Raw genomic sequence first — 576,716 nt, 5'->3', positions numbered from 1 at the left:
AGTGTAAGGAAAATGCAGATAATGTTATTAGACAGCACCCAAGCACACATCCAAAAAGTGGTTAAACATAAACAAGTTTTATAAGAGAAAATAAAGTGACTCATGGTTTTGTGTGTGTGTTTGTTTGTGTGTGTGGGGGGGGGGTTGATGTCCAATCTTTCCTTAATTCAGCAGAAATTGGAGAGTGGTGAGTTCTGTGGTTGTATAGACTAAATCCGAGAAAGCAAATCAGAATATCCTGATGACAGGGCTACCTTCTTTCTCTCCTCAGCTCCATTGGGACCCATTTTGTCCATCAAAATCAGCATTTTCCAAATAGTTTGAGACTTTGTGATTCCAGGTGGAGTCAATACTTCTCATGACATGGGTTTAAACAAAGGATTGACTGGGAACCCTCTAGAAACTATGTCTGAATATTGATGAATATTTCACTCCAGGATTGATGGACACTGGGCAATTCATACTGCAGAGGAACTTCCATTGTCAATAACAGTCAAGTCAGATTAAGCTGGTTTGAATAAGCATGTCTCACTCATGCCCAGTGTACTCTAAAGAGTAGGTGTGCTTATTTTAGTTCACCTAAAGCCAGACTTGACCGGATAAACAACAACAACAACAAATATTTATATACCGCTTTTCAACAAAAGTTTCCAAAGCAGTTTGCTCAGAGAAATAATAAATAAATGAGATGGATCCCTGTCCCCAAAGGGCTCACAATCTAAAAAGAAACACAAGACAGACACCAGCAACAGTCACTGGAGGTACTGTGCTGGGGGTGGATAGGGCCAGTTTCTCTCCCCCTGCTAAATAAAGAGAATCACCACATTAAAAGGTGTCTCTTTGCCCAGTTAGCAGGGGTAAACCCCTCCTTTTAGAAGGTACATGTGTCCGGAGGAGGCAAAGCAACAAAAGCCAAGATGTCACACACATATTTCCCAGGAACCACCATTTTTCTCTGTTCTGACATGAGATTATTCACGTGTCCCCCATGTGTAACATCACTGGGGGTGGGGGGCCTCAGACATTACCACGTAGGCATTCTACAGTGAACATTGCCTATGAAGGGCTTTTCCATGTGCCTGGGCCGATAACATTTGGTGTGTGTGTGTTTATAAATATATAAAGGATAATGCATCTTGAACTGTCTATGCCGTTTTCTTTACTAAACACCCACCTCCCTCTGCTAATAGGCTTTAATACTTCCAGAAATCAAGATTAATGACATGGAGTCGATTATGGTGCCAGCAAACGAAATTGCAGGAAACAAAGGAGCTGTCTGGAGGAGAGCGTACACTGAAGGAGAGTCAATTTCTTTAATTCCAAGTTATTTTTACAGTGTGCTTTGAAGGGCTGCCAGTCATATGGGAGAAGCAATGCTGATCATGGACTCAGTGGGAGGCTAGTGGGAATAGTCTTTAAGGCTGATTTCTAGGAATGACAGTGGGATGGCACTTTTTGATTCTATAGCACTAGGCGGAGAATATTGACGGCCATCTACTCCCCCGCACCCCACCCAAGATGTACAGTCCTGGACTTTGGTGAGTTTCCAGGGGAAGTAAATTCCAGATAAGCCGGCTAGGACTGATCATAGTGGTATTGCTGTGGCCCATTCCCACCCCAATATGCTTCTGAGAGTTGAGCATGAGTTGGGCTCTCCCTCTGGGACAGGAGGGCATGCAGCACAGGAGGTTAAAGCCGGAAGAAAGGAAATTCACCCCTTGCAGAAAAGGAAGTGTTTCTAGTTTCACAACAAGGTAGCAATCAAAACTAAGTTACACAGGAACATCTAAAGCAGAGGTTCCCAACCTCGAGTCCCCAGATATTTTTGGACTACAATTCCCAGCATCCCCATCCACAATAGCCCTTATTGTAAGAACATAAGAACATTTTGTCCTTCCATCAAGATGATCCCAGGTTCTAGGGATGTGCCGAAGTGTGATTCGGCTGTCTGAATTGCTGGCACCTCCCTTTAAATTTGAGGGCTTACACGGCCCCTTTAAAGCAGAGGAGAGAGGTCTGTACCTGCTGCTCTGCTCACTGCCATTGCTGCCCTCCCGACACTCCCCCCAGCTATGCCCGTTTGCTGGCAGGCCACCTCAAAAGCTGCCCCTGCATGGTGCTGGCACGCAGGGGCAGCTGGGAGATGCCCCGCTGGTGCATGGGCATAGCTGGGGGGGAGCACTGGGATGGCGGCAAGTGGAGAAGGAGCAGGTATGGACCTCTCTCTTCTGCTTTAAAGGGGCCGTGCAAGCCCTCAAATTTAAAGGGAAATGCCGACGATTTGGACAGCCGAATCGTGCTTCAGCACATCCCTACCAGGTTCTAGTATTATAAGAAGGATTTTTTTCTTCTTTCTATACTTTTCATATGTTAGTTTAGAAAGATCTTTTGATAGACTTGAACTTGGGCTAAACATAGTTTCTGGTTTGATTCAGGACTTGAGATCTTTTTTTCCTTTAAACCCACTTAATCTGTTAATCACTGTAAGACATGTCTCCACATTGCACGGCAGTAACAGAAGATGCTTGAATTTCATGTTGCTAACTTGTAGGCATATGACTTAACAGTGAGTCACCTTGTTGGCCGACGGTGCTGCTGCCTCAGTGTCTTGTTTCTTCAGTGTAATAGGGGTTTACCCCCACGTTAATCCAGATTTTGTGTTCTGTATGTTATAAACCAATTTAAACTAAAGTACACAAAATTCACTGCAGGATGGACCTGACAAGTTGAATTATGATAGAAGTCCACATTTGTGCCAAACTCAATTCACAATGGTTGCCAAAATATGTTGCCAGTACTTGGGCTTGTTAGAACTGAAGTTAATGCCCAGTGGACCTACCTCTGACAGATTCAATTTTATTAATACTTCAGGTTAGTTTGTTTAGCTGTCCTTGTCTGCCAGGAGAAGTCATGGTTCGTGGAGCAGAATGAACATGGAACAGCAAGAAAACATCTCCCAATATCTGTCGTGATGTAACAGGATGAAATAACAGAAACAAAGACCTGCACTTTATGTAGCATGTCAGGGTTGTAAAAAAAATGATAGACTTTTATCTCATATAATGTAAGCTTTCTCCTTAAAAGGTGGGTTGTTTTGAATGGTCAAAAAGGAAACAGCAGTGTTCCATATTTCTGGAGCTCCCTTCTCAAACTGGATGCAAGCAGCTAAATTGCTACTGTCAGCTCTGCAAACCCATGCTTTGTTCTTCTAGGCTGAGGTATAGAAGTCATCTGAAGGTTTCAGTGCCTGAAGCATGGCTCAGCAGCAACCACCATTAAATGGGTCCGGTTCAGAAATTGTTTGGAGCTTGAGGGCTATATGAAGGCTTGATTAATCTGCCCACAAAATTCAAGGAAAGGGCTTGCAGTTGATTAGAGGGCCTGAAATAAGGACCAAGACTGGTGCTTGTGGGGCACAGCATCTAAGAGCACATTCTATGTATTTCACTTGCTTATTAAATATTTCCTCCATCTCCAAGGAGCTCAGTCATTACACATTGCTCCTTGACAGCAACCATGGCCAAAAACTGCAGAGTCTGCTAGGGGTTTCCCCATGGAAGAAATTGATAGAGGGACCCAACAGGAATGCTGGTTGCCTGACATTCATCACTGACTTCTTGCAACAAACAGAAAAGTAGCCACAGACAGTGCTGGCATCTGCGGAGTCTGTCAGTGTTAGAGATGTTGAAATGTTTAGTGAATCTGCATTTAGGTTTCACTCTGTATTGAAGTGCATTGAAACTGCCAAGTTTTAATCAGAGCCCATCCACACATAACACAAAGCCTGACTTGAAGAGACCAGAAGTTTCCAAATATGTACATGAATGCAGGACACCCCAGTGAAACCCCAGTTCCACATGTAGAGTGACCCAATGTTTTGGTCTCCAAACTCCAGTCTGAACCCTTGAGTTGTAGTGGGTTTCGCCAAGTCAGCCTGAAGTTAATAGCCACCTGCGTTACATGCAAATGCTGAACTGCAGGCTCAGCTGTCTGAGACTGGAGTGGAGAGAGGAAGCTCCTCCCTCTCTCTGGCTGTGATTGGCTGTGTGGGCTGTTCTGCATGCAAGAAGGAAGCCCACACAATTCCCCCCCCCCTTTCTTCAGTCTCCATTCCATTATGTCCAGATACAAACAGGATAGCAGCGGTGGGGAGCAGAACCGTAGTTCCACATTATTTCCAAAAGTAGTCTTAGTGTGTTTGTTGCTCAGTGCGTTGTTAAGAGCTTTGTGTCTGCCTGGAGTTATTCTGTGTGAATACTACACAAGAGCTTACAATCAGCTCTTTCCATGAGGCATAAAGGGAGTGACAAAGGCAAATAAGAACTCCCTTCCGTCCTTCCTTCCTTCCTTCAGTGCCCCTCAGCTCTACTAGGCCCATGTGTGACTTCAGAGCTAAATTAGCTATATGAGAATTTTGACTGCATCTGGCCCATACCTCTGCAGGTGGTTCACTGAACCGCTGATGCTCTTGCTCACTCACCTGCCTTTTCTGACTGAGTGAATGACTGGAGCAAGGAAAGGGAGGAGCAGTTGACGCTGACTACTCACTTGTTCACTTCCTGTCCTGGAAAGTGAGAAGGCAGCGTTAGTGAGGAGAAGGAACAGTAGCAGCTATTGGCAAGCAGGAGGATGGTCTTTTGAGGAAGTGAAGAGCTCACTGAGGATCTCTTGCCCAAGAACCTCCGAAACCTGGCTTTGGCACTGAAGAGAATACAACTGAACTTTGATGGAGAGAGCTCTACTTCTTAGTAGCTGTCTTGCACTAGTGGATTTCATTGCAAGTGGAGATTTGTCAGAGCCTGAATATATTTTTGAAGCACAGAAGTATTTTCCTTTAAGCTGACTTTTGGTAGACAGGATTATGCTGACTACTCTGGGATGCGTATGTGTGGGCGAAAGGAGAGGTTAATAGTTGTAATGTTATACAGGTGGCCCTCGTTATTTGCAGGGGTTCCATTCTGGCCTAGAGGCGCAAATAAGGAAATGGTAAATAATGAAACCTGGAGTAAATGGGAATTTGGGGAGAGGGGTTGGGTTGCTAACAAAAAAGTGGCTTAAAAAGCAGGGAGGGGCAGGAATAAGAGAAATAAAGTACTGTACTTTGCTCTTCAGGCGGCTATTCACACGATGGGAGAAAATCGGGCTAGCCCATCTTGAGAACCACAGGGCTCAGCTGTAAGCCCAGTGGTTTTTAAGCAAGTAACCATCTAAACTACCCCTGCCCTTAAACTAGGTTTGCAGAGCGAGCACTCAGCAAACCTGGTTATTTTAATAGTGTGCCGCAGCAACTCACGAGTAGACCCCCAACCGGGAGGCTTAAAAGTTCACCCCCCGAACTCCCAAGCCCCCGCCAGCTCCGTGACGGAGCCGGCAGCTGTGTGGGCAGCCGGTTCGGCCACCCGGAGCAGCCTGCTGGGTCGTCTGCAGGGAGTGCCTGCTCTCCCTGCTAACCCTGCCGAGGCGGTTCCCACTGATTGTGGGAACTGCCTCCAGGTCTCCAGCAATGACCCCCGCAACCCCCCCCCCAATTCATCTGATTTTCTGTGAAAAATTGTGGGCTCTGCACTGTAAAATGGCAACCGGAAATGACATCGGAGGTCATTTCTGGGTTTCCACCCCCCCGGCCATTCAAAGCTGTGAATAGGTGAATTTTAGCCCATTTTTATACCGCGGATAAAGAAACCGGGTCTCTAAGTCCTGTCCACGGATACACAAAACCGCGGTTGTTGAAACTGTGGGTAACAAGGGCCACCTGTACATAACTTTTTAAACCTTAGGCCAAAATTTAGGTAGGTTAAAACTCCTAACGAGTAATACTGTGAACTTGGAGGTGTGGTGATAGGAAAGAGAAATCTGTTAAATAAGGTCAGTTCCACTCATTTGCTCCTGGCTTTCTGTTGCTGGGCCAAGTCAATCCCCGCCCCCCAGAGAGATTTGCGAGTGCTCTAAATGCTTGTTTTGAGGGTTCTCTCATTTTCATTTCAGTTGATTTTACTTCTTGTTCATTTTATTGTATGTATTTTGATGATTGGTTTAATCTGTCCTTTTCCTTTTTAAATGCATTTGCAGATCTATTGAGCCAAAAGGCAAGGTAGAACAATTTTAATAAGGAAATAAACTGGTATTATCTATTATGATCACCTTTATAACATTAAAACCAGGCATGTGCATTGTAGTTTGGCATGAAGTGTTTATGCTTAATAGATCCCCTTTCCCTTCTAAAAATGTGGTCGGAAGAGACTCCATGGAGCACATTTTAATAGGTTCAGCCTCTCGTACCTGTCTGCAGTCTCAATAAGCAGTGCTGTGCTAAAAGGCTCTTAAAAATCTTTACTGCTCAAAGTGGCACTTCTCTTCTTCCACCCATAGCCACAATCCACCATACTTCCCCACTCTGCCAACGGATTATGAGCCTGGGATTGCTATATGAAATGAGATTCAGAAAGCTTAGCCCCTTCCAGTTCTTGGCTGCAAAGTTTACCACCTTCTGCGAAAAAAAGAAGTAAGCATACCCAGCTGTCTTGGGTGTGTATTTCTTATGGCTATAAGTAGGGGCTGGAGATTATAACTGGATACCTTGCATGAATCTGATCTTGCCAAATAATGAATAGCATGGGAAACAATGGACAAAGAATGAGCAAACCCTGTCTGAGTTTTGGTTATGCTCCAGATGTTGTGTTCTGTAGTGTCCTCGCTAGACCTAGGGCCTAGTACACTCAGTGCGAGCGCTGTTCCTATACGCTCTACAGATCTTCTTACAGATAGTAAATCAATACATTATGAACCTTTTAGTGCTGATGTTGTGAACTGGAGCCAAATACTTTTCAGTGTAATCCAATACGACTCTTAGCCAAACCCAGAACTGAACAGACAAGATGTACTGCTCAAGATGGGCGCAAAAGGGGACTGCATTTAAACCGTTTTTGCTAATCTCCTCACGTGCATTAAGACGAAGGCAACCAATAAAAGGTCATTCATGTGGAACAGCAAACATGCTTGAGTCGTGTAAACACATTATTGGCCTGGCTTCATTTTAAGTAATATCGTTAACAAAAAAATAAACAGGATTGTAACCCCCCACCCCACCCCCCAATTAAAATAAATAAACATGCCATATAAGAGAAGAACAGAGCCACATAAACCAGAAACAAATACTGGATAATCCTCTTCCTGCTGTGTTCAGGAGGCGGGCCGGTATGGGATGTGTGTTTTGTTTCTGGCAGTGTGTAGCCAGGCGAAAGTTCTCTGCTGAGGCACTCCAGTGAACAGGAGGGGGAAAGAAGTCTCTTCTGGTGTTCAGTTTGTGAGCATGAGAAGCAACACTTTCTGCTGCCTTTGATGAATAATTACATTTCTCCGGCATTCCATGGGCTTAGAAAGAGTGGATAAAGAGCCCCTGGTGGCGCAGTGGTAAAACTGCTGCCCTGTAACCAGAAGGTTACAAGTTCGATCCTGACCAGGGGCTCAAGGTTGACTCAGCCTTCCATCCTTCCGAGGTCGGTAAAATGAGTACCCAGAATGTTGGGGGCAATATGCTAAAATCATTGTAAACCGCTTAGAGAGCTTCCAGCTATAGAGCGGTATATAAATGTAAGTGCTATTGCTATTGCTATTGCTATAAACATGGTGCCCACCAGTAGTGAGGATCATGTTTACTGTAGCCAGAAAGTGGGGTGAACTGTCCCTCTCAAGTCAACAAAATGAGGAGTCCTTTTTGCAGCTAGTCAATAGGGTGGCCAAGTAAGTTGAGGTCCCATTTTGGCCAGCTCTGCTTTAATATTAGATGGATTTTAAGACTGTGGGCTGATACTTCACTTGTTGCAAGGAGCCTCAATTAGAGCTGAGTTCCACATGATGTCCCTGAGGCTTGGGAACATGGACTCCCCCTCCCATCTCTGTGGAAACACCTACTTCCTATCTAGGTTGAAATAAGCCAAGATTGGTTGCATCATCTGAACCTCCTGGTCTCAGCTGATTCTATCCAACTTGCTTCACATAACCTGAGAATGGTATCTAAGGTTTGAAGTGAGTTACAGATCTTGGGATATTTTGAAGCAAGTGGGTTAAATAAGCCAAAATTGGTGGGTTTGCATAATGTGACCAATCTTGGCTTATTTTTAACCTAGATAGAAAGTAGGCACTTGCATGGGGATGGAAGTGGGAGCATGAAACCTGGTTCTAACTGAGGTTCTAGGTAACATCTGAACCAGCCCTGTGTATGGCGTCCGTTATGATTCACTGATTGCCAGCTTGCATGCTGTGTTATCAGGGAAAGCATCTTGAGGAGTGTTGTTTTTTAAAATATTGCTTTTATATTAGGTAGGATATGCATTTTGAAATAAGACAGAAAATAAACAATATTGCACAAGCACAGAGCTGGGAGACGAAATTCTGTTTGCAAAATCACCACAGTGGAACAAAATAACCGAAGCTTTACTCACACACCCTCGGGGTGCGAATGAGTTCTGAATTAGCCACTGCCACTCAAGTCCTCCTATAAACTTCAACACTATTGTAAACTGCCATTTTAAAGTCAAACAGTTATTAGGAAGGATTATTAGGAAGGGGTGGGGTATAAAGATACAGCAGGGATGGAATCCTGGGAGTGAGTGTTGTTTGAGATAAGACAGACCTCATGACCTGTGCCAAAGCCAGTGAGATAGCTGAATCCACCCCAGATAGGAGCTTTGTGAAATTTCACATTAAGTCTAAATTAGCAAGTTTGTTTCACTGCCTTCCTTTGGACTCAATCACTGGGATACAGGGTTTACAGAAAGGAAACGATTGAATCTACAGATCTGAATGAAAGAATCACATGAGTTGTCAGGCCAGCATGTAAGCAGTGAGGGAAAAACTCTCTTCCTGGTTACTATTATTTTTTCGGCTCCACCTCTTCTCATTGAACCATGTCTGTTTTGTACTGGCTGTGCCTGTTCCTTGAATAAACAGTTTAATCCCGATGTAATATAATGTTAATATATTTGTAGCTCCATGCCAAAAAGCAGATGGCATCAAGCCTTACCCAAACCACAGAGGAAATCATAACCTGCTGCGGACTTAAATTGTGCCAGACCTCAACCAGGCCTCAGCTGCTGTGCTTTCAATGACCAGGAATGAGACCTAGAAAATACAAAGTAATAAATTAAAAATACCTAAGGATATGCAGAGTGGCTGACATCCTAAATTATTCAGTAATCCTACTCAGGATGATTATGCTAAAGGACTACTAAATTTCAATACGACTTCCTCTGGTAAACTTAGTCAGAATGTCAGCCAGTGTTTTTATTGACCACAGAGCAATTGTGGTATTGTTTTTGGACTGGTGGACCTTAGGACCAGGGAAAATCAAGTTCAAATCTTCAACACTCCAACATCGACCTCACTAGATCACCTTGGGAAGTCACCGACTGACATACTGCACAAAAGTATTGTAGCCCGGTAACATTGCATTTGTGAAATTTGCACAAGTGCAGAAGTTGCACAAATTGTGTTACAAAAAAGTAAGCACACTATTTCCAATTGGCTTGCTCTTGTGGGACATTTCAGAAACGTTACATTTATACAATTTGTGCAGACTGCAGAAATGTAGTGTTCCTAGGCTGACATCGTCTTGTCAGCCCCTATTTATCGGACTGCCTACTCTGCAGGGTGGCTGTGAGGATAATATAGGGGGAGAACTTTGTATGCCATGCTGATGTCCATGCCAACTGGTGAAGCAGCCAAGAGGACATAATAAATGTAAAACAAGGAGAAAACATATTTAAGATTCCTTTATCAGAAGCTCAGAATCGGTACAGGAGACTTGTTGAGAAAGACACTTTGCTTATAAACTAAATCATGTGAAAATGATTGTGCAAGAGAGGGAAATCAATAAACAATATCCTGCAAGACTAAATCTAAAAGAACGATTACTTAAAAAAATTAGATTACAAACACAAAAGAGAAAACAGTAATGATTACAATGAACCTCATACTTCCAGTGGCAAGGCTGCTGAGTGCCTTCTAAGGAGAGAATGCATGCAGTTGTGAAAGTACTCCCATTGGGAATCAGGGGAGTACCGTTGCTCTGCATCTATGCACTCCTTAGTAGGCATGCAGGAGCCCCACAGAAAATCACCTGCTTGCTTGGATCAGCAATTCGCTGAGCAGTTTGGCCAGGAGTATAGAATGATTGGCAGGGGCTGGGGGGACAAAGTCTGACCGGCAACTCCCCTGCCCCCTGAATGTCCCTTTGCCCTAAGAATGTCCCCATTCTCTGCACTGCCACGCCCCCTTGCATCTGGCATCAGATGCAGGGGAGGGGCCAATGCCTGGGAGGGGGGAGAATCCCTCCCTCCCCAGAAAGCATAAAACACTGGCTGGAGAGTAGCGGGACATGCCTCGTGCTCCCAGTCGGCAAGCGCTTTGCTCGCTGGCTGGGTATGGGAGGAAGCAAGCAGAGCTATGTCCCCTGCATCTTATGTCGGATGCAGAAGGCATGGCTGGGGCTCCACGCGCGGCCCCTGATTGGTGGCGGCTCAGGTTCTTTGAACCTGTTTGCGCAATAGTGGCTGCTCCTCTGCCTAGACAAACGAATGGAGGACAGATCTATCCATGGCTACTAGTCTGGTGGTTATAGGCCACCTCCAGCCTCAGAGATAGGATGCCTCTAAATACCAGTTGCAGGGGAGTAACAGCAGGAGAGAGGGCATGCCCTCAACTCCTTCCTGGGGGCTTCCCAGTGGCAGCTGGTGGGCCCCTGTGTGAAACAGAATCCTGGACTAGATGGGCCTTGGGCCTGATCCAGCAGGGCTATTCTTATGTTCTTATGAAGCAAGGGGGAGCCCTAGCCGAGGGCAAAAGGGAGCATTGGGCTCCCCCCTCGACCCTTGGGGCCTGGAGACAATTGTCCCCCCCTTGCTCAGTAGTCACTATGCCCCTGATGGGTACCACAGCTACAACAAACATATAACATACAACATGTAAGAAAACCAGAAGAGATGTGCTCAAAGCGTTCTGGCACCTCTATTTCCAGGTGCTGAAATGCCTCGAGCTGCCCAAGCCGGCACTTTAAAAGAAGGAAGCAGGCACTTTAAAAGGACCTGGCACTTTAAAAGGAGGAAGACAGGTCTTGTCTGCCTATCCGTTACACCTTTTCTGTTTGTATTAAGCAGCTGGGCTCTCTGTTTGCCCTGCTGCATTTGCTTAGACACAGGAAATTCCCTGTTCCCAGCAGGAAATGGCATCTGAGAATGTGTGGACGCCATCTTGGGTGGCCAGTTCTTCCATGGATGGAGGACTGCACACTATGTCACCCTTTAGAACTTCTTTGCACAGTTGATTCAATCCAGTAAAGTTGGCTGTTTCTGACTCAATAATAATACAAACATTCAAAACCAATGAAATCTTATCTGACATATCTAACAGCAGTGAAATAGTTACAATGAATAATCAAGGCTATGGGTGACTAAAGGGAGGATGTACTTTTTAATGTTTATTTTATTTTATTTTACTTTATTTTATTTTATTTCCACACCACCCTTCCAAAAGTGGCTCAGGGCAGTTTACATTAAAATAAAAACTACTAAAATCAATTAACAGTTAAAATGTGAAACTGTAAAAACAACACAAGACCATTAACAATTAAAACATTTTAATCAGTTTTTAAAACCCTGGAAAACCAGGCCAAACATTTACAGTTTAAAAACAGTATACCACCCCCCTCCCCGCACACATACACACAACAAAAATGTTAGGTGGAAAATGTTCCCTGCACATGACAAGAAGCCCATTGTGTTGCCCGAAAATATGACCCCGAGGGTCCTGCAACATATTTTTGGGAGACACATGCAGCTGCAGAGGGAATGGGAAACTGGAAAAAGAAATATCCGCTCCCCCATTGTGTTCAGGGAGTCACAATGAAAGAGGTCAAATGAAATTTAAAAGAGGTCAAATTTCTAGATACGCTAAATGACTGTGCACTAGAACAGTTGGTCTTGGAACCAACCAGATTGAAGGCGACCTTGGACTTAATTCTGAGTGGCACCCAGGAACTGGTGCATGATGTCAGTGTCATCGACCCTTTAGGGAACAGTGACCATAGTGCGATCAAATTCAGCATACATGCGGGGAGAGAATCACCAAGGAAGTCTAACACAGACATTTTGAATTTCAGAAGAGGAAACTTCTCCAGAATGAGGAGTATGGTGAAAAGAAAGCTGAAAGGGAAAATCAGGAGAGTCACTTTGCTCCACAGTGCATGGAGTTTACTCAAAACCACAATACTAGAAGCCCAGTTGGACTGTATACCCAAAAGGAGGAAAGGTACCACTACGTCCAGGAAGATGCCAGCATGGCTAACAGGTACTGTCAAGAAAGCCATAAAAGGGAAGAAGACTTCCTTCCGAAATTGGAAGGCCTGTCCAAATGAAGAGAACAGAAAGGATCACGAACTCTGGCAAAAGAAATGCAAGGCAACAATAAGGGAGGCAAAAAGAGAGTTTGAGGAACATTAAGCTAAAAGTATCAAGGAGAATAACAAAAACTTCTTTAAATACATCAGAAGCAGGAAACCTGCCAGGGAAGCGGTTGGACCATTAGATAATGAGGGAGTGAAAGGGATTATTAAGGAGGATATGGAGGCTGCAGAGAAGCTCAATGAGTTCTTTGTGTCCGTCTTCACAGTAGAGGATAGTGAGCATATACCTGTTCCTGAACCAGGCTTTTCGGGGATGAAGGTTAAAGAACTGAGTCAGATGGAAGTGACGAGAGATGATGTTCTAAACTGTCTGGAAAAACTGAAAACTAACAAATCACCAGGGCCGGATGGCATCCATCCAAGAGTCCTCAAAGAACTCAAATGTGAAATTGTTGACCTCCTTGCTAAAATATATAACTTATCCCTGCAATCGGGCTCCGTACCGGAGGACTGGAGAGTAGCAAATGTAACATCTATTTTCAAAAAGTGATCCAGGGGCGATCCTGGAAATTACAGGCTGGTTAGCTTAACGTCCGTTCCAGACAAATTGATGGAAAGCATCCTCAAGGATAAAATTGTAAAGCACATAGAAGAAAAGGCCCTGCTGGGAGTCAGCCAGCGTGGCTTCCGCAAAGGTAAATCTTGCCTCACCCACCTTTTGGAGTTCTTTGGGAGTGTCAACAAGTGTGTGGATCAAGGTGATCCAGTTGACATAGTATACTTGGACTTCCAAAAAGCTTTTGACAAAGTTCCTCATCAAAGACTCCTGAGGAAACTTAGCGGTCATGGAATAAAGGGACAAGTACATGTATGGATTGCTAACTGGTTGAAAGACAGGAAACAGAGGGTAGGTATAAATGGAGAGTTTTCAGAATGGAGGGAAGTAAGAAGTGGGGTCCCCCAGGGATCTGTACTGGGCCCGGTGCTTTTTAATTTATTCATAAATGATCTAGAAGTTGGGGTAAGCAGCAAGGTGGCCAAATTTGCAGATGATACCAAACTCTTTTGGGTAGTGAAATCCAAAACTGATTGTGAGGAGCTGCAAAAGGATCTCTCCAAACTGAGGGAGTGGGTGACAAAGTGGCAAATGAGCTTCAGTGTTGGCAAGTGTAAAGTGATGCACATTGGGACAAAAAAACCCAAGTTCAAGTATATGCTGATGGGATCTGAGCTGTCGGTGACTGACCAGGAGAGGGATCTTGGGGTTGTGGTGGACAGCTCGTTGAAAGTGTCGACTCAATGTGAGGCAGCTGTGAAAAAGGCCAATTCCATGCTAGGGGTCATTAGGAAGGGGACTGAAAATAAAACAGCTAATATTATAATGCCCTTATACAAAACTATGGTGTGGCCACACCTGGAGTACTATGTACAATTCTGGTCACCAGATCTAAAAAAAGGACATTGTAGAACTGGAAAAGGTGCAGAAGAGGGCAACCAAGATGATAAGGGGCCTAAAGCACCTTCTTATGAGGCAAGACTACAACACCTGGGGCTTTTTAGTTCAGAAAAAAGATGACTTCGGGGAGACGTGATAGAGGTCTATACAATCATGCATGGTGTGGAGAAAGTGGCTAGAGAGAAATTCTTCTCTCTCTCCCATAACACTAGAACCAGTGTAACTCTCTCTCCCATAACACTAGAACACGAAATTGAGGAAATCAAGGACCAACAAACGGAAGTACTTTTTCACACAATGCATAATCAACTTGTGAAATTCTCTGCCATGAGATGTGGTGACAGCCAACAACTTGGGTGGCTTTAAGAGGGGTTTTTATAACTTCATAGAGGAGAGGTCTATCATCGGCTACTAGTTAGACGGCTAAAGGCCACCTCTAGCCTCAAAGGCAGGATGCCTCTGAGTACCAGTTGCGGAGGAGTAACAGCAGGAGAGAGGGCATGCCCTCAACTCCTGCCTGTGGCTTCCAGTGGCATCTGGTGGACCACTGTGTGAAACTAGATCGACCTTGGGCCTGATCCAGCAGGGCTGTTCTTATGTTCTTATGTTTAAGGAATAGATTTTTTGACTGTCCAGCATTTCAAAATATGATCATGCTGTAACTCTGTGTTATATGATTGGTGGGAGAAGAAAGATATCAGTTTGTCTTTACACAGAGCAAAATTTGGCATTTCAACCCTGTTAAGAGAATGGATTCATATAGGAAAGAAAGATAAAGTAAAACATGAATATAATATTTCTTTCCTACCAGAGTCCATTCTCTTAACAATGTTGAAATGTCACATTTTTCTATATGCCAAGAGACTCGAGACATGCATCTTTCTTCTCCCACCAATCACATAACACAGAGTTACAGCATGATCATATTTTGTAATGCTAGAGATTCAAAACATCAATTCCTTAAACCATTGGAAGCTTCCAAATGTTTGAGCCAATCCTGGGGTCGCAAAATATATTGAATCATAACAAATGCAGAAAGCAATGTTTCTAATAAAACTATAATAGGGTAGGATTACCTTGTCAAACCTGGATTATTGCTTTCACCCTGGGGTGAATTATATTATGTTCTGGTTCAAAGATAAAGAAAAAGCTAATTCTTGGGACAAACAGGCATAGCACATCTTACTCATAGCTGGAGGAATAGCTATGCATGATGAATCTGAAGAGACGTCCTGGATCAGCGAGAAGTTCCAACTACTGGATTTAATTTCCTTGGGTTGAGAGAACACTGGAAACTTAAGGTATGTTTGCACTATTTGCTTTATTATGCGGGCAAGGTATAATTAAGATGAGGTATAAAAACTGCATCCCAACTATAATAAGCCCCGAACAATTTATTTGTCATAAAATCCAAACCAGTCACCTAAACTACCTGAAGTTTGGCATGGAGTAACTTGGCCAGAGGCTGCTGGTTTGAATCCCTGCTGGCATGTTTCCCAGACTATGGGAAACACCTATATCGGGCAGGAGCGCTATAGGAAGATATTGAAAGGCAGCATCTCAGTCTGTGCAGGAGGAGGCAATAGTAAACCCCTCCTGTATTCTCCCAAAGACAACCACAGGGCTCTGTGGTCGCCAGGAGTCAACATCGACTCAACGGCACACTTTACCTTCACCTAACCTGGTGTTATGTGCCAATGTATCACCACATTTCGTGAAGCTTTATTGAGGAATGGCAGAAACGCAGGTCTGAAAACAGCCCCTCAGAAGCTGATTTCACATGTAAGTCTTACTTTGAGTGAGGGTAATATATCTTTCTCCAACCCCTGTCCATTTAAAGAGGAGGTTAAAATGGGACAAAAGAGGAGTAGGTGCTTTTACTGTTTTGAAAACCATCCATTGAGTATTTCTTAAGTTGTTAACCTTTGAAGTCCCCATTATAACATGTCATTCAAGTCCTGGCATGGCTCACAGCAAAGGGCAGAAATGGGCTGTGCCAATACCATGTACCAGTGCAGATATTCCCTGCTGCACCAGTTCATCCTTGCTCTGTATGCCAGCCACTGGTTTCAATGGCAGGGACCTCCAAATAATTTTTGAGTAGGTCAAACATAACTTTCAGAGCCTAGAATTTGGTGTCTTGAAAGTCTGCAAGGAGAATGAGAAGAGGCTGTTGGCAACCTTCCCTCCTCCTTGACCGCTGCACCACTTTTAAAGCTGGCAAGAGTCTGTTTGGGGTAAGGCAAGATAAGACACCTCATCTCAGGTCCCACAGTTCCTTGGGCTGCCTCTGAATACAAGGGAAATAATAATGCCTTGACATTCAGAATGTTTGCAAAGGGAAAAGAAAATCAAAATAGAAGCTCTGTGCAGTGAGGATTTGGCCAACAAGCCAGTTGATACAACTCGACCCTTTTGATTCCATGGAGATAAACCTTTTATTTTATTTTATTTTATTTTATTTTATTTTATTTATTTGCATTTCTATTCCACTCTTCCTCCACGGAGCCTAGAGTGGAACCCTGAATGGTTATGTTTATTCCCACAACCCTGTGGGAAAGAAAAAGTGATTGGCCCAGTGTCACCCAGTGAGTTTCATGGCTGAGTGGGGATTTGAACTTGGGTCTCCTTGGTATTAGTCCAACACTCTAAGCATACACCACACTGGCTTAACACACTGTTGATTTAATGTACTTGAGCGTAACTGTTTGCTTATCGTGCTGGTTTATACATTCTATAATGATACTAGTTCAGTTCCATTTTATTGCAGTCATTGACCAGAAACGAGAATATCAAGAATACAAATAACAATATCAATATAACAAATATAAATAAAATAAAGGAATAAAATTATAATTAACAATGGCAAAATATCCAACTAAGGAGTATTCATAACCTCCAGACGTACTATAATTCTTTCTACACCTGCCCAGTCAATTCCTTTGAATTCTTTATATCTAAAAAGGAAAAGGGAAAAATCCCGAGTTTGATTAAAAAAATAGCTTGTCTCCTCCTGTTCTAGAAAAGAAACTAGAATAGCCATTGCAAATATACTCCCCACGTTTCCTGGCTCAAAGCTCCCTATCTGGGTTCTCACACATGCTATCAATCACTCCATTTCCAGCTTAATAGAATCAAACGTCACTCTCCTGCCTTTCAACACCAGGCATACTCATCATATTCTTCGAGGTCAGCAACTTGACTAGCAAGACACAAGCTTAAAACCTGCAGCTCGAATGTTCAATATTTGTGTTGGAAATAAAGCTTGCAGTGTTCACTTCTATGGGTTCTATTTTTTAAACAATAACTGAACATAAGGACTGTAACTGGCTGCTAGAAGATCCAAGTTTAGTTCTTCCCATATAAGGCAGAGATTTATGTTTCCCCTTATAGAATACCCAAAGCACAACACAGACATAAAGGTCATTCTTATGACCATTTTCAGTGGGTGGGGAGGGCACGAGGGCAGGCAAGATCAAGCTTACCTCTTGATCCATGTGTGGGAATATCTAAGCTCATAATATCTAAGCCCATCATTGATATGAAAGTTCAGGACCCTGCTGATATCAGTTTGGTGCCCAATGATAATGCGCTGCTTGAAGGTGGCTTACGCCCGGTCGTAATCCATACTAAACAACGTCAAGGGGGGAAAGACCCAGGGTAGCTATTTCTGTCTTGATTGTCCGAATCCAGCTAGATTGGTAATCATCACGTAGGGTTGCGGCAGGGCGGGGGGCAAGACCAACAGGACAAACTGATAGTCTGAGACAGTAGCAGAGGATGGCCACCCACACCCTAGCCTCCAGCTTGATCAGGCCTGTCTCCAGGTGCAGAGTGGCATTGGAGACACATCTTGGTACTTGGAGCTCTGCCCACAGGAATTTATATTGTACAAGTTCCAGAGTCACAAAACTGGGGCACCATAGAGGAGCTGAGCTAGCAGCTTGGCTGTGAACCATTCAAGAGCTGCTGGTACATAATGACTTCCTCTCGTCCGCAGGAATTTGAGAAGGGCAGAGGAGCTTCTCTGAGTATTCCCCATGAGCTCTCCTAGAGCCACCAGAATGAAAAACTACCCCCCTTTGAAGCGTGAAACTTGCTCGATCTTATGCCCCTCAATCCACCAAGAGTGGATCTTGGTGCCTCCTGGCAAAGGCCATAATTTTAATTTTGTGATAGTTGATTTCCAGGCAGTCCCCCCTGCAGTGCAGCGTCAGGGTCCCCAGCGGTCTTCTAAGGCCAATGGGGGTTCTTGAGAAGATAGCCGCATCATCCACATATATCAGGATGGCAACGTGTCTCTCAGCGAGCTTTGGAGGGTGGGGACCTGGATTGCTGAGCTGGCCCACCATAGAGTTAATGTTAAAGCTGAGGAGGCATGGGGCCAAAATACATCCTTGCTTGATGCCCTTCTAAGTTGTAACTGCTCTTGTGAGGTGGCCTTGGGGGCATGGATCTGGGTAAAAGATCAGGGTAAATTCCCAGGCTACCCTGGGAGGTAGCGCCGGGATCGGCCTCCATCTCGGTGCTTCACAAGAGCAGCCCTACTTAGATAGGGCTGCTCAAGCCTGGTAGGGCTGCTCGTGTGAACAGCCTCATAGAATAGCATCTAGCCGTGTGCATGCCAGCTCTTTATAAAGGCTGAGAAGCAATAGTAGTAATCTTTGTGGAATTAGTAGTAACTAGCTAGGCCATGCATAGAGCATCAGCACCTCTAGTTATCCCGCTGTTGCCACCACCACAGTTTTCTCCCCCCACCTACCTGCTGACATTTTCTCACTCCCCCCGCTAGCCTCCACCATTTCCTTTGCCTGCCCACCACTGCCATTTCCCCCACTCACCTGCAAGCCTGTCTAGCGCCACCGCTTTCCTCTCCCCCTGCTGGCAGCTTGCTTGCAAACTCTCACGAGAACTGCCACACATGGGATTAGCGACAGCTATGCCTTAGAGCAGGGCTGCTCAACTTCGGCCCTCCTGCAGATGTTGGCCTACAACTCCCATAATCCCTAGCTATTGGCCACTGTGGCTGGGGATTATGGGAGCCGTAGTCCAAAAACAGCTGGAGGGCCTAAGTTGAGCAGGCCTGCCTTAGAGAAATATATAGAGAGATTTTTGTGGAATTGAAGGCAATGGTATATATATCCATTGAGGCCCCCTCCGAATGGCACTGTAATAGAATGCAGTGAAGACAATGGAGAGGGAGTGTAGTATAGTGGTCAAAGTGTCAGACGTGGACTGCAAGTCCTAGGCTCAGATGCTGTCTTGGCTATGAAACTCACTAGGTGGCCTTCAGTAGATCCTATTTCAGCCTAAACAATCTCAGAAAGTTGGTTGTGAGAGACAGGGAAAAAACCCACTTTGATAATCCCCATACCCACAACCCTGAGTTCCTTGGGGAAATGATGGGATACAAATGCCATTGTCATCATCATCATCATGCATATTGGAATTCTAAAGGGCACCCCTTGTTTTTAATGTATTAAATGTACATCCTGCCTTTGTATGAACATACTCATGGTTGCTTACAAAAACGACATTGCATAGTTATAACTCAGCAGCACAACATGATAAAGATAAACATAAGAGAGTAGAATCCATCAGTGAAAGAAGTCCTGCTTGCAAAGGGGAGAGGGGCAATTTCTGCCAATCTCCTTTCCCTCTGCTTCCCCTTGCTCCCTCCAGAAATGTGCACTTGAGGGCTCCCCAACCCTCAGAGAAATATTGTTGCAGGCACAAGGAGCCATAGAGGGAACAAGGATGGGTAAAAAGCTCTCTTCCCCATGTGCACAACCAAAACTCCTTCCATTTGCAGAAGGACTACAAGTCTGGATGTTTTAAATCAGGGGTGGGGAACCTTGGCCCTCCAGCTGTTGTTGAACTACTACTCCCATCATCCCCAGCCTTGTGTCTGGGGATGGTGGGAGTTGTAGTTCAAGAACAGCTGGAGGGCCAAGGTCCCCACCCCTGCTTTAAATCATGTGTCAGAATTATTGGCTAGAAGAGTGATGGCTGCCACCTTCATCTGCTGCCAGCAATACATGATGCTGAGTGATGCTGAGTGGCTGCATCAGGGATAACCAACGGAGGCCTGTCCTTGGCCCTTTCCTCTGCTCCTGGAAGTTGATGTCCTTGTGCCAGTAGAAGCATGGCAAAATGCCAGGCTTCTGGAAGACATGAGCACAATCTTTTGAGTTATGCTTGGGTCTGCAGATGAATAGTTGTGTATTATGCAAATCAGAACACACGCACACACACTCGTCTGTCTACATCCAGCACCATTCATGAATCATGAGAAGCCTGGTTTCCATACTGCGGCCGCTCCCCGGCCTCATATTGAAGGTGGTGTTTTGCTTTACTGTCCATATTGGGAAGGCAGGAGGCATCCTCCATTGGAGGGGGTGGAGCTTTAACAACAACAACAACGATGTTTATCTATATACTGCCTTTCAACAAAAGTTCCCAAAGTGGTTTAACAGGTAATGCACCACTTGTCCACCTGGAAGCTCAGTTTTCATGCAAGCTGACTTTCCCTACCTCCCACCTGAGCTCAGGCCAACAGAATGGCTGAGCTGGAGGTTTTTTCCATTTACTCCATTCTGTTTCCTTATACTTGGATAGCTAATTAGATCACAACTGGGCAGCTATAATGAAGGCTGGGATTAGGTGTTGGGTGGACTAATTGGTGAGCACTCTTGGTCTGTTTCAAAAGTGGGGAGTAATCTTGCGAGTCGGGCCACCATTGGGGAAGCCGCCCGCTTTGGGGGCTCCACCCCCTCAAAGGCTGAGCCGCTTAGGGCCTGGTGTTTGGCAAAGAGGAATGATGATCATAACCCAGGGCCAGTCCACCTGCTGTGTGAACTAGATGGCCACCTAGGGCGCCAAACAGGAAGGAGTGCCAATGACCTGGGTCACATGTGCCAGCCAGACAGCCCGCTAGACAGATAGACAGACAGACAGCTGGGTGATGGGGATCGCCCCCATCACCACAGCCAGCCAGTCACACCTGGCTGGTCAGCCAACCAGCCAGGTGTCAGGTGGCCACGGGTGTTGGATGAACAAATGTACCAATGAGAGCCAGCCAGTCAGCTAGGGCAGGCAATGGGTATTTCCCACCTGCCAGTGGAAGTCACCTGCTCACATAGGTGAAGGGGAGCCCCAAAGCCAGGCTTTGCCTGGGGTGCACCCAACCCTTGGGCTGACCCTGTCAGTGCCAGTCTAATCTGTTGCTCTTAGTCAGAGTGTGATCACCCAGAAGATTAGGGACAAGTACACTGACCCCTGACAACTGTTTTGTCTTGTTGTTGCATCATACCTTCTGGTGTGGGGGAAAATTCACCTATCTCTGAACATGGGCAAAATTTTATAAACATATATTTATGATCTTTTCTTTTGGTTTTTCTTTTGTTTTTTGTTTTTTGGACCAGGTGTTATGACTGAGCATTGAGAGGAAAGAGAAGGAATGGAGAGAAGGCGGAATAAGGCAGAGAAGCCATTATCCTTTCTCTTCCCTTGCTCCATTCTTTTCTCCATTCTGTTCTCTGGAGGGAATGGATTCTAGCCAATATGGCTTCAGTTATAGTAACTGAATGAATGATGCATTGTTTAGATTATGAAACCTTTTGTGGCAAGAAACTGTTCTCTGGTACCTGTTGCAATAAATTGCTTTGAGAACTTTTTTGCAGAGAAGTAGTGTGTGTGGATGTGTCTGTAATTTACTACTACGGCTGCTACTGCTACTACCGTATCCATCGAAAAGGAAAAGATAACTACTAACATCCTTTCTGAAAGTCCTTTCCCTTTGTTCTCCACCCCCCTTCTACTTCTCCTCTTCCTCCCCCTTTTCTCTGACAATCTCTCTCTCTCTTTCAAAATCTAGAATTAGTTTTCAAGACTTTTTTTTTTTTAGGGGGGAGCCACAAACCTATGAAAAATGAAACAAAGGTTATTTTCTGAAATGATTATTTTGGTCCTTCTGATACTGATAAAGGTTGCTTGATGACGACAATGACTACTACTATGGATATTTATATACCGCTCTTCAGCCAAAGTTCTCAAAGTGGTTTACACAGAAAAATAAGTAATGCATAAATAAGATGGTTCCCTGTCCCCAAAGGGTTCACAATCTAAAAAGAAATATAAGGCAGATAGCAGCAACAGCCTTGGACCTGCAATCCTATGAATGCAGTGAGGCTATTCAAACAAGCAGCCCAACTCAGGCTAGGGCAGTGCCCGGAACACTCCTGGTCCTGGTGCTTCTGCCCATGCTAGCCCGACTTTTAACCCTGGCTCTTGACCAGGGTAGAGGTCATAAGAACATAAGAACAGCCCTGCTGGAGCAGGCCCAAGACCCATCTAGTCCAGCATCCTGTTTCACACAGTGGCCCACCAGATGCCACTGGAAGCCTACTGGGCATGCCCTCTCTGCTGCTGTTACTCCCCTGCAACTGGTATTCAGATGCATCCTGCCTTTGAGGCTGGAGGTGGCCTATAGCCCTCCGACTAGTAGCTGCTGATAGACCGCTCCTCCATGAAGCCATCCGGGTTGTTGGCTCTCACCACATCTCGTGGTAGAGAATTTGACACGTTGATTATGTGTTGTGATAAAAAGTACCTCTGTTTGCTGGTCCTAAATTTCCTTCTGATCAATTTCATGTGATGACTCCTGGTTCGGTATCATGTGTGTGCTTGGGCTGCATGTAGCCTAGAAAGCCTGACTCACAGGGGAATCTGCCAATGCACCACATTCATCACACGTTGCAAGATGGGATTCCTGGAGGCCGGGACTCATTTCCCCAGCCTCCAGTGATCCATGCTGCCAGGAGCAGCATGAATCATTTGGGCACATGACAGTGCATCAAAGAGTAGCTCCTTGCTCATCTGGGGGGAAGTATGTTCAATCCTGCCTCCCTCCCACACACACCCACCTGCCCTCCCAGCCCCTGTTATGGTTGTGAGAACCAACTTAGTGGCTGATATGATGCCCAGCCTTTGTCTCTGGAGCGTTCTGGGCCAGGGCAGCTGAGGACACACAGGCAGCCCTGACACTGTTGAAAATGAGTAGCTGAGCAGGCATCAGAACCACAGTTATTTCCACTGCAGCAAATGAGAATAACTGCAGGAGCACTGCTTTTGCAACATCTTGTCCTAGTGTTGGGGCTAACTGTGCATGCGCAGCAGCCCGGACAGAGGAACATAGGCAGCTGCTATATACCAGACCATTGGTCCATCTAGCTCAGAACTGTCTACATAGACTCGCAGCGGCTTCTCCAAGGTTGCAGGCAGAACTCTCTTTCAGCCCTAGCTTGGAGATTTCAGGGAAGGAACTTGGAACCTTCTGCATGCAAGCATGCAGGTGCTCTTCCCAGAGCAGCCCCATTCCCTAAGGAGAGTATCTTACAGGGCTCACATGCAGTCTCCCATTCAGATGCAACCAGGGTGGACCCTGCTTAGCAAAGGGGACAATTCACACTTGCTACCACAAGACCTTGCAGTGTTCTGGCAATAAAGTGCTGCACATCATCTCAGCCATTGGGCTTTCCCCCAAGAAAACATTATTAAGACTGAGGAGAAGCACGCTTTTAATGTTTACATTAAAATTAAGTGTTAGAGTCTGAGGTGCTTTGTATTGGAATGTGTAGCTGCTGCTGCTGCTGTTGTGGAAGTGGGTGGACCTTTCTCAGAGAGCCCTGCTTTTGGAAGGGAAAACAAATCCTGTTTAAAGCAAACAGCGTTAGGTGTATTAAATCTTCCAGGCGAATCCCAAGATAGCCCTGTTACTGTGCGGTCATAATAAAGCTGTAGGTTTGTGACCATTTTGTCTCTGAGCTTTATAAAAGAAAGAAGCTGCTATCTGGTTGTTAACACCTTCCGCGAGCTGTTTGGGCCACCCAGATGAAGCTGCCACAAATCAAAATGGAGCTTGCATTTTGCAGTTAAACACTCCCGGGAGATAAGAGCAAGTGGGCTGCTACATCAATTATCTCTTTGGTAAGAGACAGCAATGGGAGTTCACAATATCACGTTCCATTCGCCTGGCAGTTACTATCTACCATGCTAAAAAAAGCATGGTGATGGAATGAAGATTTTCTGTGGAAAACAAAATACGGTCAGCCAGGATGCTGACTCCATTGGACTGCTATGAAAACGAAACAAATTGGATTGGTACTGTGTTGCACTCAATACAAAACAAAAACAAATAAACACCATACTGTATCCCCAGAGACACAGATGAAATCATCAGTACAAAGGCCAAGGCTGCAATGCAATGAACACACATTTACTCTGAAGACCTGGAGCTGTTCTGCCTTAAAGATCAGCAGGAGGGACCCTGTTTTGAGTCTCTTCTCCAACTGGGATCCAACAGGTGAAAGCTAAATTCAGGGCTTCTTGGCTATATGCTACCTCTAGGTATAGGCAGTTTCCCTCTCAGTATTAGGGGCTGAGGAGATGGTGCTGTTATCATACTTGCTCCAAACAAGTGTGATAATTTGCACATAATACAGACCAAAGCTGAATGGGCCAGCAGTTCCATGGATATTATGTCCAAATATGGGCAGATGCGGTTTAGCGCAGCAATGAAATGGAGGGTTTAGATTTGGAGCTCCAATCTGAACCCTTAGGTTGTAGCGAGTTTTGTTGCCGCAACCCAAGGTTCCACACAGTCTGTGGTATGTCTGAATGCGGAACTGCAGTCGGTGCTCCGCCTGCAACTCTGGCATGATTGGCTATGCGGGCTCCAGAGAGGGAGCTCTCTTGTATGTCTGGATCTGAATGGGGAGGGCGGACCTGCAGGTCCATGGGCCTGTGGTTCTGTGTTATGTGCGAATGCGGCCCATGTGTGTATCAGTCATTTTATCTGACTTGGGGGGATTGGCTCATAAACCAGATTGCCATCTGAGCACAGGCAAATGCCAACATTCAGGTATCCTAAAGGAATAAGGACTGAAGGCTCCAACAGCTTGTGTTGGATTGAGGGCACAAGGGGGGGCAGGGAAGAGAGAGAGAGAGAGAGAGAGAGAGAGAGAGAGAGAGAGAGAGAGAGAGAGAGAGAGATTGGTTAGCTGTCCCTATATGCAGTTTGTGTGTGATGCCCAAATGGAGGACTTCAAAACCTTAGGGAAAATTTAGGGTCCCTCATGCCAAAAGAGGACAAGGAGGGACAGCTGGGTGCTTGCACGGCACTCAGGTTTCAATGTGAGCTCACTGTTAGCAAGGGGACTCCCTACCCCTGGGGAAGATTAAGGCAATGGAGTGCCCAGGGGGCATCAAGTTCTGTGACTCTGCATGAGCCCATAGTCTGCCCAACAGGGAGCAGTCGGGCTCCCCCTTGCTTGAGGGCAGTGCTGTTAATCAATCCTGGCTACAGTACTGCTGTAGCTCACAGAGCACTGGCACTTAAGATGTCAGTCATTGGTTTTATAGAGTGTTGACTGTCATGGCTTTATCCAGATTACCCCATAGTTTGCCAAGGGTGTCAAGAATTCTCTGTTTGAGATTGCTAGATCCTGCACAGAATTACAGTCCCCTGAGTTCCCTGGAGAGAGGGAATTAACATCAAACCAGTTTAAATATTTAGTGTTGAACAGATTTGCCCTTGGCATGCTTTCTGTAATTTTTAACTCCTATGAACCACTCACAATTTTATTCAGTCAAACAAGGCAGGTTGGGCCAGGAGGCTGCTGGTATACAGGGTTTCTTTGCCTCCCACTCCATAAATTGAAAGCTTAGAGACAAACACACAGAACTCAAAGAGCACACTTGTGTGGTTACAATCATGCAATAGTTAAATAGGTATTAGAAGAGCCATGGAATTCCATACACGATCCTAGACATGTTTACTCAGAAGCAAGTCCTCCTGGGTTCAGTGAAGCTTATTTCCTAGCCAGTGTGCTTAGCAATGCAGACTTGGAACTCTTTAACAATAATAAGCATCCTAAGTCAGACTATTTGTCCATCTAGCTCAGTATTGTCTAGACTGACTAGCTGTGGTTTTCCTGAGTTTCAGCTCTTTCCAGCCCTACCTGGAGATGCCAGGGGTTGAACCAGGGGCTGTCTGAATACAATTCCTGTGCTGTAACACTCCATACCATCCCACCATTCACAGACCAAAATAGGGACATGCATGCCATGTCCTTACTCTCTAGGGATGTGCTGAGTCTCTCTGAGAAATATCACTTTGCCTTGCAGGAACTCGTTTGGTACTCCTTAGTTCTCACACTCCAGGAGGAATGCAAAAGCATCATAGCCTCAATTTATGCCCCAAATGTTAAGGAGAGGAGAGCTGGTCTTATGGTAGCAAGCATGACTTGTCCCCTTAGCTAAGCAGGGTCTGCCCTGTTTGCATATGAATGGGAAACTTGATGTGTGAGCACTGCAAGATCTTCCCCTCAGGGGATGAAGCCACTCTGGGAAGAGCAGAAGGTTTCAAGTTCCCTCCCTGGCTTCTCCAAAATAGGGCTGAGAGAGGTTGCTGCCTGCAACCTTGGAGAGGCCGCTGCCAGTCTGTGAAGACAATACTGAGCTAGATAGACCAATGGTCTGACTCAGTATATGGCAGTTTCCTATGTTTCCTAACAGCAGCAGCAGAAATAATTCTAGATTAGGCAAGAATGGCAGGAGAGATGGTCTGTGTGTACAGTCTAACCGGGCTCTGTGGGGAGAATGGGCTTAGCCTCTGCAGATGAACAGGGAGTTTGCCCTGGGTGGCCGGATCGGCTGCCCACACAATTACCTGCTCTGTCATGGAGCCGGTAAGGGCAGTGGGGATTGGGGGTTGCCCGGCCCCTGGAAGTCCCAGAATGCCCCATGCAAGTGTATGGGGCATTCTGGGGAGGGCCCCAAGGCTGGGAGGCTTGTTTGAGCCTCCTGGTTGGGGGTCTCCTTGTGAGTCACCATGGTGTGTAGCCACGCTGTGGCGACTCATGGTCTTCAAAATGGGGTTAGCAGAGCACTCACTCAGCTGACCTCATTTAAGGGGTAGGAATTAAGCAGGCTAATTGCCAGGAGCCATACGGCTCCTGGTTCTCACTACCGCTCGAAAGTGGGTTGGGCTCCCTTAGCCCACTTTCGAGTGGTTGTGTGAATAGCCTCAGAGTGTGCCCTGCACAGTAGCTGCCCATGCCACTGACTGCCTCTTTAGGATAATGAAGGCAGTTGCACCAAAAGTGGTCAGCACATGGGAAGAGGGATATGCAAGGAAGGAGTCCCTCCCAATACTGCTTGGAAGGTCAAGCGGGAGAACTCATTTCCCACTTGGACCAAGATGTTCATCACTCATCACTCACCCGCTGCTCACCCACTGCCCAGCCACCCCTCCTGTCTCCCTTTGTCAGGCCATATTGCATCACGGTCTGGTGTCAGCACACTGGATGAACCAGTGCAGTGGTGTTATCAGACCACACAGAGGCTGGGAATGGGAGGCAGGCCAGTAATGGCAGCAGCAGTGGCAGTGACAGCGGGTAAGGGACCAGACCACCGGTGGAGGCCATGAAGCAGGCAGGCCCCATGCCTGGAGGTAGCTAAAGTGTCCAGTGGGTGTCCGCACAGCTTGGTGGCATCAGGTACTTGGTGTCCAGGCACCCTAAGAACATGGGAGAATGAGGGGGGCGTTGGCGGCCCCAACGGAGACCAGTGGCCCAGATACATATGCTCCCCCTCAGTTGTACCTACGTCGCTGTCTATGACAAAAGTGTGTGGCAGGCAGCATAGCAACATGGCTTCAGGGGTCTTCAGCCATTAGAACAACCTCCTCCCTTCAAAGCATGGCGCCCTGTGCAACCGCTCAGAGCACACACTCCTAAGGCCTGCTGCAATGTGAGATGGAGCTGAACCCTGATGCGCAACAGCAATGCCACCAATTCATCCTCACAGAATTAACAAGGCTAAAACAGGGGAAAATAGGGGAAATGATTCACTTGGGTCAGGGGCTAGAAAACTGGAACTAAATACGGACAGTTGGGGTGGCCAAAGAGAACTTCTAGATTCCACTAGTTGCAAAATAAGCTGTTGTGTTCTGAATTTAAAACCCAAGATAATCTCATAGCTACACGAATAATGTGTTTGTGAGCCATGAGAAACAGATTATCACCAGGTTGAGTTTGAGTTGTACAAGGCAACTCTGAGACTCTTCACCTCCCAGGCAACTTTGAAGGCAGGCCCTGGATGCTGATAACATATTTTATAACCTCCGTGTCTGGAAAAAGTTTTCCTTAAGTCAAAAGCATTCAGCTAAGCCCTAAGTGTGCTGTAAATATTTATCTGGCAGCTTGGCATACAAGTTGCCCAGAAATCAGGGAGTCCTAAGTTCCTTCTCAGTTATATTTTATGTCAATATTATTCTGAGGAAACCTGTGGGCAACATTATACTAAAAGAGCTGGTTTGGTGGCCTAAATAAGATTTGTCCAAGTGGAGACCTCTGAGAATTGGGAGTGATAAAACTTATCAATAACACAGTTCTCACCCTCTCCCCATTTCTAGTAGTATTCCAAATGTGGCTGCACCAGTGATTCCTTTAGAGGCATTGTACTGTTGGCAGTTTTATTTGCAACCCTTTCGTAACAATCACTGAATGGAAATGCCTTTTTCATTGCCTTTGCACACTGGGTTGCCATTTTCAGCAAGCTGTTCATCATGATCCTGCGCCTCGTTTCCTGGTTAGTCAGAGATGCATTGCACAACACTTTCCCCAGATCTGGACCATTGCCTGGAGGGAAGCAAGAACAAGCCTGCCTCCCAGAATGGCAGCCTCATCTCTGGCATTCCCACACATCTTCACAATAATGTCATTTTTGAATGTAGAGTCTGCATGTAAAATCCTATACGGGGAAAACTGACCACATGGTTTGGGCCACTGCATAGGATTAAATGCATAGGTGATATTCAACGTGACATTCCCACCTGGACATTAGGAACATAGGAACATTGATCCCGCCCCCCCCCCCCAGCTCAGTATTGTCTACATTGACTGGCAGTGGCTCTCCAAGGCTTCAGGCAGGAGCCTCTCTCAGCCTTGCCTGGAGATGTCGGGACTGAACTGACTTGGTATTGGTCTGACTCACTTGGTATAAAGCAGCTTCCGATGTTGAAGTGATTTGAAGGGCTGCCCTTAGTTACACATGTGTGGGGCGGTATAAAAGTGTAATAAATAAATAATAATAACTGAGATCTTTCAGGTTAATTCTTCTTTTTGAGCAACAGCAACTTCCTTAGTTTGAAAACTAATCTGAGAGTAATTAATATATATGTGAGATGTACTATAGACAAATATCTAGTGTACTCTGACTTATTTTAGTAGAATTATTTTCCACAAACATGCACAAATGCTTCCCTATTTCACAAAATGTGTGGGCTTGAGGTGATTATCCAGTGCTTTGCAGTGTTAAATCAGCAATTTGCATACAAGAGCCATTGTGTGGAGGATCCTTGTCAGTAATTTCCTTTTGCTGTGTGAAGGAAAGAACATAAGAACAGCCCTGCTGGATCAGGCCCAAAGCCAATCTAGTCCAGCATCCTGTTTCACAGAGTGGCCCACCAGATGCCTCTGGGAAGCCCACAGGCAAGAAGTATGTGCATGCCCTCTCTCTTGCTCTTGCTCCCCTGCAACTGGTATTGAGAGGCATCTTGCCTCTGTGCATGTGTTACCTGAGCCTGTGCCTGAACATGGGGGATCCTGTAGAGAGTATGGGAGGGGTCAAGAAGAAAAAGGAGGGGAAGGAGAAGGAGGAAATTGAGTTGTTGCTATATAAACCTTTAGTTAAATCTATTTAACATTTCCGTGTGTATATGAAGGAAGCTGCTATAAAAGAGGCATCTTGCCTCTGAGGCTGGAGGTGGCCTATAGCCACCTGACTAGTAGCCATAGATAGACCCCTCCTCCATGAATTTGTCTAAGCCAGGGGCGGAGCCACCATTAGGCCAACTGGTTCAAAAAACCTGGACAGCGCCCAATCAGGGGCCGCACCTCGTGGCCCCAACACCGCCCCGCATCTGACATCAGACGCAGGGGTGCTGGTTTAGCTCCCGAGTGGGGGCCACGCAGCCCCTTTGGGAGCTAAACTAAGGCTGGCGCTGCATTCGCAGCACAGCCAGGAGTGACTCTTCCCAGGGAAGAGCCACTCCTGGCTGTACTGTGAACACAGCGCCAGCCTAAGTAGCTACTGAAGGGCCGCGGCCCGCACATGCAGCACCGTGGCCCGCAAATGTAGCACCAGCCTTAGTTTAGCTCCCAAAATGGCTGCTCCAAAGGGAGTTCAACTCCTTTGGGAGTTGAACTCCAACTTCTGAACGGAGCCCCAAGGCTCCGTTTGGGGGGCCAGACCACGCCCCCCGCACCTGATGTCAGATGTGAGGGCGTAGCTAGCCCCCACATCTGCTGTCAGATGTGGCGGGTGGGGTCAGCGGGGGCCCCGCTGCAGCCACACATGGGCCACTGGCGGTCTGGCTTCACACCTGGTCTAAGCCCTTTTTAAAGCCATCCAAGCTAATGGTCATCACTACATCCCGAGACAGAGAATTCCACAGACTAATTATGCACTGCATGACCTTTTGCTGGTCCTAAATTTCCTGGCCTTCAGTTTCATGGAATGACTCCCTTTCTAGTGATGTGAGAGGAGAAAAACATTCTCTCTGTTCACTCTACGCCATGCATAATTTTATACACATCGATCATGTCTCCCTGTAGTCACCTCTTTTCCAAACTAAAAAGCCCCAGATGCTGTGGCCTTGCTAAGGAAGGTGCTCCAGGCCCCTGATCATCTTGTTTGCCCTCTTCTGCACCTTTTCCCAGTTCTACAGTGTTCTTCTTAAGATATGGTGACCAGAACTGCACGCAGTACTCTTAGTAGTAGCATTCTTAGCACTGTGTCTATTTTTCTTTTGGGACTGCATTTAACTTTCAAAGTGTATTTATTGCTCCCTAAAGATGCCGGCTTTGACAGCTCTGAAGTCTAAAGTTCCCTGTTTGTTGACAGAAAACTTCTGACAGACAGCAATAGTGTAAGCTTATATACTGACCTGGTAATATCTTAACATTAATTTGAAAAAGCGGCTTTGCAAGTGAAGAGGATGTGTAGTTTCTGAAAGGCCCATTTTTCTGACCATGCACCACCAGTGGTATTGTTTTCAGATTCGGTGTGTGAACATTTCGATCAGTGAAAATTCCATGTAGGAATGTGCAGGAGTTATTACTACCAGTTGTAATGGGGGCGGGGGGGAAGTGTGTCTGTCAATATGACTAAACTCAGTAAAGGTAAAGTGTGCCGTCGAGTCAGTGTCGACTCCTGGCAACCACAAAACCCTGTGGTTGTCTTTGGTAGAATTCAGGAGGGGTTTACCATTGCCATCTCCCATGCAGTATGAAACGATGCCTTTCAGCATCATCCTATATTGCTGCTGCCCGATATAGGTGTTTCCCATAGTCTGATCTGACCCGGGGATTTGAACCGGCAACCTCTGGTTTGCTATTCAAGTCATTTCCCCTCTGCACCATTAGGTACTAGCTCAATATTTTGCAGATGTCATTAAAACTCGCCATGAAAGCATGGGGTGCGGAGGTGGTGGCAAGGAAGGTGAGCAGGTGGATGATGGGGAAACGCCCAAATGCTCAGCGCTGGCCCACCTTCCTTGCCACTGCCGTCACCTCCTCCACCTGCCACTTCCGCCGGGAGCTATAATGACACAGCTTACTGTGAAAGCAGTGAGAGGAGATGGCAGCTAGGGGAACAAGCATGTGCTCCCTGTTGTCCGCCCACCCTCTGCTGCCTTTGTAGCATCCAACTGCAGCTTTCAGCAGTAGGGGGCAGTGGAGGTGGTGGCCAGGAGGGCAAGGGGGCGATGGGGAGCATACGTGTGCTTGCCTGCCCACTCACATTCCTGCTCACCCTCTCACCAGCGATGGTGAAGAAGGCAATCAAGCAGGCGTTGGGGGAGGCAGGGGGTGCCTGGGAGGGCTTGGGCCAGCCCTGCCTGATGGCTATAGGCTACCTCCAAGTTCAGAAGCAGGATGCCTCTCAATATGAGTTGCAGGTAAGCGATGGCAGGAGAGAGGACTTGCCTGTATCTTCTTCCCAGGGCATCTGGTGGGCCACTGTTGGGAACAGGGTGCTGGACTAGATAGGCCTTGGGCCTGATCCAGCAGGGCTTTTCTTATGTTCTTATGAGTTTGGTTTGTATATAACTGTAGGCACATGGGTTACAAAAGGGCACTGCCTATATTCTCAGAGGTCACCATGATGGTGGATTGGCAAACAAAAAACCCCAGTCAGGGTCCCTAAGTCACCCTCCAACGGGCTATGAATTTGGTTGGTATCTGATTGCCCGTGCATGAATTACAAAGAAGTGCTGCCTATAGTTTGTGTGACCATCACTTTGAAACAACATGGCAGAGCAGCAAAAGATTCCCTAATGAGGTCCTCCACACCTGCCTCCATTGTGGACACAGAAGTTACTGGAGGGAAACACACACAGACAACATGATCTCATCAGCCTTCTTCTCTTTGGAAAGTAGGCTAAAAATAGTCAAAATCAAATACAGTGCTGTAGGAAAAGAAAAGGACGCCAGTGAACTTCGTGCATTTGGGGAACTTGTTTCTTGCTCTCCAGCAGCTTTTCCTTGAAATCTGGAAGCAGGCAGTGCAATAAATCATTATCCACATGGGTAGGAGATTCTAGGTGGCTGCCCAGGATGATAGTTTACTGTAGCAGTCAATGAAAACCACATCCTTTTCCATTATAACTCAGCGACACATAATAACAAAAATAAATAATACTTAGCAGCCAATCCAAGATCAAAAGCAGAATCCTCTACTTGCTGGAGAACTGTAACTATGATGTGAATGGATTGTGTGTTTGTGCAGCAGTGATAGGAAACTCCTGTGCACAGAGCAATCCATACGGGAAAGTTTGGAAAGGATGCAAAGGGTGATTGGATCATGCCCTAAGTCAGGGGCAGGCAAGGTGTGGCTCTCCAGATTTTGCTGATCTACAACTCCCGTCATCCCCAGCTGTAGAAAAATTGTGGTTGGAAGCCAATGTGATGTAGTGGTTAGAGTGCTGGACTAGGACCGGGGAGACCCGAGTTCAAATCCCCATTCGGCCATGAGACTTGCTGGCTGACTCTGGACCAGTCACTTCTCTCTCAGCCTAACCTACTTCACAGGGTTGTTGTGAGGAGAAACATAAGTATGTAGTACACCGCTCTGGGCTCCTTGGAGGAAGAGCGGGTTATAAAATGTAATACATACATACATACATACATACATACATACATACATACCCCTGCTATAAGTATTCCTATAAGGGCAGTTCACACAATCATAATTTGGGTAGGAGAAGCCCCCTACTCTAATTTGGGAGCTGTGTGTGCTCCCGTTGGAGGGAGTCCTCTGACCCAGCTGCTGCTTAGCTCATGAGCATGGACAGTGCCTCCAACCTTGATTTTAACTGATGGCTTCTCCTACTCAAATTACAGTATGATTGTGCATACTGCCCTATAGTGTCTTTCTTGAATGCTCTGAACCCAAACTGTGTTATTCTAGATGATACTGAATTGCAACTCCCATCATCCCCAGCTACAATTTAGTGTAGTTGGGGATGCTGGGATTTGTAGTTCAGCAATATCTGGAGTACCACAGATTGGGAAACCCTGCTCTAAACCAGTGACATAGCGAACGTTGAGTAGGGCTGTGCATGGAACTGGCTGGTCCGGTCTGGTTTGAGTCCAAACTGGACCCAAACCAGACCAGGCCAGTTTGGTCTAGCACCCCCTTTAAACCCCCCTCCGATTCCAGTCTGGGGGGTTCATGAACAATAATTTTTTTAAAAAACTTACCCACTCCTGGGCATGATCCAGGCCATGCAGAGGCCCATTGTGCAGGCGCGGCAGCCTCCAAAATGGCTGCAGCACTAGGGGAAAGGCCTGAATGGGCCTAAGAATGGTCGAACAGGCCGGTTTGGGAAGGAAGGGAGGTCAGTGGGGGAGGAGGAACTTCCATGGAAATCCCTCCCCCTGCCACCTTGGAGAACCCTCCCAGAGAGGTTAAGTTTTTTAAAAAAATATTTTACATTCACAAACCCCGTGAATGGGCTGGGGGGATTTCAGTCTGGGGCAAGCCAAACTGGGAGTTGTTCGGCTTGATCCTGAGCCTTTGAACCAAACCAGTTCAATTTTGAACCCATTTTCACATCCCTAACTTTGAGGTGGCTGGGGGGACAAAGTGCGGCCAGGGGCCCCCCATTTTCAAAAGCATGTCCCAAGTGTGCACAACCCTAAACCACACCCTCTGCATCTGACGACAGGTGCCAGACACAAGGGGTGGGGCTAATATCCTCCCAGGCCGGGGTCAATTACTTACATCAGGGAGAGGAGAGCTGGTCTGGTGGTAGCAAGCATGACTTGTCCCCATAGCTAAGCAGGGTCTGCCCTGGTTGAATATGAATGGGAGACTTGATGTGTGAGCACTGGGAGACATTCCCCTCAGGGGATGAAGCCGCTCTGGGAAGAGCAGAAGGTTTCAAGTTCCCTCCCTGGCTTCTCCAAGATAGGGCTGAGAGAGATTCCTGCCTGCAACCTTGGAGAAGCCGCTGCCAGTCTGTGAAGACAATACTGAGCTAGATAGACCAATGGTCAGACTCAGTATATGGCAGCTTCCTATGTTCCAGGGAACATCGCCGTCTTAGGTGCCACTCACCTGCAGCCAGAGGCCTGGCCCTACTCCAGTGCTACTCTCCAGCAGCCCACCCAGTGCCCACCTTCAGCACCTCTACACCAGCCTGCTAAGAGCAGGCCATGGGTGGAGACCAGCATGGTTGTCGAGACAGGCAGAAAGAACCGCCACTAGTTCTTCCTGCCTTGCCCACCTTACCCCATCCCATCCCATCCCATCTCTGAAATGAAACCCTGCCAGGTTTCTTGGCATTGGCCCTGCCCCTTTCATCTGATATCAGATGCAGGGGTGGGGCCAATGCCTGGGAGAGGTCCATCCCTCTTGCAGCTGGCTAGAGAGGAGAGGGGTGTGCTTCACGCTCCTAGCCGGTGAGCGCTTTGTTTGCTGGCTCTGTGTGAGAAGGGGCAAGGAGGCACCCTGGCCAAGGGGGAGCCATGGGGCCCCCCATACCCTCCGTGCCTAGGGACAATTGCCCCTCCTGCTCAATAGTTGCTATGCCCCTGCTCTAAACACTTTGCAACAATTATTCTCTCGAATTTTTTTCATCTGTGTGTGGAATGAGTTTTGTTCTGGGTGCGAGTATCAAGGCAGTGTGTGTACACATGCATTCAGAATGGGGCCTTCCTGATTCAACCTGAACGGGATCTAAAATTAACTGAGTGGACATTAAAAAAAACTTGTGAGTGCAGGCATGTGTGCACTCCTTAGAGGGAACACTGTTTGCAACTCTTACAACAATACTACTACACATATTCTTGTAGCAGACCTGTTCTGTTTTCCATGCAATATCTACAGCCAGGTATGAAACATGGATAGCAGCCTCTTAGAACCCAGAGCCCCTATCACATTGAGGGATGACTTCTTGTTGGGATTTTTCCATGGACATCATCTCAGTTCTTTTTGTGGGGCATGCTAGTTTGTGTTTGAATGTGTCTATGTACTAGTTTGCAGGTGGTGTCACAGTTTGTCTGCTCCTTACTTGGTGACTTAAATTCAAACTGAGAGGTTCTCCTTCTCTTGCATAAAAGACTGTTAGTCTGTTTATTGTTTTCTTAGCCTATGCTTTAGTTCGTAATAAAGATCAAACACTTATTTCTCAGTTAAAGTTGCTTCCTGTTCTAGAGGATAAGTAATTTCTCTGCTACAACCTCTAGAGGATAAGTAATTTCTCTGCTACACTTCTCCCTGCTACTCAAAATGAATACTGAGAAATATCCAAATGGCTAATTTCAGGTTTGATACTTGCATCTAGAAAAGCCCAGGGCTCTGGAATGCACTCCTTGTCGAAATAAGAGTCTCTATCTCTAGCTGTTTTTAAAAGACCCTTAAGACATACCTGTTTTCTCAGGCTTTTAGTTAATTAATTAATTTCAAATTGCTTGTTTTATATCATAAAACTTTTTAAATCTTTTTTTTTGTTTTATATTTGTTGTATTTTAAATTATGTACACAGCCTAGGGATACACTTACCAGGAAGTACCTGTATATAAATATGATAAATTTTAAAAAAATAAAATAAAGATTCCCAGAACTGTCCACCTGTTGTGTGTCCCAAACTTGCATTTGGCAATCTGGATGCTGCAAAGATGTAAATGACTTGCCATTATTTAGTTTTTCCTCAGTCTGGATTTTAAATGTCAAGATCACTGATAAACACAGCAACAGTGAGTCAAGGTATTGGTTTGGATGAGGTCATAGACCTTGTTTGTTTCACAAAGATCTAGTGTTGGCCTGAACAATTTGTGTTTTGCCAAGCCAAATGCAGCCCACCAACCATATTTTGGGTATCTACAAGGTACTTGCTAATCAGCCAGTTTTGCCCATCCAATTGATAAAACCAGGAGTTTTATTAATTCCTGGTAGGCTGCCATACATACATACATACCTGTGTCTGTGTGGTGAGGGGAAGGATTTGGGGAAGGACTAGGTCTCACCTAGAGCAACTGTTGGGAGGGTGGGCCTTTCCTAATAAGGGGGAAAGCCCAGGAAAATCAATACAGTTGGACCAGTCCAGAGGACCGGGTGGGAGCTATGCTCACAGCCACCAGCAGAAAAAGAGAAAGCTTTGTTCTGTTTGTTTAGTCTGTCTCAAGAGTGCCCTGAGGAAGTAGCTGGCTGAGAAGCTGCTCACGACTTGGGAGGCCACAGCCAGGAGGCTGGAAACAGCAGGAACAGCTCTGCCTGTGAGTAATAATATAGGGAAACAGCCCTTCCTGTGAGTAATAATATAGGGACAATTTCAGTTAGACACGTGAGGGAAGTTATTTTCCTTTATTGTATTGCTTGAATCTGAATTGCCTGGTTAATGATTACAATCTGCTCTATGAAAAGACCATTGTTCCTATTGCATACTTTTTTCCTTTTAAATATGATAATAAACCCTTGTTGATAAAGTGTGCTGCTCTTCATTTTGGGTCTGCCTTAGTCATATGCCTCTGGAGGTCTAGGAGTAATACATTATGCAAGTGTGCTGAGATCAACCAATCAAATAGATATTCGTGTGGGCATGGGAGGGGAACATGAATGATCCTGAGGTTCAAGGACAGTGTGTGGTGTCAATCTTTAACCAAGGTCCATGTGACATACAAGAACACCCTTTTTACATTTACCACATGCACACTAAGACTGTTCATATGGTACAGTCTCTGTGTGACATCCATATACCTCAGGAGTATGTACCCTTTCCCCTATGCCCACATCGGTGTCTCTTTATTTTTAGGTTGAAATGAACCAAAATTGGCTGTGATGTCTGAACTGACCAATGTTGGTTTATTCCAACCAACCTACTTGAAATAAACTACAATCTGTTTCTCACTTCATACCTTGGTCCCAGATTGTAGGTTATTTCAAATATGAAGGTTAGAATAATAATTTAAAATGATAGGCCATTTTTGGCATAATGATTGATCTTGGTTTATTCTAATCTAGATCAGAAATATTCACTCATGTGGGCATGGAAGGGGGAGGTGGTTGCTCCCAAGGATCAAGAATGTTGCATGGAATCCGGCTCTATCTATCTATCTATCTATCTATTTTTCAATCATATTTTTACACTGCCAAAAATTTAAGTATCTGGGTGGTTTACAAGAAGATTAAAAGTAAAACATTAATTAAAAACAAAAAGAAAAAATTTAAAAGCAAGAAATTTAAAACACAATTTAAAATTTTAAAACAATATTCTAAAAACAACATTAAAACTTTTAAAACAATATCACTTAAAAGTCTGGGTGAAGAAATGCGTCTTTAGAGACTTTTAAAAAGATGTCAGAGATGGGGAGGCTCTTATTTCACTAGGGAGATTCCAAAGCCTTTGGGCAGCAACGGAGAAGGCCCATCCCTGAGTAGCCACCAGACGAGCCGGTGGCAAATGCAAATGGACCTCTCCTGATGATATCAATGGGCAGTGGGGTTCATAACGAACAAGACGTTCTCTTAAAAATCCAGGGCCCAAGCTCTTTAGGGCTTTATAGGTTATGACCAAAACCTTGTATTTTGCCCAGAATCATATTGGCAGCCAGTGTAACTCCTTCAATAAGGGAGTAATATGGTCTCTCCTAGATGACCCAGAGACCAGCCTGGCTGCCGCATTCTGGACCAACTGTAGTTTCCAGACAATGTACAAGGGCAGCTACACATAGAGCGCATTACAGTAACCCAGTCTGGAGGTTACCAGCAGATGTACCACTGTTTTGAGGTCGTCTATCTCAAGAAACGGATGTAGCTGGCATATCAGCTGAAGCTGATAGAAGGTACTTCTGGCCGCTGTCTCAACCTGGGACACCAAGAGGAGACTTGGATCCAGAAGCACCCCTAGACTGCATACCTGTTCCTTCTGGAGAAGTGTGACCCCATCCAGAACAGGCAGATCAAAATCGTCTCTTGAGTTCTGACCCTGCACAATGAGTACCTCAGTCTTATCTGGATTCAGTTTCAGCTTTAACAAGGACCCCTGGTGGCGCAGTGGTAAAACTGCCACCCTGTAACCAGAAGGTTACAAGTTCGATCCTGACCAGGGGCTCAAGGTTGACTCAGCCTTCCATCCTTCCAAGGTTGGTAAAATGAGTACCCAGAATGTTGGGGGCAATATGCTAAATCATTGTAAACCGCTTAGAGAGCTCCGGCTATAGAGCAATATATAAATGTAAGTGCTATTGCTATTGCTATTGCTATTGTTATCCCTCATCCAGCCCATTACCGACTCCAGGCAGGCATTTAGGGAGGTTATGCCCTCTCCCGAAGATGCTGACATGGAGAAATAGATTTGGGTGTCATCAGCATACTGATAGCACCCTGCACCAAATCTCCTGATGATCTCTCCTAGCGGTTTCATGTAGATGTTAAACAACATTGGAGACAATACGGAGCCCTGAGGGACACCATACAAAAGTTCAGATTTTGAAGAACAGCAGTCTCCAAGGGACACCATCTGGAACCTGCCTGAGACATAGGAACGGAACCACTGCAAAGCAGTGCCTCTCACCCTCAACCCCCTTAGACGCTCCAGAAGGATACTATGGTCAATAGTATCGAAAGCCGCCAAGAGGTCCAAAAGGACCATCGGAGTCACACTTCCTCTGTCCATTCCCAGTTGGACATCATCCATCAGGCCGACCAAGGCAGTCTCCACCCCATAGCCAGCCCAGAAGCCAGTTTGAAATGGGTCTAGATAATCCATTTCCTCCAAGACTGTCTGGAGCTAGGAGGCCACCACCCTCTCAATTACCTTGCCCAGCCATGGAAGGTTGGAGACAGGCTTGTAGTTACTCAGATCCGAGGGATCCAAGGTAGGCTTCTTTAGAAGTGGTCTAATAATTCCCTCCTTAAGACTAGGAGGCATCCTACCTTCCCTCAGAGATGCATTTATGATCTCTACCAGGCCTTCTACAACAACCTCCCTGCTAGATCAAACAAGCCATGTCGGGCAAGGGTCAAGAGGACAGGTGGTGGGCCGCACCGTTCCAATCAGCTTGTCCACATCCTCAGGAATCACAAACTGGAACTGATCCAACCTAACCACATAAGATCCACTTTAATTTCAGTTCCTCATGAAATCTGAACAAAGTGGTCTTGGTGGCTCTTCCTCAGCTGTAGAACTTATTTTCCCAGGAAATTTGCCCAAGTATGAATTTGAGCATCTTCTGTAGTAGTTTTTATAGGAAGATTAGACAAATTCATAGAGGATATCTTATTAATGGTCATTAGTAACAACAGCTAACTAGTTCTTCAGTGTTCAGAGGTAATCTGAATACCCATTGTTGGGATCTGCAGCTGAAAAGTGCATTTGCCTTCATGTGTCTAACCTTCCTGGCATCATCTGGTTGTCCACTATGAGAAACAGGATGCTTGATTAGATGGTCCTTTTGTCTGATCAAATGGGACTCTTCTTCTGGTGTCAAACATTTTCATTCCATCTGGCTTCAGTGGACAAAGATTAGCTCACACAGTTGTGGAACTTTAATGTGTTAGGTCTTGTTTTATTTTATTTTATTGTAACATGTGTGTTCATGGTTTTCAATATCTTGTTTGTCACTCTGGGCTTTGAGGATGGGGCAGGCAATGAGTGGAATTTAGAAATCAAACAAAAAACAAACTATTCCACAAGATGAGACAAACTTGACTTGGTATTTTGGGGGATTTAGTAGTGTTTTGGTTCATGGGAGTCATTAAGCCCATTTCTAACTCCACAACCTTGATTTATCAACCCTCTGGACGAACAGAACTCTGGATGACCTTCTTCTATTCTGGGGGTGCTGGGAAAATCTTCAGAGTGCTTTACAGTGGTATGAACATGAACAGTGTACATCCAGATTGTACATTGAGTAATCCCCAGTGGAAACAACTTCATTGCCTTGCATCTATTGGTGACATACAGAAAGAGAGCCTTACAGCAACACATACAAGCAGAAACATATATTAGTACTTGACAATTTAATAGAGGTAGCCATTCCGAAAATAATAGGAAATAAATAATGGCTCCATTAAGGAGCACAGCTATCTTTAGCATTACCTCTATTATTTCAGCTCTTCTTTTTTCAAGCAAAGATGCCATGGTTCTTTTCAAACTTGTCTGACGTTTTGATATTTATATTAACTGCACATCTTGTAGTGATCATTTCGAAGGCTACTATTACCAGAGTGCATTTTTCAAAATGATACTTTGTGAATTTTGTACCAGGTTCCAGGTTTTTGTTTTCAGATTCCAAAATGCAGTTGTGTCCAAGAATGAGTGGTTCTTCTTTTCAATGGATGCTCTGTTGATGTTGATACAAGCCACATTTTTTTGACCACAAAATTGCCCCTTCTCATGCCATATCAAGAGAATTAGTATGCAATTATTTATAATTCAGAGGATATTTTGTGGCCAACGCAGCTCATTGTGTGGAGCATTGAATTGTCAGGCTAGAAAGGAACAAAAGGGGACCTGGACCCAAGGCTGTGCAAGAAACAGACATTTCTTCCCTGACGTTTCTAAATGAGAAGAAGATTGCACGGCATTCAGTACATTGCACGGCATTCAGGGAAGAGCTACTCCAATAATACACAGATAATAATCACAGAACAGAGAGCATGACTGGTTCACACATTACCCTCTAAGAATCCAAGACCAGAATAGGCAGAGGTAGGGGGCACAGTATAGAAACTGGAACATGGGGACATAAGAAGCTGTGGGATACTGAGTCAGACCGCTGTTCCATCTAGCTTAGTGTTGTCTACACTGACTGGCAGCAGCTTTCCAGGGTTTCAGGCAGGAGTCTTTCCCAGTCCCACTTGGAGAAGCTGCCAGGGAGTGAACCTGGGACCTCCTGCAGGCAAAGAAGATGCTCTTCTGTTGAGCTACAGCCCGATATTGTGTAAACCCACCCTGACTTCCATAAAAGGCTACGATTGCCATCTATTGGGAAGGAACCATGAAACTGGCTCTACCCATGTGCATCTGGACACTGCCATCCCAAGCAGTATTGGCGAAGCCATCAGGAAGCAGCTCCAGTGCTGCTTCTGTGTGAATTGTGCCAGTTGCATTTTTGTGATTGGTAGGACTGAGACCCACCTCTACCCCAGGCATGTAGCACCAGAACAGAAAATGTGTGATAGTAATCACACCATGACCGGTGGTATAGCGAGACTGAAGGCAGCTTGGGTACAAATTCTAAAGCACCTTTCTGCCCCTTCTCTTTCTCCTCACCCCTACACTCCCTGGCCCAGCAGCAACAGCACAGCTCCAGCTCATACGTGGCAGGAGTGCCATGCACAGTGCTGCAGTGCTGCTGCGTGCTGTGGGGTTTTTTGGTTAATCCATTCCTTGATCCAGGCCAGCTTTTGAATGGGGCTTTAGTTACTTGTATCCCAGTTCTGGAATAGAGGCGGGGCTAACAAACAGCCAGCAGCAAGAGCACTAAAAAAGCATCCTGCAGTTGGCTCTCTGTATATAATGAGGCGAGTCTCACAATTAGTGAGACCTGCCAGAGGGGGTTCTGCGGGGAGAGCAGGCTTAGCCAGCAATCCCTGCAGATGACCAAGGCTGCAGCCCTGGGAGGCCGAGTTCTCTGTCACGGAGCTGGTGGGGGCTGCAGGGATCAGGGGCTGCACGGCCCCCAGAAGTTCCAGGATGCCCCACACAAGTACGCAGGGCATACTAGAGAGACCCCCGAGCCCGGGAGGCTGCTTTCAGCCTCCCAACGGTGGTCTCCTTCTGTGTTGCCGTAGCGCGGACCCGTGGCAATATACGATCGGGAAACCTGGGTTAGCAGAGAGCTCGCTCCACTACCCTGGGCTAAGGGGAAGGGTATTTAAGCGGGTTACCCGCTTTGGGGAAACCAGGCTTGCCTGCGAGCCCAGTGGTTCCCATGGTCCATGGAAAGTGGGCTGAGCTCCCTTAGTCCACCTTCCACTGATTGTGAGAATCACCTCAACTTCTATTTCATTAAACCATTAATATTCCTGATACAATTCCACTGACTTGTGCTTGAATACCACAACTTTTTCTTCTCGATTCTACATGGGCCACACGCCACCCTGTTGCAAGCCACTTTGCTCCCCTGCTATGGCAGAGGCATGCACATGCTCCAGACGCAACTGGGATTGAGAAGTGGCAGCGGGCAGCACGCTGCTCTGGAGATGGGCACCACCAACACCATGTTGGGCAGGGGAAGCAAGCAAGGTGGCCCTTCTCAGGGCCAGCTGGCTCTGGAAAGCTGGGCAGCACAGGTTCTTCAGAACATCTCCTCTCCTTTTGGAGAGGAGAGCTAGTCTTGTGGTAGCAAGCATGACGTCCCCTTAGCAATGCAGCGTCTGCCTTGGTTGCATATGAGTGGGAAACTTGATCTGTGAGCACTGGAAGATATTCCCCACAGGGGATGGAGCCACTCTGGGAAGAGCAGGAGGTTCCAAGTTCCCTCCCTGGCAGCATCTCCAAGATAGGGCCGAGAGAGATTCCTGCCTGCAACCTTGGAGAAGCCACTGCCAGTCTGTGTAGACAATACTGAGCTGGATAGGCCAATGGTCTGACTCAGTATATGGCAGCTTTCTATGTTCCTATGACCCGTCTACTCTATTGAAGCTGCTCCACCCCTGACCGTGGCCACATCTTTGAATGTTTCAGTCCGCAGATTGTAAGGCTGCTTGCAGGGTCTGTGCTATATTTAATTCTTCTACACTGCCTAACAACTCTATGTGTTTTATATAACAACAACAACAACAAAAACAACAACAATATAACAAACAAAGTTCTTGTGCAAATGCGTTGCACAAGCACAAGGAAGCCATGCTTGTTCCACTGTGTTGGGAGCTTGCATTCTAGGCTAGTGTCGCACTAGTGCATATATCCTTGTGTTTATGCAAAATGGTGCACGATCTGTGGTGCGCCTCCTGTTGGGCAACCTCTGGCTCAGCCCGTTTACATTTGCAGGGAACGTTTGCTCAAGAGTGCAGCTTTGGGAGTTTGCACAGCTCTGTTTTATTTAGGGGCACAACTTTGTTGAACCAGCACTTTGTTAGTCTTGACGCCAGCCAATAATAATGAACCTTAAATCATTGTAAGGCTGAAATCTGAGAAAAATCCATCCATCAATGCGGTTACTGTATTTTTTTTAGCGGCAGCACTACTTTATGGCAGGATGCTTCATGCCAACACTATTGAGTTCAAGCAATATTTCAGCAGTTTTGCAGCACTTCGTTATACATGCTGCTTTCAGGCAGTAGCACTGCTCTTGCAAGATCATCTCAAGAAATCGGTAAGTGTTCGCCTGACAGACAAGCTAAGTATTTGGTTATTCTGGTTGCACCTGTTGTTTTCGTGCTGGATCTTCCAAATTGCTTTATTCCTAGTTCACTGGAGTGAACATAAGAACATAGGAAGCTGCCTTATACTGAATGAGACCATTGGTCCATCTAGCTCAGTATTGTCTACACAGATTGGCAGTGGCTGCCCCAAAGTTGGAGGCAAGAGTCTCTACCAGCCCTATCTAGAGTTGCCAGGGAGGGAACCTGGAACCTTCTGCATGCAAGCATGCAGATACTTTCCCCAGAGCGCCACCATCCCTAAGGGGAATATTTTACAGTGCTTGCATGTGGTCTTCCACTCAAATTTTAAAATTTTGTTTTAATTTGTGGATGATTTTTAAATTGTTAACTTGTTTTAAGTTTTTGTATATACTTTTACTTGTTTTATGCTATTGTTAACCACCCAGAGATTAAAGTTTGGGGTGGTATACAAATGTGATTATAAATAAATAAATAAATAAATAAATAAATGCAGAACAGAACAGATCCTGCTTAGCAAAGGTGACAATTCATTCTTGCTACCACAAGACTAGCTTGCCCCCTCAGATTGTTTCTGTTATTCCAACAATGCAATTATTTGAATGCTACAAAAGTTGTTTGATGGTGGCAATAGATGGAAGACACCTCTAGCAAGAACTGTTTCTGTTCTTCAACTATGTTAACCAAAGGTTTATAACAGCAGCACACCATGTAAATTACAGACTTCTGTTTGCTCTAGGGATGTGTGAACCGGTTCGGATCCGAACTGGTTCCAGTTCAGAGGTTCGGATCCGAACCGAACCACCCCCGGTTCGGAACCGAACTGGGGGTGGTTCGTTTCGAACCGGTTTGGACCTGTTTGGACCTTTTCAGATCTCAAAAAGTATCTAGGATGGTAGCTGGCACCCAGGGGTACCTGTCACCCAAACCCCAAAGCAATCGGACACTCGTACGATTTTTTTATGAATTTTTGAAAATTATTTTTATTTTTTCTCATAGGATATAATGGGACTCGAACCAGGCCATTATTAATTATTGTGGAGCACCCATGGGTGCCAACAACCATGCAAACCCTGAAGCAATCAGACACCCCTATGATTTTTTATGAATATTTGAAATATTTTTAATTATTTTTCACATAGAGTATAATGGGACCCGAACCAGTCCATATCCCCTATTGTGGAGCACCTAGGGGCACAAAAGCAGGGTGGGTGGTAGACAGACAGGGGTGCCTATCACCCAAAAAATCCCAAGGCAATTGGAGAACCCTCTGATTATTGAATTGTTAAAGTATTTTTGATTATTGAATTATTAAAGTATTTTTGAATTCCTCATAGAGAATAATGAGGATTGCAGCAAATGTATAGCTTCACGTCGGGGGGAAAGGGGTGTCGTAGAGTGCAGTGTGGTGGCTGGTAGTTCCTAGGGTGGGCAAGGAAGCTACCTGAATTATTTGAAAGGAATTGGGCAAAGGGATGATTTTTGGTTACTTGTTGAATTTTACGTGTCTTTAAGGTTTTCCCCCATTAGATATAATGAAGAGTGTATCACTTCACATCGGGGGGGAAAGGGGTGGCCTAGAGCGGTGTGGGGTTGGTGGTAGTGCTGGATAGGGGCAGGGAAGCTACCTGAATTTTTTCAAAGGATTTGGGCAGAGGGCTGATTTTTGGTTAATTGTTGAAGTTTACGCGTCTTTAAGGTTTTTCCTCATAATAAGTTATAATCGAGCTTTCAGCAGCCCCATAAGTGCACTTGGGAGGTGCTGGGGTGGCCCAGAGAGAGTGGTGGTGTAGTGCACATAGGGTGCCAACCACCCCCATGGGTTTCTAACCCATGTGGTACAGGGTTCTGTTGTTTCTGAGGTATTGAGTGTGGATTCAATGATAGCATATTAGAGTGGATTCATGGTGTCTCATTGAAAATCTCATCTGCTATCATAGAATCCACACTCAATACCTCAGAAACAACAGAACCCTGTACCCCATGCATTAGAAACCCATGGGGGTGGTTGGCACCCTATGTGCACTACACCACCACTCGCTCTGGGCCACCGCAGCACCCCCCAAGTGCATTTATGGGGCTGCTGAAAGCTCCATTATAACTTATTATGAGGAAAAACCTTAAAGATGCGTAAACTTCAACAATTAACCAAAAATCAGCCCTCTGCCCAAATCCTTTGAAAAAATTCAGGTAGCTTCCCTGCCCCTAATCGGCACTACCACCAACCCCACACCGCTCTAGGCCACCCCTTTCCCCCCGAAGTGAAGCGATACACCCTTCATTATATCTAATGGGGGGAAACCTTAAAGACACGTAAAATTCAACAATTAACCAAAAAAATCACCCCTTTGCCCAATTCCTTTCAAATAATTCAGGTAGTTTCTTTGCCCACCCTAGGAACTACCAGCCACCACACTGCACTCTACGACACCCCTTTCCCCCTGATGTGAAGCTATACATTTGCTGCAATCCTCATTATTCTCTATGAGGAATTCAAAAATAATTTAACAATTCACCAATAATCAGAAGAGTGTCCAATTGCCTTGGGATTTTTTGGGTGGTAGGCAACCCTATATGTCTACCACCCACCCTGCTTTTGTGCCCCTAGGTGCTCCACAATAGAGGATATGGACTGGTTCGGGTCCCATTATACTCTATGCGAAAAATAATTAAAAATATTTCAAATATTCATAAAAAATCATAGGGGTGTCTGATTGCTTCAGGGTTTGCATGGTTGTTGGCACCCATGGGTGCTCCACAATAATTAATAATGGCCTGGTTCGAGTCCCATTATATCCTATGAGAAAAAAATAAAAATAATTTTCAAAAATTCATAAAAAATCGTACGAGTGTCTGATTGCTTTGGGGTTTGGGTGACAGGTACCCCTGGGTGCCAGCTACCATCCTAGCTACTTTTTGAGATCTGAACCAGTTCAGTTCGGATCTGAACCAGTTCGGATCCAAACCGAACCAGGGGGTGGTTCAGACAAAACCAAAACCGAACCACCCCCTCCTGGTTTGGACCCGGTTCGTATCCTAACTGAACCAGGTGAACCGGTTTTGTGCACATCCCTAGTTTTCTCAGGGATCATTTATCAATGTCTGTATCAAAGGGAGTCATGGCCAGATGTGGTGATATAGTTTTGCCACTCCATCTCAAAGATTATATATACTTGTTCTAGGAATCAATTTACAGTACTTACTTTTGGCTGGTTCCTGAGGTCCTTGCTTAGGATCTTGCTGTTCCAGTTTTCACTCACTGTGATGAGACTCTGCTTTGGTGAAGAGTGAAGCATGATTTCAGGCTTTGTCTTCATGTGAAGCTATCATTTCACAAAGGTCCATGCTAGGGGTGTGCACAAACTGAAATTTGCCATTTGGTTCGAATTCAGACCAAATTACAATCAAACCGCTGGTCCGTGATCCAACCATCCGATCTGGTCCGTTAGACTGAACCAGTCCGATGGTTTGAGAGGCTATGCTTGCAAAGGGGGTCCTGGTGAGGATTCCCCTTTACAAGCCAAAGGTGATGGGGGAATCCTTGAGAAGTCTTCTAAAGGGCGGCTGGGGGGCAGTGAAAGGGCGCCTTTACAAGTAGATTAAGGTTCTTACTAGCTCAGTGGTGGTGGCCGCCACTCCCTGAAGCTTCCGGGCACAGCCCAAGCATGCGGTGCTCCCTCCAGCAACTTGCCAGTGTGGCAGCAGCCAGGTTCTGGCCTCTGCTCATCTATAGAGGCCAGAACAGTGCTGCCACTGTATGGACAAGTTGCTGGAGTGAGCTTGGCTTGCACTAGAGGGGCTTTGAGGAGCAGCTGCGGTCGGGCCGGTAAAAATCTTCTACTTTTAAAGATTTTTAAGCCCCCAAGTTGCCCAGCTGTCAGAAGACATTTCAAGGATTCCCTTGCCCTTTTGTTTGTAACCCGGATTCCCCTTATTTATTTATTTATTTATTTGATTTTTATACTGCCCTTCCAAAATGGCTCAGGGCAGTTTTCAGTTAAAACAAACCATTAAAACAGTCAAGAGCTAAAACAAAAATTAAAAACAATATAACAAATTAACAATTTAAAAAAAATTTAAAACCAAAATTAAACAGTCACAGTAATTAAAAACACTGAAACTGGGTTAAAATATTAAAATTGATTAAAAAACCCTGGAAAGCCAGGCCAAACAGATACAGAGTTTTAAAGGGCTCTCTTGAAGGCTAATAGAGAATTCAAATTACAGATTTCCGCAGGGAGCTCATTCCACAGCCCCGGGGCAGCTATAGAGAATGCCCGCCTCTGAGTCGCCACCAGATGAGCTGATGGTAACTGGAGACGAACCTCCTCAGATGACCTTAATGTGCGGTGGGTTATGCTTTTACAAGCATAATCTCTTGATCCCAAACTGGTCTGCCACAGACTGGGCTCGGTTCGGTTCAATTGTGGACTGCCTCCAGTCCTGTCCATTTCATGATCAAACCATCAAACCAGCCCAGTTCAAGGCAAACCTGTTTAGATTCAAATGGTTCATGCACGCCCCTAGTCCATGCCCCACATTTGAATGGCCATAGAATGGGATCAGTCTACACAAATGCCCTGTGGGTATCTGCATCTTTTTTCTTTTTTCTTTTTTTGAACCTTGCAAGTTCTGCTCCTATTTAAATTGTTTAAAGGCTTTCTGCTGATGCCATCAAAACATTGTAGGATTGTGGATCTGCTTCTAATTGCACTCAGATGAGGGGAATCTAGCTTCAAACCTCTGTGGGAACAGGACTTCCCTAAACATGCATTGTCTACATGTAGTGGCACAGGCAATCATAATTTGAGGACTATCCATTTTCAGGGATCAACCGTTCAATAGGCAGATTTAGGCAGTCACCTGGGGCACCAGTTTTTTTTGGGGGGGGGCACATAAGCAGTGCTAGAGTATAACACCGCCAGTTATTCTTTCGCTCCATCTTGTGTTGCACCCCTGAAGTACTGCCTAGTGCTGTAAGAATATAAGATGCAATACTGCACGCTGCTCCCAAAGGGTCTGCACATCTGCACTTGAAAGCTAGTCTCGTAAGCTGCACTCCCTCTCTTGAATATGGATCACCTGTCTCAGCATTCATTTCCAAAAAGAAATGGTCTCAGTCTGGATTTCCAGATTAACAGCAGCATCGTTTCATCTCTGAAGTGTTAAGACTCCCCTCCCCCCGCCCCAATAGATTGGGAACTCTCTCCCACTTTCTCCTCAAATCAGTGTGGGCTAGTTATTCACTGACATCCATGTGGGCTGGTAATTCAACCACGTAAATGAGCATCCAGTAGGGCTCAAGTGAAAGCTGGGCTCCACACTTCTTCACCTAGGATGCCAAAAGCCCCAGGATCCATTCTGCAGGAGAATGGCCACCTAAGAAAGAAAGTCTTACATGGGATGACTCTGTTACTGAAGCAGCAAAAGTGCAGCCTTGTGTACCTGTGGTTTCTTGGAATGGTGCCTAATTGCTTTTATAATGAAACTGTTCCATGGAGTGCATCTATTTTTAACTCTGTTTCCATTTGCGGAGGGTTAAGGCTAGAGGAAAGTATTTTTATTAAGTAAAATGGAGATGACCCCCCCCCCTTCTCAGTCATGCATCGGATGAGTATGCCAGGGAAACCATGACGTCAGGCGTTTGCTCCTGCAAGGGCTGGTTCTGCTTTTGCTAATGCTGATTAAAAGATTAAAAAATGGAAATGGAAAGTTCAGATGAAGCCTCGTATTTTTGAAAGATTTTATTTCCTACTACAGTCAAAAACGTCAAAAAACAATAACCATGACTGGCTGCCAGCCATTATACTTTAATGATATTTATGGATACTGAACAAAATTACTGTACAACATAAACATCATGTAATATAGATAGAATTAGAAGTACCACATCTGAACTATCATAGTTTAGGATGAAATAGAATGTTTTGTATTAGAAGAAACATTAAATGTTGCATGAGGAGGAAAATGCAGTCCATATATTACCACTGTTTTAAAACTCTTGCTCTTAAAACTGAGTGCTCTTAAAGATACTTATTGATGTTGTGTTTCTTCTGAATAGGAGAGCAGTTGATTTTTATTGTGCATTATAATTTCCCCCCCAGGAGCCTTTAGCAGAATGCTGTAAATATATGTTACACATATGAACAAAGAATTAAAATTAACCAATAGGTTAATCAATTAATTAACCAATAGGTTAATTAACCAATAACTAACCAATTAATTATTAACCAATAACCAATAGGTTAACTAATCTAATCTAATCTAAACTAATCTAATCTAATTTAGGTTAACCAATAGGTTAATTAATCTAATAACCAATAGATTAATCTAATCAACCAATAGGTTAATTAATCTAATAAATAAATAATAAAATAAATTTAAAAGGAACACATAGTCATACTGGCCTATCAGTGAGGAAAATTTTTTTTAAAAACCCTGTAATTTGATAATACTTTTATTTGGACCAACTGAAATGACACAAAACCTTAAGTGAATGTTTTTGAGCTCTCTAGAACTTTTCATCAGCTGTATGTTAAGAAAAGCAGCAAATGTGCATGGTATAATAGCCCTAAGAGTCTGCAGTTCATAACATTCTTAAGATGGAGTTAAGTTTAAAGGACAGTTAAGCAGATTTGGTTGACCCTGATCTGATGCTACACTCAAGGCTCCTGGGATGGAGAAGAGACAATTTGGCTGTCCCCCCCATTTTTAGAAAATATCAAGTCCAGCAGTTGCTCTGTTATGTCCCCAGTACTTTTTGAAGAACACAGGCCCCTTATAAGGTGGAGAACAGAAGTAAAAGAAAAACGCGGTGGTCTTTGCATTAATTAATTAATGCAATTAATGCAATTAATTAATTAATTAATTAATTAACTAACCTGCATAGATTTTATGTGATATACTAGATAGAAAGCCATCAGAAGCCAAATTGGTAGCATCCTGTTCCATCCTGTGAAAAGGGTACTCAAGGTCTGTGGGTTGCAGCACCATGGCCAGCTCCATGGGACAAGTTGCTCCAACAACAGCCAGAGGTAGACTGAGCCTTACAGGGGCAGCCTTCTGGCCTGGAATCTGACACTTCCCCTTTCAGTCTGATGCTGCCTAGCTTGTTGCTGATGCTGGTGTGCAGATATCAGGGAGTGCCAGCAGCACTTCAGTGCTCTTCACTTCAAGGTAAAGCTTAAAGTGCCACTTTGCCATACCCCTGCAGGGCTTGAAGGCAATGTCCCCCTCTTGTTTGCAGAGGGGTTCTTACCCCTGGACTTCGGGGCTGAAGTCCAGGGCCTCCACAGCCCCTGGGACCCCCCAAATCCTCTTTAGTCTGTCTCAGGTGGTGTGGTCACCCAGCTGAGCATGAAGATGCTGAATTTGCAGGGGAGGGGGGGCCTCGAAAGGCCTTTAGGTCCAGACTCCAAAATTACCTAGGTTTACCTCTGCTTCCTGTGGCTCCTCAGCAGCTGATATTCAATGGTATACTGCCTCTGAACACAGAGGTTCCATAGAACAAAATGAATTGTAAATAGTAGTGCATTTTGAAATCATTTTGTGGTTATTTTATATTCTTATGCTTCATAAAAGCAACAAAAATGTTATTGACCAAAGACAATCCCCCCTTCTAAAGCAAAATCTTTCTGAATAAAGCATTATTGGCATGCGTACTGAGTACATATGTCTGTTAGATTGTTTTCACTATTATTGCCAGCCAGGGGTGCTTCTCTTTTGTGACCTGAAAGAGTAGTGGTGTGGTATAGTGACTAGAGTGTTGGTCCAGGAACAGGGAAACTTGGGTTCAAGTCCCCATTCAGCCATGAAACTCACTGGGTGGCCTCGGGCAAGTCACCCTCCCTCCACCTAACCTACTGCACAGGATTGTTGTGAGGACACAAGGAGAAAAACTCATGACGTCACCCTGATCTCTTTGGAGGAAGGGTGGAATATAAATGCAAACAATCGCTGCATACTAGTAGAGGGAATTGCTTCCCCCACGCCTTAAATGGCACCATGCTAATCTGACTGACCCTTTCCTACATAGTTAACCTGTTTTGAGCGGGGGGGAGAGAGAACAATGGGCTGAGTGAATGTTCCTCAAAGGGGCCACTGTTTTATTTGTTGCAGTTTAGTTGTCTTCCTGAAATAAATATATGATACACTGTGACACTTCATATGTGCATCACATTCACTCTGAACTGGTTCCCAGGACCTCCTAGAAACAAGAATTTTGATGTCAAGGGATTGCTTCTCATTAAATCACTCAAAATATTGGAAATATATTCAACTTAATGGCCATATGCCTTGACATCTCACCGTTACTATCTAACAGATGGTTTAGCAAAAATCTGGCACACGTTGTTTTCTATTGCATTGCGCTCTATAAGCTGCAGCTAATGAAAATTTGGTCTGGAGAAGTCGTTTCAGTGTGTGGGGTGCTTTCCTAATTAGCCCAGTGCCTCAGAAATGAAATGCAAGGGGATAGGACCACAGAGCTTGGCATTTTGGGCTGGTGCCATCACTGGGAGGGGGTTGTTGGCCTCTTTCATGCAGATACAGGGGGACCTCTTTGAGTACGTGCTGAAGGCAGGGAGACCTACTGCAGATTGCCACATTTTGTGGTTTGAGAAGTATGTATGGGAAAGTATGTTACCAAAAAATCTCCCAAGAATACAGGATGTCTATTGCAGATGTTGCGTGAGGGTTTGGTAGTATGCATGAAGGTTAGGGAAAGGTTGATAACATGTGTGGACTAAGCGTGACAGCCAGTCACAATAAAGCCCTGCAGAACGTACTTATTTTTGTGTTTAAATAAATATTTAAGTACCTGCCCCTCCAGTATGCAATGGCTCAGGGCTGTTCACAACATTCATACAATAGATAAATTAGAAAACAAAAAAGTAATAATATTTTTAAAAGTTAATAACCAAGCTAAAATTTTAAAGTTACAAATTTTAGAAGTTACAAATGTTAAACGTTTTAAATTAAAATGCATACATCAAACGCTAAAAACTAAGAACTAAGAAACCTACCACATATAAGCAGCAGATAAAACATTTAAAAACCTCTCTAAACAGATGTTTTTTAAAAAAAAATACTGAAGGAGGGCGAATGACAAAACTCTTCCAGGAGGGCATTCCAAAGCCAAGGGGCCACAACCAAAAAGGCCCTGTCCCTAGTTCCCACCAACCAGATCTCTGCTAGGGGCCATGAGGAGTGCCTAAGATGCCGCAGCCTGAAATGCTGACTTCAGCTCAGCCAGAAATTGTGTGTGGATATCATGAGATGACTCAGGATCAGACAACCCAGGAACCTAGGTCTAGGTTAGACAATCTAGATGGTTTTTAAAGGGGATTAGACAGATTCACAGAGGCTAGGGCTACCAACAGCTAGGGCTACCAAGGCTATATAGCCTTGTGAGCTATATTCTTCCATCAGGATCAGAACACAAGGTACTAGGGAACACCAAGGAAAGGGATGGATTCCTTCTTTTCCCTGTTTGCCAGGTCCCCAAGTGTGCTTGTCTGGCTACTGAGACTGGCGTTTTGGGCAGTATACAAATGTGTCAAATAAATAAATAAATCCTGTCTGAGACAGGATGCTGGTCTGTTTGGGCCTTGGCCTGACTGATCCAGCAGTGCTGTTCTTATATTCTTAACTCATGAACATAAAATTATGCTCATAAAATCATGACCCCCACAGACAACAATAATTTGCCATCATCTTACACAACTTCCAGAACCTTCTTGGCCCTCTTTCCTGGACTGCTACTTGTGATGACTTGATAGAGCTACTCCTTGTAAACATCTGCAGCCTCTATTAACCCTTCTTTGTTGGCTAATCCTGATTCTGCTTCTCTTTGTCTGATTTTGGACTTAAATATCTCAGTTTTGGAAAGTAACACGAGTTCATGCATGGTCATATAATACACCTTGCTGAATTGTGGTCAGTGATCCTTTCACCCAGTCCTCTCTGCTTTTGACCTTGCTGGGGAAATACTAGGTTTTGGCCAATAAAGGCAATAAGCACAGGTTCACATCAGAGGGTCAACCATGCTTCACATATGAAATCCATTCTCTACATGGAGATAGAACCTTTTGTGTATGGAAAGGCATTTGTGAGGAAAAGAAAGCGGTGGGAGGAAAATGACACAGTACCAAAAAGCCAAGATTACAAGGTTGTGTGTGTGTCCTAAAGATGCTGAATGAATTCTTCTCAATTATTTATTCAATTATTGCCTGACACATTTCCAGCTTCAACATGCTGTTCCTCAGAAACAGTTGTATACTATAACATCTTTTTCTAGGGATTGTTTCCCAGATCAGCAGGAATATCTGTGTCTTTCTCCCAAAGACAACTTCCTAAATTAAATATTTCATTTAGAGCAAGCACCTGTTCCTAATGTGCTCCCCTAAAATGATCTAATGAAATAATCACACTCATAGATTAATTATTCAGTAATGTTGGAATGTCCCCCCTTTTATCAAAAATGTTTGTACTCAACTTCATTGGCAGACATACTGCACAGAGAACTGTTGATGGAAGACAGACGTGTGCACTGCAGTGATATACCCTAAAGCACATCTCCCTGCTACAGAGGTGGGCTGCTTTGTGACTACTAAGCATTGCATAATTGCAGTTGCTACACTACTTGGGAGTGATGGGAATTGCATCACAACTGAGACTATGCAATGCTTAGTAGGCACAGAGCAGCCTGCTTTCACAGTAGTCTGGGCATTACTACTACTACTACTACTACTACTACATTTATATCCTGCTCTTCCTCCAAGGAGCCCAGAGCGGTATACTACATACTTAAGTTTATCTTTCACAATAGCCCTGTGAAGTAGATTAGGCTGAGAGAGAAGTAACTGGCCCAGAGTCACCCCGCAAGTATCATGGCTGAATGGGGATTTGAACTCAGGTCTCCCTGGCCCTAGTCCAGCACTCTAACCACTACACCATGCTACACCATGCTCTAACCACTAGCCCATCTTTTAGAGTGCCTCACTGCACCTCCATTTCCCATCAAAAGTTCTCTGTAAGGTATGTCAGCCATTGTAATTTGCAAGCATCATGTAAAATTCTGCTTCACTACCATCATACGTGGCTAGAAGCTGTAGTGGCTCACCTATATCTGTTACCATTGATTGATTAAGTGCTGCCAAGTCAGTGTTGACTCTTAGTGACCACATAGATAGATTCTCTCCAGGATTATCTGTCTTCAACTTGGCCTTTCAGGTCTCTCAGTGGTTCATTCATTGCTGTCGTGATCTAGTTCATCCACCTTGCTGCTGGTCATCCTCTTTCCTTCAACTTTTCCCAGCATTATGGACTTCTCAAAGGAGTTGGGTTTTCTCTAATGTGTCCGAAGTATGATAGTTTGAGCCTGGTCATTTGTGCCTCGAGTGAAAATTCTGGATGGATTTGTTCTATGATCCATTTTTTTTGTTTTCCTGGCTGTCCATGGTATCCTCAAAAGTCTTCTCCAGCACCAAAATTCAAAAGCGTCATCACTTTTTCTGTCTTGCTTCTTCAAAGTCCAGCTTTCGCATCCATAGAGTGTCACGGGGAAAACCATGGTCTGAACAATTCTAATCTTTGTAGGTATAGACACGTCATGGCACCTAAATATCCTTCCCAAGGCCTTCATTGCAACCCTACCAAGTGCTAATCTGCAGCATGTTTCTTGACTGCTGGATCCTTTACTGTTTATGGTTGATCCTAAAAGGCAGAAGCTATCTACCATTTCAATGTCTTCATGATAAATTCTGAGACATGTTGCTGTTCCCATTGTCATTAGTTTAGTCTTCTTGACATTTAGTCATAGTACAATCTTTTCACTGTGCTCCTTAACTTCCATTACTAGAGCTTGCAGATCATCCTTATTCTCAGCTATCAAAGTGTTGTCATCACCATAAGAACATAAGAACAGCCCTGCTGGTTCAGGCCCAAGGCCCATCTAGTCCAGCATCTTGTTTCGCACAGTGGCCCACCAGATGCCACTGGAAGCCACAGGCAGGAGTTGAAGACATGCCCTCTCTCCTGCTGTTACTCCCCTGCAACTGGTACTCAGAGGCATCCTGCCTTTGAGGCTGGAGGTGGCCTATAGCCCTCCGACTAGTAGCCGTTGATAGTCCTCTCCTCCATGAAGTTATTCAAACCCTTCTTAAAGCCATCCAGGTTGTTGACTGTCACCGCATCTTGTGGTAGCATAGCACAGGTATTGATATTTCTTCCCTCAACTTTATAACCATGCTCATCTTCTTCCAATCCAGTTTCTCTCAGTATATGTTCAGCATATAAGTTGAATGAATAAGGAGAAAGTATACAGCCTTGCATAGCAAAATAAGCATTGGCTGACACCCAGACTTAACTACTCATAAGCAGTCCCATTAAAATTAATGGTCAAGTTAGTCATGACTAACTTGTCCCATTCATTAAAATGGGACTACTCATGAGTAACTTAGTCTGGATGTCTGCCATAGGATTTCCATAAATGTGCATACCTTTTTTCCTTGGTCTTTCGCAATAAACAGAATTCCAGCGGAACAATGAGGACTAGTGATTTGTGCTTTTTTTCAAAATGGCAAGTAAGGAAAGCAGGAATTGTCAGGGTTCTCAAGCAGCCATTGTGTTGTGTGCTAGGCATCTGCAATTCTGTGACTCACAGCCTGCTGGACTCCCTGCATCCCTGCATCAACCAGCATGGGCTGTTTTGTAGGTGTTCTTTCTCACCAGCTTGAACTCATTAATCAAATCTGATATCAAGATAAACAATCAATGTATTATGGTGGCTGTGTTATGAAAATAGAATTACCTCACAAAGGCTTTTGGTTTCCCCTCTCACCCATTTTTACAGCTCATTCTTCATGTTTTAATAGAAGCTTCCTGTTTTCCAGATCTTATTCATTGACACTTTCACACAATCCGCTCTTCATGGGTTGCATTCCTGAAAGCCCCCTTGCGATCCACATTAATCAAGCCCAACACATGACATGCATTGTGCTGGTGAAGCTGGGCTTCAAGACCTGCTGGAAGAATAATGAAGCCTGAAAACTATGAGAATCTACACAGATATCTGGCAAGACACTATCTCCTTGGGAGCAGTGGAAACTAATCAATGGGAACTCTGTCTCAACTCTGCAATGCTTTTGGAAGTTCTTAGTTTGCCTTAAAGGGTTTAGTTGGGACCCACTAATGTCTTTGGAAAGGCAGGAATCCCATTCTCTCTCCCTCTCTCTCTCCCCGCCCCCCCATTGTAATGATGAATATAAGAAATTCTCCTTTTCAGACAAATCTTGCTCAGACTAATGTTTTCCTCAAGCTAAAAGTCTCAACGCAAAAAAGTATTTTTTCCCCATAACAAAGATACCTCTGCCATCCAACCATCTTTTTCTCATTTTTTTAAAAAAGGTAACTAGAAGATCATAGAGATTCCTAGATCTAATCACACTGTAGATTTATATAATGTATTATTTATTTTAAAATTATACTCCACCTTCCTTTAGAACAAATTTAAGGTGACTAAAAACTAGTAATCAAAACAGTAACAAAAACATCAAAAATAAAACAAATTGCAGAAACAATTGCACAACAACCCCCCCCCCCAAATTACAGCAGCAATCAGTCACACGTGAAGCTGCCTTACACAGAAAAAATACCCTAAGAATATAAGAAGAGTCTTGCTGGATCAGGCCCACGGCCTAGCTAGACCATCACCCTGTTTCCCATAGAGGCCCACCAAATGCTCAGCAGGAGATGAAGGCATGCCCCCTCTCTTACTGTTGCTGCCTTGAAATTCAGCCCAACTAAAAAGGTCTTAGAATGGTTCCAGAAGTGCTCTGGCAAGTCTCCAGTGGAAGGGAGTTGCACAGCCCTGAGGAATTTTCCATATGTACTTCAAAGCTAACTTCTACCAAGTCCACCTTGCTCAATATTGCCTGCAGTGACTACCAGTGGCTTTCTAGGGTCTCAGGCAGCGATGGGTTTTTCCCTGCCCTACCTGTAGATGTCAACCAGGGCCTGAACCTGGGACCTTCTGCATGCAAAGCAGGTGCTCTGCCACTCAACTACAGTCCCTTTCCAATTGGCCCATATCGTCCAGTACTCTACTCCCACTGAAACTCTAGGGCAGTGATTCTCAAACTTGGGTCCTCAGGTGTTATTGGACTTCAACTCCCATAATCCCCAACCAAAGGCCACTGAGGCTGGGGATTATGGGAGTTGAAGTCCAATAACACCTGAGGACCTAAGTTTGAGAATCCCTGCTCTAGGATCTCAGGCACAGTTCTTTCAAAGCCATGGTACCTAATATCCTTTGAACTAGGGATCGAGTCTGGGACTCTGGGCCTCCTGCATGTGTTCTGACACTTAACTATGGGTATGGTTAATCCCCAATAATGCTCATCTGCCTAAAGAAATCACTGCATGTAGTAAATTATCAAATCAGAGAAAAGGAGCTCATTCACCCAATCAAAAACTGTGTTCTACCCGGGGTTGGGAGCTGTGTGCACTCCCAATTTTTGGTTGTATGGAAGCAAGGCAGGAGGAAAACCTGGGTAGAAGTGATTGTGTGGAAGCAAGGTAGAAGGAAAAACTACCCAGGTTTTCCTCCTACCTTGCATCCACACAATCACTTCTACACAGGTTTTCCTCCTGCCTTGCTTCCACGCAACTGAAAATTGGAAACACACACAGCTCCCAATCCCGGGTAGAACACAGTTTTTGATTGTGTGAATGACCTCAAGATTTAAAACATAATCTCCTTTCAATATAGAGGAACAACCCAAACTAGAACACCTGCACTTGAACTTGAAATATGAAGTGGTCCAATCCAGAATCCTACTGTCTCGGTCTACTACTTCATCTTGCATGACTGTACAAACTGGAGCTGCATAGATGAGCAGATGTGCCATAGATAACCTGCAATTTTCTAGACCATTCATTGAAAGCTGTACATCAGAATGTCAATGTACACCTGGACTTCTTTATCCCCTGACTTGATGCTACTCTAATGGTCAAATGAAAGCGAACACCATCTTTCTTATTTGAGTGAGCCATATTTATTACATGATATTCTGATAGCAGCCTCTCTGCAAGGGGAGTGAATGGAATTGTCCAGGACAAGATACATGTCAGCCTCACAGCAGTTCCTTGGTAACAAAATGTGAAAGAATGTGTGCCTACAGAAAAGCAAACCTTTCCTTAATGCGAGGTCGAGAGAACTATACAAACATGAAAGTCTATCCGATATAAATTAAAACCATAATGCATTGTGACTCTTTTAGGGAAATATATAGCATACGTCTTTCCTGATTTGCAGCCAGCAATCTAGGCAGATATTCTAAAAGAATACAGATACGTGTGTGTATGTGTGTGTGTGTGTGTGTGTGTGTGTGTGTGTGAATTCAAATAAGGACAGGGAACTAATCATGCAAAGGCCTGTATTCTTGCTATCCAACACAGATATGTAGTAGCTGTAAGACCTAAAGCCAAAGATTTGACTCTATTTTGAATTAATTTGTGAATTGTAAGCATCTGTATCCACAGGTCCTCTCAGGAACACAGGAAGCTGCCATATACCGAGTCAGACCATTGGCCCATCTAGCTCAGTATTGTCTAACCTACACTGGGGCTATTCTCACGACCAACAAAAATTGGGCTAGCAGAGGCTAGCCCGATTTTTGTTGGTCGTCAGAACCACCGGGCTCGCAGCCGAGCCCGGTGGTGCTGGAGTGGCTAACTCACTCAAGAACCCCTGGCAAAAAGCAGGTTTGCGGAGCGAGCACTCCTGCAAACCTGCTTTTTGTAATCGTGAGTAGCTGCGCCGTGCCTTCGCGCCATGCTTACTCATGAGTAGACCCCCAGCCGGGAGGCTTAAGAGCAGCTTCCTGGCTCGGGGGTCTCCCCAGTATGCCCTGTGCACTCACGCAGGGCATACTGGGGCTTGAGGGGGCCACACGGCCCCCACTCCCCCCCCTACGGCTCCGTCTTGGAGCCGGGCATCGTGTGGGTGGCCGATCCGGTCGCCCAGGGCTCCCTGTCCGCTCGTGAGCGGGGAGAGCGGGCTTAGCCTTAACCGATCGTGAGACCAGGTCCACTGACTGGCAGTGGCTTCTCCAAGGTTGCAGGCAGGAGCATGGCGTGAGGTTTCCTTTCCATCTCAGTTTTGCCTTTTGGTTTCTTAATGCTCAGCACTGCACTTCCCAAGCTTTGCATCTGCCGTCTTCCCCAAACCACATCGCTCATGTGATGCTTGCATTTGTTCATGACCCATACCACATGGGCATAGTAGCCCCATCCAAACATTGCTGAACACTTGTTGAACTTCAGTATACTCGTGTTTGCTTTACAAAGTATGAACATGAGTAGGGTTACACAGATATTCAGCCATCCACATACTGGTCAAAATCAAAACTGTTCTTGGTCCCCAATTCAGTGTGTCTCCCTCCATCAGTTGCAGTATCAGCAGCTCTCTCCTACACCAAAGGAAAGCTTCTTTAGCAACAAAGATTTTAGCACAACTACACTTAGCCTTAAGAAAGGTGCTCCTTGTCCTTGTCCCCAAAAGGATTATTTGGGGCTTCCAGCTTCCCTCTGAAGCTTTTCTAAACAGCTCCCTGCAGAGGTGGCTGGCAGGTGGGTGGTCCGTTCTATATGGAAAGTAAAGGACAGGGTGATTCAAAAAGCCTCTCTATAGTAAGATGTCTATCGTCTTAGTGGCTGCCATAGACCTACATGAGGGAGATCACATGTGGTACAATGTGGACAGGAGCTACTTTATGAATACAGTTGTTTGTGTGATCCCTGTATCTGAATGTAAAAGTTAACATGTCCACATGAAGGACTTTAGGGCAAATGTAGGGAGAGTTTAGGGATGTGCAAAACATTTTAATGTTAAAACATTTCAACTCAATACGGGCTCTTTCGAGTGTTTTTAGCTCGAAACAAAACACCCTTTAAATAAAGGGCCTGTTTCAAGTTTGAAACAAAACAAGGTTTCGAGAAAAATACATTTTGATGTTTTGAACGCCATTTTGGAGGCTGGTTCCCCCTGCCTTGCTGATAGTGATGTGCCCGGACCAGTCCGGATGCCATTCTACAGGCCTTCAGACTGGTCCGGACATGGGCGGTTCAGGTTTGGGTGGATTGTGGTGGGGGGGTTACTTTAAGGGCGGGGGAGTGTTTACTTACCCCTCCCGCCGCTTTCCCAACTCCAGCTCATGTATTTTCGCTAGTAATGGGGCGGCAGGATACCTCCCTGCTGCCCCTTCCCCCGCGTGGTTGCAAAAGGCTTTAAGAAGCCTTTTGTGCGTGTGCACATTTCCTTCAGTAATGGGGGGTGGCGGCAGGATACCTCCCTGCCGCTCCTTCCCCCACTTGGCTGCAAAAGGCTTCTTAAAGCCTTTTTCAGCCAAGAGAGGGAAGGGGCGGCAGGGAAGTATCCTGCCGCCCCATTACTAGCAAAAATATGTGAGCCTGGTCCTTCCACCCATTGGGTCCTTCCACCCATTGGTCACTACCACCCACCACAACCCACTCTGCGACACCCTGGTGCCTCCCATGTGGAACAATAATTTTGCTGAAATCCCCATTATTCCCTATGGGAAAAAGCTTAAAGTAGCGCCAACTTCAAACATTCTTTAAAAAACACCCCTTTGCCCAATTTCTTTGAAATTTGGGTGGTAGCTTCCACCCATTGGGCACTACCCACCCAACCCATGTTTGGGGAAAAATGGAGGTGCAAATCTCTGAATTTTTCAGGTCCAAATCTGGGGTGATTTGTTTTATACCCAAATCTGGGCAATTGAGGACAGGGGTGATTTGTTTGTCTACAAATCACCTGAATCATCCAGATTTGGGTACAAATCACTTTGTACCATAATTGTTTTACAAATCCCCTTAGGATCCTATGAGGAAAGGTTAAAAAGGATCCTATGGGAGTTTGGGGGAATGGTTAAATGTATTTAAAATAGTCTACTTGCCTGTTTCTTTTGTGGGTTGGGTAGGTAGCACTCATCATGCCCTACCGGGGCACTTTGGTGTTCCTAGAAGAGCTACCCATGAGGAACAATTGGGTGTTTCAAGTTTCCCCATTGTTCCCTATGGCTGAAACACTTGAAACATTTCGGGTTTTGTTCTGTCGAAACTGATTTGACCGCTGTTTCAGTGAAACGTCTTAGCCATCTGTGTTTTGTTTTGAGCTTCAGGCAAAATGCAAAATCTGTTTTTTGCACATCCCTAAGAGGGTTCTTCAAACAATCAACTGCAATCATATATATCATTATGCCTGTGTAACCATGTATTTTACACCACAACATCTTTTGTATCTGTACCTCAGATATCCACATCATGCGTTCTGCAATGATGGTCTTTCACATTACGGTCATTTGGGATGCTGCTCTGTTCAACTGCCAGAGTGGCTAATCTTATGGAGACCATCTATAATGTAAGTTCTCTATGGTTGTCTCACAAGATAGCTGTATCTTTTTTGTCTGACTAATGCAACAGTACATAAGAACATAAGAAAAGCCCTGCTAGATCAGGCCCAAGGCCCATCTAGTCCAGCATCCTGTTTCGCACATTGGCCTACCAGATGCCACTGGAAGCCAACAGGCAGGAGTTGAAGGCATGCCCCCTCTCCTTTGTTACTCCCCTGCAGCTGGTACTCAGAGGCATCCTGCTTTTGAGGCTGGAGGTGGCCTATAGCCCTCTGACTAGTAGCTGTTGATAGACCTCTAGTAGTAGTAGAGTATCAACTAGTAGCCGTTGATAGGCCAGTAACATCGCCATTTGGGAAAAGGAAGAAACTAGAGCACTCCTTGCTAAACAGGAGCTTAGAGCACTCCCCACTAAATAGCAAGCTATGCATCATAGGATATCTGAAAGGGAAAGATGGGGGGGAAATCCCTGATAACATCTTAGACATGAGAAGCTGTTCATTCCCCAATCTAGAGTGGCTGACACTGAGCTGCATCCCAGTGCAAAGAGGCTGCTCTGAGCTCAACCAGAGTACTGCCAAGCAGCAGAGACCCGGTGGGGTGGGGTGGGGGGAGTGATTTGTGCTGCCTCTCTAAATGCTCGCATCTTCTAATAATATGAGGGTCACACAGCCCTTACAGACATCTTTTTGGATGGCAAAAGAGCACATACAAAGGGCAACAAATATAACTTCCCCTCCCCCGAATGGTGCAGCGGGGAAGTAACTTGCCTAGGGAGTAAGAGGTTGCTGGTTCGAATCCCCGCTGGTACGTTTCCCAGAATATGGAAAACTCCTATATCAGGCAGCAGCGATATAGGAAGGTGCTGAAAGGCATCATCTCACACTGCACAGGAGATGGCAATGGTAAACCTCTCATGTATTCTACCAAAGACATCCACATGGCTCTGTGGATGCCAGGAGTTGACACCGACTCGACGACACAACTTTTCTTAACCCCCACATGCACTCTGCCGCTCATCTACCCTTTACTCTAGTTGAACTCAGAGCAGGCACTCTGTGGGCACTCCCAGTTTATGAGCTGCTCTGGATGTCAGCCACTGGCAGGCTGAAGCTTTCCAACAGGAGTTTTCCCCAGTCCTCCCTGGAGATGCCAGGGATCGAACTGGAAACTTTCTGCCTGTGAAGCAGATGCTCTTCCACTGAGCTATGGTCCCACATGTCAATGAGCTACTTCCATTTCCACATCTGTTCATATATGCATTAAAAAAGGGAAACTTGGGATGTGGAATGAGGGACGGACAGCCCTCTAAATCTATTCTCACTTCTTAATACAAAGCTGTGCAAAATTAATTTTAGCCATGCAGGTTTCCAGAGTATACAGTACATGGCTGCCAGATCTTTTCTCATTATCCTCAGTTAACTGCTCTGTCTGCAATTAATCAAAGTGATTCCTATTCCCCATCATGCTTTCCCAGGGAAATTCAAATGAGGTATTTTAATTACTATGCATTCCACTAATTTTTTTTATTATTCTTTTACAATACATTCTCTCTCTCTCTCTCTCTCTCTCTCTCTCTCTCTCTCATTTGCTGTTTGAGTTCTGGGTTGGCCTGTTCAAAGGGGAAGGGGTAATTCCTACTTGTTTGATTTTAGTGTAGGGCTGCAGTAGTAATCATGGTGAGTACAGTTACAAAAACAGGTTATTATCACTTTAGTGCAATCCATCATTTTCATCAAGGCGCTTTCCATATTAGACCCTGCAGTGGAGTCACGTTGTATCTCGGAAGTGTTCTTCCACTTCCTGTGTTGTGACACCGTAGTCCCTACGTGGACAGCAGGGTGCTGTTCACATTTCCAATGCTTTGTTTCAAATTTAATCACTGAGATATAGAGCTAGAACGTCGTATATCTGGTGTAGGAATGTTGCTGTTTTTTCAGGTTATTCATTTCCGCGAGACTGCTCCCCCTGCTGTTTACTTATTGATTGTGACTTGCCTGAATGGAGGCATTTTGCTGCTGTTGGGCAGCTAGTCTGCAAAGCACCCAGATATACCTCAGAGTCAGACCATTGGCCCATCTAATTGAGAGTGTTGTCATCATGATTGGCAGCACTTCTCGAGGTCATTCAGACAGCCCTACTTGAAGGTGCCAGAGACTGAAATTGGAGCTTTTGGCATACAAAGAATGTGCTTTACCACTGAGCTATCTGACAATTCCCCTCCTTTCAAGAAACTACTTGAATATCCATTGAACCTCTTTGGAGTAGGGATGTGCACAGACCTGTTTGGAGGCCCTTTTACGGGCCTCCAAACAGGTTCAAACACGGGGACGGTTTGAAGTTTGACATTGGGGGGTGGCTTTAAGGGTGGGGGTGGGTGCAGTTACCCCCCACCACATTTCCCCTGCCAGCGCGTGAGTATGTAAGAGACCATCGGTGTGGCAGTGTACCTCTCTGCCTGTAAGCTGAAGTAGCAAAGGCGGCACGGGGTGGCAGGGAGGTATGCTGCCACTCCGATATGCTCTTACATACTTGTGTGCCAGTAGGGAAAATGTGGCGGGGGGTACACGTACCTGCCCCTGCCCTTAAAAGCCACCCCCCTCTGCCATCAAACTGGCCCTCGCTGGTTCCATGCACATCCCTACTTTGGAGAGCAAGTACATCCAATTTGCGCAGACAAGGAGGCAATTATTGATTGATTGATTGATTGATTGATTGTTAAATTTATATACTGCCTTTCATTAAAAAACAATCCCAAGGTGGCGATTCTCATGATTGCCATTGTGTGCTGGCAGGTGGGGTTGAGGAATGCAGGGTAAATCTTCCTTTCCCCACAGATGATGAAGGCGAAGCTGGTGGGAGTGCGCACCATGCTCGCACATGGGCAGCCCTGCTCTGTGTAGCTCTGTGAAGCACAGAGCAGGGTGGAGGAATCTAGGGCTAGAACCTGTTGTTGTTTTGGCCTCCAGGCATCCCAAAATGCAGTGCCTGGCACACGCATTGTATTGAGGGAATCCCCCATCAGTCAAGTATACTATGCACTTGTCTCCGTGTCTGCTTAGGCTGAATTCAGCCTGAGGAGACACACAATACCCAGAGGCTAGGTTAAGGGGGCGAGCGCACCCTTAGGATCAGCTAGCAGCCAGGTTTGTTTACAGAGTTAGGCGGGCGGAGAACAGAGAGATCTGTGAGGATCCTGGCTGCCCAGGCTGGGTTAGGCTGGTCATGAGAACACCTTCAATGTCTGTTTTGAGAGCCAGCATAGCGTAGTGGTTAGAGTGTTGGACTAAGACCAAGAAGACTCAAGTTCAAATCCTCATTCAACCATGAAACTCACTGGATGACTCTGGGCCAGTCATGTATCTCTCAGCCTAAACTACCTCACGGGGTTGTTGCGAAGATAAAAATAACTATGTACACCGCTCTGAGGTCCTTGGAAGAAGAGCAGGATATAAATGTAAATAAATAACAAATAAATAAATAATCATCTTTATTGTCACAGTCGTTTGAGCAGCAAAAATAAATAAATAATACTCATCCCCTTCAAGAGTTTTTTCTTAAAATTTCAGATTATATGTAACCCCTTCGTGGGAATTCTGCATTCAAATCCATTTTCAAAATTCCTATGAAAAGGCTGAATTGCACCTTGCCTAGTTCTGGGTGAACTCCCATTGTGCTCTGCTGTCTTAGCTGTTCAATGTTTTCTAGGCCTGAGATGTTGTCACACATGTGCTTTCATATGGTGCCTCACTCTATCATGAGTCTTAAGTACAGCATACAGCACTTAGAAGATGGCCTAATTCTTTGTTACTTCCTATGCTCTTCATTTCATGCATAGTGTGATGAAATGGTATGGGCTTAGAACCCTGGAGAGCTGTAAGAGGCAGTTAGAAAGTGACTGTTAGAGGCTGGAAGTGAAGTTTAGTTAAGAGTGGGGATTTGGGTCTGGGTAGAAGCCGTCTCTCCCCACAAGTCCTGCTATACTGCCTGTTCGTGGTGGAGGGGTGTACCTGGGAGGGATGAGTGAAGTACACTGGGAGGTATACTCTCAGTAGGATCACCCAAAGTGCAAAGGTCATCCCAGCTGCCCAGCTAAAGCAAGCAGGCACCTATATTGGGCAGCAGTGATATAGGAAGGTGCTGGAGGTGGATGATCACTTCAGTGACAATGACAAAGGCATCATTGCATACTGCGCGGGAGAAGCCAATTGTAAACCACTCCAGTATTTTACCAAGAAAACCACATGGACAGACAAAATGGAATGATTGTTGATATAGTGCCAGATGATGGGCCCCTCAGGTTGGATGGTACTCAACATGCTACTGAGAAAGAGCTGAGGATCTCTCAGAGTACTGATGGTGTTTATGACATGGTTAGACTAAAGCCTTCTGGACATCTAGCAGCTGATATTGCCATATGGGAAAAGAAAATTCGAAGCTGCAAAGACAGAATTACAATGGGAATGTGGAACGTAAGAAGCATGAACACAGGAAAGCTCGACACAGTGAAAGATGAAATGAATTGACTACAGATTGACATCTTGGGCACCAGTGAATTAAAATGGACTGGAATGGGACACTTTCAGTCAGAAAACCTTACCGTTTACTACGCAGAACACGAAAACCAAAGAAGGAACGATGTTGCTTTCATAGTCAGGAAGGATATAGCAATGACAGTCCTTGGATACAAAAGGAATTGTGGAATGAAATCAAAGAAGTTCTTAAGGACGAATGTGAAAATAGACTGCCAAAGACCAAGGTCTTTGGCATTCTATTTTCACATTTGTCCTTAAGAACTTCTTTGATTTCATTCCACAATTCCTTTTGTATCCAAGGACTGTCATTGCTATATCCTACAGAAGAAAAGCAAAACAGATGTCAGAACAGATGGTGGAAATTGCTAAGAAGAGGAGAGAAGCCACAGTCAAGAAAGATAAAGAGCTCACAAAGGAACTTAATAGGGAATTTCAGAAAGCTGTTAGAAAAGACAAGGAGCAGTACTACAATGACATCTGTAAAGACAACAGAAGAATCAGTCAAGTCTCTAACCAAACTATGCCAGCAAACTTGGAGAATGACACAATGGCCAACAGATTGGAAGAGGTCAGTCTACATACCCATACCAAAGTAAGTAAGTAAGTAAATTTATTACGGTCCTTAGACCAGCTTAATATTTAAAATAAATACATTTAAATAATACATTTATAATTTACAAAATATTCAAATTGCTAATACAAGCTCTATGAAGTTTGGATGCAACAAAACAAAACTTGGCCACATTTATAGAAATAACAGATTTAAAATTTGACAGCAAAAAATCCAAGTAAAATTGATCCGTATGGCCAGGATGAATCTTTAAGAGAGGAGCAATAAACTTAATACAAGCATCCCTATAAAACTGACAATACAGAATCACGTGAACAACTGACTCTATATCTCCTGAGCCACAAGGGCAACGATGCAATGCATATGGAACTCGTTTATATTTCCCATCTAGGAGTGCAGAGAGAAGGGCATTCAAACAAGCAAGGGTCAATTCTCTCCTAAACTTAGGTAAAAACATATGATCTAAATATTCAGCCGATTTGTGGCTGAAGTTTTGAGAGCCTGTATAGATTCCCCTTGGTAGTCGGGCACACTCCTCCTGCAGATCTATGTCCAATAGTTGTTGCCTAACAAAATATATTGCCTGATCTTAAACCCCTCCCTATGAGGTTTTCTTGGGACGTGCCCAGTTGATGTAATTTTGTTTTCAGAGCTATTTCCCATTTAGATGTAAAGCTGTCAATTAACACTAAAGGCGCTAAACCGACTGGGAAGAAAACCAAATGTAGCCGAAATTTGATTATACAAAACCAGATTTTCATTTTCAAGGTGGTAACCCCAATCTCTCTACGAAGAGCCACATTAGTTGTGCCTCTGGGGGCTTGAAGGATGGCACATAAGAATTTAGTTTGAACTGCTTCTAATAATGAAAAATTATCAAAAGGCCCAATTTGCGCGCCATAAAGAACTTGAGGGCATATTTTGGCCTTCAATAATTTGACAGCCACTGGGACAAAAAGAGCACCTCTCAAGAAGTAAAAAGATTTGATCACATTTGCCGTCTGTTGGGCATACTCATACCAAAGAAAGGAGACTTAACAGATTGTGCAAACCATCGCACTATATCCTTAATTTCACATGCTAGCAAAATAATGCTCAGGATCATTCAACATAGATTAGAGCCCTACATGGAAAGGGAAATACTGAATGTTCAAGCTGGTTTTAGAAAAGGCTGAGGAACAAGAGACATCATTGCTCATGCATGCTGGATAATTGAGAAAGCCAAAGAATACCAGAAAGAAGTCAATATGTGCTTTATTGACTACAGAAGAGTCTTCGATTGTGTTGACCATGTCAAGTTGTGGAACATCCTTAGAAAAAAGGGCATCCCAGAACACTTAATTGTTCTCATGAAAAACCTATATACAGGACAGGAAGCCACAGTCCAGATGGAACATGATGAAACAGATTTGTTCCAGATCAGCAAAGGAGTAAGACAAGGCTGTATACTTTCTCCTTTATTCAACGTATATGCTGAACATATACTGAGAGAAACTGGATTGGAAGAAGATGAGTGTGGTTTTACAGTTGGAGAAAGAAACACCAGTAACCTGCGCTACTCTGATGACACCACTCTGACAGCTGAGAATGCAGATGATCTGCAAGCTCTAGTAATGAAAGTTAAGGAGCACAGTGAAAAAATGGGACTACAACTAAATGTAAAGACTAAACTAATGACAACGGGTACAGCAACTAGCCTCAGAATTGACAATGAAGACATTGAAGTGGTAGATAGCTTCTGCCTTTTAGGATCAACTGTCAACAGTAAAGGATCCAACAGTCAAGAAATTCGCCACAGACTAGCACTTGGTAGGGTAGCAATGAAGGCCTTGGAAAGCACATTCCACAGTCTTGGGAACAAAACAGTTTTGAAAGAAAAATACATAAATAAAAGAAAACAACAACTAGTTTTCTTTTAGTAAAACCCTAATTTGTTCATGCAGTCTGGTCTCTGTGTCCCTCCCCCACTTGCACTGCGCTCAGGGATCATTGCACTCTACCAAAATGCAATACCTTTAAAGAATTTCTGAGGCTACTTGGTGGAGGCAGCCACAGAAAAAGCTTTTCTGCCTGGTGGCAGCTGTAGTGGCCATGGGGAGAATGGAGTAAAAAGTGGTTTTTTGCTCATCTTCCCTCCCACTCAAGATGCAGGGCAATGCCAAACCATAACACAGTGTATGGGCCTCAGCTGGTGTCCAGCCTTGCCAACCAGGAATGGAAGACCTAATGTGGAGGAATGAGGCACCAAGTTGTAGGAATGATGGTCTCCTAGAATGGCCCTATTCAGTAGGTGGAAATATGTGTGCAAATGGATGCTGTACACACATTTTTCAAGACTAAACGTTTGATCCTTGTGAAGACGATGTCCTATAGCACCAATAATTTCTTCAGGGGTGGGAGCAGAGACCAGAGGTCTGGGTTCCATCTTGGCCCTACATCTTCCCCACAAACAATGATGAATGACCAAACAATGTAGTATATTAGAGGAAAATGTGTGTTGTTGACTTTTTTAGACTGAGGAAATGATAAATGGGCAGCTCCAGTTTTTACATGTGTATTTGATCCCTTTGAATCTGGTTGAGCAATAATGTAAGCTGATGTAAGTGGATGGCTGCCAGCTAAACAATGTTTCCATCAGTTAGAAAGAAGAGGAATATTTGTTTGATGTTCTAATAAAGTATTTATCTCAGGTTTTTATAATTGTCTGCCCTGTCCTTGATATCCTGTGGGCTCTTGGTTGAGATATTAAATATACAAAATCATTCCTTCCCCTAAATTCTGTACGATCATACAAAACAAAGCTAAAATATTTAATGCAGTGTAATCAAACTTGAATCTTGGCACCAGGTAGCAATGCATTTGCTTCATGTTATTTTGCAAGGTCCTGTCATTAATAACATCTTAATTAGGAAGCAAATACAAAAGACTTGGAGACCGCAAACATCATGTAAAAGTTAAATTCAAGATCAGTATTTAATTACTCAAAACAACAAAGATTCATTCTGGTTTGAGTGCATGCCTGACATCAGGGAACTTTTGGAACCAGTCAAGCAATGCCAGAATGTAAAGCTTCAAGCTGCAACTATTTCTGCCACTTTAGTTCTTGCCAGCTCTCAACTTGGGTTTGAATGTTCAGGGCTTGGAGGCTCAGCAGACCTGATTTATTTATTTATTGAATTTCTATGCCACCTGATGTAGAAATATCCAGGCGGTGTGCAAGTTAAGACATAATATAAAAACAATATAAAACAATTAAAAATCATAAAAACAGATAAAAATCTCAATAAATAAAAACATATTAAAATTTCAGTTTCAATTGAAAGCCTGGGAAAACTGGTATGTCTTCAGTACCTTAAAAACAAACAGAGAAGGAGATGCTCTTATTTCAGCAGGGAGCGCATTCCAAAGCCATGGGGCAGCCACAGAAAAGGCCCAGTCCCAAGTTTGTTTGTTTATTTATTTAAAACATTTATATACTGCCCAAATCACAAGTCTCTGGGTAGTTTACAACAAAATAATAAAAACAGATAAAAAGATTAAAACTTTACAACAATTAAAATTTAAAATTTAAAACTATTAAAACACAATTAAAACAATATCTAATTAACAGCCTGGGTGAACAAATGTGTCTTGACTGCCTTGTAAAACGTTGTAAGAGATGAAGAGGCTCTTATTTCAGCAGGAAGTGTGTTCAAAACCTCAGGGCAGCAACGGAGAAGGCCCATCTCTGAGTAGCCACCAGATGAGCAGGTGGCAACTGCAGACGAATCTCTCCAGATGATCTCAGTGGGTGGTGTGGTTCATAGAGCCTCTCAATTTTTAAGGAACAGTGTAGGATTGACCCCCTACCTACCCCAAACTGAGAAGGAAGATCAGGACCTGAGGCTAAGCAAGGGACAAACCAGGCTTGCTGCAGAAGCTGACTAGGGGTGATTGCACAAGGACTCTTGGTAAGGACTCTGAGTTAGAGTCCAGTATTCGTGCAGGATAGATTGGATGCTTTCCCCCTCCTCTTTCATTTGTTCCTTATGCTCATTTGGCTGATGTTTCTTTGCACTAAACTTTCTTCATACTAAAATTTCCAAAAGAACTACTGTTTAGAATTCAACTGTTTTGTTGAAGCGAAATTCATCTCTCTTTTTCATTTAACAAACTGTAGCCTCCGTCTGTTTTCCCCACCCCATGCTTAGAAGCCTTTCCACCCTACCTAGCTTTGAAGGAAACAGGTCTTCTGGAATGATGTTTTAGTAGACACAGCCAGAAAAAAGTACAAAAGTCTTCTTGGTGGCAGCGGTGAAGCTTAAGATCATGGGGCTGGTTGAGACCAGGCCATGACGCATGGTGGGATCCATGACACCCCCTGTTGAGAACTCCTGGTATAGATGAAAGTGAGTTAGACAGGCTAATGGTCTGGCAATGCAGCTTTATACAGAGGGCAGCATATTAATGTTCCAAATGAATATTCAGGCCTTGTGGGCTCTGAAAGGTAGAGTGTGCCGTCGAGTCAGTGTCGACTCCTGGCGCTCTTAGCCTGGATGCAAAAGAACAATCGTTCTACTCAAGGGGCAGTCATTCTTTTAGTCTCTAAATAAGTACTAATCAATATTTATTTTAATTCCCCAAACATTGGGTCCAAAGCATTGTGATACTTTGACATTCATTGCTATTGCTGTTTTTCAGTTGGCAAATTGGTTTCATCTGTTATAGGTAGAAAGATGGAAATACATGGCTTTAATAAATAAATATGGGCAGAATCGTGTCACCAGTTCTTTACTGGTACGTCTATGGCATTCCCAAATTAATGTGAGATACTCCGGGGTGGTTGGTGATGAACAATTCCTCTGGAATTGTAATGCCTTGGTCCCACAGGAGGACATAATCCCAAGGATATGGAAGGCAGGTTTGTAGCATTGCTCATTAATTTGGTAATATACACAAAGATAATTCTGATAGGTCAGCGATGGGTTCCAGAGAAAGAAAGACAAAACATTCTTAGCATGATACAAAACTGAAGTATTTGAGACTTTCCCTTTTAACTTTAATTTAAGTAGGGGTCATTGCAGCAAGAGAAAAGGAAGGTTTGTGCAGGCAATGGAAAAAAGATTTAAATAATCAAAAGAATGTAATCATTGTAAAGACATAACATCGAATAGCAGTTAAATTTGCACAACTTCTATAGGAAATTTCTTAGAACTCTGACGGATACAGTGCATTCAGATAATATGATTGGTTAATCAAATTAAAATTTTGAAGAACATTAGCTGTCCTCTCAAGATGTTATTTCAAGACATCTCAAAATGTTTACATTTTGCTAAAGTACAGGAGACATTTGACTACAGCACAAAAATTATATAGTGCAATCTTGTAAATAAAAGGCAGCTCTTTCAGGGCTTGGTTTCTGTTGATGGAAAACTGTCTGTTACAGAGAACAAGAGGTGCATTAAACCCTTCAGTAAAGAAAAACTTACTGAGAAGGCCAACTATCTACTTGAGCAAGAGGACAGAGGACACTGGGGATAGCCCAGTGTTTCTGCAAAAATACTGGTATCCTAGCTAAAAGAATTCCGGGCTATCCTTTAAATGGCCTCCCCATGTATGTGCAAAGGCCATTTAGAGGGTTAGTGAGGCGTGAGTGGGCTGGCCATTAGGTTGGGGATGACAGGGTTGGATGACCTGGAAGAGATGGTGGATTGGGTTACCACCTCCCCACTGCCATGAGCTCTGCAGTTACCGCTCTCAGGAGTGGTTCAACAGCTCCTCTGTGCCTCTTATTTTTAAAAGCAGTGGCCAACTGGCCACAGGGGGATGGCGGGTCAGGTCTCCATCTCTCCCCCCCCCGCCTGCACAGTAAAGGTAATTTCCCGGCACCTTGGCACCTCTTTCTTTTAAAAAGAGGCTGACAGGAGGCTCTCCCCTTCCTTCCCCTTCCCTCATACAGGTTGAATAGATTCAGATTCAATTTGAATAGAATCAGGCTCCTTGGGAGACCAGTCCAGTTCTAATTGATCTGCCCTCCCTCCAACAGTACTATTTGGCTGCCAGGAATATGTCTCTGAGGGCCACACAGACTTCAGGGCCAGCTTGCACATCTCTAGTGGTAGCATGATGCTTCTTGGTGTGTCAGCGATGGGGCAGGGCTTGCTGATCCACCCTTGGGATACTGTACATAAGTATAGTATACTTTTTTATTGAGGCTCTGAATAGGGCTAATGTCAGAGTCAAACCATCTTTCTAAAATTACGATGCTGAAAAAAGTTTACATCAGAACCTGACAAAAGTATAAAAATAATACAAAGTCAACAACAATCAGGGCAGCTTATCCCATTAATAATGTAACCCACATCCCAAATGTACATACAGAATATTACAATAAAGAATTCATAATCACAAGGCAATAATAGATATCAAGACATTGAGTAACAAACCACTACAAACATCACTATAGCTTTGTAAAGCATAAAAACAATAACCAAATGCGTGACAAATCACTTCTTAATGATTGGGCTGTAACAACTGAGTGCAGCATTAGTGTCTCTATGTAGCTCTTTCCCCCTCCCTGCTGTACCCCTAGTAGTTGGGGGGAAAGCCACAAAAAAGCAACCCTATGTTTCTTGGCAATGTTTCACATGTTCTATGGATGTAGAAGGGCAGGACAGCATTTGCATGCTCTCAAAAGACTGCTTTGGAGCTCAGTCAGAGCATTGACAGGCAGCCAAACACAAGTTGGAGGGAAGTGGGTAACAATTTTAGCTGATCTGCCCTCCTTCCGAAAGTGCTTTTTGGGTGCAAGGAATATGTCCCTGAGGGTCACACAGCCTTCAGGGTCATATTCCTGGCAGCCAAATAGCAATGTTAGAGGTGGGGGACAAGCTAAAATTACTCCCCCTCCTCCTATGCGCATACAGCTACTCAGCAATGCGCTAGCTGAGTTCCGAAGTAGCCTCCTGTGAACATGCAGCTCCTGTTTGCCTTTCTAATGCTGTCGAATATGTGAGCCAGTATTTCTACAGGTTGCCAAATTAATTCTTTCTTAGAGGAATGGGAAACTATAAAATAGAAAGATGACTCTTGTTAAAAATACATATTTTCAGCTAGCATTATATTTTGGATTTAGGATGACAAACATTCCTTTTCCTGATGAAAAAGAAAGCAGGAATGTTCCTGTAATATACACTAGTTTTCTTGACATATGCTAACAAATATAAGCTAAACCTGTGGCATGACATTCTCCTGGAGAATAGAGGGCATGACATTTCTCGTTTCTCTATCACGACAGGGGAAGCTTTCAGCTGAACAACACAAGAATACAAGCTGAACTGTGAAGAAACATGCTGGAGAGAGGAAACCAGCTCAGCTTTCACCACTCCTGGCATAAACAGGTCAGCTGCAGTGAAGGAAAAGAGTTGGATCCCCTTACACCAATGGCTTAATCTGATAGCCTTTCACCTATGACTTTAAAACAAACCAAGAGGGAGAAGGAGAAGAGAACACTTCTTTTCTTACCATACAAAAGATATGGAGGGCACCAACTGCAGGAGAGAGAAAAATACAACAGGCCAAGCCCGTTAAATGAAATAATAATTTAATGAACAATTCCCCACACATTTGGCTATAACTGTAAAAATCTTAACCCATGCTAATGTTGTTGATTGAATTTTGATTTCTATTAGAGTATGGTTAGTATTTATTCAATATCCATTAAATTATAATTGCACCTTACTGACTTTGTGTGAAGCATTGCATTCCCCCTCCCCCTCCCTGCCCACTCATGATAAAATATAAAAAGATGTTTGTTCAAGTCAGATTCACCAGATGAACACTGTCCACCAGAAGCTCAATATATCTCCAGCTTTTGCTGCCTGCCTGTCCAACAACAGAGATCCTACCAGCCACAACAGATGGCTGGAAAGCTGCCAGTGTAGTGTAGTGGTTAGAGAGTTGGACTAGGACTGGGGAGACCCAAATTCAAATCCCCACTCAATCATGAAGCTCACTGGGTCACACATCAGCCCATCTCGGGGGACTGGTCTACCCTGGTCTACCAGACCTCCAAGGCATGCTGATGCACTAAGTCCAGAGTGGAGGGCTGGTTTAACCGCCGATGCCAGTTGGTAGACCAGCTCTCCCTGGAAAAAAGCACCATTCTGAGGCCTGTCCCCCCCCCCGCTCAAAATGTGTCTCAAAATGGTGGTAAAATCACTTGAATTGACTTGATTTGAGCTTGATTCGCAGTGGCAGCTGGCCACGCCGGCTGTTTTTGACGAATCCATTTGAGTTTTTGCAATTTGATTCTAGCTTGAATTGAATAAAAATACTGATTTGTGCACACCCCTAGCCAAGAGGCTGGCTGGCTCGTCTTCCCCCTGCATCCCATCTCCCATTAGCCAGCTTGCCAGCCATCTGCCAGCCACTTGCCATACTTGCCCACCCCTGTGCTAGAGCAACAGGAAATTGTTGTGCAAATGTTAAGTCTGTGGAGCTGCGTAAAGTTGTGGGACTCTGTGATGTTGCACGTCCATAAGTGGAAGACCTTCTCTGGAATATATACAAGGTCATGCTACATGATTGCACATCGGACTGCATAACTTGTCAATACAAAGGTTCTCAACCACTTTGAGGGATTTTGTAGGCAAATGGTATATAATATTCATAGTAACTGTAGTAGTTGTCAATCTCTTCTGCTAGTGCCACACTAGTCTGGGTACTGGCCCATGTCTTTACAAACTTGATATATATCTCTTCTTTAGAATCAACATGTTATTTAGAAAACATCAAAACCCATCAAATGTGAGTGAATATATATTTTCAGTTGTTGCTATTTACTCACACATATATGCATTCTCACATGCATGGGGGGACACACACACACACGCCTGTCTGAGGTATTTGTTTTTGTTTTACTCCTATTACAAAGAGAATAAGCCATGAGAGAAATCAATCTTGGACCTTTATCACTGAAACTTGTACCCCAGGGACTCTAATGTTTCTAAGAGGTGCCTAGAGCATAATTTTGCATAGCTGTGCAAATTCCCATTCTGTATGTTAGTTCACGACAGGAGCACATCTATAAGTAAAAGTGAGCCCTAACTTCTAAGAAGGAAATGGAACTCAGTCAGATCATTCCTGTGGACTGGAACAGGGGCTGTGGTGTGAAACCCTTGAAATCCCTCTGAAAATGTTAGGGTTAAAGGGATCTGTCAAATCCATATAATGAGGGAAATTCATATTGATTGATGACTCTCCAAAGGTTTGGAATTTGGGTGAGCTTTGGCCAAGCATCTGAAAGTACAGATCTTAATCTAAATATCTAGTTATCTGCACTGGCACAGTAGAATGCTTACAAGACTAGGTTTCTTCTGGGAATAGCAGAAATTCTGAGGTCATGTATCACAGAACCCCCTTTGTTCCTATATTTTGTCTCCCAGTCCCTATTGGATCTGGAATGCAGAAATGAAAAAGAAAGTTAAGAACTGTCTTGTTTATAATTGACAAGATTTCTGCCGATGAGGAGTTTTTTAAAACCTACACAAAATATGTATTTTTAATATTTATATACCACCTGATATGTGCATCTCTAGGCAGTGCACACAATTTAAAACACAACAAATATAAAACAGAATAAAAATTGTTAAAACAATTTCACAGAATAAAAAGTTAAAATAATCACATGAAATAAAAACAATTAAACAGTTTAAAATTAAAAGCCTGAGAAAACAGGTGTGTCTTGAGGGTCTTCCTAAAATGTATGAGAGTGACCCATCTCCTTTGTTTTTGTTGATGGCACCATATCGGTGCCTGGAGTGATGCATTCTGGGACAGAATGGTGTAATCATCACAGCTCTCACTGGCTTGGAGCAGTGGCATATATAGTGTGGGCTTTGGCTACCGAACTTTCATGGTTGTATCTGTGCTGATTACTGCTTAAAGACTTATTACATTCAATAACCACCTGTCTTTTAGCTGATTAAATAATGCAATTGATTAGTAAAGTTTGCACATTACCACTAGAAAAAGATGACTTAAAATGCACTAATTAGAACTGGACCTCTTCAGTTACATCCCTAGTTGATCAACTTGCTGATTATTCAAACTTAAAAGAGGAGAGCTGGTCTTGTGGCAGCTAGTATGACTTGTCCCCTTAGCTAAGCAGGGTCCACCCTGGTTGCATATAAATGGGATACCAGATGTGTGAGCACTGTAAGATATTCCCCTTAGGGGATGGAGCTGCTCTGGGAAGAGCATCTAGGTTCCAAGTTCCCTCCCTGGCATCTCCAAGATAGGGCTGAAAGAGATTCCTGCCTGAAACCTTGGAGAAGCCACTGCCAGTCTGGGTAGACAATACTGAGCTAGATGGACCTATGGTCTGACTCAGTATATGGCAGCTTCCTATGTTCCTATGTTCTTAAACTAGTTGCAGCCCTAATTCAAATGGCCCCATTCAAAATACAAATCATCATGGTATTTAAAGCTTAGAACCATAATACCTAAAGGACCGTTTCCTCCTACATGAGTCTGCTTGCCCGCTGGCCAAAAATATGGAGGCTCTCTTGCATGTCCCACTGTCTACTACTGCTGCTACTACTGTGGATATTTATATACTGTTCTTCAACCAAAGTTCTCAAAGCAGTTTAGACAGAAAAATAAATAATACAGAAATAAGATGATAAATAAGATGATAAATAAGCTCAGTTAGTGGGAAGATGTGAGAGTGGTTTCTTTTTGGTCATGCCAAAGATTTGGAACTCCCAAACCCTCTTAGCTTACATTTTGTCAGAGTTTGAAAACCTTTCTGTTCTAATGGGTCTCTGGCCTGCAGAATGTATGATCTCTTATTATGGTGTTGTTGTTGTTGTTGTTGCTGCTGCTGCTGCTTTTGAGAGTCTGCTTGGTTCTATATTTCTTGTACTTCTTTGTTTTTAGACTTTTAAAAAACCTCTTAATTTTGGTCTATCTTGGCATTTCTTCAAGATGGAAAGGTGGGATAATCCTCCTTGCAAAACCACCACATTAAGTGCATGTACAGCCTAGCAATCTTGGAACTGACAGATTCGGATTTAATACCTTCTCAGAGCTGGTCTGCTTGACATCATGGACTACTTTCCCATAGGCAGGGTGTTCACAGAGAGCATAACTCTCCAGAAGGAGCTCAGCAACAAAGCGAAACCAAACCGATCAAAACAAAAATCCCAAAGACCTAACCCCTGATTTGAACTAATCTGCAGTTGGAGAAGTGATAGCTGATCAACTATTCCAGTGCATTCATGAAATCAAGGTGAAGAAATATATTTGAAGGATTTAATACTCCTAAGCAGAATACTTACTGCAGTGGTGCAAAAAGAGATGGATATTTTAAAACATTCACATTAATAACCTTGGCATGAAAAAAAAATGTCACTGAATAAATAACTGATTATATAAAGCACAAATTAAGTGGTCCCAAAGAATAAATCAGTGATCTTTCCAAACATTGTCAAAGATACTAACCAGACTTAGAAGAAAAGGAAATGTTCTTTTAACTAGCATTCTGTTTTATTCAGTATGTTGCCAGTGTAACAAGCAGAAGTGCACCTGAATGCAATTCTTTGTTCATTCATCTCTTATTGCAGGACTGAGATCAGAACCAAGATTTTAATTGGATTTAAAACATGTATGCACACCGTGCTGTGTCAAAAAGGTGTGAAGACCTAGGTTACTCAACTGGCATGAGTAAATGAACAGGTTGATCCAAGATTCATTTTTACAGAATCCTAAGAATCTCAGGGATCATTTAAAGAAAGAAAGAAAAAAGGTGACAGAAAAATAAGAAAAAATCAGGAAAATAATACTGCATTTTGTTTTTTAAAAAATTCTCCCCTTGAATGCCTTTTTAATGCTGGTGAGATGGTGATTACTCTTTCAGTGCTCAACTAATTCTCACTGGCTCAACATATTCCAAAGTTCAAGAGTAGACAGTCAGTTGTTATTGACCAGAGATATCTGTGAAGTGCTCCCAGCTTAAGCGAACCTTGGAGGTTCAGAACCCCCTACCCAAAGAAAGGCTATACATTTCCATAGCACTCAGGGCTCATATCTGAGCTCACAGCTTGGGAAAGTCTGCCCCTTCCCACCAGCCCTCCAACCTAAATGTACATTTTCCTCATCCTTTCGGAAGTGCCAACAGAAGGAAGCCAGTGCTGAGTGCCACTGCAGTGGCTCTTTCAGCGGCTACAACTCACAGGATCTGAGCCCAAGTGACATGCTGAAGAGAAGACCCAGTTAGCCAGGTCACTCATGAGAATGCAGCTGAGGGAATGAGGAGGAGAACATGTCTCCTCATGTGCCCCGTAGTGACACAGATTACTCTGCATATCCCTTAATTATTTTCAGAGTATCTGGGAAAAGTCCAATTCTCCATTTGTTTTTAAAACTTATGTAATAGCTATGCTACAATGCACAGTAGAGAATTAGACAGAGACTTCTGTTTAGTTTTCCAAGTATACCGCCACATAGTATTCGGGTCTTTCATGAGCCCCAGCATACTGAAATTTGTAGTTTTCCAGCATTTTTTGGTCTGGCTACGTCCACTGCTAAATAGTTTTGGAAATATTAAAAGATTAACGAGCTTGACTTGTATTTTTCAGCTGATATTATGGGTAAAGTTATCTGAAAGATGGGTGTCAGATGTTTGGACAGGGGGTGCAATTTCAGTGCTTGCCCTAGGCGCTATTTTCCCTAGATACGCCTCTGTTCCCCCCATAGAGAATAATGGGGATTTCAGCAGACCCATAACTCCACCTGGTGGCCCAGAGCGAGTGGTGGTGTAGTGTGCATAGTTTGCCAACCACCCCCATACCCACAAGCCCATGGGGTACTGGGTTTTGTTGTTTCTGAGGTGTTCTGAGAGTAGATTCTCTGGTAGCAAATGAGAGTGGATTCATTTTCAGTGACAAACAATGGCTCCACTCTCATTTGCTACCAGAGAATCTACTGTTAGCAGCAGGGGCAGGTATAGCTACTGGCAGGCTGGGTGGCAAGGCAGGAGAACAGACAGCAAGGCAAAGCAATGCTCGCTCGCTCTCTCTCCCCTCCCACGTGGCAGAAAGGAAGAATGATGGCTGCTGCCTCTTTAAATCTCTTTGAAAATCCCTCCTTGAACTCCCCACCCACCCTTGCCCCTTCTTTGACCTTCTTCTGGCCAATGCGGGGTCATTTAGCACTTGCAAGAGCCCAAAGAGCCAATCTGGAACAAGGAGACAATCGTCAGCAGATCAGCCAATGCTTTCGTTCACCAATCTGAAGCCTGGAAGGGTGGGAAATTCATAGGAACATAGGAAACTGCCATATACTGAGTCAGACCATTGGTCTATCTAGCTCAGTATTGTCTTCACAGACTGGCAGCGGTTTCTCCAAGGTTACAGGCAGGAATCTCTCTCAGCCCTATCTTGGAGAAGCCAGGGAGGGAACTTGAAACCTTCTGCTCTTCCCAGAGCAGCTTCATCCCCTGAGGGGAATATCTTGCAGTGCTCACACATCAAGTCTCCCATTCAGATGCAACCAGGGCAGACCCTGCTTAGCTATGGGGACAAGTCATGCTTGCTACCACAAGACCAGCTCTCCTCTCCTGTTCAAGTTCAAAATTCAAATTGACGTCAAAAACAAAAATGGAGACTACACCGAGATCGCCACAAAATGGAGGACCAAAACAACAGGACATTTGGCTCCGAAATTCAGGCGATTTGTTTTGGAGCCGAATCTTTCGGGACTTGCAGAGGGGCAATTTGTTTTGTGCACAAATCGCCTGAAACAGGCAAATTCGGGTACAGAACATTCTGTACTCAAAACATTTTGCACATCCCTAATGTGTACCAGATTACATGCAATTGGACAACATGCATATATCCCTATCTGTGTAGCTGCCCAATCTTAGGGTATATATGGTAGTGGGTGCATGCAAGCTAAGTTTTGTTCCTCTTGTCCACCCTATACAGAAGGTATGCACTGCAGCAGTGAATCAACAGGCCCTCAAAGCAGGACATGCAGTGGTCATGGAATGGGACTCTAGCTCAGTGGTAGAGTATCTGCTCTTCATGCAGAAGGTCCCAGGTTCAATCCCTGGTATCTCCAGGTAGGGCTAATAAAGTCTCCTGTATGAAACCTTGGAGAGCCACGATCAGTCAGTGTAGACAATTCTGAACTAGATGGGCCAGTGGTTGACTTGATATTAAGCAGCTTCCAATGTTTGTGATAGAAGTCAGAGTTCTTTCTCCTGGCTATGGCCCATTCATCAGCCCTATGTCATGGAACAATGGTGCAGCTTTGACCTCTTATGTCTCTGCGGTGTGTGAGTGTGTGAAAGGGGAGGCTTATTATGGGAAACAGGGCAAAGCAAAACAGCTTTAACACTTGTATCAAAGCCCCTAAAGTAAATTCATAGGATCGTACCACAGGAGAATTAATTTCCTGCCTCCTATAAATTATTACTGCTTTTGAGCTTATGTCAAAATCTTTATCCACAGGTCATCACTTGATGAAAATGCAGCTTGAAATCTAATACAAACATATTGTTGCATGTTGTTAGCTGCTGAGTTCTTCCTGTAATGAAACTGCTGTGCATCCATAGTCCCCAAGATCTGATAGGTTCACTCCAGTAATCAACCTGCCGCTGCAGTCAAAATGTTCTACAAATAAATATGTTGTAGAGAGACAGTGGTCCTGACCTATCTAGTGTCACTTACTTATGTGAATCTGTGCTTGCTTACAGATCAGTTGAATATCTGGCACAGTATATAGATAATCTTAAATGGCAATTCATCAGTAATTGGTGCAGTCTGGCTCAGGTTCAACAGAAGATTCCTTCAAAAAGGTTTCCAGAAATAGTTTAAAAATGTTTTGAACTGGTAGCTTTAGCACTTATAAAGACTGACTATTATATATGCTAATATATAAGACTATTATATATGCTAAGTACTGATATAATAGCTATAAATACATAGGGATATTTTTAAAAAGCAAAAATCTTCACAGGTGTGTCCAGTTGCCTAAGACTGTCTTCATTTTAAACAGTTTACATATTATGATTGAACCTACTCTATGCAACTTCCTTACAGCAGTCTTGGAGGCTATTCACACGATGGGAGGAAATCGGGATAGTGGAGGCTAGCCCGATTTCCTCCCATCGTGAAAACCACCGGGCTCGGCTGCGAGCCTGGTGGTTCTTAAATGGGTCACCCACTTAAGTAGCCCTCCCCTAAGCCTGGGTTAGTGGAGCGAGCGCTCCGCTAACCCGGGCTTCCCAATCGTGAGTTGCCGTGCTGTGGCTCTGCAGCGTGGCTACTCATGAGGAGACCTCCCCTCCCCGACCGGGAGGCTGAAAAGCAGCCTCCTGGTTCTGGGGTCTCTCCAGCATGTCCTGCGCACCCGCGCAGGGCATGCTGAAGTTTCCGGGGCCATGTGGCCCCCGAACTCCCCAGCCCCCACCAGCTCCGTGATGGAGCTGGCAGTCAAGTGGGCGGCCACTGCAGCTGCCCAGAGCAGACTGCTGCTCATCTGCGGGGAGAGCGGGCTTAGCCTGCTCTCCCTTCTAACCCCCCTAGAGGCTTGTCTCACTAATCGTGAGAAAAGCCTCTTGGTGTTTTATTTATATTCATTAAGCAAGACCCAAATACCTAATTGCAAATGATAGTTGTAATCTAGGAATGGAACTAGAAAATGCTGCTTAGATTATTGCTTGGACTGCAAGACCAACCAATTAATTTATTATATGAATTCTTGGATTTAATTAAATCCAACTCAGAGATGTTGAATTTGCAGAGGACTGTAAGACTTTCATGGGATAAGAGCACCAGGGACATAGCAAGGTCAGCGAAGGTCTGTGTTCAATAAATGAACATTGCTGCCACCCCTTTAATTTTTTTGTGCAGTGCAAAATTTATTACTTTATTTTTTAACCTACTGCACCACCACTGCTCCCCTCCTGCTGCTGCCCTCACTACTTCTCGGCCCCACTGCTTGCCTCCTGCCCTGGTGCTCCTTGCTCTCACTGCTTCTCCCCCCTGCTGCTGGTTTGCACAGTGATGGTGGTGGGGTTTCCATGGCTTCTCGCTTTGCATACTGGCTAGATCACCGCATCCAGTGGCAGAGAAGTCCATAGATTAATTATGTGCTATGTAAAGTACTTCCTTTCGTTGGTCCTAAATTTCCTGGCCATCAGTTTCATGGGATGAACCCTGGTTCTAGTGTTGAGAGAGAGGGAGAAAAATTTCTCTCTGTCTTCTTTCTCTACTCCATACATAATTTTGTACACCTCCATCATGTCTCCCTGTTTTTACCTCTTTTCCTAACTAAATATCCTCAGATGCCGTAGCCTTGCCTCATATACAGGTGAAACTCGGAAAATTAGAATATCGTGCAAAAGTCCATTAATTTCAGTAATGCAAATTAAAAGGTGAAACTGGTATATGAGACAGACGCATTACATGCAAAGCGAGATAAGTCAAGCCTTAATTTGTTATAATTGTGATGGTCATGGCGTACAGCTCATGAAAACCCCAAATCCACAATCCCAGAAAATTAGAATATTACATGGAATCAAGAGGACAAGGATTGAAGAATAGAACAATATCGGACCTCTGAAAAGTATAAGCATGCATATTTATTCAGTACTTGGTTTGGGCCCCTTTTGCAGCAATTACTGCCTCAATGAGGCGTGGCATGGATGCTATCAGCCTGTGGCACTGATGAGCTATTATGGAAGACCAGGATGCTTCATTAGCGGCCTTCAGCAATTCTGCATTGTTTGGTCTCATGTCTCTCATCCTTCTCTTGGCAATGCCCCATAGATTCTCTATGGGGTCAGGTCAGGCGAGTTTGCTGGCCAATCAAGCACAGTACACTGTATACTTTTCAGAGGTCCGATATTGTTCTATTCTTCAATCCTTGTCTTCTTGGTTCCATGTAATATTCTAATTTTCTGAGATTGTGGATTTGGGGTTTTCATGAGCTGTACGCCATGATCATCACAATTATAACAAATTAAGGCTTGACTTATCTCGCTTTGCATGTAATGCGTCTGTCTCATATATCAGTTTCACCTTTTAATTTGCATTACTGAAATTAATGGACTTTTCCACGATATTCTAATTTTCCGAGTTTCACCTGTAAGGAAGCTGCTCCAGGCCCCTGATCATCTTGGTTGCCTTCTTCTGCACCTTTTCCAGTTCTACAATGTCCTTCTTAAGATATAGTGTCCAGAACTGTATGCATTCCTCTAAATAAGGCTGCACCCTAGATTTGTATAAGGGCATTATAATATTAGCATTTTTATTTTCAGCCCCCTTCCTAATGATGCCTTTTTCAAAGCTGCCATGCTCTGAGTCAACATTTTCAATGATCTGTGTGCCACAACCCCATGATTTATCTCCTGATCAGACAGATCAGATCCCATCAGTGTATGTGTGAAGTTGGGAGGGGGTTTGCCCCAATATGCATCACTTTACACTTGCTTACACTGAACCACATTTGTCATTTGGTTGCCCACTCCCTCAGTTTGGAGAGATCCTTTTGGAGCTCCTCACAGTCTGTTTTGGATTTCACTACCCTAAATAGTTTAGTGTTATCTGAAAATTGGGCCGCTTACCCCAACTTCTGCTTACCCCATCAATCCTGGGGCTGAGTTTTCATAGTACATAAAATTCCTTATGCGCAAGTGCCCAGTTGCTTTCCCCCCTTCTCCTTCATATATGGGACTGCTTTGTTTTGCAATCCATACGGTTGAAGCAAAGCACATATGACTCCTTCAGGCAAAAAGCAGGTCCAAATGTGAAATGCATTCCTTTTATTCTCTGAACTCTAAAGGAGAAGATTAAGAAATATCTCGGGAATGGCTTATATGTTTGCAATCAGGTGCCTCTGCAGACACATTTGTCTTCCCTCCTACAGAAATTTCAGAAGGATTTACAGGTCTTACTGTGCAAAGAGCATCAAAGACAGCTGTAAGACCTGACTCAAGAAAGACATTCTTCAGAGCTCCATTCCATCCGCTGAAAGCTTTCTTGGCTAGGACCTCTCATCACCTGAAGGTGTGCTTCGAAGGGGACTCGCTTCAAGCTGGGGAGCTGTGATGAGTCTTCACAGGCACCGTATGCTTTTTATTAAACCGCTTTGGTAGTTCAGCAATCCTGCCTGTACTTTCCACGGTAATTATCCAAAGCAATAACCACTGCAGTAAATGAACAGCCATAAACATTTCTTTCCTCTCAGGTGGTTTAAAAGAACAAATCAAATTATCGCTGACTGATTTTCATCAGTGTCAAGGTGCATGCATTCAGATCTTCATGGAACCCCGGTACATATGTGAAGTTTGGAGTTGCATTAGAAAGGCAGGAGGCATTCCCAAAAGGGGGGAAATATACATTATAGCAGGGGTAAGCCTTACATTCCAACTGTTGTTGAACTACAAATCCCATCAGCCCCAGCCAAAAGAAGTTGTGGCTGGGGGTGATGGGAATTGTAGTTCAACAACAGCTGGAATGCCATGGTTGCTCTCCCCTGCATTTTAATGTGGAGTATCCTGCACAAACACCACCAATATAGAAGTCAATATTTGTGACAACCACAGATTTCCTGCTTCTGTTGGATTGGCAGGTAGAGGATCATAATGGATTGTGAATGAAACACTGGCCACCTAGGTGGCCAGATTTGGCTTTTAAAAAAAGCCAAATTCTGGCTTACGGCCCATTTGACCCACGAGTATACCCCTTAGGTTCTGGCAACTCTGCTGATGGCCACATTCTCATATAATGCTGAACCCCATCCCCGTTTTCCCATCCACATTTGGACATACTGGAGAGCATCTTTGCAGTCAGATGCTCAGAGCCAATCAGGGAGGGAAGGATGGAGGAACCTCCTTCCTCAACTCCAGTCTGGCCAAATGCAGCCTCCAGTACTACATTCAGATGGCAGGGAGGTTCCATGAACCCTCAGTTTGGAGCAGCGAAAGTCACTATGAATGGAGAGTTCAAATTCGAGTCTCCTCAGCGCAACCCTGGGTCGCGCTGTTGATGGGACCGGAGTTGCACACGTTCGGACGTAACAGTAAACCATGGGTCCCTGCAACTCTGGTCCCCCATTATGTGTGAATGTAGACATTGTATCTTGACCTAAATAAGCACAGCCAGGACCCTAAACAATTACCCTGTAAAAGTACTGCCTGCTCCCCGCTCAATCTACCTGCTTGACCAGATCAGCTGGGAGGGCTCTGCTCCTTGTGCTGATAATTGCTGAGGTTCATTTGTCAAGCACATGGGAGAGGGTATTTTCAGTTATTGTCCCTCATAGTTGAGGTCTGCATGGCTCCCTCTCTCCCAAACCTTTGGAGGGAATTGAAGACCACCCTTTTTATACAGGCTTTTGGCCAATGAGTGGCCCCACCTCTCTTTTTAACATATCTGTGTTTTTAAAGTGAAATTTTATTATTGTTTTTACTTTGTTTTTCATTGCCCTGAGGTTTTTGGATGAAGGGCAGTATGTATGTATGTATGTATGTATGTATGTATGTATGTATGTATGTATGTATAAATAAATAGGTGCCATTTCCCCTGGAAGTTCTTCTCCACCACATAAAATGAAACCCAGCATGTCACATGATGGGAGTTTCCAGAATTGGCAGCCTGGAGCACCCCGGGCTGCTGATCATGGAAGAGCCAATCATCACAGGTATGCATTTCCCTCTTCAGATGAACACCACTGTATCCATGAGTAGAGAGATGGAGGGGGTGAGTAACATGCCAGGGTGGGACTTCTGACCTGCTTTTGGCACTTGTAAGCATCTTCAGGGCTATTTTTTTGAATGTCTGAATTGGGCTGATGATATGTGCATGTGTGGTCAGTGCTAAGCATGCACATTGGGACGTAGATTCACATGAGCTTTTTAAATGGTAACCCCTAATTCTCACTGAAAATCTCACTACTTGCTGTGGCACCATCAGCTCTCATATACCAACAGTACAAGTCAGTAGAGAGCTGTTAATAAAACAGATGACCTTTTCCCAAATACTCGGTGAAAGAGCTTATAAATACCAAGCCAATTCCAATCAAACCAAGGGAGTTCACCCATCTCTGAAGGTGTGCATGTGTGTGCGTGCGCACGCGCGCACGTGCGTGTGTGTGCAATGTGTGATCAGAATGGGTCTGGGTTTACTTGAGTCCCCAGGGTTCTGAAATTAATTCAGTAAGGGGTGTGAACAAGCTGTGGAAGTATCACTATGTAGTCCCTTAAGGGAGATTTGCCCATAGAAACAGATTTCCCCAGACACAGCAAGTGCAGATGTAGTGCACATATGCATGTCCATCCACTTCACTGACCCGTGCAGATGTGACATTTTATACAGAGTGGGATGTGCTTCTCCATTCAAAGCCACTAGTTGTGTGCAACTCTAACAGAAACAGTCATGGAATTGTAAGGCTAAGTGGTACACAAATAGTCCAATGCACCCTCGTTATGTGGAAATCTGAAACCAGGACATAACTGCTCCATCTGATCCCAAATTTGCAAAATGAAAGTGTACTTCATGATAGCAGAGATCAGGTCAAACTACAGTTACTGAAAATTATGCAGCTCCCAGCAGCAAATCTCCCAAAGTGCCCCTCCCCTTAAACTAGGTTAGCAGAGCGAGTGCTCCGCTAACCCTGATTTGGTGATTGTGAGTCACCACGGAATTGCTCTGCACCACAGCAGCTCATGAGGAGACCCCCAACTGGGAGGCTCTAACAAGCCTCCCAGCCTTAGGGGTCTCCCCAGAATGCCCCATGCACTCGTGTGGGGCATCCTGGGACTTCTGGTGACTGGACGGCCCCGATCCCTGCCACTCCTACTGGCTCCATGACGGAGTCAGTAATCGTGTGAGCAGCCAATCTAGCCACCCAGGGTCAGCTCCCTGCTTGTCTGTGGGAAGAGTGGGCTGAGCCCGCTCTCCCCAGAGAGCCTGGATATGCTCTCCACACTGCTCATGTGGAGAGCCTCTATATCTTTATCAAGACCACTATTTCTTTTTTTACACATAAAGGTCATTCAAACAAACAAAAACTCTGTTCTAGGGATGTTCGAAATGTTTCGGATACAAAACGTTTTGTACCCAAAATAGCCCGTTTCGGGCATTTTGTAGACAAAACAAAACACCCATTTTCCAGATACAAAAGTTTTGTATACAAAACAAAATGTCCTTGTTTCGGCTACAAAATGTTTTGTTGTTTTGGACCTCCATTTTGTGGAGATCTCTGAGTCAGTCTCCATTTTGTGTTTGACATCTCTTTGAATTCTACCTCACTGGAGAGAGGGAGAGAGAGAGAGAGAGAGAGAGAGAGAACTAGTTTGCAGCATTGCATGCCTCAAGTTGCCATGATGCCATGCCATTGACCTGCTGATGATTCCCTCTTTGTTCCCCATTGGCTCTTTTGCCTCTTGCCACTCTTTACTGACCCCACATTGGCCACGGGCAAGGATGGGGGGAGTTCAAGGAGGGGTTTTCAATTCATTCAGCAAGTTAGTAGTCACCATTCTGCCTTTCTGACTCATTGGAGGGGGGGGAGAGAGAGAGAGAGAGAGAGAGAGAGAGAGAGAGAGAGAGAGAGAGAGAGAGAGAGAGAGAGAGAGAGAGAGAGAGCTACAGTAGTTTGCAGCATTGCATGCCTCAAGTTGCCATGATGCCATGCCATTGCCTATGCCTGCCTTGTTGCCAGCCTGAGCCCAGCCTGCCAGCCTGCTATGGCTACTGCATGCCAGCCTGGGAATAGATTCAGGGGCAGAAGTTTGGGTTGGGTGGTAGTGCCCCAATGGGTGCCTGCCAGGCTGCTACAACCCAGATTCCAAAGAAATTGGGCAAAGGGCTAATGATTTGTGATTTGTTGAAGTTTATGCATCTTTAAGATTATTCCCCATAGGGAATAATGGAGGTTCCAGCAGCCCTGTAAATCCACTTGGGGGGCACTGTGGTGCCCCAGAACAAGTGGTGGTGTAGTGCACATAGGGTGCCAACAACCCCCATGGGTTGCTAACCCGTGGGGTGCTGGGTTCTGTTGTTTCTGAGGTGTTCTGAGTATAGATTCTCTGGTAGCATGTGAGATTTTAAATGACAAACCACGAATCCACTCCCATTTGCTACTAGACAATCTACACTGAAAATATCTCAGAAACAACAGAACCCAGTACACCATGGGTTAGCAACCCATGGGAGTGGTTGGCACCCTATGTGCTCTACACCACCACTCGCTCTGGGCCACCCCGGTGCCCCTCACATGCAGTTATGGGGCTGCTGAAACCTCTATCATTCCCTATGGGGAAGAAAGACATATAAACTACATTAAATCTTTAAAAATCAGCCCTCTGTCCAATTCCTTTGAAATAATTCTGGCAGCTTCCTTGCCCCACTGGGCACCACCCACCCTACTCTGCTCTGGGCCACCCCTTCCCCCCTGATGTGAAGCTATACTTTTGCTGAAACCTCCATTATTCCCTATGGGAAAAATCTTAAACTTCAAAAATTCACCAAAAACCAGCCCTTTGCCCAATTCCTCTGAAATTTGGATGGTAGCTTCCACCCATTGGGCACTACCACCTCCACCCACTAGTTTTGCTCTGGGGCTGTTTTTTAAAATCCAAAACGTTTTGGATTCGGATTTTGCAATTTTGAACAAAGAACAAAATTGGGGTGTTTTGAATTGGATGGTTTTGAATAAAGAACAAAATGGGGGTGTTTCAGATTCAGGACAAAAAGAAAACAGAGGGGGGGAAACCCCAAATGCACAACCCTACTGTGTTCTACCCTGGGTAGCTTTTCCTCCTATCTTGCTTCCAGACCATGAGGCTGTTCATATGTGCAGCCAAGAGCAGGCTAAGGCAGCCAAGCCCACTCTTGGCTGTGAGTGAGTGTGTGTGTGTGTGTGTGTGTGTGTGTGTGTGTGTGTGTGTACCACCAGGGGGCAAATGGCTCTCAGTGGCAAACCCACATGGGGAGCCCACCACTTAGGGTTAAAGGTGTGAGGGAGCCTTTAACCCGGGCTAAGTGCTCGGGTGTCTGCACCACGTGGCACCAGCTCAGGAGTAGGCTCCCAGCCAGTGCCAGGGTATCTGCACAATGCACTGCACACTCATGTGGTGCATTATGGGAGTTGGGGGGAGCAGGACAACACAGCTGGGTTCCATGTGGGCATGTGATCCATGCACCCAGCACGGACTGAGGATCGTCTGAGGGAAAGGTAAGTGTGAGTTGCTTTTGTTGTGAGCCAAGCCTGATTTGTACACTAGATATGCTCCGGTGCTCGTATGTGAAATTAGGCTTGTTTCATCAGTGTCACAAAGTGACCAGTTCTTTATATGGTGACCATGTATAGTCTGGGCACGAAAGTAGAAAGACGACCAAAACACTCTCAAATAATTCAATGGGCTTTATTGTATAAAAGAATATAAAAGAGCAGCAACATCAACCTAACGGAGCAGAAAACACTACAATCAATCAGAGCTACTAGTGATATTTCAATCATAGCTAGTAATAACATCAACCCAGTGTTCCTAACTATCACATTTGTATGGGTGCATGTAAGATCAGTATTAATATTCCTAAAACCTAACACAAATCAGAGATAGCTGGAAAGAGAAAGTGGGGTTGGGGGAAGATAAGGAAGGGATGGTTGGGAATCAGTAGAGGGAGGGAAAGGGGTGGGAAAGGGAAGTGGAGACCAAGGCTGTAGAAGCAGCATATTTACCAGGATCTGGCGTGGAGCAACAATTGTACACAGCTTGGGTTCAGGGCTTGGGAACGATGAGGCTTCAGGTGGAACAAGCTGGTGCTGGATTTCACAGACAGAGTTAGCCCTTGACTCTTCACCCCATGACAAAAATCACTGAGCAATCTCTTGTCTGCAGGTTCCAGGCCTCTGTTAGCTCTGCAGATAGACAGCAGGCACCTGGGATGCGCACATGCGCAAAAATCTGCTGGTTAAACAAAGTTTGCTGGCTCTCTGTCTGGTGAGCTCCCTTCTTATAGTTGTTCCATCATTTGATTGCCCAGCTCCCGTTGCAGCACACAGCCTCCCAAAAGCAGGCTGGGCTCCTTTAACCCGCTTTTGAGAGGTCATGAGAATAGCCTTTTCGGCTGACATCCAAATTAACAAAAGATACACAAAGTGTGCTGTGTTCCAGAATAAAATAGAGGATTGGGATGCAGCCTATGCAACCTTCAGGAGCATATTTTCTGGTGGCCCTGAGTACTTCAGAGGGAAGGGGAGATCATTGTTCCCCTCATGTGAGCACCTGTGCTGATTTAGTCTGGAATGCAGCATGCTGAAAATGCACTTCCTTTCCTGCACACATGCTTCATTAGTCTGGATGTCAACCATAGCCACAGACAACTGGTCACATATAGAACTACCACCTGCTCCAGATGCAAATACATATCCCTGTTCAAAAAGCTGCACCCAGCCACATTCAGTGAGGCTCAGATGAGCACTGTGTTGCGGATAGAGCTGCAAATCCACCTTGGCAATGACTGGAAGGCAACATACACACGTGGACCTTCCTTGCTGCAGTGGGAGAAGGAAAATAAATAATGCCTGACATATATTCTTAAAAAATCTGATATCACCCGATTCCCAGCTTCCAGAAGCCAGACAAAAACGCCTAGAATATTTACAAGATCAGATTTGGACCTTGATGAAACTCAGCAGATACAAACTGACAAGTCAGCTTCTAGTCATGAGCAAGACAATAATAAGAACAATAGAATAATAAAAAATAGCATTACATCATTACAAAAGACACACAGTCCATAAAAATAGCAGGTAAAGTAATAGCACCTCGGGATGTTACCAAATTCCTTTCTTGCCAAAAGTCGTGATGGAATGCATGGATCTGGAACTTTTCTGCTACATGGTGAATTGAAATTTATAAGATACAGAAATGTCTACAGTTTTTATTGACCCCATATACTGTATTTCTGTATAAACATATATTTAAATGCGGACTTTGCATCATAATATCACACCAGCTGTTTGGATAGGAAATCTATGAAAATACTTTTAAATGTTTTGGATAAGAAATCTATGAAAATGTATTTCTATATGTGTATATTTTTTTGAGGTTATGGGAAAATGTATTTGTATATAAATATACTTTCATATAATTCTTACCCAAAGCATTTAAACATATTTTCGTATATTTCCTACCCAACAGCTGGTGTGATAATATGTTGCAAGATCCATACTTAAATATGTGTTTTTACGGAAGTGTATGGAATCCATAAAAACCATAGACATTTCCGTATCTTCTAGAATTTAACCCACCGAGGAGCAGATGGAGTCCAGAACCATGCATTCCATCATGACTTTTAGCAAGAGGGGAATTTTAATGGAAGAGAGCTGAATGGAAATCAAAGGAAACTGTAATGTTCAGATAAAATAGTGTAGTGATAGTAAGGATTGGAGGGAGGACTAGGCCTCACTTGGAGCAAAGGCTGGGAAGGTGGACCTTTCAAAAAAAGTTGGGGGGGGGGTTAAGAAGTTCAAATCAAAGGGACCAATGCAGACAAATGGGCAGGGTTTTCTGGCTCATCCACCAGCAGAAGCTTTGGCTTGTTAGTTAGTCTGTCCCAGGAGGGCCCTGAGGAAGCAGCAGACTGAGAGCTGCTGAGGATATGAGAAAGCTACAGCCTGTAAGTAATGTTAGGACCAAGTCAGTTAGACATGTGAGAGAAATTATTTTTCTTTACTGATTGCTTGTAATCGGCGTCGCCAGCTTAATGAAAACTCTCTTTTACAGAGGCTATTCTCACACGCAGTGGAAGTCGGGCTGGGCTCCCTTAGCCCGGTTTCCACCATGTGGGAGGACTGCCGGGAGCCATGTGGCATACCTCTAGGGTAGCCCACTGCTTAATCCAGGTTTCTGGCACAGGAGCACCTGAAAAGCACACTGCCTGTGTGTCAATACGGCACGACTCAGTGCCACAATGACACACAAGTAGCTTCTTGATCTGGAGGCCACAACAAGCCTCTCCCAGGGGCCGCGAGGCCACCGAATCCTGTCGCCCCCAACGGCTCTGTGACGGAGCCAGTAATCATCTGGGCAGCCAATCCAGCCGCCCAAGGGAGGGCTCCCTGCTTGTCTGCAGGGAGAGTAGGTCAAACCTACTCTCCCCGCAAATCCCATTCAGGATCTACACATGGATTGTGTGTAGAGCCTTAAGATCTGTTTTATGTAATCTGTTCTATGAAAAGACAATTGTTCTTATTGCATATAATTTTCTTTTAATCTAATAAGAAATCCTTGTTGATGAAAATCCTTGTACTACTCTTCATTTTGGGTCTGCTTTAGTCACACACCTTTGAAGGCCTAGGACTGCTCAGCTAGGAGTGTGCATGGTTCGGTTCGGGCACTATATGAAAGACCGCCGGACCGGTTCAGAAGTCCGGCGGTCCGGTGGTCCGGCAGGGCGCGGGCATGTAGCTTTAAGGGAGGGTGGTAGTACTCCCCCCCTGCTGCTCTTCCCTCTCTGGCGCTGGTGCTGTTAAAAATCTTCTTGGGGCAGCAGAGTTCCTCCCTGCCGCCCCTGCCCCCGTCGTTGTTCTTCAAAGTCCTCAATGGAGTACAGCTAGCGGCGCGCATGCGCCCTGCGCGGCATGCGTGTCTCCACTGCTGGTGTGCATTGCGTGACGTCACACGGTGCGCGCGTGCTGCACAGGGCACATGCACGCTGCTAGCTATACTCCATTGAGGGCTTTGAAGAACAACGACGGGGGCAGCGGCGGCAGGGAGGAACTCTGCCGCCCCAAGAAGATTTTTAACAGCACCTGCACCGGAGGGGGAAGAGCGGCGGGGAGGGGGTAAGTACTACCAACCCCCCCTTAAAGCTACATGCCCCCCAGTGCCAGACCACGGCTCCGTGGTTCCGTGCACATCCCTATGCTCAGCCTTTATTTATTTGTTTGTTTATTTATTTAGTTGGGGGCCTTGGCCACTTTAACCTCCCCCAGAAAACTTATGTGGAAAGAGTGGTCCATCCTACATAAAAACAAGATGGATGGTGGCCGTCTACTGTGAATCCCTTACAGACAAGGATTCAACCGCAGTGAACTGGGGTTCACTGTGAAAAACACAGTGAATGTGTTTTAATTGTTTGATTTTTAATAATTTTTAACCTTTTAAGTTTTAAATTGTTGTAATTTTTTAATCTTTTTATTTGTTGTTTTTATTGTTTTGTTATAAACTTCCCAGAGACTTGCGTTTTGGGTGGTTTACAAAGATGTCAAATGAATGAATGAATGAATGAATGAATGAATCTATCTCCCCTCCCGCCACCTCTGGCTCTGGCAGGATTCATGACAAATGGAAACAGCGAGATCTCTAATAGCAGCAACCATAAACCACAACCCCATTGTTTACTAAAATCCATGCATGTAGGTACAACAGTTTCGACCTGATGCCGAAAACTTCATCAAGTATGTGTCAGGTGAGCATCTCTTGAGAGGGTGTTCCACAGATCTGGTTTGATCTCTGTGGTCATCACCTGTCCCTGCCTAACCTCTGAAGACAGGGCACATGGACTATGGCCTCCGAGGGTGATGTTAATGTTAATGGCAGGAAGGATCATACGGATTCAATCTCAGGTGTATTCCGTTAAATATATCTGTAACAATTGCCGGGTAAAACCTCTGCTGAGACCTTAAATTGCTGCAGCCAGCCAGAGTGGGCAATACTGCACTAGACAGACCAATGGTCTGACTCAGTAAAATGCAGCTTCATATGTACCCCTGGTGACGAAGCAAAGAGACACCTTCAAAGCAGTGCTTCTCTTATATTTAGCAGGGGGAGAGCAACTGTCCCTTTCCAGCACCAACACAGTATATCTCCAGTGGTTGTTGCTGGTGTCTACCTTTTGTTGTTTTTTAGATTGTGAGCCTTCTGGGGACGGGGAACCATTTTATTTTATTTTATTTTATTTTATTTTATTTTATTTTATTTTATTTTATTTTATTTTATTATGTAAGCAGCTTTGAGAACTGCTATGAAAGCAGAATATAATTTTTCATAGTCACAGCTGCAGATCCCTCATTGTCACTTTTATAGAACATACAAATGGTTCCCTTTCCATAACCTTCATGGAATATCCAAAAACATAGGCATATAGCAGAGCCACATTTGACTCTTCCAGGCACTTCATTTTACAGCTATTCTCTTGAGTAGAGCTAATTGCTCTCTAAGCAGCAAATGGCTTATGTTTAAAGCAGGAAAGCAGATCCCTCTGATCAGCCTATGACTATATGTGAATTGCTGTCCAGATGATGGGCTTCCTTCCAGCAATGTCTTTGTTGCCTAAACTTTCAAAGATGGATGGTGTTTGCACAACTGGTGCCCCAGACCCTCCTCTCACTTTCCAAACCAGTAATCATGGCTCTAACCAGAAAGAAAGATCAATCCTTGCTTAAAGAGGGTGATGAGGTTTCCTCATCAGGGTACCATGAGAGGACAGCTATAAATTGTACTTGGAGTCTTACCAATGAAGGCTGCCAACGGAGAGCTCACATCTCCCAGGTACTTGGCTGTAGCACGTTCCAAGATGGTTGCTGCCAAGTGTGGCAGATGTTATGGCAAACCCATGCACAGAGCAGGTGTTAAAACATGCTTTATCCTATTATATCTGTTTCTGAGATTCTTTCCAAGCCAATTTCCACTTGCACTAACTTGGGGGGTAGCAAACTTTATTTCTAAAACTTGTCAGGAATAATTGCTGATAAAAGGTATTGTACTGTTTTGTTTTGTTTTTTACTGGATAGTTTCATAATGAAAGATTGGGCCCTCCCATTCCTCACACAGGTCAGAAGAACCACCAACTGTCCTGTGATCAAGAGAAGGAGGAGGAGGACCCATCAAGGCAGGAACCCCCCCCCACACACACACATTTTATTATTTTTTAATGATCTGCTAGTTTTATTGATTTTATGTAAATTGTTATGAGAACCTTCTTGCCTGAAGAGCAAGCTAAAAATGTCTTCGATGAATGAACAGATTGGTGAATGAATGAAACACAGAGAGAAACTCAATCATTATGAACGTTTCTCCCATAAATGGCTGCAATCACACCAGAAGGCGTGATCAGTTCACACAGATCAAGTGAAACATCAAGGCTGTTCTCATGACCAGCTTAACTCAGCCTGGGGCAGTCCAGCCTAGGTTAGGCTGGTCGTGAGAAGCAGCAGGATCCTCACATATCCCTCTGCTTCCCACCCACCTAACCTTCCTAAATAAACCAGCAGTTAGCCAGTGTTAATGGTGCACAGTGCACTCGCACCCTTAACCCAGATGCTGGGTATCGCAATGGTGCAGCCACACCTGGAGTACAGCGTACCATTCTGGTCACCACATCTAAAAAAGGACATTGTAGACCTGGAAAAAGTGCAGAAGAGGGCAACCAAGAGGGCAACCAAGAAGAGGGGCCTAGAGCACCTTTCTTATGAGGCAAGACTACAACACGTGGGGCTATTTAGTTTAGAAAATAGACAACTGTGGGGAGACATGATAGAGGTCTAACACTGCGACACACATTATGTGGAAGCACCTTAAGCAGGCTGTCTAGCAGGGTTGCCTAGAAGTCCAACCCAACTGCCATTTTAAAAGGCATGATCAGAACTTTTCTCGATGGCCTGGTACCTGATTGCTGAATCTTTACCATGCAACAGATGACCTTAACACGAAATCTTAAAGCCACAAGCCAAGAAGATTCATAGAAGATTCAGAGGTCACCTAAGCTGACCCACAGCCCCTAATACCCCTCTTCAGCCTTGTCAGTCCTCTCTTGGCCCTGGGCTTATCATGCCAAGCACTTGCCCAATGTTTCTCCAGCTTGCCTCCTCAGACTCTTTTCTCCTCTTTGTCCTTGATTCCAGACCATGCCAGTCCTCCCTAGAGACTCTGCCCTATATCCTGTTATAGCCAGTAGCTGGTGTCTTCTTCCTTTGCCTCTGTTGGCCAAGGTTGCTGTTACATACTCTCTTGTTTAAACTTCAACAAATAGTCCAGTATCTATATCGAATAGACCAGTGTCTATATCTCTGTGCCTATATCTTTTTACACCTGGGGCTTTTTAGTTTAGAAAAAAGATGACTGTGGGGAGACATGATAGAGGTCTATAAAATCATGCATGGTGTGGAGAAAGTGGAAGGAGAGAAATTCTTCTCCCTCTCACATAACACTAGAACCAGGGGTCATCCCATGAAACTGATTGCCAGGAAATCTACGTCCAACAAACAGAAGTACTTTTTCACACAATGCATAATCCACTTGTAGAATTCTCTGCCACAAGATGTGGTGGTGACAGCCAACAACCTGGATGGCTTTGAGAGGGGTTTGGATAACTTCATGGAGGAGAGATCTATCATCGGCTACTAGTTGGAGGACTGTGGGCCACCTCCAGCCTCAAAGGCAGGATGCCTCTGAGTACCAGTTGCAGGGGAGTAACAGCAGGAGGGAGGGCATGCCCTCAACTCCTACCTGTAGGCTTCCAGTGGCATCTGGTGGGCCACTGTTTGAAATAGGTTGCTGGATTAGATGGGCCTTGGGCCTGATCCAGCAGGGCTGTTCTTTTGTTCTTATGTTCTTATCCCTCTGCCCTGCCCCATGCTTCAAAGAGCTTCATGGAGTGCGCTCCCACCACCTTTACATTGCTCATCTGTGGGGAAGGTAAGGTTTACCCTGCCTGCGCACCCTGGCGATCATGAGAATCACCTGATACTGTATTCAGTTTGAAGAATCTTGGACTGGTTGATTTAGCACAAGAATTTATGAAAAGATGAACTATTTGGTTGGATTTCTAACTGGATCATTCTGTCACATTTTTCCAGAATTTTTTTTTAAAGTTAAAAACAAGGGAGCATATTTCATTTTTAATTAGAATTGCTGGTTCAGTATATACTAAAGATGACTTTAGAACTATCCTTGACAATGGATTGCTTGGATGATGCCTAGCTTTGCTGTGAGTTTGATGTGGTCCATCAGCTCTTGTGTGGGATTGGCTACTGAGACTCATGCTGGAACTTTAGAAAGATCACATGAAGGTAGATGATCTTCCTTAAAATACAAGGATCATCTAAATTCTATAATTTAGACAGGAATGTAGGGACTACAGAGGAAGCTGTCTTCTTGGTCCAGCTCAGTATTGTCTGAGCTGGACTGACAGTGGCTCTCCAAGGTTTCAGGCAGGGGTCTTTCCCTGGAAATGCCAGGGATTGAACCTGAGACCCTCTGTGTCACTGAGCTACAGCCCCACCTCCAAGATCGATGAATTAGTCTCATGTCTACAGACTGGAAAAAGTGACATCTGAAAAGGAAAGAATGGTAGACAAGTGTTAAGGCAGCAGCAAAGAGATGTCAGGACTTATAATGCTATATAATAATATCATTCTGAACCTCTGCCTAAGAAAACCATGTCTCAACAGCTCCATTCCTGCCCCCCACTCAATTCCCTGTCCATGCCTCATATCCATACAGCCGTGTAGATCACATATAACATTTCATCACTGCCTTTTCTTTGTTTTTAATGCTTGTGAAAGGTATCATTTTACAGATTTTTCTCTGCGGGACATTCTCTGAGACTAACATAACAGTAATTTTCCATATGCAATGTTTATTACTGTTGTCATATAGCATGCACTCTCTCTTCCCTGGTATCCCAATGTTTCTGCTTTTCCACGGTATGCTGGTTCTGCTCATTGCTTTTGACTTGATTGTTTATATGGACAATATGTGTGTCTGTTTTCTTTTTTCATTCATTAGAGAACCAAATAGTGCCATTTGGCAGGCGGACTCCTTGTCCATGTGCAGTTGCAGGTGTTTCATTGGAGAGCGAGCGCCAACGCACACAACTGTCAATGTGCTCCCTGATGTGGGCTGAAGAATTTATGCAATCCAGCCATATTGCCGCAGACTTTTATGATAGTCACTGGTTCACTCTGCCAATGAACATGTGTGACTGACTGACAGTTGCGCAAGTGTCAGAGCTGCAATGAGCATCGGCTTTAGATGAGGGCATTGTCACAAGGGCTGTTTAAAAGGCCCTTTCATCTGGAATGCATCCTTCCAGATGAAATGAAGACCTTGTTGTTCACTCAGAACTTGCTTTCTGCCCAGACATGCTGGAATTGTATAGTGGGGTGGGTGGAGATAAACCCCCAAAGCTGATCTGGAACTGGGGGAATATGTTAAGTTACATGTTGAAATGTTTCTGATAATGCACATATGCATGAATATACTTGTTACATCTTCACATTCTTGTTCGTTCAATTGCTGTTTGGGCCCTCAAAAACCCACACAGTATTCTAGAATAGCTGGGCAAAGTGGATTTTGTAGTGCTACTGCATTTTTCTGCCATGGAGAGGGTTAGGGATGTGCGAACTGGTTCGAACTTGAACCGGTTAGAATTCAAACTGGGGTGGTTCGATGGATTGAATTCAAACAAAATCATCCATCAGGTTTGAGCTGCAGGTTCGAATTCGAACCAAACTGGGGGTGGTTCAATTCAAACCGGTTCGAACTGGTTCGAACCTCCAAAAGTTGGTGGGTTGGTAGTTGGCACCCATGGGTACCTACCACCCAAACCCCAAAGCAATCGGACAACAACTGCACTTGTTCCCCCTAAGTGTAGTTATGGGGCTGCCGAAACCTCCATTCTTCCCTATGGAGAAAAACCTTAAAGCCACTTGTGTGGTGCTGGGGTGGCCCAGAGTGAGTGGTGGTGCAGTGCACAGAGGGTGCCAACCACCCCCATGGGTTGCTAACCCATGGGGTTCTGGGTTTTGTTGTTTCTGAGATGTTCTGAGTGTAGATTCTTTGGTAGCATATGAGATTTTCAATGACAAACCATGAATCCACTCTCATTTGCTAACCTAGAGACACATAAACTTCAAAAATCACTTAAAAATCAGCCCTTTGCCCAATTCCTTTCAAATAATTCTGATAGCTTCCTTGCTCACCTTGGGAACTACCACCCACCACACTCTGCTCTAGGCCACCCCTTTGCCCACAACGTGAAGCTATACATTTGCCGACACCTCCATGCTTCTTCATGGAGAAAAACCTTAAAGATGTGTAAACTTCAAAAATCACTTAAAAATCAGCCCTTTGCCAAATTCCTTTCAAATAATTCTGATAGCTTCCTTGCTCACCTTGGGAACTACCACCCACTACACTCCTCTCTAGGACACCCCTTTCCCCACAACGTGAAGCTATACATTTGCTGCAATCCTCATTATTCCCCATGAGGAATTAAAAAATACTTTAAAAATTCACCAATAATCGGAGGAGTGTCCAATTCCTTGAGTTTTTGTGGGTGGTAGGCACCCCTGGGTGCCTACCACCCACCCCACATTTGTGCCCCTAGGTGCTCCACAATAGGGGATAATGGGCTGGTTTGGGTCCCCCTATACCCTATGAGAAAAATAATTAAAAATATTTCAGATATTTATTTTAAAAAATCGTAGGGGTGTCCGATTGCTTTGGGGTTTGGGTGGTTGTTGGCACCCATGGGTGCTCCACAATAGGGAATAATGGGCTGGTTTGAGTCCCATTATACCCTATGAGAGAAAAATATAAATAATTTTCAAAAATTCATAAAACATCATACAAGTGTCTGATTGCTTTGGGGTTTGGGTAGCAGGTACCCATGGGTGCCAGCTACCACCCCACCCACTTTTGGATGTTTGAACCAGTTTGAACCAGTTCGAAATGGTTCAAATTTGAACTGAACTGGAGGGGGTTCGAGCAAAACCAAAACCGAACCACCCCCTCCTGGTTCGAAGCCGGTTTGAATTTGAACCAAACTGGGCAAACCGGTTTTGTGCACATCCCTAGAAAGGGTGGGCAGGGGCAGTGTTTCACAAAGCACAATGTTTAAAACTGAGACTCTATCTGAAGTCTGAAGGCTTAGTAGGCTTGATCTGCTGGGTTTGAGATGGTCCTTCAGAAGTCTCAAAGTGGTTTACGCTTTTACATATTAATTGAAATGTTAAGGAGGCCCCACACATGCTGATTTGCTCCCAGACCCTTGCCCCCCCACCCCAGGGACAGCCCTGACCTTGTGACTGTAGTCTCCTGTCCTCTGTTAATCTGCTGTGCTATATTACACGTGTCCTTAATGTTCTTCTGCAGCAGAGACATGGGGCCAGGAGAAGAAGAGGAAGGCAGCGAGGGGGCCCATTTTAAAATTTCACCTCTGGCCCCACTCCAACCTTGGTATGCCCCTGCGACCATGTAAGTAGGCAGAGGTGGTTGCTTCTACTCCTCTGCACTGGCTCCCTAGCTCAGACCAGAGTGGACGGACAAGAGAACAGGAGGTGGGTGATGCAGGCAGCCCTTGCCACCATGGTTATCCACTCACTCACTTCACCCTCTCTGGCCCACTCTGACATTCTGAAGACATAAACACATGACAGAGACTCCAATACATATTTAGAATTGGAATAATATAATTTTAGAGCTGAAAGGGACTTCAGAAATCTTCTAGTCTAACTCCTTGCTCAGTGCAGGATGCCTACTTTTGCATGAAGCCAACTGTTCTCCAGAGCAATAGGGCAAGCAGTCTAGCAGCAGTGTCAAGGTCCAGTGTGGTACAAAAGAAGTCATATCCAAGGACTCCCAAAATTTGGTACTGTTCTGGCACTAGTTCCAGATGAAGCTTTCCCAATGGGCCCTATTAAACACTTGACAAATGCTGCAGGCGCAAGGCGCAGTATCTCCCTCCCTCCTGCCGGTAGCACTGTGGTGCCAAAGTGCAACCAATACCAGATCAGCAGCTCCCCCTTCTGGTCATCTGCCACTGTGGTCCAGACAGTAAGTTTTTAAGATTGCCTGCCAGACTCCCTGGTCTGAGACCTGTGATTTGACACCCCGCAGAAATGTTCATGTGGTTCAAACATATGGAATTTTAAAAATATATGCTTTTGGCTGTTCCAGCTTACCACAATTAACAATGCTGGGCTCTCTGTTTCAAACATGAATGGAAAAAAAACATGAAATATAGTGTATTACATGAAGAATGTTGATGATTTGTTAAGTACATGTGGGCACATTTTCAAAGCATTGTCAGTTCCTAGCTTCACAACTAGTAACAATACAAAGTACTTCTTTCTGAAAAGAACTGAATAGTTTCACCATTTGTGCAAAAATACAAATACTTTTGTGAGCCACATGAAAACAATAGAGCCCATAAAAAAGTGAGAACGTCTGCTTTGTATAATGGATACACATTTAAGTGGGCATGTTTTTACTATATTTTAGGTGACACAGGATAATATTTTCTCCAGTTCATAGTAAGTTTTGATTTGGAAGCTGTTGATGTTTCAACCAGTGTTTTCTCGTTCCAAAACACTATTTTTGCCAGGCCAAAAATATTACAGTGTGCCTTGGTTGAGCTCTATTTATTTTGATGACAATTTGGCTTCTCAAACGGCTGCATGTCTATTATGTCTCTTTCTTTCAATGTTTAAGAAAGTATAAATAGTATGTACTGTATATTATTCAGAATGTAAATTTGTGACAGATTGTTCTCGCGGGAGTTTCAGGCAAGACAATTTCAAATGCTGTCATGCACAATCATTTCATTTATCAAGATCCAACAGCCATGTATATAAGTCCATTGTGTGTTCTATATGAACACGCGCATGTATTTATTTAAACAATTTCTGCCCTGCCTTTCAGCTTAAAAGACTGCCAGACACTTTCCAAGTATATCAACGTTAATGTTTTAATTGTCAACTTGTTTTAATGTTTTAAAAGTCAACAAGCAGACAACTAAGAACAGTAAGCAGCAGTGAAGAAGATCATCCATCAAATTCTTGGGGGAATAAAAATGAATATATATAACTTGTTTCCTTAAAGACAGTTAACGTGGTGCCCTTGGATATCTCTGTGGGCATCCACACAGCAAAGAGCTTGTTCCTTGTCACTACCTGCCTCACCTAGCCTCAGAGGTGGTGGAAACCCAGACCAATGCTCCTGGAGAAGATCTCAAATCTCCTTCTGGGAACAGGTGGTTCTTCAGAGACTTGATCCCAATCCATTTAGGGCTCTAAAAGTCAGTACCAATCCTTTGAATTGTGCTGAGGAACAAGCAAATCCAGCCAAAATTCTTTTTAATATTGGCAAAATATGTTCCGTTCACTGAATACCAGAAAACAGATGGCTGTATTCTCAGCCAACAGATGCTCCCACACACTTTTCAAAGGCAGTCGGCTTGGTGCTGGTCTTTGTAGGAGAATGACCTAGTCAGTAGATGTAGTGAAAAACTGACTCTCAGAAACAAAAGTTTTCATTAGAAATGATTTATGTGTTTATATGTTGCTTGGTCTAGGGCTTTGCCAAATACTTGGATTGACAGGCGGAGTGCTATAGGTGTGTACTGTAGAGTCAGTTAGATGTTTATTGTTTACTGTCAAGGAAGAAGCTGGCGGAAAGGGACGAAGCCTGGATAAAAGTAAACTGTAACTGGTTGCTATATGAATTGTGTATTTCTTGGAAAGGACAACTTTTGTTCTGTTTTGTTTTGTTTGTTTTTGAGAAAAAATAAATCTTCTTTATTTATTTTTATTTATTATATTGATAAACCTGAATCTCAAGGTGGTGTACAAACTTAAAACAATAACTAAAACTCAATAAGAACAATTAAAAAGGTGTTCCTCCATTTTGAAAGTAATGTCTTTTAAAAATGGATAAATATAAAATCATACAATTTTTAAAAATAGCTTTTACAAAAGCATTTAAAAAAAAACACAGTTTAACAAAAGGCCTGAGAAAACAGGTGTGTCAAGTTATTTTTTTGAAGTCAGCCAGAGGTGGAGAAGCTCTTATATTGACAGGGAGAACATTCCAAAGCCCTGGGGCAGCCACAGAGAAGGCCCGGTCCCACATTGCCACCAAACATGCCAGTGGCAGCTGTAATTAAAGTATTACCAAATTACAGTTTTTGGATTTATTCTAATAGACCAGCATGACTATCTGTTCCTTTTAAAATAACCTATTGGTTCATTTTAATTCTTTGTTGATGTACAAAGGAACATAGGAAGCTGCCTTATACTGAGTCAGGCCGTTGGTCCATCTAGCTCAGTATTGTCTTCACAGACTGGCAGCGGCTTCTCCAACATTACAGACAGGATTCTCTCTTGGCATTATCTGGAGACGGAAGGGAAAGATCTTGGAATCCTGCATGCAAGCCAGAGCATCCCCATCCACGAAGGCAGGAGTGTCAAACTCAATCACATAAGGGGCCGAAATCTAAAACACAGGCTAAGTCGCAGGCCGAATTTTTTATTAAGATACTTAGTCTTAGTAGTAGAAGTATAGATCCTTCCTCACCCTGAGACACCATATCACACACCATCCTCGTGCATTAATCATGTTCTGAAAATAACAACAAGCACAAAACAAACTGTAAGCAAAAGAGTTAAATTACAAACTCAATAGGTTTTTAAAAATACATTTATCTATAATTCTATATTTGAAATTTAGGTTTTAAAATTGCTCACCTATTTGTTTTCTGGCCAGATGTTGGAGACCGTTTTGTCTGGAGACATTGCTACTGTAGGATCCCACTGAGACTCCATACCTGTGTAGTTGCTACTGGCAGCAGGTGCAGGGTCTGGACTCTGGCACGGTCGTGCCTAGCTCTGGGTCTCGGCAGGGAAGGGGTGTGCAGAAGCAAGGATATGAAGAAGCAACTTAGCTCACTGTTTGGGACTGGGTCCTTCTGCCTGTGGCACGGTCAGGCACTTGTGTGGAGCGCCTTGCTCCAACCTAGCTTTTACACTGAGACTGGGTCTTTCTGCCTGTGGCACGGTCAGGCACTTGTGTGGAGCGCCCTGCTCCTACCTAGCTTTCTGGGACTGGGTCCTTCTGCCTGCAAATGGGTACTGAGGCAGGTGCTTGGATGCGGCACAGTCACCGCGGGCCACATAAAACGTCCAGGCGGGCCGAATTTGGCCCGCAGGCCTTGTGTTTGACATGTGTGCCCTAAGGGGAATAGCTTACAGTGCTCACATGTAGACTCCCATTCAAATGAAAAGTAGGTTAGACCTGGTTTGTTTCATGCTTTCTAACATGACCAGTTCTTTTCCCATTGAAATAGAGCTTATAAAATGTCATGTATGATCACGATGAAATAATAAAGTAAATAGGCATATAAATCCAACAATGTCTACAACGGTGACCCGGTGTTCCTCCATTTTGAAAGTAATGTATTTTTTAAATGGATAAATATAAATGTCCAATTCTCCAAATGATATTCTGGATGATATATTTCCTTGTTGGAGATCTTACTTTTTCAATCAAAAACAATGCTTGCTGATTCATTCATCTTCTAAAAGGGCTTATGTGAACCCCATTCTCCAATATCTTCAATTAATAATGTAACCCTTCTTAGGGCCTTCTTAGACCGATTCGAATAAGCCCCCTCCTTTAACAGGACTTCAATAATAATTCAAGAAGGTCCATGCATATATAGATTTGGACCCAACTCATAGTGCTTCAGTCTTTGAAGCAAGGCAAGCAAGCCATTCTTACATGTAGACAGTGTTAGTCTGGATGCTGCCTGTTATGCTTATTGAGGTGCATCTGTAATAACTGGTATAGCATATAGAAATCTCGGGACCCTAGGCCAGGGCTGCTCAACTTCGGCCCTCTTGCAGATGTTGGCCTACAACTCGCATAATCCCTGACTATTGGCCACTGTGGTTGGGGGGTTATAGGAGCTGTAGTCCAAAGTGCTGGGGGCCTGAAGTTGAGCAGCCTTGCTCTAGGCAGAGGGTGAATTCAACAACAATCTAATTAAACACATTCCCGAGTGCTACGTTTCCACGGAGGGCATCATGACTGAGATTCTATGGTGCTTATGGAAAAATGATTGGTTGAGAAGCCTTGCTCCCCCTGCTGGGAGTGAGGTTGCTCTGAGTGGTTCCAGCTGTGTATTCAGGCAGCTAGTATGATCCTTGGAAGCCTGCTTCAGTCTGCTGTGTCTGTACTCAGCGTGTTGCCAAACTGGCATTGTTGCCTTGCTTGGCTTTGAGCTCCAGATATTTAGCTAAGGCCATGTGCCATGTGAGATTCCGACTTGACGAGAAGGAGATCTGCAGAATATATTACAAACGCAAACATTGCTTAGAGTGTAGGCACTTGGAACTGGCTCTTCATATTGTCTGTATTATAACGAAGATGGCAAAGGATATTTTCCTGACTGTCACCGTTCCCGTTCTTCAATTCCTGGATGATTATAGTGCAGAATATATTACAAACACAAGCATTGCTTAGAGCGTAGGCACATGGAATGGGTTCTTCATATTATCTCTATTATAACTAAGCTGGCAACGGACAGAAATACTGCAAAGATCTGTTTGCAGCCCAGTGTGTTGGTCTCAGGAAAAGGACAGACAAGGCTACTGAGAATGGTTAGATATTGATGTGGGTCTCACAATCAAGGAGACCCGCCTCCATAGGGTTTGCGGGGAGAGCAGGCTAAGCCAGTTTTCCCTGCAGATGAGCAGGGCTGTAGCCCTGGGCAGCCAGATTGGCCGCCCATGCGACTGCCAGTTGCGTTAAGGAGCCAGCGGGAGCTGGGAGGATCGGGGGCTGTGTGGCCCCTGGAAGCTCCAGTATGCCCTGTGCGAGTGCGCAAGGGCATACTGGAGTCGCACTGCGGCAACTCACGATTAGAAAAACTGGCTTTGCGGAGCACTTGCTCCGCAAACCCGGTTTAAGAAGTGGGCTACTTTAGCGGGCTAGCCGCGTGTAAACTAGGGATGGGCCCGGACCGGTCCGGAGGCCATTAAAAAAAGCCTCCAGACCGGTCCGGACCTGGGCGGTCCGGTTCGGGTGGGGGGGTACCTTTAAGAGTGGCGGGAGGGTTTACTTACCCCTCCTGCCACTTTCCCGCTCTGGCGCCCGTAATCCTTAGAGTAATTGGGGCGGCAGGACACCTCCCTGCCGCCCCTTCCCCAACGTTGCTTGAAAAAATTCCCAGCAGTCCTTTGTGCACGCTCTTAAAGGTACCCTCTTAAAGGTACCCCCCCATCCCAGTGCCGGACCACAGTTGGTGGTTCCGTGCACACCCCTAGTGTAAGCCACCGGGCTCGCCTGCGAACCCGGTGGTTTACACGAGCCGCAAAAATTGGGCTAGGCTCTCCTAGCCCAATTTTTGCTGCTCGCGGGAATAGCCCCCTTATCTTCCATTGGATATGATTTGTTTGTTTGTTTGTTTGTTTGTTTATAAAATTGGTATACCGCCTCAAACTTTCGTCTCTGGGTGGTTTACAATAATGTAAAAACAATTTAACAATTTAAAAATAACCAGCAATCAAAACCCAAAAATATTAGGAAGCTGAGAAAGCTTGGGTGAAAAGATGGGTTTTCAGGTGTTTTTTGAAAAATGCCAGAGATGGGGAGGATTGTATCTCAGCAGGGAGCTCATTCCACAATCTCTGGAATTGTGGACCGAGAAGACCCATCTCTGTGTAGCCACCAAATGAGTTGGTAGTAACTGGAGACGGACCTCCTCAGATGACCTCAATGGGTGGTAGGGCTTGTAATGAAGAAGACGCTCTCTTAAATACCCAGAGCCTAAGCCATTTAGGGCTTTATCCTCTCTAATAAAACGCTTGGTGTCCGTCCGTGGACGGACACCAAGCGTGTGTCCGTGCCTCCCTGGCCTGATCTGCGCATGCACGGAGCGCATGCGCAGGACCGCCGAGGCAGAACGGAGACAGACAAAAGCCAGCCATGTTTTTGACTCTGTCCGACGGCGGCGGGACCAGATCACCCGCAGGCAGCGAGGACAGATGCGGCTTTGGCAGCCGCTTCAAGACAAAGGCGGCGGCGGGACCCAAACACCCGTTGGCGGCATTCCCAAAATGAACAGCGGAGCAGCCAAGCAGCCGCCACGAAGCCAGAGAAGAGACGGCAGGGGGAAATGGCCGAGGCGGCGGCAGAGCCGCCGCCTCAGCAAGAGGAGACGCAGACCGGCCGGGGAGACGGAGGCCGGGACTGGGGGCCGAGCGGAGACCGTAGAAAGCACTTTTTAAAAAAAACCAACCGCCGCCGCCGTTGCCGCCGAACTCCCACCCTCCCTCCCAACTTCCAAACCCACCTTACCCCGGCCCGTGACAGTTGGGCGAGAAAACTCCATAACTAAAGAGGAAGAGAGGAGCTCGCAAACAGAGCTCCTCTCTGAGCAAAGGCTCTGCCCGAACTGACACTATGGACGCGAAGGACCCAATAGGCGTCCTTCGCGCCCAAAGCGCCAGTTCAGGAAGAGGCTTTGCAGAGACAGGAGCTATGCTTGCAAGCTCCTCTCTCCCTCTTCAATTAAGGACTTTTCTTCGCCCAACTGACACGGGCTGGGTTAAGGTGGTCTCGGAAGTTGGGAAGGAGGGTGGGAGTTCGGCAACAACGGCGGCGGAAGCTTTTTCTTTTTAAGATTCCTATGGCCTCCACTCAGCCCCCGGTCCCAGCCTCCGTCTCCGCAGAGGAAGATGCGGCTGTGACAGCCACAGGAAAGCAGAAGCAGCGGGGCCACCAAAGCGCATAGAGACACAGGGACAAGGGGGGGGGGGAAACCTCGGAGGACAACAAAGACAAAGAGCAAGTGAGAAACAAACAGAGAGAGAGACACAGACAGAGAGATTTAAAAAAAAAAAACACAAACACACACACACACACAAAGGGGTGGGGGGAAGGCTAGCACCCGTTATTATAACGGGCTTAAAAATACTAGTAAGTTATAACTAGCACTTTGTATTTTGTCCGGAAACCTATTGGCAGCCAGTGTAACTCCATCAGTAAAGGAGTAACATGGTCTCTCCGAGATGACCCTGAGACCAACCTGGCTGCCACGTTCTGAACCAACTGAAGTTTCTGAACTATGTACAAAGTAGAGTGCATTACAAAAGTCCAGTTTGGAGGTCATCAACAGATGTACCACTGTTTTGAGGTCATTGATCTCAAGAAACGGGAGCAGCTGGCATATCAGCCAGAGCTGATAGAAAGCACCCCTGGCCACCACCTCAACCTGAGAAACGAAGGAGAGGCATTGATCCAGAAGTACTCCCAGACTGTGACCCTGTTCCTTTTGGGGAAGTGTGACCCCATCTAGAACAAGTAGATCAAAATCGTCTCTATAGTTCTGACCCCGCACAATAAGTACTTCCGTCTTAGCTGGATTCAGCTTCAGTTTATTCTCCCTCATCCAGCCCATTACTGCTTCCAGGCAGGCATTTAGGGCGGATATGCCAGCTCCTGAATAAGTTGACATGGAGAAGTAGATCTGGGTGTCATCAGCATACTGGTAACACCCAGCTCCAAATCCCCTGATGATCTCTCCCAGCGGTTTCATGTAGATGTTAAAAAGCATTGGAGAAAGTACGGAGCCTTGAGGGACACCATACTTAAGCTCAGATTTCGAAGAGCAACAGTTTCCAATCGACACCATCTGGAATTTATCCGAGAGGTAGGAGTGGAACCACTGTAAAACAGTGCCTCCCACCCCCAACACCCTCAGACGTTCCAGAAGGATACTATACGAAAGCTGCCGAGAGATCCAAAAGGACCAACAGAGTCACACTTCCTCTGTCAATTCCCAATTGGAGGTCATCCATCAGGCCGACCAAGGCAGTCTCCACTCCACAGCCTGTCCAAAAACCATTTTGAAATGGGTCTAGATAGTCAGTTTCCTCCAAGACCGCCTGGAGCTGAGAGGCCACCACCCTCTCAATTACCTTGCCCAGCCATGGGAGGTTGGAAACAGGCCTATAATTGCTCAACTCTGAGGGATCTAATGCAGGCTTCTTTAGAAGAGGTCTAATGATTGCCTCCTTAAGACAAGGAGGCATACTTCCCTGCCGGGTAGCCACGATTTTGTACCAAGGCTAAAAGTGAGGTTGGTGAGCATGTGTTAGCCCTCCAACCTCACCACTCGGTCATGTGACTGAGTCGGCTGCTGGCAGCCAGCTTGACCATAGAGCTGGGGGAAGGAGCATCCAAGCAGCAAGTATTCCCTTAATGCACCACACTGCTCACATGGTGTATTGTGGGATTCCTGGTGGCTGGGCTTTGCTCCCCCTGGCTCCGGATTACTGCACCGCTAGCTGCAGCCCAGAGGGAACCCTGCTCGTCTGGGAGACGGTAGATACAATCTGCCTTCCCCCCAACCCTCCAAAGTCGCAGCCCATGTGACCATGTGAATAACCTTACTGAATGGCAATGGTGTTGATTGGACTAGGTCGCATGGTAGAAGCCAGGCAGACAGCCAATGGGCAAGACAAAGGAAGAGTTAGGCAGGCCAAGGTCAAACCAAAGAATAGCAGGTACTGAGGGTAAAGTGAGGCAGAATCAGGCTCACACCAGTTCCGGCTAGGAACCAAAGCACAGGCTAAGGCAGACATCCAGGAAGAGCTCCACGTGAGTTGTTGCTCTAGCAAGGACCTAGAGCAGACTGCAGGCTTTTATCAGTGTGGTTCTGGCTTGGAGGAAGGTAAGGCTTGGAGGAAGGTTCTGCCCTCAGAGCAAGGCTCCAGTTTGTTTAAAGGGACATTGCCTGCTACTTTCGTCTCTGGCTCTGTCAGGGCTGTGGTGCCTCTGTTTCACTTAGGGATCCTTCAGAATCCAGGTCTGATGGCAACACAATGTTTTCTGGCCTTACACAGGAGGTCTGGGTGAGGTATTAGGACATGGGAACCACAGAGGGCTACCAGGGTCCTGGATCCTCCAAGCTAGGCTGTGCTTCAGATACCTGTACCTCTTCCTCCTCCTCCTTTGTCTGAGGTTGTGGCCTGAGTTGATTGGGGTGGGGGCCCTCACTGCACGTCATGACACCAGCCATATCTCATGGTCTGCAATGTGTTTGGCAACCCTCCTGGTTTTGCTCCCTGACAAGGACTGCAGAACCAGTAGGCTTACGAAGTGTGTGGTGTAATGGGTGGGACAGACTAGAGGCGCATGAGCCAGCTGGTAGATATTTAAGGAAGGCAGGATAGAAATGTTTTAAATCAAAATTTATTAATGAAATGTACTTTCGTAAGTTACAAAAGAGGGTGACATCAGCACGCAGCAGACTGTCATAAGTTCCAGAATGTTGAATAAGGCTCATGCTGTTGATTAAGAGGAAATGTTGCTGAGCAACTTGTTGAGAAGCCAGAGATATTCAGCCTGTGTGCATTCAGAAAATTTGGGTTTGGATTTGACCCAATCCAAATTGGGCAATATCGAATTCTGATTCTATGGGCTCTGGAGATGTCAGCTATCAGATCGGATTTGGCACTTGAATCTGAATTCAACTTAAATTTGGATTTCCCCCCATAACGACCCATAGTGAAAGAGGGAAAGATCACCAAAAATCACTGGTTGGTCATAGACTTTTGAAACTTGCCACCCATGTGGGGAAGAAGGTCAAGGCCTCTGTTGAGGATAGGGGTGTGCACGGAACTGGCTGGCCCAGTTCTGTTCAAATCTGACCCGGACCGGATTCGGTCAGATTTGGTCTGGCACCCTTTGAACCCCTGAGGTTTGGTCTTGCACCCTTCAAACCCCCACGCATGCACAAAAGTGGAAAGATGGCTTCCAGCACTAGGAAATTACCCCTATATTCTTAAATAATAGCAATATTACTTAGAATTTATTACAATTAATGGCAGGGCATGAATGAAGGGCATGAAGCAAATGTCTGTGGGCCCAAATGGTTGAAGAACAAAAGGCTGCAATGTTCCAAATCAGCACTGACAGCTATCTAGAAGCCTCTCCAGAAACCAACAGTTATAAGAACCTGCAGAAGATGTGGGAATGAACAAAGTAAAGTGAAGAATGCCCAGCATTTATTATAGAAGATGAATGTTGGGAAAGCAATGGCAGATGAGTGGAATCAAATTAATATATGGGAGTCTGGGCTTGAACAGTGCCTCCAGCCAGCAGGTGGTGCTATAGTTGACCTCGTTAGTTGGCTGGAACTTTACAGGTTTTCTGCTAGTTAAGATTATTTCTATTCTTGGTCTGGGGATTTCCTGTCTCATTATAATTTCATGTCTTCCCTGTTCTCCTTACCCTGCTGGACCATGTTGCACAATATATTTTTCCCATCTATTTATAACAGAAAAGCATTCCAAAGACTTTAGCTCTGTGTGACTCAGTAAATTTGTTATCAAACCACCACATTTTACAAAAAGACCCAATTTGCATAGGTATGCCCTGCAGAGAACAGAAATCTGAGAAACGAGAATGAGGAAAGAGAGGAAGCCATGTGGCATAAACCTTTACTTCGTTTCTATCACAAGGTTGGATAAGTTGCAAAATGAAGCCCATGTGGATATGAGAAGTAGGCAAAGAAAAGAAAAATGTTCAGTTTCTATTAGATATGAGGACACGCATCACCAGCTCAACATTGTTTGAGATGGGTCATGACAGGCCATGCAGAGGCCCATTGCACAGGCACGGTGGCCTACAAAATGGCCACCGTGCTGGTGAGGGGGAAGGCCCAAATGGGCCGAAGAACTGCATATGGGTCGGTTTTGGATGAATGGGAGGCAGGCAGGGGGAGGGGGAACCTCGGCGGACCATGCCACTGCCTCGTTAGCCCCATGGAGGGGATAAGTTAAAAATAATTTAAAAAATTTAAAAAAACAACAACAACTCACAAACCCCCTGAACGGGCTGGGGGGAGTTCAGTCCGGGGTTGGACCAAACATGGGGTAGTTCGGTTCAACCCTGAATTGTCAAACCGAACCGGTTCGACGTTGAACACGTTCGATGTCGAACCTGTTTGCACATCCCTAGTGCCTGGATACTGCTGAACTGGAAGAAGATTACGAGACTGATGAGCAAAAAGTGAAAGAATGTTTTACAGAAGCTTTGACAGGTCTAGGGTGCAGATCAGACTAGTGTTCTATAAAGCTGAAACCAGATGCAATGCAAAACCAGTTACACACACATATACAAACACACACAGAGACAGAAAGGTTTCTGATGCTCTTAAAGGGAAATCTGGAATAAAACTTAAGTATAAGAATGCTGCTGAAATCAGATGAACACAGAGAATCGATAAGCTCACCCTGAACTCTGAACAGTTCCAGATTTGCCCCCATCCAATAGTTTTGAAGCACACTAGCGTGATAGAAAGCTACACTAGAAGACAACACAGTCTATTCAAAGCCAAGTATTTACTCTTCTGGGTGCACACATAGGTAATAGTAACAGAAGCTAGCTCAGGGGTTCCTAATCCTGGGTCCCCAGACGTTGTTGGACCTAATATGATCCTGATCTGGGGACCTAATCTGGTCCCCAGATGTTGTTGGAGATGTTGTTGGAGTACATCATCCCCAGTCACAATGGTCTTCACTTAGGGATGTTGGGAGTTATATTCTAACAACATCTGAGGACCCAGGGTAGGGAGCGCCTGAGATAGATGAAGGTAGTTTGCAAACTTTCAAGTCATCAGCTGGCCCGTTGCTATTCTGCTAGGATTTCGAAATTTGAAATGTCTTCAGCCCAGGAAATATTTCAGGAGAAAGCACATATAGACTGTGAAAGACATTATAGAAGTTGCTATAGTCCATTGATCCACCTAAGATAAACCCTCAGAGACAAAGACTTGAAATTAAATCTAAATAACACACAGATTTGAGGGCAATAGTGTTACCTATTTGACCACATATTGGATGACATCCTGACTCAATTACTCAGTAGTACTACTCAGGAGTTACTCTGAAGGACTACTAAATTTCAATAGGACAGATGTAAGCCCTTGATTCTTGAAGAAGAAAAACCAGATCCAGCCAATGTGGTCCACTTTGCTAAGCAGGGTCTACATTAGTTTGCATTTGAATGAAAAACTACATGTGAACCCTGTAAGATATTCCCTTTAGGGCAGGGTTTCTTAACCTTTGGCCCCCAGATGTTCTTGAACTACAGCTCCCATCATCCCCAGATATGGCCTTTGTGGCTGAGGATGATGGGAGTTGTAGTCCAAGCACATCTGGGGGCCCAAGGTTAAGAAACCCCACCTTAGGGGATGGGGCCGCTCTGGGAAGAGAATTACATGCTTGCATACAGAAAGTTCCCAGTTCCCTCCCTGGCATATCCAAGACAGGGCAGAGAGAGATTCCTGCCTGTAACCTTGGAGAAGCCACTGCCAGTCTGTGTAGACAATACTGAGCTAGATGGACCATCGGTCTGACATGGTATAAGGCAGCTTCCTATGTTCTTAACTGGAATCTCCAAGTCCAAATCATACCTAGAAACTATAATAGGAACATTAAACTACGTTGTTGGATTTTCTCCAAGGTTAACATATGCTATTGCACCACTGACAGAATAACTCTGGAAAGGCACTGAATTGACCTGGAATGAAACCCATGACAAAAGCTTTCAAGAAATAAAGAAGTAAGAACAAGTACTTCTGGACCAGTGCTTTAATATTTTTATAATAAACAAGATGGTAGTACAAACTACCATCGTGGCATCATTCCTGATGCTTGCAATCAGGAATAAGAGCTGTATTTCCACAGGAAGAGAAATTCTACATTATGCTTACTGACTCCTACACAGTACAACTATGTGCAGATCAAAAATAAAAGTTTGCAGTTGTGAACAGTAATTTGTGAGAAGGTCCACTATGCATCTATGGCAGAACAGGAACAGGAGAGAGAGATCATAAATCTCTTGAAAATATAGCGAATAAATTTCTAGCTGAGATCCCAGAAAAACTGCAAAGAGTGATTTTATGTCTTCAGAAATATGTTCTGAAAATCACGTGCAAAGCAGGGAAAAAAACATCTTGGTAGCAGACGTGCTGCTGAGAATAGATCTACCTGGAAAGAATGCCAATGCGGAAAAAGGTCTGGAGGATCAGGTAGATATGATGATAGGAACTTTCTGCCACTGAAGAGAAACTGGAAGTGGGGAAAGCCATGGAAGAAAGCAAGATGAAACTATGCAAACATTGATTTGGGATCATAAAGGAGGATGGCCCAAAGCCAAATCTCAAGATCATGGAAAATTAAGAACTTCTGAAACATCAAAGAAGAATTGGCACTTCTACCCTAAGTGAATTGAATTGTTATTCAGGAACCTTTGAGACCAAGCATGTTAGAAGAAATTAATTCATACAAGATACTTTGGCACAGTGTTGTGCTAAAGAAGGACGTGAGGCATAATATACTGGCCAGTCACAAGTGTTCAGATAGAAGATATGGTATCCATATGTTCCACATCTTCAGATTATTTAAAGAAAAGCCACAGATCCAATGCTATTAGAGGCATTTCTAACAGACCATGGTAGCAAATTAGATCAGATTTGTTCACAGAAATATTTTTTCATTATGTACTGTTTATAGTTGGCATCCAGATACCAGATACCAAGGCAAGCACAGTAATCAGTTTCAGTAAGTCAGTTCAGGCAAGGCACGGCATACACATAGAACTTGTATGTAACAATGGCCCTCAGTATCTTTATATATAAAAGCCTTAGGAGGTATGTAGAAAATTCCATGCTGTGTGGCACATCTCATGAGAGTTCTGGCAAGAGAGAGGGGGGGGCCATGGAGGAGGAGGCTGAGGAGCAGATGGAGGAGCAGCTGCTACCTTAGAGGAGCAGGAGGGCTGAAGAAAGAGCAGGGGCATTCCTCACTCACTTCCTCAGAACACCCAGCTGCAGCTCACTCCCTCAGCTCCAACCGCCGGCCTCTGATGCCTCTCCTCGTGGGGAGGATGGCTGAACTGGGGCTTCCCATCCAGCCTGCATGGAGGGAGCTTAGTACTCTCTCCCGTGCTGGCTTGGCCATCCTCCTTGTGAGGAGACCTGCCAGGGTGTCAGAGGCCAGCGATTGGAGCTGAGGGAGTGAGCACCAGTTGGGTGCACTGAGAGAGTGGGGGAGTTAAAAGGAGTGGGTGGTTGCGAGTGGGATGGCTGAGAGTGGGAAAGTGGAGGGGAGATGGCTGTGAGTGGAGTGGCTGAAAGTGGAGGGGGAGTGATGGCCACGAGTGGAGTGGCTGAAAGTGGGGAGTGGAGGAGAGGGGTGACTGTGAGTGGGGTGGCTGAAAGTAGTGGAGGGGAGAGGAGGGAGTGGCTGCGAGTGGAGTGGCTGCGAGTAGGGGAGTGGAGGGGTGGCTGCAAATGGGTTGTCTGCGAGTGGAGGAGTGAAGTGGAGGGGGTGACTATGAATGGGGTGGCTGAGAGAGTGGGGGAGGGGAGGGGAGGGGTGGCTGAGAGTGGGGGAGTTGAGGAGAGGGGGTGGTTGTGAGTGGTGTGGCTGAAAGTAGGGGAGTGGAAGAGAGGGTGTGGCTGTGAGTGGGGTGGGTGACACTGAGCAATAGAGCAGGGGCTGTGGCAGGACTTTAAGGAGAACAATAAAGTCCTAGCATGCAGATGTTCTGCGCAGGGCCAGCTAGTACAGATGAATTTGCCAGAATTGTTAAAGAAAGGAGTTTAAAGAAACGTTCACAAACATATTTCTTATAATCAGATGCACTAGCTGGGAAGTATGTGCAGGCTAAGTAAAAATGTTAATAATGGCAACATAGAGAAAAGAAGACTCAAGCAGGAAAACACAGTGACAGAGGAGCAAAATTGTTCACACCAGGAAGGAGATGCTGTGAAATTCGGCAGTGAGATGGACCTTTGGAACCAGCAGCACTAAAGGGAATTGCCCACATTCATAGATGCTGTGGTCATTTAAAAATTAAGGCTGAGATAAAAGTTTTCTGGTGAGAACTGTCAGTTTGAATTTGGAAATATAGGGGAGATGAAAGTTGGAATCCCCACTCATTTTTGGAGGTGAAAGGCAAAAATCCAGACAGGGGAAGAAACTTAGCACCACCACTGAAAACTGTCACCACTCTTCTCAGCGACGATAGGTCAGTGGCTATCATTTCCCCCAGTCCCCAGAACAATGCTACATGGTGGTGTAGTGTGACTATGGTTGGACTTCTGGAGGGGAAATGATGGCCACTCCTAGGGCCCACCATATTTTCCCCAGTTGTCTCCATCAGAGTGATGTATAGCATCATGTAGCATCATTCTGGAAGCTTTCTGGAGGATATAGTTTGCAGCTAACCACTGATCATGGGGAGAAGCTCTTGTGGTTGTCCATTTCACTGCACTCTAGCCCTGAATTCACCCACCCAGAAAATCCCCCAAGCCCACCCCACCTTTCATGGCCTCTGGCCTCTTTTGGACCAGCCTTAAGAGATGGAAATAAGATAACTGAGGTATCTTGGACAAGAATTGCAAAAGGAATGCTATTCACTGAAAGCAAAAGAGAAGACATTGCTTTACAGAGGCGTAACTATAGGGGGGGCAGGGGGGGCATGTGCCCCGGGCGCCATCTTTTCGGGTCACATGGGGGACGCCGCCATGACCAAAATTAATTTTTTTTAAAAAAAATACAAATTTCTCCTGCTCAGTGCAGCAGCGCTGCAGCAGTCAAGGGAGCACATCGGCGCCCCCTCCCCCACGAGTGGTCCCTTCCGCGCCGCCTGCACGCCCCCCCCATTGCTTTGCTGGTGGCCAGTCAGTGGCCTGGCTTGGCGGCAGCGGGTGCCTTTCATGCTGCTCACTGCGCCTGCCCTTGGCTGAGGCTCGCTCACTCCGTCGCTCGCTTAGTCTGGAACAGCCAGAAAGAGGCCCTCTAGTGGCTTGCCAGCCAGAGGGTCTCTAGTCAGTGACGCACGCACGCGCGACTCGGCCAGCGTGCCGTGCGTCCGTCCTCCTCTGTTTTCCTGCACATGGTGGTGCGGTCGCCGTCGCAGAGGAAAGCGTGGTTGCTGGGGCTGGGGCTGCACTGCAGCAGGCGCAGGCAGGACGACGAGGACACACACGGACACCCGCACGGAAGAAAGGATTCGGCGGCGGGCGGGTGGAAGCAGCAGACCAAGTGTCAGGGTGAGAAATTGAATGCGTTGCAAAAACTACAGAAGCCACATGTGGGGGGGGGGGACATATTAAAGAATCAGGCTTTTATTTAGCTGCCCAACTATGGTCTCAGGTGCCAAACAGGTGTTAATGTTTGCATTATACGCTCCTCTCTCCGCCCCAAAAGAAAGAAAAACATTCATAAAGATTCTTTGGCACTCAATCTTAAATGCATGCATGTATATGGAACTGAGAGTCAATTCCCACAGCCTGGGTAGTACAGCAGTGTGAGTTGACTCAAGCAGTGTAACATAGCTGCCTGTGCATTGTTACAAGGTGTTTCAAGAGAGTTTTACCATGAGTTCTGCTTGCTGGCATGCTCGTTTTTGCACTGTGAAAGCTTGCCTTGTGATCTCAGTTTACGCTGAAGTGCTCCTATAACAGCTCCATCTCAGAAAAACCTGCAGTGTTAGCTTTAACAAGTGCCTGTGGTATCCTGCTAAAGACACAAAGTTTGGCAAGAAAAATGGGGGAGGGGGTTATATGCCAGGACCTTTGGAGATTGTCTCTTGCTTGTGAGGAAAAACCTAAGTATAATGTGGTGTGTATCATCAATCATTGCATCATAATTCTGTTGTTTGAGATACAAGCCAACTCCACAGGGTTGTTGCTTGTGAGGAAAAACCTAAGTATAATGTGGTGTGTATCATCATGGCATCATAATTCTGTTGTTTGAGATACAAGCCAACTTCACAGGGTTGTTGTGAGGAAAAAACACATGTGTGTCAGTCAGATGTATGCTGGGGGGGCGGGGGGGGGGCGCAATTTCAGTGCTTGCCCCGAGCGCCGTTTTCCCTAGTTACGCCTCTGTTGCTTTATCCTGCTTGTGGCCTGGCCTGATAGATCATTTCCCTTTTAGTAGAAGTATATACTTCTTTGAATGGGCATGATGCTGAAGTGGGGGGAAAGAACTGATATCACATAGCTGTCACTTTGACCTCTTAGTTTTGAGTAGTGTTAAACTTCAGGATTAACAAAGAGTTCTAAGAATTGAAGTTTGGGGAAGTACTATGAAGGTCTGGGGATTAAGGTGTAGTGTAAACACTGATTTATTATTGTCTATTATGAGTTTACACATGCATATATAAATTTTGCTTATGTTCCCTTGCTTTGGAAGGGTTTTTTTGGGGGGAAATATTTAAAATACAGTTTTTTAAGAAGGAATGTTATCCACCAAAGACAGTTTGGTGGGAAAATGCTAAGTGCCACAAACCATAATACCACAGGAATCTGAGCTCATAAGTATACAAATGAAGAATGATGACAATATTTTTCCACTACAAATTACTCCAAAACAGCCTGAAACAGAATCTATCTCAACAGCTTGTCAACCAGTTAAAAAATGATATTTCAGAATGGCACATGTCCTATCCAGACATTACGTTCAACACTTGGACAAGTGAAAAGTGTACACAGGTACAGTTTCTCACACACTGTACTGAACACGGGCCAACACGCAGGTGCCTCTTTGCCAAGTTAGCAGGGGTATATACCACATAATACCCTATTCAGACATTATGTTGTATGAGTGTACAGACGTCTGTAAACCCATACATGTTTGCGTGTGAATGACTGTAACTATGTTCATGTTAAAAGTGAATCTGGGTTCAGGCCCCTCAAATGCATGGTTCATATAGGAAGTGTACTGCTGTACCTGCATTCAGTACATGTGTGTATTGGATACATGTGTGAATAACTCTACCTATGTACAGATCTGTACTGTATACTCATTGTACAAATGTTGAATGTAATGTGTGAATGGGGCTAATGTCTGAATTGGGCTAAAATCATCAACTAAAGCCAAACTTTGAAAGGACACAGTAGCTTTATGAGAAAAGGTTGTCAAGTAGTTCTAGAATTTTTTGTTCATACCTCTCCCTCTCTCTCTCTCTCTCTCTCTTTTCTCTCTCTCTCTGCATCCCCCCCCGCCCGCTCATACCTTCCTCATTTAATATACCAAACAGGCTATAAGTGCATTGTCTTGAGCTCAAGAAAGGGCGATGAGAATTCACTCCAGATAACTGAACATTCTAGAACACTGAATCAAGTTTAATAAACTCAGGTTGTTGCAAACCTGTTTGTCAGAATCTAGAGACACAACGCCTGTGAGGCTATGATACATACACCATAACTAGCAGGTCAGCCTTACTGGCCTCATTTGACCACATACAGGACAAAAGAAATGGCAATCTGGTCACTGTGTTTGACTCAGTAAGACACAAGTTGTGCAGGTCTGGAGTTGTGAGGGGGGCAGAGGCGTAACTAGGGAAAACGGCACCCGGGGCAAGCACTGAAATGGCGCCCCCCGTGCCCCCCGCCCCCCACATACTACATTATACTTAGGTTTTTCCTCAGAAGCGCCCGCCGCCACCAAGCCAGGCCACTGACTGGCCGCCAGGTGCCAGCAAAGCAATGGGGGGGGCACGGGCAGCGTGGAAGGGACCGCTCCCTTGACTGCTGCAGCGCTGCTGCACTGAGCAGGAAACATTTGTATTAACAAAAAATTAAAAAGAAAATTTTTGTCATGGCGGCGCCCCCCATGTGACCAGAAAAGATGGCGCCCGGGGCACGTGCCCCCCCTGCCCCCCCTATAGTTACGCCTCTGCAGGGGGGGGGAGGCATTGCACTGCTACACCTTTAGCCTCCTGCTGGAGGGTGTGGCTTTGTCCCATCCTGCCTTTGGAAAACACATGGGGCAGTGAGTGGGGTTAGGGCAGGTGTTCAGTGGCAGGTGGGGGGGGGATGGCTGTCCCTGCCAGTTAGGCCACCTTCTGCTCCACCCCTGATTCAGTGTAATCTCCAGCTTCCTTCACTCCCTTCCAGGGGACAGAATGGGCATTACCAGTTGTCTTATAAGAATTTGCTGCTTTCTAAGAGATCAGCCAAGATGGAGGTTTTTTCCACTTACTCCAGTTTATTGCCTTTTAGTTAGTTTGTCCCGACATATTCAGTTCAGGCAGGGCCACTGAGAGAGCTGCTTCAGGCCCCAGTGAAAAAAAAATCCCCCCCCCCACACACCAGCAAGGGTGAAGCGGCTATAAATCTTTACATGGGATTTGTACTGATGTGCGAAAAGAAAAGAAAAGAAATAACAAATATGCCCTGCCTGATATACAAATGAAACATGGAATAGGAAAAGAAAACAGGAATCCAAATTGCTCTGATCTGCTGCTCTGAACCAGAGTGTGATCACCCAGATAGGCTGAGAGGGGGACACTATTGTCTGACCACCTTCTCGAGTTTGGTTCCTGCATTGCTCAGGGAGGTGTGCTTTAGACCTGCTGCAGTTCTCTGAGTTGCCCACAGCTGACCCAAGGATGCTCGGTGCCCCAGGCAAAGCCTGCCCCCACCCCCCATACCTCTAGCCTGCCCACCTTGCCCATCACCCCATTGCCTGGCCCTTGCCACACCGACTGCCCCATCCCCACACTTACTGCCACCTGCTGCCCCCATCCCTGCCACCACACTCACCGCCTCATCCCTGTCTCCGTTGCTGAGCCCCCCACCCCCATCCCTCTCCCTGTCACTGTCACTGCTTCATCTTCTGCCTGATGGATACTTTTGCTCCAACCAGTGGAACTTCTATTTGCTGCGACGTGTTGTATTCATGTTATTAAAATATGCCACAGCAGTTAGAGGCCTCACTGGCAGCAGAAGCAGCGGGCAAGCAGAAGAGGAGGTGGCGAGCATGGGGGTGCAGTGATGGGAGCAGCAGGGAGTGCAGTGGCGGGCAACCAGTTGGGCAGGCTGGCCCTTGGCCAAGGCCATCAGCACCCCTCCCTGCCTGGTGCCCTAGATGTCTGCCTAGTCCACCTAGTGGATGGGCTGACCCTGGAGTTGCCAGTGTTAATTTTAAAAGTTGTGTTGCTTTTGCCTATATACAGTTGTCCAGGTTATTATTGCCTTGTGTCTTTCTTGGTGTGGAGGCAAAGAAGCTTTCTGTTTTTTGGTGATGTATATCAGAGTGAGTACCATAAGCAAGGATGTGTAAAAAAACCCATCAGATTTCACTGGTACATTCATTTCATAGGGATGAGCAGAAGCTTTATGCAAGGTAGCTCTCTGCATTGAATTGGCAACCATACTACAGGGGTCTTGAGTTGCACATGTGCCAATGACATCATGTATAATTTCTGGTGCAAACATAGAGACGCATTTGCATGGCAGTAGCATGCAAAATCTGCAGTGCATGGATTGGGCCGGCCTTCTGGCAGCCATGTGTTGTGTCTGGTTTACATCTCTGCTAACTGATTATGTCATTGGCCCACTGCAGCCTCAAGAGGCTTCTGCATAAGATGATAAGGCCTTTCCAGCTCATCCCATACTTGGCCACTGCCATGCAGTCATGGCATACACTACCTCCATAATGCCTTGAGAGCGCATTCATAGGAAATTCATAGTGCATTCAAGTAATTTCCCCAACTTTTTCTTGAAACAGTTCACTCATTCTCTAACCAAGTTTTGTTACAACTCAACACATTCTGCTTTTAGTTTGCAAAAGAGTTTGCACTCAGACATCTGGCTAAATATTTTTTCCAGGATATTAAAGAAAAACATTTTCTTTTAATTATCAGACTATTATTGAAAACCACAGCTATTTGTGATTTTCCTATTTTGCATGTTGCTCAGATGACTGGTTATTTTATTTTCAAATGCAAAAGTAATAATGGAAAATATTTAGTGGCTGAGAAATATTGATATGATAATTTTAAAATAGTTGTGGAATACAAAGCTAGAAATAAACCTGGTAGCTTCTAATATTTTACATTGTGTGTACTGTACACACTCACACACATTCTTCTTGATCAAGAGTTCACATTTCTTCATAATCCTTAAATGTTGAAAAGATTCCAAAAGACTCATCTCTGGGATTGTTTCAAAAATGGCTTGTTTCACAGCAGTACACCTGCTGGGCTTTATTACAGAAATTAAGGAAATTTTAAGGAATGATATGAAGACTGGTGAAAGGAAACAATATGATGAATGCAGTAGTTGCATGAAGGGGGAAATGAAACCTTGAATCAACTTTTGAATCTTTAACCTGGCTCTGTAGCATGTATACTTCTCTATACAAATAGTTTACGGAATTGTGACATCTCTCAGATATGGGTAGAAACTTCTGATTACATTCAAGAGCCTTTTACACAACCATATGGGGTGGGTGGGTTGGAGGGTTAGAGTTGTTACTCTAGTAGCAACAGGTGATCAGAACTTCTGTGTCAACAAACCCAGGAAACACACGAGTAAGCTAGGAGAGGCCTCCATTGCTGAAATTAGGAGATGGAATTGGCCCTCTGATTGGCCATGAAGGAGCAGAAAGTAGGCCCAGCCCTGCTGAAGCTGTGGCAAGTATAGGATCATAAAGTGTGCATTGCAGAGTGGCATATTCACAGATGGCATACCCTGTAGCCACAGCTCTCTACTACTTCCAGGCCTGTTGCTGGTAGAAAAGGTGAGTGGATCCACATGACCAGAAAAGTAAGGTAGAATAGTTCTCCTTTCCTCCTACCTTGGTTAAAAGCAGGGTACAAAAGCTGGGCTACCCTGCTTTGAGCAACCTGGGTTGGAGGGATTTTCATGAGTTCATACAGAAATGCAAACCAGAGCACAAGGTCTCCTACCCTGACATTGATGGTTGCATGAAGAGGCCTCAAGTCTTACACATTTCGGGTATTTGGAACCCGCTTTCCAATCATAGTGATTCACAAAGCTGGGTTCAATTTATATTTACAATGCAGAAAAGAACAACAACAACAAAAGCAATTAAATAGAAAAAGAACAAGATGCCCACATACAGGGCATTATCTTGTCATCACTGATACAATTATTTAATTATTATTATCATTATCATTATATGACATCCAAATAATTTCAAAACACTTGGGTTGTGCAATAGGGGATTTGGGATTATGGCCAATCTCCTCTTCCCTTTGCAGCCCCCTGTGCCTCCTGAATCTATGTCCCTGAGGGTTGCAGGACCCCCAGAGGTTTTCAGGAGGCACAGTGGGCTGCAGAGGGAAGTGAAGATCAGTGAATCCCCCACACACACACACACACAATGCATGCCAAAGCTTTTTGGAACATGCAACATTATTCTGAATGTCAGTTGTGATTATTGTTATTGTTGTTATTGCATTCCTATAGTACCTTTAGAAGACATTCAAGAATGTTATGAGCCATTCAAGGTGCCCTACAATATGAAAACAATATCTAACATCAAAATAACAAATCAACAGTATAAAAGAAACCTGAACCAAATCTTAAAGCACAAAGCATTACAATAAACTGAAACAACAAACTCAAACAATAACAGTAACAGTTAAATCTTGATTAATATCATAATTCTAAGAAGACCCACTAAGGCCTGTTTTGCTCCTTGGTTCTCCTTGGAGCTTAGGGTAATGAAACAACTCAGACGATAGCTAGAGTGATGTTGGAGGAAGACTCATAACGAATCTGACCGAACACAGGCTAGAGCCTATTTTAAGGACTGCTCTGTAGCAGTGGGGGCGGTGAAGAAACATTTTCTCTCTGCCTACATTGTGTCTTCCCAGTGTAGGCCAGTGGAGCTGTTTTGTGCGGCAAAATCATTGCTTCACACAGGCCACCAGATGATGGGGGAAGAACCATCAGCAGTCCACTGTGACCAATTTGCATGTCACTTCACAGATAAAATCGCTGGCATACATGCTGATCTAGACTCCAGGATTTGGGCAGTTCCAGGAGATGTGCCTCAGTAACTATCTGGTCTGACTGTGGTGGATTCCTTTCAGTTAGTGGAGGAAGTGGACAAGATCCTAGGCACTGTGCTGGCAACATCATGCGCTCTGGACCCTTGTCCTTCATGGCCAGTAAAATCTGCTAGGGAAAGGAAGGTAGGTGGTTGGAGTAAATTATTAATGCTTCACTAAGGGAAGGCAAGATGCCATTGAGCCTCAAGCAGGTGGTGGTAAGAACACTACTAAAAAGCTCTCCCTTGATTCCACCAACTTTTATAAATATCGGCCTGTTTCAAATCTTCCCTTCTAAAGCAAGGTGATAGAGTGTGTGGTGTCTCTGCAGGTGCAAAGGCTCTTGAATGATATGGATTATCTAGACCCTTTTCAATCTGGCTTTCACCCTTGGTTTGGGACTGAAACTGCCTTGGATGCCCTGGTGGGTGATCTACACTGGGAACTAGACAGGGGGAGTACATCCCTTTTGGTTCTGCTGGACCTTGTTAGAAACGGTCTATAACATATCAGAACCAGAGGTACCAACTCAGAAGCATGTGAAATATAGGCCTGTGTCTGATTTTATTTTATATTAAGAAATGAAATAATACCTGAACTTGAGGTGAACTGGCATACTGCTCCCTGCTCTGTGAAGGGAGGAGACAACCCAGCATTGTGTTGTTAAAATGGATATGCAAGGAATACAAAGGCTTGGCCTGGGCTACTCATATGCAAAAATGCAACTGACTACCAGGTCTCTGTGAAGGAGGCCTGAGGCTGATTCCCCCCTTCCTGTTGCAAGAAATCCATGCTAATCCTTGCCAGTGATTAACTCAATTGCTCTCTATAGTGATTCACATGAATACAAAGAAAATGCCTGTAGACTTTATTACACTGCTGCTTCTGCCTAGCTAAATGTATTGGACGTCTGACACATACATGTTACTTTAAATATAATTACACACTAGATAAGAGGTACACAAGAAATAATGTAATTGCTGTCTCACAAGTAATTTTCTCACTAACTCCTGTGACTTTTAACACCTTTTGGGGGCCAATCTGCTCAGAGATGCAGATTTGCTGTGGGCAATGCCTCCCCTCCCTTCTGAGCACACAGTTTACAGAAGATGGGATTCAGATCTCTCTCTGGACTGGCCAATATCCTGAATAATTAAGACATTGTCCAGCAAGTTGTCACCTTTTGGGGGGACCCAGGAAAAGATGAGATTTGAATAGATTCTATTCAAGGATCAAAGAGAAATACACTATAAAAAGTGAGGTGAATAGACAGAGAGTTTAGCTATCTTGTGCCTACAGCAAGATTTGCTCACAGCAGCAGTTCTTATGCCTACAGCAAGATTTGCTCACAGCAATGCCAGGTTTTGCTGCCGAGCCGCTGGGCTAAGCAGGAACCCCGCCCATGGTCAGAGGCTGTCTGTGACTTCTACTGCGCAGTGCGAAAGTCATGACTCCCCAGCCATGGTGCTCTGGCTCTCAGCCATGATCTGAGCACTGCAAAAAGGCTCTTGTCTTCAGCCAAGCGCCTCACTCCTTCAGCTGACGAGAAGTCTCTGGTCCTGGGTAAATATGCTGCAAGCCTTGGGTCCCTCCATCCTTTCCCCTTCCTTCTCCTCCCTCCCTCTTTTCCCCTACTAATTCCAAAACCATGCCAGCCCCCAGCCTCTCTCAACCCCCCCTTCTTTTCCGCCTGTATCTGAATTGTATTAGGCTCTAGGAAGATTTAATTGCACACACATATATTAGTTAGGCACACGGGTGAACACTGGTAGTGGTTAGGATGTTCTGTTTAAATACTGTTGCTGATATGATAGAGTGTTCTGCTTTCTGCTTTGCTAGATTATGTTGTTAGTCTTTTTATACTCAATAAAGCCCATTGAACTCTTTGAGGATTGGTTTGATCTCCTTTCTTCCATGCATCCAGATCACACATGGTCACCATATAAAAGAACTTGGTCACGTTGGTGACACTATTTATGAGCCAGACCTATTTTGTATACTAGCTAATGAGCATATTTAGTATATAAATCAGGCCTGGTCTGTAACAACCTCTCAGCAGCATTTGATACCATCGACCATGGTATCCTTCTGGACTGCCTCTCAGGTATAGGGATCGAGGGTAGTGCACTGTAGTGGTTCCAGTCCTTTCTTGCGAGAAGTTTCCAGAAGGTGGAGCTGGGGGACTTCTGCATAACTCCTTGGCCTCTGGCCTATGGGGTCTCGCAAGTCTCTGATTTGCCCCCCAAGGCCCCAGAATGCTCTCTCAATGAATGTTCACTCTGTGACAGCTGTGGCTGCTTTTAAAAAACAGCTCAAGGCCTTTTTATTTACTCCGGCTTTTATCTCCCAGAGACTGCCAGGTTTCTCAGCTTTCTTGAATGTGTTTCCTGGTGTTTTATGGCTTTGATGAGTAATTGATATTAAGGTTCTAAATGTAACTTATATGGAATTTTATTGTATTTTAACTTTTGCAAACCGCCTTGAGATGCTTAATGAAAGGTGGTATAAAAATTTAATTAATTAATTAATGGATAAAACAAGTTATCTTCACTGCCTTTATAAAAGCAGGTAGTTATTATACCAAGCATACCTCTCTTGGGACAGAATTTGAAGTCTTGGGAGCCATAACTGAAAAGGCTCTTTATCTTAACTTCAAAACATTAAGCCTTTAAAGTGAACCAGAGTTTCAAGCATACAAATTGTCCCTCCTCACACAATCTGGCCACCTTTGGATGTAATGGACCTGCAGTTTGCCTCCCTGTCCCCCCCCCCCATGTTTCCCCAGACAATTACAATCCAAATCTGGGAGCTGGCAATGGGGACACAGGCTTCCTCCAACCCTGGAAGGACAGCCCATGCCAGCCAATAGAGTTGCAGCCTTAAGGGAGCTTCCTAGTTAAGGGAGAAATCTTAATCTGGATGACACGGCGCTGTCAATGGACCCTTGGTCTGGTGAGTGCAACTCACCTCTATCTAGCTTAAATAAGGGGTAGGCAAGGGTAATGTCTTTCAGTCTTTATTATTACAGTGATATTGGTTTTCTTGGCAAATTATCTAAAAAAAAATTTCTTGCATGTGGCACCCCTGCATGTTTCAATAACACAAGCCCTCATTCTTGAATCTTACATCCTTTCAGATATAGATAATTCCTATATCCCACCCTTTGCTGTTAGTTTGCCAACAGACAATCAGACAACCAGACACACATGCATACACACACACACACACACACACCAATTTCCCTTGTAACTTAATCACTTTTGTTACATTTTCTTTTAACTCATTTCAGGTTTCTAATCTCTGCAATAATGACTCGAATATCGCATTCCAGATGTTTCCAAAGAGCTGTGTGGAGAAATGCCTGCTGTTTTCTGATGTGGCAACTGTTCCAATTCCAGCCCAAAGCATTCTGGGTTTTTAGCATGACATTTGGCTGTCCACATTTGCATCTTGTCCTCTACTGTGAACGGCTTCACTAGAAATTCATTACAATCTCTTGTGTGGAGTACAATCCTAATCCAAAGCATGTTTACACAGAAGTAAGTCCCATTGCGTTCAGTAAGAATTACTGGGCCCATTCTCAGGTATTTGGGTAATTCATGTTGTTTGAGACACTGCTCCAAACCTGGGTAGCCCAGATCCACTACCCAGGTAAAAATTGTGGACCTGGCCCAAAGGAGAATGGGGCTTGCATATATACATATTTCACATTGTCTTATTATTTGATCACTTTATCACATTATTTTAATCACATTATCACATAAGGTGCTTCTATGCTTTTCATCAAGAATCCATATCAAAAGACTTTGGTTCAATTCTGTTCACACAGGCCTATTGCTGACAAGTTATTTTAAAATTGCTTTGCAAGCTCTGTAACTGGGAAGAAAGGGGCATTTGACATGGTTGTAAGTCATCTAAGCAAAGTAGGTGCCCTAGTTAGAATGTTTTCAAATGGGAAATATCACCCCAAACACAGAAGGGTTCTTTCCCACAAAAGGTCTGCTCTTATAACAGGTGGGATCACATAATCTCAGTATATTTTTTGCAACCAATGCAACAGTCAGCAGCTCAATTTTTTTTTTTTAGTAATCAGTTTTAACTATATTCTAAAGGACATATTTTTGATTAAGATGGGTGGTATCTACTAATTAGAAGATCAAAATCTAACAAGTACAGATGGCCCTCATTATCCACGGTCTCAGCAACTGCGGTTTCACATATCCATAGTTGGCCATGCACATTCATCCTTGTTATCTGTGAATCAAAACATAATTGAAATTTGCCTCCTAGGTGGCCAGAAATGACATTTGAGGTCATGTCCAGCCACCATTTTGATGAATGGAGCCATTTTGTGACTCTTTCTTTTTTAAAAAAATGTTTTTTCCATGATTTTTTGTGGAAAATCAGCGAAATTGAGGTTTTAGTTACTGGACTGCTGGAGACCTGGCGAGCATGGTACATTACTTCCTTTCTCTTATTTCTGCATTTTAAAGCCTTTTAAACTTTTAAGCCTTTTAAACCTAACCCCCCAATTACCATTCACAAAAGGTCTCGTTATCCACGGTTGTCAGTGAGAACAAAACCCCCGTGCATAACGAGGCCCACCAGTACCCCCAAACCATCCCCTTGGGAGGCTAAGACCTTCGCCTGAGAAAAAAGGACTATAAGAGTTTCAGCCATGGATTTGATTTTTGAAGTTCCCCCTCCTTTCTGCACTTTTGCTACTTTTTGCATTTTTTCTCTCCTTTTCTTTCTTCCCCTAACTTTAGACTTCCAGCTCTGGCTATAGTTTTTTGTATGTTTGTTTTCAGGTTTTTGTTTTTGTTTTGTTTTGTTTTGTGTTTTTTGGGGGGTGCGGGTGGGTTGGTGCTTTTCCTTTTAATTTTAATCAAGTTTCCTATTCTAGGTTCCATCCTTTGTGTTGCTGAGACTGATTTGCTGACTACCAGGAGTGGTGGTGAGATGCCTTTCAAATGTTTAGACTTTGTCGGATCAGCTCCTCTAACGTGTTTCTAATGTAACTCAAATAAAATGTTAACTTGATATTTGAAGTGTGTGCTTCATTTTTGGGGCAGAGGGCAAGCAGCTGGTCAGGACACAAAAACCCCATAGCTAAAATTCAGAAACTGGTGAATATTAGTAATCAAAAATTCTAACAATTCCACCTCACATTTTGGTTGTCTGTGCCACCACTTCTTGCAAAACTACTCCCAAGCAGCTGGCACCCATTTTAATCACAGAGTTAGGGAGAGTGAGAGGCCAGGCATAGTGGAGCTGCTGCAATGCTGAGGACAGCAGCTCTGTTGCTTGTGCAGTGCATTGTGGGATCCCAGAGGACAATGAGTTCCCTCCCCCTCTCATCTGAGCTCTGGTGCTTGCCACCACATAGGTCATGTGGGCCTGTTGTTGTGAACTACACCTGGTTTTGCACTCTGTATATGCTCAGAGGGACAGAGGCAAAGTCACATCATACACAAACTGAATTGGTTCTTGGAGATGGTGACCATGTAGGATCTGGGCACGCAAACAGAGACATAGAGAGAGACACTCAGAAAGTTCAATGGGCTGTATTATAGAAAGTTGGTCATCAGGATAAAATAATCCACATTAAAAAACATGTTTCCAATTTAAAGTGTAGTGTAATGTGCCTAACTAACATATGTGTGTGCAATCAGTAATTACAGCTATCTAATAATCTAACAAATCCTAATAAAACATTTAGAGAGAAGAAGGAAGGAGGGAGGGCTTAGGAGAGGGATGGCAGTGATTAGTAGAAAGGAGGGAAGAGGGATCCAAGACTTGTGAAGGCAGCATATTACCAGGATTAGAGGCTTGAGAGCAGTGGGGCTTTCAGCTGAAGGAGATGTTGTAGCTGGAGAACAGGAATTTAGGAGCGATGCAGTCTTCTAGCAGCCAAGCAGGCAATTTGCTCAAAGCGAGGCAGAGAGTGAGATCACCATGGCTGGGGAAGTCTTGACTTCTCACTGCACAGCAGAAGTCACAGACAGTTCCTGTCCATGGACAGAGTTCCTGCTTGTTGCCCCGCGGCTTTAGCAGCAAACTCTGGGATGGCTCTTGAGCAAGTATGCTTGTTAGGCAAGATTGCTAGCTCTCTGTCCAGTAAGCCTCATTCTTTATAGTTGTATCTTCCTTTGATCTCCATAGAGTCTATTCAAAATATCCTCATCCTTCCTGGATCCCCAGAAAGGAGACAATCTGCTGTTTCCTTCTGGATATTGTCTTTTTAATTATTCAGGATATTAGCTCAGTCCAGGGAGATTTTAATCCCATCTTCTGTAAATTGCTATCTTGGGGAGGGGATGGTTCTATTTTGCCCACAAAAAATCTGCATCTCTGAGCTGCAAATGGGCATCTTCTCTTGTCCCCAGATTCCTGGCCTGGTCCCAGAAGGTGTTAAAAGGTGTTAATAAAAAGGACTAAATCTATAGGTGTTTTCTTAGAGTGGAATTTCTATAGACAGCAACTGAGTATCCCCTTTGGGCATAGCAGAGCCATCATTGACAAGGATTAACATAGACTTCTTGCAACAGGAAAGGGGAGATCTGCCTCTGGCCTCTTGCACAGACATTATCTGATAGTGAGTTACATTTTAGCATATTGATAGCTCAGGCCTAGCCCTTGTGTTTCTGTGAGTGCCCATTTCACAATATAATGCTGGATTGCCTCTTCCTTCACAGAGCAGTTAGCTGAGGCAGTCATGAGACGTGGGTGTCAGTTCACTTTGAGTGAACTGGCATTAATTCATTCCTTAATAAAATGGAATCAGACACAGGCCTGAATTCCATATACTTCTGGGTTGGTACCTCTGGGTCTAGTGTTGGGGTACAGGTGTCTCCAACACCGTGAGCAGCAGAGCCCAGAGGAGGATCAATCATCTGGGGATTGAAGCCTCCAATCCCCCCAGCCTACCTTACTGCCTAACAAATGGATTGTGAATTTCTTCACTGTTGAGTTCTATATCTACATTTTTAAAAGATTGAAGAAATGAACTGATGCCTTAAAGCTGAAATAAAATGTGGCACTCTTCTACGTAGAGGCAAGCTGTTTTGCATCTTGTTAGCTCCCATCATGTAGCAACATATCATGTACCTTAGGAATTATGGCATGCATAAGAGCATTATGAACTTGAAAGGGAATGTGAACTGTCTCATCAAAAGCAGATATCGGAATCAATTGAAGAACCACATGGCTCATGAGAAGAACCATGTGGCTTTGGTAAATGTATTGATAAGAAACACAGGCTGCTGTCCTTGGTGTAAGGCTTTAATTTTCTTTTCTTTTTCTTTTTTTGGACTCAGAAATTTGTGGCAAGCTGCACGGCTTTAAAACAAACCCAGTGTCCCTAAAAGAAATCACAACAACAATCTACCATCCTTGGAAAACAACTTCATGATTGCTTATTAGTGCTCATTAGGGTTTGATCTGGGACTTGAACTCATTGATATGTGAAGCTGCCTTATACTGAATCAGACTATTTGTCCATACAGCTCAGTATTGGTTCCTTCCCTCCTATGGGGGAAGCTCTGGGAGGAACTGCATCATCCAGGCTTCCTTGCGCTTCTTCCTGGCTGCTCCACCCTCATTCCCAACCCTGCCCCCGTGTCACTACCCAGTCGCTCCCTCTGGATGCTCCCAAGAATCTCTGCAGCTGCCCAGCTTTCCCTGCTCCAGTGCATTTAGAACCCCTCACCTCCCACCTCACCTCAAACCTTCCCCTCCCACCTCACCTCCAGCCTTGCCTCCAGCTTCCCACCTCGCCTTGCCCTGCCTCTATCCTTCTGTTTCCAACCTCTCACTTTGCCTTGCCTAGAGCCTCCCACCTCACCTCCAGCCTTGCCTTGAGTCTAGCCTAGCGCCTCCCACCTCACCTTGCCTTGAGCCAGGGGTCCTAGCCTCACCTAGACTCCAGCCAAACCTTGTATAACCTCTCCTCTCCTCCAATCTCACCTTGCCTCCTGCCTAGCCTTGCCTCCTCCAACCTCACTTCCTGCCTAGCCTCACCTCCAGATTCCCACCTCACCTCACCTCACCTCCAGACTCAGCAAAGGTGAGGTTCAAATTAATCCTCCCCCATGTGATGAAGAAATCCTGGGAGTGGGATGTCATCAAGATGTCTGGGGAAATTGTCAGTGCATATCTTCTTAATCACACAGGGAAAGAGTATAATCTAAACTGACCCATTAATAACCTCTGTGTCAATGGAGGAGGACAACTTTTCTTCTTTCTTAGTCTTCCTGACCTTCCCCTCTTCTGCCCCCCCCTCAGATAATTCAGCATTTTAATTCTATTTTATTGTATGCAGTATTAAATTTATTCCCCCTCTATTAACCAGAAAGCTACAATGCTGGATTCCAGAAAGCAAAAATGCAAAAGTAAAAGCAATAATTATATATAAACAACTGCATTTGAGGAGTCAACGAGGCTATCCTCACGTGCACCCTAACGCAAGCTAGGGCAACTCAGCCTCAGTTAGGCTGCACTGGGAGAGTGCCAGGATCTTGGTGGGGCAGTGCCACCAAGCCTGGCTTTTTAGCCTGGCCATTAACTGAGGTTAAGGGAGCCAGCGACCCCTTAACCTGGGCTTGCTGCTTGTGGGCGAGCTCGGGCTGCTTCCAGTATGTGCATACACAGAGATGGGTGCCTAGAGTGCCCGTCTCCTGGGGGAATTCCCCAAAGCACTGTGCTCAGCACGTGGTGCTTGGTGGGATTTCTGGGCCTCTGGAGCTTTGCGCTGCAACACGCAGAGCAGATCATCGGGGAGCGCAGTCCACACTCAAAGGGACATGCAAATGCTCATCTGGGGGGAAGGTGAGGTGAGTTTAACCAGCTTCCCCCACCCACTGCCCCACCTTCTGGGTTGTGTGAACAATCTCAATATAAAACACTTAGAAACAATATTGACTTGTATAGGGTAAATTCCGCCTATTATACTGATGGGCCCATGCAAGCTAATTATTACTCAATCATCAAGTCAGAGATTTGAATCTGAAGAATACCTGGAAAGCCCTATTTTATCTGCCTCAAAAGCAAAGATAAAACACATAGAGCATATTGACACAAGAAACCTAACCACAAACTTACATTTATCGAGCTCATCCTCATGACCTATGATAGGGCATGGCTAGCCCAGGTAAGGCTGGTCATGAGATGTCCTGGGATTGCTCCCGATCCTGCTGCCCTGCCCCCAGGAAGCCCTGCTTTTGAACCTGGGCTAAAAGTGAGATAGGAGAACGAGCATGTCCCTCCTACCTCACTCCCAGGTTGTGTGGGCACTCAAGATGCCGGCAGCTCCTAACAGCTGCCAGCAGCCATCTTTGCCATAGCCTGGCAGTTTGAACTTTTCCAATGCACTGCGCTGGTCCCATTTGAACTCAGACAGGCTGAAATGGGTCACTTCAATTTGAATCGCAGTACGAAACTAACCAGTTCGCACATCCCTAGTGCCTACTTTTTCCTAATGGATCAGGGCATGTAGCTTTGATCATCCAGTTCACACACCACGTTCGGACAAAAATGCTCAGAACTCCCTATCAGGTAATCTCAAACGTGGGTCCCGATTGAGTCTCGGGATTATATATATATATATATATATATATATATATATATATATATACTGCCTTTCATTAAAACAATCCCAAGACGGTTTACACAAAAATTAAAACAACACCAGCGCCTTGAATTGGACCCAGAAACAAACTGGTAACCTGTGCAGCACTTTCAAAATGGGTGTGATGTGATCCCAGTGGGCAGCTCCAGATAAAATCCTAGCTGCCGCATTTAGCACTAGCTGCAGTGTCCGAATATTCTTCAAGGGCAGCCCTACGTAGAGCACATTACAGTATTCCAGCTGTGACGTGACCAAGGCATGGGTAACTGTGGCCAGATCTGCCTCCTCAAGAAAGGTATGCAGCTGGCACACAAGCCAAAGCCGTGCAAAAATGCACCCCCATTAAAAAAATATAAAGCACATTATTTTATTTTATTTTATTTTATTTTATTTTATTTTATTTTATTTTATTTTATATTTTATATTTTATATTTTATATCCCGCTCTTCCTCCAAGGATCCCAGAGCGGTGTACTACATACTGATGATGATGATGGGCATTGTGGTCCAACAACATCTGGGGACCCAAAGTTGGGAATACTTGCCGTATGTGAAACATGAAAGTACTGCATGAACAGGCTGTCCTTAGGTTTACAGTTAAGGTTCAGAGAAATATCCTTGACTGTTTACGCAACATTCCATGTACAGAAATGTGGGGTATTTTTTGATTAGCTCTTTCTTCCTTCAGAGATTCAAACCATCTCCAGTAATGAGAGTAACGAGAGCCAGCGTGGTGTAGTGGTAAGAGTGCTGGACTAGGACTGGGGAGACCTGAGTTCAAATCCCCATTCAGCCATGAAACTAGCTGGGTGACTCTGGGCCAATCACTTCTCTCTCAGCCTAACCTACTTCACAGGGTTGTTGTGAGGAGAAACTCAAGTATGTAGTACACCGCTCTGGGCTCCTTGGAGGAAGAGCAGGATATAAATGTAAAAATATAATAATTGATAAAATAAATAAATAATGAGCTTAAAAGATTATAAAATTGAAACGGGAAGCTGCCGGTCTCATGAAAATGTCTGTTCTCTGGATCCTTTAAGAGGTTTGATACTTTTATGTTCCAAATGCCGAAAGGCGCCCGTATAACGCACAGCCAAAATCCATTGCCTTTCAATTTCTTTTTAAACTAAGTATTAACTGGGCTGTCACCCATGCATGGGTTGCCATCCATGGTATGTTGTATGTCTGTCAACACGTATTGCGTAAAAACTGACAAAGAGCACTTTATGTAACTTCACAACAAATATATCTTTGCCAACACTTCAGAGCTATTTTGGGTTGGTAGGCTTTAATTATCTTACTCCTAGATTTGATAACAGAATAAACTAGAAAGGCCACGGCTCAGCGACACCTGGATGTTACGATTTTGGTTAAGCTCAGATCATCAAGCATACAACTCCTTTTTGTTTCAAATCCAGTAAATGGTTCATTTACGTGCTGGCAGTTTTCTGCCAACCTGATGGGAAGAACAGGAATGGAAGCCAGTGATAAATTGCTTAACACAACTGTAATCACTTGTATCTTTGTCTTGGCAACAAAGAGAAGATATTTTGTCACCCAGCACAATATTGTATAAACAAATTGCCTTTGATTCCTTTTTCTCTCTGCTACAGATAACAAAAGGTGGGGGGCAGGAGAAAGAATGGGAAACTCGGGCAGAATTGGGTGTAAAATAAAGCACACCTTTATTGAATTAAGAGCTTCCAAATGTCATATAAAGAGCAGGGAGAAGGGAGCTGCTGATTGCGCAAATGCTGCCAGAATGAACTGTTCGGTTCATTTGCTGAGTAACCCTTGGGAAGAAAGAGTGGCATATAACTGCAGTAGGGATATGCCAAAATGCGATTTGGCTTCCGAATCATGGCACAATCCCTTAAAAATCAAGGGTAATGTGGAGGAGAGCAGGTCCATCTCTGCTCCTCCTCCAAGTTAACCACCGCCCTTGCAGTAATTCTGGCACTCCCCCCAGCTATGCCTCCCAGCTGCTCCTGTGCAATGCCGGCATGCACATGGACTCCGCACATATGCCATACCCACTTGCATGATCAGCGACCACTCTGACCACACCAATGGCCATCACACATGCATGGAGGCCATGTGTGTGCCAGTGTTGTGTGCAGGCTGCTGAGGGAGAGCTGGAAGAAGTGCAGGGATTGCTGCAATGGGAGCGATCGGCAGAGGAGCAAGGATGGACCTGCTCCCCTCTGCATTAAAGGGGCTGAGTAAGCCCTCATTTTTAAACGGGTTGTGCTGTGATTCGGAAGCCGAATAATGTTCTGAGAACATTCCTAAAATGCAGTCAGCTCAGGTCCTCAACTCTTCAACCTGCAGCTGACAACTATCCCTAGGAGCAGACTGCTTGTTGCTCAAGTCCTTGGGATGGAGAACCCGTCTTGTAGTAGCATTTGTCCCCTTTATTAGCAGGGTTCACCTTGGTTTGCATTTAGATGGGTGACTGCGTATGAGCTCTGACTACTGTAAGATATTCTCCATAGAAGATATGGCCATAGCTCAGTGGATGTGTATTCGTTGTGCATGCAGAAGCTCCCAGATTCAATCCCTAGCATCTCCAGGTGCATAGGAACCTGCTTTATACATCACCTGACCAATTGGTCCATCTAGCTCAGTATTGCCTATGCAGACTGGCAGCGGCTTCTCCAAGGCTGCAAGCAGGAGTCCTTCTCAGCCCTGTCTTTCTTACTTTTGTGCTTGCTTGCTTGCTTGCTTGCTTGCTTGCTTGCTTGCTTGCTCTATCTATCTATCTATCTATCTATCTATCTATCTATCTATCTATCTATCTATCAATTAATTACATATTTCTATACATTAAATGTATTAAAAACTATAAATTTAATCAAAAGCCTGGGTGAACAAATTATGCCTTCAGTGCCTTTTAAAAAGTTGGCAGATATGGGAAGGCTCTCATTTCAACAGGGAGCACATTCCAAAGCACAGGGGCAGCAATGGAGAAGGTAAGTCTCCAAGTAGCCACCAGCCGAGCTGGTGGCAACTCTAGAGGAACTTCTCCAGATGATATTGATGGGGTTCATGGAGAAGAAGACAACCCTATCTTAGCAATAGCACTTACATTTAGCACATTTGGCATCTTGAAGGTGCCAGAGAGGGAACTTGGAACCTTCTGCATGCAAGCATGCAGATGCTCATCCCAGAGCAGCCCCACCCTCTATGGGGAATATCTTACAGTGCCCACACATGTCGTCTCCCATTCAAATGCAAACCAGGGCAGAAAGGATAGGGCTGGGAAAGACTCCTGCCTGAATATGTGAAAAGCTGCTGCCAGTCAGTACACACAATACACAGTCGGTATGCACAAGGCAGATTCCTATGCCCAAATCCTCAAGGTGGAGTTGCAGGAAGCCCATCCTTCCTTGCCCCCAGCCCTAGTCCCTGCCTAATGCTAAAGTGTTACTAGAGTTCAACCACTCCATAGCCTATCAGCTCTGCCACCAAACTACAGGGAGCTTCTATAGCCCCAATATGCCGCAGCGCCCCTGCAAGTGCGCCTGCACAGAAAGGAGCACCTCGCAGTTTGTAAGACCCGCTTGTCCAGACAGGCAGGCAGGCACAGCAGCCACTCCGCCCACTGCCGCCACGGGGCGGAGGGAGGCCTGCTTGTTTCACCACCACCCCACCTCCCATCTGTACACACTGGCAGCTAAAGTAAGGTAACTTTTGGCAGTTCGCAGTGGGGCAGCAGTGGGCGTGGGGTGGCAGGAGTACTTCCCCACAAATGCAGGGTGACCTCAAGGTGGGGAGGGGGCTCATGGCGGAGGCAGTCCGGGCGTCCGTTTTGCCTAGGTGCACCATTGGCAATAGAGGTAGATCAGCTCTCACACTATGGCTCATGACGACATCAGGAGGACGGCAGGCTGTGAGCTCTGCTTGAGCAGAGGGACAAGTTACTTCCCAAATATTTCCCACTAGCTATAGCCTAGCATGTTCATCTGTGCAATGTCACAAAGTAATAATACAAAAGAATTTTAGCCTGTCCAAACAAAGCTATGTATACTGAACTGGAAAAGCGCTCTGTGCTCAGGTAACCCATATACTTGAAGAAAAACATAGATCTGATATCCATTATGCAGATTTTATCATTAAGAATATTGATGTTACTTTTCAATAAAAAGGTTCACAAAGCGAGAGAGCCAGCGTGGTGTAGTGGTTAGAGTGCTGGACTAGGACCGGGGAGACCAGAGTTCAAATCCCCATTCAGCCATGAAACTAGCTGGGTGACTCTGGGCCAGTCATTTCTCTCTCAGCCTAACCTACTTCACAGGGTTGTTGTGAAAAAGAAACTCAAGTATGTAGTACACCACTCTGGGCTCCTTGGAGGAAAGAGCGGGATATAAATGTAAAAATTAAATTTAAATTTTAAAAAGCAGTTCCCATAGCATAAGGAATGATAAGATAGTTCCTTGCCCCAAAGAGGCATACAGTCAGAGGAACTCGAGAGAAACCAGCAACAGCCACTGAATGGATATTGGCTGAATAGGAATAGTTGTTCTTTCTCCTGTCCCTGCTAATGATAAGAAAGTCACCACTTAGAAAGGTGTGTCTTTGTCCAATTAGAGTGTTAAATTAAGCACATATTCACCAAGTCTGCACAGAGGCGCTCTTACCCATGGACTTCAGGGCTGAAGTCTAGGGCCTCCACACCCCCTGGCCCCCCCCAAATCCTTTTTGGTCTGTCCTGGGTGGTGTGGTCACATTAAAAATATGTTTAAAATACTATTTTTTTGGGGGGGGGGTCCAAAATCCTTTAGGTCCAGGCTACAAAATTACCTCGGTGTACCTCTGAGTCTGCATAATTTATTCTGTTTCTCCTTACCCTAGAAAGGAAGGAAGGAAAATACTCAAGTTATGCCCCCCCACAAACCTACTGGCTACCTCTAAACTGCCCTGGCATGACCCAGGTCACATAGAGGCTGATTGCGCAGGGGCGGTGGCCTCCAAAATGGCCACCGCATCAGAGGGGGAAGGCCCAAATGGGTGGAACAGCTGGACGAACGGGCCAGTTTGGGAGGCCAGGAGGCCGGGGGGGGGACCCCTGTGGAGCCCCACCACCACTACCTAGAGCAGGCATCCCCAAACTGCGGCCCTCCAGATGCTGCTGAACTACAACTCCCAGCATCCCTAGACACAATTTTTTGTGGCTGGGTATGCTGGAAGTTGTAGTTCAGCAACATCTGGAGGGCCGCAGTTTGGGGATGCCTGACCTAGAGCAAGTCCACCGGAGGGGGTTAATTATAAAAATATATAAATTAATTTTTTCTTTAAAAAATTGCGAACTCCTGGACCGGACCAAACCCAAACGGGGGGGGGGGTTTGAGGGGGTGCCAGACCAAACTGGCCTGGTTCAGTTTGGGTCCAGTTTGGACTCGAACTGAATTGGGCCAGCCGGTTCCATGCACACCCCTAATGTGTGATCCCTCAACAGACTCTGTTGTGCACCATGGCTGGCTCTGGCTGCACATCAACACCATCATTTGTAACGAAAAAATTTGCCAGTCAAACTGAGTCTCTTATGGGTGGATTTATCTATATGTGACTATCTCTGAGCCTGGTTGCCACAGTCTGAAGCCTACTCTGGGAAGAGGAGAAGCAGAATTGAGAAGGTAGCAAGCTTTTCTAAGAAAAACAACTGTTTTTCCCCCCCCAAACAAACAGGAAGAGGAGGAGGAGGAGATTTTGAGGGGCTTGTATCTCTTTAGGTGAGAAGTCTGTGTGTGTGTCTGTGCTTTTTTGGGGGGGGCAGGTTTTTGTGTGCTTGTTTTTGTTTGTTTGTTTGTTTTTGTTTTTTGCAAGGGCTTGTTTAGGTGGCTGTGTGGCTTTCAGTTTTAGTTTCTCTTTTGCCTGGAGAGAGACATCTCAGCCAGTTAGGGATGAGTTTTGAAGCCTACTTTCTACATAAGAGGAAGTTGCCAGGTAATTCATTAGTGAATAGGAATTAGCAAACAGGTATCATAGGAGTTTTGTGTGGAATTTAGCAGAGAAGTATGCGGGAAAGCTTGAAAGGAGCCTTCTTGATCACACAGGGCCCAGTGAGAAGATAAGATACTACTCCCTCTTTTATATTCTCAGGAAAGAAAGTTTAAACATGAATAGTTGACAACTTCAACTAAGGGAATTTTTCTTACCACTTTTGGTAATGAGCTTTGCCTTCTTTCTTCCTGACTACCAAGCCAGGGACATTGGCCCTATCAGAAATTACATTGTATATACAGGTATCTGTACACATCCCCCCCCCCCACCGCCAGAATGACTCTACATGTGTTCATAATCTGGGTATCAGCCCCCCTCAAGTGCAGGGTATGGATAGGAGGTGTACTAATGTACATGTGTTGAATATAATATGTAAATAACTATGCGTACAGATCTGTACATGCATCCACTTTGCATAGATCGTAGGTTTGTTGAACATCATGTGTGCATAGGGTTAAAGTGTGCCAGTCTTTGAACCCCATTGAATGTCCCTTGCAAAGAGTTGGGGATAGTTTTTGCCCAGGTCTCACATCTGACTATTCTGTATTGGAGATTAGCAGGAGACTGTTGCCCCTAGACCTCAGCACCCCAAAGTAGAATTCTGGGTGAGAGTGTGGGGAGCCAGTTCAAAAAATGTAAAAAACAAACCATGGTTGTGTTTGCAAATTGAGGAAGATGTCTTCTCCTGATCATGACTGTGTGCCTAAGTACACAAAACCACATAGGAGGGCAGCAAAGTTACTGTCTGGAATACAAAGTTACTGTCTGGAATTGCTCCTCAGCCCCACCTTGCCTTGGACTGGAAGGTCATCTGAGACCACTTGAGCTCCCTGCTCTCATCTGCTGCAGCCTCAACCTTTTAGGAGGACACAGAAAAAGCCTGTTGACAGGCTGGTCTTTGGCTGTGCCTTAAAGGTGATTACTCATTTTTTCTGTTGCATTTGCCTTGTTCTTTAGGGTTGCCAACTAGGGACTTTTCTAGAGCACATTTGGGGACCAAACAACATTGTAGTGGTGTCCAAAGCTCTGGGGGGAGCAGCTGGAACATTTTGTCCACGCAGAACACTTTGCTGTCATGAGCAGCTTCTCTTCTACTGTCTCTTTCCCCTTCCTATTCACCATCCATCTAGTGGGGAAGCCAGAGAGGAGGTTCTGCAGAGCTATATGATGCAGGAGCACAGATAGGTGGGGCTTGTAGGTGCAGCTTGCTTCCTTCATGGTGGCGGCGGCACTGAGAAGTTAGCAGCTAGCTAACTAACTTTACTCAGGTAGCAGCTAACCTGTGCCCAAAGCCTTTGGATGGGGCGGTTCAGAAATGTAATGAATGAATGAATGAATGAATAAAACCCCTTCTGAGTAAAAATGTACCTTTTAAAGTAGTGAATCTCTTCTTCAACTTATTTTTTCTTTGAAAACCATTGTGAAACCTTGTGTTGAAAAGTGGTTTTCAATTTATAGATTGGCTTTATAGAAAATCTATAAATGTTTGTCGTCAAAGAGAACAGCATGCGAGTGTGAGTGTGTGCACCCCCCGCTGTGCCAGCATGCAAAGAGCCTGGCTTGGTAGCTAGCTGGCTACCCTGCCTGGAGCCAAAAGCTGAAGTTGCTGGCCTGGCTGGGGAGAGATGGCTGGGTGACCCTTGGGGAGGAGGACAGAATACTGTGTGTGTAGTAAACCTAACCAGGAGATGAGTTTAAGGTAAAGAAGCAGGGGCCTTCAGAACTTTGCACCTAGACAGCAGGCATACAGCTCACTTGGTTATCAGCTTCACAGTGATGAGCGGTATTTATTCTCAAATTCTCTACTAAAAAAAAAAAATCAAAATATGCATATATAATACCAATACATTTAATCTTACCCCTACAGGATTGACACCATTAATTTTGAAGGACAATTTTAAATCTGCCTGGCAGAAGTCTATAATTTGGTAAACTGCCTTATTGTGGCCTCTCACCTGATCGTTTACTTCCTTTAGGTTCTGAGAAGTCTAAAAACATTATCCAGCAGCGTATAATTGATACTGAACTGCAGAATGGTTTAAATTTGGTATCTAGCCACAGGGCATTGAGGGAATCTTCTACATAGGCATCAGCACTGTATCTTACAACTCTTACTAATTCTTGTTGGGCTTTTTCTAGGGCCCATTTGAATGCCCTTCCCACAGTATTATTGGAAGGTAGATTCCTTCCCTATATTGCAATGCCAATGTCCATGTGGTTCTGGCGAGATTGAGCTCCATGTCCTTCTTTGATGTTTTTATCGTGACCTGAGGTTTGACCCGGTTTTACCTACATTAATGACATTTCCAGGACACTCAGATGACTTATATTTTAAATTATACAGATGCTTCCGTTACTTATAAAGTAGCCAAACTTTGTTTTTTGGCGTCTAGGGTCCATTGTAAGTTGTTAGTTTCTGCTGAGATTATTTGGGTCAGTGCTGTATATTATTTCATACAAAAGTATTTTTCTTTTCTCTCATTTTTGATTTGCTGGTTTCTGACCACAACAGAGATTGACTGACTATCAAAACCCGCCTATATAATACCAAGAAATATGTGTACTTTTTATGTAAAGTGGAGATCTTTTTTGGGTGATATGTCCTCTATTTCCACTTTTTTGGTGAGGTATATTGACTTTTTTCACCATCTGGACTTGGCAACCCTATCTGGTTTGTCGCTCCATTAATCCTGGTTCACGGTTTCCTTTGCAAGCTTTCCATAGTGCAAAGCACCCACACCCTTTGTGCTCTTTACAAAGAAGCCAGATGATTGCTTCTTTGCAAATGCAATTATCACCTTAGCCAGAAATAACATTGACTGTGTGTACAAGTGTCTGCACGTGCTTTTTGTGCTGGGAAGATGCTGGGAAGATGCTGGGAAGAGTATTTGCATGCCTGCATGCAGAAGGTTCCAAGTTCCCTCTCTGGCATCTCCAAGACAGAGCTGGGAGATACTCCTGCCAGCAACCTTGGAGAAACCGCTGCCAGTCCGTGTAGACAATACTGAGCTAGATGGACCAATGGCCTGACTCTGTAGAAGGCAGCTTCCTATGTTCCTACGTTTGTGTGAATGATTGTACATGCATTCATTTTAAACATGAGCCTGGATACAGACCTACTCAAATGCAGGATAGAGATAGACAGATTGTGTACATGTGTTGAACATAATGTGTGAAAAATGATACAAGTGTACAGATTGTATGTGTGCTGAACATATGTGAATTGGGCTCTTGGAAATGACACAATCTGTTCATAAACTAATCAAAATGGATGAGTCTTTCCTGTTGTGGACTGAGCAATTATATGATCTTTCACCAAAGGCTTTTCATTACCAAAGAAAGGGTTATGAAAATTACAGTAATTAAACAGTTGATAATATCTTGCTGAAGGCCGGTCAGATTGTAACAATCTGCTTTAGGGCAAAGCACTTTAACTACAAAGTACTCAAATGACAAAGGAACTCAAATTACTTGTTATAGCACAACCGCCAGCCACTAATCATCAATCTTAGCCTAGGGCTGGGATTCACAGAAGGAATGTAGAAACACAGGGGGAATCCTCAGCACTAGTTTATTTTTATTATTATTAGAAGAGTCATACAGCAAGTAAAGTACAATTGTTCTGGTCTCCTGCTGTATCCAGGGGCTGAGCCGCCATTGAGCAGACGGGTTCAAAGAACCCAGCCGCAAGCCACAGAAGGGCCACACAAGCCCTCCGGAGTTCATTCCCAGCCACAGTTGGCTGACTGGGTGAATTTATTTCCCATTCTCTCCCTCGCTGGAGGGAGAGGAAGAGAAATAAATGCACCAAGCCAGCAAATGCCACGTGCATTTTGAGCATGATGTCACATGCACATGGGCATGGCCCAGTCTCCAGAGGGCCCACGTGAACCCTCCAGAGCTCATTTCCAGCCAGCATTTGCTGGCTGGGTGCATTTATTTCCCTGTTACTCCCTCCTGCAAGGGAAAGAGAAATAAATGCACCTGGCCAGCAAACACTGGCTGGGAATGTGTTCCGGAGGGTTTGCACAGGCACTCCAGCGATCAGGCCATGGCCACATGTGTGTGACATCACACACAAGGGGCATCACTGGCACATGCAATGCATGCACAACGGGGCCGCCAGGGATGGGGCAGAATCCATGCCTCCATTCCTTGGCTCTGCCACTGGTGGTATTGTATATGATGAGTGCCTCACCAACCACGACAGTAGCTTCAAAAATACACAACCATGGCATCAGCTTGCACCCATCAGTTACATTTGACCTTACCAATTAAGCAGCTGATGTTTTAGTTGGCAATTTTAGCCTCTAAGGCTGGGCTGCACAACTTAAGCCCTCTGACTGTTTTTGGACTACAGTGCCGATTATCTACTGCAGGGGTGGGGAACCTTGGCCCTCCAGCTGTTTTTGAACTACAATTCCCACCATCCCCAGCCATTGTGGCTGGGGATGGTGGGAGTTATAGTTCAAAAACAGCTGGAGGGCCAAGGTTCCCCACCCCTGATCTACTGGCTGACCACAGTGGCCAATATTCAGGGAGTTGCAGTTCAACATGTGCAGGCAGGCCAAAGTTGCATGGCCCTGATTGAAACCAATTAAAACACAAACCTTATTTTCTATATATTTCTGCTCTCCAAAAATACACAGATATACACAAACTCCTAATCCAGGTTCAGTTTGCTGTGTCTTTCATGTACATTGCAATGTATAAGATGCCCTCTTTTTGATATGGGAAATATTCCCAAGAGTGCTTTCATGGCAGGAAAGTCATTCCATGGGAAATGGCATTGAGAGCCCAAATGATGAACCTCTGCTGTAAGAGAGCCCTCTGGGAATGAAATGAAAAGAATTTCAGCACAAATGTCTAATACCAGAAGACATAATGTATAGGATGATATATTTCTGATGAAGTGCAAGCTGTGTTCAAAGAGTATTGTAATATTTTTTCAGGATAATCTGGTTCCATGTCACATCTGCTTTATTGGAAACCTAAGGGGGCATATAATGTTTATTTAGCTGAAGAGTATTTTCCTGAAGTCAGATTTAGAAGTTTCACAAATCATTTTATTTCAGTTGCTCTATGAAAAGAATTTAATTAAGCAAAAACAGAAAAAAATGATATCAAAGAAGTTGCCCTGATGTTTTTGAACATTTCACCCACATATGAGAGCATGAGAACAGCCCTGCCAGATCAGGCCCAAGGCCCATCTAATCTAGCATCCTGTTTCACACAGCGGCCACCAGATGCCATTGGAACCTACAGGAAGGAGTTGAGGGCATGCCCTCCCTCCTGCTGTTACTCCCCTACAACTGGTACTCAGAGGCATCCTGCCTTTGAGGCTGGAGGTGGTCTATAGCCCTCCAACTAGTAGCCAATGATAGACCTCTCCTCTATGAAGTTATCCAAACCCCTCTTAAAGTCATCCAGGTTGTTGGCTGTCACCACATCTTGTGGCAGAGAATTACACAAGTTGTTTATGTGTTGTGTGAAAAAGTACTTCCATTTGTTGGTCCTAAATTTCCTGGCAGTCAATTTCATGGGATGACCCCTGGTTCTAGTGTTCTGTGAGAGGGAGAAGAATTTCACTCTATCCACTTTCTCCACACCATGCATGATTTTATAGAACTCTTTCATGTCTCCCTGCAGTCGTCTTTTTTTCTAAACTAAAAAGCCCCAGGTGTTGTAGTCCTGCCTCATAAGAAAGGTGCTCTAGACCCCTGATAATCTTGGTTGCCCTCTTCTGCACCTTTTCCAGTTCTACAATGTCCTTTTTTAGATGTGGCTAGTGACCAGAACTGGACGCAGTACTCCAAGTGTGGTCGCACCATCATTTTGTATAAGGGCATTATAATATTAGCCGTTTTATTTTCAATCCCCTTCCTAATGATCCCTAGCATGGAATTTGCCTTTTTCACAGCTCCTGCACATTGAGTCGACACTTTCAAGTGAGCAGTCCACCACGACCCCAAGATCCCTCTCCTGGTCAGTCACCGACAGCTCAGATCCCATCAGCATATACTTGAAGTTGGGGGTTTTCATCCCAATGTGCATCACCTTACACTTGCTAACATTGTACTGTATTTGCCCTTTTGTCGCCCACTCCCCCAGTCTGGAGAGATCCTTTTGGAGCTCCTCACAATCCGTTTTGGATTTCACTACCCGGAAGAGTTTGGTATCATCTGCAAATTTGGCCATCTCGCTGCTTACCTCTGTTTCTAGATCATTTATGAATAAATTAAAAAGCACCGGTCCCAGTACAGATCCCTGGGGGACCCCACTTCTTACTTCCCTTCATTCTGAAAACTCTCCATTTATCCCTACACTCTGTTTCCTGTCCTTCAACCAGTTACCAATCCACACATGTACTTGTCCCCTTATCCTATGACTGCTATGTTTTCTTAGGAGTCTTTAATGAGGAACTTTGTTGAAAGCTTTTTAGAAGTCCAGGTATACTATGTCAACTGGATCACCTTGATCCACACACTTGTTGACACTCTCAAAGAACTCTAAAAGGTTTGTGAGGAAAGATTTATCTTTGCGGAAGCCATGCTGGTTTCCTGAATAGCAGGGCCTGTTCTTCCATATACTTTACAATTTTATCCTTGAGGATGCTTTCCATCAATTTGCCTCAAACAGATATTAAGCTAACTGGCCTGTAATTTCCCGGATTGCCCCTGGATCCCTTTTTGTGGTTTGTGCCAGGAATGCACACCTGCTGGGAATTGGCAGTTCGTGGCAACTGAACTTGCCGCATTCTGTGTGCAGCCGCCCTAAGAATTTTGCATGCCCACGCCTTGGGCATGCCAAATGTTCTCCCAAATTTGCTCCTTCAGTATGGGGCCCATTCTGATCAGCACTAGTAAAGATGGAAGATGGCTTGGACAATTTAAAATGCATAGTTAGGGACTTGTTTGGATGTTCCAGGCGTGTGATCATTGAAGACCAGGGATGTGTGCTCTACGTTAGGAATGTGCGAAGCAGCTCGAGGTTGAGCTGGTTTGCCATTGAACTGGGCCTAATCTGTAGGGATGTGTGTTTCGTTTTGGATACAAAACGTTTTGTGCACAAAACAGGCCATTTCAGCTGTTTTGTAGCCAAAACAAAACACCCAATGCTCAAAACAGAAAATTTTGTAGCCAGAACAAAACGTCCCTGTTTCGGATACAAAACGTTTTGTGGTTTCGGCTGTTTTGGAACTCCATTTTGCAATCACAACAAGTCTTTCTCCTTCAGTCTCCATTTTGAGTTTTGACATCTGTTTGAATTTCCAGCCCTTCCAGCCCGCAGATTGGCCAGCGAAAGCATGGGCTGATCTGATGGAAATTGCCTCCTTATTCCTTTTAAGCAAATTTAAGGGTAAATTTTACCCTCATTGGCTAGTGGGGCACTGTGCATTTACCCTCATTGGCCAGTAGGGCAGGGTGCATTTCATCGTTGTTTCACACTGTTGTGTGTAGATCTGTTGTGTGCATTTCGGACGGGGGGATGTGGATATGCACGACCTTTCGAAATCTGCCTGATTTTTTCCCAAAGCTCTGCTGTTGTTGATGTGTGATGTTGATGTTATTTGGGGTGGATTCAGGGCAGAAAGGGGGCTTTGGGGGCAGAAGAGTGGTTCAGGTGGTAGTGCCCCAATGGGTGCCTGCTACCACCCAGATTCCAAAGGAATTGGCTGGTTTTTAAAGAATTTCTGAAGTTGACATGTCTTTGGGGCAGATTTGGGGCAGAAAGGGGGCTTGAGGGGCAAAGCAGTGGGTTGGGTGGCAGTGCCCCAAGGGGTACCTGCCACAACCCAGATTCCAAAGGAATAGGGGAAAGGGCTGATTTCTTAGGAATTGTTGAAGTTTACGCTTCTTTAAGGCTTTTTCTCCCTAGGCAATAGTGGAGGTTTCAGCAGACCCGTAACTCCACCTGGGGGGCACTGGGGTGGCCGGGAGTGAGTGGTGGTGTAGTGCACATAGGGTGCCAACCACCCCCATGGGTTGCTAACCCATGGGGTGCTGGGTTCTGTTGTTTCTGATGTGTTCTGAGTGTACATTCTGTGGTAGCATATGAGATTTTCAATGACAAACCATGAATCCACTCTCATATGCTACCAGAGAATCTGAATCTACACTCAAAACATCTCAGAAACAACAGAACCTAGTACCCCATGGGTTAACAACCCATGAGGGTGGTTGGCACCCTATGTGCTCTACACCGCCACTCACTCTGGGCCACCCTGATGTCCCCCAAGTGCAGTTATGGGGCAGGAATTATGGAAGTCCATCATTCCCTATGGGGAAGAACTTTACAGATGCGCAAACTCCATTACATCTTTAAAAATCAGCCCTCTGCCCAATTCCTTTGAAATAATTCTGGCAGCTTCCTTGCCCCGACTGGGCACTACCACCCATCCTACTCTGCTCTGGGCCACCCCTTTCCCCTCAACATGAAGCTATACATTTGCTGAAACCTCCATTCTTCCCTATGGGAAAAATCCTATACTTCAAAAATTCACCAAAAACCAGCCCTTTGCCCAATTCCTCTGAAATGTGGGTGGTAGTTTCCACCCATTGGGCACTATCACCCCCACCCACTAGTTTTTCCCTGGGGCCATTTTTAAAAATCCAAAACATTTCGGATTCAGATTTTGCAATTTCGAACAAAGAACAAAATTGGGGTGTTTCGGATTGGCTGATTTTGAACAAAGAACAAAATGGGGGTATTTCGGATTTGGGCCAAAAACAAAACAGAAAAGAAAAAAACGCACAACCTTACTAATCTGTGGCTCATCCTCAAACCAAACAGGACCTGGGTTGGTTCGGTTCGTCTTGACATTGAGCCAAACCACCTGGGCTGATGGGGGTTCTATACGTTTTTTAAAATTTAAACTTACGGCTGGGTCCAGAGGTCATCTGGGGGTGCTGCCATGGCAGTGGGAAGATCTCAGAAAGTTTTCTCTCCCCCTCCAGCCTCCACCCAGTCTTCTTAGGGCCAGGTTGGTCCATTTTGGGGCCTTGTCGGCCCTCTCCCAGCTCAAGGTGGTCATTTTGAATGCTGCTGTGCACGTGCACTGGCTATTTGTGTGCCTGGGTGACTTGAACTGGCCCAATAAGACTGCGGGGAGGCTGGCGGGGAGAGGGGAAACCTTTGGAGGACACCCCCCCACGGCCATGGCTGCACCTGCCAGAGGCCACCAGACCCGGCCTTTAAAAAAAGGCCTTTTAAAAAAAACCTTATAGGACCCCCTCATTTCGAACCAGGCCAGAACCGGTTCGGCCTTGAGCTGGACTGAGGCCCAGCTTGAGATGCACTGAACCTGCTTCAATTTGAGTCTGGTTTAATTTGAACCGATCCAGGCTTCCTGGTTTCGTGCATACCCCTTCTCTGCTTTTTTAGATTATAGGCCCTTTGGGGACAGGGGGCCATCTTATTTATGTATTTTTATTTGGGAACTTCGAGAACTTTGGTTGAAGAGCAGTATAAAAACATTCTTCTTCTTCGTCGTAATAGTATTAATAGGGTGGTGGGGGTCTCGCTTCTCTACACATACGAATACGAATATGATAGAAATTTATATAACGCTTTTCAACAAAATTTCCCAAAGTGGTTTACAGAGATATGAATGAATGGATGGATGGATGGATGGATGGATGGATGGATGGATGGATGAATATGGCTCCTATATAATTAAAAACAAATAATGGAGCTGCTGCTCAGTGTGAGAATGACTTATAGCAAGCCACGCTGACACGCAATGACACAGTGGGCTTATATCAGGGGTTCCCAACTTGTGGTACTCAAGATGTTGCTGAACGACAACTCCCATCATCCCAAGCTACAATGTATTGTAGTCGGGGATGGTGGGAGTTGTAGTCCAGCAACATCTGGAGTACCACAGATTGAGAACCCCTGGCTTATACAATGAGGACTCTACTGCAGCGTAGCTTTCCTGCAAGAAATGCTACATTTGAAAAAAAAAAACCTGGATGAGGAGATGTTTTGCATTATCTGGTAATGTGGAACATGTCACAGCTTTATTTTATAACAGTCAATTTGATTTGGCTGTGGAAAGGGCCAGATCCTCAGCTGTTGCCCAGTGTTGCATGGTGTTGTGCAGCTGTGCTCAGCTGATCTATGCAGAGATAGCATCTTTCTTCAGTTGTGGAAACGGTCACAAATGGTTCAAGGTAAATGAGTCTTGCTTACCAACTATAAAATTGCATTTTTCATTTTCTTTAAAACTGCTATGCCCAGAGTGTTTGGTATGCCTTCATGTTATGCTATGCCTTCATGTTTGGTAACTAGGGCTCATTTGTGGATTGGTACATTGTTGGATTTCAACAGTATTCTTCCTTTCTTCCTTCTTCATTTTAACAAGCAGAGCTAATTCCAAGTATGTCCTATATCTAGCCTAGTTACTTCTGCTTGTTTACCTTCTAAGGAGAAAGAGTCTTTGACACCATGCCTTCTTTATAGGGACATAGACTGGAAGGAAAGAACCCTCTTAATTGCAATTAATCAGATAATATTTTGCAGTTTGATTGGAACATGGAAGCAGCAATTCTTTTTAGAGGCACAGTTTTACAAAGCATATGGTTCCTGCTAATTAAAAAAAAACCAAATACAAAACTACCAGTTATAAAAGTATTTGGTGGGTTCTTTTAAGAGCTGCAAAACCACTTCAGGAAACTACATCACAGTGAGGAAAGCAATTAGAAAGCAGCAATTGCCACATGATTCTCACTCATTGTAATGACAAATGGTGTTTATTTTTTCCTTTTTTAAACCCATCTAATTTCTCTGTATGCTTCTTTCCACATCCACATTTTTAGTTTGCTTTCCATTAGTGATGTGAAAACTGAGGGCTGTCAGAGTGCCCTCAACGAAATGGGTTCCCTCCCATCCAGGTGCGGGCTGTAGCTCAGTGGTAGAGCATCTGCTTAGCATGCAGAAGGTCCCAGGTTCAATCCCCGGCATCTCCAGGTAGGGCTGAGGAAAAAAATCCTGTCTAAGGCCATGGAGGGCCACTGCCAGTCAGAGTAGACACTACTGAACTAGATGGACCAATGGTCTGACAGTAGCTGACAACTTCCTATGCTCCTATGTTCCTAAGGCTTGTTGTGCCTTACCTTGGCAGATGGGATGGAAGACAGAAGATGATGATGGAATGGCCAGGAGAGTCATTCCATCCCACCACATGAGGGCTATGAGCAGCCTCACAGATTGCCACTGGCCCCTTCTGAAGTGCCGGACCCTCCAGCAGCTGTCCAATGAAGCTTGTTCCTGACGTCAGTTCTCAGCAAACCATTCTCTACTCGATTTGGAACAGACTCAGTGTCTGTGGGCTTTTTCAGTGAGTGTTTTGGGAAAGCTCATCTGTTTCCTGTTCTCTTCTGGCTCATAACATTGCGCTATGCATGTTGATGCACCTTATCATATGGCCCTCTGGGAATTGTAGTTCCCATCACCAACCATGGCAAAGATCTAGAAACTCAACCCCTTTCCTCCCCCAAACGCCCTAAACATATCAAGGAACAGGAGAAGGTTTCATATCTGGATGGGGAATAGCAACCACATGTTTACTAGAACAAGTGGGCGAATTGACACAAAGTGCTAAGATGAAATAATCTGTTTAGTTTTGCTTTAACGTTTGTTATTGTCAGAGATTATCACCTCTATGTTTCAGTGTGTTTTTGACTGTCCCTCACTTCAAACGTGGTTTGTTTGTTTTTGGTCGAAGTCCTGGATACTAATCACAGCTCAGATGTGCTTTAAGGCTTCAGTGAACTGTAGAGTCTCTGAGCTAAAGCTTGAGGCATAGCTAAGAGAAGATCCTAAGCACAGACCATCCAGGAATAAATCTTCAAGTGACTATTGAAAACCATTTTGGAGATTTCATGGCCTGAAATTGTGAAAAATATTAGGGGATATGGGGGGGGATCCCTATATCCATGGAAAGCCCCCCCCCGTCTGAACCCCAACTGCCCTGGTTTGCATTTGACTACATGTGAGCATTGTTAAGATGGGGCCACTCTGGGAAAAGCATCTGCCTGCTTTCATGCAGGAGGTTCCAAGTTCTCTCCCAGGTATCTCCAGATAGAGCTGAGAGAGACTTCTGTCTGTAACCTTGGAGAAGCCACTGCCAGTCTGTGTAGAAAATACTGAGTTAGATGAACCAATAGTATGACTCAGTATATGGCAGCTTCCTGTGCTCCTAACATTATCAGCCATGAAATGCAAGGTAAGGCTGTCCAAGCCTGGATAGGGCTGGTTCTGTGAACAACCTTCATGTCTAATGAGATTTTTTTTTAGACAAGACTAAATATAGAATGAAAAACAAATTGACAACTGATAATCACATAAACGTCCCACTGACAGAAACTCGGAAGCTGCCAAAGGGTATCTAAGAAACATGCCTATAAATCAGCATAATGTCCATCCCCATGAGTGGGTGTAAGGGCCAAAAACTTCATCCATCGTCCAAGGATGCAGGGTGACTTCACAGAGGGTCACATGACAACCTAACAGGCATCACTTCTGTCCCCCTGGGGCTTGGGGGTTTAGGAGGCACAAAAGTTGTCAAGGGGATGTAGATGTTCCCAGTCTTATTATTTATTATTTGATTTGATTTCTATACCACCCTTCCAAAAATGGCTCAGGGCAGTTTACACAGAGAAATAACAAACAAATAAGATGGAACCCTGTCCCCAAAAGGCTCACAATCTACAAAGAAACCTAAGATAGACACCAGCAACAGTCACTGGAGGTACTGTGCTGGGGGTGGATAGGGCCAGTTACTCTCCCCCTGCTAAATAAAGAGAATCACCATGTTAAAAGGTGTCTCTTTGCCACGTTAGCAGGGGTTAGTCTTCATGAAACTTCTCTGAGGCAAACCGGGTGGGCACAATTTATCCCATCAATTTCCTCACTATGTAATCTTTTACCCCACCTCTTTTTGTGCTCAGTGCAACCACAACTAGGGATGCCCCCTAGCTTCCCATTCTGACTGCAGACACATCTGGAAGCCATAACAAGAGAATGTGGTTAAGGATGATGGGAGTTGTAATGCAGCAACATCTGGGGACCCAAGTTTGAGGCTCCCTATGCTATAGCATGGCCCCTAAGATGAGCTTTGTCCTCACCAGGACAGAGTGGTGGTGTGGAACCAGGCTCCTTCAAGCATTCTTTTGAACCCTGAAACCCCCTCAACATGTTTGCTGTCCAAGTCAAATGCTCAATGGATCCCAGTCAATTTCGAGGTCAATCGACCTGCTCATACACATCCCTATCTAAATCAGTCAGTGAACAACTAGGCAACCAACAAAACAAAACAGTTCAAGGTAATAAAAAAACCCCAGCCATAGGCATATGTCCTAATTCACTTTCTTTTCCTTTTGCTGTTGTATAACGGAATAGATAAAGATTGTCAGTCTTTTTTCTTTCTTTCCTTTTTTGCCACCCTGCCTGCCAAATCCTAACTACTTGGGGGTTCGGTTTTATTTTTGCAGCATCTGAAAATGTCTATAATTGGCAATCTTATTGCATGATGTGAATTCTATCAAGTTAATTTTTTTAGTAATGGTTATTTGACACTGTAAGTACTTCAGATTCTGAAATGAGCACTCACAGAGCTTCATTTCAAAAATATTTGAATATTTGATTTTTTAAAAAAATCAAGAACAAAAAGTAAAGCAGAAATCTGACTGAGGGAATGGGTGATACTTTTTCCACTGTCACTGAAATGGCTAACAAAATCACCTGTTATTTTGCAAGACCTCATGGAGTCATATGCAGAACTCTGCATAATTAATTTCCGTTATGTCAGTTCCCAAGGGCATGCAAACATGTCTTCTGATAAATCTGGCTCACAAACCTGACAATGTCTAATTGAGTTATTGGCATGTTTATTGATACAAGTATCAGCTGATTTTGTACTAACTGGAGAGTTCCAGCATTTCTAACTGTGCCACTTCCCAAGGGCTGTATCAGATCCACTTTATCTCATCTGTAACCTTCACATTGTCCAATAAAAGTGACAAGCAACATGACATCTTGAATAATATGCTGGCCACAGCATCATTCTCATGCTCTTCGGCTTCCATACTTCTTCCAGATGTAAAGACTTTCAGGCCAGAGCAGAGTTAGCCAAGTCACTCAGTACCAGTGTTATAATTTTTTTTCATCTATGTGCAGAATGAGTTTTATTCTGTGTGGCAGTATCAAGGCACTGTGTGCACACATGCATTCAGAGGGGGACCTTCCCAATTCAACCTGTGTGGGATCTAAAATTGACTGAGCAGACATCAAAAAACATCTGAGCATGCACACATGCGCACGCCTTAGAGGGAACACTGCTCAGTACTCTGGGTCCTTTTATCAATTACTGGGCTAAAGCCAACAAAAGCTAACAAAGTTCTGTTAAGTTGCTCCAGAGAGGGAGCAACTCCTACCCTTGCCCACCAGTAACTGGTATCCAGTGTCCTATTGCCACTGGTTGAAGCTGGTCTTGTGGTAACAAGCATGAATTGTCCCTTTGCTAAGCAGGGTTCACCTTGGTTTGCATTTGGATGTGTGTCTGCTGTAAAATATCCCCCTTAGGGGATGGGGTCATAGTTCAGTGGCAGAGCATCTGCTTGCATGCAGAAGGTCTCAGGTTCAATCTCTAGCAGCATCTCCAGATAGGGCTGGGAAAGATCCTTGCCTGAAACCTTGGAGAACTGCTGCCAGTCACTGTAAACAGTACTGAAGTAGATGGAGCAATGGTATGGCTTGGTAGAAAACAGCTTCCTATCTCCCGATAGTGCAGTATAGCCCTAGTGTGCATGTGTTATCTGAGCCTGTGTCTGAGCATGGCGAAAGTATTAGGCACCTTCCATCCTCGGAAATAGAAGTGGGGTTTTGTCCTAAGGGAGCATTCTTCAAGCTGAGAAATGTTTCCACATTTTTGTTCAAACTCTTCTCACCACCCCACACATGCCACTGACTGAGCTAGCTCTGTGAGATCTGCCCCCTGGTTGTCTGTTGCCTGCCCTGTGAGTCTGCAAACATTCTGCTCCACTGAGTTACATTGGGGAACTTTGGGGGAGGGCTGGCCCCTTTATGTTTTCCCTTCAGTTTTATCTGAATCCAATGTGTCTGTGAGATACTTTGAGCCTACTGGCATCTTCCTCTTGCCAACAGATGTGTCCATAAGGATCATAACATGCCCAGTTCTTTTAGAAACAGACAGAACATTGCTATTCTGCCCCCCCCCCCATTGCTGCCCCAGCAAATAAAATACTGCCAAAAAGACAAACCAAACCAGGTCGCAAATCTTCAACTGCACACACAGTTTTCTCTTACATGTGCATTTTGCCATCTCCTTATGGTAGACATAGTAAACAACAAGCTGGATTCTTTTTAAAACTGCATTCATTTCAAATGTGTCGATAAGACTGGACCATGCAAGCAACCGAAGCAGTTACCAGAGGTAGCATCATTTTTTAGGGACATCACTGAAGCAGTAAACAATTCAAGAGATGATCCATAGGACTGCATGCAGCCATGAAGGGTATGCTGGGTAGTAACGCTATAGTTTTCAAAGAGTTTTATTGTTGTGAGCCACTGTGGGGGAAATTCTCCCTGTGCCCAGGAATGCTTTCTCTGTCACCACTCAGATTTCCAAAGAACACAGTATCTGAGCTGAATATTTTCTTCCCCCTTTTCTATATGGCAGCATGGTAGAGGGGTTCCCCTTCCAGTAATATGGGGGAGGAATTATCAACAGCTCTTGACGATATTAAGCAACATGATTTTTATTTGTTTGATGGTTACACTTACAAGAGGTGCTCACACATAATGGTTTCGCTAACTCTGGTTACACACACGTTTATAGAAACAGTTCTTTTCTATCTTTCCCCTCTGCATTCTTGTGGGAATGGTGCCTTGCTTGTTCTTTTATTCCCCCTTTTTCCTTGGATCATTCCCTCAGCATTGGGTCCCCAGATGTTATTGGACATCAACTCCCATAATCCCCAACCAAAGGCCACTGGGGCTGGGGATTATGGGAACTGAAGTCCAATAACATCTGAGGACCCAACATTGAGAATCTCTGGTCTAGACTACCTGCCATGGGTGTAACTATAATAGGGCAAGGGGAGACAGTTGTCTGGGGGCTCACTGCCTTGGGCTACCCCCCAGAGGCAAGTCACATGACTGACTCCCCCAGTCACGCACCTGTCCAGGCTTCCTTCAGTTGCATTCATCCTCCGAAATTGATGTGAGTGTTAAGACCTGAAGCTACCAGAACAGCATGTCTTTCTCTAGTACCATTAAATGACTTGCATCGTCCACAATAAAAAAACTATGCTTTTTGTTACCACTATTCAGCCTCATTTAAGATTTCTTTATTTCATGAGCTGATTTTCAGTGGGGGTGGGGGCATTTTAAAATCTTGTCTCTGGGTCCACTCCAACCTTGCTATGCCCCTGCTACCTACCACTCTTCACCAACTCCTCTCAGTACCAGAGAAGTCCCATCAGTTCAAAATATAAGATCCATAATGAGCTTTCACCTTTTCTTCAATTCCTCCTCTCCTTCTCCTACCATCAACTCATCTTAACTGTCCCTCTCCTCAACTGTCATCTGCCTCCCCACAGCATTCTAAGTAAGGTTTCCCTTTTCTACCAGCAGGGGACTCTCCACTGCAGCTGTCAATCGAACACAGTTTACATTATAAAATAACTACCAAACTCACTTTACAACTATTATAAAAACATCATACAATCTATTACATAACCATCACAGCCACCCCAAACTGTATTGCACCAGACGGTACAGGGTACAGATAAATATTAAAAAAAAAAAAAGCTCAGATGATCACATACAAGCATGCATGATTCAACAATTATAGCATCTACTACAGTTTTATGTTTTTTATCTATCTATCTATCTATCGATCGATCTATCTATCTATCATATTTCTATACTGCCTGATACGTACATCTCTAGGTGGTATAAAAAATTTAAAATATTTAAAAGTTACAAATTAAAACATGACAATAAACATAATAGAAAAAATAGATATTAAAACAAGTTTTTAAAATTATTAAAATTTATTCTAATTAAAAGTCTGCAAAAACAGGAGAGTCCCCTGCTAACTGAGAAAAGAGGCACCTTTTAGAAGTGGTGATTCACTTTATTTAGCATGGGGAGAGTAACTGGCCCTATCCATGCCCAGCACAGCATCCTTCCAGTGGTTGTTGCTGGTGTCTGTCTTATGTTTCTTTTTTAGATTGTGAGCCCTTTGGGGACAAGGCGCCATTTTATCTATTTATTTATTTATATCTATGTAAACTGCTTTGGGAATGTTTGTTGAAAAGCAGTACATAAACATTTGTCTTATTTGTATTCATATTCTTGAGCTTCTTCCTGAAAAACAAACAGAGAAGGAGATGCGCTTATTTCGGTAGGGAGCATATTCCAAAGCCCTGGGGCAGCACAGAGAAAGCCCGGTCATGGGTCGCCACCAGATGAACTGGTGGCATCCATAACTGGACCTCTCCAGAAGATCGTGACAGGTTGCAGGATTTATGACAAAGGAGGTGCTCTCTTAAATAGCTTGGACCTAAGTCATTAAAGGCGTTATAGGAAAGAACCAGCACTTTGTATTTCACCCAGAAACGTATCGGCAGCCAGTGCAGTTCTTTCAAAAATGGTGTTATATGGTCCCTTCGTTTTTCCCCAGAGATCAATCTGGCTGCCACATTCTGTACCAATCGTAGTTTCCAGACTATGTGCAAAGGCAGCCCCATGTAGAATGCATTACAGTAGTCAAGCCTGGCGGTTAGCAGCATATGTACCACTTTTTTAAGGTCATTCACCTCTAGAAATGGACGTAGGTGACGTTTCAGTCAAAGCTAATAAAAAGCGCTCCTGACCACCGCCTCAACCTGAGAAACCAGGGAGAGCTTTGGGTCCAGTTTTGCAAGAGATCCTGGAAAATGCTTTTTCAATTGCATGGTACATCCAATCAGGGGAGCAGTATGTCTTGGCCTGGCCATATAGTTATTTCAAAAACAGCTTAACCATCAACAATTCCTGACTAGAATCAACCTCCTTGTAACATGGTGGGCAGTGTTTTTGATTAATGATTCCCCCCAGGCTGATATTGGTCAAGGTTAAACAAGCAAATGCTTCTGAAGAGATTAGCCAAAACTGAATGTTTACTTCACGAGATACAGATAGTTCATGTCATCCAATTAATAATGATACTGTCATCTATTCAGGAGTACTTCTTATAGTTCTTACTGCTTGAGCCAGGTACTACTCACAATATTCCGTAAACAAAAATCTGGTGTGTATATTGCTTTTTAGTTTGTGAGCCCTTTGGTGACATGGGATCATCTTATTTTATTAACCTTTTCTATGTAAACTGCTTTGAGAACTTATGTTAGTGCCCATCTGTTGGGTGGTTGTGGTAGTAGTAGTAGTAGTAGTAGTAGTAAAGGTAATGTGTGCCGTTGAGTCAATGTCAACTCCTGGCTACAACAGAGCCATGCGGATGTCTTGGGTAGAATACAGGAGGGGTTTACCATTGTCATTTCCCGTACAGAATGAGATGATGCCTTTCAGCATCTTCCTATATCGCTGCTTCCTGATATACGCGTTTCCCATAGTCTGGGAAACATACCAAGCGGGGATAGAATTATGCCAGTATGTCATTTGAAGTGGACAAGACTCTTTGAACTTAGGATGCTGATGTATTCTACCTAGCAGTCTTTTATGTTTTGTGATTTTAGAAGTTTGTTCCAATGGGGATCCTGTAGAGCAGGGCTGCTCAACTTAGGCCCTCCTGCAGATGTTGGCCTACAACTCCCATAATCCCTGACTATTGGCCACTGTGGCTGGGGATTATGGGGGTTGTAGTCCAAAAACAGCTGGGGGGCCTAAGTTGAGCAGGCCTGCTGTAGAGAGTGTGAGGGGTGGAGTCAGAGAGGAAAGGGAGGGAAAGGAGAAGAAGAAAATTGAGTTGTTTCTGAATAAAGTCATTGGGCTGGTTCACACGTACAGTTTAACTGCATTTAAAGCTAACAGTGTTTGTAACAGCAGTATACTTGGATACGGAAAACCGCAGTTAAGCCTCAAAAGTTAACTCCAATCTGTCCCAACTCCAATTTGCACCCAAGATTTTTTCCTATGGCTTGCTGCCAACTGCAGTTATGTTGCCGAAGCCTTATGCCCGAAACCAGACCTGTCCCTAACCGCAGTTAAGCTCCCAGTTCCTATCTGCAATCACAGACACAGCAGTGCAGACCCGCCCGAGGATGTGGCTGCTCCAGGCTTTCGGCACTTCTCGCTGGCAGCCACTTGGAAAATCAGCCCCATCCCTCCTGTCAGCCATGAAGCTACAGAGTTGCCAGGCTACAGGGACACCAACATGATGATGAGTGTGGCAGTGCCCACACAGATTATGCCCACTCACGAGAGGCAGTCCATGGGTGCTTTAAGTTGAGCTGTGTTGGGATCCAGTGGGCAGGGATGTCCTGGCGACTGCTTTCCTGCTCCTGGTGTTGGCAGGCTGGCAGCCGAGGTGCCAGGGAAACCAACTCCCTACCTGGCTGTCCACACCTGTCACTAGCAGCCCCTGTGATCGGCCAAGCTGCCCCGGGCTCAAGGAAGCTGAGGAAAGTGCCCTCTCCTTAGATCCTCCATGCCCAATCATCAAAATATAGCACACGGATGGACTAGACCGGGGAATTCTGAAACTATGGTGGATGTGCTGTCTCGTTGGACCTTATCATAGCCATGCATGTGGCCAGGCTGTTGATGGCAGCATGTGGGGAATGTCCTCCAGGGTGAGCAAAATGCAGAGGAAGGATGAGGGGAGAGGGAAAGTGTTTTTATTGTTCTTATTATTTATTGTTTTCTATTGTTTTTATTCTCCTTTTAAACAAAGGATAATCTGTACTGGGCCCGGTGCTTTTTAATTTATTCATGAATGTTCTAGAAGCAGGGGTAAGCAGTGAGGTGGCCAGATTTGCAGATGATACCAAACTCTTTCAGGTAGTGAAATCCAAAATGAATTGTGAGTAGCTCCAAAAGGATCTCTCCAAACTGGATGAGTGGGCGACAAAGCGGCAAATGTGGTTCAATGTTGCAAGGTGTAAGGTGATGGACATCGAAACGAAAAACCCCAACTTCAAGTATACGCTGATGGAATCTGAGCTGACAGTGACTGACCAGGAGGGGATCTTGGGATCGTGGTGGACAGATCGTTGAAAGTGTCAACTCAATGTGTGGCAGCTGTGAAAAAGGCCAATTCCATGCTAGGGATCATTAGGAACGGGGTTGAAAATAAAACGGCTAATATTATAATGCCCTTATACAAAACTATGGTGTGACCACACCAGGAGTACTGCATACAATTCTGGTCACCACATCTAAAAAAGTACATTGTAGAACTGGAAAAGGTGCAGAAGAGGGCAACCAAGATGATCAGGGGCCTAGAGCACCTTTCTTATGAGGCAAGGCTACAACACCTGGGGCTTTTTAGCTTAGAAAAAAGATGACTGCGGGGAGACATGATAGAAATTCTTCTCCCTCTCACATAACACTAGAACCAGGGGTCATCTCATGAAATTGATTGCCGGGAAATCTAGGACCAACAAACGGAAGTACTTTTTCACACAATGCATAATCCACTTGTGGAATTCTCTGCCACAAGATGTGGTTACAACCAACAACCTGGATGGCTTTAAGAAGGGTTTGGATAACTTCATGGAGGAGAGGTCTATCAATGGCTACAAGTTGGAGGGCTGTAGGCCACCTCCAGGTTCAAAGGCAGGATGCCTCTGAGTACCAGTTGCAGGGGAGTAACAGCAGGAAAGAGGGCATGCCCTCAACTCCTGCCTGTGGCTTCCAGCGGCATCTAGTAGGCCACTGTGTGAAACAGGATGCTGGACTAGGTGGGCCTTGGGCCTGATCCAGCAGGGCTGTTCTTATGTTCTTAAGGATAGTTGGCGCGCACTAGAGCAGGGCCCCCTTGGATTCCCTGGTGGTTGAGTGGCCAGCTCAACTCATGAGCTCACAATCTGTGGGTGGGAATAGTGCCTCAGTGGGCACAGGCATCTCCTCAATAGATTGGCCCCTCTCATGAGAGTGTGAGCCCACTAGGCAGCAAGCTGCTTGCAGCAGTTTTTGGATGGCTCTGGCTGGAGTGCTCTGGTGGGGTCTCCCCTCTGCCCAGAGATGTGGGTTTTTGGTGGTATAAAAATATGCTCAAATAAATAAATAAATAAATAAATAAATAAATACAATGAACAAACAAATATCCCATTCTGGCAAATGTGGGTTCTCCCCTCCCGTCCCTCAAGGAAAGCGGGATTCCACCTCCCTATGCCCCCACTCCTGCCCGGGGATGAGAGTTTGTGTGGCACTTTTAGGGTGTGGGGTCACTTTTGGGGGGTGGCAGCGCCATGGCTGGCAGAAGTAGCACTGGCATTTCAGGGCATTTAAAGGGTTTTTGCTGCGCTTCCTCTACCAATGGCAGGCTAGGCACTTCAAAAATGCACAATCATGCTCGGCACTCTCCATGGGAGATTGTGGCCATTTGCAGCCAAATGGCTGACGCAGTAATGCTTTGCCCACAGTCTGGCCACGGAGCTGCCTGGGATCAGTCTGGGAGGCGAAGTGGCAAAGAGGGTCTCCCCTCTCCTTCACTCCGGTTAGGCTAATGGCGGTTAGCTGTACATCTGCGGCGCAAATTGGAGTTGGGGGGTTTCACTCCAGTCAGCGTTAAATACAGTTAAACTGTATGTGTGACTCCAGTCAGCGCTAAATACAGTTAAATTGTACATGTGAACTGGCCCTTAGTTAAATCAACGTAAGGTTGATTCATGTTGATGATGGAGCTATAAAACAGATGCATGTGACATTCTTTTATTACGTTTGGACATTCACATATGGTCACATAACTCAACACTGTGATGAGCTTTTGAGCACAATGGAGAAGACGCCATTTCAGATTTCAACTGGGGAGGGAAGAGACTTTACTAGGGTGGTCCAAGCATGATTTAAAGACCCATTTCTAGATATACTCAGGATTAAATTGCAGAAAAGCAGCATATTAAAGAACACATGTAGTTATGATTTTGCATTCAAAATAACTATTAAAATGTCATTAATCTCTGGCATGTAGTATAATAAGCCCATTTAATTGTTTAAAATACTAGTGACCCAGTGTACAATTAGTTAGTTAGTGAGAAATAGAGCTTCTAACAAATGAGAGAGCGGGGTGGGGGGGGGGAGGATAAAGGGAGGAGGAGGAAGAGGAAGAAGGAAGCAGAAGTGCAATACTGGTGCACTATCTGCTCTGTGACCTGTCTGCTTTGGCATTGTGTGTGAAGTTCACAGCCTACTGGGGGCAGGGTAAGATAACAGAAGACAAATATGCAGGCTTGCTTAAAGGTATTTGCAGGCGTGCACATCGGCCAGGTGTGCCCCGAGCAACTGTCTGCTTTGACCACTGGATAAGAGGACCCTGGCACTTGTTGGCCACACCCCATGGCAGCCATATATTTGACAATTATATGAAAGGGCCAAGCTGTATACATGGATGACCAATCCACCTGATTTGGAACCCTGAACTGTTCCAAATATCATAGATATGTCCCCTATACTTTGGTCCCTTTCATGCAAACAGCAAATCTGCAGCTAGCCACCTGGGGGGGATGGCCAGTAGCCATGAAGAACATAAGAACAGCCATGCTGGATTAGGCCCAAGGCCCATCTAGTTCAGCACCCTGTTTCACACTGGGGCCCACCAGAAGCCTCTGAGAAGCCCACAGGCAGGTGGTGAGGGCATGCCCTCTCTCTTGCTGTTGCTCCCCTGCAACTGGTATTGAGAGGCATCTTGTCTCTGAGGCTGGCCATTGATAGATCTGTTCTCCATGAATGTATCTAAGCCCCTTTTAAAGCCATCCAAGTTTCATGGGTTGACCCTGGTTCTAGTGCTGTGAGAGAGGGAGAAAAATCTCTCTGTGTCCACTCTCTCTAAAGTGTGTTGTCGAGTTGATGTCGACTCCTTTCGACCACAGAGCCCTGTGGTTGTCTTTGGTAAACTATAGGAGGGGTTTTCCATTGCCTCCTCCCACGACATATGAGATTATGCCTTTCAGCATCTTCCTATATCGCTGAGGCCTGATATAGGTGTTTCCCATAGTCTAGGAAACATATCAGTGAGGATTCTAACCAGAAACCTCTGGCTTGCTAGTCAAGTCATTTCCCCACTGCGCCATTAGGTGGCTAAACCATGCATAATTGGATACACCTTTATCGGGTCTCCCCGTCATCACCTCTTTTCTAAACTAAAGATCCCCAGATGCTGTAGCCTTCCATCCTAAGGAAGGTGCTCCAAGCCCCTGATCATGTTGGTTGCCCTCTTCTGTAACTTTTCCAGTTCTACAATATCCTTCTTAAGATACCGTGACTAGGGATGTGCAAAAAAATTCGGGCACAGAACGATCTGTGCCTGAAACGAGCAATTTTGGGTGTTTCGGGGCCGAACTGAATCACCCCCAATGTCCCCCGATATTTTTCGGGCCCGAGCCAAATTACCCAAATTTCGGGCCTGAAAAATTCGGGTGATTCGGTTCATGGTTGATTTTGGGGGATTTTTTGAAGTTTTAGTGACTTTGGGGCAGTTTGGGGGCATAGCATGGGATCTGGGCAAAAAGAGTGGGGTGGGGTGGTAGTGCCTAATGGGTGCAGGCTACCACCCCAATTTCAGGGGGATTGGGCAAAGGGCTGATTTTTGGGAGATTTCTGAAGTTTTCATGTCTTTGGGGCAGATTGGGGCAGAAAGTGGGGCCTGGGGCAGAATAGTGGGGTGGGGTGGTAGTGCCTAATGGGTGGAGGCTACCACCCCAATTTCAGGGGAATTGGACAAAGGGCTGATTTTTTGAGAATTTTTGAAGTTTTAGTGACTTTGGGGCAGTTTGGGGGCAGAAAGTGGATCTGCCCCAAAAGAGTGGGGTGGTAGTTCCTAATGGGTGGAGGCTACCACCCCAATTTCAGGGGGATTGGGCAAAGGGCTGATTTTTTGGGAATATTTGAAGTTTTGGTGTCTTTGGGGCAGATTGGGGGCAGAAAGTGGATCTGCCCCAAAGGAGTGGGGTGGGCTGGTAGATAGTGCCTAATGGGTGGAGGCTACCACCTGTCCCCAATTTCAGAGTGATTGGGCAGAGGGGTGAATTTTGGTGAATTTCTGAGGTTTGTCTTCATAAGGTGAAGTGTGCTAAATTGATTACTTCCTCATATTCATAATAATTGAGAGTGTGAAAAAGTGAAAGTGGGGTCATGAGAGTTGTTTAATTGAAAAAAATCTCATTTGCTATGATAGAATGAGAATTCACACCTCAGAAGTTTTTAGAAGCCTTTTTAACAGAAGGCTTGCTAACTCTTATGTTTGCTATTGCTCTTCAAAATTTCAAATGAGAAGCACCCTGAGTGATCCAGCAAGTGTGCAGAACCACTTCCACATATGAGGATATGCTCCTCAGATTGGCAACCATGCTTTCAGACTAGATATGCATTCATTGACTTGTACTAAATTCAGATGTGTGGGATTGGATGCATCCCTCACTTGCACTACACAGCTTGGAAAAGGAGCATGCATTTCCAGTGGATTTCAAGGTAGTTGAGAATGCATATCCCACATCACCATCTCAGGTTGCACTGCACATGACTAATTCTTTATTAGGGCATGATCGTATGGCACATGGTAAAGATTTAGCAAAGCCCTCTACAAATTGTTGGGTCTAGATTTTTCCTACACGTAATTAAGACCACAGAGTAATGTGTTCTTGATGAGTTCACATTGACTACTATATTACTGTATAGCAATTTGATCGGTCCATATATCAAAGCTATAAAGCCAGAGAGACTTAAATTTTTATTTGGCAATTTTGTCTCTCATTGCCTATAATCTCAGACAACGCGAAAGGGAAGAGGATTGTTATTAGTGCAACACACCCCTGAGACAGGCCAAGACAGTTAACAAATGGTGTTTGGCAACTGAGTTTTTTTAAAGGGTCTTATTTAGCTTGTTCTCTGGATTAGGAAGGGAAGGGTGGGGGGGAGAGAAAAAGGGGAGATCTTGGACGCAAAGTGCAATTGAAACAAGCTCTCCTAAGTGTGCTTGTGGAGAGAGGGAAATACTGTTATAAAACATGTCATTAACTCCATGGAGGTAACCAAATGTTCTGTATTAATCATTTAGGAAGTTCATGGAATTGAAAATTCAGAATTCATCTTGAATTACTTCTAAAATAATTAGCTCACTATAGTTCAGATGCAATAACTTTCATACATCATTACAATATATATGGGATAATGGTATTTCCAGCATCATGTGAAATGACATTAAATTCCACATCTCAAAAGATCTGCATTTTGAAAAGTTTGCTTTGCTTTTCTGTATGGGGGGTAATGGTGGTAATGTTTACATTTTACGACTGCGCTTTTTGTTGCGGTCAGACAGCTGCTTCAGTTCTTCTGATACGTTTTGCAGTCATGTACAGCTGCACAGTATATAATGCATGCATCTTGCATCATGAATGGCTCGCATGCATATAAATAAAAGATTTGCCCTTGAAAATTCATGAAACTGTGGGCTGATCTTTTCCAGCTTCTTGCCTGTGTGAGTGTTAGAAAGAGAAACCATGATTTATATGCATGTGTGCGTGCCTGTATGTAAGGACCAAGTAATCAGCAGCTGACGAATTGGAACCAAGAAACTGGAGCTGACAGGAGGAAAGAGCAGAAGGTCAAGCCAGGAGTCAGAACATGCCAGAGTTAGTTGCCAAGACAAAATATCAGCCTCAACAGGAAGCCTTTTACAGCCCTTCCTGCTTAAGGAAGCCAATGGCTGGTGTGGATGGGTGGAGCTATTCCAGTACCAGGAAACCCTTATTGTCCAGGCAGATGCTTTAAACTGCAGTCTTGGGTGCCTAACCACATGGGACAGTTGTGCACACAGCTGTTGATTCCTCATTTTAGTCCTGGCAACTTCTGACATCATCACAGCACGTGCAGTGTAGATGGACTGTGCATTGGTTATCTGTTGAAATGTATCAAAAAATACCAGAAGGGCAGCTACATAGATGAAGGAGCAGATTTGTTCTCTTTTGCTCCTGAGGATAGGACTAGAACCAGTGAGTTGAAATTATACATTAGGAAGAATTCCCTAACTGAACAGTGGGGAAGCAATCTGCCTAGAGAGCAGGAGGCTGTTGGTTCGAATCCCCCTGGTGTGTTTCCCAGAATACGGGAAACTCCTATATTGTGCAGCAACAATATAGGAAAGTGCTGAAAGGCCTAATCTCATACAGCACGGGAGATGGCAATGGTAAACCCCTCCTGTATTCTACCAAGAAAACCGCATGGCTGTGTGGTCGCCAGGAGGCAACACTGACTCGGCGGCACAACCTTTCCTTTCCTTTCCTTTCCTTTCCTAGAACTGTCTAGAAGTGAAACAGTCTGCCTTGTGCAGAAGTGGGACCTCCTTCGCTAAAGGTTTTCAGACAGAGACTTGACAACCATCTGTCGGGGTGCTGTTAGTGTAACACGTGAGTGGGCCCAATTTGCAAGAGCCCAATTTGCAAGAGCATTAAAGGTAAAAGCATAATATATAAGTATATTTAACTTAGCATACTGGCCGAATAGCATGAAACCAACATAGCATGAAACGGGAGGTTGGAGAACCTGCGGTTTCAATTTTAAACTGTACATCACACTGCAGATGTTCAGCAACCTCCAGTTCAAGGAGAGGGAAGCCTTTCCATGCTGCTCAACCACTGAGACTAATCTCAGCAAGCTCCATGGCCAAAATGTGGGCGAAAGGTCAGCATGCCAGTGGAGTGGCCATGGTTGGCCATGATACTGAAGTGGTCATGCTGAACACGATCATGCATTTTTGGAGCTCTCCACCTGCCTTTGCCATAAGGAGGCAAAGAGGATTTACATTTACATAAAGAGGCAAAGAGGATTTACATAAAGAGCATTTACATTTAAATCCATGTAAATGTCATGCCATGCCATGCCATTCCAGCACTTCTTCTGACAGTGATGGCATTGCCCCCTCAAAGAGCCCTGCTCCCAAACAGTCCTGCACAAACACTAATTTGTGTGTATGTTGGGGGAGCACTATTTCCCTGTTAATCAGGAAAGGGAAGGGAACATGAAGACATCCTAGGAGGGGATATGTATATGAGAGACGACCAAGGATACTGGGCGGGGGGGCTGTCCCACCGTGACCTAGGATGCTGTTGTAAGGAATCACCCCATCAAAGCAGCCTATGCAGACTAAACCAAATTCTTGCACCACTGGCAGCTTGCTGTTGGTGGGTTTGCCCTCTCATGGGAGGGCCAGTCTACTGGGGAGGACTATGGGGTGTGAGCCCTAGGTCTCCCTTCAGACTGCATGCTTACAAGTTGAGCTAACCAAAGGAGCCCCCACTTGTGTGGGGCCCCCAACTCTCCATGGTAACATAATCTGCAAAAAAAAAAAAAAAACCCACAAAAAAACCCCACCCTTCTGAAGCTTTGTGTGCCATGTGGAGATTTAGATGCTCCATGTTTTAGACCCTGACCATGTGTGCAGATGGTGAGGTGACACAGGGTGTGTGGACGGATCTTTAAACCCATTCAAAATTCCCGGCTTAAGTCTAGTGTTGCAAATATGCAGATCTGCTGGTGTGGGGAATGGAGGAAGAGGGGAGCCCCGAATTCCTGTGGCCCCGGGAGAGTGGGGTCAACATTTCAGGGCACAAGTAAGGGTGCACATGTCCACAAGGGTGGGGAGGACCTGGCGGGGCAACACTTTGACAGCTATTTGGCGGCAGTTGCCAAGACAGGGAGAGCAGTCGCCAGGGTACTTGTCCCCATACCTTTCCGCCATAGAGCAATCTGGCTCAGTATGGAGCCCCAATGGCCTGGCATTCTCCTGAGAGAGCGGTCCATGGGAGAAGGAGATGTTTTACCATCAGGCATCATTAAAGATTTTGCTTGGCAGTTCTCTCCTCTCCCTTCTGATGGTTCTTCTCATGAGTTGTGAGGCGGTGTCCTCATGGACTGACACTCTCTTGAGCAAGTGTGCTCTCCCCTCAGTCAGCATACTCCTTCCTCACAGCTGCCTTCTCTCTCCACTCCAACTGGAGCACTGCTGACCCTGATGACCAGCTCTGCTGGTTCATAAGCCTAGGGACTGCAAACCCCCAAGGGGAAAGGGCTAGTTCCCCCTTCTCCAAGTGTTCTGTGAGGCGGGGGCAACTTGGCTGCTTGAGAATCCTTGCTTGGGGCTGCCTTTTAAACCTGATTCTAGGCTCACACACCCGCCTTGTGTTCCCCTCCAGGCGCTGCAATGGGGTGCCCTGCTTATATAGCCACCTGTAGTCTTTGTGCTTGTGAACATACATCATTGCCACTTCCTTCTCAGGAAGCAAAGCACTTAGTGCCCGTCTTGTCACCCCGTTCCCTTTCCCTCCTGCTTGCCAGGTGGGGGCAGTAAGGGACAGAGTGGGGAGAGGGAGTGGCCCTGTGGGACTGTGCCACTTGAGAGGCTGAGGTAGGGCAAGTCTAGGGTGAGATGTGGCAGCATCCCTGTTGCTGGGCAACTCCATAGCTGGATAGGTGACACGAGGGGCAGGGCTGATGTTGGGAGAGGTGGCCAGTGAGAAGCGCTGCAGGCATGGAGTGGGTGCAATCACGGGCGTGTTTCCACCACCTCTATGACAGCAGTTTGAAAATCAGCACGAAACCGTGATTATGGCGGCATTCCTCGTAACCCCTGCTAACTTGGCAAAGAGGCACCTTTTAATGTGGTGATTCTCTTTTATTTAGCAGGGGGAGAGTAACTGGTCCTATTTACCCCCAGCACAGTACCTCCAGTGACTGTTACTGGCGTCTATCTTATGTTTCGTTTTAGAATGTGAGACCTTTGGGGACAGGGAGCCATCTTATTTATTTATTATTGCTCTGTGTAAACTGCCCTGAGCCATTTTTGGAAGGTTGGTATAGAAGTTGAATGAATGAATGAATGAATGAACAAACAAATGAATTAATACATACATACATACATACATACATACATAAAAATCCGGGATTAGACGTAATGCTTCAGTGGCGAGACCAGATGTCTTGGTGGCAAACCTTTGTCTAAACCAAAAGTTTAATTTGGAGTTTGGTAAGGCAAACTGCAGGCAACTTTTGCCACGAAACTGCAGTTTCACAAATTCAGATATACTGGAGTTCCAACTCCTGCTTCACACTACACAGGTATCTGAATTCGGCCACTCTCACACACATATTCCCCACTCCGCCCTTTTATCTTTAGAAAGTCCAGTTTTTAACTGATCCAAACAGCATTGGAGAAAATAATAAAAGCAATTGCCTTCTGAATTTGCAGGCCTGATCCAGCTCTTCTGTTTTCAGGCACTTTACTTGCAGCTTTCCAAGAAGGCCCACAAGATAAACTCAAGAATTACAATGCCCTGTAATTAAATAATACATACACATAATATCAGCAAAACAAAATAAACCTCCGAGCACTTATAATTAAGCAAACATTTGCTCACCTAAGCAAGGGCTTAAGTCTGGTTTTATATCTGTCTCATTCATAAGACATCCATCCATCCATTATCTCCCTCTGGGTCTACTCACAGCAGAGCTAACTACCTGCTGACCGCACCCACCAGCCTGAACCAATTACTACACCCTATGGGGGGAGGCACAGTTACATTAGCAGTTTCTTGAGCTGAGTTGGGAGGGATTGGTCTAGAAGAAGATCTCTGAGGTGCCTCTCAGTTCTAAAATTCTGTAACTCTATAATCCTACCAGTATTCAGATTTTACCCCTCAAAAGCACTGTTCATGGTTACAGAGCTGAAATGGAGAGAAGTCCTGTCCTGGTGCATCACTCACCCACTTGACCTAGCCACTCATGGTTACAGAGGTAATTGTAAAGGGAAACATTGTAACCATGATGGCCAGCACTTCTGAGATCAGCAGTCCAGTTTGGCCCAGGCTGCCGAACTTGGAAGTGCTGACCGTAATGGTTACAGGGTTTCCCTGTGCAGACAAACTCCGCTGTGACTGTGAGTGGCTAGACTGAGGGTGTTAGTGACATGTTGACCCGCTTCTGCGCTATGACCTTGTAATAAAACCTATAGTAATAAGAACCCCTGCTAACTGGGCAAAGAGGCACCCTTTAACATGGTGATGCTCTTTATTTAGCAGGGGGAGAGTAACTGGCCCTATCCACCCCCAGCACAGTACCTCCAGTGACTGTTGCTGGTGTCTATCTTATGTTTCTTTTTAGATTGTGAGCCCTTTGGGGACAAGGAGCCATCTTATTTATTTGTTTGTTTGTTATTTCTCTGTGTAAACCACCCTGAGCCATTTTTGGAAGGGGAAATCGAATGAATGAATGAATGAATGACCATGAACAGTGCTTTTGGAAGTTAATGTCTAAATAAGGTTTACAACTCTGAATTGCAAGAAGCAGCTGTGAGGATGGAGAGAGAAAAGTAGAACAAAGGTGTAATGAAGCAAGAAACTGCATGCACAAACCGTCCTAAGCCATTTTTGGAAGGGCAGTACAGAAATCGAATGAATGCTTGAATGATTGAATGAATGAATGAATGAATGAATGTGTGGAACAACAAATAGGCATAGCAAATATCCTTTGGAGTGGAAAAGAAGCTACATTTAAGTGGTTGCATTTGATACATACCTAGACATTAAGGTCACCAACATCATGTACATTGTGACATTTGGAGCTTACATTTTAATGAAAAAACTCTACAGTTAAATTGTGGTTTAGTTGCACAGGATAGTTTCAAATCACTACATCTTTAATAAGGCCTGATCTCCCAATACCACAGAAATGTGAAGCGAGCAGAAGCCACTAACCACTAACATTCTGGGATGCCCCCACAGGACTCGGTGCTGCTGTTCCATGATCAGTGGGTTGAGGAGGGCTGTAACCACATCTCCCTTTTGTCTTGTAATAAGGGAGCAGCTCTGTATTCTGAGATGCAGGCATTCTTAAAGAGCCCAAGGCAAAAAGTCAAAAAAGTGAAATCCCACGGAGAAACAGCTGAGCATTTTCAAAAGAAGTAAGATGAATAATTTCAAGTGGTTTCTTCACATCCCTAAATCATGTACATGTTGCATACCGGGTAACTCCTAAATATTATTGAGGAAGATGTTCAACTTCACCCAAAACCTATGTAATAATTAGGGATGCGCAAAACGTTTCGGGTACAGAACGATCTGTACCTGAAACTGCCCATTTCGGGTGATTCATTGCCAAAATGAATCACCCTTTTGCCCTCCCGAAATGTTTCAAAGCCAAAACGAATCACACCCGTTTCAGATCCAAATTATTTGCAGTTTCAGCCCTTCAGTATGTGACTGATTAAGTCCTTCTTCTTCCTCCTCCATTTTGAGTTCTGACGAATTTCCTGCCTTTTTGCCTCCCATTGACTTCAATGCAAAAAGTTCCTATCTGACATCTTCTTGAATTTCAGGTCCCAGGGCCAAAATAGTGGGGTGGGGTGGTAGTTCCTAATGGGTGGAGGCTACCACCCAAATTGTAGAGGGATTGGGCAAAGGGCTTATTTTTTGGTGAATTTCTGAAGTTTTAGTGTCTTTGGGGCAGATTTGGGGCATTAAAAGGGAGCTGTGGTAGAAGAGTGGGGTGGAGTGGAGTGCCTAATGGTTGAAGGCTACCACCCAAATTGCAGAGGGATTGGGCAAAGGGCTGATTTCTGGTGAATTGTTGAAGTTTACATGTCTTTAAGCTTTCCCCCCACAAGGTATAATGGAGGTGTATCGCTTCACATCGGGGGGAAAGGGGCAGCCTAGAGTGGTGTGGTGTTGGTGATAGTACCCAAGGGGGGCAAGTAAACAACCAGAATTTTTTCAAAGGATTTGGGCAGAGGGCCGATTTTTGGTGATTTGTTGAAGTTTACACGTCCTTAAGGTTTTTCTTCATAAGGTACAGTATAATGGAGGTTTCAGCAGCCCCATAACTGCACTTGGGGGGTGCTGGGGTGGCCCAGAGCGAGTGGTGGTGTAGTGCACATAGAGTGCCAACCACCTCCATGGGTTTCTAACCCATGGGGTACAGGGTTCTGTTGTTTCTGAGGTATTCTGAGAGTAGATTCTTTGGCAGCAAACGAGATTTTCAATACAGACCATGAATCTACTCTCATTTGCTACCAAAGCATCTACACTCAGAACACCTCAGAAACAATAGAACACTGTGCCCCATGGGCTAGAAACCCATGAGGGTGGCTGGCACCCTCTGTTCACTACACTGCCACTCACTCTGGGCCACCCCAGCGCACCCCAATTGCAGTTATGGGGCTGCTGAAACCTACATGATGCCCTATGGAGAAAAATTTTAAAGATGCGTAAACTTCAACAAATCACCAAAAATTAGCCCTCTGCCCAAATCCTTTGAAAAAATTCTGGTAGCTTCCTTGCCCCCCTTGGGCACTACCACCAACCCCACACCGCTCTAGGCCAACCCTTTCCCCCCGACGTGAAGTGATACACCTCCATTATACCTTATGGGGGAAAACCTTAAGGACACGTAAACTTCAACAATTCACCAAAAATCAGCCCTTTGCCCAATCCCTCTGCAATTTGGGTGGTAGCTTCCACCCATTAGCCACTACCACCCCACCCCACTCTTTTGGCCCTGGGACCCATTTTCTTGATCCTAATCGATTCAGATTCGGATTAATTTGGATCCAAATTGAATCTGGGTTGATTCAGATGGGTCAGATTTGGACCCAAAAACGAATTGGGGGTGTTTTGATTTGGATCCAAATCAAAACACTGAAAATCTGAATTGCACACTCCTAGTAATAATACAGTATTTCTTTTGTACACCAAGGAAATTATCTATGCTAAGCAGGATATGTTTTGCTTTTATCATACTTTCCTTAAGGAAAGTAAGCTTATGAGATCATTCAGCTTTCTCTCTCTCTCTCTCTCTCTCTCTCTCTCTCTCTCTCTCTCTCTGTGTGTGTGTGTGTGTGTGTGTCCCTATCAACTTTTCAATATCTGGACTGAATTGAACCAAATGTGGTACAGTTGTAGGGACACGTAGGGACACCTCAACAGTGTAGTTTGTGATGCTGTCATCCACAGCATGGGTGTCAGTTGGCTAAATAAGCGGGTTTGCCACTGTGGAACAACCGTGTTTGACCATGATCCCAGTAGTTCACATCTACATGCAAAATGGTTCTGCACACGTGTGAATAGCCTCAGTGAAAGGAAAGTTGGAAGATTAGTTCTTACCAGAAATTCTTGCTCTTTGTCGAGCAGACATCCCCATAATTCTGGACCATATTTCTCCAGAAAAAGGTTTGGTTAATAAGTTCCTCAAGAGAGGGACCTGTCCGATTATATTTTGTAAAGCTCCGTGCATACTGATTATGCTGTACAAAATAAACATCATCTACTACACTGAGCAGCATTGGTTCAGTCAAGTACCATCTAACTCCTTGAGAGGCTCTCCACACGAGCAGTGTAAAGAGCCTGCAGGGGTTTTGCGGGGAGTGCAGGCTTGACCCACTCTCCCCACACACAAGCAGGCAGCTCACCCTGGGTGGCCAAATCAGCCACCTACACGATTATAGGCTCCATAACAGAGCTGGTTGGAGTAGTGGGGATTGGGGGCCTCCTGGCCCTCAGAAGTCCCAGAACGACCCACTTGAGTGCACAGGGCATTCTGGGGGAACCCCCCCCCCAATGCTGGGCAGCTTGTTGTAGCCGCCTCATCAGGGGTCTACTCATGAGTCACCACAGCACAGGTGACTAAAAAAATTTGGTTAGTGGAGCCTGCACTCCGCTAACCTTGTTTAATGGGCGGGCGGTATTTAAGATGGCTGGCTGCTGGGAGCCGTGCAGCTCCTGTTGCAGCAGACAAACAGCAGAAACTGGGCTGGGCTCCTTTAGCCTGGTTTCTGATGCATGTGAGAATAGCCTCAACCTGATCTCAATAATAAGGGTTTTTCCCCCACTTCCAGCTCCAACCACTCACTTCTGCTCTCTCTGTAGTGAACCACCATTCACACGCGTGTGCATGCACACACACAACTAATAAAGACAAAGGCACCTTTTCAGCCACTATTGAGATTAACACTTAGATGTTCCAGCCATATTTTTAAAAGTTGGGTAAAATAGGTTACCTAAAAACTCAGCTTCAACAAACACAGTGGGGCTATTCTCACGATCAGCAAAAATCGAGCTCGGAGATCCTAGCCTGATTTTGGCTGATCGTGTAAACCACCGGGCTCACATGCGGGCCCGGTGGCTTACAAGCAGCTAGCCCGCTTTTTTAGCCTTCCCCTTACCCTGGGTTTGCGGAGCAAGCGGTCCGAAAACCTGGGCTTCCCAATCGTGAGTAGCCGCGGTGCAGCTCTGCGCAATGGCTACTCACAAGGAGACCCCCAGAGGGGAGGCAAAAAGCCACCTCCCGGCTCCAGGGATCTCGCCAGCATGCCCTGCGCCCTCACGCAGGGCATGCTGGCACTTCTGGGGGCCGATTGGCCCCTGCTCCATCATGGAGCCAGCAATCGTGTGGGCGGCCGATTCAATCGCCCAGGGCTTAGCCCGCTCTCCCCGCGCACTCTCAAGAACCAGGTCTCACTGATCGTGAGACCTGGCTCAGTAACAATTTATAAGCACCCTTATATTTATCAAGTGCTTTCCATAAATTTGATGTTTAAAATATTCACAAACCAAAACATATGGCTAAATTTATTCCAATTGATGTCAAGGGACTCAACGAGCTTAAGTTTAAGTGTTCTGACTTTGTTGGTTTATTGATTAGGCTTTAAGCGGAATATATTTTATTACAACAATGTTTGAGAGTATTCTCTAAATTGGGGGGAAATGTTCTCTCAATTCAGACCTCCAAGATATTTTTATTACTTTTGTTATATAAAAGAAAATCAGCTGTCAAGACGAAAATATAAATTGTGAGATTACATTGGGTTGTGGTCTGGGATGGTTCCAAACAATGTGTCACACATGGAAGTTGTTAGTCAATTGTATGTAGTTGTTGTTTTGAAAATCACTGTATTCAAGTGTTAATTGTGGCAAAACTGAACAATGGTAGCAATATGTACTAAACCCAATTCACTAGAAAAAACAAAGAATTGCCTTCATTGGGAAAGGTTTCTCATGAGAAACCTGATATCTAGGATATTCCATTATCCCATATGTGAAAATACGCAAAATACATCCAAGCAGGGGCATCATTAGGGGTGGCCCATGGAGATCAGCTCCCACAGTGAATGGCTCAGAGCCCTGAATTTCATCAGCCACCTCCTTCTCTGTTGGGATATGGGTGGTCACTTCTACTGCTGCAGCAGCAACAAATGGTAGCTTCTTGTCCCTGTCTCCTCTCTAAAAAGTGCTACACTGGGGACAAAACAGATGCTTTAGCACCTGATACAGCACTTATCTCCTCCCTTTGGGGAAGAGCTAGATGTAATTATTCTTGAGTGGGGGTGATTAAATTTAAGTATCAAAAGGAGGCCGGGGGTCAAGGTCTTGGATCTTTTTAGTACCCTTTTAGTACCTCTTCAGAGGAGGAAACTCCTTCTGCATCCCTGGCAGCTGGCCGTCCAACCGCTGAGTGAAAACCTCTAGAAAAGGAGAGCTCACCACTGCACGAGGCAGATTGTTCCACTATTGAACAGCTCATATGGTTAGGAACTTCCTCTTAAAGTCTAGTCTAAAATGGCTTCCTTGTAATTTCAGCCTATTGAAATTCAGGTGCTTCTCTCCGGTGCAGCAGAAAATAAGTCCACTCTTCTTCTGTATGGCAATCATCCAGATATTTGGAGACAACTTTCATCTCTCCCCTTTGTCTCCTCTTCTCCAGGGGAAACATACCCAGGTCTTTTAACTATTCCTGATTGGTTTCCAGTAGGGATGCGCACGAAAGCATGCAGCTTCGGACAAGCAACTTCTTACTGGGTTGGCATGGGTTCCAAGAAGCCCCATGTGGCGTCAGTATGCACATGGCATCCACACATGTGCAGGTGCCATTTGCGTGTCAGCATGGTGTTGCTGACATTCAAATGGCGACCGGTCATACACAGATACCATGTGCATGCTGATGCAGTGCTTCTTGGGACCTGCGCCACACAAGCAGGAAGCTGAATGGGGGATCTGCCATCCTCTTTCTTAAAGCTCCTGGGCCCCACTTCACACGATTGGTGTGAAGCACCATTCGGGGTAGTGCAGGGAGCTGTCTCTGGGCGGCCGGACTGGCCGCTCACATGACTGCCAGCTCCATCATAGAGCCAGCAGGGGTGGCAGAGATCGGGGGCCACTCAGCCCCCAGAAGTTCCAGGATGCCCCACACATGTATGTGGGACATTCTGGAGAGACCCCCAGGGGCTGGGAGGCTTGTTTCAGCCTCCTGGCAGGGGTCTCCTCATGTGTTTCCACGCTGCGGAGCCACACTGCAACAGCACACAATCAATAAAATGGGGTTAGTGGAGTGCTTGCTCCGCTAACCTCATTTAAGGGGAGGGGTAGTTTTTGCAGTTTCCTGCTGGGAGCTACGGGCACCCTTGGCAGCAGATGACCAGGGGAAATTGGTCTAGGCTCCCTTAGCTAGATTTCCCCTGGTTATGAGAATAGCTTCACTATATTCCTGAAGTCTAATCCTGTCAGGCCCTATTGGGCTAGATAAGTGACTCCTTGTACCACCCTTTTTCTGAGAAGGAAATCAGAAAGGAAACCTTCCCAGCCCTACTTAGGGATTGAACCTGGGACTTTCTCCATGCAAATCATGTTCTCAACCAACATCACAGTTACGGCCACCGGTATGGCTCCTTCCCTATAAATGGTCCCAACCCCCACAGGTTACAAAGTCTGTTAAATTGACTGAGACAATTCAAGGAAGAAGAAAAATGAAGGTAGAATTTAGAGTGTTGAAGATAGTATGAGAAACCCATCATTTCCTGTGGAATACACAGTTGTTATTTGACCCTGCTATCATAGCTGAAATATAGGGAACACTGCCTTATACCAAGTCAGACCATTGGCCTGCCTGGAAAGGCAGAGGGATTGACAGCCCGGTGGGACTTCCACCTCTCTTCAGAGGCGTTACTCAAGTACTGCCTCCATTTTATAACATCTGAAGAAGACTTGAGGGTACAGTGTGCACAGATACAGATCTGCATAGCTGCAGTTATTCACACATTATGTTGAACATAATGTACAGCAGTTGTACAGCAGATAGACATCTGGGGACCTGTACCCAGGTTTACTTTTAAAAGGAACATTAAGTACTGCCATTCACACAAGCATCTGCATGAGTGCAGAGATTCAACAGTGGCTTAGCCAGGTGGAAAGTAGCCTAGGTGCTGGCTCCGGAGCACCCCCTGCCCTGTTGCGTGCTGCTTCCCCCTCCATCCCTTTGCTCACTGCTTGCTCTCCCCATCACCTCTTCACTTGTTCTTGTCCCCCATCTGCTCACCAGGTATGTTTTTTGTTTTGTTTCCCACCATGGTGCAGAGTTGTGGTGAGTGGCAGTGGGGCTAAGTGATATATGGCAGGAGTGTCGCTATGATTGAGCGAAAGGATTCAAAGAGCCTGGACCGCCAAGCTCCTGAGAACCCTCCAGCTCTACCAATCCCTATTTTCTTTATTATCTCCCTCACTCTGGGGGGCCACAAGAAAGAGGGGTGAACATGGGCCCCCTCTCCCCTAGGGGCTGGAGAGGCAATAAGGGCAGCCGTCTAGTAAAGGAACAGCTTGCAGGGAGTTCTCTTTCCCTTCCTAGCCAGAGAGCTGTTCCAACTGACAGTAGGCCAAAGGCCTGCAAAACAGAAAGAAGCAAACTGTGCCATTGGATGGAGAATTAATGGTTTCTGGGTTGTGTTTATGCATGTGTATTTTGTATACAATGACTGCATTTATGGACATCTATTGTGAGCCACCTTGAGGACCATTCCATCCAAAGGAAGGGTATTTTCTAAATGTATTAATTAAATCAATGCAAATAAATAAACACTGCTGTTTTTGAAGGATGGAGGAACTGGAGTACAGAAGACAAAAAGAATAGCAGTGTCCAAATGTCAAACTAGTTAACACAGCGAATGAATTCTAACTGCTGATATTACAGGGAAAATAAACAAGGGTGTGAATAAAATGTGCAGGTGCTGTGCTGAAAGGTTGCACGTGTTCCATGGCTCCTGTTGCCAGGGTTACCACTTAATCTGTCTGAAAATGCTCAAAGCAACTGCCTTTATTACCCAGTTATTATGCAAAAAGGAACTGAACATTACAAACCAGCTCAAGGAAAGATAAGGCCATACTGGGATTGGAAAACAGCCAGTTATTGTAAACAGAGGCCTTGAGCATAACTGTATCATCTGAATCTTGCACATGGAATTATCATTATAAATAAGATAGATGACATTCATAATGCTCAAAGCAACTGCCTTTATTGCCCAGTTATTATGCAAAAAGGAACTGAACATTACAAAACAGATCTGTCACTTATCTCTCAGCCTAACCTACTTTCTAGGGTTGCTATACATAAACCATTTACACTGGAGAAGACTTGAACATCAATATATATTAAACTGTCTTAAAATGCATCAAGGCTACAATATACATAGGACTGGGCTGTATGTTAAGATTTTCTTTAACCTCCATTGATTTCAGTGGGAAGGAATGCATCCTTCTCATTTCAGCAGCTGTTTCCATCTTTTTCTCTGCTTTTAAGTATGTGATTATAGCTGACTCTTTGTCTTTCTAATTTCTTTCAGTTATACTTATTTATTTGCATTTTTATTCTGCTGAAAGCTCTTTAGGTGGTTCATATCTCAAACTAGTTCATCAGTTCTTAGAATGTAAATACCCATAGAATTTGGAAACCATGTGTAAAAAAACCCCTTACCCCTATAGGAATCCAGGGCTTAGGTTTGTTGCTCTGAAACCTCCCCCCCACCCCCACTAAAAATGCATGGAGGGTGCAGAAATGAGGGCAAAAAAGCTTTATTTCTGCACCCAGGTCTCCAGGAATGCCCCCCAAATCCCCCGGTTTTTAGTTTAATTAAAAAATAATGTAATGTAATGTAAAACTTTATTTCGGTCGTAGACCAGCAATACAACAATATTAAAATAATAATGATAATAACAATAATAAGATGATAATATAAAATCAGACTACATTTATACGCATTTGGCATATTATATAACAATATTTGGCCACGATATGAATAACATCCGGATTAGGATTAGTGAGCAAATAGTTTAAATAGAAATCCTCTCCACGACCCGGAAAATTAATCAAAAGTGGGGCAATTTGTTGGCGTCTTATGTCTCTGTAATATTCACAATGCAGTAAAACGTGAACAGTTGTTTCAATGTTACCTGATCCACAAGGGCATAATCTTGATGCGTATGGTATACCCTGGAATCTCCCATGGAGCACAGCTGTTGGGAGAGCATTTACACGGGCAAGTGTTAGAGCTCGTCTAAATTTTGGAATTAAAATGCTACTTAGATATGTAGCAGGCTTGAGCTCGGTGCACTGACTACCTATGTAAATGCTACTCGGTAACTTTGCATGATCCATCTGCAACTCCACATCATGGATACATTGCACAATTTCTCTTCTGGCCTGATCGAAACCTAATCTAATAAAATCATCATGAGAGAATCCATATAATAGAAGTTTTTCTGTAATTGCCAATTTCCAATTGGATTTAAAGGAGTCTTCCAAAATTAAATGCACTAAGCCGACTTTCGTGAAAAAATTAAAAAATAAATAGAACCACAAAATGGCTCTGTGCTTCAAAAAGGTGACTGGAAATGACATCAGAAGTCATTACCAGCCACTCAGGGTAGGCAAAAATTGCCTATATTTCATGCCGCAGATAAACTGGGTCTCTAATACCCATCCACAGATACATGAAACTGCGATCCATGACACCACGTATAACCCGGGTCTCCTGTATTACTTCTGCCTGCAGTATATAATGTTTCGATGAATGAAGGCAGCTTTTGGAAGCTGAGCTCAATGTTATTAGGCTAAAGATGACCCAAAGCAACATCAGAACTGAGCTGAAAATGTTTATATTCTGCTGATGGTTTTTCTTAATATTCCCCAAAATGGATTTTGGTCCATTTTGCAGGGAAACTGTGGTTGCCCACATTTGGACATCCAGAAATTGTAACCGGAGACCCCTTCAACACCGGTTTCATGTGATGTGCGAATGCGGCCACCGGGTGACTCAGGATCTGTCACTTATCTCTCAGACTAACCTACTTTCCAGGGTTGCTATACATAAACATAACAAGAGCCACCTGTATATTTAGTTCTGTCACTTGTTGAGAAAGTTAAAAATCTACTTTGTGGGGCAGGGGTTGATATAAATGAGTCTCACCTAGATGTTTGATACTTCTCAGCAAAATGGACAGTACTGGTGTCTGAATCCTATTCGACTTGGACTATGTGTGATTCAACATACTAATTAATCAATCAACCAACTTCAGATATTCATACAAAAGGCAGCTTCAGATATTTACTAATGCCCCGCTGTAGCCATGTACAGTGGGGTGAAGGGAGAGGAAGGCCTGCCCCTCATTGTGTCACTTACCCACGCACCCTGCCATTCATGGTTTCAATGGGGCTTGCCTGAAGAGAGAAAGGGGACAGGGGACCATCTTTGGGGACAGGGGACCATCTTATTTATGTATTATTTATTTTTCTATGTAAGCTGCTTTGAGAACTTTGGTTGAAGAGCAGTATATAAATATTCATAGTAGTAGTAGTACCTGTGTTCAACCTAGGGATCATTCACATGACCTGCCTTTTCTGGGTAAGAGAGGGTTAACCTGGGTCCAGCGGCTCATCTGGAGACTCAGAACTCTCTTCTCCTCCATTCCTTTCAAACTGGGCTACCCAGATTTTCTACCATGCCCTTAACTTAGGTAGGATAGAAATGACTGCTGTCCTACCTTGGTTTTCAGTCATGTGGGTGCATGTGGCAGCTTTTGCAGCTCTCAGGGCCAGCAACCATAGAGTGTGAGGCCAGGGGAATGAGCCCTTGTGCATTTGCATGGGATGCCACTCTGCTTCCTGTGCAATGCATTCTGGGATAATGGAAGAATTCTTCCTTCTTATCCAAGCTCTGTGAATAACTGCCACACCAGTCATCTGGGTGCATGATCAGCAGAGGCAAAATAAGCCCCCAAACATTTGGGGGATGGTATGTAGTTTCCTGCCTTCCCCAACCCCACCGCTCCCCTCTATCTGGTCATGTGAATGCTCCCCTAATGTCTAAATAACTGAATTTGTGTACAGAGCCGTATTTGTGGACACTGTACACTCATTGTATTTGTGTTGAACATAATGTAAATAGGCCTTGCATTTGACCTTTCCTAAAAGATGAACTTCCAGCTGAGTTGTTACCATCGACATGTAGCATGTGCTAGCTTTACTTTACAAGTAAACCTGAGACTTTAGCATGTTTATACTGCTTTACATACGTTATCTCTATAATCTTGATAAGGTATGCCAGTATTACTATAGCCCAATTTAGACATTATGCTGTACAGTTGTCCATATACTTGTATATGCGTTTGTGTGGGTGACATTGGGGCTATTCTCGCGATTAACAAAAATTGGGCTAGGAGAGCCTAGCCCGATTTTTGTTAATCATAAGAACCGCCAGGCTCGCAAGCAAGCCTGGTGGTTCTTGAGCAGCTAACCCGCTCAAGTAGCCTGCCCCTTAGCCCGGGTTTGCAGAGCGAGTGCTCAGCAAACCCAGGATATCTGCTCGTGAGTAGCCGTGGCTACTCACAAGTAGACTCCCTGACCGGGAGGTGAAAAGCCACCTCCTGGCTCCGGGGGTTTCCCAAGTATGCCCTGCGCATTTGCGCAGGGCATTCTGGGGCTTCCGGGGGCCGCATGGCCTTTGCTCCCCCCAGCCCCCACCAGCTCTGTCACAGAGCCGGCAACTGTGTGGGGGGCCGATCTGGCCACCCAGGACTCCCTGCTCAGTCGTCTGCGGGGAGAGCGGGCTTAGCCCGCTCTCTCCACAGTTTTGGAGAAAGCGGGTCTCACGGATCGTGAGACCTGCCTCTGTACCTGTGTTCATTTTAAAAGTGAACCTGGATACAGGCCCTTCAAATGCATGGTACAGACAGGAAGTGTACTTCTGTACCTACGTTCAAAGTAACATGCAAATGACTGTACCTGTGTGCAGATCTGTACCCATGTACACTCATTGTACGAGTGTTGAACATAACGTGTGAATGGGCCTCCTGTCCACCTTGCATATGAGTGCTTGAGATTGCATTTATTTATTTATATATCTCCTCAGTGGTGGAGCAGTTCTCTCAGCCTCCTTTCCTGCCTTATGTGAAGCAGGTCTGCTTCCTTGAACAGGTGAGAAAGAGAGCAGAAGGTTTCTGTACTAGAGCCTGAAGATGAGAGTCACTTTTCCATATCCTTTCACTTTTCTGGAGCTGTTAAAGTCTCCGATTCTCTCTTTGGGGCCTGGAGCAGAGTGCGTGACTGCACTGGAATCCTTCATTTAGACAACATTGAGCAAGGTGGGAAAGAAAAAGGAATGAGGTGGTTTGAGGCAGAACCCAGTTTTGGGGCAGGCACCCCAACCCTGCTCTCAAAACACCTAAGGAAGTTTCATAACACCATGGTTCCTGTTGGGAGAATGCACTTTTTAAATGAAAAACAAACAAACAATGGGCTTTCTCCCAAAGGCCCCTATGCTATTACAGAGGCCAGGAAAAAAGCTTATTGGCCAATTGAGAGGGGAGGGGGAGGGGGAGGGGAAGGAGGAAATACCACACACATTGAGACTCATGTGCCATTTTCTCCTCCCCATCTCATTGCCCAATAGGAGCATCTCCTGGAGGTCTCACAATGTTGCAGAGGCCTCTGTGGGATGTTTCCATTTGAAGATGGGGTGTGTCTGGTAGCAAAAACACCACTATAGTGATTTTGCTGGCCAAATTACACCGGTGCTGTCACTGAAAAATTGGTGGATGAGTCCCCAGAAGTGGGTGACCCTGGGCTGTCATCTCTCAAGCCCATGCCTGACTTGACTCACCTCTAATGCCAGCCCTAAGGAGGGGGAAATTTTCTACAGGAAAACAGATTATAGAAAGCTGCACCACAATCCTGGTCCGAACTGCCCTCTCCCAACTACATAAGAAGCTGCCTTATACTGAGTCCGTATAAGCTCAATATAGTCTGCTCTGACTAGCAGCAGCTGTCTAGGATTTCACAAAGATATTTCCCAGCCCTACCCGGAGATGCCAGGGTTGAATCTGGGAACTTCTATGCAAAACACATGCTCTACAACTGAGTTACAGCATCATTCCAAAAATCTCCAATGTTCTTGCACTTACAGTTGCTTTTCCAAACAATAGAAGTAGGTGGGAAATTTGATCCAGATGGGCAGCCTTAGTCACTAGGAAGTGTTAGAAGCATTAAATTCATCTCAGTCCTTAATTATCTCAGTCCTGATACTCCACATCAGAAATATGTTCATGACAATAACAAACCTTTGTCCCTAAGTGGTCTTTTTTGTAATGCAAGGAATTCTTGGCAGCACAGGGAAGAAGGAGAAAAAGATGTTTTGGATTAACCTCTTCTATGCACAAAGCTGTAGTCCCTCCCACCTATTCCTTTTCCTCTGCTCTCTCCAATAACCAGGGACCACATTTTATGTTTGACCATCAAGGTGATAATTCTGGAGATGCTGTGATTAGGGATTAATAGCTGCTTTAAAGCAGCAGTTATCACTCCAACAAGCATTTGTAGCCTACTTTCCTTAAGGAAAGTAAGCTTATGAGATCACCCAGTTGTGTGTGTGTGTGTGTGTGTGTCCCTATCAACTTCACAATGCCTGGATCAATGTTAACCAGATTGGGTACAACTGTAGGGACACCCTAACTGTGTAGTTTATGATGATTGTCATCCAGCCCTGTTCAAGATGGCGGATGCATGAATATTTGAGGTGCAAGGGAACTAACTTGTAGACTGCCTGATTAGAACCAAATTTGGTACATTTGTTGTGAGTGACATATGTACATTTGTTGTGAGTGACCTCAGTGGCACAGTTTGTGATGATGTCATCCACCCCGATTCACGACAGCGGGTGCATGAATGTTTGAGGTGCAAGTGGGCTAACTTGTGAACTGCCTCACCAATTTGAACCAAATTTGCTGTAGGGACAGCCCCATGGAGTATTTGTGATGATGTCATCCATCCCAATTCAAGATGGTGGGTGTGTAAATGTGTAAGGCTGAAATTCTTACCAGAACTTGTGAGGATGGTAATTATCAATTAAAATTATAGTGAAATGAATATATTTATTTTATTTTATTTTATTTTATTTATTTAACACACTTCTATCCCACCCAAAATTCATGTCTCTGGGTGGTTTACAACAAGCAAACAAAAAGTTAAAACATTAGTTAAAATAAATGACAACAAAAAAACTTAAAACAGTAGTTAAAACAAAATAAATGACATAGTAAAAGTTAAAACATTACAACTTTTTAAACTTTAAAACAACATTTTAAAATGATGATAAAACTGTTAAAACAATATTTAATTAAAAGCTTGGATGAATAGGTGAGTCTTTAAAGACTTTTTAAAAGTTGTCAGAGATGGGGAGGCTCTTATTTCAGTAGGGAGCACATTCCAAAGCTCTTGGGCAGCAACGGAGAAGGCCCGTCCCCGAGTAGCCACCAAACGAGCCGGTGGCAACTGCAGATGGACCTCTCCTGATGATCTCAGTGGGCGGTGGGGTTCATAACGAAGAAGTCATAGGAATGTAGGCAGATGAATTCTTACCAGAACAACTTGTTAGTGTTTAGTTGATCTTCAGTCCTATGAGAATACAGCAGCTTGCTGATGAGTTTATGGGAATCCAAATGAAGAGTTACAGACCCCAGTTTTAAACATGCAGTAACTGCGGCAATAGGTCACTGGTGTGCTATACGGTTAAAAGCAAAATACTATTGTGAATGTATTTCACAATACATACATGGAAAGTATAATATGCTTTTTTTCCTGCCATTTTGCACCCTTCCAACTGCTCTGGGTTGTGTTTTCACTGGCTACTGGAAAGCTACTAACCCAGGGCATAAATCACATGAGCTCTTAGTTTACATGCATTCCAAGAATGAAGGCTCATATTTCAATGCCTGGGTGTCAAGAAACTGTATCGTTCATGGCGGAATTATTGCATATGTGACCTGTGTCATCCTCTTCATAGTAGCTGAGTGGGATGTAGAATGTATAGCCAACAATACAGAATGTTTAGTACAAAAATGGACCATGGGGGCCAAGCTACATGCTAGTATTAAGAATATACTTGGCTGTTGTGATTGGTTCCCCCCCGCCCCCTAAACAGATGCTGTGGGAGGGATGTGGATTGGGTCCATGGTTTCAGAGAAGAGGGCTCTAACCTTTGTCCCTGCTATAGTCCCAGTCTGGATTGGGCTTCCTTATGGCTGCTATATGCTCCAGGAAGGAATTTCCAATCGGTGCCCATGGGAACTTTCCTCACAAGGCATAAAGGCATGGGGGATCTGGACTGGGACCATAGCATGGACAAAGGTTTCAAGCTTGCCATTGTGCCCTGCCATTTAAGAATGTAAGAACAGGCCCAAGGCCTATCTAGTCCAGCATCCTGCTTCACACAGTGGCCCATCAGTTGCCTCTGGGGAGCCCAAGGGCAGAGCTGCTTTTACCCCTGGACTTTGGGGCCAAGGTCCAGGGCCTCCGGAGCCCCTGGGGCCCCCCAAATCCTCTTTAGTCTGTCCTGGGTTGTTGTGGTCACCCGGCGGAGGATGATGATGCTTAATTGCAGGGGGGGCTCCAAAGGCCCATAGATCCAGGCTCCAAAATTATCTAGGTGCAAGTCTGCCCATGGACAAGAGGTGAGGGCATGCCCTCTCTCTTGCTGTTGCTCCCCTGAAATTGGTATTGAGAGGCATCATGCCTTTGAGGCTGGAAGTGGCCAACAGCCAACAGACTGTAGCTATTGAGAGACATGCCCTCCATGAATTTGTCTAAGCCCCTTTCAGAGCCATACAAGCTGGTGGCCATCACCACGTCCCATGGCAAAGAATTCTATAGATTAATTATGTACTGTGTGAAAAAGTACTTCCTCTTGTTGGTCATAAATTTCCCAACCTTCAGTTTCATGGGGTGACCCCTGGTTCTAGTGTTGTGAGAGAAGGAGAAGAATTTATCTCTGTCAACTCTTTCCACTCCATGCACGATCTTACACACCTTGATCATGTCTCCCTTTAGTCACCTCTTTTCCAAAGTAAAGAGCCCCAGATGCTGTAGCCTTGCCTCATAAGGAAGGTTCACCAGGACCCAGATCACCTTGCTTGCCCTCTTCTGCACCTTCTCCAGTTCTACAATGTCCTTCTTAAGATACAGTGACCAAAACTGTACACAGTACTCCAGATATGGCCACACCATAAATTTGTATAAGGGCATTACAATATTAGCATGTTTATTTTAATCCCCTTTCTATTGATCCCTAGCATGGAATTGGCCCTTTTCACAGTTGCCACACATTGAGTCAACACTTTCAATGAGTTGTCCACAACAATCACAAGATCTCTCTCCTGGTAAGTCTCCGACAGCTCAGATTCCATCAATATATATGTGAAGTTGGGGTTTTTTGCCCCAATATGCATCACTTTACACTTGCTTACATTGAACCACATTTGCCATTTTGTTGCCCACTCCCCCAGTTTGGTGAGATCTTTTTGGAACTTCTCACAATCGGTTGTGGATTTCACTACCCTAAACAGTTTAGTGTCATCTGCAAATCTGGCCACTTCTCTGCTTACCCCAACTTCTAGATCATTTATGAACAAGTTAAAGAGCACTGATCCCAGTACCGAACCCTAGGGGACCCCACTTCTGACTTCCCTCCCTCGTGAAAACTGTCCATTTTTACCTACCCTCTGTTTCCTGTCCTTCAATCCACACATGAACCTGTCCACACATCCCATGATTGCTAAGTTTACTCAAGAGCCTTTGGTGGGGAACATTGTCAAAAGCTCTTTTGGAAGTCCAAGCATACTATGTCAACCAGATCGCCTTTATCCACATTCCTGTTGACACTATCAAAGAACTCCAGAAGGTTAGTGAGGCAAGACTTGCCTCACTTTGGAAGCTTTCCTTGATTTGGACTTCCTTCTATTTGGATTGGGCCTTGTACTTCTCACATTTTGGAAATACTAAACTAGTCCCCAGGGCTCGGTACATTTGTAATGCAATTCATAGTTTGGCCCTAGTGGCTAAAAAAATGAATCCAGTCCTCAGGTGGTCTGTCATAGCAAAACCCCAATGACTTAATTCATTGTACCAACAGACATCAGTTAAAGTAATCTAGAGCCAAATCCAGTGCATGCTCTAACATTTTAGATTTCAAAATCAAACTGCAGTAACTGGTTCCAGGAAGGCTAGATTGCCCCAGTGAATATGTTCTGAGTGTACCTGACATGAGGCTGAAACTCAAAACCAGAGCCTCTTTCCTCAGCGGTCTATATCAACATAGCCCTGTCGGTATCCAACATCAGCTAAAGTTATCTAGAGCTGGAATCCTTGAGAAGGGCCATCCTCGCCTCAGATTTTAACCTTGGAATTAAGTATTAGATTTCAGGAAGGGTAGATTGCCCCAGTGAATATCTTTCTTAGGATTTGGATACATTGAGGAGGAAAGAGGAGACCTGACTTGAAAGATGCAGGGACAGGGTAAATTGTATGTGTATGCCTTTCCACAAAAATGTACACGACAGAGTATCTTGTGTCAAGTCAGAATTACTTTTTGTGAAAATATTTTAACAATATGTGGTGCAGATATATTACCTGTTCAATGAACAGGAAGTAGCAATGACAGATTTTCAGTTTGGCTTGCACTAGGATGTCTGTAGCAAATTCCAGCTTCTATCTTGTCCGGCAGTACCTTATTGGTGAAAGTACGCAATATCCTCCACCGACTTTGAGCAAGGGACATAATATATTTTCAATCATTTCTCGTAAAAATGTTAACCGTCCAGAGACGGAGGTTTAGGGCGGTGTACAAATCTGATAAATAAAAATAAATAAATGAAATAAAATGTGGCTGACTTCCAGACTAATGCTGCACTGGATCAAACATGTTGCCTTAATGCAAGGGTGTTGCACTCAGTCGGGAGCTTGGCTTCAGGACTAGTGTTGCATAGGTGCAAGGAGGTTGCACTTGTGCAATTTGTGGTACAGCTCCTGCAATGAAATCTCTTCCTCATTCCATTGGTGTCGCAGGGAAGGATGCAAAGCGACCCTTTGTCCTTGCTGAACAAACACAATGCATGCACAAGCAGACTGAGAATGTGAGAGATACTGCAACTTCTTACACTCAGCTGCCTTCTTGCGTGTGTACATCGTGTTCACTACATTAAAGGTAAAGTGTGCCGTCAAGTCAATTTTGACTCCTGGTGCCCACAGAGCCCTATGGTTTTCTCTGGTAGAATACAGGAGGGGTTTTCCATTGCCTCCTCCCGTGCAGTATGAGATGATGCCTTTCAGCATCATCTATTTCACTGCTGCCCAATATAGTACCAGCGGAGATTCGAACCGGCAACCTTCTGCTTGTTAGTCAAGCATTTCCCTGCTGCACCACTTAAGGTGACAATGTTCACTGCATTCGTGCACCATTAAACTGGATGTCTGCCTATGTGACTTAGACATTAGCCTTATTCAGACATTATGCTGTACGAGTGTACAGACATCTGTGCACTCGTGCACGTGTTTGTGTGATTGACGGTACCTATATTCATTTTTAAAGTGAACCTGGATACAGACTCTTCAGATGCATGGTACAGATAGGAAGTGAACTTCTGAACGTGGGTTCAACATAACATGTGAATGGTTGTACCTGTGTACAGATCTGTACCTGTGTACACTGTACACTTGTTGTACAAGTGTTGAACATCATATGTGAATGGGCCTTAGATGTACACGGTATTTGGAGTTTCTATCTGATGTGCAAGTAGCCATTCTGATAACTCCATCTGTAAGTGAAGCTCAAGTGTAGTAGTGTGTCCGAACCGGTCCGGCGGCCATTCCAAAGAATGGCTGAACTGCCGGACCGGCCCGGCCCTGCCTGGTCCGGGTCCGGGTGGGGGGTATGCCTTTAAGGGCAGGAGGGCTTGCTTAGCCCTCCCGCCTCCTTGCCCCCGCCAGCGCCCGTATTTAACAGTATAGGGGCGCTGGAAACCAGCCACCCCCCCGCTGCCGCGGCGGCGGCGGCGGCGAAAGAACTCCCAATTGTACTGCCAGCCCTCCCGCCCTCCCTCCCAGCTAGCTGCCCGCCCGCCAGCTCACCCGCTCACCGCTCACCCGATAGGAAACGAGAGGAGCTCCGGCACAGAGCTCCTCTCGTTTGGAAGGCCTCCGGCATAGTGGTGTTTTCCGCGCGCGCACATGCGCGCGCCGCAAAGCACACCGTTCGCCGGAGGCCCGGTCTACCCACCGGGAAAGGGCCGGGTAGACCGGGCCTCCGATCGCTCGGTAGACCGGGCCTCCGGAGATCGGAGGCCCGGTCTACCCAGCGATCGGAGGCCCGGTCTACCCGGCCCTTTCCCGGCGGGTAGACTGGGCCTCCGGCGAACGGCGTGCTTTGTGGCGCGCGCATGCGCGCGCGCGCAAAACACCATTATGCCAGAGGCCTTCCAAACGAGAGGAGCTCTGTGCCGGAGCTCCTCTCGTTTCCTATCGGGTGAGCGGTGAGCGGGTGAGCGGGCGGGCGGGCAGCTAGCTGGGAGGGAGGGCGGGAGGACTGGCAGTACAATTGGGAGTTCTTTCGCTGCGGCGGCGGCGGCAGCGGGGGGGCGGCTGGTTTCCAGCGCCCCTATACTGGAAAATACGGGCGCTGGCGGGGGCAAGGAGGCGGGAGGGCTAAGCAAGCCCTCCCCGCCCTAAAAACAAGGCCCCCTTCGGTGCCGGTCCGGACTTCTCCGGACCGTGCACATCACTACTCAAGTGTCTTCATAGAGAGAATTTGATAGAGAGAAGGGCAACCAAAATGATCAGGAGGTTGGAGTGAATCCCCTATGAGGAAAGACTGCAACATTTGGGCCTTTTTAGTTTAGAAAAAAGCAGGTAAGGGGGGACATGAAAGGAAAGGAAAGGTTGTGCCATCGAGTCGATGTCAACTCCTGGCAACCCAAGAGTCTTGTGGTTTCCTTGATAGAATACAGAAGTGGTTTACCATTGCCTTCTCCCGCGCAGTCTGAGATGATGCCTTTCAGCACCTTCCTATATCACTGCTGCCTGATATAGGAGTTTCCTATATTCTGGGAAACACACCAGTGGGGATTCGAACCAACAGCCCCCAGTTCTCTAGGCAGGTTGCTCCCCGCTGCACTGATAGAGGGGTATAAAATTATGCATGGTGCGGATGGAGTGGCTAGAGAAAAGCTTTTCTCTGTATCTTATAATATTAGAACCCAGGGTAATCCATTGACGCTAAATGCTGGGAGATTCAGGACAGATGAAAGGAAGTACTTCTTTACACAACTTGTAGTTAAAATGTGGAATCTGCTGTCACTGGATGTGGCCACCAATGGTTTTGAAAGGGGCTTAGACAGATTCATGGAGGATAAGGCTATCTATGACTACTAGGCTTGGTAGCTATATACTTCCATGAGGATCAGCGGTGGCATGCCCCTGAACAGCAAGTGCAAGGGAGCACGAAGGGAGGGGCTGGCTCCCCTCCCTCTTTTCCCCACTTGCAGCCTTTCCAGGTGTGTCTGGCTGGCCACAGCATGAGGCAGGATGCTGCTCTGGAGGGGCCTTGACCTGATGCAGCCGGGCTTTTCTTACGTTCTTAAAAGGTAAGCATGATCATACACCTTGTAAATAAAGAATGCAGCCTTCTTAGCATCGTGCACAGCATTAGGCTTTTCCATTATCCCCATCTCCAGAACATCAGAGCATGTAACTAAAGGTTCTGCGTAAAAATAAATATAAAGTGCTGGCAAGCTAAGAAGTGTATAAAAATGGAAGTGATCTTTTATTAATAAGCCACCTTGCTTAAATAAGACATAACTGCAATTCCTGAATCTGAACTTGGTCTCGCTCTTTGTCTCTCCCTCTTGGTGTCTGCACGGTTGTTTACTTGCCTTCTAATCCTGGGTAGCTGACTCCTGCTTTGATTGGTGCCATTTCCATGATCCAAAATAATTAGCAGTTCAGCCAAGAATAGAGGAGAAAGGCATGCTTGGGGTGCAGGGCATGCCATGTAGCTGGAAGCTGGAGGATTTAAAGTCTTCTCCAGAAAGCAGAATGAATGGGTTTTCTATTATTTTCAGTTGTTAGAACTACACAAGTACTAAAAATATTTAAGGTAAGGTAAAGTGTGTCGACGAGTTGGTATTGACTCCTGGAGACCACAGAGTCCCGTGGTTTTCTTTGGTGGAATATAGGAGGGGTTTACCATTTCCTACTCCCATGCAGTATGAGATGATGCATTTCAGCGAGCCAGGTCTGACGATCAGTGAGACCCGGTTTTTGCAGGTGAGTGGGGAGAGCAGGCTAAGCCTGCTCTCCCTGCACATGAGCAGGGAGGGAGACCTGGGTGGCCGAATCGACCACCCACACGATTGCCGGCTTCGTGACGGATCCGGTGGGGACTGGGGGGAGTGGGGGCCAACCGGCCCCTGGAAGCTCCAGCATGCCCTGCTCGAGTGCACAGGGCATGCTGGCAAGACCCCCGGAGCTGGGAGGCGGCTTTTTGCCTCCGCTCCGGGGGTCTCCTTGTGAGTAGCGTGGCACGGAGCTGCACTGCAGCTACTCATGATTTTAAAAATGGAGTTTGCGGAGTGCTCGCTCCACAAACCCGGTTTTAGGGGTGGGCTACGTAGGCGGGTTAACCGCCTGGGAGCCACCGGGCTCACCTGCGAGCCTGAAGGCTCCCACGATAAGGCAAAATCAGGCTAGGCTCTCCTAGCCCGATTTTGCCTGATTGTGAGAATAGCCCCACCATCTCCCTATATTGCTGCTGCCGGATATAGGTGTTTCCCATAGTCTGGGAAACATACCAGCGGGGATTCAAACCAGCAACCTTCTGCTTGTTAGTCAAGTCATTTCCCTGCTAAAATATTTGCATACTGCTTATCAACAAAAGTTCTCAAAGAGGTGTACACACACACAAAAATAATAAATAAGATGGTTCTCCCACAAAAAGAAAGAAACATATTATAGAACTCATCAACAGCCACTGGTGGGGTGCTGTGCTGGGGGTGAATTGGGTCAGTTTAAGTCAGACTGTAGGTGCTGGACTGCATACATGAATACTTCTCCATATTAAACACCCTGTCCCTTTAATGGTCTCAACCCTACCCCAGTTAAACAGCTTGGGTTCAATAACAGGGTTCCTACACTTTTAAGAGAGGGCTCTGTGTGTGTCTGTGTGCAGGGTCGGCCTTAGGGGTGAGTGAGCCAGGCGGTCACCGGGGGCAAAAACCTGAAGGGGGTGCTGATGGCTAAATGTTTATTGAGCAAAAAAAGTGGCAAAATCAACAAACTAACTGGGAGCGGGGGGGAGCCAGTCCAGGGTGCTATTGATTCTAGAGCTGGTGCTGGCTGTGCCTTTGCAGTTATAATTTATTTGGGGTTGGATAAAGAAAGTTTATTTGGATAAAGAAAGTTATCCTGAGACTGAGAGTGCGGCTGTTCACATGTGAAGCCAAGAGCGGGCGAAGGTAGCCAAGGTTGTTTTTGCCTGCGTGCATGAAGCCGCGGCAGCCGAGCGGCTGCCAGCGGCACCATTGTGGAAAACCCACCTTGAAAACCACCCTCTTAAATGAGATTAAGGGAGTGCTTGCTCCCTCGTCCCTGCTCGTGTGCAGCACTGGCTGCCTTTAGCCAGCGCTGCAGCAGCATTGGGCACCCTAGGAGTTCTGGGAGTTCCGAGGGTCAAGAGGACACATCCCATCCCCTGAGCCGCTTTCTGTTGGAGATGGCGTTCCAGTGCATAGACCTTTTGCTCCAACTGTCCTAATGACCACTAGGGGCATTGGGAGCAGAGGTAGCTAGTGAGGGTCTCCTTACCTATCCCTGCTTGCCTCTGCTCTATGACCCCTGCCATGACTCCTCGGGTACTTCCTGTAGTGAGTCGGTCTTCTTCCTTTCCTCCTAGAGAGAAGATGGAAACATCTCTCCCTCTCCCTACCTATTCATTATGTAGCTGATAGATAGGATAGGTCTTTCCCATCTCAAATGTACTTCACCAATAAATCAATTTAGTTTAGACTCCACAGTGATGTCCATGCGTGTTCCTTAAATAGCTGCACCAACTAAACTCTGCACTCTGTAACTGGAGTGGTAGCTTCCTTGGTGCTTTGCTAAATAATCACAAACCGCAACATGAGTGGCTGGTGGCTACCGGCGATGGTCTGGGTGGGCCCAGGGAGCAACAAGGGATTGTCTGCAGGGAAGGTAAGTGTGAGCAGCTCTCCCCTCCAAGAACACTTCTCACTGATCATGAGAAAGGGCTCAATGTATGTTGCATGAAGCCTGTACATATCAGGGTGCCTTGGTTATGATCGATTGATCTGTGAAGAGAATTGGGAGGCATATAATATGAACGTAGGAAGCTGCTTTATACTGAGTCAGACCATTGGTCCATCTAGCTCAGTATTGTCTATGGTTCTCCAGTTACAGGTCTCTCCCAGCTCTTCTTGTAGATGCCACAGAGTGAACCTGAGACCATCTGTATGCAAGCATGGAGATACTTTCCCCCTGAGCTATGGCCCCATCCTCTGAGGGAATATCATACAGCACTCACATGTAGTCTCCCATCCAAATGCAAACCAGGCCAGACCCTGCTCGGGAAAAGGGACAGTTCCCAAGCAGGTTTCCAAGATGGTCTTGCTACCCCCAGAGTCATCCCCACTGTAGCACCAGGAAAGTCACCTCCCTGGCAGTTTTGGCACAGTACAATCCAAATTGTTCCTCCAACATCTGATCAGCAGTGATTCCATCCTTGGTAGGTGCCATCAAGGGAACTTCTGGGTCTTCCAGAGACATTGCACGTGGTTGGCCAAGATCCAAACTGGTTGGGATGTTCCAGTCTGCTTAGGGTTTTTCCAGTATTTGTATTCTTTACATTAGGTTCCTGCTTTGCTTTTTGAATTCTGAGTTTTCATCGCTGGGGACGCCAGCTATTAACCGAGTTGCGCCAAGCTTGTGTTGGATTCAACCTGTATTGTAACATGTGCACACTTGTGTCTGGCAAGAAATCTGTTGTCATGTTAAAGAAAAATTGGCAATGCAGTGGAAATGGGGCTGGAAGTAATCCAACTATTCTGTGTGGTATATTGCAAAAAGATTTGATCTAGCAAAACCAACAGGAAGAACAAAACAAACAGACCCTAATATCATAGACAGAGCATATGCTTATCAAATGTATGTAATTTTCCGAAGGAGAATGTACTGATTTACGCACACTGTCTCTCTCTCTTTCTATCTACATGCACACCAAGCATACAGAAACACACACACAGACATTCAAATAGATGCATGATAACATGCCAATTATGAGCAAGTGTTGCACTAGAAGACTTCCAAGATCCCTTCCAACTCTAACATTTGTTGATTCTCTAAAATAATAATATTTCTTTAAAAATATATTTAAAAGCCATTCCAAAAATGCAGTGGCATATACAGTAGTATCTGCTACAGGTGGAACAGGAGGGGAGGGCACTAAATGAGCTACACCATTCCCAAACTGATCAAATAACCAGCCCGTGTGCTGCTAAGGATTAACCCTGCAGCTGCAACAGCAAACTCACTCCACACACCACTGTATGCCAGCTGATGAGTGCAGCAATGGGGTGGGTGAGGAGACCAAGATCAACCTGCATCTGCAACACTTTTAGTGTCTCCTCCCCTGACCCAGCTGTATCAGCTGCTACTGGGTGTACAGGGTGATATAATATATTATTCTTCCAAGGCCTCATTCCGTAGATCTTCACAAGAGTCACACTGAAACATACACACATGTGTTATAGCTGTACACCATACTTATGGTGAGCAGTTCCGCCTTTTTCAGGGTGCAGCTTGAAGCATCCTGAAAACTTGCTTGAATGGAGGATTTGTGGCCTCTGCAAATCTGCCTGAGTGCAGATAACAGAGGGGGATGGGGTTCAGCACATTCCCTTGCATGCCTGGGACAGACCTACATGTGTTCAAGCACATGTGGGTAGGCATCTTTCCATGTGATCGGGAACTCTGGAGGGTTTCTAATTGCAGAGTGGGGTGTCTATGTCTATACATGCATAGGCACAACATGGATCCAGCTCTAGGGGTTTGGAGTGCCCTGATTTTGACACCCCCTCCAGCTGAGAAGTACGGAGCCCCAGCTTTAACTTGAGCCATGTAGGCTGCTGGTTCATGAGGTCAAATGATCAGCCCACACAAATGACCAGCAAATGACTAGCCCACACTGATTTGTGGACACAGTGGGAGAGAGTTCCCAGTGCATTCTGGGGGCAAAACTTTAAGGCCGCCTTCGCATGTAATGACAAACCACAGGTGCAACGGACACAAAGTTTGCCACACACACACACACACACACACACACACCCCGCACACACACCCATATGATCACAATCCCTGTCTGGGAGCCAGCAACGGGAGCAGGACTGGCTGTGCAGGCTTCCTCTGACCATACAGAGAAAGCTAATGGCTGCTAAACGCTGTGACTTGGAGTGCCTGTTGAAGAGCTCCAAAATACAAAAGGAGGAGGAGGAGGAGAAGCAGCAGCAGCAGCAGCGGGGCGGCCGGTGGGCGGGAAGGCTGCTTAAACTCAACTTTCCCCCAGATGAGTAATTTCATGTTCCTGGGAGCACAGACCATGCTTCAGACAAGCAGCACTGTGTGGTGCAGCATGAATCTCCAGAGGCCAGGACAATGCATCCCGGTCTCCAGGAATCCCACAATGCACCATGCAACACGCACAATGCTTTGGGGGATTCTCCTGGGAGATGGGCACTCTAGGTGCCTGTCTCTGTGTGCGGCCGCGCTGGAAGCAGACTGTGCTTGCACACGAGCAGGTAGCCGGGGCTAAGGGAGCGCTTGCACCCTTAAGCATGGCTAACAGCCACGCTTAAAAGCCAGACTAAGTGGCACTGCCCTGCTGGGATAGGGCCCCATCGAGGTGGTTCTCACTTCTCAAGCGAAGTCTAACCCAGGCTGGGCATCTCTAGCCTGGGTTAGGTGGTGTGTGAGAATAGCCCAGGCCTGCTCAACTTTGGCCCCCAAGCTGTTTTTGAACGTCAACTCCCATAATCCCCAGCCACATAGGGATTATGGGAATAGCCAGGGATTATGGGAATTGTAGGCCAACATCTGCAGGAGGGCCCAAGTAGAGCAGCCCTGGAATAGCCTCACTGTAAGACCTTAATAAAATGACATTAAGTGTGTCCATCGGAACATGAAGAATAATTTATTAGTAGTGTAATCTATTCATGTATTAAATTTATATCATATATGTATAGACGGCTTTTCTACGAATTCATGGGTAGCATTCAGACTCAGTTAGCCATTACTGAGTTCCATTGAAATTTATGGGCCTTAAGACAGTAAAAATAACTCTCAGTGATTTCAGTGGTGCTTCTCATGAGTACCTTTGTCTGAATGCTACCTCATTATAAGCAATAGCAATTTTGAAAAGCAGCATTATAAAAAAACAACAAAAAACCAGCACAGTTGCTAACAATACAATCTCAACCCATTTAAAATGGATAGCATATTAAATTAAAGTTGCTTTTTGACCTTATAATGCATCTCTTCTTTTCTGAGATTTTTTCAGTTACCCCTTGCAGTATTTTTAGTTCCTCCATATTTGTACAATTTTGATACTTTAAGCTGCCTTGAATAGCTTGGGAGGAGAGCTGGTTTTGTGGTACCAAGAGCGTTGTCTCCATTGCTAAGCAGGGTCCACCCTGATTTGCATTTGAGTGGGAGATGACATGTGAGCACTGTAAGATATCGTAGTGAGCTTGTAGAGGTACCTGCGTTGGCGCCCTTGTGAGCAGATCCCCTTGACCCATTGCCTGCCAACTCTGGCTTGCCTGGTGAGGGGCCAGGTGACCCACGAGCAGCTCCTGCCTTGAAGCAATTAGCCACAATTAGGTCCAGAGTGGGAGTACTCATGTTTGTATCTCCAGGAGCAGCAAAAACATCTACCAGCTGTGTTGAATTCCCAACATGCCCCTTTGCCCTTACCTTTCACTGGGGAATCCTTATCTATTGTCTGTAGGCATGGGCCTTGGCCATGCCTACAGACAATAGGTGCCTGCTATCAGCCCACTTCCCAGCAGCTGCCGCCTAATCCTGAGACATTTTATCCCAGCATAATTCTCTATCCTTCCTATCCCAAGGAATGGCCTGATCCACTGTGCTACACAACTGGAATTGTTCATCATAAGACAGCCAGTAAGAGCCCGAGAAGCAGGGCCGGATTAAGCTAGTGTGGGGCCTGTAGCATATGTTATAAAGGGGCCCTAAATTTTAAAAAATTCACATAAATATTAAAACATAAATTATGTACTTGCATAATAAAGTAACTCAATTTTTTCATTTGCTATATTTTGGAGTATGGGAGACCAAGCCACAAACTCACACTTACTACAACAACAGTGATTGGAAAATATACCATTTTTCAATCAAAATTCTCAAAAGTGGTTTACATAGAAAGACTGGAAAAGGTAGGTTTGTGGGAGGAATATGAAGCGTTATTACATTCGGATAGAGAAACTGGTAGACCAGTTTCAGAGATGTAAAATAAAGCTATGCATATCTTGTTCACAATCATAGGTGATCACATGCAGCTGATTCATGTTTGTGTGTGCACTAGAGCTTAGAAAGATATTTCTCCCGAAGCATGTCCCCTAGCTTGAAAGTAGAAAATGGGTCTACAAAGGAATCTCCTGGGGAAGAATTATCACATGGAAAGCTGATATACACAGAATACCATTTGCACATCTGCCTGGTTGCCTGAATGGCCCTGTGGAGTCCACCAGAGAGCACAGCATCCCTCCTTTGGGGCTTCTGTCCCCCACCCCCCAAGGAAGTGAGGATGAGATGGTTCCAGACTGGCCAGGTCCCAATGGGGTTGAGCAGGTAAGGCAGGGAGAACTGCAGGGAACAACTCCAGTGGGGCAGCCATGTTGGGCATGGCAGGAAGCAGGAAGTGGGGGAGGGGCGGGGCTTGGAGTAGGCTTTATGCCCTGTCAGTTCTGTACTGGAGCGTTCAAAGCCAAGACAGCCAATGATGAGGGCTGCTCTTGAGCATGGGAGTCAGAAGTCCCCTGGAGAAGGAACTGGCTGGATACAGCAAGCCAGGAGGAGAGCTGAGGTGATGAAATAGCCTCCTCTCCTGGCCTGCGCTGAGACTGACCTTGTATTTTCCCATCCTTTAATTCTGGGTTCAAGAAAGTCCCGGAACACCACCTCCCCCTTGGAGCCTTACATATGCTGGCACTCTTTTCAATCCTGTACCAACATGCAAAGAAATAATTTGCTGACTGCCATTTCCTTAACAGCTATTTATCTCATCGTTTCTCTGGTTCAGCATAGAATAGATTCTGTACTTTGATAAAATAGAGTATCTTGCTTTAAAAAAAAACACCCTCTGCTTTCTTAACATGCATTTCCTCTGTCATCTGACGAGAATCAACCACATTTTGATCGTGCATTCCCTAAGAAAGTCCTATCTAGTCTGTGATAGTAAGGATTTGCTGCGCACAGCAGTCTGTATGTTTATTGGGGGGGACAGGGACGGCAACAAGCCTGGACCCTCTAAGTACATTTTAATAGTTCAGTCTCAACTTAGGAAGTCTATTAAGGTGGACTGTTTGACTCGTTAAACTTTGTCAAAGGCTCCAAGCAGTGGTGGGTGTGCTGAGGGAGCCAAGCAGGCGTGCATGATTGAGGTCATGCATCCAGCCAGAGAGTGTAAGATGATCCCTCCTTGCCGAACCCACCAGGCATCCTTTAGCACAGGGACACACACACATTCCTGTCATCTTGTGAAAGGCTGCCGGCTTCCAACTTGGCTGAATGTGCACCCTTAAAATACACTGAGGTCTCCGAGAAGCTCGCAGTTCGGCCGCAGTTAGGGCAGGAGAAAGAGACGGAGGCTATGCCTGGGCAGCTGACTAAGAGAGCCTACAGGCTGAAGTGCCACCGAGAGGAAACAATAAATCTCAGCTACTATGCAATAAATTGCTCCAGCTTCAGCTAAGGACGTGATCGGCTCCCGTGAAACAGTGATTTGGGGGTGGGGGGAAAGTCCCGGTTGTGATCTGAATCTTCTTCACTCAGCCTTTGCTCTACCTTCTCATCCCCCAAAGAGGTCATTAAAGGCAAAGCCAAATAACTAAGTTGTTTTTCAAAGCAGCAAGGAAAAGGTGGAGGGGAAGTGTTTCTAAAAGCAGGAGAGAAGAGGGCTAGTAACATGACCATTTTCCTTGGGTTTGCTTTCCTCGCTGCTCTCCTGCTTCACGTAGGCTGCAGTAATCCACACCGGAGCACAGAGTCCAATGCAAGAAGGTATAACCGGATTCAGCATGGGCAATGCACCTACACATTCATCCTTCCAGAACAGGACAGGAACTGTCGCGAAAGCACCGCTGACCAATACAACACCAATGCTCTCCAAAGGGATGCCCCCCACATGGAACCGGATTTCTCTTCCCAGAAACTGCAGCGCCTGGAGCATGTGATGGAAAATTACACACAGTGGCTACAAAAGGTACGTGCTCTTTCCCCCCCATTTATCACGCACCTTGTTTGATTGCTCAGATGCTGCTACAGCAGGGAATTCTAATGCAGATGTTATATATGCTGAACTTAACACTTTCTTCATGCTTTAAAATGTTACTGTGACAGTATGCACTCTGCAGTTTAAGACAGTCTATGCTTTAAAATGTTGCGGTCTCCACAGAGAAATAAATTAGGATTAAGGTTTTACATGTTTTTGGGAGATTTTAGTTTTCCAGGTTCAGTCCTTGTATCTCAGTGTCTGTGCCAACGCTTCTGATAATATTTTAGAAACACCTGTGGACATCCATCTATATTCTACATAGGTGGCTAATTATCAAATGGCCAGGTGCATCACCAGGTATGTTGACAGTAAAAGCATGCTCTTAAAAATAAATGCATGCACAACATTTAAAGAAGAATTTTAATGCCATTGGGCAGCAATATTGTTAGTTGCTCAGACTGCACTTTCGGTATATGTGTCTGTTAAGATAATTGGTGGAAAGGCGGCGGGGGTTAATGTTAAAAATAAAACTGATTGCACCGGACATCAAACACTATTGATTAGGTTACACAGTCTAGACTTACAGAAATGTCAACATTGTATTGGATCAGTAATGAATGATTTGAAAATTGATCAGTTGTTCTGTGGTCTGTGCTACTTGGATAATCTGTCAGAATGCTTCCCAACCTTCTTTGGTTCCGTTAAGGAAAAGCTGACACAAGTTAGTAATGTCACTAGTGTGCGTAGTCTGAACAACTCTGCTGGAACTGTTTATATTTTTGTAGCAGTGCATCTAGGTAGGGAGGATTTTTTTTTAACCCCTTGGCAGCTGATTACTGTCATCTTAAAAGTAGTTCATGACTAGAACCATGCATATGAATATATTCCTGACAAATAATTTGGAATCATTTTGATTTTAACTGAATTGGCTGAACATTCTGAAATTGCCTCAGTCATCTCTGACAATCCATTGATTAATGTCCTAAGTTTCTCCAACAGAAATGAAAACCACATGGTTTCCTCCAGATGATTGTGAGATGTCAGTGAAAGTAAGGAACTCAAAATGTCCCAGAGCTTCACCATATATAATTAAATGCTTTGCATATTGTTTAAATATGCAAAGCATTTAATTATATATGGTGAAGCTCTGGGACATTTTGAGTTCCTTACTTTCACTGACGTCTCACAATCATCTGGAGGAAACCATGTGGTTTTCATGATTTGATGAAATTGTACATAATCTGACCTGCTGAATTACCTTTCCACTTTTAGTTTCATTGTATTTCATTCTCCATATACATTCAACACAAGCCTAAGTGTGTTTACTCAGAAATAAGTCCCCCTGAATTCAGTGAGACTTGTTTCCCAAGTATGAGCTTGCATACCTTTGTAGTCTGAAACAGCATACCCAACTTTAGGAAGAGGACAATTTAAGGAGAGGAGGAGTCTAAACTCTTTTGTGGTCATCTTTAGTTGTCCAGGGCATTGTTTTGGGAGTTTAAAAGCAAACCTGATGTGAGAGAAACACCTCTATTTTCATATGCTGCTTTTTTTTTTCTATCCAAAAGTTGCTCTGCTAGATCACATTCACGATTGTGTTCCGTGTTCTATGTTTGACCACTAGGGACTGAACTAAGCCCACTATTTTGCTTGCATACTGTGCGAGGAGAAGAAGAAGAATGAGTCTCCAGAGTGGGGGGGGGGCTCTGAATTGCAGCTGACCCTCATGGTATAAGAGAAGATCGATGATGAACAGGCAGTTGGTATCTAAATGGTTGATCCCAGGCGTGCATTCTTCAGTGGTTATTCTGAAGTTTGAGAATAGGTGAAAGGTTTACCATCCTGTCTCCTGAAAGTTGCAATTGCTAAAGCATCATGTATCTCTGCTTGTCCGTACAATAAAAGAACCTGCTTTGCAGTATTTGTGTGGGGTTAGGAGTAGTGGAGAATGGCATGACTCACTGTTATCACACGACTTGGCTACATTATTACATCTCTGAATAATCCATTTGCTGCCTTGTGGCTGTCATTGCAGGGCGCTTAGGCAACCATGGCCCTTTCCAATGAATGAATAATGCTTAACTGCGAAGAATATATTACAGGGACCAATTAAAGCTCCAAAGCTATGATTTATGTCCCTTAACGATTTTTTTTTAAAGCCATCAGTTCCAATACTGCTGTGTGGAACAATATATTGCCACAGACACAGTAAATGGGAAATATTACTGGTCCCATGGCCACGACCCAAGCACATCATTATAATTGTGTTAAAACTGAGGGGGAAATGTGCCTGCAATGTGGTGTATTCTTGAGCCTTTGCCGTAATATATCACATCTATTAAAACTGTTTAACATTCAAATACGTCAGAACATATTATTTCTATTAGAACACATCCCAAACACAGGCTTGTACACTTTGGACTGGAGACTGGCGGGGTAAAAAGGAATTAATGTAAGCATTGTTTAACTAGGAACTTGACATTGTGAGGGTTTTAGCTTGGCTAATCTGGAAGAAATGTAGTTTGATCCTTTTTGAAATTTATTTTAAGGGCAGATTTTGGAAATCAAATAAACATTTTAAAACCCATCCTACAATAATTTGTCAGTTCAAATCAAAATGGAAGATTTCCTTGTCCGACTGCAAGCAATTAAGTTTCAGTATTGTCCAATAAAATTTGCATAGCCATTGTTGGCATGGATGTGATTGGCTGGAATTGGTAGTGGGCCTCTCGCGCTGAAACTACCAGAAGATCAAGAGTTGGTAAACATATTTATAGCTTTTTCTAGAAGCATTTATTTTAACAAGGATAACTTCCTTTATTGTTTAACCCCAGGTTTCACGTCTGCCATGTATGTTCTAACAGTGTAAAACAGACCACAAACGGGTTTTTTCGATTCCTTACAATAACTGGCTGTCACGCAATATTGAAATGCTTAAGTTGTAATTTCAGTGTTTAAACATTGTCAGAGAATAGCTGTCTGAAATTTTTAGCTTGGCAACCATTCAGGAGCTCCCCCTCCCCATGCTGAACTAAGCCAAATGTATGGCATCAATAGAAGTACAAATAGTTTCACAACTGTGCAGATGTGTGTATGGCATCCATTTAGTCATCGCTCTACACAATTCCAGTGTTCGTTATTGCTTAAGAAAGTTGAGCATTGGCATGATGTGGCCAGCAATTCTTTTTCCAAAATTGGAAAAGTATAACCTTGGTGTTAAACATAAATAACTGGTTATTGGATTTAATGTGCCAAAACGTTCAGAATGGGGCTAGTAATGTAGGAACATAGGAAGCTACCTTATACTGAGTCAGACCATTGGTTCATCTAGCTCAGTATTAGTTACACTGTCTGGCAGCAGCTTTCCAAGGTTTCAGGCAGGAGTCTTTCTCAGTCCCACCTGGAAATGCCAGGGACTGAAACTGGGACCTTCTGCATGCAAATCAAATGCTCTGTCACTGAGTAAAACCTCACCCCAAAGAGCTATGGCCCCATCCCATGTGATTTTCCATAGAGTAGAAATAGATTTTTGTCTTTTCCCCAAGCTGTCATGGCTTGGGGTGTGTTCAAATACAATTACATGTTTAATATGGAGATAATGGCTTTTGGTTTTCATCTCTGATATTCTTTCTGTCTGAGTCTCATTTGTATATTGCCTTTTCTCTGAAGAGCTCAGGTGGCTTACGTGGTATTCCCCTCCCATAACAACCCCGTGAGGAAGTTTAGACAAAAAATAGGAACTGACTCAAGGTCATCTGCTAAGCTTCATGGCTGAGCTGGGACTTGAACCCAGCCCTGCACAATGCTAATGTAACTCTTATCATCATTAGTTATGAACCAAACCTCCAGGCTTGATTTATAATTGAGCTCAATTATCTTCTTTCCTTAAAAGCTGAAAAATAGTTTTGTCCTCTGAACACTCTAATGGGCCCATTCAGACGTTGTACCAAACTGTGGGTTCAATGAACCCGCGGTTCTCTTGCTTGTCCCTGACCCTCTCCCAGACAAGCTGGAACTGTGATCTCTGAGCCTGGAAGGGGGCTGAAACTGGCTGCGAGGGCTTTCTGAGACCCAGGAAGGAAAACCACACCAGCCAATTAAGTTTAAGCAATGGAAGGAGCTTCCTCCCTTGTCTGACTTGGGCAAGTTGCCCAAACCAGATGACATACTGCATACTGCAGTCTCCGGAAGCTCAGTTTGGTAAACATGTCCTGTAGCCATGGTTCTGATAATTCACATGTCACATGGGAACATGTGAATTATCAGAACCATGGTTACAGGACCCAACCACGGTTCTGATCCCTCCCCACCAACCTCTGGATGAGGTTATAATGTGTTGGCCCCTGATTATTGTTGGCCACTCAGGGGCCAACCTGAGGTGGTTTTATCTCAGGTTCTTTGTGTGGCATCTGAAAGCAGACTATGAGCTCTTTTCAGACCCTGAAGATGTACAAATAACATTCCCATGCCAATCACCCCATTCTTTCCCCAGCACCTTTAAACCTCCTTACTTGGCTACTATGACAGCAGGTAGGTCCATTCTTCCTGCCTTGGTGTATGTTTCTAGAACCACTTAAAACTGGGGATGGAGCCATAGATAGGGGTTGATCATCTGTTTTGCATACAGAAGGCCCCAAATTCAATCCTGGCATCACCAGGGATGGGGGGAAATACCTCCCTGAAACCTCAAAGCCACTGCCAGTCTGAGCAGACATTACAGAGCTAGATGGACCAAATATGAGGCAGCTTCCTATGTGCCTGTGCATAGATACACGTCTCAGAGACTGGGATAGAGGAGATGTTGACTACAACTCCTATCATCCCCAGACATGGCCTTTGTGGCTGAGGATGATGGGATTTGTAGTCCAACAACATCTGGGGACCCAAGGTTAAGAAACCTTGAGCTAAAGTGTATCCTGAATCCTGAATGTTGGGTCCCAGATTACTAGAATATCTACCCTTCCAACTACTTTCCCTTTTATCCCAGTATATGACCTATAAATTCTGTAACTTCATAATAACTTTGTGAAAAGAGCAATAAAAATAGGAAAGCAATTTGAGACCACCTCTAGTAAAAAGTCATGTAGGAGGTACACGAACATAAGAACATAAGAACTGCCCTGATGGATCAGGCCCAAGGCCACCATCCTGTTTCACACAGTGGCCCAACAGATGCCTCTGGGAAGCCCACGGGCAAGAGGTGGATGAGGGCACACCCTTTCTCTTGCTGTTGCTCCCCTGCAATTGGTATTTAGAGGAATCTTGCCTCTGAGGCTGAAGGTTGCCTATAGCTACCAAACTAGTAGCCATTAATAGATCTGCCCTCCATGAATTTGTCCAAGCCCCTTTTAAAGCCATCCAACCTAGTAGCCATCACCACATCCTATGGCAAATAATTCCATAGATTAATTATGTGCTGTGTTAAAAAATACTTCCTTTTGTTGGTCCTACATTTCCTGACCTTCAGTTTCATGGGATGACCCCATGTTCCAGTGTTGTGTGTAAGAGAGAGAAAATTTTCTCTGTCCACCCTCCCTGTTCCATGCATAATCTTATACGCCTCTATCATGTCGCCCCATAGTCACTTTTTTCCCCAACTAAAAAGCCCGAGATGCTGTAGCCTTGCCTCATAAGGAAAGTGCTCCAGGCTGCAGATCATCTTGGTTGCCTGTACCTTTTCTAGTTCTGCAATGTCCTTCTTACAATACGGTGACCAGAACTGTACAGGTACGCAGTACTCCAAATATAGCCACACCATAGAATTGTATAAGAGCATTATAATATTAGTAGTTTTATTTTCAATCCCCTTCCTAATGATCCCTAGCATGAAATTAGCCTTTTCACAGCTGCTGCACACTGAGTCGACACTTTCAACGAGCTGCCCACCACAACCCCAAGTTCTCTCTCCTGGTCAATCACTGGCAGCTCAGACCCCATCAGAGTATATGTCAAGTTGGGGTTTTTTTGTCCCAATATGAATCACTTTACACTTGTTTACACTGAACAGCATTTGCATTTTGTTGCCCACCCCCAGTTTGGAGAGATCCTTTTGGAGCTCCTTACAATCTGTTGTGGATTCCACTACCCTAAATGGTTTAGTTTTATCTGCAAATGTGGCCACTTCACTGCTTACCCCAACTTCTAGATCATTTAACTTCTTTATGAAGAAGTTAAGTAGCACTGGTCCCAGTGCATATCCCTGGGGGACCCCACTTCTTATTTCCCACCATTATGAAAATTGTCCATTTATTCTACCCTCTGTTTCCTCTCCTCGAACCAGTTACCAATCCACACATGAACGGTTCCTGTCCCCTTATCCCATGACGGCTAAGTTTACTTAAGAGCCTTTGGTAGGGAACTCTGTCAAAAGCTTTTTGAAAGTCCAAGTATACTATGACACTATTATAATATTAACTATAATAAGGTTTTAGTTGTCCGGTTAGGCTGAAAATGCTTTAACAATGAAATTGGGCTTGAATTGGTCCATTGTGTAAAATCAGCTGCAGGGCAAAATGTAAATCAGGTCACGGCACATTTCACTAATAATATCTTACAGATACACATCTCATGAACTCAGTGGACCATTGATTTCTGATTTGCTATGCTCACAGTGCTCTTCAAAATTGAACCAAGGGGTTCAGGCTGGTTTTGCCCAACCCTTTCTTTAGAGGTGGGAAACTAGCTGAGTTGTTTTCCTGATTTCCTTCTAGCTAGTTTTTTCTTAATCGTCATTCAGCTTTGGTAATGTTATGCATCTCAAAACTGTGATTTTTGAACGTATAGACTAGGGGCTTCTTGGTTCTCCCGAAGTTGTTGGACTACAGCTCCCATCATTCCCAAGCACAGTGGTAAAAAACCATTGTGTGGGGCATGATGTGGGTTGTAGTCCAACACATCTGGGGAACCAAGGTTGGGTATAGACAATTGCTCCTATAAAACTAAAGGTCCAAAATACTTTGCCATCCTTTCCTTATTCATGAACACCACTCTTGTGGTTTTGACCTCTGTCATTTCCACTTGAATGATGAAGGACTGAAATAGTATGACTTTGAGTAACTCATTCTTAGCTCATGCACAAGGTCACCCATCAAGCTCTTGTGCTTGGCTGCCAACTTGGTCAGGATTTCCCAAGTATATTCTTCATCTCTACCACACTGACCTAAGAATCATTGTATTATCTGACATCATAACATTTGAGATCTGACTTACTCTACAGCCTGTTGACTCAGATAATAGGATTTTGGCTTGGAGATATGGGTAATCTGTGGTCAGCCCTAGTGGGCTGACTGGGTGAAATTGAGCAAATGAGATTTCTGTATACAGTGTATGTTGGATCTATACATGCAGCAACATGAGGTCAGTATAAGCTGGTAGAATTGCTTCAGACTCAGCTAGGGAAAATAAGTTTTTTTTTAAGATGCTACAATATTTAAATATCTTCCTGGAGATAGAAAACTAGCACATCAGGGAGAAAAATTGTAATCCAGATCAGGGGCGCACCTAGGTAATTTTGGTGCCTGGACCTGAAGGGTTCCAGTGCACCCCCCTCCAGTCTAAAGAAAGCCTCCCCAGAAACATGCCACCACAGTGCTGAAAACTTCAATAATTCTAGCTGCCATGTGTGTGGCTGAGGTGTAGGGGGGTGAGCTGAGCAGGCCTCTGCTACCCCTGTGGTGGCGGCAGTGGGTGGAGTGGGAGTGGCCGCTCGGCCTAACAGTTTGGCCCAGTGTCTCTTGAGAACTTTGAGGTGCTCCAGAGTGGCGGTGTGGTTGGAATAGAGTGTTGCAAGCCCCAATGTCATGGGCTTGAGACACTCTATTCTAACTGAAGGTGTGCTGGAGCGCCTCACAGTTCTCAAGAGCCGCTGGGCCAAACAGTCAGGCTCAATGGCCGCTCCCACTCTGCCTGCCACCACCGTGGGGGTGGGAGAGGCCTGCTCAGCTCACCCCCCACCCCCAGCCGTGCACATGGCGACTACAATTATTGTTGTTTTTGGCGCAGCTGTTTGCCGCCAAAACAATGGGACAAAACAGTGGGACAATGGCGGGGCAGGCATGGGGTGGGGGTAGGAGGGCCCCCGGACCTTTGGAGGGCCTCCTGGACCTTGGAGGCCACAGACCAGGATGCCAAGGTCTGGGGGTAAGAGCACCTTTGCCTGGAGGTCATAGAATGAGGGGTCTGGGGTGGGGGGCCTGGGGCAGCATGCTTGTGTCCTTGGAACAGCTCCCAACACTGCCAGTTACACCTCTGTAAAGACTATAAAGTAGTCTGGAGCCTCTGGTCAATAGACATTTTTTCTCCATCCTGAATGGCCCACTGACATTTCTAGTTCTTCCAAAGCAACACCAGCACTCTGGAATGGTGCAAGCATTGAAGCTAATGTGGTATCTTTTGCCAGTGCCCGGTATTGGTCTATGGGTCTGTCCCATTTCCCAGATATACTTCCCAGAACATAGTGGCTGACATACTGTGCAGTGTTGCAAATATGTTGCAATGGGCCATGTGCACAGTTGCATAACGGTGTACATACAAAAAATGTAGTGTACATACAAAAAATTGTGTGAAGGGAATTCTGCAATGAATAGTCGTGGGAAATAATCGCCATTCTTTGTGCAACTCCCTGCAATTTCTTGCATTTGCACAATAGCGCTCCTGTGTAACTGTGCATATGTTTTGGTACAATGCAATGCATATGGAACTTGTGCACAGTAGGTCAGCCACAACTCCCTCCCACACTGATGACACATCATTGTCAGAGGTGCATCTAGGTAATTTTGGAGCCAGGACCTAAAGGGTCAGACTAAAGAGGATTTGGAGGCCCCTAGGGGCTGTGGTGGCTCTGGACTTTGGCCCCGAAGTCCAGGGGTAATAGCCCCTCTGTTCATTGTTCTGCTCTATGGATGCTCCTGGAGGGACTGCGGTGGTTGTGGCATCTTGTCTGGACTAATGTTGCTCCCTTCTCATCCAGAAAAAGCTCTTTGCATAGCAGTGTTGAGTTGCCTGGGGTTTTTTAAGGAATGATCCCACAGCAGCACTACAGGGCTTTACAGAGCTGCCACTAAAAATGGGTGCGACATTAGAATTCCCTGGCTGGCTGTGTTGGGACATTTAATTTTACACCTGCAACCAATGATGGGGCCAAGCTGCCAGTAACTCTATAATTAAATTGCAACCACATTGTCTCAAAGTCAGAACACACTTTGTGTCGAAAAGCAAAATAGTTGGCTGCTTTTGACATTAAAAACATCTTTCTTCTATTCATGTGGCTGGACGGTGTTAAATGCTTTATTCACTCATATTCCAGTAACCCACAGAGATGCTTAAAGTGCTCACAACAAAAGTCCAAGTGACTTCTAACATAGAAACATTTAAGGACTGGCCATTGAGAGATTACTTATTTGGCAACAATTAAGAACACACACACACACACACACACACACGGAAATTGCAAAGGGTTGGTTGTTGTTTTTTTAGAACATCAATCTCACTTCTATTGGTACCACTACATTTATTTGTAGTTTAGCCTTTCCAAAGGTTTCTCAGGCTTTGAAAGCCCTCTCACAACGGGCCACCTAACCCCAAGTTATTCATTTTCATTAATAACAGTGGTAGCTTGGTGCTCTGTGGTAACATTAAATCATACAAAACTATCAGGAACAAAACTTGTCTTTAGAATGTCTTCCTGACAGTCTCTCAGTCTGAAAGCAGCAGTGTGTATTTTACTAATCAAATGCAGAGAGAGTTAAACAAAATCCATGCCAATGTGAAGGGTAAATGACACACACGCGCACACGCACACACACTCACACATATATATTAATCCCAATCCAGCAAAAGGGACAGGCAGTAAGAAGCTGGTATCTTCTTATACAGCGCTTGCAGCTGGAAGGCTGTGCACATCCGTATTCAAACTCCACTGAAGTGGCTGGATGCATGTCATTGATAGTGATGTGCATCCCCATCTAGGGACACTAGTCGCTGTGTGCAGTTAGTTGCGTGTGAGAAGAGAGATTCCCAAAGAGTGCTTGCCAGTAAAACTTGTGTGGATTTTCTCTTCAGCACGTGTCTTCCCCCCCTCCCTAAGGGTTGGTGCTTTGAAATCTAAAAATCTATTTATCAAGCCCAAAGGTTTAGCCCTGACATTTCTTACTTTGCAGTAGCCCCTATACTACGTATGTTTCATTAACACTTTTTAGTGTATCAAGTGCTTTGGAGTTCTTATTAGGGATGTAGATTGCGAAAGAGAGAGAGGGAGAAGGAGATCCTCCAGCAAAATCAATTCTATGTCCCATTTGTTCACCCCTTGTAGCGGGGCAGAGTAGCAGGCATGCCCAGTGAGGTGTGTCACCAGACACCAATGTTTAAGCCCCTGGGGCAATGTTTTATAGCTGCTTACTTCATAAACATGAAGTAGTCTTATGCTAGTTTAACTAAGGCTGCATTCACACGTAACAGGGGGCTGGAGTTACAGGTTTCCTTACCCGAGGTTGTGCTCCAGAGATCCAATTCCAACACTTCGTTTGTAGTGAGTTTGCTGCTCCAAAACAAGGGTCCAGGGAGCCTCTGTTCTGTCCAAATGCAGCAGTGGAGACTGTATACGGCCAGACTGGAGTTGAGGGAGGAAGCTCCTCCCTCTCTGATTGGCTGTGTGGACTGTCCCCTCAGTCAAGAAGGAAGCCCACACAACCAGCTCCCCCACCTCTCTGCAGTCTGCAGAGAGCAGACTCTCCAATGCGTCCAAATTCGGATGGGAGAGCAGGGGAGGGGGTGTGGAACCGCGTTACATGCAAATGCAACCTAAGACTTTATTCAGAAACAACTCCATTTTTCTCCTTCTCCTTTCCCTCCCTTTCCTTTCTGACTCTCCCCGCTCCCCGCTACCAACTCTCTGCAGGATCCCGACTGGGACAAACTTCTAAAATCACAAAACATAAAAGATTACTAGATAGAATACAACGGGTAAGGAGTCCCACATAAATAAGTCGCCTAGGAAATAAGTTGTACCTGTAAAAGTGTATTGGAAGCTTTGCATTCGTCTCACAAATATGAGATCACAGGGAACCAAAGCATATATAAGTATTCTTGGGTTTGCAGGATGGTTCTGATCCACACCCGTATTTTATAATAGCCCCCAATTTAAATGACAAGCTGTGCTATGGCACTAGAAGAACCCCTTGGTCTTCCGCCTCACAAAATTCTAGAGCTTGGGAAAAAGAAACCGGGTTTTGAATTTTGTGGCTCAACTCCATCTCCGTTTTTTTCTTTTTCTTTTTTATTAATTTTAAAAAAACAGGCTTCTCTGCTCTGAATCACTTGTGGTCTTGGCATTGGCTGTTTGGCTGAAAGAAATAACAGATTAGTTGTTAGGGTGTATATGTACTAAAGCTATGTTTCGATGCTGCACATACATATTTTTTTTAAGTCTGCCTTTCTGTAGCTCTTCCCCGCCCCCCGCCCCCAACCCGGTCTGCTTAGGAGAGCTGGAGCTTTTGAATGTTTATTGGAAAAGGAACCATGAATCCAGTTCCTGACTGTGCTATCTCCATGTGTATAAAGCTGCATGCATATTAAAATGGATTAGTTCTTAAGCTGTTAAACATGTGCATGTGTTTAAGGGGTGCACATTTCTTCTGAGAACAAACGGCATATCTGCTGCATGGGGCCCATTCAGTTCATTATCATCTGTTCCAAAAATGAATGCCAAGTGTAACAAATGAGAATGAATTACATAGATTTGGTTAAACCTTGGGAGGGACTTCTTAACACTAAAAGAAACTCAGTAATGGGAGCTAATCACCTGGGTGCCCCCCTGCTCACTGTAGAACTTCAAGCAGATGTTGAAGAAGGACCAGCTGTTCTGTTGGGGATGCTGCAGCTCTGGATTCCCCACATTGAAAAGGAGGTTGGCCTACAAGACCCCTCCAATTCTATGCTTACATTGCAATTTGTGTTGTTCAATCTCATGCATTATTCCCATTTGTTTTTGGACTGTGCATAGGAATGTAGGAAACTGTTTCATACTGAATCAGTATGTCCATCTAGCTCAGTACTGTCTACACCAGGGATTCTCAACGTTGGGTCCCCAGATGTTATTGGACTTCAACACCCATAATCCCCAGCCCCAGTGGCCTTTGGTTGGGGACTATGGGAGTTTAACATCTGGTGGCCCAACATTGAGAACCCCTGATCTACACTGACTGGCAGCAACTCTCAAATGTTTCAGATGGGTGCTTCCCAGCCCTACCTGGAGATGCCAGGGATTGAACCTGGGACCTTCTATAAGCAAGGAGATGCTCTGCCACTGAACTACGGTAGCGCTACAGCCCCATCCCCTAAGGGGAATATCTTACACAGCAGGCAGGACTCACGTGTATTATTTTATTTATTTATTTATTCATTCATTCATTCGTTCGATGTATATACCGCCCTTCCAAAAAAAAGGCTCAGGATGGTTTACATCAAAATAAAAACAATTAAAATCAATTAACATTTAAAATCAAAATTATAAAAACAGCATAAACCTAATTAACAGTTAAAACATTTGAACAGTTGAAAACCCTGGAGAACCCGGCCGAACACTAACAGCAGTTAAAAACAATTTACAAGCAATTAAAAACCCTGGAAGGCCAGGCCAATGAGAGGGCTGTCCTGGGGGTCAGCAATGAATTCAGATTACAGACTGAATCAGTTTGCATATCCCTACTCAATACATGGTGAATGTGTGAACTGTTTCAGAGCAGTGATACTGGGCACAACTATTCTCTTGCATTGTTGGGTCTTCTGGCCTCACTGTGTAAAAATGTTCTCTCCATCCTTCCTTCTGTCCATGTGTATGTGTGTGTATATATATATATCTGTAAACTGAGAATAATGCTTCACGGATATGATGAAATGGGCTCCTACTTACTAAAACATATACACCAATGAATTTGTTAGCATCTGCACTTTTTAATCCATTTAGGCAGAACAAATTAAAAGCTACAGTTCCCAGGACTTCTGATGGTAGAAGGCTTCTAAGCATGCTCAGAATTCTCCATTGCATTGCTGGGAATAGTGGGAACTTAGAGGTCTAAAAAGCCCCAGGTGTTGTGGCCTTGCCTCGTAAGGAAGTTGTTTTAGGCCCCTGATTATCTTGGTTGCCTTCTGCACTTTATCCAGTTCTATAACATCCTTTTTGAGATATGGTGACCAGAACTATAAACAGTACTCCAAATGTGCCCAGATCTGTATAAGGGCAGCTTTATTTTCAACCCCCTTCATAGCCTCCCTTTCTTAACACAAGAACCAGGGGTACTTTTTCACACAATTCATAATTAACCTATGGAATTCTCTTCCACAAGATGTAGTGACAGCAACCAGCTTGGATGGCTTTAAGAAGGGCTTACATAAATTCATGGAGGACTAATCTATCAATGGCTACTAGTCTGGTGGCTATAGGTAGGGATGTGCAAACCAGTCTGTCCCAAACTGGGGTTCAAGTTGAACTGGTCCAGTTTGACCCGTTGGAGCTCAAACCAGACCAGTCTTTCAAAAGGGGGGGGGCTTGTCTGAGCTAAACCAGGCCCAGTTTGGATTGAACCAGTTTGGCCCAGTTCAACTGGGGTTTAAAAAGGGTTTTAAAAAATTGATGTTGCAATTTGTGTGGTGACGCAAATGGCCTCTGTGTATGTGTACAGGCTATTCTGATTACCTCCCTGCTTGTGCAGGGGCCTGAATTGGGCCCATGCCAGCCCACGATGATAGGAGGAGTGCCAGCAGGGCCTAGGGGACCCACCGCCATCCTGCCACACACACACACACACACACACACACACACACACACACACACACACACACACACCAGGAGCCATGCCATGCCAGTGGTGGTGCCCACCCACCTTTAAAAAACCCCATACAGTTCCCCCAGTGCACTAGAACCAGGGTCGAACCCATTTGACTTGGTTCGACCCCAGTTCTAGGCACAAATTCAACCACCAGCTGGTTCATTAGAATCGGAACGTGGACTGGTCTGTTTGGTTTCAGTTCAGTTTGAACTCGAACTGAAATGCCTGGAGCGGTTCTGTGCACACCACTAGCTATAAGACATTTCCAGTCTAAGAGGCAAGGTGCCTCTAAATACCAGTTGCAGGGGAACAACAGCAGGAGAGAGGGCATGCCCTCAGCTCTTGTCTGTGGTTTTATGAGAGGCCCTGGTGGGCCACTGTGTGAAACAGGATGGTGGACTAGATAGGCCTTGGGCCTGACCCAGCAGGGCTGTTCTTGTGTTCACCACTTTGAGCCTTCCATCCTCCTGTACTGGAGGGTAAAATTGGGAAAGGGGAGGAGGAAGGCTCAATATTACAAAGGGAACTTCTCTGGGTGTGGTCTATCTGCTTTCAGATAACTCTTCAAAAATGATCCTGAACTGAGAAGGGGGGTGGTGGATATTACTGTCTGTGACTGTTCACTCACTAGAGCTGAAATGAGTTTTACTTTAGAAAATTATCTTAGATGAATTAGAACTGGATATTCACTGAGGCTGTTCACACAACCGGAAACTGGGTAGGACAAGTGTCCTACCTAGATCTGAGCTGTGCGTGTTCCCAATTTTTGGTTGTGTGGGAGCAAACAACTAGGTGGGAGGAGGGAGAAGTGATTGTGTGGGAGACAGGAGTTGGAGATAGGACCAGGGAAGGGCAGCACCACTCTACCCAGCTTTCAAAACCAGCATTTGACCAAAGTAGGTGGAAAAGCTGTCCTACCCAGCTCCTCTCCCACACAACCACATCTCCCTACTCCTTCCTAGTTTTTGCTCTCACACAACCAAAAATTGGGAGTGGGCAGAGTTCAATACTGCCAGTTTTCGGTTGTGTGAACAGCCTCATGAACTATTTGATGTCTGTATTTGACATCTGATGGTGGTTTCATTTCAATATGGGACAACAATATTTGATTTTGGTATTTGATTGTGTTTGATCATTGACATAAGATAGCATTTAGTAGCTGATAGTAACTTGCAGTGATATTTAGTATCTGATAATACTGATAAGTGCTATGCCATAGTATTTATTGCTTGACAGCTGACTGCTTATGAGGATTCAAATGCCATGTCTGCCAGAATCACAATGCTTCCTATGTTCCTCTGTTGAACATGCATGTTCATGAGCCAGTCCTTCATGACAGCTCTCTGCAATATATATATTCTTTGGAAAGTGTAATGGAAATGTGCATCATCCCCCATTACCATGTGTTTCATTTCTGTGTGCGGTTTATGCATCCCAGCACTTCACTTTTTATGGTTAAACTATAGGCCACTGTGAAACATGTTGGCCAATGAGTACAAACTGGACTGGCCCCCAAAGGCGGGGTGCCAGTCAAGTTTGAACCAGACCAGCCCCGGTTCAAAGAACCGGCTCGCAGGCTCTACTTGCAAAGGGGAATCCAGCTAGGCCTCCCAAATGACAGTCCGGGCTGGCTGCAGCCTGGTTTGGTCCTCTGCCCATGCACAGAGGCCCTTAGAGTGGCCTCTGCCCATGCACAGAAGTTGTTTGTGTCACCATGCAAATTGCATGGTGACAGAAAGGGCCTCTGAACACTCAGAGAGGCCTGAACTGGGGCGTAACCAGCCTGGACTGTCATTTGCGGGGAAGGGGTTGGAGGAGCCTCCAGCTCTGCCTCCAGTGTGTCCACGGCCACTGCCTGCGCCATCCCCGGCACCTTCATTTAAAAGGTAAAGGATTCCCTCCCCCCACTCCCCACATAGGCGAGGGAATCCGCAGTACTTGTAAAGGGGAATCCTAGCCGGATTCCCCTTTACAAGTATAGCCCCCAAGCCAGCCTGCGAGCCTGCTTGATGCTGAACCAGACTGGATCCAGTTTGGCTGAGCCCAAACCCAGGACAGGTTGGCTTGAATCCGGTATGGATTTGAGACGAACCAGCAAAAACCGGTTCTGTGCACACCCCTACTAAACAGTCCTAGCTCATATTATTATAATCAGGATTTGAATGTTTCTGCATATTGAGACAGATATGAGATGTGGAGCTTGGTGGCAAATAGTACTATGACATTATTTCTCCTTGACCACCCTTGAAGCTATCTCTGGACTTCAATCTGATAATTTGTGAAGTATATACACTGCTGACCTTTGAAGATTCCATCTTCCTGGAAAATATTTTGTAGAGCTGCAACAGTTCCAGAGATAACTGCCGGAGCTATATCCTAAGCAGCTTTGGAAATTTTGCCTTTCAGAGGTACAGACAGCCTGCTTATTTGGGCAGCCTTATTTATACTTGCTCTGAAGTTGTCAGCCAATGTGAGTAAAAGCTATCTTCCTAAAGATACCTTCTCAGTATTGAATATACTGCTCTGCCCAGGTCAGATCTAAGAAGCAGCTGTTTGGAACATCAACTCTCACGCCATCAGGGGAAGATAACATTGATAAGATGCCAATACGTTTGGAGACATGAACTTTCCCTTCAAAACAGGAGAAGCTTTTGGGCACAGAAATGCATGCACGATCTGGTGAATGTGTACAGAAGTCTTTCTGCTAATTTGTTTGGATTCTCTTGTAGAGTGGGGGTGGGGGCAAAGTCATTCTTGCTAAAATGTACCCTGTTTCCCCGAAAGTAAGACCTACCCCGAAAGTAAGACCTAGCAGTAATTTCTGATGTACCGCTAATTGCCCTAGTGCATTTTTGGGGGCTAAAATTAATATAAGACACTGTCTTATTTTCGGGGAAACACAGTAGGTGTTATCCTTTAAGGAGCCAGCACTTCCTTTGAGCAGATTTTTTTTGGCTGAGAGAACTTCAGCTAGGTTACAACTAAATCCTCTCCCTACTTCTGTTAATTTTCTCAGTTTAAGTTCTGGTCTGAATCACAATATAGTTTTTGGCTTACAATCTCATTTTTGGTTTAGTGGTCTTTCTCAAGTGAACATCTTAGATATGCAGGGACCCACAAATTTAAGTTCAGCTCACTAGCCAGCCATTATTTGTGGTTAACACCAACCCCTTCTATTCCCTCAGATCCTTTTCTAGCACGTAGGCAGGGGTCTTAGGAGATAAGCATGACTAGATGGTGGGTGGGGGGGAACCATTAGGAGCCCTTTCCTGCTACTTAGAAAGGATTCTTGCTGTTTCTTACCTTCTCAGAAATAGCAGTGGAAAGGAAACCTCTAGTGAGGAGATCTCTGTGTTGCTGGGTGTCCTGCTTGCCAGAGATCTGGGTGCGTTTGCCACTGGTGAGCTGGCAAGTGGATTTGTAGATGCCTGTATATATGCCACAGCTAGGGAATATTTGCCTGCCAGCTGCAAAGGCCAGCATTGCTCATATTGAGCCCCTGGTGGCGCAGTGGTAAAAAACTGCCGCCCTGTAACCAGAAGGTTACAAGTTTGATCCTGACCAGGGGTTCAAGGTTGACTCAGCCTTCCATCCTTCTGAGGTCGGTAAAATGAGTACCCAGAATGTTGGGGGCAATATGCTAAATCATTGTAAACCGCTTAGAGAGCTCCGGCTATAAAGCGGTATATAAATGTAAGTGCTATTGCTATTGCTATTGCTATATTCACAGGTTAACTGATTGCAAAATTATTGGCAATCGTAGATCACGTTCGCTGCGGACTCTCAAGGCTCGTTCTTTATCCGACACCCACAATGCTACTGAATTTTCCTGCTACTGAATGTTTGCCTGCACTGAACTTTGAAGTGAATTTGTAGGGTCCTGCTCTTGTAGAAATCTTGAGGGAAGTTCATCATGAGTGTTGATACAGTTAGCAATACTTCTTGGTGAATGGGGTGGGGCCGTTAGCTTGTCACTGAATTTTGCCTAAAGTTAACCACATTACCCAACTGTCTGTATTTATCAAGAACATTCCATATTTTTAGTACTGCTGTAATGTGGTCTCCCTCCTAACGTTTCCACCCCACCCACAGGGCGTAATATTGAGGAAACCATTTCCCAAATTCTCAAAAGGAGAAATGAACCTCCCTGCCAGCAGTGGTACGTCCTTCAGTGGCCATGGGCTGATAGCTGCGTGGATTTTTTTGCCCCAGAACCCTTGATGAGAATAGCCCTATTCAGGTGTTAGTTTAAAAAGGCCACATGCAAATACAGCCATCCACATGTGTGATGGAAGTCCTGCCTAGCACGTATCATCACTCACCCCCGGCAGGCTCTGCTCCCAGTTCCAGCAGTGTCTGAAGTGGAGGCGGTGGCCATTATGACAGGCATTTCCATGATTCTAAAGGGGGATCCATTATTGCTTCCAGTGGTGGAGGGAGCCAAGCGGAGGCCTGGGTTCAGTCCGCTGCCGCGGCCCTCCAGCCCCACCCCCTACATCAGCATCTGATGTCAGACGCAGGGGGTGAAGGTTAGCCATGCCCCCTGCATCTGATATCAGATGCGGGGAGAGTAGTTTAGCTCACAAACAGGGCCCCGTGGCACTATTTGCAAGCAAGATTGGCCAGTGCTACACTCACAGCATGGCCAGAGCGGCTCTACCTGCCTTTAAAAGGCAGGGAGAGTCACTCCCATCCAGACTGCGAATATGGTGCTAGCTGGATTTAGCTTGCAAATGGGGCTGAGTGGCCGCATTTGAGAGCATGATTGGCCAGTGCCTCATTCATAGCGTGGCTGCGAGTGTGGCGCTGGCCAATTTTTTCCACAAAGGGAGTCGCGCGGCCCTGTTTGTGAACTAAACTATGGCCCCCGTGTCTGGCATCAGATGCAGGAGGCATGGCTGGAGCATGAGGCGCAGCCCCTGAGGGGTGGCGGCCTGGTTCTTTGAACTTGTTCATGTAATGGTGACTCCGCCCCGATTGCTTCCTCAAAAGCTACAGAGTGCTTCTTTTGTGGGATTTTTCCTTTCTCACCAGGCTGCTTAATTTCCATTTCCTAGCCAAGGAGTCATGGAGGAAACCCTGGGTGGACCAGTTCAAATGTCTTTCTTGAATGCCATATTCTAGTACCACCTGTTAAAGATCCATGTTGGGAAATTTTGCAGACCAGCTCTGTGTGCTTACTAGGCTCCTGTCAAGAGAGCCTAGTTTTTTCTTTTTCTGCCAATGAAAAAAGAAGAGAAGAGAGATGTTGTTTAAAAGAGAGCTTCTGTAAAGGATAAGCAGCTTCGAATCACAAGGAAGGTGATGACAGCATGCAAGTTTACTAATGAAGTCACGCTTCATGCAATTCATTCAACCTAAACCAAGGCATACCTAACTGAAGACCCATTTTTATTGGGGTATTTTTATATGATGCCTTTAAATATATCTGTGTGGTATTCATGTTTCTGAGTATCGTGTCCAGTCCTGTACGCAATAATCCATGCCAGGAGGCAAGGTTAGACAGTTGGGGTTGCAAAACCCTGGAGAGCACCATGGGAGCAACTTGCTCCAACAGAGGAAGAATGATGTCTGAAGTGCCTCCAGGCTCAGAATACCCCTCCAAGGCTCCACCTCTGTGCCTGAAGAACAGAGAGGTTTAAAGGGCAGCCCTCTGGTGTAGTCTTGTACTCTTCCTTCACTCCATCCCATTCCTGCTGGCTCTGGTGTGTAGACCTGGAGGAGCACATGGTACTGAAAGTGGAAGGGTCCAGTGTGTTAGGAGACTTGGGCCCAGTGAGTATGGGCTCTGGGGTCTCCAGTTCAGGGATTTTTGGCTCTGGGGTCTCCTGCCTGGTATCAGGACCTGAGGCTGGGTCCATGGTTGACTCTTCAGCTCCTTCCTCCTCAGGGTCAGACTGAGCTACTGCTAGTGGCATAACCAGCTGAAGGGTGGCCTGAGACCGTCCCACTCATGGCCCTCATGCATGACTTCTTTGTACATGATGTCATGCACAAAGGTGGCATGGCCCGATCACTGGAGGGCCGGTGCCAGCCCTCCCGTTTGCATTTCCAGCCAGCGTTTATTACCCTTTCTCCACCTCTGGCTGGAAATGAGCTTGGGGGAGCTCACATGGCTCTCTAGAGCCTGGGCCATGCCCCCTTTGTGAGTGTCTAGAGAGGGAGAGAAAGGGAAATAAATAAAGGCAAACTCTGGCTGGAAATGCAATCGAGAGGACTGGGGCAGGCCTCAGGCTCGCCCCCTTTGCATGTGACATCACACGCAAGGAGGGTACCTGGATTCTTTGAACCTTATTTCTCAATAGTGGCTCTCCGCCCCGCCGCCCCCCCCCCGGCTGCTGCTCAGGGTAGGGAGTCATGACATGGAGGTGCCTTGTGTGCCCAATGCTTTGAAAAGGTGTTTGATCAATTTAAAAAAGGAGATCAGTGAGATAGGCTGCCAGCAGATTACTTTTCAAGAATGAATCTCAATACATCTGGGTCAGCCGAGCAATGGCACAGCAGCTGGGGTTGGGCTGTGCATCCAGAGTACTCATTTTAAAAACAAACAAACAAACACCATGTCAGTTCCTCCACTGGAGGAACTGACATCGAGCAAACTGTTGTAATTCTAGAATTCATTTTAGAAATTCTCTTAGTTGTTTCAGAATTCAAGATGAGCAGAATGCAGGGCAGAGAACACCGGACCGCAAAAACTGAATGAGAACAATCTTCTCCTGCCTAGTTTCTGTGTGTAGTTCCTCATCTGGTTCCTCACATACAGATTACAGAACACTGTATCTGGGTCAAATGATTTGTCTTGGCTTGGATAGAAGTGGGATTGAAGTCTTCACTGGTTTGTTGTTTGTTTTAAATGTGCTGCTTTAAAGTGCTCTGAAAGCTAGAATATTAAAATAAATAAAATAACGGCTATAGAGTTCAGATCTTTACTGATATAAAACTTTCTTGCATTCATTATTACCAACTATTCAAAACTGTGAAAAAGAGCAGCTGCTACCTTTATAAACTTTTTCTAAGCTTTAAGCCCCTTTGCCCTTTCACAGCAATTAAAAAGGGGGAAAGCACATTGCAACTTTGACTGTGATCTATAGAACTAGCAGAGTATATTACTAGATTCAGTTTTATGAATAAACATGTTACACTCCCACACATCTTGGAAACATTTAGTGGGTTGGCCCACAGAACCTCTGGAGAATTTCATGAAAACAGCCTCGTGAAAGGCTGAAAATGTCTTTTTTGTTGGTGCACACAAAAAACCAACAACATTTGGACATAAATGTCTTCAGTGTTACGAGATGTTTAACTACACAGACACACAGACACACACACAGACACAGACACACACACACACAGACACACACACACACACACACACACACACACACACACACACACACACTCTTTTTGTGTTTCATTCACAAGATTGCTTCCAAAGTAATCATGTAGAGCGTATGAACTTCTATGAATAAAAGTCCTTGGTTTTAGTCACTTGAGTTTTCTTTGATCTTGGTTCACTGAGCAATAATTTAATGTGATGGAATATTGGAAACTAGATGTAGACTCAACTTCCCAGTTTTACTCTTGGTGAACTCCAAGCTGGATTCCATCAGCCTTCCTAATGTCAGTGTGGTTTTGAATTCTGTCATAAAACTCACTCCCACATTGGAAGGCTATCAGAAAGTCATAGTGTTGTACCTATTTTGGGAAAGGTTTTCCCTCGCCCTGCAATATTGTACAAACTTTCTAGTGCACATATAATTTTCCATTATAAATCAAAACCACTTCATTTGTTTGCATCCTGGAAAGACTGTAGCTTCATCCTCTTCAATGTGATTATTCTGCATAATAAAACATTTTATTGATAGTATGTTGGGAAGTGTTGGGAAGCAAAGTTTTTGTGTAAGATGCTAACCAGCAATAAATCTACATGAACTCAATCTAGCTTTGCCCAGTTAGAAAAACCATTCACTCCATCATCCTTTTGTGATGTGAGTTGTCCCCTTAACTAAGCAGGGTCTGCCCTGGTTGCATATGAAAGGGAGACCAAAAGTGTGAGCACTGTAAGTTATTCCCCTTACGGGATGGAGCCGCTCTGGGAAGAGCATCTAGGTTCCAGGTTCCCTCCATGGCATCTCCAAGATAGGACTGAGAGAGGTTCCTGCCTGTAACCTTGGAGAAGCCGCTGCCAGTCTGTATAGACACTGAGAGAGATGGACCTATGGTCTGACTTAGTATATGGCAGCTTCCTATGTTCCAATCCTTAGAGAAATGACAGCAGCATCACAGTGGATTCACTGACAAAAATCCTACATATTTTGGTGACACAAGATCAGTCAAAGGTAGCAAACTAGTACTTGTCAATAGGTCTGTCATGTTAATGAAACTGCCTTAAGGGTGATTAGCCTGCACCCCCTGGTTCAGACGAATGTGGGGAATTTAGTTCAAAAGGGGAGACAGCTGCAATCAGCCTTAATTTGTGCAAGCGTATGAACTCAAGAAAATCGGCTTGAGAGGGAAGTTTTAATTAAATCAAAAAGGATTGTATTAAAACTAAAATCAGACTAAATTACTATGTGGCCCTAGTTCAAAGGTACTACAAATATGCTAAGAAACAGACTATTGTAAGGCACATTTAGCTTAAAGTTCCAAATTATGTGTAAATTCCCAGGTGGGCTAGAGAGGTACTTTAAGACAGAGGGGCAAGATTTCATAAATAAGAGAAAGGCCTGGTAGAGATTATAAATGCTTCTCTGAGGGAAGGTAGGATGCCTCCTTGGCTTAAGGAGGCAATTATTAGACCACTTCTGAAGAAGCCTACCCTGGATCCCTCAGAGTTGAGCAACTACAGGCCTGTCTCCAACCTTCCGTGGCTGGGCAAGGTAATTGAGAGGGTAGTGGCCTCTCAGCTCCAGACAGTCTTGGAGGAAACTGATTATCTTGACCCATTTCAAACTGGCTTCTGGGCTGGCTATGGGGTGGAGACTGCCTTGGTCAGCCTGATGGATGATCTCCAACTGGGAATGGACAGAGGAAGTGTGACTCTGTTGGTCCTTTTGGACCTCCAAGTGGCTTTCGATACTATCGACCATAGTATCCTTCTGGAGCATCTGAGGGAGTTGGGGTGGGAGGCACTGCTTTGCAGTGGTTCTGCTCCTACCTCTCAGGCAGGTTCCAGATGGTGTCCCATGGAGACTGCTGTTCTTCAACATGTGAACTTTTGTATGGTGTGCCTCAGGGCTCCATATTGTCTCCGATGTTGTTTAACGTATTCATGAAACCGCTGGGAGAGATCATCAGGAGATTTGATGCAGGGTGCTTTCAGTATGCTGATGACACCCAAATCTATTTCTCCATGTCAGCATCATCAGGAGAGGGCATAACCTCCCTAAATGCCTGCCTGGAGTTGGTGATGGGCTGGATGAGGGATAACAAGCTGAGACTGAATGCAGATAAGATGGAGATACTCATTGTGAGGGATTGGAACTCAAGAGATGATTTTGATCTGCCTGTTCTGGATGGGGTCACATTGCCCAGAAGGAACAGGTATGCAGTCTAGGGGTGCTACTGGATCCAAGCCTCTCCCTGGTTGAGGCGATGGCCAGAAGTGCCTTCTATCAGCTTTGGCTGATACACCAGCTGTGTCCGTTTCTTGAGATGAACGACCTCAAAATAGTGACACATCTGCTGGTAACCTCCAGACTGGATTACTGCAATGCACTCTATGTGGGGCTGCCCTTGTATGTAGTCCGGAAACTACAGTTGGTCCAGAATGTGGCAGCCAGGTTGGTCTCAGGGTCATCTCGGAGAAACCATATAACGCCTGTATTGAAGGAGCTACACTGGCTGCCGATATGTTTCTTGGAAAAATACAAGGTGTTGGTTTTAACCTATAAAGCCCTAAACAGCTTGGGCTCTGGGTATTTAAGAGAACGTCTTCTTTGTAATGAACCCCACCGCCCACTGAGATAATCTGGAGAGGTTCGTCTGCGTTTGCCATCGGTTCATCTGGTGGCCACTCAGGGATGGGCCTTCTCCGCTGCTGCTCCGAGGCTTTGGAATGCGCTCCCTAGTGAAATAAGAGCCTCCCCATCTCTTGACAGTTTTTAAAAAGTCTTTAAAGATACATCTATTCACCCAGGCTTTTTATTAATATTGTTTAAATGGTTTTAATGCTGTTTTACAATATTGTTTTAAAATTTTTAAATTGTTGTAATGTTTTAAACATTTTGTTTTTGTTTTAACTAATGTTTTACTTTCTGTTTTTATTTTGTTGTAAACCACCCAGAGACCTAAGTTTGGGGCAGTATAAAAATATGTTAAACAAACAAACAAAGGGATAAATTCAGCCCTGAAGGAGCTCGGCAAGAGGCTATATCACCTGTCCTGAACACCAAGGTGGTCTGCTGGAGCCTCTTGTTGCAGTCTGATGGGGTCCAGAGTGAGAGGCACTGAGATCTTTCACAGTGGGAGTCCCAGGTGTAATATGCATGAGGAAGCACACTGGGTCATGGAGTTATGGATACCTATATCCCAAAGTGTGCCTTGTCTTTTGTCCTGGTCTGCTGAACAGGGGAGCCCAGACAACCTTTCTTTGGAATGCATTGTGTCTTGATAGTCCTTTCTGGATAGGAAGATGTGTGATCACCTATGGCACTCAAGGCTGATTGTGAGAACAATTTGAGTGTGCAGGTGCGTTTAAAGAATCTCCTGTGCTTGGACTGACTCTCCCAATAATTCTGTCAACAGTTTCTATAGGCACACTTTCAAAGTTACAGGTGAAACTCGGAAAATTAGAATATCGTGCAAAAGTCCATTAATTTCAGTAATGCAAATTAAAAGGTGAAACTGATATATGAGACAGATGCATTACATGCAAAGTGAGATAAGTCAAGCCTTAATTTGTTATAATTGTGATGATCATGGCGTACAGCTCATGAAAACCCCAAATCCACAATCTCAGAAAATTAGAATATTACATGGAACCAAGAAGACAAGGATTGAAGAATAGAACAATATCGGACCTCTGAAAAGTATACAGTGTACTGTGCTTGATTGGCCAGCAAACTCGCCTGACCTGACCCCATAGAGAATCTATGGGGCATTGCCAAGAGAAGGATGAGAGACATGAGACCAAACAATGCAGAATTGCTGAAGGCCGCTAATGAAGCATCCTGGTCTTCCATAATACCTCATCAGTGCCACAGGCTGATAGCATCCATGCCACGCCGCATTGAGGCAGTAATTGCTGCAAAAGGGGCCCAAACCAAGTACTGAATACATATGCATGCTTATACTTTTCAGAGGTCCGATATTGTTCTATTCTTCAATCCTTGTCTTCTTGGTTCCATGTAATATTCTAATTTTCTGAGATTGTGGATTTGGGGTTTTCATGAGCTGTACGCCATGATCATCACAATTATAACAAATTAAGGCTTGACTTATCTCGCTTTGCATGTAATGCATCTGTCTCATATATCAGTTTCACCTTTTAATTTGCATTACTGAAATTAATGGACTTTTGCACGATACTCTAATTTTCCGAGTTTCACCTGTATATCACTTACTCGCCCCTATTGTAATGGAGGCAGCAAATAAGAAACTTATCTTATCTGTCTTTTCTCCCTGGCCTGATGGCCAGGTATTGTCTTTCTTTGCAAGAGGAAGAGGGGAGTTTAGATTTCATTCCAGGGCTGAAATGATCTTAGATGCCAGACACTTGCAGTAACTATTCCTGAGAGTCTGCTTAGCTGGGCATCCCTCATAGAGAGTGTGAAGCTAATCCCCTTTCACATTTGTGGTGCTTGTAGTCAATCTAGGGGTGACCAGTCCACTGGCAACTAAGCGACTTGTCCCCATGTATAGCATAGACTGGGAGCTCACATTGTGGTGCAGCTCCTGAGCATAGCAGAAGTGCAATCTCTAAGCCTGGAGATGCAGTTGCAACCAGGGAGGCTTCTGGGAGGGGGCAGAATACGCTCAGCTGGTAACAGTCAATGGCTACATTGATTGATTGATTGATTGATTGATTAAGTGCCATCAAGTTTGTGTCGACTCTTAGCGACCACATAGATAGATTCTCCCCAGGCTGATCTGTCTTCAACTTGGCCTTTAAGGTCTTACAGTGGTGCATTAATTGCTGTCGTAATTGAGTCCATCCACCTTGCTGCTGGTCATCCTCTTCTTCTTTTCCTTCAACCTTTCCCAGCATTATGGACTTCTCAAGGGAGCTGGATCTTTGCATAATGTGTCCAAAGTATGATAGTTTGAGCCTGGTCATTTGTGCCTCAAGTAAAAATTATGGATCGATTTGTATATTGCTTAGTATCACAAGTATAAGTAACTTGTGCAGAGCAGGACATTTAGCAGCCCTTTCGTTGGTCAGTCTAAATGCCTAACATTATCATTCTTTCCTGGTCATCTAATCATGCCATAATACCCGCTGCCACCACCCTGCCACAGATCTTTCTTCACTATCCCCTTGTCACCCTCTATACTGGTCCTGTTCGTTCCAAAGCATAGGAGCCACAACAGTTCAGCCCCTGTTCCCATCCATCTGATTCCATGAAGAGATACCATATAAGTCCTATTCAGACATTTTAGAACAGAAGCTGTGTTTCTATCCAGCAGTCATAAGCAGGAGCAGAAGTCCTGCCCTGTCCCATCACTCACCGCCTCTTCTGTGCCGCTCATGGATACAGCAACATTTGTCTGAAGAGACAAATCCTGTATCCACGATTATGGGTGCTTTCATGATTGGGAGGCTCACCTCATAACATCATAAATTGTTTAATCATTATAGAATGTTGCATCTCACTCTGCATTTGGCTATATTTATTCTAAAATAGCTGCAAAATTTGCTGCCTTAGGGAAGGACCATTGCTCAATGGAAGAGCCTCTGCTTTGCATGCAGGTATTCCCAGATTTAACACCTGCCATCTCCAGGTAGGGCTAGGAAATATCCATCTGAAAACTTGGAGAGTCACTGCCTGTCAGTGTAAACAGTACTGAGCTTGGAGGACCGATAGTCTGATTCAGTATAAGGCAGCTATGTATCTGGATAAACAGCTTTGGATAAGATGGAAGAGAACCAGAACCGTTTGTTTGTGTGTGTACACATGAGCATCAGAATCAATATGCATTTGTATTCAGCTCAAATATACTGTACTGGGGAACACACACCCCCGCAAGCTTTGAGTTTGATTTATATCAAATAATTCATAAGTATATATTTTATTTAATTAATTAATTAAGTTAGTTAGTTATTGTTATTTTTTTTTACCGTGCCCTTCATTAAAACAATCTCAAGATGGTTTACAAAACATTTTAAACCATATGAGGCCATTCACACAATCAGAAACTGTATTTTACCCAGTTTGGGAGCTGTGTGTGCTCCCAATTTTTGGTTGTATGGAAGCAAGGTAGGAGTAAAAGCTACCCAGGTTTTCCTCTGCTCCTACCTTGCTTCCATACAATCACTTCTACCCAGGTTATCCTCCTACTTTGCTTCCAACAATCGAAAATTGGGAACACTCACAGCTCCCAAACCAGTTTTTGATTGTGTGAATGACCTCTATAAGACACTAAAACAGTTACACAATAAAATATTAAATATAAAAATACAAATCTAATTAAAAGTTTTAAAATACACAATATGAACATAAAATACAGAGCAGCAGCAATAACACACTCATTAAAAAGCCTGGGTAAAAAGCCAATATTTCATTTGCTTTCTAAAAACTGTGGAGGAGACTGAGGAGTGGGTGCCCACCAGGAGAACATTCCAAAGTCTGGGGGCAATAACTGAGAAGGCCCTGTCCAGCGTGCATGACAGCCAAGCCTCCCTAATTGTCAGCACGCAGAGCAGAGCCCCCACCAATGACCTCATTAAGCGGGCAGAAACCCTTGAAAGCAGGTGAATGAGGTGATCCCTTAGGTATCCAGGGCCCAAACCACTAAGGGCTTTAAAGGTCAAAACCAGCACCTTGAATTGGACCTGGAAACAAATTGGCAGCCAAAGTTGCTCTTTCAAAATGGGTGTAATATGATCCCAGTGGGCAGCTCCAGATAAAATCCTAGCTGCCGCATTTTGCACTAGCTGCACTTTCCAAATATTCTTCAAGGGCAGCCCCACATAGAGCACATTACAGTAATCCAGCCATTACATGACTAAGGCATGGGTAACTGTGGCCACATCTTAGAAGATCTGCCTTCTCAAGAAAGGGACACAGCTAGTGCACTGTACAAAGGCACCCCTGGCCACCACCTCCACCTGAGCCTCCAAAAGCAGAGCTGGGTCCAGCAATACCTCCAAGCTGTGCACCTGCTCTTTCAAGGGGAGTGCAACCCCATCCAGAACCAGTTAAGTTCCCTTATCCTGATTGGCTCTCCTACTGACCAACAGAACCTCCGTCTTGAAGGAACAGGCCTCAGTTGTCTGAACCATTTCCCCCTGTAATGGCCTGTCCAACTCCCCCCACCATATCTGCCTCTGCCCGTTACCCATGAAATCACTGCCCCCAGACCTTCCCCACTCCTCTGCTTTCCTAGACACATCTCCCCAGCCCAACCATCCCAGGACCCTCTGTCTCAGAACACTAGGCCCAAAGCTTCCTTAGCCATTCAGAAGAGAGGGATATTCAATTTATTTTCTCTCTGCTTCTGAGGCCCCTGTCTGCTCACCTCATGGCTGAGAACCGAAAGGACAAGAACCCTTGGGCTCATGCCAAGAGGCTCGTGACCTGGGGCAGTCTGTTCTTAAGTAGTAGTTGTCACCAGGAGGGGCTGGAGCAGAAGCAAACAATCTGGGCCCCTGCCTTAATTTCCCGAAAAGCAAGCTGCATACTCAGATATAAGGAAGTAGATCAAATTTACATCTGAACTCGCCTTTGGGAGTAACTCAAGCTGGAGGTTGTGGACTGATGCCAAGGAAACACTGCTGAATTGAATGGAGGCGAAATGAATGAATCCACTTCTGAGGAGCAACAGTATCATGCACATAATGTCTACTTTCTCTTTTTAGGAATGGAAGGATAGCCCACAGAGTTAGAATTTTGTGATGCATGAAACCCCCAAACATATGTATCATAGTTTTAGCTAACCAAATTTCAGTGTGGGCACGCTTTTCTGAAAAGCAAGTTGGCTTAGAAAATGGCCTGCTTTTCTCATGAGAACTTCATTTCTTGAGTGACTCTTTCCCTCCCAAAGTATTCTTTTTCATTGGCTATGTCCAAAATACCGTCAGAAAAAATTTGTCTGTGGTTTATCACCATTTCTGGTTGTTGCTATTGTATGATATGCCAAGAAACTTCATGAAGACCTGAGGTGCATATAACTCAGAACAGAAAACAAATGAAAATGACCAAACCATTTCAGACAAGATTATTTCCCCTTTGGTTTGAATTTTTCAGAGGAAAGTTGAGTTGTTATGGGAAACAGGTGGACCTTTCTGCTGCCTTGGACAAACAAAACTAGAAGATGCTTTCAAGATGTTCTGACCACAGTTTGTGAAACAGTGGAAGGAAAGAGAGTTTGTCAAGCTAGTTCTTCATTTACTCAATCTTCTATTGAGAAGGTGTTAAGTAGATCCTGAAAGGCAGTCTGTAAAAGTCAATTATATAGTCCAATCAGGAAGATTGTTTGATAGCTAAATCTAGTGTCCAGACTCACATTCCTGCATTTAGTTGGTGGAAGTCCATCTTTGACTGTTTTTTATGTCTGTCTGTCTGCCTGCCTGTCTAAACACATATATGGAATATTTACTTGGGACAATATTGTACTAGTGGTCCTTAGGAAATCACACAAGCATATACATTAAGAAAAATTGTGTGCAACTTTTTCTTCAAACTTGCAGGAGTTTCTATTGTAATTAAGAACAATTTTTCTCATTTGACTACTATTTTAAGTCATGCTAGAGGAAAAATCCCCTCCAGAATACTCAGGAATTAAAGTGGAGGAGGGAAAACCCAACTTCTGTTAACAACCATGTTGGGAAATAAACAAGTCAGATGAAGGATGAGGGGTCTTTACAATATAATATATCACTGCTGTTGTTTCTTTCTCTCCAGTGCTCTACTTAAAATGCAATCTTAGAATCACTGAAGGAGGAAAAATATCTCTGAGAATTAATGGTTTGATTGTAAAGAATAACACTGTATTAAAAGTATGGCATATTGTTTGCTGTGGGCTTAGATATTGTTCCAAAATCCACCTCACTGACCTCCTATCTGTAATCTGTCTTCCACCACTAACCATTCTCACACACATTCATCTTAAACACATGGAAGAGGAAATGGGAGCACACTGATTGGCCACAAACCCATGCTGATGCATCCCTTTAGCCACACCCCCTTGCTCTTTCCAGGCCCAGTACTTGTCTACCGAGGCAAGCACTGAACATGGGGAGTGTTTCTCCCTGTGATTTGGGACATTGACCAACCAGTGTTTTAAGATTTGGGGGAGAGATTCTTCCTGGAGTTAGTACTGGACTGTGCAGGTAACCTGGGGGGAATGGGGTGAGTGGCTAGAGTGATATGTTGGCACAGAGACATGGCTAGCTGATGAGCTTCTGTTTCCTCTCTCCCTGCGATCAGGCTGAATGTAAGGATAATACCTGAATGGGATTCTAGATGTACATACTTAAAAGTCTGGCATGCCTGATTTACAAGAGAAAATTAAACTGAGTTCTTGTGGAGTAGCCTTACACCAAGGCAGACAATTGGTCCATCTTGGCCATTATTAAGAACAAAGGGAGAGCCTTCTAAATCAGACCAAAGTTCCATCTCATCCAGTATCCTGCTTCCCACAATGACCACCCAGATGCATCTGGAAAGCTCTCAATCAGAGTACAAACCAGGAATCTCTCCATATAGATACCCCACCTAGTAAGTCCTGTCACACCATAGCTCTTCAACAATTAGTATCCAGTGACATACTGCCCTACCCTCTAAGGGGAATATCTTTCAGCAGACAGGGTTCACATGTATTCACCCATCCAAATGCAAACCAAAGTGAATGCTGCACTACAATACTCTCCGTTTTATTTTCAAACCCTTTCCCAACACATCCCTAGCATGGAATGTGCCTTTCCATAATGAGGTTTCCTTTGATCTGGCCACCATTACCCAAATATACCTTTCCTACTTCGGCAGTCTCTTATTCAGCTGTGAATCACCAATTGAACTGAAAACATTCTAGGAGTAATTTCCACAAAGTTCAAAGGTTTAAGGGGAAAGGAACTAAACAGTATACATTTGGGTGTGTGAGAGAAATTCTTCTAAAATTTTGAAAGATATGACTTACTGCTGCTTGGTGGTGGCATCCGTGGTTTTTCTTTTTCTTTTTTCTTTCCAGTGTGTGCCATGCCTTTGCAGGTGATGGCAGAAGCAGTACTGGAAGGGCTGGGCCCCTTCCTGTTAGTTGGTTCCATATCTGATGGCCATTTTTGTCTCTGGAATGCCCATGGAATAATGCTGTGTCAGAAGAATATAGCATCACTCTGGGGGGGACTTCCAGGGGAAGAAGCAGCAGCTGGATGGAGCTGACCACCAGGAATAACTCTAGGGCTTCCAGTGCTGCTTCTTTCCTTGCTTGCAAAGGCATAGCATAAGCTGGGTGGCAGGGGGAAATGACATACAGGGATATAGCATAAAATAGTTTTTAAACAAAGGGGAAAGGACACCGGGTGCCACTCTCACTAATCAACAGTTGGCGACCCTCACAAAATGTGAAGAGTTTTGTGCCTTCACTCCCAAACATGCCAGAAGCCTGAGGACAGGGTCTGTTTGCTGCCTAAAAATGGAATCTGAGTATTAGCCATATTCACAATGTAGTGCCCTTGTCAGAGGGTGTCTAGGCAAAAGTGGCAGATACAGCGTAGACCAGAGCTGCTTAACTTCGGCCCTCCTGCAGATGTTGGCCTTCAACTCCCATAATCCCTAGCTATGGGCCACTATGGTTGGGGATTATGGGAGCTGTAGTCCAAAAAGAGCTGGAGGGCTGAAGTTGAGTAGCCCTGGTGTAGACATTTGGAAGAGAGTGCCCTTGGGGCTTAGACTTCCGTAGGCCTGCCACCTGGTATCCTTTAAATGGAAATGGCAGAAATTGAACCTGGAACCTTTTAAACTTTCAACTCTTACATTTGGTTTTAAATGGTTCATGTATTTAGTTAAAACTTTATTTCTTAATAAAATTATACTGTTGTATCTGTTTTACTAATTCTGTGATCCACTCCGAGCAGTATTGTACTAGAGAGTAGGGACATAAATATTTGAATGAATGAATGAACCTGGTGCTCTTCCATTGAATTATGGGAATCCCTCAAAACAGCTAAGCTTCTCTGTCCAGAATCCAAATTAACCTGACACAGCAGAAGCACAGCTTCCTGGCATCAGTTTAATCATATATGACTTTTCGCTGCTATTCTAGTCCAAACTATTGAGATCCTGCCTCTTTACAATGCCATTTCCATTTTCTTAAACTAGTGATACACTGGCAATATTTTTTTAGTGCGATGGAGAGTTTTGTACTGCACAGATCAAAGTGACGTGTGTGGCAGTGGTTTTGAATGATTAATCAGTTGTCCCGGATCGCTCATTATCTCAGCTTGCTGTTGAGATGTACACGTAGGTAAGGAAATACAATACTGTCAAATAGTTTCTTAATTTTATTCTTACAATGAATACAATGGCCTTGTAAAATGACTGCTATGTTCTCAAGCTGCGAAAACCACAAACATGACTTTATTTTAAGAATCTTGTTTTTTGGTCTGTGTGGCCAAATAGTTTCCCGCTTTTTGTGAGCTAACAGTCCTGTAAAGCCATATGTTTCTGCTCTGGGATGTAACAAGGATTTCCACAATGACTTGAACTTTGTGCCAGAAAGGCAAGATCACAGTATCCATCTTACCCTCCACAGTTTGACAACTGAATGATATACGCTCAACATGATGTGTGGTGTTATACAAATATGACAAATAGTTATATACTGCTTCCAACAAAAGTTCCCAAAGCAGTTTACATAGATATAAATAGATGAATAAAATGGCTCCCTGTCCCCAAAGGGCTCACAATCTAAAAAAGAAACATAAGATAGACACCAGCAACAGCCGCTGGAGGGATGCTGTGCTGGGGATGGATAGGGCCAGATGGTCTCCCCCTGCTAAATAAAGAGTGCTAAATAAAAAGGTGCCTCTTTGCTCAGTTAGCAGGAGACTAACTGAAACATCTGGTGTTAAAACTGGATTTGGATTCACAATAACCATTTGGTGGGTGGACTGAGCATGGTGTTACTGCTGCTGCATTAGAAAAGATGTGGAAGCATTCAATGGAATGGAAATGTGTCTTTAAACAGTCAAGAGCTTCAGGACAGTTACATTAGTGTCCATATATGCCCCTTTTGGTGCTTATATTCTTACCGACAGTATCGACAAATCCTTGGCTGAATGGCAGCTGCTTTGCATTCCCTTTTGCCTCCGCCATTTGGTGGCTCAGCTGCCATTTTCTGAATTAAGGGAAGAGCACCTTCTGATATTTCATTCACAGTATGGGAGTCACTGCAGCATGCAGCCTTCCTTACAGGCCCATAATGTCAGCTATCTGAGAAGCTGTGGGAGGACTTGAAATATGGCACTTCCCCATGCACTGTTCCCTCTAAGAGGGATTCCCAGATGTTGTTGACTACAAGTCCCAGAATCCCCAGCTGCAGTGGCTTTTGCTTGGGGATATGGGAATTGTCAACAACATCTGGGAATCCCTCTTAGAGGGAACACGGTTCCCATGCAATCACCTTCCCTCCCAGAAACTGAGGCCAAACTGGCATGAGAAGGAGCCACACTGCAGAACGTTCCCACATAATTGGTGGCTCAGCAAAGATTCACATCACAACAGCATCCACATGTATAAACAGGGCCCTTGCACCCAGACTAAGGGTGAGGTGAGGCAAAAGGTGGAGTTAAAGGGCCACAACTGCATTGATACTTGTCACGGAGGAGGCTTGGCTCTCCACCGCCTATAGAGACTCACTACCCACAGTATGAGTCCCATATAAAATGCTTTGGGTGATACACCTTGGCTCCGGACACCCTCAACCACAGACAGAATGCTGCCCATCTTAGCCAACTGAATGTCAAGGCACTTGCAGAAGACATTACCCACCCCCCACAAGCTACAAAGCCTTTAAGGTGATGCCTCAGCAGGACCGAGGAAGTCCCCAGGCAGTACCCCTTAGTCGTAAAGTGCCTAGGGACTGCCAAGGACTCCTCCTCATGTGAAACATGTGCTGTTAGGTGCTCACACTAGCTTCTTATTCACCATGGAACCTAACTAACTAAGGGACAATAGTGCAAGACAGGCAAAAAAGATCCCCAGGCAAGGCCAATGCAATTTTTCCTCTTGTAGCTGGTACAGTCCAAATTCCTAAGAGTGGCCCTCCAAGTGCCTCACTGTGTCTCAAATGCTGCTCTACGCTTGGAAACAGTCATGATAAAAGTTGAGGCCAGAGTGTGGCTGTCTATTCTTAACCTCAGTCTTAAACTATCCCTCAACCCTCAGGGCTTGGCCCTTCTGACCCCACCGGACAATTTTCAATCTTCCTGGGAAAGGACCATGTGGACTAAATTGTCGCTCCTGGGCTTTACCCCCACACACTTGCTCTGGGCCATGACCAGGTGAAAACAGTAATCAAACAGAGGATAATGGACACTGAGCACCAGGCTGATCAAGACAGGGTTCCATCCTTCCTGTTTTAGGAAAAGTTCAGATATTCTACCTCTCCCGCCTCCGTATTCTACTTGTCACAGCTAGAAATCGCAAGCAACAGAAGGGCTTATACCCTCACCCGTTGTCATGCCCTTCCCTCTGCCATACTGGAAGGCAAATTCAGAAAGATCCCAGTTGCAGAGAGACTTTGTCCCTGTGACACTGGGGAGGCAGAAACCACAGATCATGTACTCCTTTTTTTGCCCCCTTTACAGAGACATTCAGATTAAATTTCTATTTCCACTATTTCACAAGTACCCTGGCCACTCCAACCATGACTATACCCAGTTGCTGCTCTCGGATGAAGATCCCATCTTCATGTATAACACTGCCAAGGTCTGCATGGCAGCGTGTAGGATTCACCGGGTTGTGACTGCCAGGCCATATCCCTGCATCTGCTCTGCATAGTCTGAAATATATCTTTAATATATATCTTTAACATTTTTAGTTAGATGATTTATTTTATATACTCTATTTTAGCCACTGTTTTTGGCATTCTATATAGTCCACTTTTTATATGCTTAGAATTTTTAAGAACTTTATAGCTACCCGATCTTTTAAGGGTAGCAGCCTCTTAGTAGGTTTATAGCATTAGTGTAGAAATTTAAAATAACATAGTTTTATGGTTTCATAATTTGTTTTAATCATGCTCTTCTGCTCTATCTTATGCTTGTCTTGGACCGTAATGAAGATGATTGATTGATTGTTTCTACACAACGCTGGGGCAAGGAGGCTGTTCCCCAGACACACTAGAGCATGCGGCTGTATTTTGAAGCTAAGTTGTTAAATCAATCTGTCCAGACTGATGTGGACTTATTTATTTATTTATTTATTTATTTATTTATTTATTTATTTATTTATTTATTTAATATACCACCTAATATCAGAATTTCTAGGCAGTGATATATGCAGCTGCCTTATCCTGAGTCAGTACGTTAGTCCTTCCCGCCCAGAACATTCTATTCTAAGTCGCAGAAGTTCTTCAGGATCTTAGGTGAGGCCTATCTCAACCCTATTGACCCTTTAAGTGGAATACCAGTGATTGGCTCAACAGCTGCTACATGCAAAATGTGCTCTGCTATTGAACTATGGTGGAACCAAAGGCCAATCTAGTGGAGTCAGTAAACATCTCATACTTGAGCCTAGCCTTGGATGACCTTTGACTAGGATTGTCACTGACGTCTCCCTGAATATGAATTCGGTGTGGAATGTGGAGAAATTTCTTCAAAATCAAAATTATTTCCAAATTTCAGGGTTTATGGGGTTTCCCCATGGAGAAATGAAAATTCTCTCTGAATTTCACTACTCCTCCCAAGGAGAAGTTTTAACATTTCCATTGAAAGTACTGGAGATTCTGTCACTCCAGATTAAAATGCAGCCTATTATCAGTACCATAATCTCTGTCATTTATGTTGGGTTCCAGTGTGCCACCCTCAATTAAATACAGTGTAACTCATTTTTTGAATGAGTAGGGCATCATTCCCTTCCTCTGTCATTTGCTGAATGTGCAGGGTACCTTTTCCAGCAATGTTGGTGAATGAATCCCATATGGATGAAAACCACATTTTCTGTGAATGCACAATTCTCTCATGGGCACTCTACAACAGTACCCACGAGGCAGTGTAACTGAGTTAATTTCACATTCATGAAAGCATCCAAGGCCTGTGTACTCTTTTTAATAGGCATGCAGAAATTAGTTGACATGGTCATGAGTAAAATGCAGATAACCAAATTAGAATCATGTATCTTGTAACATTATTTTCCTTTGCCATTCTTATTTATTAAGTATCAAATCTGCTTGCAATGAAAAATTTTTTGTTCTTTATCAGTGCATGGTTTCCTTTGCCTTTCTATTCTGCATATGGGGTAACAGGCATATTCATCTTTAGGCGTCTCATGCTGAAGAATGGAAAATGAAACCTGTTGACAATGTTATTCAATAAACTGCGTAATTTATGAGGAATGAAATTCCTCTCCACTGTGATTAAAAGCAGTGACAGATAAAATGGAGTTTTTGCACCTTTTGTAAAGATCAGACTCAAAACTTGCCCAAGTGATTCATAAAAATTGAGAGATTTGATGTAATTAAGGTGGAAGAATGAGTCATGTTACTTGTTACTTAATCACCTCTGGGGAAAGCAAAAGAGATCATATTTTTAAAGCACTAGACATTTGCAGGAGTTTTTTTTTTTTTTAGTTCTTTAAAAGAGGATTCCTATTAGGCTGAAAAGTGTTGGCATCTTTTTTCTTTGCTATATGAAAATTCAAAACAGGTGTGTGCAAACTGGTTCGAGTAGAACCGGCCCACTTCGACCAGTTGGAGCTCGAACAGGACCGGCCCTCCAAAAAGGGGGGGCAGTGTGCATTTGAGCTGAACCAGGCCCAGTTCTGATCAAACTGGTTCGGCCCCATTCAACTGGTTCTAGTGCTTGCAAGGGGGAATCTGGTAAGGATTCTCCTTTACAAGCATCAGGGGAACCCTACAGGGTTGAAAAAGGGCAGGCCGGGTGTGGGTGGGAGGTTAGCATCACCCCACTGACCTGTGATGATGGTGGGGAGTGCTGGTGGGGCCTATCCAGTGCCGAGGAGCCCCGCCGCAGCAGTGGCATGTAAGGTAACCTCCTGCCCACCCTCACCCAGCCTTTCCAGATTCCCCTTTGCAAGCACTAGAACCAGGCCAAACCAGTTTGACCAAATTCTAGGCACAAACCGACCTGCAGGCCAGTTCTAATGGAACCAGCTCACAAACTCAAACCAAACTGCCCGGAGCGGTTCCATGCACACCCCTAGTTCCAAATGCCCACCATTCAAAATCACTTTGGGCTGGTTAACATTTGCTTATTCATCACTTGATGACTGCATCACATATAATAGGTTGCATATGAGAAAGAGCCATCACCAGTCAATCCCCACAAGGAGAACTTTGTTTCGTATCATCTCAAACCCAAAAGCCAAACTGGTGCACTCATTCAGCCATATAAAAGATCATACATTTTTCAGAAGTACATTCGGGAACTGAATGAAGCCCAAATGCATCTGTTACAGCTAGAATTGCTGTTTTTTTCTCTCTAAATAGCTCTGATGTTTGTTTTTAATGGCAGCCTGACATAAATAAATTTGGCCAGTAAAGCTTTTCATGGCATGGAGATGAAAAGCGCTGCCTAGTAAATTTCTGCATGTCCAGCTGCAATTTTATTCTTGCAGCAAAATAGGGCATGGCACGGCCCAGTATTTACCAGAGCCCTGCCCATATCAATCTCATATTAGAAGCACCACCCTCAAAGTTGTCAGTTCTTTCTTTCAACAGATACAGGAAGGTTGTGGCTGCAGCCAACAGCAGAATAATGGGAAACACAGGTCTAGAATTTTAACCGATCTTGAATGCTGTTTTCATTGCTTTGAAATGAGCCAGCGTACCAGAATACAAGCAAGGGCCTGCTGCTATCTTTCTGATAACCACTTCCCAGCGACCCTGAGTTTCCAATGATTATCATGCTCTCAGTCTTTATAATCTAGTGTCATGACATGTGGGGCTAGACTCTCATGTCTTGTTAAGGCAGCTTCGGAAAAAGTTAACCTGTACATAGGTGCTGGAGCAATACAAATGGTGTGTGTGTGTGGGGGGGGTTACTTTCAATCCAAAAGATTTAACATTTATTAGAATGCAATCAAAATAGGAACATAGGAAGGTGCCTTATACTGAGTCAGTCCATTGGCCCATCTAGCTCAGTATTTTCTACATCAGGCCTGCTCAATTTTGGCCCCTCTAGCTGTTTTTGGACTACAACTCCCATAATCCCCAGCCACAGTGGCCAATATCCAGGGATTATGGGAGTTTTAGGCCAACATTTGCAGGAGGGCCAAAGCTGGGCAGGCCTGGTCTACATAGGCTGTCAGAGGTTTCTCCAAGGTGTCTGTCAGCCCTATCTTGGAGATGCCAAGGAGAGAACTTGGAACCTTCTGTATGCAAACATGCAGGTGCTCTTCCCAGAACGGCCCCATCCCCTAAAGGGAATATCTTACAGTGCCAGGGGTATAACTATAATAGAGTGGATGGGTTCAAAGAACCTGCCCCCCGCCCAGCTCCTGAGGGCCCCAAGCTCCACCCCTCCCTATTTTCTTCATTATCTCCCTCACTTTGAGAGGCCACCAAGGAGAGGGGCAAGCACAGGCCCCCTCTCCCCTAGCTATGCCCCTGTACACTGCTCCCACATGTAGAGGCTTGGGCAGGCCTACTTCAGGCTATCACTACTCACCTCAGTCCATAGGGCCCAAGCCTGATTACCTAAACACTTACTTTAGGGCAGTAAAGAGAAACATGATCTGTGACTCATAACCTAATTTATGTGGGAGCAGATACCTTAGAATTAAAACCAATGGATAGGCTGAGCAGCCAATTGGAGCATACAATGGGGTTGTATGCTCCAGTTGGAGCATGCCAATTGGGTTCTCTTTAGGGGGCATACCATGGGTTCTTTCAGCATGCCAATTGGGTTCTCTTTAGGGAAGGCAGGAAATGGGTAGTACCCCCTCCAGTGGTCCCTCTAATTTTTTCCATCTCTGTGCAGAATGAGTTTTGTTCTGGGTGAGAGAATCAAGGCAGTGTGTGTGCACTTGCATTCAGAGTGAGGCCTTCCTAATTCAACCTGAGCAGCATCTAAATTGAACTGGGCAGACATCCAAAAATGTGTGCATGCCTTAAAGGGAACAGTGGTCATATCTGTGGTCATATGATTTCAGATCATATCTGATTATTTATCAGGAGCATCTATATCTGGGATTATGAAGAATAAAAAGTAACCACAGAAGTGGTAAGCCAAACATTCTTTAATAAGAAAATAGTTCAAATGGATGTGGAATGTGGGTGGGTGAAACCAAACTGCTCCTACTCACCGCTTTCCTTGCAACCACCAACTATCTGTGTGTGGTCACTCTCCCCACTGCTGCTGGGCTCTTTCCCAAAACTCTATCACTCTCCTTCCATGCTCAGTGTTCCATGTTGGGATAGGAGGGAGGGAGAGAAAGAAAAATAAATGCTGCCTGAAATGACCAGGGGGAGAGCTCACTAGGGCCCTCCGGAGCCAGGGCTACACACAAAGGGGAAGTCACGTGCAAAGAGGGCTTGGGATAGCTCAAACTAGCTCTCCCCCATTCATTTCAGGCTGTCAGGCAGCAAAACGCCTGAAATGGATGGGGGAGAGTTCACTCAGAGCCCTCTGGAGCCCAGGTGTGGGCAGGGGAGAGTTCACTCTGGGCTCTCCTGAGCAAGAGGCCCCCCCTATGCACGTGACATCACAAACACCTGAGCTCAAGGCCACAGCCCCGTGCATGTGACATCACTAACATGGGGGCTTTCGGTGGCCTTTTCCATTGGCAGCCCGGGTTCTTTGAACCTGTTCGCACAATGGTGGCTCCCCCCATGGTGCCAACTACAGGGATGTGCAGAAACCCTCAGGAAATTTCTTTTATCTTCTAGAAACCTATTTGGTTTCCCTTGAGCATTCTCAGAGAAGTTTCCTTATGAGGAGCCTAGGGATTCTCTTTGAAATTCACTTTTTTTGAAATGTTGGTACCAATCCTACTGATTGATCAGTAGCTGCTCCTTTTAAATTGTGTGGCTTTCTTCTCCAAACTCTTTAAGCTGGAGATGAAGCTGTGAGAACAGATCAAATGCTGTGTGGTCTGTAGAGGACTGGTGGAAGGAGAAAGCTGGCTGTGTCTTTCACTGAACAGAGTTAATTAAAATAAAAATAAAATAAAAAAGCAGTCCCTGCACTCCTCAGGGGCTTGGATGATTAGAAGATCTCCAGGGTCCCATCCCGATTCTATTCCAAAGGGAGCATGAATAATATTGTAGACTATTTATATAACCACTAATCAAATTATCTGAGGAAGCTACAATTCTGAGAAATGCCTAATTAAATACATATTCTCTGTTTAAAAATAAAAAACAAATGAAAATGTCTGTTTGTTTTGCAGAAATTCTCAAAACAGATTTTTCAGGAGTTCTTCTAAAAGTTGACTTAATTTCAGTAGCTCTGCTCAGGAGTACCGTATTTTCATGAATATAACCCGCATGCAATTATTACCCACACATGACTGTAACCCACAGCTGATCATCATTTGTGTAAAAAATCCTTGTATAGCCCTCACCTGTATATTACCTGCACTTTGCAGATAGCAAAAGCTTTTCTCTTTTGGTTTGACAAGGTGTTCTTGTGCACCCACCTGCTACAAAAGGATCTCTTTCATGTTTTCAAGACATGAAAGTAATCCTTTTGCAGCCGCACAGTGTGCAAGGACACCTTGTCAAGCCAAAAAAAAAAAAAAAAGCTCCAGTGAATGATAATCACAATTGCTGCTATTTGGGAGAGGAGAGGTGCCTTCACCAGTTATTCTGTCTATAGATGGCTGTTCCATGCTCCAGAAATTTAAATGTGGATTTAAATTCAGCTGTTCCTATGTAAAAATTATGTTGTACACACATAGTTCCCCAAACACCCTCCTCCTGGAATGCAATAACCTGTATAACCCATGAGTTATATTCATGAAAATACGGTAATTTAGTCCAGATGTCAGCCAGTGGCCTTTGATTCCATCAGCCATTGAATTCCTCTGGACCACCTTTGGGCTCTGCAGTGGTCCTGGAAGGTAGATTGCAGAAGCTGGTACCCAAGTCCTCAGGGATCAGTTTAATCCCCCATGCTATGTAACATCCCTGAAAGAGGAGTTTGTTTCAGCAACGGTGCTCCAAATTTCAGATTGGCAGGTCTATAGAACTCCACAAGCAGTGGGGTCCATGAAAGCAACTCATGTATGGTGTTCTACCAGAGACTCATTTCCTCTGCTGTGCCTTCTGCTTACCTGTAAGAGCACGAGAAATTGACTAGCACAGGCAGCCCACAGATTTATGGTTGCCAGCCATAAATCATGTGGGTTTAGTATATAATATGACGTGAGATTTTGCAATGAATTTTGTTTTGGTTATGCATTATTCCCACATTACCAATTTAACAATTAACTCCACATTTCCTGTTAGTCATTTACATCATTGAAACACTAATGTTACGAGAATGAGCCTTAGGCCTCAAGTCGACCGTTTTAAAGTGTATTAATTAACAGCAGGGGTTGTTTTGAAGACTGGGTGAGATTTACTCTGAATCATGGTTTTCACTTCTCTTTTCACAGCTACACATCGAACATTCATAACTGTCTGCTTGTTTATGCTCTAGGTTTTTGTATTTTGTGATGGTGACCTACAAAAAATCCCCCCAAACCCAGAGACAATATATTTAAAAAACAAAACAAAAACAGAGACAACATATTAAAAAACAACAACCCAGAGATGACACCCAGCCTACTATTAGCTTCCTGATAGACAAAGACAGGAGCATCACCTTTTTCTGACTTCCCCCGGCCATATCTATAATTGCAGCTTTGAGTATGTATATGAGATTTCCATTAGGGAAATAGTAAAGGATGTCCAGAGCAACACTTCCTTGATGATTAAAGCAGCTTTGTGGGGCTGCTAAATGACAAAATAAGTATTGCAACAAGTCTGGTTTTGCAACTATCTGCAGGGTAAATGCAACCTGGGGGCAGCAGGTTCACACACTCATTGGCCCCATGGATGCTCCTCCATGGGCCTCCCTTCCACCACCCTTCCTCGCCCACTGGGGCATGCTGTTGATTTCTCCTTGCTCACCCAGTGGGGGGAACACCTCTTATTTTCCCTCTCCCCCTCCAGGAGCTAGGAGCACCCTTGCTACCACTGCCTGGTTTGGTGGCATAGTCTGAGAGTGCTCAAATGTCACTGCCACTGCCTTGGCAGCATGGACCAGGTATGCTGAGCACCCACATGCAGATGTGGGGAGGGAGATCTGCCTCTGGCATGGGATTCCTGTGAGCATAATGTGTGGATACAGATGGTCTTGTTGGACACACTGAATCCTGGTTATAAGGAGAACAGTGAGAGAATCCCTGGAAGTTACATAGGAACATAGGAAGCTGCCATATACCGAGTCAGACCATTGTCCACCAAGCTCAGTATTGTCTATGCAGACTATCAGCAACTTCTCCAGTGCTGCAGGCAGGAGTCTCTGCCAGCTTTATTTTAAAAATGCCAGGGAGGGAACTTGGAGCCTTCTTTGTACAAGCATGCAGATGCTCTTCCCAGAGCGGCTCCATCCCCTAAAGGGAATACCTTACAGTGCTCATGGATGTAATCTGCTTAGCAAAGGGGACAAGTCATGCTTGCTACCACAAGACCAGCTGACAAAGAAGAAAAGAACAGATCAGTAATGACTATTTAGCATGTTGCTCCAGCACAATATAGGAATGGTTAGATCTAGATTGTGTAGCATTGGAAGCATCCGCCCACCCTACATATTTGACCCAGCTAGAAATACCAAGTCACAGAAGGGCGTTCACCCTCGCCCGCAGCCATGCCCTTCCATCCGCTGCTTTGGAAGGTAAATACAGGAAGATCCCATTTACAGAAGGGCCTCCAGGGAGGTGGAAACCACTGAACACGTACTCTTGTCTTGCCCATTTTATAAAGATAGCCGAGAGAAGCTCATACTTCCTCAACTTCGCAACTACCCCAGCCATTCCAGTCAAGTCTACAGTAAGATGCTGCTCTCAGATGAAAAGCAAACCTTCACATACAATGTTGCTAAGTTCTGTGTGGCATTATGCAAGAGTCGTCGGACCCTGACTGCCAGCCCATAACCCATGCTTTAACTACTGACCAATTTATTCTAACATGTTCTTTTTAAATACTTTTACTATACTAGTTGCTTTTAACTTATAGTTAGATATGTACTTATATATATAACTATGTTTTATCTCTTTTTTACTAGTCATCCTGTTAGAGTGATATCTCCTTATCGACCAATTTTATATATAGATTGTACTAAATTGCTTATATCAGTTAGTTGTTTTATCAGATTTATTAGTCATCAGTTGTCTTCCATTATTTTTAGCTAGCCCACCTTTACCCTTTATCATATCTTATAGCTTATTTTAAATATTTTATACATCTTAGACATTTTTATATTCACTGATAGTTGTATGTATTTACCTATGCTGGTCTTTGACCATAATAAAGCTGATTGATTGACTGATTGCATTGGAAGCATGCTGGAGCTCTGTCAGGTTTGTGTGGAATACCCCTTGATTTAGAAAACAAGGCTGACGTAAGGCATAACGCAGTGGCTTTTCACAGAAGGAAATTCCAGCTCCTTCAACCGCAGCACCAACCCATTTAACTTGGCGCGTAACTCTGTAGAGTTTTAATAAAATGGGTAATCCTGTCCTGTGGGTGACCTGCTTATTACAATTACAAATGTTAACTCCTCTTTCCTGAGATCCATATATAGGCCAAATTGTTAAGTTCAGCCTCGTAAGAATTGCATTGCATCATATTTACAAATGTTAAGCAAAGTCTGAAAGCTTCAGCAATAATTTTATTCCTATTCCCTGTTGTTGTTTTTCAACCTATACATCACTCTCCATAAAATGTATTTGAAGAGAGATTCCTTACAGTAGCTAAGAAGAGGCCTCAGAAAGAACTGTGAAACCTGGACCTCTTGACAGGGTTATAAATTTGCCATGTCTTCAGTTTTGATTTTGTCAATGTGTTGCTGGCAGAGGAGATAGCCAGCGAACATTTTGGCAGCCAACATAAGTTGTTTTTTGCTTTGAGTGAATGCCTTCAAAGTCTGCTACCATAAAGTATAAGTCAAGGAGAAATCCAGCAGGGCAAAGGCCAGCAAAACAGTGAGAGGCATTTGCAAAAATTCACTTGCCAGCCACTGGACAACAGCTTTTCTGTTCAGAGGTGGTTGGCTAGCTATCAGATGCAAAGAACACGACCCTTTGTCAGAGCCAGAAGGTATAAACTAAGGCACGGACGAGAAACAGTAAGTCACATTGGGGGTATTCCAAAAGAAGACATGGACCTGGCAAGTTAGTTAGGTAGATGAAATATGGACCAACTCCACAGCTGCTATAGCGACAGTAAGGAAACACTCTGGAAAAGCCTAAAAGCTTGATGCTGAAGAATATTTTGAAGAGTATATCTGAATCAGTGGCAATACGTGGATGAATGTTACTCAGTGGATGAATGTGACTATTAATGCTGAGTGGTAGTTAAAAGAGAAAGTGGGGCAGTTAGTCTTTGGTATTATTAGAGGAGAGAAGAACTGGTCTTTTGGTAGCAAGCATGACTTGTCCCCTTAGCTAAGCAGGGTCCACCCTGGTTGCATATGAATGGGAGACTAGAAGTGTGAGCACTGTAAGATATTCCCCTCAGGGGATGGAGCCACTCTGGGAAGAGCAGAAGGTTCCAAGACCGCTCCCTGGCAACATCTCCAAGATAGGGCTGAGAGAGATTCCTGCCTGCAACCTTGGAAAAGCCACTGCCAGTCTGTGAAGACAATACTGAGCTAGATAGACCAATGGTCTGACTCAGTATATGGCAGCTTCCTATGTTCCTAAAGGGTGTTGCTTGGTCAAAATAGAAGTAGAGGGGAATCCAGGTCTGCACAGAGGTGCCACATCTGGAAATGGCTAACAGTGCCTAGCACATGCCGTTGACATTACTTGTCGACACCTCTGCCGAGTGCTGCTGATGGGTATCCCTCTGAATGCAACACCTTCACCATGCAGCCCTAGGAATCCATGGTCCAACCCCTTCCTTTACGATCATCAAATAATGTCCTCCATTAATGACAGGGGCCTGCTTCTCCCTTCCCCTCATGGTTATGACTACTAGTGTATTCATTCATTGCTGGATGCACCTCCACTGAGCATGTACTTGAGGAAAACATCACGTGAATAAACTTTACTTTAGCATAAAATGGATTCTTACCCAGGAACAACTGAAACTATTTCTGGGATTGTGGTGGATTGCAAGAGGCGTACTGTATGTGATGAGAAAGTAGAGATGGCTGGGTCTGTACCTGCATAATAAGTTTTTCCATGCAGTTTTTCCATTGATATGTTTGTGTGAACACTTCCCAAGACTGAACTGCATTAATTTCAGACATATGCACACCTCAGCTCTGCTGCACTGCACAACAAGCTCTTATATTGTGGAAACTAATGAGGGCCACAAAAATTGAGATTTGTCCAAAACCAATCCACTTGTAAACAAAGTAATAATGAAATGAAGCAAGTTTTTAAATAACAAAAATTAATGAAATCACACACTGAAAAAAGTTTTCTTGCACATCTTGGACATGAGACTATTTTGGGGGCCAAATGACTCCCTCCCTCCCTCCTTCCCTTCCCTTCCTTTTTGCATTAGGAGGAATAGAGACTATTTTGGGGACCAAACAACTTTTTCCGCTTGTGTTGTGGTGTCCGAAGTTCTGGGGGGAGCAGCCGGAACATTTTGTTCGCTCAGAACACTTTGTTCTCATGAGCAGCTTCTCTTCCTCTGTCTCCTTCCTACTCACCATCCATCCAATGAGGAAGCCAGAGTGGAGGTTCTGCTTCAGTGGCAGGTTGCAAAGCCACGTGATTGAGGAGCATGTATAGGTGGGCCCACCAGGTGCTTCCTTCAGGTTAGCAGCGAGCTAACTAGCTTTACTCAGTTAGCAGCAACTCCTGCTGAGTAAAAAGCTACTTTTTAAAGTGGTTTGCATCTCTTCTGTTTATCATGGGGACAGCAACTGGCCATATCCAACCCCAGCACAGCATTCCTTCAATGGCCGATGGTGATGTTACCGTGCATTTCTTTTTAGATTGTGAGTCCTTTGGGAAGCATTATGTTATTGGTTTTTCTTTGAAAGCCACTGAAACTAGTGGTGTGCATGGAACCGCACCTCCGTGGTCTGGCACTGGGGAGGGGGTCTCTTTAAGGGTGGTGGAGGGTGTATTTACCCCTCCCACCGCTTTCCCCCCTCCAGCACTCCTGTTTTTGAAAGCATTTGGGGCAGCAGGGTACCTCCCTGCCACCCCTTTCCCCATTCCTCGGTAAAAGGCTTCAAAAGCCTGAGTGCGCATGCACCTGTCACATACATGCACCACGTCCCTGCGTCGTGTGTGTGCACACATCAGACATGTGCGCGAGTGACGTGTGCACACAGTCAGGCTTTTGAAGCCTTTTACCAAGGAACGGGGGAAGGGGCGGCAGAGAGGTACCCTGCGGCCCCAAATGCTTTCAAAAACAGGAGTGCTGGAGGGGGGAAAGTGGCGGGAGGGATAAGTACACCCTCCCCCACCCTTAAACGTCCACCCACCCACCCCCGGCGTCGAACCAGCCCCAGGCCCAGACAGGTCTGGAGGCCCTTAGAATGGGCTCCGGAATGGTCCGTGCACATCCCTAAGTGAAACCTGTTGAAAAGCGGTCTATAAATGTCTGTAGTGGTAGAGAACAGCAAGTGTGGGGGAGACTGTGCATGCGCCACTGTGCCAGCATGCAAAGAGGCTGGTTTGGTAACTAGCTGGCTACCCTTCCTTGAGCCAAGAGGTGAAGTTGCTGACCTGGCTGCAGAAAGAAGGCTGGTTGACCCATGGTGGGGGAGGACAGAAGACTGTGTGTGTGGTAAACCTAACCAGGAGATGAATTTATGCTTAAGAAGCAGGGGCCGTGACAACTCTGCACCTAGATAGCAGACTGAGCAGACATACAGCTCACCTGGTTATCAGCTTCACAGTGGTGAGCTGAATTTATTCTCAAATTATCCACTTTTTATCTATCTATCTATAAAATACCAATAAACATATGCAAATTTTATGCAGTGGAGACATTTTTTTGGTGACAAGTGTCCTCTATTTCTATTTTTGGGGTGATGGGTATCAACTTTTTTCACCACTTGGACTTGTCAACTCTGCTGTGAGGATTTTTAGGGCAGTCCTTTCCACCACCTTGCCAGGGGTACTTCATGTACCTCATGTGTTCAGAGAAGAAGGTAAGAAAGGAGACACCTAAGGAGAGCGCCCAGACACCAGAGAGGAAGGCAAGAAAGGAGACACCCAGGTCAGCAGATGACATTGGCTTCTATGGAAACCTGTATTGGCTGCCAGAAATGTTGGATTAGCCCCTCCCCACCATCCTAGAAGTACTGAAAAACTTGTGTCCTGAGAGAATATAAGAACAGCCCTGCTGGATCAAGCCCAAGGCCCATCTAGTCCAGCATCCTGTTTCGCACAGTGGCCCACCAGATGCCACTGGAAGCCACAGGCAGGAGTTGAGGGCATGCCCTCTCTTCTACTGTTACTCCCCTGCAACTGGTACTCAGAGGCATCCTGCATCAGAGAGGAAGGCATCAGAGGCATCAGAGAGGAAGGCAAGCAAGTGAGCTCTTGTCCTCAGCTCCTGAAAAGACCATCAATATGTGAGACAACACTGTTTTATAAACCTTATGTAGCTTTAAAAATAATAATATTGTAAACCACTTTGAATGCCTTGGCTTAAGAAGAAAGATGGTATAAAATGGTATAGATGGTACCTATCAATATGAATATAGAGAAACTCACTCAGTACTCAAGTTTACAATGGAAGAAAGCTGACCCCAAAAAAGAGTTGAACCATTTCATTGTATTCAGTCTTTCTCTTATTGACTTATTTTCCTGTAATACATAACAATTAGTTGCACAGCAGCATTTTTAATAAGACTTACAAGATTTAAATACAAGATGTGTTTCATGGATACAGCAGAGGAGCATAATATTTGGGTCACAGAATAAAGGGGAAATTAATTATATAGGGCATCAAATCATTACTTGCTAAAATTAGATATTGGATAATATTTTCCATTACAACTTGCTTTCATTCCATTCTTTCTTTCTTTTTTTACTGCAGCTTAACAATGCAGCAGAGTATACAGATGGTAGATTTTATCTACATGAAGGTTATAAAGCAGACCTGCCCCTTGCAACCCACCAAGTCCAGCACACTCTACCAGCCATATATGGTCGACCAAGGGCTTCATTAATCTCCTGATTTGGTTCAGGAATAGGTCTGTAGCTTAGTGGAAGAGCATCTGCTTTGCATGCAGAAGGCCCCAGAGAATTCCTCATTATTATCTGTATATGGTAGCTAAACGAGATGACTGGTTGAACCCTTGTTTGGTAGCTTTATAGGCCCAGATTCAAGGGGGGAAATTGCAAGGACAATCTTAAGAACATAAGAACACCCCTGCTGGATCAGGCCAAAGGCCTGTCTAGAACAGCATCCTGTTTCATACATCCTGCTTCCAAACAGTGCTAAACTTTATTCCTGACCTGTCCTGTGATCCCTGCAGTGGAAGTGGGGCAAACTTGTACACTGAGTTTTGTGAGGACACATGTTTGAAATTTTTGGACATATTATAGCTGTGGGCCTCAAAAGCTGGAAGTGGCCAGGGCCACTCTAAGAGGGCCTGCTCACAGCCTTTGGCAAGAACAATATTGACTATTAAACATTATTAAGCAATATTGAACGCTGTTAAAATGTTGTTGTGCTCTAACACATGTTTAGGGTCTGAGAAGCCCTCCTGGCAGAAAAAGATCAGATTGATAGTTAAGTTCAGTAGCAATACAAAGAACACAACGTTATATATATATACAAGTACAGTAATGACAACAGACTCTGAGGCTATTCTCACGATGGAGGAGCCCAGCCTGGTTTCCCCCCATTGTGAGAACCACCAGGCTCACTGGCAAGCCCGGTGGTTCTCTGGTGGCTAGCCTGCCAAAGAAGCCCTCCCCTTAAACAGGGTTAGCAGAGCAAGCACTCTGCTAACCCCGTTTTCCCGATCATGAGTCACCACGGTGCTGCTCCTTGCAAGGAGATCCCTGCTGGGAGGCTAAAACAAGCCTCCCGGTCTCGGGAGTCTCCCCAGGATGTCCGGTGCACTTACGTGGGGCATACTGGGACTTACGGGGGCCAGGCGTTCCCTGATCCCTGCAGCCCCTAGTGGGTCCGTGATGGAGCCGGTAGTTGTGCAGGTAGCTGATCCGGCTGCCCAGTCATGAACAACTGCTTGTCTGTGGGGAGAGCCCGCTCTCCCCACAGAACCTGGTAAGGCTCTCCACACTGCTCATGTGGAGAGCCTCTCTATCTATTTAACATTTAGAATGAATATATATTTCTCCCAGGGGGAGAAAGATTGTATGAAAATAGTAATACTTCAGCACTTGTTAATTATAGTCTTATTAAAGCGATCCATTAGCATGGTGTGAAAAAGTCTTCTCCATAACTGAGTGAATATTGTTGATCATTATTTGAGAATGAAACATATTTATTGTAAGTTTTACTTGCTAATTAAGACACATTGCATTGAACATAGCCTAATTGCTCCCATAGTCCCCTTCTAACTGGGCAAAGAGGCACCTTTTAAACATGGCGATTCTGTTTATTTAGCAGGGGGAGAGTAACTGGCCCTATCCACCCCCAGCACAGTACCTCCAGTGGCTGTTGCCGGTGTCTGTGTTATGTTTCTGTTTAGATTGTGAGCCCTTTGGGGACAGGGATCCATCTTATTTATTTGTTATTTCTCTGTGTAAACCGCCCTGAACAATTTTTGGAAGGGCAATATAGACCTAGAATAAATAAATAAATAATTCAATTTACATTAACTTACCTAAATATACATAAAGTGGTATATTTGCTGATAAATGATTATTATTGTGTTATATAGAAAGGAACATAGGAAGTTTCAAATAGGGTCTCTTTGTCCCGGTGCAGCGATGTTCTCACAACTTTCAGTCCTGATTTTCCAGATACTGGATTAGTTCAGATGTGACACCAAAGTGTAGTTTGTGGGGCCATTCACACAACTGAGAGGGGTGGGGTGGGGGGAAGGCTGCTCCAACTCATCTCCCCCCCCCCCAGACAATCACAGATATGCTGCTTGGAGTGAAACCATGCTCTCAGACTATCTGTGCTGCACCACACAGAGTGGGGCTCTGGAGGCCAGGATGATGCGTCCCAGCCTCCAGATATCTCACGATGAACCGTGCCGTGAGTGCAGTTCATTGACGGGTTCCCCCATCAGATGGGCACTCTAGGTGCCCATCTCTGAGTCTTCTCGGGCTGCGTGCAGCCTGAGGAGACACACAGTCCTGGCAGCCAGATAAAGGGAGTGCTTGCTCCCTTAACCTTGGCTAAGAGCTGGGCTTAGGAGCGGGGTTAGGCTGGGTGGGAGCACAGGGATCTGCGCGGATACTGGCGCTCCACATGAGCATCCTAGCCCTGGTTAAGCTGCCCTAACCTGGGCTAGGCTGCTCATGAGAACAGTCTCTCTGTGTTAAATAATGGTTTGTGATATAAACTACTTTTAACACAGAGAGACTGTTCTCATGAGCAGCCTAGCCCAGGTTAGGGCAGCTTAACCAGGGCTAGGATGCTCATGTGGAGTGCCAGTATCCGCGTTCCCTCTTCACCCACATTCCCTGAGAATTCCTAGACACTATCCAAACATCAGCCTCTGAGGGCCGAGCAACATCCCAAACCAAGGCTTGTTGGCTCAGATGTAACTCCAATCTACTTTGGTTAAGTTGTGGTTTGCAGCAATTGTCATCCTGCAATTCCAGATGCTCATTTGACATTCACTCACAATCCATGATTTGTCAGATGGTGTCACACTACTCAGGGTGGCTCACAAAAATAATGAATAATGATAAAAACAGATAAAACCATATTTATTCATACTTTTAAAATTATTTTGATAAATATTTTTTTTAAACTAGCTAAAAATTTCTTTTTAAGACTCTTTTTAACAGAGACTTTAAAATAATTAGAAGACCATATTAAAACCTAATTTAAAAATCCACCATATATAAATTGCAGAAAAAACACCAAAAAGCCTTTGTAAAAAGAAGGGTTTTCAAATTATTTCTAAAAAATCAGAGAGAGGTGACTTTAGGAGCTGGCACAAAATGCCAACAGAGGGAGAAGAAATGTGATCCATATAACTTCACAAGTTATTCCTTACCCTCCTGAGATGCACACCTGTACAATACCTGGAGTGATTCACTTCATATTCTTGTAGTAGGTGTACTTTGTCACACAGCGCATAATTAATCTATGGAATTCTCTGTCTCGGGATGTGGTGATGGCCACTAGCTTAGATGACTTTAAAAGGGGCTTAGACAAATTAATGGAGGACAGACCTATCAATGGTCTGGTGGCTATAGGCCACCTCCAGCCTCAGAAGCAAGATGCCTCTCAATACCAGTTGCAGGGGAGCAACAGCAAGAGAGAGGGCATGCCTCCATCTCTTGCCTGTGGACCTCCCACAGGCATCTGGTGGGCCACACTTTGTGAAACAGGATGCTGGACTAGATAGGCCTTGGGCCTGATCCAGCAGGACTGTTCTTATGTTCTTACGTTCATCCTGTTTCCCTTTGCAGCAAAGATATATAGCCTAACCTACTCTAAAGTTACAAGAAGGTGACAGGAGTAGAATGTCATTGGCATGATTTACTGGTATTTCTGCAAAGGGAAAGTGTGATATCCCTGTGACAAAAACACTCATGGCTGATGGAGGTAGCCCACATTTTGCATTTTGCCCTAACCTCCTTGGGATGTTCTCAGCACTAGTTCAGTGGAATTAGTTTCCCAACCAAGACAGAGGCAAAATGCAGTGGACTACAACATATGTAAATAAATGGAAGAATTCAGCCTGCAGCACTGTGAAACCTTTTCACTGTCACCAAACACTTCAGCACAGATTTTTTTTTAAAGGAGATAAAAGACACCTAGGGGTCTTCTGCATTCTGCCAGTGTGTATCTGCCTTTCTTTACCACTTGTGATGACTGCCCAGCTCTGTGTTTCATCAATGAAAGATGTTCTGGAGTGCAAAGGTTTTCTTCGGCGATACTCTTCAGCATGTTTAATAGAGTCTGGTTAAGTAAACATCCTCCCCCAAAGCAGCAAATGTACAGTTTAAAATATAAATAGTGCTACTGTGCCAAGTTCCTAATTACTTGCACATTTAGCACTTTACCCATCTCTTCTGAATGGCCCATCCAAAGCAGATCCACGTACTTCTTATAATGGTCTTGAAACCAAAGCCTCTCAAATAATGCCATGTTGTTTACATTTTTGAAATATTTGCCTTTCCCGTTTATATAAACCCAGCATTTGTTTCAAAGCGGACATCTCAGGGTACTGATGATACAATTTGCGGCAACAGGCAGCCAAAGCAAGAAAGCTCCCAGGCTGGGATTTGGTTGCCTTTGAAATGTATTCATTTGTTTGTTGACTGTATGTATATACCCTGCTTTTCTATGGGCTCATTCACATGACTGCTGGCAAGGTAGGAGAAGTAGCCAGACTGGCTAGGAAAGCCAGGCATGCTCCTGATCAGCCATTGTGTGCTTGCAAACCACAAGGTAGGAGGAAGGGAGTGTGATCGTGTGCAAGGCAGCAGCTGGGACAAGCACACCCTACCCAGAGGCGATCGGGAATGTGCCCGACTCTCCTATCCTGCTGGCAGCTTTGTGGACAGAGATTATGAGTTGTAACAAAAGTCACTAACAAAAACAATAATGAAACCATTATGACACATTTGAAAATAGAGAAATAAAATTCACATCGCTGCCACTACGGCAGGACAAAATGACAGTCACCAGCCTGGATGATAAAAAGAAATCAAGCCTTAAGCCTATACATTAAAAGCCTGCTGAAACAAATTTGGCTGCATATCTCCAGGGAACTATTGAAAGCAATCCTGGAAATTTCAATGGCATGGTATTGTGGAAAATATTGGGGGAAAATCTCCTGGAATAGCTTCAATCAAGGCTGGCAATCCTAGCACAGCCTGCGCTGCCTGATTATTGGGCTGGATTATCTGTGGCTAGGGGTATGCACGGAACCCAATTTGGCAGTTCGAATTTGAACTGAACTGCTGGTCTGTGAATTGATTTGGTCAGACTGGACGGTGGTCTAATCTGTTCGGCCAAATTGGTTCAAACCGGTTTGACCCACTTCAAGGGGCTATGCTTGTAAAGGGGAATCCAGTGAGGATTCCCTTTTAAAAGCAAAGGGGAATCCTGCCTTAAAAAGGTTTCAAAGGGCAGCCGGGGTGGTGGTGGTGAGAGGGCACCTTGCCAACAGTGTGCCGGTGGATCCTCTAAACCCCGCCGGTGCCCCCCTGAGCAGCACGGCTGGTGGGGTGTAAACACCAGTGAGGGAGCACCAGCAGTGCCAGTAAGGTGCCTTCTTGCCTCTCCCCCCCAGCCGCCTTTAGAATCCCTTTAAAGGCACTGGATTCCCCTTTACAAGCATAGCCCCTTGAACCAGATTTATTTATATTTATTTTATTTTAATCGATTTCTATACCGCCCTTCCAAAAATGGCTCAGGGTGGTTTACACAGAGAAATAATAAATAAGTAAGATGGATCCCTGTCCCCAAAGGGCTCACAATCTAAAAAAGACAGACACCAGCAGCAACAGTCACTGGAGGTCCTGTGCTGGGGGTGGATAGGGCCAGTTACTCTCCCCCTGCTAAATAAAGAGAATCAGCACATTAAAAGGTGCCTCTTTTCCAAGTTAGCAGGGGTAGATTGAAGTGGGTCCAACTGGTCCTTATCAGACCAGGCCTGGTTCAGTTCAAACTCAGACCTGCCACCTTTTGGGGGTTCAGTTTGGTTCGAATTTGAACCGGGCCGGTTTGAATAGAACCAGTTCTGGGCACCCCATCTGTGGCTTGCCTCCATAACACAGGCCTGACAAATCACAACCACACAGGTTGTGATTGTTTGGGGGACAGGGATGTAGCTTAGTGGCAGAGCATCTGCTCTGCATGCAGAAGGCCCCAGGTTCAATCCCTGACCTGTTTCCAGGCCCAATTCAAAGTGTTGGTTTTAACCTTTAAAGCCCTGAATGGCTTGGGACTGGGTTACCTGAGAGAGCACCTTGCCCCATATGTCCTGATTCAGAACTTAAGATCTTCTTTGGAGGTCCTGCTCCAAGTACCCCTGCCAAACAAGGTGAGGCACATGGCTACTAGGGAGAGGGCCTTTTTGGTAGCTGCACCCCATTTGTGGAATCGCCTCCCCAGTGAGGTTTTCCTGGCTTCATCACTTTGTTATTTTAGATGCCAGGGAAAGACCTTTTTGTTCGCCCAAGCCTTTAAAAATTTGATTTGTAAATTTGATTTTTGAAACTGACTTTTATTTTATTTTATTTTTTTTAAAAAAAGCATTAAAATTGCTATGTATTGTATTTTGTTTTTGTTGTGTTGTGATTTCAGGTTGTGAGGGGACTGTGGGTGACAGCACGAAAGGGCCGGTAATTGAGACAAGAATGCCTGGGGAGCACTACCCCTTTAAAAGCAGTGCTGGGGCAGGGAGACTCTCAGGAGGAGGGAATCAGCATGTCCGACTCGGCCGATTCCCTAGGCTGGCCCGCGAGGTGGGAGGTTGAGAGCTCATATTCCAGGGCCGAGCTCTTGCAAGGCGATGGGGAACTCTCATGAGATCTTGGAACAAACTCCTGAGACCGGCCAAAATCTCATGAGACTTGCCTGGGATGTTGGGGCTTATTTAATGAGATGCTATCCGATGATGAAGGGGCAGTACATGAGGAGGGCTCGAGCTGGCAAGGAGTGGAAAGAGAGGCAGGAACCCCAGTAGGCCTGTGAAGTTAACAGGCCTTGTGCAAGAGACTCCCTCTTCTTACCTCTCTTTCTGAGCATTCTGAGGCCAGCCTCCATAGGAGTCACTCACTGTCCGAGACCCTGGCAGATGACAGTGAAGGACCTGGGGGAGATCCACACGTTTTATATGTTTTTACTTGATGTTTTAGTGCTTTGTTGTGAGCCACCCAGAGAACAATTTGTTATAGGGCAGCTAACAAATAATGTGTATTAGTATTAGTATTATTATGCCAGATAGGACAGGGAAAGACTTGTGCTGGAACCCCTGGAGAGCTGTTGCCAGTTAGTGTAGACAACACTGAGATAGATGGATTAATGATCTAACTTGGTATAAGGCAGCTTCCTATATTCTTATGTTTTATGAAGATAGAGCACATATTCTTCCACGCGGGTCACCCCCATCCACCCAATATTCAAAGTTATTCTGTTTTTATAGAAGCCATCTGGTCCCTGAATGGCTGAACTACAAGAACAACTCTGATGTATAGTTAATACATTTAATTCAACTATCAAAACACAGCCATTGAGGTTTCTGCTTAAAATAAAATGCCCTTCCCCCTCTTCGCATAGCTAACTATTCATTTGTGAGCTGGGTACAAATTGTCCTGCCAACTCCTGATTTTTACTGCAAGCCCTATCTAAATCCAAATTATCCCTAAATGAAGCATAACTGTTCTGATAAAAATCTCTTTGGAATACATAAAAATCCTGGCTAACATCCAGATGTAAAGACTTGTACCTCCACATCAATCTATGCTCTTTGGTGCAGAGGTTCTATACTCAGGAAATATCCCCACAGTTTTGAAGCAAAGACACAGACTCCATCTGGAATGTTACTGAAATCCCAGTGAACTCAGGAGAGTCTTAAAGACTCATCTTTTTAGTCTGACTTTTAATGATATCCAGTTTTAATGTTATCAAATTTTAATTGTAATTTCAATCTGTTTTTAACTGATTTTTTATTTTAATAGTTAGTTTGTGTTTTTTAAAAATCTTAGTGTAAACCATCATGAGCCACTTTTGGAAGGATGATATATAAATCAAATACATACATACACACATACATACATAAACCCGATGCAAATGTTTCCACTGGGCTCACTGCTGCTAGATGAGGTACTTCTTAAGTCCTGAGTACTTCTCAAGAAGTATTAAATGAGGTGGAAAAATTAGGGATGATTCACAAATGAATGACTGGCAGAATAAAGAAATAAGATAACTTATGCAAGTTATTTAAAAAATGTTTGTTGCATGCATAAGATGAAGGATCTAGTTCAGCATCTTTTCTCAGCAATGGCTAGGGATGTGCACAAATCAATTTTTATTATTCGATTTGTGCCCCAAACAAATCACCCCTGATTTGTTTTGTATCCAAATCTACCCCTCCTAATCACCCCAGATTCGATTTGTATTTGCTTTGCTTTGATTCAGATTTGGACTGATTAAGACCACTTAAGAAGGTCCCAGGGGCACCAAATTTGGGTGGTGGATCAGGCCCCATGGGTGTCACCTACCACTCAAATCTCAAGGCAGTAGGATACTTGGTTGATATTTAATGATTTTTCTTTTAGTTTTTACTGATTTTGAACATTTCTGCCATAGAAAAAATGGGGATTCGAAGTTGCCTTATCCCAGATTTCTTTTTTTTTTTTAAGCTAAGCTCTAGCCCTTGTAGAAGTGGAGTTATGGAGCAAAATGTGCAGTCATTATTTTTCATGTGTGTGGATTCTTTGGTGTATAATAACTTTTCCTCATAATGAATCCCTATGAGGATTCATTATATGCCTTTGTTTCGTCTGTTCATTTTGACTGTCACTGCCATGTGCCAACTACACCCTCCCCCCGCCACACACACACAAACATTGGGGTACTCAGTTTAATTTTTAATCTATTTTTGAGATGTTTAGATTCTTTGGTGTCTTCATTACACACCTTCAATTCTTCTGTTCATTTTGACCACACTACTTTGCAGGTGGGGGTGGGGAATTCCCATGTTCCAACTACCATGTTCAATCCCATGTTCCAACTACCCATTTTTCCAACTACCCATGTTCCAACAATCCTATGTTCCAACTACCCCACAACCCACTGGGTACTCAGTGGGGTGCTACTCAGTTTATGTTCTAGGATTTTTTCCAAGTGTTTAGACTCTTTGGTGTGTAATGAATCCTCATAGGGATTCATTATGAGGAAAGATTATTAGACACCAAAGAGCCTAAACACTTGGAAAAAATCCTAGAACATAAACTGAGTAGCACCCCACTGCTTTGCGGGTGGGAGTGGGGTTTAGTTGGCACATGGCAGTTGACAGTTGGCACATTCGAAAAGACAGTCAAAATGAATAGAACTAATGAAGGTGTGTAATGAATCCTCATAGGAATTCATTGAGGGAAAGTTATTATACACCAAAGAATCCAAACACTTGAAAAATAGTGACCACACTTTTTGCTCCATAACTCCACTTCTACAAGGTCTACAGCTTAGCTTTTTTCTTTTCTTTTTTTTAAATGAACACTGGGAAACTGGGGGAATTAATAGGTGTGATCCGAATCTCGAATTGATTTGAATCGAATCAGGTGTGATTCAGTTTGTACCTGAAGCTAGCCAATGGACCACAGGGGTGATTTGTTTTGTCTCTAAATCACCCAAATCAGCTAGATTCAGGTACAAATTGATTTGTACCTGCATCAATGTGCACATCCCTTACAGTGGCTTGCCAAATGTGCCAAGGGAACTCTCACACAGGATATGAAGGCAACAGGCCTCCCTTTTTGTTAGTCCCCAGCATCTGGTATCCAGAGGTATACTGCCACTGAATAATTTAGGTTCCATTTGGCCACCATGACTATTAGCCATTAATATACCTACCCCCCACAAATTTGTCTAATCCCTCTTTAAAGCCATATAAGCTAGTAGCTGTCATTTCTTCTTGAAGCAGGAACACCATTAGGCATGGACTTGTGGGTCTTGGTCCATGTGTCCACTCTCTTAGAGGGACCCATAACATTCCCCACGGGAAAAGGGGGCCACTTTATATTTCTGGGATGGCTTGTCCTAGAGTTCTGAAATTTGGCAGAGATGTTCTGGTTGAGGCCTCATAGGCAGTGTTCTGATGGGGGGCGTGTTGTGGCTTTCAACTGCTTCCCAACTGTAATCTGATGCAGTGTGGTGGTTTGGAATATATCTTTCCTGGTGCGTCCAAATAAGGTGTAAAATGAAAAATTTGGATAGCAAAAGAATTAAATTCTTGCATATGCTTAAATGCAAACCTATTCTTTGAGTTGGGAACAGCCTAGGTCACAGGTGATCAAACTTGAATCTCCAGATGTTGTTGGACTATAACTCCTCCTGGAGAGGAGCGCTGGTCTTGTGGTAGCAAGCATGACTTGTCCTCTTAGCTAAGCAGGGCCCACCCTGGTTGCATATGAATGGGAGAATAGATGTGTGAGCACTGTAAGATATTCCCCTCAGGGAATGGAGCCGCTCTGAGAAGAGCTTCTATGTTCCAAGTTCCCTCCCTGGCAGCATCTCCAAGATAGGACTGAGAGAGACTCCTGCCTGCAACCTTGGAGAAGCCACTGCCAGTCTGTGTAGACAATATTGAGCTAGATAGACCAATGGTCTGACTCGGTCTAAGGCATCTTCCTATGTTCCTATATACCATCAGTCAATTTCATTGAGTGACTCAAGTTCTAGAGAGAAAGAGAGAATTATATCCCTTTCCTCTATATCATGCATAATACTTGAACTGATGATGAGTGAAAGAGAAATAAAACTATCTTTTAGTATTATGTATAATTGTGTATATATTAGGGAAGTGCATGAATCGATTTTTTCAATTCAATTTGTGCCCGAATCAAATTGCCCCGATTTGTTTTGTGTTCAAATCTGCGCCCTACAATCACCTTAGATTTGATTTGGATTTGATTTGATTCAATTTGGATTCAGATTGATTCAGACCACTTATAAAGGTCCTAGGAGCACCATATTTGGGTGATGGGTAGGTCCCCATGGATGACACCTACCACCCAAATTTCAAGGCATTGGAGCACTTGGTTGATTTTTAATGATATATATTTTTTAGTTTTTACAGATTTTGCATATTTCTGCCATAGGATATAATGGGGATTTGAAGTCACCCTATCATAAGCCTAACATGGATTCCCAGCTTTAATTTAAAACAAAACAAAACACCTAAGCTCTAGCTTAGAAGAAGTGGAGTTATGGAGCAAAATGTGTGGTCATTGTTTTTCTAGTGTTTGGACTCGTTGGTCTATAATAACTTTTCCTCATAATGAATCCCTATGAAGATTAATTGCACACCTTCCTTTCATCTGTTCATTTTGACTGTCATTGGACTGTTCCAACTGTCAACTGCCATGTGCCAACTAAGTGTTTTGATTCTTTGGTGTCTTCATTACACACCTTCATTTCTTCTGTTCATTTTGACCCCACTGCTTTGTGGGTTGGGATGGGGAATTAGTGGCATCCCATGTGCCAACTACCCCCCAACCTGCAAGCTACTAGGTACTCAGTTTATATTTTAGGGATTTTTGAGGTGTTTAGACTCTTTGGTTTGTATTGAATTCTCATAGGGATTCATAATGAGGAAAAGTTCTTAGACACCAAAGAGTCTAAACACTTGAAAAAATTCCTAGAACATAAACTGAGTAGTACCCCACTGCCTTGTGGGTGGGAGTGGGGTGTAGTTGGCACATGGCAGTTGACACTTGGCACTGTCCAAAGACAGTCAAAACGAATAGAACTAATGAAGGTGTGTAATGAATCCTCATAGGATTCATTGAGGAAAAGTTATTATAAACCAAAGAATCTAAACACTTGAAAAATAGTGACCACACATTTTGCTCCACATCTACATTTCTACAAGAGCTAGACCTTAGCTTTTTTTAAAAGGAAAAAGAAAGAAAGCTGTGAATCTGGGGAAACTAACAGGAGGAACCCGAATCTCAAATCGATTTGAATTCAATATGGCGTGATTCAATTTGGACTCAAATCTAGCCAATGGACCATAGGGGTGATTTGTTCTTTCTCCAAATTGCCCAAATCAGCTAGATTCAGGTACAAATCAATTTGTACCCAAATCCATTCGCACATCCCTAATAATATTGCTTTCACACACATGGGTTGAAGTGGGAAATGCTTTTGTAGCTGACAGCATTAGGATTAACGTTGCTATAACTATAAGCAAAGCCAAAATGAAAGCTTCCAGTAACTCTCTCCAAATCCTCTGCTGTCTTGTGGCCTGCCCCTTTATTCGTGATATGACCCATTCCATTTGTGGTCCATTACTGCAGAATGTTAATGAGTTCCATGCAGGGCTTTGCAAAACCAAAAATATAATAACCATAAATAAAGACACAAATGGAAACGTGGTTTCTTACAGTATGTGCTTCTGCTCTATTATTTCTGCACAGATTTCAGCTGGCCTTGATGTTCTTTCGGTCAATTCTCTATTTAATCTTGTGCTAACTACAGCAGCTTCAGCTGGAAACAAAAGCCCCCCTCTCTCAACACGACTATATGTTGTGGTGCTTCAGAGCAACAAAAGCTGCTTAAACCCTGCTACAGCTGATATGCTGAGTTGGGGATCCCTCTTAACAACTGCCCTCACCCCATTTTCACCAGATGCTTTTGTATGAGCAAGGTATCACACTTCATCTATTTAACTTCATTTGTTTATATGTATTCATTTATTATGTATTTATTCAATTTATATATCGCCCTTCCTGAATTGGTTCAGGGTAGTTTGCATTAAAAATCAAAAACACATAATAAAACAATTAAAATCAGAAAACATTTAAACCAGATTAAAATTAAAACTAGATAGAATTAAAAGCCAGGCTAAAAAAGATGGGTCTTTAGGGTCTCCTGAAGGCCTCAAAGGAATACTGAAACATAGGAAGCTGCCTTATACTGAGTCAGACCATTGGTCCTTCTAGCTCAGTATTGTCTATACAGACTGACAACGGCCTCTCCAAGGTTGCAGACTGGAGTCTTTTCCAGCCCTCTGTGTGTGTGTGTGTGTGTGTGTGTGTGTGTGTGTGTGTGTGTAGGTTCCCCTCCCCCTGCAGGCCTCCCCTAGTGTCATTATGGCCCAGTTTGGGTGGTTTTCGGCCCATTCCAGACCCCTATGTAGTTGCAGCGGCCATTTTGGAGGCCACTGCACATGTGCTCTCTGTGTGGCTGGGTCATGTTCAGTGACTGTACAACCCTTTCCCCTTTCAAGTCAATTTATTGTAATATCGGAATTTGCCATTATACCACCATAACACAAGAAAACAAACCTTAAAGACTGAGCATTTAGAAGCAATGCAAATCATTACAAGAATCATGACACCTGGGGAAAACCAAAAACACTATAATGGTCCATAGTTATCCATAGCATTTTCTTTAGCCTTACAATATAATAACAATAGGAACATAGGAAGCTGCCATATACTGTACTGAGTCAGACCATTGGTCCATCTAGCTCAGTACTGTCTACACAGACTGGCAGCAGCTTCTCCAAGGCTGCAGGCAGGAATCTCTCTCAGCCCTATCTTGGAGATGCTGCCCGGGAGGGAACTTGGAACCTAGATGCTCTTCCCAGAGTGGGTCCATCCCCTGAAGAGAATATCTTATAGTGCTCACATTCAAATGCAACTAGGGCGGACCCTGCTTAGCTAAGGACAAGTCATGCTTGCGACCACAAGACCAGCTCTCCTCTCTCTCTTGAGCAATGTGACATACCTTAGTGTCCTTTAAGAAAAACAACTTACCATGATAAGAATATCCCATCTTTGAAACAAATAGTGATGGATATACATTGCATGGAGGTCTTTGTACATCTCGCATTCAAATATAAAATGGACAAGATCTTCAATGGACTTGAGATTGCACTCTGTGACTTCTAGGGAACGCATGTACAATTGATGTACAGTGTACATAACTACAAATTTGTACACACGCACAATTATGTACACATTCTGTGGAGCTCACACATAACAGTACACTCCCTATCTGTATCCTGCATTTCAGGTGGCCTGTACCCAGGTTCACTTTTAAAATGAACCTGTGACATTGAAGCTTGGGGTGATAAGAGTTGTAGTCCACAACATCTAGGAATCTCTGGGTGATGGGGAACACTGGTCCAGAGATGTTACTGGGAAAGAACTTTGGCCATTATGGCTGGGAATGATGGGAGTTGTTGTCTAACATTTTAGACAACTAAAAATGAATGCACATGCAGTCATTCCCACAAAAATGCAGATATCTGTATAGACTCCTGAACAACATAATACCTGGATTGTGATTGGCCACAGTCAGCCAATGAGCTTCATGGCTAAGTCGGGATTTGAAGCCGTCCTAGCCCAATATAGAGTATGCACTAACTGCTGCACTATACCATCTTTCTATGCTGCCTAATGTTATTTTTTCTAAAAGCGCTAAGTAGTATACCCATGAAACCAGAACACATTATAAGGTCACTTATTAAAAACTTAGAAATTAAATGCACAACGCACTCTCAAAAACTTGCAGCAGTTTAGCCCACCCAAACCTATTCCAGCCCAAATACTACCTAAGAAGCAGAGTTTTCAACTGTTTCCAGAATGGCACCAAGGTTGGCCTCAGTCAGAAGTCTACAGGGATAAGCTTCATCACTGAGATGTGGCAACCTCTTTGTGGGTCCTGAAAGATATGCCACACTTTAGTAGAATCTGAAGCAAACCATTTTCACCAGATCATAAGAAGAAGGGATAGTTCTGGGTGGATGGGGTAATTCTGAGTGGCTAAATATCTCCCAAAAGCTGGACCTTGAAGAAGCAAGATAGAAAAAGTATTGATGCTTTAGAATTTTGGTGCTGGAGAAAACTTTTGAGGATACCATGGGCAGCCAGGAAAACAAAAAGATGGATCATAGAACAAATCAATACAGAATTTTCACTTGAGGCACAAATGACCAAGCTCAAACTATCATACTATGGACACATTATGAGAAAACCCAGCTCCATTGAGAAGTCCATAATGCTGGGGAAAGTTGAAGGCAAGAGAAGAAGAGGACAGCCAGCAGCAAGGTGGACGGACTTGATTATGATAACAATGAATGCACCACTGAGAGACTTTAAAAGCCAAGTTGAAGACAGATCATCCTAGAGATAATCTTTCTGTCCGGCTTTTGAGAGGAGAAATTCTCCAAAGTGACCTTTCTGCTCTCTCACAGTGAATTATAGGCGTGGGCATTGCCTCAGAGTTGGGGAAGGAAGGAAGTCTATTCACTCCCCTCCTTCACCTATCAGTGGGAGCCAAAAGCTTGCGCTCCTGTCCAGGAGACTCTCATGCCCACAAACCCCATCCCGACTGATCTGCTCATCCTTGGCAGCCTCTGCCTTAAATAAATCCCTGCATCTCAGACACTCCTCCCTGCTTTCGGCCGGCTCCATCTTCCCTGGCCAGGCACATGTCCTGGACACCCAATCTCTGGCCTCCAAAGGGAGCTCATTCCCCAACTCCACCCGCTGCCTTATCATTCCTCCAGCTGCTTGCAGCTCTGGAGCTGTTATCCTGGCTATTCCCTCTCCACCAATCTGCTGCCTCTTGGGCGACACCTGCCCATCCCCCAGCAGCTGTGGCATGTCTCTCTGAATCCTCTCTGGCTTCTGAGAGGTAATTGCCAGGGCTGTCCTGGAGTCTGGAGCCCCCGGCTTCTCTTGGGACTCTATTGGCTGGCTGGGCACACCTCCCTGTCTCAGGGAGAAGGGGAGGAAACCCCGATACTATCTATATGGTCACTAATAGGGGTGCATGGAACTGGCTGGCCCAGTTGGTTCAAGTCTGAACTGGACTTGAACCTGACCAGCCCAGTTCTATTCCGCACCCCCTTGAACCATCACTCCCTCCTCCCCGGCAGTTCACTTAGGTCCTGGAGGTTTGCATTTTTTTTAACCTTTTAGCCCCTTTGGGGGGCTTCATCTAGGCTGTGGGGGGTCTGTGAAGATTCCCCCTCCTCCCACCAGCCTCCCTCATCACCGCCATGGCATGGCCTAGGGCCTCACAGAGGCCATTTGCACATGCGCAACAGCCATTTTTGTTTAGGCAGACATCTTTTTTTAAAAAAAAAAATGGCCACTGCACATTTGCACATGGCCTCTGCAAGGCCCTAGGCCATGCCAGACCATTTGTGCATGCGCAATGGAGGACAAAATGGCCACCGCACGAGTCTATGGAGGCCCGAATGGGCCTAGTAAAGTAGCTGAACGGGCTGCAGCGGTGATGCGGGAGACTGGTGGGGGAGGGGGAACCTTCACAGACCCTCCCGTGGTGTAGACGAAACCCCCAAAGGGGCTAAAAGGTTAAGAATATATATGTGTATGTAGTATATATAATAGAGAGAGAGAGAGAGAGAGAGAGAGAATGCACCAGGGGGTCCAGTTCAACCCTGAACCATTGAACCCCCCCAGACCAAAACCATGAACCGCGAACCCCTGAACCAATTTGCACATCCCTAGTCACTAAGAGTCAACACTGACTTGACAGCACTTAATCAATCAATCAATCAAATATCTCCCTGCAAATTAATACTTTCTTGTTGCGCCAATAAACTATGACAAAATGCTGCAAATTTATTTGTTTAATTAAACAGTTGCCCCACCATAACAGAAATCACAAGACAGAAAACGCCATTTTCACCATCATCTTCTTTGCACAGTTATACTGATGATGTGGGGCACATGAATTACCATGAGATAGTAAATTACTAAATCGTGACTACCAGGATGAATATAGCAAGACTGTGGAAGGATATTGATGGACCTATGGATTGGCTGAATATAATATAAGATAGGTTGCATTGGTGAAACATAGTCAAGTCAAGTCAAATTTTATTTATGGTCCTAGACCAAACAAATTGGTGAAACATATTCATTTTGCAAGATTTAGAAAAGGGAGAGAAAGGATTGGGGGACTATTAATTACATTTTTAAAAATATCCTGCATTTCTTCCAAAGTAGATCAGGCAGTATAGCGCGTGTGTTTCCATTCTGTTATCCATATCACATTTGTATCATGTCTTTTGTCCAAGACACACACGAAGGCTGTGCCATATCATCCACCCCAAATCCTGTGAGGTAGGCTAGGCTGAGAGATAGTGAATGGCCCACGTCACCCAATCAGCTTCATAGTTAAGCAGGAATTTACCCAGGTCTCCCCAGATTAAATCCAGCTCTACATCCATTACATTCCACTGATGTTTTAATGTCCCTGTGTGGATACTCAAGCAAGAATGGAACAGGAGAAACAAAGACTTTTGAGAGCTTATGATTTCTACTCCTGCTATGAAACCTTATTTCCTGGTTTTATGTCTGTTTTGGTCAATTCCATTAACAATGCTACACACTGACTACAGACTCTACTTTTAGAACTGACTCTGGTTTTAATACGTTTTGAGGCCGTTCACATGAGTTGAAGAAAAAGAGAAGAAGAGGACGAGAGCTTTGAGAATGCCGGGGAGGGCAGGAAAGGGGAAGGCAGGATAGCACTTACCTTCACCCAAGATGATCCGGTGTGGTCCCGGGCCACATAGCTCATGCACCCACATGACCAGTGCTTTAGTGAGCTGCACAGCATTCTGGAGACCAGGAAAATGACTCCCGGCCTCTAGATATCCCATAATGCACTGCACAATGAGCGTGCTGCATTGAGGGATTCTGCCCTGAGTTGGATGCTCGAGGCATCCGGCTCTATTTGCTCAGGCTGCATGAAGCCCGAGCATACACATGACCCTGTACCTGGGTAAAAGGGGGTGCCTGTGCCCTTTCACCCAGATAAATGGTCAGGTTGAAATTCCAGGCTACATGGTAGGGCAGCGCTGGGATCGGCTTTGATCCCTGTGTTTCACAATACAGTCCTACCCAGGTAGGGCTGCCCAGGGCTCATGTGAACATTTTCTTTGTTTTCCTCTTGCTTTTTTTCCCCTAAATGCCAACTCTGTTTAAATCTTGACTGGTGGGGGACACATCATCTCTGCACCACGTGCTAAGAAGATCATGTAGCTAGATATGCAGAAAAGACCACAGAGATTTAATGATTTCATTTTTATCCAGATCCAGAATGGCACATTTTGGATAGTTGCACTCCATTTATTAAGAACACAACAGAGTTGCTCATTTAATCCAGTCATTCAGAAACCAGATGGTTCCTATCAAGAGCTGAAGCAAAATTAAGAGCTATTCTTGAGAATATCTGACACTCTAGGAAATGGTGCCAAGGACTAACAGTTAGCTCAAGAAAAAAGTAGCCACCCAAGCTACATGTTCGTCTCATAGAAGAAAAGATGTGGGTACCCATTACTTTTTCTCTGCAGGGCTCAAGCAGCTTGGGAAGGTTGCTTTGATAATAAAAACAGCTTGTGATGAAAAAGTTCCCATGGTCTGCCTCAAAGGTACTTTGAGTGAACTAAGATTGGGGAAAATAATGCATGTAATGGAGCATCACCTATAGTTTGACTCTTGCAGTGGTTCCCAAACTGGGAGCCTCCAGATGTTGCTGAACTACAACTCCCATCAGCCCTGGCTACAATTTATTGGGGATGATGGGAGCTGTAGTTCAGCAACATCTGGAGGCTCCCAGTTTGGGAACAGCTGCTAGGGTCTGCTTCTCATTGAGATGGTGAACATTGGCTTGGGTATACCACTTTAGAGTGCAGGTAGGGGCTCACATGGTTGAAAGTTCCTCAGCGTACAAACATGCCAAAATGGAACATCAAGGCAACAGGTAGATGAGAGCCCTTCTCTTTGACATCTACATTTATGTATGGAAGGATTTGTTGCTGCTGCTGCTGCATGTAGTCAAGTGAACCATCACCTCCAGTCTGGGAAGAAGACTTCCTTCCAAAATAGGAAGGCCTGTCCAAATGAAGAGAACAGAAAGGAACACAAACTCTGGCAAAAGAAATGCAAGGTGACAATAAGGGAGGCAAAAAGAGAGTTTGAGGAACAATTAGCTAAAAGTATCAAGGGGAATAACAAAAACTTCTTTAAATACATCAGAAGCAGGAAATCTGCCAGGGAGGTGGTTGGACCATTAGACAATGAGGGAGTGAAAGGGATTATTAAGGAGGATATGGAGGTTGCAGAGAAGCTAAATGAGTTCTTTGCGTCCATCTTCATAGCAGAGGATACTGAGGATATACCTGTTCCTGAACCAGGCTATTTGGGGATGGAGGCTAAAGAATTGAGTGAGACAGAAGTGACAAGAGATGATGTTCTATGTCTGGAAAAACTGAAAACTAACAAATCGCCAGGGCCGGATGCCTTCCATCCAAGAGTCATCAAAGAACTCAAATGTGAAATTGCTGACCTCCTTGCTAAAATATATAACTTATCCCTGCAACCGGGCTCTGTACCGGAGGACTGGAAAGTAGCCAATGTAAGACCGATTTTCAAAAAGGGATCCAGGGGCAATCCGGGAAATTACAGGCTGGTTAGCTTAACGTCTGTTCCAGGCAAATTGATGGAAAGCATCCTCAAGGATAAAATTTTAAAGCGCAAAGAAGAACAGGCCCTGCTGGGAGTGAACCAGCATGGCTTCCGCAAAGGGAAATCTTGCCTCACAAAGCTTTTGGAGTTCTTTGAGAGTGTCAACAAGTGTGTGGATCAAGTTTATCCAGTTGACATAGTATACCTGTACTTCCAAAAAGCTTTTGACAAAGTTCCTCATCAAAGACTCCTGAGGAAGCTTAGTGGTCATGGGATAAGGGAACAAGTACATGTGTGGGTTGGTAATTGGTTGAAGGACAGGAAACAGGATAGGTATAAAGGGAGAGTTTTCAGAATGTAGGGAAGTAAGAAGTGGGGTCCCCCAGGGATCTGTACTGCGTCCGGTGCTTTTTAATTTATTCATAAATGATCTAGAAGCAGGGATAAGCAGTGAGGTGGCCATATTTGCAGATGATACCAAACTCTTTTGTGTAGTGAAATCCAAAGCTGATTGTGAGGAGCTCCAAAAGGATCTCTCCAAACTGGGGGAGTGGGCAACAAAGTGGCAAATGCGGCACAGTGTCGACAAGTGTAATGTGATGCACATTGGGATGAAAAACCCCAACTTCAAGTATACGCTGTTGGGATCTGATCTGTTGGTGACTGACCCAGGAGAGGGATCTTGGGGTCGTGGTGGACAGCTTGTTGAAAGTGTCGACTCAATGTGCGGCAGCTGTCAATAAGGCCAGTTCCATGCTGGGGATTATTAGGAAGGGGACTGAAAATAAAACAGCTAATATTATAATGCCTTTATACAAAACTATGGTGCGGCCACACCTGGAGCACTGTGTACAATTCTGGTCACCACATCTAAAAAAGGACATTGTAGAACTGGAAAAGGTGCAGAAGAGGGCAACCAAGATAATCACGGGCCTAGAGCACCTTTCTTATGATGCAGGACTACAACACCTGGGGCTTTTTAGTTTAGGAAAAAGACAACTGTGGGGAGACATGATAGAGGTCTATAAAATCATGCATGGTGTGGAGAAAGTAGATAGAGAGAAATTCTTCTCCCTCTCATATAACACTATAACCAGAGGTCATCCTATGAAATTGATTGCCGGGAAATCTAGGACCAACAAACGGAAGTACTTTTTCACACAACGCTTAATCAACTTGTGGAATTCTCTGCCACAAGATGTGGTAACAGCCAACAACCTGGATGTCTTCAAGAGGGGTTTGGATAACTTCGTGGAGGAGAGGTCTATCATCGGCTACTAGTTGGAGGGCTATAGGCCACCTCCAACCTCAAAGGCAGGATGCCTCTGAGTACCAGTTGCAGGGGAGTAACAGCAGGAGAGAGGGCATGCCCTTAACTCCTGCCTGTGGCTTCCAGTGGCATCTGGTGGGCCACTGTGCGAAACAGGATGCTGGACTAGATGGGCCTTGGGCCTGATCCAGCAGGGTTGTTCTTACCACCTCAGTAAGAACTGGGTCATAGTCATGTCAATGTCTCATAAACGTTACACAGAAATTCAGCTCACATGATCAGGAAGAGGCTAGGACAAGCATCCTACCCAGGGATGGGAGCTGTGTGCAATCCCAATTTTCGATCATGTTCTAACGAACAACTAGGTGGAGGGGAAGTGATTAGAATTAGAATAAGCTCATCCAACCTTTGCTCAAAAGCTTTCCTGGAGTTTTGATCTGCTTTGGAAGCTCCTATTTGCATTTAATTGCCTATCAATCATGGACATGCCCATGTAATTCTAGAATTTTATTTTTTTTTAAATTACATGGCTTCTGCATGTTTTGGGGTGGAAATGGATTAGCCTCTTGGATAATCTAGTTTCATTCTCCCCTTCCAGACTTGGCTTCTGATAATTTCATTTGAATTTTGTCTGGATGAAAGCCATCCTAATCAGATCCCATGGAGCACAGATGAAACAAATCCAAGGGGATGTCTCATTAAGAAAACAAGTCAAGGCGAATTTTTCCCTACTTGTTCTCTTCGCAGTATTGACAGACCCTAACCTCACCAGCAAGCCTTTTCTCTCTCCAAATGCTGAAGGGTCAGACCTTCCTTGGAACATATTGCTGGAGTGCTTTGGCACAGGCTCTGCACTTGCCATGGCTGCTACATTTCAACAAGGCTTTTAGGTTGTTTGAAAGTTGCAAAGCAATGTGGGACTTCGCTGTATCCCTTTGCCAATTTCACTTGGCGTTGGCTGGTGTTGCAGGTCAGGTTCTAAATCCCTCCAAAAGCCTAACAGACATTTTTATTAGGCTCCCTTAAAAAAAACAAGAGTTATTTTTCGTTGTTGGCAGATGCAATGAAAGTATTTGTATTAGAACAACTAATACAGCCCCATTGTTGTTTGGACAAGAGAGGAAAAGAAAAGATGCGCCTTTTTTCATTAGCCTGTGAAGGAAGCCCTCTGCAGCCACTGGTAGAATAAAGGTTACTGTGTCATTCCATCCGGCACAGCAACAAGATGGCACATTTCATAGTGCAGAAGGAGAGAATATGCAAAAGAGTCTGCATAACAGTAAATAATTAGCATATCCATGCCAGCCACTCTGTCCTTTCGGTTGTGTCACATTACTATGGAGACTGGAGCAGAATGTTTCAATTTCAGAAAATGAGGAAAGTGCGATAGCAGCTGTTTTCTTCCATTGGCTATCTTAAATTGAAACTACAAAGAACAGGTGCCAAAATATTCTTCTATTTGGGAAGAAGAGCTGGTCTTGTGGTAGCAAGTATGAATCGTTCCCTTTGCTAAGAAGAGTTCATCCTGGTTTGCATTGGACAGGTGACTACATGTGAGCACTGTCTGTTGTAAGATAGTTCTCTTAGGCAATGGGGCCATGAGCTCAGTGATAGAGCATCTGCTTGCACATAGAAGGTCCCAGGTTCTGTCCCTGGCATCTCCAGGTACAGCTGGCAAAGACTGCTGTCCAGAGGCACTCTTATGCCTGGACATGCAGTCCAAAGTCCAGGGGCACCACACCACCTGGGGGGCGTCCTTTTATATGGCCTTTCATAATCTCAAAACTTAAGGTGGTTTGCAAAAGTTAAAATACAATAAAATTCCATAAAAGTTACGTTTATAACCTTAAAATCAGTTAAACATTTAAAACCATAAAACACCAAAAATAATTTAATAAGACAAGCAGAAGCAAGAAAGCTGAGAAACCTAGCAACTTCTAAGGGGTAAACTCCTGAACAAATAAAAAGTTTTCTTTTTTTAAAACAGCCACAGTTGTCAAGGAGCAGACGTTCACTGGGAGAGCATTCCAGAGCCTGGGGAAACAACAGAGAAGGCCCTGTCCCACGTGCACAACAATTTAGCCTCTTTCCATGTTGGCACAAGAAGCAAAGGCCTCTCTGACAAATCTCGTTGGGTGGGCAGAAACCCTTGGAAGCAAGCAGTCCTTCAGCTATTGAGGGCCCAAACCATTAAGGGCTTTAAAGGTAATAACTAGCATGATATTTCAAATGCAGCTTCACTGAATCACCTATACGATTTACTTTCATTTGTTATCCTGAACATGGAATTTTCCTGAAACTGCATGATCAGGCATCCTGTTTAAATAGTTGGGATCATTCACAGACAATATTATTTATGTCATAACTGTAGTTCTTTTCTGATGGACTGTGTACACAGTCAACTGCTGCCACCGATGGCCACATATGCCCCATCATCAGAGATATTTACATCAGTTGCTGCCATGTCTGACCATCATCTGACTATTGGAATCATTAGGAAGTGATGAGCTGATGAGATTTTGGCTGATCAAGCTTGTGGCAGAATCATAGGGTCATTATATCCAGCCTTCTTGAAGGACCATGCAGACCAACCTTATAGCTAACAGGTACACCAGGGCCATGCCCCATCCCATTGGAGTGCCTTCTGCTTAGGGCTAGTAGGTTGGGAAGGGATAGTTTGACCAGAGGGTAATGAGCCTTGCCAGCCCTGTGGGAGAAGATGCTCCTTCACTTTGCCTGGCCTCAAACTGTATGGAGCTTTGAAAATAACCACTGGCACTATGAATAACACGCTAAAGCAAACGGATAACCAGTGCAGCTCACATGAACCAGTGTCATGTTGTCTGTAAGTCTCAACCCACCTAAGACTCTCACAGCTGCTTTCTGGACCAGTTAATGTTGATTCGCTGCCCATATGAGAACAAAATCACCAGCCTACAAATTGCCCAATGTGTCAACAAGTCCTCCAGCTTGATCATTAGCCTGCTTGGCTAGCCAGCTCCACTGGAGAGTACCTCACAGTGGTAGTGGTGGTGGTGGTGTACAACTATAACCTCACTTAGAAGGGAATGTCCTGTGCTTTCATTTTCCGTCTTTGTGTCTGTTTCATAGCAAACCACCAAACCTTCTCCCTGGCCATATGGCTATTGTTTTTGACCTAATTACTTTAATTTATTCTTTAAATATTTGGCAATATTGTTGGGAAATGAATTGGGGTGTGTTTTTTTGGGGGGGGGGATTTTCCTATTATCCTTATTCTTACCAACCCCCCCGCCTATTCCAAAACAAAAAAGCTAATATGTCCCATAGCTTCTATTAATGTGATTTCTCCAGCTTGCTCTTGTTAAATTTAAAAACACATTTTGTAATTACTTCATCGTGTCTGGACATATCAGATATAAACTACAGTTCTCTTGCAAAGCAGAACTGAATCACATCCATGCCTAATGAAGCCATTATGTCCGGTCCAGAAGCAGTGGTTTATGTAGTAAGCGAATCAGCTGCACAAAATGAGATTTTATGGCTGCCAATTGGCCTGATTTGTATGGCCTCGCAAAATGCGATCATGGTCATCTTTCTATACTTTTGTATCACATAATGACCATTGTTGGCCAGTTGACTCCGAGAATGCAAGTCACTTCCATCAGCAGTGTAAGTTCAGATCAGGGCACTGATTGTGTGTGAATAAAGAGAGAAGCAGTTTGGCACTTTGAATGTAGCTAGTGAAGAGGAAGCAAGTCTGAATTTTTCAGCTGGCTAGCAAGATGCAGTCTTGGGAATGGCAGCTAGGGATGGGGAATGGGGCTGCATGCTTGCTCTAGTGTGAACGAGCTTCCCCTTTATACTGGATGGGTTTACCAATGGCTACTCTTCATGATGGCTATTTGTTATATGTGTGTGTGTGTGTGTGTGTGTGTGTGTGTGTATAGATAGATAGATAGATATAGATATAGATATAGATATAGATATAGATATAGATATATTGATATACCGCTAATTGCCCTAGTGCATTTTTGGGGGCTAAAATTAATATAAGACACTGTCTTATTTTCGGGAAAACACGGTATCAAACTAAACCCTACTGGATGATGATCTGTTCATGACAAGGGAGTTATCTCAAACTCTCCCACCTCTGGATCATTCATTTCCTGAATGATCATTTCCAGATCCAAAGTATGTACCACCATGTGGGTAGAGCGCGATACCAATTGAGATAGGCCTATGGTTGCCATGCTGGCCATGAAGTCCTGAGCTAGGGGGGCCTCAGTGAGGACATTGAAGTCCCCCAAGAGAAGAAGCTTGGGGAACCCAATACCACCTCCAAGACCACTCTATCAGTTCAGGTAGGGCGTGAAGTGCAGTAGGGTGGTCGGTACAGCAGCAGAATCCCCAGCCTATCTCGGAGGCCTACACTCAAGGACAAATACTCAAAATTTGGAAATTGCTTAATTGGGCACCTGGAAAGGGGAAAGGTCTCACAATAGATGACTGCAACGCCTCCTCCCTGACCCTCAAGGCAGGGCTACTGCAGGATCAGGAAACCTGGAGGACAAAGCTGAAAGAGCCCAACCCCACCTAGTCATCCCACCAGGTCTCTGTCACATAAATCAGGTCAACATGCTCATGCACTATCAAATCACAGTTGAGAGATGTTTTGCCATTTACTGACCTGGCATTCAGCAGCCTCCTTGAGAGGTTACTTGAAACCTTCAGCTTCAGAGGTGCAGGGATGGCCCTTCCATGAGGCGAGGTGAGGTAAGGTGAGTCGAGGAGCAATAGTAGAAGGAGTTGCTTGCCTTCATGTTCTGCTCAGATGTTCTGGAATAACCCATTTGTCCATGTAGAAAGGAAGATCCTGGACTAAATAGACCTGTGTGTGGTCTGATCCCCCAGGGCTCTTTTTATATTCTCATTCTGGTGCTTTGGGAAGAAATGTTGCTGCTTTAAAGACCATCACTGTCTGAACTCCACAGGTCACTCAGCAATTTCAATCCTCTCCTGCCCTGCAAGTGGTTCCTGCGGCCCAGAAGTAGGTCCCTAAGGACTGTGCAGCCCTCAGGAACCTACTTCCGGGGGCCGATGAGATAAGTATTGCCAATAATTGCCACATGCTACATTACTGCAGAATGCAGAGGCACCATGTAGCAACAATGTTCCACTGGCATCTCCAGGTAGGACTGGGTTAGATATTTATGTGTCTGAAACCTGGGGTGCTGCTGTCAGTCGGTGTAGACCAGGGATTCTCAACGTTGGGTCCCCAGATGTTATTGGACTTCAACTCCCATAATCCCCAGCTCCAGTGGCCTTTAGCTGGCGATTATGGGAGTTGAAGTCCAATAATATCTGGGGACCCAACATTGAGAATCCCTGGTGTAGACAATACTGAGCTGAATTGACCAATGATCTGACTCAGTATAAGGCAGCTAGTGTACCTATGTAATCTTGCCACCAGTATAATGCAAGAATGGCCCCTGAGACATAGATTACAGCAGTACAATGACAACTGTATATTGTGCAAAAATTCTTAAATCTTGCCTAGTTTCCTAACTCAAGATTGACATTTGACATGTTGATCTTAACATTCAGGACAGCTGGAATGTTAGCATACAATGGAAAAAAAGCGTGTTCCACTCTGATTGGGAAATCAAATATTTGGTCCCGTGTTGACTGTATTCTCAGAGCAATACAGTAAATCCTAATGTTTAGATATCCTTTCTTACAGTAATGCTGATATTATACACAACAGAGTTCACTGCTGTTCTGGGGGGAATCATAAGCCTCCTTATCCAAAGCCACTGGGTCATTCTGGCTTCTGTATTAACCCTTTCTTTCTTTCTTTCTTTCTTTCTTTCTTTCTTTCTTTCTTTCTTTCTTTCTTTCTTTCTTTCTTTCTTTTTCTTTCTTGCCTAAGTCCAGTTTCCATGCAGTCAGCATCATCTGAAACATCAGTTCTGTGTGCTGCATAAATAAACACCGAGGGCACAATAAAATAAAACTTAGTCACATCTAAGCCCCATAAAATCAATGGAAGTCAGACATAAAGCTCAAGGTTTTTTCATCACATTGGTCCGAATGGGAATCATTAACAACTTTTGCTATATTGTGCCTCAGCTGCAACCAAATACTTTTATTGTCATGAGTTTATTTAGAACGCATTCTTTTTTTCATCACTTGTTATAAGACAGCGGGGCTATTCTCACGATCAGAAAAATTTTACAAGCGGCTAGCCTGCTTTTTTAGCCCTCCCCTTAGCCCAGGTTTGTTGAGCAAGCACTCCACAAACACGGGCTTTCCGATCGTGAGTAGCCATGCCACGCTCTGTGCCATGGCTACTCACGAGGATACCCCCGGAGGGGAGGCGAAAAGCCACCTCCCGGCTCCCCAGTATGCCTGGAGCTTCCGGGGGGCCACGTAGCCCCTGAGCTCCCCAGCCCTGCCGGCTCCGTCACGGAGCCAGCAATCGTGTGGGCGGTCGATCCAGCTGCCCAGGGCTTCTGCTGGGATCGTGTGTGGGGAGAGCGGGCAAAAGTGGCAAAAGTGGGTCTCACTGATCGTGAGACCCACCTCAGCAAATATTTTAGGGATATAAGGAACCGCTTTTCTTGACATGATAGTTCATCAGATGCAGCTTCTACAGCTAGTTTCCTACACTGGGTGGGCAAGCAGCTCAGCATCTGCTTTGCATGCAGAAGGTCTGAGGTTCCCTCCCTGGCCTCTACAGGTAGGGCTGAGAGAGCCTCCTGCCTGAATCCTCAGAGAGCTGCTGCCAGTCAGTGTGGACAATACTGAGCTGGATGGACCAACAGCCTGACTCAATATGAGGCAGCTTCTTCTGTTCCTAAGGTGTGTTTGGAGGCTGGTGGTACTGCATAAGTACTTGCTCTGTGTACTGTCTGAGCCATCAGGAAAGCTGATTACAGAGGTATCAATTGCGGTACGGCACACAAATGGCTTTTAGCTATAAATGTTCCAGTGCCATAACATTTGAAATAAGCCTTTCCCCCCTAAAATTTAAGGCAAGCTAAATTGTCTCTAAGGAATTCCCTTAGTTTTTAATAATTATGGAAATGATTTTGGGAATGACTCTCTGATTCTATGTATATGTGATTTAATGATAGTGTGGTGTAGTAGTTAGAGTGTTGGTGACGAATTAAGGGGACTCAGGTTAAACCGTCCTGCTCAGTTGTGAAGATGATGGGATGATCTTGGGACACTGACACCTTCTGGCCTCCCTTGCCAGGCTGCTGTGAGGATAAAATGGCAGAGCGAGAGCAGACCACATTATTACTTTTTAAATGGCAATAATTACAATTTCAGCATATAGGAAGTTGTCTTATACCAAGTCAGACCATTGGTCCATCTAGTTCAGTATTATCTTCACTGACTGGCAGCAGCTTTCCAAGGTTTCAGGCAGGAGTCTTTCCAGCTCTACCTGGAGATACCAGGGAGTGAAATTGGGACTTGTCTGCATGCAAAGCAGATGCTCTACCACTGAGCTACAGCCCCATTGTCTAAGGGGAATATATATCAGCAGACAGCACTCACATGTAGTTACCCATCCAAATGCAAACCTTGCACCCTGGGCAGACCTTGCTTAGCAAAGGAGACCATTTATGTTCACTACCACAAGACCAGCTCCCCTCCCATACTGCTTTTCAGTTTAGGGAGCGCTTACATGACATCACACAAGTGTGATGAACTTGACATCACACTTTACCTAGTTGATCAAGTAGGTATTGATCAACTTTTCAGTTAAAATGGCTCTTGTAGGGCCTACTGTGAGCATGTTGCAACTAATGCTCGGAAGAGTGCCTCTGCTATCTTAAAGTTCTTCTTCCACAAAGGTGGCCACAGTATACCTGCTGCACTTAAGGTTTATGAGACTAAAGTGCTCTCACAATTGATGTATAGTGCTGCTATTTGTGCTCTGCATAACTTTAAACAAATGGAGGTGGTCCAATTAAAATTCTTGCATGTTCTATTCTTGGTGCCCAGATGCGTGCCCAATTTCATTCTATGGCTGGAGGCCGGCCTAACAAGAGTGGAGGCCAGGTTTGGATGCATGTATTTAACCTTGAGATTAAAATCATTTTCTGTCCTTAAGGACTAGCCCCTCTTGTTTTGGAAGATGGCTTCCAATCTAGCTGGTGTAAGCAACTCTACAGGCAAGCATGATTTCCCCCTCAATTTCTAATGCCTCTAGGTCTTGATGCTGCTAAAAGGCTTATAAAACAACGTATAGCAGACAGGGAAAAGCAGAGTGACCTGGCATGAATTCCTGCAACAAACTTTCTTGTAGTTTCATGAATTACCCTAAACCAGCTCACTATTTAATGAATTTAATTACCTTGTCCCAGAGAAGGACCTTCACCCTCGCATGATTTAATGCACTTCCATCTGCTGTACTGTACCCTGCTAACTGAGCAAAGAGGCATATTTTTAAAGTGGTGATTCTCTTTATTTAGCAGAGGGCGAGCAACTGGCCCTATCTAGCCCCAGCAGAGCATCCCTCCAGTGGCTGTTGCTGGGATCAATCTTATGTTTCATTTTAGAGTGTGAGCCCTTTGGGGACAGGGGACCATCTTATTTATGTATTATTTATTTTTCTATGTAAACCGCTTTGAGAACTTTGGTTGAAGAGCAGTATATAAATATCCATAGTAGTAGTAGGTACTGTAAAATCCCTATTACCAGTCAAATCTGTTCTTATGGGGAGGGTGTTGAAACTATGACTCATGTTTTTCTATATTGTATATTGTATACTCTATATTGTACAGAGATATTTGTAAATTTCTCTTATCTCCCCCCTCTTATCAAACATCCCTGTTAGAATGGATGATTGATATACAACTTTTTAATTATCTGATTGCTGTGTGTGACCAAATTTTGTGCAGCCGCATGTAAGATCAGGTCTGAGCTGATTTGAGTTATCAGTGATTTGTATTTCTGGATTATTTTCATTGTGTTTTGTATTGTTTCTGTGATGTTGGGTCAATGACCGTAATAAAGCATTCATTCATACTGCTTTTCAGTCTTCACCACTTAGAGTCCTTGGAGAAAGAATGAGACACAAAAGTTAAATAAATGAACTGTTGTGAAATATATGAAAGAAAACATCAACACTGACAATCCCCATCCACAAGTAAAGGATACATAACATAGCTATTTTCAGAACTTAATTTCTAAGAATCCATTTAGACAAGGACTGCTGGATATACCCAGTATATTCGGGTTTTTAAAAACAATGACATGAACTTGAATCATTTTTAAAGCAGGATACATTTAAGTCATTCATGCACAGTGTACCACATTTTTAGCCACAAATGCTCTAGGAATAAATATTCCAACAGCACATGCTCTTTTAGGGGAGATTTCCCTCTTGCCATTTTCTCTTGATGTTATCTAATACATTGTGCTTAGCTGCTGCCAAAACATGGCCTGAGGACCATTTATGATTATCAGCTTTTCTTCGGTATACACATGGAGGAAGCAAAATTACCATAATTTTGTGCCAGATTAAAGCTTTTTTTTTAAAAAAAGCAATAATCAGGGATGCTTATCTATAGTCCAGTTGAAAGAGAACACATATATGTTGGGGCTCCAGGGTGTGCCCACCCAGCAATGGGCTCAGGGAAGGATACTTACTAGAGGCTGGGGGTGGTGAGGGAAGAGGGCAGCAGCAAGAATGGGTGGGTGAAGTGGGGGTGAGAACAGCCTGGCAGCCCAAGTTACTGAGATTCTACTGACTCTTTTGCCCAACTTCAAATCTTGGTGTGGGAAGCCACTAGAATATCAGGAAATGTGAGGCGGGAACCGGTTTTGGACAGGTTTAAACATAACTTCTGCTGGGAGTCCACACTCCCATCTCCCAACATTTTACTGACATTTCCCCCCACTTCCAGACCAGGCAGCGGTCATGTGAACCTGCCCACAGAGTATTTTCTGTGTGGAATAAAAGATCGGTTGAATGCTTGCCTTCACTAGCTTTGAAATGTACAAAAGTGGTGTTTAAGAACAATAATAGGCTTCAAACTTTCATTTCAGGAGCCTAGTATCTGTTGGTAGTACCAAGGGCATAGCTGCAGTTGAACATAGGGATGGGGAGGCGACAAATATTCCTGTGCCCCTAAAGGAGGGCAGGGGGTCCACCAGCTGAGTGACAGCTTGTGCTTTGCTTGCCCCCTTGTACCCCTCTGAAGAAGGTCCCCCCCATACCATCCAGGGGCCCACTCCAACCTTGCTATGCTCCTGGATGGTACATTCAAATTCCCCCCTTTAATAGTATGGAAAACTTAGGCCAAGAAGGGTCCGTTATTTGTTAGTTAAATACAGTGTTGTGTATCTTACGATGTCAGAAACCACTGTGGGTTGTGCATGGTATTCAGCCCCAGGACACAAATGTATGAGGTGTTTTATTTATTTATTTATTTATTTATTTATTTATTTATTTATTTATTTATGAGATTTCTATCCTGTGCCTTTACAAAAATCCCAAGGAAGCTTAGAAAAGTTAAAATTAACAATCAAACCGCAAACAGCCTAAACACATCGATCTCAAAGCCTGTTTGAATAAAGCTGTCCTCATCAGCTGTCTAATACAGGGGAGAGAAGGAGACAACTGAGCCTCCCTTGGGAGAACATTCCAAAGGGAGGGAGACACAGCAGAGGAAGCCAGACCATTGGGCTGCCCAATAAAGCTCTGCATTGCCTAACTTGTCCTTTTAATTTCAGTGGGACTACTTTGACTAATTTTCCTTATCTTGTCATCCATTTAAGATAACATGATTAGAATCTCCTAAAAGTTTGTTCTTTCTTGCTGTGTCTAACAACTAAGTTCTCTCAGATTTTTAGGAGCTTTTTATAGTCTTATAATCTAGTTTCCTGGTCCTAAATCTACCCTAGGTTATCACCTAAGTCATCATAATGTATACATCCTAGAATTTTTAAATGCATATTTATAGCATTATGAAATTTCTACCGCATTGTATAACTATTATATGTTGTAGTCTGAAAACAAGACAGATCACCACTATATTAAAAACCTTGCATTTTTAGTGATCCAGAACCACAGCAGTTACCTTTCATTTCACACATAATAAAATTTAGGAATGTATGAATACAGCAAAAGCTGCCTAAGTCAGCAGGTTCAAATTTGCGGTAATTGTCCTGTTTGCATAGTATCTTAGTGCCAATGTGTATGAACTCCAGGTGCCTAGGAGATGCAGTGCCTTAAACCTGAGTATATGCCAATTACCTGATTGTGGTAGAGTGATTTTTCAGAATGACTGATGTGCAAAATCATACTCCTTTGCAGCACATTCTGCATATAGTCTCAAAAGCTCATCCTCTTGAAATCAGAAAGTTATGACGGTTGCAGAATAAATCTACCTTGTTGGTGGTTCGTCTAAAAATATAGGACCAGTTCAGATGATACTTTCACTGTGTGATTAGATTCCTCTAGGGATGTGCAAACAAGTTCGAATCCAAACCAATTCAAAGTTGAACTGGTTCCGTTTGATGGCTTGATGTTGAGCCGAACACTGCCAATCCCCTCCACTCCACCCCCCAGTTCAACTCGACATCGGGTCCAACCCTTCAAGCCATTTGGGGGTGGTTCATTAATGTTTTTAAATTTTTATTTTTTGTACTTATCCCTCTGGGGGGTTTCTCCGAGGCCACAGGGAGGTCAGCGGAGCACCCCTCCCCCCGCCAGCCTCCATTTTGCCAAAAAACACCTGCTTCGGGTGGTCCTTGACCCTTTCTGGGCCTTTCCTCCATCATGGTGGCTATTTTGGAGGCTGCCACACACGCTCAATGGGCCCTGCATGGCAGAGTCATGACCCAGGCCATGCAGGGGCCCATTGCGCATGCATAACAGTCTCCAAAATGGCCACCGCAACAGGGGAAAAGTCTGGAAAGGGCTGAAGACTGCCTGAACCAGGTGCTTTTTGGCAAAAAAAAGAGGCTGGCAGGGGGAGGAGTGAACTCCACTGACACCCCCCATGGCCACAGAGAAGCCCCCCAGAGAGGGTAAGTACAAAAAATGAAATTTTAAAAAATATTAACAAGCCCCCCCTGAACAGAACGGGGTGGGGGGAGTTTGGGAGTGGCAAAACTGAACTGGCCCAGTCCAATTTTGAGGCCATTTCAGACTCAAACTGAATCAGGCCAGCCAGATTTGTTCACACCTCTAGATTCCTCTACCTGTGTACGATCATCCAAATGGAAAACCATATATTCTCTACCCTGGATTTAAATACTAGATGTAATGCAGGATTTAGAATGTGGGGTATTTACTATCATGTGACTAGATGATCGCCTGTATTGCAATGTGTTCCCCACCCCAATCATAGAGTTTGAATTGTAAACATGACAGAACCCAGGACTGGATCATCCAGTTATGTAGGCAGGACTTTCTTTTGGCACAGTTTTTTCTCCCTGCTTGAAGTGGAGAGAGTTCTTTTAATATCTCCCACACTAACTGTCAGTCAATTTTATTACAGCCGTTGGCCAGCAAAGAGATAAAAATCAGAACAACAAACATAGCTAATAAACACAAATGGTAACTGATAATAACACACAATAAAACAGTATACAAGCATCCAAAAGATTTTAAAAACCCCACACTAACTGATACAGGTGGGAAACGTGTGGCTTACAAGATAAGCATGTCGTTTACAAATTTCACCCACTTTCTGGTATAAAATAAATGAGAAAAACTCTGTGTGTGCACCCATGTTTGAGTTTCAAACATGAATTTTAGTTTTTATTTTTGCTGTGACAGGAAATAATAGATAGTCTTATCCACCAAGGAAAAGCCTTAAGGGTCACCCCTGGTATGCATTCTTCTGCCTTCCAGAGCCCCAATTACAATCTCTTCAGTCACGACCTCCGCATTTCTCCCTGCTAGGATCCAACAGAGCATTTTGCCCAGGAAGATCCCAGTCACGTGGGGGAAGGATGGACAAGAGACGTTGAAACGTAGGGTGGGGCAAGCCAGGCAGGTCCCTGATCACCCCTGATCCCTTGCTTTGTTCTCCCTTCATCACACTTAACAGCTGCACAACAGTGTCTTTTCATTCTCCAGCAGAAATCTGGGGTTGTGGGCTTGGAAACAGTGAGAATCCTATCCTATAAATTGGGTTTTCCAAGTTTGGAGCTCACTATATTGCTATCTATCTATCTATCTATCTATTGCTCCTTGGGCCTCACTCCATACCTGCTCCTCCACAGCTCACTGTAGCTTTCTGCTGCTTAAGCGCAACCTCCAGCACCCCTCGCACGAGGTGTTGACCATGCAAATGGCTGCCACGCATGCATGAAGGCTATGTGCATGCTGCCACACTGGCACACAAGGAGTGCTGGGGAGCATGCCACCACAGCAGGGAGCTGAGGTGAGAGATGGAGGAGCAGGTATGGACCTCCTCTCCTCACCTTTAAAGGTGCCCCAGCTGAACTTTGAATCCCTAGTTTGAAGCTGGAAATACAACAAAGGAAGCCTTGGAACCATAAAGAGAGGGGAGTGATAGGCCTGCATCTGGGCAAGGAAGGTACAGCTGAATTCTAAACGTATGATTGAAGGATACACTCTACCCACATTGGACTGTTCATATGAATCTGTTTTCCACGTGGGCATAAAAAACCACAGAACTACTAAATGCATGTTTAAAAGTATCATCTGAACTGGTCCACAACAGTTTGTGTGAATTGTAGTGGTATTCATAGAAATGAGGAGTGCAGCAACGTCACACTGGAGCTGGCATGTCACAGTGAGAACAAGTCAGTAACAGATATGAGAACCAGAGGTGCCTGGCAGCACACACGTGCTCCCAACAACTCCAGCTTCTCTGTCTTCATTACAAGCTACCTGGAGGACCATTTGGTCAAAAGGTGGAGTGTAAATCCAAGAACGGAAGGAAAAAAATGTAATAGACTATGTTTGGGGAACCTGAAACCTTTCACTCAGGTGAGAGTATCTGAAGCGTTTCCCCCCAATAACTTCATCTTGAAAGAACACTTCAACACTGCTTAAAAGAAACATCTGTGCCTTTTGAAAGAGCAGCAGCCACTTTCATCTCAGCTCTGTTTCTGTGCCAATCGACTAACAGCCCTCATACCAAGGAAAGTGGCACATTCTGCCATGCAAGTCTGGAAAGCAAAGATTCAAGAAATAATGAAGGCATACTGAGGTGAATTAACACCAGCACTCCCAACTTAGCAACAGTGCAGGGCTTGAGGAAGCAGGGATGCATTGTCTGAGGTTTGGAGAATGAGTTGGATATCTCCCTATCAAGCAGTGACATAGCTAGGGCAGAGGGGCCCTCTATTCACCTCCCCTGGTGGCAGCACATACCTCCCCTACTTACCAGTGGTGGTGGCTGCTGGTCCTGCACTGCCACCCACCGCTACTTGCCAGCCAGCTTGGGGGGCTGCTCAGAAGCAGGGGGGAGCCCTAAGTAACAAGGCCTCTCCGCTTCCAAGTGGCTTCTAAGCTGGCTGGCAAGCAGTGGTGGGCAGCAGTGTGGGCGGTGGTGGGTGGCAGCAGTGGGTGGCAGTGGTGGGCAGCAGTGGCAGGTGGAAGGAGACATGGCAGCAGGTGGGGGAAGCATGGAGGAGGAATTGGGAGTGGTGAGTGATGGCTGTGGGGCCCTTGGTGGATTCCTCAATGGCTCACATATTTGGACGTAGGCCAACTCTGGTGGTTCCAACCCCGCTATCAAGGACACCAGGAGATGGGAAGACAACTGAAGTAAGGATGAAGATGAGGCAGCAGACAGAGGCAGGGGTCCCAACTGACCCAGAGAGGGAGGAAGTGGGAGTCAAAGGAAATAATTAAGAGGCGAAGGCAGCTGATGAATGAATCTGGGGCTTCCTGCTCCTATTCAAGGTGAAAGCGGGTGTAACATTTTATGTAGCCAGAAGGGCTGTCGGCTAGCACCTGTACCATCAGCCAGTCCCTGGGCCTATCTGCGGCTGCTTCTGCTCCCTCCTTCTGGAGGGCAGAGTCTGGTACCTGCTGCATGTGTGGGCCAGAAGGGATTGCCATAAATGTCTCCACAAATCCCTAACATATTTACTTTCCTGTATACGGTTTTAACTGTAAGCTGTTTTCAGAGTCAGGTTTTGCTGAAATGCCGAATAAAATGGATTAAATGGCATGACATAACCGAACATAACATTTTAAATGGGATGGAAGTGCTTTGAATACACATTGACTGCCCTAAAACCAAATGTGTTCTCAGAGCAGTGAATGTGTGTTCAGACACTTTAAATGTTACATCTGTCTTCACCTTCAAGTACGGCCCATTTTTACGGCTACATTTCCATCATGATCAACATCATCATTAGCAGATGTATAGTGCTTTAAAGTGCCCAAAGCACTTCACATGTATTATCCTGTCAATCTGACAAGAACCTTGGAAGGTTTGTATTATTATTCCTAGACTGCAGATGGGAGCCTGAGGATGAAGCAGAACGGCTTGCCTAAGGTCTCTGAGTGAGTTCGTGCAAGATCTGAGATTCAAACATTCTGATTAATAAGAACATAAGAACAGCCCTACTGGATCAGACCCAAGGCCCATCCAGTCCAGCATCCTGTTTCACACAGTGGCCCACCAGATGCCTCTGGGGAGCCCACAGGCGAGAGGTATGTGCATGCCCTCTCTCCTGCTGTTACTCTCCTGCAACTGGTACTCAGAGGCATCCTGCCTTTGAGGCTGCAGGTGGCCTATAGCTCTCCGACTAATAGCCGTTGATAGACCTCTCCTCCATGAAGTTAGCCAAACCCTTCTTAAAGCCATTCATAGCTCATTCTCTTAGCTACTGCACTACACAGCGCTCATGCCACAAAGTAAAATTTGAAGGAGAATTTCAGCTCTCCTCCCAAGGAGAAACATTGGAGAACTTTCTCAAGATTGTTTTTCTACATATTAACCAATGGCCGTTAGTGTTGTGCTACTGCAAGAAAATTGCATAGATAGGCTAAAGCACGGATTTTCAGAATTGCCCTCTTATTCAAAAGTTCCCTGCAAAACATAGGAGACATGCCACACAGACTGCACACCTTCTTTCACAAGTGCAAACATATTTTCACTAATGCTAATCCAGAACATAAGCTTAGCACAACTAGTTAGTGCAACAGCTTTGTGCTAGTGCATCATCCATGTGCAAGTGCAGCATTGGTCAGTATGCCAGCTAATAAATCTGTAGCCATATCTACTACAAATATACTGCACTTGTCTCAGCTGTGGAGATGTATATCATATGTATCCAGAGAGAGGACAACATTGCTGCCCTAAAGATTAGTAACGAAATCCTCCTTCAAGCTCTTTTTGGATGTGATACCTGAATGGATGCCGAGTCTCAAGATTGCAGATCAGCTATAATAAGTTCCAAGCATATGTAGAAGCAAAAGCTTTTTGGAATAGTCTCTTGGGCTCCTCCTAACAGCTGCAGGGTTTGCAGAGATCGCAGGTCTAAGTTGAAACCTCTTGATCCCACTGGCAAAGCAGTTTATAATTGGAGTAAATCCAACTTGAAAAAGGACTCTGAAAAATTAGTGCTCTATCTCAGGGGTTCACCTGTAGCCCTGCCAGATGGCAATTTTACTTTGGAAGGGCAAGTGCGTGTTCACATATCGTACAGATTAATGTTGAAGTCCCTGCGAGCTATCAGAGAGCACTCCATACACACCTCGGGTTTTTCATTGTGCATTGGAGCTTAGGCCGATTTATGTCCAGGGTGAAAAATTCCACTTTTTACATTGGGTTTTTGGGCAAATTCAAAATATCCTATATGCCCTGTAACTCACAGTATTTCACCCTTCTTAACCTCGCAGTAAATGTGCAGCAGGGAAATGCTTGATTAACAGACATAAGAAAAAGCCCTGCTGGATCAGGCACAAGGCCCATTTAGTCCAGCATCCTGTTTTCACACAGTGGCCCACCACCGGATGCCTCTGGGGAGCCTATAGGCAAGAGGTATGTGTATGCCCAGTCTCCTGCTGTTGCTCCCCTGCAACTGGTATTGAGAGGCATCGTGCCTCTGAGGCTGGAGATGGCCCACAGCCACCAGACTAGTAGTCATTGATAGACTTGTCCTCGATGAATCTGTCTAAGCCCCTTTTAAAGCCATCCAAGCTGATGGCCTTCACCACATCCCATGGCAAGGAATTCCATAGATTAATTATGCACTGTGTGAAAAAGTCATTCCGTTTGTTGGTCCTAGATTTCCCAGCAATCAATTTCATGGGATGACCCCTGGTTCTAGTGTTGTGATAGAGGGAGAAACATTTCTCTCCTTTTACCCTCTCAACTCCATGCATAATTTTATACACTTTGATCATGTCTCCCCTTGATTGATTAAGTGCTGTCAAGTCAGTGTCGATTCTTAGTGACCACCTAGATAGATTCTCTCCAGGATTATCTGTCTTCAACTTGGCCTTTAAGGTCTCTCAGTGGTGCATTCATTGCTGTCATAATCGAGTCCATCCACCTTGCTGCTGGCCATCCTCTTCTCTTTCCTTCAGCTATCCCCAGCATTATGGACTTCTCAAGGGTATTGCATCTTCGCATAGTATGTCCGAAGTATGATAGTTTGAGCCTGGTATTTTGTGCCTCAAGTGAAAATTATGTATTGATTTGTTCTATGATCCATTTGTTTGTTTTCCTGGCCGTCCATGGTACCCTCAAAAGTCTTCTCTTAGTCTCCCCTTTGTCACCTCTTTTCCAAGGTAAAGAGCCCCAGATGCTGTAGCCTAGCCTCATAAGGAAGGTGCTCCAGGCCCCTGATCATTTTGGTTGCCCTCTTCTGCACCTTTTCCAGTTCTACAATATCCTTCTTAAGATACAGTGAACAAAGCTGTGCACAGTAGTCCAGATGTGGCCGCACCATAGATTTGTATAAGGGCATGATAATATTAGCATTTTTATTTTCAACCCCCCTCCTAATGATTCCTAGCATGGAATTAGCTTTTTTCACAGCTGCCACGCACTGAGATGACACTTTCAATGAGCTGTCCACCACGACTCCAAGATTTCTCTTCTGGTCAGTCCCCGACAGCTCAAATCCCATCAGCGTATATGTGAAGTTGGTGTTTTTTGCCCCAATGTGCATCACTTTACACTTGCTTACATTGAACCACATTTGCCATTTTGTCCCCCAGTACCCCAGTTGGAAGAGATCTTTTTGGAGTTCCTCACAATCTGTTGTGGATTTCACTACCCTAAAGCATTTAGTTTCATCTGCTAATCTGGCTACCTCGCTGCTTACCCCTACTTCTAGATCATTTATGCACAAGTTAAAAAGCACTGGTCCCAGTACCGATCCCTGGGGGACCCCACTGCCTACCTAGCTCCATTGTTAAAACTATCCATTTATTCCTACTCTCTGTTTCCTGTCCTTCAACCAGTTACTGATCCAGGCATGAGCCTGTCCCCTTATTCCATGACTGCTAAGTTTACTCAAGAGCCTTTGGTGGGGAACTTTCTCAAAAGCTTTTTGGAAGTCCAAGTATATTGTGTCAATCAGATCATCTTTATCCATATGCCTGTTGACACTCTCAGAGAACTCCAAAAGGTTAATGAGGCAAGATTTTCCCTTGCAGAAGCCATGCTGGTTCTCCTTCAACAAGGCCTGTTCTTCTATATGCTTAACAATTTTGTCCTTAAGTATGCTTTCCATCAATTTACCCAGCACCGAAGTTAAGCTGATCGGCCTGTAATTTACTGGATCCCCCCTGGATCCCTTCTTGAAAATTGGAGTCACATTGGCTACCTTATAGTCCTCTGGTACAGAGCCTGATTGTAGGGACAAGTTATATATTTTTGCTAGGAGATTGGCAATTTCACATTTGAGTTCCTTCAGAACTCTTGGGTGGATGCCATCTGGCCCTGGGGATTTGTTAATTTTTAGCTTCTCAGGACAGTTTAGAACGTCTTCGCTTGCCACCTCAAATTCACCCAGTTCCTCAGCTGGTAAACCTGAAAAACTCAATTCTGGAGAGGTATATGGTCAGTATCCTCCACCGTGAAGACAGATGCAAAGAACTCATTCAGTTTCTCTGCAATCTCCTTATCCTCCTTATTAATCCCTTTCACACCCTCATCATCTAAGGGTCCAACTGCCTCCCTGGCAGGTTTTTTACTTCTGATACATTTAAAGAAGTTTTTATTATTCCCCTTGACACTTCTAGCTATATGCTCCTCAAACTCTCTTTTTGCATCCCTTATTGACTCCTTGCATTTCTTTTGACAGAGTTTATGTTCGTTCCTGTTCTCTTCATTTGGGCAGGACTTCCATTTTTTTGAAGGAAGTTTTCTTCCCTTTTATATCTTCCCTTACTCTACTTGTTAGCCACCCTAGCATCCTCCTGAACTTGGTGGTACCTTTCCTCCTTCTTGGTATACATTCCAACTGTGCTTCTAGTACTGTAGTTTTAAACAAGTTCCATGCTTTCTGGAGTGATTTGACCCTCCTGACTTTCCCTTTCAACTTCCTTCTTACCAGTCCCTTCATATTTGAGAAGTTTCCTCTTCTGAAGTCCAATGCGTCTGTGTTGGACTTCCTTCACAATTCTCCACTCGCATATATGCTGAATTGGATCACACTATGGTCACTGCTACCCAATGGTTCTGCAACTCTGACCTCTCGCACCAGGTCCTGGGCACCACACAGGATAAAATCCAAAGTTGCCATCTCTCTGGTTGGTTCTGTGACTAACTGTTCTAAGGCACAGTCATTTAGCACATCTAGAAATTTGGACTCTCTCTCTCATTACCTGAATGTGAATTTACCCAGTCTATGTGTGGGTAGTTGAAGTCACCCATTATTACTGCCCTGTCTTTCTTTGATGCTTCTCTTATTTGTTTCTCCAACTCAAGGTCACTCTCAGCGCTTTGATCCAGAGGGCAATAGCACATCCTTAGTAACACATTTCCTTTCAGTCCTCATAATTTTACCCATAATGATTCTGTGGAGGACTCTGATCCATCTAGGTTTTCTAGCTTATTGGAATCTATCCCTTCTTTGATATACGGTGCCACTCCTCCCCCAACCCTCCCCTCCTTTCCTTCTGTAGAGTTTATATCTAGGAATATAAAGCAGAAAGTTGCTGGTTCGAATCCCCGCTGGTAGTATATTGGGCAGCAGCGATATAGGAAAATGCTGAAAGGCATCATCTCTTACTGCGCAGGAGGAGGCAATGGTAAACCCCTCCTCTGTTCTACCAAAGAAAACCACAGGGCTCTGGGGGCACCAGTAGTCGAAATTGACTTGATGGCACACTTTACCTTTAAAGCCTGCTGACTGGGAAAGGCCCCAACAGTTCCTGCTTATATTTCTAGAGTACTTACAAAGTATTGTAGCTATCATACAGCTAGAGTCTATTTATTTGTTTAATTTAATTTACAAGAATTATTGGTCATTGCTCTACAAACTGAACCCCCCAACAATTTACATAAAATGATTGCAGTACCGATTACCTATGTTTAAATAAACTGAATGAAAACCAATAATTCTTTAAAGCAATAAGGCAATAAAACCACAACATTGTGATTTAATGTATATAGGCTAGGATTGAAAGAGCTGCTTTAGGAACTCCCACATATTTGGATATGCCTAGTAGAATGTTTGCTATTCAAAGTGAGAAAAGCCAAACTGGGAAAAGAGCCTCATATCATATCACAAATGGCTTTTACTCATCCTTCATCTTTAAAAGAATTTGGCAAGCATCATAGGAAATTTCTGTTCAAGAAATGTAGGTCGATCGTACATACAAGTTTAAAAAGAAACACGAGCTCAGAGCTCACTGGGCATGTGTAAATAGTCACATGGTTCTCCAGGTCTAGGCTATGGTAGCGAAATGCATCTTGTTTCTCCACATTCATGGGTCTCATCTGTATTTGAATATCTCCCACTGGGAGAAGTGCATTCTCCTGATGCAGGGAACAGAATGCTTATCTCCTCAATTCAGATGGGAATCTGAGATATCAGGGAGAGAAACCCTTCCTGCATTCTACCAAAGACAACCATAGGGCTCTGTGGTTGCCAGGAGTCGACACCGACTCAACAGCACACTTTACCTTTATTAGAAGATGAGAGAATCACTGGTAAATTTAACATTAGATTTTGAATGCATTTTTTGGCTGACATCCTGACTAATGAAGCACAGGAGAAAGCTGTATGCAACAGGAGAAAGCTGTTTCCAGGAGAAATCCTGGAAGCTCTCTGTGTCATCCAAAAATATGTTCCTGAGGACTGTGTGACCTTCAGGGGCATATTTATAGATGAAATGAAATAGAGGATCGATATCAACTGAGATGGCCTCAAACACAATACATCGAAACGCATCAGAATAAATATTTCTTCAGCAGCTGCTTTTGTATTGTTTTTGAGGCAAATTTTTGGGTGGCACAGGGTACTTCCTGGGGAGCTCATTAAAATTTGCCCCACTTCTGAACCAGCAGTGGAGCCGAAATGACTTTCCAATAGCACCAGTGCTTTCATTCATTCATTCATTCATTCATTCATTCATTCATTTGACAGATTTCTATACTGACCAAAACTCACGTCTCTGGGCAGTTTACAATAAAAAATACCATTAAAACAAAATTAGAACATTAAAATAGTTTAAAATTTAAACCATCTTAAGAGTGTTAACTAAAACTGTAAATCTAATTAAAAGCCTGGGTGAGCAGATGTGTCTTGACTGACCTTTTAAAAGATGTCAGAAATGGGGAGGCTCTTATTTCAACAGGGAGGGCATTCCAAAGCCTTGGGGCAGCAACAGAGAAGGCCAGTTTTTTCCCATTGCACTTGGGAAAAGTCAGTATGTCAGCCTTTGCTTTTCCTTAGCCCATGTACCTTTATTTTTCAAATGGCTAATTTAATTTTTCAACCTTTGACGGTAACAATTTTAGAATATGATTACTGTAGAATAAGCAGAAAAGACTTAACACTGTGGTTTGGGATCTGCCTTGTTAATTCAAACAATCTGCAATTTCATTAATTACATTCAGCTACCTGTGGCAGCTGTCTGACTCATGACTGATTTCCAATGGCAATCTCCTAACACAATTGACTCCTCTTTTCTCCCTTCTCTTAAAAACCTGATGCATATATTTTCTGCAAAGAAGGCATCTGTGGACTTTTTGCTGCATAAAAATAACAAATGTTGTCCATTGAATTACTGTGTTGTGGAGAACCCTACCACCAGTTTGCCCCAACTTAAATCCCAATGTGCGGATTTAAGGTTGTGCTATAATGGAGCTTTCGTCACTTCATCACAGACCTGTAACATAACAAATAGTGTGCAACAATTTTAAAAACATGCCCTTTTCATTATAAGGGAGCAGTCAGTATATCTGATGGCTGAAAGATGCTATTAAGTTTTAGGAATCCCAAGAGTATTTTCATTTGCTGAGAGAGGGTGTGGAAAGAAATTTTCAGGAATAGTTTAAATGTACTGAAAAGACTAATGGTACTGATAGAAATATTTCCCATTTGTTTGGATGACAAGTGCCTCCAGTAATATATCCAAAATGTCTAGAAGCTGAATCAAAATAAGGCACAAAGCAAAAAAATCTGATAGAAAGGTAGGCCTTATAAAAATACAATTTTCTATTTTTGGAGCTCCTATGGGATGTTTCTCTGGACTTCAGGCTTTCAGCCATGCAAGCTGCAGATTATATTATTAGTTCTGCCTGAATCACACTCAGACTAGATGTGATGTTATTGGACTTGCTTTAGAAAAGTGGCATCCCAGTCATCACTCTGTTTCATCTGAGTCTTATGCCATGGCAACCACATGATCTGTGCAACACAATTTAAACAGCAGGAACCCTGGAAATGTTTTTAAGGTGGGAAGGTTCAAATTGATCTGGATGTGACAAATGTGGCCTACTGTTGTCTTCTATCTAGTAATCTTTTATGTTTTGTTGTTTAGAATTTTGTTCCAGTGGGGATCCTGTAGAGTGTGTGTGTGTGTGTGTGTGTGTGGCAGGCGGGGGGGGGGGGAGTTGGAAAGGAAAAGAGAAGGAAAGGAGGAGAAAATGGAGGGGCTTCTGAATACTCAGTTAAATCTATGTGAGGTTACTTTGTGTTTATGTGGGAAGCATTTATAAAACATTTGGCGATAAGAATTTTGAGCCAGCTAAGTGTGTGAGCCTGCAAAGCTTGTGAACGGTGCTGCAGTCTCATTGCATCACATTACTGGGCCTACATTTCCGAACTGCTTTCTACTATAACTGCTGCTGGTTTGTTTCTCCAGCTTCCTGAGCTGCCTGACCCCTGAAAATTGCTTTTTTCTTCTCAGTCCTGAATTCTGTCGTTCAGGGGCATAGCTAGGGAGTGGGTAGATACTAATGCTACTGATATGGAGACTCTGCCCACAACACAGAGTCCCCTGCCTTCTTTTTAAGAAGAAGACACAATGGAGCAACTTTGGAGGTAAATTGTCTAACAAATTTAGATTAATTGCAAGCTGAGAAAAGAGGCAGCTTTTAAAAGTGGTGATTCTCTTTATTTAGCAGAGGGAGAGCAACTGGCCTTATCCATCCCCAGCACAGCATCCCTCCAGTGGCAGTTAGGGGTGTGCACAGAACCAGCTGGTCTGGTCCAGTTCCAGTCTCAACTGGACTCGAACCAGACTGGGCAAGTTCTGTCCGACACCCTCTCAACCCCCCACCCTGGCCCAGTCCAGTCCAGTGGGGTTCATGGATGGGGACTTTTATTTATTTATTTTTTAATATGTAACCCCTCTTAGGGGGTTTTCTGAGGTGAGGGTGGGGGTCAGTGGAGGGTCCCTCTCCTCCCATCAGTGTACCTTGCTTCAAAAACTGGCCCATTCCCCACCCCCACACCGTGGTGGCCATTTTGGAGACCGCCATGCCTGCTCAATGGGCCTCTGTGTGGCCTGGGTATGCCAGTTCGGTTTCGAACGCATTTGCACATCCCTAGTGACTGTTGCTGGTGTCTCTCTTAGGTTTCTTTTTCAGATTGTGAGCCCTTTGGGGACAGGGAACCATTTTGTTTATTTATTTATATCTATGTAAACCACTTTGGGAACTTTTGTTGAAAAGTGCTTTAAAAAAAAAAAAAAGTTCATAGTGCCAATTTTGCTCACTGTCCTACATGGAAAGTCACTTGCAAAAGATGCAAAAAACGGGGAGGGGGCACTTTGCTAAGGTTTGCAAGTCTGCAGTCCACTCCATTACTGATTCACCATAGGATAAAGATAAGACAGATGAACCACTTCCTGACAGCATTTTGTGACAGAATCAGAGACTGCTTCTCCACATTGTCAAGTTAAAATCAATGGCCATGAAGTGTGGATGCTGGCTGGTTCTGGTTCTCCATACATCTGTTTTACAAGAAACTCCTTACTACATTAAATGTCAGAATGCTGTGCCCTCCCGTGCTGCACACTTACCAGATGATGCAGAGGGCAGTGGTAAGGCATGGAGCATCCTTCTTTTCCCATCCATGGAAGTGCGGGAGGACAGGGATCAGACAGCAGGAGAATTAGAACAGCTGGGAGTCAGGGAAACAAGAAAGGGGCCTCAGAAAGGCGTGGAGCTAAGGTCCACTTCAGGTCTTGCTGGGAATGCACTGGGCTATTTAGGCAATAGGCAGACAGTCAATGGCACAATGCTATGGGTACGTTCCTCATTGTGTTGTACAGGTATTGCATCTGCCTTCTTCTGAATTTTATGTTTGAAGTGTAGTGCCAGGAGTATCAATAAAAACATCTGAGAAATCAACAATCATATCAGCATATGGATGCTCCATCATCTGTTCTGTGTTATTTGGGTCTAATGCTACCTGTAGATCTTTCTGATGTTTCCAGCCCAATATTGAGACTCCTTTTTGTGAAACATACACTTTCCCTTCTGCAATATATCCTTTGTATTCCAACACAGCAGTGAAGTATCCATTTATGGCAACAGGGGAACCTCCATATCCCCAAGGGTGGCTATCTGAAGACTGCAAGTGCAAATCTATTGTCAGTCTTCCCATGACACCAGCTGGCTCAGGCTACAATGCCATTTCAATCTCCCTTCAGATGGCCTCAGAAATATGGTGTGTGTGTGGGGGGGGGGGGTTTCAGTGCATCTGATATTGTCCTCTGGACTTCCTGCTTATTCCGTTGCCGATCCCTTTGCCTGGGGCTCTTCAGCTTCCCCGTCCCCACAGCAACCCTCGTCACTTTCTGCAGGGGCATAGCAAGGTTGGAGTGGGCCCAGAGACAAGATTTTAAAATGCCCCCCCCTCACTGAAGCTCAGCTCATGAAGTAGAGAAATCTTTAATGAGGCTGAATAGTGGTAACAAAAAGCATAGAAAAATTTATATATCTATATCTATACCTATCTATCTATATAACCTATGTGCCACAATAGAACATCATCCTAAACTATTTTTTTAAAGGTTTTGTAAATTGTGGATGATGCAAGTCATTTAATGGTACTAGAGAAAGACATGCTGTTCTGGTAGCTCCAGGTCTTAACACTCAGATCAGTTTCAGAGGATGAATACAACTGAAGGAAGCCCAGGTGGGTGCACGGCTGGGGGAGTCAGTCATGTGACTTGCCTCTGGGGGGCCTCCCAAGGCAGTGGGCCCCCAGACAACTGTCTCCCCTTGCCCAATTATAAATAGTTTAGGATGATGTTCTATTGTGGCACATAGATTATATAGATAGATAGGTATAGATATAGATATATAAATTTTACTATGCTTTTTGTTACCACTATTCAGCCGCATTTAAGATTTCTTTACTTCATGAGCTGAGCTTCAGTGAGGGGGGGGCATTTTAAAATCTTGTCTCTGGGCCCACTCCAACCTTGCTACGCCCCTGCAGACAGTGACGATGGTTGCTGTGGGGACGGGGAAGCTGAAGAGCCCCGGGCAAAGGGATCAGCAACGGAATAAGCAGGAAGTCCAGAGGACAATATCAGATGCACTGAACCCCCCCCCACACACACACACCATACTTCTGAGGCCCTCTGAAGGGAGATTGAAATGGCATTGTAGCCTGAGCCAGCTGGTGTCATGGGAAGACTGACAATAGATTTGCACTTGCAGTCTTCAGATAGCCACCCACGGGGATATGGAGGTTCCCCTGTTGCCATAAATGGATACTTCACTGCTGTGCTGGAATACAAAGGATATATTGCAGAAGGGAAAGTGTATGTTTCACAAAAAGGAGTCTCAATATTGGGCTGGAAACATCAGAAAGATCTACAGGTAGCATTAGACCCAAATAACACAGAACAGATGATGGAGCATCCATATGCTGATATGATTGTTGATTTCTCAAATGTTTTTATTGATACTCCTGGCACTACACTTCAAACATAAAATTCAGAAGAAGGCAGATGCAATACCTGTACAACACAATGAGGAACGTACCCATAGCATTGTGCCAACCACTTAGAGAGGAGCTCTTAAGACTACAGCATGCTGACGTCATAGAGTCTGTTGATTCATCAGAATGGGTCTCTCCCATTGTTCTTGTCAGAAAATCAAATGGTACACTTTGAATATGCATAGATTTAAGAGATGTGAAATCCAATATGGTAGTGAATTATTATCCATCACCCAATATCAATGAAATGCTGCTTACTCTGAAAAAGGCCTCCATGTTCACATGCTGAGGAGCATGGATGCTAAACTGACAGAAGTCTTAAGAAAATTCAGACAACAGACTTACTATCTCTCTGCATAGAAATGTCAGTTCTGCACACATTTGGTGACGTACTTGGGACACACACTATCTCATAGTGGCATACATCCCCAAACAGACTTTTGTGATCAAAATTTCCCACAAAGGCCTGGGGCATGAGCTTGACTAAAAGGCAAATCAGAGAAAGATTTTGGTGGCCAGGTATGTACAAACACATTAAAAATGTAATCAGGCACTGTATGGCTTGTGCTGTATCTGACAAATTGCAGAAGACCTTTCCAACCCCCTTGACTCCCTTAGAGTATCCCAGTGGTCCTTGGGTAAAACTTGCTCTGGATATAAAGGGGTCTTTTGATAATATACCCACAAAACAGAGTGATGGTGTATTACTATTCCAGGTGGCCAGAAGTTTCATTTGTTGATAACATTGCTCCAATGTTAACGTGGTGTTCCAATTCATGGCCACTATTTTTTTGAGAAGGTCTTCCTAAAGAACTACTGACTGACAATGGGACACAGCTTACCTCATTTGAAATGGAACAATACTTGCATAACCATGGGATAAAACACAAAACTATTTCCTTGTACCATCCTCAAGGGATATGGCTTAGTGGTGGAAAGAATGAACAGACTGGAGAAAGGAAGTTTACAACTGGCTATTATGCAACAACAGCCCTGGAAAGAGGCAATTCATGGAACTCTATTTGCTTATTGAACTACTCCTCATTCTACTACAGGAAATCACCTTTTGAACTGCTGAGAGGATGCAAAGCTACCACCAAATTTACCCAATGACCAACTGATAGGGCTTTCCATGTCATCTCACTCTGAGGATGCAGAGGTTTGTGACTGGGTAAGGGAGAAGCAACAATAATACAAATTATATATGGTTCAGAAATGGGGTACAAAACTGCAGACATTTCAGGTAGAGGACTTTGTTTGAGTATAGCTGCCTTATAAAGTGAGAAAGTGTCATACTGGATTATGGAAATGGATTATGGAAAGTTGTCATATTGGATTATGGAAATAAATGAAACAATTCAAGACTATGAGAAAAGAAGGAAGGGATTCTGATCTCCAGAGAGGAACTGAGAGGAAATCTTGCCTCCAATTTTGACCTCACAGAGGAGGCTGGTGAAAGTGATAACAATCCCCTGTACCAGAAAAAAAAACAAAAACCATCACTAACCGCTCCTGTGCCAGAGAACCCAAGAATTAGAAGTGTGCAAGACAGGAGACCACCTAAAAGATTTCAAGACTTTGACACTGAATTTCAAATTAATTCAATTCTTGTTGAATTGGTATGTCTTGTATTCTACCTAGTAATCTTTTATGTTTTGTTGTTGAGAAGTTTGCCCCAGTGGGGATCCTGTAGAGAGTGTATTCATAATACACTCTACATGTGTCTACATAAGATTACTTTGTATTTATGAAGGAATCAGCTCTAAACCACCTACTTTTTCAGATGTATTTTACATCTGTTCATTTAATCTTCGTTCAAAATATCTAATCATTTGTGGCAAGTCACACTAACTTTGGGAAGATTCATGACTTTTCTCAGAGGGGTTTCCTACCTATGCCTGAAAGAGGATTCATGCTACCCTTATCCCAACAGCTGCCTCTTTAGATGACCTTCACAGTTTGAGTAACAGATATTGATGAAGGAAAGGAGTTGGAATGTGCTACTCACATACTTGATAGTAGTCAAATGTAGTGCAGTGGGGTTGCAGGAAGATAAGTGACATGTAACATGATCTCTTGCTGGTTCCAGGCCAAGTCATAAAGTGGAATAAAAGCTCAAAAGTCACAGCAGTATTCCCTAGTGGATGTAGTGGCATTATACTGATAAATCCACCCAGGAAGCAGCCTCCTTATATGTCTTTTAAAAGTCCTCTTACCAAGATGTGGTCCACGGTTCTGCAAATAATAAAGTGTGCAGCACTACATCATGGTAATTTGACCTTCCATATTCAGTATCGGATTTCCGGGAAACAAAACCATCTCTTTCAAATATGGTCATTATGCATAAAATAGAATTCTTTGGACTTTCTGGATCCTTATGAAATGTAGACTCTGACCTCATTTTCTACATGTTTGGTACTGATAAAAAATGACTTTGAAACAGATCTAACACCGAGGCTTATATAATCTGTGGACAGGAGATCAGAAAGTTCTTTTCTTGAAAATACAAACTGATAAAGTGCTTGAATGTGAACCCGTGTTTGTATCAGCTACCGCTGGCCCAGTCTTTCAATGCCTGTTTTGTATGTATCACATATCTCTTGTGCAGGATTTCTTCTGCAACCTCTGTTAAAGCTGTTGGAAATGACTCCCCCTGCCTCCCCTACAAAGATCAGCTGCTATCTACAGCCGGCTGCAATCTACAAACCATTTCTCTCTGGTGAACTTGAAATGAAGCCCGTTTCAGCCTCATTCTTATCAGTGTAGAGTGGAGCTACTGTATTTCTTGTCCTGACCAGCCTGCTTAGCATTCTTGAGAATAAGTGAGAAAAAGTCAGGCAGAAAGATGAATCAGTAATCTGCTTATCTCAGGCAGGGGTGGGCAGTAGAAAGCCTGGGAGCTGCTGGTGGCTCCCAAGCTTATCTGAAGTAGCTCTCCAGGATTTTTAGTTTGCTTCTTCCTCCCTTCATTTCCAGCTAATACTGTAAATCTGATTGGCTGACTGAATGGGAGCATGACCACAACATTTTTAATCTCTCATCCGCTTTGAGCTCTCAGAATTGCTTTTATTTCTATCCCATTATTTTCTCTCCAGTTTCTTCTCTCACAAATCAGCCCCTCTTGCTCTGCTCTTGTCCTGAAGCACCATTCTTCTGTAATTCAGCATTTTGTACTCTTTGCCTATACTGCAATCAAGGCTGGCTTGAAGGGTCCTTGGCAAAGTGGTCTTTGTTCTCCTTTCTGTGGTGGTGGATGCAACCCTACATGGGATGTGGTGGTAGGGAACGTTGCAGGCAATAGCCACCAGTATAAAGCTGTTGTTGATCTGCCAAGATCAAATAAACCTACTTTTGTCACCACAGTAAGAGGAAAGGAGGACCCACCCAGATGGTGGCCATCAGTTTCTGGCTGAACCCAATCCTCTTCAGGGGGTCAGGGCAGGCATCAGCAGTGGGTCCTTGGAGCTGTACAAGGTCACCTTGTGAAGACACCTGCACTTTTGCACACTTTGCATCAGTCTATCCCTTCTTCCATAGTCACCTCTTCAAGCCAGTGTCTGCAGATAGCTGACAATTCATGCTCAGGGTGGTGGTGGGGATGGTTAAGGCATGAAAGTCCCAAGAGTTTTGCAAGAGAAATCTCTCCCACACATGTTTTCAGAAATGAACATGAGAGTTGCAATGCCTCATGTAACTGTACTTGGTACACTCACTTTTCTCTAAAATACAGGATGAGGATAGGAAAACCTGCTGGAACTGAATGAAAAATTGCCATGGAGAAACATAGGAAATGTTTATAGGATTGGGCTTTTTAATTTTTTTAATTTTTGCATTTTATACCAGGGCAAATCCAATCCAGATATAATACAAGCAGCTTATGCCGGCAATAGACTTCCTGAAGGTTTCTTCTAATATATCTCTTTACTGATGTGTGTTTAAGTTATATGTTCTGTTACTTAGAGAAGATACATTTGCTAACTGCCAAGACATGAATCCAGCCAACCAGTTCCTTCCTCCAAATTCCAGGGCAACTCAAATGAGGATTGGGTTGCATACTTTTTCAGAACGCAAAATCCTTCACTGGGGGTGGGGGTGGGGAACAGCCATGCATCTCAGAATCCATATTGCATTGCCGTTTGGCCCAGAACATAATAGGACATGATCAATCAGACATTATTTGAACTTCAGGAGTTCATTCTACAAGTTAAAAAGCAATCAAATAGTACTACTCTGCCTCCACTCTCCCATAGAAAAGCTCTATTAGATTTATTTGTATTTTTTCCCTTTCCCTTTCCCTCCCCCCCCCCCTTTTTTTTTTTTTTTGCCCTTCTGCTGGTTGACTAAAAAAGCATTGACTCCTTTCTTAGAAAGCAGGGGTGGAATGCTCTTATGAGGTCATTCTGTTCATCCCCTGCCAGCTGAGGATTATTCTGTCTAGCATATTGCCCTGTTGCCAACTCCACTGGAGCCCATTATATACTGTACATTTCTTTTCAAATACGCATCTCCCTCTTTTCTCAATAAAAGCTTTACAGTGCGTCCGAGAATAGAACAGCATTTTTTAAAAAGGAAAATGACATGAGATGCCACTCTTATTACCATTTTGTAGCTTGAAAAGCCAGTTTATATTAAAAATCTTTCTCCCCCCCTCTTGTCCCCCAAAACATGTGCTAAAAGGTGGGGATTAGTAAAGGCACTACAATGAAGGGCTTTTGATATTGGTTCTGCTGGTCCCCCGTACAATCTGAGCCAAGTTCTCTGGCTTTGTTAAATCAAATGTATCCTTGCATTTATCCCTACTTGACATTTGATGCTGGCAACTTTGATTTCGAACTTCATTCATTAATTGTCTGAAAGCTATAATGCGGGTTAAAATAGTCAACCTCTTGAAGAGGCTGGTTGCACGTTTCCTTTGAGTCTTCTGCATTTTCTCAGCACTCAGACTACAATATAATTGTTGCTGTAGAAATTGGGTTATTTTCCCCCAGCTCAAGGGTGCTCAAGGGAGAAAGATTGAGATTTAGTATTAGTAGCTGCACCAGCAAAAGGTATTGGGCAGAGCACAGAAGGGGCAAATTGCATTTTGGGAGAGCAAGCTTTATCCCTCATGTTAGACTTCTGAAAGAGAAATAACATTATATTTAACACTAATGCTCCTATCCTAAACAAAATCAGAAGTGAGTCCATGGTGAACTGCTCTTTATGTATAAGGTACTCGGAGTATCTGAAAAGTGCCTTTCCTTCAAGTAAACCACCAGCAATGGGAGGGCAATTGGGGAAGTGAGCTACTTATCTGGGATAGTGCTTGCCCCTGCCTTGTCCTCAGGGACATTATTAGGGGTGGCCCAAGGGGCTCAGGGCCCCCGTGAATGGCTCAGAACCCCAAATCTTATCAGTCAACTCTTTCTCAATTGGGGAGGGGGGCAGGTGGTTGTCTCTGTTGTTGCTGCTCCAGAAGCAGCTATCGCTTCTCACTGTCTCCTCACCAAAAGCTGTTTTAGCCCCCAACAGAGCATTCATCTTCTCCAGTTTCCTCTTGGGCAGGGCCGGATGTAAGTATTCTTGGGGTGACATTATTGAGCTTAATTATAAAAAGGGGACTGTAGGCCTGGGCCACAGATCTTGCGAGTACTTGCTTTGCAATGCCCCTGCTTGTCCCTCTGTTTGCAGTGCTGTCCAACATGAGATTTGGAGTGCTGCTGGATGACTGTCATGGGGCACTTCCAATTTGACTGCTGCTGATGGAGCTCTCAAGACCTGTGGATGAATTTGCCCGGCATTCCAACAGTCTTATCCAGCTGTTATGTGAAACACATGTAGAATGTATTATTTGGGTTTGTTTATGTGGGCGTGCATGGGGTGATTCTCCCAGTTCATTGTATACATATTCATTTTATTTATTTGTGTGTTTAGTCCGCCTTCACCTCATTATACATGCTGATGTAGGCAAGTTTCCAGCTGGTATACCAGCTGGCATTACAGTGAGGAGAAGAGAGATAAAAGGAATACAGGAAAGACTACAAAACTTAAATGCTAATGATCATCAATGGTAGACAAATCACACTGGTCTGTGCTGCTGTCTTTATGGCTGGAAGATAACTCAAGACATGGATAGGCATATCCTTCTTCATGCCCACTGCCCCCTCCAAGATCACTGGCGTGCCCTGATCATGCATGCAAAGAAGACGGCAAAGTTGGGGGGAGGCATTTTGCTCAAGCTGATGTAGAAATGTAGAAATGTGAGGAAACGTGAAAAGAATTTAAATTAGACAAATAACATTTTCCAGCTTGTTTAACACAGGGGTTCACAACAGGGGGTACTACTACTTCTAAGGGGACTTGAAAAGCTTCCAGGGGTCCTCAGAGCCTTCCTGTCTCCCCACACTGCAGCCAGATTATTTTTTTCCCATCTGAGGAGTTCCGGTTTGAAGCTGATGCATCCTCACTAATGTGTCCACTGCAGAAGGGGAGGGAGGAGGATGAAGACCCTCTCCCCCTGCTCCTGATTGGCTGGCTACATGCTGAAGTTCAGCATACCCCACCCACTCCTCCTGAGTGACAGACTTCAGAAAATTAGCACTGAGTACTCTCAAATCAATGGGACAAGTTTGCTTGTCCCATTAATTTCCATAAGACTCCTTAGAAGTACCTTAGTGCTATTAAGGAGTCAATAAGACTCTTTAGAACTAGCTTAGTGTAGATGTGAGCAAGTGACTGTAGTAAACCACTTGGAGAGCTTTTGCTAAAAAGTAATATATAAATAGTAGTAGTAGTAGTAGCCTGTCTCATAACTGTAACATTTAAATTTGTGCATGTGTACACACACACACACACATCTCTGTGTAGTACCTGAGATGAAGGTTTGCAACAGAAGGGGTACACTTATTTAAAAGAAAAGATTGGGGACCCCAGATTTGACACATTATCCTGAAAGTGCACAAGGCATTTTCCTCTTCCAGCAGTACTTGCACCTCAAAAGAACCTTAAGAAAGTAAGAAGGAACCTTCGGGATCAGGAAAAGAGTCATTGTAGTTCATTAATCATTAGCAAAGCTGGACATAAATTGGAAAACACTTCAGAGGTATAACAAAAAGTGAAGATGGCCTCCTGCCCCCCACCTTCTTGCCATCATCTTCTTCTCCCTTCTCAGAGAGGCAGGAGAGGGAGAGCAAAGAGCAAGGTGCCACTGAGCTGCCTGCCCACCCACCCACCCCCAGCCCAGGGCCTAACCCAGCCTGGGATAGGCTGCTGGTGTGCGGTGCCAGGATCAAGGTCGATCCCGGCCCTGCCACCTCACCTAGCCCTACTTTTAACCCTGGCCTTTAGCTAGGGTTAAGGGAGCTGGGGCTGTGTGTATGCTCGGGCATACATAGAGTTGTGTGCCTAGAGCACCTGACTCCTGGGGAAATCCCCAATGCACCATGCTCATCATGCTGTGCATTGAAGGATTCTTGGAGGCCAGGGGAACAAGTCCCAGCCTCTAGCAATCGGTGCTGCATGGAATAGTACAGATCATGTGGGCACATGGCAGTGTGCCGGAGATTTGTTAGCCAATAATATGCGGGGAAGGTAGGTGAAACCCTGCCTCCCACCACCATAAACACCGCCCTCCCCACCCGGGTGGCAATAGTGAGTATAGACTTAATGTCTGGATGGGGCTCATGGCTGGAGTCTGATATGTCCAAATGTTTGCTTTTCTGTAATGCTGAATTGCAGTTCCCAGCACAGACACACCACACGAAGCCAAGGCCTCTGAGGATGGAATTTTGATGAATTTCAGACCTTGAGTGAAGAGCTAGGCAACCTTGCTTCTCCAGCTGTTGTTGAACTACAACTCCCATCATCCCCAGCCAAATTAAAATTGTGATTGGGGTCGGTGGGAGTTGTAGGCAACAACAGCTGGAGAACCAAAGGTTGCCGAGCACTGTTCTAGACCATCTTCATGGCAGTAATAGTAGTCAGCTTTTACAGTCCTTGATTTGTGGAAGAAATGCCTATTGTATGTCCTCACTTACATTTATCCGTGACTGAGCTTTAGCTTAGTAATATGATTCATTTCAGTTTTACCGCCAAGCTAACAAAATACATATTCGCACCAGCCCACGCCTCAAATCCTTCATCCACGATGTGGAAATATTTTGCATTTTCTACCCTTCATGCTGCACTTCACCTTTTCTTCCTTCAGCTGGGAATTCATGGAAGGATGATAGTTCATTTCAGCTGGAACAGAAGCACTTACTAATTTCCTTTTTATGTCTAACAAAACTGGTGGTCCATTCCAAAGGAAACAATGATTAAAAAATCCCCCTGCTTATGCCTTGCACTAATGTTAACAGCTCATGTTTTAGAAGAAAATCATCACAGACAACATCTTAAGAGGATTTACAGTAAAAGGACAAAACCTGTTGCCAGATATATCAAGCAAGGATGCGGAGGATGGAGTTGCTGAGAGACTGCTCTGCTGCATTTTTGTCAACTTGGAAAAGAGTTATTTGCATCTCTTTGGGGGCAGGAAATAGCTTGTCTGTTGACCTCCCTGTCTCATCCTTATAGAGGGTCGCCTGCTGCTTTCCAACAGATAAATCTTTATATGGCCTAACCTAGATCTGCCCCTAACAACTTCTTCTCATTGGGGAAGACTTTTAAGAAAACAGTGGAGAGTAGAGCCATATGTCGGATGTCATCTTTAGTGCCCTATGATGCATCTTCTTCATAGCTGATCAACTGTAGGAATGTGCAAGCCAGCTCGCAATGAGCCAGGCTTGATATCAAGCTGGCCTGGTTTGGGCAGTCTGAGTTCAAACTGGTCCAGCCCCCAAAGGGAGGTGCCAGTCTGAGTTTGAACCGGCCCGGCCCTGGTTCAAAGAACCAGCTCGGGGGCCAGCTCGGGGACTGTATTTGTAAAGGGGAATCCGGTTAGGATTCCTCTTTACAAGTACAGGAGATTCCTTAGCCTAAGAAGGGGTGGCGAAAGGGTAATCATTTACCTTGAAAATGAAGATGGGGGAAGCAGCGGTGGCAGACACATTGGAGGCAGTGGCGGGGGCTTCTCCAACACACACCCCGACCTCCCAAATGACAGTCAAGGCTGACTGCAGCTCAGTTCGGACCTCTGTGCATTCAGTGAATGAACTAGACCAGACCCGGTTCAGCTGAGCCTGACACCAAACCGGGCCAGTTCAGCTCGAATCTGGTCCGGATTTGAGCCGAACCAGCAACACCAGTTCTGTGTGCATCCATAATCAACTGCCTTGGACTTCATGGTCCCATAGACATTTGGTACAAAAGAGATATTCTGCATGTTTCTGAGCTACCTTTTTAAATGGTGGCATGTCATAGGAAGCAACAGAGGAAGCTGCCTTGTACTGAGTCAGACCATCTCACTCAATACTGTCTACTCTGACTGGCAGTGGCTTTCCAGGGTTTCAGGCAGGGGTGTTTCCCAGCTTTATCTAGACATTTACCAGATGGATGACTTTACTGCATTAGGAAGTGCCTAAAGTTAAGTCATTTTGAATACTGCACCATAGTGCTACTTTTTGGGGGATGCATATCATGCACAGTGAGTTTGAATCATCAGGGGGAAAGCTGAATAATACCATTGGCTGTATGGATGGCATCTTCTGTTGCCATCCTGACATTATTGTTAATGGTTCCCGCATATGGAAGGGTATTGGTCTTGTGGTAGCAAGCATGAATTGTCCCCTTTGCTAATCAAGGTCTGCCCTGGTTTGATTTGAATGGGAGACTACATGTGAGCACTGTAAGATGGGGCCACTCTGGGAAGAGCAGAAGGTTCCAAGTTCACTTCCTGGCATCTTCAAGATACATATCCAAGAGAGACTCCTGCCTATGACCTTGGAGAAGCCACTGCGAGTCTGTGTATACAATACTGAGCTAAATGGACCATCAGTCTGACTTGGTATAAGGCATCTTCCTAGGTTCCCATGAACTCTCCCCCAGCCTAAGTGTAGCAAAGCTTCATTAAATGTCCATTTGGCAAAGCTCTGGGTCAGATGCCAGGGAGTGAATCCGGGACCTTGTGCATGCAAAGCAGACACTGTCACTGAGCTACAGTCCTTCCCTGACCAAGCTTCATTTATGATTCACTGCTATGGACTTCTTCTCAAGCCAAATGGCAAATGAATGATACAAAATCTGGTGTGAGTTAGAGCTGTTTCTGGAGGCTCTTCATTAGCCCTCTAGGCTGCAGCCACTTTTGAGCCAGTCTTTTATTGCTTTGTATGTTGTGATGTTTTATTGCTTTTTATGTTGTGGATACTTTGTATCCATATGGGTCATCCAGAGACTCAGTACAATTAACAGCTAATATTTATGCTTTTCAAAGTAATACAGTGTACCAGCATCACAGAAACAAGCCTGAACAAACTCATGCCTTGATGACTGAAATGTCCCTTCCATTTCTCCTCATGATCTTTGCAGTGTGTAATTTCAAAGAATAGGGGGGGGGGGGTTTCTCCTCCTAAAAAGAAGAAGTAATGCTCTTATCTTGCTACATTGCACTGTTTTTTGTACTTCTGATTACATGGTTATGTTTTAGTGTGATTACAAAGTTGTTCTTCTTGCCAAGGGTTTTACTTGGCAGAATAATATAAATTTATTATTGTCACTATCTAGGATGGATTTATTGTAGAATTGAAATGGATCACAGGAAAATCCAAGAAAATGAAGCCAAGTACAAAAATGAGATATTTTTACAAGACTCAGATGAAGAACTAAGCTGAAATAACAGCAAGCAACATTTCATATAGCATTGATCTAAAACTGGATGCGTGAGTGGAACTTGCTTCTTGCCCACCGTAATGACCATATGACCTCTAGCCAAACCTTCCCAATTTTTGAATTCCAAACTGATGCTTCGTCAATACCTGTTGGATATTACAGTGTCAAGAAGGAGGGAAAGAAGAGGTGTGAGTGACTCATTCTTTTTCTGCTCCCAATGTAATATATAAAAGAAGAACATATGAAGCTCACCAAAATTGAGATCCATAAATCCCAGATGGCCTTTGGAACTCACTGTTCTAAATGCAAGTAAGATCCACAGATCCCACTTCACACATTATAGTATCATTCACTTCAGCTTCTTTTCTTCCCAGTAATGAATGAGCAATCCCTAAGGTACCTAGTTCCTGTGATTCTGGTACCACCAGGAATGTTGACAGCTTGCTGCTGGATTCATTTACAGTCAAATCAATAATTTCAATGCATCGCATAAATGAAGCAGACTGATGCAGTTTGCAGAACTAGACAATATCCTAGGGATTCCTTATGGATTCTTGTTCAGACCTTGAAACATTTGCTTTGGGCCAGTTCACACAAGAAGTCTGAGATTGTTGATGCCATGCACTTATCTAAAGTATATATGAATGATGCAATTGTGTCAACATGTTTCAGAATTATTACTCAGGTATTAGTACCCCCATGTTGTAGATGGGAGTTGAGGCAATAGGGGTCATTTAAGCTATCTAGTGAATCCATGGTTGAAGAGAGATTTGAAGTAGCAACTTTCTGGTTGCACCTTACACAATTATCTGGCTGTTAAAACTATTGTATACCAGCTATGGCTCATGGAGTCAGCTGAAACCATGCAACTCCAGATAATGTATAAACAAAGCAGGGCCTGAGTCCTTGAAAGTTGAAACAGGTCTTCTCCCTAAAAGGGAACAGTCAGTTTGAAGGGGAATCTGTGGGACTTCATAGGGCCAGGATGTGGTGTGGTGTGGTGACATGCCATCCCTGGTTCTTATGTGTCTTACATGAGTACTTATGTAACTCCTGACTTCTCATCAGGACGGATAACTGGTTTGTTAAATTAAGGTCATATACGTGTATATCCAGCTTCACCAGAGCACTTTTCTCAAGAAAACCAAATATAGGTTTATCTAAATTCTGGAGAAGCTCAATCTTGAAAGTTAAGCACTTCACATTTTCAGTGGCCATGTTATGTTGCTTTGCATTGTGGGTAAATGGTGCCTGAACTCTGAAGCTGAAGGTTTTTGTTGTGTTTGGAGAGTTTGTTGTGTGGAGAGTTATGCAAAAGATCTCATTAGGAATAAGGTATGGGTTAAGGCCATGTGGGGGTTAACTGAGGTATAGAGAACGATGACAACGGGAAGGAAGGAAAGGGCTGTAGTTTCCATAAGCATTTTGCTATTTTTATGGCACTGTGGGATACTGAAATTACTTCTTCATTGCCATGGCCATTCTGTAGTTGTTCAGTTTATTTGTGCTCTAAAACTATAAAGCAATTCCAGCAGAGATGTATTGATACAATTTGTTTTATACTTGTGGAGGAACTAAGGTAAACATTGCTGTCTAACTAGGAAATTCATCATTAAACCACTTGTGCTTCACATTAGTGCTGTAAAAACTCAAGACCATAAATATATTGAAACTTTATAGGGCACCAATGACTATGGTTGTCTAGTGGCATTAAGAGAAGCCATAATCAAAGGGAGCGATTAGGTGTACATCCATGTAAATCTAGGCACAGAATTGCCATGCACTAGAATAAGTAATCCTTTGTCTAACTCTTAATTACTGATGGCTTAAAGTAGTTCACCAAACTTCAAGGAAGTCAATTCTGAAATTTCAAGGAAGTACATCCAGAGAGGAAGCCATACACCGTATCCATACTCTGAATATAGAAATTCTAAAGTTTATTATCTGGCATCACTGGTTAAAGGATTTCATGGAGCAGAAGCAATGTTTTTCTTTCATTTTTTGTTGAAACACACCTTTGTTTTTCAGTGCTTCTGATAGCTCCTTAGAATTTTGTCCATTATTAATCCATGTCTTAGACAATAACCACAGTTCAGAGGAAACCATGCCAAAGCCCCCAAATGATGATGATAACTGTGATTGGCTGACATGGTCTAAAGCCTTTATGGAGATGGAGGGAAGTGAAGGGATACTGCTGTGGACTCTATGCAGTGAGGATGCACACATAGGTGTGAAAGGAGCATCCCTGAAGTCCTCCCCATTCATCACAATGGGGGAAACTGTGAGGATGCTGCTTTTGTGCCTGCATGCCAGCAGCAGTCCTCATGGCTTTGGAGTCCACAGCAGCATCCCTGCTAGCCTTAGCATCCAACAGAATTAAAATATGGAGTTCAATATAGAGCCAGAAGCATTTCTTGTCTTTCTTTTAATCCCTAAATCATCATAGAGCAAGGTTTGATATTCTCCCTTCAAGAGGGTTAGAGGTCAAATAAAATAACAACCATATAAATAGTGTGTCTGCCCATGTGGTGTGGAGGTGGTTGAATCATTAGGGCATATCTTACTTTACTGCACATTATATAATGATCTTAGGTGGTCCTTAATTATTCCTCTATTTGTAAGTTTTCTAGGGCATTCCAATTAATTTTATTTAATCTGGCTCCTCTCTGATGAGGAGACCCAGGAATCACATTTAATGTTGCAAAATTCTGAGCTGCAGCATGCAAAAGACTATGTGAGTTAATTAAGGATAAGTAATGATGGTACTGGACAAAGATTGTATGCTCTTTATTGCATTTGTAATTTTATTATTTCTGTGTGTGTATGAGGTTGGGAAGCTGGTTGAAGACCGAAATAAAGATAATATTGTCCCAAGTAGTATGGCCTTCTGTAGTTGACATGTTGTAATTTTATTGATGCCCAAAGTGTTGAGATTGGTGTTCAAGTTCTTTTGGTACTGCACCAAGGGCACCAACAACTATTGGCACCATTTTTTAAAAAATCTGCAATATTTACATAATAACATAGAACAGTATCACATTATAACACAGTACATTTAACAATCATATTTTCCAAATATCACAAGAAAATCCAAAATCAGATCTAGTACGGTTAATATAAAAAATATAATCTGCCCAAATACAGTGGAACTGTGATTCTGCTCTCACAGCCTGCATTAATATAATCTTATCAGTGATCTTTTCTAAGAGCGCAATTGACCACACCTTATTATACCACTGCTCAATCTGTTAATTGATCCAAATATTTCCATTATTGAACAATTAGTGTTTTCTCTGCCAAGATTTAAAAAGTTACAAGTTCCTTATTTTTTAATTTGTCATTATTTCCTACAAATATATGTAATAACCCTAATTCCAGAGAACACTCCACATTTTGTCTCATTATAGTTCTTATTTCTTCAAATATTTTTTACCAAAAACATACCACCTTTTCACAAGACCACTACATGTGATAAAATGATCTGTTTTGCTTACACCCCCTCCAACAATGAGCCGAATAATTATGAGAAATATCTGCTAATTTTACTGGAGTTAAATGCCACTGATGTAAAGTCTTTCATTGTAGCATTTGTATGGAAGCTGACAGGAATCCCCCAGACTTCCATATTGATTGCCATTTAATCTCTTCTATATGACTTCCAAAATCCATTTCCCAAATATCCTTCAAAACTCTTGGGGAGTCCCCTATTTCTAACTGTAAGAGTAGTATATAAATTTTGGAAACTATCCCTTTTGGCTGATCCAGATAAGACATAATTAATTTTTCAAAATGTGTAAGTGATTGAGTTACTGGATTTACTATCTCTTTATTACTCAAAATAGATTTAATTTGAAACCAAAATAACCATGGTAATTGATAACCTATTTTATGCTCAATCTGTTCCCTGTTACATAACCCCTCCCCATTAAAAAAAATCTCTGAATCTATATATACTGTATTTCCTCAATAAATCCAGCTGAATAAACACATATTTATTACCAGGGACAAAATACATCTTTAAAGGTGTTTTCTTTTTCCAGAGCTGCTCAATTTCAGGCTGAAGGTCCTTGTATTTAGTTATTTTCTCCAATTTTTTTTCATCGACCCATCTATCCCCTGGGATTGCAATTTGAATATCAATTATTAGAACCCAGTTCTTCTCTATGACTGTCAGATCAGGTGTATTGTGTGCTAAATGCCTGTCAGTTTGTATCTGAATATCCCAGTGGATTTTTGCCCCTTCATTTTCTGTGACCTTCTCAATTGGATGATTCCACCAATTCTTGCTTGCCGACAATTTGTAATTCTTGCAAAAGTTCCAGTGAATCATTGCAACAACCTTGTTGTGTCTTTCCTTATAATCAGTCTGCCTGATTTTCTTACAACATACAAGGTGCTCAACTGTCTCGTCTGTTTCCTTGCATAATTGACACTTACTGTCTTTCTGGGTCTTATCAATTTTTGCTTTTACAACAATTGTTCGTAGTGATTGTTCCTGGGCTGCAAAAATGAGACCTTCCGTTTCTTCCTTCAGTGTCCCCTTCTTTAACCTCTGCCATGTTGTGCTATTGTTGACTTTCAATTGTATGTCATTAAAGAACTGACCATGCAATGGTTTGTTGTGCCACTTTCCTGGCAAATGGCGCAAAAAACTATGAATAATAATAATAATTATTATTATTATTATTTCTTGTTTACACAGTCAGACAGGTGTTATTGACTGGTTTGTTTTATCCAGACATCGGGTCCTTCCCAAGGACCTGGGATGGCTGAATTTTATCATCAATACTGTTGGTTATTATAGATATCATCGCAAAATATAGGCTGTTCCCAGTAAAGCTGCTTTTTGTAATTGGCTGATGGTGATTTCTGTGGCCCCTATGGTGTTGAGGTGCTCTTCAAGGTCTTTTGGGACTGCACCCAGGGCGCCAATTACCACTGGGATTATTTTGGTCTTTTTCTGCTACAGCCTTTCAATTTCAATTTGTAGATCTTTGTATTTTGTGATATTTTCTATTTCTTTTTCTTCTATTCTGTTATCCCCTGGTATTGCTATGTTGATTATTTTGACTTGTTTTTCTTTCTTCTCGACTACAGTTATATCTGGTGTATTGTGTATAACTGGTGTATTGTGTATAACTGTAATAATAATAATAATAATAATAATAATAATAATAATAATAATAATAATAATAATAATAGAGCTAGAGACGCTAGATCGTAAGACCAGGAAAATCATGACCATCAATCATGCTCTGCACCCCCGCAGTGATGTAGATAGGCTCTACCTCCCTCGCAGCTCAGGTGGAAGAGGAATGCTGCAAGTCCATCAAATAGTAGAGGAGGAGAAAAGAGGCCTTGAAGAATATATAAGGGACAGTGAAGAAGATGCACTTCAAATGGTCAATAACGAGAAACTATTCAACACCAATGAAACAAAACAGGCCTACAAGAAAGAACAAGTCAAGAACCGAGCAGAAAAATGGAGAAATAAGCCCCTGCACGGTCAATATTTACACAATATAAGTGGAAAATCAGACATCACCAAGACCTGGCAATGGCTTAAGAATGGCAACTTGAAGAAAGAAACAGAGGGTTTAATACTGGCTGCACAAGAACAGGCACTAAGAACAAATGCAATAAGAGCAAAAGTCGAAAAATCCACAACAAACAGCAAGTGCCGCCTTTGTAAAGAAGCAGATGAAACAGTGGACCACCTGATCAGCTGTTGTAAGAAGATCGCACAGACTGACTACAAACAAAGGCATGACAAGGTAGCAGGGATGATACACTGGAACATCTGCAAAAAATACAAGCTACCTGTAGCCAAACATCGGTGGGACCATAAATTTGAAAAAGTGGAAGAAAATGAAGATGTAAAAATATTATGGGACTTCCGACTACAAACAGACAAACATCTGCCACACAATACACCAGATATCACTGTAGTCGAGAAGAAAGAAAAACAAGTCAAAATAATCAACATAGCAATACCAGGGGATAGCAGAATAGAAGAAAAAGAAATAGAAAAAATCACCAAATACAAAGATCTACAAATTGAAATTGAAAGGCTGTGGCAGAAGAAGACCAAAATAATCCCAGTGGTAATTGGCGCCCTGGGTGCAGTTCCAAAAGACCTTGAAGAGCACCTCAACACCATAGGGGCCACAGAAATCACCATCAGCCAATTACAAAAAGCAGCTTTACTGGGAACAGCCTATATTCTGCGATGATATCTATAACCATTGACAATAAAATTCAGCCATCCCAGGTCCTTGGGAAGGACTCGATGTCTGGATAAAACAAACCACTCAATAACACCTGTCTGACTGTGTAAACAAGGAATAATTATTATTATTATTGTGGTGGTTGTTGTTATTTTCAACTTACCGCCTCCGGGGGGCTTCTCCAAGGTGGTGGTGGTGGGTTTACCGAGGTTCCCCTTCCCCCCCAACTGGCCTCCATTATGCACCCATCACCCAGTTTGGGCAGTCTTCGGCTCTCTCCAGGCCTTTCCCTTGGCACGGGGGCATTTTGGAGGCCACCATGCATGCACAAATGACTCTTGCATGGCCTGGGTCATGACGTTAGAGAAGCCCCCCGGAGGGGGTAAGTTGAAAAAAACTAGTTGAAGTAAGTTACTTACTTACTTACTTACTAGTTGAAGTAAGTAAGTTGAAAAAAACTAGAAATAATTTTTATTTTAACTTTTGATCCGTGAACCCCCTGAATGGCCGGGGGAGGTTTGGTCTGGGGTTGAGCTGTACTGGAGGTGGTTCAGGTCAACTCTGAGTCTGAACTGTTGAACTGAACCAGCTCGAAGTCGAACCACTTCAGTTCCAAACCTGTTCGCACACCCCTAGCCCCAAGGGCTGTTTTTGCTATCCTGCAGATAGGAATATCCTGTAGCAACAGCAGGAGCCATGAAGCACATTTGGCTTGTGCTGCTGAGCTGACAAGCGACAGTGGCTCAGTGCAATTGGCCACTTGAAATCAGATGCCCACCTTGCTGCCCCACCTCTGGGCCAGAGCCCACTATCCCTCATCCCTCTCTCCCCTCACTTTACCCCCTGACTCCAAGCCTCTGATCCCTCGCTTCTCTTTAATATTTTAAATAATTCTAATGTAATAATTAATGTGCCAAAAATTGACCTCATCCCTCACACTCCAAGACATGAGCACTGGGACATTTGAGTTGTGCAGCCCTAGTCTAAGCTATGATTAATGCACAGGATATGGACAAAAAGGAGAGAGAGAGAGAGAGAGAGAGAGAGAGAGAGAGAGAGAGAGAGAGAGAGAGAGAGAATTTATGCAATACTCCTACATAGACAAAAGGTTCTGTTTCATCAAACATGTTATTTTATTTATTTATATATATTTATGTAAACTGCTTTGGGAACTTTTGTTGAAATATCCGTCATATTCGTATTTGTAAACATGCTGTGCAGGGAAAGGAAAGATCTTCACCTGAGAACTTGGGGGACTGCTGCCAATTCAAATAGACAGTTCTTGGCTAGCAAAACCAGTGCTCGGACTCAGTGAGCGCTTTCTCACAATCCCATGAATGGGCTTGAAGGTAGGCAGTGTGGAAAGCTAGAGCAGCTTACCTTCCCTGCAGACAATCTTTCAGAGTTGCTGGGTGTGCAGATTACGTGCCCCATCAAACCTCTGTTGTCCCAGACACAGGGGCGTAGCAAGGTTGGAGAGGGCCCATAGACAAGATTTTAAAATGGGCCCCACCCCCTCACTGAAGCTCAGCTCATGAAGTAAAGAAATCTTAAATGAGGCTGAATAGTGTTAACAAAAAGCATAGTAAATCTACCTACCTACCTACCTACCTACCTACCTACCTACCTACCTATCTATCTCCTATGTGACACAATAAAACATCATCCTAATTTTTTTTTAAGGTTTTGTAAATTGTGGACGATGCAAGTCATTTAATGGTGCTAGAGAAAGACATGCTGTTCTGGTAGCTTCAGGTCTTAACACTCACATCAATTTCGGAGGATGAGGACAACTGAAGGAAGCCTGGGCGGGTGCGCGGCTGGGGGGAGTCAGTCATGTGACTTGCCTCTGAGAGCCCCCCCCCCCAAGGCAGTGGGCCCCCAGACAACTGTCTTCCCTTGCCCTATTATAGTTACGCCCCTGCCCAGGCAGCATGGAAGTTTGGGAGCTGGGACACATCATCCCAGCCCCTGATGATGGCCAGAAACCTGCTCCTGTGTCTGCTCTGCAAGCCACTCTGACACACAAGCACTTAACCCGAGTTAAGGGCATGCTTGTGCCCTGAACCTTGGCTAAGTGGCAGGCTTCATTGGTGGGTTTGCTGCTGAGGCACTGCTGGAAGCCCCAGGGCTCCTGGTGGTTTTCACAGACAGCCAAGCCTGGGCTTAACTGCACTATCCTGGTCCTGGCTGCTCATGAGAAAAGCCTCAGGTATCTCCTTCATTCCTGACATAGTACCATAAGAAAAGATATTTTGATCAAAGTTATATGACAACATAAGAAATGACTTTTTGTTTCCACAAGCAAATCTAACATAGTTCTGCTTGAATTGTACCTACATTTTGATTTTCAAAAGGCAGTGTTGCCCTATGGTGATCTGTATGGAGTACAAGTCAATGTGGATCGCTGAGTGTTATTTGGATTTAAAACAACAAATTTGCAAATCGGATACTCCAAATGCAGCTGTGTTTATCTCAGTGATTACAAGTTCAAATAAACATCAACAGTTTATTTGTATGTGTGATCCCATATACATATGTGAACACTCGGATAAGTGTACTCAATTTGTTTATTTAGATACCATGTCAGAGATGCAAATTGATCATGTGTGGTCTACTATAGGAGTTTTTGGTAAACCACTTGCTAACTCTGAATTATTCCTATTGGATGGGTGTGATTTTAAAAGCAGATTTTGCCAATGATTCATCCTTTACAAGGAGAAGTTGGTTTAATATATGGAAGAACATATAGCTTTGGTATATCGCATAGGTTCAAATCCCTGCTGAATGCACACTGGGTGGCCTTGTATACAGCCTAACCTTTGAGCTGTATAAACTTTGCTCTAGAAAGAAAATTAAAATGGTGCAGCCCAGAGACTCAAGTTTTGGATGGTATAGAAATATGTTAAACAAACAAATGAATGAATACAATCAAAATATTCACCAATAAAAATTCTGATATATCTATATACACTAGGAAAATGGCTTGCAGTTTGCAAGCATATTAATGTCTTATGTGGCTGTGACTCTTGCTTTTTCTTAGCTCTATGAGGTCTCATGCTGTCCAATGGGAGAGTTTTCTCGCATTTCCTGGAGCATTAAGACATTTTGGATTTTTTTCCATAGTCTTGGTGAGATCTGGAATGTATCTCCAAAAATGGTATATTTCTGTCTTTTGTGGTTTGGTGTGGAGTTTCATGTCAGTGAGTAAGTGAGTCAGTGAGGCCCAAGCAACTTTATATTATAGATATTCTTGTGTTCCTACTAGTTGTTATAAAGACCCATCTGGGCTTTCATGTGGTGTGGATGGCATAGAGACATGGGGCAGATTAATGCTGCACTTGCATAATGTGAGAAAATGTATGCCTCCAAAGTTGCACAATCACTAGTGGAAAATCTTTGTGGGACATATGCATGATTGTGAACATGTGCAATGTGTTATGCAACAATTAGCTAGTGACTTGTGTTGAACTAAAGGTAGTGCAGCAGCTGCCAATGTAATATCTAATCTGGAACAGAAGTTACTCTTTTCACGCAGCCTCCTTAACAACGGCCTTATGCAGTGATGATGATGATGATGATGATGATGATGATGATGATGATGATGATTGATGATTTATACACTACTTCTCAACAGAAGAATTCTCAAAGTGGTTTACATAGACAAAGAAATAAAATGATTCCCTGTCCCCAAAGGGCTCACAATCTGAAAAGAAACAGAAGGCAGACGTCAGCAACAACCATTGGAGGGATGTGCTGCTGAGGCTGGATTGGGACAGTCCTTCCCCCTGCTAAATATAATAGAATTGCCACTTGAAAAGGTGCCTCTTTGCTCAGGTAGCAGGGTTACTAATGTCATACTAGTCAGGTGCCTGTTCATGGTGATGTAAACTTGGTTATACTTCTTTATTAAGGGCTCCTGCTGGTAACTTTAAGGTGCCTTTAAGAGGGGCTTAGATAAATTGATAGACACCATACTAGTCTGATGGCTATAGGCCACCTCCAGGCTAAGAGCTTTAGCCATCTTGGAAGGGCGGTATATAAATCAAATAAATAAATAAATAAATACCAGTTGCAGGGGAACAACAGCAGGAGGGCATGCCCTCACCTCTTGCCTGTGGGCATCCCAGAGGCATCTGGTGGGCCACTGGGTGAAACACTATTATGCCCTATGGGGGGAAAGCTTAAAGATGCACAAAATCCAGAAATTCTTTTAAAATCACCTCTTTCACGAATTTATTTGAAACCTGGATGGTAGCAAGCATCCATTGGGGCACTACCATCTTACCCACTCTTCTGCCTCTGAAACCCCTTTTCTGCCCCAAGTCTGCCCCAAAGACATGCCAACTTCAAAAATTCTTTTAAAATCACCCCTTTGCCCAATTCCTTTGATATTTGGGTGGTAGTTTCCTTGCACCCATTGGGCACTACCACCCATTGCAACCTGCTCTGGGCCACCCTGGTGCCCCCCATGTGGAGTGATAAGGTTGCTGAAATCCCCATTATTCCCTACGGGGAAAAGCTTAAAGACGTGTAAACCTCAAATATTATTTAAAAATCACTCCTTTGCCCAATTTCTTTGAAATATGTGTGGTAGCTTCCACCCATTGGGCCCTACCACCTAACCCACTTTGGCCACAAAATGAAGGTCCAAATCTCCAAATTTCTCAGATCCGAATCGGGGGTGATTTGTTTTGTACCCAAATCTGGGCAATTGAGGACGGGGTGATCTGTTCCTTCTACAAATCACTCAAATCAGCCAGACTCAGGTACAAATCATTTTGTACCCTAATCGCTTTACACATCCCTAGCTGAAACCTTGTGGCTGAAACACATCTACAAGTAATAAAAGGACCTCATATATTCCAAAGCATTTTGAAATGTTCTTCACTAACATTTTAGTGGATGCTTCCTGTTTTTTGGTGGTTTTGTGCCTGAAGTGATGCCAAATGTTGCCTTTAGTGGGAGTCAGCTCCCTTGCAAGACCGATCCTTTCATGCTTTGAAAGTGGCTCTAGGGACCAGGGAGGGGCACGATTGCCAGCAGCCTCCTCATCTCTCCTTGTGCTTCTTGAAAGCTTTGCAAGGAGTATGATGAGAGGTACTTCCTTGCAGACCAGTCCTGAGGAGGGGCTCTGGTGGCTGGTGCCTGGCTGGCTGCTGTCCCAATAATCTGCTTCCTGGGGCAACTGTCTCACCTTGCCTCATGAAAGGACCGCCCCTGTACAATGAAAAAGACACAAAGAATGAGTAGAGTGAAATTTCCCAATCAAATATGAAAATGCCCCAATACTCTATAGGGTTCTAAGTTCTGTGGCTTGAGAACAGTTCCTTCATACATTATAAGCCTCTTCCAGCAGAATAAATAATCCTGCACTACACTAACTAAGGCTTGATCAAAATAAGAGAGAAAGATCCTCATATTATTTATAACCAGAAGCCATTAACATTCACTCACATCCAGAAATTTTGCTTGTGTTTTAATCATTAGTGGTTGGGTGGCTTCTATAAAAATCGTTCAGCAAACATTGGATAGCAAAAATGGGTTACTCCTAATGCATAATCTTCTGGAATGTTTATTAAACAATAATACAGTATTCAACTCTGTGACAGTTTTATTTCTGAGAAAGTTAGAGGTTTATTACATAGCTGCTGAGTTATACCACATTGGTGAAAACCCAGATTCAGCGTAATGAATGTTTACAGAAAGCAGATGCTGTAGAGTTTAATAGTGAGAGCATCCATGCTATTAAGTATGGATCTGCAAAGTAATGCATAGCAAGAAAAAAGAAGAGTAAATTTAAATGTAGATTCATAATTTTAAAAAAGAAAGGAAAGTCATAAGGAAGTACTACTGAATGCATAAGGCAGTTTTTCCTGTGGAATCAACATTCTGTGTTTCATATGCAGGCCTGTCCGGGACTCCAGGGCTTGAATCAGGAACCTCACCATCTAGGCGCCCTTCTCTGCATTGTTGTGGGTGGGAATGGAAGCTGATGTGCTGGAGCACTTTAGCTGAATGGAAGTTCAATGGGCCTTCCTTTCCTACTTTCTTCTTCAATGGGAAGTTGGGAAGGAAGCATGGAGGGCTGTCTTCCTCACCAATCCTACACTCGGCCTCCCTACCCTGGCTATAAATAATGTCACAGGGAGTAGTGCACTCATGAGCCATCTGAATTTCATGCCCAGGTAGGCCCAGAGGTGTATCAAGGTTGTAGTGGGCCCAGAGACGAGATTTTAAAGGTACTAGAGAAAGACATGCTGTTCTGGTAGCTCCGGGTCTTAACACTCACATGAATTTCGGAGGATGAATACAACTGAAGGAAGCCCGGGCGGGTGCGCGGCTGGGGGAGTCAGTCATGTGACTTGCCTCTGGGGGCCCCCAAGGCAGTGGGCCCCCAGACAACTCTCTCCCCTTGCCCTATTATAGTTACACCCCTGGGTAGGCCGGGTATTTCTCCCCACTCCTCTTCATTATGTCACAGGAGTATGGGATAAGAAGAAGTTGCACTGCCACTTATTGGGAAGAGGGGAGGAGGAGGGAGCACACCACGACTCCTTTCCATGCTTTGGAGGAGAAAATGGAGGCCAATACACTGGGGCACTTCAGCTGAATGGCAGCCCAGTGGACAAGCTCCACACCTTCCTTCTCTAATTCCTCCTCCAAAAGGAACTAGGGAATGAAAGCATGGAGCATTCTCATCTTGCTCTCCTCTCCTGCTGTCAGCCTCATTTCCTTGCCTGTAAAGAGACGCATGTGGAGACTTACACTCAAGAGGCATCTGGGATTCAGGCTCAGACAGGCCAGCTATTTCTCTCTTCCCCCACCCACCACACTTATGTCACAGCAGAAAAGGAAGGAGATGAAAAGCAGCACTGCCAGTCATAGGAAGGAGTGGTGTGAGCAAGCAAACATTGTTTACTTCAGTGCCAACTGGCCCCACAGATTACATGGGTGAAGCTCAGAGACCACTGGGCCATAAACCTCCAGACTAAATCATAATGCCTTGAAATCAATGGAAAATATCTACATAATTTAAGCACATTTTGAAATAATTCCAGGAGAAGTAAATCTAACTCCGTTCTAACTCAGAGTGACCGTTAAAAAGGGACCAATCCAACACTCATTGGCTGAATGACTGATAAGTAAAAAATTAACATAAGCCTTAAGATAAATATATTTTAAGGCTTATGCTTAAGCCTTGGATTCCACCTTGGATTAAGCATCTCATTAGACTCTTTAATCAAGGATTGTTTTAGAGATATTGCTGAGCAAAAGAAGTGAATATTTATTGAGATACTGGGCAATTCCCATGATGGCCCTGGGCAGCTGGGGAGGGTGCAGGGGGAAGGCTGCTTTCCACTTACCTTCCCTCCCCCAGATGACAAAGCAGGTTGGCTTCGGCACACCTCCCTCATGCCCACACAGACAGCCCTGTAAAGCATAGGAACATAGGAAGCTGCCGTATACTGAGTCAGACCATTGGTCTATCTAGCTCAGTATTGTCTTCACAGACTGGCAGCAGCTTCTCCAAGGTTACAGGCAGGAATCTCTCTCAGCCCTATCTTGGAGAAGCCAGCGAGGGTACTTGAAACCTTCTGCTCTTCCTGGAGTGGTTCCATCCCCTTAGGGGAATATCTTACAGTGCTCACATGTGGTCTCCCATTCAAATGCAACCAGGGCAGGCCCTGCTTAGCTAAGAGGACAGGTCATGCTTGCTACCATGAGACCAGCTTTCCTCTCTAAGGAGGAGATCTGGACCTGGAACTTGTTGTTCTGGCCTCCAAGCATCCCTCAATGCAACGTGCAGAATGTGCATTGCATTGGGGATTTCCCCCCTCAGACAGGTGCTCTATGCACCTATCTCTGTGATTTCCTGGGCTACACACAGGCCAAGGGATCACATTTTTTCCTGGTAGCCGGGTTAAGGGTACAAGAGCACCCTTAACCTTGGCTAAAAGCTGCGTGTATTCGTGGGTTTCGGCAGGAGGGAAGCAGAGGGATCCGTGAGTATCCCGCTGCTTCTCACGACCAGCCTAATCCTGCTTGGGTCAGCCTAAGCAGGCTTAGGCTGGTTGTGAGAAAAGCCTCACTATGTTGTTACTGCCCTTCGGAATCCTTTCATTCTTTATTTGAGAAATCCATGGAAGCAAAATCTGTGTGATCTGCCTGGTCCAATAAATCTCTCTTGAAGACATGGTTATTTTAACCCACTCATTTTATCCATCACTGTAGTTATTGGTCCCCTGATGTTCTGTATGTGTATAGAATCATGAAATCCCACAAGGAATGCCTGTGGCTTTTTCCTGCAAAAGGGGCCAGGCCCTAAAACAAGGCCCAGTTGATTTCATGTTGACTGCCATTGGCTGTGTATCAAATAACCCAGTAGCAAGTTTCTAAATATTTGTACAAAGGGGCCTTTAGATTGCCAAGTGGCATTGCAGCAAGTAGTCAACCCAATAGTATTGTGGGCAAGAATTGCAAGGTTTCTGTGTACGTCGCTCATTTCTTTCAGTGGTTGCAATCCTTCTGCAAACTGAAAATAGCATGTCTTCATCAGTACTGTGCTAACTGGACAAAGAGGTACCTTTCCACGTGGTGATTCTCTTTCTATTAAGGGAGGGAGAGCAACTGGTCCTATTCAGCCCCAGCACAGCATCCTCAGGTGGCCGTTACTGGTGTCTACCTTGTGTTTCTTTTTAGACGGTGAGCTGTTTGAGAACAGGGAACCATTTTCTCCTTTTTTAAAAAAAATGTAAACTGCTTTGCAAACCTTCTTTCAAAAGTGGTAACAGCTGGTAATAGTTAGTAATAGCAGTTATTGTAATAGTAGTAGTAGTGGCCCTCATGATGGTTCAGTTGGATCTGAGGGATGGTTTTAAAAAGGGTAGTTTTGTGGGGGATAAAGGCATAGCAAGGTTGAAATGTGTCACCTTAAGTGGCGCAGTGAGGAAATGCTTGACTAACGAGCAGACGGTTTCCGGTTCGAATACTCGCTGGTATGTTTCCTAGACTATGCGGAACACCTATATCAGGCAGCAGCAGGGGCATATCTAGGGTGGGGCAGTCAGGGCATGTGCCCCGGGCGCCACTTGAAAGGGGGGCGCAATTTTTAAAAATGAACTTTTTTTTAAAAAAGGCTGCCAAAAACAAAATGGCCACTGCGCATGCTCCAATGGTCCCTGTGAGGCCCTAGGCCTTGCTAGGCTTTGCAGAGGCTATTTGAGAATGCATGGCAGCCTCCAAAATGGCCACCACGCTGATCTTTGTAGTCCCAAACAGGCCCAAAAATCAGCCCGGGTCAGGCTGCAGCAGTGAATTAAGAGGCTGGCGGGGGGATGGAGGTCCTTTGCAGCCCCCACCATGGCCTTTAGGAAGCCCCCAAAAGCGGCTAGAGGTAATTTTTTTTAATTTAATATGTCACTGTACACATATTCAGTTTGGCACTATGTACAAGAGGGCTTGTGAATACTGAGCTGAAGCTTATGAGCTAGGATTGTATTCATTTGCTCTTACTTGCTTCTTGTGATAAGTGAGTTAAATGTGATGTCTTGCTAATATGGCTATTAATGGTGAGTTTGTCTTTGAATCAGTGTGAAATCCTTAGTCTTAAGGCCCATTGGGAGTTTCTTGCTCTCTTACTCTCATTTTAACTGTCTTTCTGAAATACTAGAATATATTCCAAGCAGTGACACAGTTTACTCTGCATATCCTTTAATTATTTTCAGAGTATCTGGGAAAAGTCAAATTCTCCATTTATTTTTAAAACTTATGTAATAGTGATGCTGCAATGCATAGTAGAGAATTAGGCAGGCACTTCTGTTTAGTTTTCCAAGTACACCTCCACATAGTATTTGGGTATTTCATGAGCCCCAGCATACTGAAATTGGTAGTTTTCCAGCATTTTTTGGTCTGGCTATGTCCACTGCTAAATAGTTTTTGAAATATTAAAAGATTAACGAGCTTGATTTGTATTTTCGAGCTGATATTATGGTAAAGTTATCTGAAAGATGGGTGTCAGATGTTTAGACAGGGGGGCGCAATTTCAGTGCTTGCCCTAGGCGCTATTTTCCCTAGATACGTCTCTGGGCAGCAGCGATATAGGAAGATGCTGAAAGGCATAATCTCATACAGCGCGGGAGGAGGCAATGGTAAACCCCTCCTGTATTCTATCAAAGACAACCACAGGGCTCTGTGGGCGCCAGGAGTCGAAATCGACTCGACGGCACAATTTACCTTTACCTAAGGTTGAAATAGCTCTGGGACGAGAAGTGAAGATGGGACCCTACCTTCTCCTCCTAGCCCGCCCAGTGTCTTTGCTGCAGAAGAACTATAAGTACATGGTGAAAAACAAAACATTCTCAACATTTCCTTTCTCTCTCTCTCCTATGCAAATAATATCACACACTCCTCACACAGAGAGATACTTTCACACACATGCATGCCTTCCTTAGCTCAGAAGCCTTTTTTTGTATTTTTAAGGTAGATAAAAACCTTTTCGGGATCCAAATAAACAATAAGTGGTTCACAAGAGAACCCTAAATAGAGAGCGAAGATGGTATATAAACAACATAAAACATAAAACACCTACTTTGATCTAATTTACATAGTGCATGTACATTGTACATAAATACAATTTCCTTAATTCCAATGCATTGTTTATATATCAACACTCAGAAACATTTCTTTTACATATATACCTACTCCAATCATAACATCAACAGTGAAGAGCAAGGAGCGAGCTGTCACTCCAGGAACATTTGTCCCCCTTGGTTCACAGCAGCCAACTCCTGCCAGCTGCACCAGGCAATAATTAATATCACAACCACGGAAGGCCACCATTTCCCCCCAGAATGCACTGCGGAATAACATGTTGTCATCATGCTCCACTGCATTTTCCGGAAAATACAATGATAGCCGGAAGGAGGCAGCCATTGTGAAGAGTGGTAGCACTTGAAAAGCTTCTGTTGCTGCTGGCATCGCTTTGTAAAGCAAGCCTCTTTTATGTAGTAAAAGATCATCATCATCATGATCCCCTGCCCCTCAAAAAGAGCACAGAATTGGGCTCCCCACAAGGATACCTCAAAGCACCCCCTTTTAGCGGGTTGCAAAAGAGCGAACATAGGAGAATTCCGTGACACATTAATCTAAATAATTTGTATTCAGTCTGGGGGGAGTATCTTCATATCTTCTCCCCCCTGCAAACATTTTTTTTTACTTGGTAGGAAATTCAAGTATCAAATTTGTTACAAATCTTTCCTGACCTCAGCCGTTGTGATTCATTAGCATGTAACAGTCTGGTATCTGCAGAAGTATGGCAAGAGATAAAAGATAAAAGGGACCTTTTATATCCATCTCATGCTGTATATTTCACTTCTACTATCTCCCGCTGCCCCTAAATCAAGGCACATATGGTCTTTACTGCATGCTGCTTGCCTTCTGTTCTCAGTGCTCACTGTCAGTGAAACAGCTCATGCTTTACTGAAAATGAATCATGGTAGAAACTCAGAATTTTGAACACCTTGCTGAAGCAGAATGGGGGGAGGGACTAGGAACAAGGCAGTCTCATGGGGAAGAGGAGATTCAGTGCTTTGTTGTAAGCATCTACACATTTTGATTTGATTTGATTTGATTTATATATTGCCCTTCCAAAAATGGCTCAGAGTGGTTTATATCAAAATAAAAACAATTAAAATCAATTAACAATTAAAATCAAAACTAAATCAATTGAACAGTTAAAATCATTTCAAACATTAAAATCATTAACATTAAAATCATTTAAAACCAACATTCACAATTTAAAACCATACGTCTAATTAAAAGCCTGGGTGAATAGATGTGTCTTCAGTGCCTTTTTAAAAGTTGTCAGAGATGGGGAGGCTCCTATTTCAACAGGGAACACATTCCAAAGCCCATGGGCAGCAATCAAGAAGGTCCGTGCTCAAGTAGCCGCCAAAAACGGTTGGCAGCAACCACAGACAAATCTCTCCAGATGATCTTAACAGGCAATGGGGCTCATGGTGAAGAAGACCTTCTCTTTAAGACATTCACATCTCCCATAATAGGGAATGCGATGAAATGGTACAAGACTACCTTTATGTAAATTGGCTTAGAACTCTTTGGAGCTGTCAATCATAAGAGGCAGTTAGAGGTCGGAAGTGAAGTTCAGTTAGTGTGGGGATCTGGGTCTGGGTAGGAAGAGAGACAAAGAGGAGTTGTTCTGAGATTCAAAGGATAAGACAGTCTAAAAAATAAAGGACTGGGTTATTAGGACAGTCTGTAATAAGGACTGGGTTGCAGTCCGTACAGTTCTAGGAAGGAACTGGGTTCAAAGGTGAAAAGCTTTCTATATTATGTGTAAAGTAACTTAGTGATGTGTGACATTCAAATCATCAGCTTGGTAACTGAGCAAGATTTCAGCCCTACTAATCAGCGGTGGAACAAACAAACTGCAGACAACATCTTTAAATAAATATTCTTCTTGTTGTTTTAAATTACGGACAGTGATTTCTGTAACAAACCTTCCTCACGCCTGCAAAGCCATGTTATCAGGGTAAAAAAAAAACCCAACAGAGTTACAGAGGCTTCATCCTATAACATGGCAGCAGAAACAGAAGTACACTTATCCAAGCCAAAGTAACATTTAAGGGGGAAAACAGCTGAGAATAAAGATTACACACTTCCCTGACTCAGACCAAGCATGGCAGAGGATGGTGATGTAGCCCAGTGGTAGAGCATTTGCTTTGCGTGCGGAACATCCTGAATTCAATCCCTGGCATCCAAAGTAGGGCTTGGAAACACTCATGCCTGAAACCCTGGCGAGCCACTGCCACCTGCTATCAACAATACTGAGCTAGACGGACCAATGGACTGACTTGTGTTAGAAGTCAGGCAGGGGCATCGCAAGGTTGGAGTGGGCCCAGAGACAAGATTTTTAAATGGGGGGCCCCCTCACTGAAGCTCAGCTCAGACATTCTGTTCTGGTAGCTCCAGGTCTTAACACTCACATCAATTTCGGAGGATGAATACAACTGAAGGAAGCCTGGGCAGGTGCGTGACTGGGGGAGTCAGTCATGTGACTTGCCTCTGGGAGCCCCCCAAAGCAGTGGGCCCCCCAGACAACTGTCTCTCCTTGCCCTATTATAGTTATGCCCCTTATCAGGGATTCTCCCTGTGGTTCATTTTCGTGGTTAGGTAATTTACACCAGGCACCAGTATCACACTTTCAAACAGAGCTTTATTAAAATTTGCTAGCAGTCAAGGTCTCTGGGTGCGGCCGCCGTGCTCTAGCAGTTTCTCTGTCTCTTTTCTATTGAGATAACAGTACTTTCCACACTTGCACATTGCATACAAGCCAATACATCCCCTTTTAACTCAAAAGGTCCCAGATACTTTCGAGTGTGACTTCTCTCTCACCCACACAGACATAATCAAGCACCTTCAAGGAAAGGGACAGAATGTACCAGATACGAAAGGCGCCATCTATCTTAGCTAGCTTGACACTATTCAAACTAATCTTTCATGTTCCTATGTCATTCTCCCTCCCTCCCTCTCACTCACTCTCTCTCTCCCTCTCATCAGTAGTGAAGGGAGCTGATCTTGTGGTAACAAGCATGATTTGTCCCCTTAGCTAAGCAGGGTGCACTTACCCCTCCCTCCAATTTCCCCCCACTGGCACTCGGTATTCTTAACGTCCTACGGGACAGCAGCGTACTTCCCTGCCACCCCGTTTGCTCCTTGGCCAGAAGTGGCTGGAAGTAGCTGGTGCGTGTGCACCTGCCAGGCACATGTGAGCCTGCCCCATGTGCACAAGTGCGATACACGCACCCCAACTACTTCTAGCCACTTCTGGCCAAGGAGCAAACAGGGCGGCAGGGAAGTACGCTGCCACCTCGTAGGACGTTAAAAATACCGAGTGCTGGCGGTGGGAGGGTGGGAGCGGAGGGAGGGGTAAGTGGACCCTCTCCCACCCTAAAAGTGAGACACACACACCCCGCCATTGAGCCACTCCCGCTTGGTTCTGTGCACATCCCTACCCCCACTGCACTAGTCTCCACACATTCAGCATTTATTGAAAGTGATAAAGGCTGCACGTGTGAAGAAATATTTCCCCTTCACTCCCCATCATGAGCAGGGCCTTTCTGTAGGTAAGTGTGGACTGCAGGGAAGCAGGGTTTCAGATTGTGCCACAGTGGAGACAGGACTATGAAGCATGCTCTCAAGAGTGCTGTATGCCAGTACTTTTTGCAGGGCTAATCTGCTGTGCCAAATTTTAAATGGGTGCAGCTGCAAATTATGGGCACACTTGGCTTTTCATTTTGGCTTTGGGGAGTGAAAATACTAAAATGGCCTTTGTTTCTAACGAGTGGCAGCTTTCCTTAAATTATGTTACCATTCTTTCACTAGCTCTAAGAGGTAAAACTATAGTGAGTTTTTGGCAATATGTTTATATTGGACAGTTTAACAAAAAAAGATTAATTAGGCATTCATGAGGAATAACAAACTGAAAACTGAATCCCAATAAGATGGAGATACTTAATGTGTGGGGTCAGAACTCAGGAGAATATTTTGATCTGCCAATTCTGGATGGGGTCACACTTCCCCAGAAAGAACAGGTGCTTTTCCTTCCTGGGAGTGCTTTTGGGTCCAAACCTTTCCCTGGTGTCTCAGGTTGAGAAGGTGGCCAGAGGTACTTTCTATCAACTCTGGCTTAGGCCAGTTGCATCCATTTCTTGAAATAAAACCTCAGAACAGTAGTTCATATACTGGTAACCTCCAGACTTGACTACTGCAACATGTTCTGTGTGGGGCTGCCTTTGTACATAGTCTGGAAACTGCAGCTGGTGCAGAGTGCGGCAGCCAGATTGGTCTCTGGGTCATCGCGAATAGATCATATTACTCCTATATTAAAAGAACTACACTGGCTACCAATAAGTTTCCGGGCAAAATACAAGATGCTGGTTATAACCTGCATCTTTACCACTGAGCCCCTGGTGGCGCAGTGGTAAAACTGCCACCCTGTAACCAGAAGGTTACAAGTTCGATCCTGACCAGAGGCTCAAGGTTGACTCAGCCTTCCATCCTTCCGAGGTCGGTAAAATGAGTACCCAGAATGTTGGGGGGCAATATGCTAAATCATTGTAAACCGCTTAGAGAGCTCCAGCTATAGAGCGGTATATAAATGTAAGTGCTATTGCTATTGCTATAACCTATAAAGCACTAAACAGCTTAGGCCCAGGGTATTTAAGATAATGAGGCAAATCTCACAATCAATGAGACTTGCCAAAATGAGGTCTGCGGGGAGAGCAGGCTTAGTCTGTGACGTGAGTCGGTGGGGGCTGTGGGGATCGGGGGCCACGCAGCCCCTGGAAGTTCCAGGATGCCCTGTGCGAGTGCACGGGGCATGCTGGAGAGACCCCTGAGCCCGGAGGCTGCTTGCAGCCTCCTGGCTGGGGGTCTCCTCATGTGTGGAGCCGTGCCGTGGCAGCACACGATTGGAAAACCTGGGTTAGCAGAGCACTCGCTCCGCTAACCTGGGCTAAGGGGAGGGGTATTTAAGTGGGCCACCTGCTTTGGGGAAACCGGGCTCGCCTGTGAGCCCAGTGGTTCCCATGATCAGTGGAAAGCGGGCTAAGTTCCCTTAGCCCATTTTCCACTGATCATGAGAATACCCTCATTGTCTTCTACAGCAGGAGAACCATCACCCATTGAGATCATCCTGAGAGGTTCATCTGCAGTTACCACCAGCTCATCCAATGGCTACATTCTGGAATGCGCTCCCTGCTGAAATAAGAGCCTTCCCATCTCTGACAGCTTTTAAAAGTTTTTTGATGACACATTTATTCACTCCAGCATTTTAACTAGACTTGTGGTTTTAAATTGTTTTAAGGTTTTAAGTTCTGTTTTAATTTGTTTTATTTTGCTGTAAACCACCCAGAGACAGATGTTTCGGATAATGTACAAATATAACAAGTAAGCAAACAAACAACATGTATTCACTCATAGAGCAAATGATTAATGAGCTAACATACTTTTAATTGGTTTACAGGCCTACTTATGTTTTTGATCATTCAGTGATAAAACTGATCATTCAGTGATGAAGAATAATGCTAAAATATCATTGCTGAACATAACTTAACAGACTACACTATAGCTCTGACGTTTTTCCAGAAATGGTATAGTGTTGTGGCTGAGTTATGAATGAGGACTTCCCCACTTTGAATCTTAGCATGAACTCACTGGATGGCTCTAGCCATTAGCCATGGCCAGAACTTATATTTTAAAAGGCTGTACTTGCATATAGTTGTCGAAAGAGGGGACAGGATGTCAGTCATGGAAGCACCTCCACCATCATGCTTATGGCGGTTGCCTCTTCTGACAATCTGTGAGCACTATGGGGAAGGGAAGGAAGTGAGGGAGACTGATTGGCATGTTGGGGGTGGGACTTCCAGACTCTCCCTTTGACAGCTGCATTCAAGTACAACTTTTTACATATTGGGCTATTCTCTCTCAGACTCATCTGCCGAACTGCAATAAGGGTATAAAAATACTTACCTATTTTACAGGGTTGATGCAATTACTACATCAAGATAGAAGTGTTTTACATCCTTAAAAGGTGCCACAGAGATGCTAAAGTATTATTATTTTCACTATCTGAGAAAGGGTCCATTTGCACAGTACCTCCAGTGACTGTTGCTGCTGTCTATCTGATGTTGTCTTTTCGATTGTGAGCCCTTTGGGGACAGAGATCCATCTTATTTATTTATTATTTCTCTGTGTAAACTGCCCTGAGCCATTTTTGGAAGGGCAGTATAGAAATCAAATAAATTAATAATAATAACAATAATAATAATAATAATAATGCACTACCTTGGCATGGTTGTGGGGCTTGCATGCTCTGAGGAAGGTGAGAGGTATGCCAGTGGTCCAACCATACTGGACGGGTCTCACCAGAGGAGCCAGACAAAGAGTGCCTCTCCCATCAACAATATGGTGAGACGTAACTTTAATAAATCTATACTGGATTGGTCGTCGCCAGGGTCAACAAGGACTGCGCCAGGTGCTGGAGTCCCTGGACATCTAGTGGCAAGTGGGCTACAGGACTCAGGATCTTCAGTTGAGCAACCAGGGCTGGAGACTGCAAGGTTACTGAAAGAAATGTTGCTTAACCAGAAAAAATATACGAAAAATGCCAACAAGGAATTAATGATCTGCTATTACAAGTCTAGTCCAACTAGAAGAGGTTATTTAAAAAGAATGTACCAGATTTGGAAAGAGAAGCATCCAGATACAGAAATAACAGAACAAAGGCTAGCAGAACAGAGAAGATTCATAATAAGAAATAAAGTATTCACAGAAGTTGAGCTGGAAGAACTGCAAAGAGCAACACAGGCTCAAGATATGGAAGAAGAATTACCACCAACTGAAGAAGTTGCTCAGGCGCAGGTGGAGGAGGTGTTGAAAATAGAGGATGCCACTGTTGCTGAACTGTTTCAAAATCAAAACCAGGCAACCTCCCCTTTGCCTTCACCTCAAAAACCCGAATGCCGTTTAACAGAAAAGCAACAAGAACTCAAGCAAAAAATAACTGAGCACATGAACCAAACAACCACCAGGGTTTGACTTCCAGCTCTAAAAACAGTTGCCAAAAAAACAACTTGCTCAGGCATTAAAAGATGTCAATGCTGTACTTGCAGAAATAACAACCAATAATTTGCAAGAAACAAACCAACTAATGTACAGTGCAGCAACAATAACAACACAAGAGCTCGGATATAAGATCAGTGGACCTGTAAAAAAAGGGAGTAGTACATCACCTAAATGGAAGATTAGATTAGAAAATAAAATCGCCAGGCTTAGATCAGATGCTAGTAAATTGAAAGATATGAAAGACAAGAAGCTGAAGAATGAAAACACCAAACAGTATCTGATCCAAAAATACCACCTAGAGTCAAGGAAAATTAGAGAAGTCCTGGAAATAATAAAGCAGCAAATAAGAGCAGTGTCAAAGAAGATTAGCAGATAACAAAGCCAGATTTACACAACACAGGCAGAATCTCCAATTCCAGTCGAATCAGAGACGTTTCTACCAAAGCATAGGAGGAGAAACTGCAAGAAACCTAGAAACACCAAATAAAGAAGAAACAGTGCAATTCTGGGGGAAATTATGGGACAATCCAATAGATTATAATAAAAAAGCAGGCTGGGTGAAAGAGGTCGAAAAATATAACCAATAAATGCAACACCAGAATTAATAAGTGAAAGAGCAAAGGAAATAAAAAATTGGACTGCACCAGGTGACGATGAACTGCATGGCTTTTGGCTTAAACACCTAACAAGCCTTCATAAACAACTATCAAAACAGTTCAATCACATTTTGCAAGGAGGTGCTATTGAACAATGGCTAACAACTGAGAAAACTCATCTCATCATGAAAGACCCAGCAAAAGGTGCAGTTCCAAGTAATTATAGACTGATAACCTGCCTGCCAACCATGTTCAAATTATTAACTGGAATAGCAGCAGATGAAGTAATGCAACACTTATTAACTAACAAACAACTTCCAGTTGAACAGAAAGGAAATTGCCCGAACACCAGAGGCACAAAAAACCAGCTGCTGATTGACAAAATGATTTTAGAAAATTGCAAGAGATGAAAAACCAATCTAAGTGTTGCATGGATTGACTACAAGAAAGCCTTCGACTCATTGCCTCACACATGGATACTAAAATGTTTAGAAACAACTGGTGTCAGCAAAAAAATTCAGATATTTATTTAAAAAAGAAATGAGCATGTGGAGTACACAGTTAACAATCAATGGTGAGACACTTGGACAGGTTAGCATTAGAAGAGGTATTTTCCAAGGGGACTCACTATCGCTTCTGTTTGTAATTGCCATGACTCTCCCCCCGCACCTCACTCGCTCACTCTCTTTCCACAACTCGCTTGCTCGCTCGCTCTCCCCTCGCACCTCACTTGCTCGCTCTCTCCCTCACCTCGCTCGCTTGCTCTCCCCCCGCACCTCACTCACTCGCTCTCCCCCCCGCACCTTGCTCACTCTTTCTTCCCCCTCCCTTTATGTTTTTTCTCTCCCTCCCTCCCTGAGTTATTTAATTCACACAATGGCATCCTCCTTCTCCTGAAGGGGGTCTTTCCTCCCTCACAACCCGTCTTTTTGCAGACCCTGCCTGCTACCCTTTTATATAGATAGATTGCTCTCCTCTACAATCAAGAGCATCTTCTGACCAGTAACAGTTGCATTCCAACTGACCTTAAGCATCACAGGCTCCTCCTCCTTATCTGCATAGGGAATCCCCACTGCCCAATCACCACAGTGCCACAGGCTCCTCCTCCCTATCGGTATATGAAATCCCCACTGCCCAATCACCATGGTGCTTCTGCTTTCACAGTTTCCTTCTCCCTATCTGCATATGGAATCCCCAGTGCCCAATCAGGTGCTTCTGCTTGCAAACTCTGTCAGCCAACCGCCTCCTTTCTATCACGTCCCCACGCATGGCCCATCTTGGAGAATTAATAATATAGATTCTCCATGCTGGAAATGCCATATGCATTATGTTATGTGGTCTTTGTGCATGCACCTATTGCACATGCTATGTAATATGAAGCATGCACATTCTCTGTGTATGTAACCTGTATGCCACAGATCAGAACTCCAGTTTCCAGGATTCCTGAGAAACAGGGAGCAATCATTTCATTTTAAATATATTGGCTGGTATTCTGGCATGCTTTGTCCCATTGACTGAGATTTTGAAAACAAAACATATTTTAAACTGAAATGTTCATTCTGGGAAATGTACATTTTATTTTACTAATTTTTGTTTATAATGAAAATAATATATAATGTTCTGTGTATTCATGAAATATAATGTTCCAAATCCCTGCCAACTGGGCAAGGAAGTACCTTTTAAAGTGCTGAGTTTCTTATATTTCACATGGGGTGAGCAAGTGTTCCTGTTCAGCACAGCATAGGGGCTCTCCAGTGGTGGTGGTGGTAGTAGTAGTAGTAGTGTGTGTAGATTGTGAGCCTTTGGGGGGCAAGGAGCCATCTTCTGTTTTATTTTGCTTTGCAAATTACTTTGAGAACTTTTTTCTTGAGAACATATAACTATTTAATAACAGAAATAAATAACATCCAAACTTCAACAATATAATATACTTCAACAAGCTCATCCTTTGCTTTTCTATAATATGTTGTTTTGTCAACCAACAAATCTAGGCCCAATTCAGACATAATACCAAGCTGTGGTTAAATGTGCCCAAGTTTCTGACTGTCCAAATGTGTGGGTCCCCCCCCCCCCGCCACGCAAACTGTTGTTCCGTTATTGCCTCTAAACCTCAATTTTAGAAACTCCAAGGGTTTCTGCCCGCCCAACAAGATCATCAGGTGGGCCTTTGCTCTGTGTGCTGATGTTGAGTGAGGCTAGATTGTTGTCCACATGGGACAGGGCCTTCTCTGTTGTTGCCCCCAGACTCTGGAATGCTCTCGGAGTAAACATTTGCTCTGTGACAACTGTGGCTGCTTTTAAAAAAACTGAGGACTTTTTAATTTACTCAGACTTTTACTTCCTAGAGGCTCCAAGTTTCTCAGTTTTCTTGCATTTGTTTCTGTTTGTTTCTTGGCATTTTATGGTTTTAATGTTTGATTGATTTTAAGGTTTTAAATGTAACTTTTATGGAATTTTATTGTATTTTAACTTTTGTAAACCGCCTTGAGATCCATTATGAAAGGTGGTATAAAAACGGAACAATAGATAGATAGATAGATAGACAGGTAGATTTGAATCCTTAGTTTCAGGTTGGTTAGGTTGATGAAACTACCGGTCCACTCACCCCTTCGTGTCATTCTAATTTGGCACCCGTTGCAACCTGGGGTTCATGCTGAAGGTCATCCTGCAATCATAGAGCGAGAGGTTCAGAGCAGCTCTGAAATGTGTCAGCTCTAGGCAGCTTGCATTTCTTGCTGGCTGTTTCTTGGAGCAAAAACTCTGCCTTCTGCTGCCTAGAATCTTGTCACCTCACTGCCTGGCAACAAGCATACCATGTTCCTTGATTTTCCTCATTTAAAGGCACAGATCCATAAAAGGGCATGAAGGCACAAGGGAGGGTGGAAAAGTCCCAAGTCTGCTTGCTTGCTTTACATTCTCGGCTAACTGGACAAAGAGGCACCTTTTAAGTGGGTGGGTTCTGAGGAGTGAAATGGTTGTGGGACTGAGGGAGGGCTGGTTGGAAGTAGTGTGGTGTAGGAGACTGGATGCCCACCCCCACCCATTCTGGAACAAAGGCATATGAAGCTTTCTTCATATTTATCTGGGTTCTGTTTTTAGCCAGTATTTGTGGGGCCGGATGGCCAGGCTTCATACACAGTTTCCAGCTTCATACACTTGGGAAACAATTTCAGCCTTGGAGCAGAGGTGTGTGCTGGTTGAGAGGAAAGTAAAAGGTTAATTTGCCTTTGCCATGCCAATGTTGACCACTGGATGATGAGAAGATACAAGGGAATCCAAGCACAAAGAGCACGCCCCCATTCACATCATAGACAATGGTCGCTGTGAGTGACATGCTGATGCCATGCCCACAGTCTGGCAATGCAAGCAACACAGCAAGTGCTGGGATTGAGCCTGGCTGGACTAGGAAGAGAGAGGAATGACTCTAGACAGTGGGCAGAGGTAACAAAATCTCACTTGCTGGATTGCGTGTGGCACAATTCTCAGTTTCAGTGCTTAACCTTAGGTTCGTCCACTCACGGTTTGGCGCTATGTGGCCCTATCCACCCCCAGCACATACTGGCCCTATCCACCCCCAGCACAGTACTTCCAGTGACTGTTGCTGGTGTGTGTCTTATGTTTCTTTTTAGAATGTGAGCCCTTTGGGGACAGGGAGCCATTTTATTTGTTATTTCTCTTTGTAAACCGCCCTGAGACATTTTTGGAAGGGCGGTATAGAAATTGAATGATGATGATGATGATGATGATGATGATGATGATGATGTCTGAATTGGCCCCTAGTGTCCAAATCCAGTGGCTAACTTAGGTTTTATGTTCTCATTATAAACGGATTTAAGCAAAAACTCGATTTCATATGTCTCATGTGTGAAAATGCTACTGTTCATTGAAATCATTTTATTGTGTATCAAATACTGAGCTAGCAGTGAGTTGCACCAAAACATCTCAGCTGCTATTGAACTTTAAAAATAAAATGACTCCTTCCTGGAATTATTTAAATAAGCCACATTCAAGCTAATTACATAAGCAGCAGTCCATGAGGTCAAATTCTCCAAGTTCACGTTAACAGACTGTGAATTCCAAAGAAATGTAATCAAATAGCAATAGCAAAGGCACCTCTTACATCTGCAAACACTCCAGTGCCTGGCATTTAGTCAACAATGCCTATCTATTCCTCAGTTGAGAAACCACTGGGTCTCGTGCCACTTTGAACGGCAGACAAAGTGCATCCTCTAGTTCCCTGGCCGAAGCCTTGAAAATCCAAGGTAGCTATTGGCCTCTCTCTAGTGGTGGGTGTGAGCATGTAAAGACAGAAGCCAACAAAGGAAGAACTGTTTGGCCATGATGCAAAGGGAACATGAAATACGTATTTGAATGAAACTGCTTACAGGGGAATTCACCAGAACCATTTCCCCTCTGTGTAGAGTTGCCAACTTGCCCTAATTAAGAATCAATTCAAGGCAGACTTTCACAGGTCATCCAACAAACACCAACACTGTCCACATTATATGGAACCCCTATAGATAATCTTATCCCACTGTTGAATGGATTTATTTTTAAAAATATTCTGCCTCTTCCCAAAGTTCCAGGCATTTAACAACAATTTAAGGAAAAAACCCAATAAAAATCAGTGGCTTAGATTCTGCACAGCACCTTGTCCCGAGGTGCTCTTACCCCTGGACTTCTGGGCTGAAATCCAGGGCCTCCACACCCCCTGGGGCCCCTCAAATCCTATTTAGTCTGTCCCAGGTGTGGTTGCTGCTGACCTGTGCTGCTGCACCAGGCAGCCCAGCGAGACTGTGAATTGTGCCGGACAACTGAGCGTGGCCTTTGCTTTAGAGACGGGGGTGGGGGGTGAGGAGACAAATATGTGGGATGGGAATATGCTAAGTGTTGTGTGTTGAAATGTTTCTGCTAATGCATATTTACATAAATATTCTGTTTTATATTCTTAAATGCTTGTGAGTTCAGTTGCTGTTTGTGCCCTCAAGAACCCATGTGTTTAAAATACTGTGTGTGTCACAATGTGTGTGTGTGTAGGGGCATGATGCTTAACTTGCAATCAGTGGTGCACCTAGGCAATTTAGACACCTGGACCTGAAGGGCTTTGGAGGCCCCCCCCTTATTTTATTTTTTTAGGTTTTTAAAAGTTTTTTTTAAAAAGAAAAAAAAAAGAAACCTGAATTTGGGGGGGCCTCCAAATGTCCTGGAGGGCCTCCTCAGAAGCCTGCCACTGCCCTGCCCCCATCAATTTCTGCCATAATTGCAGCCGCCATGTGAGCGGCTGGGGGGCGAGGGGTGAGGAGTGAGCTGAGCCAATCAGGCCTCCCCCACCATGTGGCAGCAGTGGGGGCAGGCAGAGCGGCCACTGGGCCTGTCCATCCAGCCCAGCAGCCCTTGAGAACAGTGAGGCACTCCCGCATGCCTGTGCAGTAGGAATCGAGTGTTGCAAGCCCGTGACATGTGTCACAAGCCTCACCACTACCACCAACTTCACAATGCCTGGACTAATATGAACCAAATTTGATACAGGTTTAGGGACACCTCAACAGCGCAGTTTGTGATGTCATCCACTCCAATTCAAGATGGTGGATGCGTATGCATCTGAGGCACAAGTGGGTTAATTTGTGAATTGCCTAACCAATTTGAACCAACTTTTCTGCAGCTGTAGGGACATATAGGGATGCCTCAACGGCATAGTTTGTAATAATGTCATCCATCCCGATCCCAGATGGCAGACACATGAATGTTTGAGGTGCAAGTGGGATAGCTTGTGGACCGTCTAACCCATTTGAACCAAATTCGGTACAGTTGTGGTGAGTGACACATAGGGACATCTCAACAGCATAGTTTCTGATGATGTCATCCACCCCAATTCAAGATGGTGGATTTGCGACTCTTTAAGGCTGAAGTGGGCTAACTTGTGAGGATGGTAATTATCAATTAAGATTATAGTAAAAGCCAGTAGGCAGATTAGTTCTTCTTACCAGAACAACTTGTTTAATTTAAAAGAGGATTACCTGCACTTTTGTTTTCACTCTCATTGAGGTGGGCTGATATGCATGCTGATACACATTAAAAAGCTACTTTTAAAGTTCCCTTGATGTACACTGATATGCATAAACACCTGGCTTTAGAAATTATTGCAGAATGAAATTGATATAAGAACATAAGAACAGACCTGCTGGATCAAGCCCGAGGCCCATGTTTCACACAATGGCCCACCAGATGCCGCTGGAAGCCTACAGGCAGGAGTTGAGGGCATGCCCTCTCTCCTGCTGTTACTCCCTCACAACTGGTACTCAGAGGCATCCTGCCCTTGAGGCTGGAGGTGGCCTATAGCCTTCCGATTAGTAGCCGTTGATAGACCTCTCCTCCATTAAGTTATACCCTTTTAAAGCCATCCAGGTTGTAGGCTGTCACCACACCTTATGGCAGAGAATTCCACAAGTTGATTATGCATTGTGTGAAAAAGTAACTCCGTTTGTGGGTCATAAATTTCCTGGCACCATGCTTTTAAATCCCTTTGATGTGCATTAATGTATGTGGTGGGAAAGAACAGCATTTGGAAGTGGTGTTAACAACAACAAACCAACAGAAGCATACAAGCCAATTCACACTCCCACACATGCAAAACTATTAGTTTGCATAAAAGTAAGTGAAGAAGTGCCAGAACAGGTAACTCTGTCCTCTGATGCACAGGCATATTCATAGTAGGTTGATTCAGAGACCACACAGGAACTCAGTTATTGCCAGGCTCTGCACTATGTCCCTGAGCCTCAGGAAGCATCCCCTCCCATCCCTACAGGAGCATCTATCTCTATCTAGGTTAAAATAAGCTAAAATTCATTTTTACATCTGAACCGACCAATCTCAGCTTATTCTAATCTACTTGCTTCAAATAATCTCAAATAAATACCCAAGATTTAAAACGAGTTACAGTTCTTGGGTTGTTTGAAGCAAGTAGGTTAGAATAAGCCAAGACTGGTTGGTTCAAATGGGATGACCAATCCTGGTTTATCTTAATCTAGATAGGAGGCCACAGGGAGAACAAGTGGGTGTCCCAGTGGGCAAGAGGGACCACCCACCTGTCCAATGAGAGGCACCTGCTTGCAGGTGAAGGGGGTGGGGGTGCCAAAGCCAGGCTTTGCCTGGGGCACCACCAATCCTTGGGCCGGGACTGCGTCTACATCTAAAATGATACACTCTATGACTCTACTAAATCAAGAATTCTGTCTGATCCAAGTGATGCACAATAGGGATGTGCATGGTACCTGTTTGGAGGCCCTTTATGGGCACGTACCGGCTCACGCAGGTGTGTCAGCAACTTCCGGTCATATCCGGGAAAGGAGGGCAATGGGGCGGCAGGGAGGTATGCTGCCGTCCCGATAGGCTGCTTAAAAACCTGACGCCGGGGAGGTGGAGCGGCGGGAGGGGTAAGTGCACCCTCCTCCCACTCTTAAAGGGAAACCCCCGCCACCTTCAGATTGCCCCGCCACGGTTCCATGCATATCCCTAATGCACAACAGGCACTACATTTCATTCAAAAGACTTGAATATAGCAATGAAGCCTTCAGTGGTGGCTGGTTATGGTGAAATGAGCATATTTTAAAAACAAGATCAATCATTGTTTACTCCTTCAACTGATTATATTTTTATCCAGCTTTCCAGCTAGGACTGTCTCCTAATGTGACTTACAGTTAAGATCTACACAAAGGTACGATATATTTAGGGGTGTGTTGGTGTGTGGAGAGGGCAGTTTCTGGCTTCTGGCAGTTGGTGACACAGTCCACATTCTAGTGGGAGTTGGGAGAATCCACTGCAGATGAGGGGGCTGGGTGATGGTAAAGGTGCCAACCCCACAGAAGCAGCTAGAGTTGTGTGAACTGGCTCGAGGTGGAGCTAGCTTGCCATCAAAACGGTCCAGCGAAAGGTTGAGCCGACCCCCCTGGGCTGGTTCAGGGCTGGTTCGGAGATTCTAAAGTGGTTTTTTAAATAAATAAATAAATAAAATAACACTCACCACTGGGTCTGGTGGCCTTTGAGTGAGGTGCTGCCACAGCTGCGGGGGAGGGTCTCCACCATTTCCCACTCCGCCACCGGCCTCCCCCCAGTCCATCTTGAAGGCTGTCGTGCATGCGCCCTGGCCGTTTGTATGGTGCCATGTGATGAGTGTTAATTAAAAAAACACACACACAACTTTAGAACCCCCAAACCAGTTTGAATTTGAGCCGAGCCAGGAGTTTGTTCAGGGGCACAAAAAGGAACATGCCCAGTTCAGTTCGAGTCCGATTTTGTCTCAAACCAAACGGCAAACTGGTTTTGTGAACATCCCTAGAAGCAGCCCCTTGCTGAACTGCCCAAGAATAGATGCCTCTGAGCTAGAAGGCTTTGTCTTTATCTGATTCATTTGGATAGTTTTGCGTACAATATGTTATATAGTCCTCAATGACTGTCAGATAACCAGTCATTCTGAGGTCATTCACACAAGGGAAAAGTGTGTTCTACCTGGGTTTAGGAGCTATGTGTGCTCCCAATTTTCGGTTGTATGGATGCAAACAGCAGGTAGGTGGAGGAAGAAGTGATCGTGTGGAAGCAAGGTAGGTGGGAAAGCTACCCAGATTTTATTCCTACTTTGCTTGCACACAATCACTTCTCCCTCCTCCTACCTAATAGTTTGTACTCACACAACTGGAAATTGGGAGCACACACAGCTCCCAAACCAGGTTAGGACACAGTTTTTGATTGTGTCACTGACCTCATGGGTTCTGAAGTTCTCTGAGATCTATGATCTGATATGACACATACACATTATTGTAGCATTCAAACAGGGATCATACTATAAAAAATGTCATCAGCTCATCTGATCTGGGGGAATTTATTCTATTCCGGTTTCTGACATCACAAAATTGCTCTTTTGATATCATGATGCGATTGCATATTTTTGCTCTTCTTCCAGTTATGAGCTTTTTAGAATGGTAGTTTCCATGAAACTTAACTGTATCTTTGCTATGGCAGAAATTATTGCAGTTTGGTTTCCATCCAGCATAACATAGGGAAGCCGTGTCAGTATTTGTAGTCCCCAAGGCAACATCAGAGGCTAAGGAAAAGGTAAGAGTTCATTTGGCCCCCTCTGACTTTATTATATGGCTCATCACACATCTTGTTGAATCAGCTGTGGTGTAAAAGTGCATCGGATGATTGATTTTTACAAGGGAAATGGAAGTGAACTTTGGTTTCCGGAATGGCAGGATTGATTCCTAAACAGCCAGAAAGGACCATATCTCACTATGAATACCAAAAAGAAAGAAAGAAATATATTGTCTGAACTTCTACATACAATTCTGGTCACCACATCTGAAAAAGGACATTGTAGAACTGGAAAAGGTGCGGAAGAGGGCAACCAAGATGATCAGGGGCCTAGAGCACCTTTCTTATGAGGCAAGACTACAACACCTGGGGCTTTTTAGTTTAGAAAAAAGATGACTGCGGGGAGACATGATAGAGGTCTATACAATCATGCATGGTGTGGAGAAAGTGGATAGAGAGAAATTCTTCTCCCTCTCACATAACACTAGAACCAGGGGTCATCCCATGAAATTGTTTGCCGTGAAATCTAGGACCAACAAACGGAAGTACTTTTTCACACAACGCATAATCCACTTGTGGAATTCTCTGCCACAAGATGTGGTGACAGCCAGTAACCTGGATGGCTTTAAGAAGGGTTTGGATAACTTCATGGAGGAGAGGTCTATCAACGGCTACTAGTCGGAGCGCTATAGGCCACCTCCAGCGTCAAAGGCAGGATGCCTCTGAGTACCAGTTGCAGGGGAGTAACAGCAGTAGAGAGGGCATGCCTTCAGCTCCTGCCTGTGGCTTCCAGCAGCATCTGGTAGGCCACTGTGTGAAACAGGATGCTGGACTAGATGGGCCTTGGGCCTGATCCAGCCGGTCTGTTCTTTTGTTCAGGGAAAATAGAAGTGTGGTAGAAGAATCCAGAAAGAACACAATTTCTTTGTGACTTTTATATTACGTATATAGTAAACTCTACAGTGTTTAATGATGAAATGAGAATGGTGCTGAGCATTCCCAGGTAGCCAGCTGCATCCTTAGTGCCTATGCTGTATAACTGATGATATATTCGGTGTAGAGGATGAATGTTGGCTGTGGAGACAGGAGGTGAAATCTTTAGTTCACTGTGAAGCCCACGAAATGGCCTTAGGCTATTTCTCTGTCTTTCTCTGGCTCTGCCTCACACAGCTGTTAAGTTTACAAACCTAGGCAGAAACATGGGAAGCTGTGTTATGGGCAGGGCCATAGCTTTGTGCTGGGGGATGGGCTCTTTGCCCCACCCCCAAGCACAGGCTCAAGGACCCTGATTGGTCAGGGCTAGGAAGGGGGCGGGGACCACACACTCTTCGCACGGCTCCTTCGCGTCCCCTTCCTCTTCAGGCTCTGGCTGGCTTCCCTCCCTCCCTCACACAAGCACAGAACAGGCTTTGGGTGGTCATCCTTTCGGGGGCTGAGTAGGAATTTTTTGGCCCCAACAGGGCCTCAGCTCATGCTGAAGGGTCTTTTTCGCCTACTACGTTCTGCACCTTCCGTAGACTCGGTGGCAGCCCTAGCTGGGCAAGGCAGGAACAGTGCAGGCTGGGTGGATATACACATGTGATGAGTATGGTGAGCACCCTTGGGCAGTTTGAAAAAGGTGAAGTGAGCAATCGATCTCATGAGGCTTGGTGGCTCAGGGACCTTGATTTGCTAGAAAACATGCTTCAGGGGTTCCCACGCCTCAAAAGCTGCACAGTTTGGGGTTTTGGAAACTCTAGGAGCTGCTCTGACCCGGACGGGTTGGCAAGGATGGGGATAAAGTGGGCTTAGTCCTGCTTCTATCCTGAGCCAGGGTGTGTCACCCATTAGGGAGCCTGGGAGAGGACAGCAGTGTCCCAAACCAGCCTGGTTAGGCCCACACTGTTTAAAGGTTGGAGTTGCTGCTCACAGTTGGCTGATTGTACTATATCAATAAAATCTGGCCCCCTTTACCCAAGCTGATTGTGTCTGAGTCTTGAGTCTGGGGTGTGGGGACAATACTCAGAACAGTGGTGCATTCAGTTCAGAATTGTCTGCTCAGGCTGGCAGCTGCTCTGTAGTGTTTCCGACAAGGGTCTCCCACTTGGAGACTGAGCCTGGGACCTTCACTACTTGGAGATGTCAAAGATTGAGCCTAGGATGTTCTCCATGCAAAGCAGGTGTCCTGCTACTGAACTAGGGCTCCTCCCAGATACACAACAGTGAGCTTCTCTGGGAAGAATATGCAGGTGGGAAGAATATGCAGGGAAGAATATGCAGGTGACTAGGAAAAAGTGGGGGAAATGAGAAGGAACATATGTAGAAAGATGACATGCCTGTTGTATTTTGGGTTTAGTAATACATCAAAGTGAGACTCTGGGCCATTTCTCATGATCAGTGAGAAGAGCTACCAGGTGCATGAGGAGGAAGGCTGCTGAACCTACCTCCCCTGCAGACAATCGTTGGATCTGTGCTAGGCGTGTGGATTGTGCACCCAGATGGACACCAGCTGTCCCTGGCAGTGCGGAGGGTTGGGGGTCTAAATGTGTTGTCCTGCCCCCCAGAAATCCCATAATACACTGTGTGAGTGCATGGTGCATTTTGGGGATCTCTCTGGCACTGGCCAGGAGCCCTGCAGGGTCTCAGCTCTGGCTGCAAGCAAGCCCGTAGCCAGCTGGTGGCATGGTGTGTACCTGCCACACCAAATAATTTTCTTTCCTCTCCAGCCTCACTGACTGTTTTCACTGAACATTTTATAACCTGCCTCCCCTGGCTTCTGCAATCTCACCCCCCAAATTTTGAGGCTGGCTACAGGCCTGGCTGTAAGCAGTTGTAAGGGTGCAAGCACGCCCATAACTTTGGCTAACTGTTGGGCTTTTTTGACGGATTTGCTGCCGAGGTGCCGCCAGGATCAGGGCAGATCTCAGCGGTTCTTACACACAGCCTAACCTGGGCTGGGTTTCCCTAGCCCAGGTTAAGCTGCGTGTGAGAACAACCTCTCTGTTTTTTTGCTGATTCTCTCAAAAACACCAAGTACTCTTATATAGATTTGACTAAGAGTTTATTCAGAAACTCCATTTTCTCCTTCTCCTTTTCCTCCCCTTTCCTTTCTGACTCCACCCCCCACACTCTCTACAGGATCCCCATGGGGACAAACTTCTAAGCAACCAAACATAAAAGATACTGGATAGAATACAACAGACTCTGATGGTCCTAAGAAGAGCTATAATGGAACCAGCTATGACTCAGGAGTCCAGCACCATGTTAAGCTGTTCCCCACTTTTCAACTGGGAGGAGAGCTGGTTTAAGGGTCCCCTTTGCTAAGCAGGGTCCATCCTGGTCTGCATTTGAATGGGAGAGCACTTGAAGATATTCCCTGTAGGGGATGGGGCAGCTCTGGGAAGAGCATCTACATGCTTGTATGCAGAAGGTTCCATCTCCAGATAAGAGATCCTGCCTATAACCCTGGAGAAGCCATTGCCAGTCTGGGTAGACAATACTGAGCTAGATGGACCAATGGTCTAACTCAGTATAAGGCAGCTTCCTATGCTCCTATGAGTACTAGTATGGTATAGTAGCAAATGTTTTGGGCTTTGGCTTGGGAAACTCAGGTTCAAAATGCCACATAATCATAACATTTACTGGTTGGCCTTGGGTCAGCCACTCTCTCTTGGCTGAACTCACTACCCAGTGTTGTTCTGAGGACAAAATACAACAGAGTTGTTGTGAGGAATAAAATACCCACCAGCCACTGTGCCACCACCACAGGGTAGGCCTGCTTGGCTCACACTCCACCCCTCAGCCATGCACATGGCAGCAAAAATGGCTTAGATCAGCACAGCAGCGAATGGGCAGGCGCTGGGTGGCAGCAGGCTTCTGGGGACGTCTCCCAGGACATTTGGAGGCCTCCCTCCTGGTGCTGAGGACCGGATTTGATCTCCCAAGTCTGGTCCTAAGAGTGCCACTGGAACTATGTACCACTTCAACTTCTTGGAGGAAGAATGGAACATAAATGTAAGAAAGAAAATGGCAGGAGAAAGCTGCTGGTTAAGGTTCTAGACTCCTCACATTCCCCAATAGACTGAATTTTAAAAGATACGAAGAGTTCATTCTATGCATTCTGCATATATGTGTAAAATAATAGATAGATAGATAGATAGATAGATAGATAGATAGATAGATAGATAGATAGACAGATAACACACCCTTTAAATGCATACTTTGCAATATTATTGTACCAGCTGTTTGGATATAGAATTGCCAACTCTGAAGCTATTTCTGCTGATTCTTTTTTCCAATGCTTTTTTCAATACTCTTCACAATAAGAAGTCTTAAAAATCTCCAGTATAGTCTCCTGGAATTTGATGCTGACTCCAGGCAAATCCTGGAGGATTGGCAACTTGCGTGGGTAGTAAATACATACAAAATAATTGGAAAATATGTATTTAAACACAGGAAGACCTCAGACCTACGGCACAATTGGTTCCTGAAAACTGTGTCATAAATTGAAATGGCTTAACGTGGAACCAATTTCCCCATAGGAAAGAATGTTATAAATGGGGGTGGGGGGTGGAGGGTTGTTCCTGAACCAAGGTCAGATACTGTACCATATTTACCCAAATCTAAGACAAGTCCCCCACCCCGCGTAGTTCTTTCCTATTAAATATGGGGAGTGGGAGGTCATCTTCAATTCAGAGTCCTCTATCTTTTGGGTAAAATACAGGTATAACCTGTATCTTTTAAGGCAATATCTTACATTCAGTGGTGCCTTCTATTTGGTAAATACAGTATTTTTTCTGCCATTGTCAAAACTGGTGGTGTGCCAGTCACAGCTTTGCAGACATGCAGCAGAGAAATTGATGGTGGAGACTCAGAGGTTGATCACCCTTGCCACTCACTCCCTTCCTTTCCTGGCTCTTGCTTGCTTTTCCATGGGAAGAAGGGAGGCAAGTGGGTAGCTTGCTTCCATCATCTTCTCCCCCTGGGCAATGGTTAGATGGGGAAGTAAGGAAGGTGGGCAGGAAATGGCATGTGAGCTTGGAAAGGGCTGGGCTCCAGTGTTCCCTCTAACTGGGATTCCCAGACGTTGTTGACTACAACTCCCATAATCCCCAAGCAAAAGTCATTTCAGCTGGGGATTCTGGGAGCTGTGGTCAACAACATCTGGGAATCCCTGTTAGAGGGAACACTGCTGGGCCCTGTCCCTCTTGCTGTCTTAGTGCAGTAGCTGCTGCACCTGGAGGAGAAGGAATGGAAGCAACGGCAATGGCCGTGGCAGAGGAGAATCTTGGATGGGTGAGTCCATCAATCCCTGCATAGCCTTAGTTACTGCAGCAGTTACCACCAGGACTGCCAGTCTTAATGGCAATGTGAAACTGAGCCGCCATTGTTGCCTTCTCCTCCTCCTCCTAGCCCAGGGCTGCTCAATTTTGGCCCTCCTGCAGATATTGGCCTACAACTCCAATAATCCCTGGCTATTGGCCACTATGGCTGGGGATTATGGGAGTTGTACTCCAAAAACAGCTGGGGGGGCAAAGTTGAGCAGGTCTGTCCTAGCCCATACATAGCCATCCAGCAGAGCCTCCATTCCCACATCAAATGCTATAAACCTGAAACAGAGTTGTAAAGATAGAACAAGGTGGCAAACATCTTGTGCTACTTGTCTTAGCTCCGAGTGTCTTAAGTGGAGGATGGCCTATACATTTTTTGAGACAGGAAAAAAACCCGTGGAGATTTTTAGTGGAAGAGAGTGAAATGGAAGTCTGGATGGAATGGAAACTGAGCAATCCATCCATCTCTAGGCCAGAGGCGTATCTAGGGAAAATAGCACCTAGGGCAAGCACTGAAATTGCGCCCCTGGCCAAACATCTGACACCCATCTTTCACATAACTTTACCATAATATCAGATCAAAAATACAAATCAAGCTCGTTAATCTTTTAATATTTCAAAAACTATTTAGCAGTGGACATAGCCAGACCAAAAAATGTTGGGAAAATACAAATTTCAGTATGCTGAGGCTCATGAAATACCCAAATACTATGGGCAGCGGAGGTGTATTTGGAAAACTAAACAGAAGTGCCTGTCTAATTCTCTACTATGTAGTGTAGCATCACTATTACATAAGTTTTAAAAATAAATAGAGAATTTGACTTTTCTCAGATACTCTGAAAATAATTAAAAGATATGCAGAGTAAACTGTGTCACTGCTTGGAATATATTCTAGTATTTCAGAAAGACAGTTAAAATGAGAGAAAGAGAGCAAGAAACGCCCAGTGGGCCTTAATACTAAGGATTTCACACTGATTCAAAGACAAAATCACCATTAATAGCCATATTATTAAGACATCACATTTAACTCACTTATCACAAGAAGCAAAGTAAGAGCAAATGAATACAATCCTAGCTCATAAGCTTCAGCTCAGTATTCACAAGCCCTTACTCTCTGTACATAGTGCCAAACTGAATGTGTGTACAGTGATTTATATTATATTAAATTTTAAAAAAATACCTGTAGCCCCTTTGTGGGGGATTCCTAAAGGCTGTGGGAGGTCTGCAAAGGTCCCCACCACTGGCCTCTAGGGCCTTGCAGGGACCATTTGAGCATGTGTGGTGGCCATTTTTTAAAATATTTTTTTAAAAAAAATGGCCACTGAAAATAAAATGGCCACTGTGCATGCTCAAATGGCCTCTGCGAGGCCTGGCATGGCCTAGCACCTCACAGAGGCCATTTGAGCATGCACAGTGGCCATTTTGTTTTTGGCAGCCATTAAAAAAAATATTTTTAATGGCACCCCCCTTCAAGTGGTGCCCAGGGCAGGTGCCCTTCTTGCCCTATCCTAGATATGCCCCTGCTCTAGGCACTCTATACATCCAGTTGCATGCCAGTGAGTGAAAAGTTACCAGATGATTCAAGTGATGTACATGTGTGTTTGAATTAAAAAAACCTTTCATCATAGATGGAAAAGCAAGTTTTCCAAAGTTGTATGAGCCCTGGTCTCAGGTCAGGCATAGCCTCTCATTTGTCACTATGCCTGTTGCTGATGTATTTTTTTCTGTTTTGTTTCTTTTCTTAAAAAAAAAATAAAATACTTTTTGTGTTCCATAGCTTGAGAACTACATTGTGGAAAACATGAAGTCAGAGATGGCTCAGCTTCAGCAGAATGCTGTCCAGAACCACACAGCCACCATGCTGGAGATAGGAACCAGTCTCCTCAGTCAGACTGCAGAACAGACAAGAAAGCTTACAGATGTAGAAACCCAGGTATGTTTCCACATTTGCATTCACCAGGACCTTCACTGTGACCAAACATTTCCCCTCAGCTTTCCCTTTTACCAGCTCATCCCCACTGTGCTTCTGTGCTTCTGAACATTCCTTCACCAAGGAACACACAAATGTATGCACACAGCTTGATTGGTGGCAATAGCAATGAAGACTGGTTCCAGTTAAGTGTTTTGCTTTTCACCCAAAGGGAGATGCTTGGTATATTTTACTCTGCATGTGTTTGTTGAGTTGGACTAGCCAAGGAAGTGAGTTGCTGTTAACTCCAAATAAACAGCTTGGTGACTAGCTGTGAACAATGGAAGTATCAAGCTCAATAAATGTGTTTACAAGATTGGATAGTGCTGGACATGCATTACCATTTGTCATTTTACGCTAGCTTCGGTTGCTTTGATTTCATGAGAATACAGTTGCTGGGAATGTGCTACTGTGGTGTACTTGCACCTTGAAGAACATGCAACATTTGGCACGCATTTGTCGCAGGCAAGTGAGATGTAGTTCTCACTGAGGTGGAAAACCTGTATGTGGGCTGTACCATTTCAGACCACAGGTATGGGCCCTCAGGGCTCCTCTCTCCCTCCATTCATCCTCAACGGGAAGGGTTCTAGCCTAGCCGTTCTCCAGAGGTGTTAGTTTTCTATGTAAATGGGGCATTTTTATATACCCTGCACGCAGAAAAGTAACATTTGGGACAAGGGCTAAGCTAGAACCCTTCCTAAAGAAAGAGGATTTCTCTGGTTCTCCCTCTGCTCTGTGTTTTAATTTGGGGTGTGCAGAACCTGTTCAATTGTGAACTGGACTGCTGCAAACCAGGCCGGTTTGAGTGACTGTGAACTGCTCTCTTAGATGTGAGAGTGAATTGCTCTCTTAGTTGCCGCACTCTCAGATGATTCGATCTGGAGTCTGAGAAACTGAGAGGAGAAACTGGATTCACTGGCTTCCTCCTTCTTATGAAGGACAGCCATGGCAGCCAATCAGGGATGGACAGCCATGGCAGCCAATTGGGGATGGAGCTTCCTACCTTCTGGTTCCAAGCAGCAGCAGCCTTCAGACAATATGGTCTCACTTTCTAACCAGAGTTTTTGCCACTGAAACTGAAAAGCAACCAAGAGTTCAAATTCAGGTTTGTGGTCATTAGCTTTGGGTTGCTTTTTTTGTGGAACCGTAGGTTCTTACATTCGGACAAGCACAAACCTGAACCTCTGGCATGGTTGCCTCTGGTTTGGTGTGATGTCTAAAGGCAGCCTATATTTCATTTTTGATGGCCCCCCTAGGACCCCAAGGAGTTCCATGGACTCCAGGTTAAGAATCCCTGGTCCATGGGCATCCAGTGCCACAGAAAATACCTAATCTCTTCTGATCAGAGTAACTTCTTGACTTTAACTCACAGTGGTGGTTCCCTTCTGGTTATAACTGAAACTGAACAGGACCTGGTAGAATCTGCACTGAAGTAAATGTCCATGTTTGTTTACTGCCTCCAATTGCTTACTAAATACATACAGGGTGTGAATCTGATGGGAGCAGGGAGATAATTCCCAGGATCAGCATCCTAGGTTTTGATACATGATTCATTGATTTTGAGGAGGGGTTTAGGAACACAGGATGCTGCCTTATACTGAATCAGAGCGTTGATCCATCTAATTCAGTATTATCTACACTGACTGGTAGTGGCTCTCCAAAGTTTCAGGCAGGACTCTTTCACAGCCCTACCTGGGATACCAGGGATTGAACCTGGGACCTTCTACAAGCAAAGCAGATGCTGCGACCACTGAGCTATGGCCCATTCCCAGTTATGGTCCCATCCCTATGGCTTGTTCACAATTCATAATTCCCCAACACTCCTTCCCTTTTTCCTTACAGGTTTTAGCATATGGGATCTAACAGTTGCTGTGCATCATTCATGTGTGCAATCACTACATTGGCAAGTCAGTTGTACAGTAGAGTGTTGGAGATGGATCTTTTTTTTTTTAATTCAAGCCTTGAAACAAGTTTACAGTACCCTTTCCCAAAATAATTACTTAGCTGCATATCAGCATATAGAGTAACAAGATCAATTACACAAGAAAGCCCAGTTAATTTAGTCTAGCTAGAGATAATATACACATGGTGATGACAATATAGCCTTACTCGAGCTCTCAGCTTCTTAGTTTTCCATAGAAGGGGTAATTAAAGTTTCATATAAGATGACCTTAGCTTGAAGGTGATAGAATATGAGTGCAGGAAAGTTCTGGAACAAATATTTTATATTTTTGAACTTATGTCATAACAGAGAATAGAAGCAACAGTATATATTTGCACTGTATTAAAATAAAATATGCACATCAAGCAACGTCAACCCACTCATCAACCTTGATAAAGTCTTGTTGTGACATGTGCTATGACTGTTGACTTCCCATAGTTTGATTCTGCAACTATGGTGTTCCATTAGTATGAGACCTGGCTTAGTTTAATTGAGAAAAGGGGTACACCTAGAAGCTGAGAGAAACATAGAAAATGGGCAGGATCTAGACTGTTGTTCATGATTTAACACTACTGAAATAAATGAGACAACTTAGTCATGACAAATCAGTTCCATTAATTTCAATGCAACTAATTGAGTCTGGAACCTGCTCAGTATGCTTGATATAGGGCTGCCACTGAAAAATGGAAATTCTGTTTCAAGATCTCCTTCCTGTTAATATTTAGTAACACATACCCCTGTCATTTCTCTGCCCCCGGCCAGCCAAAGATGTGGAACAGACATCTTGGCTCAGTGGTAATTAGTCAACCATTTCCCATTTTCAACCCAGTCAGCAGAAGCTGCCAGATCCACTCTTAAATTGTGTAAGAAACCACCCTGAGCCTTTTGGAAGGGCAGTATAAAAGTTTTAATAATAAATAAATAAATAAATAAAATAAAATAAAATAAAATAAAATAAAATAAAATAAGAATACTAGTAAAACAGTTTGCATTTTGCAAGCCTTCTGCCAGTTCCAGGGGCACCAGCAAGGGCAGGGCAAAATACCTGCAGAAGATGACAAACATCACCACCCCCTGCAACTGCCATTACCATGTGATTCTAGTCTGTTCCTAAGTCGATAGGGATGTACACAAATCTGCTTTGGCTGGTTTGGCTGGAAACCAAACTGGATTTGAGCCAACCTGGCTTGGTTCAGTTTTGGTCCCGGTCGAACCAGACTCAGTTTGAGTTCAAACCAAGCCAGTTTGAACTGGCTCTGAGCTCTACTGGTGAAGGGGAATCCAGTGAGTTTCCCCCATTACCAGTAAAGGGGCAGTGGGGCTTGCCTAAGGGTAGAACGGGTGGGAGGGAGTCAGCAGAGGCCATGGGGGCAGAGTCTAGGGCAGTGGTAGGTCCCCCCACCCACCCCAGCAGCATCCCCGAGAGTAGGCAGGGTCGTTGGCAGCCCAGTTCAGGCCTCACACATTTGTGGATGCCATTTTAGTTACCTCACCAGATTCCCCCCATTACCAGTAGAGCTCCAAGCTTGCTCAGTTCAAACTGAGCCCGGTTCAGTTTGAACTTGGACCTACTGAGGCTGGTCTTGTTTGACCCCGGACCTGTCAAGCCAAGCCGGCTCAATGTCAAGCCCAGCTCAAACTGAACTGGCTCACACACCCCTACAAGTATATGAGGTCTCATTCCCCATGCTTTCCAATGCTTCCACATTTTCCAGGGCATTGATGAAGTTTTTTTCAGGATTTTGGATTTTTTTTTTGGTAGTCTGGGTGAGGTCTGAAGCCTACCTGTGAAAACGGCATGTTTCTATCTTTCATGGTTTGGTCTTGGAGTTTCATGTCAGCCAGTCAGTGAGGCTATTCCCACGATCACCCCAAAGCAGGCTAAGGGAGCCCAGCCCACTTGGGGGCAATCGTATGCTACAACGAGAGTTGCGCGGCTCCCAGCAGCTAAACTCGTTAAATCCCCCTCTCCTTAAACAAGGTTAATTGAGTGATTGCTCCGTTAGCCTTGGGTTTTTTAATCATGTGTCACTGCGGTGACACATGAGGAGACCCCTGGCTGGGAGTCTGCAAGCAGCTTCCCCGGCTCAGGGGTCTCTCCAGGATGCCCTGCGCATTCGCACGGAGCATCCTGGAACTTCCAGGGGCCGTGCGGCCCCCTATCCCCACAGCCCCCGCCAGCTCCAGCCCACTCTCCCCGCAAGCCCGACATAAGCTCTTCTCACGGGTTGTGAGAAGAGCTTCAGTGAGGGCTTGCTGTTTGCAAGCATATTAACTTATCTTTCAGTGACTGTGACTCTAGTCCTTTAAAAAAAAGACTTCTATGAAGTCTCATTCCCCATGCTTTCCAATGGGATGGTTCCTACAGATTTTCTGGGAAAGTAGTGAATTTTTTCCCCCTGGGGGTTTGGATGTTTTTGGTAGTCCGGGAAAAGTCTGGAACCTACTTGTGAAAACAGCATGTTTTTCTCTTTTGTGGTTTGGTTCGGGAGTTTCATGTGAGTGAGTAAGTGAGTGAGTCAGTGAGGTCCAAGCAGCTTTATAGATGAGAAGAGCTCTGTCAAGGTCTATCTTATCCAGCATCCTGCTTCCCACAATGACCAGCTAGATGCTATGGGAAGCCCACAAGCAGGAGATGAAGGCATGCCCCCTTTGCTGCGGTTGTTCTCTTGCAACTGGTATTCAGAGGCAACAAAATAATTTCGGCAAATTCACCATGAGTGATCCAAAACCTGGTTCAGTTACATGTGACTGACGCCTTTATCCACAATCCAGCTGAGACAAAATTATTGGATTTGAAGTAACTCAGGAGCACACATTGCTTTGGCTCCTGCCAAAAATAGTCCATCAGCAGTGACTGATCCTTTATGTTCTATATTTGGTCAAGGGTGTCCTCTTTACAATTCCATTCATGTGTTATGTTTGAACAGCAATGGCAGTGGAAGACAGAGACATGATGATCTTCCCACAAACTCTCCAGAGCCTACTTATCCTTCAGAAACAAGAAGTCGGAGAAGTGCCAATAAAATCAAACAGAGATAACAGCAAGTTAATTGAGCTCAGGCCTGGATAGGAAGCTTGGGAGCTCATAATAAAGAAGAGAGTTTTGGTTTTTTTTTACATTTCTATCCCGCTTTTCCTCCAAGGAGCCCAGAGCAGTGTACTACATACTTAAGTTTCTCCTCACAACAACCCTGTGAAGTAGGTTAGGCTGAGAGAGAAGTGACTGGCCCAGAGTCACCCAGCTAGTTTCATGGCTGAATGGGGATTTGAACTCGGGTCTCCCTGGCCCTAGTCCAGCACTCTAACCACTACACCATGCTGGCTCTCACTTGAAGCTCCTTGATTTTTATCTGGCTCAAATTAAAACATCAAATTCCTGGCACACACCTCCACACCAGCCTCTAGACCAGTGATTCTCAAACTTGGGTCCTCAGGTGTTATTGGACTTCAACTCCCATAATCCTCAAGCAAAGGCCACTGAGGCTGGGGATTTTGGGAGCTGAAGTCCAATAACACCTGAGGACCCAAGTTTGAGAATCCCTGCTCTAGACCCATTCCCTTGAACCCAACACTTAGCCTCCCCTTCCCGTTAAATTCGATTAGCCTGGCTTGCAGCAGTGGGGCAGTTGTGGAGATGTGTTCCCCCCAAAAGACATCTCCCCCCACCAGATATCCTGGCATAGCCGCTCATTAGGATGAAACGCTACTACAACTTTCAAAGTTGGATTGACTTTTCTCAGAAACTTTGAGGTTCTCTACATTTTGAGCTCATTCTGACACAAGCTACCCCCAGGTAGGAGAGAATTAACCCTGGCAGCTCATGTTGTCTGAGCTACCAGAGGGCCTACTGACCTGCTCCAGACCTGGGTAGCCCAGATCCACTACCTGGTAAAAAGTGAGGTAGGAGGAAAATGGAGCCTGCCCTACCTCACTTTTTGGTTGTCTGTGCCACTGCCACATGCAAAGCTGTTCTTGGGTTTTTGTTTCATTTGCTGTCTAATTATGTGAAACATTTCTTTACTGTGCAAAGGATGGGATCCTGATTATGACTCCTTCCCTATGGGGAGTCTAGGTGGTATTATCTGCAAAGGCTGCAGTAAGAGCCTAGTGAGGCCAGCTGGGTTTGAAAACACACACTGGAGGATTGTAGACGTACTCTCACAGAGATGCAGAAAATCTGAGGCTATGACAAAGATGAATAAATAGGGACAAAAAATAGCAAAAGAGATACTGAGGCTATTCCCACAATCACTGGAAAGCGGGCTAAGGGAGCTTAGCCCACTTTCCAGGAATCATGGGAACCATGGGGCTTGCAGGCGAGCCTAGTGCTCCCAAGGTGGCTAGCCCACCTAATTCCCCCTCCCCTCCCTGAGCGAGCACTCCGTTAACCTCATTTGGTTGCTCGTGTGTCACCACAGCCTATAACAACACACAGGTAGACCCCCGACCCTGAGGCTGCAAGCAGCATCCCAGGCTCGCGGGTCTCTCCAGGATGCCCCGTGCGCTCATGCGTGGCCACGTGGCCCCCGATCCCCACAGCCCCTGCCGGCTCCATGACAGAGCCAAAGTCATGTGCGTGGGTGGGTAGATCAGCCGTGGTTCCCTTTTGATCACCCAGGGCATCCAGGGCTGCCTTTTGACCAAGGGCTAAGTCCGCTCTCCCCGCAGACCCAGAAGAAGCTCTTCTCAATCGTGAGAAGAACTTCACTATGGGATAAGAAATTTTGTTTCTAGAACAGTAGCAGATTGGCTTGTGTTTCAGTTTTGTGCAAATACCCTGGCAGGCTTCTTAGCTAAGGTTTGGATAGTAACAATGCAAAACCTGTCCTTTTGCTGTAGTAACTGAAGTAAAACTACAGACTAGTGTTTTTCTCTTGGTTTTCAGTGCCACCATTATTAATATGCTGCTGCCTAAGATATATTTCTCAGCTGAATGGTTCTGTACATCTAGCATAAGGAAAAGCAGGAAAGTGATGTTACTATTAATGTTAACAATCACACTAAAATACTGCAGGTTGTAACTTTTTTGTTGTTTGCCTCTTTAAGGTACTAAATCAGACATCCCGACTAGAAATTCAGCTCCTGGAAAATTCATTATCTACTTACAAGCTGGAGAAACAACTGCTCCAACAGACCCATGAAATCTTTAAAATTCAAGAGAAAAACAGGTGAGGGCAAAATTCTTGGATCATTATGACTGCTGTTTCTGACAATTCCCACTATTGTTTCTGAGAATTATTGAATTATTTATTTATTACTTTCCTCTCTGCCTTTCTTCCATCAAGAAGCTCGGTGCGGCTTACATGGTGTTTCCAAGTGGTCACCCATTCAGACCATGACCAGACCTAGATCTACTTAGCTTCATCAAAGTGGATGCATCATGTGCCTTCAGGCCATGTCCTGAGACCTCACGGGGCATGTTTTAAGATACCAGAGTTGCTATCACACCTTCAGTAGTGTGTGGCCTCAATGTATAGATGGAGTGAGATTACAATTCTATATCCATCCTCTAACCACACATTCAGCAGAAAGAGAACCATATGTGTCTATAAATGTGTGGAGGTAGGTTATATCTGCACCACTGAGAACCTTGCCAAAGGGTTAGGGTTAGGGTTATTAATCACATATGAGCCTACATGTGCAGAGATATATGCATATGTAGGCAGTTAGTAACAGGTGAACTCCCCTCAGTTTGATCTGAAAATGGGTCACCAATTATGTATATTTTTAGATAATTCACAAGGGTGACCTTACCCCCCCCCCAAGTTATAAGTTGACTGGCTGCATTTGCATATAATGCAGAACCATGCATCCAATGCACCTGTAGTTGCGCACCCCCTCCCCCCACTCTCCTGTCCAAATTTGGATGTACTGGAGAGCATCCTATCTCCAGGTGGCAAGACTGCAGAGAGGCGGGAAGTTGGTTGTGTGGACTTCCTTCTCGACTGAAGGATAGCCCTCACAGCCAATCAGGTAGGGAGAGAGGGAGGAGCTTCCTCCCTCAACTCCAGTCTGGCTGAATGCAACCTCCAGTGCTGTATTTGGAAAGAACAGATGCTCCCTGGATCCTTGGTTTGGAGCAGCTACAAACCTTCACCTACAAACCAAGGGTTCAAACTGGAGTCTCCTCAGCACACCCTTGGGTCACACTACAGATCGGACTGGGGTTGCACATGTTCGGATGTAACAGGAAGGAAAATGCAGGTCCCTGCAACCCCGATCCCCCGTTACATGCAAATGCAGCCTCAGTATTGGTTGCATTGTAATCAATTGGTTCCAAATTTAATCTCTTTTATTACTTTCACCATGAGGAGCCAGGAGGAAAGGCTCAGCAGGAGGGTTCATCAGCAGGAAAAGCTCAGCCTTCCTTTTCCCCTGAAGCGACTGCTGGAGGAGGGGGAGTGGTATTGCAGGAAGAATTGTGTGGGAGACCATCATCCTGAGCAGGGGAAGTTTAGACGTCCTCTTCCCATACTGTATCACCAGCTCCAAAAATGAAAATGTATCACCAGCTGTACAGCATTATTGCGCTATTGATCATATGAGGAGGTTTGGGGACTTGCTGCAGAGCAAGCTGTTCAGCTGGCCTCACTGTGTGGTGTGGAGAAACTGTGGGGTGTGGAGAAACTTTGGGGAATTCTTCAGAGAAGAACGCTGAAACTTTGAAACAATTCCAGTTTCTCTTTTTTCAGGGAGGAACCCTGAAAACTGTGGTTTCTCCTTGAAGGAATACTGAGAACCTGAAGTTCAGGTGGGAGTTTAGATGAATTGGTTACTTCCTCCATGCAGTGTTTGGAAGAATTCTTTTATTCCTTTCTTGAATGTGAAGCCCTTTCCATCCTCTTTCTTTCTCTGCATGTCAAGTCTTTTATCTGCTTCTGTAGGAGGACTTGGGTGTTCAGAGCCCTCATTGTAAGAGGCAAGTATCTACAAATGCATGTTTTTTTGCATACATGGGGAGTTCTCTGAATGCACAGAAACTCCTACTCTCTCTTTGGGTGTCCCTGTTTCAGTGTCCTGCTGGTCAGCACAAGGTCACCAAGTCTGCTATTAAAGGAAATTATATATTGTCTAATCAGGCACATTGGACTAAATGGACCATTGTCAAATGCAGCAGGGTTTTTCTTGTTATCTTTAGAAAGGGATTGTTTGTGTAAAGGTAGGGGGTAGCATAAGAAAGTACAAATGGAGCAATGAAACTAGATATTGTTCTGCATCACAAAATCAACCCAATGACTCATTAAGCACAAAGCTGTTTTGGACTGCTTTTTGTGTTGTTTGAAAGGACTTCATGTTCATTTCTCTGACAACTGCTCCACATTTTTTTTCCAAGGTATCCTCAAGGGCTCAGAACAGCTTCATTGTCAGCAAATAATGAGCAAATTTGAACTGAATGGATTCAGAGGCTCTTTTAACAATCTGTTCATATCATCTTCTGGGATCTTTCTTTCCATTACTTACTTTTAGCAGACCACAAGCTTATCTTATAGGTCATGTGATTTCTAGCGACCTATTTATTAAGTGATAATTGCAGTCATCATCTGATTAACCTGGTTATCGAAAAGCACCCTTAGGACTCATTTATACATCACCAATGGTGGTCCCTGACCCATGGTGCCTGGTGTTGCACCATTTTATTGCAGTAATGAGAATCTCAGAATCTCATGGCCTGGAGTCTTCAGGAATCAGCATCGATCTCCAGTAGACTATTGGAAGCTATGCTGAAGATTGTAATGGCTTAGTATTGTGAAAAATATGGTGGGGGGAAACCCTCCAGGAATAGCTTTGGTCAGAGCTGGCAGTTCTGTATTGGTGGGACAAACTGCATAAGGCCTCATTTGGTAGGGAGGGTAATGTCTGGGTGGACATGGTCCTTACAGCTGACTCTGCCCACATGGTTCCAAATAGTCTACCATTGCTCCAGTGTCACTTGGAGAAACCGTGATAAAGTGGGCCCTGTACCACTGTGTGTGCTGTCTCAACAGCACCACGGGTTTGATATGCATGCAAGTAGCAAGCCTTGTTAATATTTTGCGACTTTATTTTGGTGTATGTAACTCTAGAAGAATAATTTAGTCTATGTTTTTAGATGAACCAGAAGCATGCTGACCACATAGGCGGAGGACAGCTATTACAGCCTATTTAGAATCAATGTATTGGGAACAGCTTAGTAGGGCTGCCTCAGTCGGAGAGCCAATAAAGCACTGTCTCCTCCTTTGCTTGGGCCTTTCACCTTTTCCCTGCCAGTCCTACCAATAGCAGAAAAGGGTCCTCTCTGGGAAGAAGGGGAAGAAGCCTTCAATCCTCACTGAACCTATCTCTGAAGACAATGGTCTTTTTACCTAATGGGTTTAATGTCTAAAGTATCACCGATCTGAATGAACAAATTCTAAGGAAACAGCATCTATGACATATGATATGATATCTATGATATGTGACATTCTTTGCATGTTAGACAATAAAAATCATTTCACCTTCTTGGATGTTCTCTTTTGATTTAACTGCATGAAATCATCTGATGTTCAGAACACGTGATTTTTTAATGACAGGTCTCTTAGTCACATGTGAAAGCAACAAGCTGAGATTTAGAACCCTTTTAGTTAATGTGCCGTATCAACTTCCTTGTGTTCACATATTGTGGAATTACCTGCCATGCCATTATAAAGCGTCTGTGCTGAAAGGAAAATGTGTCTGGCTTTTAACCCACTGACCTTCTGATTGCATTATTGAACTGCCAAATATCAGCTTAGGCATAAGTATTTATTTAGAGTGTGGAAAAGGCAGAGATTCACATAAGCGATGGCTGGCGTACTTACTGTTTTCATTTATTTATGTATCCTAGCAATGTATCATGCTGTGAAGATATGTGTGGCAGTAAGTAAACATGCTCTGCCTTGACCTATGTGCAGCTAGACTGACTTGCGCACTGCTGTGGCCTATGATGTGTTGAAATGGCATGAGCTTGTATGTTAAAAGAGAGGATGTGCTGAAAAGCAACTGTGAAAAGCAGCTTGTTTGTATGCTACAGTAAAGGGAAGGAGGAAAAAAGTCTTTGCTCATGAAAGCAGGCTGGAACACAATTGATTAAGAAAAGTGGCAGAGGTGGGTAGATTGAAGAAGTTGCACTTCCTGGTTTTGGATGCCACATTTTTTTTCTGTATTGAAGAGAGGTGGTTTTTTCATTAAATGACTGAATGGGAATATTTGGGTTAACATACTGAGGAGCCAAGATATATACGAACAGCCAAGACTAGTCTAAGGAAGCCAAGCCCGGGCTTGGCTCCCTGTAAGAACCCCCAGGAGGCACACAGCTCTCGGCGGCACCTCGGCAGCAAATCCACCTAGGGAGCCCACCTCTTAAACGAGATTAAGGGAGTGAGTGCTCCCTTAACCATGTTTCCCTGGTTGTGTGCCAGCCAGGGGCATAGTTAGGGGAGGGGGGCCTGTGTTCACCCCTCTCTCTAGGGAGGTAATGAAGAAGATAGGGAGGGGTGGAGCTGGGGGGACCTCAGGAGCTCAGGGGTCTGGGTTCTTTGAACCCATCTGCTCAATTATAGTTAAATCCTTGGTGCCAGCACTGACAGGGTGTCCACCAATTGCTGGGGGAATTCCCCACAATGCACCACGCACTCGCATGGTGTATTGTGGGATTTATGGGGGCTGGGATGAGGTGTCCCGGCTCCCATGCCTCCGCACTCCCTGGAGCAGCAGCAGACTGTCTGGCCGCGCAATCTGCATGGCCTGACAGTCATCAGAGATCATCTGAGGGGAAGGTGGGCTTCTGCAGCCTTCCCCACCGACCCACCCACCCGGTCTTGAGAACAACCTCACTCACTTGCTCCACAAGCTTCCCTCATGGGCATGGATAATTTGTAATCCACAAGCTACAGGTGGACCTCATTATCCACAGGGGTACCATTCTCGGCTACAACAGCAGATAATGGAACTGAGGATAAGGAGGCATTGAGGCAATGGGGATCGAGAGGTTAGGTTCCTGGAGGCTAAAAAAAAGGGTAAAAACAGCTAGAAACTTGAGGGAAAAAGTGAAACAAAGTGTTGTACCATGCTCTGCGGGTCTTCACCTATCCACCAACGCCCCAATTCTGCCATTTCCCCTGCAAAACGTTGCAGGGATTTAAAAAAAACAACAACTAATGAGCCACAAAATGTTTCCTTTTCATCAAAATTGTGGCTGGAAATTATCTCAGAGGTCATTTCCGGCCACCCTGAAACTGCGTATATGTGAAAATTAACATACCAAGGCCGGGTGCACATGGCCCAACTGTGGACATGCGAAACTGTGGTGTTGGGGCTGCGTATAAACAAGGTTCACCTATAGTTACTGGGAAAATTTGGTGTTGATTAATCTGGGCTTGACCTCTAACTGAGTAAAGAAACATCATGTAAAACATTGGCTCTCTTGTATTTAGCAGGGAGACAGCAACTGTCCCTATTCAGCCCAGCACAGAATTTCTCCAGAGGCTGTTGCTGGTGCTCTCTTGTTTTTTTTTTGCTTTAGATGTTGAGCTCTTGGGGGACAAGGAATAATTTTTTCATACCTTTTGCTATGTAAATCACTCTAAGAAACTTTTTTGGTTAAAAGGCAGTATATACTTATTTCTAATAAGTAGTGGCTGTCACTGTGTCTGGGGACACACACAAAACTCTCCCCGTTCACCTTTCTCCCCAAATACTGTTCTGAGTAACTTCAGGATTCAAATGTTTTGGGGGCACCACCAATGCATCCATTTCTTAAATTCTGGGGCTTCATTCATACTGCTATGTTTCCACAATTTGCCACCATTTTCAGACTGTTTTACTTAGGGATGTCGATCAGTGCATATCTACATTTAGGATATCACAGCATAAAAAGGAATATTGATGTGGTCTCATGACCACATCAAGATTTCTCTTTACATTGCGATTTCATTAATCTGCACATTTCACACATTGTAAAATCAATATATGTTAGCGACAGGTTCACTTTTGTTAATTCCATGAACATATGGTGTCCATGAACATATGGTCAGCCATGACTATGTGCAACTTCCCAACCAGTGTACCCAGAGCAAAAACGCCCTGTATATGAGACCATAACAAGTAATAATCCACACATGCGTGCCTTTTTCTAAAAAGTGGACTTTTCCTTTAAGAATTTTGTAACATATGGAGTGGCCTGTTGTTAGGAAGGATGTTCTTGCCTTTATGTGCACAATGATAAGTCACAGTTCAACCAAGAAACGAATCACTTAGAAAATCTGGCACGAGAACTGCCACACCAGATACATGACGATCTCTTCACCAATAGTATCTGTAGTGTGAGTATAATGAACTGTCAAAAAACATCTGGTTCTATAACATTGCCTGCAAGAGAAAAAACACAATGAGGTTGTTCTCACAACCTCACACTGCCACTAGGGAGATCTGCGGGGAAGACAGGAGCTTTTCTACCTTCCCCGGCAGAACTGCATTGTCGTATTTGCCTTTGCCACACCACACACCCACATGGGTGGTGGCACAGTGAAGGCAAAAGCTGGAATGGGAAGACTGTCCCCTCCCGCAACCCAGAGTGCCCCCCTGGCATGAGAGTGGTGGCCGCTCTCATTAGAGCAGCTACTATGCTCAGAGTGGCTGCTCGATCGCCTACCAAGGTAAAAACAAACCACAGGTTCATTTTACCTCAGTAAAGTGTCGGGTTAAAAAGTCGGGCTACCCTTTTCTGGAGCAGCCAGGAGCCCTCTGCTACCAGCGCTCCGGACAACACGAGCTGCCAGGGGTAACACAGGTAGCTTGTGTCGTGGGAACAGCCTCAATTTCTTGGATATAATTTGTTTATAGATGTCCTGAAAACTAAGGGCTAAAACCGACATGATCCATGAAGTTTGTGATCAGATCTCCCAACGCTTTAAGGAAACTTAAAAGCAGCTGTGGGGTTCCTGAGTTGCAACAGGAACGTAGTGCCGAGGGAGAGTGCTCTACATGTGACTTTGCCTGCATGCAATTTTCTCAACTCAAATGCCCCCTCAATATTTGCACTGTAGCCAAAATTTGTATATAAATGAACAAGACCACAATTGATGGTATGATATCATTATCAATGCAACTGTCATTGCATTTGGAAGGGGGAAATTATAATAAAATTTTATTTTTAAAAAAATTAAAGAAATATTAGCACTGCAGGAAAGGAGAAGACAAGCACCAAACACATTTCCCACATGAGTGAGGCTTGTAGAAACTTTGTTTGTACTTCTGTGATTTTTATTGGAGTGGAGGAAAGAGTTTATTGGAGTGGAGGAAAGGTTTTACCTTCTGCAGTAGTGCTTCCTCTATCCAATTCCATCCTTCCCTCCCCTCACTTTTATTTTTTAAAATATATTTTTCTTTTTTTAAGCCTGGGAGATCTTATCAATGGTCTCCCACACCACATCCATTTTAGCTAACAAACCAGGTTTTCTCTTATATAACAAACAAATACGTATTAGGGATGTGTTGAACATAATTATGCATGCATAATTTCATCCCTTCTAGAAGTTGATGTGGCTTCCCTTAAAATTAAGCATATTTATTGAATATACTAACTGACTATATGAAAAACATGACCATTGGTCATTCTCTCTACCAGGTAAAGAATCATAATTAAATATCCACTTACATCCACATAAAAATAGGTAGAAGATGAGATGGGCCTTCATCTCAGTGAGGACACTCATCTGTACCTGTTGGAAGATCAAAGGAAGAGTGAATAATGTTATCTGTACTTAATGCAGAGCTGAAGACTCCTACTGGTGTTTACACACACACACACACACACACACACACACACACACACACACACACACAGACACACACACACACCTGGCCCACATCCTGTTCCCAGCCATATCTGAACTTGGAAGTTAAAATCCTCTTTAAGCTTCAAGCATGGTCTGGATTGGATTAGCAGATCTAGTCTGTACCTTGCAGAGGAAATTGTCTGAGTCAAGCAATCCATTCCCTCAGGGAAACATCATTTGTGCCATCTCCATGGTCTATTTCATCACCTTTCTCACAGACAGAAGCCATAATTGAAAGTCTTTACATTGGCCTCTTTGCTATCTGCCTAACCTTTCCATAACAGTGAAGTTTATGAGTGGGGTTATATACTAGAATGCTGAGCTATCCTGCTGCTTTACATCCTGACAAATTTAATGCTTCGTTCCTCTGGCGGAAAATTGGTTTCAGACCTCATTAATATCAATAGACTAGACAGCATTATATAATATGGTTACATTTGGGACAAAGGTCCTTTTTTAAAAAACCCAAAAACTAATGCTTCAGATTGTACAGTTAAAAGAAATATGCCCCACATTTAATTTACCACAAAAATAATACACTATTATTTGCACCTTTAACCTGTTCTAATTCTATTTCAATTAACAGGATTTTCTTACATGGAAAGCAGCAATTTCTGTGTACTTAGGTAAATTGTCAGGTCTGATGATTATATGTATGCATTTATTTATATATTTGTTTGTTTATTACATTTTTATACCGCCCCATCCAAAGGCTCTGGGTGGTGCACAAAAACTTGTCCTACACATTCATTAGACAAAATAAACATCTTAGGCTACTTTCCAAAATTATATTTTGTAAGTGTTCACATGAGCTTTTTAGAGGGCACCTAAAAACAGAAAGCATGAATGAAACAAATACATGTTTGCAAACATGTGTATCACAGAGATATACATATCCTTCTGTGTCTTACAGAGAATGTAAAAACCCTACATGCACAGACAATGATAAGTACTTCACTTGTACTACTACTACTACCACCACTACCACTACCACCAAGGCATCATACCTCCTTTATTTAGCAGAGGGAGAGTAACTGGCCCTATCCACCCCCAGCACAGTACTTCCAGTGCCTGTTGCTGGTGTCTGTCTTATGTTTCTTTTAAGATTATGAGCCCTTTGGGGACAGGGAGCCATCTTATTTATTTATTATTTCTCTATGTAAACTGCTTTGGAAACTTTTATTGAAAAGTGGAATATAAATATTCGTTGTTGTTGTTTCAAGTGATTAACGTCCAAAGCTGTGTCTCTATTTTGATCTAATCAAAGATTTACAATGAATAATATTATCTAAGGTATCAGACCTCCACAATCAGTGTCATAAAAGTACCTCCAGTGACTGTTCCTGGTTTCTATCTTATGTTTCTTTTAGATTGTGAGCCCTTTGGGGACAGGGATCCATCTTATTTATTTATTATTTCTCTGTGTAAACCACCCTGAGCCATTTTTGGAAGGGCGGTATAGAAATCGAATAAATAATAAATAATAATAAATAATAAAACACAACAGCTGACATAATGAAGAAAATTACTCAAAGTAGTCCCATTAAAATTAAGAGGACAAGTGGGAGAAGGCAAACAAAATACAGGTGTACTTCACTATACGTGGTACTGCTATTCGTAGTTCCACATATTCGCGGGTGTCCAATTGACACCCGACCTCATGATCCGTGTATACAAAAGGGTTAAAACCCATGTATCCACAGTTCCTAGGTGGCCAGAAATGAGCTTGGAGGTGATTCATGGCCACCATTTTGTCAAGAGGAGCCATTTTGTGTATCATTTTTTTAAAAAAGCATTCCCCCCACGATTTTTCATAGGAAAATGGGGAATTTGGAACTTTGGGGAGGCATTCCTTGACTGCTGAACACCCATGGAGCATGGTGGGGCACTTTATTTATACCTTTTCCCTTTTGAGGTCCCCTCATGTTTTGGGGCCAATTTTCCAGCCTCCAGGAACCCAACCCTTCCAATCCAATTAACTTTAATGCCCCGTTATCCGCAGTTTTGTTATCCATGGTTCCCCTGCTGAATGGAACCCCCCTCAGATAATGGGGTTCACCTATAGTCCCATTCAGACTAAAATATGTTAGGCAATGCTTAACTCATCCTTTTAATTTCAATGGGATTACTTTGAGTAATTTTCCTCATCATGTATGCCAGCATGTTCAGCAGTTTCAGCGGTCCCAACAGCAGACTCTTTTATTCTCTGTTGGTATTTCTGCTTTCAGTGCTGGCATGGAAGTCTCCTATTTAAATACACATCTGAGGTTTGGGGTTGAAATTGAGGGGAATCTCCTTGCTGTACAGCTAAATAAAGGATAAATGAAATAGAGTGGTCTGACTGCTAGTGGTTAGTGATTATCAAACCAGTGGGAATTCCATCAATTCTAGAGTTGTATTCCATCCCTATAGCTTCTATAAGATTTTCATTAGTGTCACAATATAGGAAATGATCTTTCTGCAGGAAGCTTCATGTTAAGGCATTGCATATGTATTCCTTATCAAAGTACTGATTCTGTGGTACATTTAAAGCCACATCTGGGGAAACTATATAGGGCCAAGTATCTAAAATGACCACCATCTTTATAAGTGCATCTTTTCATCTTATGGTGGTTGACAAGACTTTCACAAATATAAGGATGTGTCTTTGCTAAAGCAGTAAAACATCTGTGGGCTTCCACAATCCACAGTCATCCACCACGGAAGTTCTAAGCATAATCATAGTGCCTTTTTCTCTTGAGATAGTTGATGCAACTCATTTAACTGCCATTTCCAGGAATTAATTTACTGTTATGTAAAGAAGTGTGTGGTAGGTAACAAACAAGACAGCAGTGCACATAGTGGAAATCAGCTGACACCCATATACATGCACACCCCCACAGAAGCATTTCAACATGGATAGCTTCATATTTATTTAACACATTTTATTTATTTAACACATTAAACAACAGTGAAATCAATCAACATGTAGCCCATGAGACTCATGCTGTGTTTGAACTTTTTGTATGTATCTATTTTTAAAACTAACTCTTTGGTCCTGCAAGCAGTGCAGATAACGCAGGAAGCATGGGGCAATCAGCCCTGCGGAAAGAGCTCAGTGGGATGAACTCTTTTAACGCTCATTTTATATTTTGCATGCAGAAACAGCACTTTAGAGAGGCTTTTTAATATCCTACCCATTGCTTGTATCTGGTAGGTTTCTTAGTTTTTAGCTTTTTATTCAATCAATCATCTTTATGCTAAATCATTGTAAACCACTTAGAGAGCTCCGGCTATAAAGCGGTATATAAATGTAAGTGCTATTGCTATTGCTATTGCTATTTATTACAGTCATAGACCAGCATAAAATACAGGGGATGATTACACCGTGCAAAGTATAATGCATATCGATATGTTAAAGGACCTACAAAAACATTAAAGAGCATTTAAACGCATAAAAGGGCATAGGATAGCAATAAAAGGCATACAAGACACAAAAGTATAAAAGGCATAAAAAGGATAAAAAGGGATAAAAGGCACAAAGAGGTGTAATTGCATAAAAGCATGATAGATACAGTGAGACTCTATAACTATATATAAAAAGTGAAAAGCTATAATGCAAAAAAGTGGCAGGGACATAAATCTTTCAGATGGTGTGTTGTGTTGGATGAACAAATCGTAGCCTACAGTAGCCAGCAAAAGGTCAGACTAGGGCTGCTTGGAACCACCATTAACCAGCATCCGGCGGATTCTGGACACTGCCAGTGCCACACAGAACCTGGCAACGCTGTATGTAATAGCAGGCTTAGAGTTAGAAAGCAGCATAGAGACATAGATATGGCTCAGAGGTCCTGGGTACTTGCATAGCAATGGGCTGATAAGGGAAAGGCAAATGTCGCTGTAATATAAATAGTGAAGTAGGACATGCTCAGTTGTTTCAATCTGCCCAGAGCCACAGGGCCTTGTTGCTCTGCAAGTGGGATCTTTCTGAAAAGGCCTTCAAGCGCAGCGGGGGGGGGGGGATGTGACAACGTGCCCAGCTGAATGCCTTCCTACACTTTGGGACTAAGCTTTTTCTTTTAACTTTTGATCCTTTCAAAAGTAGTAACTTTTAAATGTTTTAATAGTTTGATGACTTTCAATAGTTTTAATGTTGTTTTAAGTTTTAAATTGTTGTAATGTTTTAACCTTTTTACTTGCTGTTTTTATTGTTTTGTTGTAAACCACCCAGAGACTTGCGTTTGGGGCGGTATACAAATATGTGGAAAAAAATGCGTTCTTAGCCTGGTCTTTTGACCTTTTAAATTTTTAGAAATTTTTATTGTTCTATATTGTATCTATTAATGGTGCAAGCCATCCAGAGCAGTAGTATACTTGAGGGGTGGGGTATATAAATTTTAAATAAATAAGAGCTCAGGTTGGATGACTTGCATCCAAAAGGATCTAGGGAAGCCGAAAGGAGAAAAGGTTCTCTTGAGATTTTGGAGAGCTGCTGCCATTTGGATTAAACTGGATTGGGCTGCATGCCCTGAAGATCTGAGTCAATATAAGATAGCAGGTTAGCAGGTCTGCACATGCGTGGCGGCCATGTGCATGCCAACGCTGCACACAGGCTGCAGGGAACAGCATCACAGCCGCTGTCGCCTTTGCTAGAGCGAGTGCTGTGCCCAGAAAAGCAGCATGGTGGCAGCAGAGCAGGTAAGGACTTGCTTACATGTGTCTTAAGGGGACTGTTCCCCTCCCCACTGAACAGGTTCAGCTGCGGGTGACCAAGCCAGTTCGGCACTTTCCAAAGGAGGCACCGAACTGACTTGTGCACATTCCTTGCTTGGAGGAGCCAGAGACTAGGAGTGTGCAATTCGGGTATTCGGTGATTCGGTTCGGGACCCGAACCGAATCACCCCTGTTCTGTTTTGCGCCCGAATATGGGCCACCCGAATCACCCTTGATTCGGTTCGGATTTGGATTTAATCCGAATCCGAATTGATTCGGGGGGTAAAGGGGCCCAGGGGCAAAATTTTGGGGTGGGGTGGTAGTGCCCAATGGGTGGATTCTACCACCCCAATTTCAGGGGAATTGGGCAAAGGGCTGATTTTGGGGAAAATTTTGAAGTTTTAGTGACTTTGGGGCAGTTCGGGGGCATAGCATGGGATCTGTGCAAAAGGAGTGGGGTGGGGTGGTAGTGCCTAAGGGGTGTAGGCTACCACCCCAATTTCAGGGGGATCAGGCAAAGGGCTGATTTTGAGGAAATTTCTGAAGTTTTCATGTCTTTGGGGCAGATTGGGGCAGAAAGTGGGGCCTGGGGCAGAATAGTGGGGTGGGGTGGTAGTTCCTAATGGGTGGAGGCTACCACCCCAATTTCAGGGGGATTGGACAAAGGGCTGATTTTTTGAGAATTTTTGAAGTTTTAGTGACTTTGGGGCAGTTTGGGGGCAGAAAGTGGATCTGCCCCAAAATAGTGGGGTGGGGTGGTAGTGCCTAATGGGTGGAGGCTACCACCCCAATTTCAGGGGGATTGGGCAGAGGGCTGATTTTTTGGGAATATTTGAGGTTTTGGTGTCTTGGGGTAGATTGGGGGCAGAAAGTGGATCTGCCCCAAAGGAGTGGGGTGGGCTGGTAGATAGTGCCTAATGGGTGGAGGCTACCACCCGTCCCCAATTTCAGAGTGATTGGGCAGAGGGGTGAATTTTGGTGAATTTCTGAGGTTTGTCTTCATAAGGTGAAGTGTGCTAAATTGATTACTTCCTCATATTCATAGTAATTGAGAGTGTGAAAAAGTGAAAGTGGGGTCATGAGAGTTGTTTAATTGAAAAAAATATCATTTGCTATGAAAGAATGAGAATTCACACCTCAGAAGGACTAAGGCTGGCATTGGGAGGTTGATGGATAGGCTTCACACACCAGACATGACCTCTGTACAGCAAGCTTGACTATCATATGTTAATGTTGGATGTGTATAGGATATATAGTCAGGAAGGTTGTATCCCAGTAAAGGTGTTGAAAGCCGAAAGCCGAAAGCAGCTTGTTATTTCTAAACAGTCTCCACAGCCTTTGTTAATGTTCTTAAGGGAACCACTCCCTGCCCCGCCCACACCGCATCAGCCGTTCAGGCACATCCCTACTCCGAGCCCTATCTGAACCTGTCAGTTAACTCCCAACTGAATTTTATAGCCTCCTATTCACTCAGTTCCAAAGCCCCTCCCTTAGAATTCTCTCCAGAGGAGGTACCTAGATTTATATTTCGCTTGACTGACAGTGTTCACTAGCCAGTCACCACACCCCTTGACTTTAGTGGAAGGCAAAAAGCTCATATCCATCTTTTGGTATTGTCCCATTTACCCTTTCAGTTAAAGCAAGCAAGAAGCACTTGCAGGAGGGCAGGTCAGAGGCCACAGTAGAGCCTGCAAGACTTCATGGGCTCTAGTGAACTGTGTGTCCAGAATAGGGAAGGCAAGTAATCCAAATCCAAATCAACTGGTGATTGGGATGCTTGACTCACAGTTATTACTTGTGGCATTAATTTCAAATAGATATTTCTGTAGAATAAATTAATACATTTTCATAGAATAAATTGCCAAATCCTTTTGAACTTGCAAAGGGATCTGGGAGGGAGTCTTTTGCGATAGCCCCCAGGATACCTTTGGGAACTCAATCCAATTGGAATGCTCATTAAACTACCAATGGATCCTGAATAATGGATTTGGGGGTGGGGGCTTGAAAGAATCTGATCATAACTTAAAGGGCTACTGGCAAGCGAGTGGCTAAAAGAGTTGCAATAAAGCTCTTGCTCTTGCTAAAAGAAATGCTGAGCTGGTTGGGTGGAGAAGCTTTTCCAGAACGTGGTTAGACAAAAGTCTAACTCTTCATGTTCAGCATTCATACAAGTGTACAGTGTACACAGGTACAGAACTATACAGAGGTACAGATATTTGCACATTGTGTTGAACACAGGTTCAGCATCACACTTCCTGTCTGCATCATGCATTTGAACGGCCTGTACCCAATGTCTTACTTTTAGAATGAGCGCTGGTACATTCACACAAAAACATGTACGTGTACGGACATCTTTACACTTGTACAACATAATGAGGTCATCCTCACAACCAGCCCTACCTGGATAGGACAGGGCAAGCCCAGGTAGGGATGGTCATCTTCAGCCCCAAGATTGCTCCCGATTCTGCTGCTCACCCCCCCGACCCCGATGCAGGCTTAAAGTGAAGTAGGAGGACAAATACGTGCATCCTACCTCACTTGATGGTCATGTGGAGCTCCTCACTGCTGGAAGCTGCTCTCAGTCTGGCAGTAGGCCTCTTTATCATAGAGCCAGGAGGAAAGAGTGGCGAGGAAGCATGGAGCTTTACCAATGCACCATGCTGCAATGCATTACGAGGTACCTGGCGGCCCCAGCTTGCTTCTCCCACTGCCGTCTGCCAATCACTGCTGGGCTTGCTGCCGCAACGCTCATGTGGGCATGAAAGCAACAGAGCTCTGATCATGTGGGATGGAGCAGGTAGGTTCCTGCCTCCCTTCTAGCCCCTCCCCCAGTTTGGTCATGAGAATGATCTCTGTGTCTGAACAACACTATAGCCTGCAGTGGTGCACACTTCTCTGGGATAGTACACACTTCTCTTTCCTAGGATTTCGAAGGAATCTCATGTCTTATATGTCTAGGGACCTCTAAAGCCTTAAAAATGTAATTGTGCTTTTGTTTCTTCTGCTTTTTATGAGCTATGGTGGTGCCTAAGATCTGGTGAAATTTAGTTGTGTTCTTGTCTTTATACGTTATTTGTGTTTTCCAAATAATTTTGGAACAGGGACAGGGTTTTGCAGAGAGGAGGCTCAAATTGGTTCGTGACATGGCCCAATTGTTTTCCTGACTTTTGGGGGACCAGTTCATTTCTGAGGTATTTTGAAATGAGTATGGGGGAGATCATACTTTTAGAATAAATGCTAATTGTGCACCAGCTGCTGCTTAACAATGGCTCTGTATTGCTTTGCCCAACTCATATGCAAATCACAGGCACAATTCTCCTGTCTCAGAAGGGGTTTTCAAGGTTGCTGAAAAAGAGTTGCTGAATAATTCACCCCAAATCTTGCACAGTGAGAGTGAGGTTTTGTTACGCATTGCATGCATGACCTAACAAGAACCTTAGGAACTTATTTCTTTGAAAGAAATAGCTGCCTAACTGTTGGGCACAATTTTGCAGCTGTTCAGCTGGATATTATGGAGTATGTAATTCAACATGGCTTTCTGGCATGGATATAAACGATGGTCCATGTTTGATCTCTTAGGATGGGTACCCCAGAGTATGACTCACATTAGTGGAAGTCAGTTCACACATTGGATACCAATTGAGAAGTAGTTGTGCAAATGAGAAATTCAACCAAACAATCCATCGTGATCGCTGCCAAAAGTGAAACCATATTCCCTCCAGCCTTTAGCTACGTGGTTTTGATAGAGTTGAAAAACCATTCTTTCATATGGGCTTTCATAAATTCAATATGTTCCTCTACTTAAACATTTTGATAATTTTTTTGGGAAAGTCTCATTTTGATTCCTTGTTCCTTTTTGGGGAGGGGCAGAGACACCCCCTCCTTTTAAAAACATGTTATTTTATTTATTTATTTGACATATTTGTATAGAGCCCAAAACTTACGTCTCTGGGCAGTGTACCATAAAACAATACAAACAAAACAAAATAAAAAGATTAAAAACACTACAATAATTTAAAATTTAAAACAAGTGCTCGCTTTGGCAGCATATATACTAATATTTAAAACAATGTTAAGAACTATTAAAACAGTTTCTAATTAAAAACCTGGGAGAACAGATGTGTCTTATCTGCCCTTTTTAAAATTGTCAGATTTTTAGTCTTTCCTAACATCCCACACTGATATTCCATAATCCTCATTAAAAACAAGTAACGTGGATGCTATTAGATCCGTAGGCTGGGTTAAATGATCTGTAGTTAACGTTACTTTGCCACTGATCTGTTATCCAGAAGTAAAAGCAGTAGTGGGAGCAATAAGAGAAACTGTGGCTCACTGGCAGACTTGAATCCACCAGTTAGTCCCTGCATGTAAAGAACATCATCTTTGGCAGGCAGAATCAAACGACTGGTCAGCAGATGTGATCAATTTAAATCTTCTTTCTTAAAACAGGAAGGTTTTACTACTTAAAACTCTAACAGATACCAAATGCTGGTGATCAGGGGCACAGAAAAGGGTCCCTGATGATCAAATGTATGATTCAGTCTTGACTGGGACTGGTTCTATCCTGAACCGTGCACAGCACTACTGCTTAGTGTGTAGAAGGTCACGGGTTTAATCCATGGCATTTCCAGGTAAGTCTGAGGGGGAAAATCCTGTCTTAAGCCCTGAAGAGCCGCTGCCAGTCAGAGCAGACAATACTGAGCTGGATGGATCAATGGGTCTGACTCAGTAGACAGCAGTGTCCTATGTTCCTGTGACTTTAAACGGTGCTCCCATATAAAAGTTAGAAAGCAGGAAAAGGTCATAGTTGGTAAAATACCAGCAACCCAGACTAGTGATACTCGGTCCATTGAAGCTTGAGAACTATGGGTTTAATAGATCTTCACAGGGTTGTTGTGAAAGAGAAACTTAAGTATGTAGTACACCACTCTGGGCTCCTTGGAGGAAGAGCAGGATATAAATGTAATAATAATAATTATAATTATTATTATTATTTCTTGTTTACACAGTCAGACAGGTGTTATTGACTGGTTTGTTTTATCCAGACATCGAGTCCTTCCCAAGGACCTGGGATGGCTGAATTTTATTGTCAATGTTGTTGCTGTTGTTATAGATATCATCACAGAATATAGGCTGTTCCCAGTAAAGTTGCTTTTTGTAATTGGCTGATAGTGATTTATGTGGCCCCTATGGTGTTGAGGTCTTTTGGAATTGCAACAAGGGTGCCAATTACCACTGGGATTATTTTGGTCTTTTTCTGCCACAGCCTTTCAATTTCAATTTGAAGATCTTTGTATTTTGTTATTTTTTCTATTTCTTTTTCTTCTATTCTACTATCCCCTGGTATTGCTATGTTGATTATTTTGACTTGTTTTTCTTTCTTCTCAACTACAGTTAAATCTGGTGTATTGTGTGGCTGTTTGTAGTCGGAAGTCCCATAATATTTTTGCATCTTCATTTTCTACAACTTTTTCAATTTTATGGTCCCACCAATTTTTGGCTACAGGTAGCTTGTATTTTTTGCAGATGTTCCAGTGTATCATCCCTGGTACCTTGGCATGCCTTTGTTTGTAGTCAGTCTGTGCAATCTTTTTACAACAGTTGATTAGGTGGTCCACTGTTTCATCTGCTTCTTTACAAAGGCGGAACTTGCTGTTTGTGGTTGATTTTTCGACTTTTGCTCTTATTGCATTTGTTCTTAGTGCCTGTTCTTGTGCAGCCAGTATTAAACCCTCTCTTTCTTTCTTCAAGTTGCCATTCTTAAGCCATTGCCAGGTCTTGGTGATGTCTGATTTTCCACTTATACTGTGCAGATATTGACCATGCAGGGGCTTATTTTTCCATTTTTCTACTTGATTCTTGACTTGTTCTTTCTTGTAGGCCTGCTTTGTTTCATTGGTGTTGAATAGTTTCGCGTTATTGACCATTTGAAGTACATCTTCTTCATGGTCCTTGATATATTTTTCAAGGCCTCTTTTCTCCTCCTCTACTGTTTGATGGACTTGCAGCATTCCTCTTCCACCTGAGCTGCAAGGGATGTATAGCCTATCGACATCACTGCAGGGGTGCAGAGCATGATTGATGGTCATGATTTTCCTGGTCTTATGATCTAGCGTCTCTAGCTCTGCCTGGGTCCAGTCTATTATTCCTGCACTGTATCTGATAACAGCTATAGCCCAGGTGTTTATGGCTTGAATGGTGTTCCCGCCATTGAGTTTGGACTTGAGGATTTTTCTAACTCTCCTGATGTATTCACTTCCAATTTTTCTTTTAACTTCAGTGTGTGCAATGTTATCAGCCTGGAGAATGCCCAAGTACTTGTAATGTTCTTTCTCTTCCAGGTTCTTGATCTTGCTTCCATTGGGCAGTTCTATTCCCTCTGTTTTTGTTATTTTTCCTCTGTTCATTATTAATGCAGCACACTTGTCTAGTCCAAACTCCATTGCTATATCGCTACTGAATATACGGACAGTGTTTAGCAGTGATTCGATTTCTGACTGGGACTTTCCATACAACTTCAGATCCTCCATGTCCAGCAGATGGTTTATTTTACTTGATATTTTAGATGGTCCAGGGCCTGTTTTGTTTAGTATTTGTGAAACTGGAGTCATGGTAATTACAAACAACAGAGGGGATAGTGAGTCCCCTTGGAAAATACCTCTTCTAATGCTAACCTGTCCAAGTGTCTTGCCATTGATTGTTAACTGTGTACTCCACATGCTCATTTCTTTTTAAATAAATATCTGAATGTTTTTGCTGACACCAGTTGTTTCTAAACATTTTAGTATCCATGTGTGAGGCAATGTCGAAGGCTTTCTTGCCACTAATAATAATAATAATAATTATTATTATTATTATTATTATTATTATTATTAGTTTGTTTATTTATCTGTCAGATTTGTACACCGCCTCAAACTTTCATCTCTGGGTGGTTAACAATAGCATAAAACAAGTTAAAACACACACAAAAATCTTAAAACAATATAGGCAATCTAAAAGTCAAAACAGATTAAAACTTAAAAATTTAAAAAGCTGAAAAAGCTTGTGTGGAGAGGTGGGTTTTCAAGTTCTTTTTAAAAATTGTCAGATATTGGGAAGATCATATTTCAGTAGGGAGCGCATTCCACAGTCTTGGGGCAGCAATCGAGAAGGCCTGTCCTTCTCCATGACAGAGAGCTTCTTCCATGATCTCATGATGTACTAGCTGCCTTCATGCCTCCGCAATTCCCCATTTGTCTCTACTTATAAGAGTTCACAACACTCTTGCACCTGTAAAGTTCAGCTCTCCTGCTATTTTTCACCACTAGTCTTCCCACCACAGTAATTTTTAGTTCAGTGGTAGAGTCATATTTTGTATGCTGAAGATTCCAGGTTCAGTTTCTGGCATCTCCCATTATAAACAAAGGAAGAATCAGGCAACAAGTGATGGGAAAGACCTCTGCCTGAGACCCTGGGAAAATGCTCTTAGATACATCATATTGGACTAGATGGCCTGATGGTCTGACTCCATACAAGGCAGCTTATAATATGTTTAGAGAGAGAAAGAAGGATGGATGGGAAAGACATGTGAATATAAGTCTCATATCATGAAGGATTATAATGTGGTTCTAATATGGTTTGAGGGTCATTCTGCAATAAGAGCACCCCCCAGATGTAGTGTGAAAAATCTATTTTTAAAATATACAACCTGACTTTGCTAAGAAAGATTGTGGCAGAATGAAGGATCATGTTAGCTTACTCTGATTTCCCCTTTGGAAAAGTAATTGCGTTCTTTATCTGGATTACCTCTCCTGTGTCAGTTTCCACTTCCCTGTTCTCTAAAGGCACTATGTACCTCATATAACCCTACCGTCCGAGACCATTTGGGGTGCCATATTTCTTCTGACACCTCACAGAGGAATGAAACAGATTTGGCAAGCTGATATTTCTATACCTCAGTGTCCTCTAATACCTTTAGAGACTGTGGAAAACAATCATGTGGATATGGATATAATTCTCAGATAGAAAGAGATGAGATTGCTATGTCATGTTGTTTTCTTTAAACACCATTTAAAATATATATACTCCTGTGTTGTACATGTTATCTTATTTTTAAATCTTCACCTTAATAAAATGGATTTTCTTTAAATTTCCATTCAGTAACAGTCACTCTAGTCATCTTTACTATTCAGCCAAATATTAGTTTTCAAATGGGAAGGCTTCCATATTACAACAATAGGATGTTGCCAGGTATCAAGGTCAGGCCAGGGCTGTGGGCGATATTATCCAGAACCAGGTCTGGGTTATGTTGTATCTGACTGAGGGCCTCTGTTGATGATTTCAGGGGCCTGCTAGTCTTTTTTTCAACCTTTTTTTCTTCCCTTAAAACCTTCAGACTTTTAAAATACAAAAACACCCAACTGCACCTCGAAATTTCACTCTGGATTCAACATGGAAGCAAACTGTAGCTCAGGAACATGGAGGAATTTCCGTCAAAATTCCTCTGCTACTTTGCTTGAGCTGAAATTTTCAAATTTGCCTATCGCAGTGCTGGTGCTGCTGACTCTGCACTTGTGCTACAGCGAAGAGGCGATTTCCGTTGATCTCCCCTTCCCTCTTACATCCACAGTGCCTCCTGAAAATATGTGCCTGAGGGTTGCACAGCCTGGAGTCCCAGCATCCAAGAGGGCTTCCCACACTGCTGCCTGCCTCCCCACCAGTGTACCCCAATCCTTGCTGGCCCAATCCTCTTATCAGTGCTACCATAGCTAGAACAGAGGCACCAGATTAGTTTCCCCACAGTGCTCCAGGTCCTATCATAGCATTGATCTTTGGGACGTGGAGACAATTCAGATGGCTCTGCCATTCCAGTGGTGCTAAGCACCTACGGCTGCTCTCATTTCTGCCACTACTGTCCTGTAAGCCCACAGGTGGGCCTACTCATTGTAGAGGAATGCTGCTGCTTGCCCAGTACCAGTCTACCCATGTGGTGGTGGGGGTTTTTCCTCACAGACATCCCAGAGGAAGGCACTTTGTCCAGGCCCCAAAACCTAGAGCTGACCCCTTGCTTGTGGGAAGATTTGCATAGATAGATCTATGGGGGACTGCCTCCCAGCAGAAGCTGTGACTAGAAGCCTTTTTTGCTCCCTCCAAATATATGGGCAGTTGGCTCGTCTCCCATCCTGTCATTCCCTAGCCAGCTGTTTGCATACACTTAGATTAACAAACATATGGTATTGATGTTTCTTCCTTCCAGCTTACTGGAGCACAAAGTCCTTGAAATGGAAGAAAGACATAAAGGAGAGCTGGATACTTTGAAGGAGGAAAAAGAGAACCTGCAAAGTTTGGTTTCACGTCAAAGCTACATCATCCAAGAACTGGAGAGGCAACTGAACAAAGCCACAACCAATAACAGCATCCTGCAGAAACAGCAGCTGGAACTAATGGACACAGTTCACAGCTTAGTCAGTCTTTGTTCTAAGGAAGGAGGTAAGGCAGCGTCTACTTGGAAAGGGAAGCTTACAGGATGCGTACCAAATTCTCCCGAGACTGCCCAGATTTTGAGGTTCCAATTTGCCTCATATATTTTGCAGTCTGGCACTAATGTGTTAGCTATCTGCCATTCTTTCCGGGTTTTAAAAAAAAACCAAATAAACGGGCCTTGTTCAGATGGCCGTACGTGGGCAGTTCACAGTTTGCATCTTTTTTTCTTTTTCTTTACATGTTTGATACACATGTGGCTGGCTCTCACGACCAGCAACAGGTCGCATCCTACCCATGTTCGGGAGCTACGTGGATTCCCGCTTTGTGATTGTGTGCTCTTAAAACACAAGGCAGGAGGCAGAGGCAAGTGATCATCTGCAGTAGGAATGCTCTGGCCTACTCAGCAGCTGCACCTAGCTACTTAATGAGGCAGAAGGAAAAGCCTTGCAGTGAGGCGGAAGGAAAAGCCAGTGGGAGCCTTGCAGATGATCTCCTCCCTGCCTCCTATCTTGCTTTTTGCCAGCACACAGTTGCAAAGTGGGAGTGCACACAGCTCCCAAACTTGGGTAAGATGCTTGTCCTAGCCAAATAAAGTTAATGTGAACTAGTCTATACAAAATGTGCTCAAGCAACCAAAAGGGCAGAGTGATAGCAAGGAGAAAAAGCAGGATTGTGGCAGCAGGCTCACCATCTGTTCATTGGCTCCTCTGTGCAAAACCAACCAGCTTGTACACACATATACTCTCTCTCTGCAATGCCCTGCAGTTGCAAGTTGCATTGAGATAGCCTACACACATGCAAGTTGTACCTGTGTAGGCTCTCGGCAGCACAGCTAACAGATGCTAGCAGGATGGGCCTGCTGCTAAAATTCTGTTTGCCCGAGTCACAAGTTCTCTCTGGCCTGTTATGTGAACAGGGCCACACTCATTAGAGAGGGATCAATAACTATAGTTGGGTAGGCTAAAGCAGGTATTGATGGCCTTCACACAATCAAAAACTGTGTTCTATCCAGGTTTGGGAGCTGTGTGTGCTCCCAATTCTCGGCTGTGTGGAAACAAGGTAAGAGGAAAACCTGGGTAGAAGTGGTTGTGTGGAAGCAAGGTAGGTGGAAAACCTGAGTAGCTTCCACACAGCCTGAGCCGAGAACTGGGAGCACACACAACTCCCAAGCATGTGTAGAGCACAGTTTTTAATTGTGTGAATAACCTCAGTGTATCGAAATGCCGTCCCCATTTCCGCTTTTGTTTTCATCATCAGCAGAAATGTGGGGGCAATTTCAGCAGAAATTGGGCTCCCTCAGAATTGCTACAGGAGCTTGCAGAGAGTGGCAGTGCTGGTTTTCGTGATTGTATGAAGGGGTGGAGCAGTTTTAAAGCCTGGATTGCTGACCCGAGGAGGAGGAGGAGGAGCAAGCAGCAGTTGCATTTTGAACATGCCTCAGCCTAGGAGTCCCCCCCCCGCCCATTATAGTTGGGTTACATATTGCAGATCTCTGTTAAAGGGTTCATAAGCCATGGCTTGAACTTTTAATCAAATTCCTGTGCTTTATCTTCTATTTCTGAGTATGAGTACAATAGCTTCATTACTAGAAACAAATAAGCCCAATTCATTCATAGCAAAATGAATGCACACCCCTCCAAACCCACTAAGCTTGTATATTTTAACACAAGCTTACAAAGCTATTGGACTCCCTGAAATCCAGCAGCAAAAGTAAGTGATTTGTGCATCACAGCTTTTGTCTTGACAACAACAACAACAACAATGGATATTTATATACCATTTTCCAACAAAAGTTCCCAAAGTGGTTTACATAGAGAAATAAAAATAAATAAAGATCTATCCCTGTCCCCAAAGGGCTCCCAATCTAAAAAAGTAACATAAGACAGACACTAGAGGGATGCTGTTTTGGTGCTTGATAGGACCAGTTGTTCTCCCCCTGCTCAGTAAAGAGAATCACCACTTTTAAAAGGTGCCTCTTTGCTCAGTTAGCAGGGGAATGCTTACAAGAAAGTTTAAAGTATGCTCTTACATATTAGCTGAAGTTTGAATGGAACTAAGGAATCTCTGTAACTAGTATGATCAAACACACTACCAAATATTCAAGAGTGCAATCAGGAAAAGTCAATTTTAGGTTAATATAACAGCCATATTTGACAGATATTTTGATAAGTAACAAAGCACTACATCCTTCCATCATTGTATCAACATGTGATTAGAAGTGTCAGAAAAAGGTGAAATATGCTAATATCAAGATATCATCCTTCAATCAGTACTGAGACTGATTAATTTTCATCAGAACAAAATCCAGCAAATATTATATTTGGGGTTTCTTATTCATAGCACCAGATCTTAGATTACTGAATCAATCAAATTTAATTTTGCTTGACACAGGCATTTCTCATCATCCTTTGCTATGTAATACACCACTGTGATTATGGCTTCAAAAGTAACTAGACATTCACTGAACTTTAATTAATTAAAAAGAAGTTCATGGTGATCAAGTGGGCCTGGTTCAAGTTCTTTTCATGCAATCACTGTAGCATGTGTTAGCTGCAGGAAAATCCTAGGAGCAGCAGCCTATGTTCATTCACTACTACCACAACACTCAGATTTTTTCACACCACCTCAAATGCTGGAAAAGTAAGATTTGTGATGACATGCCAGAATATGTATTCTTCATGGGGTGGCAGGTACAACAGCTGAATGGCCACTGATGCTGTTCAGAATGTAGTGGTGATGTGGCCTTTCCTTGTCCATAATAGATTAAAGTGTATCTTCTGATTTTTCTACTGATTTTGCACTAATTGATACCAAGTCTTCTGATTTTTCACTCATTGATGCCTGATTGCCCAGCCATATGCTGAGTGTCTAGTGCTATATTTCAGCCATTAGTTTGTGAAAAGAAGGCATGGTTGAACAGAAGGCACAACTTGTGGTTATGATAGTAACCCTGCTGTATTATCATTCAGTATCACACACTGTCTACATCACAAACATTTACATTGGTTTGACTATCATGCCACCCCTACCCCCACAATCCTTAGAACTGTCTTTGAATGTGGTGCTGGGAATTCTCTGTGAGAAATCCCATGTCCCATCATAGAACTATGATTCCTGTTGTTCTGTGTTGTGAGGAAATGATAGTTAAACCTTTTTAACAGTAGTGTGGCTGATTATGTCCCCAGTGTGAATAGGCAGATATGTAGCATTGAAGTTGGTTCCATTCTTCCCTAGTTGAATGCAGAATATCAAAGTTTTGGATCCAGGAGCACTCCCAAGCAACACACTTGTTCTTTCTGGGGGAGTGTAACCTCATCCAGAACAGGCATATCTACACCATCTCTTGGGTTCTGACCCCCCACCCCAATAGTCAGTACCTCTGTCTCATTTGGATTCCGTCTCAGTTTCTTAACTTTCATCCTGCCCATTACTGTCTCCCAACAGGCATTTAAAGAAGTTATTAGGGATGTGCAAATTGATTTGGGTACAAATTGATTTGTACCCGAATCTAGCTGATTCGGGTGATTTAGAGACAAAACAAATCACCCCTGTAGTCCATTGGCTAGATTTGGGTACAAATTGAATCGCGCCTGATATTATTCGAATTGATTTGAGATTTGGATCCCACCTATTAATTCCCCCAGATTCCCGGCTTTCATTTTTAAAAAAGAGCTAAACTCTAGCCCTTGTAGAAGTGGAGTTATGGAGCAAAATGTGTGGTCGCTATTTTTTCAAGTGTTTGGATTCTTTGGTGTATAATAACTTTCCCTTAATAAATCCCTATGAGGATTCATTATACACCTTCATTTCTTCTATTCATTTTGACTGTCTTTTCAACAGTGCCAACTGTCAACTGCCATGTGCCAACTACACCCCACTCCCACCCACAAGGCAGTGGGGTACTACTCAGTTTATGTTCTAGGATTTTTTTTCAAGTGCTTAGGCTCTTTGGTGTCTAATAATTTTCCTCAAAATCAATCCCTATGAGGATTCATTACACATCAAAGAGTCTAAACACCTCAAAAATTCATAAAATATCAACTGAGTACCCAGTGGCTTGTGGTGTAGTTGGAACATGGGATGCCACTAATTCCCCACCCCCACCTGTAAAGCAGTGGGGTCAAAATGAAAAGAAGAAATGAAGGTGTGTAATGAAGACACCAAAGAATCTAAACACTTCAAAAATACTTAAAATATAAATTGAGTACCTCAGTGTGTGTTTGGGGGGGGTGTAGTTGACACATGGCAGTTGACAGTTGGTACTGTCCAATGATAGTCAAAATGAACAAAAGAAAAGAAGGCATATAATGAATCCTCATTATATTCATTATGAGGAAAAGTTATGAGACACCAAATAATCTAAACATTTCAATATTCCTAAAAATTATAATGAGTACCCCACTGCTTTTTTTTTTTTTACTAATTTTTTTTGTAATGTCACTTATCTCCACCAGGGGAGTTCTTTGAGGCGGTGGTGGGCGGGTCTCAGAGGCCAGTTGCACAGGTGCGGCAGCCTCCAAAATGGCCGCTGCACCGAGGGGGAAGTCCACCCGAACAGGCCGGTTTGAGCTGCATTGAGGCTGGCAGGGGGAAGGGGAACCTCCGCGGACCCCCACTCTGCCTCCAACAACTCCCTCAGAGTGGGTAAGTGACATTAAAAAACATTTAGTAAAAAAAAAAGTCCGCAAACCCCCTAAAAAAAAAAGTCCATGAACCCCCAAACAGTCGGGGGGTGTTCGGTCTGGAGTTGGACCGAACAGGGGGTGGTTCAGTTCAACCCTGGACCATCGAACCAAACCAGCTCGACATTGAACCTGTTCAAAATCAAGCCGGTTTGCACATCCCTATCTATAAGGGCTAGAGCTTAGCTTTTTGTTTTCGATGAAAGCTGGGGATCCGTTTTAGGGTTAAGATATGGCAACTTCAAATCCCCATTGTTTCCTATGGCGTAAATGTTCAAAATCAGTAAAAATCAACCAAGTGTCCCACTGCCTTGAAATTTGGGTGGTAGGTGGCACCCATGGGGACCTACACAGCACCCAAATTTGGAGCCCCTAGGACCTTGTTAAGTGGTCCAAATCTGTCCGAATCCAAATCGAATCAAAGCAAATACAAATCAAATTTGGAGGGGGTAGATTTGGATAAAAAACAAATCAGGGGTGATTTGTTTGGGACATAAATTGAATAAAAAAATCGATTTGTGCACATCCCTAGAAGTTATGCCATTACCTGATGAAGTTGATATGGGGAAATAGATCTGGGTGTCAGCATATTGATAACACCCTGCACCAAACCTACCAATGATATCTCCAAAAGGTTTTATGTAGATGTCTAAAAGCATTGAAGACAGTATGGAAGCCTTATGGAACTCTGTACACTTACTCCTGCTTTGCAGAGCAACTGTCTCCAAGTGACACAATCTAGAATCTGCAAGAAGAGTACTGTTTTACAGAACCACTGTCAAACAGTGCCACCCAGTCCTAACTCCCTCAGGGGACCAGAAGGTTACCATGGTTGAGAGAGCCGCTGAGAGATCCAAAAGGATCAACAGAGTGACACTACCTCTGTCAATACCCAATTGGAGATCATCCATCAGGCCGGCACTGTAAAGGGATGGGGCTGCTGTGGGAAAAGCATCTTCATGATTGCATACAGAGGTCCTAGATGCCCTCTCTGGCATCTCCAAAACAGGGCTGAGAGATTTTTTTGCCTGTAACCTTCGAGAAGCCACAGCCAGGCTGTTTAGACAATACTGAGCAAGATGGACCAATTATCAGACTCAGTATAAGGCAGTTTCTTATGCAAGGCAGTCTCAACCACATAGCCCACTCGAAAGCCAGTTTGAATGGGTCTAGATAATCTATTTCCTCCAAGGCTGCCTGGAGCTAAGAGGCCACAACCCTCTCAATCTCCTTGCCCGACCATGGAAGATTGGAGACAGGTCTATAATTGGCTAACTCTGAGGGATCCAGTGCAGGTTTCCATGTGAGATCTAATAATAGCCTCCTCAAGGCAAGGAGAGCCACCTAATGTTGCAGTAGATAGATGACATGATTAGCAAGCCAGAGGTTGCCAATTCGAATCCCCGCTGATATGTTTCCCATACAATGGGAAACACCTAAATCGGGCAGCAGCAATACTGGAAAGATGTTGAAAGGCACCATCTCATACTGCACAGGAGATGGCAATGGTAAACCCCTCCTGTATTCTACCAAAGACAGCCATGGGGCTCTGTGGTCACCAGGAGTCGACACCGACTCGAAGGCACACTTTACTTTAGTTTACAAGGCAAGGAGGCACCCTACCTTCCCTCAGAGAAGCATTTAAAATATGTACCAGACCCTCTTTGATAGTACTATTGGCAGATAAAAAGGCAAGCTAGGCAAAGGTCATTAGAACTGGTGGTAGGATGTACAGTCCGAAGCAGCTTGTCCACATCCTCAGGAGACACAAACTGAAAGTGATCCAATCTGATCCCATAAGAGGAGTTGCTGGGCACCTCTCTAGTAGACTCTGCAATAAATGTGGAATCCAGTTTGGCTCAAATACGAGATATTATATCCACAAAAAAGTCATTTAAAACATCACAGAGGGTGATCAAAGTTTCCAAAATCGAGTTCAAGGGGGGAAGGGCACGTTCTAGCTCTCTCACTACCATAGACATCTCCACTGGACATGAACTTGTGGATGCAATGTGGGCAGAAGAGAACTGCTTCTTTGTGCCACCCATATTGCCAGAGCATAGATCTTCAAATTTCTATTTATGGGTACAGCGGCGGCGGCCGGCGGTGGGGGGGGGGGGTTGATTAAGGCAATATTACTACTAAAATACATCACAGAGATTAACCAGGTGGCTTGCAAAGAGGCAATTTGAGTTTGGTGTCTGAATTAACTGAACTCCAGGCTGGCTAGAGAAAGAAGGCTTCAGAGAAACTGGTTTTTAGACTTAGTGAAGAACAGGGAGAGGGAGAGGCCCAGAGGGGCACAGTGGTTATTATACTACCTCAATCATTATGGCTCCAATGCAACTGAAGGACCTCTTTCCTCTGGAATAGACCGGGAGTCGGGAGGCAGCAGCAGGAGTCAGGACTCAGGAGGCAGGAGAACTGAACGCCATTCGGGGGTTAGGCAGCAGGGATAGATCCAAAAGGAGTCTGGTCTCGTGTAGCCAGCTACTCATAGCAGTGAGGCATGCTGGGCAGATTGGGCCAGTGAGGAAAGTCAGTCTGGAGGCTGAGAGTAAGAATGGCACAAAGAGTAAGACACAGCCAGATGTTAGGGCAGGTGTCAGGTCAATCGCCCAAACAGTGGGTGGCTCCAAGGTGTAGAGACCAAAGGAAGCACACTGGTTCATGAAACTAGGGCCAGCTATAGCCCAAAACGTGCCCTGGTACAATATGCTGATTTCTCCCTGCGGAGGAGAATTCCTGTGGATCTCAAAAGAATACATTGTCTTTGTTGGGTGTTCTAGCATCAGCTCAATGGCATGAAAAGGACAAGAACAACCTGTATGTAAATGGACTGACTGGACTTGTTGCAAGGACTTAACTGTCAGGTCAGAAAGACCCAGTAAACCAATCAGTATTTTTAATGAGTGCTTCTCCTGAGTTCCTATGGCCCATCAACCTCTTTTGTTGGGGAGAAGAGCAGTGTTCACAGTGCTATAACTGCTTTCCTGCTGAGATGATTAGTTTAGCTTGTTTGAGCATCCAAGGAGGGGAAGTAACAGGGTCAGTCCCTGGGCAGAGAGACCTTGAAGTTAACTCTGTGGATAACTTGGGTCTGCTTAGGCATTCCCAACAGAGGGAAAGGCATGAGGCTAATCCCCTTCCGATTCATGTGATAGCTGGTGAACTTGGGAGTTAGGGCTAGGGTTGCTGTTGTTATTGTTGTTATTATTATTATAGTGGGAACTACAAGCCTGTAGTCCCAGATATGAGCAGAGAGGCTTCTGGGAGCCCGCAGAAAGGCAGTTCTGGCAACAATTATCTATGCCCCATTTGGCTGATCATGTTCTAAGATTTCTATTGCAACTTTATATTTATTTTCTGTCTTGCAGTGTTACTAAAGAGTGCAAAAAGAGAAGATGACAAGCCATTCAGAGACTGTGCTGATGCATACCAAGCTGGTTTTAACAAAAGCGGTGTCTATACTATTTATATTAATAATATATCTGAACCTAAAAAGGTAAAGAAAAAATGGGGGTGGGGAATTGTCTGTTCAAATTTATATTCTGCAGAGCTCAAGGGATCTTACTTATTTATTTATTTATTTATTTATTTATTTATTTATTTATTATATTTATATCCTCCTGTTCCTCCAAGGAACCCAGAGGGGTGTACATGGAGCCCAGAGTGGTGTACATGGTTTTATGTATATCCTCACAACAACCCTATGAGGTAGGTTAGGCTGGGAGATAAGTGACTGGCCTAGAATCACCCAGTGAAGTTCATAGATGAATGGGAATTTGAACTCAGGTCTCCCCAGTCCTAGTCCAACACACTAACCACTACACCATGATGGCTCTCAGCTGCCATTTTGCATCCAAACACTGGACTGGTACTTGTAAATTTCTGGATACTTTGGGAGATGAAGCATCCATGGCTGCTTCTGCCCATTATCTTGGGGTTTTTTTTATCACCCCTTCCTCCCCACTCTGCTATGCAGGATACAAATCATAGCAGGTGAAATAGTTAGGAAGATGGAAGAACTGGGAGCAAACTGGGAAAAGCTGCATCCTATTGATCTTCCACAGCAGAGGGAATTTAAAGATATTAATCAGAAATCCAAGTTACAAGGTGCCAGCCCTACAAGATATCATTATATACAGAGATGTATAATCATGCCTATCATATTAATAATTCAAGTTACACAATTTTTGAAATGTAGAGAAGCAAAGTAAGTCGCAATAGTTTGTTCTGAGAACATGGCACTTAGTGGTCCGATTGAAGTAAGGGGCCCTTGGATTGTGTCAGAGAGATTTATATAGAGAGCAACAGAAACATTAAAACTGCAGTTATAACATTCTTGAAATCATAGCTGTTCCAATCTGACTGCAAATTCCAATCTGATCTGTGATGCTGTGCCCACAAACCCCAACAATTCTAATTATAATGCCAACAGTATCAAAAATAATACCAACAGTTGAAAAGGTATCAACAGTTCATGTGTAACATACTGTTGAATTTGCCTTGAGGTGTGCATTTAAATAAATACTTCTTATTATGGGCTTGAACTAGCTTATCACATCTGTTCATGATGTGTGTTGAATGTGCTGACCACATCTGCTCTTGTTATGCATTTCTTAAACAGAAAGTCCATCTGTACAAGAATGCAGTCATATGCAACAATTATTTATTTAGCAGATTTTTATATTGCCCCATGCCCCATATACAGCTCTTTGGACGTGCTCCCAATTTTCAGTTGTGTGGGAGCAAACAACTAGGTAGGAGGAGGGAGAAGTGTGGGAGCTAGGAGCTAGGTAGGACAGTGCTTACCTACCCAACTTTCATACTCATCATATGACCAAAGTGGGATGAAAAGATGTCCTACCCAGCTCCTTTCACAATCACTCCTTCTTCCTCCTTCTACCTAGTTGTTTGCTCCCACACAACTGAAAATTGGGAGCATGCACAGCTCCCAAACCTGGGTAGGACACTTGTCTTACCCAGTTTTCAGTTGTGTGAACACCCTCAGTATATTTTAATCTTAGATAACAACAATGAACTAGGGTGTGCATGGACCGTTTGGCATGGTTCAGTCTGAATTTGAACAGAATTCAAACTGAACCATGGGTATCCAAACCAGTTCAGTCAAACCAATCAGCTGGGCCGGTCAGTTTGGTGTTCAAACTGACCCAATTTGTGGTGGTCTGGTTCTCAATCGAACCGGTTCTGCACATCTTTGCAAAGAACACACTTCCAAAGGTCTGTTGTACATCTAGTAAATCACTTTACTCATAAAAATGGGTTCAATTAAATTGAGATGTCTGTAATTTAAAGAAATGTTGAGAATCCAAACCAGGAGCCAAACCTGATCATTGTAGAGAGTTTCACTTCATCTGAATCTACTGAATAGTGATTATTCAAATTAGATTCAGTCAACACAAGGAGATAGAAAAAGAGAGTAATTCAAGTTCTTCCTGTTCCTCCTGTGGTTTTTTTGTTCAGATTTCAACCTCAGAACAGACTAAAAGGTGTTTAATGGCTGGATGCCTTGACCTTGTCTGGGACATGAGCCAGTTGAGGACATTTGTTGGCTTGAAGAGTGGAAAGCTAACATTTATAATCAGCTTGCCGCTCCTGTTAATGTGGCAGGTGTTCGCATCCATCGCTATGGAGAGCGCCAGACCACACAGTGAATAATTTAGTGCTGTAAATCCCCCTGTCATTGTATGAGTCCTCTTTTTTAATTTGCTACATCGCTCACAACAAGAAAACATCAAAACTTGTTTGGGAAAGGAATTTTTCTATAATTGCTCTTCAAGCAATTTCCTGTATACATGTACACTACCTATAACTTCTTTTTTTCCTTCATATGGAAACATGAGCTTATTGAATGGAGGGGGCAAGGGGGGTGGGGGGAGAAGTGAACGTTGTGTTTCTGGAGCTTGATGTGCATGTTAAATACGATACATGAATTGCTTGGAAATGCCTGCTTATAAATCAAGGAGCAATGAAACCACATGCAGCAGATAAATGTTTGCAATCAAATGTCGTTGCGGAAGGAAGCACGAAGCCAAACTGTTTTTTCTTCAAGAAAAGACACGTCTTTAGGGATTTTGCTTTTCCTTGCTCAAATAAGGTCCACAGTTTTTGAGCACTGTACAATCCCTTTCCTCAGATACACAATCAGGAGCCCTTGGCTGCCTGTACCAGCATCAGAGACATACAATGGGGAAACAGTGAAGCATCCATATGGACAATACGCCTTAGATTGGAAAGCATGGAATTGATTCCGCTAAGGATGAAATGACATCCTTGGGTTGATTATGAAAGAAACAGTTCAAAGGAATTGGGTAGTGACCCCCATGTGATAGGGCCATGTACAACCAGCCAATGTCATGGGGTCTGGTTCTTTCTATGGTCCTGCGTGAGAATGCCAAGACCTACACTGAATTGATAAGAAATTCTCAGACCTTTTATTAAAATGGGCCCCCTAACTCCAGTGGAGTATGTCATTTTATTAAAAGAACACAGTAAGAGAAAATCTGGAACTGTTACAATCATTATGGACTGTGTGCATCTTACTATGAACATTTATAGGACATTGTTTCGAATAAGGCCAAGCCAATTTATAATGAAAATGCTGGGCAGAAGCATAAACATCACTAAACCGTCCCCCGCCCCCATTTCCTGGAGAAAATGAAAAGACTAAGAGTATTTCAATCAACCATTTTTAAATATTTGAAAATGCGCACTGTTCACACCATGCAGTCAATCGAAAAGGCCATTTGTGTATTGGATTTTATCCATTTTGTATAAGGACTAGTGTTAATAGAAAGTGTATGCAGCAAGAAGTGATTTAGATGAGTACACACCTGCCGATATGTAAGAACTGCTTCCTCTGTGACACAATCCCCCGAGGCCACGGAATGTGTGCAAATCTTGAAACCATGTGGGCAGAGTCAAGAGTGTGAGTCTTTCCCACCTCTTTGTTTCTCTTGCTCCCAGCTGGGCAAGAATCAGGTTGGAAAGACCTATGCAATCTCAGCCCCATCCATGTGGTCATGGTCATCACACACATCCTGCAGCTGCACCAGATAACACCAGAGAGAAGCAGAACAGCTGCAGGTGTGTAGAAAGGGGCCTTATTTATTTACATGCTTAAATGAATGCTGGATGGCAGCCATCATTAATTACAAAAGTAGTTTGGGAATTATAGGTTTGGGTCTGGGTGTACATTTTCCTCTATCCTGGGAATATGCCGGTCAGAGGGCAACATCTGTCCTGTGACTGAAAGGCTGAACAGGAGATGCACCATGAATAATGTGCAACATAATGCACAGTTGGACAATATGTTCTAACCATGCAAATGGACTGGTGGGTTATAATTTGCTATAAATAGGTTCACAATTGCTCTGGATAGTCAAGAAAGGGATCATCAGGTTAAGAGTAGGAAGTTACAGATGCAAAGTTATGTTACATAAAGCTACATATGCAAACACTAGAAAAGATTAGGAAAGGGCTGAAAATAAAGTGGCTGGTATGATGTGATTCTCTCTACCCAGCAAGGTATGTTTTTCCACCATTCCACTCACAGGTGCCCAAGGCATGCAGGAACATAAGCCCTGCTGGATCAGGCCCAAGGCCTATTAAGTCCAGCACTGTGTTTTGCACATACATCACAGGAACTAAAGAAAGCTTAAGAAAAACCACACACTTCCTTCAAGAGCTTCTTTTAACATAGAGGAAATTCCCCCACCCCTCAATTAGGCATTAACTTTTTTCTGAAACTAAACTCAGGAAGTTGCCTTATATCAGATCATTGGTCCATCTAGCTCATTATTGCCTGCACGGTCTGGCAGCAGCTTCTCCAAGGTTGCAGGCAGAAGCCCTGCCTTTCCCAGCCCTGCCTGGAGATACCAGGGACTGAACCTGGGACCTTCTGCATGCAAAGCAAGTGCTTTACCATTGAACTACAGCCCCATCCATGAGAAGCTATTACCTGCCAAGGTGAGCATAGATTAAGTTGGGGAAAGAAAGCAAAAGATCTGCTCTGGGCTCCTCCAAGGAGAAACTGAAATTCTTTCTGAATATCAGGGGTTGCTTCCCAAGGAGATATTTGGGTGATGGCAGAGGCGCTCTTACCCCTGGATTTGGGGCCAAAATCCAGGGCCTTCACATCCCCTGAGTGCCCCCAAATCCTCTTTAGTCTGTCCCAGGTGGTGTGGTTGCCTGGCGGAGCAAGATGATGCTTAATTTGTAGGGGAGAGGTGGCCTCCAAAGGCTTTTAGGTCCAGGCTCCAAAATTACCCAGGTGCACCTCTGGGTGGTGGGAATGTTTTCTCTACATACCCTGGTGAACAACTTAAAGTGATTTAATAAAAATCTAGTAAGAGGAGACATACTTCTGCAATAGATTCTGGTTCAACAGTGGAATCCAAGTCAGAATGGATGTGAATGACTTTATCAGCATGGGAGGCGGGGCGGAGGGAGACATCTACAAAATGACCACCACAAGCTCACTGATCACAATGGAAACAATAGCTCCCAAAGAGTTCTGAACAGCTCAGTTGGACACAAATGCATAAATACAATAGTAGAAGAAAATTATTAATGCTTTGCTGCAATCACTAAGTACATAAGAATGTAAGAAGATCAGGCCCAAGGCCCACCTAGTCCAGCATCCTGTTCCCCACAGTGGCTCACCAGATGCCTCTGGGAAGTCCACAAGCAGGAGATGAAGGCATGCCCCCTCTTCAGTCATTCCTCCTGCAACTGGTATTCAGAGGCATAGTGCTAAAGAGGATGCTTTAAAAGGACTCTGAGCTAGGGATGTGCAAACAGGTTCAATGTCAAACAGGTTCAACATCAAACCTGTTCGGTCCGATGGTCTGATATCAAACCAATCCCTGCAGCCGTTTGTGGGGGTTCATGAGTTTTTTTAAAAAACAAGCCAACCCCCGCACAGAGCATCTGTGCGTTTTTTGGGGCTGGCAACCTCCCCCCTCCCAGTCTTTGGCCCGGCCGCTGCTGCCTCCTCGCCTTGCCTCCATGCTGGGCCGGATCCGCTGCCTCTCTCCCCCTGCCCCAGTCTCTGGCCCGGCCGAGTGCCGCCGTGGCCAGGCCCGCCGCCGCCTGGCATCCGGGCCCGCCGCCGCCGCCTCCTCGCCTCAGCGGCTGGGCCAGACCCGCCGCCTGGCCCACTACTTCCGCCATGCCGGGCCCGCGGCTGCCCGGCCAGCCAATTCTCCCGCCGCTGCCGCAGCTTGGCCCACCGCCGCCGCGGCCTGGCCCACTACTGCTGCCGTGGGTCACAGCCTGGTCCACTATTGCCCATGGGTCGCAGCCTGGCCCACTACTGCTGCCGCGCATGGCCGCCACCTTGCCTCAGCAGCCACCCAGCCAGCCAATTCTCCTGGGTACGCCTTAGCCAATCAGGCGCCTCTGCCTGCCAGCCAATCAGCTGGGCTGCCGGGATGCATTTTCCCTGGGCACACCCAGGAGAATTATATATATAGATAACAATGGGTGATTTGGCACATAATGGAGGCCAGTAGGGAGGAGGGCAAACTTCTGGAGACACACACCCCCCCCCCTGGTTGAATCTAAGTTTAAAAGAAAACTAAAAAAAAAATTAAAAACCAAAAACTCGTGAACCCTTCCCAGATCGAACCAAACCATGAGGATTGGGGGGGTGGGGGTGGGTTGGCAAAAACAAACATGCCTGGTCCAGTTCGAGTCTGGTCTGGACTTGAACCAAACCAGGCTACTCAGTTTTGTGCACACCCCTACTCTGAGCTACAGCACCCATCATCCCTAGCCACAACAGCCAAAGATATTACAACTCCCTGGGATTTGTAGACTCAAAACAGCTGGGGACCCAGGGCTGAGAGCCCCTGGTCTACACAATTAGTTTAGGGATTTAATTGCCACAGGATATTAGTGCTAACAAATAATGGCTCTAAATGGATTTGCACCCCCATGGTCAGAGACAGAAATACCTTTCCCCTAAATGCTAGGAATATAATCCAGGAGTTGCAGATTGCCATCTTGCCGCAATTTGTAAACCTGCCTGGGCACTATAGGAGCCAGAAGGCTAATCTGGATTAATCAGGGGCCCAAGTCAGCATGGTGATTCTTGCATTTTTGTCCTTATTCTTAGGTTTTTTGCAATATGGAGATCACAGGAGGAGGCTGGACAGTTATACAACACCGAGAAGATGGGAGTCTAGATTTCCATAAAACGTGGAAAGAATACAAAATGGTAAGATGGGGAATTATTTACAGGAATTGTATCTATAGAATCACTGGGGACTAGTTTTATTCTTCTTCTTATTTTAAAGCAAAGCTGAACTCTCTGTTAATATTTGTGCTGGGAACATAGCCATTAAAGAATAGAACCAAAAGAAACAATGTGGCCCTAGTTTATTATAGCCACTACCCTATCTTAAGACTTCTTTCTTGATTCGTTTTAATATGAATAATCCTTTAGGGAGCTCTTCTATTCAGTAAGCAATGTTTGTTTGTTTTTTGCCCCTCTGGAATTTGAGATGAATCCTCTGCCTTTGACACAGCTTTCTGCTTCTTTTCCCCAGAGGATGCATCACACTTAATAATAAAAATTGTAAAAACCAAACACATATTGGGTGAAATCCATATGCAAGTGTGTGTGTGGGTGTGTGTGTCTAATAATAGCCCTTTAAACCTTATGGAATACAGCTCTAGAAGCCCCCTGACCGTATTAGGGAGTGTTTGGGGGTCAGAGGGTTTGCCATTTGAAAGAACATCCTAAAAGCCTCTATACATGATTGGAGGAGCTGTTTGTGACAGTTTGGATACCAACCAGTGGACTCAAAGAAACAGCTAAACTTTAAAAAACAAATATTAAAAAAAATATGTAATTAATTTGCAAAAACAAAACACCCCACCACCCCAAAACAACCAAACAAAGAGCAACAGGAATTCAAGATGAGGCTGGTTCCAACATCATGTGGAACCTCAAATAAAGTTGGGCTCCGTGTGATGACCCTAGGCTTTAGGAGTAAATGCTCCCGCCTCCCATCTCTATGCAAGTGTTAACTTCCTATTTAGGTTAAAATAAGCAAAGATTGGTCATGTCATCTGAACCGAACTATCTTGACTTGTTCCAACCTACGTGCTTCAGGTTACCTGAGATCCTGTAACTCATTTCAGTCCATGGGTTAAGATCTCAGGTTATCGGAAGCAAATAGGTTTGAATAAAGTAAGATTAGTCAGTTCGGATAACATGACCCATATCAACTTATTTTGGGAAGTTTATGCTCATGCAGGGATGGGGGTGGGGAGTGCACACTCCTGAAACCGAAGGAAACTGTGTGGAACTTGACTTTACCCGAGGTTCCACATGACGCATGAACCAGTTTGTGGTTAGTCTGGGGGAGTTCATCAGTGGGTGAAAAGCACCTTGTCACTATAAATCAAGAGGTCTTCTCTTGCACACCAACTGCATTCCAGCAAGCCCATTATTTCTCATTTTGCAAATGCAGGCCTCAGGAATAACATAAACACATCCATTGATTTAAAAGATTCAGAAAGTGATTCTGAATCTCTGAGATTCTGAAAGTGATTCTGAGTGACCTATCCTGAATTCTGAAAGTGATTCTGAGTGACCTATACCCTTTCAAGGGTAATCTAGGCATCATGCTGTTGTCCTATGAAGCCCTAAAAAAGCTTCCTCACAAGATTGTTTTGAGATGACATGCAATAAAGATTGAATTAAAAATAACAATCAATAGCATTAAGAACTGCTACACACATTAGAAGTAAGAGTTTTTCCTAAGATTTCATCTAGCTGAATCCAAGTAGGATAGATGTGATCATTGTAGGGGTTCAGAATCTGAGGGATGAGATAGATCTCCCTGTGCTGGATCAGGTGACACTCCCCTGGAAGGAGCAGGTATGGAGCTTGGGGGTACTGCTGGACCCAGGCCTCATCCTGGTATCTTAGGTGGAGGCTATGGCCAGAAGTATTTTCTATCAGCTTTGGCTGATTTGACAGCTGCGTCCATTCCTTGAAAAGGATGACCTCAGTGGTAACCTCTGGTAACCTCCGGGCTTGACTACTGCAATGCGCTCTATATGGGGCTGCCTTTGTACATCGTTTGGAAACTTCCGTTAGTTAAAAATGTGGCAGCCAGATTGGTCTCTGGGGCAACCCAGAGAGACCATGTTATGCCTTTTTTTGAAACAGCTGCACTGGATGCTGATATGTTTCCAGGCAAAGTACAAAGTGCTGGTTATTACCTTTAAAGCCCTGAACGGCTTAGGTCCAGGTTACCTTGATCCCCACCACACATTAAGGTCATCTGAAGAGGTCCATCTCCAGTTATCACCAGTACGTCTGGTGGTGACTCAGAGGCAGGCCTTCTCTGAAGCCGCTCCTGGGCTGTGGAATGCACCACAGCAGAAATCCATAATTTGAATTCTTTACTGGCTTTCAGGAGAGTCCTCAAAACCTATCTGTTTGGCCTGGCCTTCCAGGGTTTTAAAATTGTAATAAATGGTTTTAATGTTGTAACCTGCTTTTTCAGGGTTTTTAAACTGTTCTGACTGTTTAATTGTTGTTTTGTGGTGTTTTATAATCTCTGTTTTAACTGTTAATTGATTTTAATTGTTTTGTTTTAATTGTAAACTGCCCTGAGCCATTTTGGAAGGGCAGTATAGAAACTGAATAAATAAATAAATGCATAAATGAATTAATTGATACTGCAGCAACAGGTTCACACATGCATATACATCATTTGATATTTCTACTGAGGCTGAGCAGAAACACAAACCCTAACTTTGTAGCACAATTCACAAGCTGCAGAGCTACCCACCTCTTTAATTGATGCTTGGGAGAGGGGGCTCAAAGATGGCCAAAGTTCACCCATTGTGCTGGTGGCATGGGAAAAGGAATGCATCCTTGTGTTGCTTAGGCAACAGAGTGACGCTTCCTGTCTCTTCCCACACTGTGCTGTGTGTTGCGGCACAGTGCACAGAGACTGAGATGGTTGTCCGATTGCTGAGACAAATGCCATATCTTCCCACACTGTGCTGTGATATGCTTTTTCTGTGGCTGCAGAATTTGCAAGCTGCTACAGAAGAAGCAAGTTAAATACACAGGTGAAGGGATTTGTGAGGGGGAGATTCACAATCTACACTAGGGCTTTTTAAAAAAGTAGAATTCAGAACTGCACCATGATATGTGAATGTAATTCATGTGCAGCTACAACACACACGTGTGCATTTTCCTTACCTATGCACACATGACATTTAGAGGCCTACACAGAGCAGGAGAAAATCTTCTGAACTGGGAATCTGAGGACACCAATGCATTCATTGATAAAGACTATGTGTGGTGTAGCAGTGGAGTATGTGGGAAGCATTTTCAGCAGAGGGAGGAGAAATGGGTGGGCTTGACCAGGGACTGGATTCTATAAGAGCCTGAACTCCTTGTTTTCTGATTGCTGTCAGTTACTTTTAACATAATCTAACAAAATACAACCTTGGCATGACTTTAATTTTTGAATTTCACACATGTTATTTGCGAATTGCACTTTAAAAAAAAGAAATTAGATTTTGAGTTTGATGGCACATTAAATAAAGCTTTGAGGCCTATTCACACATGTTCAACACTCGCACAATGAGTATACAGTGTTCACAGGTACAGACCAATACACTGGTACAGTCATTATTAGGGATGTGCAAAATGTTTCGGGCACAGAACGATCTGTGCCCGAAATGATCAATTTCGGGTGATTCGGAGCCAAACCGAATCACCCATGATGAGACCCAATAATTTTCGGACCTGAAACGAATCACCCCTGTTTCGGGTCTGAATTTTTGGGGTGTTTTGGGTCTCCTTTTTGTGCCCTAGAAGAGTGCCAGCCTTGTCTTCTTCGTCCCCCTCCGTTTTCAGTTTGATGTCTCTGAATTTCCCACCTTTTTGCCTCCATTGATTTCAATGCAGAAATTGCTTTCCTTTTACTTTAATTGAAAAGGTCCTGGGGCCAAAAGAGTGGGGTGGGGTGGTAGTGCCTAATGGATGGAGGTTATCACCCCAATTGCAGAGGGATTGGGCAAAGGGCTGATTTTTGGTGAATTTCTGAAGTTTTAGTGTCTTTGGGGCAGATAGGGGGCATAACGTGGGATCTGGGCCAAAAAATTGGGGTGGGGTGGTAGTGCCTAATGGGTGGAGGCTACCACCCCAATTGCAGAGTGATTGGGCAGAGGGCTGATTTTTGGTGAATTGTTGAAGTTTATGCGTCTTTAAGGTTTTCCCCCATTAAGTATAATGGAGGGTGTTTCGCTTCATGTCGGGGGGGAAAGGGGTGGCCTAGAGCGGTGTGGGGTTGGTGGTAGTGCCGGGTAGGGGCAAGGAAGCTACCTGAATTTTTTCAAAGGATTTGGGCAGAGGGCTGATTTTTGGTTAATTGTTGAAGTTTACGCGTCTTTAAGTTTTTTCCTCATAAGTTATAATAGAATGGAGCTTTCAGCAGCCCCATAAGTGCACTTGGGGGGTGCTGGGGTGGCCCAGAGCCAGTGGTGGTGTAGTGCACATAGGGTGCCAACCACCCCCATGGGTTTCTAACCCATGGCGTACAGGGTTCTGTTGTTTCTGAGGTATTCTGAGTGTGGATTCTATGATAGCAAATGAGATTTTCAATGACACACCATGAATCCACTCTAATTTGCTATCATAGAATCTAAACCTTAAAGACATGAACTTCAACAATTAACCAACAATCAGCCCTCTGCCCAGATCCTTTGAAAAAATCCAGGTAGCTTCCTTGCCCCTACCCGGCACTACCACCAACTCCACACCGCTCTAGGCCACCCCTTTCCCCCCGACATGAAGCGATACCCCCCCATTCTACCTAATGGGGGGAAACCTTAAAAACACGTAAACTTCAGAAATTCACCAAAAATCAGCCCTCTGCCCAATCACTCTGCAATTGGGGTGGTAGCCTCCACCCATTAGGCACTACCACCCCACCCCACTCTTCTGGCCCAGATCCCACTTTCTGCCCCCGATCTGCCCCAAAGACACTAAAACTTCAAAAAATCACCAAAAATCAGCCCTTTGCCCAATCCCCCTGAAGTTTGGGTGGTAGCCTCCACCCATTGGGAACTACCACCCCACCCCACTCTTTTGGCCCCAGGACCCGTTTTTCTTACCCAAATCGATTCGGATTCGGATTCGGGTAAATCCAAATCCGAACTGAATCGGGGGTGATTCGGGTGAGCAAAATTCGGGCACAGAACAGAACAGGGGCATTTCAGTTCGGGTCCGAACCGAAACACCAAAAATACCCAATTGCACACCCCTAGTCATTATCATGTTATGTTGAGTGCAGGCACAGTATCTGTACCATGCATTTAAAGGACCTGTATCCAGTTCACATCTAAAATGAACACAGGTACAGTCATTCACATAAACACATGTACGGGTGTACATACATCTGTATACTTTTACAGCATGTCTGAATAAGGCTTTGGTCTACAAACATTTTGTAACTGGCAATACTTTGTCTCAGTATTAATTCCTATCATTGCATGAGCAGCTGAATGTATGAAGAAGCTCACTTGAAAAGTAATCTTAAGGGTTCTTCTCAGGATCATTAACCATGAAGGACAAGTGTCATATCCAACTTCAGGATCTGTGCACAGTCCTGAATTTCAGTTGTGTGCTTATAAAAACCCAGAGAGGAGACGGGGATGTGATTGTCTGTCAGACATCTGCTGGGTAGAATCAGCATGCCCTACCCCAATTCTATCCCTAGCATTTGAATGAAGGAGGAGGAAAAACCAGTCTACCCAACTAATGCCTGACAGATGATCATGTTCCTCACCTCTTACTTAGGTTTTCACAAGCACACAACCCAAAACTGGGAGTGCATACAGCTCCCAAAGCTGGGTTGGATGCTGGTCCTACCCATTCAATGGTGGTGAGAGCCAGCCCTTTATGAAATGAGGCACCGAAATTAAAGTTTGAATGGTGGAATGGTCTTTTAAAACATGCAAGGAATCTCTTCATTTTGTAGCTCTTAAGTGATGAACTCACATTCCGGTTCCTTGATGACTAGCACCTGAATCTGTGAATTGACACCCACCAATCTGTGAATTGACACCCACTGCTAACATGGCAAAGAGGCACCTTTTAACGTGTTGATTCTCTTTATTTAACAGGGGGAGAGTAACTGGCCCTATCAACCCCCAGCACAGTACCTCCAGTGACTGTTGCTGGTGTCTATCTTATGTTTCTTTTTAGATTGTGAGCCCTTTGGGGACAGGGATCCATCTTATTTATATATTATTTCTCTGTGTAAACCACCCTGAGACATTTTTGGAAGGGCGGTATAGAAATCGAATGAATGAATTAATGAATGAATGAATTGTCCCTGAGGTGGTAGAACTTCTCTGTCTTTGGTGGCGTATTTGCCTTTGGGAGACATTGTTGAATGTTGCAGTTCTCCAGGGGTGAATAAAACTGTGTAAAATGAAACTTATACTCAATGCCTCTCATCTCTCTTAATTCAACAAATACAACAAATGCAACAGATCCCTCTATTTGGGAGAAGAATCCCTGGAGACAGACAGAACCAGGAATCCATAATGTCAAGCAGCTTATTAAATCAGGAGACAGTTACTCTTGATTAACTATTCTTGTTCTTGATCAACTCTTCGCCTTTTTCAAATGAGGGTGTGGGCTGCATTTTTAAAAAAGCATTGTACAAAGTGTTTTCAGAGCTAGTCATGCATACTTGGCTGTATCCATTCTGCTCTCACTACCAATTATTTTAGTGGGAAACAACTTTCAGATGTATTTGTCAAAGAAAATACTGACTTTGCTTGAGGGGGCATGTTTTTGATTCCAACAAATATTAAATGTAGCAACTACCCATGTGATTAAGTATTGCTGTGCTTTGTTAGTTTAAACAAACTACTTTAGATTATTTCAGTATCTGATTTGTAGAATGCAGGATAGTTAAAGAATACCATTAAGAATAATCAAAAATAAAGATATTGGCTCACATGTTGTACAGTATTACATGGATATTTCTGATCAGCCTACACTGCTGCAGGCATCTAAAGAAGCATCAGGGGTCCTGTGTAAGAGCACAAGTCCTTAAAGCAGTCTGCTTGCAGTTCAGGAGCACTTCTTACATTAGAAACCAGCTGATGTTTCCTAGATGCCCACAGGAGTGCAGGTAATTTGGAAACATCTGCTCAGTGCTGTGCAACATGTGGTCCACTAGCACCATGCAATGAGTGCAGTTCACTGGGGGATTCCCTCAGGAGATGGGTGCTCTACGCACCCGTCTCTGTGTCAGCGTGAGCTGCAAGCAACTCGCACTGGCACAAGATCCCAGAGCTGAGGTTCAAGGCACCCTTAATCTTGGTTACAAGCCAGGCGGCAGTGCTGGGTTTAGCGCTGCAACACTGCTAGGGTCTGCGTAGATCCCGGTGGTTCTCACAAGCAGCCAAATCCCGGCTTGCCCCCAAGCAACCTGGGCTTGGCTGCTCATGAGAACAGTCTCTTAATGTATTTATTTCTTAGGGTCACTTTATATGCAACAAAATCCCTACAGAGACGAACTCTCTTTGGGATAATTAGCAACTTCCCTGGGATGTGTAGGTCATCATCTGTGTAGGTCATCATCATCATAACTACAGGTTTTTTGCTACATGTATACCAACTTGAAGCCACTTTGTGAGACAGTGGGTCTGAAAGATGTGTATACATGTTTTGTGTACTATGGAAAGACATGATAGAGGTTTATAAAATAATGCATGGTGTGGAGAGAGTGGAGAGAAAGAAATTTTTCTCCCTCTCTCATAACACTAGAACTGTTATGTGGGGAACTCTCACCCCACGCAGGATTTTTAAAATGTGGTTTTAAAACAGGCAGTTTCCCTCAAAAGTCACAACAATCTGTTAGCAGAACTGAACAGGAGCTATTGGCTAGGTGCTCAGGCTGTGCTTTTGGGCTAAAGTGGGAAAATTAACTCAAAGCTTCAAATGGTGATGCAGTTCTGTCACACTATCAATTTTAGCAAGTCTGGTGTATTGGAAAGAAGGAGGAGATGTAATTAAAGTTTCAAAGCTTTATTTAGGGCAGAAATTTTAGGTTGTGAGCCCTTTGGGGACAGGGTTCCATCTTATTTGTTTGTGTAAACCACTCTGAGCCATTTTTGGAAGGGCGGTATAGAAATCGAATGAATGAATGAATGAAATGGGGAAATACAGAAGGCAAAAGAGTTTGGTTAGAAAATTTTATAACTTTGGCTAGCGTTTCTGAGAGAATGAGAGAGAGACTCTAATTAGAGGCTTTTACTAGGAAGTGCCTGGAGCAGGGAGGGAGGCAGAGAAAGAGGTGAGAAAGCTTAGGGGTGGGTGGATGGAAATGTTAGTATTACCTATCCTTCCAGGTTGCGTTCGGTTCACAAAAGTTGGGCAAGGTGCCTCCTCATGAGTACAGAGCAGGGTACCATGGAGAAGAGAGGCGAGGGGCAGCAGCCATAGCTCACCTGTGTGTGAGAGTCCTTAGGATGTGAAGGTGCTGGAGATTCTGGACTCTGAAGCAGTGTGCCTTGTTCAGAGTAGTTATACTTGCAAACATTCTCTGGGGCAACTACTGATTCCATCAGGTGGCTATTCCATCCTGTGGAGCAGGGAGATCCTTGCAAATAGTGTCCAGTGTAGGGATGGATGTGTCATCGTAGGTGTGTCATCGTAGACAAAGACAAGGCAGACTTGTGTGTGTATGAGGAGATTGTTCATGTGTATGAGGAGAATGGACCTACATTTGGTTGCTAAATTAAAGTTTCAAAGCTTGATTTAGGCTAGAAATGGGGAAATACATTTTCTCATAAATTAGAAGGTACCTTAGAGATCTTCTAGTCCAACTCACTACTAAGTGCAGGAATCTGCTACAGAATCCCTTACTGATAGCTGCCCAGCCTCTGCCTGAAAGTGAAGGTGGTTCCATATCTTTGTCTGTGAGGCAGACTGTTCCACAGCTAATATTTGCCCTGATCCCAGAGTACTTCTTTTAGGACTACTGAGAAAGGAATTGGTTTGGTGGTCGTGATAGGAAGCTGCCTTCTACCAAGTCAGACCATAGGTCCATCTAACTCAGCAATGTCTGCGTAGACTGGCAGTGTCTTCTCCAAGGTTACAGGCAGGAGTCTTCTCAGCCCTATCTGGAGATCCCAGGGAGGGAACTTGGGACCATCTGCATGCAAGCAAGCAGATGCTCTTCCTGGAGCAGCCCCATCCCCATCCCTTTAGCAGAATAATCTTACAGTGCCCACATGTAGTCTGCCATTCAAATGCAAACCAGGACAAAGCCTGCTTAGCAAAGGGAACAATCCATGCTTCCTAACCTAAGACTAGTTCTCCTCCCATGGAGAAGCAGAGGCATATGGGGCCACAATGCAGTGTTCAGAAGCTAAGATGCAACCTCTTCTAGGAACCACTTACAGGAACCTACAAGCTGCCACACGCATTTCTGTTTAATCTATATGTATAAAAGTTTCAGTTTGTACATGGTAAGCCCCACCCACACAGTGCTTTACCAATCAGCAGTGATATTGGAGGATATTGGAGGCCCAATTGGGGGGATGGGACTACCAAGGCAAGAGGGCTTCTCCAGCGGCAAGGTTTCTGTGCTGTGTGAGCAGCCAGTAGCTGCTGCTGCTGCTACTGCTGCTGCTGCTACTACTTGGAGCTACTGAGGCCATTGGTGGAGGGAGGGAGGCAGGTGAGGGACAGGCCCGGGCCCAGGCCTGGGCCTGTCAGTGGCCTGAGAGGAATGAGGAGCCATGGCGGTGGCAGCAAGGAAGGGCATGGTCAAATGCTGCTGCTGCTCCTGCAGGGAGGAGAGAGGAGCAGGAGCGGGGCTTGGGTGGGGAAGTCTCTGGGGTTAGGGGGCTGCAGCTTGGCCAATCAGCGCCGGTGATGCTGAAGTTGTGACCAAGAGGAGTGAGGGGGTGGAAGCAAAGGAACAAGGAGGAAGAGGAGCAAGAGCGCAGCTCAGGTGAGAGTGAAGAGGTCTCTGGGGTGAGGAGGCTGTGGTAGGGGGTGAACAGAGCAATCAAGTATGTGTGCTGATGGGTGGCTTAAGGTGGGGTGAGAGAAGGCGGTGGGGGCAGAGAACTAACACAGAGACGCTCTGCACTGTCCCAGCTAGTTAATACATTTTCTGCTCCTGAGGAAAATATTCAGTAAGCTTTTGTTGCCTAAACAATGTCATACTTTAACTGTGGTACAGGGTCATACATAGCACTGTCACACAATTAACATTTGTGAGCATTACTGGATAACATATGTTTCAGCAATGGTGTTGACATGTGGTTATATATCCACTTGATTGCATTGCCTTCAGCATTTTGATTGGACATTATTAATGTGTTTTAAATCACACCCATGTGGTGGCCTTCCCCAGTCAGAAAGGACAAGGAGAGTTCAGAAGTACCAAAAAGAACAAGCTGCTTAAGAAAGCATCCTGTTTGGTGATGGTTTCACTGCTGCATTGCATATAAATCTGTGAAAACAGACGCATTTGCTTGCTGACTTGGAAATGCTAAAAATCCTTGTTACTAGACCAAGACCTAGATATTAGGCATCTTGGGTCTGCATCGTGGTGTACCCCAGACCTGACCACTCTGTGGCCTTCACCAGACACCTGTCACACTTTATTTGCTCCATGGGTGCTGTTCATGCTGCGGTTGAAGAGCAGAATGCAGCAAAACTTTGTTGCCCCTTTCCATACAGATGCAGCACCACATTGAGTTGTACGTAGTAACTGTGTTTTGCACATGCTTAGCAACTGCTGCTACTACACCCCACCCCAACATCTTCTGGGTTTGCAAAAATGCATGGGCAGAATAAAGCTGCCACCCTTGGGGCACTCCATCTGATTTCCTTGGTTGCCAATTTCTCTCTTTCCTTCAATCACTGCTGCCCTTTTTTGAAATGACTTGCAAGAAAAGCTGGTTCCAGTCCTGACTCCAGGTCCCCTGGAATCTGCGATGCTTTTCAACTCCTCCGTCCACCCCACCCCACCCCAATGCCGTCCTCTTATTTCAAAAGTAAAGGCAGGGACTGGACTCCGCAAATATGTAGAGCGCAGATCATGAGCCCTTTCTCATAATCATGTGAGAGGGCTAGCTGGCAGGCAGCAGGGAAGGCTCTGAAAACCTGCCTTCCCTGCAGACAATCTCCGGGGATGATCTGGGTACATGGATCGCACAGGCCAGGACATGTCATCCCCACCCCTGGAAATCCCACAATGCACCACACGAGTGCATGCTACATTGTGAGGATCCTGCCAGCAATGGCCAGGAGCCTGCTCCTCTGTCAGAGCTGGCCCGCGCTGACACACAAGCAGTTAGCCCGAGTTAAGGGCTAATGGCTTGCACCCTTAACCATGGCTAACTGGCAGGTTCCCACAGTGAGTTTGCCATCGAAGTGTCGCCGGGAGCCATGGCTGCTCATGAAAACAGCCTCCATGTTGTGTACTGCTGTATTTTCATTGAAAATGATGTGTATCACTGCACATGTACAGGTGAAACTCGGAAAATTAGAATATCGTGCAAAAGTCCATTAATTTCAGTAATGCAAATTAAAAGGTGAAACTGATATATGAGACAGACGCATTACATGCAAAGCGAGATAAGTCAAGCCTTAATTTGTTATAATTGTGATGATCATGGCGTACAGCTCATGAAAACCCCAAATCCATAATCCCAGAAAATTAGAATATTACATGGAACCAAGAAGACAAGGATTGAAGAAAAGAACAATATCGGACCTCTGAAAAGTATGCAGTATACTGTGCTTGATTGGCCAGCAAACTCACCTGACCTGACCCCATAGAGAATCTATGGGGCATTGCCAAGAGAAGGATGAGAGACATGAGACCAAACAATGCAGAATTGCTGAAGGCCGCTAATGAAGCATCCTGGTCTTCCATAATACCTCATCAGTGCCACAGGCTGATAGCATCCATGCCACGCCGCATTGAGGCAGTAATTGCTGCAAAAGGGGCCCAAACCAAGTACTGAATACATATGCATGCTTATACTTTTCAGAGGTCCGATATTGTTCTATTCTTCAATCCTTGTCTTCTTGGTTCCATGTAATATTCTAATTTTCTGGGATTGTGGATTTGGGGTTTTCATGAGCTGTATGCCATGATCATCACAATTATAACAAATTAAGGCTTGACTTATCTTGCTTTGCATGTAATGCGTCTGTCTCATATATCAGTTTCACCTTTTAATTTGCATTACTGAAATTAATGGACTTTTGCACGATATTCTAATTTTCCAAGTTTCACCTGTACAATGATGTGTACACTCTACAAAGATTGTATGCATCTCAGACATAATATGTGAACAGGGCTCCTGTGTCTCATTCTCCTTCATGAGAGAAGGGACACACCGCTGCTCCACTCACTCCTGCCTTGAAGTGGAGGCTGCCTAGGGTTTGGCTCAGTTGTGTCAGGGACAAGGGGGTTGGTGGTAGGCAGGGCTGGCCCTAGAATCAATAGCACTCTGTGTCTCTGGTGCTCCCAATGGTTATTTTATCAGTGTTGTGTGGCTTGAGCAAGCTCAGCTCAGTGCCTCCTTCAGGTGGGTGCCCTGGGTGACCGCCCAGCTCACCCAACCCTAAGTCTGGCCCTGGTGGCAGGAAACCTTGGCATGCATATGCAGGAGATAAGTGTGGAGGATGGATCATGCCTCATAACTTTGCATCTGAGTTAGACTTCTCCAAGAGACATTGTAAACATCGCAACAAGAAAGACAGATTTATCCATGAGAGATATTATTCATTTATTTATTTATTGTAAAATTTATATACCACCTTTCATTCAAACAATCCCAAGGCGGTTTACAGCAAAATTTAAAAACAAGATTGTAAAAAAGACACAATTAAAATATTAAGCTAAAAATATAAAACAAATCTGATTAAAAATTTAAAACACAAGCATAAAAGCAATACAGAGTACAAAGAGCAGCAGCAGAGATGATCATATAAAAGCCTGGGTAAAGATTTCATAGCAATGGGAAGGAAATGTGAAAACTATATTAAGTAAGGGAAAAAAATAATGAATGGGAAATAAATTAGAAAATATTGCCACACTCTGAGGCTATTCCCACGATCCCAGGAAAGCGGGCTAAGGGAGCTTAGCCCGCTTTCCAGGGAGCATGGGAACCACCGGGCGCGCGGGCAAGCCAGTGCTCCCAAGGCGGCTAGCCCGCCTAATTCCCGCTCTCCTTAAATGAGGTTAACAGAGCAAGCGCTCCATTAGCCTCATTTGGTTGCTAGTGTGTCACCGCGGCGCGTGGCGACACACGAGTAGACCCCCAACCAGGAGGCTGCAAGCGGCCTCCCAGGATTGGGGGTCTCTCCAGGATGCCCCACACGCTCACGTGGGGCATCCTGGAACTTCCGGGGGCCACACCCCACACCCAGTCGTGTGGGTGGCCGATCCGGCTGCCCAGGGCGGCCTTTTGGTCATCTGTGGGGACAGCAGGCTAAGCCCACTCTCCCCACAGACCCGGAAGAAGCTCTTCTCACTGATCATGAGAAGAGCTGCACTTACCTACTTACTTACTTACTTACTTAACTTTATTTATTTGTAATATTTATACCCTGCCACTCCAGTACACTCCCTGCTTGGGGCAGCTCACATTAATACAGCAGATAGAATGAAAAATAAAACTAATAAAGTTAAACAAGTTAAGTTAAAATACCAGGCTAAACCCACATTTAAAATTACTTTTTAAAAAAGTTTCAAATTAAAAGTTATTTTAAAAGCTAAGAACTGAGAACTATAAAAACTAAAGAACTTACCAGATATTACAAAGCCTCTTTAAAAAGATGTGTTTTAAATTGATTTTATATGTTAAAAGTTTGTTATATATTTTAAACTTTTATGTTTGGTACTAAGAAATTAGAGGTTGTACAGGTTGAAACAGTAAATAAAAATAATGTGCTGGCTATGGAATAGTTTACTAAGAAGCAAAACCTATCTACATAAATGTTCAAAGGCTGCTTCTTTTTCTCGACTAAAGCTTGAAGATCATTGTGATTATTCTTTATCGTCTCTGGGAAGACATGATAGCTGAATTTTTAAAAGCACACCGTGACTTATTAGCTGTTTTCTTCAGTGGGCTGTTTGACAGGAGGAGATGAACCCATAGGATATACTGACTGTGTCTGGTTTCAGTTTTGTTTTTTTCTATAAAAAGTCAATGCTTCCTCAGAACATTATCAGGCAAAATAAATAAAGTGAGAGAGATAATTGTTTAATGACGCTGAAGGAACATGATTCAAAAGAGGAGACCCTACATAATTTGCCAAAGCTAATAACACTCTTTTGCACCATGCATAGTATTTCCCACCCCCTTGTTAACATCAGCTCTGCAAAGCCTTTGTGTCACTTTCAAAAGTCACATTATTCTTAGTGTCGCATTTAAAACTCACAGAGACTTTGTTTGACCCTTTTTGGTATTTGGACTGCTAATTAAGAATGCCATTAAAGCAGAAGCCAAATGGGCTCTGGATGGTTCTTGCTAACTAGTTGAAACATAAAATGTCATATCCGCTTTGTCTCTAGCGCTTGGTATTATATATCATTCAGAGCAGAACTTCTGAGCAGAGCAGCCCGATTTAGCAATTGACTGTTGTTACTGGATACTGTCAGATTTCCATAGCCATATCTGTTTACGGCCGTACAAATGGAAGAATCACCGCTAATGCAACATCTTAAGCCTACCGAAAAGGACAGACCCAGTGGAAAGCTCCCACCCCTTTCTCTACTGCAAGTAGAGCCATGTGAGGCATTGCCGCGTCTATGCCCAGTGACCCAAAGGCCTCTCGGATGATTGTCACAGAGTTAGGAAGATGTAAAATCATAGACATTGTTTATGATCTTAGTCTGTATCCGAGTGAACCAACCTGCATTCATTTCTAAGGAGCAAACATGAATTTTTGCTGGCTGACTTTTGTTTTATCCCAGCCATTAGATCTGCAATACGTAGGACAAACCCAGACTTGTCCTGCTTTTTAAAAATTAAACCTAGGAATCACTCCTAAAGTACATAATGTCATTGCATCAGTTTTGCAGGCAAATTCCTTCAGTTTTCGTGTCATGATCCTGGACACTGGAATCCCCCAAGTAGGGGATGAGGCGGCAAGTCCAGGGGAAGATACAAAGTGGGAGGCATCAAGAACCCAAGTTCAGAGAGGTTCTGTGCCACTGGGACCCTCCATACTAGGTGAACCAGAGAAAGCCAAACCAGAGTCCTCACCAAGACCTGAGGAAACATCCCTGCTGTTGCCCTCACTCAGAGGAGTCCTCCAGGGACCTATCAGTCACAGTGGAAACCCTTCTGAGAAGCACTTCCAATATTGGGCAAGACCCCTTTAAGAACCAATAAGACTCATAGGGGCTTTTCTCACGACCAGCAAAAATCGGGTTAGGAGAGCCTAGCCCAATTTTTACTGGTCGTGTAAACCACCGGGCTTGCAGGCGAGCCCGGTGGTTTACAAGCAGGTAATTGCCCCTGCCTTTAGTCAAGGTTAGTGGAATGAGCGCTCCGCTACCCCCGTCTTGTTGATCGTGTGTTGCCGCACCATGGCTACTCACAAGTAGACCTGCAACGGGAGGCTAAAAAGCAGCCTCCCGGCTTGGGGGTCTCTCCAGCATGCCCTGCACACTAACACAGGGCATGCTGGAGCTTCCGGAGGCCATGCGGCCCCCGATCCTCCCAGCTCCCACCAGCTCCATAACAGAGCTGGCAGTCGTGTGGGCGGCTGCTTCAGCCGCCTGGAGCAGACTGCCTGCTTGTGTGCGGGGAGAGTGGGCTAAGCCCACTCCAAGCTCTTCTCACTGATCATGAGAAGAGCCTCATAAGCTTCTACCTGCTAACTGGGCATCTTCCCAGCTAAATAGGCAAAGAGTCATCTTTTTAACGCGGTGATTCTCTTTATTTAGCAGGGAGAGTAACTGGCCCTATCCACCCCCAGCACAGTGTCTATCTTAAGTTTCTTTTGGTTGAAAAGTGGTATATAAATATCTGTTGTTATTGTTATGCAGCTGGGGGTGGCGGGGGGCGCTGAGTCACACTGCCTAAGCAATGGGCTGTAAAAACCCAGCAGTCTGAAACACTCTCCTCTGCTGCAGCACCCAGCTCTTGACTGAACAACCCTGATTGGCTCTGGTCAAGGTCCTGACCTGTTGCTCTTGGAGCTGTAGAGAACGAGATATGAGAGAGAGAGAGAGAGAGAGAGAGAGAGAGAGAGAGAGAGAGAGAGAGAGAGAGAGAGAGAGAGAGAGAGTTGGGGTTTGGATTTTAAAAGGGGGGACTGAGATTGGATTTTTAAAAGGGGGACCGAGATAGTTCGAGGCCCAAGGTGTGGCCAAGGCTCATATTCACCTGATCTGGATGACGAAACTTCTAGGCTGCAGAATCCCGCTCCTCATCGTGACGGGAAGCAGGAGGAGCGTAAGGATTAGTATAGAGAGGGATGCCCACAAGAATGGGTTCTCTGTGGGTCCAGCTTCATATAGGTATGTGGCAAGCTGGATGGATTGGCACAAGCACCAGTCCAAATAGTATTTTCAAGCTCTTTTCAGGGTGCAGGAGGGCAGAAGCAGTGCCCAATGGAGTCCCACGTATAGCATGAAGCACGGAGATGGTTTGCTGGGATATCTGCTGGAGTCCCAAGTGTAACAGGAATCTGGAGCTGAAGCAACTGTAGCTCAGTACTGCAGTTGGTTCTTTCCCCCATAATACACAGTTCTGTTGCCTTTTAACCCAGGAGGTGGTGGCAGCTATTGTTCTTTGGGTATTCTGGGGTGGACATAGTCCCATTGATAATGTTGGAGCAGCTAGACAACTAGCTAACTCAGGGGTTCCCAACTGGTGGCACTCCAGATGTTACTGAGCTGTAACTCCCATCATCCTCAGCTACAATGTATTGTGCCTGAGAATGATGGGAGTTGTAATTCAGCAACATGTGGAGTAGTGCCTGCTGAGAACCCCTGATCTATCCTAGTTACCTTAGTGTGCCACTGGGATGCCAGGGTAAGGAAAGGGGTTAGTGCTCTCCATCAGACCTCAGGGACGTGATAATGCTGAGCAGCAGAGCTATGCCTTCTAATGAATCAGCACCAACACCAACTGTTATGGCTTCTCAGCTCCCGGATGAAGGACAGATCCAGCACATGGCAGACTAACATGGTGACAGCAGGAACATAGGAATGTAGGAAGCTGCCATATAATGGGGCAGACCATTGGTCCATCTAGTTCAGTATTGTCTGCATAGACTGGCAGCGGCTTCTCCAAGGTTGCAGACAGGAGTCTCTCTCTGCCCTATCTTGGAGATGCCAGGGAAGGGACTTGGAAACTTCTCCATGCAAGCATGCAGATGCTGCTGAATGAAGTAGGAGGAAAGGTCCTCTAGTTCAGTTGCTGCTTAGTACGCAAGCATGGACTGCAGCTCCAGTCTTGATTTTAATTGACAGATGGGCAAAAGGGAACATGCACAACTCCCAAATTAGGGTAGCAGGCTTCTCCTGCCCTATTTTGTATTCTGGTAATCATGTTGACTCACAATTGCATGTTTTGATGTTGCACATATATTTGGAATACGTGCATCTCTTGCTTCTTTCTTGAAAAATGTCTTCTTTTCCAAGGTACCCATAGCACAAACAACAGCTAAACTTGATTCTCTCTTCTTTGCTCCTTAGCATCTGTACCATTCATGGTGGTATTTTTTTAAACAAGATATATCCTACTTATTTGTGCATGTATACCAAATCTGAGCTGTCCTAAGGAGAAGGAAGGAAGGAAAGAAGGAAGGAAGGAAGGAAGGAAGGAAGGAAGGAAGGAAGGAAGGAAGGAAGGAAGGAAAGCCCCATGTCTTGGAATGGCAATAATAAAACTTTCCAATGAGAATCTGAGCTTGTATACAAAAATTGTATCTTGGTCATCAAGAACACTGAAGATGACAAGTTTTATGACAATCATGAAAATTTATTTTCCCTTTATATAAAATGCTAACATTTGTTTATTGCTGTAAAAAGATAAGCAAAGATAATTAATATGAGTTTCATCCATTTTCTTCTAGGGCTTCGGTAGTCCCTCTGGTGAATATTGGCTGGGGAATGAATTTATCTTTGCAATAACCAGTCAAAGGCACTATTCCCTAAGAATTGAACTAATGGACTGGGAAGGAAGTCGGGCTTATTCACAATATGATAGATTTTACATAGGAAATGAAAAGCAGAGTTACAGGTGAGTCCAGATGTTTTGCCACTGCATTTGTTCCCTTTGTATATGCAGCCTAATTGTACATTTACTCAGAGCAAATCTATGAAATGGGAAGGCAATTTTCAGTAGGTGGAATATGGGAGAAAATATGAAGCTGCCTTATAACAGTCAGCTTCATATTATAAAGCTGTGTATATTCTTGATTTAAACTCTTTGCTGCACTATACAGTAGACTAGAAAGCTCAAAAACCAGAGATGATACAGAGTTTCATCGTTCTTTGCCTCAGAATATTATTATTATTTATTTATTTACACAGACAGGTGATATTGACTGGTTTGTTTTATCCAGACATTGAGTCCTTCCCAAGGACCTGGGATGGCTGAATTTTATTGTCTATTATTATTATTATTATTATTATTATTTACATTTTATATCCCGCTCTTCCTCCAAGGAGCCCAGAGCGGTGTACTACATCCTTAAGTTTCTTCCCACAACAACCCTGTGAGGTAGGTTAGGCTGAGAGAGAAGTGACTGGCCCAGAGTCACCCAGCTAGTTTCATGGCTGAATGGGGATTTGAACTCAGGTCTCCCCACTCCTAGTCCAGCACTCTAACCACTATATCACGCTGGTTCTCATGGACCTTGGCAGCTGTTATTGCTTGTCTTAAAAATGAAGTGAGCAGTACAGTCCCCTGCCCCCCAAGTTCTTCTCTGGTGCATATTTAATTCAAGTTGGAGAAGGGTTCCTCTACCTACCGACCAACATAGTCAGCTACTGCTGTTGCTCTAATAATAATATGGAAGAACAGTAGTATCCTCTAGTAGTATTCTCTGTCCTTTTCCTCCTCTGTTACCTAGAACACTGTGATGACAGCAACTGAGGAACTAGGAGCCCTAGGAAATATCATTTCCCCAAGACACTAGGACATGGGTCACTACCATAACAGTGTTCCCAGTGCCAGGTGGAAGGAGAAGGGAGAGAGACATGGACCTCCTTTCCTGCCACCAGAGTAGCAGCAACACTGCCAATGAATGAGGCTTGGGGTGAAGAGCTGTGGCTTAAGAAATCACAGGAGACTTGGGGGAAGGATCAGACTTCCAATGACATCAGCTTGACAGGGTTCGATTTGGCTTTTAATTGGACTTGGAAGACACCAGGCTATAACTCAGCCAAGCCCAAGTTTGAACTGTGCCAAGGGCAATTCACCCCTGACTACCAAGATTAAGATAGCCATACCTGCTTTTTCTGCAGAGGAGTGATTTTGGCACAATTTAATGCACATTTTGCTAACACTGAGAAAATACTGTTAAAAAAAATCTATACAAGAAAATTCTGCTCACATCACATAAAACCTCAAAGATTAACATTTCCCAAGTTGGAAATATGAAACTGACACCATAAATAAAGGTTAAGCCATTATTTTTTCATTTAAAATGTAATGACCTAAGATATGGGAAAGTTAAGCTTTACAGTTCTTTCTCTAGCCAAGCTCAGTTTCTTATCTCTTGGAGCCAACACTGATGGAGGAATCTGATGGACTGGACCCATCCATCCATGTCTTCCTTGTTTTAGTTCATTGTCTAGTAAAATTGCAAAGTTTATGAAGTCAGGACAACTTCATCTTGATGCCTTGGATGCAGTGGCTGACATCCAACCTAAGCAAGTGTGCATGCTTCAAGGGACGGTGGGATCATGATGGGAGCCCTCACACAACTTCCCCATCCCCACTTCATGAGTGCTCTTGCACAAGAGCCATTAGAGTTCCAACCACTCCCTGTACTCTGGAATGGCCCTGCAAGAGCAGAAAAGTAGAGATGTTCACAAAGTGTTTTGTGCACATCGGGTGGGGGCGGGCGGGCAGAGAGTGAGCACTTTAAAAGAAGGAAGGCAGGTCTTACCTGCCCCTCCCTTGCTCCTCCACCGCTCCCCACCGCCTCCGAGTAGCATTATTTGTATTCAACAGCCAGGCTCTCTTTTTGCTCGGCTGCATCTTGCTGGGAACAGGAAGTTCCATCTTCCCAGCAGTCTTTGGGCAATGTCAGGAAGGAAATGGCATCTGAGCATGTGTGGAACACTGAGCACTCAAATGGTGTCTGCACATGCTCAGACTCCGTTTCCTTCCTGACACTGCCCAAAGGCTGCTGGGAACAGGAAACTTCCTGTTCCCAGCAAGATTTGGCCGGGCAGACAGAGAGCCCGGCTGCTGAATGCAAACAGCGCCACTCAGGAGTGGCAGGAGGCAGCACCGGAGCGAGGGAGGGGCAGGTAAGACTTGCCTTCCTCCTTTTAAAGCACCCACTCACACCCTGCCCAAATGATTCAGCTGGGGCAGCTCGAAGCATTTCAGCACTTCAAAATACAGGTGCCGAAATGTGCTGGAATGCTTCGAGCACATCCCTACAGAAAAGCGTTGCTGGCCCTCAGCAATACGTTCCCGATCTTAGACAGCCGTTTGCAGGCAGCACTTGAAACTGGAATTCAGGGCTGCTCAACTTCGGCCCCCCTGCAAGTGTTGGCCTGAACCTAGCATGATCTCTTTCTATTGGGCACTGTGGCAAGGCATTGAGGGAGTTGTAGTCCAAAACAGCTGGAGGGCCACAGTTGAGCAGCCCTGCTCTAATGGCTCTTGCACAACATGGCACCTCCAGCGGGGATGAGGGAGTTGCATGAGGGCTCCTGTCACACACCTGCAGACCTTGAAGTGCCCCCACTTAGTCAGGATGTCAACCACTAAGCCTTTTTCAGGTGAAGAAGGGCAAACGTGCCATAGCCCTCAACGCCAGCCAAGTTAGGAATGACTAATGCTGCAATCTTGTGGATGCTGATGGGAATAAGTCTTCTTCAATTTAGCATACATGCATGCATGGTCGTAAAGCAGACATGCATGGTTGTAAGTTCCATTGAAACCAGTGGACAGAGTTTTTTGTAAGCCTTATTGCCTTTCCTAGGATTTGGCCACGACTAACTTCGGCTAGATGGAAGCCTATATTTGAAGTCACTTTCTATTCATCTTAAGCATTGACTTAATAACGCCAAGCCTCTCAGCTCTCCTGCTTCTGTTTGTCTTTTTTATGGCGTTTCCCCCCCCCCCTTTTTCCTTTTTCTTTTTGGTGTTCTATGGTTTTTACAGTTTAACTGATTTTAATGTTTTAAATGTGATTTTTATGGAGTTTTGTATTTTAACTTTTGTAAACTGCCTTGGGAAGCCTTGGGAAGGTGGTATGAAAATTGAATAAAGAAAATGAATGAATGAATGAATGAATGTCAGCTAATAGCATGAATTATTATTATGTACCTATCTACCTATAGAGTAGCATCAAAGTACAGGGCAATTTCCAAAATAACACCAGCCAACTCAGGCAAGGCTCTGTAATGAGGCTCACACGATGTAAATGCTGCTGACATGAGGCATGTTAGCAGCATGCAAATCTATTCATTCTGAAAGGTTTAAGTATCAATCTTGGCCAACTGTCTGGCTGCATTTTTTTTTTAAGTAAAAAGAGACTGATCTACTGCAGGAACTTGTTACAGCCTCACAAATAAAGTCTTATTTCCCTTGCCAAATCGAGAATGTCTGCAGAAGCTGGCTAAGGCACGAAAGAGGGTAGGGAACCCTAACACTGAATGCCAAACAGTGGGCCCACCCACCATATAACAAAGTGTGTCCCTGCCTTTGATGGGGCAACTTTCATTGACCAGGGTCAGTCCGTCCAGTAGGCAGACCTAGGTGGTTGCCTAGGACACCAGTTCTTGGGGGTGGAGGGAGGTGTATCAACAGTGCCAGAATATAGCACTGCCAATTATTCTCTCTCTCCCACTTGTGTAAAACGAACGATGGAATACTGCACCTTGCTCCCCAAAGGGCCTGCCCATTCTGCTCTGCAAAATACACACAGTCTTCTTTGCTCATTGCACCTCTGCCCCTCATAGACAGCTAGTCTCCTAAGCTGCACTCCTTCTCCTGAAGATGAATTGCCTGCCTCGGCATTCATTTCCAAAGAGAGGATTTCCACATTAACAGCAGCAACTTTTCATCTCTGAAGCGTTAGAGTTTTGCCCCCATAGTTGACTGGGAACTCTCGCCCACTGTATCTGCAAACAAGTGTTGGCTAGTCATCTGCTGGTCACTCCCACTGGTCGTTCCACTTCATGAAGGAGCAGCCTGCATGGCTCAAATTAAAGCCAGGGCTCACATTTCTTGGCCTGCGGGGAGTGGGGGGCACCAAAATCAAACTTGGTCCAGGGTACCAAAAACCCCAGGGCTGGCCCTATCATAGGAACATAGGAAGCTGCCATATACTGAGTCAGACCATTGGTCTATCTAGCTCAGTATTGTTTTCACAGACTGGCAACAGCTTCTCCAAGGTTGCAGGCAGGAATCTCTCTCAGCCCTATCTTAGCGATGCCAGGGAGGGAACTTGAAACCTTCTGCTCTTCCCAGAGTGGCTCCATCCCCTGAGGGGAATATCTTACAGTGCTCACACATGAAGTCTCCCATTCATGTGCAATCAAGGCAGACCCTGCTTAGCTAAGGAGACAAGTCATGTTTGATACCACAAGACCTGCTCTCCACTCAGTGATATTATTATTATTATTTATCATTGTCATTGATATGTCTCATACTTAGTGAGCTCAAGAAGTGCTTGCTGAGCTGAAATCCACCACTGAGCATTCCTCACTCTATTGCTTCTTTTTGCATTGGTAGTTGCTGGTGTGTTTACTCCAAATTGCTCTCATGAGGAACGTTCTGTTTTATGCATAGTCATTTCGACAAGCAAATGATCTGTCTTTCTGAAACTATTGACAGTGACTAGAGCTCAGCATCCATTCTCCTGTTAACAAATGCATGCACAACACAGGGATGTACTGCAGATTAATTTCAAATTGCACCACCATTTTCATCAGGAATACTGGCTTCTAAGTTGGTTTGGGCATTAGATCAAGCAGCCCTACAATGTAAAGAGGAAAACAACATGAAAAGGGAGTGAAAAACTCAGGAGGTGGAATAAATTGTTTGCTTGCATTTTTTGCAGTGATGACTTATCAAAGGTCAGATAACAGTGAATCAGGTTCCAGATTTCACTGCAATAAATTATATAAGAATTCAGATATCATGAAGTGATAAATTTTATCTGAGAAAATATGGAATATAATTTTTCATGCTGCTCTACAACACACTATAGAAAGCTTTGATTCAGCCTGGATCACTCCCAGTTGGTGACTTCAAGAGTGTTCTGCTTATTCTCCTAGTTGTTTGTATTTCTTTCTTTCTATTACTTTTTATTAGCCTAAAAAAATCTCTGATTTGAAAACAGTAATGCTGAACACATGTACATTAAAAAAAATATCCTCAATTTTCAAAACCAAACAGCTGCAAAATCTTTTCTGGGAAGGTAGAATAAAATACATTCATCCCAGATGATGTGTACCAAGTGTGAAAGAATTTAGAATATTGGTTGATAATAGCTGGCATTTACTAATAACCCCTGAATTATTAACTACTTCCTGCATGTCAAAACATTTCACCTGATTTATATTTTCTTTGATACTACTATCTGCAAGGACTTTGTGAAGTACTTAAAAAGATCTGGGACCCACGCCCACAGCCTTCCCCTTTGATAATTAAACTGAATCATGCCCCCAACTCCAAGAATAATTACGTGTTTTTTTTAAAGTCTCTAGTATACAGCATCACCTTAAGCGGTGCAGCAGGGAATGTTTGACTAACAAGCAGAAGGTTGCTGGTTCAAATCCCCACTGGTACTATATTGGGCAGCAGTGATATAGGAAGATGCTGAAAGGCATAATCTCATACTGCATGGGAGGAAGCAATGGGAAACCCCTCCTGTATTCTACCAAAAGAAAACCACAGGACTCTGTTGGTGCCAGGAGTCAAAATTGACTTGACGGCACACATTACCTTTAATATATAGCACCTATGAAGGTCGAAGCAGCAGAGAACTAGGTGAGGCTAGGTCATCTCTCCCATACTCTGTGCAGGTATCTCCACTGCTGTACTTCCTTACTGGAAGAGGTCATGGAGGAGGGAGGTGGCTGATGAGATTTGAGGCTCTGAGCAGTTAACTGGGGACACGTGCCCCATGAAGCACCCCCAAATGATGCCCCAACTATCAGTCTCTTTTCCATGTTGAAAAATGTTCATATATTTAGAACATCTCATAAGTACCCAGTTAAACAAGGATCATGTGTTATTTGTAGATTGACACATCTTTTAAACAATGGATAAGCAAATCAAATTGTTCAATCCAGTTTCCAAATTAATCTCTTAAATATGCATATCAATAGAAATGAAGAGATTAGACAAAGGAATTTACCATCCTGGAAAATGTTAATTTGTGTCTGGTATGTATTTTTGAGTGTTTATGTATGTTTGTTTCAAATTAAAATATTTGGCTGAAATAAATATCAACATCACGGTTCATATTCAGATGCATTTGATTGCAATCGTGCAAATCAGGATATAAACCTCTTTTTAATTTTGCAAGCAAAAGTCAAATGTGTATTTAGTGCATAAAATAGCTCAGGAAATAAGAAAAACATGGAAAGAAGCATCAAGAAGATTAGTAGAATAACTGGACTAACAGAGTGAAGCTACATTATACCGGCACAATTGTGCCAGTATAGTTAAGCTGAAGAGTGTTTTCAGTGTTCCACCATTATAAGCCATGAACATTCTATTGCTTATAATATCAAAACCATTTGTTTGACCAACCAGCCGTTGGCACACATTCACTAAGTGACAAGAGACATCTCCCCTGCAAATGTGGTGAAGATCCATTGGGAAATGAATTAGAGCAGTGTCAGGCTCTCAGTATAGTCTTCCACTCCCAAAGGAGGTTGAGATGGCATCAGAGTTTTCAGCTGGAGGAGCTTTAAGGCTTACAGGCAGGGCTTGTTCCATTCACCTGCCCTAGTGTTGCTACCCACAAGGCTCAGTCAGAGTCCTAGGGCTGTGTCCATGCCAAGCCCTTCTCCTGGACTAGCCCCTCATCGCTGTCCAGTCCTCCATTATATAGCTGTGGACAACTGGGGCAACTCTCACGAGATCTCACCTTGAGATCTCATGAGAGCCTCTCCTGATCCTGTGAAGCTATGCTGTCTGTTGATGGCCATGCAACATCTCCCTGCTGGGGCCAGCGTGAATACTCCAGGTGGGCGTATTGATGTCAACGTCTTCCCCTGCCCGATAGGATCCTCCCTGCAAGACCCAGGCAGGGAAGCCCCGACGTGAAGCTTGCTGCGTCTACCCACAGCAATCGGCTCCACCCCAGGGATTCCCCTACAAGCAGTTAAAAGTTTTCCTCTTTGAACAGAGATTTAAAAGGTTGGAGACATTTTTTTCGAACTGAAGAAGTACTGTTTAAATGATTTTGTAGTCCATTCGCATCATTTCAGCTTTTAGACTGTATGCTAGAAAATTGCCTTTTGTATATCCTGCTGGGACCGAATTGATTGTGATTTTACAATTGATCCTCAAAGTTGAGTTTAAGAGGCAGAAAACTGCATTTTTAGTACTATCAGAGTCTGTGTAGTAGGAGGTTTGAGGTTACAGTGCCCACAGAGCTGCCACAATAAACATGGCAGCTGACTCACCGATCTGCCCCTCCATCTGCCCTGACCCTGCAGCCTACTGCTGCTGCTCCTGCCTGCCACTCCGTTCCGGCACACAGACTTCACCTGTTCCAGCATGCACCTCGCCTCGGCCCCCAGCCCCAGAAAGCCAGCATTCCCTGTAGGCTGCTCCGGCCTCCTCCCCCAGGGCTCAGATGGCCTCCGCGCATCTGCAGAATGTGCACATGCATGGAGGCCATCTAAGCCCTGGGGACGGGCAGCCAGCAGGGAACACTCCCGCCCACCGCTCCATTCCAGCACATGCCTCTCACCCATTTGGGTGTGCACCTCGCCCTGGCAAGCCGGTGTTCCCTGCTGACTGCCCTGGCCTCTGCCGCCAGGACTCAGATGGCCTCTGCACATGTGCAGATGGCATGTGCATGGCTTTCCGGGGCGAGGATGAGAAGCATACTGGGATGGGTGAAAGGGTGTGTGTTTGGGTGTGTGTGAATGGTTACATCACTTGTGTACAACTTTTACACTATTTTGCTGATAACACCATCCATAAGGAAATTAAATCAAGCAGCCCTGTAAGGTTTATGGGAGATTTCTGGGGAAATAATATGTAGTTTTGGACACAGTTGTTAAAGCATTTACTCTTTTTAATTATCATTGTTGTTTCTGTGTGTGTGTTTAAGAAAAGGGGGGGAAATGAAGTACACAAGTGAACACAAATTACCTGCTTCTTGCTGTGTCCTTATTCACTACTGAATAATCATGAGGTGCGATCACACTGTCACTATTACTGAATCCACTAATTTCATTTACTTGTGTTTTTTTCAGGAGGGTGGGGGAAGTGTGACTTTATCTTAGTTGAAGGTTTTACAAAGTTTTTGGTGTTCAACATCAGGAAGTTCTACCTTGTGGTTTGGGTAAGCTCTTCCCCATAGTTTCTAATCAGATTTCCCTTTTTAAAACATCCAAAAATGTTGTTAGGTATTTTCTGCTCTCCCAGAAAGCAACAAAGCAATTTCCAAGGTTGAAGATTTGTATTGTGGGAACAGCAGAAGCAACCTGAGATACTTCAGTGCTTAACAAACAATTGATTTGTCCACAAAACCCCTCTGTCTTGAAAATCCAAAGTAAACCTTAGACTGGTACAATCTAAAGGTAACTAAATGCTTCGGTGTTTTGTTTGCTTCTCACTTGATTAATCTATTGATTGATTTCACTTTATTAATCTAAGTGCTGCAAAATGCAGTAAAACTGCTGGAACTCAGTAGTACAGGCAGGAAGCTCTCTGCCATAAAGCACCACTTCTGCTGAAAAATGCAGTAAGACACAATAGAAGAAAGCAAGCCATGGCAAATGCATGTGCCCTGAAACTGCTGGAGATGGGTAAATTGATACTGAGAAAGGGAGAAATGCAGCTTGCTAGAGGGGACTTGGGTTGTTTAAAATAGAAACTAACTTATTAATAAGGCCTCATGTGGAGAATGGCTAGTCAGGCACGGCAGCAGGCCAGAGCATAAACTCCCAGCTTACTTTTAATCTGTTTGTTTTTGTGGATGAAGACACACACCGAACAGATATGGCAGAAATTCAAGACCTTGGGTCCCCAGATGCTGCTGGACTATAACTCCCATCATACCCAGCCACAATGGCCTTTGGCTAGGGATGCTGGGAGTTGTAATCCAACAACCTCTGGGGGCCCAGTTTGGGAGCATCTGAGATACGCCGAATGATGAAGTTGTACCCAGCACACCCAGGTGTAGTACTATCTTTCCTTCTTTTTCTCTGGCTGCAGCCAATCCCATTACACTATTTTTAAGTAAGTTCCTGTTGGAGATGCAGCTCTTGATGGCATCAGATCTTAGCACCAGCAATCCTATTGACCACTAGGAGCACTAGTGGTAGAGACAGTGACCAAAGGAATCCTCTCTCTGACTATGCTTTCTCTACTCTACATCCCCTTTGTTGGACTGATAATCTCAGGTTTCATACTCTCACCTGGAGAGAGAGACTTCCTTCTTCTCCCTTCCCTGCTTCCTATATGTAGCTAGCAGCAGCGCATGTAGGCCTTATCTATCTCCCCGAAGGATTTCCTAAATAAACTACTTCATTTAAAACTTTAACTCCATGTCTCCAGAAAATATTAATTAGCAGTACTCTCCATACCTGTGCACTTCCACTGCAGCTGGGGTACGTAAAGAAACTTTCGCTCCAAGCTCTCTAAAAGGATTATGGGCCCAGTGAACCCAGAGAACCTAGAGAAAGAACTGAAAGGCAACACAAACCCAGGGAAAGAAAGAGGCACAGTAAGTAAGTGGAAAGCCTGCTTGATCGGAAAGGAGTTACAGAGAAAAGGCAGAGAGCTTTTTTGCCATGGAGACAGCAGCACGGGGAAACCAGCAAACCCGAGACTGGATGGATTTAATTATGAAATGTGGTAATTCAGAATGGAGTCCTTTCTTGTGACTCAGGGACTGGAAAGCATCTTGCAAGAGGACAGACCTAAAGCAGCTGGAGAACAAGCAGCGCAGGATGCTAAAAATAGAAAAGTCTATGGACTCATCTGCTTGCGTGTGAGTTACCCAATCATTGCACATTTGAGAAAGACCAGGATAGCTAAGGAAGCTTGGGAGACTTTAAAATGCCTGTATGCAAAAAAGATAACTAATACTAGTGTTGGTCTGATAGTCAGATTGTGTAATATGAAATTCAGAGAAGGACAGAATTTAATTGTGCGTGTTAAGCAAATCCTAGACCTTACAAAAAGGAGTGCACAAGAAAATGCAGAACTTCCAGATGAAGCAATTGTTGGATTTATTTGGAATAGTCTGCCTGAGAAATTTCAAGTGATACATTTTGTTTTGGAATCAAAAGAGGAGATTGATTTGGAATTGGGGATTTCTAGACTTCAGAATTTTGATATGAGATTGGATGCAGCCTCTAGTGAAGTCTCTGACCAAAACAGTTAGGTGTTTCAAACCAAACAAAAAAGCAAGCTGTGAATTGTTCTCAGAACAAAGGCCCTGGCCACAGCAGAGCTGCTGAGAGAAATTCCAATAGGGATGACTCATCACCAAGAATATCTCCAAGCCAGAAAAACAGGGCTAACAGGGATTCAAAGGAAAAAAGCAGGAAATGGTATGAATTAAACTCAGAGATATATGAAATTCCTGAACCATCTGAAAGTGATGTTGAAAGTAATTGCAGAAGTGACTATGAGAATCTAGTTGTTGATAGTGGACAACTACAAACCTAATTAAAGACAAGGAATTATTTAGTGAGTTGAACTTGAATTATAAAACCCAATGGGGCCATGAACATGACTGGGCGGGTGGGTGGTGGAAAGGCTTCACAAACCTTGCCTTCCCCCAAACGATCATCCTGTGCTTGGTGGAAGCATGGACCATACTCCCACACGATCCTCACTACTCCATGCAGTGAAGAGCAGGGCAGATTGCTCTGAAGCCAGGACTCTTTATCCCAGCCTCCAGGTATCCCATAGTTCACTGCGCACAGGTGCTCTAAGTGAACTGCACATCCAAACGGGTGAGAGGTACGTGCCGTAATGGAGTGGTGGGTGAGAGCATTCCTTGCTGCCTGCCCTGAACCCAAGCACCCATCTCTGTGTCAGCATAAGCTGTAAGTAGCCCGTGGAGCTGGGTTAGGGGCGTGTTTTGCACCCTTAATCTCGGCTAAGAACCAGGCTTCAGTGTTGGGTTTTGCACCATGGCTTCACCGGGATCCATGTGGTTCCCAACGGTTCTCACAGGCAGCCAAGCCCTGGCTTGGCTACCTAAGCCTGAGCTTGACAGCTCCTGAGAATAGCTTCAGTATCTTTGGATGGTGGCAGAAAGATCATTGCAGAGGGAAAATGGAAAGCAAAAATCAGATGCAAGCTGACAAAGGGAAGGAGAATAACCATGAGAACTGAGGAAGTTCTTTATGTCCCTGCACTTGAAAGCAGTTTAATTTCAGTCAAATATGCCACACACCAAGGCTATGAAGTAACATTCAAGAATGATCACTGTTACATCAGAGACAAACAGGAGTTATTAATGAGAGGTTCTTTAAGAAAAAGTGGGGAAAGTTGTGGCACAGAAGATTCAGACATGGAGAACTTAAAGTAATGTCTCAACTTGAGAAGAGGGATTTAGCAGAAGGCTTGACAGTTCAACCCTACAAAGACAATGGGGCTATCCTCACGATCAGCAAAAATCGGGCTAGCCTCTGCTAGCCCGATTTTTGCTGATTGTGAGAACCATTGGGCTCGGCTGCGAGCCCGATGGTTCTAGAGAGGGTAACCCAGTAAAATACCCCTCCCCTTATCCTGGGATTGCGGAGCGAGCGCTCCGCAAACCTGGGCTATCTGATTGTGAGTAGCCAGGGAAACCCCTGGAGTAACTGGGGAGACCCCCGGAGCCGGGAGGCAGCTTTTCGCCTCCCCTCTGGGGTCTACTCATGAGTAGCCACGGCACGGAGCTGCACTGTGGCTACTTATGAGTAGACCCCTGGAGGGGAGGCGAAAAGCCACCTCCCGGCTCCAGGGGTCTCCCCAGTATGCCCTGCCCACTCATGCAGGGCATACTGGAGCTTCCAGGGGCTGCTCGGCCCCAGAGCTCCCCAGCCCCGCCAGCTCCGTCACGGAGCTGGCAATCGTGTGGGCAGCCGATCTGGCCACCCAGGGCTCCCTCCCTGTACACTCGGAAAAAATGGGTCTCACTGATTGTGAGACCCGATCCAATGACTCACAATGTGTCTGTTGTTTGAAAAGCAAAGGAATCCGTAAAAGCTTTCACCAGAAAAGAGAGAAAGACTCACAGCACCCACTACAGCTGTTTCATAGTATGTCTGTGGACCAATGTAAGTTGAAGCATCAGGAGGAAACAGATTTTTTAAATTCTCATTGATGACTCCTCCAGATACATTTTTACTTCTATACTAAAAGAGAAAAGCCAAGTTCTGGAAAAATTTAAGAAGTATGTTGCAATAGTGAGCAACAAGTTTGGCAGAAAATCTCCAAGTCTAAGAACATAAGAACAGCCCTGCTGGATCTGGCCCACAGCCTATCTAGTCTAGCAACCTATTTCACACAGTGGCCCACCAGATGCCACTGGGGAGCCCTCAGGTAAGGGGTGATGTTATGCCCCCTTTCCTGCTGTTGCTCCCCTGCAAATGGTATTGAGAGGCATCGTGCCTCTGAGGCTGGAGGTGGCCCAGAGCCACCAGACTAGTAGCCGTTGATAGACCTGTTCTCCATCAATTTGTCTAAGCCCCCTTTAAAGCCACCCAAGCTGGTGGCCATCACCACATCCCATGGCAAGGAATTCTATAGATTAATTGTAAGAAGTAATAACAGTGGTGAGTTTACATCAAAGGAAATGGCCAATTATCTAAGGAACAAGGCTCTGAACATCAACGAACAGTGACTTACACGCCACAACAGAATGGTGTAGCAGAAAGAAAGAATCATTCCCTATCAGAGATGACAAGGTGCATGTTTCAGGATGCAGGATTGGCAAGCAAATTTTGTGGAGAAGCAGTCATGACTGCCAATTAGCTACAGAACAGACTGCCAACCAAAGTAACAGATGTGACACCTTTTGAATTATGTCATGGGAACAAACCCAACTTAGGACATATTAGAGTGTTTAGATCAGATGCATATATATGTGTTCCTTTAAAAAAAAAGAAATAAATTGAACTGCAGATGTGAAGAGGAATATAGAATCTCTGATGTGGCCACTGGAACAATGAGAATATGCAATGTCAGAAATTGGACCAGAGATTCACATGGAAAAATAATCAAGAGATGAAGAAATAACCATAAACCTGGAGCTAAGCAGCGAACCAGAAGCAGAAGAGGAACCAGAAGTTGATCCAGAAGTGAGAAGCTCACAGAGACCCAACAAAGGGGTTCCACCCAGGAGACTCTCCTACATGGCCAGAAAGGAAGAGACCCAGGAACCATGTACATGGGAAGACACTGAAAGATTACCAAAACGCGAAGCTAAAAATTGGAGAAAAGCTTCAGAAGAAAAGATAGAATCTCTACACAAAAATAAAACATGGACACTTGTGGAACTACCTGCTGGAAGAAAGTCAGTAGTATGCAAATAGGTTTACAAATCCAAGTACAATGCAGGAGACATTCAGCCCTTCAAAGCCAGATTAATAGCCAAGGGATAAAAAAATATGGTGAAGACTATGATAAGACATTTGCAACTGTCAGGAAGCATACTTCAATAAGAATAGCAAGCATAGGAGCAACAAGAAATATGCAAGTTGATAACCTAGATGTGAAAACTGCATTTTTGCCTGGAGAAATAGAGGAAGATCTACATGGAGTGCAGCCACAAGGATCTGAAGAACCTGGGAAAAAGATACTTGTATGCAAACTCCAGAAAAGCATCTATGGCTTGAAGCAAGCTGCTAGAGCATGGAATGGGGAGCTGGACCAGATATTACTCAAGGAGGGGTTCACACAAGGAAAAGCTGGCCCCTGTCTATACTCAAGATTCAAAAATGACAAATGGACTTACATTTTGACTTGCATTGATGACTTGGTTATTTGCTGTGAAAGGAAACAAGATAGCCGTGAGATTGTGGAGCACCTGAACAAAGAAGTAGAAGTAGATAATAGGAAGCATGTTCTATTATCTTGGCATTCAAATAGAAAGAGGAGAGGATGGGAGTTACCTTCTCATCCAGAAAGAGAAAATAAAGGATCTCCTAGAATGCCTGAAACTGACAGAAGCCAATGAGGTCAGTACACCAATGGAGACAAGCTTCCTGAAGCAAGATCAGGACAGTGAGCCATTGCCAAACAACAGTCTGTATAGAAGAGCATTGGGGAAACTTCTGTACATAGCAACAGTCGCAAGGCCAGACATAGCTGCAGCAGTGGGAATTCTGAGCCGAGGAGTAACTGCACCAACCAAAATGTCTGGACCACAGTCAAAAGGTGGGAAGATACATGAAGGGTACAGTGCAATTCAGATTCATGATACCAGCAAGCAGCAACCCCAGACTAATGAAATACATGGATGCAGATTGGATTGGAGACAGAATTGATCGCAAGTCCTCAAGCAGCAGACACCTGTTTTTCTATGGAAGTGGAGCCATCAGTTGAACTAGCTGGAAGCAGTCAATTGTTGCACAGAAGCAGAGTACACATAAGCTGGCCTTTGGCAGAGTACATATAAACTGCTCTTTTATGCACAGAAGCAGAGTATATATAAGCTAGCCAAGCATGTCAAGAAGCCACGTGGCTAAACAAGTTACTCTTAGACTTTGGAATTGATGATCCAAGGCTGACTAAGATGTTTGAGGACAACCAAGGGTGCATCCAACTCTCTCTGATGGAAAGGACTATGTATCGAACAAAGTGCAGATGCAAAGCACCACTATGTTCCAGAGGCACAAGGGAGTGGGCTAGTTAAGCTGAAGTACTGCCCAACGCAAGACATAATAGCAAATGGGCTGACAAAGTCTCTAGCAAGAGACCAGTTCCAGATTCTTTGAGAGAAGATGGGAGTTGTAGATCGATGCATGAGACAATGAGAGGGAGTGTTGGAAATGCAGCTCCTGCATGGCATCCTTGCATGGCATCCCTCTGGCATAGCACCAGAAACCCTATTGACCAATAGGGGCACTAGGGGTAGAGATAATGAGCAAGGGAATCCCCTCTATGACTATGCTTTCTCTAGTCTACTTCCCCTTTGTTAGACTTCTCCCTCCCCACTTCCTGTGTGTATCTAGCAGCAAGGCATGTAGGCCTCATCTATCTTCCTGATGGATTTCTGAAATAAACTACTTTATTTATTGTCTCCAGACAATATTAATTAGCAGTGCTCTCCTTCCCTGTGCACTTCTGCTGTTGCTGGAGTAGATAAAGAAATCTCCCCTCCAAGCTCTCTAACAGCTTCTGCATGAATAGTAGGCAATCTACTGTCAAGCTTATCACACACCTGAATTTTGTCAGATACAGCTTTCTACATTTTGAGACCCTTCTCATTTTAAAGAGTGACGTATTTCTTCTTTCAAAATCCTACTATGGCTTCTCTGAAATGATTTCCTTTGCTTCCTGGCCCCTACTCCCGCTTCCCTATATACTAAAATTACAGCTATTTCATCAGATGACCATTAACAAAAGACCTGTTTTGGAGCAGTGCCGAGCTGGAATATCATCTGAGTGATCGAAGTCCAGAGTGGCAGTATGTGTGCTGTCTCCAGGCATTAGTGGACGTTGAGATATGTTATTTGACTAAATGAAAGCTGATGCTATTTTTCTTGTAAGGTTTATAAACTCACAGTGGTAGCTTAATCCAATCAAATCTCAATTCGCACAACATGTCGACAGCTAGTCAGGATGCATTCATTCATCACCCATCTCTTTCCAACCATACCTTTAAAATAAAATAAAATGCTGTCACCTAATATCCCCTGGCAGTGGCAGTATGCATGGGCCATATTGTTGCATGGTCTCTCCCCACTTCCCCGAATGTTGAGAAACTCCAGGCGGGCAGTACAGGCGGCCTTCACTATTTGCCTATAGGCATGTGAATATGGAAACGGTGAATAACAAAACCTTCCCGCTATGGGAATCCAGGAGTTAGGTTCCTAATCAAAAAAAGGGGGAGAGGAAGCAAGGGGGCAGAACTAATAAGAGACAATCACAGTACCGTATTCTCCAGGTCTCCAGCAATGCCCACCCAAACCCTGAAAAGGGTCAAATATGGGTGAATATTCATTGATTTTTTTAAAATGTGCCACAAAATGGCTCTCGACTATAGAATGGCCTCCAAAAATGACATTGGAAGTCATTTCTGGGTCATTGCCAGCCACTTAAAACCATGGTTAGGTGAATTTTGACTATTTTTCCACCCGCAGATAAAGTAATTGGGACTCTAATACCCAACTATGGATACGCAAAACCGCAATCCACGCATCTGAGGATAAAGAGGGACTGGCCCACTAGTATTACTTGGATTCCAATTTTCTTTGTAGGAATGGAGGAACTTGGAGAGCCCAAGGCATTGCAGTGCCTGAAGTGACGCACAAAATGCCACCTTGCCCCATGTCCCTGGTGGGGCCCAGCTTCCTTTTCAAGCCAACCCTTGGAAGCTTTGGAAGGGGAGAGAGGGAGGAAGGAAGGCTGATCACAGGAACCGGACTTGGGTGGGTCAATGTTTGACCTGGAGGCAGGGCCACATTATGACATGTTGAGGCCCTAAATAGGCTTAAAGGCCCCACAGCATTGCGTGCGTGTGTGTGTGTGTGTGTGTGTGTGTGTGTGTGTGTGTGTGTGTGTGTTCAAACAAAAAGGATAATGAAAATAGAAATAACAAAGCTTTATTTTAGATGGTGAAGATGGTGAAGATGGAACTAATAACCTAACAAAAACAGTTATCTTGCAATAAGTCTATTTGCATTAGAAATGCATTTAAATGATACATGATGTAAAACTTGAAAATTGGTCTTTTAAAAAAAATTCAGAGACCCTTCATAATGTGAGGCCCTAAGCTGTAGCTTACTTAGCTTTTGTCTAAATCCAGAACTGCCTGCAGGGAACTGACTTGGTGGTGATCATGTGAAGTTGCCCTGTACATCTATCTATCTTTCTGTCTATCTATCTAATCTACATTTATAGCCCACTCTTTTTTCAAGGAGGCCAAAGTGGTGTACGTGGCTATGTTTATCCTCACAAAAACCCTGTGAAGGGGTTTAGGCTGAGAGCAATGATCTGCCTGGAATCACCCAGTGAGTTTCATGGCTGAAATTACTAGATCCTGGGAGAATAGATATCTTACCATGCCCTGTCTATAAGCATCATATAGATATCTGGCCACTGCTGAAACAGAATTTTGGACTAGGTGGGTGTTTTTTTGTGGGTTTTTTTGGTCTTATCCCATAAGATTATTCTTAATAGGAGGCAGCCAGGATGTCATGACTCAGGAAATTCCACACAAAGAAGCAATTTTGTTACAGCTATGCTTTAGTGACTGCAAAAGCGAAGACCTAGCAAATACCTGATTATGTGAACTTACCCTGACCATCTGCCACAAGTCAAAAGCATGCACGGACTAGATTAGCTATTTATCCTTTATTATTCCATTTAGCACTTATAACTTGGTGGCACCAAAAACAAACTCTATATACCTAAATCCTGATCTGTTTTAAAGTGGCAGAGTCGTAATTTTAAACTGCCCATTTTTTCCAAGAAGTTCATGACCCTGATTTGTAGGAGAAAAATACATTTGAGGTTCAAGCTGAACTGGCCCGTCCTGGCCCATGCGGCACCAGCTAAGAGCTTGGACTATAAATAGATGACAGTGAGAGAACCTTTCACTCATATCTGACTCTGTCAGCCACAAATGACGCCATGGGAGTAGAAATATGTTTAACAGGCTGTTTGTGTTTTTCTAACTGAGGTCCGAGTGCCACATAATTCATCTTGGCAGTTTTGAAACCCATGTTATGTCCTTAGAAAGCAAAGCAGGGGCAATATTTATTTATTTCAGATTGCTATAAACATTTCCAGGAATATCGTTTGCACTTCTTCTTTCCCTGTGCCGATTGCCTGCATTTAGAAATTAGCTGTTTCTTAAGGAATTTGGAGTTGTTGGTGCTGAATTAGGCAATGCTAAACTTAGTACCACACAGGTAGTGGCTGACATACCACCCAAGGGTACACCACCTAGTAACATTGCATGTACACAAGTTGCACAAATGCAAAAATTGTTACACATGTCTAGGTCCATTGGAAATAATTGGCTTACTCTCATGTAACATCATTTATGCAATTTGCATAATATGCATAATTTGTTCAGCTTGCGTACATGCAGCATTACTGTGCTGATGTACCCTTGTCACTAAATTGAAATGGTTAAGGGTCTTTTTTAAAGCTTGTATAAACTGTTTAATTTATTTTTGTTTTATCAGACTGTTTTTACTGTATTGTGATATTTTCACTGTTTTTACTGTTTTATATTGTGTTTTAAATTTTGTACACTGCCTAGAGATGTACATATCAGAAAGTATAAAAATATGATTGATAGATAGATAGATAGATAGATAGATATACACCTGATGCAAAAAAGAAAAATAAGAAAGAAGATGGATTCCAAAAAGATTCATGATGTATAAGATTTATTTCATTCCTTAGGGGCAGGAGAATTTCTTCTGCTGGCATATAATCCTACTAACATTTTTTCATCACAGTGGGATTCCATACCAAGAGAAGAAATTCCTTCTGTGTTTCTGAGGCAGGCAGTTTGCTAAAATGCATTGTACATAGAGAAATATATCAATTTGCAATACATCCTAGATATCACTTGAGCTTTTTGAGAATCAGTGGCTGACCTCCAGACTAAGTTAATCAATTGTACTACTCAGGAGTTTCTCTAAATAACTATTTAATTTAAATAGGACTTCCATTGGGTAATTTAGTCAGGATATCAGCCCGTCTCTTTTTGCCTCTTGCAAATGCCTTGTTCCGTTTTTTTCACATGAGTTGTTAGACTTGTTATTCTCCAAGATCCAGTTTCCTTCCCAGAGCAGACTCCTTAGAAATTAAATATCCAAGTGGGTGGTTGAATGCAACATGCCTCTAGAGCACTTGAATCAAGATGGGTATACAATGTTAAGTTATTATGCAATGCACAGCATATAGCGCAGTGGTTTCCAACCTGGGTTCCTCCAGATGTTGCTGAACTACAACTCCACTCATCCCCATTGACAATTTAGTGTTGCTGGAGATGCTGGGAGTTGTAGTTCAACAACACCTGGAGGAACCCAGGTTAGGAACCATTAACATAGTGGGCGAAAACCAGTCTTCAACAATATACAATAGTGGACGGGGACCTCAGGCAATTATCCTTGGTATGAGAATTGGTTGTTACAAGTGTATCCCCGTTTTCTTCTGCAAAATGTTGGAAGGGATGGGCTTGGCTCACCTGCTTTGATAATCTGTAATACGGTGTGCTGCATCGCCCTACCTGCTTTTCATTTGTGGCATCCTTGTAGTCGGTACTGAATCCCACATTTCCCAGATAGCTTGGCCACGTCCTTTACACAATGAGCAATATGCCTCCCAGGTTGCTTGGCCACACCTTCTACACATTCACAGGTATGTCCCTATTTGCACTGGTGAAATGTTGGAGGGTATGGGAAAGCTCCAAGGTAAGGAAGCTTCAGTCACTGACTATGTCAAAGAAAGCAATGCATCATGCATATTTTCAACAGAAAGATAGATACCCAGCTGAACACAAAGGAATTATGGGGTAGTAACAGATCACTGCTTGGAAAAGCTGCTATTACTTCCCTTTCCAGAGGAAAGCAATGAAATGCATGACCCCCTAACCTAGTAGAGTGAGGGATGGAAGTGAAGAGTCTACAGGAAATGAAGAGTGTAGGTGGAGCCTGAGCTTTATAAATGCAAGGGTTGCCTGAGTCAGAATTTGTGAGGTGAGGTGAATTTTGTTAGACAGTGGGGAGTCATAATAGTTACCAAATGTACCAGTTTAAAATTACCCTTATTTTCTAAGGGTGGCTTCACATGACTGATGGCAAGTGAGGAAGGTGGGAAAATGTCAGGAACTGGCAGTGTGCACTATATATCTATACAGGGAGAAAGATTTTCTCCATCTATGTGGAGAAAATTCTCTGATGTTTCTCCTTTGAAGGAACTATGAAATTACTTAGAATCTCACTGTCTCCTTGGAGGAAACCTGAAATTATTTTGCATTTCACTTGGGAGGAATTCTGCATAACTAGCTTAACCTGCACAGAGCATCAGTGTGCTAGTACTTGAGTGCTGCTCTCACCCCCTGCCACAGTCCTCCTCTCTCCACCCTCACCTGAGCCTCTCTCCTGCTGCTGCTCCTCCTCCATCCCATTGCTTTCATCCTCCTCACTCCTCTTGGTCATGGCTGCAGCGTTGCTGGAGCCTATCATCCAAGCTGCAGCCCCCTATCCCCAGAGACCTCCTCACCCAAGTCCTGCTCTTCCCCACAGGAGCAGCAGCAGCGGTTTACCGGGTCCTTCCTCACTGCTGCCATGGCCGCTCGATCCCCTCAGGCCACTGACTGGCCCAGGCCAATCCCTTGACTGCCTCTCCCCTCCACTAATGGTCTCAGTAGCCCCAAACAGCAGCATTGCTTGACTGGGCCCTTCCTTGCTGCTAATAGGCACTGCGATGGCTGCTCATCCCCCTCAGCCTGCTGACTAGCTCGGGCCCATCCCTCGCCTTTCGTTCTTTCTCTCCTCCTCTCCCAACTTTTCCCCTTCTCTTTCCTCCACTCGTTCTTCCCTCCTCTCTCTCCCCCCACTTCCTGAATTAACAGATCTTGTTCATCTTGTTTCCTCATCTAATTCATACAACGGCAGCCTTCTTCTCCTGAAGGGGCTCTTTCCTCCCTCACAATCCCTCTCCACACAGACCCCTGCCTGCTATCCGTGTGTGTGTGTGTCTTCTACAATCAAGAACATCTTCCGACCAGTAACTGTTGCATTCCAACTGACCTTAACCATCACAGGCTCCTCCTCCCTATCTGCAGATGGAATCCCCACTGCCCAATCACCACAGTGCTTCTGCTCACGAACACTCATGAGATCTGCCATGCGTGGGATTAGCAATGGGTACATCTAAGAGAAATAAATATATAGATGGCTTCAAAATGTCTTCTCTGTGCAAGCTAGCCACACAAGTCATGATGCATTAAAATTCCTTTTGCTTACAAACACCAGAGACATAGCGAGTTTGGAGTGGGCCCTGGGACAAAAAGTGAAGAGGGGCAACCTTCTTGGGAGAGGCAGGAGGGAAGAGCACAGAGCAAACTGTTGCCCAGCTAGTAAGCCCCCTCTCTCAGGGACTCAGGGATGTTTGTATTATTATTTTTATTTATTTAGGACATTTATATACCTCCACATACAAAAACGTCCCTGGGTGAATATAAAACCATTAAAATATTAACATAAAACAATTTAACATACAATAAAAACTCTAAAACCAAAGCTTTAAAACTATGGACTAAAGGCCTGACTAGTTTTTAAGTCCTTCTTTAAAACATTCAGAGAAGTGGAAACTCTATTTTTGTTAGGAAGCGTGTTCCAGAGTTCTGGGGCAATGCTAGAAAAGGCCCGGTTTCAAGTCACCACCAATCAAGCCGGTGGCAACTGCAACCAGATCTTCCCAGATGATCTTAATAGGTAGTGGGGTTGATGAAGAAGAAGCCACTCTCTTAAATACTTTGGACCCAAGCCGTTTATGGCTTTCTAGGTAATAACCAGCACTTTGTATTTCTCCTGGTAACTTATTGGGCAACCAGTGTAGTTCTTTTAAAATGGGTGTAATATGATCTCTTCAGGCAACCCTGGAGACCAACCTGACTGCTGCATTCTGTACTAACTGCAGCTTCTAAACTGCGTTTAAAGGCAGCCCAACTTAGAGGGCATTGCAGCAGCCAAGTCTGGATCTTTCCAGCATATGCACCACTGTTTTAAATTCATTTATCTCCAGAAATGGATGTAGCTGGTAAAATCAGCCAAAGCTGATAGAAAGCACTCCTCACTGCCTCAACCTGAGAAATCAGGGAGAGGTTTGGGTCCAGAAGTATTCCCATACTAAGTATTTGCCCTTTCCAGGAGAATGCAACCCCATCCAGAACAAGTAGATCCAAACCACTTCCTAAGTCTCAGCCTCCCACAATGAGTACCTCAGTCTTGCTTGGATTCAGCCTCAGTTTGTTCTCCCTCATCCAGCCCATTATCGCCTTCAGGTAGGCATTTAGGGAGGTTAGGCCATTTCCTGATGAAGTTGACATGGAGAAATAGATTTGAGTATCGTCAGCATATGGATAACACTCTGCACCTAATCCCCTGATGATCTCTCCCAGCAGTTTCATATAGATGTTAAAAAGCATTGGAGACAGTATGGAGCCTTGCAGGACTCCATACCAGAGCTCTTGTTTTGAAAAGCAACAGTCTCCAAGCAACACCATCTGGAACCTACCCAAGATGTAGGAGTGGAACCACTGCAAAGCTGTGACTCCCATTCCGAATCCCTTCAGGCACCCCAGAAGAATACCATGGTTGATGGTATCAAAAGCCACTGAGAGATGCAAAAGGATCAACAGAGTCACACTCCTTCTGTCAATTCCTAATTGGAGATCATCCAACAGGCTGACCAAGACCGTCTCAACCTCATAGCTTGCTCGAAAGCCAGTTTGAAATGGGTCCAGATAATCCGCTTCCTCCAAGACAGCCTGGAGCTGAGCCACCACCACCCTCTTGATCACCTTACCCAACCATGGGAGGTTGGAGACAAGCCTATAATTGCCCAATTCTGAGGGATCCAATGCAGGCCTCTTCAAGAGAGGTCTAATAATTGCCTAATTGAGGCAAGGAGGTATCCTTCCCTCCCTCAGAGAAGTATTAATGATCTTAATAAGGCCCTCTCCAATAACCTCACTGCTAGATCGTATAAGCCATGTTGGGCAATGGTAGAGAGAACAGGTGGTGAGGCACAGTGTCCCAAGTATCTTGTCCACATCCTTGGGAGTCACAAACTGAAATTGATCCAATTTAACCACACAAGAAGAGCTGCTGGACACCTCCACAATCCACTCTGCAGTAACTGCAGAGTCTAGTTCAGCTCAAATACGAGAGATTTTATCTTCAGAAAACCTCATTTAAAAAGTCACAACAGGTAACTGAAGGATCCAAATATTCAGGGAGGAGGGGCATGTACTAGCCCTCTCACAACCCTAGACAACTCCACTGGACGTGAGCTTGTAGAAGCAACGTGGACAGAAAAGAACCGTTTCTCTGCTGCGCAGATTGCCAGAGCATAGATCTTCAAGTGCGCTCTGTGTTGTAATCTGTCGGACTCACTTGCGCTTGAGCCGTCTACCCTGCTGCTTCAGGCCCTGTTGTTCTTCAGTATGCCAAGGGACTAATTTAGAAGCGGGTCAGAGAGGGCGCTTAGGAGCAATCATGTCTATTACCCTAGTGAGTTCATTATTCCAAGTCTGAACCAGGGCATCAACAGAATTGCTGGCAGAACCAACCTGAAAGTCTTCTAAGCCTTCTTGGAATCCTATGGGATCGAATAGCCTTTTGGGGTGGACCATCCTAATAGGTTCTTCTAGGAATGTGCACGGACCGGTTCGGAAGCCATTCTAAAGGCCTCCAGACCGGTCCGGACACAGGGCGGTTCGGGGTTCGGGAGGGTAGGGTGGGGGGTTCCATTAAGGGGGGGAGCTTTACTTACACCCCCCCCCCGCGCTTTCCAGTTTGGCGCCGTAATTACTGAAAAAATCCCGGTGGCAGGATCCCTCGCCGCCCGCTTCATTCAATGACATGGCTGGCTCCTCGGTGGTTAAAAAATCACCCCCTTGAAGACCCTGCTGCTGCCGCTGCCCCCTTGAAGCCCCCCTGCCGCCCCCTTAAATCTTGCCCCGGACCCGATCTCAAGTTAGCTAGAAATGGGCGGGCGGCGGGGGATGTCCTCCCGCCCCCTTCCCTGCCATCTGCAAAAGTCTTGAGGAAGCCTTCTACACGTGCCACTAGCCTCCCCCACCCAGGTCTCTGTAATACATACCAGGTCATCTCCATCATCCACAATCAAATCATGGATGATTTCTGTTTTAATTTGAACTGACCTGGCATTACAGAGAAGAAAAGTGAGGATCTTGGGGGGTTTGGTACTGCTCCCCAAGTTCAAGGAGCTGACAGGGAAGCTGGCAGGGGTAACAACTATTAAGTTTCTGATCTCCCTTCGCCTATAATGACCTGCTACCCTGCCAATGCCTCTGTTCCCCACCATGACTGGAATCACCCCAGGGCCAGTGAACACGCTCCCCCCAACTACAGGTTCATCTAAACACATACCTGCATAGTGTCTAGCAAATAAACAGAGAAGTTCTTAGAGCAGCAGCATAACTTGCCTCAGCCCTCTGTCCCGCCTCTGAAGCCCACCCCCAAAAGCCAGCCCCCTTTGGCAGCTGGCTTCGGTGGCCACCTACAGCTGGCTTGCCCAGTGGTCTGCCGTCAGGTGCACCCCTGGCACGACGCCTGGTTTTATAGGTATTGTGGCAACCGAATCCTCCCGGCAGTAAACCCAGGTGAAAGGTGTGTTACAATTAGCCAGGAGGGAGGAGGCAGCCCACAGAGAAGTGGCAGAAAGACAGCAAAAGAAACACAACAAGCCTAGCAGAATCCCTTTGCCGGCAGGTCTCAGAAGTGTTGTTGGCTGTCTGCAGCTGAAAAAACAAACAGATAAAGTAAAATAAAGGTTGTGGTGGTGATAGTGGTGGATCTCACACCGCAGCCCGTTACCAGTTCCTCTCCCCCCATTACCAGTTTGTATCCCCCCGCACGCCCAAAACACATACATTTGCTGAATTATAACACAAATACTCAGAGGAATATAGGAAGCTGCTTTACACCAAGTCGGACCATTGGCCCATCTAGCTCAGTATTGTCTACATTGACTGGCAGCAGCTCTCCAAGATTTCAGGTGGGAGTCTTTCTCAACCCTACCAGGAGGTTCCAGGGATGGAACCTGGGACCTTCTGCATGCAAAGTGGATGCTCTACCACTGAACGACAATCCATATTCTAATTTGTTTTGCTATGTAAACCGTTCTGTTAATTTTTTTATTGCAAAACGTTTAATAAAAATTCTAAATAATAAAATAATAATAATAATAATAATAATAATAATAATTAATAATAATAATAATGGAATCAAGTCAGATTTGTATTACTGATGTCAAAAGCCAGGTTCAATTTTTTATGCTGACATCTGCTTCTGTGAGCCCGGGGAGTATGATGATCTGTGACAATTTAAAATAAGCTTGTAGATACCATGTTCTGGAGTCATTTTTCTATCAGCGCTACTCCAAAGGTTTATTTTCTTCTGGGGGGAAAAAGACGATCGTTTACCAAAATAAGCCATCAGTGTCCAAGCCCAGTAAATCTAGAAGGCTTTAATCTTAATTTCGTTTGTTTATATTCAAGCAAAAAAAAAGTGAATAAGGACGAGCAGAATACTTTTAAATATAATGCTTGCCAACTTAGCTTGTATATTGCTTTAGAAAACAAAATCTAATTGGCACTGCATTTCAACTGTGCCTCATAAAGCTTGGCTCTTTTTTATGTCCAGCTTCTTTCTGTTTTGACTTTTTCCAAGACATTTTATCTTTGCCCTCATTCGAAGTGGTCCCTCCCCTGCATTTATCACAAAGTTTTGATTGGTTACATTCTTTCTACCATAGTGCCCTAAATATTTTTCTGGAGTGGTTTCTGGCTATTTAAAAACAACCATGTCAAGGGAGTAGCAGCATTGCCTCTTTTAAGATAAATGGATGTTGTGTGTATTAGAGTTCTTTGGCACAGTGCACTGGGGACGTTCTGGGCAAGGATGGACAGGAATGAATAGAAGATCCCAGGGGTGGCCCAAGGTATTGTGGGGCGTGAGATGATATGTCAAATGCTGCCGCACCCCATGGCCTTGGTGGGGACCAGCTTCCTTTCAAAGGCAAGCTTTGAAAGTGGTGCGGGTGGTAGGGAAGATTGTCAGGAGCCTCCTCTCCCTGTGCTTCTTGTAATCTATGCAAGGAGTGTGACTTTACAAGCTCCTTTTAAAGCTTGCAAGGGTCTGTTCAGTTGCAAGGGCCCAAAGAGCTGCTCCGGTGATGGTTGGGTGGGGATTTTGCCACCCAGCTGGTACCCAATTAATCTGCTGCCTGAGGCAACCGCCTCCCCTTGCCTCATGCAAAGACCGCTCCAGAAGATCCTGTTCACTTCCATTGGGTTTATGCCAGAGAACTTTCATGGCAGACCTCTTCTGTTCTCACAATCTTAAAGTGTGGAGCTCAGATTCAAGTGTGGATGTTTGATTCAGGCTCATGTAAACATGATGAGCTTATCTTATTTTGCAGATACAACTCACCTAGGTTTTTCTTTCCCTGTTAGATACTGTATTCATTGTGTAACTAAAGCAAAGAGCAAACAGGACCATTCCTGAGCACCATAACAGAACTTTCCCTAGAACATCTGAACCTTCTATTGACATCAATGAGAGTTTTCCTCCCAGGACAAATAGCAGCTTTTGGAGGTGGGGGCTTATCTGGATCAGGACTGTGTTGGGAGGCCCAAGGGTTAAAGTAGACACTGCTACACTCCAGCCAAAAGCCCCATGCTACATATATTTGAAAAATCAAGCATTCAGGGTCTTTTCCTGCAATAGACATTTCCCCTAGTTTTCCACTTTGGGTGGGTGCTATCTCCAGAGGGCTGGTGAAAGTATGGTGGTGGAATGTTTGACTGCAGACATAATACTCCCAACACATTAATAAATAGATTATCAGAAGGGACAAGGGAGCATTCTATCTAATCCGGCATGTTAATTTTCTATGCAAGAAGGGTTGCTTTTGTCAGGGGTGCTCCAAACATATAGCCACCACTTACAGCCACAAGTGGTACAGAGTTCCATCCAAGACATCTCACCAGTCAGAGAATCTAGACACAACTTTCCCCATTTCTTGCCAAGTTTATGGATAGCAGAAAAGTTGAGTTGCATGCCTGTCATTTTCTGTATATCCTTATTACTGCTCTTCTATTCCTGATATGTTTCCGCCAGCACAGTTATTAATGCCTTGGTGCAGAAGCCCAAATGCCCTTGATGTCCTAATGCTATAAATGGAAAAACATTACTTCACTGATGTAATGAAGTGTCTTCAGGATTTTGGAAGTTTTCCAGATTCATATCGCCAGAGAAGCCCAGGGAGTGTGAATCTTTCAGTAGTATTTAATAAAATATCCACCCTTCTCTTGTTTCTCTTTTAGGCTCTATCTCAAGGGTTACTCAGGAACAGCAGGCAAGCAGAGCAGTCTGATACTGCTTGGGGCAGACTTCAGTACCAAAGATGCTGACAATGACAACTGTATGTGCAAATGTGCCCTTATGCTAACAGGAGGTAAGCAGCAAATTAGAAACCCGCCCATAAGAACGGAGGCTTTTTAAAAAAGAACTGCTTTGTGCTGGCTCTCCAGGGTCTCAAGCAGCTCTTACTGTCTAAGACTATTTTAACCAGGTTTGCCATTGACATTTCAACCCAAGTTAGTTTAGAGATTCCTCTGTAGGTGAAATCTCAGAAAGATTCTGAGTGAAGCCTAAAGCTTTGATAATTCTAGTGACACTATATGCGTCCAAAGCTTTTTCTCTGGTACTGAACAACATTCCCTATGCTTTTGAGGGATGGTGAGGGATATACGTATCCTCAGAAGATGTGAAAGAGTAAAGTGTCATCAGATCTCACGTAGCCCTTTCCTCTGGGCAATTTCCCGAGTAGAAATTCCTTTGGGTAATTCCCCTTGCCCAAGGTGTTCTTCCTCCTTTTAGGTAAAATTTGCAGGTACATTGGGGTAAAGAGTTGGTCTTGCGGTAGCAAGCATGAATTGTCTTCCTTGCTAAGCAGGGCTCACCCTGGTTTGCATTTGAATGGGTGACTACAAGTAAGCACTGTCTGCTATAACAGTTTTGTTGTGAACCGCCCAGAGACTTGCATTTTGGGCAGTATATAAATGTATTAGATAGATAAAGATAAGATAAGCTATTCCCCTTAGGGATGGGGCCATAGCATCAGGTAGAGCATCTGTTTGCATGCAGAAGGTCTCCGGTTCAGTCCCTGGCATCTCCAGGTAGGACTGGGAGAGACTCCTACCTGAAACCTTAGAGATCCATTCACAGTCAGTGTAGACAGTACTGGACTAGATGGACCAGTGGTCTGACTCAGTATAAGACCGCTTCCTATGTATATTTCCCCAGGCAGGACAAAGAGCTTTTAGCAGGGGGAAAGCTAAAAGGACGAATGATTTTCATAGGGAACTAAGGGATAAGCTCACCCTTCCCCAGCACTGTGGTGCTGATCCAGATAAGACCCTTCACAGCTGCTTTTAACAAAAATGTAAAGAGACAGGAGTCTGATCCCAGATTTCTATAGTCTCATCTGGTTTAGTCCTTGCTGTATAGTCATTATAGTGCCCCAGAGAGACAGTGCCTCTGAAGTATTGATCGAGTTCCAAAAAAAGGGGGGGGGGATGGAAAGCCTGAATCAGCATTAACAACCACAGTGCTAACCAGCCAGGATGATCTTAACCATTTGAACTTCTAAGTCCCAGCCATTTCAATGGGGAACGTTTCCAAGCTAAAGCTATATGGACATATAAGGAGATTCTCATACTCTTCAACTGATTTTTGTAAGCTGTATGACCAATGATGCCTGACTCATTGTTTCAAGGGCCAGTAATACTAATTGTTAGCATTTATTGTTTTTAAAACCCTAAAGAGGATCCTGTGATATTTTTTGTCATGGATTTGCCATGTACAACCCACTTCCTGTGAGATAGCAGTTTCAAACGCTTCACAATACTGAACGATGTATTCCGGGTTTTTGTTGCAGTAAACTAGCTGATAACAAAAAGTAGCTGTGATCACAATGTAATAAAAATAATTCATCTTTAAAAATAATTGTGTCCTGTTCAGTAGAAAACTTTATCAGGCTGTCTGTTGGTCTTGGCAACACCATAGACAGCCCTTAGATTATAAATTGTAGAAAATGTGCATGAGGTCTGTAGCTATCTTGACAGTCTGGGGATCTTGTCGTCTCTGTGAGAAGAGAAGAATATTTTATGTGTGGCAATTGTTATTAAAATCAGAAATGAAGTCTAAAATAAATAGGGATAAAACTAAACCTAGTAACAGCTATTGAATCTCTGCTTTGAAATATTGCTTTTAGTTTGGGTTACATCAAAGCATATCTCAGTGGGACAAAACTATTTTAAGGTACATTATTTTATTTATTTATTTATTCGATTTCTGTACCGCCCTTCCAAAAATGGCTCAGGGAGGTTTACACAGAGAAATAACAAATAAATAAGATGGATCCCTGTCCCCAAAGGGCTCACAATCTACAAAGAAACCGAAGATAGATACCAGCAACTGTCACTGGAGGTACTGTGCTGGTGGTGGATAGGGCCAGTTACTCTCCCCCTGCTAAATAAAAGAGAATCACCACATTAAAAGGTGCCTCTTTGCCAAGTTAGCAGGAGTTACATAACAGATAAATAGGTGTTCCTCTTGGGAGCAATCCTTATTCCGCTTACTCAAGAGTAATCGCATTTACTTCACTAAAAAACTCCAGTGTAGGTAATCTGAGAATTTCTGGTGATATGCTCTTGGGAGATTTAAACTGATGTCGTAATAATTTCTTCTTCCTAGGGCACCCTGGGAATCTGGGAATCTTTTTTTTTTTTTTTTAAAGAACAAACAGCAATCTCATCAAACTATACCTTTCAGAATTTTTGGTGGAAAATAATGACAGACTAGTATAAAAGTTACTTTCTTAATTTACATATGCCCATAAAATTTGACTTACATATACCTTAATACTGATCCTATTTCTTCACCTGTCTCAAAATACACCTAACTGAATGAAACAGATCCTAATCCTGAGACTGGTCAGTTCAAAGAAACGTAAAAATATGACTTAAAGACTCAGAAATAGCAAGGCTCCAAGAAGGATTTGCCAGCTCAGAATAATCCAGAATTGTGGACTCCAAATTTGGCCAAGCTTTTAAATATTTAATTATATAAATAGCATCTGACATCCAGAGCAAACCACTGCAGACACATGCTAAGGAAGGGAAGCCTTCTCAAGAATCCAATTCATTTCCATAACGTAAATAGCTTCTGAATAATAATAAAATGCAGAGAGCAAGATTCGATAACTGGGATGTGTGAGATAAATTGCAAGATATTCCCCTTAGGGGATGATGGAGCTGCTCTGGATCTAAGTTCCCATCTTGGCATCTCCAAGACAGGAGAGAGAGAGAGATTCCTGCCTACAGCCTTGGAGAAGTTGCTGCCAGTCTGTGCTGCCAGTGAGTCATGGACCTATGGTCTGACTCAGTATATGGCAGCTTCCTATGTTCCTATGAAAGCAGATTTCAGATGAACTGAAATTCACCTACCCGGCTGGTAAAGGGAAGCCACACTCCCAAATGCTCGACACACTGTTATTATTCACCCATTGAATAATATCTGATGGAGAACAAGGAATGAATAGGATGAGTGTTAGATCAATTGTTTGGAAAGTGTATTGCAAATGGACTGAACGTGCTAAAGGAAAACCTGCCCACCCCACCACCCCAGAGGCTACACAGGTAGCCTCTGAATTATATGCGGACGCAGCAAGGAATAAATGAGGGGGATCAGTTCTGGAAACTGGAGCAGATGAATTGCTCCAGATAAACCAAAGGCAAGCCCTGTAAACACAAAGATCCAAAAGCAAATGTAATCTTACAAACTTGTAATAGTATGAAAGTATAAGGAAGGCAAGGTGAGCTTAGGTGGAATTAAAATAAAATGCTCTGGCTAGAAGCAAGCCCAGAAGAAAACAGTGGGCAAATAATAATCTGAAATGGAACTGGAAGAGAGGAATTAGTGTACTCTATGGAAAGCACAAATCTGCAACTCTTCTCGCCTTACCCTTTCCCCTTGAACAAGGGCAGATTGAAGCAACTATATGGCTTCTTTCAGTTTTCTGCACGTCACCCCTTGCCATTCTGTGTGTGGTTCAATGTTTCCCTTTGTCAAGAAGTTCCACCAGGTTTTGGACACTTTGGATAGAATGTGACTTGAATCTAATTTTGGAGAGTTTAAGTTGCCAGTTGCACCCCCCCCCCCCGCCACACACACGCACACACACACTCCCTCTCCTCCCTCCCTCCAAGTTGCTGCTAGCTAGTAAAAATGAAGCCAAAAGGAATGAAGGTTACCCAGATGGGACCAGACTGATTACTGTTTATTCAAGTCTCATCTGTTCCCATTGTGTTCAGTTTGTCATAAATGCTGAATTGAACAAAAGAGGTCCAGTTCACATTTTTTCCAGGCATCCAAAAATGAATGCACACCTCTAATTCACACCTCCATTAGTATGGAGCTGCAATAACAGTGTGGCCAGGGGTTAGAGGATCTGTCCAATTTCCCATTCACAGCTTTCAGAGATGGGTGGGACCTGGCTTGTGAATCAGCTAAATTAAAGCATGACTAAATCTTTGATGCAATCCAGAGTGTTTTAGGTGAACTTAAATTCCATTAATGGGATGTAACTGTGCATTGAAGTCCCTTTGTTGTCAACGAGAAGCATAACTGTTCTGCTCTGGATGGAACCCATTATTTACATTACACTGCTGAAATGAAATGGTGCTATAGACACCATCTGTGTTTTTCCTTGCAGGTTTTTCTCCATTCTGTCAGCAATTACTATTAATGATCAGTTCAGCTTATACAGAAATAAAGGACCAAAATCCATTGTGTTATGCCTGTGGGCATACCGATGCGGGGTAATATACTGTTATGTTTTCATTGCCTCTTGCATTACAACATGCTATGTGTGAATGTACAAATTGCTGACCTGTATTTGACCACTGGGTGTCCCTTAGCGGATTGTCTTTCTAGACTTCAGAGCTTGTTAACTACATTATTATTTTGGCCAGGATTTAGGCAAAGTTACATACATTTAAGTCCCACTACTTTTGATATGAGAGGGCTAAGCATGTGCAGGTAGCCAGTTTTACCTGCACTTGGGGGAATGAGCAAAACATATTCACTGAGGACTGGGTTACCCACCCAAATTCAGAATGTACCTGCTGCACCAAGGTGATGATTAATATGTCACTGAGCCTTTACATCCCTAATACCACAGACTGAACAGACATATCATCCAGCATCCCCTGCTAACAGAGCAAAGAGGCACCTTTTAAAAATGGCGATTCTCTTTATTTAGCAGAAGGAAAGCAATTGGCCCTATCCATCACCAGCACAGCATCCCTCCAGTGACTGTTGCTGGTGTCTATCTTATATTTCTTTTTTAAATTGTGAGCCCTTTGGGGACAGGGAACCATTTGATTGATTGGTTGATGTAAACCACTTTGGGAACTTTTACACTCTGTGTAAACCACTTTGGGAACTTTTGTTGAAAAGCAGTACATAAATATTCCTCAGAGCTATTCTCATGACGAGGAGAAATTGGGCTAAGGGAGCCTAGGCCGATTTCTCCGGGTCATCTGCTGCCACGGGAGCCGCTTGGCTCCTGGCAGCAAATGACCAAGAGTACCCCTCCCCTTAAATGAGGTTAGCGGAGTGAGCACTCCACTAACCCTGTTTGGTTGATCGTGTGCTGCTGCGGAGTGGCTCTGTGCCACGGCAACACATGAGGAGACCCCCTCTGGGAGGCTAAGACAAGCCTCCCCACCCTAGGGATCTCTCCAGAATGCCCCACATGCTCACACAAGGCATCCTGGCCCCCAATCCCTGCCACCCCTGCCAGCCGGCAATCGTGTGAGCAGCCGATCCGGCCACCCAGAGACGGCTCCCTGCCTGTGTGCGGGGAGAGCGGACTAAGCCCGCTCTCCCTGCACTAACCCTAACGGCACTTCACACCAATCGTATGAAGTGCCTTGTCGTATTCATAGATCCCTTCAAATACTGTTTTTCAATAGTTGCTCCACATATTCAACTACCCATCATCAAGTGTTGAGTAATGAAGTTGATGGTGACTCAAGTGATGTACATGCATGTGTGAACTAAACCAGTCATCCCAAAATAATACTTTATTCATGCATCTCTAAACCACCCAACATCTTCTCTCTAATTGCAGTAGTCTCTACCAGAGAAGACTGGAAAGATCTCAAAAACAAAAGATGGCATAATTCAAATAAATAGAAAATCTTGCTAGTTAGGAATTTTGAATTAAAACCAGCAGGCGTCCAGCTAGTATTGTAAACTGTAAACAGGTATTTAGAAATTCTAAAAGAATTATTTACTACACTTCCTGCCCTGCCCTCCAATTTGCTACAAAGACCCCCAGAGTGTTTTGAGATGGTATAGTTTCTGATATGAATGAATGAATAAATATTTAACATTGAGACCACTGATCATAGCAGTATTTGCTCTGGTTCTAAAATAACAAATGCAACAAGCAGAACAATGGAAGAACAAACAATAAAAGTAAGAGATGGGATAGTATATAGAATCACAGTTACATCACATGTTTGGCAGCATATTGCATTTTTAGGGGCTGAAATGGACTTGATCAGAAACTGACTGCTATCCAGTGTAGACAATCACCACTCTGTTGACTTATAGAAGATTGTAGAAATCTGTGGGGGAAACACCCACAAGTAGACTATAGGATCATTAACAAGCTACACAGTTCCCTCTGCCCACCACCATTATATTCTGGTGCTTGCTCCCTTAACCCTGGCTAAGAGTCGGGCTTAGGAGTGGGGTTAGGCTGGATCACGACATTCTACATCAGGGATTCTCAAACTTGGGTCCTCAGGTGTTATTGGACTTCAGCTCCCATAATCCCCAGCCTCAGTGGCCTTTGGTTGGGGATTATGGGAGTTGAAGTCCAATAACACCTGAGGACCCAAGTTTGAGAATCACTGCTCTACATGAGCAGCCTGGCATAGGCTAGGCTGCTCATAAGAACAGCCGCATTGTTTTGTAAGCAGAATTAAAACCTCTTTGATCATCTTTGAAGCTGTAGTGACTCCTAAACACTTGAAACCACTGGAGAAGTCCGATTCAGTAGAGTCTGTATCCAGAGGCCTATTCCTTATCAACACTTTTGTTGATTTTGGCCTGGTTCAAACATGCATGTGTGCCACTTGATCACTCAGCATTCAACAACTCTCTGCTGAGCGTGTGCACTGTCTTCACTGAAAAACAGTGAGTTTTTGTCAGCACTGAGTAAACTGAAGCCTGCCATGACTGATCTGTGATGGTTAATTCAAGCATGCAAGTCATTATTTGATGTTGCAGTCAACATGTGGTGAATAGAGATTGTGAACTGGCCCACAGAGCTCAGCTGTAATAGACATATCTCCAAGACCCCATAAACATGAATACACTTAATTGTGGAACCCAGCCAAGGGTCCTTAAAAGAGGGTTGCTCTTTAGTTGACTATTCCTGCAGGCATAATTTAGGTAGCCTGTCATCTAGAGCTGCTTCAGGCTTGTGAGATGTTGAGGTTGCCTTGCTAAGGGGGAAAAGAATCCCCCAAAGAAAGTCCATCTTTCATGCTATGATTGTTGTTGTGAAGTAGAATGGTAATGGATACCGCCTTCCTAGTCCATACTCTTGACAGTGTAAGGGAAGCCGAGCTGCTTAAAGGTTCCAGCTCTGAAAAACGAGGATTAGATTTTTCCATGTTTAGCTTTGTCTTAAATTTCTACAGGATTATGCTCTTGTTATAGTCAAACATCAGCTGTACAGCTTTCTTTTTCTTTGGTTATTAGCCCCTTAGGTATAGCTTTGTAATCAAAGAGAGGTCAACTGTATCAAGATAGCAGAATGCCAGAATGCATTTGGCACCAGTCCTTCCCTAAAGATTTGATTATGAAGTGTTACTTCAGGAAAAAAAGAAAGCCCACAAAGTATTGTTCAGAAAATAAAAGAAATTACTTTACAAGGTTCAAATAATAAATTCTCTCTGGTCCAACTGCACAGAGTAGTGTAAATCTTGGAGCTATGTGCTAATCAGTGTTACTAATGTACCCAGTGGTTAAAACACATGAAGGGCTCCATGCCTTTAGAGAGAGTGCTAAGGACAAAATCTGCTGACACAATGCATGAGCTATATGGGAAATACATTTAACCCACACATACCAAAGGATTCCAGTTTTTAATTCCTCTGCAGCTCTGGAGATTGGATAGGGAGCCTTGAACACAGAAGGTGTATTTCTTTATGTTATTAAAAGAAAGAAACATCACAGATAGTTCAGTTATTTGTGGCACAGTTCCATGAAATTTGTTGTCCCATATATTTCGTCATAGTCACAGGGGGTGGTATATAGAAAGCTGCCTTATACTGAGTCAGACCCTTGGTCCATCTAATTCAGTATTGTCTACACTGACTGGCAGCAGCTTCTCCAAGGTTTTAGGTAGAATCTTTCCCAGGCCTACCTACAGAGATTGAACCTGAGGACGTCTGCATACAAAGCAGATGTTCTACCACTGAGCTACGGCCCCACTTGCAAAAGTGACATGCATTGATCTACCATCCAAGCTCTTATCACACCAGGGCCTGTTTTGCTTTATCAAGGTGGCTGTATCATGTGCCTTTAGACCATGCTCTGGAACCCATGACTCACTCAGTCTGGTTACTACCCACAGTTATTAAGCATCTGAGTTTGGAAGAAGTCATGTTCTTCTAGGAAGTCAAAGAAATCCTACAGCCCACAACACAGCACCAACAGCATGCTCTGGACTTGATTGTTACTTAAATCTGCTGGGGCACCATTGCAGATACATTCAGCAGGTTCATGAATGCTGCATTGCACATGCAGCCATGCTGAGATATCAGATAAAGGGGTGGGGGGAGATTGTAGCAGGCTGCTTTTCCTTTTGGGGAGGGGAATATGAGACCTGGGCAGGTCAGGTGTGGCAGGAAGCACACCATGGGAGCCGGCAAGACAGAGTCAAAACCAGCAAGGGGTCAAAAGCCAGAAATCAGTCCATTGGGTTGGACAAGGCAACGTCAATCAAGTAGGAGTTCAGAACCAAAGATCCGTCCATTAGGAGCAAGCAGCAGTATCAGAGTCAGAAGAGGCAAATGGACAGTAGCCAAAGACCAGCCCGTTAGGAGCAGGCAGCACTGAAGTCCAAAAACAAGCAAAGGGTCAGAATCAAGGGGGAGCGGGAGCAGGAGCACACATCCACAACAAGGTTGCTTCAGCTAACAGTGGTGGCAAACTGAAGCCTTAGAGCCAGCACTGCAAGCCTGCCCGAGCCTCAAATGGCTTAAAGGGGCTGTGCCCTGTTTTTTAAGAGCTGGCTGCGGTGTAGCTGGGTGGCTGCTGTTGGGGATTTTGGTGCTTCTGGTTCCTCCTCTGATTCAGATGACACAGGCATTGTGTTGAGGGGGCCAGCAGGTGCTGGCGTTTCCATTGGTGGAGGCGAGGACCCCTCGAACCCTCCCTCGTCCTGTGAGTCACTCAAAGAAGGGCTCAGGGGCCATGACCACATCGCCTTGAAAGCCTGTGGTGTCAATTTCAGAGGCCATGACCCCTTCATCCTGGGGTGAAGGATGAAGGCCTCAGAGGCCATGACCCCTTCATCCTTTTTGTAATGTTTTACAAAAACTTATTTGGTTTCACTTGAAAATTCTTGGAAGTTTTGCCTTGAGAGGAAGTTTGCAATTCACTTCAAATTTCACTGTGTGAAAACACACAAGTGTCACAAAATGGCCACCAATACCTAAAATGGAGGCTGGAGCCACCAAGCCAGTTCACACCAGTTTGAATCAAAACGGGTTCACTTCGGTTCTAGCTCGGACCGGCACTGCCATTTCAAAGGAAAATTTGGTCTGAGCTAGAATCTTCTAACGAAACCAGTTTGAATTTCTGGTTCGAATTTGAACTGGTTTGCACACCCCTAGCTTAAATTGGCTCCTGAAGCTGGTGTTAAAGATAGGTACCCGCATTGTATCTTTCTTCCCTGTTTGTGGCTAATAAGAGCTTAGGGAGATTTAAAACAGGAAATTAACATGAATGAAAGGATTATCTCCATTCCCTCAGCAGCACAGCTCCAGTCCAGATTGTCATCCCTACCCCATATTTGTTTGTTGTTGTTTTTAACCAACAAAAAAACACCATGAGACTTTATCACAAATTTTCTGAATCACTTTTAGTTTAGGCCTTAGAATTGCCACTGACATGTCACCTAAACTAAAATTCAAAGCTAATTTGGGAGTTCCTCCTCAAGCAACTCATCTAAGGACTTTTGAGGGGAGCCCAAAGGATTTTGGTAAAATTAGTGAATTTTCCTCAAGGATTTCATATATCCCCAATTTATCTATTTCAAAAGAAGACGGGGGAGAAGGCAAATTGAAATAAATGGTGTGTGGTGGTGGGGAGTTCATAATATTAAACCTGGAACTGTTTCCTTTTGCTTTATTTCTTATATTATATTATATTATATTATATTATATTATATTATATTATATTATATTATATTATATTATATTATATTTAAAGTTTCATCAGCCTATATGCCCCATGAGTCCCTTTCCCCCAAAGAGCTTGCAGTCTACATTTCAACAGTGGAAGATATTACAAAAGGAGGAAAGGAGTAGAAAAGTTAATGAACCACAGAGAGATGATAGGAAGAGAGGAAAGAGTAGCAAAGAATAAATGGAAGGGAATGTATATACTACATTTCATGTTGTTGGCTATGAGGGATAAAAGAAAAAACAAAAAAGTTTGAAAGAAAAGGTGGAACGAAGCAAACTAAAGGGTAGTGTTATTTCAATATTACTTTACCTCCAGTGAGAAAGTCCTCCATTCTCTTTTTCACTAGTGTTATATCAAGGCATTATTATATCAAGGCAGGAAACAACATTATGAAGCCATCTGAAATTGCCAGAATAATTCACAATTTATATTCTACTGGCACAGTAGGGCTGGTATAGTTAAGATGGGACAGTAGCAAAATGGCATGCAAGATGGCGACTAGGTGGCAGAGGGATTGACGAAGGCATGTGATGCCCCAATGAGGCAACAGGGGCCTTGCAAGGGCATCCAAGGCATTTGCATGGGCACATGAAGTATAGTTAGCATCAAGGTGGCAGCAAGATTTGAGAGGGTATGCAAAGTATCATCAAGGTGACAGACCTGCAAGGGTAGACAAGGTTGACTGCCACTGAATTTGGAGGTTCTGTAGCAGAGTTATAGTACCTCTGATTGTAAAGTAAAGTTGTGCTGTCGATTCGGTGTCAACTCCCCTGTGGTTGTCTTTGGCAGAATACAGGAGGGGTTTACGATTGCCATCTCCCACGCAGTATGAGGTGATGCCTTTCAGCATCTTCCTATATCACTGCTGCCCGATATAGGTGGGAAACATACCAGTGAAGATTCAAACCTCAACCTCTTGGCCAAATTAGCCATCATGTTACATCTCTCCTCCAAGAATTTGAGTAATGCACTTTTAATAGGAAAATGAAGTGCAGGGAACCTCTGAACAAGTGCAGAAAGGAAATACCACCAACCCATTCCCATTCCCACCCCCACCCCAAGCAACTAGAATTCTGGAGTGGTCTGTCTTTGAACATGGAGGTTCTACATTATTATTATTATTAATTCGATTCCTATACCGCCCTTCCAAAAATGGCTCAGGGCAGTTTACACAGAGAAATAATAAATAAATAAGATGGCTCCCTGTCCCCAAAGGGCTCACAATCTTAAAAGGAACAGAAGATAGACACCAGCAACAGTCACTGGAGACACTGTGCTGGAGGTGGATAGGGCCAGTTACTCTCCCCCTGCTCAGTAAAGAGAATCACCATGTTAAAAGGTGCCTCTTTGCCCAGTTAGCAGGGGCATTACAGGTATACTAACCCCTATGAGCAATTAGAATTCTGCATTTGAACATGAATACACCACATTTCAGGTATAATGCCTATGAGACTCCACTTAGCTAGCATGGATAAGATTCAGTGCTTCACTTCTCTTTCCCACAGTACCTAATAAGAATTTTCCTCTCAAAAAGCCTAGAAATTCTGTAATCCAAAAACCTTTGGTTCAATATGAGAGTTAAGAAGCTTTAAATATAAATTTTTGTGCTTTAAAAAGCAGGAAATGTCCAAGTTAAGGTGCCCATATTAATTTCCACATCATATAAACAGTAAAGACTTCGTACACTCTTGCATATGACCTGAATAGAGGGCAAGTCCATTTGCCTTACTTACCCCCCCCCCGCACCCCCTCCCACCTCCTGTGTTTTTGCAGATTTATGTACCACTAATGCTGCCGTTTCACATGCCCGTGGAAGGCACTTGCACAGGCTGCCCTCCTTAAAAGGACTACGCAGCCCACAATGAACCACACGAGCCGCCAGGGCCCTAAACAGCTTCAGGTGGTGGGGGTGGCATTTTAAAACTGAAGCCCCAGCAAAAGGCAAGCAGCTTCAGTTTCTGTTTCCAGTACTTCATAGGAGCCAGGAGCGTAGCTTGGGGAAGGGAGGCCCATGTTTGCCCCTCTCCCTGGGAACCCCTTGGAGTGAGTGAGATAATGAAGACAATAGGGATGGGTGGCCCATCCCTGGGAGAAGCAAAAAGGACATTGCAGCTGTTGGCACTGGCTCCCTTGTAGTCCCAGGTAGGAGAGGGACACAGGGAGAGGGCTGGGGGCAGGCAGTTCTTGGCAGGCCCGAACGTCAGAACTCCAAAAGAGTTCAGAAATGATTTGGGCAGGGGGAGCTCAGCCAGGAGGTTCCTCCCTTCCGTTGTGTCTGATATCATTCCTAGTGCCCAACAAAGGGCATATCGGTTCTGATGGGCCTATTAAGATGACGTGACTGCACAGCCCTACTGAATATTTGTAAAAGGTTTTCGTTTATTCTACCATGAAACACCAGGGCTCAGAATACAGACATATTTTCAAAGTATTTCCTGCCACCCAGAGGGTTGGGAACTTAAAAAAAAAGAAAGAAAGAAAGAAAACTAACACTCTCGGGATTTTTACCAAGTATGCGCGCCCTCACAAAGTTCTGCTTTGCCCAGTTGAGAATCTAAATGTTATGTTGAGAGTAAAATGAGATGCTGCTTCCCTACATTCTAATTAAGACTAGTTTAGATTGCTTGACTTAATTTCTTTGCAGTGCCATCCACAAAACGAGTCCATAAATATTTGTTTCTGAATGACTTGTTTGCCAAGTTTACCTCTTTAAAGTCTGCAAATATTTAAGCAATCAAGAAAGAATCTGCGGATGCAGAATTTGAGCTTACATAATACCATCCTTACAAGCTGTATATGATACATTCCCCCCCTCTGAGCATTCATGTTTTTTAATTAATAAAATAATGCTTTCTCACCATAAGTCCATGCAATACTTTCACACATAAGAGAGCTCATATCCCTGCCCCCACCCCAAATAAGCAAATAATATTATATATCACTATCTGTTGGCCTAGTGGGCCATTTTGTTCCCCTGCTAACTGGACAAAGAGGCACTTTTCAAAGGTGTGATTTTCTTATATTTAGCAAGAGGAAAGACACTGTCTCTACCTAGCCCCAGCCTAGCATCCCTCCAGTGGATGTTGCTGGTGTCCTCCTTGTGTTTCTTATTAGATTGTGAGCCCTTTTGGGGGACAGGGAAGCATGATATCATTATTATTATTATTCTTTTTCTATGTAAATCACTTGGAGAAACTTTTCATTGAAAAGTGGTTTGTTTGCTTGTTTGTTTATTATCATCATCAGCCTTCTACTCTCTTACATTGTCTAATCAGTTCTAATTGTCTAAAGAGCCAGCGTGGTGTAGTGGTTAGAGTGCTGGACTAGGACTGGGGAGACCCAGGTTCAAATCCCCATTCAGCCATGAGACGTGCTGAGTGACTCTGGGCCAGTCTCTTCTCTCAACCTAGCCTACTTCACAGTTGTGAAAGAGAAACTTAAGTATGTAGTACACTGCTCTGGGCTCCTTGGAGGAAGAGCAGGATATAAATGTAATAATAATAATAATAATAATCTGCTTTCATGGCTCTCTATGATTTTAAGCAGAGGTTTTGTGCACTCTTGCTACCTGAGCTATTTATACCCAGGGATGCCAAGGATTCAGCCTTTTCTGCATATAACATTCTTCCACTTAAGTCTTGGCTTGTCCCATTACCAGTCATTCTGATTAACTCCATCACTGCAACATCTTCCAGCCCTTTCCCCTGGGGGTCCACAGGAAGGGATCAAAACTGGGACTACTTATCCACAGAGTCAATACTTTTACACTGAGCTATAGCTCTACATTGTAAGGTAAAGGTAAAGTGTGCCGTCAAGTCGATTTTGACTCCCGGCACCCACAGAGCCCTGTGGTTTTCTTTGGTAGAATACAGGAGGGGTTTACCATTTCCTCCTCTCGCGCAGTATGAGATGATGCCATTCAGCATCTTCCTATATCACTGCTGCCCGATATAGTACCTGCAGGGATTCGAACCGGCAACCTTCTGCTTGCTAGTCAAGGATTTCCCCACTGCTTGTACAAACACCTTAAGTTGAGGGTTCTCAAACTTGGGCTGCATATGTTGCTGGACTAAAACTTCCATCATCCCCAGCCACACTGATTTGAGTTGTAGTCCAACAACATCTGGGGACCAAGTCTGAGAAACCCCAACTTCAGTTGACTTGAGAATCACAGAGCAGCTTTGTTTCTGCCGTGGAACCAGCATCACTATCAGAGGCAGAACAGCAGCATCATGCAAAGCAGTTAAGTGGGCTGAGAATTGGGCAGCAAGGAGAAAATGTCCAAACTGTGATCTCCACATCCTGGAGCTGGAAGTATAGAGACCTGGTGTGGTGGCTCTAGAGTGTTGGGCTAGGACTGGGGAGACCCAGGTTTAAATCTCCACTCAGCCATGATGTGCGCTGGGTGACAATTGGTTAGTCACTCTCCTTCAGCTTAACCCCAGGGTAACTGGGGGGATGAAATGGGGGCAGTGGGGAGGGAGGACCATTGATGCCATCCTGAGTTCCTTGGAGGATGGGCAGAATATAATGTAACCAATGTTTTGCCCAAACTGACTACATGAAAAAGTTGCCACCATCATTCAGGACTTCCCAGTTACGAGGCATATGGTTCAGCCATACCACTGTATGCAAATATGTACAATTACATGTTGCATACAAAATCCAAAAGAAGTAACATCCCTCATAATTCTACTCTATTAAGATCTTGGAAGGCTTTGTTCCATATGTCCATGATGGCTAGAGTAACAGCCAATGAGTACATGGGACAGAGCTTTCTCCGTGGTAGCACCCAGAACTCTGGGAGATCTATTTAGCTCCATCCATCTTGGCCTCTAAGCAGGTGATTATTAGATCTTGGTTATTTCCCTGGGCCTTTGATATGCAATGATTCTGGAGTGGAGAGCTCCTGTTGTGGTTGGGTTGTTTAAAAAAAAAAAATTCTTTCAGTATTATCTGACTACATGCCCATGGCTCATTTGCCCACATCTACCGATAAAACCCAAGGCAGTCTGGGCAGTTTAATAGGCTTGACAGCTTGGGGTGGACATTGCCTTCTGCCTTGACCTAAGGTCAGTTAAAGGGGCAGCAATAATCCATAAGGCTATGACAATGCTTGAAGCCAGGGTGTGCCACTCAATGCAATTTAGATTGAGACTCACACCATAGATGTGAGTTCCTAGTATTCATACTGCAGGAGGTGGAGAGATAATCCCTTGTTGTTGCTTATGGGATGTTAATAAAGTTGTGGTTCTAGACTTCCAATTATGCCTTGTGTCTCCATTGGTCTGGGTGCAATATAGGTATTGTGTTTATTATGGGGTTATTTGGTTGTACATTTTCATTGTCTCACATTTTTAACGTGCTGTAAGCTACCTTGAGAGTTGCTGCAGAGAGGTGGCATACTAGTATAAATAATAAATAAAAGTGTGGGATAACTTATTTCTTACAAGTTGAAAACATTTTTTTCTTTTTCCTTAGGCGGGGGTGGGGGGACGGGGACTGTTGGTAATATCTTTACCAGATGTTGGGATGTAGAGAAACCATCTGAGAAAGTTTTCCACCATTTCTCTTGGGAGAACACTGAAATTTCATTTTGGAGAAATGTTGGTTCTAATCCTAATTTGGTGGGGCCACTGAGAGCCAGTTCCAGCCCACTGACTGCCAGTTGGCTTTCCCTGAAGTAGAAAATGTGGACATACTCTAAAGTTACAGGTGGGACTCAAAGAGGCCAGGCTTGGGCGTGCCCTTTGGGACTTTTCATTTGTTTTTCTTTTAAGGAGCAGACCCAAAATCCATTTTGCAACATGTTCTTGAATGTCCCCTCACTTTCAGAAGCAGCTTGCCACTTGGCACTAGGTGCTGCTTTTTTCTTTGGAAACACCAGCCCAAAGGCTTTCTGGGCATGTATAGCTAGTTGTGTGGTTCTCTGGATCGCAGCCTCAGATTGTTTAGCTCAAGAGAGGCCAAACCGAATGCCTCCTCAGTGGCCTTTACCACTCAGATACTACATATTTGCCAGCCAGCTTCATGTTGCAAACCAAAGTGAGCACGCTTAGTTAGCATACCATCTAATTGTTTTGTTCCTAATGATTTCAGGCTGGTGGTTTGATGCCTGCGGACCCTCCAATCTCAATGGAATGTTCTACCCTGCTGGACAGCACCATGGAAAAATAAATGGAATCAAATGGCACTACTTCAAAGGCCCCAGTTATTCATTACGTTCCACAACTATGATGATCCGACCCATAGACTTCTAAACACAAAAGGCAAAGCAAGAACAATGTGCAGTATAGCTACCATATTCTGAAGAACTTCGTACTTAATCTTCAGAAGCAGAGGACGGGGACTTCCTAGAAGCATCAAAATTGCAGCGGTACTCAGATCTCATGTTACTGGCTGCAGTAAACAGACAAAAGTCGCCACCAAATACATCAGGTGTGGATGAAATTGTGGTTTCTTAGTCTAGAGAAGATGGCTATGATGACTATTCAGTGGACAACATTATGGTTCAGTTGCCACAAATGAACCATTCAATGGAAGCCTTTTATTCCTTGGTACAAAAGGCACCGAAATTACCAGGCTCCGCACAAGCAATATGACGTTTTGAAAGCAGAAATAAATCATAATCAATGGGGGAAGTATGCCTGATGACAATGAAAATAGCATTGAATCTATGCAAAAGCACAACCAATATTTATTTTAATTGGTATAAGACATGCCTTAAAAATACAAAGATGGCCACTCAAACAATTGTCTGCTATCAGCAAACCAAATTTGGATGGATAATTTCTCTGTAATGCAGGATCAATATGGTATGTTAGAGTGACGTTTCATTAGTCCCCTTCTAGATGTGAAACATGCCCCTAATAAAGAGACTATGAGTCATACCAAACAGAGAATGATAAGAGCAATATGTGGAGAGTTGACAAGTGCCTTGCAGGGCTTGGGTGAAGTGAATGTAGGTAATTCAGATAATTGGCATAATCCTTAATTAGGATTTATAGGATGATAACAAAAGAAACCAGAGGATTTTTCTTTCTGACTGCTTTAGCTTTGGCCTGAACCAAAGCCAATCTGAATTTCACATATTAAAAGAAAAAAGAAAGTGTGTTTTTTTCTTTTTAAGAAAAGGCGATGAAATAATGGTTATTTTGCATATGGAACCTTCTTTGAAAATTACACAGAAATACAGCATGTATGCAAATGGCATAACCACATATTGTAACTGGACTGGGTTCATTTTACAGTTTTATTTGCATGTGCACATTTTAGAGTTAATTATTTCTAAATTGTTATTGGACTTTCATTTCTTGTCTATGTTATTCACTTTAATTTGAGAGTACTGTAAATCAAGTAGGAGACTATCTGTTCTTTGCTGTGCTTAAGTTACTGTCATGGAAAAGCACAGACAGGGAAACAAAGGGAATTATTACAATTAAAAATTGTATACTGTGAGCACAATCCAGCCAACATGAAGCACAATAGTACTATTGATGGAAAAATTAAGTGCTCGCTTAACTCTTTCCCCTTAAAATGAATGAAGCTTAAAATTACTTAAGTAGATCATATCCCATGTGTATAACCACAATAAGAAAATAATAATAATTTGGTCAATCACTTGGTCCAATTACCAATAGGTCAATTACTTGGTTAATTGACACTTGGCCAATTACAAACTTGGTCTTATAGTTCCAATAAAGTGGATTTCCTGTTAAAAATCTCCATGTGCATATTTAAAGTTCCATGTAGTCTCTGATGCGTACTGAGGTCCAGTTCAGGCAGATATTTGGTCCTTAGGTAAGCACTTATGCATCATTTGGGTTGGGCCTGGGCCTCAGAAATGTGTTAATCATTCACCTCTGTGTGAATGACATCACAAGTGAGATGGCTGCTTATACATACAAATGTATCTGACCCAACAGAGATATGTGATCCTTCTACCCCTTTTGGAAGAGGAAGGATCATGGAAATCAGCTGATTCATCAGTGCATTGATACGTATAAACACGTGGCCTGTTAGTAGCATACATGGATATTCATATTTCCCACCATGCACAGGAGCTCATTGTGCAATAAATATCAGAACCAGCCTTTATTGCTGTGCACATGGATTTTCCATTGATTTCCATGTGGATACTCATCTTCACAGAAATTTGATGGACTGGTTTGGTTATTTGGCCCTTGGCAAGCTTCTGGGCGTGGTAGGAATGCATACACATGCATGCCATACTGTAAATAGCATTGTCAGTACACAGTGAACAAGGGCATGATCTACACACACAAATCTTGGGGTGTGGGTGTGGCTTAGGTCTCTCTGGTAGTGTGGGGATGCCTGCGCTGCACCTGAGGTGTCCCATGCCATAAGCGGCATCTGAATCAGAAGGGCTCCTCTTATGAGAAGCCATTCTCAAAATCCACATCTCCAAAGAAAACTGGAGATTTTGCCAGAACTGTGGTTTTGCTTCATTGTGGAAGCAGTGGTGACATCATCCTAATTCCTGGGAATCTGTTTCAAACTGTTCCCATTTAGATCTCTTTTTCCACCACAATCTTTGATTTATTTCCATTAGTTTAACAAAGCAGCTCAGCCTGTCCTCCTGACACTAGCAAATACCCAGTATTTCTTAGATGTGTTGCCTCCCCATGATTGCCAGAGACTTATTTCTGGGTTCCTCCATAATCCAGAACAAAGGACTGGCATAACACATGACATGCCTGGGACCAAGGAGGCCCACCAAACTGGTGACATTTCACGGTGTGGGTTGGGCAAATAACTTTTTCTTAGTAGTTAATCTTGGGGCACCTAGCTGAGGCATCAGGACTGCTCAGAAGCTATCTTTCCATGTTGTAGCCATGGAATTGCCTGCCCCATATACATGTGTGTGCATTGCCCATCTTTCTGCTATGTTTCTGGTTTTCTCTGGCAATTAAGTCCTTGACCACTCCACAGCTTTATTCATACATGATCTTCACATACAGCAGGACATGGTTTTACCAGTGACCTTGAAATGGGAACGGGACTGGGTGAACCCAAAGTATGTGCCTAATTTTAATGAAACAAATGATATTGCTCACTGTTTCTCATTTCGTGTGTGATACAGTTGAATATCCATCCTCTTAAGTCGTGATAGGCAGCTTTCTTCCATTTATGGAATGAACATTGCATAGTTTTTAGTAAAGAAAACATGAAAGAACAAGGAGGCACCACCTTTTTTTATTTTGTTTTGTTACTGTGACAGCTCCATGATTCTCAAGTTAAGAAGGTCTTTGTGTTTATGTATCTATATGTATTTTTCTTTGCATAATCCTGCCCGAGGGGTTAATTTGTTTGTTCTGCTAGTTAAATTACCCAACCATTTTTTGCTCAGCAGCGCCTTCATACTACTGCTTTGTCTTTCATTCCAGTGGTCTTCATTTGTGTCCAAAAATTGTGGTCCTTAAAGATGTAATTTTTAACGTCTCCAAATCAGGAATGCCATTGTGCAGATCGTATTACAAAGGATAAAAAAGAAAGAAAAAGAAAAGGAATACCAAAACATGAGCATGATATTTACTGTTTATTTATCTCAGTTTGAGCAAATGGGGACACGGTTTCCTATCCTTTATAATAAAACATTTAAAACACATTGGTTGGCTCCACGGTTTACTTTGTTTAGAGTGTGCATTCTTGTGGCAGCCCCACCATGAAGTTTAACATTTTCTTTCTAAGTAGAACAATATTCAGAAGTTCAGGCTGATTATGTAAGGAAATCAAAGCGAAGATCTCTGCACAAATTAGTTGTCTTCTTTTTTGGTAACATACAACTCCATTTATTGTGTTCACAAATACTGGTTCCAACGAACTGATTAATACATGCCTTGATTTGAAGGTATATTTCTTTTTTAATCACTCACATTCCATTGACTCAGCCTCAAATGAAACTGGATTACTTGTTTCTTCTTCCCTAATGACTTTTCTTTCTTTAATCATTCATTCATTCATGAAGCCTGGCAATGTCCAGTCTCAATTAATTTTAATTCTTTTACCCAGATCTCAGCTATTGTTTCATAGATGCATTACGAGGAAGGAGGGACCATTTCCAACATCTCTTTGTAATAGATTTATCCACATTTTCCAGGCAACATACGCTTAATTAGATTTTATCATTGTACACATTCAAGCCAGCCTAGCTTTTTAAAAAATCAATACAAAAGCTACGGTGCAATGAATCAGTGAGTTTTAGCCCCTTACACATAGCACAGCTGTGCCAAGCCAATAGAATTTGTGGGCCATGCCACTCAAGTGGTACAGCTTAAACATGCTTAAATGACTTGAGATGCAATTAAAAGATTTTGATTTGGAGAGACGAATGCCTAGTCAGCTGAAATGCATTTTTAAATTTTGATGACATATTAAGATGACAGAAATACCATGTGAGAAGCCAGTGTGTTGTAGTGGTTAGAGTGTCGAGCTAGGGCCAGGGAGGCCCAAGTTCAAATCCACATTCAGCCATGAAACTCACTGGGTGACTCAGGGCCAGTCAGTAGTGGTTAGAGTGCTGACTAGGACCGGGGAGACCTGAGTTCAAATCCCCATTCAGCCATGATACTTGCTGGGTAACTCTGGGCCAGTCACTTCTCTCTCAGCCTAACCTACTTCACAGGGTTGTTGTGAAAGAGAAACTCAAGTATGTAGTACACCGCTCTGGGCTCCTTGGAGGAAGAGCGGGATATAAATGTAATAATAACATATCTATCAGCCGAGCCTACCCACAGGGTTGCTGTGAGGATAAACACAGAAGCTATTCTCACTAGCAGGGAAAACAGGGCTAGGGAAGCCCAGCCTGGTTTTCGCTGCTTGTGAGAACCGCTGTGAGCTGCGCAGCTCCCAACGGCAGCATGGCAGCGAGCTCTCCTAAGCAGCCCACCACTTCACACAGGTTTTGAGTGCAAATGTGCCCAAAAACTGGGTTAAGAGATGGTATGTCTGTTGCAGCTGCTTGCAGCCAAGGCAGACACACTGATTTGGAGGGGGGTCCCAGTAATGCACTGCACACTTGTTGGGGCTCTGCACATTATTGGGTTTCTGGGGGACGGGGCACCGTGCAGCAGTGCTTCCCTGCCCCCAACCCCTGGAGCTTCTGGGAGAGCCACGGGCAGCCCGCAAGAGAGCTGCTGCTCGTCTGGGCGGGCGATGCACCCGCCCAGGGCAAGCTAAGGGATTGTCAGCAGGGAGAATCGGGAAAACGCGGTCTCCCTGCAAACCCACCCGAAGCTCTTCACACAGATCGTGTAAAGATCGCTATAATGGGTTCCTATGGGTTCACTATCTCTGGGTTCCTTGGAGGAAGAGAAGAATACAGATGTATGGATAAATAAATATGGAAACATGAAAATAAATAAATATATACATAATGTTCAGATGGGAATTATCTATAATACAAAGCTGGTTGGGCCTCACTGGCTCACTCACTGGCATGAAACTCCCAGACCCAACCACAAAAGATAGAAACATGCCATGTTCACAGGTAAGTTCCAGACCTCATCCAGACTACCAAAAACATCCATAACCACACACACTGTCCCACTGGACAGCATGCGGAATGTGGCCTTATAGAGCTAGGAAAGGACTAGACTCACTGCAAAATAAGACACTTATATGCTTGCAAACTACAAGCCATTTTAGTAATTCTGTGTGTGTGCGTGTGCGTGTGTGTCTGTGCACAAACTACATATACATCTTACCTTTGTTCCATGACGGAACCATAAACAGCATGCATAGAGGCATGCTGGCAGTCTCCCATCCATACACTGACCAGACACAGGCCTAATTAGCTACAACAAGATTGTTGCACAATATGCATCCAAACCATCCCCTGGGATATAAAAAGCATCATCAGTAGTACGTAAGGAACTAAGAAGAGGAAGTAAGAGAGGATAGAACCTCAAAAGATACTAGTACATTGTTTATTACTATTATTACAACTATGACAGTGGTGTCTGGTGCTGAGGAGGGGCTGGGGGGGGCACAAATGGGATACAACTACATCTCTCTTACTGTCCTGACTCTCTCTCTCTTTTCACCCTGCCTTAGCTTTAACTTGAGCTGTGTGGGCCAGTCATTTGCTGGGTGAATGGTCAGTCTAAGTGGCTCCAATTAAAGCCAGGGAAGCCGTGGCGGGTGGGGAGGAGAGATGCAGCTGTGGCTTGCGCTCTGTCCGCCCCAACCCCACCCTCTACCTTGCCAGCCCCACCCTCCTACCCCTGCTACTGCCAGGCACTGACCACCATGGGACACTCTTCTCCTTCTGTGAGCTATTCACAGCCTATGAAGTTTTTGATCAAAGAGTTGATTCAAACACACAGGCCCCATCCTACAGCCTGATTGGCTGAGGTGCACCTAGGAGGATTGGAAGGGCTGTACCACGTGATATTTCAGAACCTGCAGCTGATGAGCAAATCTCTGTTGCAGAGAAATTACTCATCCTCTAGGAGTAATTGTACAGGAAGCAACTTGAACTGAGAAACAACAGTTTGCTATTCATGACTAACTAACTAAAACACAGGCTAAGAAAACAATAAACAGTCTAACCGTCTCTTACGGAGAGAGAGGGAGAACCTTTATGTATGACTTCCGGACAGCACGTGAAGAGCAGACAAACCAACCCAGATTTCTCCCTTCAAGCCAATACACATGATACATTCAAACAGATAACCATGTCCTATCCAGAGAACAGAGGCAATGCTATAGCCAATCCCACTCTCCACTGACTTTAGAAGCAGAGAATCAATTTGCTTTCAAAATGGGAGTATAAAGTATTTCATTTGCATGTATTTTACTAACATAGTTGAAGCCAATATGTGTATGTACAGTTTTTTATAGTTACTATTTGTATATGGAAATGTCAGTGGGCATCATGATCTAATGCTTGACAAAAACCAGAAAACTTCTCCTTTCTTAAAGAGATTTTCCTGGTGGTGTCTCAAGAAACAGCCCACATTTCTCCTCTGAGGCAGGAATCCATCAGTCAGATAAATCAGCTTCAGATAATATTTATTCTCCCATGTTTAGATGGAGATCCGCCCTCCAGCAAGCCTTTCATGCTTAAATTTAGAATCACTGTCTGCTCTCAAGGAAACTACAAATCTCCAATTTCTTCACATGCAGATGCATTATTGAACTGCTCATTTATTTTCTTTGGGGTAATGGAGCAGAACTCCTCATTGTATATTTTCATTTCCTTTTGTGAAGCAAAACCTTTATGTTCTCCTTTAAAAGATGTTGGCTTTAGATTTTGTCTTACATCCACTGCATGATATTATATTTTTTCCTCTTTTAGGAATATGATGATTCCAATGGAATTATTGTTATGCAGAATTCTACCCTCATAAAACTGGAGAAAAACTTCTTCCCAGACCTAAAAAGAACACCCCTATGGCACTAGCTGAGCTTTGATGTATAAATACAGGGCTTCCCACAGAAAAAGGGAGACACCTTTGCAGATGGGACATGATGGTACTCAAGTCAGGTATCACAGCTGAGCAACCTATCTAGATCTTTCTGGCTCAACATGCATGTCAACAGCATAAGTCAGCAACTGTGGGAAAAGGACAGGTTTGAGAATCATGCTCACGTATAGGAACTGAGGTAGTAGCACAGTGTATCTGATCCCCTAAATTAGAATCACCCAAGTATCCTTCTTGATGAAATCAGCATTGAAGGAAGCATAGCCTTTTTTACAGGACCTTTGTAAGACTGAAAGACCTGGGGGCAGAATGTTCATTTGAGCATGTACACACATACACCTTTTCTTCTCCCTGGCTGACATACTGTGCAATGTTACTTATGGGGTAGAATGTAACTTTTTCACAGCTGTGCAAGAGCACTGTTGCACAAACACAAAAATGGCACAAATGGAGTTGTGTGACACAACATTGCAGCCATAAGGCTATGTACATGAGCAGCCAAGCCCAGGCTAGGGCAGCCCAGCCTGGATCTGACTGTCCTTATGAACTGCTGAGCAGAGGTGCTCTTACCCCTGGACTTTGGGGCCCAAGTCCAGGGACTCCACACCCCCTGGGGGCCCCAAAATCATATTTAGTCTGCCCTGGGTGGTGTGGTTTGTGCCCTCAAGAACCTATATGTTATAAAATGATGCATTTTATATGTTATAAAACTTGCAGCTATATAAAACTTGCAACAGGGGGGCCTTCAAAGGCCTTTAGGTCCAGGCTCCAAAATTTCTTAGGCTCACCTCTGCTGCTGGGATCAAACCCGATTCAGGTGCTGCCCTTGTGTGTAGCCCAACTTTTAACCCTGGCCTTTAACCCTGCACAGAGCCTGAACATACACAGAGTCAGGCGCCTAGAGCACCCGACTCCCAAGGGAATTCCCCAGTGCACCACACTCATCATGCTATGCATTTTGGGATTCCTGGAGGGCAGGACGAGGCCAGGCCTCCTATGATCTGTGCTGCCAGGAGCAGTGTAGATGGTGTGGGCACGTGGCAGTGTGCCCAAAAATGAATCGGCCATCATCTGGAGGGAAGGTAGGTCCATCCCTGCCTTCACCCCTGCCCACCCACCCACCCAGTTGTTAGTGAGTGTAGCCTTGATTATTTCAACTCTGAGCAATTTTCTGCACATTCATAACATTCAACTGCATGTGTAATGTTGTGTAGTATGTCATCCACTGCATCCCATGTCAATGTAATAATCCCAAATACTGCAATAACTCTTGAAATAAGGGTTATATTTTAATTGATTCATTTTTCTGCTTTGATCATTTGGGTTATTACAAATGATCATTTCAAATACTGAACTATACTTTGCTTGGGCCCCGATGTGTGGGGACTGGAATTGCATCCCCCGAGGGGCCCTGTTTTGTTTTTTTTTAGCACACAAATAACTGTTCCATTGACTTGGTAAGGAGGGTAATAGTATCTGTGTAGCATTTTATGGCCCTTGTTTGTTTGGCTGCATGGAAAACCCCCTCAGATTTCTAACTGGTACATTAAAATGATAAATTCAAAACTGAAAACAATACACAGACCAACTCCAAATTACCATCTCAAGTTCTTAAGGCTGCAGTGTTACACCTAGGCAATTGGGTAATTGCCTAGGTAATTGTAAATACATCAATAAATAATTGCCCAACCCAGCAAGGAGAACACAAGTGTTAAAGTAGTATCCCATTAAACACAGGCAATGCAGGTGCAGCTCCACATCTGGTGTGCTTTTATCTATTTATTTATTTCAGAGATGTCTAAGCTGTCCTTAAATACAACATTCTGTATAATAAATGAAAAAGAATAGTTGACGTGATGAAGAAAATTCGTCCAAGTAGTCTCATCGAAATCAAAAAGTCAAGCAACATCTAAATTGTCCTTTTAATTTCAATGGGACTACTTTGAGTAATTCCTACATCATGTCAGCCAATGAGTGTGTGTTTGTGTGTGTGGCCAAACAGCTGCATCACAATGCTTCTCTAGACACCATTGAACTGGCTGGATACATAATATGATGTAGACAGGGATGTGTATTTTGGCTAGGTCGGGCCACTAATTGCACCCACACCCTGGAATGAAGACCAGAGACAGTAAGTGAGCTGAACTGTGGGCCTCAGCTACTTTTACATATGAGATCTGCAACATCTTAATTAGTGAAAGCCAACCCTCCCAAACTCAGGGTGGCTATACTTTTTACCAACATGAGGAACTGACAGGTTCCATCTTTGGATAGGCCGTACCACCTGCTGGCACCAAGTATTGGACCGATGCAGTAAATGGTCTTTGCTCTTCACTGCCTACATAACTGAAAGATTTACAGAGGAAATCCTGTCAGCATCATCAGCTCCTAACCCAGCAAGCCATAGGGATCAATGAGACTCTTGGAGCCCCAGAGGAGGCTCTATACTTCAGGGCCCTTGGGCTGGTAAACCTCAAGTCCCTCTATTCCCTTTAACCCTGATCATGATGGTAGTACCAATTTATATGCCAAATGCCTTATGCCAAATTAAGTCAATTCTTGACCCAACCAATGTGACAGTGCAGGATAGGGGGAAAAACTTCCTGAAGCCAGTGAAGGATAGGAATAACACATTCATACTCAGCCCCCTCCAGTACCAGAAGTTGAATGGACAGGTGGGTGGGGGAATTTTCACTGATCTCCCCTTCCCTCTGAAGTGCTCTGTGCCACTCAGAAATATTTATGTGTTCATTACATTTATATCTGCTCTTCTGCCAAGGAGCCCAGAATGGTGTACATGGTTGTACACCTCACAACAACCCTGTGAAGTAGGTTAAGCTGAGAGAGAAGAGACTGGCCCAGAGTCAACCAGTGAGCTTCATGGCTGAATGGGGATTTGAACTTGGGTCTTCCCAGTCCTAGTCCAACACTCTAACCACCACGCCATGCTTGCTGATGTTCCACAGAGGTGGGGCCTCTGTTGAATATGTCCCTGAGGGTCACACAGCCCTCTGGTAGGTTATCTGGGAGGGCTTGGGGCTGGGAATGAGCAACATAACCTACTCTAGTTTCTCTCATTGTTGCAGTGAGGAACTGAAGGAAGAACAGTGGGCCAGGGAGAACTAGCCAGCCTGGTGAAGAAAAGTGCCTACCTCTGTGGAAGATCAGCATCAATTGATTATGCTGTCCTTTATATTAATGCCAATTTTGTTAGCCACCTTGAGTTTGTTTTAAGAAGGAGAAGTGCGATACAAATCCTCGAAACAAACCAAGTGTTCTGAGAACTCAAATAAGTTTGAGCTAGCAATTTTGAGATGTACAGCTGGATAGATCTAAACAGCATTAATAATAGTATTTTCTTTGTATCCCAGAGTACCTGAGCATGCTCTGCCAAAAGATATAGTTCTGGTTTAAATTAATAACTGGGGAAGAGCCAAAGCTTCAAATCAGTTATCTTATTTCTTTGACCTTTTCACTTTCTTTTGTTCCAATCAAAGATTCACGGGAGTTCTCCTCCAGAGGTCACAATACCACAAATCTTCTCTACAGATCATCTTTGCATTCTGGATTGGACTCCCACTTAAATGTTTGTTTTCAAAAGTATTTTTTGGAAGTTAATATATAGGATGTTGAAAAGATCCACTTACTGATACCTTTTTTTCTTTCCGGCTGGAAAAATTACAGAATCAGTAATCTGAATGAAAGTGCCCAATAAACAATAAAATAAAGTGTGCCATCGAGTCAGTATCAACTCCTGGCGACCACAAAGCCCTGTGGTTGTCTTTGGAAGAATACGGGAGGGGGTTACCATTGCCATCTCTCGTGCAGTATGAGATGATGCCTTTCAACATCTTCCTACAATACTGAACCCAAATTAGCTTTTTAAAATTGCAGCACAGGTTTTGTCTTTCTCATCCCCTTTGATTGACTGGAGATTCTCTGGTCTGAGGGCCTCGCTTCTGAGAAGTTAAAGCTATAGACCAGTGTAGTGAATTGTGGGTAGTTGGAAATTTTTTCCTTTCCTGACTCAGGCCAGGTTAATGGATAATCTCCCTGACTGGTCTAAACCAGTTCTGCAGCACACAGGAGACTTTAGTGCTGAGTCATCCCTTTCCTGTGCTCTGAGGAGCAGCCTGGCTGGCTTAAAAATCTTCCACTTTCCAAACCCAGAAAGCTAAGAAAAAGACTCTGATAAACCTGGTCTTTTGGTAATCCAAAACGCTGCCAACAAGCACTCTAAGACTTGCCTAGAACCAGACCATTGGATTGAGTGCTTTAGTCCAAGGTCCCTCTATAGCTGGGTACTGGGCAAGCACAAAAATCTGCTCCCCCTTTTTGCTAATGAGCAAGACTAAAGAAAAACCTTTCCCTCCCATACATTTTGCCTGCACATGGAGTTAATTATTAATTGGCCAAGCTCACCTTGAGAGGTGTGCACCAGAGAAATCCCCCTTTCCTCCTCCTGCTGAGTTATTAACCAACCTGCTGAGGCTTGTAAAAAGAACAGAGAAAGAAATATTTTATTCATTTACTACAGACTGGTTCTGTCTGAGGCTTTTAGCTTTTTAGATACACTTAAAAATACTTAGTTGTTTACAAGAATATTTCAAAAGCACCCCAAATGATGCTGGGGCAGCATACTTAAAAATCTTAGTTACTCAGTTGCAAAGAACAGATATTTAGGAAAATTCAAATCACACACACAAAAGCAAAATAAATTCCTGACACCCAGTCTGACTAAACAAATTGTTCCCTATGCTGAGTTCCCAAAGCCAACAATGTCCTGGCTTCCCCCTTCCTTGACTCACCAAACTCTTGATGAGAATCAAGCATCCTGCAGATCTCTCAACCTGAGAGATTATCCTGCAGCTCCGCCATGAGGCATCTGACCTCATACTAGTCCACACTCTCTGCTTGACTTCCTTTCTTGTTCCCAGAATTTACAGCAACAGCCCTCTAGGTCCCACCTACCTGGTGTACTGATTGGTTGAGCTCTGGACTTCACCAGCCTGTCAGTCAAGATAAGGGTTCACTTCCTGTTAATTCTTAACAGGGTGGGGAAACTGGTCACTACAACCAGTGATTCCCAACCTGGAGGCCTCCAGATGTTGATGAACTACAACTCCCATCAGCCCCAGCTACAATTTATTGTGGCTGGGGATGAGGGGAGCTGTAATTCAGCAGCACCTAGAGGCTCCCAGGTTGGGAACCATTGCTATAGATGCATGAGGCAGCTTCTTTTTAGTGGTTGCACCAAGGTTTTAGAACAGCCTCTGCCCCACTCTAGGAGAATCAACACATAACATAGGGACATGGGAAACTGCCTTATACTGAGCCCTTTCTCATGATCTATGAGAAAAGGCTTGGGGCACATGGGGAGAAAGACTCTAAAACCTTACCCCTCGCCCTGCAGACGATTGCCCCGTCTATGCTGAATGCATGGTCCGTGCGCCCATGCAGACTCCAGCTCTCCCCAGCAGCTCTCCCTTGCAGTGACCCATGGAGGCTTGGGGCAGGGACGTGTTGTCACCCCCCAAATCCCATAATGCACTGCATGAGTGTGCGGTGCATTGTGGGGATCCACATGGTGCCAGCTGGGAGCCCTGCCTAAGGGAACCCTGCCTAAGAGAGCACACACTTCCTTAATCTGATTTTGGAGTTGGGCTCCAGAGGTGGGTTTGCTGCCCCGCCACCACCAGGAGTGATGGTTCACACGCCCAGCAAAGATCGGGCTAAGGAGGTCAAGCCCAATCTTTGCTGCACATATGAAGAGCTTCACCACACTGGCCCATCTTGTTCAGTATTGTCTACACTGACTGGCAGCAGCCTCTCCAAGATTATAGGCGGTAGACTTTCCCAGCCCTGCGTTTAGATGCCAGGGATTGAAACTGGGACCTTCTGCAGGCAAAGCAGATGCTCTGCCCCTGAGCTGCAGCACCCCCCGCCCCAATCTTTGCAGAATCTTTCACTGCCAGTTCAACACATTTTAACTCTTAGGTCTTTTAAAACCACTGACAGCCCCTGTATTGAACTTGGTGGTTGTTTTAAATATCGTGGGCAACATTCAGAATAAATAGACATTATTAAGCACCACTGAAAGCAGTGAGTCAGGTTTCTGCAGTGAGCCACTGTTTCTGCATTGGTGTATTACTTTTATCTTCTTAATTGTTTTTGATAAAGCTCTTGCCTTTTTGTTCTCACGGCCAGGCAAAACCAGGCTAAGGGAGCCCAGCCCGGCTCCTCCTGCTCATGTGCTGCAACGGGAGCCGCACAGCTCCCAGCCTCCCGAAATGCCCTTCCCCTTCAACGAGGTTAGCAGAGCGAGCCCTCCACTAACCCCATTTATTGGATTGTGTGTTGCTGTGGCGTGGCTCCGTGCCGTGGCAACTCACGAGGAGACCCTCAACTGGGAGGCTACAACAAACCTCCCGGCGTTGGGGGGCTCCCCAGAATTTCCTGCACACTCACGTGTGGCATTCTGGGACTTCTGGGGGCCAGGAGTCCCTCGGTCGCCACTGCCCCAACCTGCTCCAGTAATCATGTGGGTGGCCGAGCCAGCTGCCCAGGGCGATCTGGCTGCTTGTGTGCAGGGAGAGTGGGCCAAGCCTGCTTTCTCTGCAAACCCCCTCCCGGCTTTCCACGCTGCTTGTGTGGAGAGCTTCTCTCTGTGCTGCTTTGAACATTCCTTTTAATTCATTTTAAGACATTGATCTAACTGTAGCTGATATCCATAAGTTGCCCTTCCACCAATTAAACATTATTCAGCTAAGCAGAGGAATAATAGACTATTCACATGTACAAAACTCCAACATAAGATCTAATGCAGCCTCTATGCAGGGCATAGAGAGACAATAGAAAGGGAACAAGCACCAGATTAACCTATTGTCTAGTTGCAGGGATCCTCAACGTTGGGCCCCCAGATGTTCTTGGATTTCAACTCCCATAATCCCCAGGCTCAGTGGCCTTTGGCTGGGGATTATGGGAGTTGAAGTCCAAGAACATCTGGGGGCCCAACGTTGAGGATCCCTGGTCTAGTGGACCAACAATAGCTGGTCCCCCTCCCTGCCAACTAGAATATTTATTTGTTTGTTTTTATTTTAGTACATTTATATACCGCCCCATACAAAAAAGTCCATCGCGTATCACAATATAAAACCAATTAAAACATTAACATAATTAAAACAATTTAAAATACAATCAAAACTCTCAAACCGAAGCTTTAAAACTAAAAATCCTAGCGAACTGCCAGGTGTTTTTCAAATCACTACTGTAAGACATCACTGGCACAGGGAAGCAGCTATTTGGGAGCACTCTTGGAATCTACACGGGAATTCCACATCATTTCTCCACTGGGAGGTAGCCTTTTAAATATTTGAGTAAGCCACAGAGGCAGAATGATGAAGCAGGATAGGAACTGAGCTGAACAAAATGTAAATGGCCACTGGTAAAGAAACATGCCAACTTTTTTGAGCGAGGGCATGTTGCCTATATATAGATTGCAAAGCTTCAGAACTCAGGGACCACTAGGCTTTGAAGAGAAATTCTGAGTGCATTAAAAAGATATATGAATGTGCCATGCTATCTTAAATAATTAAAATTACATTCTCAACTTCTGGTTATTTTAAACGCATATTCTGCACCACAATCTCTTCATTTCATTTCAGACAAATTTGTCCCTCATTGTCCTTATAATAATCTTTGTTATAGACAGACAGGCATTTCGATCACTTCATATTGTGGCCCTGTTGTTGTTTTTTAATGAATAAATTTCCACCCATGGACTTACCAGTAACATTAATGCGGTATCCAGGAAGAATGAAGGGAAGCTTTGAAACATCTGTGGGACTGTCCACGCCCAGACAACCCTTTCCTTTGTCACCCTGTTCCAAAAACTAAGGAGACAGAAGTAGTGAGGTGTCAATGGTGAATGGGTAGATTTTGGTAATGTTTGTATATTTTGTTAATAAGAACAAATTCTGAACATAAAGAAGGCCTGGCTAGGAAGAATGGGACGTTGTCAGACACGTATCCACATGAATGATAAAAAGATAAATACCTCACTCAAGCAGTATGAACTTTTTTGCCAGGCAGTAAGGAAGGAGAGGGCTAGCCAGCCCTCCCTTCTCAAATTAATGTTAATGGCATAGCAGCTTCTACAATGTTGCTTGTACCACTGAGACAACACCAGAAACTCCAGCATCCATGGGAGGAGCCTACAATATTACTCTTCTCCATGCCAGAACTGTCCTAGTTTCTGGGAGGAACAATGCTGATGTCAAGCGAAGTTGCAGAGGGGAGGCAAACAGGGGTTTGCATGAGTGGTTTTCAGTGAACCAGACCACCATGAACTGGGCTGGTTCGAGCAGCTCAATCACAAACCGGACTGGCCTTCTGAAAGAGGGGAAGCAAGTACAGTTGGGCACAAATGGTTCACAGTGAACTGCTCTGCCATGAACTGGGACAGTTCAAGCAGCTTGATTGTGAACTGGACTGGCCTTCATGAAGGCTGGCCAGTCTGCGATCAAACTGAACCAAGCCCAAGGTGAACTGGATCACTGTGGTTCGACGGTCTATGTTTGTAAAGGGGAATCCGAACCATTTAAAAAAAACACAAACCAGTCTGTGCACACTCCAAGAGGCAAGGATGGGCAAGCACCCTCTCAGACAGGTAGAGTTCTCCCACCACATTTCTGTTTCAGAAATCTAACATGTAGAACACAGCTCACCCATTCAGAAACGTACTTTGCTCCTTCTTCATTTCCCCCCACCCCTGTGCTGCCTCTGGCTGTGTGGGGAGAAGCTTCATTGTGGGTGGGGACCTCTGACATTATTCATTTAATTTATTATTTATTTACTATATTTATATCCCACTCTTCCTCTGAGGAGGCCAAAGCAGTGTACATAGTTCTGTTTATCCTTACAACAGCCCTGTGAAGCCGGTTAGGTTGAGGGATAAATGACTGGCCCAGTGTCACCCAGTGAGTTTCATGGCTCAATGGGGATTTGAACTTGGGTCACCCTGGTCCTAGTCCAGCACGCTAACCACTACCACACTGTCTCCTGTGCTGCAAATGTATTATGAAAGAAGTCCCGCAAGAGGATACAGAATGAAGCTCTCCTGATATCTGCAGTGATAGATGGTGCAAACATGAGCTGGTGCAGACATAGCCTTAAAATGCTCATTAAAAAGTCAAGCATGGGATGGGAACTATTTACACTTGCATCTTCTTACTCCTCTTCATTGGCAGTGGCAGCTTCTAATCCAAAAGAATTAGTCAGAAAGGAACATTCACTGTAACATATCAAAGATGTCAAAACACTGGAAGGGTTATTAAATGTATTTGAATTGTAAGGAAGATTGCTATTGCCCAGCCAGTGAATTAAAAGATTAGTGTCATGGATAGGATAAACTTGGGATTCCACCAGGAAATATTGCATTACTATGTTTATTCCAAGTGTTTGTCTCCAGCAAGCAGCCTACATGTTGCTATCAGAAAAGATTGCACAATGCATGTCCTGGATGATCACATTGGGATGGGGGGGATACACACAAATATGCAGTCAAAGCAAACATATTGTAATGGTTAATACAGAAAGGGCCCAGTTTGGAAAAGTCCAGCTTGGAAAAGTCCACAGGTCTATCTAATCTATAGTTGGCATCAAATTTTCAACAACAACAAAAAAGGAAGAAGAAGAAGAAGAAGTGAAATCTGAAACAAATTCCAGGGTTCCTCCAAAGGAGAAACCTCTGAGAATTTTCAAGCAAAGCCAAATGAGTTTCTATAAGACAATGTTTCTGCACATCAAGTAGTAGAATCACAGTATGGCTTGTAATGTGGAACCACGGGTCCGCACTCCCCCTCCCGCTGCTCTCCCATCTGAATTCAGATGCAATGGAGATCTCCCACTCTCCATCAGTGAGACTGCAGAGAGCAGGGGGAACTGGCTGCCTGGCCTTCCTTCTTGACTGAAGGACAGCTCCAGCAGCCAATAGCAGCCAGAGAAAGGGAGGAGCTTCCTTCCTCAACTCCAGTCACGGAATAGCCAGACTGTGGTGCCGCATTTGGACGCAATGCTGGCACCACCAAACTGGAGGTCCAGGTCCAAGCAGCAAAACTCACTGCAAACCAAAGGTACAAATAGGCATTCAGGAAAGGAAACCGCAGGTCCATTTTCAGTGGTAACTGCAGTTGCCTGCATTTGAATGTACACAAATTGTAACCAGAGGCCCCGTCAACTCTGGTTTCATGTTACGTGTGAATGTGGCCAGTATCATCTTCTACAGTTAGTGCTTGACAAGGTAGTGACATGGTCAATATCATGCCCATCTGTATGCTATTCCAAACCTGATGGATTATTGGCAGCCGGATAAGTCTGAGGAGGCTCAAGTGTGAGAAAGAACAGGACTGATGAATTGCATGATCTTCCAAAGTAATTGAATGCCACAGTTTAGCTGGACCCCACTTCTCAATCTCAAACTTACAGAAATAAATTTGATCTCATTCTTGGCTCTCCTGTTCTTATACTGGCTTGCCTGAATATTCTGCATCAGTTCCTGTAATTGTCGGCAGCTTAAAGAATGAAGGAGATCTAAGCAAGAGCAATAATTAGGTGAGGGATTTGTTTGAAGCAGACTTTTTGCAGGTCCCCAACAAGTTTGGCATCCTGTTTCCCACAATTCTTAAGTGACTCCAGAAAGCTCACAAGCAGCATATAAGTAGCTCAGTGACAGAACATCTGTTTTGCATGGAAAAGGACTCAGGTGTCCAGTCGCTGGCATCTCTAGGTAGGGCTGGGAAAGACTCCTGCCTGAAACTTTGGAGAACCTCTGCCAGTCAATGTAGTCAATACTGAGCTACTGAGCAGTATATACATATTTGTTGCAGTAGTAGCATTCATCATAAGTGATTGCAGTACACATGAGTGTGCACTTTATCTTCCTACCCTGGCATTTGGTAAACTGATTTAGATGAGTGTTTAAATTCCCAATGTCAAAAGTATTGTTTTGATATTTGTGATTTTGTTGTTCTATTTTATTGATTGTGAACCACCTTGTGTACAGCTACTCTAGAGAGATGGGATGCAAATTATTGTTATTAATAAATAAAATACATACAAGTAGTTATTTTATATCATTTGTTTTTAACCTCCCCTGTCTCAAAGTCTCATGAACAATAACTCAAAGCAATTAAAAAGCAATAAACTCTCTCTCTCTCTCTCTCTCTCTCTCACACACACACACACACACACACACATCTCTCTCTCTCTCTCACACACACACACATTCAGTCTGTTTAAAGAACAATTAAAAGATGCTCATCTACAACCAGAGAATATTTGCAGCAGCAAAAATATCGTTGAATGAACTAATGCTCATAGTTTCTTACTAAATCAGTAATAAACTCATACATGAACACACACAATCTGTTTAAATGAACAAGTAAAAGATGCTCATCCACAACCACAGAATATTTGCCTCAGCAAAAAGATCATTGACTGAACTAATGTTCATAGTTTTGTTATTTTATCTTTTTAAGCGAACCAATATCTGAGTTTAAAAAATCTAACTGAAATGAATGTTATTCATTTATCAGCTATTTTACCACTTACCTCTAATGTAGCATTCAATAGAATCTGATTTTATACCAGCTTTGTGCCAAATAATCTGTCACCTATTTTTCTAATATTAATGAATAAACCATCTTTGCAACAACTGTTTAAAAAGAGGAGAAAGATAGGCAGACCTCTGCCCACACAAGCAATACCCATAATTGTAGCTTGGTATTTCATTGCATTTCATAGGAATGAGGATCACAATCAAAAGCAAACCATCTGTAGGGGAACATTTCTGATCTGGGGATATGACAAGCTAATTGGGCAATTGTTTCTCTTGGTCAGCTTCAGATTGTCTGGTTTGCAATCACTGCCTTCTTCAAAGCTCTTGTACACTTATCCACAGATTTAAACACAAACGTTAATAGACAAAGTGATGATTTCAGGAAATCTCCAATCACAGCAGGATTCACTTTAAAGTATGGAGGGGTGGAGGTAGATAAATAACCTTTGTGTAATTCTGTTTTCAGAATTTGGTATTTGCTGTGGGATTATCTTTAAGGACCGACAGGGTGGCGTCACAGGAGCGTGTCAAGTTTCAGACCTTTTCATAGCTTAAATTCCTACATTTAATCAAAGGTTATATGACTCCTCTCTGGCAGCAAACATCTCCATTAGCCTGACCATATAGTGGGTGGCCTAAAAGAGTGATACAAAGCTAGGGAAATTATCTAACTGCCAAGTATCATTTGCCTGAATGCCTTTTCTGTGAATCCTATAAACAGCCTTATCCACACAACTGAACTAAACCACAACAACTGGATTGAAGCCATATTGGACCCATTGAAGTCGACGGCATCTCAATCATATTTTTCCCCTTGAAATTAAATTCTGTTGGCTTCAGCTGAACTTATTTCTAACATAGTAATGCTTAGGATTACATCCTAAACCAGGACAGAGTTGCAAACTAAACGATAAGAAAATTCTGAACAATCAGGCTCTCCTATTCAGCATCTTTTTGTTTCTCATGAGGCAAAGAGATTTCTCTTAGATTTCTTTAGATAATTCTCTTAGATTTTTTTAATCACTCCATTCTCTAGCCATTAACCACCTAGACTCCAATCCTTCATACATTCCCATGGTTGCAGATGGCTGAAAATAAGACGTGGAGGATCAAAGAATGGGATTCAAAGACATATTGAATGTCACATTTAGTTTAACTCAAAAGCTAAAGAACTAATTGCCATGTATTCTTCTAAAAGGACTTGCATGCCACATCCCTTTCTTTGCATCTTTTTGGGCATGAGGGAATAACAAGCAATTCTTCAGCTCTGCTAAATGTCATTGTACACTGTTTCACATAATAGTGGACAGTAATCAATAAAGTAATCAAAAGGAGAAAGGGGCAAATACTCTCACTTTGAGCTTTGGATTTTTATGGGATTTTCTGTACTATTCAGTCCAGGCAAAAGCATTCAGTGTGATTCTCTGTGTCCTTTTTAGGAGATATTTCCTAGCTAGAAATAACATTCTAATCATTTTTCCTTAGTATTTTCATCCTTTATCTTTGCATTTGTAGGTCCAAAGTTGTATTCCTTTTTAATGAAAAGACATACCTAGAGAAATACTTGGCTTCTCTTTTACCTGGTTTAGCATTCTCTGAGGACAATGTTGCAGGAGCACAATGTTTCGAAGAAGACAGAATAATTATCTGCATCTGGATCTTCTAGTCTCTTTGTCACGGTTGTCTGTTCTCAAAGGATTTCACTTGGACTTGAGCATTCTTACAAGCCAGCTCCACAGCATCCATGATAGTCTTCATGGCAGATTGGGGGGACCTGGGGAATTTCAGGCTCAGTTCTCAAAATCCAGTCCAGACCGCAACATGATACAGAGTCATAGACCTTGACTCCAGTTCTCTCCTCTTGCCGCTTTAAATATGGGATCTGCAGTGCAATCAGCATCACTTCTCGCTTCTAGCAAGCACTTTGCTAAGCAAAGGAAATTGATTTGAATCCCACTGCAAGATCCCTCCTTGAAAGGGACACTTTGAAGGAGGTGATTTTTTTTTTTCCAGGAAAGAGGGAAGAATGTGGTGTGCATCATGAATCACCTTTTTAAAAAATGGTATTTTAAAGGAAGAAATCTATAGAGAGACTCACAGTTCTTGTTCTTTATGCAGCTGACTCTGTTGCCATATGAACCCAGAGCAGGTGGCATGTGGAGGATGCAACTACTTGGATAGGCCCAGTGGGGTGGGGATGTGGCCGCAGTTCAGTGGTAGAGCACATGTGTGTACATGATTTGAATGTACAAAGTCGAAGGCATGTTTGGGTAGGACTGGGAAAGAGCAAGGAATCATTACACGCCATGCCACACCTGCAAGCAACCCCTTAGGAAAGTGGGTGGGGAGAGCTGACTCAGCCCATAGTAAACTGACCAGGGCAGGAGCCACCAGCCTCTGTAATTCTTTACGAAGCCAGCAAGGACCCAGCTGCAGCAGCCTGAATGGCAGGATGGGCTGCAGCTACCAGCTGCGAGTGTCATTGAAGAGGGATGTAATGCAGTGATCCCTTCCTTTCAGCACGTGTGCAGCTGTGGAAGGCAAATCAGAGCACAGCTGCTCCCAGCCCAAGTCAACTGAGGAGGAAGGCAAAGCCACCTGATTCCTCCTTGTCGCACCAGAAGTAAGTGGCCTGAGGTCCCTGACGGAGCCAGGTGGACAGAACTTCTGGCTTCCAGCTGCTCCATAAATTAGACAGGAATTTATTGCTTTCCTCTTCTCGGTTTATTGTACACTCCTTATTGAACAGCTGAGTCATGCAGGCTTTTGGGCACAGCATAGGCTATGTCCTATGCTCAGTCCTCCTGACCCAAGAAATATGGGGAGCCCAAATATTCTGCCAGGCCGCATAAAATATTGCCTGCACTCTTCTCCATGCTGTGGCCACATCCACATCTTGAGCTGGACATGTCGCTGTGAGAACCCCCATTTGAAACTTGTAGAGTCCTTGCCAGTGAGCATAGATGGTTGTGACCTAGACAGATCAATGGTCTGGCTCGATATAAGGCAGTTTCAGATATTCATAGTCAGAAGACACATAATGCAACAACTTTACTGAAGCTGATTTAGGGACATCTGGTCACCCTGGATACCCTGAGAGTCTTAATGGGAGATAGACAGCAAAGGAAGGAAGGAAGGAAGGAAGGAGGAAGACAGATCACAACATGCTTTTGAAGCTCACCTCACTTTCCATAGCAGTTTGTTATGAACCAGTTGAGGGGCCAAGACTGCTATTTGAGAGAAGTATGTACAACCCCAGATTCATGGAGGCTGAAGGTTCTTTGGTTTTCAGCCATTATTTTGGGGTGAATTGGACATGGAGAAATGAAGAAAGCTCCATGTAACCCATGCCTTGAGCCAATTAATCTCAAAAGCAGGTTGGTTGGATTCTGAAACTGGGAAGGTGGGCCTTCCTCTGTTCTGACAGAAAACAAAAGGGAGGCTGCTTCACAAAAACTAGAACTCTATGAAGAAGACCAAAGACAACAGTGAAATTAGTATTTAAAGTAAGATGAACCTTGGAACAGTCACATGTTTACAGTATGAAAGGGCCCAGCGCAGAGGACTGTTGAGGATAATCATGGTACAAAGTCACAAAATACGGTCAAAAATCTGGTTAATTAGATCTGTGCCAGCTAACAATGAGATCTGGAAATCCACAGAATGCAGTAAAGACCAAACTGATTGCCTCTGGTGTTTTTCACCTTTGGGGATTTTAGTTCTGTACTTTAGACAGGACGTAAAATGATTATTGTAAGAATGTCAGGATAATATGATCCAGCGTGAGTATAAATCCTTTGGGCATCCGAAGAGTGAGTTTCAGTTTTGGAAAAGACTTTAAAACTACACAACTTCTTCTCTCCCCCTGCCCGCCCCTTTCTGATCAAACAATTAAACCATTAAAAAATAGCTGATGCCAAGAGTTTGCTCTGGAGTTTTTCCTCCAACAGTGAATGCCGTACCACAGCACTGGCTAATTCCCGTAACAAAGTAACACATCCAATATCACACGTTCTTTAAACAGGCCTGATCTAAACCCTAATCCAAAAATGACATCTGCTCTTCCAGGCAAAGTTGTGTTAGTTGAGAGATTTGATCTAATGTTTGACTCTAAGATCATTCAGCCTTCCTTTGTTCCAAGAATCTTGTAAGCTGCAAGTTTACTCTACTTGTTGTCAAAATTTTCAAACTGGGCTGCAAGCAATGAAATGTGTCAATAATTTGTTACTTTGGGGAGAAAAACAGTTCCAGTTCCAGCTGGACCAACATCTATATCTGACAGGAAAACGTTGCAGCACTGAGTTGACCCGATTCACATTCATTCTAAAATACTATGGTAGCCATTCGTGGTTAGATTTTAAACATCGCTGAGCCAGAGATTGAACATGTATGACATCACATGGCATGTGATGGGGAGGAGAGCTGGTCTTGTGGTAGCAAGCACAAATTGTCCTTTTTGCTAAACAGGGTCTGCCTTGGTTTACATTTGGAAGGGAGACTACGAGGCTATACATAAGGGAGCCCAGCCCAGTTTTCCACACGCACGTGAACCACTGGAATCAGGCCCAATCCTGGCAGCTACATGGCAGCAAACCCGCAAAAGTAGCCTCCCTCTAAAAATGAGGTTAAGGGAACAAACACTCCCTTAACTTCATTTTTTGATCGTGTGTCAGCCACGGCTGGCACACTTGGAGGGAAGGGGGATCTCAATAATGCACCGCGCACTTGCACAGTGCATTATTTGAGCTCCGTGGGGCAGGGAAACACACAGCAGCACGGCCCGGCACCCCAACCCCTGGAGATGCCGGGTGAGCTGCTGGTCGTCTGGGCGGGAATCCACCCGCCCAGGGAAGGCACGGAGATCATCTGCAGGGAAGGTAAGTTAAACCCGCCTTCCCCACAGACCGCCCCAGAGCTCTTCTCACCGATCGTGAGAAGAGCTCCTACATGTGACCACTGTAAGTTATTCCCCTTTGAGGATGAGCCATAGCTCAGCGGAAGAGCATCCAAAGTCCCAGGTTCACTCCTAAGACTGGGAGAGACCTCTGCCTCAAATCTTGGAGAGCAGCTGCCAGTTAGACAATACTGAGTTAAACAGAACAATAGCTTGACTCGATAGAAGGTAGTTTCCTAGGGTAGTTTCCCTCTGTTGGAGATGAACTTCCAGTGCATCGACCTTTTGCACCAACTGTCCTAATGACCACTAGGGGCATTGGGAGTAGAGACAGTCAGTCAGGGTCTCCCTATCTGTCCCTACTCTATGACCCCTGAACTGACTCTGCAGCACTTCCTGTGCTGCTGAGTCACAATCCTTCCTTTCCTCCTAGAGAGCAGATGGAAACATCTCTCTCTCTCCTTACCTATCCACTATGTAGCCCTTTAGATTAGATATAGATCTTTCCTATCTAAGTGTATTTAACCAAAAATATTTAGTGTTTAGTCATACAAGGATCTCCATGTCTTTTCTTTAAATAGCTGCAATATCCAAACCATCCTCTGCTACCTACTCTGTAACTGGAGTGTGTGCTCATTCCTTAGTGCTCTGCTGTTTTACCTATTGTGGGTAAAAATCAACAACCTCTAACACCCTCTGACCTTCTGACTCCACCCCCATACTCTTTGCAGGCTCCCCACTGAGACAAACTTCTAAATAAAAAAATTGATCATCAGATAGGATACAACATCTAGTAGCTAAAAATATGAGCGTCAAACTAGGAAGTTGCTGGTACAAAACCATGTCTTGCTCTTGAACTTGTTAGACAGCCTTAAGCAAGTCACTGAACCTCAACCTCCTACACACACACACACACACAAACACACACCCTGTTTGTGCAATATGAAGACAATAATACTGACTTGCCTTAAAGAGAAGTCAGTATTACTGTCGTCATATGAGGAGAGGAGGAGTATGTAGAGTATCCCTCCAGCGGCTGTTGCTGGTGTCTATCTTATGTTTCTTTTTTAGATTGTGAGCCCTTTGGGGGCAGGGAACCCTTCTATTTATTTATTTATATCTGTGTAAACTGCTTTGGGAACTTCGGTTGAAAAGCGGTATATAATATTTGTCATATATCGTATTCATATTCGTATGTGGGCTTGACTTTAAAGACAATTTGGAAGCTTCACCTGATAGTTCAGAATGCAGCCACAAGGATACACTACACAAGCATTACACCTGCAGCAGCTTCACTGGTTGCCAGTTTACTTTCAGGCCAGATTCAAAGTGCTGCTTTTGACCTTCAGAGCCCTGCATGGCTTGTGACCAGGGTATGTGTCAGACCATGTTCATCCTTAAAAATCTGCCGGGGTCCTTCACTCTTCATTGGAGGCTCTGCTCTCACACCTGCCACTTACAGAGATCCAGTTGCCTGGGACCAAGGACAGGGTCTTTTCAGAAGTGTCCCCTTGTCTTTGGAATGCCCTCCAAGATAGGCGTGTTTTCAAGCCCTTTTCAGAATTCATAAGGGAGGGCCCTGATGAATTCTGAATAGGACTTGAAAACCCTCCTTTTCTAAAAGGGATTTAAAATCTGGTTTTATTCAGTCCTCCAGTTTATTTTGGTGTTAGTCTTTTGTTATTGCTTCATATTTTTACTTCTCTTTGTATTGGGTTGATTTTTATTGTATTTTATTGTTGTTTATTGTTAACTACCCTAAGCATTGGTGTGCTGAAGGGCCATACCTTTATTTTCTGACAGCTGGTTTAGTGGATAATTTGTTGGCTTTGGATAGGAGAGAGCTGAGTTGAGATCCCTATGCAATTATGAAGCTCACCAGGTGACTAGGGACACAGCACTGGGATAATTCAGTCATAGCATTGAACACTGAAGAGCCAGCGTGGTGTAGTGGCTAGAGTGCTGGACTAGGGCCGGAGAGACCCGAGTTCAAATCCCCATTCAGCCATGAGACTTGCTGGGTGACTCTGGGCCAGTCACTTCTCTCTCAGCCTAACCTACTTCACAGGGTTGTTGTGAGGAGAAACCTAAGCATGTAGTACACTGCTCTGGGCTCCTTGGAGGAAGAGCGGGATATAAAATGTAAAAAAACCCCACACCATAACATGGTAGGAACTTCTTCCTCCTCCCCCTCTTCTTCTTCTATAAATATTTATTTATCACTTGTCAAGAAAAGTTCCCAAAGTGGTTTATACAGAGAAATAAAACTAAATAAATACAGATGGATCCCTGTCCCCAAAGGGCTCACAATCTAAAAAGAAACATAAAAGATAGACACCAGCAACAGCCACTGGAGGGATGCTTTTTCTGTCCCCCTGCTCAGTAAAGAAAACCACCACTTTAAAAAGGTGCCTCTTTGCTCAGTTCGCAAATCTGCATGCTTCCCTGTCACGCCGCAATCCCTGCCTTCCTTTCCTGTTTTGAGACAAGTACAAATGTTTTGCTTTCTCTGGTGAAATACAAGCAAAGAAAGGAGGGAGGACATTGCTGCATGGAGGAGTGGATTGACCACTGAGCACCTGTGGGCTCTGCTCATAGGCTGCCAGGGGCCTCACAGGGAGACCACTGAGGGGAGCTGCCATAGACACCCCCATTCTTCCATCTCTGCCACCTCCACCACAGCCCCCACCACCTGCCATCACTGCAGTCAGCTTGCTTCCTTTTGCCAGCCATGGCAGTATAATGATGGCACTGCCCAGAACGTGTTATCCCTAGGATGGGCTCTCATGCCTTTATACTGTATTACAGCTGGCAAAGGGAAGTAAGTTGGCCACAGTGGTGAGTGAATAGTGAGTGAAGGCAACTGGCAGTGGCAGGTGAGCTGAAGCCAGTGGCAGGTGGGGGCAGAGGCTGTGGTGGCCGTGGTGATGGTGACAACCTTGCCACAGACTTGGACACCGGGTACTGCCAACATTGTCACACCACTGGCTATATGCAAGGAGAAAGAGGCAGGGGAGATGGAAGTACGTAGAAGGGCACAATCCCAAGGTCCTGCCAGGCTCGTGCAAATAGCACTACATTATGGTTACATCGAACCATTCCATTGTCTCTCAGCCTAATCCAGTTGCATGATAAGGACTAGGATAAAAGAGAATAACCTAGTATCTACTGCTTGAGCTCTCCAGAGGAATCAGGGGTGGATGAAGAAAGAAAAAAGAAAGTGTGAAAAGCATGGGTGGTTCGGTTCAAATTTGAACTCAATTCAAACCGAACCACCCAGTCTGTGAACCGGTTCAATAGAAGCAGAGAAGGTTCGCTTCATGCTCTTGAACAGGGTTGAACCGGTCCGTCCTGGTTTGACCCAGATTGAGTGGTTTGCTTGTAAGGGGGAATCTGGTAATGATTCCCTTTTACAAGCAAAGGGAGACTGTGACTCGTGGTGCAGGTGGGGAACACAGGCTAGGCCAAGAGGGCTGCCACCACTGTGGAGCCGCCACCACAGCCATCACCACATCAGTGGGTAATATGCCCTCTCACCCACTGCCACAAACCCCTTTTTAGATAGGCAATCCCCTTTGCTTGTAAAAGGAAATCCTCACTGGATTCCCCTATACAAGCAAGGCAATCGAACTGGTTGAACCGGGCCCAGTTTGGTTGGAACTTGGACCTACCCCTTCTTTTGGGGGGGGGTCACTCCAGTTTGAGCGCAAACCAGTGGAACCGGGCCAGTTCGAATAAAACTGGTTCTGCACACCCCTAGTGAAAATGTAAGATGTTTATGTGCCCTCCTCAAGCTACCATCACTCTGTATCAGCCATCTACTCCCAAATTCTAACCAGAGGAAGCATTGGAATCATTTCCAGAGACTGGCTTGTAGCTGTTCTCAGCCTGCCATATGGTTTTACAAGTGTATCTGTATTTGAAATCACTCAGATGCTGACAGAACTTTCCTCTCAGAAGAGGTTAACTGGATTAATGTTTAATTTCTAAGGAAGTCTCCAGGCTAGTTTTTTATTAGAAGGTTATTCTAACTATGTTCAAGTCCACAGGGAGCTCATCTGAACCAAACAAACCTGTGAAAATATCTGTTAAAGCTTCTCTCATTTCCACCCAAACTTCCTTTATCAGTCTTGGATAAACGTTGTTTGGCTTGGGCTCCTGACAGCTATAATACCCCTGACTCTATAGCAATGGCGGCCAAAGCTGTTGGCAAAGTTTGCAGAGTCTCCCACTCTCTAATTCTTTGTTTGATACCTAAAGAAACTCCATCTAAGCTTTTGCCAAGTTCTCCTGGCTCTTTGTTTTTTGAGCATCATAGCAAACTAATACTCTGGCATTGCTTGGGCTTCATTTTTAATGTCTAACTATTGCACACAGTAGATACCTCCTATCAGTCTATCATTCCAAGAATCAGTTTTCTTGGTAGGAATGTTCCTGGAGTGCATATGGCGTGTAGCCCAAAGCATATACACAACCCTGGTGCCAGGGTGAAAAGTAGGGTTAGGTGAGGCCGCAGCACCGGGATCAGCCTCAATCCGGCACTGCACATGAGTAGCCTAACCCAGGCTGGGCTGCCCAAGCCTGCGTTTGGCTGCTTATGACAACAGCCTTACTGTATCCTAAAACACAGTGAGGCTCTACGCATGATCGGTGTGTAGAGCCTTACCGGGCTCTGCAGAGAGAGCAGGCTTAGCCCATTCTCCTTGCAGAAAAGCATGGAGCTTGCCCTGAACCACTGATGATGGACCACTGGCTCCATCACAGAGCCAGTAGGGGCATCAGGGGCTCCAGTAGTTCCAGGATGCCCCGCGCAAGTGTGTGGGGCATTCTGGGGAGACCCCCAAGGTCGGGAGGCTTGTTGTAGCTCCCGTAGGGGAGGGGTTCTTAGTTGGGCTGGCCGCCATTGAACCACTGGGCCTGCCCACGAGCCCAGTGGTTCTCACAATGGGGGGAAACCAGGCTGGGATCCCTTAGCCTGGTTTCTCTCGATTGTGAGAATCGCCCCACTTTCTCAATGTGTAGTACGCAAAGCCCCAGAGATACATGAGGCACTGGCAGGCAGTATGGGACAAGGGGAGAGGGAAAGGAGCCCAGCAAGGAGGATGGAGAGGAAAGTGCCTGCTTGTTTTGCTGCGTCTATAATTAGTCTCCCTCCCTCCCCCGCACCCCTTCATCCTCTCAAAACAGTGGCAAAAAATCTGGTGTGCCACATAATGTGCAGCACTGTACTTCCCAGTAAGAATTTCATGTGCTGCACTTGTATGGCATTCTTAGCTTTGGCCAATATCAGCAGTAGCCTAGGTAAATGCTCAAGTTTTCCCTCCCCCCCACCACTGTAAAAAGATGGCAGCCCTACTGGACTAGATCAGATATCTGTCACAGCATGGCCTTATAGGTACACAGTCCTCCTCCCAACATATGGCACACATTACTATAAATATGAAACCCACCAGAAAATTGAGGCACTTCTTAATTATTTCAGAAGCTAGGGGGTACTGGCAGCTTAAAAGATTGAGAAACCCTGCTTAAAAAGAGTTTCATATTATTTTTTTAAGTGTCTGTTGAAAATAAACGTCCATCTTTCGTCACATTTCATTCTACACTACTAAAGTTCATTTTAGGTCGACACTGGTTGTATCTAATTAACAAATTAAATTACTGACTCTGAAAGAATCTGGAATTGGGGGAAAACAAATGGAAAGATCTGCATAATTGCTTGCAATCCATTGTTCATGAGGAATGAAAGGAACTGAATGCTTCTGTAGAGCAGAGCTGAACTAGAAGTTCTTAAAATAACTTTTCATGTCAAATGTGGAGGCCTGGGTGGGAAAGGTTTCCCAAAACCACACTGCTCTAACAAATCATTGACTCACCAATCTATGGAAGGGAGATTGACACATCCAAATTACTACAGAATACTGTCATGCTCAAATCCTGTCTTACGTCACTGTTGGAAGGGAAAGGATTTACTGGACAATGGAACTTTACTTATCTATACAAAATAAGCTTTTGTGGGGGTGGGGGGTGATATAAGAGGCAAAGGCAAAGTCTATGCTTACTTGTGAAACTATAGTATAGATCTAGGGATAAATATATATATATATATTTAAACCCTCTTGAGTCGCTTCAGTTACCCATATCCTTTACTACCTGGGATTTACTGCTGCTAGAAATGTTAGTGATTTCAGCATATGAGAAAGAGCATTACACATATGAGACAGATTTATGACAGATACTGAAATAAGAAACAAAATGCAAAAACATCTACCTACTTGGTTTCAAATAAGGAACTTAATAGTAAGGGTGCAAAGAGACTGAAGTGACCAGAAATTGAACGTGTTTGGAGCAAATTCTTGTACAATTGCAAACTTAAGAGCAACTGGTCCTTTTTGATTCGAGCACAGCATCCCTCCAGTGGTGGTTGTTGGTGTCTACCTTCTGTTTCTGTTTAGAATGTGAATTCTTTGGGGGCAGAGAACCATCTTATTTCTTTTTCTTTGTAAACCACTCTGAGAACCTTTTGCTGAAAAGCAGTATATAATATTTGTAATGATAATAATAATGATAGTAATGATGACAACAGTGACGACAAGAAGAAGAAGAAGAAGAAGAAGAAGAAGAAGAAGAAGAAGAAGAAGAAGAAGAAGAAGAAGAAGAAGAATGCAGCTGGCAACTGCTTTATGCCTCACATGGCATAGAACAATATACATTGTACATTGCCCCAAAGTTTCATCTCTGGGCAGTTAACAATATCATAAAACAAGTTAAAAACATATACAAAAACTTAAAACAATTTAAAAATTTAAAAATAAACCAGTGATCAAATCTAAAAAATTTAAAAAGCTGAGATAGAAAGCTTTCCCTGCATGTATGGACATAATCATAAAAGTTGGGATCGGGTCCAACCTGATCTGATCTGACCCTGCAAATGTCAGTTTGGGGTCCTTTGGATTCATCCGAATGTTGGGGTTGGGGTAAGGGTTGGGATTGGAGATTTTTTAAAAAAAATAAAAATAACTGCAGTTACTCATTGTGGAACCCGGAAGAAAAGTTAAAGTAACATAACACCAGAGAGTTGCAGGGGAAGTATGTGATGTAAAATCAGAAAATCCAAGGGGAAGTGATGTAACATCAGAGAATTGCAGGAGAAACCTGGAAATCAGCTGCTTGTGAGTGGAAAATTGGCTATACATTTTTTAAAACTTCTGAAAAATGAGATTTATTCATGGGCAGGCTGCAATCACTTAAAAAAAGAGCAGACTCTCACCACCATTTGGAGCTTGGGAAGCTCCATTTTTTAATGAAGGGAGTCAGAAACATGACATCTGACTCTCTCCAAACCCCTCTGGTTTCGGTATAATCAGACCATATCCTATTTTACCAATCCAACTTTGCATAGGCCTAGAATGTAACCTCCCTCCCCCATGTCAACACCGCACAATGACAAAAACATCAACCTCTGTCACACATCACAAGTGCTTTTCTTACACAGAAAATATATTCATTTTATTTATTTATTTATTTATTTATTTATTTATTTATTATTTTATTTTATTTTATTTTATTTTATTTTATTTTATTTTATTTTATTTTATACATTTCTATACCGCCCAAAATGCAAGTTCTCATGTAAGAAGTTGTCTCGTGAACATGGGAAGCTGTTTTCTACAGAGTCAGATACTGAGGTCATTCACACAACCGGGTGGGCAGGGCGGTGGGCAGGTGAGAGGGAAGGCTTGTTTAACTCACCCCCCCTCCCCCCGACAGGCACTCCTAGATGATCTGTGCTTTGTGGGTGCATCATTGAGCTCTGGAGACTGGGATAATGTGTTGCAGCCTCCAGAGATCCCACAATGCACCACACAACACACATGACGTATTGGGGGATTCCCCCAAGAGACAGGTGCTCTAGGGTTGCTTCTGTGTGTGGCTGGGCTGGAAGTAGCTCTTACTTGCAGATGAGCAGAGAGCCCAGGTTAGGGGAGCACTTGATCCCTTAACCTCAGCTAACAGCTGGGCTGAAAAGCTGGGCTAGGAGGCACTGCCCTGCCAGGATCAGGCCCAATCCTAGCAGTTCTCATGTGCAGCCGAACCCAAACTGAGCTTCCCTAGCCTGGATTAGGCTGTGCGTGAGAACAGCCTCACTAACTGATAGTGGCTGTCTAGGATTTCCAAGGGTCTTTCCCAGCCCTACCTGAGAATTGAACCTGCAACTTTCTGCGTATGGAACTCGTGCTCCACCAATGAGCTACTGCCCATCCCCTTGTAAGTGGAATTGTCTGAAGCAGTCCCAATTCTATAAGACTAAGCTGAGAGCGGCAGTCTCAGTTTAGCAACCCAAATACAGAATTGATCTGTTGGCTATCCTTGGTTCAACAATGCTCCTTTATAGTCAACAGCAGAAATGTGCTAAATGGCTTCACATTAATATGCAAATCATGTGTGAACGCTTGCACTGTTATCCCAGTATCAGCCTCATGTGAACCACTTCCATGCTCCCTACTGTGGAATGCTACCAAGAAATCATAATCTAGGATGCAGGTTAATTTCAAACAGATGTTCTCCTTTCTGGACTGCTCTCATTCCTAGACAAGGTAGGGTAAAGACTCACTTTTAATGTTATGGATTCCGTCTGGGCCCCAATCTTAAGATTTCAAAGGGATGGCAACAAGGAACCCCCTTTTATATATAGGGAATGGTTGTAGAGTCCAATCAGCATGCATGTTGTCTTAAATTGCTATGACTTTTGTGTAGTAAAAATACACATTATATAAGGCAGTGGCAGAGGTTTAAAAGTCTGTTTCTGATGAGGATTAGTGTGATAAAGTTCTGCCCATTTTTTTAAAGCAGTCCTTATCTAAATAAAGATTTCCAGGTCTGTCTTATCACAGGCCCAGACTCACTCTACAATTTCCCTGTGATCTTTTCACCCTCTCTACCTTTCATTTTAATCCAAACTGTCTCAGCTACGCTTGCCAAAACCCCATGCCATTTCCTCTCCTTAAAATCAAAACTCTTTCCCGCACCTTCATATTTTGCCTCCTGTTGTCATGTTGTTTCTCCAGGCCAAATTTTCTGAAAAAGGGATATTTAATGGTAGATTTTCTACAATCACAACAAGGCATCTAAATAAGTGTCTCATTCTTCTCAAAAGCTTCAAATTTGTGGTTCTAGTCTAGGTGGAATGGACTGATCGGCAAATGTATGTAGTCGAGGTCATATTTCGGTCAAAGCAAAAACCCAGGCTATGATTTTTCTTTGATTCAAAATCCTTTGAAAGAGTCAGAATATTCATTTTTAAAGAGGGGTTGATGAAGATTTCCAGCCAAAAGGTAACATCAGCTTATCAAGAGAAAGGACCTTCTTCTCAGCATCTAATACCTCCTGACTTTGGGTGGTGCATTTTGCTCACCTTTGGTTGTCTTTTGCCACACTTTAAAGAACTTTCAGTTTAGGCAAACATTTGCCATCTTGGGAATTACTGTGAAAGAAAAATGGTGGGATACATGACAAAACGTTTTAAAAATAATAATTTGCCAAACGTTTGAGAATTTGATATTTTGTTAAGTGGAAACTATCTGTTGGACTATCATGACTCAGCTCAGGGCTCAGCAATTATCACTACTTTTTTTGTATGTGAGCATGTAAACCCAGTGTGAACTGCATATGCATACTTCCAGACATAAAGGACATACATATACAGAATTGGTGTATGTCTCTTTAAAGATCAGTAGCCTGATCCTTCTCTAGCAGCTTCTTTTTAAGACATGTACCTAATTCAGCTTGAACACTGATTCATTCATTCATTCATTCATTCATTTGATTTAAATGCCACCCATCCAAAAATGGCTCATGGTGATTTATCTCACTTGACAGGACACACATATATCTAGGTAGGTATATGTAATGCAGCGAGGTTGTAGTGAGATTGACAGCATCCCTGGGGTGAGATTCATGGATGGGGCATGCCACCGCCACCTGCCTTCATGGCTTCCCACCCACCACCATTGCCACCATTGCTACCCACTGACCCCTATGTCTGTTATTTGCTTCAGAAGGAAGCTGCTATTGGCACCAACTTACCTCTCAGACCCAATAGCAGCCATTGGAGGGTCCAAATATTACTCCAGCAGGGACAAAGAATGAAAGCCCCCTCTTCGAAGCCATAGCCCATATCTGGATTCGATTCCCCACTGTTTCTATGCACGGTAAAAACCCAGACACACAAAGGGCGAATGGCGTGCTTGACACAACCTGTAGTTTTGCTTCACAGAGATTAGAGATTTCACTTTGTTATTAGAGTATTTATTTATTTATTTATTTATTTATTTATTTATTTAAACTTCTATCCCGCCCAAACTTTCATTGCATCTCATTGTTTTAATGAAAGGTGGTATATGGATTTAACAATCAATCAATCAATCAATCAATCAAATCTCTGTCATACATTTTTATGAATATATTAGGTCTGACATGGCTTGGTTTGCTGTAGCAGCTGGGAAAACAAGAAACAAGAATAGTATATAAATATCTGTTGTTTTTGTTGTTGTTGCTGTTGTTGTAGTAGTAAGTAGCAGGGCACATGCTACCCTTGCTAACTGGGCAAAGAGGCACCTTCTTAATGTGGTGATTTTCTTTATTGTCCTTTTAAAATATGCTGCCTGATTAAGTGGAGATAGCTCTCTAGTTGATCAGAAAGTTTTTAATTGATTGATCTAGCTAATCAATTGACTAAACACTGCAGCTCTACTTAAAGCCTATCTTTTAATATGAAGTTATTTATGAGAAAATAAACAGGGAAGCAACAGCAGGAGAAAGGGCATACCCTCACCTCTTGAATGTGGGCTCCCCAGAGGCATCTGGTGGGCCACTGTGTGAAACAGGATGCTGGACTAAATAGGCCTTGGGCCTGATCCAACAGGGCTTTTCTTATGTTCTTACATGCATTCCTTTCCTTCCTTAATGATGCAATTCAGTCAAAGGGCACTTTATGATAACAAATTAAATGGAGAGTATTGTATTCTTTACCCATGTTGCACAATTATCATATAAATGGAAAGGCATATTTAGCAACTCTAAATCACTGCAGAATGTTGATATTCAGATGATTGTAATAAAACAACTGTGCATATCTTGCCCTCGAGGACAACGTTCCATTCATGCACTTAGAATATATGGAAATTGCCTGCATATTGTTATTTTGTGGAGCAAGAAAGCTGTCATTTATACCACCAACATCTTTAACCTTTGGTTAGTACAATAAATAGGGTTGAGGGTACAGGCATAACATAATAGGGCAAAACAATAGAAAAGACATGCTTTTTGCAGATCCTCTATACAATGCTAGGGAGGGGAGCATATCACTTTGCTATCGATTGAACAGCCAGCCAGTTAAAGTTATCTGCCTTTCACTTGGCTTCATTACAGAACCTGAACAATCTCCAGTGTCACAGGTCATAACAATATTCCAGGATTACTGTGCCAGAGCTGGACTGATTAGACACATTTTATCTGAATCAAAATAGTTTCCTGTGCAATATATTTTTGAGGACTACAAGTTAACAGATTGGCAAGAACTGCAGAACTGCCTGCTGTGTTAACTTCTCTGCTATGCTATCAAACTTGGAAACTGAGCCACAACCCTGAATAAGTTCTTTCATTCGCTTCTGGATAAGGGGCTGCTAGTAAATGTTTCTGAGAAAGAATCTGTGACATTCATCACAGCAGAAGGATAAGATGCTAACAAATCAACCAACCTAACAAATCACATTCTCGCTCTTCAGTTGCTTAAATGAACTGAGTATAGTGTGCCCAGGTACAAGGGGTACATCTAAGCATGGCCCTAGCACCAATATGGTCTCTGGCCCTAGCATCAATGGGCTCTGAACGGGGGGGGGAGGTTTCTCCCCAGGCTGGTTTGGATGAACAGCAGCCCCCCACATGTGATAACACCAGGGTTGTGGCAAGAACATGCCCACCCCAACATCACTCAGCACATCCTTTAATCACATGTGAGGGTTATTCTTCAGGATTGCCCCTCTAGGGTTTTGTAGCATGTGTATCGGGGCAATTTGGAATAAGACCTCTCACATGCGATTAAAGGATGTGTCCAGAAGGCATCGGCACATCTTTTAGTGGAGCTGGGGTGGATATATTCTCAACACAGCCTCAACGTTATCACATGAAGGAGTTGCTGTTCATCTGAACCAACTCCCTGTGATTTGGAATCCTGGGCAGCCAACTTTCCAAATCACAGAGAAGACAAGCACTGAAGCTGGGAACAGCAGGGAGGAGGCCATGGAATGTTGCTGCATGGGTATCTGGCATACTTCTTTTCCACCTGTACCTGGGTACACCATATGCACTTTTTGGATAGTTGAAAATTTGTGGCTAAAATATGACACTTCATCAACGGTGGAAAATCAAGTCTTTGAATAATAACCAGCCTAAACCTAAGCAAAATTGGGCGAAGGGCCACAAATGTATATAAATGATGAGAAGATCTTCTTCATTCTGTTCCTTTACTTTTCTTCTGATTTGCTGGGCCTTACATTCAATTCCTTCTGAATTCCAGTGTAAGTATGAGTGTTTTCAAAATGAAACTGGGAATTTGAGCATGCACAATTTCCCACAGATTTCAGTTCCGTCGGTTCATTTACATCTTTCCCCCTTCTGTGCTACCAATGTACACATAAATATGCATTGATAAAACACTGTAAAAAAAGGAATGTTAATAGGACTGTATGATGGCTTCAAAGTTCTTTCTATGTAGTGTTTTAGTGGTGCTTGTGCAGTCCTGTAAATTGATAAAACATCACACAAAAGAATATTGATATAACTGTACAATGCTTTCTTGACCAGATTGTACAAATGGTGTTTCATCAATTCACACAAGTGCACATGCACATAGATAAAATTGCACAAAATAATTTGATGCAATTATTGCAGAGTCATATTTTTGTACTATTTTAGCAATGCACACATGCATATAGGTGATGCAGAAGAGGAAGGAAGACACAAAGAAATTGAAGGGACCATAATCTGCGGCAAATTACACATTCTCACTGTGCTCAACAAAAGTCTTAAACAAGAAACAGAACAAAAGAGAATTCCTAATGCATTGGTTCCACTTCAGAAACAAGACCAGATAATTTGGAACTCCAAAATCTGGGAAGAAATTTGGATGAAGACAAACTTGGAAACGTCCTTAGTTTATATTGGGCCAGCACTGAGTTGTAGTTGACTTAGCCTGCAGTTGACCTGCAGCATTTACACGAAAAGACATCTGGGATTCCCCTGTACGTGGCATATGCCTTGGTGTTGCAGTAGCTCGAATTGCATTACTTTGTAGAGACAAAGCCGTATCTCACCTAAAGCTTAAAGCAATACAATAAATGTAGGAAGAAAAAATATTGATGCATCAAAGCCAAGACTGTAACACTGGTGTATGAAAGCCATTGATGTACCAAAACCACAATAGGTTTTATGAAAAACAATGGTGTTTTTTTAAAAAAAGAAATCTTACATTTAACAAACAGTTGATGAGAGATCTAAGCAGTTTGGCTGTGTGCCATCTCTTACCTTTCCTCTTCTTTCCTTTGTCCCTCCCCTCAGCAAAAACCCTGGTTGGAAATAGATGGCCATTGACCAGGTGGTAACAACTTATCACAAATAGGCTTGTAACTCTTGGTAAATTGACTAGGTGAAGAGAACTGAGTGGAGAATCCTACCTCTCCTCTTCTCTGGACGTCTTCCCTAATTGTCCCATTGCACCTACCCAATAAGGGCCTGCTCTAATGGCAACAATTTGCTAACATGCTTTAAAACCTATATGTATTTATAATGTAGATCGCACCTCTGATGATGGCAAGCCACAGTGTAAATGAATCCTACTGCTAAATAGGATAGGATCTCTATTTATTTTAATTAGTGCTGAGACAAAAATGGTCATCGAAATCATCTCTGATTCAAGGGGATTGGCAAAATTCCTGGGCAATTTTGAAGAAGGCAAAGAGAAATTCTGAGAATATGAGTGTGTGTGTGTGTGTGTGTGTGTGTGTGTGCGCGCGCGCTTGTGTGTGTGTGTGTTTAACACTGACTTGTGGCAGGCAGCTGACTTTCCCCTTTGTTTTCTTTTCTTCTGTCTCCTTGATGGCGGCAGCAGTAATCTGGAACTCTTCTTGGCCACAAACTCCTGCTGAAATAAGAACAGCCCTGCTGAATCAGGCCCAAAGCCCATCTAGTCCAGCATCCTGTTTCACACAGTGGCCCACCAGATGTCTCTGGGAAGTCCACAGGTAGGAGGCAAGGGCATGCCCTCTCTTCTGCTGTTGCTCCCCTGCAAATGGTATTTAGAGGCATCTTGCCTCTGAGGCTGGAGGTGGCCTATATCCACCAAACTTGTAGCCAATGCCATTGATAGACCCGTCCTCCATGAATTTGTCTAAGCCCCTTTTAGAGCCATCCAAGCTGGAGGCCATCATCACATCCCATGGTATAGGTTTCATAGGTTAATTATGTGTTGTGTGAAAAAGTGTTTCTTTTTGTTGGTCCTAAATTTCCTGGCCATCAGTTTGCTTTATGTTTAAATACAGAAGCAGGGCATTTGTTGCAGTAGGCTTTCAAACAAGGCAACTCATCTACTTCTCACCATTTATTTCCAGAGTGAGATTGTGTGCACCTCCAAGTGCAACTGCAGCTCTCTCTTTCCCCCTACTCACTCAAACCACTTACCTCTTTCCCCCTACTCATATCAACCTGAGGCGCCTTCAGCTCTGATTTTGGGTTACATGCAAATAGGCTCAATCTCTCTCTTCCAAATTTGGAATCTCTCTATCTCTATCTCCCCCCCCCCGCCCACGACACACACACAAACACCCCTATCCTTTCCCCTTAGCTTATGAAAAAGTCATTTTCCACAACCTCTAACAGATACTTCATTGAAAAGCAGAAAAGGATTTCTAGCTATCTCATAATAATTTGTTCCCACTAGCTGACTATTCTTACTTTCCCCAAAAAATCTGCCTAGCAAAGGAGATTCCCAACCTGCAGACATAACACAATTTTAATGTGTTTTTATTTCTTGATATTGTATCTGTTTTGTGAATTTTAATTGTGTTATATTGTTTTATGTTTTAATTTGTACACCGGCTGGAGATTTCTATATCAGGAAGAATAAAAATACAATAAAATGAACGAACAAACAAACAAACAAACAAACAAACAAAAAGACAGACTTCATAAACATACAACTGATTTGTATGTTTGTTTATTTATTTATTGCTCAAAAAGATGAGTGATTTGCTTTCTTGTAATTCGTTCAGCACATCTGGCAAAGGCATCAAAAAACTAAACATTTGACATAACCAAACCCCAGTTGCACCATCTTATAGAAGCGACCATATGCATTTAAAGCACAAACCAGTCACGAATAGAAACCAGTTCTTCATAGCAGCTCTGCTGTTTCCTTTTGAATGTTTAGCAGGGAAAGAGTGGCATTTACAATTTGCTTCTTCACATCTGGATATAAAGGATTTCAATCAACAGGCTGTGGCTCAGAGAACAATTTCCTTCCAAGAATAATCTCAGAGGACACTTTTTGATGATAAATATTTCCCAACTTCCACAAGTGGAAGCCAGTGCAAAGTGGAATGGAAACTGATGCTGCATCCAGCCAACTTGTTTGGCAAGACAACAGCCAATGTACAAAGGGAAGCCTCTCTGTTTTTCTTGTCTCCTGTCTTAGTGTTTCTGTTGAAACTAGAGACTTGTAGGGCAGAGTAGGAGGAGATGAAATCCTGAACATGTGTGCTCTCACTGCTACATAGCTATCAAACCACAAAAGATATTTATAAGAACTAGCTGAACTGGAACATGGCATTCTCCTTGCAAGAAATAGCACAGTCTAAGGTGGGATAACAGTAAAATAAACTTCATACTAAATATAAATATTGGGAATTTTTTGTTTTATTTCATTGCTTTAGAAGATTTTCTCCTTTCATTAGAACTCAGAGCCCTTGATATATACTATTCACTCAGACGTCCTTTTTCCAAGTCCCAGTCTTTCAGCAATCTTTTTGGCTGGCCCAGCTCACTTGCTGGCAAACAACAGTCAGGAGAGCTGATTTGTCTTGAGAATAAATGGCAGTGAATCCACTTGGGCCAAGACTACAAGGAAATAGACATGAAAGGTGGCAGCTGTTGTGTCAAGACCAAGTTCAACCCAAAGAAAAATGTCTGAATCTACATTCCTCAAACAAGTCTTACTACTTTGGTAACAGTAACAGGAAGAATAAAGGAGCAAAATCTTTGTAAAGCCTGACATTTGTGCTAAAATGTCTTGTAAATTTGTTTTTGTTATATTTACTTAACGTTATTTAATGTTGCAAAATGAAGTACATTTACATATGTGTATGACCCTCGAGGGAAGGATCCCCTGAAATAACTGCAGGTGGTTTGCTCCCGTGGAGAAGAAAGTGAAGCCTTAATGTCTCAGGACCTGAACGATTGTCCAAATTATCAAGAACGAGGATGAGTAACACAGGAACACAGGAAGCTACCTTATACTGAATAAGATCATTGCTCCATCTAGTTCAGTATTTTCTACACAGACTGGCAGCAGCTTCTCCAAGGTTGCAGACTGGAGTCTCTCTCAGCTTTATCTTGGAAATGCCAGGGAGGGAATCTGGAACCTTATGCTCTTCCCAGAGCAGCCCCATTCCCTAAGGGGAACATCTTACAGTGCTCACACATGTAGTTCCCCATTCACATACAAACCAGGGTGGGCCCAGCTTAGCAAAGGGGACAATTCATGCTTGCTATCACAAGACCAGCTCCCCCAGACTCAGTGCTGGCTTGAATACTTGAAACCAGACCCTTAAATGCAGGGGGGAGGAGTATGCAGATCCCTCTCCAATTGCTGCCCCATGGGGGAGCATTTTGACCTAACTGCCCCTCATAATAATATAAGAACAGCCTTGCTAGATCAGACCCAAGGCCCATCAAGTCCAGCATCCTGTTTTCAAACAGTGGCCCACCAGATGCTGCTGGAAAGCCCACAGGCAGGAGCTGAGGGCATGCCTGTTCTCCTGATGTTACTCCCCTACAACTGGTATTCCAAGGCATCTGAGGCTGGAGGTGACCTGAAGCCCTCAGACTAGTAGCCGTTGATAGACCTCTTCTCCATGAAGTTATCCAAACCCCTCTTAAAGCCATCCAGGTTGTTGGCTGTCATCACATTGTGTGCCAGAGAATTCCATAAGTTGATTATGTATTGTGTGAAAAAGTACTTCCCTTTGCTGGTCCAGAGCAAGATTAACTTTAAACATTAGTTTAAAGTAAATGGCCCCCACATGATTAGGTGATGGTGTTCTCCCTCACACATTTAAGTGGTCAGTTCAAAGTATTGTAAAAATAGGTCCTCAGATGTTATAATTCCTGGCTGTATTACTTCAGACTATTTGAGGGATTGCTCTCCTCCCACAGGAACAATCTTTTTGCAAGTAGACAATTAACATACCAGGGGAAGAGTTTAATGCAGAGGTCAGCTAGTTTACTATATGTAGGGAGATTTTTCCATGGGGAGCTGGAAAAAATACAAAGGAAAAGAGTAATTGGGTTGCCAAACATTGTGTGACTTGTCCTTGGTAGATCTGGCCAGCTTTGCGTTGGGGAGTGCAGACCCAGCTTTTGGCTTCTTTTCTTCTGCTTCTTTTCTTCTTCATGTTGCTGCCACGGAGGCTTTTTACAAGGTTCTTGGGCTATCTGTGTATTTAACGGCATCAGCATCAGATCTCTTCCAGCCTGGTTGTGTAGATCAGGCCAGCCGATGCAAAGCCACCAAAAAGCCACAAGCAGCATGACATCATACGTCTATAAACAGTAAGGCAGTTCATACAATCAGAAATAAGGTAGGACAAGCATCCTACCCAAGTTCAGGAGCTGTGTGCACTCCTGTTTTATGAACATGTGCATGTAAAAAACAAGGTTGGCCACATCTACTCTATCATCTACAAAGTGGCTGCTGGGTAGGAGGGCTTTTCCTCCTGCCTCATTAAGCAGCTGGGTACAGCTGCTGAGTAGGATAGAGCCTCCTACACAGCTGCCGCTTAGCAGATGATCACTAATAGTGGCCTTCCAGGTGGAATTGATCTCAGGTGGATCAATGGTACACACAGAAGATTGTTCCCACTATCCATCCTTCTAAGTTCTTACCATCTAGCCATTGAGCTGGCTAGATAATGAGAGGTGTGCACAAAACCAGTTTGGGTGGTGTGGTTCAAATTTGAACCAACCTCAAAATGGAGTGGGTAGGTTCAGTTTTGGTTTTGCTCAACCTCCCCTGGTTCAGTTTGAATTCAAACCCAACTCAGACCGGTTCTAAAAGGTTCCACATAGGGTATAATGGGGACTTGAACCAGTCAATTATTCCCTATGTAGAGCACCTAGAGGCACAAAACCAGGGTGGTAGGCAGTCATGGGTGCCAACAACCACCAAAACCCCAAAGCAATCAGACTCTCCTGTGATTTTAAATGCTTTTTTGAATTTTAAAAAAACATTTTTTGCATTTCCCCCATAGGAAATAATGGGCATTTAAGGCTGCCCCATCTGCCCCCTTGAAGGGTGACTGGACACCCCATAGTGGGTTTGGGACCAACACAGGTCTGGCCACAACTCCCCCCGAGAGCCCCAAGCCAGTGGGGTTCATGGTTTTATTTTATGATTTCCCCCCAACCACCACCATTTTTACTATCTCTTCAATGCATTCATTCATAGATTCTATTCAGAACAGCATCCATGAATTCACACACAGGTCACTAGGTCAGGTCACACAGGTTGGATTTCTTAATGGAATCCAACACATGCACTGGAGAAATTGCAAGAATTTTGATAGAAAATTAAAAATAAATAAATGGGGGGGGGATCTTAAAAAACCCTATCCAAAAAAATCTTAAACCTACCCACCCACTCCACCCAGAACAACACCCCAATGCAATGGGGGGCAACTAAGGCCTGCAAAAACAAGAAACAACCTGCAACAAACAAACAAACCAGAAAATACCTCCCCCAAACCCAGCCAAGGAGGCTCTATTTAATAGAAACTAAGGACAAATGAAAACCATTTTTCACAATAGGTAACTAGCTCATAGCAGACCTACCTTTAGATATGTAAGTTCAGACTAATTAAGGAGGAGGAACCTCCTAGTTCTTGGGGGGAAACATTGGTAGGGTTGCAATGAAGGCCTTGGAAAGCATATTTAGATGTTGTGACATAGCTATACCTACAAAGATCAAAATCGTTCAGACCATGGTTTTTCCTGTGACACTCCATGGATGCGAAAGCTGGACTTTGAAGAAGCAAAATAGAACAAGTATTGATGCTTTTGAACTTTGGTGCTGGAGAAGAATTTGGAAGATATGGACAGCCAGGAAAACAAACAAATGGATCATAGAACAAATCAATCCAGAATTTGCACTCAAGGCACGAATGACCAGGCTCAAACTATCATACCTCAGACACATTATGCAAATACCCAGCTCCCTTGAGAAGTCCATAATGCTGGAAAAAGTTGAAGGCAAAAGAAGGAGAGGACGACCAGCAGCAAGGTGGATGGACTTGATTATTACAGCAATGAATGCACCACTGAGAGACCTTAAAGGCCAAGTTGAAGACAGATCATCCTGGAGAGAATCTATCTATGTGTTCAACCAATCAATCACTCAAAGGGGGCACCAAAAAGCAATCACTTACCACCTTGTTGTCCCGAAGTCTGCTGCCCCAGATGCAGTGCACACACACAGGCCAGGGAGGGGGGGGGGAACCTGCCCACAAACACCTGGGGCGAGGGGAGGGCAGACGGGCAGCTGTGGGCTACCAACCCACCCACCCAAACAAATTAAAATAATACCGAGTAAAATAAAATAAAACACTGAGGGGAAAATTTTGAAAACTGCTGGGAAAAGGTGAGGGGGGAAAGCGGGGGGAAGGCTAGGCCTGTGGGACAGGCAGAGGTAGCTTGAGTGGCCATTGCTGGAGCAGGCAATAGGGCTAGGGGAGGAGATAAAAACGGCAAAAAAACCCCCAACCCACCCCCAAAAATCCAATACAGAATGAAAGGGACTGAGGCTGGGGACAGAGTCAGTTAACCCAGCCCAGTAAAACAAAAGCGGCCAGTCAGTCAGCAAAATGCGGGGAGTGGCTGGTGGGGGGATAAAGAAAATAGGCCAGGGGCCTGTGGCCACCCTGGCAGTGGCTAGCTGAGCAGAGCAAGAGGAGACACACTGTGTGTGGGGGGGAGGATCCAAATGGGAAAGCACACAGCAGCCATACATGGCCAGGAAAAATTACTTTAAAAGAAGGGAAGTTGAGGAGGAGGGGAGCCAAACAAACAAGCAGTCAGGACAGACCTCACCAGCACAGACCAGACCAGACAGAGCAGTGATTTTGTTACAAGCCCAGGGACTACCTTTAAGTAAAAGTTGAATCTCCCTCCTTTCAAAGCCCCCACCCTTGCCCCTCCCCCAGGGCCAATAGGGTGCCAGTTCTCCAGGACTGGCACCACTACAAAGCCTACCAGAGGGCCAGACACATCTAGCCAATCAGGGAAGCATGAGCTCGGCAAATCACAGCAAGTGACAGAACAGTCACAAATGGAGGCTCGAGCCTACAAGCCTCTTTGAACCGGTTCAGTAGAAACAGGCTCTGTTGGGTTCGAATTCAGACCGTTGTTGCCAATTCAACGCCCTGTTTGGTCCAAGTTCAGACCTTCAAACCGGTTTGAATTAGTTATCCCTATAGATAACTACATGGATTTGTACTGTGGCCAAGTGAAACTCCCAGTCAAGAGTAATAGAGCAGGCTGGATCCAGAGTTGCCAGAATAGTTGCCAAAAGACTCCAACCTGGTTGACTTCCAGTGTCATATAAACTGAAGTGCAGCAAGGGCCAAAGGCAAGAACAACCAATCCCATAATTGAAGATAATGATGTTGAAAGTATTTCAAAAGCAAAGAGAAGCATCTAATCCTGGCTTGTTTCCTATGAAATGGAGTATCCCTTTGCGTTTTAGAACTCACTCACTCGCTCACCATTTCGAAGCAAGCCAAAAGAAAGATGGTCATCATGCACCACTAGCCTCATATCTCTTGGCTCTGAAATGAAACAAATGTTGAACAAGACTAAACAGAGTTTGGGCAAATAAAGCACTTTTAATACAAGAGTAATGCAAAGGAAAAGGAACCCATCAGTTACACCCAAAACAGTAGAAAACAAACGTCTAAAGTAAATCAGCTCTTGAGAGGGTACATATGTCCCAGAAAGAAAGCAATAAGACTACATCTGATTCATTTCATTATTCCTGGATCCAGCAACTTTCTTTAGAGGCATTTATTTGACAAGAGAGAGACTCTGTAGCTGATTAATGGCAATGATGGTGTCCTTACACAGCAGGAGCTGCAAGAAATGTCTCCCACCTGCGAAGAGATTCTGTTTCATCTTTCAGATGATAAGACAGTAGCAAGAATGCATGACTTCACTGCCTCCCATCTGCATCACTGCACTGAAATTTATTTGGGCTCAGAGGAGAGAAATAGGCACAACTGAGAGCAAAAGCAATATGGCTAGGAGTGAAGAGCCTCTTTGTTAGATTTACATCTCTTCATTCTTTCTTTCTTTACTTGCATTTAGTTACTTGCATGTTATGCCACTGTTCCTCCAAAGATCTCAGGACAGCATCCAAGGTTCTTCCTCCTATGTTATCTGCATAATGACCCTGTGAAATAGGTTAGACAGACAGATAGTGACATCCAGACTAATGTTTTGTGCACCAAAAATGTGTCACATTTGCAACAGTGAAGGGGCAATTTTTGTCAGTCTTCCCTTCCTTCCCTCTGGTGCCCTATGTGCCTTCTGAAAATATGTCCCTGAGGTTTGTGGGATCCTCAGGGGCATATTTTTGGGAGCTTCAGAGGGAAAGGGAGATCGGCAGATATCGACCATCTCTGTTGCATATGCAAAACATTTCTTTGGTATACAAAATATTAGTTTGGATGCCAACAAATAACTGGGTCAAGATTTTGGGTGATATAGTAACTTTGCAATGGGTGAAAAGTTTTGCCTTTGTGGGTTGGAAGAAGAAAATCTTGCCCAATGCCCATATAGTCTTGACTGTTCCTTATCAAAAGACATGCAAGAGACATTACTGCATGTGAAATAGACTAAAATGTCTAGATTGCCTACAAAATGTAAACTGGTTTAAAAAAAAACTTTGTGCAATGATACTAATAATGGTAACTATATAGTAGCATTATCCACAGTGAGGGCAGCTATGATTTGATTACAAATTGTGAAAACGGAGCAATTAGACCATAGAGCTGTTGATCGCAACTATTTTGACATGATTTTGATGCATTAGTAAATTATACTGTTGATTTGTCTGAATATTTCTGCTATATTTGACATATGTCAAGGCATTTTTGCTGTGTAACTAGGAAATGTTGATTTATTAATTGATTGGCTGAATGTCACCAGTGAGTTTCATCAACATATCTGCCTGCACCAGAGATGAGATGCCAAGGCCCTCTGCTTTGACCTGGTGTCCAAGCCCTGTGCTACTGGTGGAGCTGGATTCAGCCCCAACCAAGGATGAGCAGCAGGATTCATCCAGTGGCAGTGAACTGCTAGCAAGTCACACATGTGATGAAAAGTGGAAGAGAGGAGGCAGAATTTCCTCAGTGGGCCAGCAACGGTGGGCCTGAGAAGCCCAACGGGGAGGGAGGATGGGGACAGTGGAGGATGGGGACAGAACCAAGGGCTCTTGTGGGATCAAAAGGCAGTCTGGTGAGAGGCCAGGAGAGGCTGAGAGGCTGCGTGGGGTATAGGAATTATTCAGGAGAAGAACAGAGAGAGCCAAGAATGAACAAGAGGTAGACAAGGTGAGGGTGAGGGCCTTGGCTCCCTACAAAGGGCAAGGTTTGGCTGATGACCCATCCAGACAAGTAGGATAAGGGTGATTAAAAACCCCTCCCCTCCATACTGAGGAATATTGGGCAAAAGAGCAGAAGACCCACACTTGAGCAAATGGGAACCTAGTAAGAACCAATTGCCATTTAGCTCCTCCTCTCCAAGAACTGTCTTTGTGTAAGGTAAAATGTGCTGTTGAGTCAGTGTCAACTCCTGGGTTGTCTTTGCTAGAATACAGGAGGGGTTTACCATTGCCTTCTCCCGTGCAGAATGAGATGATGCCTTTCAGCACCTTCCTCTATTGCTGCTGCCCGAAATAAGTGTACCAGTGGGGATTCGAACTGGCAACCCCTGGCTTGCTAGTCAAGTCATTTCCCCACTGAACCATTAGGTGCTAAGCTTAATACTGGGAGCATGAAATAATCACATAGTCTTTCCTGTTTTCCCCTGTCTCCATTTCTCTACCCATTTTTTATTGTTAAATTTATTGTTAAATTTATTTCATTTCTTTAAAACAATTCTAAGGCGGGTGTCTGTTGTCTTCCTTGTGTCTCTTTTTAAATTGTGAGCCCCTTTTGGACAGGGAACAATTCCCTCATTCTTTATAAAGCACCATACACAGAAATGGTGCTGTATACATAAATAGATCCATCAGAAGTCTTCTCTATGCTCCCTGCCATCTTATGGATATCAGATGGACATGCTCCTGCATATAGGGTCTTCTCAGTCCTGGCACTGCAATTATTGACAACCCTACAAAACCAGGGAAGTCCAGCTTTGTTGTTATTGGCCTTTTGCTGAACACTTAAAAGGTGGCTCTTTTGCAGAGCATTTCTGGGTGGGGCTATAGAACAGTAATTTGTATGGTTGTCCTTGAACTGTATTGGTCTGGCAAAGGTTTCTCAATTGTACTGATCATTCCATTTAACACCCCACCACCACCACCATATTGTGATATTTCATAGTTTGATTTCAATTGATTTGTTAGCTACCCTGGAGTTCTTGTTTTAAGACAGAAAGAAAGGCAGGGTATGTGTATTTAAATTAAGTAATTTTAAAAATATATGTGTGTGCTGTTGCTTTAGCACAGTAGTTTGCAGGTTTGCTTGCCCAAAGCCAAGAAAAACTTAAAATGACCTCAGATAGCTCCGAAAGCCTTGATTTCATGTGACCAACTGACCATGATCCTGATGTCTCTTTTTACCAGACCAGACCTATTGATTTGTATTACTGTTCTGGAACAAATACCTCAAGAATTACAAACACATGAGTATCATCTTGAATAGCATCAGTTTGTTCAAATATAATTGATTGGAATGACATTATTTACACACATTGCCCAAATATTCAGGAAAGTCCAGTTCTGGCTATGCTAGTCTATTTAATGTTGATGCTTGAAACAAGCACTAAATGTTGCTCCCCCCCACCACTTCCCTCTTTTTTCCTCTTTTTTTCTATCACATTAACTCCCCGATTCTTTCCTTCTTTCAAATATATCCTTCCTTCCTTCCTAGGAAAGGAAGAGGGAAAGTAATATGGTGCCATTTTGCCTTTCCAGGGGAGGCCCAACACATTTTGCTGCCTAAAGTGGGCAAAATGACCCCTCCCCAACCCGTGAGTAGGTGCTCAGCATTCTCAGGCCAGGCCGTGTTACCAAGGCAACAGTGATAGCACATGAGCACCCTGTCATCAAGCCAAGCAGTGGCAGCAGGGGCATTCTTAGCTTGCATCAGTGGGGGGAAGAGTGGAAACAAGAGGTGCGCCTCAGAAGGAAAACATGCCCCAGTGGTGTAAGGAAGGGTGGTAGCAACAGGAAAGCCCATGGAGTAGGCCCCGGTGCTCCTCCTCATGCCCAGACCTGAGGTAACTGCCTCAACCAGTCTCATGGAATGGCTGCCTCTGTGCCTCTCTTCCTCTTCAGGACATCCATGGAGTAGATTCTGTGGACTGCCCTGTCATGCTTGAGAACTGACCTACAACATGTCGCCTGAAGTGGCCCAATTCACTCTGCTTCATGATAGGCTGTTCCTGGGGTTACATCCATTTTGTCCTATCTTGCCAGTAGCGGCCCATACAGGTGGAGCAAGGTGGTGGTGGTAGTAAACAAGCCACAGGTATGGATCATTCCCACTCCTCTCCTCTCCTCTCCCTAGCTGCCTCATTTTGCTTCACTTGCAGCGATGCTGTGTTAACCCCAGGCCTGTGGGCTGCTCATTTGACCAGATTGGGGCACCCATGCAAATGAGCAGTCCATGTGCCTCGGGTTAACACAGTGACAGGACAGGCAAAGCAGAATGAGGCAGCTGGAGTGGGCAGAGTAGAGTGGGAACAAGCTGTACCTGCAGCTCATTTACCACCATCTCACTCCGCCCGTACAGGCCACTACTGTGTTTTGCAATGGCATAAATTCTCTTGCAGCACAATCCTCTGCATTTTTTTTTACTCAGATGTAAATCCCACTGTGTTCAATGCAGATTACTCCCTAGGAAGTATGTTTAGGATGGCAGCCTTAGAGAACGTTTGGACTGAGTTTTTCATGTAATAAAACCAAGCTTCAAAAATCTCTTTACTTCTTGGTACCTTTTTGTGATATTAATGAATGAAGAAAAATGATTGCAATGCTGTATTGCCTTCCAGCAATTGTGACCAACATAGATGCATCTTGGAAAGGGAAAGATGCTTAACACAGCACATGGACTGAGAATGCAGGCATCTAAAGTGGTACGTCAACATTGTTTCTGAAACCAGCCACTGCAAGGAGAGCAAAAGAACAGTTTTAGAAGTGCTAAAGTCAATACAGTACAGGGGTGTCCAGGTGTTAATTATTGTTCTATGGATATTCAATAAATCCATTTCAAGGAAAGAAGGAGGTCTGGTATTGAAGACATGATTAAATCAGTGAAAATCTAGCATCTCACCAAGATATTTTTCCAGCAAGGAGAATTTGGGAGGAGAGTTTCTGTCAAACAAACAAACAAACAATCTTCTTTCTTGAGGAGAAGTTTGATGTTTCTATTGTTGTATTATTGTTGGCTCACTAGTCTGAAGCTGTCAAATGGGATTCGATGCTTATTATACTCCTCTTTCACTTTTGATATGGGGTCTTCAAAATGTAGACATATTATAATTTTGCACATATTTTTGCATTCCAAACCATAAATCTTATGGGGTTCTTCTCCATGAGGAGAATTTATCTTTATCCTGTTTCTAAACTTGTCAAGTTTGTCAGGTTGTATGTGGATAATATGTTCTCTAGGCACTCACTCAGGACCCAAGGTCATGGTTTAGAGTTTGAATGGAATTGCATATGCTACAGATATGAAAAAATAAGAACTTGGTCAAAATATATCTCAAAGGTCCAACATTATACATTAAATGCAGCAGCTCCACCTTTATATTAGCATGGATGCTTGTTTTCTAAGCATGCCCGGAGGAATACAGAATCTGAGCTGATTGCTGACTCTGTCCAGCCTACTACCTTAGATCATATGGTGAGTCTCTCTTGCCTTTTCCATGGCCGTTGGAAGGCTAATTGGTGACAATGCATGATAGGGCCTTTCCATGGTGGAACCCACCGTGCATGTAGAACTCCCTGCCATGGGAGTGGGGAGGAGAAAGGAGGAAGAGGTCCATTTTATAATGTTATATATTTAATAATTCATATATTACTGGTCAATGGTCAGTACAAGGTGTACTAAAACTACCCCCCCAATACACAATAAAATACAAAATATAATTAGCTTGAAAGAATACTAAAAGAAGTAGGAGAAATGCATAAAGACAAAATAAAATTTTAGAAAGCTATGAAGATTAGCCCCCTCCCTGCCTTTGTCCTGTTTATTCCTAAAATATATTTGTTTCAACAGTGGTTTTGGTATCATTCTTAACATTAGAACAGCCCTGCTGAATCAGGCCCAAGGCTCTAATCCGTCATCCTGTTCCTGGAGCTAGGACCATGGCAGCATCAGCTCTCAGCTGCAATTTCTCATAGTGACCACTGGCAAGGGTTTAGGGTCATGGATAAAAGTGCTGTACTCCTCCCCTCTTTGTTCTCTCCATTTTGTCTCTCCAGAGATGAGTGTTAGTTTTGGTCTCTCTCTTCAGCCATGAGCTACAGATGAAATTAAGCTGCAGGCTTTTTCACATTTGTTTGTAACCTTCTTTAAATAAATCCTTGCAGTTCTTTAATCCTAAAGAACTGTCTCAAGACCTCTTGCTTTGCTGCTTTCTCACCAAACTGGTTTTGCTCTGCTATTTAGGGACTGCACTGCCATTCTCCCCCTACACCTGTTTCACACAGTAGCCCAACAAATGCCTCAGATAAGGCCACAGACAAGAGGCAAGGGCATGCCCTCTCTCCAGCTGTTCCTCCCCTGCAACTGGTATTTAGAAGCATCTTGCCACTCAGGCTGGAGATAGCCTATAGCCACCAAACTAATAGTCATTGATAGACCTGTCCACCATGAATTTGTCCAAGCCCAGTTTAAAGCCATCCAAGCTGATAGCCATAACCACACCCCATGGAAGAGAATCCCATAGATAAATTATGCGCTGTTTGAAAAAGTACTTCAGTTTGTTGGTCCTAAATTTCCTGGCCATCAGTTTCATAGGATGACCCCTGGTTCTAGTGTTGTGAGAGACAGAGAGAAATTTCTTTCTGTCCATTCACTCTACTCCATGCATAATTGTATACACCTCTATCATGTCTCTCCATAGTCATCTCTTTTCCAAACTAAAAAGCCCCAGATGCTGTAGCCATGCCTCAAAAGGAAGGTGCTCCAGGCCCCTGGTCATCTTGGTTGCCCTCTTCTGCACCTTTTCCAGTTCTACAATGTCTTTCTTAAGATATGGTGACTAGAACTGTATGCAGTAGTCCTAATGTGGATGCACTATAGATTTGTACAAGGGTATCAGAATATTAGCATTTTTATTTTCAGTCACCTTCCTAACGATCCCTACCATGGAATTGGCCTTTTTCATAACTGCTGCACACTGAGTTGACACTTTCAGCTAACTGCCCACCATAACCCCAAGATTTCTCTCCTAATCAGTTACCGACAGCTCACACCCCATCAGTGTATATGTGAAGTAGGAGGTTTTTGCCCCAGTAAGCATCACTTCACATTTGCTCACATTGAACTGCATTTGCCATTTTGTAGACACTCACCCAGTTTAGAGAGATCCTTTTGGTATCTCACAATCAATTTTGGATTTCACTACCCTAAATGGTTTAGAATCATCTTCAAATTTGGCCACTTCACTGCTTACCCAAACTTCTATATCACTTATGAATAAGTTAAAGAGCCCTGCTCCCAATACAGGTTGCTGGGTTGGGGGGGCACTTCTTTCTTTCCTCCACTGTGAAAACTGTCCATTTATTCCTACCCTCTGTTTCCTGTCCTTCCACCAGTTACCAATCCACATGTGAACCTGTCCCCTTATCCCATGACTGCTAAGTTTACTCAAGAGCCTTTAGTGAGGAACTTTGTCAAAAGCTTTTTGGAAGTCCAAGTATACTATGTCAACCAGATCACCTTTATCCACATGCCTTTTAGTGAAGCATGATTTGCCCTTGCAGAAGCCATGCTGGTTCTCCTTCAGCAAGATCTGTTTTCTATATGTTTTTGTCCTTAAGTATGCTTTCCATCAATTTACCTGAAGTTATGCTAACCGGCCTGTAGTTTCCCAGATCCCCACTGGATTCCCTTTTGAAAATCAGTTACATTAGCTACTTTCCAGTCCTCTGGTACAGAGCTTGACTGTACTATTATTATTTATTTATTTATTATTAAAACTTTTATACCGCCCTTCCAAAAGGCTCAGGGCGGTTTACATTAAAACACCATTAAAATCAATTAAACATTAAAACAAAAATTATAAAACATAAAACAATAATTAACCATTAAAAACATCATAAAACAACAATTAACTGTAGGGATGTGCAAACAGGTTCGACATCGATCCCTTGTTCGGTCCGACCCCAGACCGAACACACCCCGACTGTTCAGGGGGTTCACGGATTCTCCCCCCCCCCCCCGGGAATTGTTGGAGGCAGCGGAGGCAGGTCCAAGGAGGTTGCCCTCCCCCCAGCCAGCCTCCCTCTATGCCAACACCGGCCATTTGGCCGGCTCTTCAGCCCATTTGGGCCTTCCCCCTCTGGTACGGTGGCCATTTTGGAGGCCACCGTGCCTGCACAATTGTCCTCTGCATGACCCAAGGGTCTGCAGACAGGGGTCAGCAGACCCCCTCCCCCCACCACCTCCAACAACTCCCCCGAAGAGGGTAAGTTAAAAATTATTATTTCTTGTTTACACAGACAGGTGTTATTGACTGGTTTGTTTTATCCAGACATCGAGTCCTTCCCAAGGACCTGGGATGGCTGAATTTTATTGTCAATGTTGTTGCTGTTGTTATAGATATCGTCGCAGAATATAGGCTGTTCCCAGTAAAGCTGCTTTTTATAATTGGCTGATGGTGATTTCTGTGGCCCCTATGGTGTTGAGGTGCTCTTCAAGGTCTTTTGGGACTGCAGCCAGGGCGCCAATTACCACTGGGATTATTTTGGTCTTTTTCTGCCACAGCCTTTCAATTTCAATTTGTAGATCTTTGTATTTGGTGATTTTTTCTATTTCTTTTTCTTCTATTCTGCTATCCCTTGGTATTGCTATGTTGATTATTTTAACTTGTTTTTCTTTCTTCTCAACTACAGTTATATCTGGTGTATTGTGTGGCAGATGTTTGTCTGTTTGTAGTCGGAAGTTCCATAATATTTTTACATCTTCATTTTCTTCAACTTTTTCAATTGTATGGTCCCACCAATTCTTGGCTACAGGTAGCTTGTATTTTTTGCAGATGTTCCAGTGTATCATCCCTGCTACCTTGTCATGCCTTTGTTTGTAGTCAGTCTGTGTGATCTTTTTACAATAGCTGATTAGGTGGTCCACTGTTTCAACTGCTTCTTTACAAAGGCGGCACTTGCTGTTTGTTGTGCATTTTTCGACTTTTCCTCTCATTGCATTTGTTCTTGCGCAGCCAGTATTAAACCCTCTGTTTCTTTCTTCAAGTTGCCATTCTTAAGCCATTGCCAGGTCTTGCTGATGTCTGATTTTCCACTTATATTGTGCAAATATTGACCATGCAGGGGCTTATTTTTCCATTTTTCTGCTCGGTTCTTGATTTGTTCTTTCTTGTAGGCCTGCTTTCTTTCATTGGTGTTGAACAGCTTCTGGTTATTGACCATTTGAAGTGCATCTTCTTCACTGTCCTTGATATATTCTTCAAGGCCTCTTTTCTCCTCCTCTACTGTTTGATGGACTTGCAGCATTACTCTTCCACCTGATCCGCAAGGGAGGTATAGCCTATCGACATCACTGCGGGGGTGCAGAGCATGATTGATTGTCATTATTTTCCTGGTCTTACGATCTAGCGTCTCTAGCTCTGCCTGGGTCCAGTCTATTATTCCTGCAGTGTATCTGATAAGAGGTATAGCCCAGGTGTTTATGGCTTGTATGGTGTTCCTGCCATTGAGTTTGGACTTGAAGATTTTTCTAACTCTCCTGATGTAGTCACTTCCAATTTTTCTTTTAACTTCAGTGTGTGCGATGTTATCAGCCTGGAGAATGCCCAAGAATGTGTAATGTTCTCTCTCTTCCAGGTTCTTGATGTTGCTTCCATTGGAACCTATTCCTTCTGTTTTTCTTATTTTTCCTCTGTTCATTATTAATGCAGCACACTTGTCTAGTCCAAACTCCATTGCCATATCGCTACTGAATATACGGACAGTGTTTAGCAGTGATTCGATTTCTGATTGGGATTTTCCATACAACTTCAGATCGTCCATGTACAGCAGATGGTTGATTTTACTTGATGTTTTAGATGTTTGGTATCCGAGGCCTGTTTTGTTTAGTATTTGTGAAAGTGGGGTCATGGCGATTACAAACAACAGAGGAGATAGTGAGTCCCCTTGGAAAATGCCTCTTCTAATGCTAACCTGCCCAAGTGTCTCGCCATTGATTGTTAACTGTGTACTCCACATGCTCATTGCTTTTTTTTATAAATACCTGAATGTTTTTGCTGACACCAGTTGTTTCTAAACATTTTAGTATCCATATGTGAGGCAATGAATCGAAGGCTTTCTTGTAGTCAATCCATGCAACACTTAGATTTGTTTTTCTTCTCTTGCAATTTTCTAAAATCATTTTGTCAATCAGCAGCTGGTTTTTTGTGCCTCTGGTGTTCGGGCAATTTCCTTTCTGTTCAACTGGAAGCTGTTTGTTAGTTAATAAGTGTTGCATCACTTCATCTGCTATTATTCCAGTTAATAATTTGAACATGGTTGGCAGGCAGGTTATCGGTCTATAATTACTTGGAACTGCACCTTTTGCTGGGTCTTTCATTATGAGATGAGGCTTCCCAGTTGTTAGCCATTGTTGTTGTTGTTGTTGTTGTTGTTATATCGTTCACGAATTCCCCCCAGACTGAAACAAACCTGCCGGGCAGGGGGTTGAGGCGGTGCCAGACTGAACTGGTCTGGTCCAGTCCAAGTCCAGTCCGGACTCAAACCAAACCAGACCAGCCGGTTCTGTGCACACCCCTGACTGTAGGGACAAATTGAGTTCCTTCAGAACTCCTGGGTGGATGCCATCTGGACCTGGCAATTTGCTGATTTGTAATTTTTCAAGACAGTTCAGAATATTCTCTCTTGACACCTCACATTGGCCCAGTTCCTCAACCTCCAAGCCTGAAAAGCTCAGTTCTGGAGTGGGTATATGATCAGTATCCTCCGCTGTGAATATATATGCAAACATTCTTATACTTTATAGTTCTGTTTATTGTTTTCTTCTGCTGCTGTTTTTCTGAACTTTGTTATGGATGTTTTATTGTATTTTTAAAACTGTTTTTTAAAAACTAACCTGCTCTGGGTACCTTGTTGGGTGTGGATGAGCGAAAAACAATTTTTTTTTTATGATTAAATACAACAGCTGGAAGATGGAAGCCCTTGGACCTGATTTCAACTTTTAAGGCAAAAGGGATTCACAAAATCATAGAGGGGTCATGTAAGCAATCTAGCCAACACTTTATTCAATGCTAGAAATCCAGAACTAGGGCATTCCCAGAAAAGGGTTTTCCAGCCTCTGCTTAAAGACTTCCAGTGAGGAAGAGCCCTCCAGCTCGCTAGGTAATTTGTTCCATTGTCAGACTACTTTTACCATTAAGACATTTCTCTTAATGTTCATCCGACAAAATCTACCCTCATGTAATTAAAGCCTATTAAACTTTTATGTAATTTAAATTTTCATGTAATTTAAGCCGGTCCTCTGGAACAAAATAATTTTTCCCTCTTCTATGTGACAATCCTTCAGGTATGCAAAGGGTGCTGTCATATCCCTCAGTTCTCCTTCTAGCCTAAACATAACCAGTTTCTTCAACCTTTCTTAGGAGCATAGGAAGCTGCCTTATACCGAGTCAGACCATTGGTCAATCTAGCTCAGTATTGTCTACACAGACTGGCAGCAGCTTCTCCAAGGTTGCAGGCAGGAGTCTCTCCCAGCCCTATCTTAGAGATGACAGGGAGGTAACTTGGAACCTTCTGCATGCAAGTATTCAGATGCTTTCCCCAGAGTGGCCCCATCCCCTGAGGGGAATATCTTATAGTGCTCACATGTCTCCCATTCAAATGCAAATCTCGGCAGACCTGGTTTAGCAAAGGGGACAATTCATGCTTGCTACCACAAGACCAGCTCTCCTCCCATAGCTTGTTTTCCAGATCTCTGAACATCTTCGTATTCTCCTCTGAGCCTTTCCCAATTGGTCTACAATTCATCTTTCTTAATGTGAAGTGCCCAGAACTAGACATAGTTCTCCAAATGAGGTCAAACTATTGCAGAACTATTACTTCTTGTGATTTGGAAACTATGGTTATATTAATGCAACCTAAAATCACATCCTCTCTTTTTGCAGCTGTGTCACTCTTCTGATCCATGTTCCGCTTGTGCTGGATGGCAATCCCAAGATCCTTTTCACATGTACTTCTACCAAGCCAGACTTCTTCCATCTTATGCCTATGCACTTGTTTGAGAGATATTTGCCTGAGATAAGTAAAATACCTTGCCTCAGGTATTTGCCTGAGTGCAGAACTTTGCTTTTGTCTTTGCTGAATTTCATTTTGTCCATTTCAGCCCATCTTTCTATTCTCTCAAAGATCATTCTGAATTTCACCCCTGAGGTGTTAGTTATCCTTCCCAGTTTTGTGTCAACTGCAAATCTGATGAAGATTCTTTCCAGGCCTTCATCTAAGTCACTGATAAACATGTTGAAGAGCTTCACTTCCAGCACAGAGCCCCAAGACACCCTACTCAAAACCTCCATCTGATTTGATGAGGAGCCATTGATGAACACTCTTTAGGTATGGTTTTCTAACCAATTGTGAATCCACCTGACAGTATTTATCATCTAGCCTGCATTTGACCAGTTTGCTAATCAAAATATCACGGAGCACTTTGTCAAATGCTTTGCTGAAATCAAGATAAATTACTTCCATAGCATTCCCACAGTCCACTAAGCTAGTAACCTAATCAAGAAACAACACAAGATTTGTCTGGCATGATTTGAACTTGACAAACTGTTTCCTATTAATCATATTACTATTATCAAGATGCTTTCAGACTGACTGCTTTTCAACCTCTTCTAGTATGAAAATCAGAGACTGCATTAAAGTCAGACTGATCCTGGTATCAGAAAGACAAATCAATATTTCTTGTGCGTGGTATAAAGCTTTTTCAGAAGAAGCAGTTTTTATTTGGAGTCACACAAGCCAGGCTACAGAGGCCTAGTTTGCCTTCTATGGATTTTCTGCAAAACCTGGCCTAGATTATCCTTATATACTACCCAGTTACAGCTACAACAAAAACATGAACTGGACTTCTAAACACTACATCTTGGATCCTCGTTTTCATGGTCCATGGCACTTTCCAGATTAGACCCTACAACAGGGTCAGGACATATCTCGGAAGTGTGCTTCCACACTTCCTGCGTTGTGACACCGCAGTCCCTATGGGGACAGCGGGGTGCCATTCACATTTCCAATGCCTTGTTGAAAATTTAATAGCTGCGATATAGAACAAAGACATCGTACATCCAGTGTGAAAAAGTTGCTGGTTTTTTGGGTTGTTAGTTGCTGCGAGACTGCTCCCCCTGCTGTTTATGTTCCAAATGCAACTTGCCCGAACAGAGGCATTTTGCTGCTGTTCCAGCAGCTAGTCTGGAAAGAGCCCATGACAAAGCACAGTTGCCCTAACAAACTAGGGAGATTCTTGGCAATTTCTTTCCCAGGGCTTCCTATGGGAGCTGCTCTGCAAGCTATTACTAGGGCCTGGACAGGCACCAGAAACGTAAATACGGCCACAACAGCCTGCTGATTGGCAGTGCTACACTGCTCCACCACCACCATGCTTTAAAAAATATTCACCACAGCTTTTCATGGGGTTTTACCTTGTAATTCCATATTCCTGTTTCTGAGACAGTGTCTTGAATTGGTGGTTCTCTGCATTGCAGAAGTGGCATTACCTCTCACATATGTCTGTACTTCCCCCCACCACAAAAAGCTCTCATTTTCACACAAGAAAAATGGCACACTTTGCCTTGTCTATCATTTCTGGCCTTAGATGGAAAACAGCAGGTATTCTGGCTAAAATCTGCTATTGATAAAGCCATAGCTTTCTAAATGGCTTTAAAAAAAGTCGTTTGTCTCTGTCTGCCTCTTTCTTCCCCCTCCAGCCTATTGAAATGCCTGAAGTGAAAAGAAAATTAAAAGGAAACAAACTGCTCAGGGGGAAATGAGTTTTCTATTGCACAATGGCTACCAATACAACAACAATAAATAATGAATGTAATATACATATAACATTCCATGAGTGTAAAGCAGGAGGCCCAGGATAATAAAAAAGCACCAGAGAAAGGAATGCATTAATGGTTGTGTGCATGGAAGAATTAAAACACATTGTAGAGAGGGGGAGATTAATGTTGGGTCTTTGACTCCAGAGAACAATGGAAACAAAAAACCATGTGTTCATAGTCTCGTCCACATCAGATGCAATCTTTAAATCTAGCAAAATCCGAAAACATATTTCCTAATTTCATTGGAGTCTGTAAGTAAATGGCAGTTAATGTCCCACATATGCCTCAAATATCTTATCTGGAAGAATGCAGAGATCACAGTTTCATACCCAGCACTTGAGTGACTTTTAGCATGAGTAATAGTTCCGAAGATGGCTGAGGTTAAGCCCTGCTGGATCAGGCCCAAGGCCTATCTCGTCCAGCATCCTATTTCACACAGTGGCCCACCAGATGCCTCTGGGGAGCCCACAGGCAAGAGGTGAAGGCATGCCCCCTCTCCTGCTGCTGCTCTTCTGCAACTGGTATTTGGAGGCATCTTGCCTCTGAGGCTGGTGGTGGTCTATATCCATCATACTGGTAGCTGTGGATAGACTTGTCCTCCGTGAATTTATCTAAGCCCCTCTTAAAGCCATCCAAGCTGGTGGCTGTCACCACATCTTCTGGAAGAGAATTCCATAGGTTAATTATGTACTGTATGAAAAACTGCTTCCTTTTGTCGGTCCTAATTTTCTGGCCATCAGTTTCATGGGATGACCCCTGGTTCTAGTGTTGTGTGTGAGAGAGAAAAAATTCTCTCTGCCCACTCTTATCACACCATGCATAGTTTATAAACCTCCATCATTTCTCCTCTTAGTCATCTTTTTTCTAAGCTAAAAAGCCACATGTGTTGTAGTGTTATCATTACGCAAAATTGGTAGGCTGGTCAGAGAACAACATTCTTCCAAAAGCTGTCATCTCTTAGATTCTCTGCCTCATTCTCTCACCTTCCGATGGTTTCATGTATGTTTTTCAACCCAATTGTGCCAATCAGCCTCTGTAACTTTCAATAGAACTAACCTCTTAAAAATCTGCAGAAGATATCACTTCGAGTAGGATAGCCTCCCTTGATGCTTCTGTCTTACTTTTAAAAGTTAGAGGTCAATAGCCCGTATAACCAGCTGCTGTCTAGATGTGATGAGGCTTATCAGGGATTGGAAGGAACTTCTGTGATTCCACCAGCTTGGTTTCAGAGCCACCATTTGAATGTCATCCAAGGATGTCAGGTTGGGAGGCAATAATGAGGACAAATGCAGAGAGTTTTGGTTTCCATTCCTACTGCAGCGTCATCAATGTGTGCTGTGTTTGGATAGTGATGTCATTCACACAATCAAAAGCTGTGTTCTACACAGGTTTGGGAGCTGTGTGTGATCCCAATTTCCAGTTGTGGGGAAGCAAGGTAAGAGGAAAACTTGGGTAGAAGTGATTGTATGGAAGCAAGGTAGGAGAAAAACCTGGGTAGCTTTTCCTTCTACCTTGCTTCCACACAATCACTTCTGTCCAGGGTTTCCTTGTACTTTGGTCCATCCTACCTAGATGGACCAAGGTTCTAACTCAGTATAAGGCAGTTTCCTATGTTCCTATGCTGCATTCCAGAGTAAAGCAGCATGGCTGTAGTGCAATTTCACCAATCTCCCCTTTCCTCTGAAGCACTCTGTGACTCCTAAAAATATGAAATATGCCATATGACTGACCTGTGCCATATGACTGACAAAAAGGATTTGTTGGGATACAAGAATCATGGAGGAAGGAGCAGTTTGGGCCAAAAGTAGACCCATACCATATTATTCCTGCCTAAAACCAAATGATTTCCCATTGTCTCACTTTGGTTCAATTATTTGAATCCAGAGACCCATAAATCAGAGGATTGGCAGCAGCTTGGATGAAATGTGGCTTTAAGAGGTTGCTGTGCTACTACTTTCAAATCTTTAAATGGATTTCAGATTTCTTTTCTTCCAAGGGCTTTCCACTGTGTTGCAGAAAAGGAGAGTTCATAGCAAGAGAGGAATTGCAAGGCTCGCTTCCTAATGGTATAATATCTGGCTTATATTTTATTCTTTCTTCCCAGAAGAAGCATTTTGCAAAACTCCAAAGCCGCTTATTGCAGATGCCTCTTCAATAAGTCAAGACACAAGTCCCCAGATGCCAATATCACAGAATCCTAAAGTACATACGCACGTTGGAGGTTAGCACATATTTGAACATAAAGATCCATTTGAAGCTTGATCAGCATTTCATATAAACTGAGCATCTCATTGAGTCGCTGGTCTTTTAAAAGAAATCACCCTAGAAAGCTGAATGACCAGTCATGCAATTAGAGAATTCCAAATATTTTTTGAAAGACTTATTTCTCAACTCCTCCTCCTACTACTGCTGCGAATATTTATATATCACTCTTCAACCAAAGTCCTCAAAGCGGTTTGTTTACATAGGAAAATAAATAATGCATAAATAAAATTGTCTCCCATCCTCAAAGGGCTGACAATCTAAAAAGAGACATAAGATAGACACCAGTAACAGCCACTGGAGGGATGCTGTGCTGGGGATGGACAGGGCCAGTTGCTCTCCCCCTGCAAAATATAAGAGAATTGCTACTTTAAAAGATGCCTCTTTGCTCAGTTAGCAAACACTTATTTCTCAATTTCACTTATTTACTTCTAAAATAAAAAGGGAAGTGGAAACAAAGTTTCCCTTTTCAGTGCTATCGTTTTGCACGTAGCATTGATTTGAAAGCAGAAGAAATTGAATGCAGAAAAAAATCATAATAAAATAACACAGACTTACGTAGATTTGTTTCCTCTTCAAAAGATCTGAGCCCTGGGCAGCTTCTCAACACTCCTGAACTGCCCTGGACAGATTGGTCCTGAAATGAACATTGAAGTCACCCAGCACCAAGAGTCTGAGAGACTCCAATGCAAGTTCCGCAACCAAGTCCGTGAGCTCAGTAAGGACTCAGTTGGGCAGCGGAGCGATCGGTACACCAACAGAAGTCACAATCTATCCCTGGTCCCTAAACTTTCAATATGGTCCAATACCCTAGCTGGGACCCTGGTAACGGAAATGTCATCCTTATAGATCACAGCCACTCCACGTCCCCGCCCACGTCCCCTCACCTGCTCTTCTACAGAATATCCTGGAGGAAGAAGCTGGGACCAAACTGGACCACTAGCTTCCCCCAACCAATTCTCAGTAATACGTACCAGGTTGGCCCCTTCATCCATAATCAAATCTTGGATGAGCTCTGGCTTATTTTGGACTGACCTGGCATTGCAGAGGAGCAAGGTAAGGCTATGTGGGTTGTTGGCAGTGCTCCCCGAGGTCAAAGAGCTGGCAAGACAGCCGGAAGGGGAGACAGCTATTAAATTTCTGACTACCTTTCCCCTGGAATGGCCGGCTGACTTGCCAATGTTACTTCTTCTATTCCCCACCACCACCGGAATAGCTGCCCCACATTCAATGAAGCCGCCCCCTGTCTTCCCATCTCCAGGCATTACCCAATCTCAGTCACAAAGCTGGCACACTTACTGCTGCAACTTCTCAAACAGCTAAACTGAATAGAGTGCAGACCAACCCTCACCCCTACATCAAAGGCTGGCACCAAAGGCCAGCCCCCTTTGGCGGCCAGCTTCGGCGGCCACCTGCCGCACCCCTTCCCTTAAATAGCCCCCAGAGTCCTTCCTCTCACAAAGGACCCTGGGTAGAGCTGATGTGTTCAGTTAGTGCCTGCAGGTGGTAAACATTGGCACTTGAGGGAAGGGAGGATCCCAATTAGGCAGCAGGACTGTGCTGGGCTGAGTTGGTCCATCCAGCAAGTGAAGGGTGGAGAGGGGCAGCTCCAAGGCTTCCAGCTGTCCAACAAAGGAGGCTTGATAGTAAAAAGCCACAGCTCACCTCCTCCAGTCTCCCTCCCTCCTAATATGCCTTCGATCTATTCTCTGCCCACATGCATACAGGTCACAGGTATCTACACATGTCTATATGCTTCATTCTGTTTGCTTTGAAAATGACTGTTCAGGAATCTAAGTATCCCTTCCCTCTGAATCAGTGATTGGTGCTTTCAAAGTAGAACAGGTTCACCAGCCCTATTCATACATCATGGTCAATGTACATACGATCTGTGTACATTGTATGCGCACACACTGTCCACATGGATATTTAATAACACATTATGTTCCATACACATCAAGTAGTATACTTCTTATCTATACCCTGCATTTGAGTGGGACAGAATCAAGGTTCACTTTTTAAAAGAATGCCACGCACACAAAAACTTGTACATGTATGCAAGACACCTGTACATACGTAAAATATAATGTCTGAACAGGACTCATTTCTTTGGAGAATGCCAGTGCTTGCACACATGCAGCCTACTGCTACCCAGAAGGATCTTTGGAATGAAGCTATTAAGGGTGGTAGAGGAACATAATCATTCTGGAACAGGGGAATGCCTCTCCACTGGAAATGATGCTCCATCCTCTTGTTGCATACCCATGTGATACCACCATTGCAAATTGCTGCTACAATAGCAGCAGCATAAAATAAGATTTCATCCTAGGGCTACTATTTTACTTCCCAGAGCTGTCCATAGAAGAATTACTGCATTCTGATTTCCCCTCTTTGCCTATGAATCCATAAGTATTACACTCCCAGGGAAGGAACAAGGAACACCCTGAAAACCTCCAAAACCATTTGTGCTGTGAGGAGTGAGGAGGAAGAATCAGGGAGCACAGCTTTACTTCAGAGAACCATTATATTGTTCTTATATATATTAATATATTTAATTATTACTTATACAGCAATCACCTGACTTCCTAAAGAATTACCAGGGCAGTATAGACAGGTCCCTAGCGCCAAGAAGCTTACAATCTAAATTGTTTAGGCATTGGGAGAAACAAATGAGAGACATGCAAAAGCAGGGGAAATGTGAGCAGATGCAGCTATGTTGCTTAAAACTTGATATTATAAAGCAATATTATTACTGATTTGATTTTTGCTTAAAATGTGATTACATCTGGTAATGAGTTAGTAGTGAGGATGAAGGTGACAAGGAAAGGCATTCCAAGGAAGCAAAATGACAGCACTGAAACTGTGAACTAGGCTTTAACGTTGATGGTCTTCAACCCAGTTTAACTGTGTTTTAAAGTAGGGGACCTCAGCTAACATGTGAAATATAAACAGATTACAAGAATCTAATGACATCAAGATCACCACAGGAATCTCTCCCAGAAGATATCTAGGCTCAGGCTTTCAAAGCTTTCCAGGGGGAGATAGTTCCAGAACTGGAGTGTGGCCACAATTTTGATATATGGACAGAGCATCATGAGGTCAACATTTCTGTCTTCCATGTCATAGGAGATCACAGATTTCTGTGCTACTTAAGCACTGTTTTGCCAAATATTATAAAATAAAACAAAACTGCGGGGACCACTGCTCCAAACAATGATAGATTGTTTCCTGTACATGAAACCTTTTTGATAATGTAAGGTTTCTGTTATATAGGTACGGTTACCATGTTGCCCACAGGCAGGGGTGTAGTGAGGGCGGAGAGTTGGCCCATGTTCACTACACGGGTGGCCTCCTCTCTCCCTGTGGCACCACCAGTGTCAGCACATGCACTCACACACACACCCCTCAGTCACATAGCTCCACCCATACACCTTCCATCAGCCGGTCTCCTAGTCAATGAAAAGAGGTGGTGCAGAGCTGGGCCAGCCACCCAAGGAGGCATGTGCACCATCCTTCCCATGGGAGCCTGATGGAAGGAGGAGGGGCTGAGTCAGGCCAGCTGCAGAGGGAAGCAGCAGAGGCAGGAGCCCCAGCAGGGGTAGCTCAGTAGCTCCTCTGGAGGCTCTGCAGCTCCCCAACACAGGGCACGGCAGGTTCCTAGATCCTGTCTGCTCTATTACTGCTCTTCCTCTGCCCACCAGAACAAAATACCATTGTCAAGTTTAGAGTTCCCAAGAGCTTGTATTATTTATTATTTATTTAGTACATTTATATACTGCCCCATACAAAAAAGTCCCTGGGTGGTTCACATTCTAAAAACCATTGAAACATTGCCACAATTAAAACAATTTAAAAATACAAATAAAAACTCTAAAACCCGAAGCTTTAAAACTATCCACCAAAAGCCTGGCTATTAGTTATGCCTGGTTATACCTATTAATCTTAAACAAGCTTTTTCAGGGCCAGCTTTACCCTTCGGCAGGATGAGGCAGCCCTCCTCATGTGTTAGTACAGGGCAGAAAGTTATTTTCATTTATAATGCATATACTTTGGTTTATTATATCTTTAGCCACCAAGGAGCCCCATTTAGATTTTCTGCTTCCGGTGCCAAAATAAAACATTCGCTTTTTACACTGGCAACATTTCATTTTTGTGACAAGTTGCTGTAATGTGATTCACACCTTGTTCCTTTAGCCCCTACACTCTATTTCTGACTATCCCTAAGTACGCATAAGAAATTATTGTTTACTCTTCCTCTGTTGCTCTTTTTCCCCCTCTTGCCTACTCTTTTTCTGCTTCGATTTTCTCTCCCCTTCCTCTGTTGTCTGCCTAGTGTCAATATTTTTGGTGAGATCCTTGGGGCAAGGTCCTGCCCTCTTGTTTGCAAATTTATGTCCATGAATGATAGCACACCTTAATCGAATAGAATAGAATAATAGAAAGAAGAAAGACCTGCGCCTTTTCAGAGTGAGGAAAAAGCAGCCTCCTTTGTACCCTTGCCAGACTGAGCAGGATGAAATTAATAGCCTTATCATCTGGGGCTGAGGAATATCTGATTCCTCCTGAGGCGAAGAGCAAGTTATATCTGATCAGAGCTGGGTGGCCAACTTTATCCACTTTAACGCAGGAGAGCCTCTGATAGGTCCCTGCTGTTTCTCAGCTTTAAAGCTTCAAAAAGCACTCTGGAAAAGGCTGCTCTCTTTCCTGCAGCTTCAGCCAAGCAACATAATTTTCCAAAGTACTTTGGGCTTTTGCTTCCGATCTCGCTTTCCCATTCAATTAGTCCTGACTTAACTTAAATAATGCAAGTTGATCTGATCACAGCATGTGGGGGTTAACTCGTGCAATGGTTTGGTTTTATTCAGAATAAGGAAGACTGCCTGAGTCACTGGTGTTAGAGAGCTATAATCAGTCCTTGTCACAAGTCTAAATAGATAGTCCTAATTAAGTTACTCCAGGTTAACATCATGTACATCTTCTAATAAATAATTTAGATCAGTTTGGAGAAAAGCTCTGATAGTTGAAACATGTTCTTCCCCCTTGGGTTAAAACCGGAATACATATTACATTGCTTATACCACCCTTAGGAACATAGGAACCTGCCATATACTGAGTCAGACCATTGGTCTATCTAACTCAGTATTGTCTTCACAGACTGGCAGCGGCTTCTCCAAGGTTGCAGGTAGGAATCTCTTTCAGCCCTATCTTGGAGAAGCCAGGGAGGGAACTTGAAACCGTCTGCTCTTCCCAGAGTGGCTTCATTCCCTGAGGGGAATATCTTGCAGTGCTCACACATCAAGTCTCCCATTCATATGCAACCAGGGCAGACCCTGCTTAGCTATGGGGGCAAGTCATGCTTGCTACCACAAGACCAGCTCTCCTCTCCTGCCTCTAAGTAGTCATGGAGAGCAAACCCAAATTTCCCAATGCCTATTTTATCCTCACAATAACCCAGGGAGGTCAGTTTGGATAAGAGGAATGTGGAGAAATTTCTCCAGAATGGAAAATCTGTCTGAATTTCAGGGTTTTCAAGGTTCCCCCAAACAGAAATTGAAATTTCCCAAATTGAAATTTGGAGAACTTTCTCAGGTGGTTTCTCCCAGGGCCGATGCTAGGGGTTCTGGTGCTCCCCTGCAACTTATAAACCGGTGCCCCCTCCCTTATCAGTATTAATGTCAGGCTATACCCACACACACACACACACACACACACTGCTTCCCCCAAACTTCTTTACGAACTCTCAGTTTGTTCATACGATGCTACTATTCTTCCTTCCTTTCATGCTTTCAGTCCCACAACGGTGGGATTGACTCTCCTGCTCTGACTGCAGTGCAGATGCGGGAGCCTGTTGCAAAGCCACGGGCACACATGCACCCTGATGCCATATCAAGGCACAGGCATGCCTGCTGCCATCAGGGCTCTCCTCTTGCTGCAGCCAGAGTGGGAAACAGCTCTTTCCTTCAGAGGGAAAGCCCTGCCCATTTTCTTTCAACACTGAAGATCTTAAATACTGCCCAACAATTAAAATCTTCATCAGGGGTACTGTGGAAAGAAGGCACTATTCTGCACAAGCCACAATGCAAAATAAATAGGTATGCTGTGCACTGCAGAGGTTTTCCTCAGCTTTGGTTCCATCTCACTCATGAGATGCAACCACTTTCCTACAGGCGTGTTCAGCCTCCTGGTGTACACCATCGGACTCACCATCATGTAGAACCCAGGGATGCCATGACGTAGAAATATTGGCTGCAATCCTTTTTGTATAGGGGTTTAAAAACAGGCACACAGAAAATGATGCCCAGGTGATCTCTCCCCGCCCCCCGCCCCCACAGATGTACATGTCTTTATACTCTTTTATAGAAGAAGATCATGTAAATTCATCCTCTAACCTGTATTTATCAAACCCCAACAGGCATGAAATAAGGACAGGGCAAAGGCTTCCTCATTTATTCATTGCCTCCTTCTCAGGTGGGTGGTCACCCCAGCTTCCTGAAAGGAGTGTCTCAGTCTCTCCCGTGTTAATGTCAGAGAGGCAAAGAGTGGAAAGCATGATGGGAGTCATGCACACTGACTGCCCTTGCAGATAACAGTTCCTCTCTCTCTTTTTTTGCATTTTAAATTTTTTATTAGTTTTACAATATCTTAACATTCCAATTACATTTAATTAAGTAAATATTGACTTCCCGCTTACCGGTCTGCATGGTTCATATTAGCTATACAAATCTACCATTGCTATAATAATTCGAAACATATATAGAGAACAGTTCCTCTCTCAGGGGCGTGAAGCAGAGGAGCCAACCCACACATCTGCAAGTGTCAGGATATGGAGTAGGCAACTCAGAGGGCAGGAAGCAGGCTGTGGCCCTTCTGTGGGGCAACTCTTTGGGGTTTTTTTGGTTTTTTTAAATTAAAACTTTTATACCGCCCTTCCAAAAGGCTCAGGGCGATTTACATTAAAACACCATTAAAATCAATTAATCATTAAAACAAAAATTATAAAACATAAAACAATAATTAACAATTAAAAACATCATAAAACAACAATTGTTGGCACCCTCTTGTGAACTTACACACAGGACCATTTAGATCAAGAATCCCCCTCCCCAGAAGAGCTTGGGCATCAAGGGTGGGATGACCTCAGAATGCACATTGCTAACTGGGCAAAGAGGCACCTTTTAATGTGGTGATTCTCTTTATTTAGCAGGGGGAGAGTAACTGGCCCTATCCACCCCCAGCACAGGACCTCCAGTGTTGCTGGTGTCTATCTTATGTTTCATTTTAGAATGTGAGCCCTTTGGGGACAGGGAGCCATCTTATTTGTTTTATTTCTCTTTGTAAACCGCCCTGAGCCATTTTTGGAAGGGCGGTATTGAAATCAAATTAATAATAATAATAATAATAATAATAATAATAATACTCATATTCCAGGGATGGTTTTCCTTCCAGTTTTGAAAGGACAGAAAGGAAGCACTGGAATAGCCAATGGGGACAGGGGTGGGTGGTCCTAGAGCAGGCCCCTCTAAACTTTTCCCCTGCTCCCTTAAACCTTTTACAAATAATTTTAGAACTGCTATATTGTAATGTAATGGAGTATAACTAAGGTGGTAAGTCCTGCCCCCGCTTTTGATCCCCCCCCCTCAAAATTGAGGCTGACTATGGGTCTGTCAACAATGCAGCTGGAGAGAGAGGCTGAAGGAGCTCTAGAAAAGAGGGCAAAGTTCCCAGGTCTGGCAGCAGCAGACGCAGCAGACGCACCACCCCATCCTTGCTAGGAATGCCTCCATGAATGCTCGTATGCATTCACAGACAAAGCTCAAAGCTATGCTAGATTTGGCTTGCAAATAGAAACCCACCCACCCCCCTTTTTTTACCACTAGAACAGAAGAGTTGAGGGGCGGATATCCTGATTTAGCATGATGAATTGTCTCCCGGCTAACTGCGCAAAGAACTGAAATACCTTTTTGTGGGGGCTCTCTTATCTTTAGTACAGGGAGAGCAACTGTCCCCATTCACTCAGCACCCCACCCCACAACCCATGGCTGTTCTTGGTGTCTCTCTTGAGGTTTTTTCTGGGATCATGAGTCCATTTGGGATAGGGATCTATTCTCTCTCTCTTTTTGTGGTATAGACTGCTTTGTGAACTTTCTGTTGTGGAAACATAGTATACAGATATCCTTAATTTAAAAAATCTTTTTATTCTAAGGGCACACAAACCGGCATTCTGAGGAAATTAGAATGATATTAATTGAGAAATACCTAAATAAGTGCAAAAGCAATGAATAGGTTTGGAATGCCAAGGAAGACCATGAGGGTGTAAAGCTTAAAAGGACAGAGACTTATGTTAAGCGGAGGGACAGATGCAAACCAAGCCACCTCTAAGAAGACAACCAGCAGGAAAGCAGAGAAATCAGCCCACTCTCCCCTCTCCAAAGGGAAGTCCTCTTCAATCCCTCCCTTGCAAGAGGGAGTCACGTGACGCATCACTCTTTCAAGGCAAGATCGGGTAATTTATTATACTGCCTCACAATAGTGATGTGGTGCCATGGGAACAGGTGACAGGGAAAAGGTGCAATGGGGTTATGGGAGCAGTCTTCCCTGTATGGCTGACATACAGAACAAGGATTAACGAGTACAGCAAGAGAACAACCTATCAGAACTTTCCAAATAACTGCAGTGGGGAAGGAGCCATTTTGACACCCTCCCCTTCCCCAGGAAGCCCTCTGAAAATATGAAAATATTTTCACATGAAAATATGTCCTTAAGGGCTGTGAAACCCTCAAGAACATATTTTCAGGAGGCACAGAGGACTTCCTGGGGAAGGGGAGGACATAAAAAATTGACACTTCCCTGCATCACCAGTGTAGTTGAGAAGTTTTGTTAGGCCGCTCTCTCACTGCACTGGTGCATCCTTGCTCTGTATGTCAGTCTGTAATTATTATTAGGTTATTAAACAACATATAGATTGCTTCCCATGTTGTCAGAATGAATATGTGGTGAGAATAAATCTGCCTACTTTCCTTTCAATACAATATTAACTGTTAAATACCAACTTCTGCCTCTAACATTCACACATCCACCATCTTGAATTAGAGTAAATGACATCATCACAAACTACACTGTTGAGGTGTCCCTATGTGTCCCTACAACTGCACTAAATTTGGCCCAAATCAGGTCCCATTTGCACCTCAAATGTTTGCATGTCTGCCATCTTGAATTGGGGTGGATGACATCAACACAAACCATGCCATTGAGCTGTCCCTACTACAAATGTACTAAATTGAGTTAACTTCAGTTCCACAGCCTCAAATATTCATGCACCTTCCATCTTGAATTGGGGTGGATGACATCATTACAAACTATGCCATTAAGGTTTCCCTATGTATCCCTATAATTGTACCAAATTTGGTTCAAATCGGTCCAGGCATTGCAAAGTTGATAGGAACACGGAGAGAGAGAGTGCGCGCGCGAGAGAGAGAGAGAGAGAGAGAGAGAGAGAGAGAGAGAGAGAGAGAGAGAGAGAGAGCGCTGGGTGATCTCATAAGCTTATTTTCCTTAAGGAAAGTAGGCTCAAAATTCACACAGATATGTTAAACAAACACAAATAATCCAAGGAGAATAGTCATCGAATAAAGGTAGACCAGATTGAGCCAAGCATTCCACAGGAGCTGATGGATTGCTTCCGGAAGAGGAATGTTTGGAGTGTTGTTGATACAAGTAATAAATGGATGCCATGTCAAATAAAAAATATTCTGCCTTGGCTAAACCCTTTTAGAGATATCTAATTTTTCAGGGTGGTGAAAACTGACATTGATTGTGAAGAGTTCCAAAAGGATCTCTCCCAAGTGGCCAAACAGGCAACAAGAGCTGGAGAAGGTGCAGAAAAGGGCAACCAAAATTATCGGGGGCAGGGAGGGGAATGCAGTAGGGGTGTGCAAACAGTTTCAAATCCGTACCAGTTCGATATCAAACTGGCTCAGGTCAAAGGTTTGGGGTCAAGCCGAAGGACCCCGGTTCGGCTCAACCCCGGACCAAACGCACACGCCCCTGGTTCAAGGGTTCGTTGAGCCCTTTTTAGAAAAAAACATTTTCTTTTTTTAAAATTTACCCCCTATGGGGGGATTCCCCTGAGATGGCGGTGGGGGTATGCAGAGGTTCCCCTTCCCCCTGCCAGTCTTCCTTTATGCAAAAATCACCCAGTTCAGGTGGTCTTCAGCCCTTTCCGAGCCTATTCCCATTTCGGAAGCCGCTGCGCATATGCAATGGGACCCTGCATGGCACATACAAGGCACATACATTGGAGGAGAGCTGGCCTATGGGAGGAGACCTGGTCTTGTGATAGGAAGGATGAATTGTCCCCTTTGCTAAGCAGGATCTGGCCTTGTTTGCATTTGAATGGGAGACTACATGAGACCACTATAAGATTATTGCCCTTAGGGAATGGGGCTGCTCTGGAAAGAGCACCTGCATGCTTGCATACAGAAGGTTCCATGTTCCCTCCCTGGCATTTCCAGGATAGGGCTGAGAAAGACTCCTACCTAGAACTTTGGAAAAGATGTTGCCAGTTTGTATAGATAATACTGAGCTAGATGGACCAGTGGTCTGACTCAGTATAAGGCAGCTTTCTATATTCCAGTGTTCTGGGGTGGCGGGGAGGCGAGTTGCTTACCTTGTGAGGGTGACCTTACCCAGCTTCAGTAAGCCATTCTCTCTCGGGCTCAGCTGCCCAGATTTGCCAGTGTGGGAAGAATTATACTGACTTCCTGTATATTGTAAGCATTACAAGACAATACATGTAAAGCACTTTGATTCCTTGGCAATGTGATAAAGTTGTTACGAATTAATTATTTAATCTTTGCAAATAGGGGATAATAAAACAGCAACAAGGAACTGCCTTATAAATGCGTATAAGTGCTAATGAAACCCTTTCCACCATCTAAATGTACTTCACATTACGAGGTACAGCTGCTGAGTCCGTTCAGCTATCTTTTAGGTACGGAAAGTTGTTAGACATCTAAGAAGCCTAGGCTCCTTCACTGGTGTCTTTGTTCATTTATCTTTATTATGAGAAATGCAAGAATTATGGTGAAAAATGAGGGATGTTCTGTGATCAGTTAAACGATATTGTGTTTATGATTCTTGAAAGAGTAAGTAGTGAAGAGTGACTAACACTTTTGATAAAAGGAGAAAATGAGTACATTTTGTCGGCTGAATTACTGTAAATGCATGGAGATTGCTACTAGCAACAGACGGATTGCTGTACACTTAATATTTGTGGGGATTAAATGAGACATTGGGGAGTAATGGAAGAAACACTGCCTCTTCCACAGATCACTTCTGAACCATTTGGACACATTTCTTCTCGGAGGAGTGAACTCATGAAAGACCAAAAAAAGATAAAGCCTATTAAAAGTATATTTTCCCCCAGGGGGCATTTACATTTGTAATCCTTCAAAAATCTTCTTTCTTTCCTGATTAATGTAACACATCAAAACATCATTATTTAGTTTGGGTTTCTGACAAAGCACAAGACTAACTATTTCCCATGTAAAAAATTAATTCAAGAATGTCCTGCTCCACTATATTTTTTGCTTATGTTATTTACAACGGAAGCAATGCCATTCAGTTTTGTAGAAAGTGTCAATGTCAACATTTTTATCCTAAACATTGTTTTCAATAGAGACTTGCTTAAATGCATCTGTGTTTGGAGTCATGACCTTAGGATAGATTCTTCAGTGGAGTCAGGTAGTCTGACAGGAGATTGGTCTGTGTGTTTGTTTCTAGCCTGGAATGATATAAGTAGAATTAGGGCTGGCCCCACTTTTTGCCCACAAACAAATCAGGGAAGAAATAATCCTTTTCAGAAAAACTGAAAACTAACAAATCACCAGGGCTGGATGGCATCCATCCAAGAGTCCTCAAAGAACTCAAATGTGAAATTGTTGACCTCCTTGCTAAAATATATAACTTATCCCTGCAATCAGGTTCTGTACCAGAGGACTGGAGAGTAGCAAATGTAACACCGATTTTCAAGAAGGGATCCAGGGGTGATCCGGGAAATTACAGGCCGGTTAGCTTAACATCCGTTCCAGGCAAATTGATGGAAAGCATCCTCAAGGATAAAATTGTAAAGCACATAGAAGAACAGGCTCTGCTGGAAGTGAACCAGCATGGCTTCCGCAAAGGTAAATCTTGCCTCACCAACCTTTTGGAGTTCTTTGAGAATGTCAACAAGTGTGTGGATCAAGGTGATCCAGTTGACATAGTATACCTGGACTTCCAAAAAGCTTTTGACAAAGTTCCACATCAAAGACTCCTGAGGAAACTTAGCAGTCATGGGATAAGGGGACAAGTACATGTGTGGATTGCTAACTGGTTGAAAGACAGAAAACAGAGGGTAGGTATAAATGGAGAGTTTTTGCAATGGAGGGAAGTAAGAAGTGGGGTCCCCCAGGGATCTGTACAGGGACCAGTTCTTTTTCATTTATTCATAAATGATCTAGAAACGGGTAAGCAGCGAGGTGGCCAAATTTGCAGATGATGCCAAACTCTTTCGGGTATTGAAATCCATAACTGATTGAAGAGCTCAAAAAGGATCTCTCCAAACTGGGGGAGTAGGCAACAAAGTGGCAAATGCGGTTCAATGTTGGCAAGTGTAAAGTGATGCACATTGGGACAAAAAACCCCAACTTCAAGTATATGGTGATGGGATCTGAGCTGTCGGTGACTGACCAGGAGAGGGATCTTGGAGTTGTGGTGGACAGCTCATTGAAAGTGTCAACTCAATGTGTGGCAGCTGTAAAAAAGGCCAATTCCATGCTAGGGATCATTAGGAAGGGGATTGAAAATAAAACTGCTAATATTATAATGCCCTTATACAAAACTATGGTGCAGCCACACCTGGGTACTATGTACAATTCTGGTCACCACATCTAAAAAAGGACATTGTAGAAGTTGAAAAGGTGCAGAAGAGGGCAACCAAGATGATCAAGGGCCTAGAAAACCTTTCTTATGAGGCTAGGCTACAACACCTGGGGCTATTTAGTTTAGAAAAAAGACGACTGCGGGGAGACATGATAGAGGTCTATACAATCATGCATGGGGTGGAGAAAGTGGATAGAGAGAACTTCTTCTCTCTCTCCCATAACACTAGAATCAGGGGTCATCCCATGAAATTGATTGCCGGGAAATCCAGGACCAACAAACGGAAGTACTTTTTCACACAATGCATAATCAACTTGTGGAATTCTCTGCCACAAGATGTGGTAAGAGCCAACAACCTGGATGGCTTTAAGAGGGGTTTGGATAACTTCATGGAGGAGAGGTCTATCAACGGCTACTAGTCAGAGGGCTGTAGGCCACCTCCAGCCTCGGGGGTGGGGTGCCTCTGGATACCAGTTGCGGGGGAGTAACAGCAGGAGAGAGGGCATGCCCTCAACTCCTGCCTGTGGCTTCCAGCAGCATCTGGTGGGCCACTGTGCGAAACGGGATGCTGGACTAGATGGGCCTTGGGCCTGATCCAGCAGGGCTGTTCTTATGTTCTTATGTTCTTAAGTGGAAGAACAGCTGCATGCTTGCATGCAGAAGGTCCCAGGTTCACTCCTAGGGCTGAGAGAGACTCCTGCCTGTAACCTTGGAGAGCTATTTCTAGTCAATATAGAAAATAATGAGCTAGATGGACCAATGGTGGGACTTGGTATAAGGCAGCTTCCTATGTATGATTGTTTGCAGCTTTTTCTTTCTGTGATCTGCAGTTTTAATACCATTTCCCCATGAGATGATCCCAGCTAACCAGGGATCCTGTAGGCAATGTGGTAGAATCACATTAGCACACATATATAAAACTAGATTTCATAGAAAATTCCAGGCTGTACATGAGTGCTTTAGTCATGGTATTGTGATATTGCTGTGAGAAAACCCACAGATAATTGAGGCTTCATTTCACTGGTACTCCCACCTCCACTTCTGTTAAGGTGCTACAGCCACCGATTAGGGCACATTGACCGTAAATGTGCTGTTCTTCAGCACTGAAACTTAAGCTGACTGTGTTAAACTGTGATTCTGATTCCAGGCATGGAAAAGCTCCCATTGGAGACTGTAGAAACAGTGCATTCATTGTTATCTTAAGAACATAAGAACAGCCCTGCTGGATCAGGCCCATCTAGTCCAGCATCCTGCTTCACACAGTGGCCCACCAGACATCACTGGGAGCCTACAGGCAGGAGTTGAGGGCATGCCCTCTCTCCTGCTGTTACTCCCCTGCAACTGGTATTCAGAGGAATCCTGCCTCTGAGAGTGGAGTTGGCCTACAGCCCTCCGACTAGTAGCCATTGATAAAACTCTCCTCCATGAAGTTATGCAAACCCCTCTTAAAGCCATCCAGGTTGTTGGCTCTCACCACATCTTGTGGCAGAGAATTCTACAAGTTGATTATGTGTTGTATGAAAAAGTACTTCGGTTTGTTGGTCCTAGATTTCCTGGCAATCAATTGCATGGGATGACCCCTGGTTCTAGTTTTATGTGAGAGGGAGAAGAATTTCTCTCTATCCACTTTCTCCAAACCATGCATGATTTCATAGACCTCTATCATGTTTCCCCACAGTCATCTTTTTTCCAGACTAAAAAGCCCCAGGTCTTCTGGTCTTGACTTGATCTTCATCAAGGGCAAAGCTGCATTGGACTCATAGTTAGAAGCAACATTTCTTCACTGTGCCTGGATGTTAGCCAGTGTAGTTGCTGCTGCTGCTGCTGCTGCTGTTTTCCTGGCATGCTGAAGCCACATGTGATGGGATTCCCTTTTCTGTCTTTTTGAAGTAAAAAAATACCAAAAGTTAACTGTACTCCCAAAAGTCCCCTCTCAATTTACTTTTATTTGTGCAATTTCACAACTGTGAAATAGTGCAATTGATATAGAGTGTTTGTGTGTATGTATATCTATATCTATATCAACTGTAGCCGCATTCTCATGTAACGTGAAACCGGAGGTTGAAAAACCAGCAACCAATTATATGGTATAACCTATAATATATATAACCTATTAATATATATAACCTATTATAGTTACACCCCTGAGTCCATGCAGACTAAACCACATTCCTGCTCCCCTAGCAGCTTGGGCCAGCGGGCTAGCACTCTCATGAGAGGGCCAGTCTACTGGGGAGGACCATTGGCTTAAACACCCTTGGTCTTCTGTTGGACTACATGCTCATGAGTTGAGCTAACCCAACTAAGGGAGCCCCAGTTGGTTGGGGGGCCCACCCTCTCTGGTTAACAATAGAACCTTTGCACTGCAACCCACTCCTGCCCTGGGAAGCTTTGCATGGATCTAAAGGAGATTGTGATGCTCCATGTGTTAAAGCCTAGCCATGTGTGTGGATAGGGGGGAACACCTGGTGCAGGGACAGATCTTTACTCCCATTCAAAATTCCTGGGTTCTTCAGACCGTCATTGTGCTATATGCAGATCTGCCACCATGGTGGATCACAAGACAGGGGAACCCCAATTTCCAGTGACCCTGGGAAAGCAGGGTCTCTGTTTCAGGGCATAAACAATGGTGCACATGTCCACATGGGCAGGTGGCTTGGGAGGGGGCACACTTTGCCAGCTACTTGGTGGTAGTCACCAAGATGCAGAGAGCAGTTGCCAGGGTAGCCATTCTTGCAGCTTTCATGTGTAGAGCAACCTGGCTCAATACAGAGCCCCCATGGCCTGACACTCTTGTGATAGAGTGGCCCATGGGAGAAGGGGTTGTTTTGTCATCACACATTATTAGCGATTCTACTCAACACCCCTGTCCCCACTGATGGTTCCTCTCATGAGTTGTGAGGGGGTGACCCCATGGCATTACATTCTCATGAGTGAGTGGTCCACTCGGGATCTGTATCCATCACCATCACACATGAGGAATCTCCCTTCTCTGTGTTGGCAATGCCTTTCTCATGAGTAAGCCTAGGGACTGCACAGGTACCCCCAAGAGGAAGTGGCCAAGGTTCCCTTCCCCAACTTATTTGTTCCAAAAATAGAAAGTGGCTGTTCAAGAATCCTGGTTGGGACTGCCTTTTAAACCCAACTCCAGGTATTCCCCCCACTCCATATGTTTCAGTACCAGCGCTCTAATGGGGTGCCCTGCTTATCTTGCCACTTGGAGTGCTTGCAGTTGTGAACAAAATACATCATTGTCACTTTATTCTTGCAGAACAAAGCAATTAGTGCCCATCCTGTCAGACTTTCCCCTTTCCCTCCTGCTTGCTAAGAGGGAGAAACAAGTGATAAAGTGGGAAGAGGGAATGCCCCTGTGTGCCTTTGGCACTTGACAGGCTGAGAAGCATGGGATGGGACATGGTGGTGTCCCTGTTGCCGGGCAACTGCATTGTTGCATCAGAGATTGCAGGTGGGGCTGTTGCTGGGAGAGGCATTCAAAGAGAAGTGCTGCAGGCATTGAGTGGGTGTGATCCTGGGTGGGTCTGTGCCGCCATCTCTATGATAGCAGTTTCAAAAACTGATTGGAACCACGGCGCCATCCACATTAAGATGTAACACTTTGGTGGCCAAACCTCAGGTCTTGGTGGCGAAACGTACTGCAAACTGAGGTTCAAATTGGAGTTCGGCAAGGCAAGCCACAAGTCGTTCTTGCCATGAAACCGCAGCTGCATGCATTCAGATGTAACAGAGTTTTAGCCTCTGCCCTGTGTAACTCTAGTTTAGCATTATGTACAAATTTGGCCTTTGAGTGTGTGTGTGTGTGTGTGTGTGTGTGTGTGTGTGTGTGTGTGTGTGTGTGTGTGTGCGCAATCCCCAATTTAGGGCACATGTGCAAAATCCATTCTGACATTCTACAATTAGAATTCCTTCTGTAATTCAACCATACTGGACTGTGTTACCCAATGGATATTGGAATGCTGGGACAAGAACAGAATGGAACTGATGGAATCCACTCATTCCTAGAGGCTGTTCTCATGAGCAGCAGGAACCAGGCTAAGGAAGCCCAGCCAGGTCCCTGCTGCTCGTGTGCAGCAATGGGGGCCACGCGGTTCCCGGCGGCGGCTTGGCAGCAAGCCCACTTATGGAGCCCGCTGCTTAACCCGGATTTGGGGAGCAAGAGTACCCGAAAACCAGGTTAAAGGATCACGTGTCACTGCGGCATGGCTCTGCACCGTGACTCATGAGTAGTCCCCTGACTGGGAGGCTACAACAAGCCTCCTGGCATCGGGAGGCTGCCCAAAAGGCGCCACACTTTTGGGACTCCCAGGGGCAAGGAGGCCCCCAAACCGCACCGCCCCAACCAGCTCCGTGACGAAGCTGGTAATCGTCTGGGCAGCCGATGCGGCCACCGAGGGAGGGCTGGTGATCGTCTGCAGGGAGAGTGGGTCAAACCTGCTCTCCCTGCAAACCCCCAGTAGGCTCTTCGCACTGCTTGTGTGGAGACCCTTCTAGTTTTCTAACCTCATCAAAATCGTGATTAAGATAGAAGCAGTGACCAACATTCAGACTATGTTAGTAATAACTGAGTCCCCTTGACATTAATGGAATTTAAGTTAGTCGAAGTTGTCTCAATGATTTCAGTAATGCTTAGATATGAACTAGGCTGGATGTTGCCTGCTGGTTTGTGTTCTCATGTTGCCATGGCTAGTGTTAAGACTCTGAAATGATATGGAGGGAGAGAACGCACAATCTATTTTGACTGTGTGTTCATAATGGTTAAGATATCAGCAGTTTTAGATCAGCACTGGATTATATTCTTGTTCTTCAAATGGGAATCGCTCTTAATACTAAGGATATGTGCATTTTTACAGGTTATGCCATATTTAAGAGAGTGAGCCGAAGTCTTGTGGAAGTTGTTGTTCACAGTATGTAAGAATCCTTAGTAAATTGTCTCCTTCATTGACCTTTCAGGACAGATTTGTAATAAGATTGCCTTACATTTGTCAATGGAAAGGAATATAATCAAACATGTTAATGAAATGAAAACCAGTCCATTGGGGCTTTTTCCTTGTTAATGGTAAGCACAGTGTTTAAGTGATACCAAGTTTAATATACTTCATTTAAAAAGTGGTATTTAAACTTTCTTGATCCAAGTACACTCCAATTGGGGTGCAAGGCTTTGATATGTGACTTTATTAAAAACATAAACCAGGAAGGCATAACCTGAAAACTGCTGAAAGCTAAATGGCTTCATGATTTATTGTTGACATGAAGTTCCAGTCAGGAGTCCAGACTCAGGTTTACTTGACTGGGGTTGGAATGTGGGTGGGCCCCTTCCAAAACCCCTCACAAAACAATCCCCTGTGGTGCAGACCCTTGACCTAAATAATTGCTTCACCATGACAGTAAGAAGGGATGACATAATTATTAAAGGCTGCAAGTCTGAGCAGAGTTACATTGAACCCACCAGGATTTACTTCAAAGTAAATGCACGTAGGCTTGGGCTCCATACATGACTGTCAAGAGCCCAATTGTGAGCCGTTAAAGAAAGAATTGGTTCCAATGAATTTAAAAAAAATTAGTCATATTGCACTTATACTGAGTCAGACTATTGGTCCAGATGTGTCTATATTATCTACTCTGACTGGCAGGCAGCAGTTCTCCAGGGTTTTAGATTGGAGGTCCCCCCCCTCCCCCGCCAGCCCTACTTGGAAATGCCAGGGATGGAATTCAAGTCTTTCTGCATGCCACACAGATACTCTACCACTGAACTATAGCCCCATCCCAACCAAGCCAGCGTGGTGTAGTGGTTAGTGTGCTGGACTAGGACCGGGGAGACCCAAGTTCAAATCCCCATTCAGCCATGAAACTAGCTGGGTGACTCTGGGCCAGTCACTTCTCTCTCAGCCTAACCTACTTCACAGGGTTGTTGTGAGGAGAAACCTATGTATGTAGTACACCGCTCTGGGCTCCTTGGAGGAAGAGCGGGATATAAAATGTAACAAAAATAAATAAAAATAAAATATGCCACTAAGCTATGGATCTCACGTAAATGGAGTTGCTTTGGTGGTTGGGACTGTTCAGTTGTATTCTAGTAAAAGTTGAACAAGTCCAGATTTTCCAGCTGGATATTTGCCAGATTGCCACTAACAATTTATCATTATCAATGCCCCTTCTAATTGGGCAGAGGCACCTTTTAACGTGGTGATTCTCTTTATTTAGCAGGGGGAGAGCAACTGGCCCTATCCACCCCCAGCACAGTACCCCTCCAGTGTCTGTTGCTGGTGTCTATCTTATGTCTCTTTTTAGACTGTGAGTTCTTTGGGGACAAGGAAGGATCCATCTTTATTTATTATTTCTCTATGTAAACTGTTTTGGAAACTTTTGTTGAAAAATGGTATATAAATGTTTGTTGTTGTTGCTACTGTTGTTGTATCTCTGTGAGAAGCCTAATTTTTGAAGGTGAACTTGCCAGCTCCACAACAGTAGCAGTGTTGGATGCTGCAGTAACAATGGCTTGGGACATGTGAAAGACTAACAGATTTATTGTGGCATTTGATTTTGGAAACAAGAGCATACTTCATCCGATGCATGTCGGTGAACACTGAAAATGCTCTTTGTGTGTGGATTGTAGTTGTCCATTTCATCTGATGAAGTCGATTCTTGCTTATGAAGCCTCCCAGAAAGTGCAGGTCCAGGAGGCCACTTCAGGCCACTTTAGCTCTATTCAGCCAGCCTCTATGAAGTATTACGTACTGGTGTCTGTACACATATACTATTTTTGTTTTTGATTTTTTTTTTGTAGGAATGTACATGTATTTGTTATAAAAGAGAACCTGGGTAAAGGCCCCTTCAATGCAGGGCACATACAAGAAGTGTATTATTGTATTTGTGTTGAACATGTTGAGGCTATTCACACGAGTGTGCAAAACCAGGCTACGGGAGTGGCAAACCGGCCTAAATAGTCACCCTCTTAAATGAGATTAAGGGAGCGAGCATGCCCTTAACCTCATTTTTGTAATTGAGTGTCAGCTGTGACTGCTTGCAGTCACGGCTGGCACATTCGGAGGGGAGGGGGATCCCCATAATGCACCGCACACTTACGCATAGACTGTGTAGTAGACATACCACACAGCCTCCTGTGCACGTTTAGCCCACTGCGGGAGCTGCTGCTTCTTCCAAATGACAATCATGAAAGCACACAGCTTGCACAAATGCCAAAATTGCTTGAGAGAATTGTGTGAATAGTATGGCCATTATTTCCAATGGCTGCATGACCACACAACTCCTTTGCACAATTTCAGCATTTGTGCAACTGTCATTAAGAAGACTGCGTTAAATGCACAGGGGAGGCTGTGTGGTGTGTCAGCCATCATACATAGATTCCCCATGCATTGAACACAACATTTGAAGAGGGTTTTTGTCACATGAGAAACCACCATGCTGTGGATGAAAATATGTTGATTCTAGCCCCCTCCCTCCAAACATATAGATAAACATTTTCCTCTCTCTCCATTAACAAACACACTTTAATAGTACCACTTGGCAGATCTTATGAAAACATATTTAGATAATCAAATGCAACTGCTGAAGAGTTTTTACTCTATAGTATTTGACAGAGTTACAAGAAACATACTTCTGCGTGAAGTAGAGGGGATATCAGTATTCTTCAGAAGAATAGTCCATGCAGATGAAAGTGAACGTACATTTAAAGACATTATTTCAAATAAACTTCAGTTAGCTATTAGCCAATTAATAAATATTAAGGGGTGGGTTTTTTTAGCAAAAAGACTCCGTACTCCTAGAGTTTTTAATGTTTTTAACTGAAGCTGACACAATCCTCTCCAAGGCGAAAAGTATCACATCCATTCTATAGCAATTCTTCCTTTGTTCCTTTTTGACTACGCAAATCTGAGAGAAAATCTGGGTTGGGAATAGAATCCAAGAGAACAGGCTCGATACACATCTGGACTCCTTCTTTTATCTCTGCAGAACACACAGGACGAATTTGTAGCTACACCGACATTGGTGGCAAACCACCAATTGGTTTTCTGATTTTTCCGTTGTTTCTGGCAAGTTCTGAGCAAGTTCTGGCAAGTTCCGAGAAGTTCTCTGCTTTTCACACAATGTGCCATATTCCATTATGGGCCATGGATTTTCTTCTTTTTAATTCTAACTCCTTTCATTCCCACATGGTGATAGTGGTTGTCCATCATAATAAAAAGAAAAAATGACAGCTCAACTTGCACATATCCTCATAGCAGATGCTAAATATCATCCTCTTCACACTGCGGAATATCTCACTTTTGTGCCATTTGCCAACTGTGTGTCATACAAGAGGGCTAGAGTCTAACACAGGATTAAGCCAAATTTCACACCCTTCAGCATTTCACAGGTGAAAACAGGGACGTGTTTGTATCATGCCTATTTTCATACCAGGGTTCACTGCCCAGGCCTCCACTGCTGTATATTATTGAAGGCTCTAATTGTCAGCTGTATTTATTTATGCTGCGATAACAGGGTTGGAGTCAGAGAGCAGAAGAGAGATACAGAATTGGCCTGAGCGACCTGGCGATGTGCTTAATAGTAGAAGGATAAAGGTGATACGAGTGTACCTGTAGAATGGACAGTAGAGGAGGACATGCGCTGTTATTTCAACTTGCCCAGGATCTCAGGCATACCAAACGGGGTCTTCCTGTATCTGCCTTCTAGCACAGCTGAAGGGAGGGCACCACAGCAGGCCAGGATGAAGGCTCTTCTCTATTTTGGGGCTTCCAGTTAGAGATGTGCAAACAGGTTTGAATTCAAACCAGTTCGAATTCAAACCAGTTCAGTTCAAAGGTTTGAACTCGAACTAAACAGGGAATTGAATTGGGAATGCAAGTCTGAGTTCGAACCAAACAGAGCCTGGTTCTATCAGTTTGGTTTGAACCAGTTCAAAGGTTTGAGCCTTAAAAACTGTGCTGGGTCATCGGCCTCCATGGGTACCAACTACCACCCAAATCCCAAAGCAATCGGACACTCCTGAAATTTTTAATGATTTTTTTTTTGAAGATTTTTCAATTTTTTGCTTTTCCCCCATAGGGAATAATGGGGATTTGAGGATGCTCGAACTGCCCTCTGGGGGGTTTCTAGGCACCAAAGTGGGTTTGGGGGCAAGGCACCTTGTGCCACAACTCCCTCCAGCAGCCCCAAGCTAGTGGGGCTCATGGGTTTTTAAAAACAATTTTAAAAAATGTTTTAGCCTGTCTCAATGCAATGCATAGGAATCCACCCCCCCCCCATGAACTCTGAGGTCACACAGAGTTCATTAGGTCACACACGGTTCTATATTTGTGAATGGGGGAGAAACTCCTATTCATTGCATTGAGACAGGCTAAAATCATTGCACTGAGACAGGCCGGTTTTGTGCCCCTAGGTGGTCTTCATAGGGAATAATGGGCCAGTTCAAGTCTGCATTATTCCCTATGGGGAAAATGCAAAAATTTTTGTAAACGTCTTCAAAAAATTATTTAAAATTGCAGGAGTTTCTGATTGGGTTGGGGTTCAGTGGGTGGTAGGCACCCCTGGGTTTTGTGTCCCTAGGTGCTCTGCCTAGGGAATAATGGGCTAGTTCGAGTCCCCATTATACCCTAGGTAGAACCTCTTAGAACCAGTTTGAGTTGGGTTCAAATTCAAACCAAATTGTGGGGTTCAAACAAAACCAAAACTGAACCTACCCACCCTGGTTTGGTTTGGTTCAAATCTTAACCAAAGAGGCCAAGCCAGTTTTGTGCACACCCCTATTCCAGCTGCATGAGGTATACAGCGGGGATGTGGTGTATCTTAGTGTTCCATTGATGAGGAAGTCTGGGACCCTGCCTAGATCAGTTGGGCACTCTATGTCCATTATGCATTATTTGATGCCTGTTCGTAGCCCATGGAAACTAGGCGGGGAGGGGAAAGTCCCAGGGATGCCATTTTTGTCAGAAGTGTCTGTTTCCAGGTGGACTGGTAATTGTCCTTTAGTGCTGGGGAGGGGTGGGGCTAGACTCATTGGGATGAGAGATAATCTTAACCAGCAGTTGAGTATGGTCATCCAAACTCTGGCCTGTCACCAGACCTGCCTCTAGGTGTAAGCTAGTCTTAGAGACACACCATGGTACTTGGAGAACTGTTATTAGGAATCTGAACTGGACAAGCTCCAATAAGGCGAAATTGGAGAAGGGGGCCAGTTGGGCATCATAGAGGAGCTGTGCCAGTGGCTTGGCTTCAGTTTAAGATCCACAAGTATGTAGTGGCCTCCTCATGATCCGAAGAATTTTAGGATGGCAGTAGCACTCCGCTGTGCATTTTGTGCAGCGTGAGAACTGTACAAAGAATTTTAGGTTCTTCTAGGGAGTACCCTGAAAATGGGAGGACATTTCCACTTTGGAGAAATTTCATAGTGCAATCTTAAACATGATTGTACAAAAATGGGCCAGTTTAAACCATACTTTCAATGCATGATTAAATTCCTCAGCATGTGCACAAATGATTATCCAAATTGGAACAAAACATGCCTCCTCCATTCAGGGTTTAAATACTAGCTGTAGTGTAGGATTTTAAATGTGGGCTGGTCACTATCATGTGATTAGATGATTATCCATTTTGCTAATTGGTAGGGGTGTGCACCAACCAAAAATCATAGTTTGGTTCGAATTCGGACCAAATTCAAACTAAACCGCAGGTCCCCAAACTGGTTCAGTCAGACTGACCAGACAGCCCAGTTCGTTTGACCCAACCAGTTCAGTGGTTCAAGGGGCTATACTTGTAAAGGGGAATCTGGTGAGGATTCCCCTTTACAACAAAGGAGTGGGAGGAACCTTAAAAAGTGTTCTAAAGGGCGGCCGGGGGTGGTGGTGGTGGAGAGAAGTAGATTTTGGTTCTTACCGGCATGGCCACCACAGGGCTGGTAAGAACCTTAATCTACTTCTCTCACCAGCCACCCCACCCCCCCCCCCTCAGCTGCCCTTTAGAACATTTTTCAAGGATTTCCCCACCCCTTTGCTTGTAAAGGGGACTCCTCACCGGATTCCCTTTTACTAGCATAGCCCCTCGATCTCGAACTGATCTGCCATGGACCAGGCTTGGTTCGGTTCACTCGCAGACCAGACCGCCTCTGTTCCAGTTCATGATCAAACTGTCGAACTGGCCCAGTTCAAGGTGAACTGTTTCGGGATCAAACAGTTTGTGCACAGCCCTATAAACTGGGTGTCCCCCACACCCTGCCATTGGGTTTGATTTGTAAATAAAATAGCCCAGGATAGGATCAACCCACATTGGCCTGTTCATCTTAATTTGTTTTCCGAGTAGGTATTAAAAAAAACCCCACAGATATACTAATCACACATTTAAAAGTATCATCTGAAGTGGCCCTATATTAATTCTTACTGAATCCAGTGGGGCAAACTCCCAAGGGGCATACTCCCAAGTAAGTTTGTGGATTGCAGTGTTAGTGTTCATGGGCATGAACTTACATACTTATGTACTAGGGACAAGATGCATATCTCTCACATGCACACATATGCACAATGGTGCTCTTACCTCTGGATTTTGGGGCCAAAGTCCAGGGCCTCCACACCGCCTGGGGGCTCCCACATCCTCTTTAGTCTGTCCTGGGTGATGTGGTTGCTGCTGGCCCGCATTGCGCCGGGCGGCTGAGTGTGATTGTGACCTGTGCCAGATGCGTTAGAGTCAGAGGGGGAGTGGGAAAAGAAATATGTGGGATGGGAATATGTTATATGTTGAAATGTTTCTGCTAATGCATATTTGTATAAATATACCTGTTTTATATTCTTACATTCTTGTGAGTTCAGTTGCTGTTTATGCCCTCAAGAAACCACGTGTTAAAAATAGTGTGTGTGTGGGGGGGGGGGATGATGCTTAACTTGCAGTGGTGGTGGTGGGGGCTCCAGCAAGGGAAGGGCTCCAAAGGCCTTTAGGTCCAGGCTCCAAAATTACCTAGGTGCACCTCTGCACATGCAGTGCAAGCTAATCATGTTTACTTACCAGGAAGTAAGTCTCACTGTAACCACTGGAACTTAGTTCCTAGTAACTGTGTTTAGAGTTGCAACCTTGAAGTTTAAATGCTAGTGTTGTGGTAGGAAGCTGAAACCTGAAGAACAAGAACTCTGACAGTTCACACCAACAAAATCTTGGGCACACCCCTAGACAAAAATAGGGACAAAGTAGGTTCAGTGATTTGCCATGGGTACCAGAAAATAGGGACTACCCCTGGCAAATGAAGGCACTTGGAGCATATGGGTATGTGCACCCATTAATATCAACAACCTTATGAGCATTTTGGATGGTTGCTGAGTATTTTAGGTAATCTGCTATTCTTTGTACATGCAAGATTTCCAGACATTTATAGAGGAAATGAGGTATCTGGGGGCAGGGGAAGTTTCAGAAAACAATGAAATACAGATGGCAAACTACATACATTCAAAAATGACTTTCTAATCAAACCTAAACAATGAATAAATAACAAATTTGGATATTCATTGATCTTTATACATCAAACTGTTTGATATTATATCATCATCATCATCATCATCATCATCATCAAGGCTGCATGCTCACTTGGAAGTAAACCCCATGGAATTTGGTGGCATTTCCTCAAAAGAAAATGTCCATAGGGTCAGACTGCAAGTGGAATAGCTGTAGACAAATTTACATGCATTTATTTCTTTATATATTTGTTTATTTAAATTATACCTCACTCCATTCCTGTGCTAGTGCCTTAAAAGTTCCAAAAAGAACTAAAGTTTATTTCTCTCTTCAGAATCAGTGCATCAAGGATCCAGATCTTTTTATTTTGAGCTTTCACTTTGAATGCCAGAAACTTTAAAATGGAGGGTTTGCATATATTGAAAAAAGTTTCTCAGTTCTTTGACATGGTCATTTGTTCTGAGAGAGGGGGGAGAGGGAGGGGAAGAATGTGTGTGTGTGTGTGTGTGTGTGTGTGTGTGTGTGTGTGTGTGTGTGTGTTCAAATATTCCTCAGTTTCTTTCACTTACAGGGAAGCTAGAATAACTTGAGGCATGGAGAATCACAAGGAGCCAGAGGTTGTGTGTTGTATAAAGATCTTGCCACTATGTTGCTGGACCCATACGTTTGGTAAATGGCTCCCAAAGGGCAATACTCTTGTATACTTGAAGATGTGTTCTGCAATCTTTGAAAGTGCTTTTCCAGAATGAAGTCCTAAGAGTGTTACTTGTTGAGCAATTCTGTCAAATGCAGTAGCAGTGCTTTCATCACTAAGATTATTTCCTTTGAATCTTGAATCTAAAAGATTCGCAGCAATATGATTCAGCTGTAGAACAATCATTTAAAACACTGCTTTAAACAGAATTTCACTCATCATTCTGAAAGAGAACATATTTTATAAAAAAGCTTTTCCCCTCCAATTTTCCCTTAAATACCCTAATTTTCCATTTCAGGCTCAAGAGGGAAAAGAGGGGACCCCACATTGTTTCCCCCAAAAAATCTAGTTTTGAAAATACATATCTCTATATACATTTGAAGATGTTAATTAAAAAATATCTTTACAATAGCAGTTAAAAAGCCTGTCCTCTATAAAAGTTCTCTGTCTCATACCTTACTTAACATGATATATAAGTCAATACTACAATTACTTATAATATTGACTTAAATATAGCACAGCACTCTGCCAATCCAAGAGCTGGTTCCATCCTTCTGCAAAGCCCATCCATACTGCTACCATGTGTGCAGAGGCTCCACTGGCACCTAACAACTGCATCAGCGCACTAGTGACAATTTCCCCATTATTACTATGGGGAAATCATTGCTAGTACACTCATCCAGTTGTTAGGTGCCATGGAGCCTCTTCACACATGGTAACATTATAAATAATTAAGCTCTTTCAAACTTAAATGGAGAGGAAGAAAAGTCAGACTGAATCAAAATAGTAGCAATGAGACTCCTCCACCACCAGTTATAAAAAGGCACCAAAAACCACCACAAGATTCATGTAAAGGTCTTAACCGATCATCTAAATGAGAGATGATCAGTTTCTTCTGTCCAGAAACTTCAGTTAGTTCAAAATACAGCGGCCAGATTGGTCTCTGGGGTAGCCCGGAGAGAACATATTATGCCAGTTCATAAAAGTTGCACTGGCTGCCTGCATGTTTCCTGGAAAAATATACAGCTCTGGCTATTACTGATAAAGCCATGAATGGCTTAGACCCAGGTTAACTGAGAGAGTGCCTTTCTCTGCAAGATCCCCACCGTTCACCATCAGGAGAGGTTTGTCCTAAGGTGCCCTCAGTTCATCTGGCAGCAACTTGGAATTAGGACTTCTCAGTAGCTGCCCCTAGGTTTTGGAACATGCACCCTGTGGTTATAAGAGGTTTATCGTCCCTGGAGAACTTCAAGAGTGCCATAAAACCTCTTCAGCTTGACGTTTAATAATATTTAAGTGGTTTTAATTATCTTTAAATGAATTTTACATTAATATTTTGAATGGTTTTATTTTATGTTTTATGTTAACATTTTAAATGGTGTTTTTTTAAAATTAGGAACTGACCTGAGCCATATTTGGATGAGCGGTATATTAATCAAATACATACATACATACATACATACATACATACATACATACATACATACATGTTTCCCTTACCTTTTGGGAAAGGACATTCCACAGATAAGAGTGCCATGATGTGAAACTTTAAATTTGCACACTGATTTGCTGTGACAAACTTCCTTCCCCAGTGTCAGCAGAAAGAAAGGACCCTGAAGAAATGAGGATTAATTCATATAACTTAACCATGTGGTAGGATCTAACTGGCCTGGATACTTTGATTCTGATCTAAACCTTATCAAAATCCAATGGAACTTCAGTACATTGCTCACCACTGGATGCTCAATTGTTGGATGTTTTACTCACAAAGGATTTGCCTCCACTATACACTCACCATCACCTAGTACTTCATTTCCCCCTTTTCCCCTCCATAGTCTCACAAATCAATTGCATATGGATGTCAATTGTTAGCAGAGCTATTCCATACATCAAAGTATGAGAAACTGGACATACAAAACATGACTCACCATATGCAAGTATCATAAATGGACGACCAGCTTACATCAGAAGGTTCACTTCTGGACTTTTTGATTTTCTGCAAGCTACACTGGTTATAAAAACGTTTTCCTATCTCCATGTAGACCATGTTATCCTTGAACCCAGTGACATTTTTTTCATTTTATACTCAGTTTTTCTCTCTCTAAGTGCTGCAATATGCTAACCAAGTGTGCCATGTAAAAAAATAGTCATTTGTGACCTAAAGGTGTTCCAGATGGGCTTGCAAAGAAATTTGAAAGAAATCATCTGAGTCTGTGTGTGTGTTTGTATAGAAAGAGATGAATTTCAAACGGCTTAGATGATAGATAGATAGATAGATAGATAGATAGATAGATAGATAGATCCCGTGAGAGGGCTTGAGGACGAACAGCAGGGAAGGCTGCAGGAACTTACTTTCCCCGCAGATGATCCTGCTGCTGCCTCTGGGCTTGTGGATCACGTGCACAGACGTTCCGTGGCTGCCTCTGGCAGCGCGGAGTGCTGGGGTCAAGACACATCATTCCAGTCCCAGAAAATCCCACAATGCACCACATGAGGGCATGGTGAATTGTGGGTATCCCCCTAGCACCAGCCAGGAGCCCCGCAGTGCAAGCAGCCGGTGCTGACACACGAGCAGTTAGATGTGGCTAAGGTCACAAGCTAACTGAAGTAAGGTAACTGAGCAAAGAAGCAACTTTCAAAGTGGACGTCCTCTAATATATAGCAAGGGGAAAGCAACTGAGCTCTAATATACAATCCCAGCACAGCTTCCCTTCAGGGGCTGCTGCTGGTGTCCACCAGTGTCCCCCAGTAACAGGGATTCCCAGATGTTGTTGACTACAATCCTGGCATCCCCAGCTGCAATGGCTTTTGGCTGAGGATTATGCAGGGGCAGAGCCACCATTGGGCAAACGGGTTCAAAGAACCCTTTTAAAGGCAGGGAGAGCCACTCCTGGCCTCGCTGCCAATGCAGCAGGACCAATCTCCCTCCCAAACGGGGCCAACGGCAGGGAGAGTTGCTCTGGCCTGCACTGCCCAACGCAGCATGGGCCAATCTCCCTTCCAAACTGGGCGATGCGACCCCGTATGGGAAGGAGACCACGCCCCCGCATCTGATGTCAAATGCGGGGGCGTGGCTAGCCGCTGTATACACTGGTGTATCAAGAGAGCAGACAAGCAGAACTTGGTGCAGTGGGGAAGCGGCAATTTTTGATGCCCCCTCTTGCCCAGAAAGCCACATGAAAATACATTCCTGAGGGTTCTACAGCCCTCAGGGACATATTTCAGAGGGCTTCCTTGGGAAGAGGGGCATCAAAATTTTCTGCTTCCCCCCTGTACAGTGCAGTTAGTTGGGAAGTTTGTGAGGCTGCTCCTTTGCTGCACTGGTGAATCCTTGTTCTGGATGTTAGCCCTTGCTTCTGTGCATGAATGGCCCAGACAAGACCAGGTCGATAACTAATATCATAAGGAGTTTTTAGATGAAGAAGATTATATGACCAAAATTCTGGTTTGCAAAATATTATTCCTGAGGTTTTGATTTTTTTCAGGGCATTACTAAAAGAAATGCTTATGGTCCAATCTGATGTTATGAGGAATAGATATTACCCAAGGGTATGCATTCAAGTTCATATAAAAACATGGCTTATTTTTTGAGTAAATGGTGATGATTGCTTGTGTATTCCTTATTTCATTTCCAGCTGTGTTTTAGTAATTTCTTAAATTCCATTCAAATGAAGGACTGGAAATATACTATCAAAGTTGGAAAAAACAATTCTGAATGGCACTTGCCTCCTTTTCTTATGGTAGGTCTAGGGAATGGGCAATTATTCACATGTTACTTAAATGGAAATGTAATGTAATAGGAATAGTTGTAGATAAGAGGTAATATACTAGCTAACCTCATAAAAGGCAAAGTCAATATAGGCATGCAATAGGAGAGAGTGGTAGGGGTGTGCAAGAACTGGTCCAAAATGAGTGGGGCCACAATGAACCAGGCCAGTTTAACAGTTCAGTCATGAACTGCTGCTAACCACCCCTGCTAACTTGGCAAAGAGGCACCTTTTAACGTGGTGATTTTCTTTATTGAGTGGGGGAGAGTAACTGGCTCTATCCACTCCCAGCACAGTACCTCCAGTGACTGTTGCTGGTGTCTGTCTTATGTTTCTTTTAGATTGTGAGCCCTTTGGGGACAGGGATCCATCTTATTTATTTATTATTTCTCTGTGTAAACCACCCTGAGCCATTTTTGGAAGGGCGGTATAGAAATCAAATAAATAATAATAGTAATAATGATGGAGGAGGAGGAGGAGGAGGAGGAGAACCAAACTGGCTTCCAGAAGACTGAAATGAACTGAACCTGGTCCATTGTGGACCAGTTCACCCAGTTTGATGGTCCAAAGGACTATGCTTGTAAAAGAGAATCTGAGGATTATTCCCCTTTACAAGCAAAGGGAAATTCTGCCTTTAAAAGGCTTCTAAGGGCAGCCGGGGGGCAGCAGCAGGAAGGTATCTTTAATAGTAGGTGTGTACTGATTCTCCAGTGGCACCAGCATGGTTCTAGCCTTTGCGCATCCACGGAAGCCAGAACAGTGCCTCCACAGCTGCCATAGGATTAGTAGGACCCAACTTTTAAAGGTGCCTGCTTGCTGCCCCCTGCCCGGCCTCCCTTAGAAGCCTTTTAAAGGCAGGATTACCCTTTCCTTGTAAAGGGGACTCCCCACCAGATTCCCCTTTACTAGCATAGCCCTTTGGACCACTGGACTCCATCAAACCAGTTTGAGCCGGTTTGCTCAAATGGACCATAAATGCTGGTTTAACTGAACTCACGCACTGGCAGTTCGGTTCAAATTCGGTCCGAATCTGAACTGAGCCTCAAAAGTCAGTCCATACACACCCCTAGAGAATAGTTGACATCCAGACAAAAATAGCACTTGCCAAAAAATTATGTGCAATTCACACTCCCTTCTGCAGTCCTCTGTGTCTCCTGAAAATATGTTCCCAAGTGTCCCTCAGGGACATACTTTAACGAAGCACAGTGGGCTGCAGACAGAAATGTAAGATCTTGTATGGTAGTCACACAAAATTAACTCCAGGCAGAGACACCAGTTCAGTTCAAACAAGGAGCAATAGCAGGGAAGCCCATCTGATAAAATGTCTACTCTTGTTTATACTTCTTAGCTTTCTAAGGGTTGTAGGTAATACATCACTTGATGAGTTAACACCCAGTGATCTGCAGCTAAGCACATGAACAGCATCCATTTGGAAAGGTTCTGGCTGGTGTCCTGACTTATGCAGCTTGCTTCAAACAACTGTACACACAGCCCACTAGAACCCATGTTTCTGGGGGTCTTGTGCTCTTGCACAAGAGTGCAATTACTTCGGAACTCTCTCGGCACTCCAGAAGCGCTCTCTTAGACCAGAAACAAGTCCCTGAAAGTCAGGACTAATAAGAGTGCTTCTGGAGTGCCAGGAGAGCTCCGGAGGAATTGCACTCGTACACAAGAGTGCCCATGCTTCAGAAATGTAGGGGCTAGCACTGTGTGTGTGTGTGCTGTTGTTGGAAGTTTGCACACTTTAGTCAGGATGTCAGCCACTGCATTGAAATGATGGCAGATGCTCTGTATATGGCAAGGATGGCCAACCTTTCTCCAGATGTTGTTGGACTATATAGCCCATAATCCACATCTGCACATTATCACAGGTGGGAATGATGGGAGTTGTAGTCCAACGACAGCTGGAGACCCTCGGGCTGGCCACACATGTTATATGGCATTTGATCTGTAATGTCTGCTTTTAACAACACATAATTTTCACGTAACACATAATTAATCTATGGAATTCTCTGCCACGGGATGTGGTGTTGGCTTTAAAGGGGGCTTAGACAAATTAATAGAGGATAGGTCCATCAGTGGCTACTAGTCGATGGCTATAGACTGCCTCCAGCCTCTGCGGCAAGATGCCTCTGAATATCAGTTGCAGGAGAGCAACAGTAGGAGAAAAGGGTTGCCTTCATCTCCTGCTTGTTGGCTTCCCAGAGGCATCTGGTGGGCCACTATGCAAAGCAGGATGCTGGACTAGATAGGCCCTGGACCTGATCCAGCAAGCCTGTTCTTATATTCCTAAAGCATGTTCATTGAGTAACAAACCCACTAAGTAAAGACAGCAGATCCAACAACTTGGCAGATTCAACATACGTCCTTTCAGTTCTAAATACAATTTGCCATGTGGCAAGGAGGACTGCCATTCTAGAAGCACACATCTGAATCCCTTTTGGGTGCATAGCACTAGTTGCAAGGAGTTTGCTGGATCCTGAACACAGAACATCAGACCATTGTTCCTCCAAATACCTGCCTGAAAGTAGGGATGTGCATGAATTTTGCATGCACATCTAGGGTGGTGGTGAACGGGTGCTTTAAAAGGAGGAAGACAAGACTTACCTGCCCCTCTATCACTCCCCCACTGCCCCATCATGGCACTATCAGTATTAAACAGCGGTGCTGTGTGCATGCACAGATGCCATTTATGTGCTGACGCCGCCCGCAGACTGAGGAATAGGGAACTTCCTGTTTCCAAGCAGGAAGTAGCCGCACATGGCATGACTGCTCAGAATACACACAGTGCAGCTGTTTAGTACTGATAGTGCTGCTGTGGAGCTGCGGGGGAGTGACAGAGGGGCATGTAAGACCTTCCCTCCTCCTTTTAAATCATCCGTTTACCCCCACTGAAATGATTTGTCTGGGACAGTTCGGAGCAATTCGGCGCCTCGAATTAGAGGTGCTGAAATGCTTCATGCACATCCCTACCTGAATGCTAGTGAGGAATGGGCTTCTCATTCAGCCATGCAACACTACTGGCAGAAGTGGTGACTAACAGAGAGGGGAGCTGGTCTTGTGGTAGCAAGCATGACTTGTCCCTTTAGCTAAGCAGGGTCCACCCTGGTTGCAAATGAAAGGGAGACTTGATGTGGGAGCACTGTAAGATATTCCCCTCAGGGGATGAAGCCACTCTGGGAAGAGCAGAAGGTTCCAAGTCCCCTCCCTGGCAGCTTCTCCAAGATAGGGCTGAGAGAGATTCCTGCCTGCAACCTTGGAGAAGCCGCTGCCAGTCTGTGAAGACAATACAGAGCTTGATAGACCAATGGTCTGACTCAGTATATGGCAGCTTCCTATGTTGCTAGAATCATACAAACTGAAAATGCAAACCAGTTTTGCGTGCAATTACTCTTTGTGTATAGAATTTCAGTACTGCTAGTAGAAACGGAAGGCTGCAAAATAAAATGCTGTGTAGTTCATCTTTCCTAACTCATCAACAGAACCATAATTTTATTAAACAGAGGATGTGAGGAGGCTTAAAAGACACATATACACACAATATCCTTAAAAGGTTCTACTGAAGAAGAAGGTCACAATCATTCATAATCCCAGGACAGGAACATAAAGCAGATGGCAGAAATATTTTTGGTGAATGTGATGAATCGCTATCTGTAAATATGACAATTCAATTTCAGCCTGACTTTTCTGAATAAGCAGAAAGCCTGAGTTCATTGCTGGAGTGCAATAACATGCACTGGGGAATAATTTTTGTCTTAGAGATACTATTGTTTACCTCCCAAAGGGCTGTATAGAATTAGAATGAGGCCAACAAAACAGAAATGTGCACAAACCACTATTATCAAATGAAACTGTCCTTTATTTGTACTGTTCAGTTTTCATAATACTTGGATGGCCAACCCTACACACATGTACTTGGAAGTACGCCCCCTTGGAAAGCAGTGGGTAGAAGTGTGTGGTAAGATTGCTGTCCTAAGTACAATCGCTAGGAAGTATGTCCCATTGCAACTGGGAGACTTGATTCTGGGAAAGCATGTTTAGGCTCAGCCTGCCAGGCTGTGGTTTCTCTGGATAAACTCGAGTCTGAGAAAATACAACTGCTTCAAGAAGAACAATGTGCTATTTGACCAAACAGGGGAATTAACTAGTGAATTAACTAGTTATATAGTTAAATAGTTGAAGAATTGGTTTGCGTTTTAACTTGACTTGTTAACTTTTTCAGCTTTAACTAGTTTTTTAAAAAGGTTTTCAACTTGTTAAAAATGTAAGTTATAATGTATCTCATCCTCAGCTCCCATGGAGGAAAACTAATATCAGTCTATTTAACAGGGACTGGCATCCTCACTAAGAGTGTGCATGTGCAGCCAGAAAAGGTACATGAGCAGCACTAGCAGTAAAGTGCAAATGAGGGAATTATTGCTTAACTCCTCAACCCAGAAGCACTCATGCAGCTCAGAAGTTGGTTGCTGAGGGATGCACAGAGTGCTTTCAGGTGGGTTTGTGTGTGTGTTTGTGTTTTTGGCAAAAAAAATTCCCCCCATCCGCACAAGCATCTTCATGTCGGAAGCAGGTCCACTGGTACTGTGCATGTGGTTTAGAGGCTGTAAATGTACACCATTAGTGAGTGTCAGCCAGGGTTGTCAGAACATTTATTAAGATTAGTTAAATGATTTAGACACTCCAACATTTTATAATATTAGAATGTCTTAGACACTCATATTTTATAAAAATGATGGTGATAATTCAGACTGACTGATCTGAGAAGATTCAAAGAGGGGAAATGTAGTTCTGGAACATTTTAGTAGAAATCAATATGTGCTTTATAGACTACAGAAAAAACCTTTGATTGTGTCAGCCATGTCAAGTTGTGGAATGTCCATAGGAAAATGGGTGTCCCAGAACATCTTATTGTTCTCATGAAAAACCTATACATAGAACAAGAAGCTACAGTCCAGATGGAACATGGTGTAACAGACTAGTTCCAGATCAGCAAAGGAGTAAGACAAGGCTGTCTACTTTCTCCTTATCTGTTCAGCTTATATGCTGAACATATACTGAGAGAAGCTGGATTGGAAGAAGATGAGCATGGCTTTAAAGTTGGAAGAAACATCAATAACTTGCGCTACACTGATGACACCACTCTGATAGCTGAGAATGCGGATGATTTGCAAGCTCTAGTAATGAAAGTCAAGAAGCACAGTGCAAAAATGGGACTATGACTAAATATAAATAAGACTAAACTAATGACAACAGACACAGCAACCAGCCTCAGAACTGACAATGAAAACATTGTAGTGGTGGATAGCTTCTGCCTTTCAGGATCGACCATCAGCAGTAAAGGATCCAGCAGTCAAGAAATATCCCGTAGACTAGCACTTGGTAGAGTTGCAATGAAGGCCTTGGAAAAGATATTTAGATGCTGTGACGTGTCTATACCTACAAAGATTAGAATCATTTGGACAATGGTTTTCCCCATGATACTCCATGGATGCTGGACTTTGAAGAAGCAAGATAGAAAAAGTATTGACACCTTTGAATTTTGGTGCTGGAGAAGATTTTTGAGGATACCATTGACAGCCAGGAAAACAAGCAAATGGATCATAGAACAAATCAATCCAGAATTTTCACTCAAGCCACAAATCACCAGGTTCAAACTATCATACTTTGGACACATTATGTGAAAACCCAGCTCCCTTGAGAAGTCCATGATGCTGGGAAAAGTTGAAGACAAGAGAAGAAGAGGACGACCAACAGCAAGGTGGATGGGCTCATTTATGACAGCAATGAATGCACCACTGAGAGATCTTAAAGGCCAAGTTGAAGACATCATCCTGGAGAGAATCTATCCATGTGGTAGCTAAGAGTTGACAGTGACTTGACAACACTTAATCAACCAATCAGTTAAGGAACACCTTCAGTTTTCCAGAGTATCTGATGTATAAATAGATGATAGTTAAATCATTGATGAGGCCAATAAGAAATGATGTTACATGACCCTGTCCTACTACACAGACATGACAAAGGAACATTTGCAAAAGTGCCTTCAGTAAAAACTCACAGAGACCAGCACTACAGAATTCATTCTTAGTAGATAGAGGGGCAAGATGGCAACAGCAGCTTTCTTTGTGTGTTTTTCTGTGTCATATTAGTCTATGTCCAAGCAAGCTATCCAGGAACAAATCCCCAATGTTGTCAAGACAAAATTTAGAGGTTTAAAACACCATTTATGACACAGCTGATTATTATTCCAAACAGCCCTCCTGGTGGTGTCTTAACACTGAGTCATAGGGCACCTGCCAGCATAGGCCCTCCTCAGTAATTGGCCTTCATCATTGGCCAGTCCTGCTTTAAATAACCCACAACAGTCCTGGCAAATCCTGCGAGATCTTGGCCTGAAATGAGATCTTGTTCCAAGATATTGCGAGAGTTCCAGTAGACTATTTAAACTCTCAGCCCAATCACCACAGTTGGACACTCTTCCCTGCTGGGGCCATTTCAGCTTACAATTGTCTCTATTAAGCCCATCATTGGCCACAAGGCAGGGCACATGACAGACAGGCCGAGCTCTCCCAGTATTGGGGGTAAATGTCCCTGCCTTCTCCTGCCCCGAAACTGCCTAAAAACTGTTAGATTTCTTTATGATCCTGGTTCTACATTCATCTGGAGTTTCTCTATTTTATTGGATGGAATTTAATCTGTTGACAGAACTTGGGTTATGACCAGTTCATGGAACTGGGGTGGCAGAAGGAGAGTAGTTCCTCGTGAATTTTATTTGAGCAATATTGCATGTACTCAGTGGTGTACCCAGGCAAGCTGGGCACCCAACCGCCCCTGCTGTGAGGCCCCCCACCACCGTGAGCCCTCCTCCCCAATATTCTAGCCACCCATATGCACAGCCAGGGGGTGGGGGAGAGGTGAGCAGGCCTCCACGCTGCCCGCGGTGGTGGGTCAAGCAGGAATAGCCGCTGAGCCTGACCGTATTCACTGCGACACTGTATTCTAACTGCGCAGGTGCTCTGGAGGGCTTCAGAGTTCTGAGAGGCCATTGAGCCAGATGGTCAGGCTCAGCGGCCATTCCCGCTCCACCCACTGCCACCACCAAGGGGGGGGGGGGGCTATTCACCTCACCCCCAATGCCCCAGCTGTGCACATGGGCAACTAGAATATTGGGGAGGAGGGCTCGTGGTCGTTCTAGGGAGGAGGACTCATGGGGGGGGGGCTTGTGGAGGCAGCAGGAGGCCCCCTGGGCTTTGGAGGCCACAGATCGGGGCCCTGAGGTCTGGCGGTTAGAGTGCCTCTGGGTGTACTCCCAAATTTTCATGCGTAGCAATCAGGTGGCCAAACTGTTCTGTGGTCACATGGTCACATCTCTTCAACCAGGCTTTCTCAGCTTTTTAAAACTTGTTTTTAAATTGTTCTGATTATTTAATTGTTGTTTTATGATGTTTCTAATTGTTAATCATTGTTTTATGCTTTTATAATTTTTGTTTTAATTGTTAACTGATTTTAATGGTGATTTAATGTAAACCACCCTGAGCCTTTTGGAAGGGCGGTTCAAAGGTTTTAAAAATAAATAAATAAATAAATAAATAAATAAATAAATAAATAAATAAATAAATAGTAAATCTAAGCCCAAGCATTCTGGTAGCACATCTCTCTGTGATGCAACCATGTCAGTAAACAAGCCATAGAATACCAATAGGGTGGGGCTGGAAACTTGCTGGTGTGCTGCTAATTCAGGTCCCCTACTACCCCTTCCGAGGGTAAAGTGGTTCTGCAACTGCTGCTGGAGTAGTGTTTCTAAGTAGGAAACCATACATGATATGAAAAATTCATGATCAGATTTCCTGGCATCACTTTTATTTATTTGTTTTAGCGCAAAACAAAATATTGGGTTGATTTACAAAATAACTAGTAAGAACTCTGTCAGAACAATGGACTATGAATGACTGTTGTCAAACCTATCCTGTACTCTCGCAATTACTGGCTAACATCCAGAATAACACTTACATTTTGCATGTGCAACAGGGAAGGATTATGTTCACCAATCCCCCTTCCCTCTGGTGCCTCCAATGTCCCTCCACCCTCAAATGTCCCTGAAGATCTCAAAACCCTCAAGAACATTTTGGGGGGGAGGAATAAGGGAAAATAGCCCTTTCTCCCTTTTGCACATGCATAACTTTGATTCTTCCACGCATTGTTAGTCTAGAGCAGGGCTGCTCAACTTCAGCCCTCCTGCAGATGTTGGCCTACAATTTCAGTAATCCCTGGCTATTGGCCACTTTGGGAATTATGGGAGTTGTAGTCCAAAAACAGCTGGGAGGCCTAAGTTGAGCAGGCCTGGTCTAGAAGTCAGCCATTATCATAGAACCTCTTTCTATGGTTGATCTCACTCATGGGAGATCATATATACTCTTTGATGTATAGATTTGCTCCAGACCTTCTGCATGCAAGTGGCATACTGCAGGGTTTCTTAACCTTGGGCCCCCAGATGTTGTTGGACTACAACTCCCAGAATCCAGCTCATTTAGGGAGTCTGTAAGGCAGCGGGGTGGATGGTACACTACAGATTTGCCAGAACCTAAAAAAGCCAAATCTGGCCAACTAGGTACACCACAAAATCCCCAATCTATCCCGAGTCCCCAACCTAAGGTACACACACTCAATATAAGTCAATTATCTCACAGGGATCCTGGTAAGGGGGATGTCATTATAGTCCACAGCCACTCCACCCCACTGCCCACTTCCCCATATCTGCTCAACAACAGAGTACCCTGGGGAAACAAGTTGGGCCCACACAGGACCACCAGCCTCTCCCAACCAGCTCTCAGTTATACAAGCCAAATCAGCTGCTTCATTTTATACCACCCTGAGCCTTTCTGGAAGGGCGGTATAAAAACTGAATGAATGAATGAATAAATTCACGATCAAATCATGAATGATTTTGATCTTATTGTGAACCAACCTGGCATTACAAAGGAGCATGGTTACGTTCAGTGGAGAGTTGGAACTACACCCTGAGGCCTGACTGCAGAGAGGGCAGCAGGAAGGGAAAACAGTAATGAATTTACTGGACTTCCTTCCCCTGTAACAGCATGCTGATCTCCAACGCCCAATCCTCTATTCTTCACCACTACTGAAATAGGCACCCCAACCTCAGGGAACACGTCCCCTGCTCCATCCGTAACAAGAGATTATGATCTAGATGTCAACAGTCTGACTCACTTTAAGGCACCTTGTCGCTTTAAAATAGGTCCATGGGCTCTGGATTTCACTGGAGCAATGACACTGGAAGAAGAGGTATTTAATCCTTCCACCGCACATTTTCCCTATCTAAATCACCCGCACACATGAACCTAAGATGAGTTTTAAATAGAGCTCTCTCTCCCCCCCCCCCCCGCCCTCGCCACTGCCGGGCCATGCGATCAATAGCAGCTTCAGTGAAAGGGTGATATTGGGGAAATTGCATGAAGCTAACACTAATGCTTAAATTCGGAACCCCCCATGCCCCCTCCCAACAGACCCTATCACTGATCTTCTACATATCATTTGTGGTTTGGCCCTAACAGAATGGCCTATCTTAAACCCTTCTGCAATTGTTTCCATGGGTGCAAGCATAGTTTAGAATCTGGCTGCCAATCCAGTTCAACTGGGCTATGGATCAGACTAAATATCTCACTGGCTTCCCTGGCTATCTCACAAAGACTACATATTATGAATGTTATTGGAAACAGGTTTTAAACGATTTCATCCAGACTATTTTAAAAATCGATCTTTCATTTCCCCCCCTGTTATATTTCAACTATATTATTTCACCTGTAAGTATTCTTCAAGTATTTACTTTATGTAGTTATTAATACCACACTGTATTAAGTAGCACATTGAAACCTTTGAACAAATGTGTGCCACATTTCAGAATATTGCAGAGCCTCCATGCAAGCATTTAGAACAGGGTTAGCTGCCCCCACATACTTCATGGAGAATCCGCCCCATAAAACATGCCTCATGCTTGAATGGGGCAGGCTTTGCTGATGTTGGGACTCACATATCAAGCAGAGCTGCTGGATCACCACTACTGATATTAATCATAGGGCTAATATAGTAAATAGAGTACATATAGTTAATAGAGCATTATGAACTATCTATTATATTAATTCTCCTGGGTGTGCCTTGGAATGTGTGCCCCAGAGCCCAGCTGATTGGCTGGGCAGTGAATGCACCTGATTGGCTGAGGCGCACCCAGGAGGATTGGTTGCCGCGGCGGTGGCCTGGCTGTGGAGGCCAGAGGTGGCAGGCCCGGCCACGGAGGCAAGGCCCAGGAGGGGGGTAGGAAAGTGGGGCGGGGGCAGAAGTGGCAGTGGGGAGGAGAGGTGGCTGGGCCTAGAAGCAGAGACTGAGGCAGAAGGGTAGGGGGAGAGGTAACCGCCGGCCCCAAAGAGTGCACAGATGCTCTGTGCGGGGTCAGCTAGTAGGGTAGGAATATAGGAAGCTGCTTTATACTGGGTCAGACCATTGGTCCATCTAGCTCAGCATTGTCTACACAGACTGGCAGCAGTTTCTCCAAGGTTGCAGGTAGGAATCGCTCTCTGCCCTATCTTGGAGATGCTGCCAGGGAGGGAACTTGGAACCTTCTGCTCTTCCCATAGTGGCTCCTATCCTATCTTACAGTGCTCACATCATGTAGTCTCTCATTCAAATGCAACCAGGGAGGACCTGGTCCCTGCTTAGCAAAGGGGACAATTCATGCTTGCTACCACAAGACCAGCTCTCCTCCTATGATTCCCCTATGTTTAGGGAAAGTACCATTGATATGAATTGTGGCGATCTCTGCCTGTGAAATATCAGTTTTCAAAATCAATATGCAGAACATTTTGCATTTCTGATCATGCATGCTCAGTGATGATAAGAACATGCTCAGGAGAGGTTCAAAGGCATGCAACTTTAGGAAATAAGAATCACATGTTTCTTTTTGAAAATGTCCAAAGGTGAACACACAATATTTCAAACCAGGATGTCACAGAACACCATTTCCAGCTTGCTCATGCCAGCAAGTTGTTCAACTGTAACATGTATTCCCTAGAAGAAGGCCAACTAGATTATCATTAGCTTGATGGTGACAAATATGATTAATCTGAGATACTAGAAGAACATGACAGGTTTGTTAGAAGAGAAGCCAATTGGAGATTTGGCAGCTGCAGTGGAATTGTAAACTAAAAGGGAGAGAATAACTTTTATGAACATATGAGGCCGCCTCACACTCAGTCAGATCATTGGCCCATCAAGATCAGTAAGCAGTGGTTTCAGATAATGGCATTTCCTAGGCCTACCTGGAGATGCCAGGGATTGAGCCAGAGACCTTCTGCATATACCATGGAGCATCTTCTCTATCACTGAGCTATGGCCACTCCCCTAGGAGGAATGATAAAATGTCTGGAGATAGGTTTTTAAGCCTCCTAGTGCTTAATAAAAGGATTCTCAACCTTGTGTCACCTGATATCGTTGAACTACAACTCCCATCATCCCCAGCCACTATGGCCAGATGCTAATCTCTACCCTTCTCTCCCTGCAATTCTATGGGAAATGGCATCATCCTCAGGAAGAGAGTAAGGATGCACCAAAAGGGGCATAGCAGAATCGGAGTGGGCCCTGAGACAAAAGGTGAAGATGGGCTCCTGCCCTCCCATCTTCTTAGTAGAGACAGGAGCGGGGGAGAGAAGGTGGTGAGCACCCTTCCCTCAGGGGCCCACGGATATTGGTCCCTTCTTGTTCAATGGCAGCAGCACCCCTATGCACCAGGATTCTCTGATGTAGCTCAAGACACGGAGGAAACTCCAGCCTCAGAGGCACGATGCCCCTCAATACCAGTTGCAAGGGGGCAACAGCAAGAGAGAGGGCATGCCCTCACCTCTTGCCTGTGGGCTTCTCAGAGGCATCTGGCGGGCTCCTGGGTGAAACAGAATGCTGGATTGCATTAGCCTTGGGCCTGATCCAGCAGGACTGTTCTGATGTTCATATGAAACACAGAAGTTTCTCTATTGCTCAGAACAGTCCTGAACTCCTACTTGCTGAGCAGTAGAATGGATGAGATATCAGAAGGTGATATCAACTGAGGTGTCCTGCAGATGCAAGGAAGATACCTGTCTGTTGTTCTGGAGGCTGACTAAGAAAATGTATGTGGATCAGTTTAGCATTCTGGGAAATACGGCCATCTAAGAAGTGAGTGGATGACATAGTCCTTGAACACTGAAGCTGCATAGCTATTATTTTTCTCAGAGCTGAAGCTGTATAGCCATCACTTTCCTTAGGGAAAGCAGCATAGCCCATTACTTTCCTTACTTACATAGCTGAAGTTACATAGCCAAGACTTTTCTTAGGGCTGAAGTTCAGGGCCCTTCTGGCATGCTGGTCAGCCTGCAAAGGTGGAGCGTTTGCAGAAACCCGTTGCTCAAGGAGTTCGTTTGCTCAACGAACCCATTCAGCAAACGGGTTCAAAGAACCCAGGCCGCCGCCCCTCGGGGCCACGCCTCGCACCCCAGACATAACCGCCGTGTCTGATGTCAGATGCAGGGGGCATGGTTTGCCTCCCTTTGCGCCTGTCAGCCTGGCTGACTTAATATCATTTCTGTAAGCAATGGGACAGAACAGACTTTTCTATGACTAAACACTTCCAGTTAATTACAGTAGCCTGACTTTGTATGCTTTTCAGCAACTGATGGGGAAGAGAGCTGTAGGGATGTGCATAAAACCGGTTCTCCCGGTTCGGTTCGGGTCCGAACCGGGTCCGGACCGGACCGGGGTGGTTCGGTTTTGGTTTTGCCAGACCACCCCCCCGGTCCGGTTCGGTTTCGAACCGGTTCGGATCCGAACCGAACCGGTTCGGATCACAAAAAGTGGCTGGTTTTGAAGGGGACATTGTGTTCTACCTGCCACCCAAATTTCAAGTCGATTGGACCTTCCTCTGATTTTTTACAAATTTTTTTCAAAAAATAAATTTTTGCCCATAACTCACAATGTGGAGCCCTTAGGGGCAAAAAAGCTGGGGTGGGTGGTAGCCACCCATGGGTGTCCTCCACCCCAAAAATCCCAAGGCAATTGGTGGCTCCTAGTATTATTGGTGAATTTCTGAAGAAAATTTTTTTTCCCATTGGCTAGAATGGGGGTTCGGGGCTGCCCCAGACCCACCTCTGTGGGGTGGCAGCACCCCCAAAGTGGGTCCGGGGCCATGGCAAAAATGCCCTCAGTCCCTCCCAGCAATCCCCGTAGAGATAGGAGTGATGGTTCTGTTGTTTTTCTGAGGTATTCTGAGTGTAGATTCTATGATAGCTTATGAGATTTCCAATGAGACACCATGAATCCACTCTCATTTGCTATCACAGAATCCACACTCACTCAGAACACCTCAGAAAAACAACAGAACCATCACTCCTATCTCTACGGGGATTGCTGGGAGGGACTGAGGGCATTTTTGCCATGGCCCCGGACCCACTTTGGCGGTGCTGCCACCCCACAGAGGCGGGTCTGGGGCAGCCCCGAACCCCCATTCTAGCCAATGGAAAAAAATTTTTCTTCAGAAATTCACCAATAATACTAGGAGCAACCCAACAATTGCCACCCCATCTTTTTGGCCCCTCTCTCTGGGCGCCCTAACACGTAACACCTAGTCAGTCCATCTTAATGCCTACCTACTACCACCACTCCTATCCAAGCAAGTAAGAGGAGGACACTCAGAGAGACAACACCCACTCTCTGATCTAACAAAAAGGCCACTGCTGTGCTGCCTGCCAGCACAGCAGCAGCAGCGGAGCAGCACACTAAGCACAAGAGCAGCACACACAGAGAAGAAGCAGGAGGCGGAGCAGCAGAGCAGCAGACCTGCCGCTCTGCATGATGGGTGACGTGATGCCCAAAGGAACCACCGCCTCACTCAGTGCCTGCCACTGACTAGGCCCGACAGACAGAAGCCAGCCAACCTGCTCTGCTCTGCTCTGATGCTCCCCATGGATGATGCACACACACCCTACATCTGCATCCCAATGACCAGACCAGACCAGACCAAGTGCGCAGAGTCAGCACAGGCCAGCAGCCACCAGCCCAGCAACAACAACAGCTACTACTGCTACCACCACAACCAGTGTTGCCGCTACAATAACATTCCCAGTCCAGTCACGCGCGCCACAGCCTGAGCCTAGCACACAGCCAACAGCTGCTGCCAGCCAGTGCCTGGCAAGCCCAGCCAACATGAGGAGGAGAGAGCTAACAAGTAGACGGCGCACGCACATCACCAACCCATCACGACGGCGCAACTGCAAGGGGAGAGGGCACAATTACAGGCAGGAGGAGGAGGAGGAGGAGGAGGAGGAGGAGGCGGGCGAGGCAATCCTAGCACAGATTTGAAAGTTTAAAATCCACCAGGACATCTTCTAGAATCTAGACTTCTGTTTTTTCTACCACCAGCTGTAGTGTCTAGTTAGTCAGTGTGCTGTGCAGCTGAGCTGAGCTGAGCTGAGCTGCATGTGAGGAAGGGTGATTGTAGCTAGTTCTTTAGTTTCAGCAGACTGAGCATTGAGCATGGGCAGTGGCCTTGGGAAGCAACACAATTACACGACACTCACCTGCTGCTGCTGGTTCTAGAAGTTGCCTCTTCTCGTCTTCACCTCTTCGTGTGTGTGTGTGTGTGTGTGTGCAGTGAGTGCATGCCTTTTGCCTTGCTGGAAAGAAATGCTTCTCTGGTCCACCACCACATATCTGCTCAAGGACACAGAGGCCCAAGGCAGAGGTGGTGGCACCAGTGTGAGTGCATGTGTGCTGGTGGTGTTTGCCACCACAGGTGTTTTGTGTGTGTATGTGTGCGCTGCTAGCTAGGAGGGGGGAGGGAGGCAGGGAGGGAGGCTGGGAGGCAGGGGGGAGGAAAGGGGAGGGGGAGAGGGATGTAGAGGGGATTGAAGGGGGGAGGGTCCGGCTCAGAGTTGGTCAGCCACATATTTGTGCACACACGTGCTCACGTGTGTGCTTCGGTGGGAGAGACCAGACTCTCATCATCTGCCAGACCGGGGTTGGGGGCAGGTGAGGCGGTGGTGGGCTGGAAGGGAGGGAGGATGGAAGGTGGTGAAGAGGAAGGGGAGAGGATGAGAGGGGAAGGATGGAGGGAGGCATGGGGGGGAGGAAAAAAAACATGTAGACAGACACACACCACACTACACACAGAAAGCATCCACACACAGAGACAGTGCTAGGCATCCATTCACACAGACAGACAGACAGACAGACACACAACAGGAAGAGACAGACTGAGCCTGCACCACACACACACACACAGACCCAATTCCCCCCCTGCACAGTTATCAATCAATATGTTGTGTTGGCAGCCAGTTCATTGCTATTCTGATGGTTTTGGGTTTTTTGCCATCAGCCAACATCAACAGTGACCACAATCAAGATGAACATAAGATGATAATAATTCATTCGTTTCATTTCAAAAAATCACCCAATCATCTTCTCCATGTAAACCAAGCCCCCCACACATGATTTCTGGTGACATTTTCAATAAAATCAATTCATTTGGCATTCATCATTTTGTTCTCCCTTTGTCACCTTTTTTTCTTTCTTTTGCATAATTTTGAGGCTTGATTGTGACATGGGGTTTTTTAAGAAAAAATTATTTACATGTTTATTTACATACAGTATTTACATATCTACACTGCATTTTTGAACGTATACCCGCCGCTGCCGCTAAGTCTAGTACTCCGTGGGCTGTGCTACTTTGGGGGGGTGTGCCGTGCCCACGCCAGGTCCCCAAATGCTGACAGGTGGATAGATAAAGGGCCTGTGCTGGTCAGCATTGGGTTTCTTTTTAGGTGGGCGTGGGCATTGTAAACATCTGGCCAGTCGCAGCACTACAACTACTACTACAACTGCATCTCTGTGTGGGCACACTACACGCTGCGACTGGCTGGCACGGCTCAGCATCTGTCACGTCAGCTCAGCTAGAGGTGGAAGGGGGGAGGGTAGGGATAAGCACAGAGTTCGAGCCAGGCAGGTGACCAACCATGGGGCAACCCACGGTAATCACTCGCCCGTCTCAAACTGCAGCTTGGGGTAGCCCAACAGGGGGAGGTTCACCTTAAGGAAGACCAGCTGCTCCACCAGACCAGGGTCCAAGCGGGAGCGAGAGGGTGTCACCACGTCCCCGGCACGTGAAAACACCCGCTCGCTCTGGACACTGGTTGGGGGGCAGGAGAGGAGGCGCACAGCCACCACCGCCAGGTCCGGCCAGACTTGGCGGCGGCTCGCCCAGAACTGTGCGCAGTCCACGCCGTCTCCCTCCACAGGCTCCTCCAAGTACTGCGCAACGCATTGCTCAGCACTGGAGGGGGGCCTGGCAGGTCGAGCCTCCCGCATACCAGGCATGGCACCATAGCAGAACCGCTGAAACCACTGGGCGGATCTCGAGTCGGTAGCAAATGGCTGCTGCGATGGCGCCGCCTGGGATGCCGCGCTGCTGGACTGGGAAGAGGGAGGGGAAGGGGAAGCTGACGCCGGCTGGCCGCCCATGCTGCTGCTGGGTGCGGGTTGGGCCGCGAGGGCTGCCCCCGCACCACTACCAACACCCTGGTCTCTGCGGGCCCTAGCGGCCTCCTCCTCCCTAACCTTCTCGACCAGGATGCCCTTCCACCTGGGCAAGTCGTCGGCACTCACGGCATTGCCCTTGAGGGCTGGGTGACAGAGACAAGCGAGGACATACTCCTCCCTGTCTCCCAGCACATCAACGAGCCGCTTGTCAACCCCAGACCTCAGCCTCCCAGCCAGAGCACGACCCTCTGGCGTGGTCAGAGAGATATGGAGTCCACCCATCAGCTTCTCGAGACCAACAGCTGTGGGCAGCGCTTGGCTCAAGGGAGTGGTGTCGCCACACAAGCCCTTCGTGGCAAGCTGGAAGGGCTCGAGTGCCGACACCGCCTCGGACATCTGCTTCCACTCTGCGTTCGAGAAGTCGCAGACATCCAAGGACTCGTCCCTCGCCAGGGCGACAAGGGCTCTCTCCTGCTCCAACAGGCGCTGGAACAGGAGGAAGGTGGAGTTCCACCGCGTCTCCACATCCGTAGGGATGAGATGGCGAGGAAGGCCAAGGTCATCCTGCTTCTGGCGAAGCAGTCTCCTGGACTTCTCGCTGCGGTGGAAGTGGGCGGCCAGCTTGCGGGACTTATCCACAAGCGTAGCCGTGGCAGCAACAGCACCTGCGATGGGGCGGGCCCCCTTCTCCTGGGACGCCCTCAGCTCCTTAAGGCCAAGGGCGTCCCTGACGGTCAGATGGAGCGTGTGTGCCATACACCGTATGTTCACACAGTCCATGACTGTCTCGACAGCAGCGGTAACGTTGGCTCCATTGTCGGTGACAATGAAGCCGCGGGAGAGGTGTGGACACCCGCCAATCCACTCCTCTATCTGGCGGTCGAGTACGGCCGCCACCTCCTCCGCGGTGTGCCTCGTGTCCATCGTCTCCACGTGCAGGACGGCCCACCTGTGCCGTAGTGCATCGGGAGCCGCGCCGGACCCGGAAGCATCGCCCGCGGAGGTCCCCTCACTCTCCGGTCCCCACCAGTGGGCAGTGAGGGCCAGGAAAGAAGCGTGCATCCCACTGACACTGGTCCAGAGGTCAGTCGTGAAATGCACGCTTGTCCCGGCCGGAGCTGCACGCAGCTCGGCCGACACGAGCTCCCTGCACCGGCGGTACAGGGAGGGGACCACGTTCCGGCTGAACGTCGTCCTTGAGGGGATGACGTATTCGGGAGCCAGGTATTGGAGAATACGGCGGAAGCCGTTGTTCTCGACCACCTGAAACGGCTGGTCATCGGTGGAAATCATCTCCCCTATGAGGCGGGTGAGGTGATGATGGTCCACGCGAACAATACGCTGGCTGCCCGAGGACTGCGTCCACCGCTGGACGGGCAGTGTAGCCTGCCTGCTGGCTGGCACACTGCCGCTGCCCGCCCTAGTGGCAGATGCACAAGGCGCACTAGCGCTGCCAGCCTGTCCCCTGAGACCTGGGTGGTGACGCTCTAGGTGTCTCCACATAGGCGTCGTACCCAGGTGCGCAGGGTCCCTTCCACGGCTGACAAGCATCCTGCAGTGGACACAGCGGGCGTGGAATGGGGCATCTTGAGGGACCTCAAAATGCACCCATGCACCACTGCCCTTGGCCTCCTGCGCCCTGGGCGCCGTCCTAGGCCGTTTCTCGCAGGGTGGCTGCAGTCCTAGGGGGGGGGCGGCCGCCGCTGCCTGCCCACTGCTGCCACCCAACCCGCCCCTTCCGCCCTCCACAGCGGAGGAAGGGCCCGGCTCAACTGGCATCGGAGAGGCAGGCCTCTCCTCCACCACCTCGCCAGACCGCTCCCCACCAGAGTGTCGGGCTTCACGAGGGGGGGCCCCACTGAGCGGCGAAAGGATAGGGGGAAGGGGCCCCAGAGGGAGGGAGAACCTGGCTGCATCGCTGCCAGCCGCACGGTCCTCACCGCCCTCTACCTGCTCTTCCAACTCCACAGTCTCCTCCACCTCAACAACTGGCGGTAGCTCAGCAGCACCTGGTGCCGCCGGCGAGGAGGGACCTGCCACAGCCCTAACAGTGCCTCTGCCTCTGCCGCGATTGGCGGCAGCAGGCGTGGGGAACTGAATCCTGCGCACCAAAGATGGGGCCGGAGCAAAGAATTCTCCAATGGGGAGAACTGGGGTGTCCTCAGGCTCCCCGCGTCCTCTCCCTCCCCGTGCCGCAGGCGCACCCCGCACCTGGCCTCTCCCACCTCTGCCTGCCAGCCTTGAGCGAGCCCTGCCCGCCACACGGCGCTCAGACATGCTGCTAGGTCAGAAGGAGGGAGACTTTAGGAGGAAGGCCAGACAGGGTCAAAAAAATAATTTGGAGGGGCTTAGGGGCCAAAAAAAAGGCAGCTGATTTGGAGGCGGCGGGGGGGAAGTTTGTTTTCAAAAAAGGAAGCCAATTGGGGGGAAAGGAAGACTTTTTGATATGGGGGGGGAAGCCAATCGAAGTGAGGGGGAGGGTGTCCTTTTTGAATTTGGGAGTCAACCACCAAGCCAATTGGGGAGATGGGTCTGGGAGGGGTTTTTTTTAGAAAAATAGGGGGTTAAAGGGTGGAACCCCGGTGTGGGAGGGTGGCACGGGCAGTTGGGTGGAGTAGTTGTGGTGTGGGTGGCAAGTTTTTAGCTTTTTGGGGGGGGGAGAGTGGATGGGGGGAGGGCACAGCACCTACCGGGGGTGGGGGAGGGATGCAGTCAACGCTTGGGAACCTGCAGATCAAAGGAGGAAACCCTTATTTAGTGAACTGGAACACAAAGTGTGGGTTCTGGGGGGTGGTTCTCAAGTAATGCTCCTGTGGGGGGAGCATCAAACTCAATGCAGCCTATTTAGTGACTCTAAATTGCACACAACCAAAACCAGAACCCAGTCACACCAACACAGAGGTTGAACCCACCCACTCTGTGACTCTGCCTGCCCAATGCCATGGCAAGCAAGCAGCAGCAAACACTTGATGGCAGCCTCATGGATTGAACATCATGATCATCATCATACGTGTGTATTGGCCCAGCATGTAGTGGCAGCATCAGAGCCCAGCCAGGACCCCACTCAGACTGCCCCAGAGGCAAGGAAGCACTCTGGCATGGCATGGGCCCAGCATGTAGTGGCAGCATCAGAGCCCAGCCAGGACCCCACTCAGACTGCCCCAGAGGCAAGGAAGCACTCTGGCATGGCATGGGCCCAGCATGTAGTGGCAGCATCGCATCAGAACCCTGGACCCCACTCAGACTGCCCCAGAGGCAAGGAAGCACTCTGGAAGGCACCTGTTCAAAAACCACCTGCAAGACGCATGCAATGCAACGCAACACACAGCAGCAATTTCTTTACTGGGCATGGGCATGAAGACACAAGTTTTACAACAGTACATCTCCTCTCCAAGGTTCCCTCCCTCCTCCCCACACCCAAATGCATTTCAGAATAGGGGTGTCCCTATTTAAAACCGCCAGCTAGGGAGAGAAAGGGGCAACAAAAGGTGCACAATCGCACACGCACTAACCCCTCTTCTTCCGGTCCTTCTCCTGCCACTCACTGCTGGTCACGGATTCGCCGCCGCCAGCCAGCCACCCTGGGCTGAGACACAGCAGGGCGGCCACACGAGGCACACAGGCAACCGGGGTAGTTCAACAACGATGGAGGGGCAGAAGTGAGGAGACAACACTATTTGTGTCGCTCAACTCACCCCCAAGCAGAGACAAAATCAACCAAAAACTATAAAAAGAAAAAAAAAACCGATGGCAGCCGCCAGGTGGGTAGGCTACTGTGTGCGGCTGCAGCTGTGGGAGAGGAGGTGGAAAGTGAAGGGGAGCAGAGAGAGAAAAGACTAAGAGAGAGAGAAAAGAGAGGGGGGGCAGGGACAAAGAGAAAGAGAGGAGAGAGAGAGAAAAGAAAGAGAGAGAGAGGAGAAAGAGAGATGATAGAGAGAAAGAGGAGAGAGGAGAAGCGCAGCGCAGCAGGGAGGGGGGATTCAGGTGTGGGGGGAGGACACAGCAGTAGCAGCGGTCCAAAGAGGTGGGGGGAGCAGAGAGGGTGTGTGTGGTTGGGGGCTAGTGTGTGGCAGGGGGCCTGGGGTAAGTGGAGAGAGTCGGGGGCAAGGAGGAAAAGAGGTGGGGTGGGGGGAGCAGAGAGGGTGTGTGTGGTTGGGGGCTAGTGTGTGGCAGGGGGCCTGGGGTAAGTGGAGAGAGTCGGGGGCAAGGAGAAAAAGAGGTGGGGTGGGGGGAGCAGAGAGGGTGTGTGTGGTTGGGGGCTAGTGTGTGGCAGGGGGCCTGGGGTAAGTGGAGAGAGTCGGGGGCAAGGAGAAAAAGAGGTGGGGTGGGGGGAGCAGAGAGGGTGTGTGTGGTTGGGGCTAGTGTGTGGCAGGGGGCCTGGGGTAAGTGGAGAGAGTCGGGGGCAAGGAGGAAAAGAGGTGGGGTGGGGGGAGCAGAGAGGCTGTGTGTGGTTGGGGGCTAGTGTGTGGCAGGGGGCCTGGGGTAAGTGGAGAGAGTCGGGGGCAAGGAGAAAAAGAGGTGGGGTGGGGGGAGCAGAGAGGGTGTGTGTGGTTGGGGGCTAGTGTGTGGCAGGGGGCCTGGGGTAAGTGGAGAGAGTCGGGGGCAAGGAGAAAAAGAGGTGGGATGGGGGGAGCAGAGAGGGTGTGTGTGGTTGGGGCTAGTGTGTGGCAGGGGGCCTGGGGTAAGTGGAGAGAGTCAGGGGCAAGGAGGAAAAGAGGTGGGGTGGGGGGAGCAGAGAGGGTGTGTGTGGTTGGGGGCTAGTGTGTGGCAGAGGGGTGTTGGGGGGAAGGGGAGGGGGCAACAACAAACAGCAAAGGAGAAACTGGAACAACTCGGGCAGCAGCAGCGATTAGGCTGGATGGGGTGGTTGGGGGAGGAGCTGGGCCTGGGCTAGGGTAGGGTCTGGGAGGAGGGAGGGTGGGGGGGGCAGGCAGGGGGGGGAGGAGGAGGAGGAGGGTAGCAAAATATATAAAGCAATATATATCAAGAGAACACAAGCCAGAAGTTTAAAAAAAAAATTAAAAGAAAGACTATAACCAGCAGAAAAAACTTGGGGGTGGGGGTGTGGGGAGGGGGAACCAAACACAGACTCTGAGGGGGGCCACTAAGTGAACAGAGACAATGAAACCACAATTGCTGCAAATTAATAATAGCAAATGAATAAGTGGAACCAAGCAAAGAAAACTGGACTCGGTTTGGCAGCAGCAAACTTGGGAGAAGGCTGGATGGGGTGGGGTTGGGGTGGGGTGTGGTTGGACTTGGAGGGGCAAGTTTGGAGCAGGGAACCAAAACTGATTATATGGGACAACAAGAAACAACAACAGAATCCTCTGGGGGTGGGGGGGAGGGATTCAGGGAACCAACTCGCAGGGCAGCAGCAGTCAGCAGAAACAAACAAAATGGTACAATTTAAGCAAAACCAGCAAGCAATATATAACTGAAACCAATGGAATGCAATGTGAAAATCAAAAAGTTGGACAACAACAAGGCAGGACAAAGAGCAATAATTAATGGAAGAAGATTTAAAGCAATGAGGATGCAGTGGGTGGGAGTGGGGGAGGGGGAGGGTAGGCCCAAAGGATGAGAAGGGAAAGGGGGGGGGAGGGGGGGGAGAAAAGCAGACAGACAAGGAACAGGGAAAATTGGGGGAAATTAAGAAGAAAGTAAAGTGAAGTAACACACAGTATACAGACAAGAGACAGACAGAGAGAGGAGACACACAGAGAGTCACAAAGGGCAGGTGGACAAAGGATTAGACAGAGCACACACAGAGAGACACAGGACACAGTCAGGACTCACAGAGACACCAGAGCAGCCAGCAAAGGGCAAGCAGGTCTCAGAGATGATCCCACAACTGCAGCCAAGAGAAGTTTCCAGAGAAGAGGCTTGGGTTTATATAGGTTTGAAATTCCCTCCTTTGGGAGCCCCCACCTTTGCACTCCCCCCACGGCCAACAGGGTGCCAGCTCTCAACAGTGCAACAGCCAAGCAGCCTACCAGACCAAAGGACTCATTCTGGCCAATCAAGGATCAATAGCGCAGCCAATACAATGCCTGGAAATAGCATCACAAAATGGATGCAAGGAGGAGCAAAAGTTTCGGGAAGGAGACACAAAATGGAGGACACACTTTAAAGAGACACTGAGTGAGACTCAATTTCATTCCCGAACCGGTTCGGGAAACCCGAGCCGGTTCGGTACCGAACCGGCTCGAATTCGGTCCGGCTCGGTCCCCGGGAGGGCCCGATTCGGTCCGGGATCGAGCCGCCGGATCCGGACCGGTTCGGACGAACCGGTCCGGATCCGAACCGAACCGCACATCCCTAGAGAGCTGGTCTTTTGGTAGTGAACATGAATGGTCCCCTTTGCTAAGCAGTGTCCACCCTAGTTTGCATTTGTATGGGTGACTACATGTGAGTACTATCTGTTGTTAAGTTGTTTCCCTTACGGGAAGAGGCTATAGCTCAGTGGTAGAGCTACTGCTTTGCATGAAGAAGGTCCCAGGTTCAACCTCTGGCAACATCTCTAGCTAGAGCAGGGAGAGCCTCCTGCCTGAAATCAGGTGAGCCACTGCCAGTCAGTGTAGACAATACTGAGCTAGATGGACCAATGGCCTGACTTGGTATAAAGGCAGCTTGTTATGTTCCTATGCTGATTTTATCTTTCTGTGCCAGCAGTAGCAAATAGTGGGAAGAAAGCACATTCATGCTGATTATCCATATAAATGGATGATTAATTTGTATGGTGAAAAAATGCAAGTTCTTTCTTACATTCATGCACTCTGTAACCCCAAAAGTTGTTTAGCACAGAATTAAAGTTTCTGTTTCATCCTCCAAGGAACTTCAAGACATTCGTACATGTCCAAGGCCAAACAGTGAGGACTGGATGACCAGGTGCATGAAAATAGGCCTCTCTGATGTGGATTATTCTTGGCTTGGATTCACAAGACGATCATATAGGGAAAGGCAAGAATATCAGACAGAAACTCTGCTTTGATTAATGACAAAGAGTTAGGCTAGTATTAGTAAAGCTGTTCCACACAAAGAAGAATTATTGACAGGTTCCAATAAAATCTCTGATCTTTTGTAGCTAATTTATCTTTCACAAACAAATATGATTAATTCCTTTCTGAAGGGCATATCGGAGTTTACTGACAGTTTTAGCTCTTTCTGTGTAAATACATTTGAAATGTTTACCTGCAGACCGATCTCTGAAATCCACCCTGTCAAATAAAGCTGTAAACCAGCTTGCCTTGTTTAACCTCGGCAGCAAATACTAGGTCATTTGCACTGACTGCTCTGATCCCACACCTGCTATTTACAGAAACTGATTGTGCATTGGCAGAGGCAGTGGCAGAAGGAGAATTGCTTTCGGGATACTTTTGGCCAGAATTGTATTACAAACATATATTGTTGCTATATAGGGTTGCGTCAAATATTTGCCCATTCTGAATTTTGAAGTGAATATATGCTTTTTGCAGGGACAGGAATGTTTTCTCAAAAATTCTTAATTAACGAGAATGTTCCCCCTTGCCTTGATTCTGATCACTGCCATGTGTTTGCCCTATCTGTTGCCATTTTTTCACTGATTAGAACTTTTTAAAATTCCATTCAAGTGAGCCTTGCCAATCAGGGATCATATACCAATCAATATTTTTATTGCAGTCAGCAACCAAATTTTGATACGGTTGGTCAAATACCGAACATACCGATCTCATGATGCTATATAGCCAAATGAATGATCCTAACCAACTGTCGTGATTAATCATGATTAGTGAACATGCTGATATTACCAAAAGGATAACCTCCTGAATCCTGAATAGAACACTTCCATCCCTTTTCATAGCAGTCCTTGAAAAACCACCAATTAGACCTCCTTTCAGCTTAACCACTTTCATGGCCATCACTTCTCACAAAGAATCTTGGGCACTGTAGTCTGGGGAGGATGCTGAGATCTCTTAGCTAATACACTGCACATAACTGTGAAACAAATTTAAGTTTCTATGTAGATACACTCTTTGACAGCCACGTAATGGGGCAGTGGGGAAATGACTTGCCTAGCAAGCCAGAGATTGCCAGTTTGAATCCCCGTTGGTATGTTTCCCAGACTATGGGAAACACCTATATTCGGCAGGAGCGATATAGCAAGATGCTGAAAGGCATCATCTCATACTGTACAGGAGATGGCAATGGTAAACCCCTCCTGTATTCTACCAAAGACAACCACGGGGCTCTGTGGTCACCAGGAGTCGACACCAACTTGACGGCACACTTTACCTTTACACCCTTTGAGTGCAAGACAAGAGGACTGGCATATGAGTGGAGTTCAAATGTTGTCTGGAGCCTTTGCACGAGCATGCTTTTACTGTAGTACTTCTGTATTTATCAGTAGAGGGCTTGGGGAGCAGCTGGGGTTTGGGAAATCAAGAAAAACTGCTCCTTCTCTCCCTGCTCCCAGTGCCATGTTGGGTGGTGGGCAGAGTTGCAAGAGGAGAGCCGCATTGTCAGCCCAGATTGACACCTGATTGATGCTCAGCCAGCGGCCAATCAGCATGGGAGAGCGGAGGCTATTGAGATAATGCCATTCTCTGCTGGCCCTCTTTGCTTGCAGCTCAGCAACAGGAAAGTTGCTACCATATCAAAGAGGAGACAAAGCTGTGTCTTTTGCATAGTTTTGCATCCTTTGCCTGAGTGCCTCATGTTTCAGGCCTCCCACCTCAGTTGCTGGGGCCCCTGCAGCCTTTTGAATGGGTTCCACCTTTTTGGAACCCTATCGGCGTGGTTTGTCAGCAGCATCTTTAGATGGAGTTTGGGGGGCGGGGCGGATCCAAAGCTTTCTCTTGTCACGCTTTGACCAATTGCCTCATTTCATGGTTGCTGGGCATCTTTGTGGGCAGTTTGTGGACATTATGCCTGTTCCTTCCCTCCCCCATTTGCCTGTTATTTCTCTTCTCCTGCCATTCATTTGTTAGCCTTCCACCTTGGTGAAAAATATTCCCACTTATTCTTCTTGCCTTTCACATTATGTTGCATTCACTATCATTTGTGTGTGTGTGTGCGCATGTGTGTATTTGCATTCATTCATATAAGTTTATTCATATAGATAATACTAGCTGGGCCAGGCACAGAGCATCTGCGCCTCTAGGTCTCCCCCGCCACCAACATTTTCTCCCCAGCCCTCCCAGCCCTGCCACCACCATTTTCTTTGCCCGCCCGCCCACTGCCACCCCCCCGCCACTGGATACCCTGCTGCCCACCCACCCACCCGCACACCTGCCTGCCTGCAAGCCTGTCCGGCAGCTCCACTTTCCTCTCCCCCTGCTGGCAGCTCACTCCCAAACTCTCACAAGAGCTGCCACACATGGGATTAGCCACGGGTATGCCTAAGAGAGAGAAAGAAAGAAAGAAAGAAAGAAAGAAAGAAAGAAAGAAAGAAAGAAAGAAAGAGTCATATATAAAAAAGAAAAATAAATAGAGAAATAAAGCTTAAATGGGTAGAAATGAGATAAAATAGGAGCAATCAGGAAAGGTGTTGTTACATTTTCCTTGAGTCTTAAATAATATATTTAAGATAAAATAGGAACAAGTAGGGAAAGGTGAATGGTTCGTATCTGAACCAGTTCACCTCAAACTGGGTCAGTTCATAGTTTCAGTCATGGACCAAACTGGGACGGTTTGGTTCATGATCGAACCAAACAAGGCCCGGTTTGGGTGAACTGCTTCCACAATGGTAAGGGGCAGCTGGGCAGGGGTAGCGAGAGAGGTAAAAAGCTCCTTGCCCAGCCAACACGGCTGCCTGCGCTGTCACTCGCCTTCCCAGCACGGCCCCAAGTGTGCTCCCCCTCCTTTGCCAAGCCGCTGGCTTGGCAGTGGCTCAGATATGGCCTCCGTGCATGCATGGAAGCTGTTTGTGTAGCCATGCAAATGGCGTCTGTGCACGCATAGGTGCTATGCAGATGGTGTCCGCACATGCCGAGGCAAGGGCTTGATAAAGGAGGGGGGAGTGCACTTGGTGGCGTGCCAGGAGGGCGAGTGGTGGAGAGAGGAGGTGCCAGCAGCTGCACCAGAGGGGTAAGGAGCTGCTTACCTCTCTCACCACCCCTGCCCAGCCACTCCTAGCAGAGTCCTCCACCCCAGTACTTCTAAAAGGGAATCCTCACTGGATTCCCATTTACAAATATAATGGCCACCGGATCCGCTGAACTACTTCAATCAAACAGACAGAATGGCCAGTCGGTTCAATTGAAACAGTTTTTAGCGATGCAGTTCGGATCCAATTGACTCAAATTTGAACCAAACTGCAGATCTTTAGTTCATGCACAGCCCTACTGAATTTCCATGTCAACCAGATCCCAATATTTTAGGGGGTATTGTGCTGAACTGGAGTGTCTCATTGCTTCAGCAGCAGGACATCATACAGTGTTTGGGGGTTCTCAGTCCATTTCATCTTTGGGTTACCATGCTGTCTCTGGACAGGTCTATCAATGGCTACTAGTCTGGTGGCTGTGGGCCATCTCTAGCCTCAGACGCATGATGCCTCTCAGTACCAGTTGCAGGGGAGTAACAGCAGGAGATAGGGCATGCACATACCTCTTGCCTGTGGGCTCCCCAGAGGCATCTGGTGGGCCACTGTGTGAAACAGGATGCTTGACTAGATGGGCCTTGGGCCTGATCCAGCAGGTCTGTTCTTATGTTCTTATCTCCAGAGGTGGGCAAGTTGGGCAGACACACAGGGTGCCTATTTTAAGAATACACCAAGCTGAGCTTTGTGGCTCACTGATTATACCAACTTCAGTAAACTACAGGGGCACGGGGAAGCAGAACAAGGAAAGGGCTTTCTCTGCCTAGTTTCTCTCACAGAAAGAGAGAGAGAAAGGATGGGGGAAAGATGGGAGGAAAGATTAGGAGAAAGGGAGAAGGACTGAAGAAGCTACCGAATGCCTGTGAGACTACAGTGGGATCCCAGAACTGGAGAAGGAGACCTCTGGCAGAAAAGCAGACTATTACTGAGATGTTGGTCCAGGCCCTTTTCATGGGCATTGCTAGGGAAGCCTAGGAACAGCAGGGCTTGTTACACCACTAAGCTTTGTAACCCTACACAAGCCATGTAACTTGGCAACACTGATAACTACCTAGCCATGGGGAAAGGCACTCTTTTTGTGATTGAGAAGTTTGCCCCAGTAGGGATCCTGTAGAAAGCGTGTGTGGGGAGGTGGAGTCAGAAAGAAAAGGGAGGGGAAGGAGACGGAGAAACTGGAGTTGTTTTGAATAAAATCCTAGTTGATCTAACTAAGATTATTTAGTGTTGATGAGGGAAGCAGTTATAAAAACAAGTTATCCTAACACAGGCCCTGGGTATCCCAAAACTCTTCTGAGGACAGCCAACCAAGTTCAGATTTTTAGAAAACTTATTACTGCTATTTATATTTTAAAGTGTGAGCCTGTGGGGACAGGAAGCCTATCTATCTATCTATCTATCTATCTATCTATCTATCTATCTATCGCTATGTAAACAGCTTTTGGAGCTTCTTTGGGGAAATGGTATATAAATATTCATCCTATTCGTTCAATTTGTATTATATACCACTTTCAACAGAAGTTTCCAAAGTGGTTTACACAGAAAAATAAATAAGATGGCCCCCGTCCCCAGAGGGCTCACAATCTAAAACAAACATAAAGTAGACACCAGCAATAACCACTGAAGGGGTGCTGTGCTGGGGTTGGGTAGGACCATTTGCTTTCCCCCTGCTAAATATAACAGAATGACCACTTTAAAAGGCGCCTCTTTGCTCAGTTTGCAGGGAACAAGAAACCTTTTGAAGCAAAGTTCATTTTTGCAGCTTCATTTTTAAAAAAAATGTTGGGCATTAATGCCTTGGAGGCCACTTTGCATTAAGGACGTACTGTATGTAACACAGTATTCACAGATCAAAGATCCTCAAATGATTATTGACCAGTATAAAACATAAAGCCTATTCTGAGTTCTAAATGCCATTAAAAAAAATAAACAGGCAAGAAAGTTAAAAGGTTACTATTTCCCACAGGGAATTCTTTGAGACAGACATTTTCAAAACTCCATTTCTGAGCTCTCCTGTAAAATGCCAATATAAATATACTCATTGTATTTATACAGGGCTATCAGGGTTTTGTTTTTTAAAAAACTGTGACTTCTTGCAGTTTAGAATTGTTCCAATAAAGCAGAAGCTCCATAATAATCCTTAGTTTTGCTAGGATGCGCTTATGATATCTTTGTCCAACCTCCTGCGCTCACTGGAACCTTGATGTTGTTGTAAGCTTTGAAGAAAGGAGAGCCCCAAATGCTGCCATCTAGTGGTACAAAAAGGCAATACCTGCACAAGTAGGTGTCAAGTTCTCCAATCAAAATCACTGCATGAGACCCATTTTCCCCGCCTGTTTTTTTGCTCCATAGCAAAGCAACACAGAAGCATCTTAGATACCAGCAGCCTGCTTTTAGAGTTGCCCCCTGCAAAGGCTTGGAGAGGAAGGCCCATCCTCCAAATGGAACCCTTGAGGTGGATATTCCAAGGGGGATGAGTTTTTGCCGCCCACCAACTCCCCACCACCACTTTTTTGAGGACAGCTTGAAATGCTTGACTGACAAGCAGAAGGTTGCCGGTTTGAATCCCTGCTGGTACTATATTGGGCAGCAGCAATATAGGAAGATGCTGAAAGGCATTATCTCATACTGTGTGGGAGGAGGCAATGGTAAACCCCTCCTGTATTCTACCAAAGTCAACCACCGGGCTCTGTGGGCGCCAGGAGTCAAAATCAACTTGATGACACACTTTACCTTTTACCTTAAGCCCTTGACTGGAGAGCTGATTTTTTAAGCCTCAGATTGGCTCAAGATTTTTTTGCTGGGTTTTTTGTTGGGTTTTTTTGAAATAAATTTGGAAACAAACCAAATTATCTGATGCAAGCAGGATTAAGTTCACCCATTCTTTATTACCAAACAAAACAAAACAAAACAAAATAAATAAAAAACCTCAGGGACAAGACAGGATAGAGCTGGGTTTTATATATAGGCCCACCACCTGATGGACATACATTGCCTGACCCTTGCTTGCACTTCATTTCTATTCTATTCTGTTCTGTTCTATTTATTTATTTAACATATTTATATAGCACCCAAAACCTATGAGACACTGAGGTCGTTCACACAATGAAAAACTGTGTTCTACCCAGGTTTGGAAGCTGTGGGTTCCAAAACTTCAATGTCTCATAGGTTTTGAGTGCTTCCAGTTTTTGGTTGTGCGGAAGCAACATAGCGGGGAAACCTGGGTAGCATTTCCTCCCACCTTGCTTCCACACCATCACTTTTACCCCAGTTTTCCTCTTACCTGCTTTCCACACAACTGAAAACTGGGAGCACACAGTGCTCCCAAACCCAGGCAGAACATGGTTTTTGATTGTGTGAATGACCTCATTATGTCATTTGAGGTCATGATGTGTCCTACCCCATAAATAGTCAGAGGCAATTCCAACCCCACCTTCTGTTCAGAGCTGAGGGTGGGGAAAGAGGAACTATGCCGTTCCACACACTTCAGCCTAAATACAAATGGAAATGAAGCCAAAAGGACTTAATCTAGTACCAAACACTACTGCCTCACATTGGTTTGAGCTGCCATTTTCATACCCATACTGAAACAGTTACACTGGTTGCCAGTATGCTTCCAGCCCTATTTAAGGTACTGGCTTTAAATTATAAACCCCAAACTGGTCTCGGTCCTAGATATCTCAGGGAATGCCTGTTCTGGTGTTCAGACCTCCCTATTGTTCAATATCAGCTTTGCTTCAAGTTCCATCCTATTTTGAGCCTAGATTCAACTCTACAAGAAGTAGAGCCTTCTCAATTACTGCTCCAGAGTTTTGGAAACCCACTTTGCATGAACTTTGCATTGGACTCCATCCCTTCCCATATTCTGCAGACCAGTTAAGACAGCATTCTTTCATTGTGTGTATGTGTGTGTATGTATTTGATTTCTATACTGCCCTTCTAAAAATGGCTTGAGAAATGATAAATAAATAAATAAGAGAAATAATAAATAAATAAATAAGATGGCTCCTTGTCCCCAAAGGGCTCACAATCTAAAAAGAAACATAAGATAGACACCAGCAGCAGTCACTGGAGGTACTGTGCTGGGGGTGGAATAGGGCCAGTTACTCTCCCCCTGCTAAATAAAGAGAATCACCATGTTAAAAAGGTGCCTGCCTGGCCTCCAGAAACCCTGCCTGGCCTCCAGAAATCCCACAATGCACTGCACAAGGAGCATGGTGCTTTGGGGGATTCCCCGTCAAGCCAGGTTCATACTAGAAGCCCAGCTCTGTGTCTTCTCGTGCTGCAGGCAGTCCGAGCAGTTCCTCTTTCCCCACCCTCAGCTCTGAACAGAAAGTTGTGGTGGAATTGCCTCTGGCACCACATCATGACCTCATTCCACCAATTCTACCACATCATGACCTCATATGACATAATGAGGTCATTCACACAATCAAAAACCACGTTCTACCTGGGTTTGGGAGCCCTGTGTGCTGTCCTGGATCCCTGATAGAATGGCGTGCTTATGCCCTTCTACCTGAGTAATAGCCCAGGGAATGGCCACGATCCCAGCGCTTCACACGAGAAGCCTTACCCCACTAGGGCTGCACAAGCCCGGGCAGCACTGCTCATGTGAACTGCCTCCTTGTGTTGCAGGTTCACTGCTCTTGCTTTTATTGTGGATAATTGGCTTTTATTTGGATTATTTCAGTTGTGTTTTGTTGTGGTTTTACTTTTATATCACTGTAAGCCACTCTGAACTTTTGCTTTAACAAAAAGAGCTTCACAAATGTTGTTGAGAAGTAAAACAAAAGTTCAAAGCTTATTAAGACAGTTCAGATGACACCAGCCCTGCCAGCTCTCAGCACGCATGAAGAGGGCGGAATGCGCCGAGAGAGCACCCACCCTGACGTCACTGAATAATGTCCTGAAACGCTGTCAGGGTGTCCTTCAATCACATAAGAGGGGTGATAATCTGAATTGCCCTTCTACACGTGCCCCCAAGGACATGTAGAAGAGATTATCGCCTCCTCACATGATTGAAGGACACCTCAACAACTCATTGGGATGTCCTTCAGTAATGTCAAGGTGGACATGCTTTTAGCACATTCTCACTCTCTTCACATGTGCTGAGGGATGCCAGTGCTGGTAACATTTGGATTGGCCCATTGAAAAGGTGGTTTTGTGGAGGAGTTGGCCAATTCCTTGATGAGAACTCTCTGAAAGTGAGGGAAACAAAAGTAATATATGGGGAAAAAGGATTCATTACTTACATGTTCTTACCAAACCAATGGAAACCTCTGAGTGGCTGGTGCTTTTTTTGGGAGGGAGGGCAACAGGAATTTATTTGGCTACATAAATTCAACAGGCAGTATACATATGACAATCTTGATCAATAAAGACAGAATAGTGGTGTCCATATGCAAATCTGGCACCCAAAAGTAAAAAATGCAACACATTATTTATTTTATTTTTTTATTTAGCATATTTTTATACCGCCCAAAACTTACGTCTCTGGGTGGTTTACAACAAGATAAAAAAAGTAAAACATTAATTAAAAACAAAACCAAAAATTTAAAAGCAAGAAATTTAAAACACAATTTAAAATTTTAAAACAATATTCTAAAAACAACATTAAAACAATCAAAACAATATCAGTTAAAAATTAACTTTTAATCTTTTAAACAAAAGATTAAACAACCAAAACATTATTATAAGGACCAAGTTACTTCCCAAGCAGTTTATCTACATATAATGTATTCTGTTTCCAAAAAGCTTTAATCAGTAATTTCACATCTGAGTTTCCCACAAAAGCCCTGATACTAGACAATTTTTTGTCACCAGTGAAGACTATTGCAGTAAACGCAACCATTAAACATTAGAATTAAAATATCCATGCCTACAATATGGGGGACTAAGAACATTTCATATTTTTACAATATATCTAGTTTAAAGGACAATAACTCAAGAGTGCCCTCTTATTTACTTGACATGTGGTTATTCTCTAGTTTTTACTGAAGAAATAAATCTTCGCCACAACTGATGGCAACAGGACATAACCTCAGTGAAGTGAAAAGGAAAGCCATCTTAAACTGGGATCCAGCATTGTTTCTGATATTCACTCTTGCTATAAGATGAGGCATGGCATTCGTTATCTGCGGTGTGGCCAATGGGATGAATAATTAAGTTTGGACCAGTTGCTTTTA

The 576,716-nt window shown here is 44.3% G+C and overlaps 1 protein-coding gene, 3 long non-coding RNA genes and 2 other non-coding genes across 12 annotated transcripts; 4 read left to right on the top strand and 2 right to left on the bottom strand.

The window, feature by feature from the left end:
* Positions 1–81,343: 81,343 nt before the first annotated feature.
* On the top strand, positions 81,344–81,415 carry TRNAE-UUC (transfer RNA glutamic acid (anticodon UUC)). The gene has a single exon. It is a non-coding gene; the product is annotated as a tRNA-Glu (tRNA).
* A 43,641-nt stretch (positions 81,416–125,056) lies between these two features.
* LOC128322447 (uncharacterized) lies at positions 125,057–130,006 on the top strand. Its single transcript, XR_008305719.1, has 3 exons — positions 125,057–125,135; positions 128,281–128,530; positions 129,898–130,006. It is a non-coding gene; the product is annotated as an uncharacterized LOC128322447 (long non-coding RNA).
* A 21,516-nt stretch (positions 130,007–151,522) lies between these two features.
* Positions 151,523–151,591, top strand: TRNAA-AGC (transfer RNA alanine (anticodon AGC)). Its single transcript has one exon. It is a non-coding gene; the product is annotated as a tRNA-Ala (tRNA).
* Positions 151,592–181,832: 30,241 nt separating this feature from the next.
* Positions 181,833–456,590, top strand: ANGPT1 (angiopoietin 1). 7 transcript variants are annotated; one of them, XM_053247660.1, is made up of 11 exons: positions 181,847–181,908; positions 187,238–187,324; positions 200,264–200,508; positions 347,188–347,343; positions 354,371–354,492; positions 376,085–376,317; positions 384,371–384,498; positions 391,138–391,239; positions 409,147–409,313; positions 436,726–436,856; positions 453,062–456,590. In XM_053247660.1, the coding sequence occupies exons 2-11, from the start codon at positions 187,288–187,290 to the stop codon at positions 453,220–453,222; spliced, it is 1,482 nt and encodes a 493-aa protein (XP_053103635.1). In that variant the 5' UTR covers positions 181,847–181,908; positions 187,238–187,287; the 3' UTR covers positions 453,223–456,590. The 7 variants fall into 7 exon arrangements, with proteins under 7 accessions (XP_053103636.1, XP_053103635.1, XP_053103637.1 ...); XM_053247661.1 differs by lacking the exon at positions 187,238–187,324 and having other exon boundaries at positions 181,833–181,908; XM_053247662.1 differs by lacking the exons at positions 181,847–181,908; positions 187,238–187,324 and adding an exon at positions 198,849–198,875.
* On the bottom strand, positions 316,859–338,787 carry LOC128323829 (uncharacterized). Its single transcript, XR_008306482.1, has 3 exons — positions 338,710–338,787; positions 333,620–333,679; positions 316,859–317,989 (listed from the first exon to the last, which is right to left on the bottom strand). It is a non-coding gene; the product is annotated as an uncharacterized LOC128323829 (long non-coding RNA).
* LOC128323828 (uncharacterized) lies at positions 360,548–368,251 on the bottom strand. The gene is made up of 3 exons (XR_008306481.1): positions 367,986–368,251; positions 361,977–362,040; positions 360,548–360,688 (listed from the first exon to the last, which is right to left on the bottom strand). It is a non-coding gene; the product is annotated as an uncharacterized LOC128323828 (long non-coding RNA).
* Positions 456,591–576,716: the final 120,126 nt, after the last annotated feature.

This window comes from Hemicordylus capensis, chromosome 4 (assembly GCF_027244095.1).
Source record: "Hemicordylus capensis ecotype Gifberg chromosome 4, rHemCap1.1.pri, whole genome shotgun sequence".
Taxonomy (NCBI): Eukaryota; Metazoa; Chordata; class Lepidosauria; order Squamata; family Cordylidae; genus Hemicordylus; species Hemicordylus capensis.
Note: the sequence above shows the minus strand (reverse complement) of the source record. Positions and strands in the feature narration are given on the sequence as shown.

Coding starts and splice junctions, on each gene's coding strand:
- ANGPT1 (XM_053247659.1), top strand. CDS start 200,212: ATGACCATTTTCCTTGGGTTTGCTTTCCTCGCTGCTCTCCTGCTTCAC. Junction 347,344..354,370: donor TTACAGATGTAGAAACCCAG/GTATGTTTCCAC, acceptor TGCCTCTTTAAG/GTACTAAATCAGACATCCCG. Junction 376,318..384,370: donor TCTTTGTTCTAAGGAAGGAG/GTAAGGCAGCGT, acceptor TCTGTCTTGCAG/TGTTACTAAAGAGTGCAAAA.